General features: G+C 33.1%; 9 protein-coding genes and 2 long non-coding RNA genes across 15 annotated transcripts; 7 read left to right on the forward strand and 4 right to left on the reverse strand.

The window, feature by feature from the left end:
- Nucleotides 1–1,536: 1,536 nt before the first annotated feature.
- Nucleotides 1,537–8,248, reverse strand: Rox8 (TIA1 cytotoxic granule associated RNA binding protein Rox8). The gene has a single exon (XM_072534649.1). The coding sequence runs from the start codon at nucleotides 8,034–8,036 to the stop codon at nucleotides 6,933–6,935; it is 1,104 nt and encodes a 367-aa protein (XP_072390750.1). The 5' UTR covers nucleotides 8,037–8,248; the 3' UTR covers nucleotides 1,537–6,932.
- A 2,653-nt stretch (nucleotides 8,249–10,901) lies between these two features.
- Nucleotides 10,902–54,221, forward strand: LOC140442646 (KICSTOR complex protein kaptin-like). Its single transcript, XM_072533645.1, has 8 exons — nucleotides 10,902–11,242; nucleotides 21,550–21,632; nucleotides 32,385–32,570; nucleotides 34,653–34,819; nucleotides 38,841–39,080; nucleotides 45,090–45,225; nucleotides 47,142–47,300; nucleotides 54,009–54,221. Exons 1-8 carry the CDS (start codon nucleotides 11,038–11,040, stop codon nucleotides 54,093–54,095), a joined length of 1,263 nt encoding a protein of 420 aa, XP_072389746.1. The 5' UTR covers nucleotides 10,902–11,037; the 3' UTR covers nucleotides 54,096–54,221.
- Nucleotides 54,222–69,738: 15,517 nt separating this feature from the next.
- On the forward strand, nucleotides 69,739–73,846 carry LOC140442647 (uncharacterized). Its single transcript, XM_072533646.1, has 2 exons — nucleotides 69,739–70,200; nucleotides 72,284–73,846. Exons 1-2 carry the CDS (start codon nucleotides 69,969–69,971, stop codon nucleotides 73,702–73,704), a joined length of 1,653 nt encoding a protein of 550 aa, XP_072389747.1. The 5' UTR covers nucleotides 69,739–69,968; the 3' UTR covers nucleotides 73,705–73,846.
- A 16,615-nt stretch (nucleotides 73,847–90,461) lies between these two features.
- Pli (E3 ubiquitin-protein ligase pellino) lies at nucleotides 90,462–389,237 on the reverse strand. Of its 4 annotated transcripts, none has more exons than XM_072534650.1 (10): nucleotides 388,843–389,236; nucleotides 200,457–200,552; nucleotides 146,934–147,165; nucleotides 141,673–141,867; nucleotides 137,108–137,299; nucleotides 135,019–135,117; nucleotides 121,437–121,652; nucleotides 116,856–116,971; nucleotides 108,716–108,861; nucleotides 101,625–101,764 (listed from the first exon to the last, which is right to left on the reverse strand). In XM_072534650.1, exons 1-9 carry the CDS (start codon nucleotides 388,968–388,970, stop codon nucleotides 108,735–108,737), a joined length of 1,401 nt encoding a protein of 466 aa, XP_072390751.1. In that variant the 5' UTR covers nucleotides 388,971–389,236; the 3' UTR covers nucleotides 101,625–101,764; nucleotides 108,716–108,734. The 4 variants fall into 4 exon arrangements, with proteins under 4 accessions (XP_072390752.1, XP_072390751.1, XP_072390755.1 ...); XM_072534654.1 differs by lacking the exon at nucleotides 388,843–389,236 and adding an exon at nucleotides 372,856–373,180; XM_072534652.1 differs by lacking the exon at nucleotides 388,843–389,236 and adding an exon at nucleotides 212,662–212,798.
- A 29,705-nt stretch (nucleotides 389,238–418,942) lies between these two features.
- Nucleotides 418,943–474,030, forward strand: LOC140443410 (1,5-anhydro-D-fructose reductase-like). Its single transcript, XM_072534658.1, has 5 exons — nucleotides 418,943–419,460; nucleotides 463,206–463,309; nucleotides 468,770–468,973; nucleotides 472,207–472,457; nucleotides 473,682–474,030. The coding sequence occupies exons 1-5, from the start codon at nucleotides 419,334–419,336 to the stop codon at nucleotides 473,974–473,976; spliced, it is 981 nt and encodes a 326-aa protein (XP_072390759.1). The 5' UTR covers nucleotides 418,943–419,333; the 3' UTR covers nucleotides 473,977–474,030.
- LOC140443409 (soluble calcium-activated nucleotidase 1) lies at nucleotides 445,886–447,431 on the forward strand. Its single transcript, XM_072534657.1, has one exon. The coding sequence runs from the start codon at nucleotides 446,133–446,135 to the stop codon at nucleotides 447,270–447,272; it is 1,140 nt and encodes a 379-aa protein (XP_072390758.1). The 5' UTR covers nucleotides 445,886–446,132; the 3' UTR covers nucleotides 447,273–447,431.
- A 1,878-nt stretch (nucleotides 474,031–475,908) lies between the features above and the next one.
- On the forward strand, nucleotides 475,909–500,202 carry LOC140443408 (uncharacterized). 2 transcript variants are annotated; one of them, XM_072534656.1, is made up of 2 exons: nucleotides 475,909–476,018; nucleotides 499,202–500,202. In XM_072534656.1, the coding sequence occupies exons 1-2, from the start codon at nucleotides 475,961–475,963 to the stop codon at nucleotides 500,200–500,202; spliced, it is 1,059 nt and encodes a 352-aa protein (XP_072390757.1). In that variant the 5' UTR covers nucleotides 475,909–475,960. The 2 variants fall into 2 exon arrangements, with proteins under 2 accessions (XP_072390757.1, XP_072390756.1); XM_072534655.1 differs by lacking the exon at nucleotides 475,909–476,018 and adding an exon at nucleotides 489,863–490,208.
- Nucleotides 486,763–487,936, forward strand: LOC140442648 (uncharacterized). Its single transcript, XR_011951096.1, has 2 exons — nucleotides 486,763–487,442; nucleotides 487,503–487,936. It is a non-coding gene; the product is annotated as an uncharacterized lncRNA (long non-coding RNA).
- Nucleotides 488,043–489,251, reverse strand: LOC140442649 (uncharacterized). Its single transcript, XR_011951097.1, has 3 exons — nucleotides 488,950–489,251; nucleotides 488,776–488,887; nucleotides 488,043–488,694 (listed from the first exon to the last, which is right to left on the reverse strand). It is a non-coding gene; the product is annotated as an uncharacterized lncRNA (long non-coding RNA).
- Nucleotides 500,203–502,122: 1,920 nt separating the features above from the next.
- On the reverse strand, nucleotides 502,123–502,557 carry LOC140444331 (uncharacterized). The gene has a single exon (XM_072536082.1). The coding sequence runs from the start codon at nucleotides 502,555–502,557 to the stop codon at nucleotides 502,123–502,125; it is 435 nt and encodes a 144-aa protein (XP_072392183.1).
- Nucleotides 502,558–519,693: 17,136 nt separating this feature from the next.
- Nucleotides 519,694–539,113, forward strand: LOC140443411 (uncharacterized). Its single transcript, XM_072534659.1, has 2 exons — nucleotides 519,694–520,072; nucleotides 536,482–539,113. Exons 1-2 carry the CDS (start codon nucleotides 519,823–519,825, stop codon nucleotides 538,128–538,130), a joined length of 1,899 nt encoding a protein of 632 aa, XP_072390760.1. The 5' UTR covers nucleotides 519,694–519,822; the 3' UTR covers nucleotides 538,131–539,113.
- Nucleotides 539,114–568,710: the final 29,597 nt, after the last annotated feature.

A 568,710-nucleotide genomic window follows, 5' to 3' on the forward strand; every position in this document is an offset into this window, starting at 1 on the left:
GTAAAAGAATGTGCGGTAAAAATTGGGGACTTAACCCCAAAATGACTCTAGGGTTATACACAAGGGTTATTAGACCAATGATAACTTATGGCTCGGTGACGTGGTGGACAAAGATGCAGCAAGTGGGAGCAATAAGGCTGCTAGGTAATACATCTTACCCTGATGGGGTAACCTATCGATGCAAAAACTACGAGATATAGCTTTAACAATAAGTTCACAATTACGATACCAGGTAGGGAGGACTGGAATAAAGGTGTACCCATACAAGCCGCTGCTACCTTGTATACGGATGGCTCAAAAACATCGGAGGGTGTGGGAGCCGGCATAGTAGGATAACGGCAATCCACCACTGCGTGGAAGAAATAGAAAGGCAGGAAAGAACGTTCCATTCAGTTTCCATCTTCACAGACAGTCAGGCAGCTCTTAAGGCACTCAATTCTGTAGAGGTCAATTCTAAGCTAGTATGGGAATGTGTGTGTGCCCTAAATAAACTAGGAGTAGGGCAATGAAAAAGTAGATGGAATGGCCAAACAGGGCTTATCAATGCCATTCATTGGATCGGAACCCTTCCGAGGCGTTGCAAAGTCAGTAACAAGAACGGCTACAACGAAGGGCAACGGCTAACTCACAAATCTCTGGAATGGTGGAGGAATTCACCAGGACAAAGACAGGTCACAAGTGGTTACAAGTCATAGTAGGTCTTCTAACAGGGCACTGTAAGCTGAATAGGCACTTGAAGCTGATTATCAGATGATGACCTGTGCAGATTCTGTCACCTCGAAGAAGAAACAACAGAGCACATTCTATGTCAGTGTGACAGTCTGGCAAATGTGTGGTTCTTTGCATTAGAAGAAAATCCACCGGTAAATACCTACATGGAAGGTACAGTCTCGAATCTATTAGACTTTTTAAAAAGGGTCAGGCTAGAGAATGTTATCTAGGACTAGAGGACCCCAATAGATCTGAAAAGGTCGCAGTGGAATAGGCCAAAAGGCCACCTCTCTAAATATATCTACCTATCTATCATCAGCATATTGTAAACAAGTAATGTTGGCAGATCATAAATTGTGCAAATCATATGTGTACAAACTAAAAAGTACTGGACTTTTTCATCAAAAGGCATTCCACAGCTCCTTGTGGAATGCCTTTTGATGTAATCATTGGAGCTATGATATTATGACCTACTCGCATCGATACGTTTCTGTATATATATAAATTTGATAGTAAATATGCCATGGATTTTGGAACTCCAAGAAATACACGTTTATCACACAGTATATTTAAATAGATATTGTCATAAGCACTTTTTATGTCGATAAACAATGCACTTGTTATCATGGAATTGGAAAAGCCAATTTGAACATCTGTATTCAGACGAATGACTGTACCCGTCATACCGCAGCCTTGTTTGCAGACAAATTGTGTTGCTGGTAATATACTTTGCCGTCTTATCCAAGTTTCCATAGCACTTTATGCAAGTAAAAGTTTTAATACATATATAGTTAGTTAATCAAGATGTGAACAAAAAATAAAAGCTGTGTTGGTCATAATTTATTTCCCAAATAACATCAGAATATGTACATCATAATTCGTCAAACATTTTGTAATCTTTAGGTCATGTTCACAGGTTGATAGCTATGGATAACATTTCTTTAAGTCCATGATTATAATTCTATACTAACACTTACAATTTTGGGAAAATCAAGAATAAGTTTGATAAAAAATAATATATATACCTATTTACATCAACCAAAAGAACACGGCAAACCATAATCTAACTAATCCTAGGTCAAGTGTGTAATTAACTGAATATGAACTTAATCTCATCACTACCAGAAAACATATTTTATATCAAAAGTAATTGACTACAAATATGTACAATATATTGTCATTAGGGGTATATTCTAATAATAAAGGTTTGGTTTATCTATGGAATAAATGACACACTTATTAAATAATATTAAAATACATGCTTTCTTTACAATAATTACAGGAGTTAGAACAAAACTTAATGAACTTTGCAGGGTTGCAACCTTTCAAAATGAAACCTATTTCAGCATATTTACAAATTTAAATGCCATGTTCGGAAAAAAAAAATTCGGAATATTTGACACATCAAATTATTTTGTGAGGATGACGAATTTGATTATTAATACTCGATTTCATGAATATTTCACCATTAACAAATTTTTACAAAATATATGAAAACAATTTGAAAGATTTACATATTTTTGCTCTAACCCCTCTATAAACAATTACTCACATTATGTTCCAAATTATTATATAACTAAATTAAAAATTACCGGTACCAACACCTAAAATATAATAACATTAGAGCAGGAACATTTTACATTTTTCTAATATCTGTTTACATGGTTCTGATATCATTGCGTTTTAATATATCAAAATTTGATATCAACAAAAATACATTTTTGTTTTAACAAAACAGAATCAAACAGATACAAGTATATCTATGTTAAATTATAATTTTTGAAGACGATCTCAATTGATTCAAGAGTATGGCAATTGCTAGCTTAGAAGAAATGCTTTATCCATATATATATATATATATATATATATATATATATATATATATATATATATATATATATATATATATATATATATATATATATATATATTATAAACACTATTTTTCGATTCTTTCAAGCACCAAATACACATATAAAAATGTTTTACTTAGGGAACACTTCGTTGCATTTCTGATGATATGAGCAAAACCTGAGCCATATTGAACATTTGTTCATTGCTAGATGTGGCTGCTCCTTTTGTAAATTTCAGATAATTTTTAACATTAAATATACTTGGTCCTCAGACTTTTACAACTTCAAAATCTCTGATATAAACACAGTATGAAAAAAAAATAGAGAAAATGAAACTGTTGTCTTGTGGTACCTTTAAGTTAAATATTGTATTTATATGGGATTAAACCAAAATTAATTGTAAGGAGAATTACATTTTACATTTCTTTTTGATGTTTATAAAAATTCTTTTGAAAAGGCCTTCCAGATTGGATATCGAAATATCCAAAACAAATTTAAAATGTGATTATTATTTAAAGTAGTTCAATTAAACATAGATACAATATTTAACACTAAAAAAAGTCAAAAGTTGTTGAAAAAACTTTTGATGAGTCAGAATATTCAATTCACAAAAGAGGCAATTATATATATTAGATATTTATCTTACATGATTTTGGTATAAATTAAATAAGACTAAAAAAGCCTTTTAGTAACTTGATAATGGATATTTTAAATTATGTCTTTTGGTCAATACTGGAATAACACAAATCATTTAGATAAGATAAAAAAACAAATAGTAGTAAACAGACAAATATTACCCTCAACATAGATATTAATATCATGGTTTTCATGAGAATACATAAGCTAATCTGTTAGAATCTGAAAAAAAATGAATTGAAAATAAATAAAGAATTTTAAAATCCTATGTTAAAACTTAACAATTGTAATTTTTCCCCGTTAGTTGTTTGTACTTGTAATATATTGTATAAATAATGATTTTCTTTAGATATAAAATTTTTTTATTTAATTTATTGGACTGTTTTTGTGAATTTTCATAAAGAATATAATAATTGCCTCAAGAATCTTTATGTTTACTTCAACAACTTTTTATTGCTTCACTTTTTTCATTTCAATTAACTGCATCAACTACTAAGATTATTTACTTAGAGGGTTGCTTCATTTTGTTGGACTAATTTATTGGAAAATAGAGTGGATCCTGAGTAATCTCATAATAGTAACCTAGGATAGAAATTTTGATGATTAGCTACATATTGTAAAAAAACAAATCAATTCCAGATAATCTGGAATCTTAAATGTGCTGGAAAATTGGTCCACTGTTATGTGATTTCTTTTTTACAGGTGGCACTGTATTGTAAGTTCTACAATTTACTGAATTTTACTCTGCTGTTTGTATAAAAAGTATGGTGTAAAAAAGTATTTAGGAACCAGAAGTTCTACCATCAATATCAAAATTTCTACATCTTATCATTTAAGAAGGCACATAGTATTCATGTAAATTAAGGTTTAAAGAATCAATCATAGTGTGTAGGGAATATACTATAATAGTAGTACTTATATATTTCTTTTTTTATAAAAAATTTATTTTTTTATATGAGTAATACAAAATTATCAAATGTTTATAAAAACGTACTGTTTAACTAAAGGATCTATTGTATCAAAATATTATAATTACTTTTACATATAAAAAAATAAAGCGTCATTATTAAATCAATGCTTTCAGCCTGTCTCTGCTTTTCTTTGTGTCTAAAATTTGCACATTAAACACATTGCCTCATTTTTTTTTTTCAAAAAATGAGAAATTTTTGTTTGTTTTTTTTATATAAATTAGTCCAAAATAATTAGCAGTATCTATTGTAATTCTGGAAAATGTCAATATTTAACCAATATCATTATCAGTACATTTGCTTCTGAATAAAATAAACCATTCCTAATGGAAAGTATAACTTATAATTCCCTTTAATAATGACATAATCTATTAATGTTACCAGTATAATATGATCTTGCGTTCCAAAAGGAGCAAGATTGTCTCCAACCATAATGGCAAGCTCATGGAACTTACCAATTCCTTTGGGAAAGGCGAAGAAATTCCATTTCCCAGATTTCTCGGAAATGAATTGCAGCACTATTCCTCTATACATATTTTTTAAAACATGTTGAAAAGGATGTCATAACTGAGAATTAATAGCTTAGAAGGAAATATATATGATGGAACAAAATGACCCAGCTAGAAAAACACTCCTTGATAGATCCATTGGTCAGAGAAGGAGACCCAGAAAAAGATCAATGAAAATATTAGAAATATGGGAATACATGGTTGATGGAGGAAGGCAATGGATAGGGATGATGATAAAAATCATGTCAAAACTGGCAACTGCTAGCATAAAAGGAAATTATATATACATAGATATATATATATATATATATATATATATATATATATATATATATATATATATATATATATATATATATATATATATATATATATATATATATATATATATATATATATATTTATTGCATGGTGTTGAACTCATATTTTGCCTTGTCTGTTAAAGAAACCTGTAAGAAATGAAAATATATAAATAAATGAAAAGATACAATTTTACAGTAATCAGTAGCTCGGATATTTTTATTGGTTCCAAAAATATTATCTTTTCTTGTATAATATTGTTTGCATGGTATTATTCACAAATAATTCTTTTAAAATCAAATATTGATCCTTATGAAGCTCTATCTAATTTGATTTATGATAATTGCAGAACACTATAAATCAACAATATGTTGAAATATAATAATCTATTAAACTTGTCTTTACTATAAAAATTAAGGCTATATTTACCTTTCAGTTAGTTAACAAAAAAGAATGAAGAGATGATATTTTCTTGGCCCTTGATAAGGAAAGTTGTAGAGTTCCTATTGGGATATTCCTTTAGCACAAGACATACAGATAACACAATTTCAATAAGAACCTATTAGTTCCTTAATAATATCGTATCATTCATGAAAACCTTGAACAACCTGGAAACTTTTTATTGGATATTAGGTTTGCAACTATGTCAATATATAAGATATTGTACTTTTTTTCTACCTAATACAAAATAACTTAATAGTTTTCTGAATGACCCAATTCTACTATTCTATATATTGGAATATAAAGCTACATTCAGACAAAAATTAACCCTAGACCAATTAAGTTAATGTTAAGGTCAAAACATCAATAAAACTTTTCATTTTTTTAATTATTGGTATCAAAATCAAATAGCTACAAAATTAATTAATTACTGAAATAACTTATTTCTGGTAAATTGCCTACTTCCTTAATTAGCAACAATACATCAAAATACAATTACCTAAATAAAATATAATGAAAATCAAGCATGTACAATAGTGTGACAGTCTTCTAAAGTAAGATCCCCACAAAGTTGGGAAAATAAAACAATCTATTTCAATTTAGCTTCCAAATCGTCAATTACTAAAAAGTTTCTGATCTGAAAGTCGTAATTGTTAAATAAATATTTCTGTTCCAATCATTTATATGACCTGTTAATGATGAAAACAAGCTTGGCAGCAGGTGCTAAAATCTGTATCAAAGCCACAAACTTTGTAGGATATGCACAAAAGATCTTTCAAGTTGTAAAATGAAAAATCAGAGGCCAAACTACCTAATATATCTACAATCATGTAAAGCAATTTCCAAGATAGAAAAAATTTACAAATACATGTTAGGGACTTTAAATTTAAATTTAAAGAACTTTTAAATTTAAATTTAATTTTAGTGGGAAAAAGTTAATAAACCTTAGTTTCCTGTTAAAGAAAAAAAACTTAATATACAAAAATGTATGGTACATTCCGGCCACACAGAACCACAATGGAAATTTTTGTAATAAGAATAAATAGTAGATGCATAGCAATACCTGTATCTGTTATACATGGAATCTATGTAATGTATCAGGTAAAAAATCAATCATATTAAAATTAATTTTCAAGTATCATAAATAAGAACCTCTTTACAGACATGAAATTTAAACCATTAAATTGAAAAGCAAAATATACAAAAGTAGTATAAGATAGGCAAGATATCAACAAAAGACATCAGGTTTTAGAGACAAAGTAAAATCAAACTGTTTGTTATATCTTCTTAGGAGACAAAGTAAACAATTACCAAAGGTCATTTATTCGAAAACCAAACCTAATAAATCAATTGTAAAAAGTTATAAAACAAGTGTGTTTTGCTACTGGAAGCAAAGAAATGTTTATAAAGGTTAAGTTCATATTCCTAATATTATTTATAGGTATTTTGTTTATAATTGTCCTTGCTCAAACTTACTGCAAAAACGTAACCCAAGTTAATGTCTATGGAATATTTCACTGAGATGGATACTTTTGACCATACATAACGGGTACATTTGGTTGTTGTCCTGGCTGACCTGACCACTGTCCCTGTTGTGGCATAACACAGTATTGCTGACCACCTGGATATTGTTGATATTGCTGGTAGGACTGGTATCCTTGCATGTAACCACCTCCAGTATAGCCTTGTGGATACCAATAACTGCCATATCCATAAGAATATGGAGGGGCTGAAGATTGAGGCACAGCTCCTGACTGCATTGATGGATCTGGGCCAAATCCTCCATTTTCCTTGCCCCAGAAGCACTTAACAGTTGCACCATTAATTTCTGAATTATGAATATTTTCAATAGCATGAGTTGCACTTTCTTTTGTTAGAAATTTTATAAAAGCATACCCTTTATCTTTGAACACTCTAATATCTTGTATTGTACCAAATGGTGAAAAAGTTGTGTGAACTAAATCGTCAGTGAGACCACTTGCAAAACCCCCACAATATACTGTTGTGTTAGTTGGAGAAGTTTGATTGTAGATCTCTTCAAATTGAGGTTGTTTCTGCCTCTGAGCGGGTTTTTCTGTTCTTGGTGGTGGTGGCTTTCTAGTTGACCAATTAGTACGAATGGATCTTGATCCAAGCCACTGACCATTCATAGCTTGTATGGCATTTTCTGCTTCAGCTTTTTTAACAAAAGATACAAAAGCATACCCTTTAGATTTAAGTGTTTGAGGATCTCGTACTATTCTGCAGTTTGAAATTTCTCCAAAGGGAGCAAAGGCCTCTCTGAGTGTTTCAGTCTCAATTTCAGGAGATAAGTCACCAACAAAGATGTGATGATGATTAGATGTATCTTGTTTTGGTTGATTCCCTGGACTAGTTGCCCAATTTACCTTCATTTCTTTATCTAGAAATAGTCGTTTATTCATTGCTGCTAAAGCAGTTGATGCAGACTGATGATTAGTAAATTCGATAAAAGCATATGGATCATTTCCGGGCTCCCTAATTATTTTACACCCTTTCACTAGGCCTATTTGTGAAAACAAGGTACATAACAGGTCCTCTGACACTGACACGTCCAGATTACCTACATAAAGTGTTTTTGGATGACTCTCGTCCGACATGGTGACGCCGGCACTATTATTTCGATAACAAAGTATCAGCACACTTCGCGACTTGTTTTATTGCACATATAAAACCTTCGAAGACTAATTCAACAATTCGAAGATTCAGATTCTTATCCAAAAACAAGATAAGGACTTGATAATGACACAAAATTTGCCAACTTCTATTTTTCTGGAAATCCAGCTGTCACTATCGAAACGGTCAAATGTCAAATGGGAAGTGATTGTCATCATAGGACATATAAGTGATTACTTCCTCTTTAGGATGATAGAAAATTAAATCCCTAAAACTGGAGGGAAATATTAAATTGGGGTGTTTGTTAAACCAATTAAAATTTGAAAAATAATAAAGTCAGAATAATAATTTATAGTTTACTTTATTTAATTAATTAAAAAGTAATTATTAAAAAAATCATCCCAATGTGTCCTTTTTTAATTTTCTCTTGTTTTATTCTGGATTAGAGATGGGCGTTTCCAAAATGTTTTAACACACGAATCACAATAATTATTATGTATGAGTGATAACTACTTATCATCACAGAACAGGAAAAAATAACGATTGTCTTTATAAAAATAGATCAATTGTGTTTATAATTTATAATGATTCAGCTAAAATATGTTTATATTAAAACTAAGAAGCGGTTAAAACGTAATACTCCTGAAATATTTTGAGTAAATATATTTATTTTATTAAGTTACTTTCAATATTTTCAAAATAATAAAAAATTTGGATATAAAACTACACGAATGAACTACAGGTCCTTGGGTTTATGATTTACAATTAAGTTCCTTGGCAAGGAAAGAGAAGACAGTAGCGACCATTGTACCATGAGTAGCGACGTTGTGTGACAATAAATTATGATATCGGTCGTATAATGTAAGCTCTTTCCCGATATTCTTATATTATAAAAAATGCACATATATTGCAAATACTGAGAGTACAATAATTAACGAAGATAGAAGCTTAATATTTGTTGGTAGAATGTTCTTTCACAACCAAAAGTAAACCATCGTGAAGGAATTATTTGTACCTTCTTTTTTATTTTCTTAAATATTCGGTGAGTATTACTTAATTTGTTTATTGTTTAATAAAATATTTACTTTTAAAAGTAATATTTCTGTAATTTTTAAATTATATTATTATCGGTTTATTGTTTAATATCATTACTTTTAAAGTTTGATAATCTTTTATAACACGTTAAGACATGGATGTTTCTTTCTGCTACAATAAAGAACATTGCATATAAAGAATCCGTTTCCTTGATTCTTTGAGTTGTTACAACTAAAAAATTGTATACACTCACCACAGAATAATAAACAACCAGAATGCTCACTCTCCTTGTCAAGATAAGTATGCACATCTCGTTCGCGCAGACGGAATCAGCCATGTTTTAAACGGAACCAGTGCTGTTCAGTGACATTTTATCTGGTGTGCATGGAAAAATTAACCCGGTTTAATTTATTTACGGCAACCATAGACATAATATGCACTATTTTATTCTCACTTTTAGTTGAAGAATAGATTAAATTATTTCAAATTTACTAAATTATTAATCTCTAGAAATTTTAATTACAGTTCTGTCGTAGCTTGTCACAAATTTCTCAATCCGAGTCTATGTTTCTGTTTAAAATATGGCGATCGCATGCTAACAGTTCAAAGGCAGCATCTGAGAGTGGGCATTCTGATTGTTATTTATTCTGTGGTTATGTACTCTCAGCTTTTACAATATGTGCAAAAATAAGGTTTACATACAAAAAAGCTACGTAAAATATATTAACAAAGGAAGTTCAGATACTCACAATTGAAATTTTATTGATGTAAAATGGAGCGACTGGTTTCGGTTTTTATATAAAATTAAATTAAAATATATTGTTATGTAATTATTATTTGTAGTCTAACATATATACTGATATTAAATGTGTAATAAAATGTAAAACAAACTATCAAAAAATTTAATTTTAAATTATATTTCTCTATGGCATTTAAAAAAAAGTTTTATTGGAATTACCAAAAGGTGTAATCCCGTAATAAACTGATAGATTAATTATAGCCATTAAATCAATTTTGATAAGTAATAATTATATAATGTGACGGAGGCTCCGTTTCTGTTTACAAATCTATTACTCCAATACATGTACCTACGGACAGAGAATATATAACAATCAAATTGCCCACTCCCAGATGCCGCCTTTGAAGTGTGTCAGCACGCGATCGCCATATTTTAAACGGAAACATAGACTCGGATTGAGAAATTTGTGACAAGCCACGACAGAACTGTAATTTAAATTTTTAGAGATTAATAATTTAGTATATTTGAAATAATTTAATCTATTTTTCAACTATAAGTACGAATAAAATAGTGCATATTATGTCTATGGTTACCGTAAATAAATTAAATCGGGTTAATTTTTCTATGCACACCAGATAAAATGTCACTGAATAGCACTGGTTCCGTTTAAAACATGGCTGATTCCGTCTGCACGAACGAGATGTGCATATTTATCTTCTCTGATCTTGACAAGCAGAGTGGGCATTCTGGTTGTTTATTATTCTGTGTCTTGAGCTTGAGTTCCAAACATTTTTTTTTATACATAATGTTCTGTGTTTGAGGTAAACAGCAATGGATGAATTTGCTTAAAAAAAGTAAATGAATATAAAATAATTTCTATTAATACCAAAATATACTACTTAACTAAGGAACCAGACTATATGAAAAAAATTACTTGTGTATTTCCTTTAAATAAAAAATATTGAACTTGTTATGTATTGGATACTACATATATATATTTTACGTCATTGTCTTTGTAGAAAACTGAACTGAACTGAACTGGTTGTCATGCTGTCAAAAGTCCAAAAGTGTCAATGTTTCATTTACATGACATGTTACTTCAAAATAAAAATATTTTTATAGTTTTATAATAATAAATGTCTTTTAGTTTTATTTGTATTACATATTTAAATTAATATTTTATCGTTTAAAATCAAATAAAATTTAGGGCCATGGAAAACTATAAAGACGTTCATTTCTTTCATACAACTTCCCAGGGCAATATTTATACAATGGTTGAATTACCTCTGCCAAATGGATCAACTAAACTCTTGGTAGCTTCTCTAAAAAGAGAAATATTTTGTTTTGAATTTCAAGAATCACCTTCAGGTTCACTTATTCCCTCTAGCAAAGAAGTTTCTTTCACCTATATACCTAGTAAGTCCACTTTTAGTACATTTTTGCAAATACTATTGAACAAATCTTTTTACTGCTTCAATTCAAATAGACTTTTTTTGCATTTTTTTTTCAATTTAATTTTACAGCTGACATTTTTTAAGCAAAAATAATGCAATTTACTTTTGTCAATATTTCCCAAAATATTACTTACATAATAAGGTGTTATGAATAATGAACCATTAAAAAAAGAAAAGTTTGGAAATGACAAATCAGATAAATAAAAATACTAGAGAATTCTGATGGAAAATACAGGAATAAAGAAACAAACACTCATATGGTTATGGTATTCATTGATCTTAAGAAAGTATATGAAAAATCGTGGAAAACTTAGCGCTGGAGGGAAGTGGATATATTATTGTCTCTTAAGAGCAGCAGTAAACAATATATGTACAAATAAACATTATCGCCATCCTTCTAAACAAAACTCAAATCTCACCACAAACCTCAGTGGGGTAGTTAATAATATAGAGACAATTTATTTATTTATAATGTAATATATCAAATATTTTAAGATTCCTTTGGATGTGGAAATTAAAATATTAATATTAAAAAGATTCTTTTCGAATTTGTGGTTTGTTCTCAACTTGGAAATGCCATAGGCCCATCTGCAAATAGCTTCAGTCCAAAATATAGTTGTCTGTATAGTAAGAAATAAGCTACATATGACTTCTATAAGTAATCTAAATAATAATAGTATGCAGTCACAATGATAACATCAATATATTAAAATCCACTTAACTATAATATATTGGAATTATAAAATCATTAGATGGTTAAAAACATATTAATGTTTAAATGAACTTTTAAATTGTCATCTGATTTTTGTGGATCTTGACTTGTTCACAGAGATGTTGCCATTTCCCTAGGTTCCTATCTCTTACTATCTTCTTACTTAAAGTCTTAAGGTCAATATCTTTGTGTACTCATTGTCTAACATCCAGCCTATCATAGTCTTTGCACTTTAATAAATTTCACAATATCTGAATTTTTGTATAGCTGGTATACTTCAAAGTTATATGTTCAATGTCATAGTCCATTTTCATTTATGACCCCAAAACTCTTTCAGAGTATTATTCTCTCAAATATACCAAATAGTCTCTTGTCATTTTGGTACGAGGTACTATTTGGTATCTTTAGCCAAAGATACCAGAGTGTAAGTCCATGTTTCAGTCCCATATATAAAAACCAGTCTTATTAAGTAAATGTTTAGCTTTATTGCAGTTTTTATTTCTTAGATGTTTCTGAAGAGTTCTGTTTGCTATTTATATGCATCTTTTTACTTTGTCTCTTGTGTTTGTTTTGTTTACTAGCGATCCAATATATGTGAATTCCTTGATTTGCTCAAAGGTATAGTTGTTAATTCAGATTCTCTGTTGAACATTTTGAGGGTTTTTATCACCCAAAATTTAAGTATTTGGTTTTTTCCTCATTTACAAGCCTTAATTCAGTTGCAGCATTAGTAAACTTTGTAAAACTTTGCACTGCGTCTCTCATACTTCTGCCTGCTATAAGGATATAATCAGCAAATCTGAGAATTTGTGTCGATCTATTGAAGATAGTTCCATTCAATCTAATATTTGTCTGCCTGACCGGATTTTCTGAGGCAATATTAAAGAGTAGGCACTCTAGCGTGTCTCCCTGGCATAGACCATTATTAATATCTAAGAACGTAGAGTTTTCTCATTAAATTCTTACACATGAACTTACTTTTGCATTATTTCTGCATATACTATTTTGTTAATTTAACTAACTTAGGTGAGATCCCAAAATCTATATATTATATTCTAGTAACTTTTCTAAAATTTACCTATATACCTGTATATGATGTATAGTTGACTTTCTGGCGGTGAATATGCATTGGTAAGGTCTAACAATATCCTTTGTCGAGAGTTTAAGTCTCTCAAAAAGTACATTGCCGAATATTTTACATTCAGATACTAATAGTTGAACACCCTGTATAGGTAGTTGTGGCAATCAAGTTGATCAACATTTTTATGAAGTGGGCATATTATTTACTTTAACCACTCCTCTCGTTCTGCCTTATAAGTACTACGAGTATTAGTTCATGAATTACTGCCAAAAGTTTTCACTGCCTTCCTTATACATTTCAGAGCATATTTCGTCAATTCCTGGGGCTTTATTATTTTTAATTTTTTGGATGGCATTTGATACTTCTTCCCTTGTTGCTTCAATATGTAGTTACTATTGTAGGTTTAGTTAAATTTCAGTGTTGTCACCTTCTTCAAAATAATTTAAATTGAGATGATCGCTGAAATCTTGTGCCCATCTATTAAGAACTGAGTTTGTATCATGTAGAAATTCATTGTTAATATCTCTACAACTTTAATTCGTGGCTTAAATTTTTACAGCTGCTATCTCTAGACTACAAGCCCATGTGAAATTTTAAAGGGTCATTTAACCCAACATTAATCACATATGAATCAATACAATATGTAATAACAACTTTAGAAAGTAAGGTAATCTTACCATTCAAGGGGGGACTTTTTGAGACAATGTATTTGTACGACATTTATAACTTAGATAGGTAATAAATAATGACCTGCGACCTAATGGCGTGCAAAAATATTGGTACCATGAGCATGGTAAATTTTAGATTTTTGGAAAACTTTGGCCCCATTTTCGGTAATGTGACACAGTATGGCATTCATACAAAGAGTTTCGTATCGTTATATAGATTACTTTTTTGCAATGCCATACATATCAGCTGAAACGGGGGTGAGAAATCTAATGTGCAACCCTTGTTTAAATCTTAAAAATTATGTTTTTTGCAAATGCTTATAAACAATTATGTGCATTTGGGAATAGAATTGTTGTTTTTTCGGTAAAATCATTATTTCTTTTATGGCAATCACTTTTTTGATAAAATATAACTGAAAACTATCAAAATAAATCATAGCCGGTTATAATAAACTAGAATGTGGCCCGATTCTAACGCATTGGGATTCTAGAAGGTATGATGTACTACTAAAATGCTTTTGTTTTGTCACACTAAAAAAATATTCTATGCAGATTTATTTTGATATGAATAAATATGAAAAATGTAAAATAAAACGTTTTAAGACGCACAAAACAGTACACTACAAATAAGCTCTAGTATCGTATTTGCCACTTAATAACAAACAGACTTCGGTCTAATAGTCGTCATCGTTTCTCCACAAGTGGTAACAACTAAAAACTGATTGATTTTTTATCTTAATATATTCATTATTTCCCCCCTTTTTGTTATGTAGCATGTTAGGATTCGATGAGTTGTTTATTTTGTACTTAGCCAGGGGCCTTCTTTAAATCAATAAATCAAAATTTGTCTTATAGTAAATCTATTTTTATCAATAGTGCCCTATGATATCTCGTATGTCACTATACGTTTTATATATTACAGATATTTTCTTTGCGTCAACAAATCAAAATTTGTCCTAAAGTAAATCTATTGTTATCCATACATAGTGCCCTATACGTATGTCGCTATACGTTCATTAATAACGAAGATCAGGTATAGTGCCCTTTTGGTAGTCATCTTGTTTGTTTTTTCTATTTTAATATAATCCTTAACCCTCCCCTTTCATTTAACGCATCACACACTCTAAACCAATAAAAACGGAGATATGATGTACTGCCGGTGTTGAGGTTTTCATTATGGACAGAATAAGCCAATTAAATATATTGATGCATAAAAAACTCTTTTTTTATATATGAAATCTATTGTATTTTAAATATATTTAAAATGATCCTCAATTTTTGCATTATTTCAAATATTTAATATTTATTTAATTTTGTATAGATACACTAACAATTTTATTACAAAACTTTGCCCGTTGATCAACCATTTTTTTAGTAGGTACAGTTTTTCTGTAAACAAACATGTTAGGTTAGTTTAGTAATATACCTAACTAACAATAAAGTGCATATGAACACATAATATAAAAAATACCAAAGAAAGTCTAGTTATTAAAAAAAAAAGAAATACTCAATACTCGGAAAGAAATAATCAATTATTATTATGACCCATGTAAGAAAAAGAACAACGAATCGGTGTCGTTATGCAATATGTAAAAGTGATACACGCTCTAAATAATTTAAAAACAATACATATTATTTTATAAATTTTCCTAAGCCTTTATTTCTTTATTAAATAAAAAATATTTATGTAATAAATATTTCTGTATAATAAACCACTGAAATATGACATATAATGTATATTATACGTCATTTATCTGAAAATTATATATTTTTCATCCAATACATTAAAAACCCTATCTCCAAACGTTCCTCAATTTTTTCATTATTTCAAATATTTAATATTTTTTTTTAATTTTATATAAAAACACTAATAATTATATTGCACAAGACGTGGCTGAACATTGAACATTATAAAAGTTTTTGTGTCGGTCAGATAGCGGGTCAGGCGGCCGACTCTCATTCGCTTCACTGTCGAATGGTTAAGTGGATGTGCGTTCAAGCCCTGGCTCGGTGTACAGAAAAATAAAAAAGGGCTAACGCAGCAGTTTAAAATTCTAAAACGAATCTGCGGCTTAGACTAGAATATGCTGGTGTCTGATTGGCCTATGGTGGAGCAGTACGCCAAGAGATAAGGGCTTGCGGCTCGGCGATACTCCTCCATAGATCCCTACCGGATCCCTTCCGAAAATGTGGAAGTTGGACAATATACTAGAGAACCATATCGAACCCATAATAATAAATCCCAGACCAAGACAGCAGCTCGTGTAGCTCCTCAGACTCTGAGTAATTTAAATGGTATGCTTTGATAAACTTAGGACAATGCTACTTTATTCAAAATGTTCACTTTGTTATGTATCTCTCAGTTAATGAATATTTTATTTTAGCACATTGCTGTTCTTCTGTTTGGCTTTCACGTGCGTTTTTTTACAGTTGGGAATTTGTAAAATTAAACTTTTGTTGATAATACTAATAGGTTAGAAGTAAAATAGTACACTACCAATAATCTATGTATAGACCCGTGGTTGACACTTGTCTAATAGTCATCATCGCTTGAAAAAAAAAATAAACAAAAATTTGAACAAATTTTTAAAATACCCTGTGATATATAAAAGTTGTTATATTTCAAATACTGTGGCTGTTATTAGTTATTCAAACGTTGAACAATTAAAAAAAAAACAATGTTAATTTTTAAGTGATGGATTTTAGACAGCTGATTTTCTGTTGTTTATTTCTCCATTGCTTTCACACAATTACCCAAAATATCAGCAGTTAAGGTTTTTACCTTATTAACAATTTTATCTCCCTGGTTTTATTCAAATAAAACAAACTTTTTTTTCCACTGTGTATGCTTCTAAAAAAATCTCTCAGAACTACAATTTTCCGAACTTTTCTCCTCTAACTCATATATTTTGAAAGCAAAAATATAAAACACGCTTCATATTACTAATAAACGACTAATGTATCGGCTACACTACGTGCTCACAGCATCTATTACTTTTGACCCTATATACAGCGTATGAAATAAAACTAGGCCGGGCCAACTATAAAATAAAAAAAAAAAATTGTCCCTACTCCTGGTATTAATATTTTTGTACGGCATTAAGTCGTAGGTAAATGCCGTACAAATATGTTTGGCCAAAAAGTCCCTCCTCTATTAGGGATTTGTCGTATTTTCTTGTTTTATTTTTATCGAATACACTTGAATCTCATTTTACCATTTCTGTTCATATTATCTCGTCTTAAGTCGATGAATACGTTATTCTTCTCTTCTGATGCGTTTATACTCTTCTGTTTTTCCCGTGTTTAACCTGCTTTCAGAGTTTTTTTTATGTGCTGCGTTTTTGGTGTTCGTTCTCGCCATCTCGCACTCATTATCAAACCCCGAATTCCTTTTTTCTGCCCTGCTTTTACCCAAAAGCTAAGAAAAGTTGAATCGAAACTATAAAAAAAATCTAAAAAATAAACGTGTTCAGACCTCAGATGGTAAAGCAAAGGATAAGAAAAATCTGGACAAATAAGAGCAAAAAAGCTTATAGCAAAATCCAGAAAAACAATAAGTGTGCATCCCTCATTTGTTCAGAACAGCATATTAGTGTTTTTACTAAACACTACAATTAGGAAAAATAGTTATATTAAATTGAATTGTAGTCCAGTCGTCAGAGAGTTGACCCCTAAAAATCATACGAACAAGCTGAAAGTTAACCACTTTAACCCCTGGGCCTCTAAAACCCCCTCGTAGGGGATAAAAACGCAAAAAAATCGATTTACCAAGAATCTGTACACCTTAGAAAAAAATGTTTCAAATAAAAAATGTAGCTGAGATAATTTTAAACAAAAATGGTTATTAGCACTTTTTGTGTAGAATGAACCATTCTCTCACAAACATCGCTTGAAGCGGCCGTCGATTTTGAATTTCAGTTACAAGCGCGAAATCAATTATCAATAAAATTTTTATCAGCTTGACGGTAAAAATTCGATATCTTTTGATCTAAGTTTGTCTATCGACAAAAATCAAGATGCGTTTTAAAGGCAAGAGTACAGCTTTCGTATTCAGTTTTTGTATTTTGCCGCAAATAAACTTAGTTTTTAGAAAAATGTTAAATAAATAAACGTGGCGCGATTTTTGCCATTTTTTACGATTTTCGTGAGATTAATAAAATTACTTTCATTGGCCAGTCGTAGTAAAACTTCCATTTTTAGAGATCAATCTTTTAAACTTATGACATGAAATTTCAATTTAAGTAGTAACAACAAATATGAGGCATTTGAAATATGAATAAAAAACGCAGAATTTAATGTTTTACATTACAAACGATCGCACGTCACGGGAAATGCCTCCAAGACGACTGTTTTTGGGTATAATTATAGCAGAAGTTTGGTTCTTTTGAAAAACATACTAGTGTAGTTAAAAAAGAAGTTTAAACATTTTATATCGTTTGTTATGTGAAAGTTTTTTCCAGCGTTTTTTAAACATATTTCGAATGCATTATATTTTTTGCCAAAACTTAAATCTAAAATTTCATACTGTAGATTTTGAACTTTAAGCTCGAGTAATCGAAACTTCATATTTCCAGTCAATGAAAGGAGTATAGATTGTATTGATCTCATGTGAATTATGAAAATTGCATACGAAAGCTGAACTCTTTACCTTTAAAACGCATCTTGATTTTTGTCGTTAGGACACTTGAATTAAAAGATAGAATTTTTACCGTCGAGCTGATACAAATTTTATTGAAAATTGATTTCGCGTGGGTAACTGACATTCAAAATCAACGGTCGCTTCAAGCGTTGTTTGTGAGAGAACGGTTCATTCTACACAAAAAGTGCTAATAAACTTTTTTGTTTAAAATTATCTCAGCTACATTTTTTATTCAAATGATTTTTTTCTACGGCGTACAGATTCTTGCTAAATCGTTTTTTTTTTAAGTTATACTTCTATACGCGCGGTCGACGTTGGAAATTTGTACGGGAGTGAATCGGTGATGTTCATAATTATTTTAGGCTTTTGTATTTTAAAATAATAATTTTAAAATAATAATACGTTAGTGTCATGTCTAATTGGCCAATTTCTGACGTATTTAGTTTATACGCTGGTATATGTGAGTTCGAATCCCAATATGAATTTCCTTTTTTATTTTTGAAATATTTAAAAACCCCACGTTAGCCTTATTAAATATATGTAATATACGCAAAAATGCAAAATTTTAAAATAAAATGAAAATTTACAACATAATCCGAGTTGTTGGTTTTTTATTTTTATCTTCCACAAACATTTTTTACACGCGTATAGAAGTTATACTTCTATACGCGTGTGTATTCGTATATATTGAGTAAATCGGCAAAATCATTACATATGTAAGATATAGGTAAGAGAGAGAGACAGAAGATATATTTTCTCTCTCTTTCTCTATTGAGAATAAAAATGTTCCTTTTGTAAACATATTTAATATTATTATTTTTTTATTAATGTTATTATCATGGTAAATTAAACATATGCGTAAGTTATGTATATTGTCATTTTTAAATACTTATGAATATTGCATTTTAATTTGTATTGTATTATAATATTGAATTATGTGGCAGTGTATTGTATTGTATTTTTATATTAATAACAAAATTAACAATGAATTTTACTGCAGAGTATGTGTAAAAAAATTTTTTTGCATTCAACTCCTTTTATACATATATGAAAATAAAAATATATATTTTCATTAAAATATTGATTCAATCCTTCATTTACTTACTATACTCCTATTACAGGTCAAATGTTTATATACAGTAAACGATGCACCATATACCTGTATACCTAATACTTTTTCTCTTTCTGCTCTCTCTTACCTATAGCATTACATATGTAATGATTGTGCAGATTGACTCCCATATAAATTTGTAACGACGAACGTGTGTATAGAAATGTAACTTCTACCGGCAGTCCCACTAGACTGCCATACCCGTTTTTTTTTCCCAAAATTAATATTCTTGGCAAAATTCAGCTTGTTCGTATGATTTTTAGAGATTCAGTGACATTTTCGTATCTGACGACTGGAGTATATTAGAATATTTTCTGGTTGGAAAATATTCTAATATACCAGTCTTAGAATATTTTCTGGTTGTGTGGGTCGTCTCTCATATCGCCAACATATTAATGCCTAACTGGATTGGCGATACTTAAGCAACTACATCTTGCTATGGGGGATAGAAATAATTACATATTGTTAAGCTTGTGATGTATCGATTTATTAGTTGTTATATACACACGGATAACTTGATGAAATACGAGTAACGAAGGACTGAATAATGCGTAATAATAATGGCCGGCTACTGGTCTGTTTACCTATTATACAGTGGCGGCTGGTGTGATAAAATTTTGGGTAGGCCAAGCCAGCAAATTACATATAGCTATGTGTAATCAGTGGCGGATCCAGAGGGAGGGGTCATGGGGTCATGACCATCCCCCTTCCGTTAAACATATTTAAAAACCCACTTATCCTATTGGTGGTAAGATTAAAAGTGACCTTGCATCAGAGAAAAGTAATCACCCTCAAGATCCATGACCTCCCCAAAAAATTTTCTGTAGCCGCCAGTGTGTGTAATACATATTTTTTTTGTGTGAGAGTTGCAATTGTCTTGTTTGTTTCTAAGGTTTGTTTAAAAATATGTTACAATTATATCTTATGTTACATATTTTTTTATCATAATTTAAAAGGAAATTTATACATTACAATTCGATAATTACATTACAAGTGACAACGATGGTGGGCGTAGGCCCGATCGTCTGGTGCCTAAACAGCAAGCATAAACACGACAATATAAATCGTTGTCCGGCAAGCTGCTTAACTTCAAATGCTTTTTGTACGGGGATCTTATGTGAGCTGGGTCGGCCACTTCCGATTGGGCCTATTAATGATATTTAAAACGCCTCAATGTGATTCGATGCTTTCTGTGGTAATATAATAACATAGTTGTTTTAACGGACGTTAATGTATTGAGTGATTTAGTACATTGAAAAGTTATTTACATGCATTAACATAATTTTTGAATATATGTTTTTCAATTTTAAAGCTCTTAAAATTATTGGGTAGGCCCGGCCTATCCTGCCTACCCCCAAAAGCCGCCACTGCTATTATATAACATCGAGCTGTGACGTTTTGGGTTCTCGTTATTTAGTTCAAAATAACAATTAATATTGCTGAACGTGCAAGGTTGCAATTAAAATATTTTGTAATTAACACACCCGGATATTAATTACGTACGCATCAGTTTTCCAATTCAAAAAAATTTTAATTAGAACAATATTTATGATCAGATTATTAACGAATTCTAAAATCTTAATATCTCATCACAAGGTTCTTACATCCATACCATAGACAAATTTTTTAATGTGTTTTTTGTGGAGCCTTTGTTTGTAACTGATACAATCACGTTGTGCTATTAAGGACGTTAGAAAGTTGGTTATTTGTATTGCATTGAAGTGTGGATTCTCAAAAAATATGAATAAAATATCAATTATGGAAATGATTATTAGAGATACAGCAAGTGACTGGTGTATTTTTGGTGGATTAACCACAGTTGGAAATACGAAGAGGTTAATAGGTGATACTGATTATACTATATACCGAACATATTTACTGATTTGGTCTATTTCGTTTGGTTTTATCCATCGAGATATTTTTGTCTGTTCTTCCTGATGCTTATTTATAATTTTTGGTGCTATGTATTGGGGAAAAGTTAATAATACTATTATTTTCTTTAAATATAAGTTAAAATATTCGTACAAATTGGATTGAATAATTGATTTTCTTTTTTAGATGGCGCTGAGATTATTTCTATGGATGCCTTTAATAGGTCAACGACTGGCATTGAGTTCGTTATTGGAATCACGATAATTAAGGTAATTTAAAAGTGAATCTCATGGTAATAAAAAATCGGTAATAGATAAAAATCGGTAGATCATAGTTTGAAATAACGCTACATACATTTTTCTATTACCAATTTTTAATGCAAATTTACGCCAATCCAAAAGAGGATGTGAATGTGAAACAGTGAACAAACAACATAAGTTGCATATGTTATTAGAAAAAAAAAAGTGTCAAAAAATATAAGTGAAAATGAGTTGGAAGAAAAGTTAGCATTATTATAATTTGGAGAACTATGGCTAATATTATGGGAGATAGTACAGTTGAAATACGGAGAAGAAATACAGAAAAGAATAGAATAGAATAAAATTTATTTATTCGATATACAAGAATAGTTTTCTTTTTGACAAGTCAAAAGAATAGTGACAATTTTTGCATACATACATATAAAATTTTTGTGACTTTAAACATTACAAACAGATATTTAATATTAACAATTATTTAAGAAACGAAAAACACTATAAATAAAAAATATAAAAGCATGGAATATCGTCATAATAGGCAAATACCCTGACCAAATTAGTACTATTGTATAAAAGCTGTACTTAGATACTCCGCTTTTGAATATAAACAATGTTTTAAAAAGTGTGATTTGATTTTAAGCTTAAACGATAATAAGTGAAGACTTTTTACTTCACCTGGCAAAAAGTTATACAAACCAACATCAGTCGAATTTTTTACGCTCTTTATTTATCTATCTAAAACGTTATGCTCGAATAGCATCTCTAGATCTTGTATCGTGATCATGGAAGTTGGATTTTATGTTAAATTTATGTTATGCCTTTGTTGGCATGAATTTCAATAAGTGTTTCGTATATATAGAGTGAAGGTAGTGGCATAATACCTAAATCCAGAAATAAAGGTTTACAGTGTCCTATATACTCTGCTCTTGCAACTATCCTCACTACTCTTTTTTGTAGTTTAAAAATTGGATTTTCGTGACAAGAATTATCCCAAACAGTTATGCCGTACTATAGATGGCTATGGAATAGTGCAAAGTAGCACATTCTAAGGGTACTTTTAGGAATCATATAAACTAGGTGGCGTGTTAAAATTATACTTGTATCAAGTCTAGAACTTAAGTAATCTGTATGAGCACTCCAATCCAAATTATCGTCTAGAAAGATTCCTAATAGTTTAACACTATTTCTTGAGATATACTTCCAATCGGAACTAAAAATCAAATTCTGATTTTTCTCTTCATTTAGCTTCAGTCCATTATGTAAAAACCAGTTTTTGCTTTCTGGGTATCACTATCTACACTGTGCGTCATTAAAAAAAGGTTACCTAGAATTTTATAAGAATTTTTCAATAATTTTAAGTTTATGCAATTTATTTTATCGTAACTATACTCCCACAATGCAGACACTTTTAGGCACCTCCACTGGCTGCCGACAGGTCAATTAAGGATACTCCTTAATTGACCTGTCTGGGTCAATCTTAAAATATGAACATTCATAGTAAATATCTTAATACTTTGATATTCTTACCTCACAAATTCACGAAGAACAAATAATACCAATCGTACAGAATGAATGTTCATAACCAAAAGTCCTTATTTATTCTTCAGACAATTAAAAAAACCAATATTTTCAACTTCTTATGGGTCAAATACACACAAATTAGAAATGTCTGAAAAGGTTTTTAAAACCTCCGCCCATTGTGACGTCAGAGTTAGGTAGTTCATTGTAAATGGACAGTGGAAGTGTGACGGCACAACTGTCAATTACTTTCCAAACAAAAGTTGAAATGACCAATCTCAAGACTTTTTAAATTCTATAAAGTTACCATTTTGCTTCCTCTGCTGCTTTTTTTTAAGTATAGTGTTTTTTACGATAATACCATCATAATTCAGTGTTCTATTTCTATGAAATATAGTTTAAAAATTTAAATTAAAGACATTCTAACCTTACTTTATTGATACATGCATTTTATTGCTTTTTTTATAAAACAACATGCTTTATTATTTACACAACCTTGTAAAATTGTTGTAGTAACTATTAGAATACTTATATATTGCAAAAAGCGGAAAGATTCTGTAAGAAAAATACAAATTATCCACACTAAACAAGGTTTGTTTGGAAAGTGAAACTGACAGATGTCAATAAAATCTACGTCATCACTTCCACGGTCCATTGTGAGGTGAGAGTCCAGGTGTCCACGTGACTAAGCTCGTCACACATTCGCTTGACTTCTACGACGTAAGTCAGGTAACTACTAAACTATTTCACTAAATCACTACAGAAAATGGTAAATTGTAGTACTTTCATGAAGTCACAAAGGAGATAAATGACATATTTGTTTACTGTCAAACTTAAGAAATTTTCCTATAACTATAATTCCACTATTTGGAAGAGTGATTTCATCGTTTGATGGCAGAGAAGTGGGGAAAGACGTATGAAAATCCAGTGGCGTACACTCACTTTTTTTTTCAACGTTAATTATATTATATTTTTTAAATATTATTTGTTCGAAATAGGCCACAATATAAATTTATTTACAGGTTTTTACTGACGTTTCGATCTCTATATCCAAAGACCGTTTTCAAAGATATACACGATAGTTACATTTATTTTATTTGTTTATTATTATATATTTATATAATAATATTTATATAATCTTATATTATTTATTTTCTTTTTTTTTTTCTAATTTTAAAATTCTTGAATAGAGATCGAAACGTCAGTAAATTAACCATGTAAATAGATATATTGTGGCTTATTTTCAAAATTCTCCCTAAAAATACCGAATTCCACAAGCAAAAAGCTATAAAAAATAAATATATCTATCATTTATATTTTTGAAAGCGGTCTCTTTATAGAGATCGAAACGTCAGTAAATTAAACATTTGAATATATTTTGTGGCTTATTCCCTACATTCCCCTAAAAATAGAGAATGCCATAAGCAAAAAGCTATAATTGATGGATTCGACCGTTACTTGATGGAAATTCATTTTATGTAACAATAAAACACTGAAAACTTTGTTTTTGAAACTTCCACAAAATTTATTATAAAATCTTATCACTACAGCTGTTTCGGCAGAGTGCTTTTCTCAAGTGATTTATTTTTGGTATGCATTTACACTTTATAGTTTTTAACGAAACCACTTTATAATCTTTAACCAACTTGAGACAAACAGTTCTCCCCTCCTCAACTTATTTCGTTAAAGACTATAATGTGTAAATGCATACCAAAAATAGATCACTTGAGAAAGGTACTCTGCCGAAACAGCTGCAGTGATAAGATTTTATAATAAATTTTGCTGAAGTTTCGAAAACAAAGTTTTCAGTGTTTGATTGTTACAAAAAGCTATAAAAAAACAAATAAATTTGCAGAAAGCTTATTGATGCTACCCGGCTATCGCGGAAGTTACGCTAAAACGTCTATTGACGTGACCTGACCAGGTTCTAATTTTGTTAAGATTCTCTTAAACCAGCGCTCAAATACTTCGGAAGTCATTTCTTCATGATAATCTCCTGTTTTTTTGACTCATATTGAAGCAAACCATCATCAAGGAACCCTATATCACTTCCTATATGGATAATGATTAAACATCGTCCCTTTCCTGATGGAGCTTTTAATCCTGTAAAGCAGCCTTCTATAAATGCTTCGCGTTTACCTTTGACATTTAAATCTTACCAATCTTCTCCAACTGTATGACCTTCGTTAATCCAGGTTTCATCCAAATAATATGTTTTCCGTTCAATGCTGCGAAGTGTGCGTATTTCTTTAAAATATTTTCTTCTCCACACAATAATTTCTTTTTTTTTTCTAATAACACACTTTTTCTGTTTTTACATATCGAAAGTTCATTTCGCGCATAGTTCTGATTAATACTCTACGAGATATCTTGGGTAAAAAGTAATTGTTTTCGAGCTCTTGAGAAATTTTTTCAGTGTTGGAATTTTACTCCGAAAATAAAATGTTTTGTCTCGTCATCCAAAACAATATTTTTTCTACCTCTAGTTTTACGTTTTATTTGCTTTTTATTTTCCGATGTATTTTTAGGCACATGATAAATACAGCTAATGGATACTTTTGTTAAACTGCTACAAATATCGACCGCTTGGCTAATATTTGATGCCATTTTTCTGCATCATGCAATTCAATTCCTTCATATCGTATCACTACCTTCACTTCTGACGTTAATATTTTGCTGTCTTCTCTTGGAACAACTCGGTTGTTCGTCCATTATATTTTAATAATCACAGAATATAATTAAAAATTTACTATTAAACGACAAACTCCAATAACACTAGGATTATCACCACAAACTTCAACCGCAAAAAATATAATCACAAAAGCCAACAGAAGCACTCCCGCCAGCACCGCCTATGTAAATGAACGTTTCTTGCTTCTGCAGGTGCGGTGGTATTACCGCTATGATGCTTTACAAGTTGCCACGTTTTTGAAACGGAATGGGAATGAAATGTAACATATCAATTTTTATTTTATTAACTTAAATATGTAACAAAACTGAACATGTAAAAAAATTTATTTCAATACAATTTTGTGCTTTTGTGCACTGTACGGCATCTTGTGGTTACGTCTGCTATAGAGAAGCACAAATAAATGTACTAATTATACATTCTATGATTTCTGATGAGAAAACGCAAATTAAACGGGTAGTTTTCGGGGGCCGCTGATTACATTTAAATTTAAGGACATTCGGCGTTTAAACGATGAAATCACTCTTCCAAATAGTGGAATTTTACTATAGAAAGTTATATATTATAAATAGGTATCTTCTTCTTCGCGTGCCATATCAGAGTTATCCGACGTTGGCGATCACCATTGCGAAGGCTTCTCGATATTCTGCAATATGGAATAATTATCCTGCATTTGATATCTGAGTCCATTCTCGAATGTTTTTTAACCAAGAAACTTGTTTTTTTCCTACACCTCTACGGCCCTCTATTTTGCCTTTAAGGATCAGTTTTAATATTTTATATCGACTTCCCCTTACTATATGTCCCAAATAAGACATTTTTCGATGTTTAACAGTCTTTAGCAGTTCTCTATCTTTGTTGACGCTCCTTAGTACTTCTTTATTAGTCTTCCTTGCTGTCCAAGGTATTTTCAGCATTCGTCTATGAACCCACATTTCCAATGCTTTAATTTTGTTCATGATCGATACTTTTAGCGTCCACACTTCGGCACTATACAAAAGGACGGACCAAATATAGCACTTAACCATTTTTTGTCTTAGTTCTAAACTGAGATGATTATTGCAAAGAAATGACCTCATATTCATAAAAGTAGTTTTAGTCATTGCTATTCTATGTTTTATTTCTATGTCTGGATCCAGTTGGTCCGTTATCACAGTTCCCAAATATGTCATTTTGTGAACTTTCTCAACTTGGACTCAGTTTAATTGAAGCTTTGCATCGGGATGTGAGTCACGACTAAACACTAAAAATTTGGTTTTTTAAATATTTTACATGAAATTCCTCACTTCTGATATGTATTACCTCCGCTACATAAAAATGCGCTGTTTTCTTCCCAGCTATTTTTACTAACACAGAACCTCCCTGTTTTAAAGCGCTGATAACAAACCTGTGTTCATCTGGCTGAAAAATATCATCAGATATCTGTGAACTATCTGAACTAGACGAATAGATGTCATCTTCATCAGACGTTTCTACTTCAGCTTCAGCTTTCTTTTTAACGCTCAACGCGTTCCGAATAGTTTGTTTGCTTTTCTGTAGCTCTTCTTTTCGTCGTCTTTCATTAAAAATTCGTTCAATTTCGTCCTTCTCCGGAGTGTCGGTCAAAATTCGGCTATTAGTTTTCTTACGATTGTTGACTTTTAAGGCACGTTTTTGTGATTTTGGGTATGATCTTATTGGTTCTGGGGATGTAAATATTGAAGCGTCTTTACTTGCGGCAGGAATTGATTGTTCCGCTGATACGTTGAAGTCTCTTACAGGAGACAACTCTGCAACCGCAACACTAGGATCCTCTCGATTGGTTACTGATTAGTAAAGGTATTCATCATCTCCAAAAATGTGTCATTTAGGGACCAAATTCCCGACACCCTAAAACTAGATAGGATATTTTTTGGCGTTAATGCCAGTGGATATGCTTGTCCTGCCAATTCTGCGACATTACATATAGTTATTGTTTGCCCTGGGTGGTTTAAAAGCCATTCATCACAAGCAGTATTATAGTATTGTTTGTAAGGCCCAAAAATGGTGCGGTCCAAAAGTTGGAGTTTGTGACTGGTATGGGGTGGTAATGTTAGCAAAATAACCCATTTTTTGTCTAATATTACGGCTTCAGTAGAACAATGGTTTTCGTGGTTATCCAATATTAATAGATTTTTGTTCTCAGCGCTTGGTAGTTCCTTATCAATAAAATATTGCAACGACAAAACAAATTTTTCAGAATTTTACCATCCAGTTATATGAGCTGATCTGATTAAATCTGCTGGCGTACCACTCATCATGTACGATTTGAAGTTGACGCTAGGAAATATAAACATGGGCGGTACACTATTTCCAAAAGCGTTAATGCAGGCTATCATTGTTACGTTTGAGCCCCTTTCGCCAGATGTAGCAGCGCCTACTTGTTTTTGGCCCTTAGGTGCAATTATCTTTGTAGGGTTTTGAACGGTACAGTTTCGTCCATGTTGAAAACGCCTGCTGCAGTAAATTTGTATTTCATAATAACCTTCTTCAAATTTGTAAAAAAAAATCCATTATGTCTGTTAAAGCTCGTAGCCCTAGAAAGGCTAGTTGCCTCGGATTTTCTAAGACTAAGTTCCTGATGTCTTTTCATAAACTCACGGAATCACTGCTTTCCAGCTTTTTCATTTGTCCTCCAATATTAGGAATATTTTTGTTATTTGATTTAGCAAAAGCATACGCTACAGATCTAAGCGGATTTTTGTAAAGACCATAACGCATTTTTGATGAAACAATGAGATATTTTACGAGACTTGTTTCCTCTGTCGGAGTAAAGACTGCTTTTACCGCACAATTTTTATAGGGCTTATAATATTGAAGTTCGTTTTCATCGACTTTAAATATTCGTTGAATGGTTGCCCTCGAAACATCAAAATCGACGCTGGCTTTCCGCTGACTCATTCCATTTTTAACGGCAGCTACAGCTAGTTTAATTTGCTCTTTACTGGGTCCTATTTTTTCACTTTATTTTTACTTCTGGCATCTGTAAATTAAAAAAATAATTGTTGTACCTATTTGCTTAAGATTGTATTCGGGCATTTTTTATATTTTCAACTGATACACACAAATATGAACAAAAATACAGTATTTCAATTAACTTACTTTACTTTTTCGTGTCTGGATCCGACTACAGTTTTTCTGTCCAATATCGGGCTACGTCTACACCCTTTGTATTTGCGAGCCATACATCATCGAGGGTGCACTGTGATGGGCAAAGTCTGCATACTCTCAGGTGCTCCATGTTCTGTATTTCCCCACATTCACAAAGTGCGTCGCTGTCTGTCTTGATGCCCCATTTAATGAGGTTCTGTTTTACAGGGGCAACACCTGTGCGTATGCGATTCAGTGTCTGCCAGGTTCTCCAGTCCAGGTTCATTCCATTAGGTCGTTCTGGATGCGGGGGGAACAGTTCGGGTGGTTCGACGCTGACATTTCTCATAAACCTTTTCCTTGATTTAAGTCGGCTGATTCCTGGTGGTTCGTCAAACCCGTATAATTGGTGCCTTTCATCGAAAGTTTGCCTGAACTTCTCCACATATTGTGAGGCGCATCTACGGTCATCTGGTGATGAGAATCCAGCTACCCGGTACAGTAGGGGTAGGGGGTAGGCTTCATACAACCGGTAATTATTCTGCATGTTTCATTCAACGCCGTGGTGACTTGTTGGGCGTGTCTAGATCTACCCCAGACGGGACAAGCATATTCCCCTGTTGAGAAACATAAGGCCTCAGCTGTTGTCTTCAAGACCTGGGGGTTTGCACCCCACTTGCTCCCTACAAGTTTCCGGAGAAGGTTGTTTCTCGTAGAAACCTTTTGTCTTGTGTTCTGGCAGTGGAATTTATACGTTAGTGACCGGTCTAGTACTACTCCAAGATATTTGGGCTTATCAATATGTTTCAAGCGTTGTCCCTCCCAAGAAACATTCAGCTTTACATGCGCTAGTTGGTTGTTGAGATGGAATGCACATACTTGGGTTTTAGTAGGGTTTGGCTTTAATGAGTTTTGTTTGTAGTAAGTTGACATCATGTTTAAAGCCTCTTCCATTGTCGACTCTACTTGTGTGAGTGTTTTCCCCTTTACGGCTATACCAAGGTCATCAGCGTAGACAAAACTCTCAGTCTGAGGGTGCATTGGTTGGTCGTTGGTGTAGATGTTAAATAAGGACGGCGCCAGAACGCTTCCTTGAGGTAGGCCATTTTTTTGGGTTCTCCATCTGCTCTTCTTTCCATTTAGCAAAACGTAGAAACGTCTATTACACAACAGTGATCTAATGATATTTACCAGGTCGTAGTCAAGCACAGTGTTATAGATCTTAGTTAGCAGGGTTCTGTGGTTTATCGTATCATAGGCCGCTGTGAGGTCTATCAAGGCTACTCCCACTATGTCTTTCTGCTCAAATCCCTCCTCTATGTATTCTGTTAGGTTCAGCACTTGGCCTGTGCATGATTTACCTGGTCTGAAGCCTGCTTGTTGTGGGATTAATTTTGCATCTAATTTTTCCTGGATGCGGTTTAAAATGAGACGTTCATACAATTTATACAAATGGCATAGCAGGGATATCGGACGGTAGCTACTCGGTAGTTCAGGGTCTTTCCCAGGTTTCAGAAGGGCTACTACTTTTGATTTACGCCACAGTTTTGGAATCTGGTAGGTAGAGCGACAGATGTTAAATAGATCGAGCACCCATTGTCTCGCTTTTTGCCCGAGGTGTTTTATCTGCTCTGTTAGGATTTCGTCCACTCCAGGTGATTTTCCATTTTTCATACAGTCAATACCATTTTTGAGCTCTTCGATGGTAAATGAGTTTCGCAAGAGAGTTGTTTCCTGGTCTTGAGTTCTTATAATCTTTGGCGTTTTGCAACGATTGTTTGTTTTGCCATTCAGAAGCAGTTGGTGGGCTATCTGATTTGGTGTTATTGTACATAGCTCTTTCATCTCTGTGGGATCACCATTAAGTTTTTTGATCATATTCCAAGCCTGCTTACTACTGTGCGTCATATCCATTTTACTTAAAGTCTCGCTCCACCGTTGTTGTCTGGAGGCACTTAGTGTTTGCTGTAGTCTCTCCCCTATCTCTGCCGTAACTTCGCTAAATGGGTCTTTACTATATTCTTCGGTGTACTTTGTCATAATGTCTTTTGCTTCATCGTTCAGACCAGATATGTAATGTTGTTGACATCCTCTGGGTATGTGTTTACATGAGATTCGTTTTACAAGTTTGATAAACGCGTCATAGTTTTTGGGGATCGGGACTATATTTTTCACTTGTGTTTCCAATTCATCAGCAAATTTTGCCCAGTTCGCTTTTTTAAAATTAAACCTTCGTTTGAAAGGAATTTTGGGAGCTTTTATAGCGCTGTAAACAGTTATTCCCACGGGCCTATGTTGCGTCTTCGGTATAGGCTTATATACCTTCCTAACGCAACGGTCCTCTAAAGACATGCTGATGAAGGTGAGATCAGGGTTGTAACCTTTCTTCCATATTTTGCTCTGGAACGAATAGGGCAGTTTTGGGTCATGTAGAAGTGCCAGGTTGTTTTTTTCAGCCCACGATTCCACAAGATCTCCATTCTTATCAGTTGAAGCGTAGCCCCAATGGACATTATGACTATTAAAATCACCCAGAATGAATCTGGTTTTTTGAGAAGCGAAATTTTTTGGAGGGGAGAAAACAAAGTCTCTCTGGGGTGGTTTATACACAGATATCACTGTGCAGGCTCCTATTTCGACGGTTAGTATTTCAATGTCGTTGTAGCATGTTTTTTCAGCTGATGTTACATCAATATCTCTTCTCACGAAGATGGCGCTTCCATGTTTTGCACTTGAATGTTCAATGATAAGCTGCATTCCCTCAACGCTAGGTCTATGTGCTGATATGTCACGGTGAGTCTCTTGTATACATAATATATCACACTTGTGGATTTTACACAGTTCAGACAAAATTTCCTGTTTGTTACAAGTAATACCCTCAATGTTTATGGTCATCATTGTCAGTGTAGGCTCTGAGAAGAGCCGTTGATTCTCGTTACTTTGTTCGGATCCAGTGGTGGAAGGATTGGCCGCCCGAGGGGCGTTTCCAGGGAGCGCCAGTGACATATTGTTCTTATAATATCACTTGCGTGGAGGCTCCTTCCGTGCTCCCCATTTCAATTAAAAAACACAACTAGCAAATTTAGTTCCTAACTAAAAAAAAAAACAAAAAATTTACGGTTTTGGAGATAGAGGGTGGGTGAGTGAGGTGGCGGGCTAAAATTACATTGAGTCTTATTTTTTAATCACATAGAACCTAAGAGAATGAAAAAATTGAATTCTGGGAGTGAGGTCATTTTGCGTATCTTAACGGGGGTATCATTTTAAACGATATTTTTACATAATTAATTATATATTAGATTTTTGTTGGACAAATGCGTTATCGTTTTCCAATGCATCAAATTAGTGTCAGTACCAGATGTATATAGGGATGTACAGTATCTTGTGTATGCTATTTCGATGCTATTTTGTGCAATACATTTTTTTATTTTATATTATTTTTTTTTTAGAATAGTAGTGATGCAGAAGGACGTCTAGATACTTACCTAAATATTTACTCAGGAGAAGAAACAGAAGAACTGAACATTGAAAATATAGCCCAAAGTTGTCTCAATGTCGAACTTAGTTTTATTCCTTACAAATTGTTACACATGTACTTGGTAACTTTCGATGAAGACAAAATAGTAAATAAAGAGGTATGTGTACGGTTGATTAAATGTTTTCAAATATGTAGTAGACTTTTACTTACTTGAAATCAAAAATAGATATGTATCTCTATTTTTGAAGTCTATTGTGTGGAATATTGTAATGACTTATTGCTAGATTTTTACTTTTGCTCATTCATTTTCTTAGATTGTTTACACTTCACTTTATACATGTATTTGTTTATTTTAATAATGGGCTAAGAACCCAATATTATATGAACCGTTGAAAATGAAATACCGATTTTTTTTTAAAGCCGTTTTGATAATTTTAACTGATTTATATGGTTTATGATGCGCTGACTTTACCCAAATTCGTTTCTTTATTGTGAGGCTCCTCTTGGTACATTTTCGCTTATAAATACTATCTGGAATGTCCCTGTGCAGCATCCAGCAGTAGGCTATTATTGTTGTGCTACATTTTCCTTGATATCTTCTCTTTCCACCTGATTTATATCTTAATGGAAACGTTTCTCTACTGCTCCGAAATTCGTTGAAAGTCTAGGTGGGAGTGCAAAAAATGAACCCTTAGGTTTATGAGACAACCCAAGTCTTGAAGAGTCTTGAGCATTTTTTTGACTATTTTTTTGCAATCCTGATCTTTATTACTTCCCAAAAATGTCTCCACAGCATCCTTAAATGCGAACCATCCTTCTCTTCGGAGATCTATCATGGTGTTGGCAAACTCTTGATCGACTAGAAGTCTTCTGATATCTGGCCCAACAAATATACCTTCCTTCATATTGTTCTGAAGCTATTTTCTTGTGGCGTTTTAAAGTAATTACTATTTAAATGGGAATAAGCCACAATTGTGGAAATTGAATCGTCAATAAACGTACTTTAACCTTTAATTATGGCTTATTCCCATTTAAATAGTAAATACCTTCCTTCAATTTCGCCTCCGAGAGACCTGGAAAATTTTTAATGAAGTATTGGAAACATTCTCCGTCTTTTGGTAGAAATTGGATAAACTGTTTCTTAAGGTCTTCCGTCTTTTGTGGGAGATATACAAACTGCTTCATAAGGCCTATTATATGAAGAGTTAAGGAAATTTTTTTCTGTTGGTGGCAAGTTTTCTTACAGTACTTTATTTTGTCCAACTCCAAACGCCTTTGGCTTCCAACTGCCCATTTAACATAGATTTTGTCGAAAGCTTTCTCATAGTCTATAAACGCAACGAAAAGATCTTTTTGTTGGTCTTCGACATTTTTGGGCAAGAGTTGTGAAACTATACAGAGCTTCCACTGTTCCGAAGCCGTTACGAAAGCCAAACTGTCTATTACTCATATCCGCTTCGCACTTTCTAAATATCCTTGCATGTATAATCTTTAAAAATATTTTTAATAAGTGTGACATTAAGCTGATTAATCTATAGTCATTAACAGTGTTTGGGGTTCTTGCGTAGCTGAAAGAATTTTGTTAGGGCAAAAATTTGGAAGAATTTGCGGGATGATTGAACATGCTTCATGAGTAGAACAAAAACTGTTATAAATTGCAATAAAACTTTAGATTTAATGCAGAGTTTCGTTGATGATGCAGATTTCGTTGTACGTTGTTTCCACGTACATCCTGATACAGAGCTGCACAAGTACATATTGTAGGTCCTTCTTCAGTCTTGCGTGTATTACATAAGAATTCATTTAAACCCTACAAAATCCAGTTATTACAAAGATTAAGTAGACATTAATTTAACAGTTTAGTAAACTTTTAAATGTTAAAATTTAGTTGTACTTAGTTTGAATAATAAATATTATTGAGACGATTAGCGTCTCAATTAGATGTTCCTGACTACATACAATCGAAAGTATTGTATACGGTTGTTGCAAGTGGTATCAAAGTGAAGATTTCAATAAAGGTACAATATACAGGGTGTTGTATTTAAACAACCAAAGTTACTAATGATATCAAAAAAATCTGTTCAATCTGGCAACGTTACAAATTTCAAATTTTCATATATATCCCTGTTTTTGTATAATTCTGACGATCCATATCATATAAGAGGTAATTAAGCGTTTCCAAACTTTTGGTCCACTTTGTATATAAATTAATTTAACAAATTAATAAACACTATTTTAGGTGGTTTTTGTTTTATCCGGTAGCGACAATCAAATACATATATTTAGGGAAAACAATGAGGAACACAATTACAAAGAAATAGACAATCAGGAATATTTTCCGGAATTTACTAAAACCCCAAGTCCCGTAATTTGGATAGATGTATATTATACTCAAGATTTTTCAGAGTAAGTTGTATTTTTCATAAGTATACTAGATAACTTACTATTCATTCAATTTTATTTATTTTTTTCAATTTTATTCAATGTTATTTCATTTTTTATAATTTTATGTAATTTCATTTAATTTCATTTAATTTCATTTAATTTTATTTTATTTTGTTTAATTTTATTTTATTTTATTTTATTTAATTTTATTTAATTTTATTTAATTTTATTTAATTTTTATAATTTTATTTAATTTTTTATGATTTTATTTAATTTTATTTCATACAATTATTTTAAAATCAAAATTAGTCAAATCCATCTAGTCGTGTATGTATATTATGTATGTACATTACGGTATACCGCAAGATGACTACACGCGTCTCGATTTGTCGAGTCACGCTACAGACTAGAAAAAGAGAAAAATCAATATTGGCTGGTTGCCAATACTAAAAGAAGAAGTTAGCAACAAGAACTTACCAATATTAAGTGATAAATAGAAAGTAGCGTCACATCATCTACAAGCATACACAATACATTATGCAACACACAATACATAAACATATAATTCATGAAGACATAATACATAGACACATAAAACAATCAGAGTTAGATAAAAGCATGACTATATGCCTACAAGATCGAGGCCAAGTAAGTTAACCGTCAATTTGGAAAACAATAACCGCCAAACAACTTTTGGTTATAATAAAATCTTACTACTTTAAAATAATCTTTTTTGAAAACAATTTCCGAAGTGGAAATCGAAACCTTAAATAAAAATTATAAAATGTAATTTTTATTACAGTCAATTATGGCTTAATCCCATGTAAACATCATTTTTAACTTAGACATGCCATAAGAAAACAATTTCATTGCCTTTTTAATGTTAATAATCTTGTTTCGTTTGCCTGGACGTTGCCAAAAGATCCGTCCGATTTATTTTTCTGAAATTTTCGGTAAACAGTAATGTTTTATGGGAGCGAGGAGTTAACCCACTGCCCAATCTTTAACCAGGAGACTTATTACCATAACTTATTCTATTTTGGTTCGCGGGAGGTATTTTATTTCCCTCCTTCCCGCCTGCCCTAGGACCGGTTAGGGCATTTCCTATGCAAAACGTGGGGACGCGTCCGATGGGAGATAGACAACTCCACACGGATGGAAATCAATAGATATAGACAATTCTATATCAAATCCATCTACTAAGGAGCACAAACAAATCAGGCACATACTCATATCAAAATAATCACGAGACCCAAGTTATAAACCGGTCGTACTGCAGCCAATTGGTTTATTGTGCATCTTCCATTCATTCATGATACCCATTTCCGTATTCTCTGCTACAGAGTCTGCAGCTTGCAATGGAACCAATATATGTACATTTTGCCAGTTATGTTGTCTTCGGATCTAATCTTTTCCGATCGCGGACGATGCATTTTGGCTCTCCTCCTCCTCCTCCTCCTGCTGGCTATGGACCGAAGTACCTATTTTGTAACGATCCTCTTCCGAAAAGTGCATCAGCTCTTTCATTGTCACGTATTAGCCGGTAACCTGGAACCTATACCAGTGTGACACTTAAGTATGTTCATTACGCTGCATTTCGAAAGATCTCATATTAATTTCTCTTGTACAATGCAAGAAATCTCTGCATGGAATATAGAGATATATTCTACTAATGAAATAAAAATGTTTACATTTCCACCGCTACTGTAAGCTTTTTCATTTGGCCCTTTTATATTTTTAGATTGTTCTGTCGGTTTCCTCTGCCCCCGAGTAGATGTCGACCTGAAAAGATACTTTAGGTCTTTATCTGGGTACCATATGGTCAGAAGTCACTGTCCAAATGGTATCTTGAAATTCCATTTATTATGATGCTATATCCTAATCTCACCATTAAATTGCTCAGGTTTCCTCGCAGTCTATAGCCCATTCTCCCATCCCCTTATGAAGATGTGCAGAAGAGGGACTCTAGAGCTTCTGTTGATGACCTCTCAGAGTTCCTGTAGGTCCCAGGCAAGAAAGGATTTGCACCTTGTGAATTTGAGGATGAATATAAATCCAATATAATTTACATTTTTATACCCTACATTTTTCATTGAGTGAGCTAGTCATTAAGGTAGTCACCAACCCTCTCTAGGTTATTCGTTTTACCTGCTGATTCCAAGTAAGCGTCGAGTTTAATATTATCCCAAGATACTTTACTTCACTCACCAAATTTAGATTTGTATCATTCAAATTTAGAGTAGCTAATCCCTCTAACTTATATCTTCAACATAAAGCAACAATGCCATTCGAAAATGAACTGTCCCATATTTTCACAGGTTTGAATGCAGTAGTGCAGAACTATTTAAAGCGGCGGTCAAATGATGATTTCCAACATTCGATAGAAGATGGAACTTGAAGAAGAAGATCCTCACACTCGGAAAGGGAGTTAGACAAGGTTGCGTACTGTCACCAGCATTATTTAACATATATTCTAAAAACATCTTTAGAGAAGCCTTGGACAAGTCAGATTTATTGCAGTAAACAGCCAACTTGGGATGCAGACCATACCGTATTGCTGGCAGATAGTGCACTGGGGCTCCAAAGGATGATGGATAATGTTGTAGAAACATGTTACAAATACGGCCTAAAACTAAATTGTAGGAAGACAAAAATAATGATCTAATAAGAATACGAACATAAACGCCCAAATTACAATAAACGATACACCGTTAGAAAGAGTGGATAAAATTTGGGCTGTAATATTAAGGATACCTGGGATCGTAGCTACGATATAAAAACGTATTAAAAAAGGTCTTTTAACGGTCTTAGGAAGATTCTCTGCAGCTTATCTTTAGGTATTAATATACGCATGAGAATTCTTAAATGTTACGTCTTTAGTGTCCTCTACGGTGTAGAAAGCTGTCTTACAGAAAATGCCTTAAAACGATTAGAGGCATTTGAAATGTGGTGCTACCGACGTATGTTAAGAGTCTCATATATACAACACACAACTATTCTCGAGAGGCTAAGAAAAGACAAAGAAATTAATTTAATTTGTTCTTTACGGTATTATTAACACCGTAAAGTGTTATTAACACCGTAAAGAACAGAAAATTGGCTTACTTCGGCCAAATTATGCGTAATAAGAAATACCGACTTCTATAGTTAATTCTACAGGGAAAGATTGAGGGCAAGAGAGGCCTTAGACGTAGAGGTATAACCTTGCTGGTCAATCTTAGGAAATGGTCTCGTCTAACGTCAACTGATTTATTTCGAGCTGCTGTGAAAAGAATAAGATGGGTCAATGTGGTCGCTAACATCACTATAGAAGATAGGCACCTTTTGAAGAAGAATCCCTCTAAATTTATCCTTCTAAACTTCATAATTTTTGACTTCTGGGAATAATATCAAGTGTGGGACTGTGTCATTAAATTGCCTTGGTCTAAGATGACCAGATCATCCGCATATCCCAGTTTATTTTGTTCACTTTAGTGTTGTAGTGATTTTATATATACACGATGCATTTTAAAAAACGGTTTGAGTAGGTCTATTAGTTTTCATTAAAGGTAGACAGTTAGTTTCCATTGGTTGGAAGACAGCGGATACATTTTTAGTTGTTTAAATAAATCTGGCAGTCTTATAATAGAATTTAATAACATATTTTGAATTTGTTTTGATGGATACTCAAGTAACCGGATAGATAATACACTGAAATAATACGCAATATTATGTTGTTTAATGCCTTTTAGACGCATATTGCGATCTATTTTAACTAAGATTATATAACAATCCCGTAATTTCAAATCAAAAATACCTGCTATATGTTTTAACCCTTAATGTTAATTACTTTCATGAGTGGAAAAATAATCTCAACACGTTATTCCATAAAAAGTGTAAATGAAGCGATAGATTTGAATGAAAATGTAATAGAACCGTTTGTTTTAACAAATAAACTGAACACAATGAACTTATGATTAATCGTACGTATCTTGTTGTTTTATTCTTTAGTGGTATATATGATGACTACTATTTTTATAGACTATCTTCTTTTATTTTTCAGACGAATAACTGCATTCGCTTGTGAGTGTGGCTACATCAAATTACTGAAGATAGACGTGAAAACTAACAAAGTGGTTTATAATTTCTCAACTAGATTTGGAAATTATGTTTCTCAAGTGCATATTAGTCCGGAGAAAGATCCTCCGCCTGAAGGCCTTAAACTACTTACGAAGACTGGTTTTAGAGACAGAAGACTTAATTTAGTGGTCGTAAATACTATATTACCCTGTCTTATATTTCAGTAAGTATTACTAACAATACAGTAAGTAATAAAAAAAAATGATCAAAATTAATTAAATTATGTCCTCCTCCTCCTCATTCCTTGGAACTTTGTCAGGGCGTGGTGACACTCTAAATATGGCTAGCTTGATGTCTCCATTGGGTGCGATCCTGTGCCATAGGTAAGTTTTCTTTTTCTGACCAGTGTTCATTTGGTGTACCCATCGTGTTGGAGATCTTTATCTTGGTCTTTGGCCTTCTACCTTTCTTTCTACTACCAATGGTTCCATGGTCCCCGTTCTTCTAGTTATGTGGCCTAAGTAAATTAGGTATGCTCGATGTACTCTTTTTAATAGCCTGTCTTTTATATGAACCTCTTTCAGAATTGACAGGTTGGTTCTATGTTCTGTATCTTACTCCTATCCATTTTTTTTTAGAGTCCACGTTTCAGCTGCATGTGTAGCAATGGGAAAATAAAGGTATTGACTAACCTGAGCTTCGTATTCCTGGTTTTTGTTCGGTCTTTTTATATTTTAATCAATTTAGCTGTTGCGATTTTGCCATTACCATTGTTGGTTATCAGTGTGCCCAAGTATACAAATCTGTCTACTTGTAAACTTGTAAAAATGTAACCTTCGAATGGTTTGACAATATTTTATGTGATATGGATTGATTTAATAGATAATTTTAACGAAAAGCATGCTCTGGATATATTTTAGAATGTAAAAGAACGGTATGAGACAGAATATTTTTAGAAACTGAACAATGATAGATAATTATATGCCTTTAAGGCTGGGAAGTTAAATATAAAATTGACATATGATTTTATATTATTAATTAGAATATTTCTTAATGAAATGCTATGAAAAATGAAAGATATACATATATCAACTATCAAAGGAGAAATGACAATATTTTAGAAATCAAAATGGCTGATGGTTTTTATACTTTTTCCTTTTTTTTATTGATAATTATGGCTCAGATTGGCTATAAACCAAACGGTACACGCACAAAAAAAACCAAAACTTTCCTCCAACTTCTCTTCTTCCAAACAAAAAACAAAATTTAATATTCTTAAAACAAGAATAGCCAGCACGTCCCTGGGCCGCCTACTGATTTAAAACCACTTTACTTCTCCCCGATCAGAACAAGAGTGACACGAGTCGGAGAAGCATATATATAGTTTTCCAAAACTGTCGCTTGGGGTCGCTGCTTAATGCCAACTTAGAAATTAAAAGTTACTAAAGGATATTTAATGAATGTTGATTTAAATATTTTATTTAAAAGTGATGAAAGGATTATTGAAGTGGCGGACTCGTTACATAGTGATCCTTTTTTATGGATAGAGATAAAGGTTGATTTGCACCACTTATCAGGCCATTCAGCTGTGATCCATATCATGTTGCACATATCCAGTATTAAATCCACGCAAATCTCACATATTGCTTTTAGAGTATCTAGAGTCTCCGCTAGTCTGCCATCGATGCCTGGGGATTTTTTGTTTCTTAGTTGGTTGAGAGTCTTCTCTACTTCAGCTCGTAAAAGTATTGGTCCTACTTCTCTGAGTGTATGTTTCTTGTGGTCTGAGACTGATGCATCTTGTGAAGTGTCTTTGTATAATTCTAAGCAGTAATTTTTCCATGTCTCTGCAATATTCTCTATATCGGTTTTTACTTCTCTACTATGGTCTTGAATGGCTTAAACTCTCGGGCCAAATATTTAACTTTTTTAAATAGTTCATGGCGGTTTGCATGTTGCTCCAGTTCTTGACACACTTTATTTATGTGGTTGTTTTTATCTGTGGTGCACATATATTTTATTCTTCTGTTTAGTTCCGCCATTTCTTGAGCGTGGATTCCTATTTTGTGGTATGTTGTAGCATATCTATTCGTTTTTCCACTAATTCTAAAGTTTTCCCTGACGTCCGTTCTTTTGGATTTTACACGGTGTGCACTCTTTTTCCGCTGAATATATCCAGCTTTTCAATTCCATGTTTTATTTATGTCTCCTAATATTTTTGTGGTTTTTCTTTGTTTATCAGTTTTATCTGGAATTCTTCTGCATTATTAACCCTTAGCTGTTTTGTCTGATGTATTTTTCTACTTGTATGTAGTTTGAGCCTGTAGTTCGTTTTAGCAGTTAATGATCTGATCCATATTATGATCCAGGCATAGCTTTTACATTTAAGGAGGTTCATCTCTCTAAATGTACTACTAAATCTACTTTGGACTATTACTATTATATAAGCAACTTATTCCTTACTACTAAGATCGGATAATAAACTAAGTAGAATAAATCTGAATTACGTATCCTATCTGTTTGGTTGTGATAGATTTAAACATGACAAGTTTTACACAAGAGAAATTTATTGTATTTTGGACTTTTTATTCACTTTCTATACTTATATCAGTCAGTTTTTTGTAGAATTAAATTATATTATTTAAATTCAACTTGGCTGGACAACCGCCAAACCATGGTCTTGCCATGTCTGGTAGGCTAGTGCTGGATACTAGCAGAGGGCACGAGACGAAGTTTCTCTTTCTGTTGACATAGGCCACGCCTTTTTTTATCTACCAGTCCAAATAGTTGTAGATGTTACCTAAATCTACTGTTGCCAGTAAGCCTACTGATCGCCAAATAGCATGTCCTACGGTTAATTAAGACGAGGTGAGTTGTGAGACGCATGAAAGTCTTCACGACATGGGGCCTAGCATGCAATCTCTAGCGCGCGAGTCCTGCAAGCTACGCGAGAAAAGTTACTTAGAACAAACTATTCCGACTAGTAGTGTAGGCCACTCCAATCACAGGTTCAGGTTCTAGAGGCAGAATGGACGAGCCCCGTCTTCTAGTACATCGGTCCGTTCGATATGCTCTACACCTGAGTGTCCCGGTACCCATTTCAAGTTGACCTTGTTGAGTAGATAGAGTTATTCCTATCAAGGCCTGCCCTATCAACTAGCACCTGAGCACAAACCGCGAAGATCTGAGCCACAAAGACTGATATAGAGGAATCGCGAGCCTGGTTTGACTTACGTCTCTTTCACGCCCGTATACTCCCAACTCTGTCCGCTCAGAGAACTCAAAATCGAGAGTCATGATGTTCTGTTATCTGGAAAATACAGGACAGTATTCGCGTCCAAATATGGTAATGACCAAAAATCTGAAAAAATTCATGAATATATATTTTAAGGCTTAAAAACACTGAATATTTTTCAGATTTTTTGGATCAAAATTGAGCTCATGAAAAATATTTGAATTTTTCAAAAAAAAAATCTAGGATATTAAGGTAATTTTTGGAAAACTTTTAAATAATTTTTTCTCGAGTATTTTTTCCGTTCTTTTGAATGACACTGTTTGACTTGCTATGTTCTCTCCAGAAAATCCTCAAAATTCGAAAAGCTCATTTTTTTGGTGTTTTCCCTGTGTTTTTAGCACATAAACTCAACTGAATGTCAATAAATATCGATTTTCGATATATTTTATTGCTTATAGCGTGATCAGGTTTGTCATTTTCATGCCAGAACATACTCAAAATACTACAACCCCCTTTTTTGATATTTTCCCATGTTTTTCACACATAACCTCAACTGCGTGTGAATGAAGAACGATTTGTCATCTATCTTTTTTTCGTCGACGTTTTTTCTAATAGCAGTATCATGTTGGCCCTTTTCAGACTGAAGCATACTCTAAATTTGAAAAAACTGCATTTCTGCATTTTTCGGTGATTTTTTTTTTTTCGTATTTTAAACACATAACATTTAAATGTGACAAATACCGATTTTTGTCCACCTCTCCCCTTTATCCGAGCAATTATCATTTAAATATTATATTTTATTAATATAAAATAATTATATATTTATTAAGAAATGTTAATTGATGAGGTTTTGGTAGCAGAGGGTTTTTTGTGACAACATTCACATTTGATTGGTAGAAAACGGCTGGATGAGAGGGATATTTGTGCGTTCTGATTGGTTTAGAAAATATAGATAAAGGTTTCACGGGTCGGTGTGAGTCCTACCTGAAATGGTATTGAATTGACTGGTCCTGAATTGGTATTTTCTTTTGAAGACGCGGAGACGACACTACAGTTTTTCTGATACGACGGTGCTAATTAGCAGAGTTTTCAAAAAGTAAATTTTGTGAAAAGTTGTATTTTGTGTTTGTGGAAAAAGTTCCAACTGTGGTAGCAGGCAAAAGAAGTTGAAGAAATATATGACATACTGTAAGTAAAAAACCAGGTGTATAGTTTATATTTGACCAAGTAGATCAGTTGAGATATCCTTGTGTCGGAAGAGAAGGAGTTTTTCGTGGACTTAGTAGGTTGAGTGAGGAGTTAGGCAAAGATTAATGCTGTTGTAGAATTGTTTTATCGAAAACGATAGTACGATCGAGGTGGACAGGTCACAATCGAAGGAGAATAAGGTGGAGTCAGCCGCTTTGAAAACAAAAGGTTAGTTTTGTCATTTAATTAAAAGAGACTATTAACCACGACCATCTATTTAGATTAAAGTTATTTGTTTTTAATTGTGTGTTTTTCTTAATTCAAATTTAAAGTAAATATAAAATTTTTTAGTCACTAGTGAAGAAGTAAATGAACGAATAAAATAAGAGGTTTTTGATTTGGATATTAAGTTTATTTAATTTTTTATTGATAATTTTGGATGTATGATTTGATGGATGCTTGATTTTTCATTATTCTGATAATTGTGTATAGTATATTTTTTATTTGGTATTCTAAAATTATAATACTTAATTTATTTTGAAATTTATTTTGAAAATATTGTGAGTCAATACTCACAATCTTAAGTAGTTTTTATTTTAAAGTTGGTGGATTTTGGGCTACCGGTTTCAAGGCTTACAATATTTGCCCCATCATCAGGCCCCAGTACGTTATTTTTATATGAACAAATTGAGTGAGCAACTATTCCTTAAGGGGAAGGTGATTCTCAGAAGTACCTTAGTTTATAAGCTTTCCTGTATTTGATCCTGTATTTCCAGGGGATTTCAATTTAATACATATACAAGGGGATTTCAAAATATATATCAAGGAAAATGCAAATGCTACAATTTCATAGTTTTTTTTTTGTACATTTATTGTCCTATTGTCTTCTCTTTCTTCAAGGGAACCTATAAAAATACTTTGAAGCCACGTTTTTTGTTAAATGGTAAGTAAAAGAAGCCCTGAGATATCTAAAAATGGCCAATATGACCCTGATTTTAGAAAAAAAACGGAAATAATAGATCAAAACTTCCCATGCAGTTGAGGTTATGTACTAAAAACATGGGGGAAATATAAAAAAAACAGGATTTGTCGTATTTTGAGCATGTTCTGGCCTGAAAGTAGCAAACCCGATCGCGCTATTAGAAAAAAATAATAATCAAAAATCTTTATTTATTGACATACAGTTGAGTTTATGTGCTAAAAACATGGAGAAAATCCAAAAAAAAAAACGGTTTTTTTTAGAACTTCGAGGATGTTTCGGAGAGAAAAATGGCAAATCTAACCCCGCCATTCAAACGAACGGAAAAACTACAAGAAATAAAATGATTTATAAGTTTATTTACTAAAACCTAAAAAAAATTTTCCTAAGCTCAATTTTGATCCAAAAAATCTGAAAAAAATCACAATGTTTTTGGGTATTAAAATGTATTCCGATTTTTAAAGCAACCAAAGGCTCGCTCAGATTTTTTTTTTTTTTTTCGAAAAACATATTTTGCGATAGGGGACAACTGAGGTCTCTTAGGGAGCTAAAATTTCGGCTAAAGGGGTTTCTAAATATGTACTTTCGAGAGTTAAATCCCTTTTTTTTTCATAGGATTTAATTTTCTTTCCATAGGAACATTCTACAAAATATTAGAAAATATAAAAAAAAGATAGTGCATCATTCCATGAATTTTTTTGACATATACCTTTTCTTGTGTCCACTACTGGTCTTTATTAAGTGTGGCTTTCATCAATTTTATAAAAAAATTTGAAACGATGTTACTAAATATAAAATATTTTTTATTAATTCATGCCTTTTTATTTTAGCGATGTGTTAGAATATGGACTTACTAATTATTCAACTTTACCAAGATTGAGTAGTTTTAGTATGCTAACATGTTGTGAGGTTAACGATATCGATTTTGATGGTAAAAAAGAAATTCTAGTGGGAACCAATTCAGAGGTATTTATTTAAATAATATATTTATTTACCATATATAGTATAGTATTTACCATATACATATATACCAGGTATGCGGTCTGTTGTATATTTGTAAATAAAACTCCTTTTTTTTCTTTACGTCTCTATAGTAAACTTATAGAATTACTCTATAGTAACTCTATAGAATTACGAGTGTTTTAAACATTTCCATGTTCAAAACTGTACTGACAGACAATATCACTTATGTGTAGAATTAGTGATTAAAAACACAAACAAACATAAAAAATACAAGTCTATATTTAACAAACAATAGAAGTAGTCAGTTTTATACATGTTAAAAATATACTGGATTGTTAAAATGTTTTATTGTTTATACAGTAAAATTAATTTAAATTATTTAGAATATTACAGTAGATATTGCTGAACTGTCCCGTGTTAACCTTGTAATTTATTGACTCTTTTTCTTTATTGATGTGTTACATTTCAAAAAATAATCTTTTATTGTTACTATTTTCTTACCTTAAAACCCTGACATTTGGGTAGTGAAAATGGTGCCCTGTTTCCCAGTTTTTAAATGTGGTCAACTGCCGCAAATCTTTCTTTTTTGTACAGTCACTTTTGTGTTGTTGGTTGAACAATAACTCATTTAAAGAATTGAAGGACGAAGGACCACCAGCCAAGGGCTGGAATGAAAAACAGATTAAACACTAACTTATATTAATGCTAAGATTAAATAGCGATTTCTGATAGCTGTCCGGAAGCACATGTGATATGGGATATTTCACTACACTTTTCATTGGGGCTATTTTCACTATAGCATATAATTACAAGTAGAATTGCTTAGCGAAATGTCGTTTCTATGTTCAAAGCGAACTACTGTCAACACTGCTGGTTTGAATAAATGAAGTGTTTATATGAAAATTATAACTGCGGTTTTAGGAAACACTGATTACTATAAATGATTGGCTTGATAATATTTATGAATAATAATGTTATGCGACCTACTTAGTTACAAATATAATACATTAATAAGCGAAGCGAGTATTTTGCGAGCTAGCGATTTCAGCTTACTAGATTTTGTGACTGACTTTGGTAATAGCTTTTTCTCAACTAACTCTGATAACATCCAAATTATATAGGCAGGTAGCAGCGGGCTCTTTTCCCAAGAAGTACCGTTAAATATATTTATAAGAATTGCTATATCAGCATGGCTGAAAATTTATATCGAGTGGAATGGAATTTCACCAGTTTTATTATTCTCTGTTTGGGCCATTATGAAGTTTGACCGACATAACAACTTTGACAATCCGAACAAGGCAACTTAGTAACTTAACAAAATAATGATAGATTGGTATCAATAGCCACCACAATCTGGAAGATATTTAAAAATTGTTTTTCAAATCATACGACTCATTAAAAGTTTAATACAGTAATTACAATGAAAAATAGGGTAAGGCATATAAGAGACGAAAAGTTTATGAACGGAAACTTAAACTTACTATTAAACATCTTTGAAAATAATGGATATCCAAAACATCCTCAAAAAACTGATATTTAACCACTAATTGCAATCAATTCAATATAAAAAACTGCCATTTAACCCCTTATGTGACTAGATTATTTAAACAACAAGGGTGTTACATTTAAAAAAAGAGCCGATGACGTCATCACTGTAATGTGTATCACCTTGTATAATGAAATTTTATTGTAAAATGTAGAACATTAAATGTAAAAATCGACGTGTTTTAGATTTTTTTAAAAAGGCTTTTCATTTAGGAAATATTGAATTTATTCCATACTTTACGGACACACTGTATATCTATATATATATATATATATATATATATATATATATATATATATATATATATATATATATATATATATATACAGCCCAATTCGATCTACAGCCTAATTTGAATTTTTCTGTGTTTTAGGAAATATTGCTATATAAACGAGATTTGGAAAATGTTTGGTGGTTAGAAGAAATAAAGAAAGTGACTGGTCCCGTATTGGGGATTAAATGTATAGATATGACAGGAGATGGTGTCAAAGATTTAGTTATTCAATCAATGAGGGGAGTACAAGTTTTACAGGTTAGTATTGTATACATTATTTTTAATAGCAAAACCTACACACTTTGTTTTCTTATATATTTAAATCGAAAGACCGCGCTGAAAACTTTATTAATAAAAAAAAATAAAGCGTCAATTCTTACGCAATTTACTTGGAAGACATCTACTATTGTTTTATGTCCAGGATGTGAAATTTAACAGTGTTCTTATGCTTCAAAAATAAGGCATTCCAACTTCTGTAATTGACATTCTCATTTACAAAATACTATAATGATATTTTGTACAATAGATTAAAATATGAATCGAGTCAATTACAAAGTCTTCAAGTTCTTTAAAACTCTATTTCCTGCACAGCTGTTGTATCCATGCCATTCCTGCCAAGTTGTTCTATTGTTTTTGTTGCTGCTGCAGGCCTCAGCCAGCTTAACACATTCAAGGTTCTAATATCCAGGTCTTTTTTCTTTGGTTTCAATATTCAGGTCTTTTCTGTTCTTCGTCGTATTCCATCGTATTCCAAGGTACCTCTAACTCTCTTTTCGGAGAACTATCCCAAAGAAATATGAAAAAAAAATCAACAGTCAAAATGAATTTAGAAGATTTTTTGTTATACGAAATAGAATGTTGTGTTCTGTCATGGAATTTAAGCTAATAAATGAAAGAATTTGTTATGTGAGGCTAAGACAAAAACTGGGTGTTTGGAAAAGTATGTAGTATTTACTTAAATATTTTGCTTTATTGTTCTTAATATTTTAACATATGACCTTATTTAATTTCATATTTTTAATTTATATTTTATTTCATATTTTTAAATTCCTACGGTAAAATTGGCATATTCATAATGTTTGTCAAGTTTAGAGAACCACTTGTCGTTAATTATCCCGAAAGCACAAAACGATTTTAAAGGATCAACTTTCTTGAAACCTTATCTAAATTATTGCACTTCTTAAAATGGGGATGTATAGGTTATTTTGTAACAAAAGCCAGAGATGACAGCTTTATTTTGTTAATCCATCTAAGTGAGAGGGTTCGTCTCTACTCCAAGAACTAGGCAGAAGTTAACAATAACTCGAGATGAGCGCATCTATACTATAGCATCAAAGAATTCTTTCTTTCCCGTCGCGATTCCCGCGACTCGTTTCGATGTTGTCCTCGCTACCTGCCAATTACTCATTTCAACAAATGGAAAGTGCGATTCTCCTCCGAATTGATGATTTATGAGTTATGCCAATCAATTTTTTATTATTTACAATCATATATTTTATTTCAGTTTTTGCTATTTTAATTAATTAACCAGCAATTTCAACACTTCCTACTTAATGTCTGGGCAACATCTCGAAGCTATCGGTTCATGCACCAAGCGAAGAAAAGGCCGATTCAACTAAAGATCTCTGATCTTTGACCATGTGGAAACCATTTTGGAAATCTATGACCATTTGGAGACGTTTCTTTTAGGTTTGAATAATATGTGACACTTCTTATGGGCCGTTTAGTTTAAGTATTACTCAAGCAGATTTATTACAATTATTTACCTCCCCCTATCACCCTTGTCAGCAAAAGTAAGCAAAGCCTTCCTCTCCCCATGTTAAAGAATCATTGTTATATACATTTTTCTTTTAATGTATTCTGTTTTTTTACTTATTCATGAGTAGCGTTTGTAATTCTAAATTCTAGTCTGGCACAGGTAGCCCTTACTCTACTCTGGCCAAAAAAAGTTAAGAAACCAGAGGGTACCACGAGACAGAATAGGACAGAACAATAGCTCGTAGCTCTCTAATAATTATTATTGGGGAGCTACGATTACCTCTGATCACAAAAATATAAAGATATTAACAACAGAATACAAAGAGGCAATCGCTGTTGTTATGTGCTAAATAATGAAATCTAAAAATGTATTTTTCTCGTCGTAAAAAATGTATCATTCAGTCATTTGACATATAACGAAAAATTTTAATGCATTTAAAACATGAACGATGATAAAACAAAAAGAGAATCGATTAAAAATCACAGAAGAAAGAATTCTTAGAAAAATATATGGATCGGATCAGGATAATACCACACAGCAATACAGTGAGAATTAATCGGGATTTAAAGGAATTATATAACCAGAAAGATATAATAAAAATAATACAGTCAGAAATATTGAGATGGACTGGCCGTTGGTTGGGAAAAACACAGATGTAGTGGATAGCTAATATTTTTAGACATATTGTAAAGTCAGCGAACACCCACTCCGTGTTGTAGTGCTAGAAAAAGAGTATTGGGCTACTACCAATTAAATTAAATCTGCGATATGGGTTTGTTAGTTATAGTTCTGAGATTTATTAACGCTAATATCAATACTAATTACTTGATTTTTTCAGTTGTCAAACAACCATAATCAATATTTTCTAGTAACAATCGAATACCACCATGGTTTTTAAACAATAGAATCGAATATTTCATTTAATTCATCACTCAGCCAATCTCGTCCACTGCTGTACATAGGTCTCCCTCAGTATCTTCTATTGTTCTCTACACTGGGCCGCTTGTAGCCAGTTTCCAGTTACTCTTTTCACGTCGTCGGTCCATCTAGTCGGTGGTCGTTCTCGGCTTCTTTTACAGGTTCTGGACCTCCATTCCATATTTGTCCTGTCCACCGTCCATCTTGTGTTCTCGCTAAGCGACTCGTCACGTTTCACTTTTGCGTGTTGATTCTTTCGATGACGTCTTGAATGCCTGATTTGTAGGTTTGTTATGCGGTCTCGAAGGCTCACGCATTGCACGTTTCATGGCTCTTTGTGTAACTCTGAGTTTATTTGCGGATCTTTACGTCAGCGTTAAAGTCTCTTTTTCATAAGTTTGTACGGGCAAAGCATATTGGTTATAAATCTTTCGCTTGGGTATATCATCACCGAGCGACCGACGTTTCTTTATTTCCATTTAAAATTGCTCTTACTTCTGAAACTGTAAACGATAAAAGTACTTCAGATCCCTGATTTATGAGAGTGCTTACTCGTGTCGAGTCATGGTCTTTGGCATCACACAGGTCTTTATATAACTCTCTAATTATTTTCACAATGTCCTGTTTATCTTTTGTGACCTTTCCGTCTTTGTCTCTCAGCTTTTATATTTCTTTTTTACTTTGTGTGAATCTTCTTTGTTCTCTTTTACTGTTTAAGTAATTACATTAGGATTATATATTCTTAAATCTTTTCTAATTTCTGCTGAAATTCTTTTATTTAGTTTTCTATATTCAACTTTGTTTCTCTTGTATCTTTGCTATTCTTTTCGCTTTTGTTATCATTTTTCTTGCAAAATTTGAGTTGTGCCTTTTTAACCGAGTCTGCTTACAAACTAAACGGAATATTTTGTAAGACTTTAATGGTATCTTTAAATGGTGTTTTTTTTATCTTCCTGTTTTATTTCCATATGTTTAGTTGTTTACTTAAGTCACAATAAATAATATATAATGCCGTCACCTTGATGCAAGAACTAGGTGTCTCAAACATTTCCAGGTATTAGTTCTAACTGAAACCGATGTAATAAATTTTTTGCGACTATTTTTGTCTATTAGTACCGTATGCTACTATCGACTTAATGGCTCAGCGAACTGGTGGACTCACATCGTTGTGAGTAGGTATATGGTTTGAGCCACATTTTGAAACGCTGGAGTATAAAATCAAAAATGGATCTGCGGCTTTCAATTGGAATTCGCGAGAAAATCGAATTGGCTGATGGATGAAAGATCACGGCTCTGGCGCGTGATTACGCTCACTAAAGGTAAGCGTCTACAGACCCGCATCGGACGGATCGCATCAAAGCTGCAGCGATCAAATTCGCCGACGCGAGTATCAGCAATCGGATTGCTGATGCCACTTCATTCGGATTTTTGTAGTGATTGTACCTGCGGAAAGTGTTTGTGAGAATGGAGGAACGCGATGAAGAACAAGTTGTTATTGCTTGTTTGTTAGCAGAAGAGGAATAACAAGAAAAAAAAATAGAAAAATAAAGTATAATTTCTGGATACACTAAATATTCAAGAAGAGATCGAAACATGGAGAATATCATATACTATTTACTGATTTGTTAAAGGTTGACATCAAGTTCTTCCATTATTTTCGTATGTCTCTAGCTAAATTCAGTATTCTTGTTGACATCCTGAAACTATATTTACTGAGACAGAATACTTCATACAGGGAGGCTGTACTACCTGAAGAAAGGCTTGCTGTGTGAAACATTACACTGCATGTAAACGTTCCGTATTTTTAACATTTTCGTGAAAGGACAGCATACGCAGAGTTTCGCTATTGACACGTGAAGACATCGTTTCATCCATGGGTGAAGGTGGCATTTCGTTAGGTGTAGATGAACGAGAAAACATTTAAAGTTACCGGAGATAGATTGTTTAGAGTATCATGCATGGCTAGTGGGAATTGTTGAGAAATTATTGGAGACAATGGACGAATTCGTGTACCTTCTGATGATAAAGCATCAGCTGGACCCTAGTCTACCTGGCCTTTCGGTATACGACCGTTAGCTAACCACTAGCCCCTACGAGTCGAACACCATTTGACGGTGACGTGTTACATGAAGCAACACAGGGTTCCACCCTCCGCGTAGTACCTGTGTTGCGATACGCACACCCGTCCGTTATCTCCCCGGGGCGGAAAGGTGAACGCAGATCGAGGCTCGACCTCGCACGTTTGACAGGTTGCCGCTAATGAGTTCTCCTCTACCACTCTTAAGTCTCCCAGGTGGGTACGTGCCGTAACCCCACGCCCTTAATGGGGAAAGGGTGTATCAGGGACGCAGCACGTTCAACCCCACCTTGGTTCTGTGGAATGAGAGTAGAATGGTCCCACGAGAGCCTCGTCTCGGATACTGGGAGTATAGACCGGTGACCGTAATGCCGAAGCGGCCTGCATGCGTTTCTTCAAACTCGACACCTCGAACGACGGCTCTCCACCTCTTCATTCCTTCCCGCGAGCCGGACGGAAAATTATTGGAGACAATGGAGGTAACATATATAGAGTGAGTATTACTCCTAGAAGGTGTCGAAGACATCATTTCATGAATGGTTGTGATTATGTTCATAGCAGACGAAGTAAACATTATTGCATTTAAACGAGTAGGTGCCAGAAACATTTCATTTGGAACTCTCTCTCTCTCTTTGACTTGAACCATATGCCATAGGATTAGAATCCGGATTGATTGGAGTTGTCGAAAGTCTCATCTTCACGCTGTTAACCATTTGAAACAATTGAGATTTAATATAAATTTGGTCTTGTAAAGCAAAAGTCTTTATTGTTTTGGCCTACTTCTTCTTGTATTCTTGCCTATTTGTTTCGGGTGTTAGCGACCATCATGGCAATCTGTATTTTGCAAACTGCGGCTCTGAAAATATTTGTGGTTGTTGTGTTGAATTACGTACGTAGATTTTTCAGCCAGGAAATTCTTCACCTTCCTGGTCCCCGTTTTCCTTCTACTTTTTCTTGAAGAATTCATTGCAGCAACCCATATCTTTCGGTGTTCCTCATGATGTAACCAGGTATTCAATTTGGATATTTTTATTGTGGTCAACAATTTTTTTCCTCTTTGCATTTTTAATAAAACGTTCTGGTTAGTTACGTTATTTTGGCCATATTGATGAAAAATTCAAGTAGAAGATAAAAATTTCAATCTGATAAAAAGCATATGGGAAACTGGAGACTGAAACCCAAGAGACTGGGTTATACCAAGGATATGCCCAATACACAAAAAGGTGAGAAAATAAGATGTGAAAAGTATAGAGGCATCGCATTGCTAGAAGTAGTTTACAAAATCTTGACACAAAGTAATAAAGAGAAAAAAGTGTTCAACTATCGGAAATGCTGTAGAAAATACATTTGGAATATTGGCCAGAAAATTTAGAATTTTCGAAAGAAGATTGTCTATGCACCAAAAACACATTGTAAGTGTTGTAATGGCTACATGCTGTTTGCACGAATTTCTAAGAAATGACATATGTCACTGGACAGGAAATGATTTGAACACTTCTATTGCTGAAATGACAGGACTTTAAAACCTAAGGAATATAGGTGGTAATTCACGCACAGATGCTTTAGCAGTCAGAGATAGCTTCAAACGTTACTTTAACTCAGCAGCAGGGTCGGTAGATTGGCAATTGAGGAGAGGTCGGGCTAGAAGGGGCGAAAAATATATAAATAATAAAATAAAATGAAAAAGAAGACTATCTTACCGAATAAAATAAAAATTTACCAACTTACCATTTTGATTTAATGTTTTTCCAATTTCATCCCAGATAGTATCCCTTCTTTATTAGTTCGAATAATTAGGGTGTTTTAAATTATATGTTTTAATATTCTTGAACAACTGTAATTAGCTGTGATGCGTCCATGATGCAAAAACAACGCACATTGATAGGACGATCGTCAAATGCAAATGGCCGACGATGCCATAGATTAGCTCCCACTGGATTCCGTATTCCGTCGTATTCCGTATGACGTCATCGACACGCATCGCAAAAGTTACCTCTCGATACATCAGTGTCGGGGGGTCGGCATTACCGATGAGCGGTTCGTACGGTGCGGATCAGTGGACGCTTACCTTAGTTCATTTCTACCGGGAAGCATTCAAGCGTTATAAATCCCTAAAATATACATTACCAAGAAACAAGTTACCTAATTCTTGCATGAAGGTGCACATAGTTAACACTGTAATTAATGCTAATCTGATGTATTTTATTTTTAGCATGATCAAAATTTTCTTCAAAAAATTTTGCAGAACAAAATCGATAATCTAACAGTTCCTTCAATTTCCGAATTAAACGTGGAATGAACAAAGTTATATTTTTAAATATATATTATGTGTTCCAAATCGAAAGACCAAACAAACAATTTTTTATAGATGTTTATATACTTTATACAATATACTATATTTATAAAAAAATAAATTTATAAAATAAATAATACTATATTAAAAGTTTTTTTTTTTACAGAAGACAATTATTTGGCAGAGGTTAAGAGAAAGTTAAGAGGTTAATAAAAATCTGGATTCAAACCAGGAAACACAATGTAAATGTAAAAGATTAGTAGAAAGATACATTGATGTGGTGTAAAAAGAAACAACTTTTTTAGTTTTCTACGTTTCTAGTAGTTTTCTACTTTGACGCTCATAGTACACCAACGTATAGGAAGCAAAACCATATGTAGTAGAAAAAACTAAAATGGAATAGTAATACAGCTTATTTCAAATCGAGTGGCAAGCCCTTCCACGAAATAGTTAATCGCGCAGACAATAGAATATCTATGATCAGACCCATGCAGTGGCGTTGCAATATTAAACAAATTAAATTATTTGAAATCGCACTAATTACAAAATTATTACTCACTTAAATAATTATTTATTATTATTACTTTATAAAGTTTGGTAAAAGTTGATTTCTAATTTAGTATCAGTTACCTGAAAAACCAGTAATTATAAAGTCATTATTAAGAGTCAACGACTCGTTAAGGACATACAAAGAACTGATAAGAATTATTTCCGAGATGGTTAAGTGTAGTACGAGTAAACAGATCAGATTGACACCAGAATCCAAAGGAATAGTTTACAATGTATTTAAATATATGCAAATACTATTTCCTAAACATAATTGAACCAGTATTAAACAACGTGTGAGTGAAGCTACTGCAGTATCTTTACGTACAGTAGAAAGGATTATTCAACAAGCGAGTATGTTAAAAAACGCAGGGTCAAATAATACACTGACTAAAATTTCCAGCTACAACACTTGCTAAACCGTGACAGACTTGAGAGAGTATAACAAACAGTTCATTAGAAATACCATTCATTGTTTTCATGACACTGAGCGTTGTTGTGTATCATTGAAGCTTTTGCAGAAAAGGCTTGAAGAGGTGTACGAGTGGACTGGAAGTGTGAGTTCTCTCTACAGAACTGTGAAAGATTTGGGATTTAAATGGAAGAAAACGAAAAATAATCGTTTATTAATTGAACGGAATGATATTCGTGCTACACGCATTAAATATTTGGATAAAATTTAATATTACAGAATCGACGGTAAGTCAATTGTATATGTTGATGAAACCTATGTACATGCAGGACAGACTACGTCAAATAGCTGGACAGATGACAGTGACAAAAGATCAAAAACATTTCAAAAGGAAGTAGGTTGGTTATCGTACATGGTGGAGGGGAGATGGGTTTCATACAGAATGCCCTTTTGATTTTTAAGTCAGGAGCTAAGACAGGAGATTATCATGCTGATATGAATTCAGAAAATTATGAAAAATGATTGAAAGAAAAGTTAATCCTCAATTTGCCTGTTGGATCTGTTGTTGTTACTGATAATGCGTCATATCATAATGTACATATTAATAAAGCACCCACCAGGAATTCTAAAAAAATGAATATGATATCTTAGTTGACAGAAAAAAATTTACCATTTGTAACGTCAATGTTAAAACCGCAATTGTATGAAATCATCAAACAACACAAACAAGTTCATATTCAATATAAATTTGACAAAGTGCTGTAAGAATGTGGACATGTTTCTTTAAAACTTCCGCCATATCATCCAGACTTGAACCGTATAGAAATGGTTTGGGCGCAAATAAAAAATGAAGTTGCAAAACAAAACGTTTATTTTAAGTTAGAAGACGTAAAAGTGTTGGTGGAACAGGAAATTGCTAGAGTAACTGTCGATAACTGGAAGAAAGTGTATCAACACGTTGCCAGGGTTAAAGATAAGTATTTGGAAAGTGAAAGTCGCATAGATGTAATTACTGAAGAATTAGGGATTGATTTAAATGATTCTAGTGACGACGACAGTGCATCTAATTATGAAAGTGAATATATAATTTAACATTACGATGTACCTATGTATGTAACCTATCTGAATATAAGTTTTTCTGTATGTATGTATTTGCTGTATGTATGTATTATTTTTTTTACTTTATTACAATCATTTCATATATTCTTCTATATAACTTTGTGACGTTTAAGTGAATATTAATATAAATAATAAAGGTTTTAAAGCTAAAACAATCTTTGTAATTAATATTTATTAATACTGTAATCTGTAATACATATTTATGGTTTCACATACAGACAATATATGTATGTGATATATTATAATATGTATTAAAATGTAGTACAATATTGCCAAAAATATAATCTAATAAATTGTGTGTACCTATCTTTAACAATTTGATTTAAATCATAAGTATTTTTTGGAAGGCCACTGCTTTGTTTTTTGAGGCTTTACTGTTCCTACAAATTTCCGCGACTACAGTTCAAACATACTGTTACGTAAAAATATGAGTCATATTAAAAACCTTTAAACATGTTGTTTATTCACTAATATGTTGTAGATTCTACGAGACCCTTCGATCAGCTGGCAGAAATCTACCTGAAACGGTCGCTTCGAAGTTTCCAGAAACCGGTCGAATGATGACCCGGCCGATTTACTTTCTAGTATAATCAGAGGGATTCGCCTGAACTCTCGAATAGCTGTATTTTCATATATTATTACAGTAGACTCCCTCTATAACGAGAACTGAAATGGCAGACTAATTACCTCGTTATAAACGGATCTCGTTATATCCAACAACAATAATATTGTGCATACATATGAATATGTAGTTTTCTAAAACATTCACTTTCTATAGTGACGCCATTCGGAGCAATATAAGATGCTAATAAATATTGTTTGAATGGCGTTTTTAAAAAAAAGTTGTTTACTTTTATTGTCAATAAAATGCATTAAAACAAAAAAGAGTTGTTTACTTTTACTGTCAATGATATATGTTAAAACAAAAAATCTGTATTCTGTAAATATGTATAAAGCGTATAAAGTTATTATGTCATTTTTGACTGCTTTAAATTGTCCAGTATTATATCTATATTTTCTAAAGATGTGAAACAGTTTTATGCTTCTTCATTTGCGTTTTGTCCTTGGATAAAGTTTCTGACAACCTTTAAAACACTTATCACATCTTGTCTATTAGCACCCATATTATTAGGTGTGAATGGTCAACCCAATACAATGACACTTGTGAATCATAAATTTTACATTTCCGACTAAGAATTATAAATTGTAAGAAGTTTATTGCGGGCGGCCCGCAGTTAAAAAGGGTATTTATTTATAGCTACGGCCGGGCCAAAACGTAAAAAACACGTTTTGCAATCTTATTTTCTCTCGTTATAAGCAAATTTACCTCGCTATAAAGGGTTATAGTTCAATAGAAATTTCACGGGACATCTAATGTACCTCGTTATAAGCGAAACCTCGTAATAACCGTGTTCGTTATAAAGGGAGTATACTGTATAATAACGGAGCTTTCATTGAAAGAGGTCAGTCAAAAGAAGATATCGCGATCGGGTATTTTAAATGTGACGCTCGGATATATAAATTATTGTAAGATAAATTAATACAAATAAAATTTAAATAAATTAAATCCGTAAGTGTTATAAATATTGAACCTTTACTAAATTAAGATAAGAACAATAAATAATAATAATAGTCTCCCGTTTTATACCGCTGTCGCGGCTTTGGGAGTATAGCAGGGTAGCATATTTTTAAAATGTCTAGATGTTCTTGCCGGCGGTGGGATTCGAACTCGGACCACCGGCTTGCGAGGCAAGCATCCTACCGCTTGCGCTACGCAGGCCCAAGAACAATAAATTAGAATTAATAAAGACTTAACAGTGGTGTCAGAAGAAAAGTGGAAATTGTGGAAATGGCTACGATTTATGAGCTCACAGTTGCGGATTTAAGAAGGCATCTTGAAGATAGGGAATTAGCTTCTACCGGGAAAAAGGCTGATTTAGTCCAACGACTAAAGAACGCTTTAAAAGAAGAAGGTTTGGATCCGGAAACTTATATATTTGAAGACAAGCATGTTGCTGTTATCTCGTCGATTTCGAAAGTTTCTTCTGATGTAGCCAAAGTTTCTGGTGATGTGGCCAAAGTTTCTGGTGACGTCGCATCATTAGAAAACAAAGTTTCCGGCGATATCGCTTCTTTAGAAAACAAAGTTTCTAACGAGATTTCTTCTCTGGCAAGCAAAGTTTCTGCTAACATCTCTAAAGTCACTTCTGAAATGTCGGCCCTCGACGATAGAATGTCTTCGTTAAAAAACCAAGTTCTGCCGATATGTTGGCCTTCGAAGAAAAGATATGGAAAGAGATGGAAAAGAAGCTGAAGGAAACAGGGATAGCAGAGAGAGGAAACAATCCAATTAGAGTAGAGACAAAAGAAGACGAAACGAAATGTAAGTTGGAAATACGGCCGAAATTTGAAGAAAGTGGAGGTTTTGTCCATGTGAAAGTCCCAACTTTCGACGGAAAATCGTCATGGAACAACTACATGAAACAGTTCGAATCAGCTGCAAGAGCGAATGGATGGTCTGAAAAAGAAAAGGCTGTAAACCTGACTATCGCTCTTCGAGGAGTTGCCTTAGATGTGCTCCAGACCATAGCCGTAGAGGAGACGGATGATTTCGAACAACTTAAGAAGAGGTTCAATATGCGATATGGCCACGAACAATTGGAGCATGTATATCAGTCGCAGCTTAAAAATAGAAGACAAAAGAAAGATGAGGCTCTTCAACAATATGAGGTAGATATTGCCAGATTAGTACGATATGCTTATCCAACAGCTCCCGAAGACATGATGGAAAAATTGGCCGTTCAAACGTTTATTGATGGTCTTCGTGATCATGAAATGCAGAGAACACTGCGATTAGCTCGTCACAAAACGCTGGTTGATGTCTTATCCGCCGCCCTCGAATACGAGTCAGCTACGCAGGCCTCTGGAGGATACAGTGAAGTTAGGACTGTAAAAGAGGAAGGAGATGAAGATAAACTTGACCAGCTCGTTAATATGATGAAAAGTATTACATGCAAGAAAACGAAGACCATAAAATCAAGAAACCCACCATCAGGAAAACCAGAACGAGTCGGCTTTAGGGGGGCAGCTTCGACCCGGAACTTTTCCAAAGACCCTCTTATACTAATAGCTTCTTTGAAATGTCGTGAAGATAGTGTATATGTAGATGGAGAAATAAATGGTAAAAGACATACGTTGTTAGTGGATACCGGAGAGACCAGAACCATTATACGCCCGACAGTTATAAACAGCCGAAAGAAACTGTTACCAACGAGGTTGCGACTTCGGACCGCTACGGGTGAAAATGCCAACATTCATGGAGAAATCCAGATACAATTAGGAATTGGAGCAGAAAAGTTCGTCCATAATGTTATAGTTGCTGACATCGAAGAGGATGTTATATTAGGAATGGACGTAATGAATACGCATGGATTCCAATTGGATTTTAAGAATAAGGTAATCAAAGTTGGTAACGAGGAGGTATTTCTTCATCCACATGATGACAACACTATGCAAGCAGCCGTTAAAGAAGATACAGTCGTGCCTGCGAGAAGTGAAACGATCATAGTAGCGTGGCTACAGGGAATTGTGGACGAAGGAACACCTGTTATGATGGAGCCTTGGAATCATAACGACGAGGTTGGCCGAGGAATCATAATTGGAAAGGAATTGGTGACTTCGGCTAAAGAAATACCTGTGAGACTTATCAATGTCAATGAGTATCGAGTAACCATCAAGAAAGAGACAAAAGTAGGAAGTTGTGTACCTGTGACATCTATAATTCGTCAGACGACAACATCTGATAATTCCAACGACAAATTGGACCAAATGGTTGCAGTTGCTGAACAGTCTCTGAATCAGATCGAGAAAAGAAAATTAAGGGAATTTCTTCGGCAGTATCGTGATATTTTCGTACCGAAAGGTGGAAAGACGGGATGGACTACCGTTGTTAAACATAAAATTGATACTGGTAATGCTAAGCCAATTCGTCAAGCAGCTCGACGATTACCACAGAAGAAGAGAGAGGAAGCTGAAACGATTGTTCAGGAAATGAAGAAAGACGGGTTAATAGAACCTTCTACGAGCCCATGGGTCTCTCCGGTGGTCCTGGAGAAGAAAGATGGAACAACGAGGTTCTGTGTGGATTACCGTTTGCTGAACAACGTTACCAAGAAACATAGTTATCCTCTGCCTCGGATCGATGACACATTGGACACATTGGCTGGAAGCAAATTATTTTCTACTTTGGATTTGAAGTCTGGATACTGGCAGGTAGAAATGGACCCGGTAGATAAAGAAAAGACAGCCTTCACCACAGGATCTGGATTATGGCAATTCAACGTTATGCCATTTGGACTCTGTAATGCTCCTGCGACATTTGTGAGGCTTATGGAAAATTTGTTGAGAGGGTTATCTTGGAAAATATGCCTAGTTTATCTAGATGACATAATCGTTTTGGAGAAGACATCTGAAGATCATTTGAGGAATTTAGAAAACGTTTTTAATCGACTTAAAGCTGCCCAATTGATGCTAAACCCCAAGAAGTGCCAGCTATTTCAAGGTAAAGTCAATTATCTGGGTCATATAGTCAGTAAAGAAGGAGTGGCCGTGGATAAGGGAAAAATCGATTCCATTAAGGAATGGCTAAAACCAACTGACAAACACCAAGTGAGAAGTTTTCTGGGACTATGTACTTACTACCGGAGGTTTATTAAGAAGTTTGCAGATATCGCTAAACCATTAACGCGACTTACAGAGGAAACAAGAGAATACCGCTGGGATATAGACTGCCAAAATGCCGTTGAGACCTTAAAAAAGCATTTAATCACAGCACCAATTTTAGGGTATCCACTGCCAGAAGGAGAGTTCATCTTTGATACAGATGCAAGTAATGTGGGAATTGGAGGAGTGCTGTCTCAGATTCAAGGAGGACAGGAAAGAGTCCTTGGATATTTTAGTAATGTTCTCTCAAAACCTGAGCGGAATTATTGCGTCACGAGAAGAGAACTTCTGGCAGTAGTGAAATCAGTAGAGCACTTCTATCAATAACTCTATGGAAGGAAGTTTTTAATCCGAACCGACCATGCCGCCCTTAAGTGGTTGATGTAGTTAAGAATCTAGAGGGTCAGATAGCCAGGTGGATCGAACGACTCCAAGAATACGATTTCAAGATTGAGCACCGGGCCGGAGTTAGCCACCGAAACACTTTCCAGAAGGCCATGCCCAGCAGAGTGTTCCCACTGCAACAAAACGGAATCCAAGGAAGCAGCAGTGCTAAGAACGACGATGGTCAACGACGACTGGGCGCCTACCAAGATAAGGGACAAGAGAGAGATCCAGTTGTACAGAAAATTCTAAAATGGAAAGAGGAAAACCGTCGACCACATTGGCAAGAAATATCAAACCTATGCTCACTAGTTAAGACGTATTGGGCCCAGTGGGACTCATTTATCATGGAAGATGGCTTACTCAAACGAGTCCTGGAAAATTATGACGGTTCAGAGAAGAGAAGACAGTTGGTGATCCCAAAGAGCAGAATAGCCGAAGTACTTCGTCAGTTACACGACAGTCCATCAGGAGGGCATTTTGGTGTAAAGAAGACCCTTCAGCGAATTCGGGAACGGTTTTATTGGATGAACAGTTCCGACGATGTAAAAGACTGGTGTAAGAAATGTACTATTTGTGCTACGAGTAACGGGCCTTATCGAAAAAGGAGAGCTCCTATGAGACAATATAATGTTGGAAGCCCGTTTGAAAGAATAGCTTTGGACATTGCAGGGCCATTTCCAGAAAGTGAAAATGGAAGCAAGTACATACAGACCAGAAGGCCGCCACCGTTGCAGATAAGTTGATCCAAGAATATATCAGCCGATTTGGAGTGCCTTTGGAGATCCATAGTGACCAAGGCAGGAACTTTGAAAGCGATCTATTCCAAGGAATATGTAATAGACTAGGTATGAAAAAACAAGAACTACGGTTTATCATCCGCAATCGGATGGTATGGTAGAACGGATGAATAGGACAGTTGGCAAGTATTTGACAAAGATGGTGTCCAACTGTTAACGAATCAACAGGCCAGACACCAGCCAGGGTCCTATTCGGACGCGAGATGCGACTACCTTGTGATCTAGAGTTTGGGTGTCGACCTGGAGAAGATGTAGCCGGTGAAGATTATGTGATCGAATTACGAAGAAGAATGGACGATGTACACCAATGGGCCGTTCCCATCTCCAGATCGCTAGTGACCGAATGAAGAATCGGTACGATACGCAAGCCGAAGGGGTGTTTTAAGAAGAACGACAAAGTCTGGCTTTATAATCCCAAAAAGCGAAAAGGTTGTTCTCCCAAGTTGGAGCAGTTTTGGGAAGGTCCCTACCTCATTATGGAGAAGATCAATAATGTCATTTACCGAATAAGCAAGATTCCGAGGGGAAAGCCGATGATAGTACACCATAACCGGCTGGCGTCTTTCGAAGGTGACCACGACGTGGATGAAGAAGTGGAAGTAAACCAAGTCCAAGATGTGTCTGACCTCACATTTGAGGAATTCATGGGTGCCTATGGAGGTACCGGTAAAGCAAGATATGGTGTTACCACTGAAGAAAGGCAAGATCTACTCGCGCTTCCCGATGACTACTCACTGGCCCTTACCATCCCGGCCAGTATCAAAGACGCACCAGGGTTGGCATCCGTCTTTCGAAGGAAGTTCGGTCGAGTTGCAGAACTTCAACGCCAAGTGCGAGCTCTCGGTAAAACCTTGAAACTCGAAGATGCATCACGTTACCTTTTCTACCTGGTAACAAAAGACACTGCCCGTGACCAACCTACCTACCGAGATGTATGGGAAGCCTTACTTCAATTGAGAGAGCACGTACTAGAGTCCGACGTGCAAAAGTTAGCCATGCCAAAGTTGGAGTGCCGCCAATTAGATTGGAGGGTTATCCGAAATATGGTGGAGGAGATCTTTAAAGACACCGAAGTCCAGGTGTTAGTCTGTTACAATCCGCATAGTTACTGGTGCGGAGAGAAAATCGTCCCTTGTCATTTTTATACAACTGGAAGTTGTAAAAGAGGGTCTAGTTGCCGATACCAGCATACCGTTCCAGTTCCAGTCCCGACAAGGTTCCAGGAGGAACCATCTTTTAAGAGGGGGGCAATGTTACGTAAAAATATGAGTCACATTAAAAACCTGTAAACATGTTGTTTATTCACTAATATGTTGTAGATTCTACGAGACCCTTCGATCAGCTGGCAGAAATCTACCTAAAACGGTCGCTTCGAAGTTTCCAGAGACCGGTCGAATGATGACCCGGCCGATTTACTTTCTAGTATAATCAGAGGGATTGGCCTGAACTCTCGAATAGCTGTATTTTCATATATAATAATGGCGCTTTCATTGAAAGAGGTCAGTCAAAAGAAGATATCGCGATCGGGTATTTTAAATGTGACGCTCGGATATATAAATTATTGTAAGATAAATTAATATAAATAAAATTTAAATAAATTAAATTCGTAAGTGTTATAAATATTGAACCTTTAGTAAATTAAGATAAGAACAATAAATTAGAATTAATAAAGACTTAACAATACTCTAACTTATATTATTGTAGTCCAACATACACTGCTGAACATAGGCCTCTCGCCTTCCATTTAATTCGATTTTGTACTATCTGAATTTAATTTGTAGTCAGTCTTTTTATGCCATCGGTCCATCTCGTCGGGTATCGACTTCTGTTTTGGTGTGCTTGTATTCGGGGTCTTCATTTCAAAATTCTTCTCCTGATTGCTACTCCTGATATTTTGCGTATAGTAGCATTAGGTATTCGATCACGTAGAGTAACTCCTAACATCATTGTCTCATCTATTTGCGCAACTTGTAGTTTACTCATTGTTGTTCTTGTTCGTATTAGGGTTTCTGCGCCATAGCTTATCACTGGTAGAATGAACTGAATAAAACTTATCAGACATATTGCAACCTTTGACCTAAAAATATCCTTCAGTTTTCTATTCCTATTCTCATCTCATGGCTCAAATACATGTAGGAATCAACCGGTGTTAAAACTTTGGAGCACCATCGTATACACTTCCAGTTAGTTATACGCGACCTTCGTTCAGCACACCTCAAGAGGGACTGCAGCTATTTGCGGGCAGGAAATTGTCGACATTCACTCATTCTCACAACAACGACGTTAAGAAAAGGACGCTATTTTTAAGTTTTCGTTATATAATTATCATACATGTGTGTTTTCTTTAACAATACAGTTTAGTTTAAGTGATTTTGTTTTTGTATTATTACACAACGTGAAATTCAAATAATATTCAATTACCACCCCTATAATGTTGGTCTTTCGTTCGCCGTATTAACCAGTTATCGAAGATATATTTTGCTCTGCATTACCCTTAAGATTGTATTAATTTCGCGGAATTGTTATCTTCCCATTCACGCAGTATCGTAAGAAGCAGTATAACCATAAAAATTTGTAGGTACTTTAATTTTTAAAATTACTAAAAACTTTTTAATGTTTTAAATTTAAATTAAACTAAAAAGAAAAAGATATTTGTAAAAAAAGATGTTACTGTAGGAGGTAGAGCAGACTAGCGCGAAGCTTTATATTATGTTTTCTGTATTTTTAAAATTTAAATAATATTTTTAAAATTCAATAAAGTAATTTTATTATTTATTTATTTAAACAAGTTATATTAAAATAATTTATTAAATTATTATATTTGCTCCTAACGCACCTGGTAACGTATTAACAAAGCATACGTTGTTTACTTCTAAACGTGTTCTAAACAGACCTGTCAAATTCAGACGATTTATTAAATCACTAATAAAATAGATTTAAATATCATTTGATTGTAAATTTAATAATTATTGTATAAACTAAATAAGATGCTTGATATGGACTTTATTCGCATATTACCTCTTGCACAGCGTTTAAGTGTAACAAAGGGCCATTAAGTTCTTTGCATCGACTATTCACCTGTTTGGGCATTTTGACAAATAAATAAATGTTGTTCACAAGATAACCTCAAAAATCGATGATATAGCATTATTTTTCATATAAAAATGCTTGCACGTCATTCAAGATTTACCACGTCAGAACCCCACAGCGTTGCCAAAACATCAGGATAGTTAGTAAGTGAGGAATTTTTAAAATGTCAATTATTTGTCAAACTATTATATTAAGGTCCATTTATTACAGACTTCTTTGATTAAAAAAAGAAGAATTAGTATAAATAGTGCAAGTGTATACTAAACCCATAACATTTTGGGTAGTATATATTTAAAAAATATATTTCAGTTGTTATAATTTAACATTATAAATAAGTAGGCTGGGCGGCCGGTTCTCATTCGCTTCACTGCGAGTGGTTCAGTGGATGTGGGTTCGATCCCCAGCTCGGTGTAGAGAAAACAAAAAAGGTAACGCAACAGTTTAAAATTCTAAATTAATCTGCAGCTTAGACTAGAATATGCTGTAGCAGTACGGCAAGAGATAAGGGCTTGCGGCTCGGTGATACTCTCCCAGCCTCATCAGACACTTGTGCTGATACAAATTCAAACTCGGAAAGTCCAACGAATGTCTCCCAAAACTTCACTACAACAGTAGTTAGCTATGATCCGAAATGATCATAACACTTTATTGATACCGATTCGAGCACGGGAAGTTTAACGAATTTGTCCTCCTAGGCCATATATTTGGCCATTGAATTTAATAAAGCGAATAATTTAACATAACTATTTATTATATGGTGCAGATTGTTGGTAATTCGTGAAGTTCTATTTTATTTACTATTAATATTGGCTATGAGTACGTCTGCTTGGTTGGATAGTAATTTCCAGCCACTTTTAGTCTGTCAAAAAGTAACTAACTTCACAAAAAAATAATTACTAAATTCACTAGACAGTACGGACTGGGAATAGCGAACCGACTATAACAGTAAATACACTTAGTTTTAAGACTACTGCAATACACTAAAATACATAAGAAATCATTTTAATACAAAATTATATATTCTAAATTTTAAACTTACCTCTTTTAGGGCTTTAATAGTACAAACGTCCCGCTATCATTTCTTCTTCAAAATAATCTATCTTATATGAAAGCTTATCAGCTTTCTACAGACTATTTATTTGTTTTGACATAGCACAATCCCAATGCACAACAATAATTAGTTTTTAACGCTATTAATCTAAATTTAATATGTATTTATAAATACAATTTATTAATATATATTATATTATGATCAAATTGTGTAAGAAATCAAAACAAACAAAATTCTTACTCTAAAAAAGCGGCAACACTTTATACACTTTTGTCACAGGCTGAACTGTCAATAAAATTTGAAGTATTCCCGTATCAGTTGCGTACAATTGTCTAATCTATTTAAATAAAATTATTATTTTGTGGAATATTAGACTTACAGAGGTATTTCATAAAATTTGTATTATTAATAATAACAAATGTTTTTGATTATTTAATCAATATAATTCTAAAATTTCCAATATAATAATGATTACATTTTTCTGATTATTACATTATGTTGATGCCTATGAAAGATCAAGCAGTTCCGTATGGGTTTAGTTGAACTCTAAGGTTCAACCTACCAAATTCGACCATGTTGTTGCTAGTTTAAACAGTGAAGTACTTATAGAAGTAGCAGACATAGTAAAAAATCCCACTGCTGGCAATGCCTATATACAACTAAAAGCTCGTCTTCTCGACAGGTATGGCACCAGCTCAGATGAAAAGATCCACAAGTTGATGAAACTCACTCTGGGTGACCTAAAACCCACTCAACTACTCCATCGAATGCAAACTTTGGCCATGGATAGCATTAGTACGCAAGTTCTCAAAAATTTTTGGTTGGACCGCCTACCACCTTCAGTTCGAAGCGTTATATCTATTCTTTATAGAGACCTAGAAGAACTTGCTAAGAAAGCCGATACGTACCTCCGGTGTTCCAGTTTTCCAGTCATGGTTGTTACCGAAAGCTCTACCTTAGACAAAACAGTGGCTGCATTGAGTGACCAAGTGAATGCTTTATCCAACAGATTAACTGTAGCTGAAGAAGGGCAACAGATTCAAATGGTCAAGAGTACCAAGTCATCATTTGACGAACAGTGTTACCATCGAAGATTTGGTGCACAAGCAAAGAAATGTAGACCACCTTGCAATTTTACAAGAAACGATCAAAGGGCGCAGTAATGGCGGTAACCGCAGTCACTTACATACCACGCCGCCTCTTCATTACCGATAGTGCTCTTTAACTTCAGTTTCTTATTGATACAGGCGCAGACCTAAGTGTGCTTCCACGTAAAATTGAGACTCGAGGTACACCAGTTTTCTCTAAACCTCGAAGACTTCCACCAGACCGTCTTAAAGCTGCACGAGCAGAATTCAACGAGCTGATTCAGGCAGGCATTATCCGACCATCAAAGTCATCTTGGGCCAGTCCGCTTCACTTAGTTCAGAAGTCCAATGGACAATGGCGTGCCTGTGGAGACTTCCGCCGTTTAAATGCCATGACGAAACCAGATCGCTACCCTATACCGCACATCCAGGATTTTGCTAACCAGCTACATGGTAAGAAAATTTTCTCTTGCATCGACTTGGTACTTGCTTTTTACCAAATTCCAGTCCACCCGAAGGATGTCCAAAAGACGGCTGTAATAACCCCCTTTGGGCTGTACGAGTTCCTCCGAATGCCGTTCGGTTTGCGAAATGCTGCCCAGACGTTCCAGAGATACCTCGATCACCTTTTTCAAGAATGCTCATATGTGTATGTATACATTGACGATATTTTGGTTACCTCGGATACTGAGACTGAGCATGAGCAACACTTGGCAGCAGTACTTCGGATTCTGGAAGCAAATGGACTCCAAATCAACAAGGATAAATCAAAATTTCGTAAACGTGAAGTAAACTTCCTGGGTGCCACAGTATCCCCAACTGGCGTTTGTCCATTGCCGGCTAAAGTTTGCGCGATTCGCAAGTTTTTACAACCTACGACCTATCGACAGCTACGACGATTTATGGGTATGCTCAATTTCTACAGACGTTGGTTACCTAATGCTGCCAATGAGCTAATGCCACTAACGGAGTTATTGTCTCAGCAAAAGAAAAAGCAGCAAGAACTAACATTAACACCAACAGCCGCAGCAGCTTTCACCAAGGTAAAAGAACTCTTGGCCGCGTCGACTGAATTGGTCTTTCCAGTACCAAATGCCCAATTGAACATGTCAGTTGATGCCTCAGATGCTGCCATCGGCGGTGTTTTACAACAGCTTATAGGTGAACACCTACAGCCCATCGCTTTCTTCTCTCGAAAGCTCTCTAGGACGGAGCGAAACTACAGCACTTATGACCGAGAGTTGCTTGCCATATTCAGTGGCATGCAACACTTATGAGCGGCAGTCTCCACGACAGATACGTCAACTAGAATTTATTGGCCAATTTTCGACCGATATTCGACATATACAGGGCGCAGCCAATATCGTTGTCGATTGTCTCTCACGACCTGAAGTAGACGTTATCACAACACCCATTACCATTGACTAGGACCGGCTATCCGAAGCTCAAACTACAGATGAGGGTCTTCAACAGACCTTGAACGATCCTGCCAGTTCCTTACAACTTCAACGCATAGTTCTACCAGATAGCCAGCGGCCTATTTATTGTTCAGTCCAAGATGGTCGTATACGAGTTTATGTGCCAGCTGTATTCCAAAGAGATATTTTCCTGAAGTTCCACACGCAGTCCCACCCAGGGCATGCTGCTACATTACGGATGATTGCTGAACGTTTTGTGTGGCATAACATGAATCTCCAAGTCAAGCAGTGGTCACGGGAGTGCCTCCAATGTCAACGTGCCAAAATTGGACGTCACACTGTTACACCTGTGACACCTCTAGGAATGCCAGACGATCGATTCGCACACATACATATCGACATCGTGGGCCCACTTCAAACAAATCAGAACTTTCGATACCTGCTCACAATCATCGACCGTTTCACAAGATGGCCAGAAGCCATACCTATCTCGGAGATTACAACCGAAGTTGTCGTGCAGAAGCTCCTTGAGGGACGGATATCCCGGTTTGGCGTACCAGCAACCATAACAACGGACCGAGGTAGGTAATTTGAGAGCCAGTTGTTTCGCCAGCTCAATGGATTGCTAGGTGTACAACATATTAAAACCACTGCCTACCACCCACAGTCAAACGGATGTATTGAACGTTTCCACCGAACGCTCAAGGCTGCTCTAATCGCCGTGGACACAGTATCGTGGGTTGAAGCCCTCCCTCTGGTCATGCTAAGCCTTCGAAACACTTTCAAACAAGACATTGCATGTACAGCCTCCGAGCTAGTGTATGGCGTCTGATGAGCAACACAAGTCAACATAGCCGTTCGAAACCAGCAGGTTCCTCACTGTAGGGGAGCCCTGTGGCAGATTGACAGTTAACCTCCAGCCACACATGGGTTGAGTGTGCTACCGAAGTGAGGGAACGTCGACGGAGAAAAGAAGAGGAGATCAGAGCAGCTGATGGCTGTCAGAACACGATCACACGACGAGGTCAGAGGTGACAACAAAAAGAAGTCTTACAGTTTTCTTACTTGTTTTTAGTATGTAGTTTATTATATATTATATCATAGTACATAAAAATGAGAGATATGGAGATATGTAAGAGAGTTCATTATCTTTATCAATCATTCCATAGTTATTGGTTATATACTCTGAATCATTCTCGGGCTGATAGTTAACAAAACTGAAATTGGTACATAAAATAAGTTGACTAATATGGAAATAAAACTAGAAGCTATTGAGAAGACTCCTAAAATAGAAGTAGATAATGAGACCTGTGATGTCACTTTGAATGCTTTCAAAATTGATATTAAGGAAGAACCCAAAACAGAAAGTATCTACCAACCATTTGATTATTTAGACTTGAATGAATTCCTGGTAAACACTAACATAGAACAAGATGATTATAAATTTACATTATTTGATGAAAAGCAAACAAATGAAGAAAGTAAGTAAATAACACTGATTAGTACAATAACATGAAAATAAATGTTTGAATGAAATTCAAAATACTATAAATAAAAATACTGTTGATTTGATTTCATAGATACCTACATAATATGTACAAGTACAGATATCCCTTGCCAACTAAAGCAGAGGGTTGTATTTGATAGCTTTTTTTAATAATGTTTCTGAATTATCAAAATAGAGAATTAAGGAATAATGAAAATGTAATGCAATTATTAGTATTATGTATATGGGTAATAAATACTTATTTTCTGATAAACCCTCTTCTCTTATAGAATTTCCAAGATTCTATTTATGTGTTCAATGTCTAGTGCGACCATTTACTACATCTTTTTTTTTTGACAACTTCATCTACATTATCCTTCCATCTAAATTTTAGCATACATTTACATCTTTTTCTCCCAGAGTCTAGCATAAGTTGTCAATGTGTCTATAGACCCTCCTGTTTTTCACATTATCATTAGCTGTAGGGAAGATCATTGACCTCTTGAATAATAAGTGTATTTATGTATATATTTCTTCTAGAAAAATGTATTTGTCAGTTTTAGGTTGTTAAAAGTTGCAAATTATCAAATTCTTCCCCATCTCATTTGCCTAAGGGTTCTGGCTAAGGTTTCAACTACTCCTGGTATTCAATCCAATCCTCCTGGTACCACTAGATTTCTCCATTTTACAAGGATGATATCCATCGAGTTAGATCTGAGTACATAAGTGATAACACCTTGACATCAATTTTCTGAAATTTAATATTATTTTTGTGCAGCAGGCAGTAATAACCTTTTTACTTTCTATTGGCCTGGAGATCATTCTCATTATTTTCTTAAAAATTAAAAGTAAATTGTTTACAGACATTTAAGTTGAATAATAAAAGAAAATACAGTATACTCCCTCTCTAATGAACACGGTTATTACGAGTTTTCGCTTATAACCAGGTACATTAGATGTAACGTGAAATTTCTATTGAACTATAACCCTCTATAGCGAGGTAAATTTGCTTATAACGAGAGAAAATAAGATTGAAAAACGTGTTTTTTTACGTTTTGGGCCAACCGTAGCTATAAATGAATACCCTTTTTAAGTGCCGTCCGCAATAAACTTCTTACGATTTATGATTCTTAGTTGGAAATATACAATTTATGATTCACAAGTGTCATTGTAGGGGGTTGACCATGATACAAATACAAACCATTCACACCTAATAATATAGGTCCTCATAGACAAGATGTGGAAAGTGTTTTAAAGGTGGTCAGAAACTTTATCCAAAGAAAAAACGCAAATGAAGAAGCATAAAACTGTTTCACATCTTTAGAAAATATGATAGATAGAATACTGGACAATTTAAAGCAGTTAAAAATGACAGACTTTTTCCAATTGCAGACACAGTAGTTTATGTTATTCTTGAAAATACGCTTTATACAGATTTACAGAATACAGATTTTTTGTTTTAACATATATCATTGACTTGGCTTCACTATAGAAAGTTAATGTTTTAGAAAACTACATATTCATATGTATGCACAGTATTATTGTTGTTGGATATAACGAGATCTGCTTATAACGAGGTAATTAGTCTGCCATTTCAGTTCTCGGTATAGAGGGAGCCTACTGTAGAATATTTTAAATTATGCTGCCTTGCACAATAAGTACATGTTTGTGAAAAAGTTTTGGCAACATTTTGCTATCTTTGAAATGAATAAAGGTAAATATATTTGTGGACTATAATATGACATTATTTTCTGCATTTCTTAAACATATCCTTCAAGTTTTTATGACAGTACTGTTTCCTATATTGCTGGCATCTTGTATTTTTTTAATATGTAGTGTTAAAAAGTCTGACAACAAGATTATCTCTACTTAATAGCCTGGTAGTTTTTTCACAAATGCAAAACAGTAGTAGACATGTAGGTTCCCAAATAACATTAAGCTCTAAGGAATAAGGTCTAATGGATGAATAAATTTAGAAAGCGTAGTTTGGGCTGATTTTACTTTACTTAATATATTCCTTTGTTTCTGCAATCACTTTTCTATTCCAATAAAATGTTTATAGTTGGTTTGTATTTTAGGTTGTCCCCAGGAGAAGAACAGAATGAAAATTAGGAAAACTTTACTTTCATCTCAAACAGGAAAATATACAGGTCAAAACTCAGAAGGAAAAATATTAAATGAAAATCTCAAACACATGAAAATCCATACTGGAGAAAAACCTTACAAGTGTGAAACTACTACAAGTAATTTGAAAAGACATTTGGGAACACACATGGCAGAACAACTTCATAAGTGTGAAACTTGTTTAAAGCAGTTTACTACTGCAAGTGGTTTGAAAACACATTTGAGAGTACACCCTGGAGAAAAACCTTACATGTGTAAAATTTGTTTAAAGCAGTTTGGTACATCAAGAAATTTCAAAACACATTTGAAAATACATACTGGAGAAACATGTTACACATGTGAAACTTGTTTTAAGTCATTTATTACTACAGGTCATTTAAAAAGACATTTGAAAACTCACACTGGAGAAAAACTTAACAAGTGTGAAATTTGTTTTAAACAGTTTACTACTACAAGTCATTTAAAAAGTCATTTGAGAACTCACACTGGAGAAAAACTTAACAAGTGTGAGATTTGTTTTAAACAGTTTAGTGAGGCAGGTTATTTGAAAACACATTTGAGAACTCACACTGGAGAAAAACCTTACAAGTGTGAAATTTGTTTTAAGCAGTTTACTACTACAAGTGATTTGAAAAGACATTTGAGAACACACACTGGAGAAAAACTTCACAAGTGTGCAATCTGTTTTAAACAGTTTAGTGAAACAGGTAATTTGAAAAAACATTTGAAAGTGCACACTGGAGAAAAACCTTACAAGTGTGAACTTTGTTTTAAGCAGTTTTCTACTACAAATCATTTGAAAAGTCATTTGAGAACACATACTGGAGAAAAACTTCACAAGTGTGAAATTTGTTTTAAACAGTTTAGTGAAGCAGGTAATTTGAAAACACATTTTAGAGTGCACACTGGAGAAAAACCATACAAGTGTGAAATTTGTTTTAACCATTTTACTACTAGAGGTGATTTGAAAAGACATTTGAGAACACACACTGGTGAAAAACTTCACAACTGTGAAATTTGTTTTAAAAAGTTTAGTGTAGCTGGCCATTTGAAAACACATTTGAGAGTCCACACTGGAGAAAAACCATACAAGTGTGAAATTTGTTTCAACCAGTTTACAACTACAAGTTGTTTGAAAAGACACTTGAGAACACACACTGGAGAAAAACTTCACAAATGTGAAATTTGTTTTACGCACTTTAGTGAAGCAGGTAGTTTGAAAAAACATTTGAGACTACACACTGGAGAAAAACCTTACAAGTGTGATATTTGTTTCAACCAGTTTATAACTACATTTCATTTGAAAAGACACTTGAGAATGCACACTGAAGAAAAACTTCACAAGTGTGACAAGAGAAAAACCATACAAGTGTGAAATTTTAATTTTAACCATTTTACTACTAGAGCTAATTTGAAGAGACCTTTGAGAACACACACTGGAGAAAGTGTGAAAGGAGATCACACACATCTTATAGAACATGTAATATCACTCAAATGCAATAAAATTTACGTGAATAGATTTGTCTCGAAATTACAATAATTTCATAACAGTATACCAACTCTGAATTTTGATCAATAACAGCATAAAACCATATACCATTTTTCAAAGTAAAAATGTTGCATGTCACAATTTATATAAAGTGACATTACTTATATTTAAAATTTCCAGAATGTCAACCTTAGAGTTCAAATTGCTCAATCTTTCATAGGCGTCAGCATGGTATAATAATTAGAAAAATGTAATCATCATTATATTGGGAATTTTAGAATTATATTGATTAAACAACCAAAAACATTTGTTATTATTAATAAGATAAATTTTATTAAATAACTCTTTAAGTCTAATATTCCACAAAATAATAATTTTAATTAAATAGCTTAGACAATTGTACGCTATTGATGCAGGAATACTTCAAATTTTAATGACAGTTCAGCATGTGGCAAAATTGTTTAAAGTGTTGCCACTGTTTTAGAGTAAGAATTTTGTTTGTTTTGATTTCTTACACAATATAATCATAATATATATTAATACATTGTATTTATAAATACATATTAAATTTAGATTGATAGCTTTAAAAACTTATTATTGTTGTGTATTGTGATTGTGCTATGCCAACAACTAAATAGTCTGTAGAAAGCTGATAAGCTTTCATAGATTATTTGATAGTTCATATAAGATAGATTATTTTGAACAAGAAATAATGGCGGGACGTTGTTACTATTAATGCTCTAAAAGAGGTAAGTTTAAAATTTAGAATGTATAATTTTGTATTAAAATGTTTTCTTATGTATTTTAGTGTATTGCAGTAGTCTTAAAGCTAAGTATATTTACTGCTATAATAACAGATTGATAAATAGTTGACATTTTAAAAGTTCCCCACTAACTATTCTGATGTTTTGGCAAAGCCGTAGGGTTCTGACGTCGTAAATCTTGAATGACGTGCAATCATTTTTTTATGAAAAATTCTATACAAGTATGAAATTTGTTTTAGAGTTTCACACAGCTTGTGATTTGATTGAAACAACATACATATATGCACGCTGGACTAAAATCTTAAATTATTTTTGTTCCCATCTTAATTCTTTATAGTTCCATTTTTACTTTCATCATATCACCTTTTGAATCTTTGGTCATTGGTAGTAACCTATTTCACTTTTCCTCACTTCTTAATTTTATTGATGATCTAAGAGTCTTCTCACTTCTCGGAAAAGATTTATCTGATACTGCAGGAAAAGGTCAACTTGTCTAAAATTTGTTTTTTATAACTGCCCAGTATTAATTGAAAATATTTCAATTTTGTTAAGTTTTACTTGTTTCCTTGGAGATATGGTAACATGGGAATAGAACTAGACAGAATCCTATACAGTAGACTCGTGACTATCCAAGTCCTGCTATCTATGGCTATCTATTGCCATTTCTGTTATGGCTAGTTTATTCATATTTGCCTTGGTTAGGTTCCACGTTTGACATCCATATGTCATAATAGGAAGGATGCACTGGTAGAACACATTTGCTACTCAAGTATTGAGGTATTTTGCGGTTCTTCAGTATACAACTGAGTTTTCCAAATCCTGCCCATGCCAGTCTTGCTCTTCTAATAATTTCCGCTCTTCAGTTCTCTTTGCTCAGTTTCAGAATTTGGCCTAGCTAGATATATGCCTGAACTTGTTCTATCTCACTGCTATTTATAGTTATACGTCTGGGATTGTCTTTGTTTGTAATTGTTTTTGTGATATTCATTTTAAGGCCGACGTATTGTGAGCTGCCTACGAGTTCCTTCATCACAATTTGTAATTCCTTGAATGTGCTCGTTATAATCACTATGTCTTCACTGAATCTGAGGTGGATTTAACTTGTTGCCATTAACGTTGATGCCATATGTTGACCAATTTGTAGTTTTGAAGACGTCTTTAGGGCTAGATTAAAAAGCTTTGGAGATATTACATCGCTTTGTTTAAATCCCATAGTTGCGTTTTCGTATATAGTATCTATCCATTATTATGTATTAGTTGCATAGTAGTTTTTATAGTTGGCATTATTTTGTAAAAAAAGCTATTTCAATAAAGTTATCTTCTTCTAAATGTGCCTATCTTCTAGAGATGTTGGCGACCACATTGACCCATCTTATTCTATTCACAGCAGCTCGAAATAGGTCAGTTGACGTTAGACCAGCTCGCTTCCTACGATTGGCCAGATAGGATATACATCTACGTCCAGGGCCTCTCTTACCCTCAATCTTGACTTATAGAATCAACTGTAGAACTCGGTATTTATTATTACGTATTATGTGGCCGCTAGAGCTAGCTGTGTGAGCTAGAGCAGCATTTAACAATATGAAAAAGCTCCTCATAAGCAAGGATTTGTCTCTTCCCCTAAAACTACGTCTAGTTAACTGCTACATTTTTCCGATCTTGCTATATGGTATGGAGGCCTGGACGCTGACAGAGACGCTCACGAGAAAACTAAAAGCATTCGAAATGTGGGTGTACCGACGCATTCTTCGTATATCCTGGACCGAACATGTCACCAACATAGAGGTACTCCAAAGAATCTGAAAGGAGAAAGAAATCGTGAGCACAATCAAACAAAAAAAGCTTGAATATCTAGGCCAGATATTGAGACACGATAAGTACCGTCTACTGCAATTGATTGTCCAGGGGAAAGTAGACAGTAAGCGAGGGTCAGGCAGGAGAAGACACTCGTGGCTCCAAAATCTGCGGGCTCACATCAGTCGAACTATTCAGAAGCGCCGCAAACAAGATCAGAATTGCCATGTTGATAGCCAACGTTCGCAATAGACACGACACTTGAAGAAGAAGATTATGTGGCCGAAGTAAGCCAATAAAGTTATACTTACCTCAAACAAATGACACTTTTTTTATAAACTTTCTTCTATTTTACTCAGGATGTAATAAAATGTTCTTCATCCTCATGTATCTAAAAAATCTCTGACTGACCATTTTTAGCTGCAGAAAGAGATAGTGGTAGAGGCAAGTGGGGTACCGGGGTTTTTCTGGTTTGCAAAATGCCTATACACTCGACAACAGCGTATATCTCAGTCGAATGGTTGTCAGGTGATGCGTGACCTTCACAAGCATCAGTTAATTATTAGTCGATTTACGTTTATGGCGCGTCTTGATAGAAAAATACGTGCTTTGATATTATTTACACTTGTTTTCTAATTGCATTTATTTAGAAACCAAACAAACTACGACGTTGGACTTTTTGTTTGTCGAAAGTGCTGGCTGTGTTGATTAATATCTTATAAAGAAGATAAATATATTTTAAGGTAAGTTAGCATAACGTAACGGAATCCAGGCCGTAGAAGAATGTCATGGCTGCGTAATTTGAGAGAGTGGTTTGGCTGTACCACTAATGAACTCTTTAGGTCAGCTGTAAACAAGGCCAGGATAGCCTTGATGATTTCCAATCTCCGATAGGAGTAGCATAAGAAGAAGAAGCATAACGTACTATTATATTTTTTATGACAATGTGGGGAAGGATGCAAGGGGTAAAGTGGGGTTCAGTTTACTTGATAGCCCACTTTGTCTCTTTTTACCTTGTACTTAGACTACGTTAGTTACCTACCCACATTTTCTTGTATTTTTTTATAGGCACCATGGTTAGAACGTACAAAAGAAAAACCAAACAACATTCCTGGAGTGAGGAATCGATTACGAAAGCAGTCTCCAGCATGATATCCAATCAAATGGGATACAAAAAAGTATGACAATCCTTTGAAGTTCCACAAACCAGGTTTAAAAGGTATGTGGCCAAATACAAAGCAAACATGTCGTTCTGCTTCTGTAGAAGTTGAAGAATTGAAGGTTAAACTATGGAGGGTGCCAAAAATGCTGTGGTTGAGCACACTGCTCCTGTGCTGGAGAAGAGGACGAGGATGATGAAGCAACACACCTTTGTACTACATGCGAAACTTAAGTTTTGTTCAAAATATTGTAACAATTTATTTTCTTAAGAATAAAAATACATTCTTAAGTCAGATAGTTTAAAAGTATTATGATAATCTGCACTAAATTGCACTTAGTTTTATTGTATTAAGTGCCCCCACATTGTCCCATTTAGTACCGCGGTTTGTCCCATTATAAGGGGCAAACCGGGGCATAATAGTTTTATAAATATTTCGTCTACAAGATTTAGTTGTCAAAGATAATCTAATTTTTCTGTGAATTTGGTATTGTCTGGCGACTTTATTCGAGTTATTAAACTCATGGAACAAAATACTTGCCAAAGAAAAAACAAAAATTTTTAGGGGCCCCACTATGCCCCACTATTCTATACTCGTCGACTTTACGCCGTTCACGGTTAATTTCATGCACTCCGTATCTTATTTTAATTTAAATCATATTATTCAACTCTTCGTTAATGATATCTTATGGACTTTACGGTTAATAAATTTTTATATTTGAGGTATTAGTCATGTAGTAACTGGCTGATTGACACCTAGTCTATGCCATTAAAAAAAACTTTCCTTTATCTAAAATGACAGACTGTTTATCACATTGTTCAAGAATGCCCTCGAAGTCGGTTACATAGGGTTTTTGATGAGTTCCTAAATGCGACCAAAAATGTTTTACATTACATTGATACATTAGACGTTCGTTTGTAATACTCCATTTAACGTTTTCTACACACAAGTGTCTTAATGCGTATTTTCTTATTTGTTTTCTTCAATTGTGTTCGTATTGCATGCCATACGCTAAAAATATATCTTATTTGAGATTATTTCAATATAATATATTCCAACCTCTCGCAGTCCTTGTACGAGCAAGTCATATTGATAAAAATAAATAAACGATATACAGTTTATAAATCGGTTCACAATTTGTCGATAGCTCACTACAAGTTTAACCCTAATTAGAGAACTGAAATACAGAGAGGATAGGTAATACGATATAATAGTAAAAACCAACCTGAAACTAACGGTTTAAGATGTTTTCGACTAACCCACCTTCTATCTGAAGAAATACAATACCTTATAATCCTATTACGAAGATATTTTGAATGTTTACAGATGACCGACCAGTGTCGTAGAGTATATGATTGAAACATTTATTTGAACTAAATAAATATATTTTTTAAATTGTTTTTATGTAAATTGTATTTTTTAATAAAACTTCTTTATTTTATTCAAAAATAAAAAGTTTCTTACCAATTGTAAAAGATATATTTATTTAATTAAGGGGAAAGCGCCAAATGTCGCCTGGCAAAATTTCCAATGTGTTTTAAATGTATCCATTATTTTCGAATCCGGAGAAAACTAATAAATATTTTTGAAAAATTTAAACGCAGAATGAAAGATTACTTTATTACTGAGGGCAGAAAGTCCCTGAAAACTTCTACAATGTTTATTTTAATATGTTATGTAACAGGGGTGAAAATAAAAGAGAAAATATAGTATATTTTTTAATTGAAAATATTGCATGCAAAAGAAACTTTTTTTTTATTCTAATAAATATTTCATTCTGCCTTTAAATTTTTCAAAAATGCTTTTTAGTTTTCTCAGGATTTGAAAAAAAATGGATACATTTAAAACACATTGAACATTTTGACAGGCGACATTTTGCGCCTTTCCCTTTTAATACCTTACGATTACAACTACTATTACTTACCTTATATAATTACGATTAGAAAACTATTCAAATTCAAAATAAATAGGATCAACTTCGGAATCGAGTCGTCTTGAGGGTTAATAATTAGCGGTTGTGTCTCTACGGTCGCATCAATTATGTTATCAAGATCCCACATTTTTTGTTCTTCTTCTATTGCATGTCTTACTGCATCTTTTTAGTTTTGTTCTGTAATATGTTGTAAAGACTCGTATAACAATTCACGTACAGCTTGTATTTTATATGACGTATTTTTTCTAGCCACATAATTTTTCATTTGTGCCCAAATGAGTTCAATTGGATTTATTTCGCAGTGGTAGGGTGGAAGTCTAAGGACTGTGATGTTTCGCCTTTCCGCCATTTTGTCAACTACGTATTTCTTGAACTTAGATTTGTGTTGCCGGGCAATTTTTAAAAATTCTGCTTTTACCATTCCATCTTCGTAAGGCAGATACTTATTCCGCAGCCAGTCAAAAATATCATGTTTCTTCCACGCAGTCGTTGGAAGTCTTTCTACTAGTCGTAAATGATAAGGTGCATAATCTAATACTATAATTGAATTTGGTGGTATGTGTTCAATCATCTGCCCAAAATACTCTTCGAAAACATCAGCTGACATCTCCTCGTGATAGTCTTTTGTGCTTTTGGACTGAAATTCCAACAAACCATGCTTAACAAATCCTTTTTCACTGCCAATGTGAGAAATTATTAATCTACTGCCTTTAACAAAAGGTGGGGAGATACCAGTAGACCAACCTTCCATAAAGGCTTGCCTGGAGCTTAATATATTTTTATCTGACCAAATTTTTTTTAGAGTATGACCTGAGTTTACCCACGTTTCATCCTGGTAGAAGATTGGCCTTCCTTCAGCCCGGAATTTTCGTATGGATCTTAGATATTTTCTTCTCCAACATATTATCTCCTCCCGGTCAATCAAAAGTGATTTTCGGTCTGATTTCTCCCACCGGAAATTTAATTCTTTTAAAACTCAACAATTTAGTTCGTCCGATATGAGGCAAATCCAGGTCGTCTCTAACATCTTGTAAAATTTTGTTTAGGTTTGGTATTTCTTTTTTTGAAAAAAAAAAATCCATGAATTTTCCTTCGAATACCATTTTTGGCAAATTAATCAATTTCAATAGGCTTTTTCCCTCTCTTTAAGTGTTCGTTTGTGTTTGCCTTAGCTATACCGTTTTTTTTTCTTTCTGATAGGAACTTATATATAGTTTACTCCTCTACGCCAGTCATGTTGGCACAACTTTCGACTATGTTGCGAACAGTGTTTGTGGGATTCTGAGAAACCAGAGCATCGTGAACATTCAGGACAATAGTCTTCTCTCTTGGTGAATAGACAGACTTACTGACTATACGCAACACTACCGGTGTAAAAACTTGATGATGTTAATGATGAAGCCATCACAAACAATCCAACAAAACGAGCACGAGAGCGAAAGGTACGTTTATGTTCGTAGGTATATGGAATAAAAAATCACTCACGCACTGCATATAATTCGCAAAAGAAATATTCGAGACGCTAATTACTGCCGTAGACGCGGAAACACCGACGATCCGTAAATTACATGCGATCAAAAACGTACTAAACAAAAAAATTGTTTTCGTTCATAATAACTTCACCCTTTAAAGTTAAGTTTCGAATATAAACTGAACAGTCGAGGCACGTGGCCAAAACGGCATCTTTATACCCATTATATTATTAAAAATCTGGGGAATTCCATCCTAATTATCTTGCAACGAATAGTACCTTCGGATATGAATTCCAGGTTTTCTAGTAAAGTGATTAAACGCGAAGATTAGTATTGAAATATCCAAAGAGAGAAGGTATTCTTATTTACAAAATTGTTAATAGTTAAATTCTTATTTTTATTTAATATAATATAATAACCAACATTAGCCGTGAAAGTTTTAATTGTTTTTTTGCTAAATATATTAGTATTAAAATATTATTAATATTATATATAACAGTATTAAAACATTATATTATTATTAGTGAATAAACACATAAGGAACGCCTATGATTTACGACCGTTTATGAGTTTAAGGCACATTTCGTGCTCTCAACAATTTGTGAACGGAGAATAGTAAGAGAAACAAAGATTTAACATATATTTTTTATTAGTGAATCCAGGCACAGATAAATTCATTTTGTGGGACTATAATGCATTACACTCTACTAACTACACATTAGAACTTATTTCTACATATGTACAGATTTCAAGCTGGACATCCTCAATTTAAAATGTATAAAAAATTAATCATTTAACAATAGGATTCAATCGCACGCTATAAAATGGAATAGCCTCAGTAATTCATATTACTCAAAACATTACTTTTACTTTGTCCTTAAATAAAATGCGAAGTTTTGAAACCATTCACTTTTGGTTAGTAAAAAGACTCTTTAGGTAATGGTGTCAAAAATTCACATTATAGGATTTCTTTCCAAAAAGGGTAATATGAGAGCTGACAGTAAAAGCAGATGCACCCATTCAGTAAAATATTACTCAGGTCAATAATATATTGGATCATTGCCTGGCTATAAGTTATTCAGTCACTTTTTTTTCTAATGGTTGCCTCACATTTATCAGATAGTACAGGTATTGAATTAACACAAAAAACGAATTCTTCTCCAAGGTACTTGGAGTACAGTTTTATGAAACATTTTATTGAAATGAGCAAAAAGGTTATTAAATATACTGCTGCTCTCCTTATTAGTTAGTTTCCGCAGGACAACACATAGGATCTTGGGCAAGTGCAAATCTGACAAAATTAATTTTTTTTTTAAATATAAATCTCTGGCCGTGTTTCAATATAAAATTAGTACTATCGAGTTTTTACGCTTAGAAAGTTGACGATCTTACGACTGTGTCATCAATGAGGTTCATTTGTAGTCTAAGAGTTTAAGTTATGCGGCTCTGAGAAGAATCTTTAGTTTGTTTTAATAAAATAAAGGTTCTATTTAACTTAAAGTACGTTTGTAATATACATGAGGAATAAATAACGTTACAGTTAAAACGACCTCGTCAATTATTCTAACAAAATGGATTAATTGTTTGTTTGTGTTTATTCAGTTGTACATTCTCCCACGACAAGTGACAGTAAAATTATTTAGAAGTAAATGTGTAGAAAAATGTTTAAACTGCTAATGAAAGTAAGTGAATAAATATTTTCAACATTACATCGCGAGCTTTAAGACTAGACTTGACTTATACCGTCAGCTCTTGAACCCTAATACGAAATTTTGATACTTCTCATAATCTAATATGTATCCGTCGTCTTATTCAGTCTATTCAAACGCTACACTATCATAGTTAAACATTGGGCGTATAATTATGATAAAGATAATCATTGGAAGATGGTTTTTTGCTAAAGACCTATATAACATTTGTATTTAAACCTAATTTCAAATTTTAATTTTTATAAAAAGTGTGTACAACTAAATTAAAATGGCAGTGTTATTATCTAAAACATGCAACAACCTACTTAATTTAAATAGTTTTTTTATTGATAACTTTTTTTAAAAAGTCCTGAAACTGTTTTCTTGTGGCATGTCAAAATTAAATATTATGTTTATATGGCATTAAGCCACAATTTTTCCTATTCAAAAGTTTGCAAAAAAATATTATTGTATTATAACAAATAATTCTTGGGCAGTTATTGATTTCTAAATTAATGGGTGACTTACTTTGCCTCAATCTAAGGCAAGTAGCCATGCTTTTAGTTGACAATTCTGAGGGTGGTGTTTGTTTGTTTGTATATATACTCAGTGACATTAGAAGTGTTGCACCCAGAACTTAATTTTTTGGCAACAGAATGACTATATTTAAAACATGCTATGATAACAATACCAATGTTTTATCTTTTCTACTTTTTGTAAAAATAAAGTTTTATCTTTAAATTTTTTTGTGAAGAGACCGATTTGTGAAAACCGGTGCGTATAGAAATTTTTAGTTATTATTCCTCAGTCTAATTGTATTCAGTGTAAGAAAATGCCTCGAGTTCGAAGACACCAAAATTACCACCATGTTAGCAATTTTGGCAGGAGTAGAATTATTGCGTATAGAGACATGGGTTTGTCGTATCGCGAAATTGGCCGTTGTGTTAATTTTACGGCAATGACGGTTATGCGTGTCTGTCGTGTGTGGACAAACGAAGGTAGAGGAATACGAAGAAGACCAACTTGTCAACCGAGGCGTACCACATAGCATGAAGATAGGTGCTTTAGATTACTGGCTCTGCGAGACCGTTTTGTTACTACGCGTCAAACTGCTGACCAATGGTTTGTAGATCTGTTAGTATGCGTACACTACACCATAGCATTCGAGCCATTGGAATGGGTTCATTCCGCCCACGATTAGTGCTTCCTTTGACTGCGGACCACTGTCATTAACGTTTGAATTGGTGCAGAGAATGGCAGCATTGGGTGTCAGAATGGCGTAATGTAGCATTCAGTGATGAATCACGATTCTGTTTAAAAATGCATGATGGTCGTATTATGGTAAGACGCCGCTGTGGAGAACGACGAGATATCGAGTTTGCGGTCGAGAGACATGTACACAGGACAGTTGGAGTAATGGTTTGGGGGCTATTGCCTATGGTAGCTGATCACCACTTGTGTTTATTCGAGGTAATATGACAGCTGCGCGTTATGTTGATGACATCTTACAAACCACTTTACTCCGTTATCTCGACGGCCATTGAGACGTCCTTTTTCAGCAAGACAACGCGCGTCCCCATATTGCTCGTCAAACTATGTACTTTCTCCAAGAAGCTGGCGTTAATGTTTTGCCGTGGTCGCCCAGTGCTCTGGATTTAAATGCTATCGAACATGTATGGGATATAGTGGGAAGAAGACTGTCCACTTTACACCATCCTCCACAGACTCTGGCACAGTTAATACATGAAGTTCAAGTTGCTTGGAACGGGGTGCCACAAGAAGACTCCGATGATCTCATTTTGTCAATACCTAGACGTATACAGGAGTGTATTCAGCTACGGGGTCGCCAAATACATTATTAATTTTTTTTTATTACTTGTTAATAAAAATTCTTGACGTTATCGTTTCATTTTTGTTGTAAATCTACCATGTTGCCAAAAGATTAAGTTCAAGAAATTATCTCTTCTGGGCGTAACACTTCTAATGTCACTGAGTATATATAATTATAGATGATGTGTCTCTGACTTTCTATCAATCCGCTAATGGAGGCTATGATAAATCGTTTACGTAAATAATTACATACAATGTAGAATTCAGAAAACAGATTACAGTTCTCAAAACATAATGTGTAAAAACGGTATGATGTATCATGTCCTACGTTGTGCGTAAAATGACAAAACCGCAGCAGAAAATTAAATAAAATGTTATATACGGTTCTATCATATCGTGAGATCTGTCAGTTAATTCAAATTAACTTAACTTTTATCTTTGTGTTTGTTTGCATTTATATTTAGAAAAAAATGGATTTTGTAAATCTGTTATTACTCAATGAACTGAATGATGTGGCAGAAAGAAATTATTTAAATGTAGAGCGACTCGAGTTACTAAACACCAATAACCCATTTGAAATAGACGATCAGCTTTTCATAACGTATTTTAGGGTTCCAAAAAATATTGCTAGGAAAGTTGTAGACACTATGCGACCTATAATAGATGAAAATCATTACTATTATTACCTTTGTAGTCCCACAAAGGACTACAAAAATTGCAATTGTTGGCTTTGTTTTGCCAATCAACACTATTTTGTTGTTTTTTAGGAAGTCTCACACCAACTACAATTGTTTCCTCGTCGTTTTTTAAATTGAAGCCATTATTTTATTATAATTATAAAAATATACACTAAACACAAAAAAGTAGTTTAACAAATAGCATAACATAACCTACACCGACTAAGAGAGAAAACTGCATGTAATTTTAAACAGGCTAAAAATTTACATAAGGTAAATTACATATCAAGGTAGGCAACCAGTTACACTTAGATAATACATCATACCGATTTGAATTTTTTTACATAAATGTGTTAAAATTGGAGTTTACACCATGTAATTATTTCACATAAACGATACATCATAGCCCCCATTATTGGTATATTCTACTTGCTGACGTCTTTTAGTATTGGCTACATTCTGGTGATGGTTTTCCTACACATTTTTCGTAATTGAGATGAGAGCTGCTTCTTTAATTTTTCTCTTTTTCATGTATGTTTCTTTCATGACTGTTGATGCATCTTTCCATTGTACTCTGTGCTCATTGTCCCAGGCATGTTTGCATATCTGTGATTTGTCGAAGTCTCTGTTTTTGGTGTATGTTTCATACTCGTTTATCCTGACACTAAGCGGTCTTGTGGTTTCTCCAACGTAGAAATTGTTGCATTCATGGGGTATTTTATAGATGCAGTTCTTTGATCTGTCTCGTGTGTTGTTGTATTTGGTTTTAGAAGAACAGATCTCAGTGTAGTGATTGTTTTGAATGTTGTTGTAATCGAGACCACTTAAGTCGCCCGTCAATTTGGAAAAAAGAATATCCGCCAAACAACTGTGGTTATAATAAAAGATCACTATTTTAAAATAATCTTTTTTTGAAACCAATTTTCGGAGTAAAAATCGAAACGTCAAATAAAAATTATAAAATGTAATTTTCATTACAATTAATTGTGACTTAATCCCATCTAAACGGAATATTTAACTATTAAAAAAATATATTTCCTCATATTCTTGCCGTAGTTATAGCCAAGAAGTGAATTAAATATTTATGACCCTTCTTATGTTTTATGGCTTTGCCTAAATAGACAATAATTAAATTTTGAAAAATCGAACGGTGTCAGAATAATCCAAGATAAACAATTTAAAATAAAGATAGTACATTTGAAAGCGCAACGGCTATGTTAAACAAATGAGGCTCTGGCTATTTGGTAGGAATAAAGGTACCATTCTGCAACAAGCGACCGAGATAGGAGACACATAGGCGAAACCAATTGTGGTCTCTTCATGTCGTGCTCTCAATGCTATTATATTAAGGTCGTTTTGCAGCCCGACTCAGAGATAGGCGACAAACGAGTGTCCGAGCGACGATCTGTGTGCGTCAGCATCCTTCAAGAGCGGTACATGGTTTCTTATTAAAAATAATAACCTTATAACGAGGTAATTAGTCCTGCCATTTCAGTTCTCTGGACAGAGGGAGTCTACTGTATTAAAAAATACTAAAATATCTGAAACATTTGTCGACTTAACAATCACGATTGTGAGGTAGGGAAAACGGCAAAATAAAGGATTTGTACACAAAGCTTTTCAATGCCAAATCAGTGTTGAATAAAAAAAACATATATAGGATATTTGAATAATGCACATGTTAAAACATATATCGAAAAAAAAAAAGATATATGAGAGCAATATATTTTTGACTGAAATTTAAAAAATATATTATGTAGCAAATAGAAATTATTAAACAGTCTCCACAGAAACTTAATTGACTGCTATGTAATTATGATGCCGTTTCAGAGTGCATATTTTAAGTGAACTTATTTTTAGCGGTATTGGTGGAAGAAAACGTGGCAGTGGAAATATTGACAGAAGCAAGTATGCCTGAATAGCAGATAACACTAATACAGCAGTAACTAATATGTATTTTACTTATATGCAACTCTAAACACTTGATCGTTTCTTCGATCAGAAGTCTGGCAACTAGAAACAAAAATATGTAATTTCGCATACCTCACCAAACATGACGTTTGATGTACGCTCTCTTCTTCATAATTGAACACTGAAAACAGAAACAATGAATTTGTCCGTTCATCAAGTGGGTAGATATATGTTCCAATTCGATATTTCTAAGACACGTTGTTCAACTTCTTCTTCTTCTTATAGTCCGATTGTCGTTATCAATAGTTGGATATCATGTTGGCTACCATATTCGCTACCGTGACTTTATTCATAGCAGCTCTAAATAATGATTTAGTCGATTTTCCGTACCATTGTGTTAGATTTTCCAGCCATAGTGTTCTTCTTCTACTAGGACCACGTTTACCTTGGATATTTCCCTGAGTGACTTGCAAAACTTCATATTTTTCAGGGTGTCTCATAATATGACCGAAGTATTTCAGTTGTGTCTCTTTATTGTATTGACCAGTTGTGTTGTTTGGTTAAGATGTCTAAGGAGCTCCTAATTTCTAACTCTGCCGACCTAGCTTATTCTTAGTAGTCGTCTGTATACCCACATCACAAAGGCTTCCAAGCGTTTAAGCATTCCCCTCACTTAGGTTCCACGCTTTCTCTCCATACTGTACTAAGATAATAGCTGCAAGGTATCCTCATTTTTACAAAAGTGATTCGGGGTTATCCTATGCGGCTTGTAATTTCTACTGTTAATCCCAGCTGTCATTGATATTACTGTCGAGATACATGAGTCTGTCTACTATATCCAGTACGACATCTCCGACTTTTATACCATCATCCTGTACATAATTTTGTTTGCTAAGTATCATATATTTAGTTTTCTTAACGTTAAGTTTTAATCCATACTGATCACAGGTTTTTTTTTATTTTGTTCACTAGATTTTGAAGGTCTCCTCGGTTACACCATTCACAATAATACCTTCTGTTGTCTCCAGTAAAGGCGATATTATACAGCCTTGTCTCACCCCCCTTTTTATATTTATTTTATCCGACAGTTCTTGTTAAACTTTTATTCTTGCCAATTGATGCCAGTATAGATTTGTAATTGTTCGTAAATCTTTATAGACCAACCCAGCTGTTTTCAATATTTCCACCATTTTGTTATGTCTGATACTGACATAAGACTAAGAAGGCATTTCTCGTACACAAGCCACCCCTAGATCCGAATTGATTATTGCTAATTCTCTTCTCTAATATCGTGTATATTCTGCTATGTATTACTCGTAGGAAGATCTTCAAAACGTGACTCATCAGTCTTATTGTCCGATAATCAGTGTATATCTTTGCACGATGTTTCTTTTGTATTGTGACAAATATCGACTTAGCCAATCAGTTGGTAATATCCTAGTGTTATACATTCTGTTAAAAGAGACCACACAGTACTTTAATACCATTTTCTCCAAAAAGTTTAGTATTTCAGCACTTACTTCATCGGCGCTAAGTGCTTTTAATTTTTTTTTTACCGTTTGTATTTCCCTTGTAACCTCACCTTCTATTATAGATGGACCTGTTATAGCAATCAGTGTATAGTGTTCTACTCGCTCATCTTCAAATACACGTTCAACATAGGCAAATTTCCTCAAATAAAGCAAAGATAAAAATAACCTCTTTGAAGTCGTGATATTAAAAAAATAATAAAGTGATGCTTGTATTGTATATCACTATTTATAAGTCAGGTTTGCTACTATGAAAACAGCTTGTATAGGTCTCAGGTTATATAAATTGGAAAGAAGTAATAGTAATTTACAACAAATACCTTCCAATCATCATCATAAAAGGTGTTTCTCAAATGTATTTTTAAACGGACTAGTCATTAAATGATATTGCTTTAAAGAGAGCTTGTGAAGTTTAATTTTTTTAGTTTCTCGGTGTATTTATAAAACGAAAAAATTCCAAGTCAAACCAAAAATCTTTCATAATTCTTTGTAAGTATGTATAATTATAATTTAATATTCTTTGATTACTATTAAATATTGAAAGTCAACAATCAGTACATTTCTGCAAACCCTCGAGTACTTTATTAGATTTGTATGATAAAATATATTTTATAGAAGCTTAACTCGCAAACTCAACTATTTTAGAAAAATTAAATCCGATTCCAAGCCAAAAAACACGGCAATAAGAAACTAAATAATTTATGAGAATGATTGAACTGAACAACACAAGTAACTATTTGACACAATCGCGTTGGCAATAATAAGTTAAAACTAATCATGTAATTATCGGTTATGTTTGCAAATTGACGGGTGACTTACTTGGCCTCGGTCTTGTAGGCAAATAGCCATGCTTTTAGTTGAAAATTCTGAGGGTGATGTTTGTACCCTCAAGATGATATCAAATTCTGATTGTTTTGGTATGGAAATCTGGACATTAAAGCACAAATAAGTTAGAAGCGCAAAATACCGTGGATTCAAAGAAGTCAGATCAAACGTAAAAGAAACTCAGGAAATTCTCCCGGTAGACCTTTGCAGAGCAGCTGCAAATAAACATCTAATAGCTATAATGATAACCAACGTCCGATAGGAGAAGTAACCACGAGAAGAAGATTATCTAATATTTACTTTGTAAGGATTTAACCAAACATTGTTTCTTAGCTTCAATATTTCCCAATATTGAGTTTAGTACAAATATAAAATTACTTAAAAATTAATAATTCACTTGAATTTAACTATAGCGTTAATTAATAGCATTGATGATATTAAATTTTTTATTAATATATCTGGACATTGTTGATGTACTGATTTAAAACTAATACAAAACCATTTGATGATTAGTCCGATCTAAATAGTTTCAAATACTTTTTAAACGAATTTATTCTCAACGGTAAGAGACTAGTAAAAATGTTAATTCACAATAACTAAAAATTTACCTTAATGGATTACAAAATCTTTATTAGATAACTTCAAAAGCTTTAAGGTTTTGACTATCACCAGTTTGCCACACAAAACCTTACTTCCTGTTACATTTTAAACGTTTTATTATAAATGTCAATCAGGCAAATGTGTGACCGCCTCCTCGAACTACACGCGAACCCTGCAGATATACGTAGAATCACTAATATATTTGCGAACTGATGGTAAAAAGGATCATGAACAAAAATCATCAACAAGATGTTCTTACAGGTATGTATGTCGAATATTAAGTAACAATTACAATATTGTCAAAATTAAGAGCCTCGTACAAAACTTATTTGGCTTCGTGGATGAACAGTAAGATTGTAAATCACTTAAATACTATCGATATATTTAGACACAAAGCCAAGTGGTACAAGTTTTGTGCATGGTTCTTTATACATTTTATTGATCAACACATACAAAAAGCTACAAAAGTAAAAATCTTTATTGACAAATTTATATATTATTACAGTTGCTTTACATTTTTTTCACCCTTTTATACTTCATATAAACCTTGGTACAAATTATTTGTGATATCACAATCGGTTGATAATAATAAAGTGAAGACAAATATATTGTTCTAAACTGTTTTTTAGCAACATATATAATAGCGGAAAAATTCCGAATGGAAATTTACAGTGGACATTTGTTACAATCCAGAAGAAACCAAATGCCCAGCAATGTGATAACCACCGACTTATAAGCTTGATCAATCACATAACTAAAGAGTGCAATAAGATCATTCATAGGAGAATATATGATAAATATGAGTCAAATATTGACAGATCGCAGTTTTGAGTTCGGAAAGCACTTGGAACTAGAAAAACAGTTTTTGCTCTCTGGATACGGTATTTTTGCGGTACAATGACATGTTAATAAGGATGTTTATTTGTGTATTCTAGAAAACCATGTAATAATATCAATCATGAACAACTGATACGATATTCTACGAAAGACAGCTATTGACGACAATGATGTTAGGATTGTGGCAAACATATACTGCGGTCAAACAGCAAGAGTAAAAATATGCCATGAACTTACTGCAAGTGTTGAGATCAAAAGATGTGTTCCACAGGATTGTATCTTATCCCCACAAAAAATGTCTAAAAATGCAACAAATGCAAAAAGCAACAACCTGCTCAACAGTTCAACAACAAACTAAATACAGAATAAAAAGGAAAACTATTTTTGTGTGTAAAAATTGTTTAATTCCCAGCTGAGCGTTTCGGCTTACAAAGCCATCTTCAGAGCAATGGTCAAGTTTATAAAGTACCACTACTAAAGTGGTATACCATTTTGTGAAAAAATACAAAAATTTTAGTTAAGAACTCAGAAAGTTCTTTGAAAAAACATATAAAAGACAGCATATTAGACTCCACAAAAACACACATTAAAAAATTGTTTCAGACAACGGCAGAAACTCAGCCGCTTCAACTCCAACCAAATGATCAGGTCCGTACAACCGTACCATATACAAATTCTTTAATGTGTTTTTCGTGGAGTCTAATACGCTGGCTTTTAGATGTTTTTCAAAGATATTTCTGAGTCTTTAACTTTTAAAGGAAAATTTTTTGTATTTTTTCACAAAATGGTATCGCTCTTTAGTAATAATACTTTTTAAACTTGACTATAGCTCTGTGGATGGCTTTCAAGCCGAAAGCGGTCAGGTAGGAATTAAAAAAAATTTACACACTTCAAAAATACTTTTCTTTTCTATTCATTCATTTACCATGAGTGTGCACAAAAACATATCAGTCTTTTCAACATACTAATTGATCACGTAACCAATATGAAAAAAAAGCTCCCGATAAGCAAGGGTTTGTCTCTTCCTCTAAAATTGCGACCAGTTAAATGCTACATTTCTTCGATTTTATTATATGCTGCTGAGGCCCGGACACTGACAAGGAAGCTTATAAAAAAACTAGATGCATTTGAAATGTGGATGTACTGACTCATTCTTTTTATATCCTGGACTGAAAAGGTCACCAACATAGAGGTAATCCACAAAATTGACAAAGAAATAGAAATGATGAGCACAATTTAACATGACTCATGTCATGGTAAGGGCCAGGCAGGACAAAACACTCGTGGCCCCAAAATCTGCGGAAATGATTCAGATTAGTACCGTAAGCAAGACAATAATTATATGTTAATAGCCAACATTCGCATACGGACATAACACCCGAAGAAGAAGATTCTCCCAAAAGAACCACTTGCATACCTCACTTGACATAGAATCGTTTACAATACACAATATCTAGCTATCATAGTTGAGGAATAAATGTATTTTTTCGGAAGCGAAAATAAAATATTTGCTGTTTCATAATTTTCACACACCTAACTTATTGTTGAATTCGTAGTCAGTTTTTGTCGGTATATGTTTTAGCATGCACTAATCCCAAATAGATTCTATAAGCCGCACAAAAACAAGGATCAAAATTTGTTATTGATATTTTTTTATTTGGATCAAATCAAATATTGACGAAATCAACAGTCTACTAAATGTTTTAGAAAAGCTAAATTATTAGTAAGAGAGACAGTTTAAAATAGAGAGCAATAATTAAAATGTCTACTGGGTTAACTAAAAACAACTACATAAAAGGTTAATAAAAAAATTATATAAAAGGATATGATTTAGATTTCAAATAGACGTAGACCAGTATAATCATACAACTTTAAAGATTTCTACTTTGTAGACGCTAATACACTCTTAATAAAAAATCTACATCCTAACCAGTCTTACAAATCACACATTTATGCTAGAAATACATTGTTTATTATTAATCAATCACTTTCCACAGAACCGTTCTCGTCAGAGATACTATCTTGTTATAAAATCTACATGCTTCTTATACATTTCCGTTATATTTTTTAAAATATTACGATGTATATACAATAATTACAAGTTGATACAGTGAGGTTTAGATACAGACATGTTTATTGGCTTTTAAATGAAGTTTTCTGTGCAAAATATTTTAATAACATGTGTAGTCTTTTATTATTTCAAAAAATTTTCAAATAGTTGCTGTATACATAGACAAAACTCGTAGATTGTAGATCACCTGACAAATTTTTGTGTGCTGACACAAAATAGAGAAAAGAAGATTCACACGTATTACGTATTTATTTAACTCATTTTTAGTAGATCACAAATATGACGGCAGTATGATAAGTACTTAACCTTACCGCCCGATGGTGCCACTATCGCAAGAGAACTTGACTATCATTTAGTGTATATTGTAAAGGGCTAATGTCAAAATTTCAGGCCAATTGGACTTGTATTTGTTTTTGACTTCGTATGGAGGAGGGCGTGTCCGTCCTCCCCCTCCTCCATTTTAGAAAAATGGAAAAAGAGCAATGTCGGTGTTTCGATTCTTGTTTTTGAAAGAGAAATCGCGCAGCGAAATCAAAGAGCACTCTTTCGACGACAACCGTCTAAAAATGGTTTAACGAGTTTCAACGTGGTCGCACGTCGGCTTTTGATTAACCACGTCCAGTTGCCCCGAAATCAACGACAACGGAGGATAACGTGACAAAAATGCACAATATCGTATTGACAGACCACCGATTGAAAGTGCACGATATAGCTGTGACAGTAGGTATCTCCAAGTACCACGTGGGCATATCTGAAGACGATTTTGCATCGTTCTACGTGTGTACTATTGGTATACAACAGAGACCAAATGGACACAGTGGACTTCACCCGGCGAACTTGTTCCGAAGAAGGCGAAGTCTGTCCTATTGACCGGAAAGGTAATTGCCATTGTTTTCTGGGACTCAATGTGTTATAAACATTGACTACCTGGAGAAGGGCAAAGTGGCCACGGGCCTCTACTATGCCGAATTATTGGCCGATTCGATGCCGAATTGCAGAAAACACGAAGACGAAAAAACAGTGCTCTTCCAGCATGACAACGCACCGCCTCCGTTGTTATTACGACCAAAATGGGTTAGGAACTAATGTCCCATCCACCGTACTCTTAAAATTTGGCTCCGTGCGACTTAATTTTATTTTTAAACTTGAAAAAGGCACTCGACAGATATAAATTTGAGTCGAATGAGGAGGTCATCGCCGCCATGGAGGCCTACTTTGCAGACGTCGAAAAAATGTATTTTTCGGACAGGTTAAAGAAGTTGGAGCATCGCTGGAACAAGTGTATCGAAATAAAACGAGAGTATGTTGAGAAATAAATCGCCAGTTTTTCAAACTTGTCATTTTTTTTTTGGTAGGCCTAATCCTTATTGGACCGTCTTCGTATGTAATCTAAAATCGAATTATATAAAAAAATTAACTACGAGTTTTGTCCTTACACAAGGTTGGAGAAAACAAGATATTTTAAACGTTATTTAACAAGTAAATAGTCAATCCGTATATTCACTCTAACTGTATCAATGACCAAAATAATAAATATTACTGCAAAAATATCGAGATAAAATACTTTTTTATGAAGCTTCAGAATGTAAAAAATATTTCCATTTATTTTTTTCTTTCAATACTATCTGCATATATTTCAAGATTATATACAAAATACAAACCACTGGTAAAATCGTTAACTAAGCTAAATCACCACAAACAGTACTTTTATTACCTTGCATATCGACTTAATTCACGTACTAGTTTTAATAAAATAATAAATATACACTGTAATAAAATACATCAAATAAATCAAGCACTGGATTTGTAGAAAGGAAATCAATTTCCTTATAAAGTTATCAAACAGAACATTAACGCAATTTAGTATAACATCAGGACTCAGACAAAGAGACCCCCTTGTTACCGTTGCTGTTGAATTTTGCATTGGAACGTCCAATAAGTAAAATATCGTTGGAGCGCACAAGGGTTTTGCCAATCAAGGTTCAAAACTGGTGTTGGCCTTTGGTGATGACATAGATACAGTGGCTCTTTCTGCAAGAGACGTGCGAGAGAAGTTTTTACAACTCAAGGAGGAAGCAGGTTATCTGGATCTCGGAATAAATGAAGAAAAGACGAAATATATAATAGTAGAGTTAGGCAGAACAAAACTCTTAATGATCACAACATCGAAGAGGTACAAGAGTTTGAAGTATCCGGGGGCGGTAATCACAGATGACAACTAAGTAGAAAACGACATCTATGCAAGAATAACTACCAAGAATACAGCATTATACTCTTTTTCGCCATAATTGAGATCTAAGCTATTAAAAAGACAATATCGAAGAAAAGCTTGAAGCTTTAAACACAGACAAACTTAAAAATGGAATAGTGTTGGACAGGTCTCTATCATACAAACCACTGTCATAATATAAGACAAAAAATATACACCAGAAAAACTATGGTACGAAAGCTGGCTGAATGTAGTCCTGACGTTCTGAAAATAACTACAGTTAATGAGTTTTTCTATATAGTTATGGCTATGGTATGGCTATCCAGTTTGAAACCAAACAGAGCAATTTGATATGATCCGGAATAAAACATGCAGGATATTGACCGAACTATTTTATTCTAATTTTTGTAGTTACGTGAATATATTACAACCTTTTTGGAGCATTTTTCTCTTTCGCAAAATAGCAATAAAAAAATAGATAGCAGAAAACTTTTGGATATGTGACCGGTTTCTTATATCTGAAACATTATTAAAACAAATACAAAATAATGATTAGGATTAAAATTCAGAGCAAAAGGTAAACCATATCGATTGTTAATACTTAATATTCTCTTGAATGCTGTTTATGTTGGGTTGTTTTAGTTATCAATTTTCAAAAATTTTGTTACAAATATGATATCAACACTTATTCCTAGCGATATAAATAAAGCTTTGGTTGACTATTCTACAAATTATTTTCATTCATTTACATTCACAATAAACAAAAGTTTAACACTAAACTGTGTTCTAAATCCAACATAATAAATAGGCAAAACTGCAAATCCAAGTTGATATCAAATAATAAAATGAATTTAAAACACGATTTTCGTCCAAGTACGTGCTTATTTTTGCGTGTTTTATGTTTAGTTCCTATTCAGAAAATAAAAATATAACCCTTTATATGTTTACAGCAGATGTCAATTATGGTGAAGTTTCATTGTGTATATTTTAAAGGACTCCTCTTTAGCGAAGAAAAAAAAAACATTTAAACTCAACACTCAATGCAGGCCGAGTATCTGATTCGTTCACTAGTTGAAGTCATGTATATCGAGTCAAAATACATAATTTCGCGAAGCACACGTTTATTTATTTTAAAGTAAAAATGGCTTATTCCCAGTAAAAATAGAAAATATACAACCTCACTATAATTGTCGTTTGCATACCCAAAAAATTAGATACATAGAGCTTACCATGTAATTAATATTGACAAATATGATTTTATTGACACACTGATAGTAATTGGTTACAAAAATATCGTTGTTAGTTCTTTCGGAATTAGTTTTATTCAATTGTCAACGCTATTAGCTATAAACAGTTTGGCCCATGTGAACAAAGATATATGTAGACAGCTATTCGTATCAACATCTCATGAACCAGAACGACGATTATTCACAGTACACCCAAAATAAAAAGCACTAAAAAAGTGTATTTTCGTTTTCAAATTTTATAAAAACATATATAGTGCAAATCAAGATATATTATTTCTATGGGTTGCATTTTAAATATTTTTAAAACTATAAATATTCTTTAATTCTAGACGTTAAGTATCTCGGTACATATTGTGAATTATAAGAATATTTATTGAGGCGCTAATTAGTTAAAGACTAGAATTGAGGTGGGTTTATAGTTGTAAAAAAATTTAAAACTCACAGCCATAAAAACATTATTTCTTAACATGTAATGCAATATTAACATTCGCGTAGTAACGTTATTGTGTGAGAGCCGGTTATTGTAAGTAGTCAAACGTTTCCGTACATTAGTACTAATACTAGAGGACTAGATAATACTGATAGTGAATCAATGGCATACGAAGTTAAATCAGATAGGTTCAGATATTCTCAGAAGAGGAATAGGACATTGAGGAAGTTATAAATCATGATATAAAACAGGAGATATCAGATGCAGATGAAACTGTTGTGGCTCGTCAATTAGCCCGTCTTTTCTAATTCGGTCTTCTTCTTCTTGATGTGCCTATCCGTTACGAATGTTGGCGATCATCATGGCAATCTTTATCTTATCTGCAGCAGCGCGGAAAAGCTGCACAGATGTTGTATTGAACCAGATTCTGAGGTTCTTTAACCAATGTACAAATTTACCATAAATTTGTACATTGTAAAAACTTTTATTTTCATTTAAATACTTCCCTTATTTATAAACTTGGACTAGTCCCTAAAAGCCAGTCCATTCTCGGCCCTGAACTATTAACAACCAACAAGTTCCTCAAAATTATAGTCGTCAAGCAACCTTCGTAAAAAAAGGTCCGACAAGCAAGAGCTTGCGACCACTCAGTTTCATTTTCTTAATACACTATTTCTCCATTATAAGTTTTCTAGTTTTGTGGCCAGTATTGTTGGCAGTAAGTGAATGTGCTATAAAGAATTAGATGCTGTTCCTATTGTAAGTAATAATCAAACTTATATCTACTTATTCAATCTCTCAATTGTTCCAAGTGGCGGTGTTGCCATAACGTGTCGCGAGTGCATATAAAACGATTTGCCGATCCAACAACGGTTTGAATATGACATAAACATTTACTGTTCTTATCTATAAACAATAAACTTGTCTTGATATTTTCTACATTGATATATGATATTTTCTACAGTGCTATAGGCTATTATTCCTTTTAATAAAGATACATTTTGACTAATCTTAATTAAGACTTTTACCAATTTAATGTTTACCCCCTATCCCTTGTCAAGGGAACAACCTTTCAGGAGCTGGATTCCCCAGCTGGTACTTCGAAGCTAAGGAGTACCTCAGAAGCTTTGTGCGGTAAGAACAATCTTCCATCAAACCAGCAAAGTTCGTTACGGCGAACTCCTTATTCGTACAACCAAGACGTTCTTCTTCTTCCTGGAGCTCGTTTTCCAAATATTTTTCCTTGCAGGATGGCTTGAAGGAGGATGGCTCTAATTCGGTATGTTAAAAAAATTAGAATATGTACTAGCAATGATGCTAAATTGTTATTGTTTTAGGCAAGAAACGTTCAACTCACTGAAAGAAGCATTCTCCAAAACCAAGAAACACTAGAACAAGACAGAATAACATAATTCGCTAATCAGGGCCTCAAAAAATAATAAAGCTTTAAAAGACGCTGTTAAGATTTGGAATTATTTATTGGATTGCACGTAGCAATTATTAGTATACTAGTACCATACTTAAATAACAATAAATATTAAGTTATTTTATGTATGATTTTGATTTCACAGCTAAAATGATGCAAACTTAAAACAAGAAAATTAATAAAGAAAACAAACTAGACGTATTGAAAAATGATTGCTAATATTTTGTAAATCCTCCTTCATTATCCATTACAGCCTGTAGTCGTCTAGGCGTTGATTCGACCAACTTTCTAGTGTACTCTGGGGAAATTGTATCCCGAGCTTCTGTAATTTTTACTTTCAACTCATTTCTATTTGATATTGGGGTACCATTTATTTTATTTTTTCTAATTCTATTCAAATCTGGTGACTGTGCAGGTGTTTTAACGACATTTCGGCAATTATAAAGCAACCAAGTACGAACCACATATGACGTGTGTTTTGGATCTTTGTCCTGATAAAACCGGTAATTGTTATCGATACCTAATTACTGGTTCATATTTCCTTCAATAAAATGCATATTACCTACTCCCATGAACAACATACACCCCACATCATTACCCCACCTTCACCGTGACTTACCGTATTTTAAATTCTTAAATTATAAAAAAATTCTAAAAGCTCAAATCTTTGTTAATATGCTCCCTGGCGAACAATAATCTAATAAGCCTGTTTCTTTGGTTAATAAAAGGTTTATTTCAAGCAGTTCGACCATATCGATTATTCTTTCGTAATATCCGTCTATTTCGGGGTTACATCTTTTTCCAAACTGTTTTTCCACTTCATCTCACCATTTTTGGTGTACTTTTTTAAGGATTATTTGCTACCTTCTCTGACAATCCATCTTTCTTACGTTCGGTAAAAACCTTATTTAGAGTTAACCTTGATTTATTGTCATTTCGGCAACGTTCAAGAATGTGCTCAACTGTTGGCGAACATTTATTTACCATTTTGGATATGTCTCTTTAGCTATATCCATTTCTATGGTGAGTAATAATTAAATTTCTTTCACTAATCATAGTTCGGCGTCTTATTCTTAAATAATTTTATTTCCATCACATGCTAGGATTCGGCTAGTTGTTTATTTTGTACTCAGTCAGAGGCTTTCTTGAATTCAATAAAGCAAATTTACCTTATAGTGTAGTGATATTTCGTATTTCGCTATACGTTCATTAATAACAAAGACGCTGTGTAGTGCCCTTTTGGTAGTCGCCTTGTTTGTTTTTTCTACCTTATTAATTTCGTTATATCCTCTTCAATTTGCTATATCGCATGTTAGGAATCGATCAGCTGTTTATTTTGTACTCAGCTAGGGGCGTTCTTTAAGTCATTAAATCAAAATTTGTCTTACAAGAAATCTATTTTTATCCATAGTGCCCTATGATATCTTGTATGTCGCTAGACGTTCATTAATATCGAGCATGCTGTTTAGTGCCTTTGGTGGCGCTAGGAGTTATTGTACCGGACAAACAGTAAGAGTTGTCGTCCTACCCTTTTATATAGATATATGACTTTACAAAGGTTCCGATTACTTCTTCGTTGCATTAAGGTTGATGATAAGGAACCACGTATAGAGCTATTAAACATTGACAAACTAGTTCCCAGTACCCGAAGTATAATATATATAGTACAAACGTTTTAATACTTTTTCGATGTTTAGTACTCAATAAAAAAATAAGATAATTTTCGTTCTTGTTTTTTTTTTTCTTCGTAAAATTATAAAAAATCAAAAAGGATTTTTATAAAGCAAATGCACAAACAGCAACAAAATACTTTTGCGACATAAAATCAATAAATATGGGAATATTATGATAACAAATTTTTAACAAAAAGACCCTAAAAATTTTACACATTAATGTAAAAATGATCACAGTATTTTCTACTATAATTTTTAGTTAATATTCATGGACAAATACTTTTTCTAATAAGAAAAATAAAATTTTTAGTGTAAATATTGTTTGGCAGTGATGCGCAGTTAATTAACAACATATTCCAAGACATGATTTTTTTAAATACAAACCGAGGTCACAAGATACATCACTTGGATATTTATTTCTACAAAGATAACCAAAACTGTTGGTTTATTGATGAAATTGTAATAAATGTTTAGTAATATACAATAAAATTATAAGAAATATTAAATTTGACGACCTTCAGCAAATATGCTAGGAGAAAGACGAGCAGTAAATTCTTTCCCAACGTAATTTAGTTTAGTGAATGAGTATTTATTGTTATTCCATTTTATTTAACTAAGTACCCTGTAGAAATATTCGAATAATACATCGTTCTAAAAGCGATTAGGAGACCTTTCAAATGAGATATCCCGTGACATCGGTGTGTATTAAAAAAAGAATCGTCGATTACGTAACTCTGCCAACACTGATGACGTAATATCCAACAAATATATAACAATTGATAGCCATCTCAAAATTAAAATTGACGTGTTTTAAGTTTTTTTTTAAAAGCCGTCTGTTTCTGAAATAATGAATTTATTCCACACTTTTGCATCATACTGTATATTTCATATATGTTTTCTTCAGTTCCCTCTCCACATCGTTTGGAATATTCCTTTTCTCTTGTTCTCATAGTCGCAAATATATTACGCTTATTCCAGCCCCCATTTGGGTTTTGTCGAATGGTCAAGGGATGTGGTGTACCAGATGTTTTCGGTTATTCTCTATATCCTTTTGTTTCAGTTGGCGCATATATATATATATATATATATATATATATATATATATATATATATATATATATATAATATAAATTAAACACGATCTGAAATACTGCTATATAGTGGGTGATGATACAGCAGCTGCAATTTTTCAACTATTCAAGTTACACTTAAAACACATTCTACAAAGTGGCACATACATAGAATAATCATTGGAACGAATGAATTCATTTATTTTATGTTTTGGATGTACAAGAAACAGAATATTCTAGTAAACACATTAAAAAATTATGCAATAGCGGCACTGGTAAGAAAGTTATCAAATGTTTGTGTCAATAGGGACAAATATAATTTATTGGTTCAAAACAAAATGAGCATCATTGATAACATTTCTGACCTGTCAAAAAAGTGAAATTGTGATGTTTTATATTGTTGTAAACACAAATAATACAAATATAATTATCTATATGTTATACTTTTGAACTCATTTACATATGTTCGAGAATTTGCGATGGTACTAATAAAGTATTTCATGAAATAATTGATAAATTATTCTATTTGGTTAACATAAAACTGAAATTTAAAAAATTTTATGTATCTTTTATAAAAATTAAAAAGTATCAACATTTGATTTGATCAACAAGATTTGCAAATTTTGCTTTATTATTATTAATAAAATAGATTACCCCTCTATAAAAACCATATTTAGTCAACGTTATCTTGAAATATTAATTTAACATAACCCGGTGAACCTAATAAAGGAGACGCACAAAATGGACAAACTGCTTGGAAACCATTAGTACCATGTGGAATCGGAACGTTGGCCCAATATCTAAAATAAAACAGAAAGATTAAAAATAATAATGTGTTTAAAGTTTTAATAAGTACATAATAAAAAGAAAAGCTTAGTAATTAAACACTTCTTCTTTTCTTGTGCTTAGCCACATGTTGGCGGTTGTTTACTCTTCAAACCTTTTACAGAGTAGCTTTTAGGTTTTTCGAAATATGGTTACACCATTTACACTAGTTCCTTGTTTCTTAGCCAGAAATATTGTTTTCTTCCTGTGGCTCGGCGCCCCTGTACCTTTCATTGCAAAATTAGTTTGAGAATGTAGTATTTGCTTCCCCTAAGGATATGACCAAGGTAGAAAAATTGTTCTTTCCTTGATCATGTTGATTAGTTCTGGTTCGTAGCTTACAGTTCTTAAACGTATCAAATAATCTTGGTTAGTCATAACTCGTTTATAGTTTGGATTAAAAACAAAGCCTCTCTTACATCTCACCCTTTCATGAAGCCAAATTGTGATTCCCCGCTATTTTCTTCACATTTCAAGTATATTCAAGCATGTGTTACTCTAAACGCTGCCTCAACTCAGCAGATGTAGGTAGCGAACATAGCCTAGTATTATGTAAAATAGGAATAATCATGAAATACTTCACACCTAAGAGAGCGGCGCCAACAAAAACAACAATCAGAGTCGAAGGACTAAATACGTAAACCACGGAATACTTATACAGAAAAAGAATATCAGAGAAGATTGCTGGGAATGAATTAGAAAACGATAACATCGAGAAAAGCTGGGAAAAAGTAAAACATAATACAATTAACGCATCAAAAGAATCACTTGGAGCAGCAAAAGAAAGTAGCGAATACTAACATATCAAAAAAGAAAAGCCATGGTTTATATACTAGAAACAGTTTAATATTTTTTCGATGTCTATTACTCAATATAAAAATGTATTATATTAGCTTTTCATTGCAAAGGTAATTTTCGTTTTTGTTTTTTTTTTTCCTTAAATTTATAAAAATAAAAAGGATTTTTATAAACCAAATTTATAAAAACACAAACAGTAAAAAAATACTTTTGCGACATAAAATCAATAAATATGGGATCATTATTACAAATTTTTCAATAAGACCATACAAATTTTACACATCAATGTACAAATGTTCACAGTATTTGCTACCATAATTAAATAATAATAATAATAATAATATTCGTGGGCAAATACTTTTTCTAACCTGAAAAATAAAATTTTAAGTGTAAATATTATTTGGCAGTGATGCGCAGATAATTAACAACATATACCAAGATATTTCTTAGGTATCCAGTATTTACATCTAATCTCCAGTATCTATATACAGTAAGATGCGAACATATGGAATAAATTCATTATTTCAGAAACAGACGACATTTAAAATTTTTTTAAAACACATCAATTTTAAATGGCCATCAATTGCTATTGCATCATTGAACATTACGTCATCAGTGTTGACGTAATGACGTAATAGACGATTTTTTTTAATACAAAACGAGATCACGGGATACATCACTTCAAAGGTCTCCTAATCGCTTTGCGACGATGCAATTATTTGAATATTTATTTCTACAAAGTTAACCAAAACTGTAGGTTTATATTGATGAAATTAGCAATAATATACAATAAAATTATAAGAAATATTAAAATTGACGACCTTCACCAATGATGCAATGAGAAAGACGAGCAGTAAATACTTTCCTAACGTAATTTAGTTTAGTGATTGAGTATTTATTGTAATTCCATTTTAATTAACTAAGTACATAATTTTGGTAAACACTGTAGAAATAAATATTCGAATAATACATCGTTCCACAGGCGATTAGGAGACCTTTCAAATGAGGTGTCCTGTGAACTCGGTTTGTATTTAAAAAAATCGTCGATTACGTCACTATGCCAACACCGATGACGTAATGTTCAACAGATATATAGCAATTGATAGCCATTTAAACATTAAAATTGACGTGCTTTAAGATTTTTTTAATCTCGTTTGTTTCTGAAATATGAATTTATTCCATACTTTTGCATCATACTCTATATTTCATATGTATATCTAATGTTCCAGTGTATTTCTTCAGTTCCTTCTCCTCCACGTTTGGGATATTCCTTTTCTCTTGTTTCCATGGTCGCAAATATATTACGTAAAACCCCCATTTGGGTTTTGACGAATGGTCACGAGATGTTGTGTACCAGATGTTTTTCGGTTTCCTTCTTCTTCTTCCTACTTTATAAATAGGCAAAATACCTGTTTTACTTCGGTTTTTAGCCTCAATTGACGTTGTCTGACCATCTTTTCCTCGGTCGTCCCAATGATCTTCTTCCATTTGGCGATTTGTCTCTTGCTATTCGTACTATTCTATTTTCTGTCATTCTTTCGATGTGTTGATCCCATTCCACCTTTCTTCTTTTGGTTCACGCGTTTATTTCCTCTATACCACATCTCGCTCGTATTTCCTCACTTCTTACTCTGTCTCTTAGAGTTTGGTTTGTTATTTTACGTAAGACTTTCATTTCTGTTGTTTCCAGTAGTATTTGTGTTTTCGCCGTATCTGCTCTTGTTTCCGCTGTGTCCATCATTATCGGTCTTATTGTTGATTTATATATCCTGGTTTTCGTTTCCGTTGTGACGTATTTGTTTCTCCAGATGGTGTTGTTGAGACATCCTGCTGCTCTGTGTTCACTTGTTTTTGTACTTCTTCCATTTTTCCGTAGCTTGACAGTTTTATTCTCAAGTATTCAGTTTCCATCACTTGTTCTATTATTTTGTTATTTACGACTATTTTACATCGTCTCGGTTCCGCTGATATCACTATCGCTTTAGTTTTCTCTGTTGAGATTTCCATGTTGTATATGAGCGCCGTATCTTCGAATTCTTTAATTAATCTTTGTAGGTCATCTTCATTTTCGGCTGTTTAGGGCGTCGTCGGCGTAGCATATTTTATTTCAGTTGGCGCATATATATATATATATATATATATATATATATATATAAAACGCAAAAGTCTAGGGATATTTTTATAAATAGAAGTGTATTTTATTTATCTGTAATCAACTTAAAAAAAGTAATACAAAATTTGTAGTTTAAATTGTTGTGTAATATGTCAAAAACCATAAATTGTAAAAAAACAGAAAATTGGAGCAAAAAAATATATATTGCAAATCACCCACGTTTCACATACCACCATAAAATGTCAAAAATACGAAATATAAACTTAAAATAAAGTATGGCTATCACGTTGGTTTATCACAGCTCTACATCTACTGTTCACGGTCCCAATCACATTGTTAATGTCTGCTTGAGGTAGTTGTGTCCATTGTTCTCTCAGAAGCGCTCTTTTAATTGAAACTCATTGTAGATATTGCCCATATGTGGAGTAATTCTTCGTTGGAGCATGTCCCATACATGATCAATGGGATTCAAGTCCGGTGATTGTGTGGCCACGGCAATACATCAATACCCTCGTTATCAAACCACTTTGTTACAATATGCGCAACATGTGGTCGAGCGTTATCATGCATAAAGTAAAAAATTTTCTCCAACAGCAGCAGCAAACGGGCGCACAACAGATTCAAGAATAGTGTCCAAATATTGCTGACTTGTGAGAAAGCCACGTGGGAAAATGAGGTCAGTTCTTCCGTCAATCATGATTCCGCTCCATACCATTAATGTACCACCACTGTATGCATACACTACTTGAAGATGTTGTAATCGTTCTCCATTTCCGCGTCGTCTCCACACTCTTGTTCGACGAGAATCTTGATGAAATACATATCTAGATTCGTCACTAAACAAAACTGTGGCCCAATCATTGTCAGTCCAATTCTGAAACTCTTGACACCAGGTTAATCTTGCAGCGCGATTGTCTCTAGATGGAGGTGGACATCTCAGTGGTCACCGACTACGAAGATTGGCTTCATGGAGACGATTCCTCACAGTACTGCTGCTAATTGTTACATTATGTGCAAGCTGTAATTCATTAACCAGCTCGGGTGCTGTGATTGTTGGCTGCCTTCTGGCATTTAAAATTAAATATCGGTCTTGAGCGACGGTTGTAGAGCGACCACGTCCTGGATGTTGCTCGGCTGGACTCCCAGTGTCTCTAAACCGACGACACAAACGACTTACGACGCTTTGGGAGACACCCAGCTGGTCAGCAACTTGAGTTTGTCGCATACCAGATTGAAGGAGGCCCACGACTCTATTCATCTCGTCCAACGTTAAATGTTGTCCTTGCATGGTAAAAAGACAATATCTTTAACTCACCTATTAAGCAAGAATGGTATAAAGTGACTAAAATTAAAAATAAACAAAACATAAAAATGTCGATTTTTTTGTGCCTTATAAAAAACATTCTAAAACACGTATTGCTACCAGTTTTACAAATTTTTTTGATAAGAAGTGAGTGTCTGTATCAACAATTATAGTACAAGCAAATTTATATGGTCATGAAATTTCTGTCATTGGTATTGTCAAATTATTAAAATATCCTTAGACTTTTGCGTTGTATATATATATATATATACACTCGCGATCATAAAATCCGGGTCATCTTGAAAATTTCAAGTTTGTTCAATATTTTTGCCTCTGGTGCAGTAATAACCTTTTTTTTGGCTAATGTATTTTTTATTTGTCATCAATGTTTGTTTTGAAAGAAAAAAAAATGGTTTTTTATTGTTTTTATTGAAAAAAACAGAAAACAAATCAAATTGTTGATAAAACAGACATACGAAAAAATATGGAAAATACAGAACGTGGTAAAAAATCAGTGAAATTTCAATGACCAATATCGTGTATTGCCTCCCCTTGTTCTAATAACCTCTTGCAGATGACGGGGCATACTCTCAATTTTTCTTCGGATTACATGTTGTGGTATGTTATTCCACTCACTCACTAACAGATCCTTAAGCTCCTGTGCGTTGTTAGGAGGAGGTGTATGGGTTTGAATACGTTTCATTCAAATCGTCCCAGAGATGTTCGATGGGATTCAGGTCCGGAGACCTAGCTGGCCAGGCTACCCTCGTAATTCCAACTTCGTCCAAGCATTACATACTGATCCTGGCAACGTGCGATCGCACGTTGTCCTGCATAAAAACGGCGGTTTCTCCAAGCCCTGCCATGTTGGGCATAACATGTTCTTCCGGAATCTCCGTAATGTACCTTCGTGTAGTTAGGGACCCATTTTCGATGAAGGGTAATTCTGTGTGAAAGTCGGAAGATATACCCCCCCAAGCCATGACCGAGCCTCCACCAAATGGCATTCTTGGAGCAATGCAAGCTTGTAAAAATCGTTCACCGGTTCTCCTCCAAACTCTTACGCGTCCATCGGATCCAGTTAGGTAGAAATGGGATTCACCTGAGAATAACACTTTGCTACAATCGTTAATTCCCCAACGCGCGTATTGTCGAGCAAAAGCTAGTCGTGCAACTCGAGGCACCCGGCGACGTGGCGGTCCTCTAGCCATTACCCGAGAAGATAGTCAAGAAGAACGAAGTCTTCTTCTGACTGTTGCAACACTAAAATTGCGATTTCGTACTTCCTCTAGACGATTTTGATGCATAACCGCTGTTGAGGTCCGGTTTCGTAAAGACTGAAACACAAGGAAACGGTCATCTAGTGCCGTGGTCGTTGTTCTTCGTCCAGAGCCAGGTCGCCTGGTTAGCAAACTTGCCTACTGAAAGCGTTGAAGCACTCGTTGAACCGTAGAAAGGCTTACGTCAACAGTTCTTGCGACTTGCCGTTGAGTGTGACCGTCTTCCACAAGTGCAACAATTTGTGCCGTTTCAACAGTCAAAGGGATTTTGGTAAAAAAATAAACACTAATAATGGCACTAATAAACACTAATGGTGGCAATAATAAACGTTTGTCCGTTGCATTTGAACAGAAAGTCGAAGCACAAACGAGACATTTAAAACAAGCGGAGTTACAGGTAGCGTTCATTTTGGGAAGTGTGCACTTTACCGCGAAATTGGCACTATTGGAATTCTTTGTTACAAAGGAAACCGCAACAATTCTCAGAAACATGCATTAGTTTGTATTTGTGTTCTTATTATTTACGATAGAGCTCGTTAGAAATGAAATATCGGTGATTTTCAAGGTGACCCGGATTTTATGATCGCGAGTGTATATATATATATATATATATATATATATATATATATATACATATACATACATATATATATATATATATATATATATATATATATATATATATATATATATATATATATATATATATATATATATATATTAGAAAAAGAACTATACCGATCTGTGTGATTTCTAAAAAGCATTCGATTGTAGAAAGAATACTGGACCGAAGTGTAGTGTTTGATATATGTATATGGTTTGATGTTATTGACTGTTGGAGAAATACCAGAAGCCGACACACGATCTGAAATACTGCAATATAGTGGGTGATGTTACAGCAGCTGCAATTTTTCAACTCTTCAAGTTACATTTAAAACACATTTTACAAAGTGGCACATACATAGAATAATCATTGGAACGAATGAATTCATTTATTTTATCTTTTGGATGTACAAGAAAAAGAATATTCTAGTGAACACATTAAAAACATATGCAATAGCGACACTGGTAAAAAAGTTATCAAATGTTTGTGTCAATAGGGACAAATATAATTCATTGATTCAAAACAAAATGAGCATCATTGATAATATTTCTGACCTGTCAAAAAAGTGAAATTGTGATATTTTATATTGTTGTAAACACAAATAATACAAATATAATTATCTATATGTTATACTTTTGAACTCATTTACATATGTTCAAGAATTTTCGACGGTACTAATAAAGTATTTCATGAAATAATTGATAATTATTCTATTTAGTTAACATAAAACTTTTAAAAAAATTTAATGTATCTTTTATAAAAATTAAAAAGTATCAACATGATCAGATTTGCAAATTTTGCTTGATTATTATTGATAAAATAGATTACCCCTCTATAAAAACCATATTTAGTCAACGTTATCTTGAAATATTAATTTAACATAACCCGGTGAACCTAACAAAGGAGAAGCACAAAATGGACAAACTGCTTGGAAACTATTAGTACCATGTGGAATCGAGATGTTGGCCCAATATCTAAAATAAAACATAAAGATTAAAAATAATAATGTGTTTAAAGTTTTAATAAGTACATATTAACCCTCTAGCAGGCAAGACCGCCTCCAGACGGCTTAACTTCTATTGTCATTATAATCTCTTCCAGCTATTTTTATGCCTGCAGCATGTAATCCACAAATCACCTACCTCTAGATGCTTCACGACAATACTTAGTTAGATATGAAATTCAGCGCTCCAAGAGATTTGTATCGGAACTAATTCAAGCGAGAAATTACGCGGGAATTTCAAAATTTAGTTTTGGTGGGAAAATTTAAATAAAGCTTAAAATATTTAAATATAATTTGGTACATTTGAAAAAAAATTGCATTTGAAATTTTAAAATGTGCAAATTATGTTTTAAATTCAAATATACACAATACCATTTACGAAAAAATAAGACAAAATATAATTGATTGATTTATTTATGAAAATTGTACAATCTTACGGACAAAGCTTACAAAAAGAAAAATAACAATTTAAAATTTACTGAAATTACATAAATCGTCAATATCACAAAATAAAAGATAATAAAATACACAGTATATTGCAAAATATATTGTGTATTTTAAATACACAATATATTTTATTTTTATTAAATAAATAAATTGCAAATTGCATAGTTTAAGTTGCTGCCTGTGATACTAAAATATATATTTGTACAAATACTTTAGTTACGTGTACATAAAGCTATTCGTTCAGAAACTCTTCTACTGAATAACATGATCTTTCAGATAGATAGGTTTTTGTTCTTTTACGGAACTTAAGGAAAAAAGTTGAAGATTTAAGTTGCAAAGGGAGATGGTTGTACAATTTTTTTGGTGAATATAATATAGATTTCTTTACTAACTCAGTGGACGGGCTCAGTAAATACAAATAAAAGGTTGAATTTCTGGTGGAGTAGTCATGATTAGGTCTTGCTGGAAAAATATGTAGGTGTTTACGAATTACTTCTTTCTTTCTAAAATATATTAAGATGGAAGAGTTAAAATCCCGTGATTTTTTAAGTAGCTTTTTCAATATGTTATTCTACTGAGGCCAAAAAGATACTGTATTGCTTTTTTTGAAATATAAAAACAACATCAGATTGGGGCAGCTCTTCTAGAACCCCAAAATAGAAGACCATATCGAAGATGAGACTCGACCAAAGAAAAATATGTTATTTTGGAAGATGCTAAATTGATTTCCTTCGAAACAGATCTTATTGCATAGCAGGCTGAGGCTTCTAAGAAATTAGAAATGACTTCCACTAACACGTTTTTAATTTAAGGGGTTTTTGCATCACCTCTGCTACAAAATTGGTATGAAATAGATGATTTCCACTGTTTTCTTAGACCTCCTACCATAAAAACTAGAACATGATCTGTTATATATGAATCTCTGTCATCTCCCATGTCTTCAAAACCATCTATACACCTACTATGCTCATTGTAACGAAGACTTGGCATAATCGCCATTTCATCAAATATTATAGCTATATGCTTATAAATTCCTTCCATATTCCTGGGCCCCCAATAGTTGGAACCAGAAGTTTGTTTAATGATGACTTACTGGTTAGATTAGAAAGAATACTATATGAACGAGCACTTTGTTTGTATAAAGACAAAGTTAAACATTTCTCATTAAGAGTAAATCGTCTTAGCTTTTTTGCTTTACAGCTCTCTCTGTACTGAATTTGAAATAACATACCTGCCATTCTATTAATGTTCTGAAGATCAGCCAATTTATTTTGTTTATAAAATTCTTTAGCTTCAAACCGTTTGCGTTTAAAAGACTTTTTACTATTTCTTTCCAAAGAATATTTATGGTGTAGTTGTTTTAATGCTTCATATAATTTTTTCTTTTTAGGGGTGTTGTACTTCTTGATATCTTACACTGATGCAATATTTTCAGCGGTATGATATTCTTAAGGGAAACACCTAAAAGTAAATGTGATGTTAATTTCTTTATATTCAATACTTACAAGGCAAAATATATTCATTATATTAACCTTCTTGTAATGGCATTACTGCGTGAGAGACTTAGTAGACTGTTTTTTGATGTGAGTATTAAACAGTTTATTGTAAGTACTAGAATGTTTCAGTACCTTCATATCTTTGTTAGATTTTAGCAATAGGAGATTATGAACACAGGCAATCTCCTATTTCTAGTTTTTAGCCCCAGCTGGTCTATGACACGGAGGCAACTAAACTTATAAAAAATATCTAGTGTATCTAGTATCACTATCAGAAGGTTATCTAGTGTATCTAGTATCACTATCAGAAGGTTAAGCAAACTGTTTATTTTATAATTAATCATATTAGAGAATGTTTACAAATCTGCTGATGACAATACAAAATATAAAATTTTAACTACAATTACCTTTTAAATCCTTACTCTCATCAGTTTGTACAATTAAAATCTCTTCGTTTGGTAACTATGCATAATTGTGTTCTGCAACTAAAAAGTTTCATCAAATAGTAACCAATTGGAAAATTATTAATTGTTATCTTCCCAATACTTACTACAATGGAGTATCTCAAATGATTGAAACGTGTGTAAATTGTGCATCTCTACTTGTTGAAGAACTTTCAACTAAAACAAAAAGTTAATAATTCTTATTAATTACATATCAGGGTTACTTACTTTCTGTTACATTTGCTTCCGCACACAACATTGAAATACTTCTGGGATGTAGATTAGAAGAGGAATCTAAGATCAATCAGCTATTTGTTATCGGGAATTGCATTTTGGTACAAGCTATGACTCCATGTAGAAGCAAACTTATCTTCGAAGTGCCTGTGGCATTCGTTTTGCTTCAAAAACTGTAGTGGAATTGTGGAATTCATCATATCTAAATTAGGATTTTTTATAACACTAAGCCACTTCCTAAATTGTATGTCTTTATCAGGATTTGGAAATGCATGTCTAATTGTTGACGAATTGGTACATTGTAGGATACAACATTTATTGTGAAAAACCATATTTAACTAATTATTATTAATCTGCAAAAAACTATTTGAACGCCAGGAACATTTAAAACACAGACCACTGAGGTAGATGATTTGTAATTTACAAACTAATTTGAGGTTAATGCTAACAATAACCCAGAGATATTAAACCATGTTTAGTTTTAATTTCTTTGCAAAAATAACATCAAATCAAATAATTTAGACGAATAATAATCATCTGAAATCTGATTATATAGACGCTAATAAATTACTGACAATTGGCGATTGGCAATTATAATTTTTAGTTTGGTTCTAAACCTAAACTGCAGAGTATAGACTATAGACAGAGTATAGCGACATCAAAAGATTTGTATCGGTACTATACAAATGACATTTAGTTTAGTATCACCTTGAGATACTTTTTTACTTGCGTGAAACGTCTAGTTATTAGTGGTCAGTGATGTAATCCCGCCTTTTATCGTATACCACTGAGTAAACTTGTACGCATTTGGTAAGCGAAAATGCCGCTCGATGTGTTTATTTCTCAGTTGACTTTGAAATTGTGTAGGGGTCGGTCAAATTTATTGTTTTGTGCAGAACCTCACTTTAGTCAAATATTATAAATGTTTGTTTTCATGAAATTCAATACTAAACAATTATTGGTAAGTTTATGAATACATATATTTTAGTGTAGGTTACATAATTTGCGGTATAAATTTATATCAAACATTGACTGCCTCAAGGCGGTGTTGCCTGTCTACATGAATTTCTCGGTTCTCTTACAAATCAGACACGTTTATTATGGTACATCGATTTTTTGGGATTTTGAGTATTATTTTTTGTTTCAGTTATCTAAAATATCTTCTAAAAGAAGCAATAATATGTGACGTAAGTCCAAAGTTAACTACTCTCGAATGAATGAAGAGGAAATTAGAGAAATAATGGATTCTATTACGAGGTCGAAGAATCCGAATACGATGACGAAGACTACGGCGAGTTTGTGGACGACTCCGATTACTTGGTTGAAACTGATGACGATGTTCCATCAAGTGAAGATGAACTTACAAAAGATAAGGAAAATGTAATTAACGAATGTGTATCAGATATGCAGGGAATATCATCGACCGAATTTCTTACGAAATCTACAGAGTTAGATCTGAATGTAACTGGATGTTTCTTTCCAATGACATCGACTCCAGCATCTTCACCTAAACCAGCAATATCAAAAAATATATTGTTAGCCTCAACACTAGGTGTTTTATCAGCAACAGTGACGGAATCTGAAATTGTTCAACCATCAATAGCAGCAGCGACGGAATCCGAAGATGTTCAACCATCCACTTCAGCATGAAGTACAGAGTGCAGTTTTATTTACCTGGAACGAAAGTCTATGAAAAGAGCAAAGTCACCATTACCAGAGAATGAGCATGAATGGCGGGTTTATTGGACAAGCAGTAAATATTGATACCAAGTCTGATGAATTTAAAAAGATAGTTTGGAGACAGAAAAACTTACATAAAAATCAGATGGTGTTTCAAGGTAACAAAGAGTTACCACATAGTTTCAGAGATTACCCCAGAGACGGTTCCCCAATAGAATGACGATCAGTAGAAAGACCACGAAAACGATGGAACAACTTATTGCAAGCAGATTGAAAAACAGACAGTCATATCTACATAAAAAAAGAAGAAGATCAGACCAAATAGATATTCCAAAAGACTTGTACAACACCATAAATGATACAGGCGTAATTCCAAAAGAATGATGACGTTCACTACTTTACCGAAAAAAGCTAACGCTAGAGAATGCTGTGACCACCGAACCATCAGCTTAAAGCGGAAAACACACCTAAGCCATCACGGCGCGTCTAAAACAAATAAGTGAATCAGCACATACTGGTCGCGACCTGCTGATGATCAAAGGAATTTACGTTTATCGCTGGTCGTGTCGATACAAATAAAAATGAATTTCATCAAAACTTTCAAAATTCGTTCTCCTCGTTAATTCTCCAATTAATGTCTCCTAACCTTGCGCCTCAGGTTAATGTCATGTGCCCAAACATATCTTCTTTTTCTGCAAAATAAACCGCATAAATATCTGCATTTGGAAATGGAAAAAATAAAACGCATTTTTCTCCTTGTAAATCGAACATTTTATGAACTATATTGTCAATTGTCTTTGAAATTGTAGGTCGCTATCGGCCCGATGTGTTCGCTTTCTACAGAAACCGAAATAGCCATCGTGGACGCGAACGCGATCGTGGTCGCTTAGATGTATTCTGCGCTTAATGAGCGACACTCTTAAAGATATTCTTGAAAATTATACATCAAAGAATTTTCTGAAAACTGGAGCTATAAGTCTATATCTGAAGATATAAGTAACACTTAGTTTGGCTTCAGAAAAGCAAGCAAGAGAGGCCTTGTTTGCTCTTAATGTATTGCCAATATGTATTGATGTTAACCAACCTCTTTATATCTGTTTCCTTGATTACAAAAAGGCATTTGACAGTTCTACATAATCCCCTCCTACAGCTACTTCAAAATTGCAGTATCTTGCATGTAATGAGATATGCGTTGCTGCAGATCATTATAGAGGGAAAGATACTGAGCAGAAGAAGCATAGGCCGACGATGTATATTCTAAAAAATTTGGGACAATGGTACAATTGTAACTCTGTTAAGCTGTTGATCAAACAATAGAGCAGCAGTATCAAAGGTGAAGATAGCCGTAATGATAGCCACCTTCTTATAGAAGACGGCACTTGAAGATGAAAGAAGAAGAATTTAAAAAACAACAAGACAACAACATACAAGTATGTCAATTAAAAGATTGCAAAAGATCAGGCTAGACGAAAAATTAAGGAAGGACTCACTAGTTATCAAAATAGAAATTAATGCTACTGAAGATGTAAACAGAAAATGGACCTTTAAAAAACACACTTACACACATTTGAAATAATTGTTAAAACTGAGCAAGTATAATTAAAAAAAATTGATGACTACTGAAATCCCATAAATATTGGAAAAAAGAAGAACTCACAAAAATAAAAGATACGAAACGCAAAGGAGAATTGGTACGAAGAAATATGTGAAGATATAGAACAATTAGTTCCAAAAATAGATAATTTTAATCTTCATAAAAAATTAGCTCATACCGAAAACCAACAAAACAAAAAAGAGTAAAAGGGAAAGACCAAATAAAGTGCTGAAAAAAGATAATATCCCGACAGTAGTACAATGGGCACAAGGGAAGTCGTGTCCTTCATACATGTGCTTATACTAAGACGCATGATGTGAATAAACGAATATAGGCTTGTTTCTTGCAGTACAAGAAAGTCTTAAATACATTAAAATACCTCCTTATATAATTGCTCGAAACAAAAAACTATCATCATCAACAACAACCGCACGAAATAGAGATTGAAAGCTGTCACGCAGTGTTGTGTAGCGTTCCCCATCTTGTTTTAACATGTATTCTGAAGAAATAATTCAGGGAAAATTAGAAAAATCAATTACTAGTATAAATAAAGATTTGCAAATGACTGCCTAATAACCGAGTGGCTGGAAGATCTAAAACAAATGGTTGACAGTGCAAATCACAATCACGCCGTATACAATAATTGTAAAAACACAGCCAAGAACGCTTTAAAATACATTGAGAACAAGAAAACCACAATTAATAGTGGAAAAAATGATACACGGAAAAAATTAAGACAAGGATAGGACTAGCAAAAAATACTTTTAGCTCAATGAAAAAGCTACTCTGTATCTACTATGTACTTAAGATCCCAATCGGTTTAAAGATAGGATATCTTCTGTCGATATGTTTCGTATTGTCCGAGCTAACCTTCCGAATAGAAACTTAAGACATCAAAGAAATATACTACTAATATATTGAAACCTTTTGAACTGTGGACTTGCAGAGGAATGTGAAAAATGAGCTGGGTAGATCGAGTCACAAATGTCGAGATATCGAGAAGAATAGAAAAAGACGAGGAAATTTTGACCAATAAACTTTTTTTGATACAATAAATCTAAGACACATCATCAAAGACGAACTTTATAACTTGGTGCAAAATAAGGCAAAAGAGACTACCTCGAGAAGAAGGGGTATTTCTTGGTTGAAAAATTTAAGGATTTGATTTGGATGTAGTTCCGTTAATCTGCTAGAGCAGTGGCATCTAAAGTACAAATTGTCATGATACTGCCAAAGTGGTTAGAGAAACATGACACATACAGATGAAGAAGTATGCTTTATGAACTTTTGTGGAATAATTTTTTTCTTTCTAAATCTGATTTTCGTAGATGAAGCTCTTTTTCATGTTTTCATCACCAGCTTGTAGTATTGCCAAATTTAATTTATGATTTACTTTATTTTTATAGGGAATATTTAGTACTAGTTAATTGAGTAAATAAGTAACGCCTTCTAAGCCTATAGCGGAGTTGTACCACTTTCATAATAAAAGTTATGAATAAATGGATACTATTTAGTAAGTAGGGAAAAATATAGTTTTGTAAAATATAAAGGTATATTTTACCGCTTTTATTAATCAATGACACATTAAAGTATTTGCACGAAACATTTTTTTTTTATTCACCAACCCAAATATATGGGAAATGCAATGAATCTTTAAGAAAGAGGATTTTCAGATGACCATGACCCTAGATTATATGAACAAATAAATCCGTAAAGATAAAATCAAGACCATCTGAAAAAAAACTGCGTTAAGGATTTTCACATTGTTTAGATTCTTTTAGAATCATTGACAAGTGACATTTATTCATATAATTTGAGGTACATATTTGCTTATGGTGCAGCAAATGTTTTTGCTTCGATTGTGAAGCAAGTGGTACATACTGATGTATCATTATACTTTGAAGATTTTTGTACATTAATTTGAAGTAAAAGCATTTGCTCGTTTTGACTAATTGAGTTATTATATTGTCTTTGAAATAGAAGTTACTACATCATTCTGTTATCGATATGAAAAAAAAATGTTTAATATTTTTTTTTTGTTATAAGCAATTAGAACGAATTAATAACTTACTTGACAGTTTTTTCCGTTGCCATATGACCACAAGGATTAAAAGCAAATGACGGTGGTCCTGAATCGACGTAAAAAGCTGGTTCTAATCCCATGAATACTTTAACAACAGGTCCCACCTAAAAATAATTAAAAATTTAAGTTTTACAAATATTTGAATATAATTTTTTTTATAGACAAAAGTACCTATTTTGTTTATCTGATTTATGTTTCAATGAACAAACGGATACTGGGAGGTTACCTACTATACCCTTAATATTTATACATTAGAACAGATACGTACAATGTAGAACAGATACGTATGTAGTAGGTATTAAACGCAATACAATATTAAATCAGTAATAAACTTAAAAAAGTAAGAAACATAAAATTTTTAGGTGTACAAACTGTTCGCAGGTATCCGACAGACGCGGTCCTCGGATCACATTCGATCCTGGTTTTAAAAGATATCATAATAACATTTAGAGCCAGATCTAACTGTTCAGTCAGTATACAGGTCTGGATCGGTAGTGATCAACTTATAACTAGGCTACCACTTAAGCAGCCATATCAAACCAAAAGTATATTTTAAATATTCATTAAATCGTCGGAAAATATAATCGTGCCATCGTATTTTTTATAATAATGGTATTAGGTTTTATTGACGGCTATTAAAAGATGCAACAAATCATGTTTGCCAAAATTGTAACGCATTTTAATATTTTGTTATAAATGACAGTTTTATTTAGCAAAAATAAAACTAGTACCTACCTAACTTGAAAGTAGAGTAAATACTTAACTGCTTATTGTTTGAATAATTATTTTTTAAGTATTGATTCCATATTTTATAAATAAAATTGTCACAAAATAGAACACATTGTATTTTATTACCTTTTTCGTTTCCATTTATAATTTTTTATCCGATATAAATAACATTACTGACCTCTATTTTTTTATTATTGTTCTGAAGCTATTTTCTTGTGGCTTCTTAATGCAATTTACTATTTTTATAGAAAATAACCCACAATTTTACTTTAAAATAAGTTTATTTTGACATTTCTATTTTGATTTCTGTAAATTGCATTTTTTTGTTTGATCTAAAATGACATATTGTTACATCTTGTAAGAAATATTATTCTGAAGCTATTTTCTTGTGGCATCTTAAATGAATTACTATTTTAATGGGAATAGGCCACAATTAAAGTTTAAAATAAGTTTATTGGCGTTTCAATTTCTAGACGATTTTTGTAGCAAGTCCTCTTCTGCAACGTCTGCAGAAGAAGGCTGTATCAGTGATGAAAATGGCGAGCCTGTCCCACAGTCCAGATATGTCTGATAATGAAAGTTTAGTCGAAGAAGATGCCTCTGTTTATCAATTAGAAGTCTATGGTCGACTACATGGTCACTTCGTCCATAGACATTGCTGAAAACAATCAGTCTGAGATGTATACCAAAAGGGAAAGAACAAAAATATGAGAAAGTACCTGCAGAAAGAAAAAAGCAGAAAATATCATCTGCCTCTAGTGACCACAAAATAAAAAAATCCTGTAATAAAAACACCTGAAGTGTTCAGAAGTGATAAACGAAGCGAGATGAGAAGATGTTATTACTTAAAAGCAGTATTGGAGACTTAACAAGCAAACACAACGTTTGTTTGTGCACGGTAATGTTAAACAACTAAACAAAAGAAAAAAATAGTGTTGGAACTGATTCGCATCGCAAATATTCGTACAAATATTACCTACGGGATGCTAACGGATTAGATACGTAAGTATTTAAAACTTTTTCCTCGCCACGTTAGGCTGTGACAAAAGTAATGATCGATTTTTGAAAAATATTAGAGAAACTTTTAATAATAATGCTATTGTTCTCAAACAAGACCAACGAGAGCACCGACCGGCTCTGAATTTTATTGACAAACAACCGATCGTTGAACATTATTTCGACCTACCGTAACTCATTATCGTCGGGAGCATACTTCCAATCGTCTATATTTACCATCGGATATTTCAATAACAATGATGTACAATGACTACAAAATAAAGAATCCTTATTGTCAGGGTAGTTACGAGCTCTATCGTCAGGAAATTGCAAAACTCAACATATCGTTTGCACAACTTGTCTGTGAAGAGTGATTCCAGTGTGTATCACATGAACTCCATAAGATCGAAGCCAATCATATTAATCCAACAGACAATTGTGTAGTGTGTGAAAACTATGTATTTCGCAGAAATAATAAATATATTACTAACAGGAAAGAGTATGAAAGAGATGCGGAATCGCAACTAAAATCATCAGATCTCATAGTTTTAGCAGATCTTCAGAAAGTGATAATGTTTCCAAGAGCAGATATGTTTAAAGAAGTCATTTTTACTAAGCGCACAATTGATTTTAACGAAAGTAGTGTTGCTGTTATTAAAGGGGCAAGAAAACATTAAAATATAAAAACTCGTTTGACACAGAAGATTTGACAGAACTAAACTTTTTAACTGCAGGTGCGTTTAAAACTGCTGTAGCACTTCCACCTCGACGAACATCTCAGAGGAATTAGTCAAGGGAGAAAGTAAATTTGCTGAATAACATGCAAGCTATAATTCCAACCAACAGGAGAAACTTTTAGGAAGAATTACCGGTAGGCGATGCAGCTAAAGAGGAAGAAAATGGAGAATTTTAAATTTTTTTACAACATTAGAGGGATTAAGTTTTTTTATATGTAAAACAATGTCTCGTTATAAGTGCAATAAAAGTTCAAAAATCTTGTCCTATCTGAGATTTTTAATAAAATCCTAAGGTAAACCGTCCTATTTATCAAAACTCATGTAAGCTTTAAGCTAATTACTTTCGTGGATTATCCCATAAATTGTATATACACAAATCAAGTTCTTTCAAAATTACAGTTGGATATCATTAACCCTTTCGCTGCGAAGCGGCTGAGACGATTTGCATCCCGTCACTGCGGCGCAAATATACGTCTATAGTGAAGAAAATATTTTTGGCTTTTAGGTTACAGTTGACTTAATTTTCGGAATTCTATCATTTGTTTTACTTTATTATTTTATTTTAACTATTTATTGCCAGTCATTTTACCATAAATATGAAAAAAAAAAAGGATTATAGGTTAGAAAAAAAAAAACTAAATATCCTAAAAATCTATTTTTAATAACAAAAAAAATGGCTCAAGAAAAATTTAAACTAATGATTTTTCTCTAAAAAACAAAAAAATACAAATATAAAATATTTTTAAACTTATCACACCCACACACAACCCGACATCACATGGTTCGCACATGTAAACTGTTTCTTTCAGCAATTTATTTTTGCTACAAACTAATCATTTTTTTTTTTCTGCCTGTCGAGTGGTTTTGGTTTTTTGAGGCAATTTTTGTTGGGAAATGTCTACCAGTTAAACGAAATGGAGCGGTATTTTCTGCTCTTCTTGGCCTGTATAAGAAGTAATCTAAATTTAATTCAATCAGCGAAATCAAATTTAACTGAAATTTGGAAAAAATTTTATTTCAAATCCTTTATAAAAGGTATATAATAATTATTTATAGGTATATATAAATTTATTATATACCATTTATAAAGGATTTGAAATAAAAAAAAAATTGTGAAACATGGTATACAGCCAGCTACAGGGACTTAGTTTCCTAGTAGATTTTGAAATTTGGCTAACGGCATCTTCTTTTTTGTGACATCTTATCGGAATAAGATATGACTATTTAGCAGTGACATATCCATAACATGGAAAAAGATCTTTTTGTACCACTTAGTGGACCTTCTAACACATTTAATTGAGCTGAGGAGCATGTCGGTTTTATCTACAGCTCCCATATTTTTATTATAATATAACACATTGCGGTTTTACTATTGGTCTATTTGTTTTCCTATCAGTTTTTCCGGTATATACTACATGTTTATCCTGTGCTGTACTAAGCATGAATACGTCTCTTTTATCACACCACTTAATGGTAATTAGTCGGTTTTTAGCGGTACGAAATACAGACTCACCCCTTTCTAACTGTTCCTCCATTTTTGGCATTTGTTTTCTATTTTTACACACAGTTCCGCAAGCGTTAGTGCAATGATCATGTAACCATAAAAACAGATCAGGACTGCTGTATCAATTATTTTTTTAGGTGCTGTTTTAGGTGGCGGCGGCGGCATGATGTAATACTTAGTTCAAGAATTTATAAGTTCAAACAAAACGTAATCTCCTAACCGACAATATTCACTTTACGATACCAACGTATTCGCAATACTAAACAACTAAATACCTTCTCAGTTACTCCCTCTTACCTTCCCATCCCGCTCGAGGCACTTTAACTAGGCGGTTCAGCCGGTTCACGCCCTTCCAATAAATTAGAAAACATCTGATGACGTTATATGTTATATTTTGTTTATACGCAAGTAATCGCTAACCGCAGCGAAGCGGTTACATACCTATATGCGTTTCCTGCACATCTCGCGCACTAACGAAATTACGCAAATATGCGGTTCCCGCAGTCAAAGGGTTATTATTACGGACCTTTCAGCTTAGCAGGACAGAATAATCCTAATAAATAAACAAATTCAAGTAATTAAATAAAAACAAAAAAAAATTACCTCTAAACAAATTGGACATTTTCTTGATCCTGTATCTCTATCTTGGCCCCAATCGTGTAAGCCTTGAACGTGTCCACAATTTAAATAAACATAAGGCTGTTGTTGATTTTCATTAGGCGATACTCTTCTAGGAATCACCAACGTGTTGAGACCAACCGGACATTGCGGTCGGCCTGCATTAATTTCGTCTACTTCTCGTTCTAAATCTCGTTTATTCTAAAAAATATTAATAATGTGAACTAGTTAAATACACTCACCGGCACGAAAAACAGAGCACTTGCATTTTAAAACAAAAACTTTTTGGCCGAATTTTAATTCTCTTTAAACTTTTATTTTTATAATATCGTAAAGACGTAAAGAACGAAACAAACTTAAGTAATTTCTAATAAAAGTTTAACTTTTGAACAAAAAACTGTTCAGTAGATAAGAATTTAAAAATTAAGAAAAAAAACGTAAGTAAATGTTGTAACAAAATGACGCTCAAGTAATGAAAACTTAAATCATGTGTCCGGACAAACTGATTTTAATAATGAATGTTTCCTTCATGTGCTCGAATTATTGCCTGAATTCTCTTTGGCATGCCTAAAGTCAAATTAGAAATGTCCTGTTGAGTAATAAATTCCCATTCCTCTAAAAGGGCTTCTTGTAACTTATTTAAGATTAAAGGGGCAGGAACACGACTTCGTATTCTTCGCCCAAGCTTGTTCCTAACCTGTTCGATTAGGTTTGCGTCTGGAATCAGTGCAGGCCAATCAATTACAGGAATGTCTACTTCATTTAAAAACTATTGAGTGATTCTCGCACTGTGAGGCTTGGCATTATCATGCATCAGAATGTAGTTATTTCCAACAAAATCAGCCTAAGGCACAATAAATACTTGGAAAATTTTATCAATGTACCTGGCAGCTGTTATAGGGCCTCTCAAAACAATGTACAATCCTGTACGTGCCTCTAGAGAAATTCCAGCCCACACCATAATTGAGGCCCCTTGACAGCCTACCCTACCCTCTCACCGCCATCTGGACACCACAAGGTAAACCTGGACTCATCGGTAAATAAAACGTGCCTCCATTTACAGTAAAATGAGCATGGTTTCTAGCAAACTGAAGCGGCGCAACTCGATGGCGCCTGAGAAGTTGTAGACCTATTGCAGGTCTGCGATTGCTTAAATTTGCTTCTCCTAGCCTTCGTCGAATTGTTCGTTCACTTACTTTTGTATTCCGGACGTACTGAAGTTGATTTCGGATTTGTACAGCCGTGGCAGGACGATCTCATGGACTTTGTAAGAGGATGAAGCGATCGTCACCGATACTAGTTCTTCGTTGGGGATCGGTTCCAGTTCGTTTAGTCTAAGCTCCGGTTGCCAAGAAGCGTGTAAAAATACGGTGCACAGTACTACTGGATATTTGATACTTTTGAGCAGCATATCGCTCACTCCCTCCGTCTTGAAGAAACGAAACAGTAGCAGCCGCTGTTTCGGGATTTACGACCATAATTCTTGAGATTAAATCAACGCAATTCAACTTCAAATTGTGTTTGACACTTGATTCCACTTGGCAGTTTACTCACATCAACAAGAACAAAAGAATAACAATAGAATACCAACAGCTACCTTTGCACTTTTAAAAGTGATAAGAATAGCGTATTCTTTATTTCTGATTTTTTATGCATTTTTTTTTCAGATAAGCACTTAAGTTTGGTTAGAAATTACGTAAAACCATTGTTTAAATAGAACTAGTTAGCCAACGCAATGTATAAATTTGTTTGATTCTAATTGAGACAGTCACTAGATGTCACCACTCTTTCTGTCTCAATAGATTTTAATATACCATTGTTTGTTTGATATACGTTATACTAGATGGTGCTATGTGAAAAAGTTAAAGATTAAACTAAACGTCCATTTTTGATCCCCTGAATTAAATTCACCAGCGTTGCAATATTTCACTGACATAGTAGCAACAGGTTTGCTTACAAATAAAAATTTTACAAAAAACAGACCATGAATCAGTTAAGATTTTGTTTTAAATAGAGTTATTACTATCAACTAGTAAATATCGTGTCAACTAAAATTGTACATAAACGTACTGTGGCTTCTAAATCTTCCTATATCTAAATAAGTTTAAAGAATTTAAATATTTTATTTTATTTGGAAGTGTATTACAAAAATTTGGTCGGAGGTAAGTAAAACATTTTAATTCTATGTGTTTAAAACAAAAAACATTTGTATGAGAAATGAACAAATTAGGTATTTAGAAATAAATTTTAGCGGATAATACATACATTCGATAATATTTGAAAAAAGTGATTTTAAATTAAAATAATGTTACTTCCATAATAAACAAATGGTTTTTTACAGATGGCTGGAAATATTTGTTGTTATTACAATGTGGTTTATCACCATACAAAATTCATGGTTTAAGAATGTTCAGATTTCCGACAAAAAATCTTTCGGCTTGTCAAACATGGATATTACACTCTGGTAAGTAAATAGAAACTTTTTTATATTCTTTTATTTTACACCGTTTCCGTTACGTAATTAACTTAAAAAAATGTTTATTTTTTTTTCATTCATCATTTGAATTTTACGTTTTCGTTGGTATTATAATTATGATATAATAAACTTCGGAAAAACAAATTAGTGAATAAACATAAACAAAGTATTAGATATTTAAATATGTATTTCTTTAACTACCTATTTTTAGTTATTGTATTGAAAAGTAGAAATAAGTTCATCTTTATCGGAGAACTAATTTATACACCAGTCTATCTGTAAAAAAATCATTGATTACACGTAAAAATCTTATAAAGATATTTGAAGGTTCTAAAAGATATACGAGGGTTAGTTAATAATAAATCTGTGAAGACATACAGGTATTTTGGTTTGTTTTTGTTTAAACAATTTTAAAAAGTGAGAGGTCATTATTTTGCTTATAAAACGTTTTTTATCCAGTTTAGAGAAAAATAGTTAAAATAAAAATTGTAGATCTCAAAAAGTTCTTCCTTTTGTGAGTTTCTAAATTAAAATATATAAAGAATTCACCAAAATAGTTGCAAAAAACCCTTGATTTTGCAGAAATTCATAAATTTTAATAACTTTGTTTTTGCATAATGGTACGTAATGTAACTAATAAAAATAGTGACGATTTGTCTATCATGGAAAGCGATTATTTAAACAACTTTTTGTTGAGCTACCCCAGTTAAAAAAAAAATTATGTTTTACATGCCACAGAAGCCAAGATATTGCAAATTTTACAAGCGTGATTTATTTTAAAAAAGTTCAAATCTAAAAAAAAACGGAGCTCAGATGGTTCTCCATTCTACTTTTCCGAAGAGGTATTTTACGAATACCATCATTTTAACGGGTTATAAATTTTTACTTCTTTACCGCATATGCCATCTGTAAGCTGGATCGCACAATTCAGATCTTCATTTAGAGTCCCTTCAATTTTCAGCTCTTACTGTTAATAGACAATGGAAGTATGATTTTAAGAATAAAATGCTTTGGTTTTAAATATAAAATGCTCTCTTGGCTCGTAATGGTCATAGAAGATTCTTTTTTTTTTAGAAAGTGTGTTTTTCATCAGTTTTTCGTTAGCCTCTATATAAGTTTGTGCCATAAACGATATCAAAGATATAAATGTTTATAAACAGATTAAATAACCTATAAACTATTTGCTCTGATTGATATTTAGCGCACTGTAATAACTTATTAATTTCCATAATTTCAAGGAGCTATGTTATATGTTTTTGCACAAAAAAGAGTTATTTTAATTTATAAATAACTACAAAAATAAGGTTTTTTGCAACTATTTCGATTAATAGTTTCTTGTATTTTAATTTGGATACTCTCAAAAGTTACATTACTTTTTATGATCTACAACTCTAAAAAAAGCTGAAAAAATCTTAAACAGATATTTAAAGTCTCTAAAAGGTATATGAGGGGTAGCTGATGACAATTATGTGAAAAATTTAGCTAATTTTGCTTTGCTTTTTTTTAAACAATCGTAAAAAGTGAAAAAAGTTTATGCGCATAAAACGTTAAAATAAAAGTTATAGATCATAAAATGTTCTCTAATATTGATATTTTTATAATTAAAATACATAAAGAATTGACCGAGATAATTTAAAAACCCTTATTTTTAAAGTATCATTTATAAATGTTAATAACTTTCTTTTTGCATAACGATATGTAATACAACTATTTAAAATTATGGCAGTTAATGAGTTTTTAAAGTGTGCTAAATGTCATACAGAACGACCATACAGTTTATGAGTTATTCAATTTGTTTATCCAGGAGACCGATTATTTAAACAACTGTACCTGTCCAAACAGTCACTCTAGGGATATTTTGTAAATAGCAATCGATTTTTTATGGCTTCGTTTTAAATTATTAAAAAAAAACATCAAGAATATAATAAATTTGTTTTTAAAAATCAGTTTGAAGAGTAACAAATTTTTAGCATATAAAAATTTTTAATAACTTTGACTTTTTTATGTCACACTTGTATGTAGGCTCAATATAAAGCTAATAAAAAAAACATTAAAAAAAAACCAAAACCTTCTATGGCCCAGAGGAAATCAAATAGCATTTTTTTTCTTGTTTAAGAAATTGCAAATATTTTCATTGTTTATTAACATCAAGAGCTGAAAATTGAACATTGTAAAAGAATATCTAATTTTTATAATTCGATTTATCAATAGCATACACAGTGAAGAAGTAAATTATTTTGAAACATTAAAATAATGGTACTCGTAAAATATCGCCACAGAAAAATGCAAGGGAGATCTGTCCGCTGCAATATCTCAGCTTGTTTCTTGTTAGTGGTTATAGAAAGTTCTGTTTTTTTTTTAATTGTGCTTTTACGCCAGCTTTTCATTGAGCCTACGTACAGCCGTATGACATGAAAAATATCAAAAGTAGTATAAATGTTTAGAAGCTAAAAAGCACTTTTGCAAACCGTTTTTTTTTTATAATAAGTTTAATAAAATGTTGAAGTTTATAAATAAAGCTTCAAATAATCGATTCAAAAAACATCAAATAACTGTCAAAGGTTAAACACCCTTTTTAAAGTTCCTAATGGATTTTAAAAATTTAAACAGTGTTAAACAGATAAATTAATTCATCGACGAGTTAACAATACGAAGCGAAGTTCTTTAATCACAATGTCATAAGAAAACGAGTATCAAATTTGGTTTTATATTTCAATAGTCGAATTTAATTGTGGCTATATTGGTTTAATTAAAGAAAACCAGTGAAAATCCCAAGAAATAGGTGAGATCCTTTGTTTCTTTCTTTCCAGTTTGGGAGAGGGTCCTTTAGGTACTCACGTTTAGGTATTGTGTTACGGTCTGGGTAACCAGAACTACACATCATGAACAGCAATTAAATATTTACATTTACACAAAACAACTCCAGTTTCAACCCAAAATCATATGTCGTTGCCGCAGTCTCTAGCCCTCCTTTCCGTTCGTTTTCTAAAAGGGGACAAGTTATTGTCATGCACTCCATTTTGAATACTGTTTTATTTGAATATATTAAAGAAATTGATAAAATAGTTTATCCAAAAAATATTACTTTTAAATCTCGCATTTCGAATAATCGAATCTACATTTTCCTCACTTCTACCGACATCGTTGATCAACTAATACACCGAACGTCATAATTAATTTCACCGTCATCTTGATCTGCAGGCTTCTTTCTGCGACCAAAAGAATCCTTATTTCAAATGTATCTCCTTCCATCCCGCATTCACTAATCGAACAGTCCCTAAGAAATACGGAACATCAGATGATCAATAGGCATATATCATGAGTTTCCTGCTATATGTATATTTTTACTTCATCTTTTGCCAAATTTAGACACAATATTTAATTAAGTAAGAAAACTTTATGTACTTCAGATACTAGCCCAAGTCTAGTTTGAAAAAAAAAAGTTAAAAATAAAAAATAAAAAATAAAAAATAAAAAATAAAAAATAAAAAATAAAAAATAAAAAATAAAAAATAAAAAATAAAAAATAAAAAATAAAAAATAAAAAATAAAAAATAAAAAATAAAAAATAAAAAATAAAAAATAAAAAATAACCTTAAAATATCCAATCCCTTTTTTAATCAAAAGGTTATACTTGATAAAATAAAAGTTTTGGAACAAATCTGGACCTAACCATATATACTCTTTTCTTCCTTCACCCTTTCCTTATTCATCCTTAGTTTCACAAGATACCAATTATCCGAACTCTTCTATAAACTATTTCGGACTAAAAGCTGCACTCAAATCCTATAAAAACACAAAAATTAGGATTTTCTATAATTATCTTGAAAAATTTCTCGAAAATTCCTTAGGCACCAACGACCCTCTAAATGAAGCCAGTAAATTTATCACTGACATACCGCTGACAATCGTTAATGAAAGATCTTGCCCTAATCTATACTAATATAAAAAAAAATCATTACAAAAAAAAAATTTTTGTTAAAATCCATTATAAAAGGTATATAAATTAAAAAACCCAAATGGGCTATGTCATGAAGAATAAAGGTTTTCGGAATCTATATTCCATCATCAGTGTCTAGGTGAACATGTTTTAAGCCGCTAAATATCTGGGTAAAAACCCGTTAAAAGTTATACGTTACAATTTAGTTTACATTATTTAGTCTCATATATTAGGATGTTAAAGCTACCAGTGGATATAATAACATGGCAAATGTTATCATATCCACTGGTAACTCAACCCTGGTGAGGTCCCAACCTTATATAAACTTATACAAAGTGTAGTAAATCTACTTCAAGATAGATCTAACGAACTAGGATTATCACTTACTGAGAACAAAACCAAATTAGTAAAATTTTCCAGAAGAATTTTCACTCCCTTAACCAAAATTTTATTTAACAATTCTCTACTTTCTGTTGTTTCTTCTTCTTTTTAGAGTGCCATATCCCTACGGAACGTCGGCGACTACCATGCTTACAATATTTTTATACTGATCTCGGTCTTGCGCTACGTGTAGCAATTGGTCCGCTGTCAAACCTGTCCACTGCCGCCAATTCCTCAACCAAGAGAGTTTCTTCCGTCCTATCCATTTCTTTCCTTCGATTTTACCGTTGAGAATTAGCCGAAGGAACTCATATCTTGGTCCTCTGATTATATGTCCAAGATATTCTAGTTTACGCCTCTTAATAATATTTAATAGAGTTCGTTGATGTCCCATTCTTCGAAGAACTTCTTCGTTTCTGGTTCTGCTAGTCCATGAAATTTTTAGTATCCTTCGATACAACCACATCTCAAACGCCTCGATTTTATTCATGATATCGGCGTTTAAAGTCCAAGTTTCACATCCATACAAAAGTACAGACCACACGTAGCATCTTGTAAACTTTTCACGGATTTCCAAATTTAATGAGTTATTGGATAATAGAGGCTTGAATTTTTGAAATGAGTTTCTTGCCTGTTCAATTCTACATCGAATTTCGAAGGATAGATCTAGATTTTGGGTAATCCAACATCCAAGGTATTTGAATCTCTGAACTCTCTGCAGCGGTTGTTGGTTTAATATCAGTTGGGTTGCGCCGATATTTACTTTATTGGTCACCATGTATTTAGTTTTATCAATATTTATCGACAGTCCCCAATTTGTGCATTCCATGTCAACTCTATTGATTAGCTCCTGCAGTTCTGTTGTTAATTAATGTAAAATTCTCGGTTTTATGTTTGACTCCAGATTAAATTGAAAGAATCCAGTCTCTGAACTTAAAATCAATTGTTTTAAAAGGTTGAACATTTTTAAAACCCTCAGTCATCTTTATTGGGGTGCCAATAAAACTACTTCTAGGTCTGAGCGCTTTTCGCTTTAGTCCTATTGAGAGTGTATACCGTGAATCTAATGAACTTTCTCCTACCCTAAGACGATAATCACTTCTACTTTCGTATGCTGCATCAACATCCGCAAATCCATTTAATCCCGTTCATTCCCTAATTGCCACAATGGCGTTTTCTTCCATTAACAATAACCAACACCTTATCATAAAACCTATACCTCAATTAATTTGTCCACTACTTAAAAATATTGACCTTTTTCAGACTAGTTCATTTCCTCTAACTTTACTTCCCCTCTGGGCTAAAGATCTCCCCTCAATATATACCTTACTCACCATTTTTAACAAACTTGAATCTTCTAACCTTCTTATAAAGAAAGCATTTTTAGAATTTAATTCTCTATACAGATGCTTCTAAAACTACCACTGGTATTGGTTGCGCAGTAACCACTAAACATGAACTTGTAAGATCATCTCTGTTACCCGTAATATGCAACGTTTGCACAGGTGAACTATATAGTATTCTGTTGGCTTTTAAATGCATCTCCCATCAAAACAGACATATTGCCCATTTGTTCAGATTAACTTTCATATATCCGTTTAGTCAATACAATTTTCACTGACCACCTATTAGTTCAAAACATTCATAACATATACCAAAATCTCTTTGCTTACGATATAAGTCTCTCTCATATGGCTGCCTTCTCACACCGGAACTACTGGTAATAAAACAGCAGATAATTTTGCCAAAGAAGCTACCAACCATGGGGTGACTGAAGTCACCCCAATTCAACTAGCTAACGAATCTCGAAATTCTTTTTTAAAAAGTCAGTAGAGGATACTTGACAAAACTTATAGCAAAAGAGCAAAACAACTTTTCATAAACTTCAATCTTTTATTGGTCATCTCTCCCTAGACTTCATAACTACAAGAGAAGCATCGACTATTAGAAGACTACGAATCAACCATACCAAACTTACCGACTGCAAACAATTCACCAACCTGTATAAAGCACTGGACTTGAAACCTTCTCTAAGGAACTAGAGAATCATCTACCTCTTCCTCAACTGTAAATTGTATATGTTGATTATGATTGTTGAAAATGTTGACTATTTCATTAATTTTGTGTTTAGGAAGTGCCAAAACTAAATCATCTACATATCTTTTAATAAAAGGAATGAAAAAAGTGTAATTGTTGATACAATCACTGATAACATCATCCATGACTAGATTCTATAGGACTATCAAAAATTTGTTTTTGGTAGTGATATGGGATCTTTTTTTTTCCTAATATTGTTCTGAAGCTATTTTCTTGTTTCATTTTAAATTAATTACTATTTAAATGGGAATAAGCCACAATTAAAGGTTAAAATACGTTTATTGACGTTTCAATTTCCACTTCGGAAATCGTTCTAAAAAACAAACATGTTTGAGAACGATTTCCGAAGTGGAAATTAAAACGTCAATAAACGTATTTTAACCTTTAATTGTGGCTTATTCCCATTTAAATAGTAATTAATTTCTTTTTTTTCCTATCTAAAAATTTTTTTTCTTACTCTTATATAATATATCTATATATATATAATTTAATTATAATTAATATATTTATATATATATATAATTTAATTTAATGTATTGTGCAGAAAGTTGCTTTTTTCAGTTGTGTTAATAATAATATTGTTGTAGGTAATGCTGCATTGGAAAGTCTGGAGCTACCCGATTTAAAAAAAAAATCTATGCAGTAAGCATTTTGACGCAATGCAAAATATTTACCCAGTACTGCTATACCAAAAAAATATAGTGAGGTAGAAGAGGAAGGTTCGTTAACGACACCACGCGTTTTTCATACGTATTCATTAGAAAAACAACCATCAACCAGTGCCAATACTGTTTCGCACAGTGATAATTCTGAACTTGACGATTTTGTTGATGAGCTTTTTAGATATGCCGTTATCACCATTGGTCAAGACAAAAAGATTTCATAATTATCACACACTTTAAACAATGTAAATGTTTTAATGTAAACAATTTTGTTTTGTTTTTTTACCTTGAATTATTATTTTGTTAATATTGTCTATGGTGTAGATATCAGAATTTTGATAAGTGTTATCTAACTATTAAAATAACGCGAATTTAATTTTTGCATAAACAGTCAGATCGTGCAAGTTGATTGAAAAAATCATTTTCATTTATGTAAACAGAAATACAAACATGGTGTGTATATTATAAAATACATAAATAAATAAAATAAAGGGTACTATTTATTAAAGTTTTGTTAATTATTATTCCTTTTATCCCAACACATAGATTAATTTGTCCCTAAATATGTGGTGCCTCTTGTTGTGGCATATCGATCTGTTTATTTGTTTCAAAACCATTATCAAAAAACCATACCCATAAATTTACTATATTTTCAAACGTCATTTTAAATATTAAAAGATTGAAAATTTAATTTTCTCAAAACATACATAAAACCATTGTTTAAAAAGAATTTTTTTTAAACAATGATAAAACTCAAGTCTTGACTAAAAAATAAACCTCCGCATGAGTGTTCTAAGACGATAGCAGTCGAGTCTATTTCAATTAAATATTTAATCCTTTTCTAACAAATCATATAACCAAATTAAATATCTGGTAAACTAATAAAACTTAAAAAAAAAGGCAGCATTTAACTGCTTCATTTAAATAGATTACTAACCGGTTTAGATTTATCAAGTCTCAAAGTAGAAAAACAATTTGAAATATTCGCTCGAAATAGTCAAGTTATCTTTCACAAGACGCATACAACGATAATAACAATAAGCATTTTATTAAAGTCTTATATTTTCTTCACAATCTGGCACCCGTGTACGGGTTTGCATTAGTTACCAGACTGGTAGAAATATACTCGTATAGAATCCTGCTGAGAATTAAGTTTCTGTTAATAGTTTTTTAAATTTATTACTAGAGGCCGCCATATGACGGCAGAAGAAAAGTCAAACGTTTGTTCCATAAGGATTGTCTAACTAGTCGTATTTAAACAATGGTAAAACAGTTTGTTTCGTTTATGTTTACATTATTTTAATAAAAGTTTAAAGGGAATTAAAATTTTAAGTTTTTATTTTAAAAATGCAAGTGCTCCGTTTTTCGTGCCGGTGAGTGTATAATAAACACTGTATAAAACATAAAACAGGTAAAAAAAAAAAAAAATAAAATACATTAGCTTAATTAAAAGACAGGTAGGGTACAACGCCAGTTATTGGACACAAGATAGTTATTCGGCATTACAGTGTTATCCAACAATATATGATTTCTATGTACTCTATATTTCAAGTGTTAATAACAGTATATTTCACTAGATGCTAGTATTTGTTTCTGTACAACGTACATTCTTATTTAAGTCCATTCGCTCAGCTTGGGAATATTTTGACAGATTCATTCTACATACAACACAAAAATTCCTACCTGTCACTATTAATTACTTAAATGAACTTCTTTCATCGAAAAAAAAAAAGAATAATCATCAATAATGGGAGTTTATATGATACATTTTCATTAAAAACTTTCCATTTGTAAATACTGATCTATAAACGACTAAAATTTCAAGAATAAACTGTTACTTTAATTGATAAATACTTTTTTATTTCAATTTTGGCTATTACCACGTATGCTTGGTTGTATAGAAATTTCCAGACATTGCCAACCGGTCAAAATTTATCCAACATAGCAAAAACTATTTAATAAATTAACTATACAGTTGGGACTCGGATCAGCGAACCGATTTATCTGTGTTCCGCCTTTAAAGGTATTTGCGATTTTAGCGGTATATATTTTTAGGTTATGTGAGTGAAGTGACAGCTAAACATTTTTTTAAATATACGTCTAAATATGACACTTAAGTATAACTTATAACAAGTGCAATTTATAAGGGCAGATAAAAACTTTTCCGAATTTGGGATACTGCTTTAATATAATTGGATCAAGTTTACAAGTTTTTCGAAACCAGCAGGTTTTATTACGTTATCCGTTATCCACTCTATAACGTTTCAAAAGTCCAATACGTTACATCTCAAAATTTCGGTATTTTGTTAAAATTTAAAAATACCCCGTATATGGTTTAAACTTCTTTTTCACGAAAACATCTTTGTTGACCGTTCCAATAAAAATACCGTAATATTTTTACGTAAGTTACAGCTTTTTAAATCAAGTATCGATCGGTTCGTTTAAAACCCTATTGCCCTTTGTGCGGTTGTTTGCAAATGCCAATTTTGGCATTTGCAAACAACCTGGCTTTGAAATGTCAACAGAAGTATAACCCACGGTTCGTAGACTTACTACGGTTGCCTCTTCCGACTGGGGTGGGGATGCTTGAGTTACGTCACCAGAGTACACAAGAATACAAAACCCATTTATTCGCGATTGAAACTGAATGTAGAGGGGAGGTCGATTGCAGTGTTGATTGGTTGAAGGGGAAGAATTACGTCACGAGAGTACAGTTTCGGGCTTAATGTTCATTGGTTAGGCGGAAGAGGCAACCGTAGTAAGTCTACGAACCGTGAGTATAACCTAAGTTTTTCATTGTCAAATTGTTGTCAGTTCGTGAAGTTTCTCTTTTAGTTTTTACTTTATTTATGGCATTCAAACAAAACAATTTCAATTCAACAAAAATGGTTTTTACTAATGAGAAATACGCTGATATGCATGTAGCAGTGCATTGCAAAATGAGGTGTAACGCTCGAGCAGTAACATAGATACCCTAAAAATTTCCCGATTAACAGAAACAAGTTCAGTGTTTCCAAAAAATTATGAAACAGGGCACCATAATGATGTAAAAGCAGCACATGAAGATGTTTTATTTTACTGAAAGTTGAGGAAAATTTAGAAATTAGCGTTTGAAGACTATCTGCCATATATCCCACAATTTCAAAATCTTCCGCAGGAAATATCTTACACAATGGAAATTTATATCCTTTTCATTTAACAAAGAAACAAGCACTGCTATACTCCATTCGCTTAGCTCGGGCATATTTTGACAGATTCATTGTCGGAAACCTACAACACAACAATTCCTACTTCTCAGTATTAATAGCTCAAGTATCCTACTATTGCAGACTTCTTTCTTTAAACAAAAGAAGAATTATTCTAAATAGTGGAAGTGTATACTAAACCCATCAAATTTTGGGTAGTATATATTTAAAAAATATATTTTAGTTGTTATAATTTAACATAACTATTTATTATATGGTAATAAATATTGATTGTCGGTAATTCGCAAAGTTCTATTTTATTTACTATTTAGTTTATTTACTATTAATATTGGCTATGAGTATGTGTGCTTGGTTGTATAGTAATTTCCAGCCACTTTTAGTCTGTCAAAAAGTAACTAACTTCGCAAAAAAATAATTACTAAATTCACTAGACAGTTCGGACTGGGAATAGCGAACCGAGTATACAAGGAGATTTTCCTTGTTTCCTTTTTTTTTACAAAAAATGGAATTTTTAATGTGCATCATGCCCATTATTATTTGTACGTTGGTAAAAACCCCGATGTTGTTTAAGAATTTAAGATTTTGGTATTAGATTGCTTCATTTTTTACTTTTGCCACTTTCATAGAAAACGGTAATTTGTTACTAAATTTGTTTATGTTTGGATACTTTGGTGATTAATTATGATTCACCAATATAGAAGTTTCGATTTTCTAGTTTTTGGTCGGATTTGCGTGAATTAAAACAATAACGCACGTATATTGTCTCAGCCGTTTGACTCTAATTTATTAAACCGTAAATACTCACCGGCGTTTTGCTTAAACCTTCGGCTGATCGCCATAATAAAGTGGCACCACATAAATCTATTAAAGTTCCATCTTGTAGCACATTCGTGACTTCTTCCACCTAAAAAATAAGTTTTAATATAAAATGTGTAGTGCTAATTATTAATGGCTACATACAAAGTTATCATGAACTATCAAAACGTTTAAATGATAACGCTGATAGTAATAGTAACTTAGAGGAGAGTGACATAGAAATCCAAACACACATTATAAATTATTTTTTTTTAATATAATTTGGTAGGTATACATGCTTATCTTGTCAAAAACAATAAATGATTAGAATTTCAGCCATATTACTTTAAGTTTTCGTTTTTCATTAATTTTTTTTTAATTCTAAGATGAACAACAAAGCGTCAAAATCGTCGCTTAAGGTTGATGGCTCTAAAACACCGCTTCTTCACTACCAGGTCTATTGCAAATCAATGGTTTGTAAAAAATCGAAGACCAATTGGGATGCGTACAATTTATCTTCGAATTCGCAGTTTTGGCCTTCGTTCATTTCTGTTCCACAGGGTGCTACCTCTTACCCTTGAACATCGACGTAATCGTGTTGAATGGTGCAGAGAACGATTGGCTTGGGGCCAAGAATGGAATGGGGTTGTGGGGTTGTATTTAGTGTTGAATCTCGATTCTGTTTAGGGATATATGATGGCCGAGCTATTGTCAGAAGACGATGTGGTGATAGACGAAATCCATAGTTTTTTATCGATAGGCTCGTGTGCTGCACTGTTGGGGTTATGGTGTGGGGTGCAAAGGTTTATGGTTCAAGGTCACCTCTAATCTGAGTCAGAAGGAACATGACAGTTAAAATACAGGTTACCATGCCTGAGCCACCAAAATATTTGGGTAAAAACCCTTTAAAATGTAATGTGTTACCAAAGAGTGTACATGATAATAATAGTCTCCCGTTTTATACCGCTGTCGCGGCTTTGGGAGTATAGCAGGGTAGTCTGCTATATCTAGGGCCTACGGTATACAAGGAAGGTAACATGGCCAGTGCTACGCTTCAACCGTCTATTATTACCCCTGGTTTTACCCAAGGTACTCATTTTTATTCAGGCTGAGTCGACCTGGGGCCTATAGACATTTTTAAAATGTCTAGATGTTCTTGCCGGCGGTGGGATTCGAACTCCGGACCACCGGCTTGCGAGGCTAGCATCCTACCGCTTGCGCTACGCAGGCCCTGCGTACATGATGTTGATAATATTATATGATGTTTAATATTTTAATTAGATTTTACTTCAGGTAACATACACCCATGCTTAAGTGAGTTCCAGTGTCCGGAGAGTGAACCTCTTCAAACGGACTTCAGCTGGCAAAATTCTATTAAGTAAGGGATGCAACTTTATGGAATTAATATCACTCTTCTATCAAGGAAGGTTTGAAATCTTGTAAGTATGCTGATGCAGAATTTTCTTTTTTTTTTTCTTTTGTTTCCGATTTAATATCGCTACATTTCGCACAAGAGTTACGAGATCCGCTTTCTACGATATGTAATCCCTACTTGGTCCAATGCATACGCCAACACTGATCATTGTTGACCCTCTACCATAAGATCCTCTTTCAATGTTCTTGTTACACTGAGTATATTTCTCCATATCATACTTAAACCATCTCATACTTAACTCTATCATCTGGCTCAAAGCAAAAGAAGGATTGGTCCGTAAATACTATCCGGCTCAGTGTGTATTCTTAGTATCACATACAGATATTATACTCCTAAAGAGTAGGAGCGAATATAATGACTTACAATTACATATACTTAAAATAAGCGGGAGGAGGTAAAACTGAAGAGGAACTTTCATCATATAATAAAAGAGAAAAAATAAGGACGCACAGAATAAAACAATGATGTAAGGAAAGGTAATAAGATGTAACAGGTTACGATAAATGATATCTCTCTTCAGTCTTGACCACTTAGAGGAAGTGTCGTGGCCGTCATGATACCGTGTATGGTCCGTCTCCCTAGACTTATGATAATTGTCATAAATCCTCTAGTTATTAATTAAAACTAATACTTCTCTTAAATAATTCAGATAAAAGATACTTACTACTTGCCCTCTTTGCTGTGCAGACCTAGATTCTCTCAAGGAAAAAATACCGCCCCCAACAGATGTTTCGAACCAACATCCATATTTGGCTTCTCCACCATAAAAACTTCCTCCGGGATGCATTATTAAAACACCATTTGTTGTACATCCATCTATTTCTCTACCGTTTTCTTGCCATTTTAAAGATTTTTCCTAAAACAAGAAAAGAAAATATTAAAGTAAAACAAACAATAATAATATTTAAAACCTAAATGATATAAATAAATGCTTTTATGAGAATTCTGGAAAATAATGGCAAGCAATACTGACAAAAATGTATCATTTCTTATTTAATGTAGCTGCGAAATAAGTAAACCTCGTGACGCGTTCAATTACGGAGACGTATTGTGGTGTTGTCTACTAATCATCCTTAATTCTGTCTTAGCAATATTAATACGAAGTGCGAACAAAAACATCAAGCCTTTGGTCATAGCACTATTGTATAAACAACTTCGTGATTTTGTAGTGCTAAGCCCTTTGATAAATCGGAACTGTGTGGCCACAGTCATGTCATTGCACTTCTTGCATATCGTCGAATGAATTACCCTTAAAAATGCCTTGAGAGAATGACTCATCGAACTGATTAGTCTGTAGTCTTAAAAAACTGTGGGAGTTGTTTTCTTTGATATGGCGACAAAGGTTGATTTTAAGGTTCTCCTTCTTATAGTGCCGTGCACCTATAGTGCTTTGGCGAATTATTTTAAGGCAAGACGTCTGTCTTTTGCGGCATGTCGCCAGTCTTATTTATGCCTGTCCAGTTCTTTATGTTCAATAGCCACGACATTTGTTTGCCTTCTCCTCTACTCTCCTCTCTTGCCTTCAATCTTTCCCTGGATGATTAGTTGAGGGATTGCGTCTTTTCCTCTCAGAATATGACCGAGGTATCCAATTTTTCGTACCTTGATCAAATTGAGTAGTTCTCTCTCAGTATTTGCCTTTCTTAAGACTTCCTCGTTTCTCACCCTATCTGTCCATGGTATGTGGAACATTTTTCGTAACGTCCACATTTCGAAGGCCTCCAACTTAATAATGGAAGGTACTCTTAACGTCCATGATTCCATGCCGTATAACAATATGGACCATACATAGCATTTAACCATCCTGTAGCGGAGATTGAAAGAAAGATTTCGGTTACATAGTAGTGGTTTAAATTTGATGAAAACTTGTCTTGCTTGTTCGGTACGGCATTTTATTTCTTGTTGAAGATCCCATTGGTCATTCATCATCATTCGCACTTATCTTCAAGCCATATATTTTTCCTACGGTGTTTATTTTATTTAACATCAACTGCATATCATGTTCGTTGTCTGTTATAGCGCGGTGTCGTCGGCGTAACGAATGTTATTTATCGGGAACCCGTTTACCTTTATTCCACACTCAGAGCCTTCCAGTGACTCTGCAAAAATGTTCTCCACATAGAGATTGAAGAGCATAGGAGACAAAATACACCCTTGTCGCACCCCTCTTAAAATTTCAAATTCTTCTGTGTTGGTTGACTTGTTTAGTCTCACTCGTGCTTTTTGATTCCAATAGAGATTCTGGATAACTCTTATATCTTTCTCGTCAATGTTAGCGTTGTGTAGCATTTTTATCATTGCGTCATGTTTTACGGTGTTAAACGCTTTTTCATAATCGAGGAATGTTATGACTATATCCTTTCGTTGATCCATGCAGTTTTGTACAAGCGTATTCAAGCAGAAAGCTGCTTCACGTGTACCCAGTCCGCTCTTGAAACCAAATTGTATCTTCCAGCTTTCTGAACATTCTTGTGTGAAGGATGCGAAGAAACACCTTAAGCAAATGGCTCATTAAATTTATCAGTCTGTGCTCTTTGCATTTTGTCGCTCTTTGTGATTTAGGGATCATTATAGAGGTTGAATAAAGCCAATCAGTTGGAATGTGGCCGGTGTTATATATGGCATTGAAAATTGTTACCAGCATCTCGATATTATCATCTTCCAACATTTGTATGGCTTCCGTAGTAATTCCATCCGGTCCAGGGGCCTTGCCTAGTTTATCTACTTTTATAGCGTACTCCACCTCGGAGCGAATAATGGGAGGGCCGGATAAATTTTCCGTGGGTAAGTTAGTAGTTGGCAGATTCGGTCTATTATCCGCAAAGAGGGACGAAACATAGTTTGCCCAGATTTTAGCTAGTTCTTCCTGGGTATGAACGTAGTTTCCTTGATCGTTCTTCAGGCGAGTCTCATGGTGTTTCTTGTATATACTCGAAATTTCTTTGACATTTTTATGTAGTCCAAAGCTGTCTCCCTTTTTTTGTAGTGACTCCAATTCTTCACAACGTTCTTTCATCCAGCTTTCCTTTGCGTTTTTAATTCTTGCCCTTATTGTACGTTGGATTCCCTTGTATTCCTGTTGATTCTGATGTACTTTGTACTGTCTGCGTTGCTCCATTAGATCAAGTATCTCTTCCGTCATCCACTCGTTTTTTGTGATTTCTTTTTATTTTACTTGCGACTACTTCGTCAGCCTCGACTATAGCTATTTTTATTTTCTCATAGGTTTCCTCTATGTTATTTCCTTGTATGTTTCTCAAGTTCTCGTTGATGTGCTTACTGTATGTAGATCTAAGCTAAGCTAGTGTTTATGTATTTTTTATTAGATGGCTTTTTAACCTTTGCCAATCGAAGTCTTACATTCGCAATTAGGGGATTGTGGTCAGACGAGATGTCCGCACCAAGGTAAACGGCCACTCTTTTTATATAGTTGCGGAATCTTTTGTTTATCAAGATGTAATCAATTTGATTTCGTATCATATGACCTAGACGATCTCCTGGTGCTCGCCATGTATACAAGATTTTAAGCAATGCAATGGAATTGTTCAGAGTCGTATATTACATTACAAATATACAAATATACATGAGTTGTTTAATATCGACCTGTTGTAAAATTTGTGAGAACTTCATCATGGCCTGGACTTTTACTGCTTTTCAATTGATTTACCGCATGTCTAACTTACATTCAAGGATTTTTGGACCACTTCTTTGTTCGGTGTTGTTCATATCGTACAAGATCCCATTGCAAAATCACTACGTTTATAACGTAGTTAATCAAACTCACATTTTTTCATATATTTAAAATTAGGAGAGTACATTGATATTCGGTTGAGTCAAAAAGTGGCAGCAAATATTTTTAATTCAATTTATAGTAATTAATTGTTAAAAAAAATTTCGTTTTATTCAGTTATTGTTTAAAAAAAAATTGTTGTTGGTGACGTATATGCATGTTATCAAAGTAAAGCTAATTTTTTTCTTAATATGATGATATAATGTTGCCTGAGAAAAAAATGGTCGCAAATTAGGGTTGCCAGCTATTAAAAACGCGAGGTATCAAAGATAAAGTAAAATAGAGTTAGGGCACGACACTTAAGTAATAACTAAAATATTTTTTTTATAATAAAGTATAAAATATTTGCATGTTTTTTTAAGGGGAGGAATGATGTGACATATTAGATTTGAATTATTTGTATTTCTTGTGGTGTTGGTGGCCACCCCACTCTACGTAAATAGTATTTAAGGAAATTAGATCCTATATTTGTCTCTTGTTTGTTACTTTAATTTATACAATAAAATTATTCCGTTTAATGTCCGTCCTTTATTTAAAGCAGCAACGTCTAGAGCACATGTGTGTATTAGCAAAATAGTTCAGGTTAATACATCACAGATTTAATAAAAGCTACTTTTACGTATAAAGTGGCTAAGACTAAAAAATTATAAATATAGGCCTAATTCTAATGGTGGAATGATAAAAACAATTTTTGTTCGGTGTAAAACAAAGCCGCATGTTAAATTTTTCACACTGCACAGTTGTATAGCCAGTTTTACAAAATCTACATCTTCTTTTAGCGGTAAGTCGCCAGTTATCTAACGCATCTGTTCTGGTAGCATCATCAGACGTTGTAAAATACCATCTTTTACTACGCCTTGGACTTCTGTAAAGACCCAATAAAGAGTTTACTTTATCCACTCCACACATTGTTTATTGTAGTAACATAAGTGATTTAAATAAATTAGAACAAATATATTATTTTCTTCTTTTTATTACGATTTTACTTATTGATGTTAAAACGCAAAATTCTAATACAACTGTAATTCAACAAGTCCAAGTAAATTAACAAAAAAATTATAGCACAATAATGTACGATAATACCTCTTGGCATTATTTTACAATCTATCCGTAAAAACGACTTTAAGAAATTGTAACATAAATAAAGCAATTTAGCCGTGGTTGCAAAGGATTATTATTTATTTTTTTTTATTTAAAAAATACTTTAAAAGTACTGTTTAAGTAAAGTAATGACTTACGAGCATCGGTATATAACTGTAATTATGGCACTCGAGTCTGAACGCTCAAGTTATACATAATATAAGGATATATAATTTTGCATGATTTTTGAAATAAAGGAAGATTATAGTGAAACAATACAAATTGTTATGTTTCACCTAGTTGATGTTTTTGATATGACTAGAATTCATGACGCATACCTCGTACATCTAACTACTTACCCCTAAAAATATATTTCTAGAAGTATCGAAGCCGGCGGCGTATATCCTAGCTATTTTTGGATTATTTCTATCACATAATATCCTACAGGCAAACCTCGATATCGTACTTTGGTTAACTCTCGTATCTCCCGTCTTATCGCCGGCTATGGTATCCATTACGACGAAATCTATGGGGGCTTCTGATGATCTACCAATCTAAAAATAATTTATACATCAGTATATACATGTAAAATGTAAGAAAAGTGAGGGCTTTACAGTAAAAAAATTATTAATTCAAACAAGGATTAAATGGTTCTTCGTGTTCGTCTTTCACGAGAAAATAAGCTTTTAGTAATTAAAAATTGCACATAAAAACACGATATGTAATTACGTATGGAATATACGTTTTGGGAGAAAAATATACGTGGTTTAATCAACAAAATAACAATATTTTATTAAAAACTTGATAAAATTGTTAAAAGGTAATCTAAAAAACTGATAAAAGAGCATTACGGCATGCAATTTGGTTAAGATTTTTCCCGTAGAATTTGTTACTTGTTGTAAGAACCACTTTCGCAGTAAATTTCACAGTTAAATTTACATCGGTTGTGAGTTAATATGTATCACAATTGAATACAATGAAAATTACATCTTAAATAGTTTGACGTTTGTTTGAATAAAAAATTAAGGGAAAATGTATAATCAACAAGTTGTTTTTTTCAAAATTGATAGTTGATTTTTCTCTTTTTCATGTCTGTTTTTTTCATGATTAATCATCTTGTCATTGTACTCGTGTGCTCATTAGGCGAGCGGTTTACCCCTACAAGCAGACCATAAACCGACTAATTTTTTTTTGCATTACTACCTCATCAAACTTTTTTACTCGATTTTATAATTTGTTTAAAGTTCAAATGAATTTTTGTTATTTTTCCAAATGGGCCGGAAATGGTTATTATCAAATAACATAACAAAAAAACAATTTCCCGAATCGCTGCGAGTAAAATTTCTTTTACGTGGCTTTTTTTAGGCGTGTCTTATCGAAATAAATAATTTTTCTATCTTGGCAATTTTTCGAAAAATGCTTCCTTTTTGAGCTATTTGCAATTTTTTGTTGGAAAACGCCTTAATTAGTGTTTTTTTCTAAAAAACTACTAAATTAATTGCTATTCTATAAAAAGCTTTATAATCTTTAAACATTCAAGTACAAAAGAATATTTTGACAACGATAAATGGACTCTTGCTCACAACATGGAACCAAATATTTCGAATATGCATTTCGAGTAATCTATAGCTGAATATGATAATAATCGCATCTCGCATCCAAATAGGACTCATTTAAGCCTAATGATAAGCCAAAAAGATCGATTGGGCGTGCTTTCGCTGCCCTTATGCAAACTGAACATCAGGATCAAGCCAGCTTTTGCCCTTTTGCTGTACGTTTCTGTCTTCGCTGAGCTGGTCTTAGGACACCTGCGTTATTCTTTGACAGATGTACCGCTCTAGTCAAACTCCCCGCCTGGCAGTGTCCTAGAATCGTATTATGCTGGAGGTAAGTTAACAATCGAAACGAAGCACACGAACGCTAGCCAGATATCCGAAAGGCAAGTCTTATCGGAACCACGAATTCAACAAACGGTATAACGCAACGAAACGTCACTTCGTGCCGAATACCGTGACAGTTGCCACCTTTTGAGCTAACGACACACGCGTTTCGCCTTATCGAGTAAGTACAGAAGCAAGGAAACTTTTCGTTTAATTTTTTTTCTTTTTAGAAAATTGCTATTAAATTTTATTAAAAAAAAGTGGTACAGTAGTCTGTACTAGAGACTAGCGCGAAGCTTTATACTATGTTTTCTGTAGTTTTAAATTTTAAATAATATTTTTAAAATTGAATAAAGTCATTTTATTATTTATTTATTAATTTTAGAGATTTTAATAAAATTGATATGGTTTACATGTTGTACAATGGACTCCCTCGTGACGTAAATGGACTCTTCCAATTATTTTCTGTGACGGCTATTTCGCAAAAAGCCATATTTATTATGTGCTGCTTTAGAAATCTCTTCCAAAGTATACATTATTTTAAAACGAGAAATGTGTAGAAAAAAAATTTAAACAAACATTTTTATTAATTCGATGACATTTATGGACTTTTACATTTTAATCGTTCGAGAATCGTTACGAATCGGATTCTAGTATCGATCTTGTATTTTTCTGTCTGTTTTACTACATCTTTTATTGACAGATATTCTTTTAATTTTTTACTTTTTATTGAAAGTCCGTATTTTGTTAGTTGTTTATCATGCAGCTTTTAATTTGAATCTGTAAGAATAAACGAATAAGACCGCTATGTCGCGATGCTACTTGTGACGTCGTCTTGTGTCGCTTCTTCCGTGACTCGTCTCACGCCTATAGCATTTTACTATAGAGAAAAAGTTATACACCGCCAGTATAGAAGCTTCATTTCCAAATACCTAAAATATTGTTTTATTGCTATATTAAGAAAGAAAAATATTGGTAAACGTTGTTTTAAAAATACATGCCACAAGTCGGTCACTCAGACCGCTCTTATCTTCTATGTATAATTAGAACATGCTATCTTTGAAAAGTTAACAAAAAGTTAAAATCCATAAGTGTACAAAACTCTTGTGAATAACAATTATCATTGAAAATAAAAAAAAATGAATCAAACACCAACTTTAACATGTACACAAAGACTTCTCATGGAACAAGAGAGTGGAGCTGGATAAAACTCCAATGTTTATCAAAGGAGGTTATAACGATGGATAACGGTAAATTTGTAAAAAAAAAAAACGACATCAAAGCTTACTAAGAACTAACTTTTCGGTAGTTGGAAATCAGTAATGATATCACTAAAATGAAAAGAATCTACAATGTTTAATTCATTATTAGATTTCGATAAAATATCTGTAAAGAACTGTACTAGTTTGCTTGGCAGTCTTTTACCAATTGAACACTAACTGTAACGTTAACAACCAACCGCGTGACTGAATGCATTTCGGTTTTAGGGTCTAAATTTTTAGGTCTTTAGGGTCGGTCACTCAGACCGCTCTTTTCTTCTATGTATAATTAGAACATACTATCTTTGAAAAGTTAACAAAAAGTTAAAATCGATAAGTGTACAAAACCCTTGAGAATAACAATTATCATTGAAAATAAAAAAAAACGAATCAAACACCAACTTTAACATGTTCACAAAGACTTCTAATGGAACAAGAGAGTGGGGCTGGATAAAACTCCAATGTTTATCAAGGGAGGTTATAACGATGGATAACGGTAAATTTGTAAAAGAAACGACATCAAAGCTTACTAAGAACTAACTTTTCGGTAGTTGGAAATCGGTAATGATATCACTAAAATGAAAAGAATCTACAATGTTTAATTCATTATTAGATTTCGATAAAATATCTGTAAAGAACTGTACTAGTTTGCTTGGCAGTCTTTTACCAATTGAACACTAACTGTAACGTTAACAACCAACCGCGTGACTGAATGCATTTCGGTTTTAGGGTCTAAACTTTTAGGTGTTTAGGGTCGGTCACTCAGACCGCTCTTTTCTTCTATGTATAATTAGAACATACTATCTTTGAAAAGTTAACAAAAAGTTAAAATCGATAAGTGTACAAAACTCTTGAGAATAACAATTATCATTGAAAATAAAAAAAAAACGAATCAAACACCAACTTTAACATGTTCACAAAGACTTCTAATGGAACAAGAGAGTGGGGCTGGATAAAACTCCAATGTTTATCAAGGGAGGTTATAACGATGGATAACGGTAAATTTGTAAAAAAAACGACATCAAAGCTTACTAAGAACTAACTTTTCGGTAGTTTTAATTCATTACTAGATTTCGATAAAATATCTGTAAAGCACTGTACTAGTTTGCTTGGCAGTCTTTTACCAATTGAACACTAACTGCAACGTTAACCATATCAACTTTCCAATGTAAATTTTGATAAAATCTAACCGAAACTAAATGAATAAAATGTTAATTGAATCAGAAACTGATGTCAAATGTACAAAGGCAAAACAAATAAATTACGTTTCCGCAGACACAACCAACCGCGTGACTGAATGCATTTCGGTTGTAGGTTCTAAAACAGAAATGCATTCAGATTTTTTATTACTAACGCTCGGATTGACATTTTAATTGAAAAACATTCAAATTGCTATAGTTAATTTTTGCAAGTTACATATAGTCGTAAACAACGAGAATAGTTTGACTGTTTTAGAAACAAATAGCCATTACTTTGATTGGATTGCAGTAAAATTTATTTTAGAAAACTAGTTTTCGGTTACCTATAAACGATATGATGGAATTTTCTGGTCAACGTTTTAGGATTGTAATATTTTAAAAAAACTATTAAATAGAAGAAAGCAATAAAATAAAAAATTATAAGTTTATGGTTCTATGTTTCTACCAAACATAGAACCAGAAGATCCCGGAGAACTGGAACGAAATTAAAAATAATACATGAATGACCTAGAATAGTTAAATCAAATGAGGTTAAAATATAGATACCTAATATATTGTAACAGAAAAATTAAAAGAGAAATGAAAAAAACCAAATCAAAATGGGTGAACGAAAAATGCGAGAAAGCACAAGATATAATAGCTAAATATAACTTAAATATTATAGGGTGGTTAGGACACAATTGGTGTTGGCAGTTGACCAAATCGACAGGCACCTCACTCGGCCTCGATATTTCAGGCAGACAGCCATGATCTGAGTTACTTTACCTTAGGAGCGATATCAAATTCTGATTTGTTGTGAGTTTATGTGTTATGTATATGTGTATTGTATGTTTATGTATTGTGTATGTACAGATGAGGTGTTTGACCTTCTATTAATAAATTAATGTTGGAATATTCTTGTTGCTGACTTCGTCTTTTAGTGTTGGCCAATTTGGTTAAAAATTTGGGCCATTTATTAAAAATAGATAAGTATATAAATACTGCAGCTGATTCTTAATGGAAAAATAGAAGTCGAAGGTATGTAGGCAGAAAGCAAGCTTCTTGGCTGAGAAACATTCCAGATTGGACCGAAATACTAAACGCTGGACAACTTTTTCTTATGCCAGATATATGTGAAGCCTTTGTCATGGTAATCACCAATGTCGTATAATTCTGGGTGAATCAACTCAAAAAACAAGTATTTTGTGAAATATGTATACTTTCTATAAATGATAGATCTGGAAATTATCATTATGATTCCCGAAACTATTCTATTATATTAAAATTATTCAAAAGTACACACCTGAAACATATCGGTATCTTCATCATTGGTATATTCTACTATAACGGCATGATTTCTCGATAATGTGTAGGAAATTGAATGTTGGGTGGCATCTAAAATGGCTTGTGTTGAATGTGGTGTCCTAACTACGTAGTGTCGTAACCGTTTAACGCCGTTGGCAACTTGTCTTTTACAGAAAACGAATTTACTTCGCCTTCGCCCCCTGTCACCTTGAGGTAAAAATCCATTATATCTAAAAACAAAAAAGAATGTCAATTTATAATTATGATTAGAATATGAATTTTTTAAAAACATACAAATATTTATTAAACTATTCCGTTTTCACCTTTGGCTGAAATTCTGAATTTTCGATTGAATAATATGTTTAATAATAATAAACATTTCGGTATGTAGAACAAAATTTGCAATATCAGGATTTTATATAATCATTAAAATTAAGGCAAATTTCTTAGTAATAAAAAATAAAATTAATGTTCAGAATCTGAGTAGTATTGAAAAATAAATAATAAATGAACATACAATTTTATCGGAAAGCACCAAGCTAAACCTAAATGCGACAGACAGTTTAGATTTAATTTCATAGAGAGCACCACCATCCGCTTATACGTATTTCGCCCTTTTGGACTCCTCAGAGCGAACTTGTGGTAAGCTTTTAAGGAAACAAAATCTTTCTGCCATATTAGCCATTAATTATGTTAAAAATAATGTACACCAGATTCTACAGCGACATATATTAAAAACCAACCAAATTTTTAGATTCCTCAACTGATTGATTCTTTAGTTTATCAATCGTCTCCTTTGTAAATTGTAGAAAGTACAGATTTGATTTCGAACATGGTACTAAACTTTCCCGGAAACATTCGATTCAAAATTCATATATATATATATATATATATATATATATATATATATATATATATATATAACACCAAGTCAGAAATAACTTTAACCTATCAATCGAGAGTGATAGCTTATACAGACGATTTGGTTCTTATAGTGTCGCCTAACGATAATGGAGCCATTAAAAGGAAGGTAAATGCCTGACTGAATAGAATTAGCGAGTGAATGACGTCCCATAAGCTTCAGATAATTCATAAAGGGTCCTAGAAATAAAGATTTTTATGGGGCCCCTTTTCACAGAGGGAGCTTTAAGATTCCTGTGTAAAATGAGCTGACATATCTGGGGATAATTCTTGACACTCGCAGGACACTTGGAAGGCACTTAGAAATTGCAACAGTGGCAGAAGAGAAGATAACAAAGCTGGTCAGATTAATGCCAAACACAAGTATGGTCCGACTAGTAAAAAAAGAGCATTACTTTGTGGTGCAATTAAGTCTATACCTTATCGATTGAGGATAGCCTTGGTTTACTGTGCGGTCTCAACGGCTGTGCTGCAAGTTGTTACCGGAACAGTGTCCACAGAATTATCGGCTAAAGAGAGAGCATTAATATTCAACAGGGCAGGGTAGGGCAGGGCACGACAATCTAGAACTCACAAAGAATACAAGCTAGATAAATCTCGTGAAATTTCAGGAACGATGTATACCAGAAAATACACAATGGACAAATTGGCTTATACCTAATCTGGCTCCTTGAATTAAATACAAGTATAAACTGCAGACTGACTAACACAACTCCTCACTAGGCACGGAACATTCCGGGCGTACGCTTAGCGTTTCGGAAAGGACACTACTCATATAGGTATTCCTGCATGTATTGCAATGGACGTGATACTACAGATCATACATTCTTCATCTGCGAGAGATGGCACAGAGAGCGGCAGGAAGTCAACCAGCTCTTGAAAGAGGAACTAACTCAGGACAATATAATCAAGCAAATGCTACAGAATGAATTCCAGTAGAAGATGATACAGGGAGCCATAAGGCGCATCATGCTCAATAAAGAAAATGAGGAAAGACGAAGACATTGCTAACTGAGAGAGAAACATAGAGGCAACCCAAAGTATCTGAAGTTACGCCGAAATGGTGGTTCCGGATGCCTATACGTGTCGAAAAAGGGTAGTTTTAGTGGGTATGACAAACCGATGAGTCCCATACTATCTGTGGTACGGGCTATCAGGTGTGCATAACTGCATTTCTTCTCTACAAAAAAATAACTTCAACCTAAGTGATATACTTTTATAGTTTATGCTTCAATGACGTCACATTCTGTTTGCGAATGAGAGAAAACCTACCGTCGAGTATAAATATAAAATATTTGAAATTATACTGAAATGTTATTTTATTCATTTGTGTAGAACGTATAAGAACTAATAGCGATAAAGTTAGTTGTTTAGTATTCCCGTTTTAAAAGCTTTGTCCGACCTTTAAAAGGAGGAACTTGATACTTATACCCACTGAACAAGGACCCAATATGTTCAAAACATTTTATTACTAGCAAATGAAGTAAATTGATTTGCTTTTTAAGGTGAGCAGCAGTGGCGCACCCAGGGGGGGTTTTGGGGGTTAACCCATTATATATTTATACCCATGTATATTTTATAAAAACCCTTAAAAGGGCTACATCAAAAACACGAACGTTTTCGGAACAACAGTTCCATCATCAGGCTAAAATTACCTAAAATAAGTATAAACCATTTAATTAAAGCAAACGTGGTTTAAAATTTTGACTAAGGTTAAAAAAGCAAAATGGTTATACTTACAGGTTACCATGCCTGAGCCACCAAAATATTTGGGTAAAAACCCTTTAAAATATATAAAGTTACCAAAGATTGTACATGATGTTATAAATATTATTTGATGTTTAATATTTTCATTAAATTTTACTTCAGGTAACATACACCCATGCTTTAAGTGAGTTCCAGTGTCCGGAGAGTAAACATAAAAGGACAATTCCATATATCTTAGCTAATTTGTCACAAATTACACTTTTTAGACCACCCTCCATACGACAAAGAGTAATATAAGCTGCCTAATGCATACGTCATTATCTTAAACATGACATGATCTTTAACAACATCAGTAATTTTACATCTTTTATATCCAATATTAAATAATTAAAAATTTTAAATCACAACACCTAGATTGCTGTTATCATTTTTAACATCATCAAAGTTTTGAATCTTTTGGCTGTAGTAATGCTATGTTTAACTAATATTGTTTCATGGTACATTGACATTTTGTTTTCGACACCGTTCATGGGTATCTTGTCAATCAGTTACCAGCTGAAGTCCGTTTGAAGAGGTTTACTCTCCGGACACTGGAACTCACTTAAAGCATGGGTGTATGTTACCTGAAGTAAAATTTAATTAAAATATTAAACATCAAATAATATTTATAACATCATGTACAATCTTTGGTAACTTTATATAAGGTAATTTTAACCTGATGATGGAACTGTTGTTCCGAAAACGTTCGTGTTTTTGATGTAGCCCTTTTAAGGGTTTTTATAAAATATACCCATTTACAAAGATTAACCTCTTTTTTGTGATACGTGGTATACGCCAGCTGCAGGAATTATTTTCCTTGTGGATTTTAATTTTATTTGTTTTTTACATAGCTAATGTTAAAGTGTTGCTATAACAACTGTTTTGAGTAGATAAAGTATCACTTTAACCGCAAGGGTAGATAAAGTGACACTTTAACAGCAAGAGTAGATAAAATGTTTTAACTTTTTTTTTTCAATAAAATTTACAAATTCAAACACATTAAGGATTAAAAACAACTGAAATTTTACAATTAACATTATTAGAAATATCTATTTTTGGAGCATCACAACTTGTACTCGTTTGCTTAAACACTTGATTCGAGGTACTGGATTGATTTTATGGTCCGCCAAGTATACACTTGGATACAGCAATCTTATTGCTTATTGACTATTCAATGTAAGATTCTGCAACAGATGATATTCCGTCCATTTCGTGTTTATTTTTTGTACACAAAACGCAACAATATTCTCCGCAAAAACCAAAACGTAACATTTGTTTGACATTTGTTGACAGAGTAATTCATATCCCTAGCAACGAAGCAACACAATTGCGATTTTTGTGCTAAAAATTACAATTTTCTTTGAAATTCTATTTTTCACCTGAACTTGAAGTTTTGCTATAGAAAAAAATGTTGTATTGCACACGACGATAAAATCGCATTATCTTCTCGAGCATAATTAGCGCCTCGACGCTAAAAAACGCTCTCGAAGATAAAGTACAATTTTATCGTCTTGTGCAATAAATACCTATGATCTAATTTTTGTTGTAATGGTAATTTTATGCTTGCTTAGACAAAAGGAAATAAATATAATAACTTTATTTATTTATAATAATATGCAGTTATATTATAATCAATTAATATAATATCTAGACATTTATAATTTATACAAAAAATGCATAAACTTAAAACTTAAACTAGTAATATCTTGTCTTTATGATAAAAACTGAATAGAAATATTACAGAAATAAAAAAATGAGTAATTAATTTACTGCGTTTCAAATTATAATGAATAATCTTTAATTGAACTTTATCCATTTGCACACCACTTTATCTTATGAGAAAGGAAGTACTGGTGCATCTGTTATTTATTATAGTGAGAACATTCTCCGGTGGACCTACCACACTCACTTTTTAAATAAAACTAAAAACTCAATAAGGGCATAAAAATATCCAGCAAGAAATATTTTAATAACGTTAAAAGAGTTTGATACAAAACCAGTGAAGCAGCAGAAAGAATAACAGCAGCAACGGTTCTCAAATATCAACAAATGAGGAAGTTACTTAAGCACTAAAATAAAGGCAAATCAGTTGTGATAAAGCATATTTATGGTAACGGTATGGATAGACAAAAAACCTATTAAGGAAAAGAAAAGACCTTATTAATCATATTGGAAATGAATATTGATGTTAATGATGATGATGTTAATATTGGGTCACATGTTTTGTTTAAATATTTGCAGGTCAGCAAAATTTGCAATCATCTTATATATAACGCACCTTATAAAGATTAAGTAAACTAAATGGGAAAGTGGCAAAACAATTTAATGTTCGTAACTGATTGAACTAAAAAAAATATTAATCTTATAGATTCCATATCAAAAATGAAATTTGGGCAAATGGTCAAACAGAAATATAATTAACACAAATACAACATCAATAAATGGCCAAATAAAAAACAATGAGTTTTAAACACATCATTAAAATTATTTTAATAGCTTCATTTGATATGCTATAAATGACTAGAAGCAAAAATATCACTTTTAGATTTGCACATTTAAAAATTAGTTTAATGAAGCAACAGAAAATATTACCACAAAAAAACTAAGAAGAAAATGCATTTAACATGTTAGACAAACGAATACAAGAAAGAGTTAACATGTTAGACAAACTAATACAAGAAAGAGTAGAGAGTGGCACGCTAGCTACAGCATGGGGCTCCACCCTCCCCGTATTACATGTGGTAGAGCGAGCAGGTGAACGCAGGTAAGGTACAAATAAGGTCCCGATCTCACACGTTGGACAAGTCGCCAGCGCCACCGAGGAGCCTACTCCTCTACCACTCATCTCCAAAGTGGGCACGTACTACAAGCTCACGTCTGTAGAGTGGTCCCACGTGAGCTCGTCTCGGATACTAAGAACTCAGACCGGTGCGAGATGATTACAACGTCTAGAATCCTGCATCCTGCGTGCGTTTCTGTGATCTTGACACTTCACCACCTCTCATTCCTTCCCCATAAATCGCCTCTTACAGTCGACAGACTGAATTTAGCTTCTTGCTGTAATGTCTCTTAATTTTTGATCTATTATATATTATGTGTAAGGTGACACTTAATAATAAGACTTACTCCTATAAGGTGTAATATTCAATATCTTTATAATATAGTTATTTTACGACATTGTCATTTTCATTGCAAAATAACAAAATGCCATAATTGTTTTGTTCAAGGGCAAAGATAATAAATTTGTAAATTATCATAAATGAATAGCATTCGGATTCCATGAAAGGTCTGGTTCATTATTTAACGAATATTATTTTCTATTGTATTTCTTTAATAGAAATTATTCTTTTACAAATAAATTTGATACGCAACTCAATAATCTGAAACTCCAGTTAAAATATTGTTGGAGTCTATTAAACTTCCTTATTACAGTAGACGAATCATTATTGCATTACAGTGGGACAATTAACACAAAAAGTGAAGAAATATATGCTGCTGATGCCCAAAGTATCATGCTGTCTAGAAGGGGTCGGTTTTGTCTTAATTTAGTCTTCGATATTATAGCATTACTTGAGAATAAATTGTTCTTGGTTTTGACATCTTTCACCTAACTTCTGCCAAAATCTCAAGTAAAAATATCAATAAGTTTGGAGAATGGAGAAATGGAGAAATAAAAATATCAGGAAAGAAACGAAAGGCAGAATTTACAAAACAGTCATCAGACCAATAATGACATACGCGGCAGAAACAAGACCTGACATAGAGAGAACAAAAAGGATGTTAGAAACAGCAGAGATGAAAACACTTAAAAAAATTGATGGTAAGACACTATGGGACAGAGCTAGAAGTACAGATATACGACATAGATGCAAGGTGGAGAACATCAAAAACTGGATAAGAAATAGAAGAGTAGAATGGAACGATCATATAAGCCGAATGACAACAAATAGAGTAGTAAAGACGGCAAGAGACGGTTCCCCAATAGGAAGACCATCAGTAAGAACACCACGCAAATGATGGAATGACAACTTACTGGAGGCACATTGAAAAACAGACAGTCATGTCTATATAAAAAGAAAAAGAAGACGTTTGGTTTAAATAATCGTCAAAAGCAAGCCAGTTTTTGTTTATTAAAAAACGAAAAAAGTCGAATATCGCTCAGTTAGCAAGCACCTACCAGTGATGTAGATTCTCGTTACTTTTGGATATATCCGGTACTTTATACTCGTTACTTTCGGTACTTTTAGTCTTCAGTTATAATCCGTTCACAAATTGTTGAGAGCACGAAATGTGCCTCAAAGTCATAAAACGGTCGTAAAATTTGTATCATCATAGGCGTTCCTGAGGTGTTTATTCATTAAAATTAATGCGTTTTACATTTATTTTCCTTTCCAAAATGTTTATCAATATTAATAATGTTTTAATACTAATCTATGTATTTATCAAAAAACAATTAAAACTTTCACGGCTAATGTTGGTTATTATATTATATTAATAAAAATAAAAATTTAACCATTAACAATTTTGTAAATAAGAATACCTTATCTCTTTGGATATTTCAATACTAATCTTCGCGTTTAATCACTTTACTAGAAAACCTGGAATTCATATCCGAAGGTAGTATTCGTTGCAAGATAATTAGGATGGAATTCCCCAGATTTTTAATAATATAATGGGTATAAAGATGCCGGCTTTGGCCAGGTGCCTCGTCTGTTCAGTTTATATTCGAAACTTATCTTGAAAGGGTGAAGTTATTACGAACGAAAACAATTTTTTTGTTTAGTACGTTTTTGATCGCATGTAATTTACGGCTCGTCGGTGTTTCCGCGTCTACGGCAGTAATTAGCGTCTCGAATATTTCTTTTGCGAATTATATGCAGTGCCTGAGTGATTTTTATTCCATATACCTACGAACATATACGTACCTTTCGCTCGTGCTAGTTTTATTGGATTGTTTGTGATGGTCTCATCATCAACATCATCAAGTTTTACACCGGCACTGTTGCGTAGAGTCAGTAAGTTTGTCTATTCACCAAGAGAGAAGACTATTGTTCTGAATGTTCACGATGCTCTGGTTTCTCAGAATCCCACAAACACTGTTCGCAACATAGTCGAAAGTTGCGCCAACATGACTGGCGTAGGGGAGTAAACTATATATAGGTTCCTATCAGAAAGAAAAAAACACGGTATAGCTAAGGCAAACACAAACGAACACTTAAAGAGAGGGAAAAAGCATATTGAAATAGATTAATTTGCCAAAAATGGTATTCGAAGGAAAATTCATGGATTTTTTTTTTCAAAAAAAAAATACCAAACCTAAACAAAATTTTACAAGAAGTTAGAGACGACCCGGATTTGCCTCATATCGGACGAACTAAATTGTGGAAAGTTTTAAAAGAATTAAATTTCCAGTGGGAGAAATCAGACCGAAAATCACTTTTGATTGACCGGGAGGAGATAATATGCTGGAGAAGAAATTATCTAAGATCCATACGAAAATTCCGGGCTGAAGGAAGGATGAAACGTGGGTAAACTCAGGTCATACTCTAAAAAAAATTTGGTCAGATAAAAATATATTAAGCTCCAGGCAAGCCTTTATGGAAGGTTGGTCTACTGGTATCTCCCCACCTTCTGGTAAAGGCAGTAGATTAATAATTTCTCACATTGGCAGTGAAAAAGGATTTGTTAAGCATGGTTTGTTGGAATTTCAGTCCAAAAGCACAAAAGACTATCACGAGGAGATGACAGCTGATGTTTTCGAAGAGTATTTTGAGCAGATGATTGAACACATACCACCAAATTCAATTATAGTATTAGATATTGCACCTTATCATTTACGACTAGTAGAAAGACTTCCAACGACTGCGTGGATGAAACAGGATATTCTTGACTGGCTGCGGAATAAGTATCTGCCTTACGAAGATGGAATGGTAAAAGCAGATCTTTTAAAAATTGCCCGGCAACACAAATCTAAGTTCAAGAAATACGTAGTTGACAAAATGGCGGAAAGGCGAAACATCACAGTCCTTAGACTTCCACCCTACCACTGCGAAATAAATCCAATTGAACTCATTTGGGCACAAATTAAAAGTGCTAGAAAATGGGCTAGAAAAAATACGTCTTATAAAATACAAGCTGTACGTGAATTGTTATACGAGTCTTTACAACATATTACAGAACAAAACTGGCAAGATGCAGTAAGACATGTAATAGAAGAACAAAAAATGTGGGATCTTGATAACATAATTGATGCGACCGTAGAGACACAACCGCTAATTATTAACCCTCAAGACGACTCGGATTCCGAAGTTGATCCTATTTATTTTGAATTTGAATAGTTTTCTAATCGTAATTATATAAGGTAAGTAATAGTAGTTGTAATCGTAATGTATTAAAGGGGAAAGGCGCAAAGTGTTGCCTGTCAAAATGTTCAATGTGTTTTAAATGTATCCATATTTTTTTCAAATCCTGAGAAAACTAAAAAGCATTTTTGAAAAATTTAAAGGCAGAATGAAATATTTATTAGAATAAATAAAAAGTTTCTTTTGCATGCACTATTTTCAATTAAAAATTATACTATATTTTCTCTTTTATTTTCACCCCTGTTACATAACATATTAAAATAAACACTGTAGAAGTTTTCAGGGACTTTCTGCCCTCGGTAGTAATGTAATCTTTCATTCTGCGTTTAAATTTTTCAAAAGTATTTATTAGTTTTCTCCGGATTCGAAAATAATGGATACATTTAAAACACATTGAAAATTTTGCCAGGCGACATTTGGCGCCTTTCCCCTTAATTAAATAAATGTATCTTTTACAAATGGCAAGAAACTTTTTATTTTTGAATAAAATAAAGAAGTTTTATTAAAACAAAAATACAATTTATATAAGTACAATTTAAAAAATATATTTATTTAGTTCAAATAAATGTATAATGTTTCAATCATATACTCTACGACACTGGTCGGTCATCTGTAACCAAAATACCTTCGTAATCGGTATAAGGGTTATAAGGTTGACTGCTGTATTGTATTCCTTCAGATACAAGGTGGGTTAGTCGAAAACATCTTAAACCGTCAGTTCACGTTGGTTTTTACTATTATATCGTATTACCTACCCTCTCTGTATTTCAGTTCTCTAATTGGGGTTAAACTTGTAGTGAGCTATCGACAAATTGTGAACCGATTATAGTACAATATTTGTGACTTTAGCGAATAGTATTTAAAAGGTAGTAAGTCTTCGGTACTTATTATTATTAATAAAAATATTTCAAACTTAGTTAACTGGGATTTTATTAAGCATAATAAAAACTTGTTTCTTTCTCACGAAACAAAAAAAAAATAGAAAATAAAATATAATTGACAAATCAAACAAATAAAAATTGCTTATTTTTATAAATCGTTACAATGCAAATAGTAGCTTTTCTACATTTTTTGATATTAATCTGTTTCTTCATTTGCTTACTATTTGACCGGCTTTTAGAAAATATGCGTTGGCATGGAACAGAAGTGGCACAGGCGCATAAATACTTTTTGGGTAATTTAGATAACCAGGGATACACTCTTTGCCTTTCACCACTAACCGAGATCTTTTTCTTTGAAGGTTTGGCTCTTCAGAAAACATTTTGATTTCGGCGATGACGACTGCTGTTGAAATTATTAAGTACATGCAAATAGTTTTTTACACATATATCAAAATTGTCAAATCATATTGTAATTTTCTGTATTATCCAATAGGTTCTTGTTGATGTTTTCATTTTGTTTCATAACATTTCAGTACACTGATATTCTATAAGATGAACTAGTTCATTCTGAACTCCTGAACTTGATTTTGAACTCTTTTTAAATTGTCTTCGACATGCATTTATCTTTCGAAGTGCTGATTACTGACATGCCAATCGACAAAGGATTTGTGTTGTTTTGTGTAGCCGAAATTCGGGTATTATATTTCGCTTAGTTTACTAGTTTGGTTGTAGTTTTATTGAATGCCTTTAGGATTTCCAAAACGGGCAATAATCGAGGCAAGCAGAGAATTTATTACAGTTCTTCCTGCTTGACTAAATACTTTAACTTTAATTCGTTCTCTTTTATAATTGGAGAGGGTTACTTGCTTTTCTGCGCGCATTTCAACAGTAACTGCTTCAAAATGCTTTAAAATATGACAAAGTTCTTTTAATATCGTCTATTCTTCTTCAGTTGAAAGATTAATAGGATTAAATAAAACCAACTGTTGCAGCCAAAGGTCAAACATAAACTATGTCTAGTTCCACCTTGTTACCACATCACTTATCTTTCATTTGATTTTGAGTAGGTATGAGTTTAGCAGTCGCGTTCGAACTTCGGTGAAAGAAATCTACAATTTTTTGGATTTTTTTGCAAGTCTTCCATATTTTTTAATGCATCTCTAACAATTAAATTTATCATATGGGCGAAACAAAGAATGTGATCCCATGAGATCAGGCTAGTTATTTCCTTAACTATATTTTCTGCAGTATGTCGTTTGCTAAACTCCATTCGCTTAGCTCGGACAAATTTTGACAGATTCATTGTCGGAAACCTACAACACAACAATTCCTACTTCTCAGTATTAATAGCTCAAGTATCCTGCTATTACAGACTTCTTTCTTTAAAAAAAGAAGAATTATTCTAAATAGTCGAAGTGTATACTAAACCCATCAAATTTTGGGTAGTATATATTTAAAAAAAATATATTTAGTTGTTATAATTTAACATAACTATTTATTATATGGTGCAGATAAATAAATATTGATTGTCGGTAATTCGCAAAGTTCTATTTTATTTACTATTTAGTTTGTTTACTATTAATATTGGCTATGAGTACGGGTGCTAGTACGGGTGCTTGGTTGTATAGTAATTTCCAGCCACTTTTAGTCTGTCAAAAAGTAACTAACTTCGCAAAAAAATAATTACTAAATTCACTAGACAGTTCGGACTGGGATTAGCGAACCGAGTTTATGTAGCCTTCCATGTTCATAGAGGTCTAACCATCAGTACTTATCATGACATGTTCAGCAGTTTCCAGGAGTTGCTTCAGTTTTTGACGTTTTTCGTCGTATTTCGCAGGCATAAGGGGTGTTCCAGAAATGAACATATCATTTTAAAATATAAAATAAAAATATAGTTCTTTACACTTTTCTTAGTGTAGAATAAGTAAAATAGTCACTTTATGAAGTTTGCTCGACTTAATGGCGCCACAGCCTCTTAAATAGTTTTCACACCTAAATACAAGAGGGGTAATCTACACTTTTACGCACCAAGTATTATTTTTTAGTTAGTTCTCACAGATCGCCCTTGAGGCATCGGATTTTAAATTCACTCTCAATTCACGTATAAAATATTTCTCTACGCCGAAATCGGGCATTTTTTCTCATAAATACGGTTTTCTCTTTTACGTGTGATAAAGAAAGAATTTTTTGATACTGTATAGTCAGCTAGAGCCGTGTTGAGGCTTGTATACTCTAAAAATAGTTAATTATAAGTCGATAAACTAAAGGTGATTTTATTTCTCTGGAGCAATATTTGCTCACATTAACAATCCTTATCCTTCAACGGTCACTGAAGAACCAAACCTATGGAGATACATCCAGTCACAAGTCCTTTGAAGTAAGGCTTGGAATCAAAGGATTTCCAACCCTCGAATATAGGGAACCAGTTACAAGGCTCCCACTCAAGGGGCATAAGGCTGAAAGGAGCTCTGCTAGGTAATACTTAATGATGGTTCCAATTTATTTACAAGCTTTCGAAATCCACGATCTAATACAATTGAAAATGGCTATAAATTGGTTAACATCATATCCAATACGAGATCATTGATCTTTTTCAATCGTGATAACGGGCTTTGAAATAAATCGCCGTAAACTTTTTGAAAATCTATTTTGATATTACATAATTTTAAAAAATAAATCGAAACAAATTATATAAGACCAATAATTAAATGCAAAACGAAGCCTCTCAGTCCTAGTTCTCAACGCCCATCCACCCAAAGCAAACAAATATTTCAAACTAACAAACTGAAATATTAAGATTCTTTTTCTGGACCATCGTTCTGTCTATTTTTTTTTCATTTATATTAAAAAACAGTAGGTTTCTTTTTATTACAGTTGCAAGCATGTAAATATCAAAGAAACCGCCACCCATTTCGGCGGGCGTCTTTATCATTTACATTACACCGCGTCGTGGCCTCGATTTATCTTTCGAAGTGCTGATTACTGACATGATAATTGACAAAGAATTTGTTTTGTTTTGTGTTGTCGACATCCAGGCATTCCGCTTAGTTTACTAGTTTGGTTATAGTTTTATTCTGTACCAAAAGTAACAAGTAATTCTAACAACGAAGAATCGGTACTTTGGGTATTGGATAAATACTTTGTAACAGGTAGGTATTTTTTTGCATCACTAACCTCCTCATAAAAAGGAAAAACAAAGCCTAACTTTATGTTGTTTACGCAAGTGTTGCGTGTCATGAGCAAAATTGAAATTTTGTCGTGGTCGCAGGATTATGTTAGTGTCATGTGTCCATTTCTATGCGATTTAAACTAAGGAACAGTCAAAGCAGTGTAGAACAAGTGATAACAGCTCGCTGAAGAAAGCCAAGGGTACTCGATCGGTCGAAAACGTGAGAGCAACAATTTTTGGGATGCAAAAGAAATTATTCTCATTAATTACTTAAACAAGAATATAACAATAATTAGAGTTTACCAAACGGTTCTATTGGATCATTACGATACCGATTTGAGAAAAAACGCAATGGTTTGTCTAGCAAAAAATTTATTTTCATTCAGACAACGGATTCGCTTACAAGGCGACCAAAATTATACAGACAAAATTATACCAATTGGGAATTGACCGATCGTAACTATATTCTCTTTTTCTAACAAAGTTTAAAAAAATGGCTTGTAGAATGCTGCTGTGCAACGAAGATGGGGATGTAGCCGAAACTACACTATTTTTAAAAGCTAGATGAAAACTACTTTCCCCTTTTTTATTGTGTTTCCATTTGAGATACATGTAGAAGCTGGTTTTCTTATTGGGATGCCCTATCTGCATGACTTAGTTTCAGAAGTAAACTCTACAAAAGGTGCGGCTAAACTCAAAAATATGTATTGCAATCGATGTACAACACTGTACATTACTCAATCCTTGCACCACATATTTATTCTCCGTAAGACAAAAGATATTAGAATTTTTTGATAGGCACATTCACGAAGAAATTTTGTTTTAAAACAAAGTTAAAATGTTGTCAAAAAAATGAAAAATGGTCTTTAATCGAAATGTTATTAACCTTTCCCGCTAAATGAAAGAAACTAGAACTAACCATAATGTTGAATGGAAGAAACTAAAAAAAGAATCATTTTTAAGTGATTTTTTAATATTGTTCTGAAGCTATTTTCTTGTGGCATTTTAAAGCAATTACAATTCAAATGGGAATAAGCCACAATTAAAGGTCAAAGCACGTCCATTGACGTCTCAACTTCCACTTCGGAAATCGTTCTCAAAATACAAACATTCCATGGCTTATTCCCATTTGAATAGTAATTACTTTAAATCACTAATGTTTGTATTTTGAGAACGATTTCCGAAGTGGAAGTTGAGACGTCAATGGACGTGCTTTGACCTTTAATTGTGGCTTATTCCCATTTGAAAAGTGATTTTTTAGTAACTTTCCATGCGTTCTATTTTGTTCTCAAAGTAATTTGTCGATACCTGTTCACTGGGGTTACCTATAATCATCTCGAATACGGCTCGAAGCCTGATTAGCGGTTTTGCTATTTCCAGGTAATTTCAGATCAATATCGAATTATGAGATTTGATTTTGTAGTAGTATATACCTGTTATAGATGATTGTTAGGTACATTAATTATCCATTACGTAATGACGGCTTTGCCATATGCGCAATTAATTCACTAGAATAGTTTTATTGGCGCGTAAGTGCAAGATGCAACCAACTTAAACTGACATCGAAGTAATATAATATGTTGATGCTTTTAGTATTACAGAATTTAATATAAATTACATTAAATTAAGGTATCGAAAAAAAATCGTGATTAGAGTAAACTCTGGAATTAACATTTAAGTGTCGGTGGTGCCGAAGAATAAATGATGGTCAGTTTGGATTTAGAAACGGACTAGAAACCAGAGATGCGTTATTTTCTTTTAATATGATAGCTCAAAGATGCATGGATATAAATGTGGATGTGCATGTTTGTTACGTTGATTTTGAAAGAACATTTAACAAAGTAAAACATAAAAAGCACATAAAAAACATTAAGAAATTGAAATCAGAAGAGGAGTTAGGCAGGGATATACTATGTCTTCATTACTATTCAATGTTTATAGTGAGTCCATTTTTGAAGAACTATAATACTTAGAACTAGAATATAAAAAACTCGGACACCGAATTAGATCACGTCTGTTGTAAGTGGTATATTTAATTAAAATTAAATTTAAAAATCCAAATGGATTAAAACTTCAGAACTTTTCAGACTAGTCAGTCCATCTTCAGAGAACCTAAAAGTACTAGCGTAAATAACCGCAAAACCAAACAGTGGTTGGGTTTACATTGATGAAACCATACTTGAAAATATTAAATTATACAGCAGTATTCCGACGAAATTGCATTAAGTACTAACCGCGAACATAAGTCCCTACTCAAAAAAAAATATTTCTACATCAAAACTGTCGGAATGGAAAAGGCGAATTAAGCTGAGATGCGGAAAGTAATAATTGACTGTTTTCAATGACAATGACATTCGTAACAAGACTGATAGTTCGTTTTTAAAAAGTAAACTAAGTCAAGGACCCATATTTATGTTGAACTGTATATAAAAATTTTATTAGATTAGTACTTTCATTCAATTAAGACAGTAATTATTTTTATTTTTATTTATTTGTTTATAATTTATGAATTGACTTATAAAACTAAATTCGAAAAATAAAGTCGAATTGAAAGCTGATGTTAGAAAATGACAGAAAATTAAAATGTCCTAATAAGAGAAAGTAAGTGAATTAAGAATGAAATAAACAGTTGAATAATTAAATGTGAAAGAAAAGAAATTTACCTTATAAACCACTGGAAGGGATTATACGAGGATTGTTTTTTCAGTTTTGCATAAATATAGAGACAGACAAAAAATATATAGATATAAAGTACTTTATTGCCTATCAAAATATGTCCCACCAAGATTGATATACTTTTGCATACGTTCGAACCAATTAGTAAATTTATTCCAGTATTCAGTTGACACCTGCAAAATCGCTGTTTTAAAGGCATCGATGGCTTCTTCTGGCGACTGGAATCGCTGCCCACGCATTGAATTCTTGATCTTTGGGAACGTGAAAAATACGTTGGGACTTGGGTTGGGGCTATACGGTGGATGGTTTAATAATTTGATGTTTTGAAGCACTTGCATTGTCATGATGTAGGATGGTTAGCCGTTGTGTATTGCTTTGCTAGAGTTTCGCGATAACTTCTGATAAACAAACGGTTATATACCAATTAGAAGTAACCGTTCTTCGATCTTCTAAAGCAATGGTTGCCACGTGATCAGATTTTGACACAAAAGTTGCGGCCATTTTCTTTTATACACATCGAGTACAGATGTTGATTATTAATGCATCTTAATGCATTTATTAATTTGCATTTTAATGAAAATGAGTGATCCAACAGGAAACCAACTTCTAAACACCCAGTTCTTCATGTAGAATCTTTTGGATCGCGGTCTTTGAAATGCCCAAAGATGCCTCTATCTTCCGGTATGTTACACGGCGGTTATCCTTCATTAGCTGACGAACCGCATTAATGTTTTGCTGTGCGACTGCGTTTCTTGGGTGGACCTAGCCTGGATTCGTGGCTGAGACTGGAGTGACCACGTTAAAATTCGCAATACCAGCGGGAAATAGTTAAATAGTGTACATCTATATTCCCAAAGACAGAAACCATTTTAGCCAGATATTGCTGTTGGGATAATCCTCTCCGAAAATGCTAAAAAATTATTGCTGGAAAATGTTCTTGGTTAAGATCCATTTTTCGACCGATTTGCTAATTTCAAAAATTCACTGTATCTACACGACTTATTCTATTACAACGAAACTCTCGATTTATGTCAACAAAAGATTAAGGTTACATTTGTGTTGGAAGGTTTTATTGGTGACGCCCTCTAAGTGGCTATATGCAAAACTAAAAAGACAAACCTCGTAATGTCATATAGTGTAATTATAATTAATTATGTGTGAATAAAATAATATTGATGATGAGTAAAGTAAAAAAAAAAATTTGTTAAAATCCTTTATAAAAGGTATATAAATAAATTAAAAAACCCAATCAGGCTATGTCGTGAAGACAAAACGTTTTCGGAAACCATGTTCCATCATCAGTGTCTAGGTGTACATGTTTTTAGCCACTAAATACACCTAGACACTGATGATGGAACATGGTTTCCGAAAACGTTTTGTCTTCATGACATAGCCCGATTGGGTTTTTTAATTTATATACCTTTTATAAAGGATTTTAACAAAATTTTTTGTGATACATGGTATACAGCCAGCTACAGGAACTTAGTTTCCTTGTGGATTTTAAAGTAAAAGGAAAATACTTTGGATTTTGAAGGTCAACTGTAGGGTTGGTTGTGAATGAAAAATTATTAAAGAAAAAGGGAGGAACTTAATGATTCCTGAATTGACGGTGTGTCAGTTCAATGTATGAATGTGAAAACATATATAACTGGATAAAAAAATCATGAATTGTCTTGTAAAATGTTATAATTATGTAATGAGAAGATTTCATGAGAAATGTAATGAAAATTGAATGTTGAAATTGTAAGTCAAACTGTTCAACACATTGAGAAGAAGAACATCATTAATGAAGGACGGGAAAGACTGTATGAGTTAAGAAATGTAATTCTATTTGGTATTCAAGAAATTAAGAAGAAGAGTATCAGTGTAGTAACAGAAGAAATATGATTAAATGTATTAGTACGGTTGGGATTAATATGAGTTGGGTAAATTAATTGTAGTTAATTTGATAAAGGAGTAATGATGGAAATAGAAGGAGTAGGAGGAAGAGTCATTGATAAGTAGAAAAGCAAAAGAAAATAAGAAATGTTGTTGAGTAAAATTAGGAACAGTATTGAGATTATGAAATTAACTGTCTACGGATGGGAACAAAGTTACGGTTGAGCAAAGTCTGTCTGTTGAGACAATTAGGACTGTTCCTCATGTCTTTAATGATCTCTAAATCTTCGTACAGATCTAAACGTAATATGTTTCTTTGTTATATATTGTGTATTAATTGGACACCTCCAGAAATCTTAACTTGATGTTCGTTGACTTTTAAGTGGTGTAAAAATGCAGATGTGGACTCTCTCTTGAAGCGTTCTGAGGATCTGGTGGATCAAGATCTGTAAGTTCTACCAATATAGGTAGCATTACTATCACTATCATATGTTATCTCACTTTTTCATCACATTCAAATAATCCTTATTTTATAACATTTATAATTCAAATTTGCCTTAGATATATACAACCAACCCTGCAGCTGACCTTCAAAATCCAACGCATTTTCCTTCTTACTTTATTTATCCATAACATTACTTTATTCACACACAATTAATTATAATTACACTGTTCCAGAAATGAACATATCGTTTTAAAATATAAAATAAAAATATAATTCCTTATACTTTTCTTAGTGTAGAATAAGTAAAATAGTCATTTCATCAAGTTTGCTCGGGATAGCCGACTCATTGGCGCCACAGCCTCTTAAATAGTTTTCACACCTAAATACAAGAGGCGTAATCTTCACTTTTACGCATCAAGTAGTATTTTTTTTTAGTTCATTCTCACACGCCCTTGAGGCATGTGCATTTTAAAACACTCTCAATTCATATATAAAATATTTTTCTCTACGCCGAAATCGGGCATTTTTCTCATAAATACGGTTTTCTCTTTTACGTGTGATAAAGAAAGAATTATTTGATATTGTACTGTCAGCTACGGCCGTATTGAGGCTTCTTTACTCTAAAAATAGTTAATTATAAGTCGATAAACTAAAAGTGATTTTACTTCTCTGGAGCTATATTTGCTCACATTAACAATCCTTATCCTTCAACGGTCACTGAAGAACCAAACCTATGGAGATACATCCACTCACAAGTCCTTTGAAGTAAGGCTTGGAAGCAAAAGATTTCCAACCCTCTCATATAGGGAGCCAGTAACAAGGCTCCCCCATATTCGTGGTCCTATCGAGCACAGATTATTTGATGAAACAGGACTGAAGAAAGAAAAGGATTACACACGCCGGAGAACAACAAGAAGAAAGAATAATGGTTTCTCGTCCCTAGATGAAAGATTGCACAAGTTGACCTTCGTTCAAGATTAGACACGTGTGTTTTGTGAAAAGTGCGTTATGTGTTGGTAAGCGACAGCGGTAATTAAATTGGATACTTGAAAAACATTTGGTGAGGTTAAAACTCTTTCTATATTTTCTATAGTTAGTGCATGCACATAATTTATATTGGTAGATATTTGTCTCGACTTTTATTTGTTTATTAATATTTATATGAACTAATGGCTTTGATTTGACAACAGATCTTTCTTCTCAATATCGCTAAAGATAGCTGACAATTATTTATTATACAGATTGTCTCACAGCCCGCTCTCAAGAAAAATATTTGTTTTATCACTGTAGTAAAAATACTCTATTAAAATTAAAATCGCGTCTTAGTTGAAAAAGACATTTACACTAAACAAAATCATTCACTCTTATTTCTCGTTCAGTATATATTTGCAAATAAATTCACTTTAAATAAAAAATGGAAGCTTTAAAGAAAAAGCGCAAATCACTTAAAGCATCAATTACACGTATCTCAGAATGGTTTATAGCAAATAAAGACACAGAAAACGAAATACTTGATTTTGAAAATAGGAAAGAAAAACTTTTTAATTTTTTCACACAATATGAACAAATTCAATTAGAAATCGAACAGACTGATGACAGCGACCAACAATCAGCTGATCGAGCAAATGTTGAAGAAAAATACTTTAACACACTCAAAGGTTTTCAAAGAAAAATAATAGAATTAAATTTAACAGAAAATAATGCTGTTTCCAGTGCGAGGCTGCCTGAAATTAGCATGAAAACCTTTACCGGAAATTTCTCAGAATTCAATGAATTTTTTCAACTATTTGAAACTCTGATCGCAAACAATTCAAGTTTAAATAATGTACAAAGGTTTATATATTTAAAATCCTTCATCAAAGAAGAACATTTAAACTTAATTAGCAGTATCGAAGTAGTAGATGCAAATTTTGCTATCGCTATAAAAACCCTAAAAGAAAGATATGATGACAAATCACGAGTGATTAGTACTCTTATAAAAAAGCTGTTAAAGTCTCAATCTCTGGTTAAATGCACTCCTCAGGTACTAAGAGATTTTCTTGTACACACGAAGCAAACGCTTCAAGCTCTTAGTAATCTCGAAGTTCCAATTCAACATTGGGACCTCCTTTTAATAGAAATATTTTTAGAAAAAATAGATTTTGCTTCTCACAAGGCTTTTGAATATGAAGTAGGTTCTAAGAATGACACTCAAACAATTTTTGAATTTCTAGAAAAAAGATGTGATGTTTTAGAGAAACTTAATTACACTGAAACTCAGTCAAAGTTTAATAATAAAGTCACTCAAAAAACTGCTCATATTTCCACTATAAATAATAATAAATCTAGCTATGAAAATTGCATATTTTGTAAACAAACTGGTCATAAAATATATCAGTGTAACTTATTTAAAGACACAAATTCTCGAGAAAGGTGTAATTTTGTAAAGCAAGCACAGCTTTGCAGAAACTCGAATGTAGGTAGCCAGTTACAAGGCTCCCACATACACTAAGGATTATAATCCCTCTATAAGATAAATTTCTTTTCTTTCATATTTAATTATTCAACCGTTTATCTCATTCTTAATTCACTTACTTTTTCTTATTATCACATTTTTAATTTCTGTTTTTCTCTAACGTCAGCTTCCAATTCGACTGATCAGTTTAATTTTATAGTCAGTTCATAAAATATTAACAAATAAATAAAAATAATAACTACTATCTTAATTTTAATAAATAAATCTAATAAAAATTTTATATAGAGCTCGACATAAACATGGCTCTTACTTTTTAAAAACGAACTATCAATCTTGTTCCGAATGTCAATTATAACTTCCGGCATCTCAGGTTAGTTGGAATTTTCCATTCCGACAGTGTTGATATAGAAATAATTTTTTCGAGTAGGGACTTACGTTCCCGGTTAGTAATCCAATTTCATCGGTATACGGCCGTATAATTTAATATTTTCAAGTATGGTTTCATCAATGTAAGTAAACCCAACCACTATCTGGTTTTGCGAATATTATACGCAAGTACTACAAAGGTAAGTAATCAAACCACATCTTTACATATAACAGTGGAAATTTTAACTTACGTTTTTATTAATTTAGTGTGATTACTTGCTTTAGGTTCACTGAAGATCGACTAGTCCGAAAACGTTCTGAACTTTTAATCCATTTGGATTTTTAAATTTAATTTTAATTAAATATACCACTTACAACACTAGTGTTTTACTTCGACGTTTGTGTTTTTTGACTATATGGTATACAGCTAACTCCCAGGAATTATCCCTTTTTAAGAATTACTATCTGAAGGTGAAGGAATAATAATTAACGGAAGAACTATTAACAACATACGATATGCAGATGACACCGTGATTATGGCAAGCTCCGCTAAACAACTCATATAGGGATTTGATAAAGCCGGAAGCTCCTGCTCTAATGAAAATGCATTTCAGGCAGAGAAAAACCTGCTAACAAAGGTTGTCTGACTAAAAATGACTATCCACTGTCATTTATAAACAAGGAATTCCACAAGATCGAAGAAAGAAAACCACACAACACCACAAATAATCTAGAAACACTCACAAGAAGGCACTTAAAGATGACAACAATACTATAGGTAAAGGGCTTATCAGAAAAACTGAAAAAAATAGGAAAAAGTACAACATCACAATAACATTAAAAACAACCAACAAAATGAGGTCCATCCTATCCAAAACCAAACCCTACAACACACAAGAAAGTAAAAAAAAAATGGTATTTATAAAATACCCTGTGAATGCAATAATTTCTACACGGAAGAAACATATGCTTAGTTTACAAAGAAAAAAATTTGTAGCAAACCTATCAGCAGAATGTAGCCGGCTTTGGTTGCCAATACTAAAAGAAGAAGTCAACAACAAGAATATACCAACAATAGCTGAGTAATAGGTCAAACACATCATCTACAATCTAACACACAACACATATGCAACACATAATACACACATACATAAATCAATTTTTTGCTCAATTTACATTAGACAACAAATGACATAATTTTTATAAAAATCACAAACATATAACATGGAACACACAAAAGCAGTCAGAATTTGATATTCTAGGGTAAAAATATAATAAAACTTATCAATGAAGAAAATTTTCAGTCCTTAACACTACTATTTAACAAAATATATGCCACTGGAATCTCCCCAGAAGACATTTGGCTTAGATCAACATTTATACCTATATCTAAGAAAAATAAAGCAAATAGATGCTCACAGTTCATTAATTAGCCTGATGAGCCATTTTCTGAAAATTTTACTCAAAATTGTACATCAACGTATATAGAGAGGATGCGAAAGAAATCTGAGCGACAATCAATTTGGATTTTGTATGGGGCTTGGTACGAGGGAGGCATTATTTGGCCTCCAGATATTACTACAAAAATGCCGAGATCAACGAAAAGACGCGTTTCTCTGTTTTATCAACTACGAAAAAGCGTTTGATCGAGTAAAACACACAGAACTCATAGAAACCCTAACACAACATGGTATAGACCATAAAACGGTGGCACTTATTAAAAATCTATATTGGGATCAAATGGCGTCGATTAAAATAAACAATCGTATGACAGCAGAAATATCAATAAAAAGAGGAGTTCGCCAGGGCTGTGTGCTTTCTCCACTATTGTTTAATATATATTCCGAAAAGATCTTCCAAAATGCCCTCGAAAATATTGAAGAAGGAATAAAAATCAACTGAGAATATGTAAACAACTTAAGATACGCAGACGACACCGTCATTATTGCGGACAGTGCTGAGGGTTAACAACGACTTTTGAATGCCATAACCAGAGAGGGAGACAGCTTGGGGCTGAATATAAACACAAATAAAACAAAAGTAATGACCGTTACAGTATCTTGGTTGCTGGATAACAAACGATCTTGACTACGAAGTATGCTAGGTCCGCCTTTCAAAGAATGAACAAATTCCTAATAAACTCTACCTTATCGTTGGATATCCGATACCAATTTGTAAAAACATTCATTTATTCCATTTTGCTATACGGAGTGGAAACATGGACTCTTGAAATCGCAAGTATGAGTCGTGCAGAAGCCTTTAAGATGTGAGTTTTTCGAAGGATGCTGAAGATCTCTTGGACAGAGCACGTGACCAACAACGAGCTGCAGAGAAGAATTGGCACTGAGAGAGAACTTCTAAATATTGTAAAAACCAGAAAAACGAGTTATCTAGGACATATTTACAGAGGAGAAAAATACAACTTCCTACAACTGATAATGGAAGGGAAAGTGGAAGGAAGAAGAGGTCCAGGAAGAAGAAAATGCTCCTGGCTTAAAAATGTAAGACTGGACAGGCATGGACACACATTCGATACTAAGAACAGCTCAAGATAGAGATCAATTTGCTGTAGTTATAGCCAACCTTTAGTTACACATAGGTATAGGCACCTTAAGAAGAAGGGTAAAAACACCACCCTCAAAATGTGTTGTAGCCTCTATGGGCTGTTGGCCTACAAGATCTAGGTCAAGCATGTCAACTTTGAAATGGCATAACCCATAACAAAATCTTTGGTTATACACATTTTCACATAATTTGTACAAAAAACCTTTTTTGAGAACGATTTCCAGGGTGGAAATCGAAACGTCAAATATTATTTAATTAAAAATGTTATTTTCATCACAATCATAACCAATAACTATGACTTAATCCCATAAAAAACGTAATATTTAATTTAACTATGCCACAAGAAAGTCGTTTCAGGACCTTGATGTTATTTTTTTTTAAGTGTTAATATTTCTATTGCCACACTACGCAGTTTTATTTCCCTGATTTTTTAGTAGGAATTTCTCTTAATTTGCACTTTTGCTATTTCTAGTTGTTTGAGGTATGTTCACTTCTTCATAATAAAACGAGAGTCTGTTATTTAAGATGCGGCTACCTAAGATTAGCCTAGCAGTAATAGTTTCGTTAAAAAGCAAAGAATACATTAAAATATAATCTAATATAGTAATAATAATAAACTATATAATCGGTTTAATACATACATGTGTAAGTTTTAAGTCTATGTTTTATCGATTTTTACTGCTTAGAACAATTATTTCGCTCCAGTCTCTCTCCTATATTACTTTCATTTAAGCAGTTTAAATATTTTTACAATTGAACAATTTTAATAATAAGAGTTGTTTGGATTTTTTTAAGTGGTTCAACTATAAAATTATTGAGGCATTGACCGATGTTATTAACCATGTTAACAGCAAACAGTTTAAGTGCCGCCTGTTTCATTTCATTAAAAAATCTGTTCAATTACCTTTTGTTCAAAACATGTTTTAGTTTAAAATTAAATCAACCTTGAACTTGTACGAAGTCGTCCAAAATAACATCGTTTGGAGCGTTTCCTTGAAATTTAAACAAATCCTCTTAAAATTTATTTTGGGAAAATTGAATTAATATTTTATCAGACGAGGGAATCATAAATATTTGCCTTAACGACCAAAGAGAAGCTGTTAAATTAGAAAAATTGTGTTCCGAATGATATTGACAACGTGATTATAAACTGCTGCAAAAAATTGTAAGTTAATGCAAAAATAGAAGAATAGTACATTATAAAATCCATTCGAATTTTACGACTGGTTTTGAGCTCATTGATTGATTTTATTGCATTATTAGTAGTTCTAAAACTGTTTCAGTAGACGTTTCTGTTCATTGTCAACCTTCCACCTCAGTCTTGGCCTACTCGTACTCCTAGTTCTCACACGACAGCCATAATAGGGTTCGGCTGGGATAATATGTTTCATTCGCTCTTGACAAGTAGTGTCTTGCACATCTGTACCTACATATTTTTTATGAAGAATATATCCCTGACACCTGCTATTTCTTTATATTTTTTATAAATCTCAATGTTTTATGGCCGTCTCCAGATGCCCTTTTCATAGGTTGCAGTAAGTAGCTTTTTCTTAAGGTCTTTCGTAATATGAGTAGATGATTTGTATGTTTTAGAAATAGCCCGGGTTACAGATCCATAGTTTAGAACATACTGTGTGCTCTTAGCCCTGAACATCGACGTAATCATGTAATCATCAACACTACTTAAAACTTTAGCGAGGAAAATTACAATTTCGAAGTTATAAATAAATTAATATACTTAGGCCTCCGTATAACCACAACTCCACAACGGATGAAATACAAACAAGGATACTAATAATGCCATTTCATAACCGATAATCAAACCTGGTTACACGATTTTAATTTCGAAATCAAAAAACACAAAAAAAAGTATGTAAATAAGTTTATTTATATAATATACAAGATACACACGAAATAAAACACGTATCACTACCACCACACACGCTGATAACAAAGAATTTAAAACGATTTTGTCAGCAGAAACATTGATGGGATAATAATAACAAAACAACGATGTTTTGGGATTAGTGTAAAATTATCTTGGTCGAGTACTTAAAAACGTGAAAACGGCTTTATGCCAATTTATTTAACAACTTAACGACTAAATCAAGAGATATTGGCCTTTTATGCTAAAGAAGAAAATTATTTTCCATTAGTATAATGCAGCATTGCATAAATTGGCGAATACGATAGTTGAAATTCTTGAATTGGATTTTGAACTATTCCACAGATAAGACTCCCCTAGCTCTGATCATCAATTTCCAAATCTGCAAACTGGCTCGGTATTAAGACATTTTGGTCTAATTCCGAAGCAGCTGAGTTACATTTTACAACCGAATTACAGTTTACTTTTATCTAGTAGTTACAAATATAAAATCATCAATGAAAATATAAAAAGTGTCAAAAACATTTTCGAACTCCCAGTAGCAAATTCTTCAAACACGTGTGGTCGACGACTAACTGGTCTTTTGATGAAAGTCTTTTCCATCCTGTGGAAAATATTCAAGAAGTAAAATCTTTAAAGAAACTATTTACAATAAACGTATCGATAATTTTAAAACATATGGTGGAAATAAGTGTATTAAGCAAACAATACAATGTTTTCGAGTAAAAAAAATTGTATTTTTTGCGATAAAAAACGCGCCAAGTGCACTATCTTACACGTGGTGTGGAAACGTTGTACATATTATAAAGAAACGGTCACTCTTAGGATATACAATTTTTATAGATAATTGCATGATTTACAATTTGTGTCAGATGTATTTTATGACACAACTTAGTGGTTGTCTGAAAAAACCTATATTTGCGACCTTTGACCTTAAATAACTTTTTATGCAGATGTGATATTGATTGGAACTTATCATATTTCATTAATGGTGTCCCAAAACTTCGTCCAAATTTTTAGATCTACGCGAATTTTTGTAACTTGAATGACTATCTTGGCTGGACTACGTAGTTATCAAAAAATTCTCGTAGCTACAATCTTTGTCGCCGATTTTACTGTCAATGACTGACGTATAAAATCTACAACAAATAAATGTAAACGGTATCTCAGTAAACGTATGAGAACATCGGAATGCACATATATTGTAAACATACTTCGTAGTTCCCACCGAAAATAAACCAAAATATTTGCAAAAGCATTGAGAAAATAAACTAATCCGACCTTGTTTCTCCTAATTTAAAAATGTTCAACTTTGCTCTGATAATAATAAAATTCTTCAGACTTAATAATAGGTAATTGTAAATACATCAAGATAAGATGTCACAACTTTTCCGAACAATGTTTGATAAGGTGAATAGCATGAACAAATAAGAATACATTTTTTTTATTTGCATAACGTTTTCGTGAAATATTTGCGTACACGTTTTGTTAGCGTGACACATTTACATTTCATATCCAATTTAACAATAGTTTATCATTTAGTTGGCGAAATCAACTAAATGTTGACACATACTCGTATTTATATTTGCATCTAATGGAATTTAATCGATTAGGTCTCGGGTAGGATTAGGTGGAGTAAGATAGCATGGTGTTAAAAGTGCTAAGCATTTATGCTCTCATTACTTTCCAATGGTTCTGAGGTTATCGGACGGACGGACGAAATAAAAATTTTGCAACGCATGATGTTACCGGCTTGCGACGTTAATTTTAGATAATAATGCATAATGTGTATAAATATGCCTTGATTTTTGTCTATATTAATGTAAGCTGAGCTGCTTCTATTTATTGAGATAACTTAAATATCGGTCTCAGATAACCACGTTACCCGTCATGTTACATTGTTAAAATCGGGTAGTTTTTATTTCTTTTTTAATAAAAGTTCTTTAATTAAGCGCTTCCTATCTTTAAATTTAAATAAAACAAAGTATGTGAGATATCATTGAAATTTTATATTCGTTTCAAAGGCCTCTCGATGCCATTATGTAAGGAATATAATATGGTTCAAATGTCAGCCGAGGCTTCGCTGGGTGGCGCGCATCCGAAATATATAATATTTCATGACTCTGGCGCATAAATCCAGCTGAATTTGACCAATGCTGTACGTTATGTTAAGCTTTAACTGCGGTTTGTGACTTATTCGCGTAGACCTGTAGAAAGAGTCTACTGAGGTTAAATCGTACGATCTTGGTGGCCAGTTCACATCACCTCCACGTGAGATGAGTATGGTCTCAAATCGCTTATGCATAATGTTCAATATGGCATGGCACCTAGCGCCGTCCTGTTGAAACCACATGTCGATGGTGTCCATAGCACATAACAAAATGTCGTTGGTGTTACTGGCTAAGAAAGAAGTTGGTAACCATTAACCTATAGTGCTTGCCGTTGAAGGTGAAAACCTGGCCAAAGTGGTTCCGCAAACAAATATGGACCGATGACGGCGCCAGCCAAAAATCCACAGAAAACAGTCACTTTTTCGGGATGAATTGGACGCTCTTGGGTATCATTTGGATTGGTATCATCCCAAATAGGACAATTATGTTTGTTAACATACCCATTTATCCAAAAATGGGCCTCATCGTTGAAGATCTTTCGATGAAAATTAGGGTCAGTTTTCAACTGCTCCAAGCCCATTCAGCGAATAATTTTCGTTGTCTATGGACATTTACCCAGTTGAAGTTTGTACGGATGCGAACCCAAGTCATGATGCAAAACTCGCTAAGTTGTGTTTTGTGAGAGGCTGAGTTCTTGTAAGCGACGTGAAATCGACACACGAACAGCGGTGATGTTTTCGGTAGATCTTGCATTTCGACTTACAGATGTGGGTTGATTGTTTACCGAACCAATGGACTCAAACTTATCCACCACACTGCGAATAGTCCATTCGGTGATAAAACAATTTTATAATTGCACGTATTGTACGCTAAATCGATTTATAGTGATTTGGCTATATCTTTTACGTTTCTTATTTTATTCTCTTTTTTAATATCTCCGGTATTTTTTAAACAGTCACAACAGTGTGTTTTAGGTAGTTCAATGTTTCTTCGCCCAGCGTTTATCTCAAAACATTCTTACTATTTTGTTTTGCACCATTTTTAGTCCATTATATTTTTCTTTTTGTACACATGTGTTAACTAAATATATTTTGTAAGTTAGTATTTTCATCTCTGTTGTTTCCATTATATTCTGTTGTTCTACTTATATCAGGCATTGTTTCCGTAGCTAACTGACGATGGAGCGTATTGCTGTCTTGCACACTTTGGTTTTCATGTCTATATGAAGATGTGTATATCTCTATATCACGTCATTTACACAGCTTACTACTTCATTGGCTTTTGTAGCTGGCCTCTTACTTCAATTTCCGTATTGCTTGAAAACTTCTTTCCAATTTCAGTGTTTTAGTTTTAGATTTTTTAAAAATGTTTCTTTTGACACAGGGCAGAAAGGACTGATACATATGAACAATCAACTCTACAATGTTCGAAGCAGAAGATCCCGATGAAAGTTTAGAAGGTGATCCTTTAGAAGTATTAGAATGTGACAGGAATACCCAAGGACAGTTTCCCGAATATATAATACAAGACAATCCGGTAGTCAAAACACAGACCACAATAGTTCCATATCTAATTGAAAAATATTGAAGGCGGAGAAAATTTCTTGCAAGAAGACCAAACATTCGGTCAAACGGACCAGTCGGCTGCAACAATTTTTTATTATCTTTCCATTTACTAAGCAAAATACTGTTTCTGGAAAAAAAGTTTTAAAGGATTTGGGATTCCAGCTTATTGAAAAACAATATACAGAGAAGAAAATAACAACAAAATAATTCAGGAACAATTTGTTTCGTAATATTTGAAATCTGGCATGGGTACAGATGCTTACCCTGTACAAAATCAAATTAATGAGCATTGTAGATTTTGCACTAGTAAGAAAACTAGACTTTTATGCTGCAAGTGTAAAAATTGACTGGAAAAGGTATCGACTCTAATTCAAAAAATGATTGTCAAGATAGCGACTAGTAGTATTAGTGTACTACCAACAATATTATTTAGTTGTTAAATCAATGTTTATTTCTTTAATAATTAGTTTTTTGATATGAAATTACTTTTTGTTTCAAAAAATTAATCAAAACTCTGTATTATTTTATGGATGCTATTTTTATTATATACTCGTAGATGTTATATTTATACAATACAGTTTCTTACTTTTATTTGCTGTGTTAAAAATATCATAAAATCCATTACCCATATAAAATTAATGTACGGATAATATGTAAATATGTATCTTTCAAGTTTTCAACTCTGTGTTATAGACCATCGTTCATATTTGTGTCAAATTCGATAATGTTACCACTGGAAGGTTAGTGATGTATTAGATAAAAATGAAAAACCAAGGAGGTATTCCTACTTTAAGGATGAGTTTAATATGCGTTTGGCATAGTGTTACTAACAAATATTGAAAGGCAATTGGCGCTAAGACTGGAATAGTGCATATTATCGAAAATAAAGGTTGCAAGTAAAAAGGTAAAAATTAATGGGAAAATCCCAGTAGTTGGCTGTATACCATCGTTTAAAAAAACATACAGAAGTTAAAACACTTCACCATTGTATTTAGGTATATAAAATAAACATGTAGTTAAAACTTTTACAAGTATGGTCAAAATTTATACAGTAGCAGCATAACGTTTTCGATCTAATCAGATCATCTTCAGTGCCTTATGTACTTGAAGCTAACAATGAATTTGTGGCTATGACATCCATATATGGGTTTACATCTTTCCAAAATTAAATTATATGTTGACTCTAGATCGATGACAATGGATAAATTTAATACTTGAGGAGCTACATGTCTCTCTGCTCGGTTTTTAACACGTGGTTCTTGTCAGTTAAGACGACAGGAGTTGGTCTGTGTCCCTTCTTTCATAATAGTGCTGTTTATTTGTTATGTTATTTTTCTCCAAGGGCTTCGAATGCTGCGTGTTATATATATATATATATATATATATATATATATATATATATATATATATATATATATGAATATGTACATATTCATACCTACTTTCTGGCCTCATATGTTATATAGAGGTCATCGTATGTGCAGAAAGCAACACAATCATTTAAAATTAGAGTCGGTTCAGGATCTGTTTAGGGTTGTTGGTAGTGAGGTAGACTTTATCTTTTTGGAGAAATGTATCCGAAAAGTTGTCTTTAACTAGAGTTTGAGTATGCTGCAGCTGAAAAAGTTTTGCCGTATTTTTTCACTTGCTTTTATAAATATCTCGTGAAGTATCATATATCAGTACGACAAGAATGAATAAAAGTGTTTGCAATTAAATTCCCTATCAAAATTTGTATGAAATTAGTAAATACAATTTGCTGAAAATGACAAAATTTTCAGCTGCTCCTTCTGATTTGGATTGCTGGATCTGAATCTGCCATTATATCTTTGTTTTATACAGCTATCGCTTTTCTCTTATAGTAGTAAAATTCCCCATAACATACGTTGTTAGTTTTTATTAAGGTATCTTTTCAATGCTGTTTACATAGATATTTTTCATTATTGCAATCTTCTGGTGCATATGCACCAATTATGACGGCTTATCTTAATATTAATTAAATTATTTTCATTGACCGCACTACGAATGCGATTCTAATAAAAACAACTGATCTTCGTAATTGATAACTACTTTTTTATTAAGAAAAACCTCCAAAGCTGTTATTATACTAATATTTTTACGGTTTCCTGTCAGATTAAACTTAACTGATAATTATTATTACCAGTGTTCCACTTTTGCTTCTCTCCTTCAGTTGTGGGTATTCTCCGGAGCGAAAATAAAAAAGGTCAATAGTTCACATTGAATACGATTAAAAATAATTCATTTTGTTGCACACGACCGTACATTTACTGCGACTTTTAAGTGGGACAAACAAATTTCGCTTAAATTAAGCAAGTGTAATGGCCAGTGTAATAAAATAAATATTTAAAGATTTCGTCTTTAATATTGTAAGATTTAACACTTGCAAAATCTACTAATCTTGTTCTTAAAAACAAATTGCTTAATTGTAGAAAAATTAAAAAGATGAAATTAGTAGGTAGGTACACGAAAAATGGTAATACGATAAATTCTCAGAAACAGGAGAACTACAGAAAAATCATGACAGCTTTAAATTGCAGAAAAATATTAATAGGTTGCAGATATTCTTCTTCTTTAAGTTCCATCTTCTATCGAAGGTTGGAAATCATCATGGCTATGCGGACTCTGTTGACTGTCGCTCTAAAAAGTTCTGCACTACTGCATTCAAACCATTCCCCTAAGTTCTTAAGCCAGGATATTCTTCGTCTTCCCACATTTCGCTTTCCTCGGATTTTGCCTTGCATAATAAGTTGTAATAATGCGTATTTTTGCCCTCTCATCACATGTCCTAAGTACTCAAGTTTTCGTCTTTTGATAGTTAATATTATTTCCGCCTCATATAGGTATAAAATAATCAAACAATAGTAATTACGAGGCTTGTTCCATTGAAACCTATCTTGGTTTCAGAAAAAATGTATTGGAAAATATCTCTATAAATAATTACTACTACAGTTAAGGCACATATCCCATTGATTGACCAACCCATGTATCTCCTACTGAAAGAATTTTCAATAGCCCAAAGGTGTGAAAATCACAAGGCAATAAATCGGGACTATAGGGTAGATGTTCTAATATCCACTATTTCTTTCGTCGTAAATTTTCTGTCAATACTTTGACAACATGAGGCCGAGCATCGTCGTGCAGAAATATGACATCACGTGAGGGATTCCCTAGACGTTTTCGTCTTATTTCTTGATGACGTTTGTTCAAAGTTTCAATTTAAAGGTTTGAGTTGACATGCAATCTACGTTTTGTAAACTCTATGATTTACCTCAAACCTACAAATTTACCTCCTTTATGGCCAAAAAAAAAATGTTAACGTGACCTTGGCTGCAGGAGATTGAATGGTGGCGGAGAATTTGCGTGTTTCCATTGCATCGACTATAGCTTACTCATCATCATAGTCATTAACAGCTTGGCAGATGTGTTGTGGTTCATCATTGACTTTCAGCAGCTCAGATAGTCTGATCAATGATACATCTCCATTGGTCGCAGTCATCTGTTACATGTATTGCCTCAGTATAGAAGAAAGGTATATAGATATAAAGAACTTTAAAATTTTAAAGTAAACAGTACTAGAGAGACGCTGATTGGGTTTAATTTCATCTAGAACCGAGATGTTTCACAACACCGTCGACATTTCAAAAGCGTCTATGTGTCGACTATCTGAATCCTTGATTGTCCATGTCTCGCATGCACAGTAAAATGTGGAAAAGAGCAGAGTTGAAAGGAGTCTCTTCTTGTTTGTCATAATAATGTGACGATCATGGCAGACCCCGTTTAGTTCAGTCATTGCTGCTCTTACTATAACTATAAATATCTTATAGTTGAATGCGTCTTCGAATTTTGGGTTCACAACTGCCTGTGTTGTTAACTAGAGCTCCAAGATATATCATAAAGGAGCCTACCTCGCATCCCGCAATAGTTCGGATTTCAGAAAACTGTTGTTGGCGATCAATAACCATGGTTTTGGTTTTGTTGCAGTTAACTTTGAGTCCAAAGTTAGTAATTTCTTTCAGAGTAGAGGCTAAAAGTGTAGTGTCGTCTGCGAAGCGGCAGTTAGTGTGCGCTCATAACGAGGCACCGACCCTCGCTCCGACCATAGGATCGTAACATTTTACCGATCGCTAGGTAAAATAAATGCATTATTTTAAATGCGAGCGTTTACTGTCAGTGCTATGCTCTAGGCGAGGATACGATGCGATGGTCTCCGTTATGAACGTACCCTTAGATAACTTGACACCGTCTAGTTTTACTCCTCCCAACCATCCAAGACTCTGCGCAATATTAAATAATAAGGGAGATAAAACGCATCCTTGGCGTACTCCCTTAAACAAAGTGCATTCATCAGAAAGGTATCCGTCCATTCGAATATGTGCCAAGTTATCTTAATACAGTTTGCTAATAAGGTAAGCCAAGTGTTTAGGTACACCCATTGTCGTCAATATGTTCCATAGTTTGTTCCATCTAGCATTATCAAATGCCTTTGTATAGTCAACAAAACATACATTTCGGGATCTGATATTCTCTGGCTTTTTCTATGATGTTTCCTACATTAAAAATTTGTTCTCTAATACCTCTGCCCTTGAAAAATCCAGCCTGCTCAGGTGCTACTTTCCAACTTATGAAATTTTATAGACGACGTTGCAGGATGTAGAGCATCACCTTACTGGCGTGTGATATTAGATCTAGTAGTCTATAGACATCAGTAGTAATGAGATCATAGCCTGCTGCTTTGTTTAATTTAAGTCTTACTGGATGGTTCAAAATAATGACACTAAGATTCGTCGACAGCAATTACATATTAACGAAAGAAAGTCATTACCGTTTTGCCTGTATTCTCTGAGATGATGCAAAGATAAACCCATTCGCACGATTTTTTATTCCAATAAACCCAAAATCACTAGGAAAAAATTAATTTTTCTAAATTAATTTGTGTACCTGAGATCCATAATAACTGATACTGTCGGATTTAACGAAATAAAGTCGAACCCAGACACTAAAAAACATGTGACTTCTAAATCGTCCAAAATCTGTAAAAGTACGAAGAAGCCGTTGATATAAAAACAAGACTGTTCAGTTCTTTGGTCATCTCCGCTCTCCTCTATGCATCAGTGACTTGTGACGCTTAATATAATTGACAAAAACACCATAGATCTTTTCAATATGTTTTGTTGGAAACATACTATTCAAAAATACTTGAGGAATTCTAGAACTAATGAGCAATATCTAGGAAAATCGAGATGTGACTGAAAATCAAGAAAAGAATAGAGACACTCGTAAACAACAAATAATAGGACAATTTTGGACACGGCATACGAAGAAGATGACTTGAAAAGTTACCAAGCACAGATGTGAGGTAAAACAAGTTGAGGCAAAGGCTTAGGATGTACAAGTATAAGAAAATATTGATAAAATGGGACCACATCGGAAAGATCAATTCATGATCTGGTGATACCTCTATCCGGCGAACAATATTGGTTATTGAAATGGATTAGTCTTTCTTTCTTCATGCGAGTCTAAACACAGACATATAAATATAATACGCTAAATAACCAAGCATAGACATAAATGTAATATGCAAACAATTTACAAACCAATAAAAATTTATACTCAAAATATGTGGATCCAACATTTTTCATAATTATTTACAATAATTATCAGTGTTTTCATAATTTATATACTTCAACTAAACGTTCGTTTATCAGTTTACCACCTCGCCACTATCATTTTTCTAACACTGAAAATTGTTATGACACTGATGTATAAACAACGCATATTGCAATTTCGATATTCAAATTGACGTGAATAAATAATATATAAGCGTAAGTTAAATAAAACCTTAAAAAAGCCATGATGCCACAAATAAAAACGGAATCCGAGTAATCAACTTCGAGCCTCGAGAGGCATGGTGGTTGGTAGCACTTACTTCCTCCACATACGGATACATAAGGTGACATTGACATTACCGGATAGACTCCCACAAAACCAAATTGACCATGTTCTTATAGACAGTAGATACTTCTCTAGCCTTCAGGATGTCCGTAGCTACAGAGTTGCTAACGCCGACTCAGACTACTATCTAGTAGAATCAAAACTACTCGCAAGAATATCACGTGCAAAGAAAATGAGAGGTGGGAAATCTGAGAGGTACAGGACTCATCTCTTGAAGGATGAACAAGTGGCGGAAAGATATCAGCAGAAGATTAATGAGCTAATAAATACCTTAGATACGGAACAAAAACCCATAATAGGTCGTGAATGGGATGTATATAAAGTCATAAAATCTGCAACAAATCTTAGAATAGGTAAGAGTTTCAAGGAGAGAGGTTTCAATGCTGAGTGCGACCCTACAAAATACTTAGGAAGGTAAGAGTTTCAAGGAGAGAGGTTCCAATTCTGAGTGCGAAGAAATTACTAGAAGAAAAAATCATGCATATAGGGTCACACAAAAAAAAACGGGAGAAACGGTTGAATCTTGTCAGGAGCTCAGAAGAGAGAAAAAACATTTACACAAGAGAACACAACATAAACGGCAGAAGAAAATAATTCAAACCCGGACTCCAACTATGTAGAGACAAGGATGGAAACATAGTAGCTAGTAAGGGGAACATCCTAAGAGATGGGCGGAGCATTTCAAGGGTATCTCCGTTATGCACTAATATTGATAACGTTACCGCATGATTAAACCCTGACGAAAATTAGAAAGAAGTTAATGCACTAACGTGACAGTAAACAATTTTATTGATGCTATCCAAAAACTGAAAAACCAACAATCTAAGTCTGAGTCCATATTCTGAGTGCGTATTCTGCACCCAGGCATGTTTGCATATCTGGACCAGTGAGAGTCTCTGTTTTTTATATATGATTTATGCTCATTTATTCTAATACTTAGTGGTCTTGAAGTTTCTCTCATGTATCTATATGGTGCCCACCTATCTAACCATTCTTTATGTCTTGTATATGAAGTCACTGTAATGAATCCCTGAGAGTAAAAAGTGTCCTCCCTGTACAATCCTGTATGAATGAGTACTTTACGCGGCTAAAGGTATTTTAAGGTTGCGTTCAATGTATTTTATAAATGCAGTTCTTTGATCCCTCCTGTGTGTTAATAGGTTCGGTTTTGGAAAGAATACATCTCGTTGAGTGTGTCGATTGTGTTGGTTGTTTTAAATGTTGATGTGATGTACTTTTTAAGTGTTACTTTAAAAAGGAGAGATCTTTAATTTTTATGACAAGGTATTGTTGTTATTGCCAAATCGCGTATTGGTGTTTTGTTGTTTTTTTTTCTATAATATTGTGGAATTCCTTGTTTATAAATGACAATGGATAATCATGTTTTGTTAAAATCTTCGTTAACCGGTTTTTTTTCCTAAAATGCATTTTCGTAATTCGTTATAGGATATGTAACTAAAGTCTACAGAAAACCAACCCACAGCAATAGATATTTAAATTATCACTCAAACCATAACACAAATATATGATAGAGCCGAAGACACCTGCTCCAATTCCAAATCCAGTAATAACCAGTTAGACACTCTAAATTATATTTATAAGGAGTCATGTATATTTTAAAATTGTTTCTTAAATTTTAAAATATACGTGCGTTGTGCGTTCCTTTAAAGTTGCCGGTTTGTCATTGTTAGTACACGATAACATGTTTTTTGAAAACGATTATTTCCTAAAACTTTGAGTGACTCAGTATTTAATTCAGGATGATGGAGTGATTCATTATTAAAGCACAACCACCTACAAGTAGAAATAAATTCCAGAATATACAAAATGTAATCATTGTTAGAATGTACTACACGTCTGAAGTATGGAGGAATATGATGGAAATAATTATCCTAAATATTTCATAAAATAATAATAACAAATAATAAATAGTAGCAGAATAATAAATAGCAAAATAAATATGTGAAGTAGAGAAGATTGATTAATAGATGAAATATAGAAAAAATTTAAAAAATATTGAAACGCATAAAGAAATTATAATAGAGGAGAATGATTATATGCCAAAAGACGAAGCATCAATAACATTTATTATGTTAAAGACTGATTATACTTCATCAGTTATAAATAGAACAATTCACGTAACAGAAAAAGAACTAGGCAAAAATAAATAAATCACACAAAATTCTCAAAAATGGAAGAAACAGTCACCGCTTGTTTAAAACTTGTCACCGCTTGTTTAAAACTTGTCACCGCTTGTTTAAAACTTGTCACTTCTTGTTTAAAACTTGTCACCGCTATTATTTAATCTGTATTCGGAATCTATATTCAGAGAAGCATTAACGAGGTCCAAGGTGGAATTAGGATTTAAACGGAACCAGCATAGACAATATCAGATACGCTGATGATACCCAGATACCTAGACTTGACGGTGATTTGACTCTGATCTGATCTTCCCGTGACTGTTGGTCTGAATTAACCTTTTGATTAAATAATAGCGGTGGCTGTTTCTTTACTATCTAGATACTGCATCGGTTCTTTTAATTGTTAAATATTCTTTAAAGTTTATGGTAAATAATATGGTGTATGGTAAGTTAATGTTTCTAAATTCATTTTTTGTACGTTTTTGGGAATTTTGTGGGACTTATTTATTTTTGACTAGTTCTTTCTCCGTTACGTAAATTATTGTTCTGTTTATAACTGATGAAGTATAATCACTCTTTAACAAAATAAATATTACTGACGCTTCGTCTTTTAGCATAATCATTTAAAGCATAAACATTCTAAAACCTGTAATTTCTTTACGCACTTCAATATTTTCTTGATTTTTTCTATATTTCGTCTATTAATCAATCTTCTCCACTGCACATATTGATACACCATGGTTTCGTGTTCCAGCTCCGCGTGTTTTATTTATTATTCTGCTATTTATTATAATTATTTTATGAAATATTTACAATAATTCTTTCCATTATATCCCTACATACATTTTGTATATTCTGGAATTAGAGGTGGTTGTGCTTTAATAATGAATCACTCCATCATCTTGAATTAAATACTGAGTCACACAAAGTTTTAGGAAATAATCGTTTTCAAAAAAAATTTCATCTTGTACTAACAATGACAAACCGGCAAATTTAAAGGAACGCACTTATATTTTAATATTTAAGACAACAATACATGCCTTCCTATAAATTTAATTTAGAAGCAGTATCTAACTGGATATTACTGGATTTGGAATTGGAGCAGGTGTTTTCGGCTCCATCATATAGTGATTTGATATTTATGTTGTAGTTTGAGTGATAATTTAATTGGTGTGGGTTGGTCTTCTGTAGACATTAGTTACATATCCTATATCCTTCTTTGTTATTAAAACATCCAGTATCACAAGGAGGACATAACATATGTAATCACAAAGCTTGAACGAAAATGCATTTCAGGAAGAAAAAACCGGTTAACAAAGATTTTAACAAAAAATGATTATCCATTGTCATTTATAAACAAGGAATTCCACAACATTAAAGAAAAGAACTAACAAAACACCAAAAATCGCCCAGAAATGCTCACAAGACAGGATTTGACGATAACAACAATACCAAGTCAGAAAAAGTAAAAAGGATAGGAAATAAATACCTCACAACATTTAAAACAACCAATGCAGTGCATGTATTCGAGATGTATTCTTTCCAAAACCAAACCCAACAACACACAGGGGAGATCAAAGAACTGCATTTATAAAATACCTTGTGAATGAAACAATTTTTTGCTTTGGTTTGAAACTTAAGTCGCATAATTATATATAAACATTAGAACTCATTCATACAGGATTGTATAGGGAGGACGCTTTTTACTCTCGGGAGTTCATTACAGTGACTTCATTATAATACACAAGACATAAACGACGATTAGATAGGCGGACAGCATATAAATACATGATGGGAGAAACTTCAAGACCACTAAGTGTTAGGATAAATGAGCCTAAATCATACATAAAAAACAGAGACTCTGACAGATCCCAGATATGCAAACATGCCTGCGTGCAGAATGAGCACACAGTGCACTGGAAAGATATCAATAAGTATAAAAGAAATGGACAACAAAAAGAGGAAAATCAAAGAAGCGACCCTTATCTTACTAAATGAAGAAAAAAAAATGTGTAGAAAAAAAATCAACTGAATGTAGCAGGCTCTAGTTAGCAATACTGAAAGAAGCCAGCAATAAGAATATACCAACATTAACTAATTAATAGAAAGTCTGAGAGACATGGTCTATATTTAATAACATTAGCACAGAAAGATCAGAATTTGATATCAATCCGAGGGCACAACAAGACCTTTCAGAATTTCACTAAAAATATGGCTAATGCCTACAAGATGGGGGCCAAGCAAGTCAAATGTCAAATTGGAATTACCAGCCAGCGCCAATTTATAAACATTTACTGGTTAAAATAACTCCTTGTTGTATAATAATCTATTTTGAAAACGACTTCCTGATTAAAGATCGAAAAGTCAAAACAAATGTAAAATGTAATTCTCATGGCAATCAATTGTGGATTAATCCTACATAAAATAATTAATAAAAATACGAAATTAAATATATTTCAATATAATGTGAAATAAAATAGTAGTTTTTATATTTGTTTTAATAAATTGACAAAGCATCTTCTTATTTCGGTGCTATAATTAGATCCCTCTAACGTTAGCATTTACATTGGCGAATTGTTCCCTAACTTCAATTATAATAATCTAAATACGTTGTTCAGCACTGCGTATCCTTATCCAATCGCGAATGTTTTTGAGTCATAATATCTTCCTTCCAATTTCTCTGTGTTCCTCAATTGTACCTTTTATGATAAGCTGAAGGATTCTAAGAAATGTCCTAGGTATGAAATCTTTCTTATTCCACAGTATTCAGAGCATTATTCTATTCAATCATATCTCAAACAATTCCAGGCAATTAATCGTATCAGCCTTCGAAGTATAGGTATTGGTGCCATGTAACAACACTGACCAAATATAGCATTTGATCATTCTTGTAATTTTAGGTTTACGCTGTGGTTACAGAAGAATAATTTCATTTTAAGAAACGTTTTGCGAGCTGCTTCATTTTGCATTTGATCTCTGTACTTCAGTCTAGTTGGTCTGTAATGTAGCATCCCAGATATTTAAAGTGAAAAACTCTACGGCGATTGAAATTTACTATCATACGTTTTGTCTTAGAAACATTCATTTTTAGACCCATTTCAACAACTCTTGAGTGCCCTGGAGACTACTGGATAAGATCGTCAGCGTGTCTAGATTATTAATCAATTCACCATTGGTTTTCACTCTAATCGCAAGTATTTATCTTGCAAAGCCTGTTTGAAAATTATATCCGAGTAGATGTTAAATAATAGCGCGCATTTTAGCCTGACGCTTGCATCGGCGACTAGAGAGTTGTTGTCAGATCGCAGTTATCTGGTCCAGTATATGTCGTAACTCTACTGATGGAGTTCATAAATCTTTTGTTGATAAGAATGTAATAAAGAGGTAGATATGTAAAAACAATTCAATTGGAGTTACTGCTCCTCTGTCCATGGGTTTGTGAGATCCTCAGATTCTTAAAATTACCGTCATCTCGGGAATAGACGAAGAGAGTTCCGGAATTATTAAACTACTTGCATCAACGATGTTTCATTGCAGTGCACAATACAGAGAAACTCATTTGCCCTTTTGGCAGCAAGTCGCTGTGACCGTACTGTATTTTCACGACGGTCTTGTGCAGTCTTGCCATGCACGTAACGACTGTTATTGTGGAATGTGAAATAGATCCTACTGGTTGCACATATTCTGTTGTTGAGGTTGCATTGTATTGATGGACAAAAGAAATCATAAGGCACCTGATTAAAAGATTCCAGTGAAGGCGACAGATCAACAGGCAACCTCACAAGAAGTGGTGAAAATTCGAACGACAGTCTATCTAACTGACTAGGTACTACGAGCTTGCTTGGAATTTGAGGGATTGAGCAGGGTGGCGGCAAGAAATCCGGAAAGACAGATTTCAATTTACTTATCGAGCGGCGACAGCAGAATTCGTCCGCACATTTAATCACTTGCAAGAAATATTGCAATTCACGGACGTGAGTGCTATACCTTGTCAGATTAGATTATGCAGGATCCTTCCAGCTACCTTCAGGCTCCGAAACATCGTAGTTGTCAATTTTCGCGTTTTTTCAACTTTTGAAGGCATTACAGTATGAATTTACTACAACTACAACATTGACTACAGCAATGTGTTTCTGTATATACTGGCAATAAAACACTGTAACGTTTTAAAAGATTCCCCCCCCCCCCCCTCAACACTTGAACGACCCTTCTTCAATAGTTAAACTTCAATCAATTTAATTATGACACTTGTCAAAAGAAGCTGTGTTAGAAATCAAATGAGTACTAATTTGGAACAAATTATGACGAACTATTATCAAAACGTTCACACTCGTTTACTTTTGACATAAAAATGTATTTATACGTTCACTATAGTTTTTAAATACAAAAGTTAATATGGGCTTCAAAATGTTTCCCTTTAGTTTTTGGTTCGCCACTAAAAAAGTCTGTTCATCGCTGGATTGAAGTTTTAGTTGGAGAAAAATAAGATAAAGGAATACATATTTAATTTGTAAAATATTTCGATAGTTCGTTACATATAAGCATTCATTCGTGACGAAATTATATTTAAACAATAATTATTAAAAAATGAGAAATTTAACAGCGACTATTAATTTTATGTGGTTTCATTAAATATTTGAATAAATATAAAAGATATCATTGTTGCAAATTTTCGAATTTCACTAAATTACTTTTACCCATTTAATTGATTTGAATTAGGAAATTTCGTTGATTAAAGTAAGCGAAACCGCCACAATTTAAAAGATTTCTCTTGTAAAATTATAATTTGAAGGAGTGTGCATCCCGTTCTTAAACCATTAAATGCTTTATATCCGCTGTAATCCATAGGAATCAAGATATATCTTGTTTTCAGTATGATTTCTCATAGAAAGTCTAGTACTTTTTAACCGTATTACTACAACATTCTTTTTCAGGTTTTTTAGGACCGTTTTCGTGACAAGTATAATGGCGGCTGTGAATTCTCAGGTTTCCAAGGAAAAAATGTTCTTAGCCCAAACTGTAGAGAAAAAAACGTGCATTAATAAGTGAATTTTTGAAACCAGCAGCGTTATGGAGGGCAATTCCTGAAGTAACCTCCAAGTGCGTGGAACTCCAAACCGTTGCTTATAAATTTTTATGGCACTTTAAGGTGCAAAAACGGTGTTTTTCATCGTTATTATTTTTATTGTATCAAATCAATATTTTAAAATAAAATTAGTACAATATTATAAAAGTAAATATAAAAAGCTTTAATTTGAACTATGTTACAATAAATTTGACCCAATAAAAATTTAAAAATGAACGATTGAAAGTCCAAAAATGTCAATTTTTCGCTTTTTTTTTTTATTTTTTAAATAACTTTTGTAACATTCTTTTTTTATGCAAAAAGCATTATATTGTAGCTCTTTTAATTACAAATCGATGAGACTTCATAAGATCCGATCGGTCAATTCCTTTTCGAGATACGTTTAATTGTTTATACAATTTCTTAAATGTTTATAAATTTTGCAGGGCCAGAACCTTTATTTTGAAGAAAAATTCAATTCTAAACGGATTCTCTTCTTAATCGATTATATTTTTATGTAGGAATAAAAATATTTGCTCAAAAAATTTTGCTTCCCCTTTAATTAAGCCACAGCGCCCCCTATACGGGTAGAAGTGGAGTTAGCTTAATTTGTTTAAATTATAGTAGAAGTCAGGGTCGTTTGGCCTACTCTCCTTCACTTCCACTCTGACGTCGTTCAGCTCGAGAACGGCTGGTTGGATCGTGACTCATGAGGGGTTGTTGGAAAGAGGATAGCTCGAGAAGTAAATAATGAAGAGTTGGGTCAGAGGGTGAGTTGTCAAAAAGACACTAAACTTACAGTGCCCATACAACTTAACATAAAGGATTGTACGATATGTCATATGACAGGATTTAGCAAATAGAATACGATGACAAAGAAAAATCAAACATGGCAGCATGCCAAAAAGGCTTTAGACACATTTCTTTGCTACTATCTGGCCAATCTTGACGTGAGAGGTATTATATGACAAGCTTTATATAATGACAAAAAAATCAAACATAGCGGCATGCCATAAATACTGTAAGCTTATTTTAATTTAAATTAGGCTTAATATTTTTTGAATACACAATAACTGTTGTAAATTGATAGATTAACTTCAAATTTAGTAAGAAAGAATGTATACTTAATTAGAGGACCGAAAGACGTTTGAAGGGTTTATATTTCCTTAAAAATTAAAAAAATATATGTACTTTCATAATATTGTACTCATTTTACCCTAAAGTATTGATTTGATACAATAAAAATAATCAAAAAAAAAAGAGTGTGGCACTTGAGGAGTGCCGACAGAAGTGAATACTTATATCTGCTTATTACTGAATTGTTAATATTTTTTAAACCACTACACATTTAAGTTCTTTAAAATTTAAAAAATCTTAATTTTTTTCTTTAACAATTTTGTTTAATGACTAGTAATTTTCAAAATTTGTTAAATAAAATACATATAGAATTTATTCATATACATTTCCATTATTATCTTGTATTTATGCTTAATTATTTCATTTTGATTTAATTTTCATTAAAAACTTTCCATTTGTAAATACTTGCTTATTTATAAACGACTATACAATTTCAAAAATAATTTTTTTTTTAATTTTTTATATTTTTTATATTTTTTAAAAATTTTTATATTTTTTTATAATTTTAAATAATGTTACTAAATTTGGTTGAATTTTATTTATTTTATTTCATACAGATATTTTGAAATAAAAATTGGCCAAACCAATCCAGTCATTCTCGAGTTATATAATATATTATATAAAATTATAAGTGCATACGTATGTATATTATGTATATTACGGTATGTATACCGCAAGGTTACTACACCCGTCTCGATTTTTCGAGACACGCTAATTAGGATTTCGGTCCCGTCAAAACATCATACCGAGCGATAAGAAGTATTCACTTCAAAACACCGTTTTTTGTACCTTTTAAAAGTGCCATAAAAAATTATAAACAACAGATTGGAGTTTTAAATACTTGGAGGTTACTCTAGACACTGTCCTCCATCTGGTTTCAAAAATTCACTAATTAATACTCAAAATCATTCATTTTTGCCTCTACAGCTTGGACCCTCTAGGTTTGCCGATCATTAAATAAATTTTACCTGCTCCTTTTACCTGCTATTTTTAAGGTAAGATAGAAGAAGAAGAATAAGTTCTGTAGTGCAGATTAATATCTCTAGTAGTTTTAAAGATCTTTGATAAGAGCATTCAACCAATGTCTCTTCCGTAATCTGTTTCTGCTCGTACCCCCTCTCCACATATACACAATAACTGCAAGCTTAAGCAACTTAAACAAGTGGCATAGCTGCGAGATCGGTATGTAACTGCTTGGTTGTGTTAGATCGTTACCAGGTTTCAGCAAGGCAATCACTCGGTACTTCCGCCAGGACTTCGGTATCAGGATTTTAATGTATTGGTCATTTATTTCAATTACCATAGCTAGAAAGTATTTGTAATTTTTTTACTTTTTCGAGGAGCATCGCTTATGAAAAAGCGTTTTCATGAAGACCTGATAATTTCTTTACAATTCCAAAAGTCAAAAATCGACTTTGTAGTCAACGATTTTCAACAATAGACGAAGCCGTTGAAGCATTTAAAATTGCTTAAGATATCTTCTGACTGGCTCTGATAACTGGTTTACAAGTATGAAAACAAAAATTATTTTGTTTTTTTTTTTTTTTCAAAAACTTGTTATTTATACGAGGGCAGTCCAAAGTACTTAGCCTCACCGTTCGAAGGCGCCACTATGGAAAGAGAAATTTACTATCGTGTAGTACATTCTTGTAAACGGCTACTGTCAATATTTCAACCAAAAGCGTAACCGCGAGACCACTTCAGAACAATGTTTGACGATGCTTAAGCGAAATCCGAAAGATTTTCTGTGCCGTTTTGTGACCGTCAACGAAATATGGATCCACTAGTACACATCAGAGACCAATAATGCTTAATTGATGAGCCGATTCGACATCGAATTGTAGAAAAAACGGCCCCATTTGGCAAAAAACAAAGTGCTTTTCCACCATGACAACGCACCAGCTCACAACTTGGGCTACGAACTGCTGCCCCATCTACCTTATTCTCCAGATTTGGCCCCGTGCTCTTCTTTTTCTTTTGTAGGTTAAGTACTTATTGCAACGCCCTCGTATAAATATTGCATTCCAATATGTCTGTTTAGCTTACATTATAACAATATCTTTGAATACGGGTAACCAAATCTATTGTATATTAGTATGGGATTGAAATTGTCATTTTTCAATTGTAAGTTGGTCACTACAGAGAGAAGCTTGAGAGGCTCAGGTTTACACCCACAGATGTTTGCCGAATCAAATATGATTAATTTTATTAACACACATCAGAAAGTGAAAATAATATTTTAGGCTGATCTAGCTTAATTTCACTATGCTAGGGGGTCTAAAACAATAGAAGATAACTCAACTGTCCTGCAAATTCTTCCAATCCAAAAAATGTTGGTCATTATATTAACGTAAAGTTTACAAAACATTTGAGAAAATCAAAAGAATATTACTATTAATAAAGGTAGTATTATTTGGCTAGGGCTAGACTATCGATCAATTTCTTAATTTCTACAATTTGACAATTTTGCCTATATTTATAATTTACTTAAATACCTATTTAATCTAATAATAAACGGTTCAGGATGCATTGTCTTGTAATCCAGGATGTTTCTTTTGTTGTTATAAAACACTGCTAATTTCGTCTAACGGAAATTATTTGAGAAAGTACAACTACTTAACTTAGTAAAAAAATTAGCATGCAAAACAATCCTTGTCATTGAGGTTAGAACCTATTTTCAGTGACCTACTTCCTAAATATATACCTTACACGAATATTGGTACATATATAAAAAATTGTTACTGTAAACATTTAATAGGAAAACTTAAATTTTAACCGAATCTATTTAATTATGATAGAAACATATATGTTTCTATCATAATTAAGGATATGGTTATTTTGAAATATCGCACACAACACAATGCAACCATTATTTATTCAACAGAACTGGTGAGCAATAAGTATTATTATGAAATTCAAATAAAAAGAACAAATTTCAAAAGATCCAAAGCCTCTTGTCCGTTGAATTATTTATTAATGCATAAAATTCATAAATATTTGGAAAATTTAACCAAGGCACCTGTTCATATTTTTTATGTCTTAGTGAAGGAATCATTAAAATGGCAGCCGGGCACCGTTTCGGGACCATATGGCAAGTAATACATCATTTGGAAACTCTTGAAAATGTTACTAAGTATGTTCCTAGATTTGTGCGATTCTATCGCGTCGTTTCATAATTGTTACCTTTCAATGTTCAACGAGGACAATGTAAAAAGTAGGAACTACCCCAAATAATTTGATAGTTTTCAGCTTTTATGGAAAATGCACGACGAGGACACTTTATTTTTCCAGTTTCTACATTATAATAAAATTTACTTAGTTAGTTATTGACATCTGTCAAAAATAAGTCTCCATCGACATTTTTTTTAAACGACAATGTATTATTCAAGATACCTTTAAGAACCACGAGATGCGATTTCAAAATGGTGATCTTTGTGTTGTGAGAATTATATGTATTAAATTAAATACCAATGACAGAATTTTTCTATAAGCTTATTGTTTTGATTATAATTTCGAATTTTTAATGTATTGTTTATAATTATAATTGTTTAATGTTTTCAGAAACTTTTCTTATTTATCATAAAATTAAAATTCTAATTGTATAAGAAACTTTTGATAGGAAATACATATACTGATAACAAGTTTTTTTAGCCATTTTTATTCGAGATACTCGTATGATCCGACATATTGAAGATACGTGTTGAACATTTCTAACGTGGAGCAACCTATTATAGTCTTAAAAATAAGTATATACAGTAGGAGTATTTAATTCTAAAACCATCGACTAGCAGTTAGAAAGTACTATATGTATTTAAAGTATTATAGAACTGCTCTTTGCCTAGAAGATTTGCCTAAAATATAGGAAAAGAGAGTAGAACTTAAAAAATAGGGGGAAGGAAGCTGAAAAAATAATCAAATGGAATTAACCATGTGGAAAAATTATATGATTTAGCATCTAAAAAAAACACGAGATTAATATTTTCATGGAAGATTTGAACTGCTACATATTCACAGTTCTGCTCTACGGAATGGAAGCGTGGACACTGACTGTTGCATCTATGAATTGGCTCGAAGCTTTCGAAATGTGGTGTTATAGGCGCATCTTACGTATATCCTGGGTTGACAGAGTTACTAATGTGGAGGTCCTGCGTAGAATGGGGAAAGAATGTGAAATTCTCATGAACGTCAAAACTAAAAAGTTGGAATATCTAGGACATGTAATGAGAAATCAAGAACGTTAAGGCCTTCTCCAGCTGATTCTCCAAGGGAAGGTAAATGGTAAGAGAGGACCGGGAAGAAGACGCATTTCCTGGCTTCAAAATTTACGAAAGTGGTATAACACGACTACCACTGAACTGTTCCGCGCTGCAATAAACAAAGTAAAGATAGCCGTGATGATCGCCAACATCCGGAACGGATAGGCACTTTAAGAACAAGATGGAAGATTTAAATGACAAGATTGGGAAAGGAGAACAGGAAGGTATCATAGGAAAATATGATGAGGAATACGGAACAAAGCAGATATGTACACCTGGAGATCACAAGCAGGTACATCTCAACGAGTGGTCCACAACCAAATAAAGTATATTATGTATAAACAAAAGCTACAGAAATTCAGTAAAAACCTATACAAGTGCAGATATACCGACTAAAATTTAGACTAAGATTTAAAACATTCCAAGGATGAAAAAGCAAGCAGTTACTATTTGTATTAAGAAATAAATGTTACATTCGAGTAACAAAACTTTTTATTTCGGGGCTATGGGACAATTGTAAACATACTTGAAACACATACAAATAAACCGAATATCTCTTTGTTTACTATTATCCCATTTAAAATTGCCATGGGCTTTATTTATGTGGCAAACAATGTGTTCACATTAACCCTAAAATATGATAAACATTGAATTACGCATGACGTAAATGTAAGAATGTATTTTTTACACTATGCGAATTTTCAGCTAGCTATATATAAAAACACCCAGAAAACAAGCGCTTTAAAATATATATTATAGTTTTTTACATTATTTACTATTGTTACAACTAAAAGCATTAGATACACCGATGATACCTTAGCACTAGGGCACTTGGACTGAGGTTCATCAAAATCATATTATTATGCCAGACCTGTGATCAGTATGTATTAACAAGAAAACTAAATATACACGTGAGTGCAAAACAATCGATTAAAAAGCGAGATTTGAGATTACACCTCCTGTTTCAATAAAGTAATGTAATAACTTTATTATTGAGCTTACAAAAACTCCTATTGCATGATTTGGAGGACACATTATAAAAACAATGTGCAATACGAACAGAGTTTCCTAAATATTCATCATTGGAGTAAACAGAAGAAAGACGTTATGAACAGAGAAATCATTAATTACAAAAAGGAATTCCTTTATTTTTCAGTATTTGATATTACCATCCCTTCTCCTAATTACACTTTCCAATTGATTTCCCATAAATCAGATGACTTTTCTAATAAATTCTTGAGAAATTGCTTCTTATTCATCATTAAGCGCAGCTCTCGATTCCATTATGTTCCCTGGTGCATGATTTCTGTACCGGATCCTTTGTTTAAGCTCATCCCAAACATGCTGTATTGGATTTAAGTCCGGGCTTAACGCATGTCAATTTATTGTAGGTATATTGATCTCAGTGAGATATGTGACGGTGACTCGTGTTGTATGGAATCGTGCATTATCGTGCATTAAAATAAAGTCATCACCAATAAATACCGCGTATGGAACCACACGTTCCTCCAAAATGTCTCAAATGTAACGATCCGCCGTTAACTTCCTCCACATTAAGTACGAAAACCAACTCGGTTTTTCCAGCCATGGAAATGCCTGCCCAAAACATGCAAGAATCGGCTACATATGACACAGTTTCTCTTATACAATATTGAGTAAATCGTTCTTCTGGCCTTCTATAGACTCGACGCCTCTTGTAGTTGCCGTGTAGGTAGATCCTACTTTCGTCGGCGAATAATACCTGATTCCATTGATAGTCGTCCTAATCCAGATGTTCGTGAGCAAATTCTAATCGCCTTTGTTTCTGGGCTGCAGATATCTTGGGACCCGTAGCTGCCTTTTGATGTCAGGTTGGCAGCCTTCAGTCTCCTTCTCGCTCTCCAAATGTTCGTAACCTCACCTCAGACCTCTCTAAGCTCTTCTTTGAAATTAACAACAGTCAAACGTCGACCGCTCAGGGATTTCGATACAAGAAATCGATCATCTCTCTACGTTGTTATTCGTTTACGGTCTGTTAAAGTTAACAGATACCCTGCATGGCAACGTAAGACCCCCAATGTGGGGGTTGCTGCTCCTGAGACGATATCTCTGTATGGGCTCTAGACTTTTTCTCCAAACTTCGTTCTGAGAGAGTACTATCATAAACTTTTTTGCTGGCAGGCACACAATACACGATTGGATTTGGAGATGTAGTATGGGACTGAGTGGAGCAACTCGTGTATCTCGGCAGTAATATCAATGAGGGCTGAGATCCAACCGTAGAAATTAAAAGCCAAATATAACGAGCCCGAGCAACAATTCTAGAAATGAGAAATGTCCTTTGCAGTCACTATCTTACTATTGACCTTCGAGACTGACACACTAGTACTATAATACGTATAGTAGAAGCGTGGGCCATGAAGTGAGGTTTTATTTGGTGAGCTTTTCAAATGTGGCTATATATACGATTATTAAAGATAAACTGGGTTATCAGAGTTAAGGATGACAAGGTTTTTAGATGGCTAAACCAAAAAACAGATCTAGTCAATATAATAAAAAGAAAATTATGGGCTTTAACATCTCATTATACAAGGAAAAATCGAAAGTAAAGCTTGTTCTTCTGGTATAGAAGACAAACATGACATAAAAACTTAATACAGTTGTACATAAAATCGAGTTCAACATTGCTATATATGTCATGATAGCGAATATGGTAGCACACATGATATCTATAACTAAAATTGTATCTCCTAGTTTTAGAAGTACCACTACAGATGCTCAATTAATGTTGATTTAGGTGTCCATGTTAACGTGATTTCGACACTAAATTACGGTTTCGAAAAATTCCACGTTTTTATTTATACACTAAAAGTTTTATACAGTCTAGCGGAAGTTACTCGAATGATATATCATATACCGTAAATATGATTTTCGTAAATTTTGATATTTCTTATGGTTGACAACGTTGACAGATTGAAAGTCCACCGCGTAGTTTAGCAGCAACAATTTTTAAAACAATCAACTTAGTGAAGAAATGGAAACCTCCTTGAAAATTTTCACGCGCCACACTCAAACGATTCAACGGAGGTGTCAGGAGAATCCCAGCTCCCGCACTGCTCATATAACATCCGAATATTTGAAGGTTTACACAATCAATTCGTGCTGCTATAAAAGACAGAAACATACAGGGTAGAAAAGCAATATCCATGATGAACGGCATTCTGTGGGACCAAACAATATCTAAAGCGAACAAACAACTCATATACAACACCATACTTAAAAGTGTAATCACATATGGCAGTGAAGTTTGGTCAATAAAACAAAGAACAGAGAAACTGTTACTAAACCCTGTTCATTTTACAAATGCCCAATTGTCAATAGAAGCACGAGAAAGCCAAACAGGGTCGTACTGATGTGTATCATATGATTTTTAAAAATATTTACTTTTGAAACTGTTAGTGTAAGAAATTCTTGAAATTTAATCATTATATCACAATTAAACTAAACTCTAAAAAATAACACGACCAGTAAATAACTTAATAATAACTAATAACATAAATATAACACAATATACTAACTTAAAAATTAACACGATACATTTTGAATTTAAAATGCTGGCAAGTTTGGATCTGTAACATGAGAATCCGTCTGGCTTAAGGTAATAAATTATATTTAATAGCCTCTTGACGAATGAGACAGCGAATATCAACACGTGCTCATATTTAGTGATGGGAATTTGCTAAATGAATGTACTTTAGCAACAGAAATGGACTTCTGGAGAAGAGCAGCAGGCAAATCAAGAAGAGATCGGATACCAAATGAGAGAATACGAGAAATGATGGGAGTCAAGCATACAATAGTTGATGACATAAAAACAAAACAGTTAATATGGTACGGCCATGTACAGAGAATGCCAGATGACAGGATTCCGAAACAGATTTTGACGTGGACACCACAAGGAAGAAGAAAAAGAGGAAGGCCGAGAAGAAGCTGGAGAGAGGGAATTGAAAAAGAACTAGAGGAAAGAGAAATCCCTCTAGGCCTATGGTTAAATAGAGAAGAATGGCGGTTAGGAGTCGGAAGTCGTCGGAGAACGCTGTGAACCGATAGTAGTAGTAGTAGAATCAATTTGGTGAGCCATCTTGCATACAGTCCTAAATTGGAACCATGTGATTTCTATGCGTTTTCGAGAATCAAAAACAAACTACTCGTTAAACGTTTTACGATGTCAGAAAAGGCGGTCGAAGCATACAAAAGTCCCATTGCTAAAGCTACGGTTTGTTAGAACAGTGCGCAGCCAGCATACACGTACAGCAGAATCTGTTCTACTCCACTCACGGCAGTTTTGGTTGAGTCGGTTTGTTAGATTAATTCGCATAAATATTCTGTCCTAAACTATATTTGTACTAAATCCACTAGTCTTTTATCTTCCTCAGGAGAAAATTTAGTAACTTCCCTTAATTATTACAATAATAATAACTATATAAAAATACAATCAAAGAAAACCATTTCTTTGATTTTGACGAACGTACGCGGCGTTCGACTGACTGTGAGTTGTAACCGTTTCAAAAGATTTAAAAGAAACTCATTATATATTTCGATTATATTTTTTTTTAATAAAACTAATAGCCCCATCTATCTGTCAAGTACCTACCTGTAGCCGACTCAAGGATTCTTCTGTAATTCCCAAATATATCCGGTAGATGAGCATATTTTTCAACTTGTCACTCACGCCCAATTTCCAGATTCAGGCGCCATGACAGCGCTTCGCTCTTTTCTGTTAAGACCGTCCAACCGTTAAGACGTGTTTCCAAAGTGGGTCTCAATTCAGAGGTGAGCAAATAAATCCTTTTCTTGTCCATATTTCAGATAGATATTTATTTTTTTAGACCCTTATTGGAGAGGCTATAATGCTGATATTATATTTCTAATACTCGTCGCAAGATAGTATTGCTATGGAGTTATTCCAGATCATGGCCCAGTAGCAGTATCTTTTTATGGAATCCCTAACCCCTCTTATCTAGGATGGTGGTGATTTGATATAGTACGTAGCTGAATCAATTTGGTGACTGATTAAATAAGAAGAGAAACAGAGCAGATTAAGGTTGTACCAATTTTTATTATACCTACTTTCAAGACAACAGAAATGATTATGAACTCAAAAAAAAGTGAAAATATAGTGAAGTGTTCTAATTTAATTTAAAGGTTTATTTTCTTCATTGTTCCTAGTTGATAAATAACTATATTATTTTCAATGTAAACAAATTTCGAAATTTGGGGTTAATATATATATATATATATATATATATATATATATATATATATATATATATATATATACATTCATTTTCTTTATAACCAATTCTTAATTTAATACGATACAAAGATTTTTTGTTTATGATAATGTTAACATAAAATAATATTTTGGAATCCCTTTGGGATAACGTAACTTTTAATGTTTTCTTTTTGTTCAATACTAAGAAATAATAAAGAATAGTTTTCTTGTAAACTTTCAATAAATCTTATTTTTTTTTTGCTCTTCCCCTTCGAGGATAAACCAGGGGTGGCGTCCAATAATAAATTATAATTTCATATTATCTAATTGTGCTTGAATTTAAAATACGATATAGTAGTTTCTATAACCCCGCCCTATTCTCTTCGACAACGAGCGATTCTGGCCTTGTAATATTATTGTAGCACGGCAGTGTTACAGAGTTATGCGTCGCTCACTGTTCTAACAAACCATAGCTTTAGACAACTATTTCGGACTGGCATAAATGATTCGACGATTGGTTTGTTCGAATGAACAAGTGTATTTATCTTAAAGCCGGATACTTTGACAAATAATACAGCTGATTTTTCCCAAAAATATGTTTTTCTTTTATTACTTAAACAAAACTATTAGGGCACCACTCGTACTAAGTAATAATAAATGAACTTACCCTAAAATGACTAGTTCTCCATATTTAACTTGTTTTGGTTTTTCTGAATTGGCACTCTCCTGTTCCTCTAAAATGGGAGATTCGGTGCCATCCGATCTGAAATTGAATAAAATCTATTAGATAATTTATAAATCTATTTATATTACTACATTGATTAATTAAGCAGGTAAATACAATTTAAAATTTAATTGTCATTTTTAAATAAATAAAACAAAAGTACTGGACTGAATTTAAAAATTTAAAGACTAGTGTATTCGTTCTGTGCAGCTGACGGGAGGGGATATACGTCACATTTAGAGCGCACATATCGGCCAAATTTGTTATCACCGTAAGGTCCGCTTGCCATTATGCGAATTTTAGTACTGATTTCACTACTAAAAATATTAGTTATAAGTCTATTTAATATGAAAAATGTGGGTTTGTTTTTGCAACTATCTTAATTTTAATTAGCATGTAGACATACGCTCTACCAATTTTGCATTGATAACCTAACAATGAAGTTTGTTTTATGATTAGAGTAAACAAAACACAGGTAAATAATGATGGTGAAAAAGAAGTTAAAATTATGTGCAGTAGCTTTAATTGTAATAATGATGCTTAAAAAATCATACACTTCTTAAAAAAAGTTTATGCAAAGGAACATTAAATATGTTGAATGAAGAATTATTAGTAGAAGACCCTTTGGCATATAAAAACTTTTTGCAAATGCATAATTTGTTTAAAAAATTGTTATCACCAGTTGAGAATAATCTCACTTTTAGTTAATATTTCATTATTTTTAGTACAAGAAATTAGAATATGCTTTAATTTTTAGTACTGAATCGGCGCGCTCATCTAATTTGTAGGTACAATATTTTTAGTATTAAATTCAGTAATGAATTCAGCATAACGGCAAGCAGACCTAAGGTTTTTATAACTAATAATTATACATTATAATTGTTCAAAACGATAGTAGGTAATATTTGTTGTTGCAGTTTCGCAATAATATAATATGAACATTTATAAAATATTAACAGACTTTTTGTTAGTTTTATTCTCCCCGTAGTATATTTAAACGTGATTGCGTGTACAAGGGCACAACGGTTTTAAGGGCTAAACATTGCAAGAAGAGCCATCTGCAAGATAACAAAGACGTAAGTTTGAGATAAGGGACGAGTTCCATATGCCATATGAGAGAGATGCGTTTGGGTTAAGAGTACCTGAGACACTTCGCTTCGGTCTTGTGCATAGTCGAGTTTGGTCTCCCAAACGACAGATACGTGGGTTTGGGTTGAGGGTTGTGCATCCTACCACACAAACTTCGCTTGAGTCTTGTGAAAAAGGCGAGTTTTTTTGATTCCTGAATTTTCACCGAACCAAAAGCAAACTCGACACATTCGAAAGGAAAGTACTGAGTACTAGGACCTGTGGGGGAAAACGGATTCTTCAGAGGTCGATACAACAACGAGCTTTATCAACTTTATAAGGAAGCACCACTGACAGACTTCATTAGAATACACAGATTGCAATGTGATAGGACATGTGATAAGAATCGGAGAGGATAGGCTACCAAAAAGAGCACTGAATGCTAGAATGCAGGGAAAGAGACCGGTTGGAAAGCCAAGAAAGCGCTGGGAAGACACAGTAAACAGCGACGCACACGCCCTTTTAGGAGTCCGTGTATGGAGAAGATCAACCAAAGACAAGCAAGGGTGGGGGCAAAAAATAAAGGAGGCCAAGGCCCAATTTGGGCTGTAGTGCCCTAGAAGAAGAAGAATTTTATGTTTGAAGAACTCCAGCACCGAGTTAAACAGTTTATAAAACTTTAAAAGGGAAATTCCCAGTGGTTGTCTGTATAAAATAGTTTAAAAAAACTTAAAATGAAGTAAAAACTTCTTTGTGTAAAATGGTATAAATTTTTTATTTAATTTTTTTAAAAATTATCCAATATAAATTTATATATTTATATCAGATCAGTGAAAAACGTGTATAGATTAGTTGGAACTAATAGCCACATAATGAGGTCAGATGACCCATAAATTACATAATTTGAGTAACGAACATTATAATTTTTAAGACCGAGTGTCTTATGCGCTCTCATGTCAACGCGCCTTCCTCGTAATCGTAATGCTCACGGGTTTTTAAACGGTAATTCTGTGGCATCACATGAACAGTAGTAGTGCGCGATTGCTTATACCTCAATGTAAGGAAGGGAGTATGCAGGCACCGAACCAACATCCATTACGTTGTTTAAAGAAAAATTTAGCGTTATTAGCTGAATACATAAATCAATTTTTCCAAATTCTTTTTTTTTTCTTTTGTTTTTACCGCCCCTTCATAGTTATTTATCGCCTTCAAATGCACCTGGCAATGGCGCCTATTTTGGGAATCTCTGGTTTAGGCCATAGAAACAAATCATTATGTGCAGTTACAAGTTTCGATATTATTTAGTATAATTAACAATTTTTTTGTCAAAACCCCCCTTTTTGGACGCCATTGCATTCGCGCCATAGGCAATATTTCAATTTTTGAATATGCCTATTTATCTTGTAGGAAATTACCTATAATTACTAATTCAACAATAGAACAGCTAGTATGAATTATTTTTTTACATCGGCCTTTTTTAAGCATCAGTTCTGTGTCTATTTGACACAGAGGTCTAAAATCGATAATAGATTATTTCATAACAAGACAACAAACTAAGTTAAGAGTACAGGACGTAAAGGTGAATAGAGGAGCAGAGTGCGGCTCGGACCACTGCCTGATAATAGGAAAAATATATACACCATTCGTAGACAGGAACCACACAGACATCAACAAAGAACACAGAGAAAAAATAGAGAGAACTACGTACACCTTAGATAATCTAGATAACGAGAGCACACAGTTACTTTACTCCTGGAGACTAACACAAAAACTACAGGAATCACACAGATCAACGACGGATGAATACGAACATATAAAAAACTGCATGAAAGACGCAGCGCTAGAAGCCTTAGGGCCACAGGTACGAAGAGTAGATAAACCATATTGGTGGGATAAAGAAGTGGAAGAAAAGATAAAAAGAAAGAAGGAAGTATATCTACAGTTATTACAACAGGGAGACGAACGTACAAAACAACAATATAAAAACTTGAATAAAGAAGTCAAACGAGAAGTGGTTAAAAAGAAAAATAGTACATGGGAACAAAAATGCCATTACCTAGACAACCATATAGGAGGGACAAAGAGCTCTGAAGCCTGGAGAACTATAAAAACGATGAGAACAACGACAAAAAACCAAGTCATAATAAATAGAATACCAGAGAACACATGGGTAGAGCATTTTGAGAACTTATTAACAGAGAGAAGAGAAAGGTTTAAACAGACAAATGAACAAGTGGAAGTAGAAGGAAGAATCGAAATATCAATAGAACAAGTGAATGAAGCAGTTAAGGGAATGAAATTAAAAAAATCTCCAGGCCCAGGCGGAATACATCCAGAGTTGATTAGATATGGATCATCAAAACTGTTTGAGATGATCCGAAAATTATTCGAAAGATGCTTAAACGGAGAAGAAGTTCCAGAAGAATGGAGACAATCGTATATCTCTCCAATACACAAGAAAGGCACAAAGATGGATCCTAAAAACTATAGAGGGATCGCAGTGATTGCTACTATAGGCCGACTATACTCAAAAGTACTACGAAACCTGATAGAAAATGATATCAAAGACAAACAACCCGAAGAACAAGCGGGATTTAGGGCCGGACGCTCCACTATGGATAATATCTTCACATTAAAAATTGCAATGGAAAAACGAGTGCAGAGAAATAGAGAAACTCATATAGCTTTAATAGATTTGGAAAAAGCATATGACAGTGTACCGATCTCCCAACTATGGATAGAAATGGGTAACTTGAAAATAAACCCAATTCTTATTAACGCCACTCAAAAATATTACGAACAAAACTTTGCGAGAATTAAAATGGGACAAGAAATCACCTCTCCTTTTCAAACAACAAAAGGACTACGACAAGGCTGCTGTCTGTCACCCACCTTATTTAAAATCTATTTGGACAGATCCTTAGTGAAATGGGTAAAAAAATGTAGAAACATGGGAATAACGGTGGAAGAAAACAAGCTATATACACTTTTCTTTGCGGATGACCAGGTAGTAATTGCCGAAGACAGCTACGATCTTAGCTATATGGTAAGAAAACTGCAAGAAGAATATGAGGTGGCAGGTCTAAACATGAATATGACAAAATGTGAATATCTCTCAGTGGGAACAGATGAAATATGTGACCTAGTCTTGGAAGACGACAAAATCAAAGGCGTGCAATCCTGCAAATATTTGGGGGTCATTTTCAACAAGAAGGGAAATAGCGCAGATGAAATCAGGGAAAGAATAAACAAGGGCAGAGCAGCGACCCGTGCCTTAAACTCTCTTCTCTGGCAAAAAACAATTCGACGAGAAACCAAAAAACACATTTACGGTAGTATAGTTCAAAGTATTACACTTTACGGTTCGGAAGTATGGGACGTCACCAAAGCTAATAGAAACAAACTTATGACGACAGAAATGGATTATCTGAGACGAAGCTGCGGTAGATCGAAACTGGAGAGAGTTAGAAACGAACAAATAAGAAACGAAATGAAAATGGAGAGAAATATCAATGATGACATAGAAAGAAAACAATTAATCTGGTTCGGACATGTTAAAAGAATGCCAGAGTACAGATGGCCTAGGAGAGTACTGGAATGGATCCCTCCTGAAAGAAGAAAGAGAGGACGACCACGGAGAAGTTGGCGCAACGATATTGATGAAGCAATGGCGGCAAGAGACTTAGAAGAGGCAACTGCATATGACAGAAAAAGATGGAAATTGGGGGCGGAGAAGCGGCGACAGCCGTAATAAATCCGTTATTATATATATATATATATATATATATATATATATATATATATATATATATATATATATATATATCTGTGTCTATTTGTCAGTTCTTGCATTGCCAGACGGGATATCAATAGAAAATGAGCCTCCCTTGCAAGTAAAAACCAACAAGTAATTACAACATATTTATATTGTAATTACTCACGAACTATACGTTCTTCATGTGATATAAAAAAACTGTCAAAAGTTGATTCCAGTCTTTATTGTTATTTTTTTTTGTAATTGTACCGACTGATAAACCCTAATATTGTTTGGTACACAAGGATTGTTAAGTTTATGATGTTATGATATAGATAAAATGTCAAATTATATGGATGCTCCAATTGTTCATCAAGAAAATGAAAAAGATAACAGTGTTATTATGTACATAAAAACATACTCGGTAATAAAACTAGTTAGATCTAAATATCTATTTTATTTATTTATTTATTTTGTGTACCAACTAATTTGCTCACAAATCTTCCAGTTTAAGTTAAAACAAATTAAAATAAAAATTAAAACACAGCTATAATAAACAAAATACATTCAAATAGATGTGAGTCCCTACAAAAATGAATTAAAACAATAAAACTTTCATAATTTCGTTTAACCAGTGGTTGACACACTCAAGACATAATCAAGTCTGCATCAAAACCATCGTGCAAGAAAACATGAAAACAGATGTCATTTTGCTCGATGATCAAAACACTATTACGAAACGACACTGCAGTAGATGTCTGATTGATTGGATCACACCGCATGCACAGCTGTCATCTCCTTCAATGTATCCTCAGGTAACAAATTTTGTTTGGATCTTCCGACGCCTGTTTGTAGGCAATCTATTCGGTCTTTTCGATCTTTGCCAGTCAAGTTGTCTACCTGTTGGGAGTACTTCTGAGGTATTTGTGATATTTCCTGTTTGCTGCTCTTCCCGCATTATGGATCTCGTAACTTTTGCATTATGAGATAATGGCTCGATTGTGTCACTGAATGATCTTCTAGATTTAAGTCGTTTATGTACAGGAATATGGCCGAATAGGGGATGGCGATGGTCGTTTATCTCTTTAGTTCGTTCTGCCATGCTGTGCGTTTTCCTTCTTATAAGTGGGGGAGATTTCTGACAGTGCGTAGAGGTGTTTAATCAGAGAATAACCGGTTCGGTTATTCTCTGGTTTATCTCTTGTTGGCTTCAGGCAGCTGATAATCAGTCGGCATGTGTTGTTTACTACACTGTCTATTTTATAAGTATATCTTAATAATTCACAAACGGGGCAGTAATACTCTGCTGTTGATAGACAGATTGAGCGCTGTTATTCATAATACTTGGTTAGCTCCCCTCTGGATGATACCCTTTGTAGCACATTATATCTAGCATGGATCTTAGCTTTATTATTTCAATGTGCTACTTGTAGCTCAATGTTCTATCTAGCGTAAATCCAAGGTACTTGAGGAATACACAATGTGACAATATGTATTTAAAATATCGGAATAAATTACAACTTTAAAAAAGATTATTTACTAATAGTTTATACACAACATTGGTGGTGGTATAACGCATTTCCCATCTAAGTGTAATTGTGTGAATAGAGTGACATTTCATGGATATTCTTTGAAATATTTTCATTTTTGCGAATTCCAACATTTTCTTTATTATTTTGTCGGGTCATACTTCTACGCAGTGGCGTAGGGAAAATAATACGTAAACAAATTACGATCATTATAAAAAATTATCAAAATTGCCACGGCAAATTATATTCCTGGTAACATAATATTGTTTAAACTTTATAACTCTGTAGTAGTATTACAGTACATCGATCACGTAGACAAAAAGTGAAAAATAACAACACGATTATGTTAATGAAAGTAAAAGGATTTGTAATTTTTAATAACAATGAATTATTATCAGTTTCAAAACTACTAAATAATGTTTATTTCTATTATAAATGAGATACTATAAACATAATTGCGTTGAGACGAGTTGGGAAAACAAAAATAAATGTGTATATAGTCGTATAATAATTACTATTTAAATGGGAATAAGCCACAATTAAAGGTTAAAGTACGTTTATTGACGTTTCAATTTCCACTTCGGAAATCGTTCTCAAAATACAATGTTTGTATTTTGAGAACAATTTCCGAAGTGGAAATTGAAACGTCAATAAACGTACTTTAACCTTTAATTGTGGCTTATTCCCATTTAAATAGTAATTACTTTAAAATGCCACAAGGAAATAGCTTCAGAACAATATAGTCCTATAATATATTATGTCTACTTTTTGAACTTTACATCGACAGAGTATAAAATAAGCAATGAAATTGATTTCTCCAATGTAGAAATTACTTACACCCTTCGAAGGCGGTTCTGTCCATATCTTCTGGTCTTTTGACAAGCCTTTCATCTTCTGACATTTTTCTTTTAGTTTTTTTTTATCTATAAGCTGATATATTTACTTTTTCCTCGGTCTACAGACTCTTCTTTTTCCATACACTTTGGATCCCATCACCTGTTTTGTTAATATCCGTTGGTACATTGTGTTGATACATATATTCCGGTTTAGTTTGTTTTTTAAATTCTTTATTATTTCTTTGTTGTTTGCGTACTTTTTTTCGATACATTTTTTATTTTTTCGAGACATTTTTTCGAATTGGTGATAGATGGGGCTATAATCAGAAAAATACGATTTGTCCTGATTCCCAAAAAAATATAGAAACGCCCTAATATATAGAAAAGCCAATAAATATTTATTTAAAATCTATCAAAAGATACCAAAGGCGACCCCCACCACCACTCCCTAGGTGGTCTAGCGAGAGACAATTTTAAAATTAGAGTATAAGTACATCAATTAGTTATGCGTTAATGCACCTGAGCGGGCAACACACTCTTGAATGCGATTGGGCTCGCCTCTGATTAGGTGATAAATATCCTCCTAGTTCCATGCTGCAATTAACTACTTCCGAAGTGCTCCCAAACTTTGAGGAGAATGCTTAAATTAGGAAGTCTCTGTCCAATCATGTCCCACACGTGTTTAATTGATGATAAATCTAAGAATTTCGGGGGCCAGGGCAAAGTATTGACTCCAGCCTGTTCAACAAAGAAGTCCATGGTGACTCTCGCAATGTGTGGCTTTGTGTTATTTCTGAAAAATTGGATGTTGGACCTTTTGAAGGTACGGTATGAGATGAGATTCTAGAATTTCTTCTACGTATCGTTGAGCAGTCATGTTCCCCCTGAAGAAGATTGGAAGTGACCTTAAACCATAAGTGATGGCGCCCCACACCATAACTCCAAAGGTACGGTGCACCACGTTGTCTTCTGACTATAGCTCGGCCATCATGCATCCCTAAACAGAATCTAGAATAGCGGTGCTCAAAGAGTCGATCGCGATCGACCGGTCGATCGCCAAAGTTTTTGAAGTCGATCGCGATTCACGGAGAAAATAGAGACTTTTCTGACTCACGACACGTGCATGATCGAAATACATGTGATGCTATCTCTTCACCCGACAGTTGCGATAATGCCGATTCGGCATATCAACATTTACAGATAAATTATGTCACATTCGTTCAGAAAATTCCTAACTTTCCAGGATTTAAACAACTTTTCATCGTTGAAAAAAAGTTAGCCGGTCATTTGAATTATGTTTATTACGAGACGGAGCTGCAAGTACTTCATAGCGAGTTTGAAAGACGCTTCGATGATTTTAAAAAAACTGACACATAATGTAACACTCATGTCTAATCCATTTTTATGTCAAGACGTGGAAAAAATAGACACTGAAATATCCATTACGTTCATTATGCAGATCATTTCCGTCCAAAATGAGGTACTGAAAATAATTTCGAATATACACCTTAAATCCAGACCGACCGATACGAAATTTTGGTCTTTCATATCGTCTGAGAAATGTCCGTCTTTGAGACAAGTAGCTCTGCAGCTCACAGCATTCTTTGAATCAACAAACTTGTGTGAATCTGCAATTTTCCAAATGAAGATAGTGAAATCAAAATATCGTAATCGGCTAACTAACGAACATCTCTCTTCATGCTTGCGTTTGGCCCTCAGTAATTACGTACCATCATATGAAATACTTGAGGATGATATGCAGTGCCATGCACTAAAATCCAAATAAAATTAATAAGAAAAACGTGACTTTAATTACAACTTTCTGTAATTACAATTTTTTATCAACTAGAAATGTACAATAAAGTTTTTTTTTCAAAATTGTTTTGGTTTACTATGCTTTGTTTTTAAACCAGGAGGAGTAAACTAAAGAGACAGATTCACACCCAAGAAAGTTACTAGAAAAGTTACCAAATACATCTTCTTTTTTGGTTGATCATATCGGCCTTCGACGGTAATCCAAAAAAATTATATTATACTAATACGTCGCTAAAGAGTTCTAAAAACAACTGTTTTTTATATAAAAGCAGACTAAAAATCTAAAAATTACAATTATAACGCAGAAAACACAAAAAATCGCCGATATCACTTAATTAACCTATGAAATGCCATTAGTGTCAAAATTTCATAACAGGAGTAAACTTGCCTGAGGTTGGACCAATTACAAAACATTGCGGCGCGAAAAATTTGAATAATTACTCCTCCTGGTTTAAAAACAGGGTATAGCAGTCGATCTCCGGACGCTTGCAGTTTATGTGGTAGATCCCATGCAGTATAAGTCTGAGCACCACTGATCTAGATTCATCACTAAAGATAACCTTTTTCCCCGATCCCAAGACAATCGTTCTCTGCACTATTCTGTAGAAAAAAATTTGCGTGCTGTATGTTCTACAAACCATTAATTTGCAATAGAACTGTAGTGGACAACCGATCTCTTAGAGCCATTAACCTTAGGCGACGATCTTCACGTTCAGCTGTTCTTCGGTGATGGCTAATGAACATCGACCTTCGTGATCGGCCTTCTTGTCGCCATGCTCGATAACACAGTATCTAAACTTCAGTGACCATATTCGTAATTTCCTGAAAAGAAAGTCGGGTTTCTTTTAGGCCACATATCCGCCCCCTCTCTAACTCGATCAGTTAATGAAAATTTGCGCGATTTCGCACTCTAGACATCGTAAACGACCCAAAAAAACCAAGAACCGCACACCGCTAACTTTGATCGGTACTAAACTTAATATTTAAAATTATTATTGGCTAGCAAATTTGAAAAAAAAAATGAATAAAAAACAAAAACCTAAACTAATATTGGCTGAAATTCCAATCATTTATTGTTTTGACACGATAAGCCTAGCCTGTATACCAAATTTTATTAAATTAAAAAATTTATAATAGGTATTCGAATTTCTATATGCGGTATATACGATATAACTTAATTAACCTATGAAATGCCTTTAGTGTCAAAATTTCATAACAGTGGAGTAAACTTGCCTGAGGTTGGACCAATTACAAACATTGAGGTGCGGTAAATTTGAATTACTCCTCCTGGTTTAAAAACAGGGTATGGCAGTCGATCTCCGGAAGCTTGCAGTTTATGTGGTAGATCCCATGCAGTATAAGTCTGAGCACCACTGCGTTAGGTTATATACAAACATACCATAAAATTTCCTTACGCCAAATTGAGAAGGAAATAGTTATTCCAAAGACAAGTGCTGGGACAATTTTAAGGAAACATAAATTTAGGCCTTATAGTACATCTGTCCGACAAAAATTATATCTAAAGGATTATCTGAGAAGGATTGTGTCAAAAATGTAAGAAATGATTTAGCTTTTGTGGACAATCGCGGTAACCCACGAATTGAAGTATTTTTTCCACCAACACGATGGCAAGACGACTTACGAAAGACAAGAAAAAACTGGATACAGCAAGCACAAGATAGAACACTTTGGAGACAAACAGGGGAGGCCTATGTCCAGCAGTGGATTGAGAGAGGCTGATGATGATGATTCTCCGAGTGGCGAACCCCCAATAGGATGACCATGACCTATACCTCCGATGCACCAGTAGTGCATATACTCAATTGTGTAAGTAAAACTAACTTTAACACTAAGGAAGACTTATTATAAAGAATTGATTAAGCATTTAGAAAAATAAAGCCATTTTTCTAGTTGTTACGTTGTTTATTATTGTTTTTAGATTTATAATAATATGTACTAATATTTTTGTAAAATGAGTCCTGGTTGTTAGGTAGTTTTTTGTTGTTGGTAAATTTGTTATTCATATTTTTTGAGTTGATTAATTTTATTTCTAGCAAATAAAACTAGGGAGGATTAACAACTGCATAATAACTGTTAAAATGCGTTTTATTTTTAAGTGTCTTTAACATGATGTCTAACATGATGTATAAAAAATTTATTTGCTAAGTAGCTCGAAACAACTGAAAAAAGATATATAGTATGTATGTCGTATTAGGTGAAAGAGAATTAAAAATTTAAACGAAAAATGTCAAAATATATAGGGTGTCCCATATAAAAAACATAAGTTGGTATCATATTTCTGTAGTGAGACCGCCTAAAAAAATTTCTTGTATGCCACTGAACCCTTCTATAATATATGTATCAAAAGTTCTAATTAATAAGTTTTTTAAAATGTTTCCTAATAAAGAAGATATATAATCCTGTCATTTTCGACATTTTTCAATAATCGCCCTGTATCTCGCTAATGTTGGTAGGTATTGATGATTTGATTGGACAATCGTTACTTTAACGTAAAAAGAAGTCATGACATCTTAACTACTTTTTTGCTATCACTTTTAGTGTTCAATGTACCCTGCAAAACATACTTGGGACACCCTGTACAGTCGATAGAGAGTAAAAACTTAAAATAACTAAAATAACTTACAGTTTCTGTTAGGTTATTATCTGATAACACACAACTAGATCACTAATTATTTATTTATTTCTATTTAAAAACTGTATCGATGTTGAATGCACTAGATTTTACTTTTAAACTCCAGCTTTTGTATGTTTTAATTTTTTTTTATTATCAAAGACTAATTATCAGAAGACAGAATATAAACAAATTTCATGATCTCAGTTTAATTTTGTTGTCCTTACTTAAACGTAACGTAATAGAAAAAGAATTTCATGGGCGAAAATTATTTAACATTTCATGATTACCAGATTTCATAATGGACCAAAATTCCTGTGATAGAAAACTGAACCTATACTAGCCATACAAGACTTTTGGTACTATGGAATAGCTGCTAACCTAAGCTAATGCTGACAAAAATACGTAAAACTTGTTGATAACTTGAAAATGTTATCAAAATTAATTAGTTAAATAAAATAAACCTAAATGAAATGAGCAAAATAATTTATTATTTTCTAAGTGCGAGCCTTACCCACGATTTATATCCGTTCGTATATTCAACAGACACAAACACCGCATTTCTGTACAGCATCACTCACTGCACTTCTAAATCGATTTTAAAATTGCGTTCACACAAAAATGTAAGTTGGTTTTTTTGTTCAGAAAACGTTTATTATTAAATGACATCAACCTTTTCTCGGCAACTGTCTTGTTTTGAGCGAACTTACACATTTTATCGCGATCCGCAATATTAAATGCATACAAGCAACAAAGAATAGATAAACACCTAAGCGGTTAGCGCCGTAAAAAAACGATTTTTTAAGCAAATAAACGTACACAAAGCATAAATGCGCGTACGAGGGTTACGTCAAAAATTATTTGTTAGATGCACCGCGCAGTCGGAATATATATATACTACTCTCGCAAATTTAATGCACCACCTCAAATGTACCATGATTTTGAATTTTCTGAACCCCTAATTGAATTTCGTTTTTTTTTTCACATTGTAAGTATATTTCTAATTAATTACTATATTAATGTTTTCTAAGTAATTTAATCTACATCTTATTAATTATTAGAGATAATTTATATTTAAATGGGAATAAGCCACAATTAAAGGTTAAAATACGTTTATTGACGTTTCAATTTCCACTTCGGAAATCGTTCTCCTAATTTCGAAGATGAAATTTTTGAAATGAGAACGATTTCCGAAGTGGAAATTGAGACGTCAATAAACGTATTTTAACCTTTAATTGTGGCTTATTCCCATTTAAATATAAATTAATTTAAAATGCCACAAGAAAATAGCTTCAGAACAATATTAGAGATAGCTTCATCCTTTCTCAACATTTTCGTAAAAAAATGATGATATCTCTATTATCAAAAAAGAAATGTACGTTCAAAGCATTACGAGATTTTCTACTCTCCAAAATTAACGCACCACCTAAATTGTACCATAATTTTAAGCATTGTAATGATTTTTTTCGCATTGTAGGTCTATTTCTAAGTAATTATCGTATTAATGTTTTCTGGTAAATGTCAAAGTTTTACCCATATACGGGGTGAAAATAAAGTTGAGTTTTTGCATTTTATTTTGTAACATCCTTTGGAATTTATTAGAAACAAACGCTACATCTAACATTTTCGTATAAAAATCATTTGTAACATCCTTTGGAATTTATTAGAAACAAACGCTACATCTAACATTTTCGTATAAAAATCATGTCGGTATCTTTACTATCAAAAAATAAAAGTACGTTCAAAACATAACGTGATTTGTAATACTTATGGAAGCAATTATACACTACAAGCCCATGGGAGATACTTAATGGGTCATTTATCCCAGCATGAATCAAATATAAAACAATACTACAATATACATATAATAACAACTTTAGAAACTATGCCGTCAATTCTTATCGGTACAGGTGAGTCACAGGAAAGATAAACTTACCACTCAAGAGGGGGGAGGGACTTTTGGCCAAACATATGTTTACGGCATTTATAACTTAGGTCATATAGAAATTATGACCTCCGACCTAATGCTGTACACAAATATTGGTACCAGAAGCAGGGAAAATTTTTCATTTTCGGAAAACTGTTTCCCCATTTTCGGCAATTTGACACAGTACGGCATTCATACACAAAGTTTCGCATCGGTACATACATTCATTTTTTTGCAACGTCGTACATTTCTGCTGGAACAAGGGTGAGAAATCTAAGCCGCAACCCTTAATTTGAATCCCCATGCTTTAAGTACCGATAAGAATTGGCGGCATAGTTTCTAAAGTTGCTATTACATATTGTAGTATACATTTATATATGAAATTAAACCATTTGCCAGAATTTTATACCATTTTAGACTGACAATATTGCTTACAATTCAATAAAGTGTTTTGCTGCTTTGCGTATGTTAGTTGACATTTTGACATGGACCGTATTTCAAAAAATCTGAGCCGAAATGAATGTGTGCAGGCAATTACTTAAGCTGATGTAGGGGTAAGTTATCGTGAAATAGACTTGTGGTTAAGAGTATCTCATATTACAATACCATGAGTTATTTAACGTTTTCGAGAAACAAACGACCATACGAAACGGCGTTGACAAGGAAGAGGAAGACTCACAACACCAAGATCAGTTAATAAGACTTCGTGCTATAAGAGAATGTTTTGTCACAATGAGACATTTACAAATTCAAGTGGCAAATGTTCATAATATTCAGATTAGTGGAAACACTACACAAAGGCGTCTCGCTGAACAAGATTTGCATGTAAGGATACCAGTCAGAGCACCAGCATTAAACGTAAATCATCGTAGACGTAGATTAAAATTTGCCAGAGAGCACCTTAAATGGAATGTTGATGACTTGGAGAACGTTTTGTTCACAGATAAATTGAGGTATTGCTTATATAGCTCAGACAGACGTGTGAGAGTTATTCGACGGCCAAGAGAACGCAATGCACAGTGCAACATACGACTTATTGCTTTATTCAATAAATAAAGGTTTGGGGAGGAATATCTCTTACAGCGCGAACGGACCTTGTCGCTTTACGAAGAGGTTCCTTAATAAGTGAAAGGTATATTTTTAGACATTTTGTCTAACCATGTAGTTCCATTTGCTCCTTACATAGGAAATAATTTTCTTTTAATTCTTGATAAAGCTCGACCACATGTTGCAAGTATGGCCCGAGATTATTTGGATAAAGTTGGAATACAAACCATGAACTGGCCACACCGTAGTCGTGATCTAAATCCCATAGAGAATTTGTGGGATATTATTGATCGCTAACTCAGGAACCGATAACCAGCACCTGTCTCACTTGACGACATAGAAATTATGGTGAGAGAAGTTTGGAATGCAATTGATCAAGACCAAATAAGACAATTCATTTTAAGTATACATTGTTTCTGTGAAGATGCAATTAGAAGTAGAGGCGGAAATACTCGTTATTAAGTATTTTGGGAGAGGGAATCGTTAAAGATTATTTAAGTTATGTTTTCTTAGGCTTTAGTTGTATTAAATGTCAATAAAGCGTGTAAGTAGTGTTTTCTTTGCTTAAAATGTTAACAAAAACTTGTTACATTTAACGGTCTGTATAATCTTTGATAATAGAGATAATTTGTCAACGAAAATGTTGAGAAAGGAAGAAGTATATCGAAATATTAATAAGATGTAGCGGTTGTTTCTAATAAATCCAGAGTGTTGTAAAATACGATGATATTATAAATTATAAATTCCTGACTTAGTTCCTGAAAGGTTTAAGAAAGCGAACCAAACAAGAATGGTAAGAGACGATTAGAGAAGACATATATATTGTAACCTGTGCAAATTATTTACTTAAGTATACAAGCAATCTAGGCTCTTCTGCTCGTGTCTGAGAATTTGGGTGCGATTCTTTCAAAAATCATATAGAAGCTGTTTGTATTATCTTAATTAAAAATTAAAATGAAATGGGCGCCATCCTTAAATTTATCCTTTGTAAGGAAGCGAACTGAAAGAAATAAAATAATAAATTTAAAACAAAACTATCCTTTTATTATTTTGTAACGAACAAAAAGTTATTAAAAGATCCTACGTTAAAAGAAAAGAAATTAACAATTTGTGTTTACAGTATTCAATTACACATGAGAAGTGTTTATACGAAACTAAAATTAAAATCGTATCGTAAGAAACCAAACATTTTATATCATAATAAAAATATATAAAATATATAAATATAAAATAAATATATAAAAATAAAATTATGCTTTATGCCAAATTTAGAAATTCGTTCACATAAAAATACATTTGTTTATTAGGTAGAATACCTATTATAACTAAAAGATCAATAATAAATTACTTCACCGTTATTTAGTTCATAGACATTCTTCACTGTTCAATAAAAAAAAATATAAAATGGGTACAACCTCAATTATCCAACTGCTGATGTGGCGTGCAAAAAGGATATAATTTTTTTTTACCCCCTAGGTACTTGGCTGACAAAAACCTTGGATCTACTAAGCAGGAACATACTATTCACCATAAAAATATATAGGTTTGTGTTTCAGAACACATACCATAAATCCATAGCTATTTATATAATCTCGGGCCAATAAACATAGTTCTAGCAACTATCAGGGCGCCCGGAAAGGGTCTATAATAAATATTTATTTGAAAATATATACGAGAAAAGGAATTTTTTGGCTTACCTCGTCAAGAGCCCACTCAAACAAAATTCTCGTCCTGTTTGTTGGACGTACAAAGAGAGAAAGAAGGAGGGAGATGAATTTCGCCGAGTTAACGAACGCTGTATTTGACGTGACGGTCGGAGATAGGAACTACAGTAGGGTCCTTGAGGCGGCCTTAAATGCACTCGGCGGATAGATGGCGTGAGCAATATTATATTGAATATTTACTCGGAATTATAATAATAAATTTTTTGAACTTTTGAAACGGTTACAATATGAATACTATTAATATTGTTATCATCTAAAATGTAGATACGAGTAATAATTAGGGAAGACAACCTTGCATAGCGATAAAGGCAAAGGCAATATTTTTTATAAAGTTGAGCAAATGAATGATAATTTAGTAGCTTTTCCATAGATACATACATTTATCTCCGTACAAAATTTTCAGGGAGAAATGTGAACAAAATGCTGCAATGAGAATGGACTCCAATGTTTTTCAACTCAAATCTATACAAAACACACTTAAGTAAAGTTCGAATTAAAATTAAGCCGCAGTTCTTCTTTAATATCGGGACTATTACTAATATACATGATACATTAGTCACGCGATTTTTACTAGTTAGCCTGATAAGTAGCACCATAGTGTTGTGTATGATTACATGTGTATACACTTTATAATGTGTATAATCATATCTACAGCTACATTAACTTTCTGTGCAAGGTATAAATACTTGAGTAAATACTTCATGAATTGTATCATTATCATTGATATTTGCGCTATAGTAATGACATTAGTCAAAAAATTATTTTACTAGGAATGTATCTTTTACTTAGTTTTTTCAGAAAGTGCCTTTAAGCCATGCAATTCTCTTATGTAGGACTCTTGTAAGTTGAATTACAAAGAAAATTTTATGGGATTAAATTAAGTCGATAATTGTTAAATTTTTATTAGTCAATATATTAAACTTCCTCTGTAAATACACAAGACTATCAACTTCCACTTGAAAATATTAAGTACCACTCGTAGATAAAAATGAACGGTGTTCCCTCATCTCAATGTCGAAATACACACGGTGAATGACTTTCCTGAACTTGGAGCAGACGTAGACGGCCAGACTCACGGACCCGCTTTTTCCTTCGCATTTTCTAGTTTATTCATTTTAAAGGACACCGCGTTAACGAACTTTAACCTTAAATTGCTTTAACTCATTGCGACAAAAGCAAAATAAAATACATTAGAGTCAACTATGCATAAAGGAATAAAGTAATACGAAAATTGCCCGACAATTTGTGAGAGTGAGAATATATTAATTTCCTTGTAGTGTTTTATTAACATATAAAACTAGTAAGTATTGACAATACTAGTAAGTATTGACATTATTACATAACAATGTTACTTTTGATTTTGGTTCTTAATCATAAAACAAGACGATTAATCTTGGTGAGTTAGTGAGTCTTGATTAAGATGGGTAAATCTAAAGATCTTTGTGTTGAGAGAAAATCTCGTTCATTACTGCTCTATTAGAGAATACAGCACTTAGTCAGAGAGAGATAGTGGTGTATCCCAGTCGTCAGTGGGAAGTTTGAGTCAAAAGCTCAAAGAGAAGCGACCTGTGACGTCAGTTCGGAAGGGCCGGTGTGGCAAAAAACCTTCAGTCACCCCCATGGCGCAACGAATTTTAAAAAATTTAGCTGTAACACACAGAAGGGCCACCCATAGAGATTTAAGAAATAAGTTGGAAGAAGTAGGATGCTCAGTATGGGTGGCCACCGTACGCCGAAATTTGTATGGCATGGGTTTCAAATGTCGCAGGCCTGTTAAGATGCCAAAACTAACACCACAAATGCTCAAAAAAGACTGGTCTATTGATGATTGACATTGGTAAATTATTACAAATCATTTTATTTTCGCACTTTATAATTGTTGCACTATACTGGCGTTGTATTACTTTTTTTTCTCAACAGTAAAATGATGAGGCGAGCGTCACGGAACTAGCGCCTCGAAATGCATCGTCACGGGTAGCGTCATAGAATATCGGTTCTTGTCATAGATTCACTACTCTCGATCAATTCGTTTTTAAAATTCTTATAGTCATTATATATTTATTCTAAGCAGGTTTAAATTAAAAACTAGATGAAAAATAACTAACAAAATATAGACATTAAATGAGAAGTAAAAAATTAAAAGATCATCTGTAACTAAAAGATTCGATTCGTAACGATTGTCAAAATTTAATACAAGTCATTAATATTGCTCATTTTTACAAAAGTGCCTTGGGCTTGATCTATACGGCTTTTAATTTCTACGGCTGACGTTGATATTACTGCCGAGATACACGAGTTTTCCTACTCTGTCTAGTACGGCATCTCTGACTTTTATACCGTCATCCTGTATAGAGTTTTGTTTGCTAACTATCATATATTTAGTTGTATTAACGTTGAGTTTTAATTCATACTGATCATATGTTTGTTTTATTTTGTTCATTAGATTTTAAAGGTCTTCTCCGGAATTAGCCAGCACTAAGGTATCGTCTGCATATCTAATATTATTTACGGTTACACCATTAACAATAATAATACCTTCGGTTGCCTCTCCATTAGCGCTTCCTTAAATATTTCTTCTGAATACAAGTTAAAGAGTAAAGGCGATAGTATACAGCCTTGTCTCACTCCTCTTTTTATATTAATTTCATCAGACAGTTCTTGTTTAACATTTATTCTTGTCACTTGATGCCAGTACATATTGGTAATCTTTATCCTCCAATCCATCTCTTTTCAATATTTCTAGCATTTTGGTTTGTCGGACCTTGTCAAAAGCCTTTTCAAAATCGATTGCACAGATGTATGCATTTTGATTTATATCTCTGCATCTCTGGATCAGAACTTTGATACTGAACAAGGCTTCTTTCGTACCCAAACCGTACCCAATCAAGTGTATATTCTGATTTGTATTACTCGCAGGAAGATCTTCAAAACGTGACCCATCGGACTTATTGTCCGATAATCACTGCATGTTTTTGCACGTTGTTTCTTTGGTATTGTGACAATAGTCGACTTAAGCCAATCAGTTGGTAATATCCCAGTGTCATAAATTCTGTTGAAGAGACCACACAGTGCTTTAATTACACAGTGCTTTAAATACATAATATACTCAAAGTTATTCCTAATAATAGAGAGATAGCAATACCTAAGGGCGATTTATTGCAAAGATAGGTGAGGAATCACACGAGTAAATTGTAGGACCATCTAGGACCAGGAGTGGCAAAGGGGATCGATTGCTGGAATACTGCCAAGAAAACAACTTCGTTACAGTCCGTAAAGATATATCCCAAAGCAGATGCATCTTCCGATTACAATCTCTCTATTGCTAGACCAATAGGTCTAAATTTAACCCTTCGCGGCACGGGTGAATTTGTTTTACACCAAAGGTCGGGTGGTGTCTAAGAGGCACACATTATGTATTTAAATATTTTACAAAAAATGAAAAAAAAAACAATTTTTTATAATACAATTTTTATTGTCTACCTTCGTTTATAGCATAAAACATATTTTATCAATTTAAATAAACAACAATTCTTTATTTGGAACTGATACAAGCAAACCTCAAAAAAAGACAACAATGGTAAATTTTTGCCAATATTTCTCAAACTTCAAAATTTTGTGTAACACAATCTTGACACATGTTCCAGGCAAAGCCATTTTCTACATTTTTTGCAACAATATCTTGTTTTCCGATTTCGACAGTAGTAGCATCTTCCATGTTGTACACCATCAGTTGATTGTCGCATGGCCACTTCTGAACTCGTTAAACGCTGTGCAATAGCACGCGTTTCTGTTACGTTCGTCAATTTCACGTCATAATAGTATTTGTAACGAGTTACACGTGTAGAGATATAAATATTGGTATTTTCGACAATTATGTTGATCATCTGATCGTCAAAAAAAGATTTAAAAGTTTCTGTAGGCATTCTAGCGTTTTTCGCACTTTCTATGGGACCAGGCAAATGTGACATTATATTGTGACTTCGAGTTCGCACTTGCTGGTTTGGCACATGTTTATTCCATTTTGTAATACCATCTTTTGCTGTATAATAAAGATGCCTATTACTACCTCTACAGATGCTAGTGCTAGCTGAAATTTCTGGAGTATCTTCAAAATCTAACTCTACTTCTGTGTCACTTTCATATAGTCTTCTTCGTCAGAAAAGCCTTTCTCTTCTAAATCATCCTCGGCTTCTACTTCATCAATAATAAAAATTTGTCTCAACAGAAGTTACAGTAATGGTTTGAGTTAAAGTACCGCTTCTCGATTTTGTAACTGCAAAGCTCGGGTAGTGTCTCGTGGACAAAAATGCACTGCACAAACTCTCAGAGACTTAGAATCAAACTGCGGTCTTGCGCATACGCATATGCTACTACGCTGTAATTCATGCAGCTACTCAAGCGCCCGCGCGTTAGAACTAACGGGTCTATTTGCAAATTGTAAAAATATGATTGGCTTGTCTCACAGACACCCACCCGTGCCGCGAAGGGTTAAACTAAAAAATATATACAAAGTCGACTGAAATAAAAGAAAGAATAAAAAAATACTAACCTGAGTTCAAGACAAAGTAAAGATTCCAGTGAAGAAGATAAAATAGAACAACTATGAAATTTTTTGAAAACTAGACTTCTAAAAAGAAATAATGTCAACAGCTAAAGTGAAAAAAGAGGAGTGAATAACCAATACAATTCTGGATCTAGTGGAACAGAAAAGAAGATGCATACATAAAGATGAAATCCAGTACAAGCGGTTACAAAAGATCATAAAATGCAGTGGCAAAAGAATCATATTACGCAAATAAATGTACAGAAATAGAAAACCTGTAAAAAAATTGATAGTTGTTCCATGATTCTAGAATGAATGTAACATGAGTTAGAAGTGATAAGTGCAATAAAATCTTTAAAAAGTGGTAAAGCTGAGGGTCCTAATACGATCCCATGTGAATTACTAAAGTTGTTCAATATCAAAGGAATTAATATACTAGTAGAAGTATTAAATTTGCAGTACTCAACAGGAACGATACCACGAGAAATGTTAACATCGACATTCATTGTTATACCTAAAAGAGCAAAATTAAAAGAATGTTAGCGACCACCTAACAATAAATTATTTCATGTCACTGACTCTTAAAATCCTCCTGACTTAAAATAACGCACTCCAGACTGTACCCGCAATTGAGTTAGATATAAGTTGACACGCAATTGGACTTGTACTAGACAAAGCTTATTTACCCTAAACGTCCTTACTCAGAGACGTTGATCAGAACCTTTATGTTTGCTTTATATATTATAACAAATCTTTTGATAAGGTTCGCCATGATCAACTCGTGGAAATTCTTACAAAGAAAAATCTTGAAATTTTTTTAACGTATATTAGGAAGAAATTATAAAAAAAGCTTTGAAAAACGAAATGGCCGGCCTTAAAGTCAACGGGGTACTGATCAAAATATTCCATATACAGACGATATAGTAATAAATACGAATAACTTAAATGATCTGGAGAGATTGATGGACAAAATATTAGAATTAAGTGAGAGTAAGGATTGTCGCTCAACATTAAAAAGACAAAGTTCCTACCGACTAAAACAAACAACTTGTAAAACAAAAATAAAAATGATGCTTTAAGCATTGAGAGCAAATCGATAGAAAAAGTAAAAAATGATGTTTGTCTGGGTACACTAATAACTGAAAATGTCGGCTACCCTGCAAAGATCAGAGCAAGAATACAGAAAGCCCGAGGCAAGTTTTATAAGATTTTAGGCAGCTTCATGTAGTAAGGGCTTATCAGTAAACCTGAAGACTCGTCTAATTTAATGTTACGTGTTCAGTGTATTTTATTACGGGGTCAAAGTTTGGACTTAAAACGTAGAATCAGCAAGAAGAATTAACTCTCGTAAAATGTGTTTGTACAGACAAACTCTGAGAATACCATGGTTTGACAGTTACTAATGGGGAGGTGCTGTGGTAAAGAAAATGAAGTTGAAACAACTGTCAAAGAAAGGAAGCTGCAATACCTGGGGGCACATAGTGCCTAGGTGAAAGAGGGCATCCTACAACATAGCATACAAGGAAAAATAGTGGGCAAACATAGTAATGGAATAAGATGTATATCCTGGCTCATAAATTTGTGAGAGTGGTTTGGATGAAGTTCGGGTCAACTCTTCAGAGCGGCTGTTCCTGAAGTTAAAATAGCCATGATGATAGCCAACCTAGGCAGCCAAGATCGCACCTGAAGAAGAAGACGCCAAATATAGATTTAAAAACCTTTGTGTTACATATCAAAACTTAAATTAAATTAATTGGTAGTGAAATGATGACAATGATTGAAGAATGAACTAAAAGCATTTAGTTAATTTTACGTGAATTACATTTAGCAATTTTTCAAAGTGATAAAATTGTGTTCAAATCATACAATCATGAGGGATCATTTTTTTTCATTTTTTTATTTTTACTTATCCACATCATCAGTAGCTGGTATTAGTTAAAAACTTCATTTATTGGAAGACGCACTATATGTCCCACACTGTAAAATCATGCGATATTACTTATTTAATCAATTTTCCAATGTTAAGTTGCAGACCATATTTCTTGACTTACTATTCGTTATCACTGATAATGAATAATAAAAGCTAAATAGAAAATAGGCTAATCTGAACGGTATTAGATATTTAGTGCAAATACTTTATTGACAAAATAAAATTGGATGTGTTTGCCCATTAAAAACATCCTTGCTATTTGGCCAATCTCTCCATTTTATTGTATAGAAAGTAGATCGTAAAGATAAAACAATACAACTTTATCTATATTGCTTACACAATTAATTGAAATACGCAGGCGGTATCTTTTGTTCCGTAATGACAAACAAAAAATTAGGAAATCATAAACGGGATGAGTAGGTATCTACGTTCGCAAAAATCAGAGAGGTTGGCGAGCTCCATAAACGTCGGTTACAGAAAATACACGCTTTGTATAATGGAGTAAATGCTTCAATAGTACTCTACTTTTCTTAGAGTGCTGTATATTATTACCGATACAATAACTATATTGACGATAATTATTTTAGTAACTTCAAAGCGCTCATGCAGAATGTCCAATGTGAGTGCGTGACACGTAGCGCCATCCTGTGGAGATCACATGTCGTTGGGTGTCCCTATCCAATTCAGGCCAAAAGAAGTTGGTAATCATCGACTTATGGCGCTCGCCGTTCATGGTGATAGCCTCACCAACGTTGTTCTCAAAGAAATGTGGACCTATGACACCTATGAGTATGAAACAGTGACTTTTTCGGTTCTGTAATTTTCATTACTTCACTAGATGTAATAACACATACTTTTCTGGGTATCACTAAATTAAGTAATATGTAATATACATTATAACAGCTCGAAACTTTCGAATTTTAAGCGCGACATCACTGTGCTGCAATCTTCTGTTCAGTAGAGTAGCATGGAACACACATAACACTTTAGTTTTCTGATCTTTAATCTTTAATTTGTATGCCGTAAGCCATAACTTGATATTCCTTCTTCTTTTGGCGTTGTCTCCTCGTCGGTAGAGATTGACGATGACTACTGCAAATTCTTCAATACTTTGGATTTTTCTTATTAGCGTTTGGAGGTCTAATCCGGTCCATTCCTTCATGTTATATAAGCAAGTCATTTGTCGTCAGCCAGGACCACCTCTGCTTTCGTCACGTCAAAGTATTTTACCATGGTGAAGATGATCAATATTTCAGATGGTAACAGGTAATCTTTAATTTTTACTTTTAAGAAGGTACTTCCGGCCTGTTCTCTTCTACAACAGACTTTTTGTTCTGGGTCTAAGTCTTAAGGCGCGTACAGACCTACAAACGCATGCGGTGAGCAGCGACGAATACACATACGTGTGCAAATGTGGACGGCGCTTTCGTAACCTCTCGTCGCATGCGTTGCTTCTCGCGAATGACTTGAGCACACATGCTGCGAGCCAGAGTGGTGTCGGTTTTTTCGCACACATCAAAGAAACATACGTGTGCATTCGCGCTCAGTTTAGACGGATAGCGGGGGGATTTGTTGCATTTGCAAGACAAGTTCTGATTTATTGAGTTTTATTTATTTTATTGATTTATGTGTAAAATGGAGTGGTCAAATGAACAATGTTTGCAATTAATAGATTTGTATGAAGAAAACCCTATATTATGGGATCCAAAAAATAAGTTTTATTATTCAAAAACAAAAAAATAAAATGCATGGGAGTCGATTTCAAGAAATCTTGATATAGATTCAGCAGTTGTGAAGAAGAAAATGAGTAGCTTACCTGGGTCTTTTAGGGCTCAAAGGAGCAACTGCAAGAGGTCTGTGGGTACAGGCAAAGGTATTGTGTTTTTACAGTAAGTACAGGGTGTCCCAATTCAGACACTTTTTTAGGTTATTTCGGTTGTTATGGAAGATAAAGCATTGCGGTTTTAACGAACTTGTGCTACTTTTTCGTCAAACTTTTAATGCTGCAAACAAAAACGGGCTACCAAGGTTTTTGAGATGCCAGTTAAAAATAAAAATTAGTGCATAAATATACAAATATGGTACATCATTAAATCCCCTGTGTCCAGAAATCTTAATGTTATCAGTAAACGTTCCTTAACAGGTATGGCTTTTCTTAAGACTGTTGTTTTCCTTTATTACCGGGCCTATATCATTTAAAAGGCGTTTAAAGTCTTCTACTGACATAGTGTAAAATTTTGAAATTGTCCAGTATTAGGTTCTAACGCCAAATCTACTAGTAAATCGGGCTTCATTTGTAGGGTTCTTCTTTTAAATAAATGCGTCGTCCACCATCGCCTATATTTTTCCTTTATTTTTTCTTTTTTAATGAACTAATAACCACAAACGCGGCACTAACCATAAGCAGCTCCTCAGACATTTTTTCACGAATGAATGGAGCGCGTTGAGCACGCAAATATATGCGATGATTTCCAATTTCAACGAATGCTCTGAGCGCGAATGGTTTGAGTACGCACGCATATGCGTGGCTTCTCACCGCATGCCTGTGCTAGTCTGTACGCGCCTTTACGTTTTTAACTGCCTAAGTATTCTAAAGTTTGAAACTTGTTTAATTAGTTTGTTGTTAACTAATACGTTATAATTGGTGTATCCTCTTTCGAAATTACCATGGTTTTTGTGTTTTTTGCATTCACATTAAGACTGTACTTTTCGTCTTCATGTACTACTTTATTTAACAGAGTTTGCAGCTATTGTTCACTTTTAGCAATAGTACTGAGTGGTTCACATAATGTTTTGCCTATCTTTACAAAACCAGATATTTGTTTTCCTTGAAAGTTTATCCCATAATCGTTAGACGCCCTCTTACTATTCTACGTAATGTCCAAATTATAGTGTTGGTTTCTATCGAAGGTTGGAAATTATCATGGCTATGCGGATCTTGCTGACCGCGCGCCGTTCTAAATAGTACTGCGCTACAGCATTCAAGCAGCTTATCAAGTTCTTAAGCCAGGAAATTATTCGTCTTTCTACATTTCACTTTTTTCGAATTCTGTCTTGCAAAAAGAGTTAAAACAATGGGTATTTTTGCCCTCTCATCACGTCATGTCCTAAGTATTCAAGTTTTCGTCTTAAAATAGTCATATTAATTCTGCTTCATTTCATATCCTTCTACTTCCACGTTTGAAAGGCTTTGAATTCATGATATTCGCAGGATTCATCTGTAACACTCAAATTCAAAGGTGGCCAATTCATTTATACGTATGTACTTGTTTTAGTATCTACGCCTTCATGCCATAAAGAAAAGTAGAGAACATAATACCGAAGCATCTAACCTTATATCCTGACAACATAGAAACTTTTTAATTTTAATGAATGCCGTACGTATTACTAACCTAATCTAATGTAGGTATAATTGTACCTATCCACAAGAAAGGAGATCAAACAATATGTGACAACTACAGAGGAATAACCCTCCTAAACGTAACATACAAAATATTGGCGTATATTCTTTACGACCGACTATCGGGATATTGTGAAGACATAATAGGTAAATATCAGTGTGGGTGTGATAGAAGACAGAAGCTCTGGAAAAAACATATGAGTATGGCATTGATACTCATCACCTGTTTGTTGATTTTAGATGTGCCTGATGTGTTTGATAGTGTTGAAAGAAACGCACTGTACAAGGCCATGATAGAATTCAGCATACCAGTAAACTTAGTAAAATTGGTGAAAGCGACCCTCTCAAGAGTCGAGTGTAAATAGAGTGCAGAACGGAGGTTCCAGAACGTTCCAGCCTCAGATAGGACTTAGACAAGGAGACAGCCTATCATGCCTTCTATTCAATATTGCACTAGAGAAAGCGATAAGAGAATCTGAAATAGCAACCAGAGGAAATCCTCACCTACGCGTCGGAAACATGGACGATGATAAAGAGCGATGAAGAACGTTTAAGAAGATGCTTTGAACGTAAAATCCTCCGGCATATCTATGGAGGAGTACAGGAGGACGGATTATGGCGTAGACGCTATAATTTCGAATTTTACCGCCTGCATGACATATCTGATATTATTAGGTACTTCAAAATAAACCAACTGCGGTGGTTAGGTCACATAGAAAGAATGAATGAGATGGAGCCGCCAAAACATATTTATAACCAAAGAATAGATGGAGTGAGAAGGAGAGGCAGACCCAGAGCACGATTTAAGGATCAGGTCGAGGAAGACTTAAGAATATTTTTAGTACGAAACTGGAAAGCCAAGGAGAAGAATAGGAGTGGAGATTTACCCTTGAGCAGGCCAAGACCCACCATGGGTTGTGGAGCCAATGATGATGATGATGTACGTACTACTTCAAGACCTATCTAGATTTCTTTGCTTTGGCCTATATTTGATGTTACCCATATTATCAATTATTTGTTTTATTTCATGCTCTCAATTACAATATTTTCAATATCCAGTTGGATGTTTGCAATTGCTGATTTAGTTATGACCATACACTTAGTTTTCTTCAAATTGATCTTAATTGACAACATACATTAAGGCGTTGTTGTTATCTTAATTGCATCTGAGAGCACTTCTTTAAATACCGCTTAATTGTAGACATTGAAGATTAGCGGGGACAGCACGTAACCCGGGTGGACTCCGCTCTGTACCTTGATATCTTGAGTGTTCTGGTTGTTCACTCTTACCTTGGCAATTTGATTGTAATATAGATGAGATATAATTTTTGTATCAGAACTGTCAATTATTTTTTATTTTTTTCAAAAATCATTATTTTTATTCAAACTATATCATTGTTCAAACAATGGGTAATGTACATCAGATAATTCAGCAGAGGTTCAAATTAACAGTAAACCAACATATCCCCGTAACAAATCTTAACAAATTTAACGAATGAGACAAAAAAACTTTAGGATAAAGCTAGATATCAGATTAGCTGAAATTGTTGACAATTTGAAAATATGGAGATACAGAAATTTTAAGAATGAAGAGGCAGCAAGATACAGGATACAGTAGTGATTGATAGAGAAACTTTAATTTTTTTAAATGTTATACCTTTGAATTTTGTTTTACCTACGGCGCCTATGAAAAACAATTTTATTAATCTGAAAGTGGGCTGACGTTGCGATATTTCGTGGGCTTAATTGTTGCGAGGTCTGAATTTACCAATTTAAGAGATTCAGCAAGGAAAACTGTCGTTACACTGTAAAGTGTAACGGTTAAGTGACAAGTTTTCAATTTTACGTTATACTCGGTTTTATCAAAATAAAGAGACAGAAATACTTCACAAGAAAATGCGAAATCAATATATTTTTAACATTAATACTACAATGTTTTTAAACACAATAAGAACCTTAGTTTTGTTCTTCATTATATGTACTACGTTTCTGCTTTGATTAACGTATGATTTTATGTCTGGAATTTTTAATTGTTTAAATTTCTTCTTCCTCTTTATAAGCAATTCTGGTTGTTCATTGGCGGATTAATACCTCTATGTAAGATCGTAGTTCCATCTTTAGCGCGGCCCTCCGATACTTCTTTTGCCGATTGGCAAATTCTTAAACATCTAATAAGAAACTGACGTACAACTTTATAACGACAATTCAATAATTGTATTAAATGGACTGAGAACTAAAATGACATAGTATGGGCATGGACTGTTTGATTAAGGCAATGATTCTTCCATATCCAAAGATCTAGGTTTAAATAATGAATTGATTTGAACTTGACTACACGCTCCATATCATTTAAACTTGCCTAGCGTTTTTGAAAGTAGGGTATGACTTTTAAAAATTCTTTAATATAACGCTGTACCGTCTCTGGTGGAGCACGGTAAGAGTGGAATGCTGTACTTGACAGCATTTTATCCCAACTCCTGGAAACAAAAATGGACTCCTTGACACAAAAGAAAAAAAAGTTGCTGAGATATGAGTGATCGTTCGGAGTTTAGAAATAAAAACATAAAGGTAATGAGTAGAGGGGCGTTAAACATTGATACATAAGGTGTCCCGAGAGAATCACTCTGACCAAGAGTCAATTATTACTAAATTTTTCAGAGAATATTAATTTTGAGACCCCAAAAAAGATGCAAAAATGTTTACCACTTTTACCCTCGGGCTTCCCCCTAAACGCAAAAAAATCGATTTACTGGGAATCTGTACACCGTAGAAAAAATGTTTCAAATTCGATAACTTTTGATTTAAGTGATTTATGGACAAAAATCAAGATGCGTTTTAAAGGTAAAGAGTTCAGCTTTAGTATTCAGATTTTGTATTTTGCCGCAAATAAACTCAGATTTTATACAGGGGTTAAATAAATAAACGTGACGCAATTTTTGCAATTTTTTGATTCTCGTGTGATCAATAAAATTGATAACTTTAATTGACCAGTTGTAGTAAAATTTCCATTTTTAGAGATCCATCTTTAAAACTTATGAGATGAAATTTTAATTTTTAGTTGTGGTAACAAATATGAGGCATTTAAAATATGAATAAAAAACGCAGAATTTAATGTTTTACATTACAAACGATCACACGTTACGGGAAATGCATTTACGAAAATGGTTTTGGGTGTAGTTTATTGCAGAAGTTATGTTCTTTTAAAAAACGTACTAGTGTAATTGAAAAAAAAAAGTTTAAAATGTTTTAGAATTTGTTGTGTGCAAGTTTAAATCCAGCGTTTTGTAAGCATATTTCAAATGTCTCACATTTGTTGCCAAAAGTCTAAAATTTCATGCTATAGACTTTTAAGATTAGGCTCTAGTAATCAAAACTTCATAGTGGCTAGTCAATGAAAGGGATAGATTGTATTCATCTCGTAAGAATCATAAAAAATGGCAAAAATCGCGCCACGTTTTTTATTTAACACCTGTATAAAATCAAAGCTGAACTCTTTACCTTTAAAACGAATCTTGATTTTTGTCGATAGGTCACTTGATTCAAAAGATATCGAATTTTTACCGTCGAGCTGATACAAATTTTATTGAACATTGATTTCGCGCGCGTAACTGGCATGCAAAATCGACCGTCGCTTCAACCGTTGTTTCTAAAGGCCCGTTTTCACACTACGTCTTATTGTACGTTTTGTGGGTCATATAAAACGTACGACAACATGTACGTTTTGTCCAGTGTATACACACTACGTTTTTCCTTCCGTTTTCTACCTCATTTCTAATTCAGAGTCTTGAGTTGTGTGAAGTTTGTTTAGTGTTTTTTTTTTATTATGGAGGAAACGCGGCTACTTTCTTTTATTTTTTTAACTATAAAGATACTACGACTGAGTAAAAAGGGGATGAAGAGGGAAAAGACAAGATGGTCAAGAGAGTGGGCTTCTAAAAAGAAGCCAGTATTCCCACGTCTCGTTAATAAAAGAGGCGAACCAGATGACTGGCGCAAGTATTTGCGAATGGACACCTCAGCCTATTGTCAATTGCTGGAGTTGGTAATACCATACATATTGAAATAAGACACCTCATGAGAAAAGCCATTACACCCCATGAAAGACTCACAGCAACTCTCAGATATCTTACAACAGGACGCAGCGTCAAGGACTTGGAGTTCACAATCATAATATCCAAACCAGCGTTAAGCCAAATAATTCCTGAAACCTGTAATGCAATCTACTTGGTTTTAAAACATAACTACTTAAAAACTTTTATACAATTCAATAAATTCCCCGAGAAAATCGTGGGTGCATTGCCGCAAATCTGACATTATTGGGCTTTTTTTGGGAAAAATGAAACGAACTGCAGTGGAACTAGTCGTCAAATAAGTCAAGATCGGACGACTTGTCTGAACATGTATTTTCACGTAACGTTTTATCCTATCAGTTCTCGCAAAACTATGCTTCTCCCATCATTTCTACGATCTGACCTTAGATTTCATTTCCATTCGACAAGAAACCGGCCTTTAAGGCACGTTTTCACGCTACGTCTTATTTTACGTTTTGTTGGATAGGACAAATCCTATACAATAAAACGTGGCATGTAAACAGCAAAACGTACGTCTTATCGAATCGAAATGAAATCCAAGGTCAGATCGTAGAAATGATGGGAGAAGCATAGTTTTGCGAGAACTGATAGGATAAAACGTTACGTGAAAGTACATGTTCAGACAAGTCGTCCGATCTTGACTTATTTGACGACTAGTTCCACTGCCGTTCGTTTCATTTTTCCCAAAAAACGCCTAATAATGTCAGATTTGCGGCAATGCACCCACGATTTTTTCGGGGAATTTATTGAATTGTATAAAAGTTGTGTCCAATTGAGAATAGGCTGATGTGTCCATTCGCAAATAATTGCGCCAGTCATCTGGTTCGCCTCTTTTAGTAACGAGACGTGGGAATACTGGCTTCTTTTTAGAAGCCCACTCTCTTGACCATCTTGTCTTTTCCCTCTTCATCCCCTTTTTCCTCAATCGTAGTATCTTTCACACAACTTCGCACAACTCAAGACTCCTAATTAGAAATGAGGTAGAAAACGGAAGGAAAAACGTAGTGTGTATACACTGGACAAAACTTACATTTTGTCGTACGTTTTATATGACCCACAAAACGTACAATAAGACGTAGTGTGAAAACGGGCCTTAAGAGAACGGTTTATTCTACACAAAAAATGCTTATAAACATTTTTTTTTAAAATTATCCCTCTAGCTACATTTTTTATTTAAAACCTTTTTTTTCTACGGTGTATAGATTCTTGGTAAATCGATTTTTTTTCGTTTTTACCCCCTACGAGGGGGATTTTAGGGGGAAGCCCGAGGGTAAAAGTGGTAAACTTTTTTGAATATTTTTTGGGGTCCCAAAATTATTACGCTCGGCAAAATTCAGCTTGTTCGTACGATTTTTAGAGGTTCAGTGGCATTTTCTGCTCTGGCGACTGAAGTATATAAGCCTCCATGCCAAATTTTATTAAACTAATGTAGCTAATATTGAGTGTTTGGATTTCTATATCACTTCAATAAAAATACGAAGAAGATAAATTTTCCCAATTGGAAAATTCCAATTTACGTTAAATCATCATAGAAGTATAGATTTTCCTGTTTTTCTTTTAGAAAGAGTGTATAAACAATATTTGCACGCCAGTTGATCTTTCGTGTTATTTAATACTGTAGAAATACGATTCAGTGTAGGGGTTGTTTGTCTCTATTGATTTGTTTTTCCCAAATTTTCCCGTATATTCATCCGATAATGTAGTTATTTAGTTTCAATCAATTATATAGTACAAATATTGTTGCTTATTGACTCTAATTTATATTAATCGTTTATGTTTAAAAAAACTACCAAAGAACTATATAATCATAATTAATGGATATTAATTTAAGAGCGTAGGCGCAAAATTTCGGGCCAATGCTTTTTAAATGCATTCATTTTTTTCGAATTCTGAGAAAACTAACAAATATTTTTGAAAAATTTAAACGTAGAATGAAAGATTACATTATTACCGAGGGTCCTTTAGAAGTCCCTTAGAATAAACATAAAAGTTTTTTTGAATGAGATATTTAAAATTAAAAATCACACTAAATTTTCTCTTCTTTTTCACCCCTGTAACTTATTAAAATAAACATTATAGAAGTTTTCAGGGACTTTCGGCCCGCAGTCATAATGTATTCTTTTATTCTGCGTTTAAATTTTTCAAAAATACTTATTAGTTTTCTCAGGATTCGAAAAAAATGAATGCATATAAAAAGCATTGGCCCGAAATTTTGCGCCTACGCTCTTAACCAGTTTTCAAAGATTTAGAATATTCTCAAACTATCAATGACCTTGATATGGTCCTGACTATGGTCCTATGATGGCCTTAAAACAGATTTGACTTTAGCATTTCCTTATTGGTTTATAGTTAAGTAATTGTACTCTACAAGTTTTCGTGAATTAAAGAAGGGTCCACATACTTGCACCTTTTGGTGTTTATAGAACAACTTGCAGATATCTTTTAAGGTTTCCATTTTTTTAGCCATAACTGCCCCAAATTATTACGAAATTATTCCATGTTAATGTTATTTCACACCTCCAACAAAAGCACCGTCGAGCTGAATACTAATGAGCCTCTTAGAAAGATGTTACGACTGATATCAGACGATTTTGAGGGACAACAGATGAATTTCCAGCATTTCCAATACTTTTCTTTGGTACGGCTATATACATTACAATACAATACAATAATACAGCCGTTATAATATGAAATGTGATTGAGTCAACTTAAAGATTACTTCCAAAGCAAAAAACACACCGGTATAAATACCCCCTAACTGGGATATTCTGTAAAATGTAATTAAACTGCTACAAAAAGGCTTTCTAAATTTTAATGTTAGGTAACATAAATTTATATCTGAGAATAAAATAAAAACAAAAACGAAATACCAATAATGAATTAACAGGGAACGAAATGAAGAAGGAAACAAAACGGATGATGATGAAAGAATTTAATTTAATGATTGCGTCCGGTTTCAATACAGGACACAATAAAATAAAATATTATTTTGAACAGATATCAATAAAAATGGATCCAAGACTTTATTTAGAAAAAACGGAATAAACAACAGCAATGGTTTAATTCAATCATCATAATTATATGCAATTCTCGGTTTTGTATCTCAGAATAGATAATTTTTGAAATTATGCGAAAAGTGACTAATTTCACGAACATAGGAAAATTTTTTTAAGGTACTTCCAACAAAAATGTTATGAGTTGTTTGCAAGCCACCGTCAGAAAAAAGCGGTGAAGCGGATTGATTGCGTTTTATTTACTCTGTTCAATTGTTAATTTGTTTTAATGTTTAAGTCTTTTTTACTATAATAATTATATTTTTGTCTATTCTAATCGAAAAAAAAAAAAAAAAAAAAAAATCCATTTTTCTAGATATCTAGAGGGGTCTCCAAACCTTTTCTGCACAACTTTTTTGGAGTATAATATTGGATAAGAAACGGGACATCAATAGAATAAAATACCTATTTTGTAACTTTTTTTACCTTTTAGCATTTGTTTTTTAAATCATTCATTTAGAAGACACAGTCACTTTTTTAAATGCACTATTATATTTTTACAAATATTAAGTTTATTATTAATTTTCACTTAAGACCAGAAAAGATATTAATCTAATTTAAAAAATGTTCAAAATGACCTCTCTCTTCCTATATACGAAATGCATTAGCAGCTTCTAAAATTCGGTTCCTTAATGATTCTGCATTAGTTACTTTCACGGAATAAACATAATCTTTTATAAATCCCCAAAAATAAATGGATTAAGATCTGGACCACACGGTGTCCATTCAATTGCCCTAAACTTGTCGCTATAACGGGGTGGAACACCATCCTGCAAACAGACTTATAAGACACAAGACCCGACACACCTACAATTCATAGGTTATAACCAAAAGGTGGAGATGGAAATTTCAGAAGCTGGTGTGAGGTGAAGGGGAGGAGAAAAATGGGCGTGAGGTGAAGGGGAGGAGAAAAATGGGTGTGAGTATAAGATCTGTTAATAGTATCGTAAACAAACTAGGTTACAGTAAAGTTTTTACGCAATGGGTTTCTCGTCTTTTGTCAGAGCACTAAAAAAATCTTACGAATGGCTTTATCTGTACAACATCTCAAGGAATACAGGAAAAAGGGTGATGACTTTCTTTTCTCAATAATTGCTAGGGACGAATAATGGTGTCATTATTTTGAACCATCCAGTAAGCTGTCGTCGATGCGATGAAAACACGCAAATTCTCCGCTACCAAAGAAATAAAGTTCAACCTTCTGCAGGCAATTCGTGTTAACATTTTTTTTCGACCATGACGGTCCATCACTGATAGAGTTTACAGAACCTAGAGTGCGTATCAACGCCAACCTGTATAATGGAACTTTGAACAAGCTGCAACAAGCAATCCTGGGGCTCACGTTGATTAAGTGATCTATATTACGAAGAATTAATCTTAGAATACCAGTACATAATAGGCTCGAAGGCACCGTTGCTCAATCCGAGTAGATTACGGGCGGGGTTGTTCTTAGAGGTGAGAAACGTAAGGGAGAAAAGAACTCAACGACAAAAAAAGGAAATTAAGGAAGAGAACAACTCGTCAAAAAAATAAAGGGCGCCAATGCTTTTAAATGTTTGATTCCAAAAACAGAAATGGGATATACACAAATCAAAAAGAAAAAATGCAAATACTATTAAAATAAAAAAGATAAAATTTACTATAATATATTACCTATATTCTAAAATATTAAAATAGTAAAAATCACGAAATACACATAAAATTATCCAGATAAAATATTCCAATAAAATAAATAAATATCGTATGAAACATCAGATATTGATAAAGTTATTATGAAAACATATGGGAGATGCCTTATTGATCTCTTTAGATAATTACCTACTAAATCCTTTCTTTAAATGGATTAACTGTAATTAACTTAATACGGAATAACTGTAAGTTAAAAAAAAAAAAATAGAAAAAACAAAAAAAAAACGCTATTAAATTTAAAATATTCAAAAGAAGAAATAAAATTTACTGTCTAGTTAATCCATCTTTGGTTAAACATATTTAAGCTTGCGACTGGACATGAATATAAAGTAAAATTAAATAATAATAAATAATAATAATAAAATATTGAAATATGCACTGTTTCAATATAAGATTTTTAGCATTGATCTCAATTAGATAACCATATTATTACCTCTTTTTGTGTTGGCAATTTTCTTAAGAAAAGACTTCACTTAATCTTCGAGCAAAAGAAAATATCTTGTACTCACGCAAACCTGATTAAACTATAACATGAATCGGCTGTATGTTGACGTGGCTGTATAGTCAACTTTTTTATTATGAATAGAGTGAGGAATACAGGTCTTAATTAAAGATGTATTTGGCTTGAGCACCAGTCAAATCTTGAACTCTATAATATAGTAAAAATGAGATTCGGGTCGATGGAAAGACAAGGAGAAGGAAAGACAACAAAGGCGGTGACACAAATCAAAAATTACAGCTACTTCTGCAATGGACAGGAACCGATCTTTCCGACTCAAAATCTAAAGGCGGGTACACATATGCGAGCAGAACTGTTCGCGAACCGTTTGTGAACGCTATATTCGTTAATTTGTACGACGGGACGAACCGCTAGCGAGCTGTTCGTTCGTTGCTCGTCAGGAACCACAGCATGTCGGTTTTTGGGACGAACACAAAGAATGTTCGCAGAACTATAAATTATGTCTATAAATTGTTTCTGCCAAGTGTGCGATGATATCATTCTGTTAAACAAAATTGCTGAACGAGCGCGGCTTATCTAAGTAGCGAGAGAAATTAATAACAGATAATGTAAACAAAATACCGAAATGTTTAGAATAACGAAGTAAATTAATTCTTGGTTTGTTATTAGATAGTTAGGGTATTGGATAGCCTGAACATAAACATATTTTCGACGAACTCTTCGCGAACAGCTCACGAGCAGTTCGCAAACAGTTCGGCTCGCATATGTGTACCCACCATAACGGAAACAGGAAAAGCATTGCCACTTGTATCCTATTTATAACAAGAATATGCGAATAACAAAGTAACGTAAATTTTTTTTTGTGTGGTCTTATTTTCGACGAAAAGGATATTTTTTAGAACGCTTCTTTGTTATATCATTGTTTGTCAGCAAATATCTTTCGATATTTGCAGACAAACAGACCGACGACAAGTAAAAAGAGCGGCAGACTTGTAAGCTCAAGTAAGATTCAATGAATTTGTTATAGCTGGTGGTTGTTTTCGTACATTTACAAAAGGATCATAACACAGATTATTTTAAGCACATCTTCGGTCAAATTTCTAAAAAATTACAAAAGGATATTATTTCGGTAAGCAATATGCTTTTATTATCGGCGTAGATTTACTTAATAAAATAACGAAATTTGGACAAATACATTAATAGTCATTTTGACACGTTACAAAAGTAGTGAAAGAAAATCTACAACGAAAAAAATGGTGGATATTAGAGCATCCGACCTATAGTCCCGATTTATCGCCTTGCGATTTTCACATCTTTGGACCACTGAAAATGGCGTTAGAAGATAATCGTTTTCAGGCGGACGAAGAAGTACAAAATGCCGTAAAAGAATTCTTCGAGCAGCAACCACAAGAATTCTTTAAGCAGGGTATACATCGGTTGGTAAACAATGATATATGTATGAGCCTTAATTGTAGTGGTAATTATTTGTAGACATATTTCCTAATAATTTTTTTCTGGGCTGAACATGGGTTTCAATTGGACAAGCCTCGTATTAGTAGTATTAATAGATATTATGTACAAAAGTAAAGTATAGATTTTCACATAAATAAATGTTATTTGAAAAATTTGCACTTAATTTTTTTAAATGTTACTTATAAAAAAAATGCCTCGTCTATCAATAAACATTTAAAAAAAATTTATTTGCCCAATTTTTAGTTATCTCGAACTGTAAACGGAGATATATTTTTGATTAACTTTTATTTTGTTAAATACATACTGCAGGCGAAAAAGTGGGGAACGATTTTTTTCAATTTCCTGAAGTGCTTTGGGAGAATGGGAATAAAGTAATAAAGAGCTCTCCTTTGTATCGTGCGTTAGACGAAAGTAAATATCCTTGTTTAGCAATGAAATTTTTGTAAAGTGGATTTATTTTGTAGAATACTTAAATATTTAAAACACTCAATTAATTAAAAACACACACAGTGATCAAAAGCGCATTGCATGATTTAATAATTTTGATTATATACATTTAGTCTACAGATCATTTAACACGTATTTTTGCATTTCTACATCAGACTTATTTCGTCTAATAATCGTTGTAGAATAATCAAGTTGGTAAGGAAAAAGTAATTTTTTGTCATAATTGTATAGACGAGTGTGACAGTTGAAATGTGTAGTATGAGATAATACAAAATGACTAGGGATTCGTCAATTTTTTAGTAGAAATATGTTTAAATAAACAATCAAAACGATAAACTCATTATTTTGCTCATAACTTACAAACTTGTCTATTTAGAGATTTGTTTTTTGAGATTTTGTTGCTATATTGTGAGAAAATTATGCATCGTGTCGAAAATGTTCTACAGACGAAATTTATTAGGCGCTAGCAAGATCTTGCTCGTATTTGAACGACAGATTCTGAGAGAAATGATTCACAATATGTATTCACACTACCGGGAAAGTAGACGTAGAGGTACGCCAAAACTTACATGGAGTTGATGCCTATTCAAGCGAAATTGGCGGGACAAACTGACAATGGTAAGGTTGTCCATGGGTACGACTCTAAAATCGCTTTATTTTAGTTAACAAAAAATATTTTTTTGGATGAAAATGATCTTTTTTATAATAACTTTTTTAAAAATGAATACAATCATACGAAATGTTCTTAAACTCTTTTTATTTCTTTAAAAGATTTATGCATGATGGACGACATTTGGTCTAGTAGTTTTTGCAAAATTCACATCGTTTATCCAAATTTTATAATAATTTCATTATTAAATGCTCCTTGTTTATTAACTTTCCAAAAAACAAACCAGTCCTTGTAATTTTTATGTTTCAAAATAGTTTTTTGCTTATAGTATTTACCCACGAAAAATAAACGAGTCGAGTAAATCAAGTAATCCTTGTTCTTGACAAAAATGATGATTTTATATAGTCAACTCCCGTTTAGAAGCTTTTTTAATATTAATGAAAACCTATTATTTTATAAACTAGATCTATGTATTATCATATCATATAAAAAAATGATTTTAACGAACATTTTAGTTTGTTCTCAATAAACTTAGTAATTTATTATTATAAGCAGAAATATAATATTCTATTGTTGCAGTGTAAAGTAACCAACAAAGAAGATTGACTAATTTCATTATTTCTTTTTTATAAAAAGATAACAAATGGTTTCTTTGTTATAATAGACGATAGAGTTGTTTGTCTGCTGTGAGGTGAAACAAAGATCTAAACCCAATACTGCCGGACACTGGTAGAATGGGGCTGTTAACTTGCTTATGTTAGTTCACAATTCGTTCATTTGATCGTTGTTGTGAGGTAGTGTTTTATGTTGAGCTACAGTGCATTTTTTTATTGTTTTGTTACCACGTCCGAGACAAGAAAAACAGTTGTTGACGTTTAATCAAAAGTTAGAACTCATAAGTAAAATTGAAAGCGGTACTTCCCGTAAACTTATTTACCTTCAGTACGGTATCGGTGATTCAACAGTGCGAGGTATTTTAAAACAAAAGGATAAACTTCTTTCACCTTCATCAATATCAGAAAACTCTTCTGCCATGAAGAAAAGAACACCCATATCAGGTTCAATAATTTCTGTAAAAGCAAAACAGATTTTTGACGTGTTAGGCTTAGAAGGGTATTTTGATCCATGATCTGGTTGGTTGACTCGCTTTAAGGACTTTATAGGACTTCATGAAGAGAAGCTTAGCTGTAACCAACAGGGCGCTGAGGAATTTAAAAGTGAGTTCGAAGAGTTCCTTTCTTCAAATGATCTGAGCTACGAACAAATTTATAACACATACGAATCGGGCGTCTTGTGGAAATGCTTTCCAACTCAGACGCTAGCTTTTGCAAGTGAAGATAAAGCAGGCGGCCCTAAATCCAGCAAAGAACAGATCACGATTATGTCTTGCAGCAACGCTACAGGAAGTCACAAATTGAAGTTGACGGTGATTGGCAAGGCAAAAAAACCTAGATCTTTTAAGATCACTGGAGCAGAAAAACTACCTATTGATTTGTTAAACCAAAGGAAAGGGTGGATGGATAAAAAAATATTTCAAGAGTGGTTCGAAGTCAAATTTATACCAGAAGTCAAAAAACATTGAAAAGCAAACAATTTGCCACAAAAAACTGTACTGTTGATTGGCAATGCCCCCTCACATCCTGAAACGCATATGCTTAAGTCTGCTGACGGAAAAACATCAAGGTAAGCCAGAGACGAACCCTTGCAGCCCAAATTTTCCCCAGACACTTCACCACCTTTCCTCACACGTATACATACAGTAGGGGAATACTGTAGTATATATTTTATACATGATACAGTATCATGTAAAGTCCTAGAAAATTATTCCTTCACATGACGTGCTCTCCGGCTCTTCGCGTAAACATACAGGACAGCATGAGATGTTATAGTTCCGTTGTCGTAGATTTATCATTGTCTCCTTTGTTTTTGTTAGTAGTATTGTTTTTGTGGCAGATGTCGTTTTGTTAGTGGGGTAGATGGATAGGTCGATAGATGGATATTAGCTAGGTGTAATTAGGTAAGGAGTTAGATCTCCTGTGATTTCATAGAGTTGCAATAGTATCTACCATCTATAAATTTCCGAGCAGTTGTTATTTTGGTGTTATGTGCTTCCATCGGTGGAAGACATCATATAGTTAACAAATAGTTAAAGTAAAAAATAACTTCAAGATTTTAATGTCTGATCCGATTGTTAATAAGAATGGAACACCACTGGGCTTCATATTGGGCCCGTTTATGCGGATGACCCAACAACGCCATATCGCGATAAAGACATAAATTTTTTATAAGATAAAATAACAAACTCACTGAAGACCTTCTCTGATTGGTCCAGTAATCAGTCGCTTCTGTTCAATGTTCACAAAACTAAATTTTATCATTTAAATCCCGGTCAAATTTTACTAAACCTGATTTAAGTCTTTTTTATTTTCCTGAGGTACAATCGACAATGAGTTACGGTATAACTGTCTGGGGTGGCTCTTTTAGTATAAAGGACGTTTTTAAGGCCCAAAAGCGTATTATCAGATGTATTGCAGGTGTTCCGTATGGTTGGTCTTGTAAAAACTATTTAGACATTTAAATATATTAACAGTGTATGGAATTTACATTTTGGAATTATTGATACTAATTCATAAAAATAAAAGAACTTTTTTATATAACAGTGATATTCACTTACACAACACAATAAATAAGAGACAGTTTGTAATACCATATCGACATTTCGAAATAAGTAGGAAGTCATCGACTGTCTATGGTTTACTACTGTATAATCAACTTCCTCAACAATTAAAAAAAAAACATTAATTCAACTACAGCTTTTAAAAACCAAGTCAAAGAGTACCTAGTGACCATGTGTCCTTACACATGAGGTGAATATTACGAGAGTGTATATGTGAATGCCCAAGCTGCATCATAACCAAATTTAATATTATTTTAATTATATGTCTATATTGTACGTTTTTATGTATTTTAATGTTTAAAATATTTTTAATGTATTGTTTCCATTTTTTTTTGTAATGTTTAATATTTATAATTTTAGTTTTGACTTGCTGTAAACCTTGTTTCTATCTTTCTATCTATCTATTCTAGTATCTCCCTATCCTACATCTCCCAAGATGTGTTTTCGGTGGTTCTGCAGTGCGGCGAATTTTTCGCGTACTTTTCCATTGTATCTAGTACTCTGATTTGTTGCGTGTCTTTGAACAGGAAGAGTTCTGCCACGCAAATGGGTATTGTTTAGCTTCTCTCGGACATCTGTTGTGGGCTGATGGGTAGTATCATGTTAATAATCAATCTGGTTTTGGTTTTGAAGACTTTGATTCTTCTTCCTTTGAGGCTTTTGATGCTCGCTTGGGCGGCTACTGCTTTGCGATTTGTGGTGGCTTCGCCCATTACGAATCCTAAGTATTTTGTTTTAACTTTCCCCTCGATGGGTCTGTTGAGCACATTTAATTGGTCTTCTGGTGTTTATCTACTCTTCTTAAATATAACTGCTTCTAACTAGGTCTTCTCTGGGTACAGCTATTTTCCATTGTATGCAAGCTTCAATTACATTCATAGGACAATTTGTATATTTGTTACTGTTATATTCTGGTCCCTGTGTTTGGCCGCTATTGATGTCTCATTGTTATCAAGATAAAGGCTAATTGACGTTCTTGAAACGTCTGCAGTGTCTATTTTACAGTAGAGGTTACAACGCTGCTTCTTGCGGTACTCCCGTCTCTGGAGGTCCATGATCTGATAGAACTTGTTCCATCAGAACCCTAAACTTCCGGCCAGCTATGAACGAAGAAATTAGTCTCGTCATGGTTCCGCTCTATCCATATTCTTTCATTTTGAATATCAGTCCTTCATGCCATATTCTGTCGAAAGTTTTACCTAATCTAGGAATGCTACTCGTGTATATTGTTTGTCGTTAAATACTGAAGCTTACTAAGTTAATCTGAGTATTTCTACTAAGTAGCTCGGAGTGTTAAACTCTAAATACAAATTAAGCTTCGGGGATTGTTCCAAAGAGTCCTGTTGGTGAGTCCGCCTGGCTCTAGTGCTTTCTGTATGGAGCTCTTTCTGATTAGTTCGATGACCTCTCTTGATAAGGTGGGAGGTAATATAATTTCTTCTTCTTCTTCTACGGCACTACAGCCCAAAATGAGCCTTGGCCTCCTTTATTTTTTGCCTCCACCCTTGTCTGTCTGTGGCTGCTCTTCTCCATACACGGACTCCTAAAAGTGCTTGTGCGTCGCTGCTTACTGTGTCTTCCCAGCGCTTTCTTGGCTTTCCAACTGGTCTCTTTCCCTGCATTCTGGCGTTCAGTGCTCGTTTTGGTAGCCTATCCTCTCCCATTCGTATCACATGTCCGGCCCATTGCAATCTTTGTATTCTAATGAAGTCTGACAGGGGTGTTTCCTTATACAGTTGATAGAGCTCGTTGTTATATCGAATTCTGAAGATTCCGTTTTCCCTCACAGGTCCTAGTCCTATAATTTCTTCTTGCTCACCTGGTATTTCTTCGTAAGATTTTTCGTCTTCTTCGATAATGAATATTTTCTAGTTGGTGGTAATTTAGTGTACTCTCTTTCGATAGTTCTTCTCACCCCTTCAGCTTTGTGTTCTATAGTGTAGGTGTAGACTATACCATTCTCTCCGTGCAGTGGAGAATTGGTGTCCTTTCGTTCCGTAGTATTCTTTGGAGCTTTCATATGCCCTACATATTTGGTTCTTCTACTTCAATTTCTTTTACATCCCACGTTTGGGAGTAGTGGTTTTGGAATTCTTGTTTGACTTCTCTCAATATATCCCTTGTGATGCTGTGTTCTCATATTGTGCTGTTTGTTAATGCTTCTTTTATAGTTTGATACTGATATTGGGGAGGTTGCTTCTTCTTCACCGACTAGCATTTCTAATGTATGTCCTACAACGTTTATATTTTTTCATCTTAATAATCATCTTAATAATAGTAATCAATATAATCAGCACAAAGCTGTGCTACTCTCGACGTCTAGATGCGTAAATTTGTTGGAAGATGCACCGACTTATTAAGTCACCTAGGACTCGATAACACGGAAAGAAATAGAGCTCAATACCGGAGGTCTTTCTTGCATTCACTCGTTCAAACACAGAGTTTATATATCCCATGTCAAAATAAATAACAATCATGATGAAAAGATAGCTCCGAAGGAGAAAAATTAACTAAACGCATTAATTTTTCTTACATATTAAAATTTGATTTAATATTATGAAAACAATAAAAAATAAACGAGAACTAAATATTTCCCTTTTTTACCACGCTAATTTTAAACTTACGTGCGTATTTCCTCACACCTGACATTTAGCTTCGAAAATCGACCTTGCCATATATAACAGCCCATCTCAGCCGTAAAACTCTATATTTAGCTGGCTAAATGTCCTGTAAAAAGAGCTTATAAAAGCCTAACTGCCTATCTATTCTTCACGGAATCCCGTATATCGTGTCACGTGTTTACGGCGACCTTTGCGTGATTTAGATTAACCCGATGCTAAACAGTATCAACTCACGTTGTCAAACACTCCAATAACTATGACAAAGTGTAAATAAGGCTTAATATAAAATTCGTAGAGAAGCCATAACTTAAATTGTATTAAAAAAATATATGAAAACAAGGTGATCTTCGTGACCGATTTTGCTTCGTAATTCTGTAAAAAAAATCGTTCGTGCTACACGGAATGTTTCAATATTTTATAATTTTTAAATCTAATAGATCACACGAAATAGTGCATATTTTATTGTCTTGTTTTATTGTTCTCTTTTGGCATCAGCTAAGGGAAATATTAATGGGATTCTTAAACATGGAAACATTCACAAAGTGAGTTGCAAACAGAAGAACCGTAAATTAAAAAAAAAAAATAGAACAGTACTCGGTACTGAAGACTAGTGCGAAGGTTCATACTATGTTTTCTGTATTTTTAAAATTTAAATAATATTTTTAAAATTGAATTAAAGTAATTTTATTACTTATTTATTATTTATATTTTAAACAAATTCAATAGATTATTATGTCTGCTCCTAACGCCACCTCTTAACGTATTAGCAAAGCATACTTTGTTTACTTCTGAAATACGTTGTCAAATTCAGACCAAATAATAAATTATTATAAAATATAAATGACTATAATTAGATAGTAAATTTAATTTTTATATAAACTACATAACATGTTTAAAAATAATAATTATATTTATATGAAATTATTTTAAAACAAGAAATATCATAAAAATGTAAACAAATCATTCAATTTTGTTAAGTCATTTTTCATGCAGTTTTTAATTTAAACATTAATCCATCCAATGGCACTACAGCCCAAATCGGGCCTTGGCCTCCTTCAACAGGCTTCTCCAATCTTTTCGATTTACCGCTGTTCTTTTCCATGAACGCGTTCCCAGGCAATTCCTGGCATCCTCATCGACTTCGTCTTCCCATCTCTTTTTAGGTCTTCCAACAGGTCTTTTTCCCTGCATTCTTGCATTTAGTAATTTTCTGGGGATTCTATTCTCATGCGTGCGGACCACGTGCCCTGCCCACCGTAATATCTGCAGTTTAGTGTATTGTGCTAGAGTTGGTTCGCTATATTGCTCGTATATTTCTCTATTATACGTAATTCGCCAGTTGTTGTTTTCACTTATTGGGCCCAGTAGCCTACGTAATATTTTTCTTTCAAAAACATCTAATGCATTGGCAGATTTCTGTGTCACCACCCACGTTTCACAACCATAACTTACTATGGGACTGCTTATTGTTTTATAGACCCGGAGTTTTGTTTTTCGGTGTACGTCTCGCGATTTGAATATGTGGTCCATCGCGAAATAGGCTTTATTTGTCAGCACAAGCCTTCTATTTATTTCCGGTTCTTCTTCATTGCTTGCGACCAGATCCATTCCTAGGTATGTGAATCTATTCACATGTTCTATATAAACCTGCTTATAGTAAATATATGATGACTAAAAACGAATTTATCGAGAGTAGTGAATCGATGTAAAGAACCGCTATTTTGTGACTACTCATGACGACGCAATCTTGTGGCACTAGTTCTGTGACGCTCGCCTCGGATTTTACTGTAGAGAAAAAAGTAATACAACGCCAGTATAGAAGCTTCTTATCACTATAAAAATTTTCATTAAAATAAAATAACATACGACAGTGTTTTGTGTTAAAATATAGAAGGGAACAAACTGCGGAAGCGACTGTCTTATCGAAATTGAAATACATTTTCATTGTTGTAAATAGGTACAAAAGTAAAATGAAAACGACGCTAAGTTAATATATGAGTTTACAATAAAAACTGGAATAATGAAACAATGAACAAAAATTTTGAATTCTCTTGCAATTTTTTTATGTCTTCTTTGACTTCTTTTGAATTCTCTTCCAATTTTTTTATGTCTTCTTTGATTTCTTTTGAATTCTCTTCCATTTTTTTTGTATTCTCTTCCATTGTCTTGTTCATCTGCATCATTAATGACATCAAAGCTGCCATATTGACATTTTCCTCTCTTTTTGGATTCATTTCTGCAGTATCTTGTGGAACTTGAACTAAACTCTACTCTTGTATAGGTTGTGTTTCTACTTCCACATCTTCTTCATTCTTTTTGCTTCTTGTACCTTTCTTTCCTTGAGACATTTTGAGACTTTACTTGTTCAAATATAATTAAAAATAAAATCTATAATTTTTTCTTTCTACTGATAATTAATTTAATTATATGAGAGCACTTATCTTCCCAAACTAATTCTTTTAAATAGAGAGCCACCGCGTTGGGTGCCAAATTGTTATGATGTGTTTTTTGTTTGAATGATGAGCAATGAGTATTTTTAATAATATAATATATAGGGTTTTTATCGCGGTTCTCAAAGAATTAGCTTGTAAGTACTTTTTTAAATTATCTTTATTATAACTATTATGAAACACACATATATATCTAACCTAGCCAATGTAAATTTAAAATAAACTATCTTTAAATTGATGTTCTTATAAAACTAATTAAATTCTATAGACAATGTTAAATTTAAACAAACTATCTTCAAAATTGAAATTGTTATAACACTAACTAAATTATATTAACAAAATTTTGTACCTTTCTTTCACTGAATGCCTAAATGAACTGTTTTCTACTATATAGATTCTAATCACCACTGAATGTCTTCGTACTTCAGTTATCCTTGTTTTTTGTGAAATTACTTTTTCCAATTATCAGCTTCTACCAATTTAAGATATAGTTTTCTTCACCAGCATTTATACACCACCAACCAAACCAGCAAACAGCATTTATATTTATTCTTCTTTTCAATATACCAATATCCACTTATTATAAGTTGATTTATACTAATCTCCAACCATAATATAATTTAATTTCTTCCAATATACTTTTTTTAATCTTCAATAATTATTTGTGTATAATTATAAATGTGCATTAAATTATATGCATAATTTTTAATCTTCATTTAACTCACTATATTAAACAATTGGACTATCTCCAACTAACTTTCATATTTCTTATAAAACTGCTTGACTGATTTACTAAAACTGTGAACAATTGACTTCACTAATTAATTGTGTCTATCTACTAACTTTCATAATAAACTGCTTGACTTCTAACTAAAAACTTCCAAAACTAAAAACTGCCATCTTGAATCCAAATCACGGGTATTTATATCTTTTCAATCTTCCAGAACCATCTGGTAAGAAATCATGTTCCAATTTGTTCTATCACTTCTATATAGATGTTCTCGAAAAAAATATCTGTTCGATCCACCGCCATAATCATTATTTCGAGAATGTTCGACTGTAAACAATGGTCACACTCTGCACTCTGAAGAATTCGTTAATGTTCCATTGATAATTTTGTTGACATTTAGGCTTTTCAGATCAGAATAAACATTTAAATCATCAAATATATATAAATTAAACACCTCAAACCAACATTATTATTATAACCCCACTTATATTCGTATTATGATTAATTTCTATCTGTCAATCCACTGTATAGTTGGTTGCCTAAGCACATGGCTCACTTAAATCTATTTACAACATTAAAATTACTAAAATACAACTTTTTACAATTATTATATGCTAATTTATTAAAAATGCCCTCACATAAATATATTTTTATTAAATTCTCTAGTATATAACTTATTTAAAATAATCAAATACTTTTTTATATCTAATATTATGTAGTATATAACTTATAAATTATTTTCTATAAACCCCAATCGTCACAATACCCCAAAAATAATATTTAAAATAAATAATTTACTTATTATTTTTTTAAATATTAATTTTCTCATACCTTATTAAATTTAATAAATCAATTTTTTTTTTTTTTTTTTTTTTTTTTTTTTTTTTTTTATTTAAAATGTGTTAAATACATCCCTGTTCGCTGTCTATGTCAAAACAGAGAACCACGCTGCACAGTTCGGCTATTCTATGGTCAAACTGTCATGTCAAATGGAGAGAATAAAATATAACCTTAATTAAAAATATAATCTATATTGTTATATGTTTATTTATAGACAAAATCTAGGAATTATTTCCATTCAAAATGGTTTCATCCATATGAATTGGTAAGTTTTACACTTTTTATAAAGACATTTACACAATCAATTCTGTATCTAACCCCAAATTATGATTTTTAGGGTACAAAATAATTTCCATATGTATCAGACAATAAATATGATGTCAAATTGATTCAAAATAATGAAATCTACCATCTATTTAACAAATCAAGTCTATTGAATAAAATGGATATATCATTAAGCTGGTATTGTTGTTATTATTTGTGTTATACTTAGATCTGGTATCATCCTTTTATAATAATTAATTATTCCAATGAAACCTCTTAAAGTTCTTAAATTGTGTGGTGTTTTATATTCCTGAATGACCTGTGTCCGTTCTGGATCCATTTCTATTCCCTTAGTATTAAGTTTATAACCTAGATATATCACTACTTTTTGAAAAAATGTACATTTTTCTTGATTTATTTTTAGTCCAACTTTGTCTAATCTGTTTATTATAATTTTTAGGTGTTTCTCATGATCTTCAGCCGTTTTAGAAACAATTAATATATCACCAATGTAGTGAATTACAAAATGTTCATATTGATCCAAAATATCATGAAGACATCTACATAGAACACTGCAAGATGATTGAAGTCCAAATGGTACTAGTTTGAATTGATATACTACTCCATCTATCTGAAATCCTGTATACTGTCTACTTTTTCTTTCTAGAGGTATTAACCAAAAACTATGCTGTAAATCGATTTTAGTGAAAAATGACATTCCTGTAATTCTTCCTAGTATTCCATCTTTTAACATATTATTAATCGTTCTGTTTACTTCTTCTCTGTATTTATATGGTATTGGGTATGATTTTGTTTTAAAATCTTTTTTTTTTCTTTAACTTTTATACTATGGATATAATTTTGTGCAATTCTATTTTCTTTATTGACAAGTCCCTTGTGTTGCTGCAATATGGAAATGACTATTGATTTATATTCTTCAGGGCAATTTAAAACTTTTATCATATCTTCTTTTTTACAAATAAAATTATTCTTCATTATGTACTCATTATTCCTTGCTTCCAATTTTACGCACTCCGCCTCGTAGGCATCCATCTGCTTAAAATTTCCATTCCTTAAATATTCACTACAATAATTATTCTTTACATTCTTTTGGGACATTTCCCTATCATCAAAATACATTTCTTCTTCATAAACATCATTATTTTCTTTTAATAATATCCTATCAACTCTTATTCCTTCTTCTACCTCATCTTTTTGCATAAATTTAATTATTTGCCCTTCCAAAGTTACCATTTTTTCTTCAAAATCTATCTTTACTTTCTTCTTTTCCAATTCATCATTTCCCATTAATATATCAACACATAAATCCTTGACAATAAATCCTTGCATATTAATTTCTTTATTAAGAATATTAATTTTAAAATTGGCTAGTTTATCAATTTCACCCAACTTCTTATTATTTGCACCAACAATTTTAATTTTTGGAATCTTTATTATATCTGATAATTTTAATGTATTAAAAATAAAATTCTCCGAGACTAAAGTACTTTCTGAACCAGTATCTATCATAATCTTAATCATTTTATTTTTGGCCAAAGCATTTATATAAATTAAATTAATAGATTCAATAATTTTCTCTTCATCTAAAGAAATAAATTCAGAAGGTTTTTCATAATAGCAATGGCCTAACTTGTAATTCAGAAAGTTTACTGCACAAAATTTTGATTATTAGAATTGTCAGATTGTATCTGACCACTTGGATCTGATGTCCTATGTCTTTCCCTACTATGACTTCTATTCACATTTTCCTGCCTTGTACTATTTTGTTCCCTGTCTTCGCAGCTTCTATTCCTTCGAACACAATTTACCTGTCTGTTATAGTTAGGTCGCTCTGTATTTCTTCTATTATTAAAATCTTGTCTATTATTATTAGTACTGTCATTAAAATGTTGTCTATTATAATTAGTATTATTATTAAAATTTTGTCTATTATAACTAGTATTATTATTAAAGTTCTGTCTATTTGGATTACTGTTATTATTATTAAAATTTTGTAAATTATTACCATACCTAGTATTAATGTTATATGATTGTCTATATTGTTGAATATCATTTTTATTATATTGAAAGTTATTATTGTTTTTTCTGTTGTTATTATTACTTGTCATATTGCCTCTTTGTATTCTTTGAATAAAATTAATAAAACTATCTATTGTTTGAATATTTTGTACAGTTACTGTTTGGACAACATCAGCATCAAAATGTCTAGATACATTTAAGACTGTTTCATCCTCTCTAAGTGGTGGTTCTAAATATTTTGCAACTGTTATCAGTTTTAATGCATAATCTACCATATTTGATTTTAAATTGAGATTATACTTTCCAAAATATAGAATTTCTCTAAACTTGGCTTGCTCTAATTCACCCCAATAATAATTTAAAAATTTATTTTCAAATGTTTGAAAATTATCTAAATCATTCTCAATACTAGCAAACCAAGTTGCTGCATTGTCCTTTAATGTCATTCTAATATAATCTTTAATATCATTAATATTATTCACAAATCTTAATTTATGTTTTAAACTATTTATGTATACTCTAGGATGCAAATTTTTTATATTACCAGAGAATTAAATCCCAGTCTCATTTGTTAAATTTAAGTACGGTCTCCCTATGTCTCTCATTTGTGAAATATCATCTATTCTCTGTTCCACATTTCTTATTTGATTACAATTTATTTGGATATTTTGTTGTATATCGTCTAATTTTTCTTCTGTGTTTCTCCTGTCTTCGTTAATTTTTACTTCTAAGTTACATTTCTGTAACTCTATTTTCTGTTCTATATCTATCTTATTATCTTGAATAATCCTCTTTACTTCTGTCCTCTCATTTTCTATCCTTTTCTTGTAGTCATTCCGTATAATTTTTATTTCATTTGCTACTTTTTTCTCTGCAGCTTCAAGTTTTTTATCCATTTGTTTTTCTATTTGTTTTACAATTTTATTATTATTATCTTCTATTTTCTTTTCTAATTTTCTATAATTCTCTTCTAATTTCTGTTCCATTTTTTTCATGTCTTCTTTGACTTCTTTTGAATTCTCTTCCAATTTTTTTATGTCTTCTTTGACTTGTTTTGAATTCTCTTGCAATTTTTTTATGTCTTCTTTGACTTCTTTTGAATTCTCTTCCAATTTTTTTATGTCTTCTTTGATTTCTTTTGAATTCTCTTCCATTTTTTTTGTATTCTCTTCCATTGTCTTGTTCATCTGCATCATTAATGACATCAAAGCTGCCATATTGACATTTTCCTCTCTTTTTGGATTCATTTCTGCAGTATCTTGTGGAACTTGAACTAAACTCTACTCTTGTATAGGTTGTGTTTCTACTTCCACATCTTCTTCATTCTTTTTGCTTCTTGTACCTTTCTTTCCTTGAGACATTTTGAGACTTTACTTGTTCAAATATAATTAAAAATAAAATCTATAATTTTTTCTTTCTACTGATAATTAATTTAATTATATGAGAGCACTTATCTTCCCAAACTAATTCTTTTAAATAGAGAGCCACCGCGTTGGGTGCCAAATTGTTATGATGTGTTTTTTGTTTGAATGATGAGCAATGAGTATTTTTAATAATATAATATATAGGGTTTTTATCGCGGTTCTCAAAGAATTAGCTTGTAAGTACTTTTTTAAATTATCTTTATTATAACTATTATGAAACACACATATATATCTAACCTAGCCAATGTAAATTTAAAATAAACTATCTTTAAATTGATGTTCTTATAAAACTAATTAAATTCTATAGACAATGTTAAATTTAAACAAACTATCTTCAAAATTGAAATTGTTATAACACTAACTAAATTATATTAACAAAATTTTGTACCTTTCTTTCACTGAATGCCTAAATGAACTGTTTTCTACTATATAGATTCTAATCACCACTGAATGTCTTCGTACTTCAGTTATCCTTGTTTTTTGTGAAATTACTTTTTCCAATTATCAGCTTCTACCAATTTAAGATATAGTTTTCTTCACCAGCATTTATACACCACCAACCAAACCAGCAAACAGCATTTATATTTATTCTTCTTTTCAATATACCAATATCCACTTATTATAAGTTGATTTATACTAATCTCCAACCATAATATAATTTAATTTCTTCCAATATACTTTTTTTAATCTTCAATAATTATTTGTGTATAATTATAAATGTGCATTAAATTATATGCATAATTTTTAATCTTCATTTAACTCACTATATTAAACAATTGGACTATCTCCAACTAACTTTCATATTTCTTATAAAACTGCTTGACTGATTTACTAAAACTGTGAACAATTGACTTCACTAATTAATTGTGTCTATCTACTAACTTTCATAATAAACTGCTTGACTTCTAACTAAAAACTTCCAAAACTAAAAACTGCCATCTTGAATCCAAATCACGGGTATTTATATCTTTTCAATCTTCCAGAACCATCTGGTAAGAAATCATGTTCCAATTTGTTCTATCACTTCTATATAGATGTTCTCGAAAAAAATATCTGTTCGATCCACCGCCATAATCATTATTTCGAGAATGTTCGACTGTAAACAATGGTCACACTCTGCACTCTGAAGAATTCGTTAATGTTCCATTGATAATTTTGTTGACATTTAGGCTTTTCAGATCAGAATAAACATTTAAATCATCAAATATATATAAATTAAACACCTCAAACCAACATTATTATTATAACCCCACTTATATTCGTATTATGATTAATTTCTATCTGTCAATCCACTGTATAGTTGGTTGCCTAAGCACATGGCTCACTTAAATCTATTTACAACATTAAAATTACTAAAATACAACTTTTTACAATTATTATATGCTAATTTATTAAAAATGCCCTCACATAAATATATTTTTATTAAATTCTCTAGTATATAACTTATTTAAAATAATCAAATACTTTTTTATATCTAATATTATGTAGTATATAACTTATAAATTATTTTCTATAAACCCCAATCGTCACAATATATATATATATATATATATATATATATATATATATATATATATATATATATATATATATATTCACGAAGTAACAAGAAGTAAGCGAATTAGATGAAATGCAAATTCAAAGCCTCTTACTGGAGGCTGTTGAACGACGCTAGGAATAACCTTTTACTCCGACATGCATTTACAGTTCACCCTTGAAAAACACTATCTTTTTCACTCTTTACGTAGAGAAAAGGCGTTAAAATGAAAGTAAAAGATTGCATTTCATTTCAATTCGAATTCCAGCATTGTTCTACACGTGTTTTGAGTTACTCCTCATCAAGAACACTTATGGAAGTTCAAACTGAAATGAAATGCAGTCTAGTATTATAATTAGTCTAGTCCGTTATAATTCAAATAACAGCCTGGTGCGGTAGCAGCGACATCTATACGAAGTAACAAGAAGTCGGAAGACCTCTCTTCGATAGCAAATTAGAATGATCTTCTTGCCTATTACAACCTTAGCAAAAAGATCAGTTTATTTCGTGTTTTTCAAAATAGCCAGTGTTTGAATATATATATTTTTAAGACTTACGCACAAGGCGTGCTACTTTTATGGTAGCTCTTTTCTCCCGCCACTGTATGAGCTTATCTAGATCTTGCGATTCTGGAACTAACTCGAAATGATGCTTCGAGAGCCATTTTACTATCTTCGTTGGAAATCTTGTCTCGAGGTGACGACGAAGAAACCATGTTTTTAAACCACTGTTGGTCAGGACTTCATTACAAATTACACAAAGCGGTTTATGTTCTGACTCTTCCCCGGTGAAATAAAAACAAATTTGCAAGTAGTCAGTGTCATATTTCTGTTTTTTTTGCCTTTTTTTCACTTTGCTTGTCTATTTTCTCATTACTTTTATTCTTGCGAGAAGGTACCTCACTATAACTTTCAATATCGCCACCCTGTGTCGGAACCAAAGCAAGAACCGAAGAAGCATTCATTAATTGCATATCTAGCTTTTCGTCAGACTTCACAAAACTGCCCGTTTTTAACCAACTATCCAGTCTAAATTTGCAGATTATTATATTTATTTAACCCTTAACTAGTCGCTACGAGGTCAAAAAGACCGCACGTATTACAAAGTACTAATATTTCGCCAAAAATTTACATTTGGCAACCAAGGCCTTTACTAGCTTACTTATTCGATAGGTGAAGGCCGTGGTCGTGGAGACTCAGTATTAAATCAGAGAAGCGGGAGGTGTGTTGATTTGGAGTTGACAGCGCAAAGGTCATAAATTCCGCACACGTCTGGTCAGATAAAAAGTTTTTATAGTTTTATAAATCGTTTTATTGTGTTTTTTTCACCGTAAGGTATGTACCAATGCTAGTTTTTTAAATATAATATTATACTTTTGTCCTATTCTTTAGTAACCTTTTGAGTATGCCTCTTTTTCTTTTACTGCGATCAGAAATTCCGCATGTGACAGTCATCAAATTTTAAATTACTTTGGTTACTTTGCAGCAAATTCTTCTTCTTCAGCCTTCATTCATCCATTGTTGGACATAGGCCTCCTCCAATTGTTTCCACGCTTCCATATCTTTTGCAATTCTCATCCACTGCTTTCCAGCTACAGCTGTTATATCGTCTATCCATCTCTTTTTGGGTCTTCCCACGCTTCTTTTTGTTTCTCGGGGTCTCCAGAATGTCACTTTATGAGACCATCTGTTGGTGTCTTGTCTTGCTACATGTGCTACATTGCCATCTCAATGTCGCTATTTTTTCCATGATGTCGGTTACTTTAGTTCTTCGACGTATTTCGGTGTTAGGAATTTTGTCTCTGAGGCTTATATTTAACATGGCCCTCTCCATGGCCCGTTGAGTTACTCTTAATTGTTCTGCCATTTTTCTTGTTATTGCCATAGTTTCCAATCCATAAGTTGCAACTGGTAGTATACAAGTGTCATAGGTTTTTCGTTTTAAGTGTATTGGGATTTTTCTGTCTTTTAAAATGAAGCTCAACTTCCCAAAAGCAGCCCATGATAATTGTGTCCTTCTTTTAATTTCTAGGGTTTGATTTTCCTTTTCGTTTTTAATTGCATGTCCTAGATATATATATTGTTCTACCTTTTCTACATTGATGTTATCTATCGTGATGTTTTCTAGGCTGTTGCTTAATATCTTTGTTTTGTCGAGATTCATTTTTAATCCTATTTGATTCGATTTGTGATTTAAATCTTGTAGCATTGATTTTAGTTCATGGATATCTGTGCTTATTAGTAATATGTCGTCTGCGAAACGCAAATGGTTAAGATATACTCCATCTATTTTTAATCCCTTTTCGACCCAATTTAGTTTTTTGAAGACATTTTCTAATGCCAAAGTAAATAACTTGGGTGAGATGGTGTCACCCTGTCTCATGCCTTTGCCAAGGTCTATTTTCATAGTTTCCAGATCATCATCTATTTTTACGTGAAAAGTAGCATCATCGTATATATTCTTAAGGAGGGCAGCATATCTTGAATCTACTCTGGCGTCGTCCAGTGCTGTTAAGAAAGCCCATTTCTCGATACTGTCGAATGCTTTGTGATAGTCGACAAATGCCAGATGTAGTGGTATGTTGTACTCTATTGTTTTTTCAATAACTGTCCGGATTGTTTGCAAGTGATCGATAGTGCTAAAACCCTTACGAAAGCCTGCTTGCTCCACCGGTTGGTATGCATCTAGCTTAGCTGTCAATCTATTTGTTATTATTCGGGTTAGTAGTTTGTAAAGGTGTGACAACAAGCTTATTGGTCGGTAGTTTTCTATATTTGCGGCGTCTCCTTTTTTATGGAGTAGAATGACTTCCGCATTTTTCCATGCTTTTGGTATTTGTCCTTCCAATAGGCATTTATTCAGTAATGCTCTCATTGCCTCTTCTAATGCAGTACCTCCCATTTTTAGCATCTCTGAAGTAATTTTATCTTCTCCTGGGGTTTTCCCATTTTTCATTTGTTTTAGGGCGGCTCTAATTTCTGATGTTATTATTTCAGGGAGATAGTCTGAGCCCACATTTAAGATATGTTTTGTTGGTATCCCGGGGTTCGGAATAGTAGAAGTATACAGCTTCTCATAAAATTTTCGGATTTCTCTAACGATCTCTTCCTTATGCGAGCACAATGTTCCACGGTCGTCTTTTATCTTTATGATTTTATTCCTGCCAGCGGATTTACATGTTTTTAGTACTTTCATGTTCTTATTGTTCTCTATGGTTTCAAGAATCTGGTTTGTTCTCTAGGCTCTGAGGTCTTTTCGAATATTTTCTTAACACTTCTGTTGAGTGCTTTATAGTCCGGGTTATCTCTGTTCGTTCTTCTTCTTTTCTCTATCTGTTCTAGAGTCTCGGGTTTTAGTTTAGCTTCTTTTTGTTTTCTTATTCTGCAACAAAGTTTCTTAGTGACTGTTTGTATGTCTTTAGTTAAGCAGCAAATTACTGTTACAATATTTGGTAATTCCCTTTTTTCTTTTATTCAAAGATTTATTTTTTAAAATTTTAAGGTACAGCAAACTTTTACATTTAATTTGTTCTGCTTTATTTTCAGAATGGACTATGAGAAGGAACAAAGGAGACTTCAAGCACTCATGGAATACGATTAATATAGAATATGACGACGATGATGACGAGAATGAAGTAGTTCCGGAAGATATTGATGAGAGGACTAAAGAACAGGATTTAGAGGAAATAGTAGAAATTTTACTGAATAACATACATGAAGAATGTATTTTTAGGGGAAAAGACGGTACAGTATGGAGAAAATATCCAAAAAGAAACAAAAGAGTACGTATAAGCAAGACTAAGATAATAAAACATTTACCTAGGCCTAATACTGGTAGAATTACAAAACACTTAAAAAATATGTATGAAATATGGAGTTATTTTATTGATGAGGACATGATAGTAGAAGTATGGCAAAAAATTTCTCGAGGGAGATGGATGCAAAGCTTACAAACCCATCTAAAGTTCGCGCTTTTATAGGCATTTTATAATTGGCAGGGCCATATAAAGCCCATCACCTGAATACAGAAGATATATGGCAACCTAATTGCGAAGGTATCGAAATTAGACTAGTTATGTCGCCAAAAACAATACGTTTGCCCATGGTAATTTCTAGCACGATACTAAATATCGCAGGCATTAATTCGCTAGTGATTCATACAAGTAGCAACTTGCTGAAAACAAAATGGATAGAAATAAATTTTTGAATCCTTTAGCATTTTCTCTTACGGATGAACATCTTCGAGTCCGAACGACAGTAGAAAATTTAAACAGATCTGAAATTACTTATTAACGCTATATATGTAATATTCCAAACACAGACGACAATCCAAACAATAGAGAAGTACATGGTAGATGCTACATTTGCGACCGTAAAAAGAACCGAAAAACGACTGTTTCCTGCTGTAGATGTAAAAAGTTTTTGTGAAGAAAAAATACACGTGCAGTATACGAAGGATGCCAAACTGAACTTATATCGGATTAACTAAAAGTTTCCTTTTGTTATCGGAAGTAGAGAATAGTTTTTTAGTGTTCTGTCCAGTGTTCATAACATTAGTTTACTTTTTATATTATTTTTTAACACTCAATTTGGTTCCAAATACTTTTAATAACACAAGGTAAGAAGTAAAAGACGAAGTGGTCGGTTTGACCGCGCGCGACTACTAGTTTTCAAAAATTCGTAGTGGGTACTAAGGGGTTAATTTCACGCTCAACGTGCGTACGGCTCACGATTCTTAAGCGCGTTCGTCGGTTCGACTGTACTCTTACTTCCACACACATTAACACACGAGGTGATCAACCCTACCCCTAGGAGCATGTGTATACCAATATAAGAGAGGGATCCACATGCTCGAAGATCAAACCGGTCTCACCTCGCTAGTCGAGATGGTACCTATCTGACCCCCAGGCTTTTCCTCCACCCCTCCCAGCGTATAACTAACGTGAGGAGGCTTATGATCTTAGAATTTACTAAGGTACTTTGGGTAATGAAGTATCTTCCGTTTTTAGTTGTTGTGGTTATGCCACCTGACTGTAGGGGTAGCCTAAATGTCGGCTTTTCTCCCTATTTACTTTACTGTTTCTATTTATTTGTCTTAACGTCGGGACTGAAGTCCCTATGTACTCTTACTTGCGTGACTACGATCTTTTTATATACGCAGATATTATTCTGGTTCTTTCGAGTGCATTTCAGAAAAGTCTCGGTTGGCTCGAATTACCGGCCTACAAGTAGAATTTGCCGGATTGTTGTAGCTGCAGCGTTGCAATATTGAGGACAAATTCCGTCATTATGCGATACGATCCTTAAAACTATGCATAATGTAATCTATACTTACTAACTATTTTCAATTCAATTGTAAGAATAAATTTGAAAACGACTCACCTGAAACAAAGAAAAACATATAAATAAGATATTATTTTATCGATGAACTAAATTTTATAATAATTAAAATACATACAAATGTTAGCAACAATAACTTAAATATAAATAGCTGTACACTACATCATAATCCTACAATACGGGTAATATAGGTTAAAATAAAAAAGCCTAACGACTAATAGACTATTGAATGCTACGAATTTGGTAGAATATTGTTTTTTTTAAATATCAGAGTTTTTAGTACAAGCAATAGAAAGGAAAAGTAAAGAAAACTCAAAATAAGAGAGAATGAAACCAGCCAGTTGATCGTACCAGTCAATGATATTGAGCTTAGATCTGCCACCCGCCTTCATGGAAAATAGACCTCCTGGTATTGACAACTTGCGTACAGAGCACATCAAAAAGTATAAACCAAATACCACCTATCCATCAGAGAATAGACGAAAAAGACATCAGGCATCTGAAGCAGTATTGGTAGATCTTTCTGCCGCTTACAACAACATAAATCACAGGAAACTCTTTCAAACACTCTATTACATCACAAGAGACAGTAAACTAACTTGTGTTATCCTCGTTTTCCTGCAGAGCAGAAGTTTTATCGGATCTTTGAATTAAAAGAATAGCAGATGAAGAACACGGAAAAATGGTATCGCTTAAAGCAGTGTAACCTAACCTAATCTTCAATGAACATCTACACGAATGACTAACCTGTACCAGTAGAGACCAGGACTTTTATCTATGCAGACGACACAGCTATTGTTGCGCAAGCAGAAACCCATTAACACCGTGCTCTCCTAAATATAATTAATTTACACATGGTGGATGTCTGAAACGCCACACCTACATATCACTAAGCTCTACTTTATTGTTTTTACCGCTCCAACTAATATCAGAAAAACAAATTGTAAATTTTTGGCATACACTCCATGTTCACTAGCCCACAGCACTAAGACTCAAACCAAGGAAAAGCTTTTTAACTAGAACACTCCATCTAAAATATTTATCAGAAAGAACTGGTCTTAGAAATGGCCAAATGGAAATAAGTTATTTCTGAACATCTAGAGCTTCGAAAAGAATTCTCACCTGGTATAAACATTCTGTAAGGTTTAAGTAAAATGAACCTGGAGAGATGGAGATTATTACTTTCTGACTCAGATACCACCTAAGTAGATGTGAATGAGGTAACCTAGAAGATACTGCACATCTACTTAACTGTCCTCTGTTGGAGAAACCCTGCACGCAGCTAAATATTTTCCACGCAAATGTCACGATAATTTAGACCGCTCTTTTTGAATGGAGAAGATTTGGTCTGACAGAACTGGACACGCAAAGTATATGATTAAAAAAGAAACAGTCAGAATTGTCTTTACTAGATGAATGTCAATTTCTTTTTAAACTATATTCTGATCCAGAAATTAATAAAGACCTAGAAATATAAAAACGGGCCGATTAAGAGCATAAAATATTAATGAGTACTGGGACTTTTAACTATACTATACTATATATTCCGTATCCGTTTATGCGAGGCCGGAACGCTCGTCATTGTAACAGAACAACGGATTGACACGTTCAAAATATAAGCCTTTATAAAAATGTTCCCTGTATCCTGAAAGTAGAGATTTTTAGACGATTGGGAAAAATAGAGAACTTTTGACAATTAAAAAGAAGTGGCTCAGGGGAAAGGTCTGTCTAATGATATAAATCAATAAACGGTGGAATGGCAGAATACCGTGTCATGAACGTAGATAAAATGAATTGTATGCATATAAAATATCGAAGAAGAGATATAGAAAGGTCTGTCTAATGATATAAATCAATAAACGGTGGAATGGCAGAATACCGTGTCATGAACGTAGATAAAATGAATTGTATGCATATAAAATATCGAAGAAGAGATATAGAATATGACTGTTTGTTATTTGAAATGTAGTGGTTTTGTTGAAACGCTGCATTTTTCATTAGATTACTAATATTTAATTTACACCAGAGTCATATCCCAAATTAGATATATAAAACTCATTCTGCCGTGATCTGTAAACAGTGCAATTAAAGTGAATCTAAATATAAGAATATTATGTACTAAACTAACCTAGAAAGATAATGATAACAATATCAGATATTTGTTCCGCTTGCTCTAATTGCCTATTTCAAAAGTATACACATTAGAGATAATCATAGCCAATTTTTCATGAATTTATATGAATAAATTTTTCATGAAGTTATATCAAGTTCTCAATGGTTAGTTATATCTTTTGGATAATAATTCTGTAGTAGATTCATAATAAAGAAAAGAAAACAAATAAAATTTAAGAGTAAGTAGTGTTATTTATACCAAAGTTTAAAATGTACTGCTTTATGCATTTGAAATTTTATATATCTAAAATGACTCGGATAAATCAAGAAGTTATCCACCTCCTTTGCCTTTTATCCAGTCAATTTCGACAATACGCAAAGTATCTGGATAAAACTAATTTTACCCAATTTCGGGGTTTACCGGTAACATATAGATAATTTCTTGTAATAAATCAGTTGAACTTGAAATTTCTAAGCGAGTTTCAATCAACTTATTAAAAAAAAGCAAAATATTGTGGGAAATAATTTTATCAGAGTTAACCACAAAATAGATTGTACAAGGTTACCAGCAGAAAGTTTTACCAGATTAACGGTATTCACAATATAAAAAGTTAATATTGTGCGACCAAGTAAATTTATTGTTTTAATCGCTTTAACAGTTAAATAACTTAGAGATTAAAGAAGGATGCAGAAAAGTGTCTGCAAAATAAATGAGAAACAGTGAGATACAGCTATACGATAAAACGTAAAAGTAGCAATATAGTTTAGGTACCGAATATACCACCAATTTCAAAATAAAACAAGGACTGCAAATAAAAATCAGAATATTACAGAAAGAGGAGCTACACTTAAAAAAAATTGAAGCAGAACGTGATAAAAGTTGAATATAAGAGGGTCTTAAAGTACTAGTACAGATTAGAAGGCCAAAAAAATGCATATTAAAAAAAATTCTCAGTTCCTTTATTAATACGAACATGATTTTTTTTTAATATATTATCTTTGAGTTAAACAAAAAATTTTGGTTTTTAGTTCCTATGAATAGCCCGTTTTCTAAAGGGTGTCTATGTTAACCTATCAAAAAAATTCTAATTCTCACGATTGGTACATCTTAAACAAAAAATTCCAACGGGATTACTTAAAGAAAGCGCCCTTGCAAGATAAATAAACCGAAGTATCTGAAAATCAGTTTGAAATTTCCCGGTTTCCTAAAAAGTTCCCGGTGAGTATGTGAAGATTATATGTTATTATAAGTGTGTTATGACAGGTGTATGGTAAACATCAAGTTAGAACAAGATTATACCAGAGCTGTACTTAATCATCATTGGTTTGCGCTACAGCCTTTCGTGAGGGCTTCTCCATCCCCATATCTGAATATAGGCCTATTTCGGATGGTTATTTTAGGTAAGTTTAGTTATGTTAGCAGGATAACTTTCATCCATCCGCATAATGTGGCCAACTAATCCTAGGCGGTTAATTTGATGGTTCGAAAATACCCTGTATGTAATAATGTAACTCCGCCATATATGGCCCTCAATACTTTTCTTTAAAAAATTCGTAGTAATTCTTCATTTCTAGTCGTCATTGATCATGTTTTTGATCCGTAAGTGTGCACTGGGCGTATTATTGTTTTATAAAGTTTGCACTTTGTTACTGTTAACATATTTCTTGCTCTTAGTTGAGGGCCTAGTGACACATACGATGTTAGAGTGCAACAGATGGATAGTAGAAATGAACAGAATGGAAAGAGAGACAGGTGTGAATTTTGTTACAATGAGAGAAATGATTGAGAGAATGAATGAAAGCAGGTTGGACTAGAGTACACAACTATATCCGTGCAGTGATCAAGAAAAAAGAACAGGAAGAAAGACAGCTGGACCAACGGCAAAGGTAAAAGAGGCTGGAAGTTAAAGGTAGAAAAGTGTGTCAGACTTTATGAGTTAGACTGTAGGGAAGGAGGAAATGCTCGTCTGGGAGTGATGCCGTACTAGGAGCGATGTGGGTCTTCCACGCACTACCTAGAACGAGACAGGGAGCGTCCTTGTACCAATTTCCTTGCTCACAGTCTGTGGATAAATGAAGGTAGAGTTCACTCCAAAATGGCGGCTAGTAGTTTAACAGTCATCATAACGACGGAATTAAATAAATTGAAAAACCAGTTACCAGTGACAGTGACAAACAGTTAATAAATTATGTAAATAGCGATAAAGTAAACTTAGTGATAAAGCTACGAACCTAATAGACAGTGATAAAGAAGACAAATTTCATGACACGAGTGAAAATTTATCTTGTGATTGTGGAAGACTTGGGAAATATTATGACGCTATTAAAAAAGAACTTGAAATCGTTAAGTAGACTATCAACTTGAAAAAGAACTCAAGAACAAGAAGATTTAATATTATTGTTAAAACTACAAAATACTAATTCAATTTTGCAACATGTACCGCCATCTACCAATAAAATATCAAATTCTATTAAAACATCAACAACTAATAGAAATTCTAGAAAAAGTAAATATAAAATAAACGAGCAAATAATAGTGTCGGCTAGTGAATCTGAATAAAATATTGGTTTAAATACAAAACCGGTAGGAGATTCCGAAAGGAATTCCCCGACACAAAATAAAATAAATAAATACAACAAACCGATTTTCTGTAGCAAAATTTCTTCTAATTTTAATATACTCCCTCGACGGGGGCATCTGCACGTTTCACGTGTCGGTGCCGATATTAATTCAAATGATTTGAAGGATTTTTTAAAAGAAACGGCGCCTGAAATATGTTTTGATTGTGAGTAATGGAATAGAACTGATAAGCAATCATCTTGTAAAGTGTCCTTCCCTTTAGAAAGTCTAGACAATGTATACAACCCATCTATATGGCCCAGTGGATCTGTCGTAAGAAGATTCAAATTCATTAAAAATTTTCGGGAAAGAACGCAGTCAGCAGACAATTGATAACTTTGACTACAGCTACAGAAAACTTCTTTGTAATCAAACATATCGGGACTTTACAAAACTGTAGTGGAAATGCAGCAGTCCGCACAAATGGAAACAATCCCGACCGAGACGTAGGTAGTTTAGAAGTTACTGAAAAACGAATTCTTATTTTTAATAGCGATAGCCTGGTGAGTATGTTCCATGTTAATGTTCAATGTTTAGCAAATAAAGAACAAATGATAGATTTATTTTTGTTGGAATTTACCTTCGATGTTGTTTGCTTCTTAGAGCACTGGCAGAGTGAAGCAGATCTCTGATACATAAACATCGATGGGTTTTACTTGCTAGCAGTTTCTGTAGGAAAAATAAAAAGAACTGTGGAACTGTAATATATGTTAAAAATACTTTAAAATTCGAAGCTATTTGTGATAAATTTAATATAGAACAAACATCTGAATTTTGTGAGATTGTTCTACAAGATATTAACACGGTTGTATTGGCAGTGTATAGATCGAGTAAATGTAACGATTTTAAGTATTGTTTTACAAATTTCGAAAATTTATTAGGTTCCATTATGAGGCCAAATTTAAAAGTAATAGTTTTGGGAGATTTTAATATTAATTTTATTGCGAAAACGGCAAATACTAGTGAGCTGACTTCTATAATATCATCACTTGTAATAAAACAAACAATCCATGACTATACTAGAATTACTGATACATCTGCCACTTGTATAGACAATATTATGACAAATGTTGAAGAAGATCAGTTTCGGGCAAATGTTCTTGAACCTTGTTTCTCTGACCATCGCGGCCAGTATATCAGTATAAGCTTAACATCAATTCAGCAAAAGTCAAGTTTTTGCACTAGAGCCTTTACGCAAAAGGGTATCTCAAAAATGCGGAACTTTTTATCCGTGTCAGTCTGGAAATATTTTTAATGATAATCTTGATGTAAATTACCTAGCAACGTTTCTAATAGATAATTATAATCTTGCAGTATCGCAATATTTTCCACTAAAAAACTGGTTATCAAAGACAGAAGATGTACGATAAATGGTTCAATGACAACTTAAAAAATATGAGAAATCATTTGCAAACATAAAAAATACATGCTGATTCTACTAAAAACCCAGTACATTACAGCGAATATAAAAGATATAAAAATCATTACAATGCTGAGTTGAAAGGAACGAAAAAGCTGGCATATGATCAAATGATATGATATTAACTTCAAAGAGTAAATCCAAGACGTGTTTGGAACGTAATTAACTATGCGCGAAATAAAACAAATGGTTTACATAATTCAACAACCAACATATCTTGTGACTCTTTCAATAACTTTTTTGTTGAAATTGCTGAGAATATTATAAAATCCCTTCCAAATACACCAGACGACACAATTTTGAATTATCAAATATTTCAAGCTCCATCGAATTCATTTTTTCTGTCTCCAACCAATCACCAAGAAGTATCCGAAGTTATAAAAACATTAAACAATTCAAATTGTTTGGATACTAATGAGCTAAACGCATCTTTTATTAAAAGCACTAGTGAAATAATTACTAAACCTTTAACACATCTCATTAATAGTATTTTTTCAATCGGGATATTCCCAACTTCATTTAAATACTCCAAGATTGTTCCAATTTTTAAAAAGGCGATCGTGACCTTGTACCAATTTCCATTGTTTCGATATTCAGTAACATAATCGAAAAAATTCTGAAGAAGCGTCTTAAATCATACTTCGAAACAAATAACTTTTTACTAGTGCACAATATGGGTTTAGAAAGGATCGTTCCCTAACACATGCACTTTTAGATGTGATGGGTGCCATAGTTGATGGCCTTGAGAAGCACAATCACTCTGCCATAACGCTGTGTGATCTTTCAAAGGCTTTCGACTGTGTTTCTCATGATATTTTGCTAAAAAAACTGCATTTTTACGGTATAAGAGGTACTCCTTTGGAACTAATTTCATCGTATCTAAAGGATAGATACCAAGCAGTCAAGTACGGAAATGGTCTCTCTGAATTTAAGCAGATAAAGCATGGAGTTCCACAAGGATCAGTTCTGGGTCCTCTATTATTTATAATATATGTTAATGACTTGGCCCAATTTCATGGCTCCATTTAAAACAGTTTTATTTGCAGATGACACTACTTTTGCTTTTTCTGATAAAAATCGTTCAGTTTTAGAAACCACGTCTGAGTATGTAAATTCCAATGCTCAATCATGATTCTTAGCAAATAAACTTAAACTAAATGATAACGAAACTCAAAATTTAATTTTTTCGTCTACCTTCGATGTGAGTGCTGAAAAAAATAATATCAAATTGTTGGACATAACAGTTGACAACACATTGACTTGGTATAACCATATTGACCATCTCAAAGATAAACTTTCTATTACCTTATTTTTCCTTAGACAATTAAAACTTGTTACAAGTGTTGATGCCTTGAAAATAGCGTACTTTTCTCTTTTCCATTCATTTTTAAGCTATGATGTTATTCTGTGGGGAAACTCTTGCAATGCCCTAACAATATTTAAATTGCAATAAAAAGCAATAAGAATAATTGCAAAAGTTAGCTACTTGGAATCTTGCAAACCGTTGTTTATTAAATATAAGATAATGCCCTTGTCAACATTATGGGTATACAGCGTTAATGTAGAAATACATAAAAACGCTGATACTTTAATTAAACACTCTGACTTACATAACTATTATAGCACAAGAGGTGCAAATAACATCAGAACAGTTAAGTATCGTTTGAGTAAATCACAAAAAAACTCAATTGACTATAATATATATAATGTCCTACCTAAGGATTTAAAAGAACTTTCGATGAATAAATTTAAAGTAAGTCTGAAAAGATACCTTTTGAGATTTGCTTTTTACTCTGTTGTGAATATTTTGATCACTTCAAGGCAGTAACATGAACATGGATGTACTCACTATGTTGGTATATGTCTTATTTTGTATATTTTTTGTTTTGCGCATTAATGTATTTTCATCTCCTATTGTATTTTGTGTATGTTATATATGTATTATCTTTTTTACTTATACATATAATTGACTTGCTACAAACAAATGTAAAATTTGTAAACGTAGTTAAATAAATCTTGAATCTTGTGCTTCGGAAGTGATGCCGCCGGATGGCTGGATAACAGAGGAGGGTCTGGTTTAGCAGCATGCCCTGCGAACTCAATAGAAAAAAGTGGTTACATATATATAGTAGGCTTCCAAAAAAAGAGATGGCGCCTGGCGCTTATTTCAACTGGATCGCTAGTATATGTGGTGAAGGCTAAGTAAAAAAGAAAGAAGAATATTGAGTTTCAAGTTGGACAGTTGTGTTTATAGGTTGTATTTTGCATGTGTTTGGGTGTTTGTGCCATTTTGTTGTATACAATATAAATTTATTACGTTTTTATTTTGTACCCAAGTGAAGTAAATGTTTCCTATTTTAGTTTTTAATAGATATTTTTAGTGAATAGATTATTTTAGTTTTTAATAGATAGTTTTAGAGTAAAATTTATTTTTGTTCCCTCAACTCTAGTTGATTCAAGGTAATGTGAATAATTCCAAAGGTATAAATTTATTAGTTCTTAAGATTGATTATTTGCAATTTATTTAAAATTTGCAATAGATTGTTTTTGTTTTACTAATTTTTTTAATTTATATTGACAATTTATGTAATTTTAGTAAATTATATTTGTTATTGTTTTGTTTTTTCCAATTTCCAAGGACAATAAAGCATATTTCTATTCTAGTGTAGTACTCCAATGTGATGAAGAATTTGTGTTGTCAAAACAATTTAATATACTCGAGATTTATTGCAATAAATAATAATTATTACTGTCATTTGTTGGCTTTATTATTGTTCTTACTTTGTCCATATATACTTCCCATTATTTTAATACCGTCGCTGCTCATGCTAAATTTGATATGTGCATGTTATTAATTTTTTGTTTTTGCAATAAAAATATTTTTTTTGCAAAAACTAAAAATTGAAAGATTGCACATATGGAATTTGGTATGCCTAGCGAAGATCTTCCAATTATTAGTTAGCTTTTAAGATCCCAGAGGGCGCTAAACAGATTTGAATTTCGCGGCAATCGTCATAACGTTACAGAGATCTTTCAATTTATGGAGATTAGTTGGCTTCCAAAAATGTAGATGGCGCTAGAATTCGTGACCAGTTTAGTCTATAGAGAGTGCATTCTACCTAACCCTCTTATCTATGTTTAGTAGATAGGCGTTCGGTGTAGACTCGGCGACGAAAGGGCATTTTAAAGTACTTCGGGAACTATCGCTGGGAGTATGATAAACGAATTCTGCACTGCACTGTCAGTCAGGCGGCGTCCTGGACTGAGATATCTTTTGAAGATTCCAGACCCCCCTCTATAAAGACGAAAAAAAAGTTGAGTCTAGTCCAAAATAACAGCGGTTAGCCACGCATATTATTTTTCTTATTTCTTTGGATGTGTTGTTTTTACAGTCAACCAGTGACCCTAAGTAGCAGAATTCTTCCACCGTTTCTATAGTATGGAAGCTTCAACTGCTCCATTTCAGGTTCTTCCAATGATCACTGCTATTATTTGTATACTACGGATATACATGTATTATATCGTACCCGTTAAGTTTATTCCCGAATCTCTCATAACTTTTTCTAATGCTAGCTTGAACAGCGTGCATGATAGCACACCATCCTAGCGTAGTCCTCGTTTAGTTGAAACTGGTTCTGAAAGATTCCGTTGTACCCACACTGTACATTCAACTTTCCTCATTGTCATTTTCTTAGACAAGGAAAGAGAGAGGACAGGTAATGTTCATTTAATAAACCTTTTTTCATATTTACATATTTCAAAATATGTAATGATAAAATTATGTTCAAAAAGTGATCATTGTCAGTGTTCAATTATAAATTAAAAAAAAATCTATTTATTGATATATATCCATTATTCTCAATCTACTGAAGAAATTAAATATGACCTGGCAATTTTTCTGGTGCCGGTTGAAGCTTCAGTCAATTCCATACGATTACGCGTGCCCTTTGATGCTTAAAATGCTAATGATTGAATATAACAGAGGATGCAGTCATGCACATTAGAAAAAAATAATGTAGTCTTTTCTGTCTGAAAGTTGGTTTTTCTGTCCCATTATGACATTTCGCCTTTTGGGTTTCATCAGTTAGTTACGTAGAAGCCATCAAACTTGAAGTTTGCATCAATAAATTAATCAAATATTGGTTTATGTATTTAATAAGTTATTGCATCTTGAATTATAAGATTTAAAGAAACGATACAAAAAAATAGACAGTTATTTTATGTGTCCGGCGCCGTCGATATCAACCCATAGAAAGATAATTTTGAAGTAAAGTTTTGTAAATAACTTAAACACTACTCTCAAGGTGGAATGAACTTTCTTCATTTCATTTCGAAGTGATTAATAGTGGTTTTTTAATAGCAAACTAAAGATAGAACTAGTTTTTTTATTTATAGATCTAAACGAAAGCATTTTAAAACGTTTCTTTCTACTTTACGTCTAGATACGGTTTAATCGACGTTGAAGAATTAGTTACACTTTCGCGAAAGAAAAATCTTAACAATCGTTGATTTAAATCGATCTCTCACATTTTCAGAACCATTAGTTTTTAGCGCGAGAATGAGCATTGGTTAATTAAAAATTAATTGCCTGTAAGAACAATTGTCTGATTTCCATGTTTTTTCTAATATTTTGTAGGCTTATCATCCTCTGGTTTTCACAATAAAAAGTGACAAAATATATAACATATATATAATAACTGACATTATTATATATGGTCTTTCAATAGGAACTTCTGAATTTTGACAGTTCATATCGGCCATATTGTTCAAACTACATCTGTCAAATTAGCTGTCATTTATATAGCCAGTTTTGGCAAATCACCATGTATGGATAAAGTCTTTTATCAAAAGGTATTCTGTTCGGGCAACGTTCCGCGTGCTTCGCCCATTTTATGGTCGCCATAACGTAGTACCGAGAGGACTATTCGCAGTGCGGTGGATCAAGTCGACGAAACGCAAGATCTGCCGGTGTCATCACCGCTGTTCGTGAGAGTGTGCAAGAGAATCCGAGACAGTCGATTTCACATCGCTCACAAGATTTCGGTCTCCCACAGACCTCAAATTGGTGAATTTTGCGTCGTTACTTAGGCCAGTATTCGTACAAAATTTAACTAACGCAGGAGATGAAAGTAAACGACCACAGACAACGACGTGTGTTCACAGATAGGGCTATGGAGCTGTTGGAAACTGACCCTAAGTTTCATTGAAATATCATCAACTTCGGTTGGATGAATGGCGTGTGATTGGATGTATGTGTACGTCAACAAACATGTTTTGTCGAATTTGGGATAATACCAATCGAGATAAGATTCAAGAGCGTCTAATACATCCCGAAAAATTACTGTTTCGTGTGGATTTTGGACTGGTGGTACCGTCGGTCCATATTTCTGTGAGAACTACGTTGGCCAGGCCATCACTGTCAATGGCAATCGGTATAATAGGTCGATGATTACCAACATCTTTTGACCTGAATTGGATGATGTGGACATAGATTACATACGATTTCAACATCACAGTGCTACTTGCCACACAGTTTATGCCATATTGGACATTCTGCACCAGCGATTTGACGTCATGGTAATTCTACGTAGAGGTAATGTGAACTGACCACCGAGATAGTGCCATTTGACTCCGTTAGACTTTTTCTTCTGGGGTTTTTTAAGTAGCAGATCTATGTGAATGAGCCACAAAAACGCGGTCCTCGAAAGTATATCATGTAAAACACTTTAGATACTAATGAGGAAATAATCTTCAAGCTATACAGGTGTACAGGTCAAAGAATATTTGCAGTACGACGTAATTAGGTTTTGAGGAACCGGATCAGGTTTCGAGATTGTGAATAAGTTCAAGTGAATAAATTCGATTCAGGTATTTTTTTTTTCGCGAAGAAAAAAAAATAGAAGATGTCAGCTTTAAATTAAATGTAAATAAATAATACAGTTTATACAAACTCATGAAATTTTGACGTCATGTTACATTATCTGAAAATGTGAAAACATGACGAGACTATTATGACTTATGAATCTTGAACATTCTTCTTCTTCTTCAAGTGCCCTCTCCGCTACGGAGTTTGGCAATCATCATTGCTATTCGTATCTTCGAAGCTGTTGCTCTAAATAATTGGTTAGATGTGCACTGGAACCAGTCTCTTAAATTGCGGAGCCAAGATATACGTCGTCTCCCCACGCTTCGTTTGCCCTGAATCTTTCCTTGGATAATTAACTGGAGCAATCGGTACTTTTTCCCTCTCATCACATGACCAAAATATTCCAACTTTCTTCTCTTGATGGTGATCAACAGCTCCCGTTCTTTGTTCATTCTTCGAAGAACTTCACTTGAACATTAAGTTATTCTAATTCTTCTCATATTATTGTCTAAGTGCCAGATTAAGCTCAGTCAAGTTATTAGGGAAAATCCGCTTTCCCAGTGTGCCCCTTAGATGTTCCATTAGATTGAGATTGGAAGATGGCCAATTCATACGGGCAATGCTGACTTCTGCACTCCTAAAAGCAAGTCTGCGATGTTCTACGGATTTCTTGGACCTAGATGCCTATTTATCTAAAATAACTGCCATTGCAGAGTCCGTCAGTATTAAAGCAATTTTATTGCCATTAACTTAATATTTTTACACGGTTTAATACTTTTTTAACATTTAATTGATGTGGTCGTAAAATCAACAATAAAATAACAAAATTTCTTGTTATTTATGAGGCGTAAATTTCTAAAAAAATCATATTATTTATAAAAAATATCCTAAGAACTGTCAAAATAAAATATACAAATTAATAATTGTATTATTTACTATTTTTATTGGAAATTTTCAAATAAAATGAAAAAAAAGCAAATGCAAAATTTTAATAATGGATAAGAATTTCAAACAGAAAAGTAACTGTTCAACCACGAAATAGAAAAGCCCATCGTAAGTTATTTTAGGCTACACAACAAAATATGCTAGAAATCCAGCCAAAAAAGTATAATGATATGGTCTAGCATTCGAGTGAAATTTAAAAAAATGTACAATCTTTTAATAACTTGATTTTTAAATTCAAATTGAATGTAAAAAATGCTTCTAGATAAATATATTGTAGGGACAAAATGTCACCTATATATAAATCTGATCTTATATAGTAAAACGCTAAGCCCTTTTCTTGTCCACCACTTTACTCAAAAACCATATTAGATAATTAAAATATTTTTTCGGAATATTATTAGTATTACGTATGAGATTGCCAAGATATACTTTTGGTACAAAAATTCAATTCCGGTTTTGAGATGACCGGAAGTTAAAATTTACTTTAAGTTTTAGACCCCACAATGTATATATGGATCGAAAGGTCTCGTCGAGACGAATCTAAATATGTACTTCCGGTTGCGATCCGACACCGGAAGTGACCTGAAACGCGCATAAAACGTCAAGATAGAGCAAATCTGACACCGGATTCGTGATCAGCATGCAAAATTAACTGCTAAATGATATCCATGTCGACATTTGATGAACTAAAAATTGCATTCCGGTTTTGAGGTCGACTTCCGGTTTCGTTTTTATTAGTCAAATCAATAGAGAATTCAACGTAGAGTTCAAAAATGTAAGTTCACGAAATTATCATTTATAGTTTTTGAGTTATTGATAAAAATATTTTTACTTCCGGTCATTGTATATATTGTATATTTTTCTCGCAAAATAAAAATTTCATTTAAAAAACTCGATGTCGAGTTGGTCCGCTAGTTATAAATAAATAGTGAAAAAATCATAAGTAACACTACTTTGTAATTGCGAAAAACGGTATATAAAATAAAAAAAGCTATTCATGCTGAAATATTTAAGAATTCTCTGAATATACCTGCCAGAACTAATAGAGACCTGTAGATACGAATAAAATATGAGGATAGATAAATAGTAAAAAATAAAAATTAGACTGATTCTGGTAGACTTTAAACAACAGATACCTATATATCATCCACAGATTGCAACCAGACTACATCATTAAATGAAAAAGGATACCTTTAAAATGTAATTACCGTGCCAGTCCCATGCTATTAAAGCATTCGAAGTAGCATCGCTTGACACTTCATTTTTGCATATGTGGATTAGTAACGATTGATAATAATGATTTAAAATTCCTTTGACACTGGTGATTAGGACAAGTTCTTGTAATGCATGGGAGAGTAGTAAATATGAATAATAAATAATTTTAAATAAAAATGGCAAATGTTTAAATTTAAATGTTATGCCTGCTAGAGGTTTATCGATTTTTTTTTAAATACAAACAGGCCCAGTACTATGGCGGGGTAGGAAGACAGATGCCTCAGACGGCAGGGGGTCAGGTGCCCCGTATGGCAGATTTTAGGGAGCAGCAAAATTTGAAAAGAAAATAAGTCATACAATTTTTAAAAACAATAATACCACATTCGATATTATTTAATTTTATTTGATTTAGTTGCAAAATTTATCAGCTTTATTAAACTGACACCTTGGGCGCCGGCAGAGGGGTGCAAGAGGATGTAATTGCACCCCTCTGTCCGGAAAGAAAGTATATATCGATACATTTATTGTTGTATATTTTATATCGGTTAATAATATGTGTATATTCAAATGCACCCCTCTGAAAATAATCCGGGGGGCTCCATGACTGACACGATATAACAAATTATTATGTAAATCATTATGTTATTCAGAGACAAAAGAATTAACATATCTCATGAATCTGAAGTAAAGTGGCATACTGTTATGGCTACTACTGATATAAATTAGTAACCTGAGCGCTCGGCAACGGTGTCGGAGGCTCGAAAATAGTGTGATTTTGACGCGATGCGCGAGCATCTCAACTAACTCTACCTCTTTTTCATGGAAAACTTTAGAATATTGTTTAGGAAAGGAATTGATGCCGAACTACAAAACCAGATCTATTAGGAAGTCTAACTGGAAGGCGGTTTTGCGTTGCATTATCAATGCTATTTTATTCCTAGCTAAGCAAGGGGAGTCCATTCTGAGGAACTAAAGAAGATTGTGATTTCAGCGACCCATCCAGTTCTTGAACACAATACAACTTATATCGCATTACAATGTCCTTTTTCAACAACATATTGAGCGGCATAACAGAGATCAAATCTCGTATCTCTCACATAAAATACAAGATGAATTGAATGCGAAATAATTTTCCTTGATATTTGACTGGACTTCGAATATTAGCCACAGTAAGCAAATGCCTCAAGTAGTTCGTTACGTCAAAAGAAATACATCGAAGATAGAGGAACGTTTATTGATTTTTCCCAGTGAGTGGTAAAACAAGTGAAGGATTCAGATAAAAAATCATAAAAAAATTAGACAAAAATGTACTTAACTTGGAGAACTCTAGGGGTCAATCATAAGACAATGAAGCAAAAAGGGCGGGGAGTATAAATAAGTTCAGTCCAGATTACTTCAGGTGAACGAACTAGGATATTATGCCCCATGTGCTATTCACTCCCTCAATTTAGTTGCTGCTAATGCAGCCAGCTAATGCAATTATATTGAGGTTAAGAATTTTTTCGGAACTTTGAACAGAACTTTCTCAACATAGAAACAGAAGTCATCAGCATATTGTAAAATGTTACCCTGCATTCCCATAGTATGTAAGTTTAATGAATACAAGTTAAATAATAAGGGACTAAGAACTGAGCCCTGAGGTAACCCTTTGTTAACTATTCTTGGACCAATCAGTGAATTATTTAAACGAATATGGACTTGTCTATTTGTAAATAGATTGACTAGGCACTCCTAATTTAAAAAGTTGATCAAGCAGAAGGTCGAGAATAACGTTATCATATGCACCAGAAATGTCCACAAATAAAGCAGCTGTGTATTGGTTTTTAGAATAAGTTAACTGGATATCGGTTACTAAGTGTGAAATGCAATCCATAGTTCCTTTCCCTCTACGAAACCTAAGCTGACCGTCTGGGTAAAGGTTGTTACTTTCCATCCACCAATCTAATCGATTTTTCATGATCCGTTCAAATGTTTTCAATATACATGACATAAAAGATATCGGTCTTAGGACATTAGGATCATTAGCTTTTGGGATAGGTATTACAAGACACTGCTTCAAAGAATCACAGTTATTCTTTCTTTGTGACTTTAACTTCACGCTAGAAGTTCTCCGAAAATATATACCAGTGACATTGAAACCTGAAAGCAAAACAAGATTAGACGATAAATATTACGGTAAAGTTGTGCCGAATCTAGAGGGTGTTAAAACCCATCTCTTAACACATAAATTATGAGTGAGGCCAGCTTCCTTTTGAAAAATATTGGGAAACTCTCATTGATCGTTTTGTCTTTTTTTTTGGCATGCTTCGGTGAATAGGATCAGTCATTTCAATGAGTTTTTGCAAAGAAAAGATCTGACAGTTGCCTGCCCGGAACTTTCAAGGTTTGTAGAGAGTTTGTTCTATCTGATTCCATTACTGATGGTAAATTCTTAGCAAGCATACTCAGAAAAAAAAGACAGAGAAATATATTATTGACCGGGTAATTACGGAAGTCACTGACCAGGTTGAACGCTTTGGACAAAATAAACAACAAGTTTCGACTTTAAATTGAGTTCAAATTGAAAAAATAACGATCTAAAAATGAACGCAGAAGGATTGACAAATATCTACACTGCTAATTGCAACATTGAGGAATTTAAATTTAAAATAGAAAGTTTCAAGCACCACGCTTTAACAGTTGATAAAAATTTAAAGCAAGCCACATTAAGAGAAATGCTAAGTCTTATTTATAAAAATAAACTAGACGAAGGCTACCCTAATATTACCTACTACTGTACTGATAATGTTTCTTATACGTGATATGATATATTATTATTTCTTATATGTAATATTTCTTATATTTTTCTTATGGTCAGTGTCATACGGAGAATGAAGTTTTAGCGACAATCATGAAAAACAACATGAGAAGTACACTGGGACAAGAGAGACTCTCTACTCTAAATATAACATCAATTGAACACAAACAAGCATCCTTTATCAACTTATTTGCAGCTAAGAAGGAACGAAGAGTTCAATTTTGAGGTACAATACATATCAACTGTTTGCATAGTTTTGTGTTTTTCATAAATAAAACATCTTAATAGCATACGTGTGGTGTATGATTTCAACTACCGTATTTAAAAATTAGCTTACGGAGGTATGATATCTTAATCGTGTGGAGGTGGGAACCATCTCGCCGTGTTTATAACTCTATTTGTTGTCATTCTGATTATAGGATCGTTTCATTTCTCTTTTCTATTTCTTACCCAGTCCTTGTTCTTCACCTTGCATCTACGTCGTATGTCTGTACTTCTAGTTCTGTCCCATAGTGCCTTACCAACAATTTCTCTAAGAGTTTTTATCTCTGCTGTTTCTAACATCCTTTTTGTCCTCTCTGTGTCAGGTCGTGTTTCTCCCGCGCATGCCATTATTAGTTTGATGACTGTTTTGTAAATTCTGCCTTTCTTTCTTTCTTTTCCTTCTCGATATTTTTATTATTTGAACATCGAGAAGGTTTGAATGATGATTATTTGAAGATGATGAAGACTCCGGACACCCTAGCACATCAAGAACCGATGAAAACGTAAAAAAATGACAGAAATGGTTAAGAAAGACCGTCTAATCACAATCAGAGAAGTCGCTGATGAAGTTGGCATATCAATGACATTTTTTCAAAGGTTTTGGGTGTGACACGCGTGTCGGCAAAATTTGTTCCAAAATTGTTGAATTTTGAACAAAAAAAGCGGAGAATTCACTAAATGACGTAAACGAAGACCTAGATTTACTCAAAAGGATTATAGCAGGTGACGAATCATGGGTTTATGGATATGACGTCGAAAATAAGCTTCAATCGTCCTAGTGGAGATATTCTGGTTGGCCAAGACCAAAAAAGACTCGAAGGTTATACTCACTGTGTAGTTTGATTTTAATGGCATAGTGCACCATGAATTGTTGCCACGAGGTCAAACGGTAAATAAACAGTACAAGTTCAACGCCGTCGCCTTTTGCGTGAAGCAATTCCAAAAAAAACCGGATTTGTGGAAAAACAACTCATGGCTTTTGCGTCACGATAATCCACCAGCGCACACTTCACTACTTGTTCGTGAATTTTTGGCCAAAAACAATACTGTAAAGATCCCCAGCCTCCATATTCTCCAGACATGGCTCCGTGTGACTTTTTCCTATTTCCAAAAATAAAGAAAACCTTAAAGCCGTCGTTTCACAAGCAGAGATGACATTAAAAGCACATAAGTGATAAAACTTAAGGCTATCCCAAAGATCGAGTTTGAGAAGTGTTGAAAGGATTGGCGGAAGCGTTGGCACAAGAGTATAATATCTGATTATGACTACTTTGAAGGAGACAACGTTAATGTAGACCAATAAATAAAAATATTTTTTCACAAAACGAATAATTGCGCAAATCATCAGATTCGCGTCTCAGTTCTTTCACGAGGGAAATACTGGCATCTTTTTAGAAGCCACTCCCTTGACCATCTTGTCTTTTCCCTCATAATTTTCCCCTTAGTCGTTGTATCGTTAATAGTTAAAAGAACAAAAGAAAGCAGCCGTGTTTGCTTCATAATCAAAAAAATATAACCCCAAAAAGATTCAGTAAACAAACTTCACACAACGCAAGACTCTAGATTGGAATTGAAGTAGAAAGCGTAAGGGAAAACACGTAGTTTGTATGCACTAAACAAAACGTGCATTTTGTCGTACGTTTTGCATGCGTAACAAAACGCAGTGTGAAAACCTGCCTTAACACTTTTTCAGCGTTCGATCACTTATATTATATACTAAAACGCTAAGCCCTTTTCTTGTCCCCACTTTACTCAAAAATTTAGATAATTAAAATATTTTTTCGGAATATTATTAGTATTACGTATGAGATTGTCAAGATATACTTTTGGTACAAAAATTCACTTAAAATTTACTTTAAGTTTTAGACTCCACAATGTATATACGGATCGAAAGGTCTCGTCGAGATGAATCTAAATATGTACTTCCGGTTGCGATCCGACACCGGAAGTGACCCGAAACGCGCATAAAACGTCAAGATAGAGCAAATCTGACACCGGATTCGTGATCAGCATGCAAAATTAACTGCTAAATGATATCCATGTCGACATTTGATGAACTAAAAATTGCATTCCGGTTTTGAGGTCGACTTCCGGTTTCGTTTTTATTAGTCAAATCAATAGAGAATTCAACGTAGAGTTCAAAAATGTAAGTTCACGAAATTATCATTTATAGTTTTTGAGTTATTGAAAAAAATATTTTTACTTCCGGTCATTGTATATATTGTATATTTTTCTCGCAAAATAAAAATTTCATTTAAAAAACTCGATGTCGAGTTGGTCCGCTAGTATTTAGTATTTTAGCTTTTAAGACCCTTAAAATGCATTCTGTGTACATAATGCTCAACTAAAACAAAGCTAATGTTAACACTTGCCAAACATGTACCTACCAGGATGTATAAATATCAAATATCCAATCTCACGAACTACATATTGTAAGGATATACTTATTATTTGAACTACGGGTACCCAGCTTTTACCACTTTAAGTAGTTACCTACTTCAATTTCAACTGGTTGGTATCATATTACTTATTACTGGTTATTTTACACCTCTGTATAACAATTTTTAAGGAGAATTGTGGAATACGACACACAATGAAGAAAATCAATATACAAGTTGATTAGTAAGTAGAGATACAATACTACTTGTCGGATAAGTTACATATCTAAAAATTAGTGAAGGCACCAATCTGAGCAGAATTTAAAATAGAATGTTCAATATTGAGTTAATTGAGTATGAAGGCATCAAATCATCACACAGCACTTGACAACTTCTGGAAATCATAATGAAGATTAATAGTGAAACTGAAGCTTTATAAGTGGAGTGATATTTCAAAATTCTTTAATTTTCATAAAGGCTCATCTAGAACATTCACATTATTATATCATAATCATCTTGATGAGTAGTCATTTGATAACTGTAAAGCTGTGAACAAGAGATTACTTGAATGCGACAAGAACTGCGATTTCAGTAGCAGCGTTATGTCGAAAGCTTTCTGAGATGAATGTTAGGTCAAGATATGTTTCAAAAAGGGTTCTTACATATCTTAGAAAAGAAGAAAGGCTTGCTTGGTATCTGGAATAATTAATATCGTAGAAAACGGGAAAGACTTGCTTGATATCTGGAATAATTAAATTAGCAAGAAGAATATTGTTACGAACATGCATTCTACGTAGCCCATATAACGGTTGCAGGCCGGGACGAGAATGATCTGTCCTTCTAGAAGGGACGGGAACTGTCGACAGCTGGAGAGTTCGACCCGACAAGCGATGAGACGAATTAGAGGTGGGCTACTCCAGAATGTTCTAGTACATAATTACTTTTATATATAAGCATACCTTGTATGAGTTAAGTTTAGTTGATAAGATATTACCGAACTGTAAACTTATAAATAAATATATTTATATAAATTCGAACCGCTCGTTTTATTTAATCTCGCTACAATATAACCTAGATAGAGAAGTCGTTAGTAGAAATTAAGTTTTCCCAATTTTAACTGTTTTAATGATCTTTCGGATCAACTTCAGAGAGCACTGGGTGCACAAAAATAACTCCGATTTACCACTTTTCTGATATCATTAGCCACTTTGCTTTTTTAAACACCCTGTATATTGTAAATTTATTTATTATAATGTCAAATTACCAACGGAGGACATTTTGAACTCTTGATTAGGTAGACATTTAGAAATGTAGTAAACTTTTAATTATTATGTTCAAATTTAGTTTTTAAGATATTCCTGACTACATAAAATCGGTTTGTGTTTTTGTATACGTATTGTATACGGTTGAACTAGTATGGGACCGTTCAAGTATTGCGTAAGCAGATTTATTACAGGTATGGATCCCCCATCCCCCTAATCTACAAAAATAAGCAAAGCTCTTAACCAATTCCCCCTCCATGCCAAGAAATTATTTTTGTATGCGTATTTTAATATATGTCGTTTTTTTATTGATTCATGAGCAGCAGTTAAAATTCTAGAAATAAGTAAATATATATTGATTTTGAGACCAGAAATATATCGATTTCTGGTCTCCTCATGTTTGAGAAATCGGCATCTAACTTCAGTTGAACTGGCAAATCGTCTGAGCGAAGTGAGAACTGTGGATGTAAGCAGATGGACAGTTCGTCGACGACTTGTAGAAGGTAATTTATTATGCAGAAGGCCAGCCCTATCTCCAATACTATCCATAGAACATCGCAGAGCTCGCCTTGCTTTTGCAAGAGAACATGAAAACTGGAGTGATGCAGATTGGAGCAATGTATTGTTCTCAGATGAGTCCAGATTTTGTCTAAGGTCACCAGACCGCCGAGAAAGGGTTTGGAGAAGACACTGAAAGCGAAATTTTCAATGTAATATTGCGGAAAGAATAAGTTATCGGGGGGGGGGACTCCATTATGGTTTGGGCTGGTATCAGTTCAGAAGCCCATACTGATTTATTTATTGTAGATAGAGGTTCTATGTCTGCTGCAAGATACATAACAAGTATTTTAGATCAGCATATGGTACCTTTTGCTCCTTTCATTGGACCTAATTTTATTTTTATGGACGACAATGCGCGTCCTCACCGTGCTAGAATCGTCAACCAATATATTATAGAGGAGGTGGGAATTGTCCGTATGAACTGGCCAGCTTGCAGTCTCGATCTCAATCCCATAGAACATCTATAGGATATGATGGGAAGACGTCTTCGAGCACGAGTACCCCGTCCAAACAACTTGGCTGAACTTACAGCGGCTCTTCAAGAAATATGGGACCAATTGGATTAATTTGATATCCAGAGGTTAATTACCTCAATGCCTAGACGTGTACAGGCTGTTATAAGTGCCCGAGGGGAAAACACTAGATATTGATTTATTATCAATGTTTTTCTTAATTTCAGAAAGTTTTGAACATTCTAGTATTTTTGAGTTTTGGCGTATGCCTTGTAACCGTTTCAAAAGATTTAAAAGAAAATCATTATAAATTTCGATTATTTCTTTTTAAATAAAACTACTAACCCCATCTATCTGTCAAGTACCTGTAGCCGACTCAAGGATTCTTCTGTAATTCCCAAATATATCCGGTAGATGAGCACATTCATCAACTTGTCACTCACGCCCAGATTCAGAGAGCGCAAGAATAGCGTCTTCCTCTTTTCTCTTAAGAACGTCCAACCGTGTGTTTCCGCCGTGGGTCTCATTTAGAGACCCTTATTGGAGAGGCTATAATGCTGATATATTTCTAATACATGTCTCAAGATAATACTGGTATGGAGTTATTCCAGATCCTGGCCCAGTAGCGGTATCTTTTTATGGAATAGCTAACCCCTCTTATCTAGGATGGTGGTGGATTGATATAGGATGGAGCCGAATCAATGGTTTCATTTGGTTGACTGATTAAATAAGAAAAGAAACAGAGCAGATTCAGGTTGTACCAATTTTTATTATATCTTCTATCAAGAAAATGAGAAATAATTATGAACTCAAAGAATGAAAATATAGTGAAGTGTTTTAATTTTATTTAAAGGTTTATTTTCTCTATTATTCCTAGTTGATAAATAATTATATTTCGAAATTTCGGGTTAATATATATATATATATATATATATATATATATATATATATATATATATATATATATATATATATATATATATATATATATATTCATTTACTTTATAACTAATTCTTAATTTAATACGATACAAAGCTTTTTTGTTTATGGTAATGTAAACATGAAATGGTATTTTGGTATCCTTTTGGGATGACATAACTTTTAATGTTTTCCTTTTTGTTCATTACTAAGAAATAATAAAGTATAGTTTTCTTGTAAACCTTCGATAAATCTTAATTTTTTTGCTCGTCCCCTTCGAGGATAAACCAGGGGTGGCGTCCAATAATAAATTATAATTTCATATTATCTAATTGTGTTTGGATTTAAGATACGATATAGTTTCTATGTTTAAAAAAAAACCCCGCCCAACACTCTATAGCAATGCTACAGCCTCTATAAATAAATGATTTTTTTGGATAATCTGTAAAAATTATTTTAATCTAACATATACTTTTACATATATACCTGATTTAAAACTAATATCTTCAAACGTTTTCTTTTTTCAGGAAATAATACCCATGGATCGATTTTTTTGCACCTGAGTGTATATTACAAACAGAAAAAAAGTGAAAGTTGAAAATGAACTGACTGAAGATATCCAGATTCGCAGTGGGGTGCGCCAAGGGTGTATTTGATCACCACTGTTGTTTAATTTATACAGTGAAGCCATCTCAAAATTGTTGGTTGAAGTCAATGAGGGCCCAATAATTAACGGTGAGCTACGTCCTTCTGGCGGGAACACTAGAAGAACTGCAACACCTTGCTCGACAACTAAATATATGAACTTTGAGTTCATATATAGTTCATATATAGTTCATATATAGTTCATATAAGTTCATATATATTCAAAGTTCATTTATTCGAGCATTCAACCTTATATTTATTTATTAACTAAATATATATTGCAACGATTGTGGATGAAAAATAAATTTTAAGAAAATCAAGTTCATGGTATTTATAAAAGCACAAAACATTAAAGTTAAGCTAGTACTAGACAACACAGAAATTGAACAAATATCTTCATACAAATACATTGGAGTATGGATCACAGCAGATATTAATCAAATAAAAGAAACAAGATGTCGCATTGAAGTTACACGGTCAACTGTTAACAGAATGAGAAAACTTTTCTGGAATCGAAATATCAATATAACGCTCTAGATAAGAATGCTTTGGTGTTAAATTTGCTTCACCCTTTTGAATGGGGTTGAGGCATGGAGACTGAAACAATCCAATATTAAAAACTAGAAGCATTTGAAATGTGCTGTTACCGGCGTATTCTAAAAATATCATGGATGGATCGCAAAACAATTTTTTGAACAACAATGCCGAAGTTTTAAATTCCATAAAAATCAGGAAGTTGTAATACTTGGGACACATCTTGAGAGGTAAAAAATACGAATATAATGCAGGGCAAAAGCAAAGGCAGAAGAAGCAAATTTGAGGAAGGAGAAATGTTCATTAATTGTAATGCCACCTTCAAATATAAATATTTGTCTAATTGAAATATAAATCTAATACGTGGGTAATCACTGCTGACGTAATCACCATCTAGGGCCCCCGCCCGTATGTCATTAAAAATAAGCAAAGCAAAGACCCGAACCCCTTAAGTGCTTATGTAATACTAGAACAGTCCCTATTAAAGTGAAGATTTCAATAAAGGTACAATAACAGGATGCTATATTTAAAAAAGCAAAATGACTAATGTATCAGAAAAACGGTTAATCTGTCGATTAGAAGAGGTCTGTCGAAGAGATATCGAAATACCAGCACCAACACTTGAGGAAGTAAAGAATGCGATCGCGTCTCTAAAAGACCATAAAACACCAGAAAATGATGGCATAAATGGAGAGTTGTTAAAAAAAGGAGGAAACCTTTCACACCAAAAATTGTATGACATCATTCTGAGAGTACGGCAATTCCCATATATAAGAAAGGAAACAAAGAACAATTCCGAAACTATAGAGGCATATCGCTTATTAGCACATCATATAAAGTGCTATCAATTATCTTGATAAAGAGACTCACACCATATTCGGAAGATATTTTAGGCGACTACCAATGCTGCTTTCGTGCTGGAAGGTCAACTATAGATCGGATATTTACCATCCGACAAATATTAGAGAAAAACTGGGAATTCAACCGCGATGTGCACCAAATTTTGCATGGACTCTCAACCAGCAGAAATCAATAAGCTTCTAGTATTTGAAAGAAAGGTTCTCAGAATAATATTTGGCCCTCAAAGAGATGAAGCCACAGGGGATTGGAGAAGACGCCGCAATGCTAAATTGGTGACTCTGTATGGAACTGAAAACATAGTTAGACATATCAAGGCAAACCGAATAAGATGGGCAGGTCACGTGGTACCATCAGTGGATGACAGAGTGTTAAAGACAGTGTTTTTGAAAGATCAGATGGTAGAAGATCAGTAGGCCGACCGAGAAAAAGATGGAAGGATAATGTTGAAGCCGATTTATCTAGAATTGGGGTACAACAATGGGAAATAGAAGCGCAAGATCGTAGAGGATGGAGGGCGATAGTAGATGCGGCGAAGACTCACCCCGAGTTGTAAAGCCAGTGAAGAAGAAGAATAAAGAGATAATTAGGCGTTTCCATGCTTTTGGTTTACTTTAATTACTATTTAAATGGGAATAAGCCACAATTAAAGGTTAAAATACGTTTATTGACGTTTCAATTTCCACTTCGGAAATCGTTCTCAAAATACAAACATTAGTAAATTAAACAAACAAATTAAACAAAATTTGTTTAATTTACTAATGTTTGTATTTTGAGAACGATTTCCGAAGTGGAAATTGAAACGTCAATAAACGTATTTTAACCTTTAATTGTGGCTTATTCCCATTTAAATAGTAATTAATTTAAAATGCCACAAGAAAATTGGTTTACTTTGTTATCAAAAACATTAAAAACAACCGACACACTAATTTTCTAAAACCAAATCCAATAATGGACAAAAATGAAGAAAGAACTGTATTTACAAAATACTTTGTAAGAGTGACAATTTTTATTTGGGTCAAACTTCAGGACTCGTTACTAAATTGTCAGAATAAACGAGCATAAACCTTAAGTAAAAAACATCTGAATTTGATAGATATCAGATAATATAAACATGTTTTAATTATTTTTCTTTCCAACATAAAACATAAAATAATTACTTAGTTAAAAAAATGACTGGGTATTTATAACAGCTGTATTGTTTCAATGTAGATCTCTTTCAATTTGTGATCTGAGATCAGCATTCGTCGCCTTTATAATAATTTTAGTAATTTTTTGAGGTAAATTGACTATCTATATTCGTGCAATTGATCCAATTCCAATTTGTCTAACTATTTTCGTACAAAATTAATCGAGCACTCAAAATGTACCAAAAGAATACAGCGTCGAGTTGCGTTTACTTCCTAGCCCATACACCTAATTAGAAAACATTTTGTTATTCAGATCACGGAAGAGTAAGTCTATAGCCGTCTAAAAATAAAATAGAATTTGTGTGCCAGAATGACTACGAAAACTATACGATGTGCTTACTAATGAAGCCTAATTACATCTATTAAATCTGAGTAAAAATGCTTAAAAACTTTGTTGATGATCGTTACGTTTTCGGGGGAAGACATGTAATGACAATTTTATTATATAATGATAAAAATTAAAAAGTATTAATCATGAATAATTGTTGATTAAACTAGTAAATAAAAACGACCTGTGTCATGTCTACATACGTCTCCATTTCCTGACCTCAGTTTCCTAATTCTTATCATAAAGAACTAAAATGTTTATAATGTATGTGGCACTTTACTGATTAATTTTTGTTATTTTATTTGTTTAAAGTATTTAAATATTAAAGAACTAAAATGTTTATAATGTATATACCTTTTTCCTAATAAGTTTTTGTTCTTTTATTTGTTTAACGATTCCTCTCCCGTTTCTTTTTCCATATACTTTTCTCTGAGGAGTGATCTGCAACAAGCTATATCGCTACCCATGTCTCACAATGTGACCCAGATATTGTAATTTGAGCTCTTTGATTCTACGAATAATCTCGCATTCTTATTCCATTCTACGTACAACCTGAGCATTAGTCACTACTCTCCTCTACTCCGTATTATAAGGTAGAAGAAATGTACCATTTGAGGATCAGACAATCTTATAGAGCATAATAAATATGGGACCTCCCGAATAGTACCAAAATATGTACTGACTTATAGGACAGTCCTACTAGTAGGGATCTTGGCCTGTACAGAAAAATGTAAGCCGGTGTGAGATAATACTGTACTTTGGTTGCATTGGTGTTGTGTTGGCTAAATCATGTAGAATAATATGCTGGTACAACATAGATTCAGGCATTAAATGTCCGAAAAACAGAATTCATTGCAAAAGAGACCTAGATGAAACCCTCGAAAGGAAAATTCTTTAAGACCAACTTTTATGTACGGAACTGAAGCTAAAAAGAAAGAGGAATATCGATTGCATATGGAGGATATGAGCATGTTTAATTGGATGAGTGGAGTGACAAAAAAGAATAAAATTAAGCATAACTAAATTCATGTATTAAGCATTCAACACACGCCTTTACCTTGTACGATGACTTAGATTAAGATAAATTACACCTATGGTAGCAATTACATCACGTACTTCTAAGTTTTCCCTCGTATGTGGAATGGGTTGAACAGACTGGTTGATTCTACATTATTTAGTACAAAATTGACTGTGACAGCTAATAATTTTTGCGCTTGATTTCCCAGGAGAATTTCTAGCCGTCACCTATAATTTCTATTGTGTGCGTATATCATTTTCTTGTTTCGCGAAAAAAATAGTCGCCTTAACGGACCACCTATCGGTTATGAAGAGAAAACGAACTATTTTATATTTTCAAACTTGTTTGGTTCAGGTTAATGCTTTTATCAACTCCTAATACCGATATCAGTAGATACTATTGGCAAACAGGTGGTTGATATATGGACGATTTACAAGAACTATTTATTATACAGGAACGTGAATCACTTAAGAATAGAGTAAAAACGTTTGGAACTTAAGATAGCATTCACGTTAGATACGTTATTTAACAGAATAGTTAATACAAAGATAAAATTGGGGAGAGGATTATAACAAAATAAAGATACAAAAAATACTACAATCAAACGGATTGAACAGATACACTGACCGACAAAATAACCGGACAACCAGAAATACAGTATTGCCCAAAATAAACAGTACTAAAACTGAAACATAGATGTCTCTTTATGCGTGCTGTCATATTTAAAATTAACTAGTATAGAGATGTCAAGTAATCCTTAAACAATTAATTATTAAGGCCTAATTGTTAAGAATGGTGTTAAGCACAGAGGAAAAAGTGTTTCTTGTGGAGCATTGTTTTCGCTCATACGCAATCGGCCGACGTAATAGTGTAACACTGCCGTATTACAATGATATATACAAGCCAGAATCGCTCACTGTCGAAGAGAATTGGGCGGGGTTTTCTTAAACATATAGAAACTATATCGTATCTTAAATTCAAGCACAATTAGATAATATGAAATTATAATTTATTATTGGACGCCACCCCTGGTTTATCCTCGAAGGGGAAGAGCAAAAAAAAATTAAGATTTAATGAAAGTTCACAAGAAAACTATTCTTTATTATTTCTTAGTATTGAACAAAAAGAAAACATTAAAAGTTACGTCATCCCAAAGGGATACCAAAATATTATTTTATGTTAACATTATCATAAACAAAAAATCTTTGTATCGTATTAAATTAAGAATTGGTTATAAAGAAAATGAATGTATATATATATTAACCCCAAATTTCGAAATTTGTTTACATTGAAAATAATATAGTTATTTATCAACTAGGAACAATGAAGAAAATAAACCTTTAAATTAAATTAGAACACTTCACTATATTTTCATTTTTTTTTTTGAGTTCATAATCATTTCTGTTGTCTTGAAAGTAGGTATAATAAAAATTGGTACAACCTTAATCTGCTCTGTTTCTCTTCTTATTTAATCAGTCACCAAAATTGATTCAGCTACGTACTATATCAAATCACCACCATCCTAGATAAGAGGGGTTAGGTATTCCATAAAAAGATACTGCTACTGGGCCATGATCTGGAATAACTGCATACCAATACTATTTTGCGACAATGTATTAGAAATATAATATCAGCATTATAGCCTCTCCAATAAGGGTCTAAAAAAAATAAATATCTATCTGAAATATGGACAAGAAAAGGATTTATTAGCTCACCTCTGAATTGAGACCCACTTTGGAAACACGTCTTAACGGTTGGACGGTCTTAACAGAAAAGAGCGAAGCGCTATCATGGCGCCTGATTCTGGAAATTGGGCGTGAGTGACAAGTTGAAAAATATGCTCATCTACCGGATATATTTGGGAATTACAGAAGAATCCTTGAGTCGGCTACAGGTAGGTACTTGACAGATAGATGGGGTTAGAAGTTTTATTTAAAAAAAAATTATTGAAATTTATAATGATTTTCTTTTAAATCTTTTGAAACGGTTACAATAGTGAAGTCTGCAATACGTGTGTGATCCACAACGGTTTAATAAACGTTCTCCAAGTAATGCCGTAGTTTTGAAGGTTGTTGAAAAGTTTAGAAAAACGGGTAATGTATTGTGCCAACGAAAAGGAAGCTTAGGGCGTCACAGGACAGATAACGATAACCATGAACGTGTTTTTGAGCGAATCTTGGAAAATCCGAAAGGCAGCCAGACAAGAACAGCGCTGCATCTTGGCTTAAAACGAACTTCTCTGCAAAGAACCCTGAAGGAGCTGGGTGCATTTTCGTATGTGATTCAGGTACATCAACAATTACATTCCAGGGATTATCACAGTAGAGTGGAATATATGGATATGGACATTCCCAAATAAAATAGTTATGCATTTTTTTTTATTTAGAGAAGAATGTCGCATCAACCTTAGGTTATTAGCTATGGTTAATGCGGCATAAGATATGTTATACATTGTGATACATATGCATATATTTAAGATAGTCTCCTAGATTCTCTATCGGGCACATAATCCTAGCATCTCCGATAAATTGTTGGGTAGCCGATAATGAGACCATTGTTGTTGTTCATAATGTTGGCAGTTTATTATGCTTGATGTTTAATTACACAGTTCGCACCGGGGAGGGTCACTGTTTGTGAAAAGGTATGAACGTGTTAGTCTTGAGTGTCCTATAGGCGTGGTCTGGTTAGCACTGTTTGTAGACGGCGGCGGCAGTTGTCAGTTCTTGGGAACCAAGGTATTATGTCGTTTTTAATAGATCGAAGTTTAGAATGAGATTGGAAACATTCGCATTTCCATAAGCCTAACACTTTTGACTTGCCAAGATTTTAAATCACATGGTGATAATTCACTTACTATTTCACTATCCTTACTCGTTGCTGTACTCCGTGCACTTTTATCTGCTGCTTAATTACCCTGATTCCGATGTGTGATGGGATCTACACAAATGTTATTAGCTTATTTGTTTCCTAGGCAATTAGAAGTTCGGATTTAATTTTCTTTTCTATTGGGTGTTTGGGATATAGATGTTGTATGTTGTATTAAGATAATTCTTAATAATAAGAGCTCGTGGAATGTTAGAGGTATTTAAATATTTTAGAGCATCTGCCGTGGAGATGGTTGCTTCTAAGGGAAGTTTGAACATAAGATTAGATGTTGGGGAAACTATAGCTGAGTCTACACCGTCATTAGATTTAGACGGGTCTGTGAAGATAGTAATAAAAATTTTATGTGCTTCTAAGAAGTTATTTATTGAGTTTTTAATTAAAGTGATCTGAGTATTCCGTTTATCGAATTGAGTTAGTAAAGCTACACACTCGGGTGCTTAGTTATGCATTTGGTTTACGTCTTTCTTAAAAAAATATTTTGTGACAAAATGATTCGTCAATTTTGTGGAGCATTTTATTACAAAATATATTTAGTAATATATTGAAAAACATATATTTAACAACATTTTCACCATAATACTATCCTGGAAAGTGCGTTTAAAACCGATACAAATAAATATATTTGCCAGATTATACCAAAAAAAGAAATGGGTAAATACGCTCATTAAATAATAATAATCCATTCGCCCTCTGACCATCATATAAACTACATTTTTTTGATCTGGTTCAAGGATTAGTCTCTCTATCATTATAAAAAGTTTATAATTTCGTGAGGTCGTGAATTGCATTGTCATTCAGTGGTAATTTAGTAATTTTGCTATTCTTTTAAAATAACCTTGTGAACTATTTCTCATTGTTGTAGGCATAATCGAAAAAAAAAAACAACTTCTCTACATTCATTTTCAAACACGAATAGTTTTTACATCTAGTTACCGTAAAGGTTAAAACAAAATTATTCATAACTTTGTTAGGAGAGTTTATTCCAACTTTATATATATATATATATATATATATATATATATATATATATATATATATATATATATATATATATATATATATACATATACAAATAACGACACTGTTTTGTTGGCCATAGGAATTAAGATTTATTAAAATCCAATTAGAGTATATTTATTATAATGCTCTAAAACTAATTTTGACGTGACAACGTCTTAAATTAGGTTGTGGCTCGGAGTCACTCATGAAAAAGTGTAACGCCCGCTCACGTCTGTTACGATGAGTCACCGAACGAGAGAGAGGCCCGCCGGACCAGCGAATGCCTTGCGTCTCAGTCAACTACGTTAAAAGGAACAACCATCGACTTGACTTTCGCAAGACACATTACAGCAGAAACACTTCCTTTCATTTCATATTTCTCCTATCATCGTCCTATCCTCAACAAAATCACTCAAACAGAAATTAGTTAAGTTTAAGTTTACATGTACAATGTTTTAGTAAACAAAATATATTTCTATAGTTAAAATTTGTGCAATTCTTATTTTCATTCAATTCCTTGTTCCTATTGTGCAATTTAATAATATTCATATCAATAAATATTCTACCGAGAAAAAGACGTTGTCACGTAAAATCTTCGCCCGTAAAACCGACTTTACAGGCAACCGATTTTTTTGGTTATTTTTTAGCCTTAATAGCAATACAAATAAATAAGTAAATAAGTAATATGCTTTATTGTCACTGAAAATTGTACAAATTTTATGGACCAAGCTTATAACAATAAGACAAGAAAGAAGAAAAAAATCAGAATAAGAATCGTTTGTACTTTTAAATAAAAAAAACAATAAATTTTTTCCAAACTTAAACATAAAAAATACTACCTAATTAAGAACCTACAAACGTCGAAAAATGTACCTAACAAAAAATAAAAATTAGGAAAGCAGATTAATAAATTAAGGGCTCAAATATTCCACCTCCTTGTGCTAAACAGTAACGAAATCTGTCATATAGATTTCTCCTCATATTTTGGAGTAGGGCTCGTGTAATGCTTGCAGAGAAATGAATTCTTTAAGTCTAATTTAAACCTAGTCGAATTAAGGGCAAAAATATTTTTGCCCTTAATTCGACTAGGTTTGTGGCCCTTTCAAACTGATGCCTATAAATGTTTTCTTTGAGAAAACCCCAAAAAAAGAAATCGTTAGGGGCTAAGTCACAGGATCTAGCGGGCCATTTAATTGTACCACGTGTACTTATCGGTCGATCAGGAAACGATTGATTGAGGAAGGAGAGGACAAACAGAGGAGTTGCTCTGGAGTTGTGAACCGAACACCCATCCTGTTGGAAATAAACCTCCTGAAAATTAACGGGAAGGCGTCGAACAGCCGGAATGATCTAATTCTGTAAAAGTTGTAAATATTTGGATCCGTTTAGGTTTCCATCGATAAAAAAATGGACCGACAATATGGTCGCCTAACATCCCAGTCCAAACATTTAACTTTTGCGGATGCTGCGTTCGCACTGCAACACTGAGGTGCTTATTTTTCCGAGAATAATACCTTGCAACGGAGGGATTGTGTTTTTATGTAATGAAAATGAAGATTCGTCAGAAAATAAAATATTTTTTAAGAAGTGTACATTTTCATTCTGTTTATCTAACATAATTTCACAAAACTCCATCCGTCTTAAGTTATCTTCCGGAAACAGTTCTTGTGTTGATTGTATCTTAAAACAGTGATACCCATTCCTTTTGAGAACTCGCTGGGCAGTTCGAGCATTCACGTTAACTTCCCTAGCAATTTGTACACTATTGCAGGGTTCACTAGCTTCCACAAAAGCAAAAATATCAATATCCCTGTTTTGACGCTCCTCATCGACAGGTCTCACGTGGTTCATTATCTTCATGACACTTTTTATAACTGTTTACATATCCCGAATTTTGAAAATGTTTAATGGTGTATTTAACTATTGGGGGTCTATTTTCGAAGGCTACAATAAATAAATCAATTACTTCGCGTATCGAATGACCCTGAAAGTACCATGTCACAAGTTGCACTTTTTCTTGGACGATACACAACGTAATAGGCATTTTATTTGTTTATTCTTTCAGAACTTCGTTTGAAATTTTTAAGTCAATGTGACATTACGACAATTCGTACCAACTGTGAAATGAATATAGAAGTGGAAACGTGTAACATGTCACAGTGATTGCCATTGTGTTGTATGGTCAATAAAACAATGTCGTGATCTGTATATATATATACATATATATATATATATATATATATATATATATATATATATATATATATATATATATATAAATATATATATATATATATATATATATATATACATATATTTATTTCTACAAGAGTAAGAAAAAAGAAGGACTTGTGACTCGTTTGGAAAAAATATATAAATGGATGGGTTGGAGTCATCCAACCCATCCAACCCAATTAACTTTAAAAAAGTAAAAACGTCGCGTGGCACTTGGAGAGTGCCGACAGAAGTGAATACTTCTTATAGCGAGTTATTACTGAATTGTTAATATTTTTTTTATTAATAACATCACACATTTAAGCTTTTTGGCATTTAAAAAATCTTATTTTTTTTTCTTTAAAAATTTTATTTAATATTGTTCTGAAGCTAATGTAAGGACTGTAAGTGGGATCCAATTTAATTTCTGAATATTTACCTCACTTAAATAGTCAGTAACGACACACTGTTAAGATGAAATTATTTCCTATATAAGGTGCGAAAGGAACAACGTGTTCAAAGAAACAAAATTGCTGTAATGTACCTTTCGGCTATTAAAGAGCGTCCACGTAAAGACACTATATCCGTTCTTGCTGTCAAGGAAATTCCATCCCAAAACATCACAGGGCCTCCATTAAACAATCTAGTTTCTCTTATGTTGCCTGTGCATACCGCTCACCTTGTTGACAAATAACTCTCAAACGTCGATCAGAACTTGTATAAGAATAAGAGAGGGAAACACGAGATATTGGTTTACAATATGCTTCTTTTTGTAAGTTTTGTTAACTGTTAATTGTTATTTTTTATTGTTAATTCATTGTTAATTAAGTATTAAGTTAAAACACATGTTTAAGAATAAAATCGTCTATTTCCTTTTTTTAAAGATATCAGGGAAACTAAAAAAAATGTAAACCCACCCTTATACCTTGTCCTAAATTTGCCCCTTAAATAACAAAGAAAAAGTCTAAAATAATAAAAACATAGCTATACCTGTTACTCCGTTGACGAAAAATATCAATTATCAAAACGAGCATAATTTTTGGTGGTGAAAAATGTTTGCGGTTACATTTATATTTATACTAAGACATATACACACTACGAACTATATAATATATATACACATTTTAAAAAGTTTTTGATAATATGAAAAGAACCAAAATGCTAGAAGATAATCGAATCCTGTGTAAAGGGTGAAAAGCCGCAGTAAGAATGTATGGAGAATTGACTCCTCTATTTGATATCAACGTAGGAGTGAGACATGAAGACGCACTATCAGTCATGATATTCAACCTAGTTCTTGAGGCTCTCATCAGAAATCCCAATGTATCCGGTCAATACATAACAAATCGGTACAAATTACTTGATATGCAGATGACGTAGCTATCATTAGTAGGAGCAAGCAACGACTAATTTAAGCAAATTATCAGAGTAGAAATGCGAAGATTTCTATTGACGAAACCAAAATTCAGATTTTTGCTTTAATCTATGCCTTCTATATATACCAAGGCAAAACAGACGATGCTAAAGGTGTAAGAGAGGTATGGGGAATCTAAAAGTTGCATTCCACAACATATCTCCTCATCTAAGCAAAAATCATTGGCGAATTAGTGTCTTGTACTCATAACGAGTAAACCGAAATAAAAGAAAAGACAGTTAAGATTTGATTTCACGTATAGTGCCTCTGTAGATTCACTTATACGTATTTCATCCTACCAGGATTCATCAAAGCGACTGGTAAAGAAGCTCTGAAACTAAAATAAAATCTTTTCCGTCAAAAAAAGACGCTCTTTTGACGGATTTTACTTATAGAGCTTCTATATCAGTCGCTCGGATGAATCTTGTTTTACTAATGGAAGTGCTCCAGACCATTTTCTACCCCATGGCACGGTGATGGGCTATCAAGGTTTCAATTGTCGAAAGGCTTATCACGTGGAAGTTCCGGGTACAAGGACTTCCGCACTATATCCTGTTGCAGTTTCGCAACGATATATAAACATTGATATAATATTAACAGATTTTGTGGTAGTTTTGATTCACTCCGTATTCCAAGATTACGTGTACAAAAATACAGCTGTGTTAAAAACTACATATTAAAAAACGAGCCATCTGCAAAATGACACAGACGTGTGTTTGAGATAAGAGACGAGTTCCATATGCCATATGAGACATGGACGAATTCGTGACCCTCTGATGATTTTAAGCAACAGCTGGACCCTGGTCTACCTAGCCTTTCGGCATAAGACCGTTAGCTAACCACTTGCCCCTACGAGTCCGACACCATTTGAGGGTAGCGTGTTACATAAAGTAACACGGGGCTCCACCCTCACCGTAGTACCTGTGTTGCGGTACGCACACCTGTCCACAGGTCGCCGCTGAGGAGCACTCCTCTACCACTCTTAAGACTCCCAGTTGGGTACGTGCCGTAACCCCACGCCCTTAATGGCGAAAGGGTGTATCAGGGACGCGGCACGTTCAACCTCACCTTGGCTTTGTGGAATGAGAGTAGAGTAGTCCCGCGAGAGGCTCGTCTCTGATACTAGGAGTGTAGACCGGTGACCGTAACGCCGAAGCGCCCTGCGTGCGTTTCTACAAACCCGACACCTCATACGACGGCTCTTACCTCTTCATTCCTTCCCAATAGTCGCCTCTTACGACAGGCAGAGAAAATCGTCCCGGCTGTATTCTTATATCCGCGAGCCGGACGGAATGCCATATGAGACATACGTGCGTTTGGGTTAAGAGTACCTGACACACTTCGCTTGACGCTTCGGTCTTGTGAGAGAGACAGTCGTTTTATGCAGTAAAGGTGAAGGCTGGTCCATTATCAACACCTTGTGGTTCCTGTATGTCCTTAAAGACGTCTTTTTCGATAGCGGTTGGTGTTATCATTTCATTGGGGTAAAGTACAATACACCATATTTTGTCGCTGCATAGATCAAGTACGTTTACTTGGTGCCAAATTATTATATATTGTGTCGCGATTTTAAACCTTTTGAACTTTATTTTGAACATTTTTAGTAGATTTGTATATTTATTAGATTGTAATAATTTCACTATTCTTTTTTTTTGTTTGTATATCACAGCGTTTACGTGATAAGTTTATTAATTGTATTAATTTCATTATTAATTTAATGTGTATTTTATTACCGATTATACTTTTGAATTGAGTTTATTAATATTTGTATTACGTTCAATATAATTCATATATTTTATGTCTGATCGCATTTTGTGTACCTTTTATCAACAAGGTTTATTCATTTTACCACGGATTAATTATATTATTATACGTGCACATATTTTTTACTCTTTAACATCTAATATCAATTTATGCGGTATTTCTAATCATACTCAACCATAGCAATAGAAATCTCAAACTCCTTTGTTGTTAATGTATTTTTAAAACCTATTCATCGACATCCTGCATCCAGATATTCTTGTTTAGTTATAACTGTATGTTTGTTTATGTATATTTATGTTTGATTTTACTTCTTTTTTCAAATACGAGTTTATATAGTCTACTCGTTTATTATTTTTCTATAGGAATATACATACTCAATGCGAAAGGGTGAAACCAGCGAGTTCTAGATTAAACATAATATATTCTCTCCTCTTTCTGATGACCCCAGTTGTTATATTGAGGTCATCGTATGTGCAGAACGCAACAATCCTACCCCGAATAATGTGAGGGGTAGGGGCTATAGAACTCCGCCTGTGGTGACTAATGGGTGGATTGAGTAGCTCAGGAGTCACCATTGCCGGTCCTAAGCCCGGGTAAAGGAGGAAGGTTGGGCAGTGGGCTAACAACCCACTCCCGGAAAAACACACTGTTATGAAACCTAAACATTTGCCTCGGAACAAGGGGAACTTTCTGAAACGACTAAAGCTACGAAACATGGACTATGCATTTGGAAGTTGGAATGTGAGGACGCTAAATAGACCAGGAGCTCAAACTGCACTTCTACAAGAACTAAAAAGATATAACCTTATGATCACTGCTCTTCAGGAGACAAGATGGCTGGGGAAAGGTGTCAGGGACACCAAAACGCACACAATTCTATATAGTGGCAAAGAACAAGGAATCAAAGAATGTGGAGTTGCATTTGTGGTAGATAATGTTTTTAAGTCAAAAATCATAGACTTCCAGGCAGTGAATGAAAGGATATGCAAACTAAGAATTCGCACCCACTTCTTCAACCTTACTATGATAAACATCTACTGCCCAACAGATGAACAAGAGCAACATACAAAGGAAAGCTTCTATCAACAGCTGGAGATAGTATATGACAACGCGCCAAAAAATGACATTAAGGTTATAATGGGTGATATGAATGCCAAAATAGGCAAGGAACCGCAGTTCTATGGCACAACAGGAAAACACTCACTGCACAATGAAACAAGCGAGAATGGGGAGTTTTTGATAAATTTTGCCACCAGTAAAAACATGGTTATAAGCTCCACATGCTTCCCACATAAAGACATACACAAAATGACGTGGATCTCACCAGATGGAACCACAACCAATCAAATTGACCATGTGATGATAGACAAAAGGGCAGCCAGTAGTATCTCTGATGTGAGAACACGACGAGGAGCATGCTGTGGATCAGACCATCTTTTACTGCAAACCAAATTTAGGTGCAGAGTTAACAGAGAAAGAAACGAAAGACAACAAAGAACAAACAAACTAGACCTGGAAAAACTGAAGACTCAGGAATGTAGAGAGAAGTTCGAGCAAGAAGTCACAAATGAGCTAAGGACACAAGAACTGCACTCCATAGAGAGCAAATGGAATAATATCAAAACAGCAGTGCTGACAGCAGCAGCGTCCACCGTGGGAAACAAGAAAAAGAAGAGAAGAGGAACATGGTTTGATGACGAGTGCAGGCAAGCGATAGAAGAAAGAAACGAAGCGCACAAAATGTACATAACAAGAAGAACACGGGAAAGACGAACATCATTTGAAGTCGCAAGACGGAAAGCAGACAAGATATGCAGAAACAAAAAGAGAGCTTATGAAAATGGACAAATAGAAGAAATGGAACAAAATTTCAAAAAAAACGAAACTAGAGGAGCTTACGAATACCTAAAAAAGATAAAAAGTGGATATAAACCTCAAACAAGCCTATGCAAAGATGAAAGTGGGCAAATAATCAGTGACCAACAGAAAGTCACAGAAACCTGGAAGCATTATTTTCAGACCCTACTTGGAACACAAGTAGATATGGAAGATGAAATGGGTACGAACCATGTAGAAGAGAACGAAGTTGAAGTAGAAGCTCCAACCATAGAGGAAGTTCTCGAAGCTATTAAGGCCCAGAAAAACAATAAAGCCCCGGGAGTTGACGAGATTCCAGCAGAACTGTAGAGGGTAGGTGGCAACCACCTATCAAGTCATATCCACGCGCTTATCAAAGAAATATGGCAAGAAGAGAAAATACCCGACGAATGGAAGAAAAGTATAGTATGCCCAATCTATAAAAAAGGAGACAAACTCCAGTGCAAAAACTACCGTGGAATTTCTCTACTATGTACAGCGTATAAAGTCCTCACGTATATTATAAACCAGCGACTCCAACCACTAGCAGAAAATATTATTGGAGAATATCAGATGGGCTTCAGACGGGGAAGATCGACAATGGATCAAATATTTACAGTCAAGCAGGTCTTGAGCAAATCGTGGGAACACGACATTGATGTTCACAACGTGTTTGTAGACTTCAAACAGGCATACGATTCAGTCAAAAGGGACAGACTATACTATATATTGGCAGAATTAGCAATACCACATAAGCTGATTAGACTCATTAAAGCCACAATGGATGAAACTCAGGCATGTGTACGAATACAAAACAACCGGACAGACTTTTTCAAAATCTCGCAGGGACTAAAGCAGGGAGATGGGCTGGCACCAACATTGTTTAACCTGGCACTGGAGTATGCGGTTAGGCAAATGCAAACTGGACGAGAAAACCTACTGACCAATAAAACGGTTCAACTGGCTACCTACGCCGATGATATTAATATTATGAGTAGAACATCAACAGGAGCACAGGAAGCATACGCAGAGTTAAAAACACAAACGAAAAGGCTAGGTCTGGAAATTAACACAGAAAAAACAAAAATAATGGTACAGACGAGAAGAAATATAATCCCACAAAACATTATGCATGAAGATGACATTGAAACGGTTGGAAAGTTTACATACCTGGGAGTAGAAATATATGCCGATGGAGCAGAGGATGGAGAAATACGAAAAAGGATAACGCAGGCAAACAAAGCTTATTTTGCCCTCTCCCATATATTTCGGTCTAAAAGTGTCCACCGAAATACAAAGATGAGAATCTATAAAACTTTAATTCGGCCAATAGCATGTTATGGCAGCGAAGCATGGGCCCTGAAAGAAACATCCAAAAACAAACTCGACACATTCGAAAGAAAAGTACTGAGGAGAATACTAGGACCTGTGAGGGAAAACGGAATCTTCAGAATTCGATATAACAACGAGCTCTATCAACTGTATAAGGAAACACCCCTGTCAGACTTCATTAGAATACAAAGATTGCAATGGGCCGGACATGTGATACGAATGGGAGAGGATAGGCTACCAAAACGAGCACTGAACGCCAGAATGCAGGGAAAGAGACCAGTTGGAAAGCCAAGAAAGCGCTGGGAAGACACAGTAAGCAGCGACGCACAAGCACTTTTAGGAGTCCGTGTATGGAGAAGAGCAGCCACAGACAGACAAGGGTGGAGGCAAAAAATAAAGGAGGCCAAGGCTCATTTTGGGCTGTAGTGCCGTAGAAGAAGAAGTAGGGGCTATAGTCCAGCTATATCATCGAACTGTATTGCATGCTTGGGCGCCGAGTCCCCACCTTGGGCTACGCCTCTTCCCCGTTTTAAAGTTTTTTGTAAGTAGTTGTAACGTTATAAACGTCACATGTTTGTTATTTTTCTTTAAATAATTATTTTATTTCATTTTCTTTCCATTTAATTCATTTATTCACTTCTGACAGAATATTATAAATTATAATTCCTATATTCAGACCCTATTTTGTTCTATGAGATGATGGAACATATATAAATTTCTATGCAACACTTCAGTCGAAAAAGTATATCTGTCAGTTGATTACTCTTTGATTTCTCTCATGTCAGCTATACTTCAAAATAGAAAGGGAATAATATTCTTCATCTATAAAAAGACATGCTTCAGTTCAAAATTCATTTTATATCGTCAAATCTTTTCTGGGTTTTTTTTTAGCCCAATTTAATTATTAATGTACACATTTTTGGGTGAAGACTTATAAACCGCATGGTCGACGATTGGAAGTAGAATACTGCAGTAGGTGGCCGCTGCTAAGGGAAGTCCATATATTCCTTAATACCGATATAAATAATTGAAACTAGCAACCAAAAACTACGTTCTGCTATCCTATCCTACTTGAAGCCAATATCAGAAGCTTTGCTTTGTTTGATTTTAATTTAATAATACAATTTCAGTTTTATATTTATTTATGTGCAATAAATAATGATTAGATACTATTTTGGTTTATTTGTCCACCCAAACTTATTTTTCAGATTTACTTATAAGATAAGACGTTCTCACACCTAGATTAAGCGAGAGACTAAGCTAAACAAAGTCTAACGATTGGCTCCCAAAGAAAGTTGTGAGTTTTATTGTTCTACATTGGCTTCCAACTTTCGGAGGTATTTATATTGCTATATTTTTGTCGCTTATATCCCAGAAGACTCAGCAATATCCCAACAAAGTAAACTAAAAATTACACATCAATCTTTAGTATTGCCACGTATGCTTCTGCAACATAGATGTTCAAGTTCGCCAACCGAAGATAAATAGATATCTTAGGAGGACGGAAAAGTTTTCGTAAAGGGTCGTTAAATGCGAAGTCTTACGTCAGAGGATTATTACAGATTATGTTTGCCCATTTGATTGTTTCTAATTGATTGTTCATGCAATATATTGCAGAGCCGCATGCTTTTAGGTGTGTACTAGGGCGGTCCAATAAGTACCTAGCCTACAAAAGAAAAACGAAAATTTTGGAAAAGTGGCGTTGCATTTCTCAACATAGTCTACTTTTAGCTCTATACACTTGACCCAGCGATGCTCCAACTCCTTTAACCCGTATGAAAAATACGTTTCCTTGAGGTCTGCAAGGTAGGCTTTCGTGGCGGAGATGACCTCCTGTTTCGACTTAAATTTCTGCCCGGCGAGTGCATTTCTCAAGTTTAAAAACAAAAAGAAGTCACACTGGGCCCAACCTAGAGAATATGGTTGTTGGGGCAACAGTTCGTTGCCCAATTCGACCAATTTCGCCATGGCAACAACGGCGGTATAGCGGGTCCGTTGTCATGGTGAAAGAGCACTTTTTTCTTCGCTAAATGGAGTCTTTTTTCTACAATTCGGCGTCGAATCGGCCCAATAATTCGGCGTAGAGCCCTGTGACCGTTTTACCATTCTCAGGTAGTCGACGTAGATCACCCCTTGTTAATCCCATAAAATTGTGGCCATCACCTTTCCGGCTGATAGGACAGTCTTCGCCTCCTTCGGAGCACGTTCGTCCGTTGCCGCCCTTGTTTCGACTGTTTCTTGGTCCCTGGTGTCTAGCAATGGATTCACGTTTCGTCAATGGTTACGAAACGACGTAGAAACTCCTTGGGATTACGCTTAAATAGTGTCAAACACTGCTCTGAAGTGGTCTCACGGTTAAGCTTGTTGTCCGGAGTGAGCAAACGCGGCAATCATCACGCCAACAGCTTTCTTGTGTCCAAAATTTCACGCAGGATATAACATACTCAATCTTTTGAGATGGCTACTGTCTCAGCTATCTCGTGTACCTTCAGTCGGCGGTTTGCCAATATGAGATCATGGATTTCTGTCACGGTATCCTTCGTGGTGACCGATCTCGAGGCAACTGGACGCGGCTTATCAAAAACCGATGTACGACCACGTTGAAACTAATTAAACCAATTTTTGAGGGTTGTCATCGAAGGTGAAGAGTCACTACAGAGAGCATCCAAGCGTTCTTTGATTTCGCTGTGCGATTTTCCTTGCAAAAACAAGAATTGAATCACCGACCGATATTGTACTTTTTCCATTTTTCTCAAATCCGCGGACACGCCTGCTTTCTCAAGCGGTCAAAACAAAACTACTAGTCCGATTCGGCTGAAATTTTAACATTAGCCGTCTACGAGAATGTACACGCCAGTAGATTTCTCTTAAGACAGTGGCGCCATCGGGCGGTGAGGCTAAGTACTTATCGGACCGCCTACGTATTTTAATATTTCGGGGGAGATGGAATTATTCTTGAGAATGATTATTGAGATCAATTGTAGAGACGTCTTAAAATTCAACCTATTCATCCAGAAACATTAGAAGAACCATGTACTGCATTGTTCTTCCAAGAAAAAGACTTGCCAGAAGAATAGGGAAGCCTTCATAAAAAATGTCGTTAATACTAATATTCAAAATCGATCTAGATGAATTGTTGCAGTTGTTTAAATACGACGTGGAAATACACGTCATTTCATCAATACACAAAATTTAGCCTTTTTAGTTTTTCTTGAATCATTTTGCACAACTTTTAATTTTTGTGTTTATTTTTTTTGTTAGTTTATATCTTATTTTTAGACACAAGATACAAGATATACTAGACTGAATGGAACAAAGAAGAAAGATGAAGAATTATATATATATTTAGGGATTCTACAGTATTCACTGCCTTCCCTCGCTCAACCGTTTCCATCTCTCTCTGTTTGTCCATTCTCCATCGTTTAGGCCTCTCTTACTCATGGCGTCGTCTACTTCGTTCCTCCAGTTCCTATGGGAAGAATTATATATATATATATATATATATATATATATATATATATATATATATATATATATATATATATATATATATATATATATATATTTAGGGATTCTACAGTATTCACTGCCTTCCCTCGCTCAACCGTTTCCATCTCTCTCTGTTGTTCCATTCTCCATCGTTTAGTCCTCTCTTACTCATGGCGTCGTCTACTTCGTTCCTCCAGGATTTTCGGGGTCGTCCTCTTTTCCTCCTTCCTATGGGGCTCCATTCGGTTATTCTTTTTATCCATCTGCTGTCGCTAGCTCTTCTTACATGTCCATACCACTTTAGTCTTTTTTGTTCTATATATGTTAGTATGTCTGTTTCTATTGATGTTCTTTGCTTTATTTCGTCATTACTTCTCCTATCCATTCTTGTTACTCTGCAGCATCTTCGCAGGCATTCCATCTCTGTTGCTATTATCTTACTGCTGTTTTTCTTGTTTATGATCCAATTTTCGGCCCCATATGTCATAATACTTCGCACTAATGTTTTATAAATCTGCGTTTTTGTCTTCATATTTAGGTGTCTATCCCACCATACTGAGTTAAGTTGTCGGATTGCTGTTCTTGTTTGTCCTAATCTTTGTGTAATTTCTTCCTCTGTTGTTGCCTTTTTCGTGATTATGAACCCCAGGTATTTGAATTTATCCTTTCCTTTGATTGTTACGTTGTCATCAATCTGTAGATCTTCTATGTCTTCTTCACTTGTAGATAGGTACTCCCTTTTCGCGAGGTTAATATCTAGGCCAGCCTTGGTATATTCTTCTTGTAGTTTCTTCATCATGTAGCTGAGGTCGTCTTGGTCTTGTGCAATCACTACTTGATCGTCTGCAAAACTTAACGTATATAGGTATTCGTTCCGTACCGGTACTCCCATGCCTTAGCATTTTCTTTTCCATGTAGTCAAGGCTTTCTCTAAGTATATTTTGAATAGGGTTGGAGATGTGGAACAACCCTGCAGGAGCCCTTTTGTTGTGGTGAAGTATATATACATATATATGTATACATATATTATGTATATATATATATATATATATATATATATATATATATATATATATATATATATATATATACCGGTATTTTAGGCGGTACGCCCTTCCGGTAGGGATCTATGGAGGAGTATCACCGAGCCACAAGCCCTTATCTCTTGCCGTACTACTCCACCATAGGTGGAGACACCAGCATATTCTAGTCTAAGCCGCAGATTCATTTAGAATTTTAAACTGCTGCGTTAGCCTTTTTGTTTTCTGTACACCGAGCTGGAGATCGAACTCGCCGAACGATCCACCGAACCACTCGCAGTGAAGCGAATGAGAACCGGCCGCCCAGCCCGCTTGGCTATCTGATCGACCATCTAGATGAAGACAAATACAAAGACAAATACAAAGAAAGTAACAAACACATAAAAAAGAGAATAAAAGAAGCCACATAGGCGTGGATTAAAGAACAGTGTGAAGAAATGGAAACCTATGAGAAAAGTACGATGCGTTCAATATGCACAAAAAAGTAAAAGAGATAATAGGAAGCATAAAGAAATGCCAAATAGGTAAACTTAAAGACAAAGATAGAAATCTTATTGGAGATCTAGAGAATACAATAAAAAGATGGATAGAATACCTGAATGAATTATTGGAAGACGATAGAAACAACTTAACTCAGATAATCAATGCAACTGGGCCAGACATATTGAAAGAAGAAGTAGAATACGCAATAAAAAACGCTAAAAATGGAAAAGCAAATGGACCTGATGAAATTTCTACAGAACTGTTAAAGATTTGAAAGATAAATCCGTAACCATAATATTAAATCTATTCAATACAATATACAGTACTGGTATAATACCTCAAGAATTGTTGCTGTCTACTTTTGTCACCATACCGAAGAAAACTAAGGCAATGCAATGTTCAGATCATCGAACAATCTCCTTGATGAGTCATCTGGTTAAAATATTTCTTAGAGTCATCCACAACCGAATCTATCAAAAGTTAGATTTCGATATTAATGATACACAGATGGGATTCAGAAAAGGATTAGGTACAAGAGAAGCTCTCTTTGACTTAAACGTCCTAACACAGAGATGTCTAGATGTTAACCAAGAGGTACACGCCTGCTTTATAGACTTTGAAAAGGTCTTTGACAAAGTACGCCACAATAAACTCAAAGAAATCCTGGAGGGTAAGAACATCGACACCAGAGACATACAAATAATATTAAATCTGTACTGAAATCAGCGAGCTAATATAAAAATAGAAGACCAAACATCGGACGAAATAGAAATACGTAGAGGAGTACGACAGGGTTGTATATTGTCACCGTTCTTATTTAATATCTACAGCGAACAAATATGCCAAGAAGCTCTCTCACATGCAAACGAAGGGATAATAGTCAATGGAGAAGTTATCAATAACATTCGATATGCTCGATATGCTGACGATACTGTGATAATGGTAAGAACAGCGGAAGATCTTTAACATCTAGTTGAAAATATGAATGAGATATGTAATAACTACGGCATAAGGATGAACGTCAAAAAAACGAAATATATGACCTTCAGTAAAAATCCAATATATGACACTAGTATCGTAATAAACGGTACCCAACTCGAAAAAGTAAGCGAATACAAATACTTGGGAACCCTCATCAATGAAACAGGTGACCAAAATCACGAGATAAAAAGACGTATTGAAAATGCCAGGTCTACCTTTATAAAAATGAAAAAATTATTTTGTAATCGTGATATTAGTATTCAGTACTTTGCTTTACGGTGTTGAGGCATGGACTCTTAAACAGAGGAATATTAAAAATCTTGAAAGCTTTGAGATGTGGTGCTACCGCCGTATACTAAAAATATGTTGGATGGATAAAATTACAAATGAAGAGGTAATACGCAGAATAAATAACGATCCAGAAGTTATACTGAATATAAAAAAGAGAAAACTTGAATACTGCAAGGAAAAATCCAAGGACGCAGAAATCCAGACCGTAGAAGAATGTCCTGGATGGGAAATTTAAGAGAGTGGTTTGGCTGTACCACTAACGAATTATTCAAAACAGCAGTAAATAAAATTAGAATCACCCTAATGATATCCAATCTCCGATAGGAGAGGCGCTCAAAGAAGAACATTTTAATAAAATCTTTTTGGAATAAATCCTAGAGTCGATTTCTGTTCTCTAAGTAATTTTCTGAGCAATGATTCCACTACATTTGTAAATATGTTTGTATTTTCTGTCCCCAATTTTTGTATTTTATAAGCACTATCAACTAAATAATGGATAGATTTTATCAGACTTGGAACCATTAGGAGTATTTTGTACTAAACGTTTACCGCTTACATTTTATCGGTTAATTAGAAATGTACCTCCGTGACAAAGCTTTGATAACTTTTCTAATTTGGAGCTCATCCAAATAACTATTGATTCGAAGTAATCGTTGCAACACACGGTTTCGGTTAAGCCTTTTTTTGGTAGGCATCCAATTTCATTTTGTCACGCCCCAGTTTCGCTCTATTTGAATACACAGAAATAGCTGCCTTTCGATTTCTCTCCCTAAAGGTCCAGGCGAGTTTTTCAATGTAGTTTACGTTATCTTGCCACAAATTGTCGATAGATAGTAAAAGATCAATAATGTGGGTAGCCTATTTTTTGTTAAAAATTAGCTTTTATTGATTAAGAGCAATAATTTTACACCAGAATTAAAAACTACATTTTAAATCTCGCAATCTAAACGTCAAATACGTACAAAATGATTTATTATGCCACATGATCTGCCTAATTATTTAATTACAGTAATAAAATAAAGTACAACATAATAACAATTGAAATATAAAGATATACTCTCAGTGATTTCTTCTTTACATTAACAAGAAAATCAAAGCGCAGAAGTCGTATACATTCTTACTTACTATTATTCTCACTGAACTTTTGACCTTAATGGAAAAGTAACATGCAACAGAAGATGACTCACCTGTAACAAAAAATTGTGTCAATAACATTATTCTCAAGAAATGTTCAATTTTACTAAATAACTTAAAATACAAGAAAATTTATTCAAATTATTAAAAATATGGAAGACGCAATCATACGTCTCAAAAACAAAAAGTCTCCTATAGGAGTCGACTGTATCCCATGGAGGTAACACCATTATACACTCACGAAAGTGAAACGAAAAACGGAGCTTTTATTATTATAATAACGTAAATACAAACGAAACAAACTGTTTTAAGTAATTTCTTATAAAACTTAAGTGCTTATCCGAAAAAAGATGCATAAAAAATCAGAAATAAAGAAAACACTACTCTTATCACTTTTAAAAGTGCAAAGGTAGCGTTGGTATTCTAGTGTTATTCTTCTGTTCGTGTTGATGTGAGTAAACTGTCAAGTTGAGTAAGTGTCAAACACAATTTGAAGTTGAATTGCGTTGATTTAATCTCAAGAATTATAGTTGTAAATCCCGACGCAGAGGCTGCTATTGTTGCGTTGCTTCAAGACGGAAGAAGTGAGCGATATGTTGCTCAAAAGTATCAAATATCCAATACTACTGTGTACCGTATCTTTAAACGTTTCTTGGCAACCGGAGCTTACACTAGACGGCCTGGAACCGGTCCCCAACGAAAAACTAATGCCCGTGATGATCGCTTCATCCTCTTATAAAGTCTACGAGATCGTCGTGCCACGGCTGTGTCATCCAAATCCGAAATCAACTTTAGTACGTCCGGAATACTAACGTAAGTGAACGAAAAAGCAAATTTGAGCAATTGCAGACCTGCAACAGAGCTACAACTTCTCAGGCGCCCTTTAATTGCCCAGCTTTGGTTTGCCAGAAACCATGCTCATTTTACTGTAAATAACTTTAGGCACGTTTTATTTACCGATGAGTCCAGGTTTACCTTGCGGTCTCCAGATGGCCGTGAGAGAGCATGGCGAAGACCATATGAGCGTTTTGCAGAATAACTTCAGTTCTAGGGTAGGCTATCAAGGGGGCTTAATTATGGTGTGGGCTGGAATTTCTCTAGAGGCACGTACATAATTTGTACATCGTTCCTAGAGGCTCCCTAACAGCTGCTAGGGTACATTGATGAAATTCTCCAAGATTTTGCAGTGCCTTATGCTACTTTTGTTGGAAATGACTTCGTTCTGATGCATGATAATGCCAAGCCTCACAGTGCGAGAATCACACAACAGTTTTTAAATGAAGTAAACCCGTAATGGATCTCCAGCATTGAGTCCAGACGCAAACCCAATCGAACATGTTTGGGACATGCTTAAGCGAAGGATACGACGTCGTGTTCCTGCCCCCTTAACCTTAAATCAGTTACAAGAAGCCCTTTTACAGGAATAGGAAATTATTCCTCAACAGGACATTTGGACATTTCTTATTTGATTTTAGGCATGCCAAGGAGAATTCAGGCAATAATTCGAACACGTGGAGAAAACATTCATTATTAAAATCAGTTTGTCCGGACATATGATTTAAGTTTTCATTAATTGAACGTCATTTTGTTACAACTTTTACTTACGTTTTTTACTTAATTTTTAAATTACTACCTACTGAAACAGTTCTTTGTTCAAAATTAAAATTTTTATTAGAAATTACTTAAAACAGTTTGTTTCGTTTGTGTTTACGTTATCATAATAATAAAAGAAGAGAATTAAAATTTTAAGTTTTTATTTTAAAAATGCAAGTGCTCCGTTTTTCGTGCCGGTGAGTATACAATCAAATTACAACATAATTGTCAATGTCTGAGAAAAATAACAAATTCTAGTTTATTAATTCTGTAACAACAAATACTTTAAAAGTATCATTGAAAATGTTTCGCAGAATATTTTCTGGAGAATTTCACACTGGTTTTCGTTCACCAGCTAATAATCACAAGAATCCTACACCAGGCAGAGAAACAAGCCTTCATAAGTGTATTCATAAAATGAGCCAAATGTTTTGCGAAAATAAGGACTTGTGAGTAAAATATATTATATTAACCAGTTGATATTTTGTATGGAAGATTTAATATTTTGTATAATAAACTATTCGAATTAAAAATATAAGGTCACGTGTACTAAATGTCCAGACATAACCTAACATGTGAATTGCTGATCCAGATGTCTAATAAGGCAGCTGGATTAGACGAAATACATGTAGAACTTTTAAAACTAGTGGAAGAGGATAACTTGGAAGTATTGACAGATTTGTTCAACACAACAGAGTGGCTGAAGTTAGAGTTTATAACCATCCCTAAAATACAAGCAGCAAAAGAGTGCTATTACTATAGACTATATCACATTGAGCCTTAGAAGTCATACTTTAAAAGTACAGCTTAAAGTTATACATAAGAGAATCTATGAAAAGTTAGAGGAGAAAATTAGTGAATGGGTACTTGAGAAGGACTATTTACCGCCAACACCGATTGTCGATGATGTGAACGTTGACCTACACTTATGCTTCCTTGACTACGAAAAAGCTGTCGATAGACTAAGACATGAAAAACGAATATCAATACTTATGAATAAGCACATTGATAGTAAAATTATAAAGATAATCCAAACATTATATTGGAAACCAAAGTGTCTTTTAGTTCAAATTGATGGGCAACAGTCAGAGGAAATGAAGAACTGTAGAGGAGTAAGACAGGAATGCGTTTTATCGCCACTTTTGTTAACTTATATTCTGAAGAAATTTTCAAAAACAAGTTCAAAATATTAAATTGGGAGTTACGGTTTACGGAAAATTAATTAACAACTTATGATATGCAGATGACACTGTGATCATTGAAACGAGCATAAAAGACATAAAACATCTAATCGAAAGCTTAAGTACAAATAGTGCTGAGATGGGAACTACTACTTGCGCTAAAAAACGAGATATATGCTGATTACAAAAGACCACGATGTATACACCACATATTGACAATAAATAATAATAATAATAAATATTGACAATGGTAACGTGATAGAACAAGTAGAAAAATATCAGTACTTGGGAACTTTCATCAATTAAACCAGCAGCAACATTAAATCAGATCAGCATTTATACGAATGAAGCCACTCCTAAAATGCAGAAATTTTAATTTGGAAATCAGACTTCGCACCATTCGATGTTAAATATTTTTATTACTATTATATGGAGCTGAGACTTGAACACTAAAAAAATGCAATTTAAAAAGAATCAAACCTTTTGAACTCCGCTTATAGCGCAGAGTATTAAATGTATCATGGACTGATAAAATGACAAATAAAGAAGTAATATAGAGGATTGGTAAAGAAACAGAACTAATCACCATTATACGAACAATAAAACTGTAATATCTAGGCCACGTGAAGAGGGGACCAAAATATGAAATTTTGAGATCCATAATACAGGGAAACAGTAAGAAAGATTTGTTTGCCGGATGCAGAATGTTTGATTAAGAAATCTACGTGATTGGTATCAATGCAGATCGATTGATTTGTATAGAACAGTAAGTTCAAAAATAAAAATAGCCATTATGATTGCCAATCTCCGTAGAGACGGCACTCTAAGAAGAAGAACCTAACATGTCCAATTTTAATTCCTAGATGAGCGATTTCAGGTGTCAGAACACCCGTACCATAACCAAATTTTTTAATGTGTTTTTGAAGAGTCCAGTGTACAGTATTTTTTGTGTTTTTTTATTGATTTGAAAAAACAAAACAGAATCAGCATTTTTCTGTAATTTTCTTATAATATAATCTCTCCTAGTAGAAAACTTAAATATTTAACCATAGCTCTGAAGATGGCTTTGAAAACCGAAAGCGCTCAGCTACGAATTAAAATTGTTTACACATTTCAAAAATACTTCCCTCTTTCCATCTTTTTATTTGTTAATTTAAAATTAAATTTAAATTAATTTAGTTAATTTAATAACATCTAAAGGGTTTTTACCCATGTATTTAGTGGCTTTTAACAAGTACGTCTAGATAGCACTGATGATAAAATATTAATTCCGAAAACGTTCTGTGATGTAGCCCGACAGGGTTTATAATATAACTTTTATAAAGGAATTTTTAAATAAATTTTTTGTGATTCATAGTATACAGCCAGCTACAGGAATTTAGTTTCCTTCTGGATGTGTATAAAAACATATCAGTCTTTTCATTTATTTAGTATTTATTTAATACACCAATCAGTTGAGATTTGTAGGTGTTCAAGTGAATTGGTTTCTACGACCAACAAGTTAATTATTATAACTTGTTCATAACCAACAGCTGTAAAATTACTTGTTATTTGTATTTTTCACATATACTGTATTTCCTTTTAGGGGACCTGTGAGCTTTTGCACGCCACCTTCTCAATTATGGAACAACTTTATTTTTATCTTTTATACTGTGTTCCGAGTATGTCTTACCAGTGGCGGTTGGTACATAAGAACACACAGTAACAAAAACAAAAAATTAAAAATAATTCCAATAACTAGATATTACTGTAGATAAGCAACTGAAATCATATGGCTTACAAATTCTAAGTTTTAAAATACCACTAAGATTTGAGTTACGAACTCCTTTTGAACACCCTGCAAAACGCCAGTGTGGTATGACGTATCTTGTGTTATGACGTACAGTGTCTCGCCTATAACGAAGCATAGAAATGCATGCGATGAGCTGAATTTCTGCAAATTATTTATTTGATGGAAAAAGGATTTGTACAGGTATTATTGGAATCGATATAAGATTATTTAATATTTGCACAGTTTTAATATGGATGACATTTATAATTTATTACACGTTGAGAAGTCTTCAAATACATTCCCGAATATTATAATGGACAAAGGCGGTTTTCTATCCAGTATAAGTATTATAAAAAACAATTATTTAATTGCAATTTATGAGAGAAATAGTTTTTTATGTGACGGTAATAGAAACAATGCTGTCTTTTGCTATCTCTCTGTATCTTGGTGGTAATAAATCATGGACAGAATTTATGTAGACTGTTTATTTTAATGGTAAGATTAAAGAGCATAAAGTATTAAGTAATGTTTCAAATGTCGTTTTCATCATCAAATGGATTTGGCTATATTAGGCTATGCAATTTTTAGATAACAGTTAAATTCAGTTTCCTGTTTCTAAAAGACTAATAACAAACAAACAATAAAACTGAATACTACTCCGGTCAAAATTAATGTTTTACGATGCATTCCACAACCAGCGATAAACCAGAAGAAGAGGTAGAGCAATTCTATGAGTTGTTGATAAATTCACTTAAACAAATTAAAAAAGAAGATAAATAACTATTATTATGGGTAACTTAAATGCGAAAATTGGTAAAGTGAAAAGCGCTCAATTAATTGGTGATTTTGGTCTAGGGAAGAAAAATGAAAGGGGAGAAAGATTAAAACTATTTGTAGAGGAAGAATAATTTACAATACTAACTACGTTCTTCAAATTACTACCAAGACGTTTGTATACTTGGTTCTCTCCGCAATATCAACCAGGAACCTTAATAAAAAATCAAATTGATTACATAATGGTGAACAAGAGATTCCGTAAGGGATGCCTATCAGTTAAAAGTTACCCCGGTGCTGACGTATCGTCAGATCATATTTCTGTTATTGGTAAAATTAGGTTTAGATTTAAAAAGGTTACAAAAAAAATAGTAACAAAAAATGTGATATGGGAAGACTAAAAGATAAGGAAACAAAGAAGACAGTCGCACGGATTCTTTCAGAAAAGCTATGTAACATGGAGCAACATATGATCCAGAAGAATCGCTCCAGAATATACGTAAAACCTTTAACAAGATCAGAGAAGAACATCTAATAGAAAATAAAAAAAAAAGAGGAAAAGTTGGATCAATGACAATATACTGCAACTCATGGAAGAAAGAAGAAAATCGAATAACAAAAGAATGTACAAAAATATTCAGAGACAAATAAGAACCGAAGATCAAGATATGAGAAATATGGAAATATGTGCTTGGCGAAGGAAGGCGATGGATAGGGACGACTGGAAAAAAATTCTTGGGGAGGCTAGGACCCACACAGGGTTGTAAAGCCAAAATGATGATGAGTAAGAACCGAAATACGAAAGGCCAAAGAAAATTGGTTAAAAACGCAGTGTGAAGAGATATAATTGCTGGAACAAAAACACAATACATTTAATATGCATAAAAAGGAAAAACAAGCAGCTGGTCTTCAAAAATCTAACACAGCTAGGAAACTGCAAAATCAACAGGGAAACATCATCGCAGATAAAAATCAAGAAATATGCATATGGGCCAAATACATACAAGAACTCTTTGATGATAATAGGTCCGAACAACCTTCGTCTTACATATTATGTAATAACCACTTACCAATCACATCAGTTGAAGTAAAAAAAGCAATATCACAACTAAAAGATGGCAAAGCTCCTGGATCTACAATACATATGCTGAACTCATAAAGCTATTTAACAGCGACGGTACTCGACGACTAACAAAAATATTCAATAACATATACTTAAACGGAGTGATACCAAGATCATGGCTGAAGACAACGTTTATTGCTCTACCAAAGAAAACAAAATCTATATTCTGCAATGATTTTCGGACCATCAGTTTAATGAGCCACATTTTAAAGTTATTTCTAAAAATCATACACCAAAGGATATATAGTATGCGAAGAAAACATCAGCCGTATACAGTTTGGTTTTTGGAACGCAGTGGATACGAGAGAGGCTCTCTTTAGCATACAAGTGCTATTTCAATGATGTAGAGATGTGAATTGCGATATTTATGCATGCTTCATTGATTACCATAAAGAATTTGATACGTTGATCCAAATATTGGAATAAACACCTGTGATCTAAGTACAAGAATCAAATATCGTCTATCCGTACAGAGGCAGGAGAATCCGATGATATCAAAATCAAACGTGGGGTCCGACAGGGATGTATACTATCACCCTTGCTGTTTAACATATACTCAAAGGAAATCTTTCAAGAAGCAGTAGAAGATGCTGAAGCCGGAATTTGAGTTAACGGAGAATGTATCAATAACATCAGATACGCGGATGACACAGTTAATGAATAGAATCACAGAAGTGAGTCAGAGATATGGACTTTCACTGAACATTAGGAAAACAAAATATATGATGATTTCTAAGAAGGAACAGCAAATTGAAAGAATCAGTGTGAATGGTCAAACAATAGAAAGAGTAAAAACATACACCTACCTTGGTACGAACGTCAATGAAAATTGAGACCATTCCATATAAATAAAATCTAGGATACAGAAAGCAAGATCTGCATTTCACAAAATGGCTAAGCTATTCAAATGCCATGATTTATCAGTACCCATAAAAATCAGGTTACTACGATGTTACATCTCACAAACGCTACCTGTAAGACAATTGAGGCTTTCGAAATGTGGCTTTATCGTAGAATCCTGAAGATATCCTATACCGACCACGTTCATAACCAGGACGTTTTATTAAGAATGCAAAAAGGAAAAGAGTTGTTAACCACAATAAAAACAGCCAAAATTGAATACCTCGGTCATATCATCAGGAACAGCGAAAGATATGGGTTGCTGAAATTAATTCTTCGGGGAAAAGTAGAAGGAAAACGGGGACCAGGAAGGCGAAGAATTTCCGGGTTGAAAAATCTACGTTGGTGGTTCAACACAACAACCACAAATCTTTTTAGAGCCCAGGTTTGCAAAATACAGATTGCCATGATAATCGCCAACATCCGAAACGGATATTGGCGATTTCACTGTAAATGTTATATATTATAGGTACGTAATTTTGTTAATTTTTAACTTTTTTGCTATTATGTTTGAAGTAACAACAGATGTGTTTACAGTCGGAATTAGTTTTAATACTCAGATACTTAGGTACTGTCGAAATCTGTTTAGCGCCTTCAAAATTGAATGCAAAAACTCTAAATCCAAACATTTTAATTGTTTTGGGTTCTTTAGAATCCAAGAAACAAGAAAAAATGTAAATTTGTCCACGTTGTGCAGTGCTACGCTCGTCATCTAAATTTATAATTCCTACAGATTCCTCTCAAAATTATCATTATACTTTTTCGGAAATTTACATGAAATTTCCGCTTTTTAAGAATTCCTTTCAACGAGTAACAGTGCTCGAAGCCTTCTGAAACGGCGAACAATAGACATTTTTTGCCATTACTTATCAAATATTATATAAATCCATTACATTTTGTGCTCTGGAGCTGCCACCGTGTCTTAAACTATCAAAAAGTTCTTTTATATACTAGCACTGCACATATTCCCACGTCTCTACTTCAAGTAAGCAAATCATTCTGGTGTTAACTATAAAACCACCTTGTATAATTCTCATAGTTGTGTATCCAAAAGATAACAAAAACGTGTAAGCCGTTAGTAGACGAACGAAATTGTTGATTAGTAATCTTAGGGAATGAATGTTCACTACATATTAAAATACGTATTTATAATGTGAAACATATCCTCTACAGACAACCCACATGTCCGACAAACAGCATGTTAATTATGTTAATACAAAGACGTGTTATACCTTTGTTTTATGGTTATGTACATCTGGATCCTAAATAGAAGCGTTTCTTTGCAACATTATTAATGATACTGGTATTACAGTGACCAATTCAAACGGAAGTGGCTCACAGATGTTACAAGAAAACCTATGAGCTCTTCCGTCATTTATTATTAGTCATTTTATCTTCTCGGAAATTTAGATATTACGTTCCTGTGCGACATATTTAATTATTAGGTTGGTCACAATTTGCTCTATCACATGCATTACTGCATATTTATATCAATCAATATTAATCTAATTGGTGAAAAATTCTAATCAAGTCTCCTATAAAACGTGCACATTCTGCACATACATAAATATAGTTTCAACAATTTACATACTCTTAAGAATCGCTTTTTTTTTTAAAGAATATCTGTTTAATATTGTAGTATTTCATTTATTAATTATTACTCCGTGACCGAATCTCAAACGAAGAAATACGTCGTAGAACAAAAACAACACGCCATCGAAAAAATCTCGTAGCTAAAATGGGATTGGGTAGGACATGTCGCCAGATTATCAGACAACCGATGGACAAAATGTATTGTAGAGTGGTGAACTAATATGGTGGTTTGAATGCGAACAAAAGCTGAAAAAGCTTCACCGACAAGCATGCTTAATCATAACCGAAGCGATGTCGACTACCGCAAACGAATCCATACAGGCCATGCTTAACTTCCCTCCATTACATACATATATGGATGGAGAAGAAAGTCAGGGCAAAAGGATCCCGGGATCAAATCTGGAGAGATAATTCAAAATTATCCAGATCAATGCTGGTATTTTGACGGCTCTAAAGCCGATGAAGAGGTTGGGGCTGCAATAAATGGAGGGAAACCAAGGCTAAGCTTTAGTGAAAGCCTAGGTAAACGATAAAATAAATAAAATAGTTTCAGAACCATATTGAAATACCTTCATGCCACGAGCAACCTTGTTCGTGGTGTCGGAATTTGGATAAATTTTGAACTCGTAACTAATGCCACCTCTTCGAGTTGTTTCATGGAGATTTAAGATGCAGGTTCGTGAGTTTTAACTCACGAACGAGAAGAGAACCTGAAACAGTTAACCATATTTTCCAAGAATACTAGGCATTAGTCAAGTGACTCCAAAAACGTATGGTAATCACTTTATCTTCAAAGCGGAAATTTATGCTATATAGATGTGCCTGCAGGAACTAATAAAGAGTAACTGCAGGGACAGATCTATAAAAGTTATATATGATAGCCAGGCGGCATTAAAGGCCTGGAATCAAATCGGATTGCTCCAAGTTAGTTTGAAACTGTCTTGAGAATCTGATTCGGATCGAAAAAAGTAGCAAAGTACGTTTACTTTGAAAAAGCGGACCTACTTGCAAGGAAGGGGAACAATATCGGACTGGATGGAACGGATGAAACGTAACCACCGGTAGAAAAAAGTGGGTCTCAAATATTCGAAGGCTTTTATACATGAACCTTCGAAGAAGAAAACCAAAGTTCTACTAGATATGAATAGGAATGATCTGCGAATTATCGTAGGTCTCCTAACAGGACAATGTTAAGGGACACATGAACAAAATAGGACTGACAGAAAGTGCGAATTGCAGATTCTGTCATCACACCAACTTTTTAACAAAGATGTAATAAATAACAAATGTTGTACCATTTTAAGGGTTTTTAACTCACATATTTAGTGGTTTGTCTCATGTACACCTGGTAAATGCATTGACGATGGACTAGTAAGTCCGAAAATCCTGTTGTGACGTATCCCGAAAGAGTTTTTTCAATTATATACCTTTTATAAAGGATTTTTAAATAAAAATTTTAACATAGAATTTGTTTTATAATATTTGTTTCTCATTTTTTTGTATCGTTTTGGTAAAATATAAACTTTCCCTATTACCCGGTATTTTTTAGGTCTTTGCAGTCGTTCTTAGTAAACTATTACATACACATATCATGGACTTAATTAGATCCAGAAGACGTTTGGACTACTCCACATCAGCAGTAGACTGCAGTACAATGATAGAACTGTTTGTTCATACAAACGGAGAAATATTTCTGACAAAATAAAAAGAGGGCAAGTAAACTGCGATTAGAACAAGTCTTCCAAATTCATATAGTTTTTAAATGTAAGATGCCCAGCGTTTTTTAAATATTTATTATAATTAAATTATGTACCTTCAAAAACGACGAGTTACCGCCACTGCTTAAAAACTTTAGATGACCTTAAGATCCGAGTTTTATTATTTGATTGCACCTCCTTTTTAGTTGTAAAACTTTTTTGGCGAATCGGTCGATACTCGGAAGGTTAGATGGAGGCAATAAATTGGGGTCATCTCTATTACTTATTCATTCAGAAGGCGAGCATTTACAGTGGATGTAGCAAGAGCATCCTTTGATGCAACTCTACCAATAAAAATCGGCAACTTGAGCCGTACAACGGCGGAGGTCTTTTATATCAGCAACGACTATAGTTCTATAGATTTTATAATGTGAACTAGGAACGTGACGTTAGATAAAAAGAATATTCTTAATAAATTTATTGAGCTCACTGATACTTAGGAGGCTCCTAGATATTCAATAATATTGTACAATATACAGTTAATTATAATATAACATACAATTTATTGTACAATAAGATTAAATGGGGCTTTCTATCCAAACGTTCAATTATATTGCACAATAATACGAACTGCGCAATGTTTTCGTGTTCAGTCGGAGAATAGTTTGATCCCGCTGCATTGTGCGTTAGGCGGCCCCTAGATCTACAATAATATTGTTGCAATAGATTTTTGAAGCGAATCTTATATACTGGCGTTGTATTTTACTTTTTTCCCTATAGTGAAATGCTGAGGAGAGCGTTACGGAACTAGAGCCACAAAACGGCGTCGTCACGGGTAGCGTCATAGAATAGAAGTTCTTGACATCGATTCACTACTCTCGAACAATTCATTTCTAGTCATCATATATTTACGCTAAGCAGATTTAATTGGATAAAAAATAACTAACAAAATATAGACAATAAATGAGAAGTAAAAATTAAAAGAATATCTGTCACTAAAAGATTCGATTCGTAACGATCGTCAAAATTTAAATTTCAATGTTATCCAATTGATAACAACATTGAATATCTGTTCAAATGTTTATAATAATTCACGTTTTAAAATAATTTCATATAAATACAATTATTATTTTTTACTATATTATTTTACTACAGACGTCAGAGACGAAAATGCCACTTAACCTATAAAAATCATACGAACAAGCTGAATTTTGCCAAAAATTTCAATTTTAGGACGCTAAAAAAGTTTCAAAAAAGTTCCCCGGGTTTTTCCCTAAAACCCCCACGTAGAGGGGAGAAAACGAAAAAAATCGATTTTCAAGAATCAGTACGCCTTAGAAAAAAATGTTTTAAATAAAAAATGCTGCTAAGATAATTTTGTACAAAAACGTTTATTAGCATTTTTTGTGTAGAATGAACCAATCTCTCAGAAACAACGATTGAAGCTTTCGGCGATTTTGAATGTCAGTTACGCGCGCAAAATCAATGCTGAATAAAATTTGTATCAGCTCGACGGTAAAAATTTAATATCTTTTGATCCAAGTGTCCTATCGACAAAAATCAAGATGCGTTTTTAAGTTAAAGGGTGCAGCTTTAGTATGCAATTTTTGTATTTCGCTGCAAATGATCTCCGTTTTTATAATTCTCATAGCATCAATATAATGTATCCCTTTTATCGACCGGCCACTATGGAGTTCCCATAACTAGAATCTAATCTTTATAGCAAGATATTTTAGTTTTGAGTTTTAAGGCAACAAGGTTTTAAGTGAGGCAATAAATGTGAGGCATTTGAAATGAACTTAAAAATGCTGAATTTAAACTTTCACATTAGAAACGATCTAAAACCTTTAAAACTGCTCTTTTTTAATTACACTAGAACGTTTTTCAAAAGTGCTTAACTTCTGCTATGAATTACACTCAAAATCGTCTTCTTGAAGGTATTTCCCGTGACGGGCGATCGTTTGTAACGTAAAAGTTTAAATTCTGCGTTTATAGTCATATTTCAAATGCCTCATATTTGTTGCCAAAAATTAAAATCGAATTTTCATGCTGTAGGTTTTGAAGATTGGTCTCCAACAATGGAAATTTCACTACAACCGGTCAATGAAAGTAATAAATTTTATTGATCTCACAAAAATCGTAAAAAATGAAAAAATCGCGCAAAGTTGATGTACTGAACAGCTTTATAAAAACTGACTTCATTTGCGACAAAATACAAAAATTGAATACCAAAGCTGCACTCGTCACCTTTAAAACGCATTTTGACTTTTTTCGATAGGGCACTCTGATCAAAAGATATCGATTTTTGTACCGTCGAATTGATACAAATTTTATTTAACATTAGTTTCGCGCGCGGAACTGACATTTAAAATCGCCGGTTGCTTCAAGCGTTGTTTCTGAGAGAACGGTTCAGTCTACGCAAAAAGTGCTAATAAACATTTTTGTTTAAAATTATCTCAGCGACATTTTTTATTTGAAACATTTTTTTTACTGCGTACATATTCTTGGTAAACAAATTTTTTGCGTCCCCCCGCCACCTACGAGGGAGGTTTTAGGGAGAAGCCCGGGTGTTAAATTGGTGTAAACATTTTGGCATCTTTTTTAGGGTTCAAAAATTTATATTCTCGGCAAAATTCAGCTTGTTCCTATGATTTTTATGGACCAAATCTCTGATGATTGGACTATTTAGTTTATTAATTAAAATCCTTTGTAAAAGGTAAATATATACCTTTTACAAAGGATTTTAATTAATTTTTAATATATGGTATACAGCCAAATACAGGAACGTAGATTCCATGTGGAATTTAGTTTATATAATAATTAAATTTACTATGAAATAATATTTCATCATCAGTGGCATTACAGCTCGTTATGAGCCAAAGCCTTCTTCAGAACAATCTTCCATTAACCCCTGTCTCTGGCAACTCTTCTCCATGCTTTAACTCCGATGTATTTTAGATCATCCTCTATGTTATCTTGATACCTAAGTTTTGGTCTTCCTCTGGCTCGTCTTCCCACTGGTCCTCTTCGGTCGAAAATTTTTCTGATCGTTGCATCTTCATCTCGCCTAATTACATGTCCTACCCATCGAAGGCGTGTTAATTTAATATATTTTACAACGTCAGGTTCCCCAAAACTTCTATATAACTCAAAGTTGTAGCGCCTACGCCACAAACCCTGTTCTTGGATTCCTCCATATAGTTTTCTTAGAATTTTTCTCTCGAAACGTTTAAGCAATTCTTGGTCGTTCTGTGTAAGTGACCACGTTTCAGACCCGTATGTTAACAATTGTCTTATTAGTGTTTTATATATGGTAACTTTAATTTTTCTGGGTAGTTTTGGGGCCATATGTTTCCTCAAGCCATAATAGCACTTATTGGCAAGCACTATTCTTCTTTTAATTTCTTCGATGACATTGTTGTCTTTGGTCAGCAGCGAGCCCAGGTAGACGAAGGTGTCCACACCTTCCAGTTCCAGATCATCAATTCATAGTCTAGGTATCTGGTTGCCTGATCTAGTACAATACATATACTTGGTTTTCGGTGCGTTTATTTTTAATCCTATTGTAAGTGCAGACGCCCTTAGTGATCGAAATGCTTCGATTAGAGATTCTGTGGACCTAGCAATAATGTCTATGTCATCTGCATATCCGACCACTTGTACAGATTTATTAAAGATGGTGCCATTCGTATTAATATTGCACTCTCGAATTACTTTTTCTAGTGCAAGGTTAAATAAGAGACACGACAGTCCATCTCCATGTCTCAGTAAATTTTTACAATGGAAGGGTCTGGAAAAGTCGTTTTGGATTCTGACTACACTCTCTACGCCTGTGAGTGTAAGTTTTGTTAGTTGAACAAGATGAAGCGGGTTTTGAAATTCCACCATAGCCTGTAGAAGTTTTTGTCTGTTGACTGAGTCGTATGCGGCTTTGAAATCCACGAATATGTGGTGGGTATCGACTCCAAACTCAAGCGTTTTCTCAAGAATCTGCCTGACTGTGAACATTTGATTCGTTGTTAATTTATTGGGTCGGAAACCGCACTGGTAGTTCCCAACTATTTGTTCAGCATAGGGGATCAATCTTCTGTACAATACGTTGGACAATACTTTATATGCCACGTTAAGTAGGATGATGCCCCTATAATTATCACACACCATCATATCTCCCTTTTTGTGAAGAGGGTGCATTACACCTAATTTCTAGTCCGCGGGCCGTTCCCTTCCGTTGCCAGATTTTGGTTACTAATTTATGCATGTGTTTAAAAAGGGTGTCACCACCATTCTTAAAGAAATAATATTTACTTATTTATATTTTGTTTTTAATATATATTCTGAATTTGACAGGTTTGTCATAAGTAAACGACGTAGGTATGCTTTGTTAGTACGTTAATATGTGGCGTTAGGAGCAAACAATATTTTGATTGAATTTGTGTAAAATATAAAAAATTAATAAATAATAAAATTTTTTTATTTAATTTAAAATATAGTATTTAAATTTTTAAAATATTTTTTAAAATACCTCCCTATTTTTAAACGACCCATTTAGTTTATATAATAATTGTATAGTTAAATAATTTATATTTTCAGAATTTCATATAAATATAAATACAATGCTGGATTTATGCAATTAGGCTGGATCAGCTCGACTATTGCATTCATCATCAGTTACAGTTAGAGCCCTTCGAGGGCCCTGGCCTGCCTCGAAAACATTCTTCAATCCTTACTTTCTTAACTAAATCACCTGATTTATCGCAAAACAAACACGAAAATAGTTTAATGTTCTCGTCACTTCTAGCGTCATTGCTTACATTTTATTAATGAAACATAATCATTAATTACTGCGATACACGTCAACTTAAATTACATTTATCAAAAATTAACGAATGCATTGTTACAAATAATTTTGATCTGCGCTGTAAAATTTAAATCATTCTATAACTTTCAGGCAAGGCTTCCAAGGCAAGGCCTGGAAGTGTTGATGAGAGGGAAAGAAAGGGATCAACACAGATAGATCGAAACTTCGTTATGTTTGTAAGAGAACTGAGATATAAGTATCGAAGCATAGTTACTGATCCTCATATTTGGCTTATCGAAATACTATGTATTTTCATAACGCTGTTTTTTCACGTGTAATCCATAATGGGAACAACGTAATAAAATTGTGTAACGTTTAAATACTTATTGTGTAATTTTTAATTTTTAAGTATAATTTCATCAGCCAAAAGTTATAGTACAGCTTTTATAGTCAATAAAAAATATTTGACAATGGTAATATTACACAAAGAAATATAATATACGAGTAGTTAAATTACTGTAAACTTTCTATCCCGTGATGTTTTTCTGCAGTGGTTAAAGACAGGAGAAAAAGTATGTCTTTTTCTCCTCGGAGACAACGAATTTATGACATTTGAGACCTATATATGGCTCACAATTCTTAATATTACGAAAAATAGTGAAGCCATTCACAGATATTAAATTTAATATTAAAATCGAAAATTTAGCGATATAAAAAAATTAACTTTCAAAAATCTTCTTATGATTCAATTAATGAATGTTGGCGATTTCTTCGGCAATTTTCTCTTTATTCACTGCTGTTCTTATTAGTTCTTCATAATTTAAACTCGTTCAATGTCATATATTTCGGATCCAAGAGAGTTTTTTCTCCCGAGTACGCGTTTTCCTTCAATTTTGTCTGCTATTACGGGTTGGAGGAGAAAATATTTTTGGTTCCTTAACAATTTCTAAGATATGATGTTTTGCGGATTTTGATGAAGTCCACATCTCAAATGCCTCTATCTTGTTCATGCTTGGAATTTTGAGCGTCCATGATTCTGATCCGTATAGATAAGCAGCTAAACAGCATTTAATTAAGTCCTAACTTGATAGTAGTAGCATAGTAGTTCTTTCATTTATATGAATGCGCTTCTTGTTTGTTCAATTTTGCATTTTATCTCGAGATTTGGGTCCAGTTGGTTGTTTATCCAGCAACCCAGATATATTTTTTTCGTAGACATACCGTCTCAGGACTCGCAACTAATGTAGAGTCATATGTCGCCCTGTTACCAATCCAACGGTAACTTTAACATCTTAAATGTAAATTAGACATAATGTAGATCAAATCTTATTTAATAATTTTTAAAGGGTTTTTACCCACATATTTAGTGGCTACATCCATGTATTAACTTGTAAGTATTAACCACACTTTTACATTAACCTTAGTCAAAACTTAAATCTTTTCATGTTCTTTTTAATTAAGTGGTTAAATACTATTTTAGGACACTGATGATGGAATATTTATTCCGAAAACGTTTTGTCAATGCAACATAGCCCAACTGGGTTTTTTATATACCAGATATATTTTTTTATTTGTTGCAAGACTTTTCTATTCGATGTGATACGCATTGGAACATTTTGAGATCGAGAAAAGGTTACCACCACTTTGGTCTTATCACTTTTTATTTTTATGTTAAATTCTGATATAGTAAGACGATGAGCGTTTAAAGCCCCATGCCTGAGTCTGCCATCATTTTTTCTATACTTTCTTGTATGTTTTAAAACACTTTGATGAAGATTGGTTCAGAGTGCAAATTGAATAATATATGCGATAACACACAACCCTGTCATAATCCTCTATTTTAGTCTTTATTGTCTCTTATCATAACCTGTAGTAGTTGTAAAAGGTTGCCGTGGTCGACTTTATCAAAGGACTCCTAGAAATCAACAAAACATGTATAAACATCTTCTTTGATCGTGGTATTTTCCGAACAATATTTGCAATCTAAAAAGAACTTCCCTCATCACAATCCATTCCGGAAACGAAACTGATCTGCACTTATATTTGATTCACACTTCGGAAATATCCGGTTTATGAATTATTATTTTTAAAAGTATTGTGAGTGTGACTCATTAGACTTTAATTAGTGGAATAAATAATAATCGATTCCAGCCATTTTCGTGGGATCTCTTCCGTTTCATAAGTCAGATTAAATACAGCTCTTAATAGATTTCGATTGTCATCTTCAATGAATTTCGGTATTTCTGGATATATGTCATCAGAACCTGGGCTTCTGTTCGATTTAAGTCCTTCTTAGGATCTACCTCACTTCTTAGGATTTTGGGGTAGCCTTCACAGGATTCTGGTAGATTCGTATCAACCCTGATATCTTCAAAAAGTTGTGTAATGTAGTCTTACCAAATTGACACTTTTCTGATATCTCCGAAATAAGTCTACCCTCTAAGTTCACGATGGATTGTGCAATATATATCGTTTCTTACTAAAAGTAAATTTTTTAATCTTACGATGTAAGTTGAACGTGTCAGGTTTTTTACCTAGTTCTTCCTTTTCTTTGCACTTATCAGTGATATACACTTCATTAGCTTTTTATATCTGTTTTTATATCCCTGTGAATTTTTTGGTATTCTGTGGATTTTGGACTCTCATTTTCCCTGTGTTTTGTAATATACATATTATTATTCATCCATTCCTTTTTTGCTATCTTTGTGGCTAGTTGAATAGTTTCATTTGTAGCTTTAGTTAATTCTCCAAAGTTTTTCCAGTAATTATGAATTTCTGAGGCAGCTGGGTTTTGTAAATTCTTCATGTCTGGTTTTGTTTTAAAAACTCTTTGAGCTTTTAGTTTGATTCCTATCTTAGTTAATACAGGAATGTGATCTACATTTATATTAGTTCCAAGGTATATTTTGACATTTTTGACTGCCCGGTGGCATCTTTTGTGGATAAGAATATAATCAATCTGGCTCCGAACTATATTATATTTTGTGTGCTGTGGCGATGTCACAAGCAAATAGTCTTCTTGGTGGTATCACCCTTCCTCTACCAATCTTGGCTTAAAGTCACCCATTATAAAGTTTACTTTATGTTTTTCGCTGTCTTCGTCAGCGTATCCAAGTCTAGATAACACTTTTCTAATTCTTGCTACAATTTATCTGCTGTGAGTGCACAATATCTATATATTATTGGCATTGAAGGGCGAACCAGTATGCTGTATTAAAAGGCATCGATCAGAGAGTGGTACAAAATTGATGACTGATTTATTGATTTCATCGTTCAACAAGATACCCACTCCGTTACGGTGGTCGTAGTTATTATCACAAGCGTAGTAGAGCGTTTTATGATTTGTGTGTAATTTACCTGAATTCATCCACCTGATTTCAGTTATCCCTAGGATATCCAACTTTAGCCTATCCATTTCTTTACAGACGTTGACAAGATGTTCGAACATACTTCGAGAGTGCCACGTTCAAAATACACTCATGGACAAAAATATGGAATATTTTAATAGGATATTTTAATCTTCTTCTTCTTCTTCTAATGGCGCTACAACCCTTTGTGAGTCTTGGCCTGCTTAACAATGTTCTTCCATTCTGCCCTGTCGGATACTTTCCTTCGCCACTGCCTGATGTTCATGGTTTTAAGATCCCTCTCTACGTCGTCTATCCATCTTTTACGGGGCCTTCCTCTTGTTCTGTTTCCTTGGGGCTTCCATCTCTGGACTACTTTTACAGCTCGATTATCTGGCATTCTTTCTAGGTGACCAAGCCAGTTTAGTCTTTGTGATTTTACAAATCTGACAGGATATTTTAATAGGATGTGTTTTAATTTTAATATTGAACTATCGAGCAGTGACGACTGCTGTGAAAAATGTTTTGTTCACAGATCAGAAGAGAATTCAGTTATAGAAGCCATATGGGCGAAATTTCGTTTATAGAAGAGTTGGCGAACGGTATGTCAGTGATAACCTGATACAGAGCGTTATTTTTGGTGGCGGCGGCATAGTGCTATGCTGCGCGATATTGCTTGGGAAGGACATACCGAACTTGGGAGGTGATTAGGCGAATGACAGCCGATATGTACATTGAAAATATTTTAGATTTTGCCATTTGCCGGCCATATCGGTGATAATGCACGTCCTCATGTCGCTAGAATAGTAAATGATTATCTTCAATTTAAAAGATTTTATTGGCCACCATACAGCCCGGATTTAAATCCGATCGAGCATCTGTGGGACACTTTAAAACGTCGCATTCGAAAAGGAAATCCTGTTACTATGACACTGGTAGAGCTAAGGATTGCAGCACAAGAAAAATGGAATGCAATTGGTCAAGCATATATTCAAGATTTAATTTAGAGCATTCGACGACGGTTACAACCAGTAGGCAACGCTCGAGGACGGAATACTTGCTATTAATTATTGTTCTTAAACAAAACATTAAAATATACGACGTCGTAAGTAATACGTAATTTTAAGTTTTTTTTTTGTTTACAATCCAAAAATTTGAATGTTTAATTTTTTGTTAATTATTTACTTAAAATGCGTTTCATTTTATTAATTATTCACTTACAACGTGTTAAATAAAGTTTCTTTACAGAAAAAAGTATTTGGGTAATATGAACCCATCATATTGAACATACACGACAAGCGACGAAATAAAAAGACTCATAGCAAAGGCAAACAAAGGTAAAGCTCAATATATACAAGACCTTAATAAGACCGGTTTTGATATATGGGGCTGAAACGTGTACCTTATCTCAAAATGACGAAAGACTTCTTGGTATTTTTGAGAGAAAAATTCTTTAAATTTTTTGGGGACCGTAACTGAAATGTCGAAGATACAACTTTGAACTACATCAGTTATACACCGATCCAGATATTGTGACATTCGTTAAAGTGCAGAGACTTAGATGGGCTGGACACATTGCTAGGATGTCAGACCACGAATACACGAAGAGATTAACATTTTCAAAACCAGAGGGCACAAGAGGCAGAGGACGACCACGAAGGAGATGCATTGATGATGTGAAAGAAGACCTACAGATCCTAAGGGTTAGAAGATGGTGGGAAGTTGGCAGGAATCGACAGGAGTGGCGACTTCTTTGTGAGCAGGCTAAGATCCACAACGGATTGTCTAGCCACTTACGATGATGATATTAAACATATTTATAATTTCGAAATATTCCATATTTTTGTCCATTCATGATTATGTAATACTTTGTAAACATTTAAGTTTTCAACTTCATTGACTTTAAAGTCGCATTGTATTTGTACCCCAAAAAAATTTAATATTGTTCTGAAGCTATTTTCTTGTGGCATTTTAAATTAATTTATATTTAAATGGGAATAAGCCACATTAAAGGTTAAAATACGTTTATTGACGTTTCAATTTCCACTTCGGAAATCGTTCTCAAAATACAAACATTAGTAAATAAATGTTTGTATTTTGAGAACGATTTCCGAAGTGGAAATTGAAACGTCAATAAACGTATTTTAACCTTTAATGTGGCTTATTCCCATTTAAATATAAATCAAAAAAATTTAGTATTAAACTGTATCTAATAAATTGCTGAAAAAAATTTAAAAATTGTAATGTAAATAGTCAATAGAACTAAAGGAGAAACATTTGATAACAATCGTTATTTGCCAACACCTACTAGTACAATATGTATTTCCATCTCTAAAAATGCAGTTAATACTTGATAATATAAACAACTTCATGATCTAGTTTTCTAAAGCAAAGCGTATTGTTCCTTTATTTCATTTTAAATATTGGAACGGATGTCTTATTGTCAAACAAACTGACCTATTAGACTAGTTTGTATTCGCTTGTATTTATTTACACATCAAATATAACCAGTGAAAGATTGCTCTTCATTGTCTTTACTGTATCGTTATTTCGTGATCTAGTAACATTAAGCAATGTAGGTTATTGAATAAATTGCCATTTTTCACTAAATATGGGAGTTTCGAGTGTAATGCACATAAATGTTAATGTTTATGTAATGTTCTCTTGAATAATTTTGATAATTACTTAATATAGTTGGATAGTTAAATACTCTTTTAAACAGTATTGTTCTATTTAAATACAATCACTTATTCACGTTTGTGTTTTTCTTATCATGAAGCCTTTATAGGACGATTTCAACGATGAAAACCAAAATTGGATGAACACACACATATTACGATTTTTATAGATCAGTTACTGAGGGTTTTTACCTCCGAATTCTTTATAACTGAATCGATTCATTTGAAATTTTGTGTGTTGGTAAATAATTACTCAAGGAACAAAAGTTATATAGTGCCGATGTGCGCTTCCACTCTGGGGGTGTTTGCCACCCCTTTTCGAGGGTGGAAATTTTTTCACTCAAAATAACCACGCTATTCGATAGAAGGACAAATTTCAAACAAAAAATGTAGTAAAAATTTTTCGCTAGATCAATACTTTTTGAGTTATTCGCTGTTGAAAAGTGTCATTTTTCGATATAAAAAAAAACATGTTTTTCAAAGGTTTTTTAAGAATAGCTCTGAAACTAAGAGTTTTATCAAAAAAAATTTAACGACTAAAATTAAAGCTCATGAAAAAACAAAAAGATTGACTTTTTAATGAATACTTTCAGTTCAATATTAACTGAGTTATGGCTGTTCAAATAAGGTTTGTTTTTGTTTTTGTCTTTTTTCGACATTTTTCGACAAAAACTCATATATTTTTAAAAGAACTTGAAAAGACCTTTAAAATGAGTGGTGGTAAAAGTCCTTTCCACCAACTGTACGTGAGATACGATTAAAAAAACGATGGGTTTCTCAAATTTTTGTAAAAAAAAACGCAATAAAACTAACGTCATGTTCACTAGGATTGAAATAAATTGTTTTCCTTACAGAATTCACTTTATTTTAGTGTTTTTTGTATGATCCAAAAGTTTAGCCACTTTAGAATACCCAGTTTTTGAAAAAAGTATGATTACATTTATTTTTGTAAATATTAAAAAAAATCCTTTTTTTTATAATAACTTCAAAACTATAAAAGATACGTAAAAGATGACAACATACAAAACAATAGGTTTTTTTCAACAAAAATTTTCATTTTTTAATTTTTTTTTGTAGCTTAAAAAATAACGGAGATATAGTTGGTTGAAGTTTGCTTTATAGCGCATGAACCATTGAAAAAAGTATGATTACATTTATTTTTGTAAATATTAAAAAAAATCCTTTTTTTTATAATAACTTCAAAACTATAAAAGATACGTAAAAGATGACAACATACAAAACAATAGGTTTTTTTCAACAAAAATTTTCATTTTTTAATTTTTTTTTGTAGCTTAAAAAATAACGGAGATATAGTTGGTTGAAGTTTGCTTTATAGCGCATGAACCACTGGTCTCCGACCCTTTGACTCTTCACCCTTTAAACATGAAGGACTTTAGAATGTTTTAACATTCCTATACTTATAGCCCGTTAAATTACCTGTAAAATCGTTTTTTTTTATGCATGTTGTAGCATCAAAATTAACAGAGTTATTGTAAAAAAAAAACCAATTGTACTTTTTAGAATAAATTTTGGAGCATGGATAAATTTTATAATTTGGAGCATTTATTTTATACCTCGTTTTATATAAATATTATTTATTTTTAGTTTTTTGGAAAATAAAAAAATTTTAATATATTATAAACTAAATTTTTTCTATTTATGTCCATGTCTAAGTTAAGGATTTAAGGATTTTATTTTGATCAAAAGGGGTGCTTGTAAGGGTTGAAAACAGTAGGCTCATTTTATAAGTAAAAAATTAATTTTTGTCTACAAACAATGCATTCTAAAAATGTTTCAAATCGTTAAAAATATTTTTTTAATTCATTTTTGACAAAGGGGGTGGTTGTGAGGGTTGAAATGTTGAAATTCTAATGAAATGTTATTTTATAAGCAAAGAAATTAATTTTTGTTTAATAAAATGCACTCAAGAAATGTTTCAGACCAATAAAAATATATTAAATTAATTTTTTAAAAAAGGGGTTGGTTGTGAGGGTTGAAATGTTGAAATTATAATAAAAAGTTATTTTATATGCAAAAAATTAATTTTCGTTAAATAAAATGCACTCAAGAAATGTTTCAAACCGATAAAAATATTTTTTAATTCATTTTTAATTCATTTTTGTCATAAGGGTGGTTGTAAGGGTTGAAAATTTCCAATAAATAAAATATTATTGTATAGCTAGGGTATTAATTTTTATTTGTATTTAAGTACATAATTGAAATGTCTCAAGTTGCTACGACTTTTTTTTCATATTATTTTTATAAAAAGTATTAGCTTTTAAGGGTTTTTAAAGGGTTTTAAGGGTTGAAAATTGTGAATAATTAATTTTCATATTAGACACATTACAATATTTACCTTATGCGAATAAACAAGATTTAAGTGCATAAAATAATTAAATCCGTGTTTTTCCCAGTTTCTTCAATAAGGGGTAGTTTTCACCCCTTAAAAACAAAAAGCGCACCTAGAGCGTATATAACTTTTGAAGTGGAGGGTAAGATAAGCTTAATTTGAAATTTTCAAAGAAATCGATGCAGTTATAAAAAATTCGGAGGTATTACCATATTATAAGCCTCAGTAATTGGACTATTATCACAAAAGTTGTAACATGTCGAAAACCCGATTCGTTATATTCTGTCATATTTCGTTTATTAAATTAAATCTTGTAAAACACCCCGTATTGCAGTGTAGTTTTGCGTATAAAATACCGTTAAACATTTAATTCTGATCATTCCGATAAACTCTTTTACATAAGCCACGTAAAAGGAACTGATTCCAACTACAGACTAAAAAACCAATCAGTAACCTAGTAGCAGGGGAGTGGACAACAACCTTCATAAACCAACTCACGCCACCATGGCTTAAAGAAAAAGAAGCAGTTTATCATCTTCAAGTAGAAAATATCAATAAAATTGCAGTGGACAGTCTGTTAAAAAAATTTGGTCTTAAAGAATTTCAATACGGCTCCTGGCATCGATAACATTCATTATAATAATGTTATACATCCTTCCATTATCCTGCAAAATTACTTTGTTAGAAAAAATAAATAATATATGGGAAACCACGCAGTGTCCAGAAGATTGGAAAAAATACATTATGATTCCAATATTAAAACCCCAAAAAAGAATCCTACAGAGGCATATCACTGGCATCCTGTGTACTAAAAACAGTTTGGGTTTAGAAAAGCTCATTCCACAATAGAAAATATTACTTATCTAGTCACTGACATTAATATTTCATTCTCATTAAATCGTTCTACCATAGCGTTGTTTATGGATATTGAGGGAGCCTACGATAAAGTAAATTTAGGAATTCTACATCAACCAATGGTGCGAATTGGATTTAGTTGTGAATTTTCTAGAAAAATAATAAAATTATATCGTAATCGCATAATTAACCTTAAAATAAATGAGTAAATTTTAGCTACAAGAACAACAAGTCTAGGGTTACCTCAGGGTAGCGTTTTAAGTCCTATATTGTATACAATCTATACCTTTGACCTAGAAAAGCTAACAGACGAATTCAGGGATACTGGAATATGCTGACATTTACATTGATAATTGTGATCTTGAATCTGGTTAACGCTCTTTAAACCAATTCTTTCTTCGATTTCACCAATGGTGTCACAAGAAAAGTTTAAAGATTTCACTAAAGAAATTGAAATCATCTATATTCACCGGGAAACGAACCGTTCCCAATCAGATTGTTTTACAAGAGAATAGTTTTCCCGTTATATCTCACGTAACATACCTAGGAGTAACAATTGATACAAAATTAGTCTGGAAAGAGCACATATAAAGAATATTGAAAAAAGTCGAGAAAGAATTAAATATATTAAGAGCTGTAAGTTCTTAGAGCTGGGGAGGCGATCCAGAAATGTCACTGTTATTATACAGGTCATTTATTAGAAAGATCAATTCTGGATTACGGATACTTTCTATACTCTCAAGCCCAGTAACCTAAAAAAGTTAGATAATTTAGTAAAGTAATGTCTAAGATTGTCTCTTGGAGCCTTTAAAAGTACACCAATTTCATATCTTCATGTAAAATGTTGCGAAATGCCTCTACAGCTAAGAAGAAAATATCTGTAATAAATTTTTGTGCAAAATATTATCTAAAAATAGTAGTCTATGTTAGTAAAGTTCACAACCTATTTATAATGGATTTAACTAATAAGTACTGCAAGAAAAAAATAATCAATGGTTTTATGTAAATGATATCAAGACTGCTTACATTATAAAGACAATATGTATAAAAACGAACTGTTAAACTTAACTGATATGCCTGAGATAGAAATACGCTTTCTAAGAGATTATTCTAATTATCCTAAGTCGTTGAGAAATATGATGTTTAATTCAGACATAGAAAATTATTTTAAAAATTATCATATCATATTTACACATGCATCTAAAAACAACAAAGAACAACTCGCTATATTAGAAGCATTAAAATATATTAAAACTAATTTATTTAATAATAAAAAAAAATTAATAAGATCAGATTGTAAAAGTGTTTTACATACACTTTCAAATATATCTACTAATATTCATATTAAATATATCTTACAAAATTTATTAACCAACGTTAAATATTTGTACGAGAAAGGAAAAATAGTTAAGTTTGTTTGGGTTAAAGCTCATTGTGGGATCATCCATAATGAAAAAGTTGACATACTGGCCAAAGAAACATTGGATTTCGATAATTTTGTAAATTATTCATTAATTCCGGAAGACCTTTATGTTATTTCAAAAAATAATTAGGAAGCAATGGATGAATAAATATGATAATTCCGTCATAGGACTTTTTTATAAGACATTCAGCAGAAAATTCCTACCAAACCGTGGTTCGGTAATTTTATAAGAAAAAAAGATGCAATCAGAATTATTATCTGTAGAATTCGATTCAATCATTCCATTCCATTAGCACCATCTCACTTATTTAAATTAAAAATTGTAAATTCCCAAACTGCGAGTGTGGACAATATGGCACTAGAACATATATTAAATTGTAGTAAAAATAGAATAAAGACCAATATTTTTATGGAGCCATTATGAAAATAAAAATTTTAGTAGAACCCATCAACCTTTATGGCCCAATAGTTTCTAACAATTTAGAAGTTTATAAGTATATTATCAACACCATAAGCAGTTTAAAAATAAGAATATGAAACAATATTTTATAAAAACCAATGTATACCAAACTTTTACATAAATGGAAAAAAATAAATTAATTAAATAAAAATAAAAAAATATATATTAAAAAAACCAAAATAAGATGAATTAAACAAAATATAAAAAAAGCATTTTAATAATAAAAAAATGTATACATTAAAAAAAATCAAAATAAGATGTATAAAACAAAATATGAAAAAGCATTTTAATAATAAAAAAAATATTAACATAAATTATTTAAAAAATATTGAAAATATTATAAGAAAAAGAAAACAACAAAAAAATAAATGCATGGATACGAAACTGGATACTATTAGAAAATTGTATACGAAAAGGTACATATGATTTTTGTAAGTTTACCAATTGCATAATGTAGAATTTTTTACCGTAGTTATATTGTTTTTAAAATATTAATAATATAATTTTCAGATATTATTAGTTTTTATTTTAAATTTTGTCTTAAGAATCAAAGTCAAACATGATTAGGCCAACTAAACCATGGGTTTCGCAGTCTATCCCAACCAAACACACGCACGCACACGATTCCAAACTTTTATAAAATCCCGTTAAATTTTGTTTGCAAATGTTCTAAATAGTCCCTGTAAAGGACACACACACACACATGAGTTCATCCCAACCCCTATGGAACATGAGTGTACCACTGCTAGACAGTGGGACCCCCATGTCCGAAGATCAGACCGGTCTCGTTCCAAAAGAGCAAGTCATTTTGGCTCGGTACCTATCTGACCCCCAGGTTTTTCCACCACCCCTCCTCTACGTCTGACATACGCAGAGGAGGCTTGAACTGTTACGTCGAGCGATTTGGGAAAAGAAACACCCTCCGTTTTCCATGACTTGTGGTTAGGCCACCTATCTGTAGGGGTAGCTTAGTGTAGCTTTTCTCCCTATTTACTTTACTGAGTTTACTATGGCTTTACTTTGGGCTCTGTGACCCTAAAAAAATGTGTGTCCGATCAGGGGGTCGACAGCAAACTGTCGGCCCCCTGTTCGGTTGTTGTGTGCTCGGTCACACAGTCGTCAATTTGGCAAAACAAGTTTTGGTCTCCTTGCCGACTGGGCGATCGATAGGCCTGGCCATCGAGCCCGTGCTTGTCGCACACGACCTCGATGCTCAGTTTTCGCGAGTTGCCTGTGGCAACTTAGTCCTGAAGGTTTCACCGCAATGCCGCCAAGGAGCAAGCCTACTGATCCCGTTAGAGGATTTATATAGCCTACTGACTATTTCGACCACCTAGAAACGATAACTAACGGTACTTTATCTATCTAAATATTTTTCTATAAAAACGCCCCCTCTTCCAGATTCAGTGAGTACATTCTTCTATTCTAAGCCAAGTCGAGTGATGTTGCTTTCACGTTAAGAAAGTTTATTTAATAATGTAAGAGACTGAATTTAGGTACTTTATAGAATTTAATATTTAAGATATTTTTTATTAACAGTACATATTTCGTTATTATGATTATTTGATGTTAATTAATATTTTTTTGCAGTCTCTATTTTAAACATGAAAAATCCAAGTGGATTAACTAAACAATAAATTTTGTGTTCCTTGTACGTATTTAATTTTTTATATCCGTATCACTATTTTTAGTGTTTCTCTTTGTTTTATGAATATCCCATTACTGTATTTTTTGGAATTCAAATATTTAAAAAAATATTTTTTTTAAGAGTTTTTCTCTCCCCTGTTTCTTTTTTTGTTTTGTATATATTCTTTAATATATACCAATATATACGCCAATAATCCTCCAGGACTGAGTAACGGTGTTCTCGGGTCACATAGTGTATCAGTGTTCTAAGTTTAGAAGTCTTAATAGTTAGTTCACTATGTATGGTACAAGGTGCTATCTCTTTTGGCTTAGTACATCCTCCAATGAAGATTTTTGATAACTATGAAATAAATCTCATTTTTGGATGTTCTTTGTTTTGGACTGATAATTAATAATATAGGTATTCTAATTCCTAATCATGGTTAAATGAATCTCTACATATTACTATGTTTTAATTCTACGCAATTAGCCTTGTGTGAAAGACTTTTGGCACGATAAAACAGAGGGGGATGATTTCTTGTGGCACATTGTCACCTGTGATGAGACGTATCTGGATCACTACATCCCGGAGTCTACACAGGAAAACATGGAGTAGCGAAAACTTGAAGAAGCAGCGCCGCGGAAAGCCCAGATCCGTATTTCTGGTTAGATGTGTTGATGAAGTGAAATTGGCCTATTAGACGAAAAAGGCGAGACATGCGTATTCCACGTGACAACGCTCGGACACATCCAGCTACATTAACTTAAGAAAAATTGAATGGCTTTTTGAAATGATAATTTACTGTGTTTACACTAGTAGTTTTCGAAGAATAGTTTTAGCACATGATAAAACTAATTCCAACAAATTTAGTAATTGATTTGGACAATGCTCCGTGCAATTTAAGAAGTTCTGAAAATTTGTCAACAACTGCTTGAACAAAATTACAAATAAGTCAGTGGCTTTAGGAGAAATGAATATGTTTGACCAATATATGATGAAAACAGAGCCATTATTGCTACATAAACATTGGCTTGTAAAATAATAAGAACAAACTCTAATGAACTAGTATGTATTGGCTGAAGTGAAAGGTTTTGTACAAGGAAAAAACACCATTTATAATTTAGAAAGTGGGAGCTGTGGGAAATATTTTACACAAACATTTAAACAAATCAATGCAGAAAGGAGGCAGAAATTAAGGGGCATGAAGGTGGCATTAAGGAAGAAAAAAAAATGAGGTTTATAATTCTCTCTCAATACCATATAAAGTGTAAGAGTTCATTGAAGTGGTTCTTACAACTAAAAAAAAAAATTGTAAAAATGCAAGATCGAATATAGAAAATCATGGCAATTTAAACATACACAAAATTGTAAAATATCTCTATAGAAAGATTGACTAATAAAACTTTTGTTAAACCGAGTAAGTATCATATTAACTATCACTTAAGTGTTTCCTTGTGGCATGTTTAAATAAAATATTATATGTTTATAAGATTAAACCACAATTGATTGTAATGAATTATTGTCATTAAAAATCAGTGTTCTTTATTATTAGTGTTCTTTAAAACCCATTACATTGAAAACAGTTGTAAACACAACACAAATAAAGAATATTATGCCGGTTATAAACACCTGGTATCATAATTAAGTTTTAACATTACATAATTCACACAATGTATATGAAGAAACTGATTTTGAAATCGAAAGTTTTAAAAAATTATATGATTCACTCTTTATTATATAACTAAATAATATTTTAATCTTGTTTTAAGTGGACTGAAAACACATTTTGTTAGCTATTATTTTTATTATAAGGTTAAGCAAAAACAGAAACTTTAAATTTTGTCAAATTTAATTTAGCTTTGATTTTTACAACGACATCATGATCACATCACATATTTTGATTTTTATTTAGGCACTTGAAAGTACATATTTAGAAACCCCTTTAGCCAAATTTTTAGCTCCTTAGGTGGCCTCTGGTGTCCCCTATCGAAAACAATGTGTCTACTTCTATTAAAAAATCTGAAAAAATGCGAGGATATACATTTTAATGCCCAAAAACCCACTTGATTTCTTTCATATTTTTTGGATCAAAATTGAGCTTAGGAAAAATATTTGAATTTTTTATAAAAAATGTTAGGTTATGTAGGTAATTTTTGGTAAATTTCTTAATTATTATTTTTAGTGTATTGTTTTCTGGTCTTTTTAACAGCGGGGTTGATTTTTAATTTTCGTTCCGGAAAATTCTCAAACTTCAAAAAACAAAACATTTTTTTATATTTTTCCCATTTTTTGGATGGCGCTAGAAAGGTCACCAATGGAGACACTGCGGACGGCAGCCAGATGGTGGGTGGAGAGCGAGTCGTGGGTTCGAAACTAGCTTTTGGAACCGGGAATGGGTCCAACATACGAAATAAATAAAGATAGATCAGGATAAGATATACCTACTAGAAAAGATACAGAAATAAACAAAAAGATAGATGGGTGAAATTACGAAAGATAAGATAAGATAGAAAAAGGGCGCCACTTAACTTTTTGGGGTTCAAGGGGAAAATTAAAAAACCCTAGAAACGAAAAAGAGATAAGGAAAGATATTTAGGTTCTGAGACCAAATCCAAGGAAAGATATCAACAGTCAATTATTAAATAAATTTGGTCAACACACTATATAAACAAATAATAAATATATTAGGTGGACTCCGTTCACCTACTTACCTACGAAACTTAATCAGCCTGATCTTTCTTCTGGTCGAAGGTATAATAATAATTTAATGTAGTAAGCAAATATTCAGAGGTATTATTTTACCAGGAAACTTATTAGGAGTCGAGAAATAAAATTCATTGATAAAACAAAACAATATATTCACCAACCCAATTATATAGGCGGCTGTATGTAAACAAGTAAAAAAAATGCACTATCAATTAATGAATGGTTGCATAAATATAGAAATAAACAGTATTATGGTTAAGAAATACCTTTACAAATACAACATAATATAGTCATGAAGAAATTAAATTATCAGCGAAGAGAGCCTAACGTATGGTCCTAAAGTTTTGGGAAAAATTTCACCTGATCTGATTGAGAAGCAAAATGCATTTAACAAAGAAGGGCATGGAATTGAAATGTCATCAGTTATTGAATTTAATAAACAAAGCAGAATATTTTGGTTTGTGCTCTGCAAAATGTCTTATAAAATTGATATTCGTCGAGGTGTTTATAATATGGTTGGGCGAATGTCGAAACGAGATATTGTTAATATTTATCGAGATCAAAACATAAGCAAATCGACAATTTATCGCACAATCAGAGAATGTGAAGAAGGGGTACCATGTGTTAACTTGCGTAAAAGTGGCCGACCGCGGATTTTGAACCATATAAGAGAGGCAAGACTGATTGCAGCAGCTAAGAACAAAATTGGGGTCTCGCAGCGAAAACTGGCCAGAAGATTTCATGTTGGAAAGACTACAGTATACAGGACCCTATCGAGTAACAATATTATCTACCGGAAAAGAAGGAAAGCTCCAAAATACACAGAGGATCAATTAGAGAGAATTCCGAGATGTGCGCGTTAAGGCGAGTGCATTTCGTCAACAAGTCGAAACTTTACTTTACCTTTGTACCGAAAGCAGACAATCCCCCCAACCTACCTCAGGCTCGTCCAATTGAAGAGTTCTGGGCAATATTAAGTCGGAAAGTCTATAATAACGGATGGGAAGCACAAAATCAGGGATAGTTAAGACGCCGCATATATACAAAAATTAGAGAAATTGACGCCGAGGTCGTCCAAAGGATGATGCAACGTGTCAGGGGAGTTATTAGGCAAATCGAAAATAATGGTCCCTTGTCTGTCATTTGAATTTTGATTTATAATAAGGATAGTTAAGTTAAATTGTTGAATAATTTAATAAATATATAAGATTATTGTGTTCAGAATTATATGCTTTTGAAATTTTTCCCAAAACTTTAGGACCATACGTTAGTAATTTTTAAGAAAATTCAACTAAAGCTGGTAAAAGAATCCTCTCTTCGCTGTTTATGGGCTTATCTCGAGATAATGGGTACAATAAATAAGAAAAAAAATGAATAGCAAATAAAACAGATTAAACCAACCAGCACTTGGTTTCATGTTAATTACCTGTCTCGCACTGTTGTTTAATGATTAACTGTTCTTACTGAGAATTAAATGTTCGTAATAATTATTAGTGAGGAGTTCTTAATAGCTGATTGAAAGTTCGTATTAAAATATTAAATGTTCTTTTAATTAAATTGCTAAATGGGTAGTTAACCTTAACTACAGGTGATGAAATGGTTGACGCAGATTCGTCCAAAATTGGGTAATATGATTACATACCATATTCTTCGCCCAGATATTCGAAGGTAATATGATTATGATAACTTACAATAAATCTCGATGACTGCTGCACAACACTGACTCTATTATACGTTTACTAGTATCAAGCACTGAAGTTAATTAAAATAATGGTACTTTATAACCATATTTAATCTAATATGGTATTAGATTAAAAAACTCAAATATTTAAGTGTATACACACTTGAAGAAAAATTCACTACGGACGGTAAGAGAAGCAAGCGTCTTTACTCAAAGACCGCCCTCTCAGAAGTGCCATTCTTCCCCTCAAAATTTCACAAGCTTCCCCCAAAAAAAAGGTACAATAACCCCCACTTAAAAATGACAGACCAGGCTGTTTCCATTCCTAGTAAGATAAAAAGGTTCTAACGAACATCGGAAGTAACGAGAAGAAACGTGAGGAGATATAAAATCTTTTTGATTAGGTTCTTACAGAAAAATACCATAAAATACTTTACGACGTTTACTAAATTTATCAAAAAGAAACCGCCTGAAACCGGAAAAGAATTAACCTGGCCCTACCGTAAAATATACTATTTCGGCGGCGTCTTTTGATAAGTAGGACCTTCTGTACGTGAGAATTCCGTGGTTCGGAAAGTCGGTAGGTTCCAATAAAATTTTCTAATGGTAAACAAGACCACCCGCGTATATATTTGCAAATACGGCCATGGGCGTCTCAGCAACAGGGGTAAAGGTATGAAAAATTATTTAATATTTTAATTATAAAAAAAATGTTTCTCCTCCTCCCTTTATTTTAGTGGTGATTATCATTTTTTTAGGATATTTAGGTTTTATTTGGGTTATCAAGAATTTTTAGGTTATGTAGGCAATTTTTGACAAACTTCTAAATAATTATTTTTTGTCTATTTTTTTTTTTCGTTCTTCTAAATGTCGGGGTTAGATTTGCCATGTTCTTTCCGTAACATCCTTAAAATTCAAACAAAAAAAAAATAATTTTTTGGTATTTTCCCACATTTTTTACCACATGAACTGAACTGCATGTTAATAAATATTGATTTTGGTTATAGCGGGATTCGGTTTGTCATTTTCAGACCAAAACATGCTCAAAATACAACAAACTTCTTTTTGATATTTTCCCATGTTTTAAGCACATAACCTCATTTAAATGTCACAAATAACGATTTTTTTCCCCTTTATTCAAGTTGAAAATTTTAATAAATTTTACTGATATGAGAATCGTAAAAAATGGCAAAAATCGGCAACGTTTATTTATTTAACCTTTACCTTTATAAAAATCTGACTTCATTTGCGACAAAACACAAAAACTGAATATGAAAGCTGCACTTTTCACCTTTAAAATGCATTGTGATTTTTGTCGATAGGACACTCGGATCAAAAGATATTGAATCTTTACCGTCGAGTTGATACGCGTCGCGTTGGTACACAAAAAGTGATAATAAACATTTTTGTTCAAAATTATCTCAGCTACATTTTTTATTTGAGACATTTGTTTCCACAGATTCTTGGTAAAGCGATTTTTTCCGTTCCTTCTCACCCTACGAGGGAGGCTTTTAGTGGGAAGCCGGGGGTAAAAGTGGTTAACTTTTTTGCAAATTGTTTGCGATACCAAAATTGACATTCTCTGAAAAATTCAGCTTGTTCGTATGATTTTTAGAGGTCAAATCTCTGATGACTGGACTATTAATTGATATGACATTGGGAAGGATGGAGGAGTGATAAGATTAATGTAAATTGTTAAATATTTTGTTTGTTATAAAGTTTGTTCAAACTGAACACTTTATTCTCCAACAAATTTTTGATTGTTATGGAACTTGTTCGTTTTGGCAGAAAATTTCAAATAGGACCTATACCACACAAGAAGAAAAGTCATTGCTAGAGTACAAGCCAATGAAGGACATACTACATAGTGTATAAATATCTGCGATGTAGAAATCAAATAGCAATGCTTGGTTAACGAAGCTTAATTTCAGTGCATGGTTTAACGTAGTGTTTGCATCATGGATATATTACATTCCATATCGCTCAAAGTTCGTCAAGAAGTTCCCCACAAAATACCTAATACAAGGGCTCTGTAATGAAAGATTTTGTTTATGTGGCCAGATACGTGGTACTAGATATATATGATAATAATATGGAACAATTATTGAAAAAACATAATCACGAACTGACCACTGAGTACAACAACCGGAGTATAATAAGCATCAACTTTATAGACTCTATTATTATAGACTATTCCATACATTAAAAGAAACTTGGCAATTTGGCAAATAGCTGGTGCATAAAAAAGTACAATAGGTTTAATATTGGTACTATATGCAATAGCATTCAAAACATCCTTAATTGGAACGAAATCAGCTCTACCTCCATCTGTAAAACGACTCATCTGTAAATAAAATTGCGGACTCTTATTCATTAGTCCAATTTAAATGTTTCTGAGCTTACATATTTCTTAGTCCAGTTATCTCTCCCGCAAATTGTTTATCATCAGTGATACTACAGCCCTTATAGTGCTACGGCTTTATCAAGTTTATTGCCCCATATTTTTGTCATATGCGCTTCTGTTTTCCATTTTGATAGCATCGACATTCTCAGTATCTTACGTCACTCACGTATTTTCCCCTAAGCTTAGCTACAATAGACCTCTTAGGTCGATTGGAAGGGTGGTTAAGCGCCCATTCATACCTTGAATAGTATCTTTCTTTCAAATATAGATTCATCGGATATTATAATGTCCACGTGTTTGATTCATATATGAAGACTGGGACTATTAGCATCCTATACAATCTTGTTTTTTAAAACAGTTAGTTTCAAGATATCTTCGCCAACGCCGTATAACACTTTGTTAAGTATCTAATCGAACATCTAGTACTTGTTGGTAATATCCCCTTGAAAATACATAATTATGTTTCTTTCATTTTCGAACTAAAGAGAAAAATAGATTAAACATTTGTAAGCATGAATGAATGGCGGTTAAAATGATTTCGAGCTATTCCAAATCAGTCAGTTCATTTAAAATTAAGTAGATTCAAATAGGTTGTATATACCAATTGGAAAAAATAATTATTCCAGCTACCAAAAATGTAATATTTTTTCATTTTAGAATAATAAAACAATTTTTACCGACATTCACTCTCGTAATTGCAATATATTTTTCAAACCAACATCAATCTTGAATACAATTGGAAGTTCTCGACTATGTCTTTGAAAAAAATTATCTTGCTTCGCCTGAGGTTACTTCTACAGAAAGTTGTTTCTGTTCAGGACCGGATTAAATCTCGTAGACAAGATAATGATGTATACAATTGAAGAAAAAGGAATTTTACAAACGACTTGTATTTATCAAAGCGAATGAACTTTGTGTACTGGTTATATTCTTGATACATACAAGGTAGATCCCATAAATACTCTACAGAATGCCGACTTTTCAATAAGATATGGATGTAACATGCGTTTTTTACAAAATATTATAGATATGGCATTGCTATTGCAAATATCCATTTAACGTATGAGTATTTTGTTGAACAAAAAGCTGTTTCATTAATGAAATTAAAAATTAATATAAATGATTATGAAAATGGCAAATGTTACAGAAAACTCAAAATTATTCGAAATTTGGCAGTAGGTATCTGAAATTTCTCTAACTGAATATTAAATTGCTGCTCAACGATTTAATACGGAATCGAGTGAGTACTATAGAGTACCAATGTGTGTAATTTTTTTCTTTGTTAAAGAAAATATCTTTCAATGTACTTAATTTGTTTGTATTTGATAAAAAAACATACAGAAAACGAGCGGCTAAATTAAACACTCGCCAAGAAATCTGGGAGGGGAAACAAATATTCGACTTAACTAAACGTAGGAATGTATAAAATTCCTAGCTGACCCGGCAAATTTTGTACCAAATAGAATAAAATAATACTCTAAATTAACAGAAAATATAACAAAAAAAACATATTATGCATAAAAAAATCTTGTTGCATAAATACTTATACTTAACGATGACGGTTTTCTCACAAGCGAATAATTATCCATGCGCGAAACATGGAAACTCAAGTTAATTCCGCAAACTTCCGCAAACGGTTGTTTTTCTGATTTGTTTATCCTCCTTCAAAAACCACGGGAAACTGTAAACGTTTAAAATCGAACGGTACGTTCATTGGAATCATCGGTATACGCGGGATGAAGATCCTACTTTTAATTGTAAATTGTTAGTTGGGAGTCCAGGCAATTCCAATGAATTCAAAAACTCTGTAGGATAGTTGACTACGCCATCCTGATTTATAACTGTGTGAACTGATTTGAACGAAAATAACTTTTCTGGAAGAAAATTCAGTGTTTTATTCAACCGAATATATGCATAAAATTTCATAAAAATCGGTCAAGCCGTTTCGAGAGTATGACAACTAACTCTATCTATTATATGGCTATTAAAAAATGGGGAACGGTGATATAAGGGTGAAAATTGAGGGTTGTATGTGTTACGATAATTATCCTGGCCTAAAATAACCGTAAATATTATGACTAATGTGTTCTGTTTTTAGATTTTACGAGAGTATTCTATTAGCCGGCAGAAATTTACCTGAATGAACCTTCCAGAAACGGTCGAGCCGATGTAAAAATACCCGTTTGCCTTACCGTTATAATTTCACCGCTAATCGAGAAGGCTGTTCGATGATTCTAGCGTAAAGGCAATGGCATATATAAAGGACATTTTATTTGGAAGGAACAGTTAATTCGGACGACGCGCTCGCGATAAAATGTTACGTTCGCTTTTTAATAAATTATGTATGTTTAGTGAAAATAAATAAATATCAGTCATTGTGCTTTTTAATGAATTAAGATAAGAACAAGACATTATAAATTAAAGACTTAACAATTAATAAATTCACAACAAATGGTGTCAGAGTGAGATCGAACATAAATTAGACTTATAATAATAATACAAGTGAATATAAAATAAATTGTGAAAATGGCTACGATTTATGAGCTGACAGTGACTAATTTAAGAAGACATCTTGAAGACAGAGAATTATCTTCCACCGGAAAAAAGGCTGAGTTAGTCCAACGACTAAAGAACGCTTTGCTAGAAGAAGGACTAGATCCAGAGACTTATATATTTGAAGACAAACATGATGCTGTCATCTCGTCGATTTCGAAATTGGAGAACAAAGTTTCTGACGATATTTCGAAAGTTTCTTCTGATGTAGCCAAAGTATCCGGCGACATCGCTTCTTTAGAAAGCAAAGTTTCTACCGAGATTTCTTCTCTGGAAAGCAAAGTCTCTGCTAACATCTCTTCGGAAATCTCTAAAGTCACTTCTGAGATGTCTGCCCTGGACGATAGAATATCTTCATTAAAAAACCCAGTTGCTGCCGATATGTTAGCCTTCGAAGAAAAGATATGGAAAGAGATGGAAAAGAAGATGGAGGAAACAGGGACAGCAGAGAGAGGTAACAATCCGATTACAGTGGAGATAAAAGAAGACGAGACGAAATTTAAGTTGGAGACACGGCCGAAATTTGAAGGAAGTGGAGGTTCTATTCATGTTAAAGTCCCAACTTTCGACGGAAAATCATCATGGAACAACTACATGAAACAGTTCGAATCAGCCGCAAGAGCAAATGGATGGTCTGAAAAAGAAAAGGCTGTAAACCTGACTATCGCCCTTCGAGGAGATGCCTTAGATGTGCTTCAGACCATAGCCGTAGAGGAGACCGATGATTTCGAACAACTGAAGAAGAGGTTAAATATGCGATATGGCCACGAACATTTGGAGCATGTATATCAGTCACAGCTTAAAAATCGTAGACAGAAGAAAGATGAGGCTCTTCAAGAATATGAGGTAGATATTGCCAGATTAGTACGATATGCTTATCCAACAGCTCCCGAAGACATGATGGAAAAGTTGGCCGTTCAAACGTTTATTGATGGTCTTCGTGATCATGAAATGCAGAGAACACTACGATTAGCTCGTCACAAGACGCTGGTTGATGTTTTATCCGCCGCCCTCGAATACGAGTCAGCTACGCAGGCCTCTGGCGGTTACAGTAAAGTTAGGACTGTAAAAGAGGAAGGAGATGAAGATAAACTTGACCAGCTCTTTAATTTGATGAAAAGCATGACATGCAAGAAAAAGAAGACCATAAAATCAAGAAACTCACCATCAGGAAAACCAGAACGAGTCAACCTTAGGGGGGCAGCTTCGACCCGGAACTCTTCCAAAGACCCTCTTATACTAATAGCTTCTTTGAAATGTCGTGAAGATAGTGTATATGTAGATGGAGACATAAATGGTAAAAAGCATACGTTGTTGGTGGATACCGGAGCGACCAGAACCATTATACGCCCGACAGTTATAAACAGCCGAAAGAAACTGTTACCAACGAGGTTACGACTTCGGACCGCTACAGGTGAAAATGCCAACATTCATGGAGAAATCCAGGTACAATTGGGAATTGGGGCAGAAAAGTTTGTCCATACTGTTATAGTTGCTGACATCGAAGAGGATGTTATATTAGGAATGGACGTAATGAATATGCATGGATTCCAATTGGATTTTAAGAATAAGGTAATCAAAGTTGGCAACGAGGAGGTATTTCTTCATCCACATAATGACAACACTGTGCAAGCAGCCATTACAGAAGATACAGTCGTGCCTGCGAGAAGCGAAACGATCATAGTAGCGCGACTACAGGGAATTGTAGACGAAGGGAGACCTGTTATGATGGAGCCTTGGAACCACGACGATGAGGTTGGCCGTGGAATCATAATTGGAAAGGAATTGGTGACTTCGGCTAAAGAAATTCCTGTGAGACTTATCAATGTCAACGACTACCCAGTGACCATAAAGAAAGAGACAAAAGTAGGAACTTGTGTACCTGTGACATCCATAATCCGTCAGGCGACAACATCTGATAATTCCAACGACAAATTCGACCAAATGGTTGCAGTTGCAGGACAGTCTCTAAATCAGATGGAGAAAAGAAAATTAAGGGAATTTCTGCGGCAGTATCGTGATATTTTCGTACCGAAAGGAGGAAAGACGGGAAGAACTACCGTTGTTAAGCATAAAATTGATACTGGTAATGCTAAGCCAATTCGTCAAACAGCTCGACGATTACCACAGGCGAAGAGAGAGGAAGCTGAAACGATTGTTCAGGAAATGAAGAAAGACGGGGTGATAGAACCTTCTACGAGTCCATGGGTCTCTCCGGTGGTCCTGGTTAAGAAGAAAGACGGAACGACGAGGTTCTGTGTGGATTACCGTTTGCTGAACAACGTTACCAAGAAAGATAGTTATCCTCTGCCTCGGATCGATGACACATTGGACACATTGGCTGGAAGTAAATTGTTTTCTACTTTAGATTTGAAGTCTGGATACTGGCAGGTAGAAATGGACCCAGTCGATAAAGAAAAGACAGCCTTCACCACAGGATCTGGATTGTGGCAATTCAACGTTATGCCATTTGGACTTTGTAATGCTCCTGCGACATTTGAGAGGCTTATGGAAAATGTGTTGAGAGGGTTATCTTGGAAAACATGCCTGGTTTATTTAGATGACATAATCGTCTTGGGGGAGACATTCGAAGATCATTTGAGGAATTTAGAAAACGTTTTTAATCGACTTAAAGCTGCCCAATTGATGTTAAACCCCAAGAAGTGCCAGCTATTTCAAGGTAAAGTCAATTATCTGGGTCATATAGTTAGTAAAGAAGGAGTGGCCGTGGATAAGGGAAAAATCGATTCCATTAAGGAATGGCCAAAACCAACTGACAAACATCAAGTAAGAAGTTTTCTTGGACTATGTACTTACTACCGGAGGTTTATTAAGAAGTTTGCAGATATCGCTAAGCCATTAACGCGACTTACGGAGGAAGCAAGAGATTACCGCTGGGATACAGACTGCCAAAATGCCTTTGAGACCTTGAAAAAGCATTTAATAACAGCACCAATTTTAGGGTATCCACTGCCAGAAGGAGAGTTCATCTTAGATACAGATGCAAGTAATGTGGGAATTGGAGGAGTGCTGTCCCAGATTCAAGGAGGACAGGAACGAGTCCTCGGATATTTTAGTAAAGTTCTTTCAAAACCTGAGCGGAATTATTGCGTCACGAGAAGAGAACTTCTGGCAGTAGTGAAATCAGTAGAGCACTTCTATCAATACCTCTATGGAAGAAAGTTTCTAATCCGAACCGACCATGCCGCCCTTAAGTGGTTGATGCAGTTTAAGAATCCAGAGGGTCAGATAGCCAGGTGGATCGAACGACTCCAAGAATACGATTTTAAGATTGAGCACCGGGCCGGAGTTAGCCACAGAAACGCTGATTCTCTTTCCAGAAGGCCATGCTCAGCAGAGTGTTCCCACTGCAACAAAACGGAATCCAAGGAAGCAGCAGTGCTAAGAACGACGATTGTCAACGACGACTGGACGCCTACTAAGATAAGGGAAGAACAAGAGAGAGATCCAGTTATACAGAAAATCCGAAAATGGAAAGAGGAAAACCGTCGACCACCTTGGCAGGAAATATCAAACCTATGCTCAGTAGTTAAGACGTATTGGGCCCAGTGGGACTCATTTATCATCGAAGATGGCTTGCTCAAACGAGTCCTGGAAAATGATGACGGTTCAGAGAAAAGAAGACAGTTGGTGATCCCAAAGAGCAGAATAGCCGAAGTACTTCGTCAGTTACACGACAGTCCATCGGGAGGGCATTTTGGTGTAAGGAAAACCCTTCAGCGAATTCGGGAACGGTTTTATTGGATGAACAGTTCCGACGACGTAAAAGACTGGTGTAAGAAATGTACTATTTGTGCTACGAGTAACGGGCCTCACCGGAAAAGGAGAGCTCCTATGAGACAATATAATGTTGGAAGCCCGTTTGAAAGAATAGCTTTGGACATTGCAGGGCCATTTCCAGAAAGTGAAAATGGGGGCAAGTACATGTTGGTAGTAATGGATTACTTCACTAAGTGGGTCGAGATTTATGCACTTCCAGACCAGAAGGCCGCCACCGTTGCAGATAAGTTGATCCAAGAATATATCAGCCGATTTGGAGTGCCTTTGGAGATCCATAGTGACCAAGGCAGGAACTTTGAAAGTGATCTATTCCAAGGAATATGTGATAGACTAGGCATGAAGAAAACAAGAACTACCGCGTATCATCCGCAATCGGATGGTATGGTAGAACGAATGAATAGGACAGTTGGCAAGTATTTGACAAAGATGGTGTCCGATCATCAGCGAGACTGGGACCAATACCTTCCGTTCTTCACAATGGCCTACAGATCTGCTGTTAACGAATCAACGGGCCAGACACCAGCCAGAGTCCTATTCGGACGCGAAATGCGACTACCTTGTGATCTAGAATTTGGGTGTCGACCTGGAGAAGATGTAGCAGGTGAAGATTATGTGATCGAATTACGAAGAAGAATGGACGATGTACATGAGTTGGTCCGTTCCCACCTTCAGATCGCTAGCGACCGAATGAAGAAACGGTACGATACACAAGCCGAAAAGGGTTGCTTTAAGAAGAACGACAAAGTATGGCTGTATAATCCCAAGAAGCGAAAAGGTTGTTCTCCCAAATTGCAGCAGTTTTGGGAAGGTCCATACCTCATCATGGAGAAGATCAACGATGTCATCTACCGAATAAGCAAGATTCCGAGGGGAAAGCCGATGATAGTACACCATAACCGGCTGGCGTCTTTCGAAGGTGACCACGACGTAGATGAAGAAGTGGAAGTAAACCAAGTCCAAGACGTGTCTGACCTCACGTTTGAGGAATTCATGGGTGCCTATGAAGGTACCGGTAAAGCAAGACATGGTGTTACCACTGAAGAAAAGCAAGATCTACTCGCGCTCCCCGATGACTACTCGCTGGCCCTTACCATCCCGGCCAGTATCAAAGACGCACCAGGGTTGGCATCCGTCTTTCGAAGGAAGTTTGGTCGAGTTGCAGAACTTCAATGCCAGGTGCCAGCTCCCGGTAAAACCTTAAAACTCCAAGATGCATCACGTTACCTTTTCTACCTGGTAACAAAAGACACTGCCCGTGACCAACCTACCTACCGAGATGTGTGGGAAGCCTTACTTCAATTGAGAGAGCACGTACTAGAGTCCGACGTGCAAAAGTTAGCCATGCCAAAGTTGGAGTGCCGCCAATTAGATTGGAGGGTTATCCGAAATATGGTGGAGGAGATCTTTAAAGACACCGAAGTCCAGGTGTTAGTCTGTTGCAATCCGCATAGTTACTGGTGCGGAGAGAAAACCGTCCCTTGTCATTTTTATACAACTGGAAGTTGTAAAAGAGGGTCCAGTTGCCGATACCAGCATACAGTTCCGGTTTCAGTCCCGACAAGGTTCCAGGAGGAACCATCTTTTAAGAGGGGGGCAATGTTACGATAATTATCCTGGCCTAAAATAACCGTAAATATTATGACTAATGTGTTCTGTTTTTAGATTTTACGAGAGTATTCTATTAGCCGGCAGAAATTTACCTGAATGAACCTTCCAGAAACGGTCGAGCCGATGTAAAAATACCCGTTTGCCTTACCGTTATAATTTCACCGCTAATCGAGAAGGCTGTTCGATGATTCTAGCGTAAAGGCAATGGCATATATAAAGGACATTTTATTTGGAAGGAACAGTTAATTCGGACGACGCGCTCGCGATAAAATGTTACGTTCGCTTTTTAATAAATTATGTATGTTTAGTGAAAATAAATAAATATCAGTCATTGTGCTTTTTAATGAATTAAGATAAGAACAAGACATTATAAATTAAAGACTTAACAATTAATAAATTCACAACATATGTATTAAAATTTAAATAATGTTATCCAAAAAATTTTAAAAAATGTTTGAGGTGGACCATCCTTATCCATCCATCCATATCCCAAAACTTTATTTAAAATAATTTTAATAATCATGAGTTTTGATATTGACAAAAAAAACATTGACTTTATTAAGGCTATATACTGGAACCAGAAAGCAGTAGTAGTAAAGGTGAACGATATAGAAACAAATAATATAGCGATTGCGAGAGGCATCAGGCAAGGATGCGTCTTGTCTCCGACGCTTTTCAACGTGTACTCACAGGTCATATTCAGAAAAGCCTTATGGGAAAGAAAAGAGGGAATAAGAATTGGTGGAGAAATCGTAAACACCATGAGATTTGCAGATGACACGGTAATTATGGCTGAGAGTATAAAAGAACTACAAACTTTACTAGATGCAATAAATAGTGAATGCATTCAAATGGTACTTGACATCAACACAGATAAGATCAAATTTATGATAGTATAAAGGGGTCCAATAAATAATGAACAACTAACCCTTGGTGGACAGCAAATAGAGAAAGTGACAAAATATAAATATCTGGGAGTTTACATCAACATAGAATTAGATCCAGACCAAGAGATCAGGGTACGAATAGAAATGGCAAGGGCAGTGTTCTTAAAATTCAAGAAATTGTTCTGTGACAAAAATCTGAATATTGCGCTGAGACTGAGGTTTGTTAAATGTTACGTCTGGTCCCAACTATTGTACGGGGTAGAAACATGGACGTTAAAAGCGCAAATAGTTAAGAAGCTTGAAGCCTTTGAACTTTGGATATACCGGAGAATGTTGAGAACTCATGGACTGCCAGGGTCACCAATGAGGAAGTGCTCAGAAGGATGGGTAGAGACAAAAAATTGTTGAACAATTGAGAACAATAAAAGTACGCAAGACTGCATACCTTGGACACATACTAAGGAATGATAAATATAGTCTTATGCAGGTCATCATGCAGGGTAGAGTCGATGGCAAAAAGGGAATAGGTAGAAAGAGGAAGTCATGGCTGCGAAATATTCGAGACTGGACAAACATGACTGTAAACGAATTATTCCACGTTACAAAAGACAGAGAAACTTTTAGAAATGTGGTCGCCAACTTCCGTTAATGGGGACGACATAGGAAGAAGTTTTGATATAGGCCAAGAGGGGGCACAGTGTTACACGGGGTACAATGTTAAACTTGGACTTAAAACCGTACCGTCGTAGTTACTCTCCGTTATTTATTGACAGTAGGTGTGTTTGTAAACCGTCACTGTACATTTGAATGAAAATATAAGTGTTTTTATGGTTTTGTACCACCAAAGTACGAAAATGATACGTATTAAAAACTGTTTTAACTCTTAGTAAATAAATATTACACATTATATTGATATATGTATTATTATAAATGGGTCTTGTAGCTACACACTTGTGGGACTAACATAACCCTAAAAATTTGTGATTCGGCAAAAATATTATTTGAATGTAAATACGTCGTTCGGGGCACAGAGTTACAACTTATGAAAGGGTACAGTGTTACACTACTTAGGCGTGGAGAACAGTGTGATATTTCATTTTTTTTTTTTGTTAGGAAAACAATGAAAATATGCATGATGTACAATAATAATTTTGTTATGAAGCTATTTATTTCTGGCATTTTATGCAATTTATTATTTTAATAGGAAATAAGCCCAATTTATTTTAATAATAAAATAATTTTATTTTTAACTTAAATTTTGGCTTATTTCCGATTAAAATAAAAAAATAATAATTTCGTACTAAATTGCATATGGTAGTAGTAAAATATGTTTTATTTACTTTTGTATTTTTATTTCAGAATCAAAATGGTTCGTAATAGAAAATCCATCAGAAAAATAGCCTCATTTGCCCATGATACGATGAAATCGGCCGTTCTTAATGTAGTTAATAACGGATGGTCAGTAAGTGAAGCAGCCATTCAAGCTAATGTAATTCATATGACTCTAAAAAGATATGTTGATAAATACAAAGAAAGCTTTGTCTGAAGAAGAACGAGTAAATTTCAGATTTACCCCAAACTATGAAATAAATCAAGTTTTCTCGAAAGAGCTAGAAGATCTAAGAGATTATTTGATTATAGCCTGTAAAATGCACCATGGCTTAACCAGAAAAAATGTAATGCAATTTGCATATAAACTGGCTGTGCAAAACAATCTTAAGTTTCCAAATTCATGGCAGGAAAATAAACACGCTGGAGTAGACTGGTTGTACGGTTATATGAAACGATACTCCCACCTATCCACAAGAAAACCTGAGGCGACTAGTCTGAGTCGTGCAACCAGTTTCAACAAAACAAATATTAACGAATTTTTTGACAATTTGGTTAGCGCTTTTAATAAATTTGCTAATGGTCCAAGTCCACAAAATATCTAAAATTTGGATGAGACAGCACTTAATACTGTTCACAACCCTCCAAATGTAGTAGGTCTGAAAGGCTTAAAACAAGTTGGACAAGTAACTTCAGGTTTAAGAGAGGTATTGGTTATGGCATGCTGTTTTATTAATGCAATAGGTAATTCTGTACCACCTTTCTTTGTATTTCCCAGAGTCCATTTTAAGGACAGAATGTTGAAGGAAGCACCTCCTGGATCTGCAGGAGCAGCAGTAAAAACAGGTTGGGTCAACGGAGAAGTCTTCATCGACATATTGAGACATCTCCATCATTTTACAAAATCGTCTTCAGAATCTCCCATACTGCTAATTATGGATAACCATGAGTCACACATTACAATTGCTTCATTGGAATTTTGTAAGGCTAACGGAATTATATTTTTAACTTTACCGCCATATACAAGCGGAAAACTTCAACCTTTAGACAAAGCCTTATATAAGTCATTAAACTCATTTTAATAAAGCCTGCAATGATTGGATGATAACTAATCCTGGAAATACAATCACTATCTATGAAATAGCTGAACTCTTGAGCAAAGCATATCCACTTGCGTTTATTCCAAACAACATTCTTCTTCTTCTTATGCCGTCCCCATTAACGGAGGTTGGCGACCACATTTTTAAAAGCTTCTCTGCCTTTTGCAACGTGGAATAATTCAAACAACATTATCAGTGGGTTTAAGTCAACTGGAATTTGGCTATTGAATCTTCAGATCACAGCTAGTCAATAAAGAAACTGCTGAGATAAAAACACAGCAATTAACTGAGATAACGCCTGTGGCAAATGCATCATTTCAGCTGCCTTCATGTTCGGCATTGTCCTCAGAAGTTCCGTCAACTTCATCATGATTGTCATCGCTAGTCTCTCCAGAACAAGTTCGCCCTTTTCGTCGAGCAGAAGCTAGAAAAGAAGGAAGAGGAAAGAACAGAAAACGTAAAGTCAAATATTAAGAAATACACCTATTAAAAACGCACTAATTGCTGATCTAAACGTATGGCATGAGAAGAACGCAACTAGAAAAGGCGGTGAAATAAACACGTCAAAAAAATGTGGTAGAACAAAAATGTCTGTCTTACATAAAAGGATTCAGAAACAGACATCAGCGTCAGAAGATGAAGGGTCGTCTAATAAAGATGAAAATGACAGAAAGCGAAAAGAAGTTGTAAAAATAAACGTTTTTCAATCAAATACACGTAAACTTCAAGATATGGAAGATTCTTCTAACTCAGAGAAATCTGAAGAATATTTCTCTTGTGCTGATACTGAATCAAGTATGGGATCGTTTATAAGTAATGACGAAGAGATATCCCAAATGGATTACGACGATAATATGGAAATAAACGTTGGGGATTATGTTCTCATTAAAGAAGATGTCTCAAAATGCATAGAAATAATGTCTATAGGACATATTATTGGGAAAACTGAAACTACAGTGAAAGTTACTTATATCCGTCGTTTATTTCCCAAGTTCACGTTTATTTCCTCCGATGAAAACTACATATTTAACGCCTCCCAAGTTGTTTTAAAATTACCAACTCCCAAACCTTCAGGCCAGACAGCACGCAAAAGTGAAATGCTGGTTTTTCCCGTAGATTTTCAAAATTATTATAATGTATTAAAATAAATATTATATTATTTGTATGTAAAGTTACGACAAATACATGGTATTTAATATAAATTTTCATTAGTCACCTGAGTATTCCTTGTGTCACCGTGTACCCCATACCTAGTATATAACACTGTTCCCCACTAGTGGGACACAATGTTACAATTGTATTTTCTCTACAAAATCGGTTTTACCGACAAGTCATGTAAGTTTTTCCTGTAGTTGATTATATCATAGTATGCCTCAAATCCAAACGAGTTGTAAGATATTAAAAATTTTATTTTGAATGAAATTCTGTCAAAATGACATCGAATAAATACATTTATGTAACAATGTGCCCCTTCCCCTGTCCGCCAAATATTTTCAGTATTATTTTTATACGACACAATTCCCAAGATATATGAGTAATGTGTACGGCCAGACCTGTAATTTTAGTAGAGACTAACCACATCCTATTTCGTTTTCGTATGCGACATGACGTGACGATCACCTATTTCTTGAAATAGATATGAAGGGTCAAGAACTTACTTTCTGAACATCAGAATAAAAAATATAGAACGGAAGTAAAAAAGTAGACAGTGGTTATATAACGTGATATCATACGGAAAAATAAAACAATTCTTAAAAATTCGAGACAAAAAATACAAAAAAAAAAGATTCCAATAATTTCTTTCCAAATCGACACTTGAATAGAATAACGTTGTAACTAACATTTTTTGGAGATTTTTGAGTTACAGTGTTCTTTTTGTACAACTTTTTATGTTCCATCCGCCAATATCGTCGGTGTGACAGTAACTGCATTTATAAAAAAGATTCCGAATGGAATAATACCGTACATATATAAAATATTTGAATTATTTATAGAATAACTGAGTAACCAAATCCAATTTCCGTCAAAAATACCATACTATAATGTATCAAAATAAATCTCAGATTTCAAAAAGTACACCGTAACTGTTGTTGGCTTCTAAGTTCAGATAATTGTTCGGGTAGATACTACATCATGTGTGCCAACATTTCGCGGCATTATTGTGAGGATAGTAAGGGTAAATAGACCTAAACTCTCATTACCTAACAACAAAGTTATATGCAACAGACACTAAATATTTCTAAACTTTTTCATATATATACGGCGTGGATGTAAAAAGATTATCCTGTCTCGCAACTGCAACATTAAAGGTGTGATTCCAACAATGACTGCAGGCGGCAGACAGAAACTGTAGTGAAGCCTCAAACTTTTAAATTTCAACCCCACATTCACGAGTTACAGATTGTAGGCAAATTCTCCTAGATAACTAACGAGACTCTGACGACCGAGGAAAAAGTTTATCGGAAAAAGTAGACACCCTCACTATTACCAACCGCCACCTCCAGCGGGTAGATGAGCAAAATGAGGTTAGGGAAATTTTTTGTCCTTAGAGTGACAGACCAATTATTGTAAGATATATTTGTTTTGTAAAATCTTAGACAACCAGTCCTATTGAGATAAATAAATAAGTTTTAATAATATTTCGTCAGCTTTCATGTGAGTTTGCAATAATTTTAACCTTAAATTTGCTCTAATATTAAGCGCATAGAAGTTCGGGAGGAACAGTTTAATATTGTGATTTTCGACACGAAAATTCCACAACGTAACTACTGCATGCGGTAAAATTTGTTGTTATGTCGACTGAATCACGCAATCCAGTCTTCAAATACTTTTAACCATTAGGGAAAACATAAAATCTAAGTTTCTAATAATTATAAACACCTTTTGATCTTAATCGAAGAATTTCGTTAATCGAAAATTGTGGTATTAAGTAGATTGGTTAGTATAAGCCGGTGTAAACGGTCATGCAATGTTACCGACGCACATTTTCAAGGACACTTCGGTTTTGAAAGGTCGGTAAATCAACAGAATTCTTTAACCGTCTCAGCTGCGTCAGATAATCTATTGTCAAGTAAATATTTTTTAAGTTAGATAGAAAATAATAGAATTCAGATTCATATAAAATTTCACATATTTCTTCTTTTTCGGGTATTCCTTTTTCATGCTATTCAAAGCATGATTAATTTCCGCTTCTGTTGTATCCAGATCTGTTTCTTCATTTTGGTCTTCAACTAAATCTTCAATATATTATTTCCTCCACATTTCGATTTTACCTTGAATATCAATTACGATAGTGTTGTACTAGTCCAGTAAACCAGAGTTTTTTGTTTCTTTTTTAAGTCAGTTTTTTCTATTTCCAGTAAAAATTAAATACGTTGTATTTTTCTTGCAACTGTTATATTTTAGTATTTTCTGTAAAGTATTTCTCTTTACATTTAAAATTTTCTTCATTATTTCTATATATAGATTTCTACTATATATCTTTGTAATATATTTACTTCATCAACAAAAAATTAGAGTTTTCCTAAATGTCTTTTTAACGACTTTATTAACTCATAAATCAGACCCTTTCATATATATTCTAAAAAAGATTATTTACATAATATCTTAGGTGCCAACTCTAGGCTTCATTAAAATTAGGTTAGTGGTATAAAACATAATTTGAACCGAAACCTTCATATACATACCTGCATGTTTTATAATTATATTTTCACTAAAAGGTTTTTTAATAGCCGTTCGTAAAATATTTTATTGCTTTTAAATTCACAAACCTATAATAGGGTAAAAAGATCATAAAAAATCTCCCCTCAAATAAAATAAAATACTTCTGGCAGTCTACAATATTTCTTCAACATTGAACTGTACCTTTTTTCGACGAGGATTAATTAATCGTAGTCTTATATTCAACCAATATAGAAGTTTACATCTATTTTCTCAGGATTTTATTTATTTTTTAAACATTTTTCTTTTGTCTTTAATTTAGCTATATTAAAGTAATAATATATAGGCTCAATAATAAATGACATCAACGTCAGTTACGAAATACAAGCACGGATTCTTAGCGGTAATAAGTGCTTTTATGCATATAAAGACTTAATGAAAAGTAAGTTACTGAATAGTGGATCTAAGCTTGGAATCTACAAAACAGTAATTAGACCAGTGGTCACATATGGATGTGAAACGTGGACCCCTTTAACCACTGATGAAAATCAATTGAGAATATTTGAGCGCAGAATATTAAGAAAAATATTTGGACCAACCCATTACAGCGATGGCTCGTGGAGAATAAAAATGAATTATGAGCTGGATGAATTAATGCAGAGCGCAGATATCGTTATATTTTTAAAGTTACAAAGACTAAACTGGCTTGGCCACTTAGAAATAATGCCAGATAATCGAGCTGTAAAAGCACTCCAGAGATGAAAACCTTAAGGAAATAGGACAAGGTGAACGCCCCGTAAAAGGTGGATAGACCAGCGTTTACACCAGGTGAAGAGCAGCGTGTCCTTAATAGTCGGTCACGACCCGGTAACGGGCCACGAAAGCAAAAAGCCGGGTCGCCTCGCCTCTCCGTTTCACATCTTGCTTTTTAAGACCGCGCTCTGACTGACGTCATCGCTTTTATTTTAACCTCCCACTACCACGTTCACAAAATTACAAATTTCCGTCAGCTGTAAGCTTAGTGTCAAGCCAGAGAGAGCGTACTTTTCGTGCTTATTGATTACGTTGAATTTGACGATGGATAAATTTGCTATAAAACAAAGTCTCGAGTGGTCTGCAGCCAGGTACAAGTTCTAAGAGCGACAATAGTAATAGAAAGTCGAGTAATGTCTATCCAGCGGTAGGTACGAGTGGTAATTACAAATGATCGCTCGATGCGCAATCTACAACAACACAAAAAAGAAGAAAGAGTCCTGGACCCGACAATATTTTGAAGATTACTTACAGTTCGGTTTAAGAAAGGGTACTGATGACAAACCATTATGTGTTATTTGTTATGGTATACTTTCAATGAAACCTTCAAAATTTAAACGGCACTTGGAATTGAAGCACCGGGAAAACAGTGGTAAGCCAATAGATTTTTTTATAAATAAAAAGAGAGAATTAATAGCTACCAAAAAGACTATGTCTTGGAATTTTTCTCAGAACGCTCAATCTGAACCTTGTACTGGCCTCTTATGAAATATCAAAATTAATTGCTGAAACCGGTTATCCTCAGACAATTGCCGAGAAATTAATAGTTCCAGCAATAAAAATAGTAGCATCTCGGATATGTGAATTCGCAGGCTCAATCAAATAACACAGTGAAACGTAGGATTGTGGAGATGGCAGATAATATTGAAGAAACTATTACAGGTCACTTATAAAGGAGTGTAACTATTTTGCCTTGCAGGTTGATAAAAAGTACAGTCATATCACATAATGCTAATCTAAAGTGTTTTGTAAGATACGATTTTGAAAATGCTGTTCACGAAGAATTTCTATTTTGTAAATATCTGTCAACAAAAACAACGGCTGAAGAAATATTTAATCTGATTGATAGCTACATTAATGACAATGGAATTGAATGAAATAAATGTGTGGGACTAAGTAGCGATGGAGCACGGGCAATGGCAGGCGCTCGTACTAGACTTCTTCCGAAGATCAAAGCCGTAGCACCAGAATGTTTTTGGGTGCATTGTAGCAGCCACAGAGAGGCATTAGCTGTCAAAAAAAGCCTCATGCATGTTTCTTAGAACAACATCTACCAATGGTTAGAGATGCAATATTTCAATTTAAAGACAGTTTTCAGGATGTCAATTGGTTAATCAAGGTAGCTTATCGTTGTGATAATTTTGACTTATTGAACAATTTAAATATCACATTACAAGGTAGCAATTTAATTGTATTTAAAGTACCAGAGAAGGTGAAAGCAGCAACGAAAAAACTTAATTTGTTGCGACATGTCGCGCGGAAGCAGGAAATTAATGGAATTGCCGAATGAGATTTCAGCGGCTTTCAAGGAACACCTGCTAGAACTGGAGGCAAATCTGAAGGAATAGTTTCCCCCCATCCACAGCAACAAAGGAGAGACAGGACTGATATTGAGTCAGTAATTGAACTATCGTATGATAGGGCACTCAAAAACATATTTGTCAAAATACCGTTGATAGATTTTTGGCTGTCTTGGCTGTCTTTTGACTGACCTATAAGTGTGACGTAGGGTTTTGAACACTGGTTTTCCTCAAATATAAATATGGGAAACGTTTGAAAGTCGAACCGGACCTAAGGATAAAATTAACATATTTTTCTCCTAACGTGAATTTTTTAGTTAAACAGAGACAACTGCATAGTTCTCATTAATAAAGTATTTGATTTTTATTTTGTTTTATTACATTTTTGTTTGAGCTAAGGATTCTTTATTAAAATATATAAAACTATAATACATATTTAAATATGTTTTTGTGTACACGCACACACCAGGGTATGCAAAAAAATTAGTAAGTCACGAAGGATAAGGACAAAAATAATTGGGCCACGGAAAAATGAGTATGGGAAACGCTGATGTAGAGAAATATCTTAAAACCATAAGGCAGTGGCGAAGGAAAGTATCCGACAGGGCAGAACGGAATAACGTTGTTAAGCAGGCCAAGACTCACAAAGGGTTGTAGCGCCATTAGAAGAAGAAAAAGAAAGTAATGATTAGAATTAGATAATTTGTTTTTAAGAGTTATTTGACTACATGAATAAATTTTATGATAATTTACTAACCCATACTATAAGGTTTTCCAGCTTCATATATGCTAGTTACGCTCCGTATTCTTATTTGTATAAAATTTTATGTAATTGTTACGGTAGCACTTGAACTTGAGATGGTGTTTATTTTTTCATACTGGTTATGCTTGACGACGACCTGGAAAGTAAATGATAAGAAGTAGTGGTGATAATCAGTAAATGATTCATATGATAATGTTATAGCCCAAAAATGGAGTAGGGAAATATTTAGGTGGTTTCCGGTTGCCTTCCTTAGCGATGTACATACGCCTTTTTGTACTTCGCCATTTGCTTTCTGTTACATAACAAAAATGTAGTTATCTGAACTCTTGCTAATGTTCGCTTTTACGACTGCCAGTTGTCATAGTTCAATGTTCTTGCCGAATCTTCCTATCCTGCTCTGCTGTAATGTATGTATATGTTTATAGAATCCCAAATTTTGGTTGATCTAACAGCTATCTGCAGCTATAGTTTTTAACCGTTGATTGTTTAGTTTCAAAATTACATTTACAATTTGAAGATTCATAATTCGGATCCTTTTATCTACTTATGTAATAAAAATTGTTAATAATCTTTAATCATAAGCGAGCAAGTTTTAATAGTAACATTTGTCTAAGGACTTATCAAGTATCGTAATGAATAGGGATATACCGGATCGGGTACCTGGCCAATCTGGCCGGAACCGGAATTTCTACCGCTAGCCGGACCGAAACTCGGAATTCCCGCCGTATCAGGATCTACCGATAAGGAAGTATTCCAATCAAAGACAATTCTGCAGTACGTCTACTTATTTTGTTCAGACTAGACCCCCAACTTTAACTGAATTCAAATCTTTACACAAAGTATGTAACATCAATGATAAACATATAGAGAGAATTCATTATAAAATTGCGGAAATGATTTGTAATGATAATAAACCTTTTTTACTTGGTTTTCATTGGTAAAACATGCTGGGTTTAAGAAACTGCTAAATACTATTGTTCCTCAATATAAAACACCTTCCAGAAAATATATAAGTGAAAAAATAATCCTTGATATGTACGATAGGGTTAGAAAAATTTTTTCCAAAGCTTTGAAAGAAACAGCATCGATTTCTCTAACACCAAAGTTTTATTAGTGTGACAGGCTTACTGTATTTCAGAAATGTGGGAAAAATATAATGTTACATATTTTCCCAAACAGAACAGAACTGTTCACGGCCTCCGGAGACATTTAAAAAATAAAAATATAAAACGTGCACTAAAGCTTAATATATACAGGACCTTAATAAGACCAGTTTTGATATATGGGGCTGAAACGTGGATCTTATCTCAAAATGATAAAAGACTTCTTGGTATTTTTGAGAGAAAAATTCTTAGAAAGATTTTTGGGGCCGTAAATGAAAATGGGCTATGGCGTCGAAGATACAACTTTGAACTGTATCAGTTATACACCGATCCAGATATTGTGAAATTCGTTAAAGTGCAGAGACTTAGATGGGCTGGACACATTGCTAGGATGTCAGATCACGAATACACGAAGAGATTAACATTTTCACAACCAGAGGGCACAAGAAGCAGAGGACGACCACGAATGAGATGGATTGATGATGTGGAAGAAGACCTACAGATTCTAGGGGTTAGAAGATGGAGGGAAGTTGCCAGGAATCGACAGGAGTGGCGACTTCTTTGTGAGCAGGCCAAGATCCACAACGGATTGTCGAGCCACTTATGATGATGACATATTTTCCCAATTTTAAATTGACAAACAGCTGGGCCAATGAGAAACAAATAATTCATTTATTGTTAAGGGACAGCGGATCTAATATGGTGTACACTGTAAAGATGCAGAAATAAAGTATAAATTCTCAAAGAACCGTATCCGATATGATTAGTACTGTCCGCCGAATTGCAACTCTATTCAATCACTCACCATTAACAGAATTGAATATGGATAAGAAAAAAGTATTCAAGATGTACAAACACGATAGATCCATTTTCTACAAGTTAGAAAAGTTTCTTTATTTGAGTCGTTGCGTAACTATTTATCTTACTGAAAATAGCAGTATAAATTTATAATTTAAACAGTACTAAATGGGACCTGTTACCAGTGGCGGATCTAGAAATTTTTGTCAGGGGGGGGGTCATGGGTCTTGAGGGTGATTTTGATACATGATTTAGATTTTTGCACCTTTCAGTGGCTGTTACAATATGTCCTTGAATGACTATAACTTTCTAAAGAGATAACGAAACTGATGAGCAACACGGACTCAGTTATTTCAGAAGTGATTCCAACAATTGCTATATTAAGACGCTATATTTTGCCAAATAAAATAGAAGGGTTGATTTTTCGGGGGCAATGATAAGAAGTTTTTTATAGTCCATGAAAAGACCTTTAAAATGAGCACTACAAAATGTCATTTGCATGTAAACTCAGTAGGTAACAGCTCGTTAAAGATGGACTCTTTGAATATTTTAAGGAAACAAGGGCTACTTCTACTGCAATAAATTTTATTTTGGTGTTCTTCATTAGATCCAGGAGTTTAACTGGTTTAAAATGCATTATTTAAAAAAAAAAAGTTATATTAAATTTTTAAATTTTTTTTAATAACTTAAAAACTATAATGTATACGTAAAATATATAAAAGTATAAAAATGTAATTATTTTTTCAATAAATAATCTCGTGTTTTATAAACTTCTGTACCGTAAAAAACAATGGAGCTATCACCGATTAAGATGTATGTCTTGGTGTGAACACACCTCTGTTTCGAGTACTTCAAACCTTAATTTTTCAAAATTTGAAACTTTCTAGTGAACCTAGCCTTGCGGAAATGTGTAAAAGATGATCTTTTACACATTTCGCATAGCGCAGAGGATACAGAAAACGATATTATCATATCGTTTTCGTTCACGGCCGCCAAAGCAGGTGGCGCCTTTGTAAGCTAACTACTGTTGTAGTGAAGTTTCCCAAGTGTCTGATGAGGCTGGGATAGGCCGAAATGATCATGATCAACACTTTATTGATACCGATTCGAGCACGGGAAGTTTAACGAATTTGTCCTCCTAGGCCATATATTTGGCCATTTAATATATATATATATATATATATATATATATATATATATATATATATATATATATATATATATATATATACATATACTTGACTTGAAAATTAACTGACTTATTGAAGAAAAACCAATGATATTTTTGGGACATAATTTTTGTCGCGTGAAAAATATACGTATTTTGGAGCTCGCAGCTCTCACATATCTAAAGTACGCATAATAACTTTGTAGATGAATATCTCGGCACCAACAAATAATATTGAGTGCTTCGTACTGTTATCAAAATAGGGGATAGTTTCTAAGAGTTAAAAAAGTTGCAACCAAAGAAATAATGTTTCATAAAGAAGGAACCAATTTTGATTGATTTAAATACATTAGTTTAGAATTTTAATGTGTACAAAAGTATTTTTAACGTTGTAGTCGTCTTTAGGAGTGATTTTTTGGGGAGTGACGAGTTCAAACTAAAGAAATATCGTTTCATAAGCAAGGAATAGATTTTTAGTTATGTAAATGGAAAATGAAAACATTTTAAACTATAAATATTAAGTATTTTTTTGCATAAGGGATTTTTTAAATTAGGGGTAGTTGTAACCCCTTAAAAACAAAAAGCACACTTCGCACATATATAACTTTTGAAAAGAAGGGTAAGACAAGCTTAAATCAAAATTTTCATCTAAATCCATGCAGTCCGACTGAATTGGGAGGTAAGGTCCTTAATTTTCTTCCCGAGTTACTAGACTATGAATGACAATAATGAAATCATAGTAGAAGCGAAAAACAAAAACAAGTGTGAAGAAAATACATAAAACTATTACTTGCAGTTAACTCATTACTAAAGCTCGAATATAACTAAAAATCAAAATTTTTAAAACTCGAAAAATATTAACCGTTGATAAAATATAATTTAAAATTTATATTTTGATAAAGGTTTCATGATTTTAATCTCAACTTTTAATATAGGGTTTATTTTCAAGTTTATAGATTTCTTTTATCATCTCTGTCAAAAACTGCTGTGTTTAATAGATTTTTATCTTTTTTGGCATGCTAATTTCCATATAATTTTTTTCATCCATTTAAGACAAATTGTTATTTTCTCCAGACGAATTGAAAACCGCCTTTAATACTTATTGTTCCAGTTTGTTATAAAAAATAATAACTCCCAATAAAAAATGTGGTGTCGATAATAACCGAACTGACAGCTGTAATCCAATTGGCAATTTATATTTGGGTCACTAACCGAGTGAAGATGTGTCTTTTATTTTACTTCATGCCATAAGCATTTCGTTAGAGCACTGAACGTTATATTAAAGATATTCGTAAATTTAACTAAAAAAGGAATCATTTAAAAAAGGACTTCATTTAAAAAAGGAATAAACTTTTAATAAGTAGTTATAGTGACAGTTTATATCGTATTTAAAAGTTCTCTCTATTTAAAGATAAAATATCCACAAAAAGAAAGATTGATTCCATTTACAGCGGTCTTTTATTAGAAATACCGTTTTAGTCATAATTAAAGCTTATAATTTAGATAAAACTTTCATAAAAGGTAACGAACTAATTAATACTAAGTTTAACAAAACATAAATCTGCGAAGAGGTTAGTTTACTGCAGTAGTACCGCGTTTTTAATTTAGTTCTTGTAAAGGCTCTTAGTCTAGTAAATCTTAAGCAGGAAAAAACATATTACGAGTCTCGAAGGCATGAAAAATTCTCTGTCCATTTTGTTTAAACTTTTTGGACAAGCCACGTGTGACATGTTCCGCTTTACTGGGGCTCATAGTGGTACTAGGCTATATATTACTTAAAATCCCGTATATTTCCTGCCTGGATAATAATTATGACATTGTTTTCTTTACTAGACGTGCCATTTAACTCAATTATTTATATCCATCATGCGTATATCCCGGGGTATCAATACTACCAGGTGCACTTAGGGGCGATGAATAACTGCAAGAGGGCGGTAAAGGCAAAAACAGATTAGAAAAAATTATTGATCTTCGAAGAACGTACTGAACGTTGCCACTGAATTGCAGTTGCAAAACCCGTGAGAATTACCGAGCATTGCTGCGGACAACTGGCACTTGTATGGTTGGTCGATAGCAAGGCTAAAAGCGTTGAACGACCGAGGTAGTACTGGATCATACTGGCAGTACTAGCAGAAGTACTGTTCATGCGGTATCACTGAATTACAGTTCCAAAACACGTCGGTTCTACGAGCTATTATATACGAGCTAGGTGAGTATTATTTATTTATTTTTCGATACTTGTAGGTGCAATACATTCTTTACAATTAATGATCTCAATTTAGTTATTTCATTAATTAATTTATTTTAGTTTGTTTTTTACAAAAATATTTCAAAAAGTTACCAGAAAAATATTTAAAAATATCTCCATAAAAATTTTATTTTTTTTTGCAATAATAATGGCTAAACCAAAGAAAAACTATAGTATCAGTATATTTGAAATGTGACTTTATTGGGCTGTCTTAAACAATAAGTTACTACTTAATGTGCCTAATTTTCCAGAAGGAGTTATAAAACAAAGCTATGAAGAAGGTTTCCAAACTACAAAACATTTCACTAAAATGGTGATAAAAAAGAAAAGGATTTATCATATTTACGCCAGCAGTTCCTTTTTTCAATTATTCTGCTAGAGCATCATCCTCAAGCAATACCAACTCTTTTGGTGGGTAATTTTGTCAGCAGTTCATTTTTCAATTGATAAAGTTATTGTCTGAGAAAAACACTCAAGCAGAACAATTGGAAAAAGGAAGTCATGACGAAATTACATTGTCAGAATAGTGGATAAGAGTATTACCTGAGGATAATACCCATGCAGAACAATTGGAAAAAGAAACAAAAAAGAATTTCCGAAGTGGAACATGAAACGTCAAATAAACATATATTTTAAAGTAAAATTGTGGCTTATTCCCAATAAAAATAGTAAATTGGAAAAAGGCAATGATAAGGAAACTATGTCGCCAGAAGAGTTGATAAATATATTGCCTGAGGATATTGCCATGGCAGAACAAGTGTAAAAAGAAACTGCTGGCGAAATAATCTAGTCAGAAAAGTTACAAAACTTATTGCCAGAGGATAATATCTCGGCAAAACAATTGGAAATAGAAACCGCTAAAATCTATTTTTATAATTCTGATGGAGGGGTAAGATCGACAGCAGTGCCTATTTCCAATTAAGTATTGGTCTGTATATCATTAAACTATGAGAACTGACACCTTTTAATGGATATTTGACATTTCTTATAGGGTTTCCATACAAGGTAGAAGTATGTACAGTTCCTCATGAAATTTACAGGTTAAAATGGTTAGGACTTCGGGTAAGGCATTCATAAAACCAAGCACGGGTCATTGTATACCAGGATCTAACAGCTAGACAAATATAAATATAATTTACTGCATTTGAATTTAGTTTAAAAATCTCAAAAGAGCATCTTTTTGATTTTTCATTAATATGTCACATTCTTCATTCTACCAATGTTTATTAAATTTCGAATTGACCACTTTTTTCTTTTTAGGTATTGAATTTTCTGCTGCTTTGTTTAATTCTGCTAGAAATTTGTCATAACTTTTTAAATTAATTTGATTAATAACTTGCTCAATATTTTCAGAATAAAGTGATCAACTTCCTGTGTTTAAGCTCCATGTGCTTTTACAATATAATTGTTTCTTTTGATTTCAATTATGATAGGAAAATAATTAGAACCTAGAGTAGTTATTTTGGTTTGCCAATTGCATAATGTAGCCAAATCAGGAGATATCTATTGTCCACTTATTTTTTTGAGAGAACTATTTCAGCCACTATCTTTTTATTTATTGAAGTAATGAGAGTTTCCCGACGTTGTTAACAAAAACTAAGTTGGTATTTAAATTGCTTAAGGTAAATTAATTCCTGCTCAATCAGTAATAATACAGTAATGTTACTTTCCTCACACTTGATGGTGACAATTAAACTCTCCTGCCAAAAAAAGGTTTTTCCAAGCTTTCAGAAGACAATTATCAATTTGTTTTAGATATATTCAATTTTGGTTTAGCATATCAAGTAGTTAGTGTAAATACATTACTTAACAGCTAGAGGGACACACATTAATCCTTCAATGCTCTGAAAAACCTTTGCATTGTTAAAAGCAATAAAAATACCTACACCATCATATCCGCCTTCCCTATCTGAAAGGAACAAATAAAACCGATTAAAATTTGTATTTGGTTTTAAATGTCTGTTCAAGCAAGATTCATAAAATATAAGGATATTGAATTTAACCATCTAGAGTTTTATTTACTTAAATCTTTTATTATATATCCAAATTATGAAAATACAAGAACAAAAGCATTACAATTATTGATTTAAAATCAATATACAAATCAAATGTTAGTTATGCCATTTCTCTTTACACTGATGATGACACAAAAGGTGTGACTATTTATGGACAGAACAAATTTTTATTACTTGAAATTCATATCTATCTCTCCAAACAGTACTAAAATTTTATGACACAAATCTTTGCTAATATTTGAAAAATACCCAGACATGTGTACAACTTACACATATTTGTCTTAACATCAATCTCTTATTTATAGCCAGATTATTACTGATGTGTGTAAAAAGTTTTTAAGGCCATACACTGACACAAGAATTATTAGACTACACATTAATTATTATTAGTAAATTATAGAGACTTATTACAGTAATATTGAGTTAAGAGATACAGATATATTGATACAGATAATTTTTCTCAATTTATAAAATAATGTTGATACATTTCTTCCTAATTTACTTATGCCATATTATGGTATAATGAATGTTTATTTAAAATTGATAGATGAAAAACTAAATTGTTAAAATTCTAGGAAATACTAAAAAAAAAACAAAAATGTATTTGCATATGTGGTGGCTGTAGTTCCGTGACTAGGTACTGGCTAGCCCAGCTGGACTGTCAGGGTTTGATCCCAACACATACACTAGAAAATTTTCAAATTCTAATTTCTCCCAGAAGTCGGAATCTACTCTGACGTCACAATATGAATGATCTATCAACAAGTGAACCAATATACTGTCTTTAGATCCTTGGAAAACACCTGATCTTCTCGATTTTGCCATAAACATTACTTAAGACTTAATTTGGTGAAGAAAATTGGGTATATCCTCGGTTCAGTGAAACATGTTTTTATTCTCCCTTTACTAGTTTACATTGAAGTGAACCTGTCTCTTGGCAGCCTTACACAAATCTGTTTCTTCAAATATTCGAAGGCCTCAGCTTGATGTAAGATAATTTATAATACACAATAGCTAGCTATCATAGTTTGCTAAGCAAACATGTTTTCTAGCTCTACATAACTTTTGAGAAAGATAGAAATATTTGTCACAAAATTCACAGGTTAGTTAGTTAAACAATTCACAAAACATTGAACAAGACAAGAAGCGCCACAATATTAAAACTTTAGGTCTAACCCACTCTGTTATATGGAAGTGAAAACTTTGTAATATCACAAGGAGCTAACTCTAGAATCCAAGTTAGAGAAATAGTGAAAGTGGCACTAATTAAACAGTTCAAAAATACAGAGCTAAAGAAAATAAAACAGTAGTGATGTTGGCAGAATCTAGACAATGTAAATGTTTCTTAATAACAAAATAATATTTTGGGCCAACAAAATGAGCAATTAATGGAAGCGGAATATTAGGAAATCAAAGCTGTCTTGTCAATAAAAAGTGGAATAAGTACCATAAAAACTCAATAAGTTGAACAGAGTAACCCAACAAAACCAGAATACATAAAACATTAATAACGAAGATAAAAAATGCCCTGCAACAACAAGGACAGATACAACCAAAACATAAATATTATTTGAGAATGCACGACTATGACAGATAAAAACAAACACTGAGAAACAGAATAAGAAGTAAGCAAGTTAGAAGAGATATGAGATAGAAAATACAGAACAGTGAAGCAAAAATGGAAAAATAGAGTGGAATGAATATATAAAGAATGTTAGAAAAATAGATTGGTCCAGAATAACATGAAACCAAGCGTCAAATAGGACAGTGCTGTATAGATTTTGCTTGTGTCAATGTATTAAAAAAATACTGAGAATTATAAATTTTAATTTATTTATTATGTTGTATACCTATTATTTAACGGGTTAACAAGCTTTCTTAGGTGAGATTTATATTCCTGACTTTAAACATTTCATTGTAAACCTATTAAATTCTGATTTTTATTACTCAAGTTATGATTATTTTTAATTTAATTTACAATCTAGTTTGATACCAGAAATATGAAGTTTTATTTTTAGAATTGTTACAAAAATTTCAAAATATCTTATAAAGATTGTGAGTATGCATGAAATGTTATAATAACATAAAGTAAGTCAAATTTATGAAACATATTCAACACTTTAAAAACTTGCTTATTAAAATACTATTGCACATTAAAAACGAATAATATAAAGTTGATAGTCTTTTGCATAACATCTACTTTTAAGTTCAACTAAGTTGTTAAAAAAATAATATATTTAAGTATCAGTAAAGATGAAAGATATCTTTTATCTTTACTGATACTTAAATATGTATATTATTTTTTTAACAATTTAGTTGAACTTAAAAGTAAATGTTTTGCAAAAGACTATCAACTTTATATTATTATATTAGCTTTATTTATATTATTAACAATATGTATCCTAGTGTAAATGAAGACTTAAAGTGAGTGGGAACTTATAAAATAAATTACAGAAATTTTTTCCTGGGAGATACTTAGAAGTATTTTCAAATACACATTGTTGTGATGAAATAACTGCAATAAGTATATCACATTAAAAAATCAGATTTTTAGTTAAATATATGAGCAATTAGGCCAAATATGTATACTTCATAAGTCTGATGTAGATAGACCAATAAGAAGTGGATAGTCTGGGCATTTGCAATGAGCTGAATCATATCATGTTGAGATTTGGCTGGAGTGAGTGGTCTTATGTTAAAACAAATGGCAATTGTTGAATATTCTGCACAAACAGTTAGAATAGATATTTTTTATTAGTTCACTGCATTTTTTATTTGTTTATAAGTTATTTGTCAAGGAATAAGAGACAAGTATTTCTATAATCTTGTTTCTTTGAAAAATATGTCATAATAAATAATATTGCTGTAATTTTAGGATAAAAAATTTTTGGAACAGAAAATGTGTTCCAAGTGCATAAAAATATGGAAGTATAAAGTAAAAGTAGATATGACTTTCAATTTAATGGAAATGGTGGAACAATTGATAATACTGTAAAAAACAAGTTTGTAAATACTTCTAAATACATTAAGTATTGGCAAAAAACATAATTGGGAACATGGATTTTGCAAATTTTTGCAGATTTTATCAGAAAGTGAGATTGAGGGTTAATATTTATTTCATGTGATAAGGATGAAATATACTTGTACAAGAGAAATGACTTGAAAGAATATGAAACATAGAGAAACATTCATTCTAGCATGTCTTATCTAGGATCAGATTGGAATAGCTTCAAAGATATGCATAGAATCTAGCAAAAAAAACATACTTCTAAAAATAAAGAAAAAGATAATAGCATGCACTGCATTCCAAAGTACCTATAAAAAATTAAATTTATATGTTTATTTTACCATAAAAAACAATGTGTAGTGTATAATGAATAGAAATGTATGAATTGCTGAAGTTTTGTTTCAAAAGTCCATTAAAAGAAGAATGATGCCAATGCAGGAAAGGTGTAGGAAAGGTGATATAAAGCTCTAGTTAAAGATATATACTTATGTCACCCTTAAAACATGAATATGCGATAATACTAGAATTACCTGGATAGAGTTAGAACTATTAAAGCATAATGGATAAAACTATATATTTGTGAACGAATATTTAAATGTATTCTGGATTTATCCGGTTAATACTATATTATCCTGTTCAAATAAATTAATGTTTCTGATTTGGAGTAAAAATAAATATGTTCTTTGTCACTGTTTTAGTTATATGTAGATCAAGTTCCCAATGCTTAATTATATCTTTTGGACAATAATTCTGTAGTAGATTCTTAATAAAGAAAAGAAAGCAAATTAAGTTTAAATATAAGAAGGGTTATTTGTACCCAAGTTTAAACTGTACTGCAGTATCCATTTAATATTGGATATGACTGAATCTCCTTTACCTTTCATCCAGACAATTTTGATAGTATCCCAATAATATAAAATATGGGTAAAAATAGTTGCATTTGGATGTATGCAAGTTATATCAACAATAGATGCAATTTTCTGAATAAAGTTTCTTCGTGAAAGAATTGCACATAACTCATGCAACTTTTTGAAAGTTACTCAGACCAAAAGAAAAATTGGATCACCATAAGCAAGCTAATATTCTGTCTTTTTAAAAATGCTTTAACACACATTGGGAATATTCACCTTGTAGTCCAGGTAACAGGCCTCTATTTTTTATTGATTGTGACATTTGAGTGTTTTGGAGAAACACTCAAATGTGAGGTTTGCTGTGGGTAGAGAGTGACCATTATTTTGATGATAACAAAATAAGCAGTTTCCTAAAAAATTGAAAATTCTTATCCTATTTTACAGAAATGGCCTTAATAAAGAAAAATTAAAGCTTACTGAATCTACTAATAGACTTAAATACAAAATTAAGGATATGAAATATTAAGATGTAGACAATTAATTTAATAAAATGTATTCCAAGTATGATGAAAAGGGGGAAAATGGGTAGAGAGGATGCAAACTTTGATTGGTATACAAATATAATTGATGATCAACAAAACAGCCTACAAGATGTAAAATTGAAGAACATAATAATAATATAGAAGCTGATAAGAAATCAGATGTTAATTTGAGGCCTTGAGGACAGTTTATTATTTCATAAAAACGGTTTTCTTTTATATACAGTAGACTCCCTCTATAACGAGAACTGAAATGACAGACTAATTACCTCGTTATAAGCCAATCTCGTTATATCAGACAATCATAATACTGTGCATACATATGAATCTGTAGTTTTCTAAACCATTAACTTCCTATAGTGAAGATATTCGGAGCAATATAAGATGCTAATAAATATTGTTTGAATGCCGTTTTTAAAAAAAAGTTATTTACTTTTATTGTCAATGAAATATATTAAAACATAAAAGAGTTGTTTACTTTTATTATCAATGATATACGTTAAAACAAAAAAGCTGTACTTATATTTTTTTCCAACAACATAATGTATAAATCGTATTTTCAAGGATAACATAAACTATTGCTTCTTCAATTTTAAGAACTCTGTTATTTTTAACTGCTTTAAATGGTCCAGTATAATTCTATCATATATTTTCTAAAGATGTGAAACAGTTGTATTTATTCATTGTAAAGAAGTTTATTGCGGGCTGCAGTTAAGTTTATTGAGGGACTGTTTGAAAAGATATTTATTTATAGCCACGACCGGACTAAAAACGTAAAAAACACGTTTTTGGATCTTATTTTCTCTCGTTATAACCAAATTTGCCTCGCTATAGACGGTTATAGTTCAATAGAAATTTCACGGGACATCTAATGTATCTCGTTATAAGCGAAACCTCGTAATAACCGTGTTCGTTATAGAGGGAGTATACTGTATTTGTGATATTTTGTATTTGTTTGTTAAAGTATTGTATATATGTAACAATCATATTGTAGCAAAATGCATTTTTTTTGGTAATAAAACTAACAAAATGAAATATTATTAATTTAGTGAAATTTTTTGGGGAAAAATATTTGAATGAATACTAAATAATTATCCTTACACTTACTTAACACAATATTAACAATTTTAACAGAACATTAAGTTTATCTTAAACCATGATCATTTTTTTATAGGGAGTAAACTAACATGTATTATGAAATATTTTTAATCTATTGTTTAAAGTATGAGTATGACAAAGTTTTATATAACATCAAACCAGCAATGAAGATATCAATATTGAAAGTCATTAATTAGATCCAAAGCTATAAAATATGTCAGTCAAGTATGGAAATTATTTCAAGCAATTCATTTGCTAGCTACCTTATTAGCATAGAGGAACAAAAAGCTATATAGTAAATTTATCATCATCCATCACAAGAGACTTTTATTGTTAACAACTTTTTATTTGAATGCACATATCAATAATATCAATTTTATATCTATAAATAATGCTACATAGAACAAAATACTAACATATAGATGTTAAGTTTTTGAATGAACAGCAATAATCTACAAAATGAAATATTCCCTGATCTCCTACTTGAATATAGAAGATAACATAGCTCCAGGTAGCAATGCTTTGTAAGGATAAAGGATGTAAACAAACCCCAAAGGCTCGCAAATGAGTCAAAAATTAACATACTCCAAAAGTTCCAATCCAAAATAGTACACAATAATATTAGGGGTCTCAATCTCAACATGAGTCTTAAATAAAAAAAAGCACAAATATATATCTACATATATAATAGAATACAAATTCTGTGGCTAAAGTTAAACAATTAGCAGAATAAATCAGTAAGAGTCAGTAAGCTTACAACAAAATTGGACAGGGGATCTAAATGAAAAATAAAATTCTTAAACATCACTGGGGATTGGTATGAATGAAGGTATGGTAATTAAATTATGCCAAATTGGTGTATAACATCAATTCGCTGTAGATTTGATATACACCTCAGTAAAAATAATAATAGTTAATAAATAAGATGTTAAAAACATATAGTATCAATTTTTATCAGTGTTACACACATTATCATTGTAACATATAAATGATATGTAATTGTTACTTGAATTTACCTATTCAAGTTCTAACAAGAAAAATTATAGATAAACAACTTTATTAATGCATATCATCTGGAGTGTATACATTTTGTGCATGATTTTAGATTATGATAAACTTGGTAGCAATTTATGTTAGTTAATGAAACAACACTATTCGAGATGTTTATCAGATTCCTATACATATTATTAATTATTTAACACTAACAATACTCGATCAAGAACAAGTAATTGTATATAAAAACTAGACCCAATATAAAAAAAAACAAAAACAAAGCATACAAACATTTTGGGTATGTCTTACCTTTTAACCATTTCTTCAGCCGTCTTAGACAGTTTGAATAAGTAACTTCCAAAACAAAATCAACCTTAAAATTTCATTATTTTCCAGTTATCACTTAAACTAGCTCCTTGTTTACCAAAAGACATAATCAAAACTATCTATACTAAACACAAATAATCAGACACTATTATGTTTAAACACACGAACGATCGTAACTAGAAATTACTGTTTTCTTTTGAAAGTTCTGTCAGTTTAATTAACGATTTGTTTTATTACCAACACGACCATTCACTTTCTTATAAAATCCACTGCACACTGCAGATTTTCCATATAATAATGGCGCTGGCGCCTTTCGATTTGTGGGGGACAAGTGTAATGTGGATCTGTCGACATATTGCGACATCTAACGGCAGAGAGCTTAGTCATTTGCTTATTCTTTGTAAGATATCGTCAAATCCCATAAGAAGTAAACTTCAAAATGGAATCGTTATGGTATTTGGACGGTAATTATTATTTCATTTGATATACAGAGGTAGCTATAAACTCTAATAAAATAATAGAGGACAAAATATTGCCCAATAATATGTAAATAAAGACACTGAGTTTCGAAATCCTTTGAAATTGTTAAAAAAACCTAATGTTGCGATTTCATATTGTTTTCCTTATAAACACGCCCATGAACGTCTTTTTTCGTCATAAATACTAGTAGTTATATAATATACCAAAGTAACATAGATAGTATAAATAGTGGTCAGTAGTATATCAACAGTGGTCGCACATTTTGTGTCCTTTTTTTTTATGATTAACACATCCAGAAAAGGAAGTGAATAATTGTTGTTTCTTTTTCCATGGTGAATTTGATTGATTCAATCTTCTTTAGAGGAATCAATCTTGTTTAGAAGAATCAATCAAATACACCATGAAAAAAAAACAACAATTCACTTACTTTTCTGGATGTGTTAGATATTTAAATTACCACTTAATCTACAACATAAACATTAAAAAAGGAATTATCAAATCATTAGTTATATGATAGAGCACGAAATATCTGCTCTAATGAAAATGCATTTCAGATTTCAGGAAGAAAAAAGCTGCTAACAAAAGTTTTTGACAAAAAGCGACTAGGTACCAATTATCATTTCACATAAAATTTTCACATAAAAAGGAATTTCACAAGATTAAAGAAAGGAAACAACAAAACACCGCAAGCCTTCCAGAAACAATAATAAGAAGGGATTCAAAGATGACAACATACCATATGCAAAGGGCTTATCAGAAAAATTTAAAGGAAATAAACTAATTACAACATCATAACAACCAATATACTGAGATTTATTCTGTCCAAAACCAAACCCGACAACACGCAAGAGAGATCAAAGAATTGCATCTATAAAATAGGTACCATGTGAATGCAACAATTTCTATGCTTCCAGAATTCATATGTCGACCCTGTGGCGCACCCAGGGGGGGTTTTGGGGGTTAACCCCCCCCCTCCCAGGGCATATAAAGTAAACAATATACATATAAAGAATAGTAGAGAAAATGTAACTTGTCTTTCACACACAATACAAAACATCCAAAACGCTGATTGAATAATTAAATTACCACTTTAAATATGTAGAACACAATAATTATTGTATAAATACGCAATAATTAATAATATTTTTCATTATATTTAGATATAGATACCTAATATTAGGCTTATAAAAAAGTAGGCAGAACGAGTCTGTTGCGAGTAGCATGCGCCTACAGGACTGTATCACGGGTTGTGTTCCTCTGCATGTGTTAGCAGTAGAAAAGAAAAGAGACATCTCTATGGGAGAAGAAAGCATTTGACAACAGCTATAAAAAAAGAAAGGGAAAGATCAATGGAAAAATGGCAAGAAGAGTGGAACAACAAGAAAGATGTTGCTCAGTGGACAAAGATGCTGATCCCGAGCCTAAGGGACTGGGTAGATTGTCTGTTTTAGGGCGTATCTTCATATGTTCAGAAAGACAGATACAGATAAATGCCTATACTGCGAATATTCCGACATTGTTACTCACACAATGCTGGAGTGTAATAGATGTACAGTGGAAGGAAACAGAATGTATAAAGAAATAGGTATGAACCCTGTGACTGTAAGAGATGATCGTGAAGATGACGGGAAATACGGAGGGATGGAATAGTGTTCACAATTACATCCAAGCAGTTATTAAAAAGAAAGAAGAAGAAGAGAAACACCAACCGAGCTAATGACAGAGATAAGATCTAATTACTATTTTATTGGGAATAAGTCGCAATTGAAAGTTAAAATAAGTTTACCTATTGACGTTTGAATTTTTGATCTTTGATCTTGCACTGATAACTTGTTTATACTCCAACAATTAATATAAAAAAGAATAGCGGTTGGTACAGAAGTACATCTAGCCTTCATCGACCTAGAAAAGGCGTATAATACAGTTCTAAGACTTAAATTGTGGCAAGCTTAAGAACAACTCGACATTAGACCATACCTTTTAGGAATAATCACATAAGTATACAGGGATAACACTACTTACCTAAAAATCGGAAATAGACAATCAGAGCCAATAAAAGTAACTAAAGGACTAAAACAAGGATGCAGTATGTCACCCTTACTGTTTAATTTATATATTGAGGCAGCCCTCCAAAATTGGAAAAAGCACTGCCAGGGAATGGGAATCCCCATAGGAAATGACGTACTGTTCTCCCTGAACTTAGCGGATGACCAAGTCATTCTAGCTCAAGATTCTTATGATCTAGAATTTATGATAAAGCGTCTATAGAGAGAATATTTAAAATGGGGGTTACAAGTCAGCATGAAGAAAACAGAATATTTACTTAATTATCAGTTCAGATGCAAGGTTTGAAATGTTAATAGACGAGGACGTGGAAATCAAACAAGTGAAAAAATTAAAATATTTAGATCCACTCATTGCTAAGAACGGCTTGGGAGAAACCGAAATTAAACACGAATTAATCAGGGACGTAAAATTGTAGGATGTCTAAACTCCTTATGGTTTGATCACCACATTTCCAAAAGGAACAAAAAAAAGAATAGGTCAAACCATGGTTGAATCAGTTCTTTGTTATAGCTCTGAAGTATGGACAATTAATACAGACCTGAAGAGAAGATTGTTGACAGTTGAAATGGATTATTTGAGAAGAAGTGCTAGAACATCAAGGCAGGAAAGGAAGACTAACGAATCTATAAGAAATAACATGAATGCTACAGAAACGGTCATTGACAGAATAGAAAGAAGAGGTTCAAAATGGTTTGGACATCAATTGAGAATGCCTGAAAAACGTTGGCCCCAAAAACTTAGAGCGCTGGAATCGACAGGTTTGGAGGAAAAGCATGCTTTGGACAGGGAGGATTCCCGGAGGAGAACGGGAATACGGCGATAACCGTCTTCAAAATGTATTGTATTTACAAGTTGGATTAATGTCAAACGTCAATAACCTTATTTTAACCTTCAATTGTGGCTTATTCCCATTAAAATAGTAATTACTTTAAAATGCCACAAGAAAATAGCTTCAGAACAATAGATAAGATCTAGATAAGAGAAGGGAGTGTTCCAAAAATGTCGTCAGCCTTACAGTGGCCACCCCACTTTCGGAGTACGGTACGTGCGACAGTCAACTGCGCATAAGTAAGAGAGGGTGGTTTTAATTGGTAGGCAGGATAATAGATACCTGAATCTTTGGAACTGCTATCTTTAGTACTTTAAATTAAACTAAAACCCAAATTGTAGGGACTCAACATGGAGGTAGCATAAAAAAATTTCAAACCCCCCCCCCTAAGACAAATTCTGGGTGCGCCACTGTGTCGACCCAATAGGTTACGCATAATAATGTTGTAGTATTATTATCAAACAAATTTTTTTCTGAAATTAAAATTAAAAAGACAGTCAAGATTTCATTTCACGTACAAATCGTCTATGAATCTGTTGATACGTATTTCGCTTTAATAAAGCTCATCAGAACAGTTATTCATAGGCGTTCTCAACGTGAAAATTAATCTTTTCTGTCTTTGGGAAGCAACGATAAAATGGCTTCGAAACGGACGCAATAGCGACATCTGATATTAAATCCGTAAAATAGTTTCGAAACACAATTCAGATAAAAAAATTTTCTATTAGTAATTCTTTATTGTGTATTAATGAACTTCTATTACACTGATGGACATTGAATTTAACCATCTAAAGTTTTATTTAAATCTTCTATTAATGTATACATATATATTTACATTGAATCCTCTGGAGATTGTAAATTCTTGTTTGTTAAAAGTTCCTAAGAAATGTAAGAAGTCACTGCTTGTCGTGACTTCTTACATCGCAGTTGAAAATTTGTTTTGATGAATGTGAGCAGACACACAACATTGAGCAGCAAACATCTAATATCATCGAAAACATAGAATCATGGACTAAATACTGTTAATTGGAATTAATATGTACACTAAAAATTTAAAAGAAGTTCACAATATTACTTAAGATTATAATACTTGTACCTTACTCTATGTTAAATACCCTATCAATGAAGTTTATTTAATTGAATATTATGTGCGTTAAAGTCCTTTATCCTAAATCTATTTTCTTACTTATTTCTAGAATTATAACTGCTGCTCATGAATCAATAAAAAAACAGAATAAATTAAAAGAAAAATAAACATAACTATGTTTACGTAACATGGGGGAGAGGGGTAAAAGCTTTGCTTACTTTTGTTGACAAGGGGGAAAGGGGATGGAGAGTAAATCTTTGTAATATATCTGCTTACGTAATACTTGAATGGCCCCTTAGATATTTAAAAAAAAATACCTTTATCTTAAGTATAATAAATTATTAATTTCAAAATTTTATGTTTAATATCTTGACGAAAACTATACAGTTTCAAAGTTTGACTCGAATTATTGAAGTTATACTTCTATACGCACGGTCGGCGTTGGAAATTTGCATGAGAGTGAATCTGTGAAACCATTACAGTCTGTCCCAAACCCTTCTTTCAGTGCATCACTTATTTTGACATAATATAGGATTTTAAGAATGTCGAGAATTATTGCATGTCATTTTAGTTAAATTTGACAGTTGCAGGATCGTATTCCCTCTTTTTCTAAATGAAAATAATTTAATAATTTTAATATTAGTCTTTGTTCTTTCTCGATATCTCTCGGCATATTTAAAATATTTTTATGACAATAAATACAAAATTAAATTTTCACTGTAAAATGTCTGATAATACTAACCTGGAATGACAATTATTTTATCAATTGACGTTGTGAAAGTACTGTCAAGATCGAGACCTTCTGCGTCAAATTATATTTATGCGCATCATTGATTGGATATCTATTTAGCGTATTCTAAACTCCAACCAATTATACATCCGTAACTAGAATTAGGTTTACGATAAATAATTTTCCAAGTTCTATGTATAATTATCACAGACTCACGTTTTTTTCTGTCACTTTTAGCTTAATGTGTTAGAGAGAATTCGATCAACTATGACGCACTGAAAGAAGGGTTTGGGATGAACTGTATGTATATTGGCAGTTTCAAATACTTATAAATATTACATTTTAATTTATTGTATTATTATATTGAATTATGTTGCAGTGTATTTATTGTATTGTAATTTTTATATTAATAACAAAATAAACAATGAATTTTACTGCAGAGTATGTGTAAAATTTTTTTTGCATTCAACTCCTTTTATACATATATAAAAATAAAAATATATATTTTCATTAAAATATTGATACAATCCTTCATTTACTATACTCCTATTACAGGTCAAATGTTTATTTACAGCAAACGATGCACCATATACCTATATAACTAATTATTTTTCTCTTTCTGCTCTCTCTTACCTATAGCATTACATATGTAATGATTGTGCAGATTGACTTCATTATAAATTTTTAAGGCGAACGCGTCTATAGAAGTATAACTTCTACCGGCAGTCTCACTGGACTGCCACACCCGTTTTTTTTAATAGAGTAGATCCTACGTAATATACTTTTTTGAGATTAGGTTGTTAAATAACTTCTAAAAACAAAAATATACAGGGTGTTTCCTTAAAAATAAAGATTATAGACTATGCTAGACTTGCATGAATCACCCTTTAAATTTAAAGTAATTTTTAAAAAGCGCACATTTGAATTTAAAAGTTGAAGTGTCCTAGCGTTAACTGCGTTCCACTTTATAATTCCAAAATTTCATCCTGTATTATTTATAAAAGACCCTACATGATAAAAAGCTTTTACAAATATAAAAGTATACAGGATGTTCCACAAAAAAAATCTTATGGACAACATAAGCTTGCGCGAGTCACCCTGTACATTTAAATTTATGTTTAAAACGCGTACATTTATATAAAAAAGTCGACGGGTCTCAGCGTTTTTTATAATTGTTTAAAACAAGGATAGACATAATTTTGTGTATTCCACCCTTTATATCTGGACTACATTGTAACTAGAACATTTGTTTAAAATGTGACACTTTAAAAGTAAGCATTTTATCAATATCTAAAAAGAATAATTATGTCACATTCTTTCAGACAACTATGTAGCAATTTTAATTTAGGATATGTGTGGGAAGTGAGGATCAATGTCGTTCCTTGATATTCTTCTTCAAGTACCATCTTCGTTCCGAAGGTTGGCGATCATCAGGGCTATACGTATTTTCGAAACTGCTGACCGAAACAATTCGTTGCTGCTACAGCTATACCATTCCCGAAGATTCTTTAGCCAGGAGTTTGGTCTTCTTCCTATGGACCTTTTTCCTGCTATTTTCCCTTGCATAATTATTCGAAGCAGTTCATATCTTTCGCCTCTTGTAATGTGTCCCAAGTATTGCAGTTTTCGTTTTTTGATCGTAAATATGATTTCCTTTTCTTTATTCATTCTTCTCAAGACCTCGACATTTGTGACTCTCTCGGTCCATGATATTCTCAGGATTCTGCGATACATCCACAGTTCAAATGCCTCTAATTTTTTGGTATCAATCTTTTTCAACGTCCATGACTCCATTCCGTAGAACAGCACAGAAAGTACGTAACATCTCATCAGGCGAAGTTTCATTTCAAGGTTCAAATCTCTTCCGCAGAACACTCTCTTCATTTTAGTGAATATGGATCTGGCTTTTTCTATTCTTATTTTGATTTCTGCTGAGCTATCGTTGTCTTCATTTATAAAAGTGCCTAAATATTTGTATTTGCTAACTCGATCGATAATTTCATTGTGTAAATATAAATTTTGGACATTTTGTGTTGATTTCGATATTACCATAAATTTAGTTTTCTTTATGTTCAAAGATAGTCCATATTCTTCGCTGCAGTCTGCTATCTTATTCACCAATGTCTGTAGCTCTTCAAGTGTTTCTGCGATCAGAATGGTGTCATCGGCAAATCTCAGATTGTTTAATCTAACACCATTTATTTTAATACCTACGGATTGCTCAGAGAGTGTTCTATTCATTACGTCTTCGGAATAGAGATTAAACAGGGTTGGTGACAGTATACACCCTTGTCTCACACCTCGCTTTATTTCAATTTCTTCAGTGGTATTATTCTCTACTCTCACTACTGCTTTCTGATTGTAGTACATATTTGCTATTAGTCGGATGTCTCTTTTATCTAAATTCTTTTCTGTCAGTAGTCTGATTAGGTGATCATGCCGTACTTTATCAAAGGCCTTGTTGTAATCTATTATTGATATTAGCCACATAATATCCAAAAAAGGATTTATGTAGATAAAGACGCATTCACTATCGTTTTCGATCGAGGTTCTTCACAGAATTGGTAAACAAAATATACATATACAGAATGTCTCAGTAAGTGGGAACCATGTCAAAATATGAGGAAGGTGGATAATGCTGGTAGAATGGGTAAAGCTAAAAAAACCCCAAATGATTAAAGTATATAAGCAATAATAAAGGAACTTAGCAGTATAAAGTACTAAGCAGTATAATGTACTGCTTAGTTCAATATACTGCTTCGTTCTTTTGTTTCTTACCTAACTTACCTAAACAATTAATTATTAAAAGGACGATTTATAAGTTATATTAGAGTAACGTTTATTATATCAATAAAGTATGTCCCAAAAGAAGCAAACAAAAAAGACAATTAGAACCAACAAAGATGAAAACTCGTTGAAGAATCCAAAATTGAATAGAATACAAAACCAACGAATACAAGATAGTACATATAGATCAAACTCTAATAGAAAAAAGCCAAAAAGGCTAAGATGGCATAGTACCTTGGAATCAATCATTCTGATATTATATCCATAGTAACAACAATTCGATAACCAGATGGGGAGATACTGGCAATGGATGGTTACATACATAATTTTTATTGGTAAAACAGATAACAACAACATAGGAAATAGGTTTTCAAATCATTGGTTCGTTTTGAAATGGCGGAGAGAAATGTATTTTCTAAATTAAAATAAATCGATCCCAAATGAATTAGAAATAAGTACATATAATGGATATTGTAATGCAAGACAGGAAAAAATACTGTAGTTTGACATATTATACAAAAATACTAAAAATTATAATTTTTATTACAATTTATTGTGGTTTATTTTCAGAACCGTAATATATATACCAACCATTAATGAAAAATATTGTGTCCGTCATGGAAACGCCGTCAAACATGAAATATCGTCGTAATGTTCTTTTGAAAAATAAAATTGTGCAATGGTTCTGAAGCTATTTTCTTGTGACATGTGTAACACAGATATTTTTTAATTGGGATTAAACCACAATTAATTGTAATGAAAATTATATGTTTTATTTTGTTTAGAAGTTTCGATTTCAAATCCGGAAATGGGTTTCATCTATATACAGTGTGTCCGTAAATTATGGAATAAATTCGATATTTCCTAAATGAAAAGTCTTTTTAAAAAATCTAAAACACTTCGATTTTTATTATACAAGGTGATACACATTACAATGATGGCGTCATCGGCTCTTTTTTTAAATGTAACACCCTGTATTTTAGGACATTTTTAGATCGATAAAAATGAGCTGATTTTAAAAAAGTATAATACTCGGGTCTAATGGATATCATTTGAAAGATATGCGCTTAGAAAATAAATTATTATTATCAATTGCAAAAAAGTAGCCTACTTTTAGTTTTTGGTAAAACTGTAATTATTTTTAGTAACGTTCAATAACAATTAAGTAGTACAATAATTGTATTAATTCGTGAATGTTCTGTATTATTGCTTAGAATTAATTTTAAGTAGAAAGAAATTTGAGTGTAAAGCAAAGAATTGAAATACTCATGATGATTGGATATGGAGACAAATCGCGAACTCAGATGGAAGTGTGTAATTTATTTAATGATAAATATCCAGAAATACCCATCACGCAGTCAACAGTAAGTAAGATTGAAAAGAAATTTCGAGAAACTGGTACGGTTGAAAATGCATGCAAATCAGGTCGTCCCTCTGTAAATTATGTTACAACATTAGATGTTCTACTTGCTTTTGAAGAAGATGCGCACACTTCTGTTCGTAAGGTTAGTAGTGATCTCGATGTTTTCAAAACAACGGTACACAAAGTACGTAAAAGTAAGTAAAGTAAGTAAAATGCACAGTTGTACAGGAATTAAACGCGGATGATCCAGATAAAAGAATACAATTTTGCGAAATAATGATGTTAAACGTTTGACGTTTGACGTTCAAAATATTATTTTTTCTGATGAGGCTATATTCAAATTAAATGGCGAGGTCAACGGTCAGAATTGTAGATACTGGGCAAAAGAAAACTCCAACTGGATGCAGGAACATCATACACAATACCAGCAAAAGGTAAATGCATGGGCTGGCATTGTAAGAAATAAAATCATTGGATCCTACTATTTCGAAGGTAATTTAAAAGGGCCAGCATACCTTCAGTTTTTAAGTGGGTATCTCGTACCTACTTTAGTTAATTTATTCCCCAGTACAATTATTAATCTTGGAGGTTTTGATAAAAGTTTATGGTTTCAACAGGATGGTGCGCCTCCGCATTATGCTTTAGATGTTCGAAGGTACCTAAACGAAATTTTTCCGAACAGGTGAATTGGAAGACGTGGACATATTGAATGGCCAGCGAAGTCGCCAGGATTCAATCCTTTGGATTATTTTATGTGGGGTCATTTAAAGAATGTTGTTTATAAAACGAAACCTGCAAATATTGGAGACTTTATAATTTTCTAATATTATAAATCAATAAAAGTTAATTTTCTAAGCGCATATCTTTCAAATTATATCCGGTAGACCCCCAGTATTATACTTTTTTAGAATCAGCTCATTTTTATAGATCTAAAAATGTCCTAAAATACAGGGTGTTACATTTAAAAAAAGATCATCACTGTAACATGTATCACCTTGTATAATGAAATTTTATTGTAAAATTTAGAACATTAAATTTAAAAATCGACGTGTTTTAGATTTTTTTAAGGCTTTTCATTTAGAAAATATCGAATTTATTCCATACTTTACGGACACACTGTGTATATATTTTTAAATGGCGCTAGGACTGTCACATTTGTACGATCTCTTACCAATAATCGTAAACGTTTAGAAGTTAAGGGTCTTCACAATTTTCTCGGCGTCAGTTTTTTAATTATTTATTATTATTTTTTTTTTTTGATAAGGACAAACAAATTTTATTCCATAAGTGGTTTCTACAGTGTTTAATTTCAAAATTTCTCCCTGTATTATTTTTTATAATAGACCCTACATCATAGTTCGTTGAAATTAGGTTGTTAAGGAGCTTTCAAAAATATATAAATATACATGGTGTTAAAAATAAATATTGTGGACTATGCTAGACTTGCGTAAATTACCCTGTACATTCAAATTTATGTTTAAAAAGCACAAATTTATTGAAAGTTATAATAAAATAAAATAAAATGCAATCGAATCGTATCGGACTCGAATATAATCGATTATCGAACCGAACCAAATATCGAATCTATTTCAATCGATTATCGAATCGAATCGATTATCGAATTGATTATCGAATCGAATCGATTATTGAATCGTGGATTGAAATATGTGGAATTCTACAGGGTGATTAATAACTACGTGATACGGCAAACATACATTTTTTTAAATAGGACACCCTATATATTTTTTCAAATTTGTATTCTTCTCATTATTCTTGTTCTTATAGTAAATATTGGATTTTGCATTACTATACAAAGTATTTAACAAGTTATGACCAATTTTATTTCGAAATCCATATGAATGATTCTCTCTCCTGCTGTTACCCAATGTGTAGCTTCTTCAATTTTATAATAATTTTTAAACTGTTGGTCCTTTGTCTAGTGTTGTGTAAATGTATTAGTTAATGTTTATGACATTCACCAAATTGTTGGATAGCCTAATTTTGACGAAATGCCCCTGATGCTCTAAGAGCGAAAGTACTTGGACAAGATTTAATAAAAACTGTACTCGAGATCTGGCTTTTATTTAATTAACAAAATAAACAATTGTTTATATATTACTTCTCTATATACATGGTGTTGATTTCATAGGGATTTCGAAATAAAAATGGTCATAACTTGTTAAATGTTCTGTATTTAACAAGTGTGTATTTAACAACACGTGTGTATATAAGTAATCAATAAACGAGACACATCACAGTTTAATACATTTTTATCAACCTCTGCGACAACCTCTGCAAGATGTAGTTTCATAATATACAATAAGATTTGGATATGTATCCAAAAGAATATATTCATCCATTATACAGATTGAACGAATTTAAAACGGAACATACGAAATCAATGTATTTCGGCTCAACTCCGCTCTAGGTGGTTGGCCAACAAAAGGTTGTCAAATAATTATATTATAAAAATCCAATACTTCAGCGGGCTGCTGGATTCTAAATTCATTCAAGAACAAGTCAAAACTCCACCCAAATGGGTTGCCTAGAATCACTGTGAAAACTAGACTACACAAGCAGTTATTATGCTGTCAAACCACTTATCGCTTCCTTATAGTCCAAGAGATAGAGCCGAAATTTTGAACTGATCCGTAATATGACATTTCTCTATTGGAATATATTCATTGTAACTGGGTTAAGACTTTGCCTTACAGGCGGACGCCCCTCGTGGTACAGGGGGTGGCTATACAGGGATGAAGTTGTAATTTTTTTCAGAAAAATTAACGATCGATAATATGGCTGAAAATTTGCCCAGAGTAAGATCTTGGTATAAGCAGACGAAATCCCAAAGGGCGGACGCGAGAGTGGATACATAAGGGGTGGCGCACAGGGGTGAAATTGCAATTTTTTGGGCAAAAATTAACGATAAGTAATATGTCCGCCATTTTCATGGCTCATTATTTAGCCCCTAAAAACTCTAAATCCAAAAGGGCGGACAGCTGGGTTGGTACAGAGAGCCATAAAACGGGGTCAAATGTACCACTTGCCTGCGCATTTTAGGTCTCGGTAACAATTTTCAAACTGATTTTATTATGATATTTTTATACCGATTGATTTGAAAATTTGTATGCACACTTCTGTTACTATTCTGAGAAGCGTCAAGTAGAGTTTTCCTCAAAATTTTCCAAAAAAATTTCCGTAAATGAAAATTTTCGTAATTTTTTGAGGTAAAATCTAATTTATAGAATCCTTTCGATTTTCTGTAAGTTATACCATGATTTTTTTCCAAAAATTTTCAAACGATTTTTACGATAAGAAAAAAATATTTCTAAAACTTTTCTAAAACATTTGATAAAACTCTACGTCATCGTCTGAATCTTTTATAGAATATTTTGTAGTTTTAAAATGATATTATGATAATGTTTTTTTTTTCAAACTAAAGTCATATTTACTTTACAAATCACATTTTTTTCTTAAATATAAATATTTTACGAATTAATTTTTAATTGAATAAATGTTTGATATTTGATATTTTATTAAATTAAAGTAATTTTATAATGTTAACTATTAAATATTTTTGGTATAACAAATAATAATTTTACTTATTTTTTATTACAATAAAAAGGTTTTTAAATTTATATTGCATAAATAATGGTTGTTCAGATATAAGAAAAATTTGATTTATTATTACATTAATAATCAAATACAAAATATATTATTTCTATTTATCAATAGGTAAAATTGAATTTGTAGAATTCCTTTAACATTTTACAAATAATTATTAATAAAAATCAATTTAATAGTGGAATTATCAATTTTTTAAGTTTTGAATTTTACTTTGTACTTAGATATTTTCAATATTTTTTTTAACTTTCAAATTGATTGAATTTTTTTTTTCATTAGTTAATTATAATTTTACAAATTCTGTTTGGACATTAATTTTGCATCATTATTATTTTAAAATATTAAAATAATAATGATGCGCGTTCCATTTAGATCAGTAATTCTAGACGCATGCGCTAAATGTAATAAGTATCAAGATGCTTTTATCCAACTTGGTGAAACTGACTTCGATTGTAATGAAGTTTTTGAAACCTTAGAAACTTTCATATGTCACTTATATGGAACAGGACTGACGAGAACAATTCCAAAAAGAAAAGTAAACGATGTCAGATTTTCATTATTTAACCGGCAGTATAAGTTGCATGATATGAACGAGCCTTTAAAAAAAAAAACTAAAAAATTTCGATGTTTCAAGCTTACCACCATGTCAAGATGAATTACACCAACATCTACTGCGAGCCCATTATATTTCAAATATTTGGACAAATGCTCATAAAAAAGTACCAACAGAATTGATTGTTGAAGAACATGGTTGGGAGTTTGAAGATGAAACATATAAATTCAAATGGTTTAGTGGACCTCAGATGCCAGAATCAATTCGAGAAGTAGTGATTGAAAATGAAGCAGATAATGAATGTGATATTATTGAAAGTGAAAGTGACGAAGATGATGAATGTGATCACATCAGTGAGAGTGAGAAAAATGACGAAATTTTTAAAGTTTTTCTAAATTTTTTTTTCTTTTGGATTTAGAGTTTTTAGGGGCTAAATAATGAGCCATGAAAATGCGGACATATTACTTATCGTTAATTTTTCCCCAAAAAATTGCAATTTCATCCCTGTCCGCCACCCCTTATGTATCCACTCTCGCGTCCGCCCTTTGGGATTTCGTCTAGTTATACCATGATCTTACTCTGGGCAAATTTTCAGCCATATTATCGATCGTTAATTTTTTGGAAAAAAATTACAACTTCATCCCTGTATAGCCACCCCCTGTACCACGAGGGGCGTCCGCCTGTAAGACAAAGTCTTAACCCAGTTACAATGAATATATTCCAATAGAGAAATGTCATATTAATGATCAGTTCAAAATTTCGGCTCTATCTCTCCGACTATTAGGCAAGCTCCTCTTTCCTTTAAAGGAGACAGATAGTTGAACGATATTTTATACAATGCCTATCACCGGGTATGGATTTATTTTTGTCCAAGTTTTATATTGGTCCACTATTTCAAATGCAGTTCAAACAGACATATATTAAATTGTATGTTCCGTTTTAAATTCGTTCAATCTGTATATTATAGCCACCACGTAGCCCAGAATTCCGCTTGATTTTGGTGTATGAGGCGCATTAAAACAACGTGTCTATAAGAATCCCATAAACATTCGCAACCAACTATGAGAAGAAATAAATACTGCAGCAGTTTCTTTAGAATCAATGATGCTATTTAATATGAGACGATCTTTTATGGAATATATTGACAAATGAATTAAAGAAAATGGTGGACATATCGAACACTTACTTTGAAAAAAGTTTTAATGTTATTTATTTTAACTATTTCTTAATTTGGTTTGTAAATAAAATGTTTTGATTATGACTTAACTTTATATAAAACGTAAAATGTTTGATGTTAAATTCTATTATTCTGTCAAATTATTGATGTCAAATCCTACTATTAATTATCCTGCTGATATATTTATTTAATTTAATATTTCGTTAAATATTAACTTTAGTTAAAGGTATTTTATACCCAAATTCAAAAGTATTGATGTTTTTGTCTATTTTTCCTTCGTTGCCTAGAGTAATTGCGTTAAATCATAATTATGCAGCTGATTTGTAAAATGCAATTATCTCGAAAACTGTTGAGTTTCGAAGTTAATAACAAGTTTACCTTTTTTGTTGTTAAAATAATGTATCTTTAATATTCTTTATCACAAATACCGGTTACTTGAAGAACAAAAAAGTTAAGTGCAAATTTATGATACATATGTGGCATATGTATGATGTAGCTCTATCAGCTACATCAAAGTGTGCATCAAATTATAATTCCTCATATTTAGAAGTACCCAGTTGTAAATTTTTATGCATAAATGTTCACAAATATGAAAGTTATAGCAAAAAGTTAAATTTCAAATTTGCATTTTAACACTCTGTATCTTTCTTAATATTAACAATTTATTAAAGCAATTTGGCTTAAATCTTACTGTTTCTTTTTGTACAATTACTTACGGACCACCCTGTATATATATATATATATATATATATATATATATATATATATATATATATATATATATATATATATATACATTTTAATGTCATAAAAATTACAATTGAAACGACTTAAATTTAAGTTTAAGTCCCCCTTTCGAGTAGAGTTCAGTATGTTTCCTTGAGTTAAATCTTTTAATATCGACGTTATGTCACTTCAATTTTAATTTTTAAGACATTTAAAATGTAAATTAAATTTTAAATATTTATGTACATATTATACCATTTTACAATGAAGTTTGTTACTTCACTGTAAGTTTATTTAAACTATAAAACTGGGATCTGGGATCCTTCCCTTTTGTTAGTTAAAATATAATAATGTGTTATTCTACTTTAATGTAATGCCAATTAATTGGCATTAGATGTTGAAGCTCACTTTCCAAATAAACATGAACATAAACAAATATCTTTATCTTTGGTAAAATTTTTCTTTGAATACCCTCTCCTTTTCAAAATTACATCATCCATAAATAGCAACTTTGTATTATCTAAAAGTAAATAAATGTATACTTACAATTTTCTCATTTTAATTTTAACCACATCCATTGTAACACACAAATGGGACAATTCAATTTCACTATTATTTACAAGGGCACTACTACACACTTTAAAAGGGCGCAAGTTTTTCCTAAAATTAGACATTGTTTATAAATTGACAATTGCAAGCAAGAAATAAGATGTTTTAGTGGTGAAGTTCCAATATAATATTTAGGTGGGAGATTCATTTTGAACATTTTCTTGTTAAATCTTGTCATTTCGACAATATTTTTCCTGAATCTTTACCCAGACATGTTCAAGAAAATTTTGCAAAGTTTCAACTGGTGAACCGAGAGCGCGATGTGGTCGCGCATGCACCAGAAACATCCGAAAGCCGGTGAGGTACGAAGTACCTTGAAAAGATAGCGAGTGTACTCCTCGTCGTGAAGACAGAGACGAAATGATTTTATAAATTTTAACGGTTGTTTCACAGAACTAAATTCATCCGGAAATGCCGATCACGCTGTGCATATGCAGACGTCCAACTATGTACCTGTGAAAAGTTATACCAGTTAATAGTCTCCATACTATATTTGTTCGATTGTACGTGACAATTCAGAATTATGTTCGAAAAGTTGGTGAGATGATGACTCAACTTTTATAATCTTGTTGCAGCAGACGGCATCAGTTGTTTTCATGTTTTAACTTGTTTAGGAAAATGAGAGCGAATTCGGTGAATTAATATTCTTTAGCGGACATGGAATTATAATAAATTTAAGATAATACTATTGACATAAAAGACTTAATTAATGTTTGCTAAATACTATATAATTTAAAATAATTTTCAAAGAAGTAATTAAACCTTATATTACTATTTTTTGCAACTGCTAACAATTAATTAAATTAGCCCAGTCTGGTTATACAAAAATCATCGATTTCACGGCAAAATGTTTCTCAGATATCTGAAGCTTTTAAGACATAGGTACGGGTTACTAGGTGACGAATAGATAAAAAGATACTATTTTTACCTTGCGTGTTTTTTAAAAAATAATTTATGGTCAGAATTTGATTTTTTACCTATAAGTTTTTTCCCTTATAATTTAAATAAACAATATTTATACCATTTTTTTATATCAAGAATATCTTTATTTTCCCGTTTTTTTCAATAAAAATTGGTAAATAATTACGGAGAAAAAATCAGTTTTTTTGCACTAATTTATAAATTTAATTATTAATTTTTTTATTAACAAAATAAAATGGTATTAATATATTTCAACATTGAGGAATTACCGTCCTTTAAATTTGTGCGAAATTTCCCCCCGATCGGTCAAATAGTTTAAAAGTTATTCAATTTGTTTATCCCTGGGACTAATTATTTAAACCATTGAGCTTGCCCTATGAATGATGCTAGACACATTTTACAAATTTCGTAGGATTCTTTAAGACTTATACTATCTCAGAAGTTAAATGAATATTAAGTTTTCATCGAAATTTTTTACAAAATAAACGTTTGAAAAAGGGGTATGTTTTTTACTTATAAACAATTGTAATAACTTCTATATTTTTCAAGCTACAGACTTGTACGTACAACCATTAGATAGCTGGTAAAAAAACTCACATTTAACAAAAAAAAAAACAAACCTTCTATAAACAATAGGAACGAAGTTAGCGACAATTTTTTTGTTAATTATATCTCCGTTGTTTATAAACATTAAGAAGTAAAATTTGCACAAATTTTGAATGAAAATCTAAACTTTATATTGAATTTTATAGCTATACAATTCATCCAATTTCTCGAAACTTAAAACCTTTCGAAACGAAGTTACTTTCGAAAGATCGACATAGGAAAGTGGAGGGGAAACTGTTTTAGCTCCTCGCTGCAAAATTTAATATTATGGTTACGGATTTATCATTCAAAAGCTTCAACAGTTCTGTAGGTATTTCATCAGGTCCATTTGCTTTTCCATTTTTAGCGTTTCTTATTGCGTATTCTACTTCTTCTTTCAATATGTCTGGCCCAGTTGCATTGATTATCTGAGTTGTTTCTATCCTCTTCAAATAATTCATTCAGGTATTCTGTCCATCTTTTTATTTTATTCTCTAGATCTACAATAAGATTTCCATCAAGTCTAGTATATCTTGTGTCATCCACCCGTTATTCTTTGTTGTTGTTTTTGTAAGATGTTTCTTTCCTGCTATTTGTATAGCTGTATTTATGTACTTTAATTTTTGGTTAACGTTGTTTGTATCGTTAATTTGTTGCTGCACTGAACGGAGGTTTTCATTTATTTCTTCTCCTGTTTCTTGTCGTATATTTTTGTTTCCAAGTTTATTTAACTCTAGTGCCTTTCTGTGTGGTCTTCCAATCTTTTTTGGTCTCGCCTCTATCACAGTAACTACCGGGTTATGATCTGAGCCTATATCAGCTCCTGGGTACGTCTTAGTACATTTAACAGCATTATGATACCTCCTTGCTATCATAATGTAGTCTATTTGATTTCTCACTATTTTTTCTTTGGTATGTTGTGGAGATGTAAATGTATATAACCGTCGAGGAGGTAATTTGAAAAAGATATTTGTTATTACGAAGTCTTCACTTTGGCAAAATTGAATCAATCGATCTCCTCTGTCATTTCTGTTTCCAAGCCCATATTTTCCTACTTGTTCTCCTACCTTACCTTGACCAACCTTGGCATTAACATCGCCCATTAATATGTTAATGTATGGAAAGACTGACTTAATAAGTGAAGACAAACAACCTGCAACAAAAAGGTTCAGACCTGACAGTGAAGTCGAATAAATGAACCAAATTTTAACTTTTAAACCAATGTATGTAAAGAAAATAAAAAAAGTAAAGTTCAATAAACATTGCAAAATTTAATAAGGCAAGTGATGAAAAAATCGACTTATTTTATCAAAGCAGTAAGGCAATAATGTTAATTATAAAAATACAAACAATTATAATTAGTATAAGGAATATAATAATATAATGTGTAAAAAATTACCTGAAATTTAATTTATAAAATATATAAGTATTATTACATCATTGATATAAAATGAAAAAACATATGTTGATTTTCCGGGATTTTCCGAGGTTTATGGGGGGTGAAAATTATGTCACCATTATTAATACTGCGACAGACTATTCGAGCAAATTAAAAAAAGTAAGTATTTAGGGTGAATTTCAAATAGACTCAATTTTTCCGAGTTTTCCCATATTTTCCAGCCGGTGAAATGTAGTTATTCATATTTCGACGAGCTACCCCAGAATAAAAAAAGAGGCTTGCAGCTGCAAAGGAAGCGTGTTGGAATTTGAAGTTCCGATGCTGAAAAAAAAACGGAGCTGAAACAGATATCATCTCCACTTTCCTATGTCGAACTTTCGAAAGTACCGTCGTTTCGAAAAATTAGATAAATTTTATAGCTATAAGTTTCAATATAAAGTTTTCATTCAAAATTTGGGCAAATTTTACTTCTTAATGTTTATAAACAATGGAGATATGATTTTTTTAGAAATAGTCACTAACCTCGTTCCTATTGGTCACTGAAGGTTTTTTATTTTTTAATGTGATCTTTTTTACCAGCTATCCAATGGTTGTACGCACAAGTCTGTAGCTTGAAAAATGTAGAAGTTATTACAATTGTTTATAAGTAAAAACATACCCCTTTTTCAAACGTTTATTTTGTAAATAATTTCGATGAAAACTCAATATGCATTTAACTTCTGAGATAGTTTAAGTCTTGAAGAATCCTATGAAATTTACTGAATGTGTCTAGCATCATGCATAGGGCAAGCTCAATAGTTTAAATAATTAGCCTCAGGGATAAACAAATTAAATAACTTATAAAATATTTGACTGATCGGGGGGAAATTTCGCACAAATCTAAAAGATGGTAATTCATTGATGTTTAAATGTATTAATACCATTTTATTTTGTTAATAAAAAAATTATTAAAATTTATAAATTAGTGCAAAAAAACTGCTTTTTTGCAAATATCTCTGTAAATTATTTATCAATTTTAATTAAAAAAACGGGAAAATATCTTGACATAAAAAAATGACATAAATATTGTTTATTTAAAATATAAGGGAAAAAATTTATAGACAAAAAATCAAATTGTGACCATAAATTATTGCTTAAAAAAACGCAAGGTAAAACTAGGAGTATCTTTTCATCTATTCATCATCTAGTATCCCCCACCTATGGCTTAAAAGCTTCAGATATCTGCGAAACATTTTTCCACCTTTTTTTTTTAACCAGACTGGGCTAAATTTATAAAAAGGTTCTGAAACTGTTTTCTTGTGGCTTGTCAAAGTTAAATATTATGTTTAGGTATATAAGATTACCCCACAATTGTTCGTAGGTAATGAAAATTACATTTTAAAATTATTTGACGTAAATATTTCCGGAGTGGGAATTGAAACGTCAAAACAATTATAAAATGTAATTTTCACTACAATCAATTGTGGTTTGATCCCATATAAATAAAATATTTAAATTAAATCTATATTTTGCTTTAGTTCATTCTTAATTTTACGTTTAACCCTGCAGTAGACGCGCCCGGACTTAGAGTCCGATAACAAAAAACTACTCCTGCTAGTAGTTGTAAAACCGTTATATATTACTAAAGTTATAAAAAAAACTTAAACTTATACATGTGATTTACAAAAATAATACAAAAATTAATGAAAACACGTACAGGTAAAAACATTTCGTATAACCTACTTTTCTTGGGAAAAATTATAACAAATAATACTGGCATCTTCTAAGCACAGATACATTTTGCACAAAAAACAAAAATATTTTGTTGGTCGATTTTTCTTAGAATCGCAAATACTACAACGGTGCAACGTCCCCTTTTGTTAGCTGTCGGTTGTACCGGAACAGCTTCTTCTTCTGTACCGCAAAGTTCTTGTAGTCTCACTTTTAGAGTTTTCGGAAGATTTGGCAAAGTCGCACGTACTTTCTATTTGTCATATACTAATGACTGGAAAAGTTGTAAAAGGAAATTTCTACGTTTAATTTTTAAATTTTGATTATTTGCAGAATATATTATAAGGCTATTTATCATTGCAACATTCAGCATACTATAAAATATCATGAGTGGCCATCCTCTTGTATTTCTGATAACATTATATTGAGCACAATACTGGTCCACAACGTCCACTCCGCACTTTGTTGAATTATACCACTCTATAATTTCTGGCTTATTGCTAACTGAATTAATATCATCATCATCTTGTAAAGAAGATATGAGCAAAACATTCTTATTTTTTTTTCAGTATAAAAGATACCAATGTACAATCTGGTCTAAACGCAAACATACTAGATCCAACTGGTCTCTTACCTTGTATGAACTCTGGGGGTAATTCCGATTTATTTTTGCGTATCGTCCCTAAAAAAAGTAAGCTTATGTTACTTGAGACTCATAGCAAGAGGTAAACTGGTAAACCAGTTATCAGTTGTTACATTCTGCTGGATCCATATATCCGTTCACACAAACGTTCTACAATAGATTTGGCAGTATTATCTGTTTTGTATGGATTATCCGGTTGAGTGCCTACGTAAACTTCCATATTACTCGTGTAGAACATTTTGGCATCACATAATGCAAACATTTTGATACCATACTTATTTGGTTTAGACGGTATGTACTGTCGAAATGTACATCGACCTCTAAATCCTTCTAATTTCTCGTCCACCGTGACATACTCAGAATGAACATAATTTGTTTTGCAGCTATGAATGAACTAGTCAAAAATGTCTCTGATAGGCGCTAATTTGTCTAGTTGTTTGCGCTGATCACGAGTATTTAGATCATCAAATCGAAGGTAACGCATTAGAAATCTAAATCTGCTTATACTCATAGTTAGACGAAATGCTTCGATTCCTGTGCCGTCGGTCCTCCAGAGATCTTCAGTATTGAGACGATTTGCTTTACGAACACCTGCAAGGTAAAGCAGGCCAAATAATGCTTTAATTTCTGCAGTATTAGTTGGTTTGCGGTCCCTCTCACGAACAAAGTTGTAGACACTGCTTCTATCTTCTGATTTGTATGCAGAACTATAATATTGAGAATTTCATTTGTAAAAAATGTATTTCATATATCAACAGGAGATTTTAAATGTTGAAGATTACGAGGTACTCCCGGTAAAACTTTTATTAAATTTTCGCTTGTGGTTTTTACTTTCTTGTTTTTAGGCGCACAATGTTTTTTCCACTTTGTAACTTTATCTTTAGCGACAAAAAAAAATTTCATTGTCGTCAATAATGTCACATGTCTCTTCGTACTCCGTTTCACCCAATTCTTGTTCGCTATCTGAATATTCAGATCGTTCCTCAATGAAATCATCCTCACTTTCAGATTCCTCGACCTCACTTTCTGACTCTGCGTCACTTTTAATTTCTTCCATGAGCTTTCGAAGCCGGTTCTGTTCTCTATCATAATCACACATCATCTGTACAAAAAAATAATATTAGTTTTAGGGCAAGTATTATCAAATATTTAATAAAAGCTAGACTGTCTAATAAATAAAAGTTATGGGTGCATAACATATGGGTCGGACTTACAGTCCGGGCGCGTCTACTGCAGGGTTAAAAGTCTAAATAAAATACTGAACATTCCTAATTTTCTAAATTGCATTCATTTTACCCATAAACGGCAGAGTTTTTTGGAAGTACATGTAGGTATTACATTATTTTGCTGTAAAAGTAGTGAGAATACTCTAACAACAGATAAATAATACAGAAAAGTATTTTTTTAAATTTATTGAACCATATTTCCCTATAAGAACGTCAGCATGTAAAGAAATCAAAGTCACATTTTTTACGTCCACTGCTGAACATAGGCCTCCCTCATTTTTGTCCATTGTGCTCTATCTTGAAAACCTTCCACTTTTCATCCAATTTCTTGACATTTTCTTGAGACCGTCAGTCCAACCAGTAAATAGAGGGGGTCTTCCTCTATTTCTCTTGTCTAACCTCGGCCTCCACTCAAGCAATCTCTTCATCCACCTTTCATCGCTGATTCGGGCGACGTGTCCGGTTCAGTTTGATTTTAGTGTGGCAATTCGGGAAATTACATCGGTGACTCCTGTTCTTTGTCTTAAGTCTTCATTTTTAACTCGGTCACGAAGCGATATACTCAGCATTGATCTTTCCATTTTCCTCTGAGCTATTTGCAGCGTTTTAGAAGTTGTAGCTGTAAATGTCAAAGTTTCGGCACCATAGGTTATTACAGGCAACACACATTGGTCAAGTGTTTTACGTTTTAAAGAAATTGGTATATCGCTTTTAAAAATGTCTTTGAGTTTTTCATAGGCTGCCCTTCTTCTTCTTTGAGCGTCTCTCCTATCGGAGATTGGATATCATTAGGGCGATTCTAATTTTATTTACTGCTGTTTTGAATAATTTGTTAGTGGTACAGCCAAACCACTCTCTTAAATTTCTCATCCAGGACATTCTTCTATGGCCTGGATTTCTGCGTCCTTCTGATTCCTCTGTTTAAGTGTCCATGCCTCAACACCGTAAAGCAAAGGCTGCCTAGCATAGGCTGCCCATGCTAGGTTTATTCTTCTTCGTAGTTCGCATGTTTGGCTGTCTCTTGTGATCTTAATTTCGTGTCCAAGGTATAAGTATGTATTTTTCCACCAGCTCTACTTCGTTGTCTCCAATATTGATATTTCCGCTAGTTACTAGGTTTGTGATGAATTTTGTTTTGGAGATGTTTATTTTAAGACCTACACTGGCACACACTAACTGAAGTTCATGTAGTATTGTACATACCTCCTTGTGGTTGTCCGAGAACAAAACTATGTCGTCTGGGAATTTCAAATTTGTTAATCTTCTACCGTCAATGCTCAGGCCTTTCTCTTCTCAGTTAAGTTTATTACAAGCATATTCTAGTACTGCGGTAAACAGTTTAGGCTATAACATATCACCCTGTCGGACTCCTCTGCCGATTGGGATATGATCCCAATGATCGGTTTTCTCAATACTTTCATACTTCTATTATTCTCAATGGTATGTTCGATTTGTTCTTGGTTGTATTTTCGAGTGTCTTGTTTAACAGCTTTGGATATTTCTTTATTTAATTTTTGTAGTTCGTCGGCGTCAGTTTCCGTCTCGCTTCGCATTTCTCTTCTTTTCTGCATTAGTTGCCTGGTATTTTGGCTAATCTTCTCTTCTTTTTGAGTTTTAGGACAGAATTTGTTTTGACTTTCCAGTAAGGTATTTGTTCGTTTATTAATTAAGTCGTTTATATTATTTTCTGTTTCAGGACTACTAAGTATGTCGGAAATACATTGCTGAAAACTATCTACATCTGATGGTTTCATCCATGGTTTTGATTTGTTCTTTTTAATGATCATCTTATACCTCTCATTCTTTAAGCTTATTTCTATTTTACCTCGTACTATTCTACGATCGCTACTGGTAACAAATCTGTTTAGAACCGTGATGTCTTTAACGGTGTGTTTTTTGTCAATGATAATAAAATTTATTTCGTTTTGAGTTTTTCCATTTGGATTTTTCCATGTCCATCTTCTCTGTGGTTTCTTTTTAAAAAAACTGTTCATTTGGAATAGTTCATGTTGCAGCATGAACTTAACAATATTTGGCTACGTTCATTTCTACCATCCAAGCCAAAGTTTCCCAGTGGTGTATCTATAGGGTTGGATTTAATTCCTCTTTTGGCGTTAAAATCACCACATATAAAAGAAAAATGTCCTTGATGGTCTTTAAGCGCTGCTTCGATATCATCATAAAATAGATCCACTTCTTCTTCATCATGGTCTGTTGTTGGTGCATAAACCTGTATTATTTTCATATTATAGCTTGTATTCAATTTGAGAGTAAGACAAATCACTCTTGTGGAAAATTTCTTTAGTGATACTATACTTGTTTGGAGACGCCTGTGTATAATGAAGCCGGTTCCTCCCAAGGAATTGTTGTCGTCACCTACGTGGTAAAAACTATGTCCTGATTTTAGTTTAATTAAGTGTTTGCCGCGTCTTCTGACTTCGCTGAGACCGACTATGTCCCACTTTATGTTTTCTAGTTTGCACTTAAGTTCAGTAAGTCTTTCATCGGATAGTAAGGAACCTGCATTTTATGTTCCTATATAAAGTGTCGTGTTATTCGAGTAACTTTTTCTTTTATTTGTCAATTTTTTGTCCCCTCCCCCAGAATCCACTCTGGATCAGACCAAGCGGGTTATGGTCTTATACTATCCCTAATGCTAACTCCACCATGTTAACCGTACTGAAAGTATTTCTTCGTCGCCTTGGATGCCGTTCTGGACTTTATCCGTGACCCTGGATAAGGAACCCTTAGCTGGTGCTAACTTCCCGGGTAAAGAAGCTCCTGGACTCTGCGAACTTTTCCTGGAACTTCTCTTTGTTCTTCCATCTTGCCTTTATTGTTAGTTGTTAGATACGATACTGAAAGAATGTAACTAGATAGGAAATTTATGGTGTTCCAGAATTACCGAATATTATAGACCTTTTTCTCGGAAGCTGTCTGTTATAAATCTTAGCTTGAAATAAATAAGCGTGAACACGTTTCAAGTTCTCAACATAGACTAACTTTATTTATGAAACAGTATACATGGTTAGCAACCTTTACAGATGAGTAATACCAACCATTCAATATCATATTTTGGGATGTTCCAACAATAAACTTATCGAACTCTAGCCAATTGACTTATTGTACATCTTCCATTTTTAGCGGGGTACCATATATCTTTGGAGTCATTTGGTAGCCTCCAAAAAGTGTTTGCCGTCTGTGATCTAATGTCTCGCAGTCATGCAAGCTAAAGTTGACTGTTTCAGGTTCCCAGCTACATAGTCTGCAACTTAAGTCTCCATGAAATAGCACCATTGTATGCAGGTGTCCCTTGACTGACACATTCATGTTCAGTAAGGGAGTCTATTATAACTCTGAGCTAATTCTTGTTTTTTTTCCGCAGTATTGCAGTACGAAATTGGAGAACTTTTTGGCAAAGCATACCTTAAAAGTCAAACTGAATTAAACATTGAATAAATACTGAACTTGCTACCAAACCAAAAACACCAGGAGCCAGCAACATCAGTAAACCAGATACTTTTGGTTTGCAGAAGTTTGTAAGTCCATTTGAAATATCGCCAGTGCCGTCGATCAGGAAATAATCTACAAATTGTGTTAGAAAATCATCGGTAATAACTTCTTCACCTTCAAGGAAGCATTATGCCAGGAAAACAGTAAAAATAAATTAAATGTACAAGCAGTAAAACAAAACATTACGGTTGAGTCCACAATGTATGGGACTTAGAACAAAATTAAAAATAAGTTTGAGAGGCGGCATAAAATGGAAACCAAAAGTTCTTCTGACAACGATAGTGAGGAATTTCAACCAGCTGATGAAGATATGGATTTGAAAAAGATTCCTGATATAATCGAGCCGGAAAATACGGACGTATATTGTATTTTCTGTAACGGAAAATTTTGTGATGATTATCGAGGTGAAAAAAGGGTTCAGTGCCTTATATGCAACTTGTAAGCACACACATATATATATATATATATATATATATATATATATATATATATATATATATATATATATATTACCTTTTCATTTCTTGCTTAATTGACACTGAGTGTTTTTACGACATTACAGATAAAATATATTATTAGGAAGGAAAACAGGTTACCACAAAAGAGCAAAACAATTTAACTTGTCAATGATGTAATTTGAAGTTTTTGAATCAATAAATAGTCAAGATATCAGCAATAAACAAAATAGTAGTCCATATTTGTACCTTTTCTAACATCCTATTTTTGTCTTCCCCTCATAATTATGTATAAAAAGAAGTGATCCAGTAGGACCTCCTTAGCTGCCGTTCGAGTATCCCTAAAAGCCCTTGTGATTTCAAGACAAGCAAGTCTTTGCACCTTGCTTAGTTTGGGGATTGCCCTTTTTTACTGCACGTTTGGTCCTCATTCCACTTATACGGGGGTTGGCATAAGTGAGGCAACGCTCTCGAAAAATCGGCATGCCTGAGGTGTGTGTGTGGACAGGTATCCATGCGGGAGGTCTCGTGGTTCCGTACTTTTTTGAGGGTAACATGACGGGCTAAAGTTATTTGGAAATGCTCGAAGATTTATGTGAATAAATGGACAATGATCCAACACTCGCGAACATTCGTCATTTAATGCAGGAGCTTTGCCGCACTACGCGGCATGTGTGCGGGAGTACCTTAATGTTCATTTTGGAGAGTGGATAGGCAGACGAGGAATCGTTGAGTGGCTTGCACAGTCATGTGACCTGACGCTCTGTGATTTCTTCCTGTAGGGTCTCCTCAAGGACCGCGTTTTTGCAAAAGGACCACGCACCCTTCCCGACCTCCGAACTGCAATTGAAGAAGAATTTGAAATTCTTCGCGAACAGTAAATGCATTGATTAAGATGGTCATCAATTTAAACACTTACAGTAATCCTTTTTGAACCCCTTTTGTAATTTCTTTGAATAAATTCATTTTGATGCTGCATTTTTTCTCTTAATGAAAATTTGTTGCCTGACTAATGCCGACGCCTGTACATATGTATAAGTAAGTGGTATGATAACCACAGTGAAAGGACACTTCACGAAGAAACGTGAAAAGCACGGACGATGTTAAAGAAAAAATTGTAAAGCCAAACCACTAATATATTGTGGAAAATGCACTGTAACATAAAAAACACTTACAATAAAGTAAACAAGTTTTAATGTATAATGATATATATTAAATTAAAAAAAACATTTTTCTTAATTTTTTTTTCATTTTTTAATTTTTTTATATTTATATAATTTTTATATAATACCATAAAAAATAAACTTATTCTTTTAGATGTAAATAAAAATTTTAATTCCCATAACTGTTTTTAACTTCTTCATACTTTAATAATCAAATTATTTTCTAATTGTCAGTTCACATAAGTATGAAGTGGGAAATTGCACTAATAAATGCCAGCACTGGTTATTCATGTTTTCTTTTCATCCAAAATACGTCGACACTTTGCGAATAAAATTCCATTTTAAAAATTCTATTTGACGTAGGACAGATCTATTGATTTGTCCAAAAAAGGGTTTAAAATCCATCTATGCACATTGTCAGCTTTAGAGTGCAAGACTGAAAAGTATGTCAACAGTTGCTCTTGTAAATCAGGCAAGCTCTGCATCATGCAAGGAATGTGAGCCGATAGTGCAAAACTTTGGTCTGTTGAATAATCTTCAACAATCTTCTGAACACATGGAAAATACTCAAAAATTTTTTTTCAGAGATGTTGACCACAAACGAAGTTTTCCGTAAATTGCTTTTACTTTATATAATATATATATATATATATATATATATATATATATATATATATATAAACATTTTATAAATTATATGAATAAAATTTAATAAAAATATTTATATCAGACATGATATTCTTTTATATTATATTATTTTTTAATAAAATAAAACATTTTAAAATAATAACAAACAATATGTATATTGAAAATTTTTCTGCAAATGATTTTGTAACTTCAATTTTTCATTCATGGAATACCCTATTTAGCAAGAAATAAAACCTACTTTATTTGAGATTTTTTATGTTCAAACCAATACATAAACCAATACTATTTTTAGAAATAATGGAATAGCATAATTTATTTTTTCCATAAAATTTATTAGAAATAAAAAATTATTTACGAAGTATATATTAATCACAAATATTTATGTTTTAAAATAAAAATTACCTCAAATATTACCAAAAAAATAAAAAACTGAAAAATTTTTTTAAAATAAATTAGATGGTTTATTTAACAATGTATTTATTTACGTAATGTATATTCGTAACGTACCCAAAAAATACATAGAAATTAAAAAAAAGAAACGTCAAAATCCATAAACAAGAACCAGAGATACAGTTAACAGCTCTTTACCCCTCCATCGCTCCCGAGTTTCAAAGCCAGACGATTTCGTTGAAAGGCCATCTTTTTCGAATTTTGTTCATGAAAACTAAGTATGTTCTTTCAAATGACGCTAATTAGATCTCTTGATTATTATAAACTAAGTTGCTGTAAATGATTAAAAAAAGGGACTAACTTCGTCCCAAATTGTCTTGCTTGTGCAAAATAATTTTGCAATATTTATAATTCTTTTTTTTATTTTTTTTTTAATAATAGTTATAGAATAAATCTTTTTCTTTCATAATTTTTTTATAATCTAATCCCGTAGAATTACTGTAACTTCATTATTTTCTGACTTATATTTTTGCAAAAAAATTTAATTTGCGACAAACAAAAATAGCTTTTAAACTAACTCCGCAAACTGTAACTTATATATACCTAAATCATATATTATAAATTTCTATAATATTAATCTATAATTTAAAAAAAAATGATCAAACTATGTCTCTACTATAAGTTCATCAACACCTATGAGTACAGTCTGGGATAAAGTACGTACACTCAAAGCGGAACAAAGCTCAATTCACCTTAACACACTTTCTTATAAAAACAAATAAATATCTTCCAAACAAGAAATTAGTAATACATATTATGTCAGATGTATAGAAGACAAATTCGAGTAATGCAAACTTTAATCCCGCATTTTTAGATTTAAAAAATCAATGTGAAATGACAGAAATATCTATAGAAGATACCGATAATCCACTAACTTTTCCCATCAAATATCACGAATTTGAAGAAACTCTAGATAAATCAAAAAACACTTCATCAGGTCCTGATAATATACCAATTATATTTATTATATATCAAAAAAAAAAAAAAATAAACACACAAAGATCGAACGATGGAATGTGGCGAAGCTGAAAGAAGAAAATAATCAAAGACAGTACCAAGTAGAATTAAGAAATAGGTTTCAGGTTTTGGAAATAAATGAAAATGAAAGTGAATATATAGATCAGCGATGGAACTCTAGAAAAACAACTATTACAGAAGCAGCAGAGAAATCTATCGGAAGAACGAAAAAAAAAACAAAAAAGAAAAAATGGTTCGACGACGAATGTGAAAGAACTCTAAAAGAAGCAAACAAAAGAAGAATTTATTATCTGTCGAATCCATCAGAAGAAAAACGTATATGATTTCACAGATAGAGAGCCGCAGCTAGAAAAAGACTTAGACAAAAAAAAAAGAGACAATATCTGCAGCAACAAATTGAAAAAGTAGAAGGAGAACACAGACGAAATCAAAATAAAAATTTCTACAGAGAAGTAAGACAACATAAGAGAGGCTCGTACATAAGCACACCCAACTTCGTAAGAGATAAAAATGGAGAAATACTGGCTGCCGAAAACAAAATAATAGAAAGATGGGCTGAATATTTTGAAGAGCTCCTGAATATCCAAAATTTCACTGATGAAAACACTGAAAATGGTGGAAACAACGGAGAACATGAGTATAAAACGGTCGAATTAGAAATACCCCCACCAAGCATGAAAGAAATTACGCATGCCATAAAAACGCTTAAAAACGATAAATCCCCTGGTCTGGACAATATTGATGCCGAGCTAATTAAAACAGGCGGTCATGAACTCATAAGTAAAATCCATCAATTAATAGAAATGGCCTGGCAACAAGAAATAATACCGAAAGCATGGTGTGGTAGTATTATTGTACCAATACACAAGAAAGGAAAAAAGGAATCATGCATGAATTACAGAGGAATCTCACTAATCAACACTACATATAAAATATTAGCTTCTATATTATTAAAAAGATTAGTACCATACGCCGAAGAAATAGTTGGTGACTACCAGTGTGGTTTCAGGCCTGGCAGATCGACTATTGATCAAATATTTACAATAAGACAAATGCTTGAAAAGTATTGGGAATATAATCACGACGTGCATCAGATTTTTATAGACTTCAAACACCAGCACCAGAATCATCTCCTTCATTTGTAGAACAAGTTTCAATATCAGACCAGTCGTCAGTTAGCCAAAGCGACGTAGATTTCGATTTTGCAAAATCACCCACATTTCACCAATAATATTTATTTTGTATATAGATTGTATATTCTTAAATAATAAAAAATCTATTAAGTTTGTAATATTGTTACGATAACTATCCTGGCCTAAAAATAACTGTAAAATATATGATGACTAGTGCTAATATGTTTTAGATTTTACGAGAGACTTCGATTTACCTGAATGACCTTCCGGAATAAGGGCGAACCGATGCGAGGGAAATCCAGTTTGCCTTTACCGTTTCGCCATCGAAGGTTTTAGACTTTTCGAGATAACGGCACTGGTATATAATAACGGAACTCTAATTGAAGGGACAGTTAATAAAGAAGATTCGCGCTCGCGATATTGTTGTTACGCTCGCCTACTAATAAATTATTGTATATGTAGTGATAAATAAATAAATATCAGTTATTGTGCTTTTTAATGAATTAAGATAAGAACAAGACATTATAAATTAAATAGACATTGAAATAAAATCACAACAAATGATGCCAGAAGTGAGATCGAACATAAATTAGACTTATAATAATAATACAAGTGAATATACAATAAATTGTGGAAATGGCTACGATTTATGAGCTGACAGTGACTAATTTAAGAAGACATCTCGAAGACAGAGAATTAGCTTCTACCGGAAAAAAGGCTGAGTTAGTCCAACGACTAAAGAACGCTTTGCTAGAAGAAGGACTAGATCCAGAGACTTATATATTTGAAGATGCTGTTATCTCGTCGATTTCGAAATTAGAGAACAAAGTTTCTGACGATATTTCGAAGGTATCTTCTGATGTAGCCAAAGTTTCTGGTGATGTAGCCAAAGTTTCCGGCGACATCGCATCATTGGAGAACAAAGTATCCGGCGACATCGCTTCTTTAGAAAGCAAAGTTTCTAACGAGATTTCTTCTCTGGAAAGCAAAGTTTCTGCTAACATCTCTAAAGTCACTTCAGAGATATCTGCTCTTGACGATAGAGTGTCTTCGTTAAAAAACCAAGTTGCTGCCGATATGTTGGCCTTCGAAGAAAAGATTAAAGAGATGGAAAGGAAGATGGAGGAAACAGGGACAGCAGAGAGAGGAAACAATCCAATTACAGTGGAGACAAAAGAAGAAGAGACGAAATGTAAGTTGGAAACACGGCCGAAATTTGAAGGAAGTGGAGGTTCTGTCCATGTGAAAGTCCCAACTTTCGATGGAAAATCGTCATGGAACAACTACATGAAACAGTTCGAATCAGCCGCAAGAGCAAATGGATGGTCTGAAAAAGAAAAGGCGGTAAACCTGACTATCGCTCTTCGAGGAGATGCCTTAGATGTGCTTCAGACCATAGCCGTAGAGGAGACCGATGATTTCGAACAACTGAAGAAGAGGTTAAATATGCGATATGGCCACGAACATTTGGAGCATGTATATCAGTCGCAGCTTAAAAATCGTAGACAGAAGAAAGAGGAGGCTCTTCAAGAATATGAGGTAGATATTGCCAGATTAGTACGATATGCTTATCCAACAGCTCCCGAAGACATGATGGAAAAATTGGCCGTTCAAACGTTTATTGATGGTCTTCGTGATCATGAAATGCAGAGAACACTGCGATTAGCTCGTCACAAGACGCTGGTTGATGTCTTATCCGCCGCCCTCGAATACGAGTCAGCTACGCAGGCCTCTGGAGGATACAGTAAAGTTAGGACTGTAAAAGAGGAAGGAGATGAAGATAAACTTGACCAGCTCGTTAATATGATGAAAATTATTACATGCAAGAAAACGAAGACCATAAAATCAAGAAACTCACCATCGGAAAAACCAGAACGAGTCGGCTTTAGGGGAGCAGCTTCGACCCAGAACTTTTCCAAAGACCCTCTTATACTAATAGCCTCTTTGAAATGTCGTGAAGATAGTGTATATGTAGATGGAGAAATAAATGGTAAAAGACATACGTTGTTGGTGGATACCGGAGCGACCAGAACCATTATACGCCCGACAGTTATAAACAGCCGAAAGAAACTGTTACCAACGAGGTTACGACTTCGGACCGCTACAGGTGAAAATGCCAACATTCATGGAGAAATCCAGGTACAATTGGGAATTGGGGCAGAAAAGTTTGTCCATACTGTTATAGTTGCTGACATCGAAGAGGATGTTATATTAGGAATGGACGTAATGAATATGCATGGATTCCAATTGGATTTTAAGAATAAGGTAATCAAAGTTGGCAACGAGGAGGTATTTCTCCATCCACATAATGACAACACTGTGCAAGCAGCCATTACAGAAGATACAGTCGTGCCTGCGAGAAGCGAAACGATCATATTAGCGCGACTACAGGGAATTGTAGACGAAGGGAGACCTGTTATGATGGAGCCTTGGAACCACGACGATGAGGTTGGCCGTGGAATCATAATTGGAAAGGAATTGGTGACTTCGGCTAAAGAAATTCCTGTGAGACTTATCAATGTCAACGACTACCCAGTGACCATAAAGAAAGAGACAAAAGTAGGAACTTGTGTACCTGTGACATCCATAATCCGTCAGGCGACAACATCTGATAATTCCAACGACAAATTCGACCAAATGGTTGCAGTTGCAGGACAGTCTCTAAATCAGATGGAGAAAAGGAAATTAAGGGAATTTCTTCGGCAGTATCGTGATATTTTCGTACCGAAAGGAGGAAAGACGGGAAGAACTACGGTTGTTAAGCATAAAATTGATACTGGTAATGCTAAGCCAATTCGTCAAACAGCTCGACGATTACCACAGGCGAAAAGAGAGGAAGCTGAAACGATTGTCCAGGAAATAAAGAAAGACGGGGTGATAGAACCTTCTACGAGCCCATGGGTCTCTCCGGTGGTCCTGGTTAAGAAGAAAGACAAAACGACGAGGTTCTGTGTGGATTACCGTTTGCTGAACAACGTTACCAAGAAAGATAGTTATCCTCTGCCTCGGATCGATGACACATTGGACACATTGGCTGGAAGTAAATTGTTTTCTACTTTGGATTTGAAGTCTGGATACTGGCAGGTAGAAATGGACCCAGTAGATAAAGAAAAGACAGCCTTCACCACAGGATCTGGATTGTGGCAATTCAACGTCATGCCATTTGGACTCTGTAATGCTCCTGCGACATTTGAGAGGCTTATGGAAAATGTGTTGAGAGGGTTATCTTGGAAAACATGCCTGGTTTATTTAGATGACATAATCGTCTTGGGGGAGACATTCGAAGATCATTTGAGGAATTTAGAAAACGTTTTTAATCGACTTAAAGCTGCCCAATTGATGCTAAACCCCAAGAAGTGCCAGCTATTTCAAGGTAAAGTCAATTATCTGGGTCATATAGTCAGTAAAAAAGGAGTGGCCGTGGATAAGGGAAAATCGATTCCATTAAGGAATGGCCAAAACCAACTGACAAACATCAAGTGAGAAGTTTTCTTGGACTATGTACTTACTACCGGAGGTTTATTAAGAAGTTTGCAGATATCGCTAAGCCATTAACGCGACTTACGGAGGAAGCAAGAGATTACCGCTGGGATACAGACTGCCAAAATGCCTTTGAGACCTTGAAAAAGCATTTAATAACAGCACCAATTTTAGGGTATCCACTGCCAGAAGGAGAGTTCATCTTAGATACAGATGCAAGTAATGTGGGAATTGGAGGAGTGCTGTCTCAGATTCAAGGACAGGAACGAGTCCTCGGATATTTTAGTAAAGTTCTTTCAAAACCTGAGCGGAATTATTGCGTCACGAGAAGAGAACTTCTGGCAGTAGTGAAATCAGTAGAGCACTTCTATCAATACCTCTATGGAAGGAAGTTTTTAATCCGAACCGACCATGCCGCCCTTAAGTGGTTGATGCAGTTTAAGAATCCAGAGGGTCAGATAGCCAGGTGGATCGAACGACTCCAAGAATACGATTTTAAGATTGAGCACCGAGCCGGAGTTAGCCACAGAAATGCTAATTCTCTTTCCAGAAGGCCATGCCCAGAAGAGTGTTCCCACTGCAACAAAACGGAATCCAAGGAAGCAGCAGTGCTAAGAACGACGATTGTCAACGACGACTGGACGCCTACTAAGATAAGGGAAGAACAAGAGAGAGATCCAGTTATACAGAAAATCCGAAAATGGAAAGAGGATAACCGTCGACCACCTTGGCAGGAAATATCAAACCTATGCTCAGTAGTTAAGACGTATTGGGCCCAGTGGGACTCATTTATCATCGAAGATGGCTTGCTCAAACGAGTCCTGGAAAATGATGACGGTTCAGAGAAAAGAAGACAGTTGGTGATCCCAAAGAGCAGAATAGCCGAAGTACTTCGTCAGTTACACGACAGTCCATCGGGAGGGCATTTTGGTGTAAGGAAAACCCTTCAGCGAATTCGGGAACGGTTTTATTGGATGAACAGTTCCGACGACGTAAAAGACTGGTGTAAGAAATGTACTATTTGTGCTACGAGTAACGGGCCTCACCGGAAAAGGAGAGCTCCTATGAGACAATATAATGTTGGAAGCCCGTTTGAAAGAATAGCTTTGGACATTGCAGGGCCATTTCCAGAAAGTGAAAATGGGGGCAAGTACATGTTGGTAGTAATGGATTACTTCACTAAGTGGGTCGAGATTTATGCACTTCCAGACCAGAAGGCCGCCACCGTTGCAGATAAGTTGATCCAAGAATATATCAGCCGATTTGGAGTGCCTTTGGAGATCCATAGTGACCAAGGCAGGAACTTCGAAAGCGATCTATTCCAAGGAATATGTGATAGACTAGGCATGAAGAAAACAAGAACTACCGCGTATCATCCGCAATCGGATGGTATGGTAGAACGAATGAATAGGACAGTTGGCAAGTATTTGACAAAGATGGTGTCCGATCATCAGCGAGACTGGGACCAATACCTTCCGTTCTTCACAATGGCCTACAGATCTGCTGTTAACGAATCAACAGGCCAGACACCAGCCAAAGTCCTATTCGGACGCGAAATGCGACTACCTTGTGATCTAGAGTTTGGGTGTCGACCTGGAGAAGATGTAGCGGGTGAAGATTATGTGATCGAATTACGAAAAAGAATGGACGATGTACATGAGTTGGTCCGTTCCCACCTTCAGATCGCTAGCGACCGAATGAAGAAACGGTACGATACACAAGCCGAAAAGGGTTGCTTTAAGAAGAACGACAAAGTCTGGCTGTATAATCCCAAGAAGCGAAAAGGTTGTTCTCCCAAATTGCAGCAGTTTTGGGAAGGTCCATACCTCGTCATGGAGAAAATCAACGATGTCATCTATCGAATAAGCAAGATTCCGAGGGGAAAGCCGATGATAGTACACCATAACCGGCTGGCGTCTTTCGAAGGTGACCACGACGTAGATGAAGAAGTGGAAGTAAACCAAGTCCAAGATGTGTCTGACCTCACGTTTGAGGAATTCATGGGTGCCTATGGAGGTACCGGTAAAGCGAGACATGGTGTTACCACTGAAGAAAAGCAAGATTTACTCGCGCTCCCCGATGACTACTCGCTGGCCCTTACCATCCCGGCCAGTATCAAAGACGCACCAGGGTTGGCATCCGTCTTTCGAAGGAAGTTTGGTCGAGTTGCAGAACTTCAATGCCAAGTGCCAGCTCCCGGTAAAACCTTGAAGCTCCAAGATGCATCACGTTACCTTTTCTACCTGGTGACAAAAGACACTGCCCGTGACCAACCTACCTACCGAGATGTATGGGAAGCCTTACTTCAATTGAGAGAGCACGTACTAGAGTCCGACGTGCAAAAGTTAGCCATACCAAAGTTGGAGTGCCGCCAATTAGATTGGAGGGTTATCCGAAATATGGTGGAGGAGATCTTCAAAGACACCGAAGTCCAGGTGTTAGTCTGTTGCAATCCGCATAGTTACTGGTGCGGAGAGAAAACCGTCCCTTGTCATTTTTATACAACTGGAAGTTGTAAAAGAGGGTCCAGTTGCCAATACCAGCATACAGTTCCGGTTCCAGTCCCGACAAGGTTCCAGGAGGAACCATCTTTTAAGAGGGGGGCAATGTTACGATAACTATCCTGGCCTAAAAATAACTGTAAAATATATGATGACTAATGCTAATATGTTTTAGATTTTACGAGAGACTTCGATTTACCTGAATGACCTTCCGGAATAAGGGCGAACCGATGCGAGGGAAATCCAGTTTGCCTTTACCGTTTCGCCATCGAAGGTTTTAGACTTTTCGAGATAACGGCACTGGTATATAATAACGGAACTCTAATTGAAGGGACAGTTAATAAAGAAGATTCGCGCTCGCGATATTGTTGTTACGCTCGCCTACTAATAAATTATTGTATATGTAGTGATAAATAAATAAATATCAGTTATTGTGCTTTTTAATGAATTAAGATAAGAACAAGACATTATAAATTAAATAGACATTGAAATAAAATCACAACAATATGCTTTTAGTTTTTTTTATAACCGAAAGTTTTTATTCTGTTAATAATAATAGCATAATTTATACATACCTTAAGGTAACAGCTAGTCGCTCAGCAGGTACAATGGATAGCCTCATATTAGTGTCAGCACGTTTTAATTTATCATATACTATACCTAACAATTTGCGGAAAGTTTCTTGACCCATTCGAAAGTAATTGAAGAATTTTGTTTCGTCTTTTTTCAATTCTTCGTAAAGTGTATGGAAAACACCATACTTTTCTCTTTCTAACAAAATAGGATGTATCCATATTTTTCTTTTACGCTTTTCCCGTTCCTTCTGCATTTTTTATACAAATAATACGCTAGTATAATTTTTTGTTTTGACGACAACATGATATAACATGTATTGCGTGCACTTGTTACTTTAAAACTGACGATATTTCGGAGATTCCATACTGTCAACGGACGTTATTCCTTGAAATTTATGAACCGTCAACACAAGTACCCGTTTAGCATCGGCCTGTTACCCGTTAAAAAAACGTTCAAGAGCCCTTACGATTCAATTAATCGTGCAACATTATAGAAGGCAATGATCGAGCTCGGCGTACCCAAGAAACTAGCTGCGGTAACACAAATGTGTGTAAGTAACTCTTTTGCACAAGTTAGAATAGGAGGAAAAATATCAAATGCTTTCTGCGTAAATTCTAGACTGAGACAGGGAGATCCGTTGTCCCCATTGTTGTTTAACCTGGCCTTAGAATATGTCATGCGAAAAATATATCCAAAACTCAAACCAGACATAACTGCTCGGGGAGCAAAAATCATACTCGCCTTTGCCGATGACGTAGACGCAGTAGCACAATCAACATTAGACATTAAGGATATTTTCTCGAGCTTTGAAGAAGCTGCATTAAACATCGGTTTAAAAATAAATGAAAACAAAACAAAATACATGGTCGTCTCAAAACAAGAACGACGGCGAATAAGGCAAAACATTACTATAAATCCGTAAAATAGTTTCGAAACACAATTCAGATAACTGCCTTAATCTGAACCTTCTATAAATGCAAGGTATAACAGACGCTGATAAAGATGTTAATAGAGACATGGGGAATCTAAAATTTGCATTCCACGACATGTCTCCTCAGCTAAGCAGAAATCGTTAGCGAATTGGTTTCTTGTACTCATACAGAGTAGATCCGAATAAAAATAAAATTAAAGACAGTCAAGATTTCCTTTCACGCAAAAATAGTCTATGTATCTGTTGATACGTATTTCGCTTTAATAAAGCTCATCAGAACAGTTATTCATAGGCTTTCTCAACGTGAAAATTAATCTTTTCCTGTCTTTGTGAAGCAACGATAAAATGGCTTCGAAACGGACGCAATAGCGACATCTGATATTAAATCCGTAAAATAGTTTCGAAACACAATTCAGATAACTGCCTTAATCTGAACCTTCTATAAATGCAAGGTATAACAGACGCTGATAAAGATGTTAATAGTTAGATGTTATACCTTGCATTTATAGAAGGTTCAGATTAAGGCAGTTATCTGAATTGTGTTTCGAAACTATTTTACGGATTTAATATCAGATGTCGCTATTGCGTCCGTTTCGAAGCCATTTTATCGTTGCTTCACAAAGACAGGAAAAGATTAATTTTCACGTTGAAATTATAGACAACGACGGAATACACTTTGAAACCCAAGAAAAAGTGGATGCAATAGCAAGAAAAATGGCAGCTACACATAGGCAGAATCAGGACATGTCAGACGCAAGAACAAGAGAAGAAGTCAACAATGTATACAACAGGATCAAAAGAAGAAATGAATTCCTAATAGAAGAAGAAGACTACACCAGCCCTAACGAAGTTTCCAAAATCATCAGGAAACTTAAAGGAAGCAGAGCACCAGGTCCTGAAGGAATTCACAACATCACCCTCAAGGAACTACCAAAGAAGATTATAGTACAACTGTACTATATCTTCAAATTCTGCCTAGAAAAAGGACATTTCCCTAACAACTGGAAACACGCCAAGATTATCCCACTACTAAAACCTAGGAAGGATGGAAGAAGACCAGAAAGTTACAGGCCAATATCTCTCCTCGAAACAATAGGAAAAATACTGGAAAAAATCATTTACAAAAGACTGACGAAACATGCAGAAAGAAGAAGAATTATACAAGAAGAACAATTCGGATTCAGAAAAGGAAGGAATTGCGAACTTCAGCTAGCAAGAATTATCAGCGATACGAAGATAAGATTCAACAGAAAACAAAGGACAGGATTAGCTATACTGGATATAGAAAAAGCATACGATACGGTTTGGAAAAAGGCACTAATCTTCAAGATGGACAAAGCTGGTCTTCCTCATTACTTAATCAATATTTGTGATATGTATTTATCTAATAGAACTTTTCAAGTTTCAGCTGACCAAAAGATGTCAACGATACAAGAAATCCAGGAAGGGATGCCTCAGGGCAGTATTCTCTCACCCATCTTATACAATATTTTTGTTTCAGATCTTCCAAATGATCCAAAAACCTCAACAGCACTTTACGCAGACGATACAGCAGTGTATGCAACCGGAAAAGATGACAGAAGAATAATCAGAAATATGGAAAACCACCTTGGAAAAATCACGGAGTTCACAGACAAATGGAAGATAAAAATCAACGCAGAGAAGACTCAATTCATCATTTTCACTCAGGAACATAACCCACCAGTACACGAAATCACAGTAGGAGGAAACAGGATCCAAGCAGGAGACGCAGTCAAATACCTAGAAGTTCACCTCGACAGAAAACTCAACTTCCGGTTGCATACACAAAAAACAAAGGTAAAAGCTAATGCTGCTAAAAAACTAATACTCCCCTATATTTTCAGGACCAGTCCACTAACGAAGGCCAAGAAGATCCAGTTGTACCAGGCCTACGTTAGATCGGTGATACTATATGCAGTCCCAGTTTGGAGTTCAATAGCGGAGACCAACTGGAGGAGACTTGAAGCCACAGAGACATCATGCTACCGAATCATAGACGGATCAACATGGGAAGAAAGAATATCCAATGCAACTATCAAAGAAAGGCTCCAGTACACACCACTGAGGGAGGTGGCTGAGAAAAGGACAAGATACTTCTTCCACCAGGCCACAAGAAGACTCCGAAAGACCAGGGACATCCTCGAGAAAAACAGGAACCAGAGGATATACAGAAGCACCCATAAGCTGATCGACCACCTGATCAGGGTCTAGCCGGATGGTTGCCGAAGAACAGCCAACCAGGGAAGTAGGTACGATGCCACAAAAAGTACCTACAGAAGAAGACGCCAGGATGCAACCAGCAGAAGTCCAGGAATCCGAGAGAAAAAATGACCAATATCAGGCGGTGCAAGAGCGGGACGTCGTGAAGAAGAAAATGAAATATAAACAATTTGAAATGTAGACTAATAATGGCAATAAACGTTTTTATTTTTATTTTTATTTTTATTTTTATTTTTATTTTTATTTTTATTTTATTTCACGTTGAGAAAGCCTATGAATAACTGTTCTGATGAGCTTTATTAAAGCGAAATACGTATCAACAGATACATAGACTATTTTTGCGTGAAAGGAAATCTTGACTGTCTTTAATTTTATTTTTATTCAAATCTACTCTGTATGAGTACAAGAAACCAATTCGCTAACGATTTCTGCTTAGCTGAGGAGACATGTCGTGGAATGCAAATTTTAGATTCCCCATGTCTCTATTAACATCTTTATCAGCGTCTGTTATACCTTGCATTTATAGAAGGTTCAGATTAAGGCAGTTATCTGAATTGTGTTTCGAAACTATTTTACGGATTTAATATCAGATGTCGCTATTGCGTCCGTTTCGAAGCCATTTTATCGTTGCTTCACAAAGACAGGAAAAGATTAATTTTCACGTTGAGAAAGCCTATGAATAACTGTTCTGATGAGCTTTATTAAAGCGAAATACGTATCAACAGATACATAGACTATTTTTGCGTGAAAGGAAATCTTGACTGTCTTTAATTTTATTTTTATTCGGATCTACTCTGTATGAGTACAAGAAACCAATTCGCTAACGATTTCTGCTTAGCTGAGGAGACATGTCGTGGAATGCAAATTTTAGATTCCCCATGTCTCTATTAACATCTTTATCAGCGTCTGTTATACCTTGCATTTATAGAAGGTTCAGATTAAGGCAGTTATCTGAATTGTGTTTCGAAACTATTTTACGGATTTAATATCAGATGTCGCTATTGCGTCCGTTTCGAAGCCATTTTATCGTTGCTTCACAAAGACAGGAAAAGATTAATTTTCACATTGAGAAAGCCTATGAATAACTGTTCTGATGAGCTTTATTAAAGCGAAATACGTATCAACAGATACATAGACTATTTTTGCGTGAAAGGAAATCTTGACTGTCTTTAATTTTATTATTACTATAAATGATCACAACTTCGAAGTGGTTAAAGAATCTAAATATCTAGGAGCAACAATCACAAATGACAACAAATTAGAGCGAGAAGTTGAAACGAGAGTAATGGCAGGAAACAGATCTTTCTTTGCAATGCAACATCTAATGAAGTCAAAACTTCTTTCACGAGACACAAAAATCCGGATATATAAGACCATAATACGACCAGCAGTCGCGTATGGAAGCGAAACATGGACGCTAACAAAAAGAGAAATAAATAAATTGCTGGTGTGAAATTCTTCGAATGATATATGGCCCTTGCAGAGATAGCGTGACAAGCGAATGGAGGGACAGATACAATAACGAGCTAGAGTCTCTATTCGGAAAAGAAAATCTAGTCAGATATATAAAGGCCAATAGACAGATGGGCAGGGCATGTGATACGCAGTAACGACAATCGTCTTATAAACAATGTGTTCTGGTAAAGGCCAGAGGAAAGAAGGTCTGTAGGGCGGCCTAGAAAAAGGTGGAAAGATGCAGTCAAAGAAGATCTAGAGAAAATGGGAGTGCGACAATGGGAATTACTGGCACAGGACCGACAAACATGGAAGGCAATAGTAAACGCGGCAAAGACTCAGAAGAGTTGTAGCGCCATTGATGATGATGATTTATCAAAAACTTGCCATACACAAGAAAATTAACTCCCTTAGATATTTTCAATCACATAGTTCTTAATAAAAACTTTTCTTTAATCTGGTCTGAATCAATAAATATTCCAATTTTAAAACCTTACACATAAAAAAGTGACTCTCTTTTCTATAGACCAATTTCTATTACAAATAATACATGCAAACTACTAGAAAAAATTTTAAATAACAGATTAATATGGTTCCTTGAAAAAAAAACCAATTATTAAGCTCTATCTAAAGCGGTTTCAGAAAAGGCAGATCAACTCATGATGCCATAGTAGCTATTGACAATAATATATGTGAGTCCTTTACAAATAACCAGAAAGTAATTGCCATATTTTTTGATATAAATTAAGGATTTGATACTGCTTGGAGATACAGAATTTTAAAAACCATGTGTAACTGGGGTATCCAGGGAAATTTTCTTGCCTTTGTAAAACATTTCAGCAATAATAGAGTATTCCAAGTATGCGTGAATGGAATCACTTCAAAAACCGAATGTCTTCAAAACGGAATTCCACAGGGTTTAACTTTAAGCCCCACTCTATTCTTAATAACTTTAAAAGCAAGTCTGTACGCAGATGACTTAGTTGTATATACTAATACTTATAGTAGCTGTAATATTACACTAGCCTCAAAAATTCTGCAATCATTTCTGCATAAACTTGAAGACTGGTCCGGAAAAATTGGTTTTACGTTCTCAAGTGATAAATCTCGTTTCATAATATTCAGTAAAAGACAAACTGATTGCAAAACAACACTTACTCTAAATGGTATCGACCTAAAACATGTAGAGAGCATTGACTTTGTAGACCTGAGACTGGATAGTCAGTTAACATGGGCAGAACATATTAAAAAGCTAGTCGTTTCCTGTCAAACTAAAATAAATATCTTTAAAATGCTATCAAACCGATCTTGGGAAGCGGACACTATAAAACTGCTGCATATATACCAATCATTAATCCGAAGTAAACTGGATTATGCTGCAATATGCTATTCAACTGCGAGTAATCATATTCTTAAAAAACTAGACATTATTCAAAGTATATGTTTAAGACATGGTCTGGGTGCTTACCGAACTAGTCCTGTTTCAAGTTTTCAGGTTATCCTTGCTGTATCCCCTATCAATACAAAGACAACACATTTCTTTAAATTATGCTGCGAGATTGTCTTCCCACTTCTTTACAAAACACATCCACCTAGACATTGCCATCGAAAATTAAAATATTCACCCCTTAAAGAACGTTTAACGAGATATGGTTTTGACCTGGAGCAGCTGACACATTCTTATCCTACACAACGAACTATACCTCCCTGGACTAGTAATTCTCCTACTATTGACATATCCCTCACGGCCTATCCAAAGAGTACCACAACTCCTATAATGATTACAAGCTATATTAAGAACGGATATCAGAATACACTGGCTATAACAAGATTTTTACTGATGTATCAAGAACTGAAAATGGACATCCAGCGGCCTTTATATTATGAAATACTAAATATGCAATTCGTATCCCTCAATTCTGCAGCATTTTTACAGAAGAAGCAATTCCATTTTAAAGGCATTAGACGTATGTAAGAGTCATGCAAGCTCAAACTTTCTCCTCCTATTACTGACTCTTTATCTGTTCTTCAGAGCTTAATGCAAATATATCCAGCACATGCTATCCTACAACAAATACAATTGGCACTTTATCACCTACAAAACAGATATGCAAAGTTAAATTTCTTTGGGTACCCTCGCACACAAGTATCAAAGGAAATGAAAAAGTTGATACATTGGCAAAGAGAGCTGTTACTGACGAGCAAACTGAAATAATGACAACAATTCCATTCAGTGATATCTAGCGCAATATTAAACAGCATTGTGTAAAAAATTGACAACAAATGTGGAATTCTACTACGGCTAAACTTAAAAATGTTAAAACTAGGATTGGCACTAAACTGCAATTTCCAGAAAATACAGGGCAACAAGTGATTATAAACCGATTAAGAATTGGATATACAGCGTTAACTCACCAGCATCTCATAATAAAAGAGCTACCACCTGAATGTTCCTACTATGAATGTCCAATAATTGTCTTCATTTCTACGGAAGAGCCATCAACAACATACCAGAAGAAGCAAATAAACTTAAAGATATTTTAAACTGTAATGTATCAAATACAAGCAAATTCCTTAAGGACACACGTTTATTATATAAAATTTAATAGTTATATATATATATATATATATATATATATATATATATATATATATATATATATATATATATATATATATATAGTAGACTCCCTCTTTAACGAGAACTGAAATGACAGACTAATTACCTCGTTATAAGCCGATCTCGTTATATCAGACAATAATAATACTGTGCATACATATGAATCTGTAGTTTTCTAAACCATCCTAACTTCCTATAGTGAAGCCATTCGGAGCAATATAAGATGCTAATAAATATTGTTTGAATAGCGTTTTTGAAAAAAAGTTATTTACTTTTATTGTCAATGAAACATATTAAAACATAAAAGAGTTGTTTACTTTTATTATCAATGATATACGTTAAAACAAAAAATCTGTACTTATATTTGTTTCCAACTACATAATGTATAAAGCGTATTTTCAAGGATAACATAAACTATTGCTTCTACAATTTTAAGAACTCTGTCATTTTTAACTGCTTTAAATGGTCCAGTATCATTCTATCATATTTTCTAAAGATGTGAAACAGTTGTATTTATTCATTGTAAAGAAGTTTATTGCGGGCTGTAGTTAAGTTTATTGAGGGGCTATTTGAAAAGGTATTTATTTATAGCCACAACCCGACCAAAAACGTAAAAAACACGTTTTTGAATCTTATTTTCTCTCGTTATAACCAAATTTGCCTCGCTACAGACGGTTATAGTTCAATAGAAATTTCACGGGACATCTAATGTATCTCGTTATAAGCGAAACCTCGTAATAACCGTGTTCGTTATAGAGGGAGTAGACTGTATATATATATATATATATATATATATATATATATATATATATATATATATATATATATATATATATATATATATATATATATATATATATATTATTTGTAATTTAATTTGTAATTAGTATATTTTGTTACTGTAAAACCCGCTAATAACCTTTAATGGTTGATGCGGCAATTCTAAATAAAAAAAATATTTAAAACTATTTCACCCATCGCTTTGAAATTTTACCATTAATCTTAGCACCATCACAAGTCCCAGAATTTCACTTAATATAAAGGTTCTAAATTTATTTTTAAAAAAATTATTAACATTTATAAAAAACCAAAGTTTCTGATTTGTTTTTAACTTTCTAAGCAACATTTAAGAAACTCTATTTTGAAGGTTTTTGTATGACTTTTAAGTTTCTTACTCTCAAATTTGTTTCAAATGATAGATAAAAAAAGCGAAAATTTACCATTTTGTGACCTAAATTTGTTAAGAACTAATCAAGTCCAAAAAAGTCGACTACAGGAAACTATAGGTTCTTGTTAAATAGGTCCATACTACTCAAAACAGCTGTCGTCTGTCTGGAGAGGTCAGTGTCAAGAGAAAATCTTATTTCCCTGTACTATTTATATTCTAACAAGTTACAAATTAAAATAAAAGAAACGCCACTGCTTTAATTAAAGTGTGACTTTTCTTCCATTCTCGAAAAATATACAAAACTTTGTTGAAAGAAAGGTTTATGTCTTAAGATCTTTACAGGTAACATTTATTTGAATGAAATTCGTCAAATTGGTATACATTTTCCGCGACCTACCCTTGACCTTCTGTCGGAAAAATCAATATTATCCCTAACCTAGTAACATAACCCTTCACGATTCAAATCAAGAAAGAAGATTATATCAAAATAAAATATTTTCTAATCGTCGAAACAAAAATCTTGTCAACTATAAATAACTACAAGTTCATCTACAAACGTTACTTATAATTAGCACAGGTTTCGGGCGCGTGGAAAAATTTTTAGATCGATTTTTCCAAACATTTCATACAGAATGAAGTATTTGTTGCTTTCAAATGGCAGTGAATTGCCCATTGTAGGACTAGGTACTTGGAAAACAGAGCCACAGGAGACCGAGGAAGCTGTAGAAGCTGCTTTACAAAATGGATATAGACATATCGGTATGTAATTTTAAATATTTCTTTACTGGTTTTCTATAATATCTTGTATCCCATTTTAATTAATCTCAAATTGTGGATACATATAGTGTAAGTTTCTGCATCCGATTCATATTAGATGTATTATATTGGGGATATTTATTTTCGTATAATCTGACACAAGTTGCCGCTGTCAATTGCCATCCATCATTTAAGTAAAATGTTGTTCATAGATACAAATTATAAGGAAACGGTTTTTTAGCAAATAACTATTTAGATATTTTATATTATTATGTGTTATCTATATATATATATATATATATATATATATATATATATATATATATATATTAGTATCTACGTACATAAACTTGTGATAACTTCTTTCTATTCATTCTTTATGCAAAGATTTACACTAAGTAACTCATTTTAAAAAGTATATTTAGGTATTATAGCTTATCTCGTCCATAACCACGTTTTCTAATCCAGGAATTTGAATCATAAAAAGTATAGTTACGTCAGTGTTATTCTAATATATTTCTTGTTGAAATTTTTGATGTCCATATATTAGTAGCTTAAGGGAAAAGAGGGCAAGTGTTCGGAGAAATAGACCATTTTTACAGTTACAGATTCCTGGTAGTATTATAATGTCTTAATTTGATGACACAGCATGCAGTATTACAGTCGTTATTTTACTCTCTAAATCCAATTTTTCTTTATTAAACCCTCAAGATATTTATAGTGGTCCACCTAGCCAAGTTTTCCATTCGAAAATTTTTTCTGGATCTTGTCCTGCTCGCAGACAAGTCTCTGGTCCCGTCGTTTCCTAGAAACTTCCTTCCATCTTATGACCTTTAGAATCTTAAGTTCTTCTTCTACATCATTAATCCATCTTCTAGACGGTCATATCCATCTTCTAGACGGTCATATCCATCTTCTAGACGGTCATATTCTTCTTCGTCTGCCCTCTGTGTTTTAGAATATTAATCTCCTCCTGTACTTACTATCTGACATCCTAGCAATATGTTCAGCCCATGTTAGCACTTTAATAAATTTCACAATACCTGGATCTGTATATAACTGGTATAATTCAAAATTGTATCTTCGACACCATAGCCGACGCATTTTCATTTACGTTCCCAAAAATTTTTCGAAGGATTTTTCCTCTCAAAGATACCAAGTAGTCTCTTGTCGTTTTGGTATCAACTCCATATTTCAGCCCCATATATCAAAACCGGTCATATTTAGGTCCTTTAAATGTTGAGCTTTACTGAATGTTTCAGCTGTACTGAATCTTTTTATTTCTATATGCATCTTTTAACTTCCTGGCTTGTCGTGTTTGTTGTGATTACTACCGATCCAATATATGTATATGAATTATTTTACTTGATCAAAGGTATAGTTATTAATTGAATTCTCTGTTAAACATTTTTAGGTTTTTTAGCAACCAACATAATATATTTAGTTTTTTCCTCACTTACAAGTCTTAGTTCACTTGTGCCGTGTTCATAAACTTTGTAAAACAATACACTACGTGTATCATACATCTACTTACTATAACTATATTATCAGTCCATTCAGTTTAATATTTATCTGCCTGACTGCCTTTTCCAAGGCAATGTTCAACGAGTAGGCACGCCAGCGCGTCTTTCTGTCGTAGACCATTATTAATATTGAAGAACGTAGAGTTTTCTTTTCGAATTATAATGCACATACTTACATTTTATATTGTTAGTTTTGTAATTTAACTGACTTAGATGGGACCCCAAAGTCTATCGTTGTATTACATAGTGCAGTTCTTTTAACACTGCCATAGGCTGCTTTGAAATCGACGAAGAGATACATTATATTCTAGGGACTTCACTTAAAATTTGCTTGTGTATTTATTTAATATATAGTTGACTTTTCGATACTGAATTCACATCAGTAATGCCCAACAATATCTTTTGTAAAGAGCTTAGTCTCTCAAAAAGTACATGTCGAAATATTGTATATGCAAATATTAACAGCGTAATGCCTCTATATTATTGCATTTAAGTTTATCACCCTTTTTATGTCGTCGGTATTTTATTCCCTTTAACTACTCCTATGGTATCAATTCTTTCTGCTATATAAGTACTATTAATTTATGGATTGCTGCCAAAAGTTGGTCGTTACATTCCTTATACATTTCACACAGTCGCGCGAAAGCTCGTAACGTGAACGTACACACCAGCGAAGTTCCAGAAAAACCGCTAACAAAGGTCCAACCGTGAATACGCGTCGCAAAAACCGCCAATTGCGTGTGCCAACGGTCGCGAAATCCTAGTGAACCCGCGAACGGATCCACCCTTTCGACCTGGAAACGGAAGCATCCGAAAACCAGGCCATCTTATACACAACGGGCCTTCTTCCCAACATAAAAGAGTGGGAGAAGGGTTTACGAGCCACCACAGACCACAGTCACATAACCATATCCAAGCAAAAACCCTCAGAATACCCAAAGAAAACACAAAAAAACATACACACAGAGCAATATCACCCTACCCCGTCCACATCCAAAGCAGACACTCCATATCACGATCCTCCATCCCTCAACCCCTGCAATCAAACCCCCTCTCGCACACTTGATACTATCTCACCAATACACACACCACCAACACCATCACCCACACACACACACACACCAACACCCACCACACCACAACAAATAACACTCTCCCAACTCCAAACCTCCAACACACAACAATCACAATCCCTCTATAGTTACAGAATCGAGCGCATCCTCTCAGATATCTGCCTTCTACCGTCTCATCAAAGAACACAACCTCATCCCTGAATTGGACTCAATTAAAGTCCTTCCATCCCAAAAGGCAGCCTCCTTGCGAACTACTAAACTCCTAGAAATCGTCGACATCACGGCAAAACTCCGAAATATTACCCATGAAGATTCTATCTTCCTCACCTCACATATAATACCTAGCAATCGCCAAAATCCGCATCCCATCCCTAAAAATTCTGAGATCTTTCACCTGGTCATAGCCGGAAAAAACCTCTGCCTAAAAACAGTGAAGGATAATCTATCCGAAATCAAATTTCCGTACATAAAAGTAGTTCGTATAAGCCCGTTCCACCAACCAACCTACCTCCTATATCAGAGTCTTCACTAACTCTGAATCCAAATTCGCCGAAGCACTTTCGTGCGGTATTGTGATCGAGGGGGAGCGGTTAGTTTGCGAGATCCCTAGATCTAGCAACTCCATTCCGATACGATCGAAATATTGCTCGAGATGCTGCAAAAGCAAACATTTCATCAGCGAATGCCCCGAGAAATCATTTACTTGTCCATTCTGTGGACTCAAACATAGGCCTACTGCGTGTCCCACAGTATGTGATTCCAAGTGCCCGAACTGTAACGGTCCTCATCCCGCCTTCTCACACAAATGCCCACATCGTAACACACATCCCAATAATTACAATCAAACCCAACCAGTATACACAGAAAAACAAATCCCTTTATACGATCTCACCTCCGACATAAAATCCTTAATAAATTACATATCCATGATCCTATTCAACGTCTTCCCCGAAAAGAGAAGCGCAACTATCCGATAACTAAACCAAATATCCAACACACTATATGGATGTGCCATAACCACCTCCTGCACTAACAACCTTATAAACCAAACCTTCACCCAACTCCACACATAAATACACAGCACTATACTTACATACACATCATACACACACATCAAACCTCCACACATAAATACACAGCACTATACTTACATGCACACCATACCCACACACACATATCTATCATTCACCCACACATATACTTTACCGCAACCACGCTCACATTCATAAACATAGAGAAATCTAACAGCACACATCAATAAACACACCAACACAACACATTCATAAACATCCAAACACAACACCAACAATAAACAGTGAGCAGGGGAGATTGGTTTTCTGTGGTTTCTAAATCTCATTGCACAATGATACTTGATCCTAGGTGAGGACACAGCCACAGCTATCCTCCACGCGTTTTAACCCAACAAAGGCCGACAATCTGAAAGGAACCGTTTCCCACGGAACTTGTACTTAGTAGCGGGCTTGGACCACGCGGCTCCCACAAGGCGGATATAGTTCTTCTGACACTCCTGCCTCAGCGGCGGCACCCGGTCTTAAGGTACGATTCCGAATTCCGACAACGACTGCAGACGGCAATTGCAGTTGCCGCTACGGCAGACGTCACTACTTTGCATTGCAGTATTAATTTGTATGAGAGCGATTCCGACATCTGACTGCAACTGCTGCGCGGTAGAACGTCAGATGTCAGTACTGCTGTTAGTGCCGTCGTGAAGTTGGAAAAGATGGAGGTGTTGACAAACGAAGAAAGTGACTATTTTATTGATTTAGTGTCTAAATATCCATGTTTATTCGACTGCAAAAATGCGAATTATAAAAATTCACGTATGAAAGAAATTGTTTGGATGGAGATCGCCGAAAAAGTGAATAAAACCAGTAAGTATACGTATTACTTTTATTTTTTATAAACTAATTACTAATGTGTACAATTTACGATACCTCTTTGCCAAGATACTTCACCTATTTCACAACAAAAATACTCTTTTAATGTGTCTCGAATAGCTAGGCCTCCGGCATTAGCAAAACCACTAGTACTCGCTAATCTAATCATGTTATCAGATGGTATTTCTTCTTCATTCCGGTGATAACTAGGAATCTGTTGTTGTTCAAGATAACCTTCTCGTAGCATGTTATGCAAGCAACAGGCAGACGTTATTAAGTCGTCACAAGTTTCAGGCAAAATCGGTATTGGTACATAAAATATTCTAAACACTTGAGACAACAAGCCGAAAACGTTTTCCACTACACGCCGAGCACGAGATAGTCTGTAGTTAAAAATATCTTTCTGGGTGTCATGTCTTGCAAGTCTTTGAGAATATGGCTTCATCATAAACGTATCAAGAGCAAAAACTTCATCACCCACTAGAAAGTGTGGTAAAATATCATTTGTTCCCGGTAAATTTTTCGGTTCAGGAAAATTGAATGTAGAGTTTTGTATTTTCTTTATCATTTCAGACTTTTTAAATATATTGCTATCACCTTCTTTACCATAAGATCCCACATCAATTGCTATAAATTTATAACTCGAGTCAACTATTGCTAATAATACTATCGAAAAGTATTCTTTATAGTTAAAGTAAAGAGACCCACTGTTCTGTGGTGATTTTATACGAACATGTTTACCATCGATGCTACCAACGCAATTTGGTATATTCCATTTTTCCCAAAATTCTCTTTCAATCTTCTTAAAATCGTTTTTAGTAGGAGGGGCATACAAATTGAAACCATTTTTTTTTCGAAGAACACGAAGTACTTGTTTAACTATTTTTGATATATATATATATACATATATATATATATATATATATATATATATATATATATATATATATATATATATATATATATTATGACCTTAATATACGATATTGAAATGATAGAGAAGCAAAACTTTCTCCTGTTGACATCAATCTGAAACATAATAACCAAATATTAAATAATGAAAAAAAAAACACTTATTATTTATATTACAGGTGAAAGCTGTAAAAAGCAGTGGAAGACCATCCGTGATGGATACATACGATTTAATCGCAAAAATAAACTACCTACTGGATCGGCAGCACCTCCAAGTAATCGCAGTAAATGGCGAATGTACAGAATCTTATCGTTCCTAGATAATGTTCCGCAAGAGAGATCGACTATTAGCAGCATATATGATGACACGGAGTCATCACAAAACAGTGTTGAAGAACTCGCAGACTCAGCACAGAATAATACACAGGAAGAGTCTCCTACTCAACAAGCAAATGCTACCATAATTACTGAGAGTTATGTACAAACTCTCTCTGTCACAGCTGACCAGCAACTCAACCAACCGAATAAGAAATGTCGTCATAATACTAAAGAAGACATTCTATCATATATGAGAGAACGGGAGAAGTCACGCCTTTCGGCAATGGCAAATATGACAAATGCATCGCAAAATTGTGATGAATTTAAATCGTTTGCTAACTATATCGAACAAGTTTTACGAAAACTGCCCACAAAAGTGCTTCAAATAAAAGCAAAACAGGAGCTCTTTCAAGTTCTTACAAAATATGAAATACTAGCAGCAGACAGCAGAAAACAATGTTTCACATAGCGCCCCGATAAATGTGTCTGATAATACTCAGTGCACTATTTTCAATGTTATATCACCGACTGGTAGTTATTCGGATTTAACCAATATGACATATAAACAAAATGAAGATTTGCCCTCAATGAATTGTCAACAAGAGTCAGGTAGAGAAGAAAAGGGAGAATTTCCTGGATTTCCAGAAGATTAGTTTAACAATATTGTTTATTATTATAGATCAGATTTAGATAGATTAGATCTTGTTGTTATTATTAGTATTATAATTATTATCATTAAGAACTAAATTAAATTAGCTTACCTTAAAGTGAGGAATAATTTTTCTGCTGGTGATATTTTCCCTCTCCTTGTTTTTGGTGTAAGATCCTCATAAACTACAGACATCACAAAATTAAACTGGTCTTTATTTAAATGGCAATAACTTCTGAAATTCGCTTCACTATCATTTAAATGTCTTTTGATTATTGTTTCATAAGAGAATTCTTCTAGTCTAGTTAAATACAATGGTTGTGTAGGATTTCTCCTCAAGTAATAAAATAATAACAAATCGTCATCATCTTCTTCTTCTTGCAGTAAAACTTGCAACATTTCGAAATCCATTTTTTTATGTAATATACAACCTCAAGTGTTTTATGCCGTCACATAACTGAAGTGGCTGCTGCTGACTTAGAAATCAATATGACGGCAAATGCTGCAGCGGCAGCAACTGCAACTGCCGTCCGCAGTTGCCGTCTGCCGTCTGCAGTCGTTGTCGGAATCGTACCTTTAGTCATCGGATCTAACACGCAAACTGCACCAAAAAGTTAAAATCTCCATCCTTAAAGAGGCGTAAAGCCTAAACAAGGTAAAAACCCTGGCTCGAATATATTTCAAAACATATTTTATAGATTTAGAACTTTATTGTGTTTTAAGTTTTTGGATGGTATTTGACAGTTGTTTGGTGCTTCAATATGTAGTTGCTGATCTAAATTTGATTGCTTTTCTGTGTTGTCACCTTTTTCAACATTATTTAAATTGAGATGATGGCTGAAATGTTGTGTCCATCTCAGAGCCGCCAAGATTGATGAGGGGACACCGGTAAGAAGTGAAGAGAGGGCCCCCGACAAAAAGTGAAGAACAAAAAAGTTTGTCTAATGTTTATAGAAATAAAATTATCAATAATAAATAATAATTAACATTTCAAATGTAAATTTTATTAAGTTTTGACTATATTTATAATAGTGAAAATATTTATAATAGAAGTGCTTTTCGAGGTTTATGATTGGCAAAAATGTCTATAATTTTCGAAAAATAAACATTTTACCAAACCATGCTCAATGGGCAAAAGTTACTAGACCAGTTAACTAATTCTGCTTCATTGTAGATCTCATAGTATTTTTTAGGCGGGAAAGACAACTAAAGATCTTTCCGCTTCTGCGACTGTCACCGGTAATGTGCAAAATATTCTTAACGTAATAACGACGTTAGGAAATAATGATAAAATTCGCGCAATATATCAATTTTTCCTTAATATTGTCGTTATCGTCATCTCAATAGTATGACGTCAAGGAAAACTGTTAACAATTCCATTTTTTTCAAAAGTAAATTATCTGCTCCTGTAATGTTTCATACTCTTTTCCAGTGGTCTCCATTTTAAATTCTACTATATAACTTTCTATAATCAATTTTCTGTTCCCAACCAACAGCAAAAACGAGATTTTTTGCTATGACTCCATATTAGCCAGTCACGATCTACATACTCATTATTTTACATTTTACACCTCAAAACATATGTTTTGGGAATACACTGGGATTATTTTCATTTCCTTCTTCAACTTCATTTTTAATTTGATGGTCAGTAATATTAATAGGTAAAAATCCTGTATCTATTGGTAAAAACGTTTCAATATTTACATATGATTTGGCTTCTTCTACTTGAGGTGGCAATGTGTCGTCTTGTGTATTTATGTCAGTTTCTGCATCAACCTCAGGTTGGTTCAATTTTTTCTTCATTTTAAAAGAAGATGAAGTTATAAATCCATTATTTTCTAAGGTTTGTGTTCCAACGGCTGCAGTTTTTTCTTTTTCTTCTCACGTCTTTCGTTTTAGAGCAGCCGATTTATGATGATTTATGACAACATTTTTACAGATAAATGGAATTTCTAAAAAATGAATCCAAATTCTAAATTTTGACCTAACATTTGAAGTAGAAAATTTACAGTTGTAAACATTTACATTTATAAAAGCAAAATGAACATAAGAATATCTCCTTTCGACTGACAATATCCTCTTTCATACAGATGAATATTACGTGTATAGTATCGATTTTTGTAAATTTAAACTAGGCAACCCAGCAGAATGTCTCTGACGAATGCTACCAACGCAATATAAAATGCAGTAATTTGTCTATCGGCGTATGTTGTCTATCAGCACAGACTCCACGCGCGATTTTTATTGCGGGCAGGAACATTGGTTATATGAAAGCAGTACGCCGGCAACGTAACCAAAACAACAACGCAGGATGTCGCAACGGCATTAAAATAATAAAATATATTTCAAAATATAGGTTAAAGTCAGAATAAATATAGTCGAGTATTAATTAAATGCATTAAGCACATAAAGTGAAGAGCGAAAAAAAAAACGGGGAAAATTACGTCTTTGGTCTAGTCAACGCCGGGCCCCTTACATCGCCGGGCCCGGCTAAAATGTACCGGCTGTACAGCCCTCTTGGCGGGCCTGGTTCATCTATTAAAAACTGAGGTTGTATCATGTAAAATTTTACCGTTAATATCTCTATAACTTTTTAGTCTTGACTTGCTACTTTCTTGACGGCTACAAATTATCTCATTTAACGATTTCTCGAAGTCGATTAATACGTTCTCCCTCTCTTCTGAGGCGTTTATACTCTTCTTTTCTCTTCGTATGAAAGCTGCTTCAAGAGGTTGTCGATATAGTGCGTTTTTCTGATTGTTGCCATCTCGCACTCATTATCAAACCACTGACGTCTTTTTTATGTCCTGTTTTTACCCAATATTTCAACCGATTTCATGGCTGATTAATATCTTCTTCTTCTTCGTTTTCTGTCCTTATTTTATCTTCTATTAATTGCTTTCTGTATATATTGTGCTATATCTGGATCTTTTAGTTTGTGAATATTTATTTTTTTCTCCGTTTTTCATTGGATATTCTTTCTGGCCGACTCATCTCAAAACATCCTGAGAAATCAGATTATATAGCTGTACTAACGAGATAAAAAAAAATGATAAAAGCACTAAGAATGTACACTGGCTCCAATGTTTTTATGGGCCACAATATGTTGATATGCAGAATGGCTATGAGAGTAAAACTGCTCGAGAAAAAATCTGATTTAAACACAATTGTTATAAAGAAACTCACTAACCCAAAAACCTAAATAAAAGTACGAGAAGAACTATATAGGAAAAAAGGAAATAAGGGACATTAAGTAGAACACATCGGACATAATGGAGAGATACGACAAATCGAGGGAAGCAATACTAACAACATGCGCGACTCTATTAAAGCGTAACAGACAGAAGAAGAAAGAATGGATCCTTGATGAAACAGTGGATACGATGGATGACAGACGTAAATTCAAGAATAAAAATATAGATAAACATCAACAGATCCACAATATCATAAGAACAAAAATTCGAGTAGCCAAAGAAAAATGGTTTGTAAACCATTAAAAATATGCAAAAAAAATAAAATCAATGACAAACAAAAACAAATTGAAGAAGTCACCCAACATCATAAAAATAGCAATGGAAATCTTATCTCGGAGTCATCAAGGAGTTTAGAAACATGGAAATCCTATATAGAAAAATTATTTGCATTGGACAGGACTGATGATCAGCTGTATGGAGAAGGAGAAACAGGACCTTCTATCCTTAACTCAGAAATAGAAGATGATATTGCAGCACTAAAAAACAACAAGGTAGCAGGTACGAAAAATGTACATTGCGAAATACTAAAGTCCTATGTAAATCATACAAACAATTGCTTGATAATCTAGTTGCACTTTTTAACAGTATATATAATAGCGGAAAAATTTTGGAGGACTTCCTGCAGTCGACATTTATTACAATCCCGAAAAAACCAAATGCTCAGTTCTGTGATAACTACCTACTTATAAACCTGATCAATCACATCAATAAAGTGTTCACCAAGATCATTCACAGAACGATATATTGTAGCGAGATTAAATAAAACGAGCGGTTCAAATTTATATAAATATATTTATTTATAAGTTTACAGTTCGGCAATATCTTATCAACTCAACTAACTCATAACATCGTTACATATATGTATATACCAGAAGTATTATTCTAGAGTAATCTAAAGTAGTCCTGCCTCTAATTCTCCTACGTGACGGGTTAGTCTCTCTCGTACTCGATATCGCCGGAAACTTCTAGTCGCTTTCGAGGTTAGTCGCAACCGTTACACTTGGAACTAGAGAAGCAGTTTTCGCTCTACATACGCTTATACAGCGGTGAAGAGACGTTAATAAGGATGTGTATTTGTGCTTTGTGGATTTTAGAAAAGCATTTGATAATGTTAATCATAAACAACTAATAGATATTCTATAAAAGACAGCATATTGCAAGAGCAAAAATAGGAAATAAACTTGTGTGTAAAAGAGGTGCCTAACAGGGGTGTATCTTATCCCCATTCCTGTTAAATATTTACTCCAAGGAAATATTTTAAAATTGTATGGAAAATGCAACAGAGGGCATAAAAAAAGGTAAGTTAACGAACAACATAAAATATGCCGATGACACGATGATCATTTTCAGTAGCATAGATGAATTGTAATAGGCAATGGAAAGGGTTAATGCAGTCAGTGAGGACTACGACCTGAATCTTAACTTCAAGAAGATTAAATGGATGATGATGCGCAAAAAGTAACAACTTGATCGACAATTACGGATAAGCAACATACTAATTGACGATATAGAATCGTATATGGTCAATTAGTGACAACCTTGTCACCAATTTAAATGCAAAATGAGAGCAAGCCACAGAAATTAAGGTGAGATTAGAACGAGCTACAGCAACATTAAACAGTATACAAAAGCTCCTCATAGACAAGGATTTGTCTCTTCCTCTAAAACTATGTCTAGTTAAATGCTACATTTTTCCGATCTTACTATATGGTTTGGAGGCCTGACAGCTGACAGAGACGCTCATTAACAAACTGGAAGCATTTGAATTGTGGATGGACCAACGCATTCTTCATATATCTTTGACCGAACGTTCCACCAACATAGAGGCCATCCACATAATTGGAAAAGAAAAATAAATCGCAAGCACACAATTAAATAAAGAAAACTTGAATATTTAGGTCACATATTGAGACACGATTAATACCGTCTACTTCAATTGATTATCTAGGGAAAATAAACAGCAGACAGCAGGAGAAGACACTCGTGTCTTCGGGTCCAAAATCTTCGGGCTCACATCGGTCGAACTATTCAGAAGTGCCGTAAGCAACATCAGAATTGCCGTGTTAATAGCCATGTTTGCTCCTCTGAAGGACCTAACATCTAAAAGGTTAAAACATTGTCTTGTATTGATGACTTTTATGATCTATTTGGTTAATCGTTTAATTATCAGTAAATTTTTAAGTTCACTTATATATGTATGTCTTTGTGAGGGAATCGGGTCCCACCTATTACCAAATTCTTAATCATAGCAAAGTTTATGAGTCTCATTACGTTGTCATTTGAGTCTGAGGGTAGGCGCTATTTACCTATCGTAGCAGAAAAGATATTTTCTCTTCCGACTTCAGCATTAAAGTCTCTAGTACAGCAGGGTAGTCTTCTATTTATTGGTTCTACGATATACAAGAAAGGTAACAGTGCCAGATCTACTCTTCAACCGCCTATATTACCAATGATTTTACTTAAGTTATTCATTTTATTTAGGCTTTTAGTCAACCTTGTAGCATGCTAGGCTGTCGTTTAATAGCCCCATATGAACATACTATACGTTCAACTGGTAGGGTCTTTTTTAAGTCAAAACTTAAAAAAATCTGAAATACTATGGCATAATTCACAAAAATTAATAAAAAAACAGAAATATATAAATCTGTTTGTAAAGTTTTTCCTTAATTACATTGGTAGAACATACATGCATTTTAAAACAGAAACTAAGCAAACAGAAAAACATTTAACGTACGCTAACATACTAAAAACTTCGAAGTAATTTATTCTATAAATTCTTATAAATACAGAGTGAAATTCTTTAAAATAATATTAGTGTTTTAAAAATAAGCGTATCCCCTATTTAAGAGATCAGGTCCTATTCAGTCATAATAATCGCTATAGGTGCTTGTAAAATGTTTGAATTACATTCTTTGAATTTCCGATAAAATTTAGGCAGTAGTGTTTAGATAAAACCAAACACCTAAATTTACTATGTGGCGAAAACATTTCAAAATTTGTAAAGTAAATATACTGTAGAAATCTTTAAATATTTACATATTAGCTGTTATTCATTATGGCTTAAAATAACTTACTATAATATTATTATAGTTAAAGTACTATTCACTGTGATTTAATAAATTAATACTAAAATCCAATTTACTAGAACAAAAAATGTGTTGATTACATACCAATCACTTTTCTTAACATTAAAAAAATAGTATCAAACTTAAAAGAATAAACATTTACGCAATCTAAACACTAATGAATAAGAATCAGGGCATGCGACTTACTTAAGGTTGAGAAAGGATCATTAAGTTACGGTCCAACCTGAAATGGGCTGGATTGGGCAATTGGCAGATCGACAATTCTCTGGTCTTTTGGTCTCAAAAAGATATTGACATGATTATGGGTATGGATTTATAAAAATAGAAAATATCAAGTCGGCCGTAAAAGAATGTGGTTTAATCAAACATCTTTTTCAGTTTATAATCAAACTGAGGAAGCAGATGCAGAAGACCACAATTAGCGACATTTGCTGTAGCCAATAATATGGTCATATGCTAGTAAAAACCAAACAGTTCCAAACTACACTCAGATGCAAAAAAAGGCAACGGAGAAAATTTTGGTAAAATTCAAAGTATTTCAGTTTTTTTTATTTTTAGCCCTATTTTGTAATTTTTAAATTTTGTATTTGATTTATTATACGGTGTTAATCGAAAGGTGGTTTTTTATCCCAACTTTGAAACATCCTGTGGAGTAATTCCGTTGGCGGATTTTCGTGAAACCTTGTTTTTCGCTTGCAACCATGTCTTCTAAGTATTGTTTTTTGTTTCATGTGAAAATATGAATTGGTTCATTTTTTGGAGCGAAATTTACGACTTTCTTATTATTACCATGATCTTTTGTATTAGTTTGTCATACAACGATGGAGGCTTTGGTGGCTAATATAGAAGAAATATCATATCGACATCCCAGAAGCACTGTATTTAAATAATGATTAAAAGCGACGACATGATCTTGGTTTTAGTGAACAATAATAAAACATAAAAAACAACTTAAATGTAACTTAACCTAAGTACACAATTAACAAAGAAAAACTACTAAAAAATAACTTAATACTTTGTATTGCCTCCCCTAGCCTCTAACCTGTACACATCGTTGGCTCATGTTGTCTATGAGGTTTCGAATATCTTCTTGCTGGATGTTTTGCCATTCCTCTTCTAGAGCCAAGCGAAGTTCGTTATTTGAGCCTGGTGCGACTTCGCGACCTCTAATATTTCTACCAAGCATGTCCCAAAGGTGCTCTATTGGGTTCAGATATGGCGAACACGCTGGCCAGTTCATTTTATTAATACCAACTTCCTCTAAATATTGCGTAACACACATTGCAGAGTAGGGTCGCGCATTATCTTGCATTAATAGAAAATCATCGCCGATATATTGAGAAAAGGGTACTACGTGATTCGCTATTTCCTCAATATACCGGTGTGCAGTCAACAAACTCTCAATAAATACCAATTCAGTGTGCGCCTCTCGGGATATTCTTGTCCATACCTGCACATACTATCACCGAACCCCCTCCATGGCTAACGCGGGGACTAAAAGCGCACTCCGCAAATCTCTAATCTAGAACATTACTCCATTGTCCTAAATTCCAATCTAAATGTTCCCTGGAAAATTGTAGTCTAGCCACTCTGTGCCGTGGAAGTAATTTGGGCCCAGTTGCTGGTCTGCAACTTTGCAAACCAAATTCATGTAATCTTTGACAAACTGTAAATACACTTACATTATTACCTCGAACCTCTTGAAGCTGATTTCTTGTTTGCACCGCTGTTAAATGAAGATCCCGCAAAGCGTTGCCTCGTATAAAACGATCATGTAAAGCGGTAGTTTTGCGCTTCCTCCCAATTTTGTTCCAGTTCGTATAAAACGTTCCACTACATCCCTTTAGATGGTAGAGCGATGAGTGTGTAGTACTCTAGCCACATATTCTTAATTTCGCCTATCTTCAACCAGAGCAACGGCTTTCGCACAATCTTCGACACTAAGAACCATGATCAATCATAGGTAAACAAAATGTAAGTGTCAATATGATAACAGTCACCAAAGCCACCTCGTCGAAATACTCCACATACTCCAAAATAATAATAATTAATAATTAAAAAAGTCCTAAATTGTGGGTGGCAAATTCATTTGGATCTAAAAAATGAACCAAGGCATATCTTGACATGAAACGAAAAACACAATGCTGAGCAGACGTGGTTACAACCGAAAAATAAGGTTTTACGAAAATTCGCAAACGGAATTATTCCACAGGATGTTTCAAATTTAGGAGAATAAAACCACGTTTTAATTAACCCCGTACAATAAGTCAAATATAAAATTTCATCAAAAAACTGACTATACCAATTTAAAATTTATAAATTAATACATTATTATGCTAAAAGAATCATCACAATAGGGCTAAAAATACAAAAATTCAATACTTTAAATTTAACCAAAATTTTCTCTGTTGCGTTTTTTTGCATCTGAGTGTATATAAACATATATATATATATATATATATATATATATATATATATATATATATATATATATATATATATATTAAATAAACAATAATACAACAATTGGGGGAAGTCAATAGAAAAGGCATATTATCTCGTGGTTATTGAAACTTTTACTGCGTCAAGACATTTAAGCAAAAAAAAACGACTTTTTTCATTCATTTCAATATTGTAAAAAAACTAAGCATTCTAGATAAAAACCTTCAACAGACGACTTTCTTGAAAATACTGGCTGTTTAAAATAAGATTTTTTTAATTAAAAAATGTTTTTAAAGAAACAATTTATTGCAAATTATACCCGAAAGTAAGCATGTTTTTCAATTATTTATAATTATTAAAATAAACAATAAAAACATTTAAAACACATTTCATAATATGAGTTTTTCTGTAGTTACTACATTTGCGAAATATGTGGATAATCGGTCAAGTATTTTTTAAACAATTATATTTGCTTATCCCATTTGAGAGAACAAAATTCATTTTTTGGTCTGATTCTCTTTAAAGGGTCACAAATTGTCATTTTTTTAAAAACTATAATAATTTTTACTATTTACTTCCAAATAATTGATGTAGAATTAGGTACCATTACCATTTGAAGTCATATTAATTTGTAACATAGTTTTTTTAGTTTTATTCAAAATTATAATTATATTGTAGTTTTTTTGTGAGGGTGCTAATAAATAATTAGCGAAATATTGAGCAATAAAGAAAAAGAGTTTTATTTCGAACAGACCGACCGAAAAGACTCTGTTACGAATTGATATAACTTTAAACATTTGCATGTTCGTCCAAAACACTAGTAAAGCTGAGCATTCACGTTCCGACTTGCGGTCTCACTTAGTAGGACTACAAGTTGGATATTCGTCTCCACTCATACTCCGAATTGCTATCCAACTAGCAGTCCAAGTCCAACTTCAGTTCTAGTTTGTTTTCGCGATGGTGTACATCATCATCATCATTGGTGCTACAGCCCTATAAAAGAGCCTCGACCTTCCCAAGTCTATTACGCCAGTCAGTTCTATCCATTGCCAACTGTTGCCAGTTTGCTGCGCCTATTTGTCTACCATCCTCATCTACACCATCCCTCCATCTGAGTTTTGGTCTACCCCTTTTTCTACTTCCCACAGATTGTGACATAAGGATTCTTCTAGGAGGGTTGTTCTGCTGTGATCTTGCCAGATGTCCTGCCCATCTTAGTCTTCCTATTTTTATAAAGGATACTACGTCTTTACCACCAAATATATGATTATATCTGTGATATATCTCGTAGTTGAACCTCCTTCTCCAAACACCATTTTCACAGATGCCACCAAATATTCTTCTCAGGATCCTTCGTTCAAATATAAGCAGGAGATTTTCATCTGCCTTGGAAATGGTCCATGTCTCTGACCCATATGTCAACACTGGTTGTATAAGGGTTTTGTATATGGTTATTTTTGTTTTTTGGCTTAAGTTTCTGCTTCTCATATGTCTACTCAGTCCAAAATAGCATTTGTTTGCTAGGATTATTCTTCGCTTGATTTCTTCCGTCATGACGTTCTCCTTGGTGATCAGGGAGCCTAAGTATGTGAATTTGTCCACCACTTCAAAGGTAGAATTATCAACCGTGAGTTGGTGGCCGATGTTTCTGGCTCTATTGTTGGATGTTGATGCCATTATCTTAGTTTTATTTTCATTTACTTGCAGGCCCATATTTTTTGAGGCGTGTGACAAGGTGGTATACATTTCTTCTAGCTTGCGTGTTGTGCGGGCAACTAGATCAACATCATCTGCATATGCCAAAATTTGGGATGATTTATTAAAAATGTTTCCTCTGCTGTCTATTTGGGCATCCCTGACCGCCTTTTCCAAAGCTATGTTGAAAAGGAGACACGCCAGCGCATCTCCCTGTCGCAGCCCAACATGCGTTTCAAATGCCTGTGATTGTTCGCCCTGTATTTGGACTTTGCAAACAACTTTACGCATTGTAGCCTTAACCAATCTTATCAGTTTATCGGGGATGTGGAATTCATCCATGGCTTCATACAATTTATTTCTTAGGACACTATCATAGGCCGATTTAAAATCTACGAAAAGATGGTATGTGTCGATATTAAATTCATTGGTTTTTTCCAGTATTTGCCTTAGCACAAAGATCTGGTCTGTTGTTGATCGACCAGGCCTAAAACCACTTTGATATTCGCCAAGAAGCTCCTCTGAATATTCACTCAGACGGCCATATAAAATACTCGAAAATATTTTGTATGCTGTATTAAGGAGGGTTATTCCCCTATAGTTTCTACATTCTAATTCATCGCCCTTTTTGTGTAGCGGGCAAACGATCCCAATACACCACTCTTCTGGGATTTGTTCCTCATTCCAGGCTCTCAGTATGATTTTATATATATATGATTAGTCAGAGTAGCACCTCCACATTTAATAAGTTCCGCGGGTATACCATCACTTCCTGGAGATTTATTATTTTTTAGGTGTTTTATTGCATCCCGTACTTCCTGAATTGATGGAGGCTCCAATGGTGTATTGTTGTTTGCTCCTGGGGGTGGTTGATTTGGATCTTCTACTTCGATAGTAAGCAGTTCTTTATAGTGTTCCACCCACCTTTTCAATACTTCTTCTTTTGTATTGAGTATATGCCCCTCCTTATCCTGACATAGTCCGATCCTTGGTTTAAATTCTTTTCTTGCTTTATTTAGATTTTTATAGAATTTTCTTGTTTGATTTTCCTTTTTTAATGCCTCAAGTTCTTCCAATATTCTATTTTCATAAGTTCGCTTTTTTCTCCGATGGATATACTTCTCTTCTCTTCTGAGATCTTTATATTTTTGTTCTTTTTCTCGGGTTCTTCTTTGCTGCATCAGTTTATATGCATTGTTCTTTCTTCTTGTAATGTCCTCGCACTCAGCATCGAACCACTTATTGCGTGGTGGTGGTCTTTGCGGCCCTAGAATGTTATTTGCTGCATCTTTAATGTAATTTTTACACATTTCCCATTGTTCACTAATTGTTAGATTCTCTTTAGTTATGTATTTAGTTTCGATATAGTTTTGAAACCTTTCTAACATTTGCGGGTTTTTGAGGAGTTCAATATTAAGGCGCCTTGTTTTGGTACTTCTCTCCTTCTTCGCATTCGAGATTCTAGCCCGAATTCTTGTGCCAACTAGAAAATGATCTGAATCAATATTGGCGCCTCGATAGGTGCGGACATCCATAAGGTTGGAGAAGTGTCTAGCATCTATGATCACATGATCAATTTGGTTGTTCGTTAATCCATCAGGCGAGGTCCAAGTCCCCATATGTATTTTTTTGTGTAGAAAACATGTGCTTTCTACGATCATGTTCTTTGAGGCTGCGAAGGTGACTGCTCGGTGTCCATTCGAATTAGTATTATTATGGAGACTATATTTACCGATGTGCGGTAGATATATTTCTTCCCTTCCTATGGTGTACATCGCTTAACCAAAAAATGTATCGAGTATACACTAACCAAAATATAATTAGGAGGAGGAAAATGACAGCATTGTGCTTTTTATCCTTATCATTTGAAAAAAAGAAGAAAAAATGTTAGATGAAGAAATTATTAATTTGTTGATCGTGTGAACTATTGGGACACAAAATTGCTCAATGTCATTGATGAGGATGATTACAAAAACTACCTCAGAATGGACAACTTCACTTTTTCGCTGTTGCTGGAAAAAGTTGGTCCACTCATTTCCAAAAAAGATACCGTCATGCGTGAATGTGTCAGTACTGAACAACGCCTTGTAGCAACTTTACGCTTTCTGGCCACTGGAAGGTCATTTGAGAATCTCAGAATTGAGAATCTCAGAAGTCAATTGAAAATTGAGGCCTATAATAATTTTTCGTGAAATTGAATTTTCTATTATTTATTTGTAAACTAAGGATCTTTGCTCAGCGATGTCAGACAGCACCAATTGAGATTTTGTATGGAGCTGATGTTATAAGCAAATTGTATACAGGAAAGAAATATCAGTTACAAATAGATCTTGTAGTAAAATCGGTAAGATAGTTTCGAAACAAATTCAGATTTCTGCTTTAATCTGAACCTTCTATAAATGCAAGGTACAACAGACGTTGATAAAGATGTTAATAGCGGCATAACGAAGCCATTTTATTGTTGCTTGCTAATAAGACAGAGAAGATTATTTTTCACGTTAAGAACGGCTATGAATAACTGTTCTGATGAGACTTATTAAGTCGAAATACGTATCAACAGATACATAGACGCTTTCTACGTGAAATCAAATCTTTGCTGTCTTTTTCATTTCATTTCATCTTGTAGTAAATTTACTATTTTAATTGGAAATAAGCCACAATATGAGTTAGAAATTAAATGTATTTGACGTTTGGACTTCCATTTCAAAAATCGTTATCAAAATATTCCGAAGTTGAAGTCGAAACGTCAAATAAATTTAATTTCTAAATAATATTCAGGCTTATGTCCAATTAAAATAGTAGATTTGTATAAGATGCCACAAGACAATAACTTCAGAACCATATAAAGAAACAGTTACTTCTAATTTCAGTACAACTATGATTTAATGTTCATTGTCTGTTGATAATTCTTCTATAGCCAATCCGGAGTGTTGGAAATTGTACCTGTGTGGGAGTGTCCGAAATAGATCTACAGAAAGGAAAATGATTTGCCGTAACAAAAAATAGATGATGACAAAGAATCGTGTATTTTAATAGGGGTAATTTTCGTGCAATTGAAAGTTTATTTTCTATTAAATATTTGCGAACTAGGGATCTTTGCGTAGAGTAATTCATAGAAATCTCATACGAAGTAGGTGCCGAAGGTGAACTGACTAAGGAAATTTTCGATCCGACCTGTGATCCGACTTCCAACTTCACCGATCACGCCCCCACTTCTTCGCCAGTCGGAAGTCGGACCACAAGTCGTCCCTCTAGATATTCCGACTCGTACCACTAGTTGTCCAACTAATCCAACCATCCCACTCACGCACGGTCCGATTTCAAATCCAACTGCGGAAGTAGGACCGTAGGACCGCTAGTCGAACTAAAATTCGGAACGTGAGTGGCCTGTTTAACGTTATCACTTAGGTACGTAATTAGTGATTAAAATCACATAAAATCTTTGGTAACACATTTAACACACAATAAAATTAGTTAGTTTTATATACTTTAAAAATATACAGGATGGTTACAATTTTATTGTTTAAACACATAAAATAAATTTAAAATATTCAGAATATTACAGTAGATATTGCTTAACTGTTCCGTGTCTGCTTTGTAATTTATTGCATCTTTTTTTTTATTAATGCAACACATTTCCAAAAACAATCTTTTTTTATAATTACTTACTTGTTGTAAAACCCTAATTCATCGACATCTAACGGTAGAAGAGGAACGATTATGGACGCACACGTATTTTTCTTTTTTTTTACAGTCACTTTTGTGCTGTGTTATTCTTTGTTTGAGCCATTGTGAAGTTTGACCGACGTAACAACTCTAAAAATCCGAACAAGGCAACCTGTAGATAACATTGGTTTTATAAAGAATTGGAGTCTTGTCTTTTACTTTTGAAAACAGTTGTCCGTTTTCTAAAACAATATATTTAACATTTTTGATATCATTAAAGTGTTTAAATAATCTAATCGCAGAAGGGATTTAGGGATTAAATGCTTTATTAATGGCAGTTTTTTATATTGAATTGGTTGTAATGCTCCGATATTAGTGGGGCCGTCAAAAAGGTCCGAGTTAAATATCAATTCCGACTAAATGTTTTGAGGTATCCACTCAGTTATACTTAGCCCCTTAATAGCAACCATCATTTGCCTTAATAGCAAATTATGGTTGCTATTAAGGGGCTGAGTAATTCCACAATTACCTTTCTCTTTGTCTTTCATTAAACAAATTGTTGACCATCTTATTCGTTCTGTTCCTTCTTCACAAAATATATCTACTTAACTCGTTTAAATGAAAATTATAATCCACCGATGAGTTTCAATTTGTGTAATAATAATTTTAGTAACACATACATTAAAATTTAATGTATTTAATGTGAGTGTGAACGATAGTAAATTTTACTAGGATCTGGTGAATTTTTCAAGATACAAAATGTTAATTAGATGAAACAGATTGATAACGTGGCTGTAAATGAATATGTTAATGATAACTTGGTATCAACGTAACCTACTCCATATGCATATACCTATACGAAAAAGGTTTGTTTCATTTGTCTACACCGTAGACAGCTGTTGACGTAAAACAAATTATTAACAATGTTTTATACAATCGCCGAAAGAGGAAAGATAATTAAAAACAATTCCAAAAAATAAACTGTCATTTTGACTCAACTGTTGACAGTATTGCCAATAATATCTTCAAGTAAGCCTACCCAGACGTGTTCAAATGTTACGGTTAGAATATTTAACTAAAGTTAAAGAATTCTGTATTTTTTAACTCAGTCAAAGATTAAAATAAATATAGTGTTTATTTAAACGAAACCTGGTTTACCTTTAACGACCAGGAAATCAGGAATCTACCCAATCCGCACTGCATCAAGGAGTTGGGTGGATTCTAGTAATAAATGCGTAACAAAAGCCCTGTAAGTAAATATGTCGCTGCTTTAGAACAGAACTAGTCTATGTCCGAAATTACAACTTTTGAGGAGAGCAATTTGAAGTTTTTTAGAAGTTTGGTTTTAAATTATTTTGTTTTTCAAACATTAACTTTTACTTTGTGCATACTTTTCAATTAATTTAGAAACTTTTACATGACTATAAAACTAGTTTTTTTGTTTCATTATTTTAATAAAAAATTAGGTGGACATCTACTACTGCTGCATCAGAATTATTACTATAGAAGTAGTTTATCTGGACTTATGCTAGTTCTACACTAACGATATTCTTCATTTTTACAAAAACACGCAGTTGCTATTTAAGTAAAGCCGAATAAAGGAATGAATTAATAAATTACTCCTGTTTATAAAAATATAAATATTTTATTAATATGTTACTGATTACAAAATAAATTATTAAAACAGTGATTTCTTAAAATAAGTTCCCTTATGACTTTAAATTCAAGTAGAAGTCATGGTATACGGTCGGAGTGACCAATCATTTACATAGATATTTCAAGTGCTCTAATTTCTTTGTACTAATAGGTAAACTTTCAGCATTCAACACTTGCAGGTCATTATGTACTGACAAAGTTTTTCTTCTTGTCCTACGCTCAGTATAATTCTGATAAAATTCACATTATCATAATTATATTTTATAAAAACAGCATTGGGGTGATCGGGCTTAACCATTATGACACGTACCTTCTGCCACTTGACCTTCTCTCTATTTTAATTTTTGTCCATTTCGTTACAAGTATGTTTTCAGAATTCAACAAAATCGTAAAATTAATTCATTTCAGTAACAATGTATGGAATCTTTCTACATGCTGTTCGTGCAATAAGGTACCACTGACTTGGCATGTATATAACAACATTTTTTGAAGCCCTCTCAATATTAGTATGTATATTATCACTATCACCGTCGTTTTGGGTATGTCCCTTTTCCAAGAAAAAGTGGGATATTTTAATTTTATGTTTAACACCCAGATCTTTATACATTACGACAGCATTTCTGTTGAGATTTTAGAAAACACAGTTGTTAGAAAAAAAAAACACATTTCTTGTTTCTTTTTAACACAGGAAGCTGCTTCATTGGATCCTCTCGGTCCTTTTGTCCCATCCCACATGTAGCAATAACCTTCTTTTTATGAAGATTATAAATTCTCAGATTGTAAACAGAAAGCTTTCTACGATAATACAACTGAGATACATCTAAATGTGGCGTTTGAAGAACTTGTTGCGTATCAAAAACTGCTGCCAAATTGGTATGATCATTTTCACATCTCTTCTTTGATTTTTCTTTTGTTTAATCTTGCAAGCATCTCGTTCTTTAAATGGTCTTGAATTAAATCTTTCATTTCATTTCTCTCTTCTTCATTGCCGTTTTTATGTTTTTCGCATAGGTCACACAAATCCTTTATTGGTTTGAAGAATCCAAGGTTAAAATTTGTGTTAAATAAAGATTTATTCACGGACAACTTCGTGAATTGTTAAATATTTTTATTAATGCATTCTTCTTTATATAAATCATACATTTTTGTAATATTTAGATTTGAATCTAAATATTGCCTCTGTGTATCTTTTCGGCAATAACGGCTTTCTATCCTCGGAAACATATTGATATGATCCATCACTGACTGTTTTATTTTGTCAGATAATTTTGTAGCACATTTTTTCTTCTTTCATCGTCGCCAACTCTATTCAGTATTTTATTTTTTTTGGAAAATGCAGTTTTTACCATTTGATGTGAAAGACACAATGTATTCAGGAAAAACATTTCACAAACTATTTCATTTTTTTCAGAAGTACAAAGATAATAGAAATAAGACATAGACCTGCGTGATTATTTTCTACAACTACCTGTCGACGTTTCTTCATCATCTTTATGGTCAACATCATTAGTGCTGTCATCAGTTTTATAATTCCTTACTCTGGAGCGCATAATAAGGCTTCTCCTCTACATTATAATATAATAAAATCCTAAGGTATAGACCAATAACAAAAATTACTATTTGCTAAAACGTAATTATAAAAGTAACCTACATAAACTAAAACGTAAGTTAATGAAATTAAAATATTTAATTGTACAAACAGGAGCTATTAAAATTATATTAATATTACTAATACTTACATTGTTGTGACAGTGCCACCATTATACTTCTCACGACTCAGGGAATCTCCCTGTCTTATCCCATTGCCAGCTTCAATAGGGTCGGTTAGTTCTTCTTCCACTTTTACTTTTATTGTGTTGTTTTGATAAATATTTTCGATCGTTTTGATTATTCCTAGAGGTATATCTCTTGAGTACAATAAGTGGATAACGTCCTTTAATTTGACCCGGTCAAATGCCTTCTTAAGGTCCACGTAACATAGATATGCCGGTTTGTTGTATTCTAATTATTTCTCTTGCACTTGCCTTTTGCCTCATTACAAATATAGCGTCGGTGCATGATCTTCCGGATCTGAAACCTTGTTGTTCTTCTGCTAGTGTTATAATTTCATTCAGTTTATTTGTTATCACTCTAGTTGTTGATTTTAGTGTTGTGTTTAATAAATTAATTCCTCTGTAACTTTCCGGGTCCGATTGGTTTCCCTTTTTGAAGAGAGGTATTAAGATGTTTGGTCAGTTCCGGTCCTCCGTACTTTAGGAGTTCGTTCGGTATTCTGTCCTCTCCTGATGATTTTCTATTTTTTAATTTCCTTAATGCTTTCTTTACCTCTTCCTCCTCAATAGTTATTTCTTCGTTTGGCATCACCTCTGGTGTTGGTGGTTCATTATCGTCACCTTAAAGAATTAATGAGATTAAGCATATTTGTAGTGAAAATTATTCGTTGAACACCCTTTACAATATTGCCTTATACATTTTTATCGTAAAATGACCAGAAAAAAAAAGACCCAAAAGAACATTTTTTAACTTTTTATTTTCCATTTTTCGATCAAAAGTAATAGCAATAAAGTTGTAGACAATTTAATTTGCTACAAATAATTTTAATAAAACTTTCTGTGGTGTTGCTAGTTTGCGAGATACGGCACGAAAACCCTTTGCCCCCTTTTACCAATATGGCGGCCAGGGGACAAGGGTCACCACCCCACAAACTCGAACTTAAGCTTAAACTAACCACCCGCACATATCAAAAAAATTAAATTGCGTAATATCAAACATGTAATTTCAATGTAACTTTTTAATGGACTATTATTATAGGACGGCCAGTGGCGCACCGAGGGGGGTTTTGGGGGTTAAACCCCCCCCCAGGACCCTATTTCAAAACTGTTACTTACACATTTTAAGGACTCAAAATGGAGGTAACCTCATAAAAAAAAAAAAAAATTTTGGTGCCCAACCAAAACCCCCCCCCCCAGAGGCAAATTCTAGGTGCGCTACTGAGGACGGCTAGGTAGTACTATTTAACTACTGCTGAACTTCAACCATAACAAAGACATTAATAATTATATAACTTGTTTTTCTGCAGTAGATAAGAGCTATTTGTTTTGTTGGTCCATATATTGCAAATTCTATCTATTAGACCCTAAGTGGGTATCGTACTTTAAAGAATGGTCTAAAAATTCCATAAAATAGAAGGTATTACATTTAAAAAATTTGACGATGACTTTATTACATTAGTGTATCACCCTGTATTGTAGTTTTTTGTAAATTGTAGAAAATTAATATTAGAAATCAACGTATTTCAACTTTTCTTAAAATTAATTATATTTTAGAAACTAATGAAATTATTCCGTTTATTACGGACATATTACCTAAACATAAAACACACGTTACAGAAATCGAATTCCAATGTAGATTCCTAAAAAGCGTTACTTATATACTTTCTGTGTGTGAAAATATTTAAGAGATCGTGGTTGACGTGGTTGTAAATATATGAGTTATCAAGGTTCAAATTTCTATCGCTCAAAACTTATGAAGAATATGAATATCTCAAAAATATAAATTCTAGATTTAAAGCAGATTTTAAAAATATAATAATATAGAGTTTTATACTAAAAATAACAAAGTTGGCGATGACTTCCGGCATAGCCTGTGGTGATAGCGAGCTGTAAATATTTTAGATGATAATTATCATTATGTAGTTCAGCTACAGTTAAGTATGCCAATGTACAACTTTTCATATTTCAATGCAGTTATTTTCAGAGATAAATCTAACGAGTAATCTACCTAAAATACCCTATATATTGAAAAATATTGTAAAGATAATATTGCAGTTAAAGATTTTGTATTGTAAAATAATATAAAATTACTACATATTAATATATTATCTCTTAACTGTACTATTTTTGTATAGCTGGTGGTGAATTGAAACTAAGTGGTCCGAACTAAAAAGTCTTAATAAATTCCAAGTTTTATGATTGTACACAGTAAAATTATTTTCGATAGTCTATAAAGCTGAAAAGTAATTATATTAATCAATAGCTTTCTCGTTTTATCCCAATCGTAACATCAAAATTTGTATTGTTTTAGAACTAATAAGTAGTATGAGAATAAAAATACTTTAATTGTAAAAAAGCAATTCACAATAATTATTTCTGCCTGGAAAAAGGTGGAGCTGAGTTGGCTGACTGACCAGAAATAACTGGCCACTAATCAAAGAAGAATATTAGACAGTATAAAAAACAGCTGCCAATGACATTGACACATAAGTCTGATTTGTGTGTTGTGTGTTTCATTGAGATTCGTAGGTTAAGATCGATTAAAAGAGGGCATAACTTTTAAAATTCAAGTGTAAATATGATGTGAAACTACATAAATTCTTGTGTGAGAGACTCTGTCTGAAAACAACTAAAGATGTGTCATTAAAAGTATACATTAAAAAAGATGACGTTGGCGTTAGTGTACACCAGAAAAATTACTTACGTGTATATGCATAGATGATTACAAGTGATGATTCCCCCAAAGGATTGGAGAAAAGCTTTAAAATCACAACCAGCTTATAGAATTGTTAATAGGACAATATGTTGCCAGACGTTCTTTGTGTATTCAGTGGGCCTAACAGGAATAATTTTATTATTTTTCTTATACACACATTCTTCAACTGGTACCAGTAGTTCATATTATAGAAGAAGTAATTATAATTATACCTATCCAATAACTAGGCCGATAAAGACAAAAACTATGCACACTTTCAGAATAGGTATAATTGCAGATTTAGATCAAAGTTCACATAGTAAAAAAGAATCGGATACTTGGTATTCATACTTCAAAACTGGATATTTAACATACAATCCTCAAACACATCATGTAGTAGTTAATTGGGATCAAAAGGAAGCAGACATGCTTAAAACAAGTTATGCTCTTAAAGGACGAGGGTTAGAGTTGTCAGAATTGGTTACATTTGATGGTAAATTATTAACATTTGATGATAGAACTGGCCTAGTGTTTGAATTAGTGAATAACAAAATAATTCCTTGGTTAATTCTTATGGATGGTAATGGAAAAACTCAAAAAGGTTTTAAGTCAGAATGGGCTACTGTTAGGGATGAAGTTCTTTATGTAGGGTCAATAGGAAAAGAATGGACAAGTGCAGATGGGGAATTTGTAAATAACGATCCACAATATATAAAAACCATCACCAAAGAGGGCCACATCAACCACATAAATTGGGTCGAAGAATATAATAGATTAAGAGGTATAATTGGAATAAAGTGGCCTGGTTATATGATCCATGAAAGTGGACTTTGGTCAGCTGTACATAAGAGATGGTTTTTCCTACCAAGACGGTGCAGTAAGGAAAAATATAATGAGAGTTTAGATGAACATAGAGGATGTTCAGTGCTTATTACAGCTGATGCAAATGTTAATGATGTGAATGTGATAGAAATTGGTAATGCCAAACCAACTAGAGGTTTCTCAAGCTTTAAATTTGTTCCCACATCGAATGACCAAGTGATTGTAGCTTTAAGAACAGAAGAGTTAAATGGAAACACTGCGACATACATAACAGCATTCACCATTGATGGTCATATGCTGCTGGAAGATGAACACATTGCTGATGATAAATATGAAGGTTTTGAGTTCATTTAGTATTTCTCTAGTCAATTGTTTTATATTTAATATGTTGTAAATTTCATTGTAAAATAAATTATTTAAAATGATAGTTATATATTTTTTATATATTAAAAATGCATTTTTGTTAAACTAGAGAAAATTATTGTGAAAAATAAATTTTGAAAATTAAATGTACTTATATATTTTATAATATAATATTTAAAAACTTTCTGATTTCATTGGTGGATAATATATTACTATTTATCTGGAAACAATACTAACATTAGATTTTATGTTCCATATTTCCTTGCTAAATATTATATATATTCTTGATGTAAGAAGTTTTAAATAGTTTTAACAAATTGCTGCATTGTCTGTATAAACCAGTTTTATTGAGAATAAATACTATATTTTAGCCACACTTATATCAGTAAAGTAAAAATAGGATTTCACTAATATGTTAGGCTAATATTTTTTATGATTATATTATAAGTTTGAAAAAACAAGCATGTAATATTTTTCAATAATATCTATTGAAAAATTACTGCAGATACTAAATATTCTTTTTATGTAAAACTCATCTCTTGATTTTTAATGATTTTAATTTTAAAATAATAAGTTTACTTACTTACAATAGTAGTAAAATATTTAATATTATTACATTAATTTAATTGCTCTAAATGAACATAAACATGTAATTGGTTCAAAGTAGATAAACAATCATTATCATCATTCAGGCTTTACAACCCTGCATGGTTTCTAGCCTCCTCAAGAATTTCTCTCCAGTTGTCCCTTTCCATCGCCTTTCTCTGCCATGTATTCCCATATTTCTCATGTCTTCATTGATGTTATCAAGGAACCTTGTTCTGGGTCTTCCTCTTCTTCTTTGACCAATGGGTCTTTCCAGGAGCGTTTTTCTAACTGTATAATGTTTACGATATCAGGTTCTTGGTATATTCTATAAAGTTCGAAGTTGTATCGTTTTCTCTACACTCCATTGTTATTCACTGCACTATAGATTCGCCTTAGTACTTTTTTTTCGAAACATCCTACCATGTTTTCATTATTTTTTGTTAGATTCCAGGTCTGTAAACCATATGTTAGGAGTGGGCATATTAATGTTTTGTAGAGTTTTATTTTTCGATATAATTGTGGATTTAGGACGAGAATGAGCCCAAAAAGCATCTGTTGGCCATGAAAATTCTGCGGTAGTATTATTTTCAGTGTTAAGGAGCGCTCCCAGGAATACATATTGGTTCACTGCTTCGATGACGTCGTTTTCTATAACGAGTAGTCGTAGGATTTGTGGTTGCGTGCTTATTTTCATATACTTCGTTTTGTTGGTGTTTATTATTCAACCCATTTTTGTAGCTGATTCTTTTAATGCTACATACACCTCTCGTACAGCGTTTTCCGTTCTCCCAACAATATTGATATCATCGGCATAAGTCAGGATTTGCACTGATTTATTGTATATTGACCCAGTAGTTGTGATTTGTGACATATGTATTACTTTTTCCAGAGCCAGATTGAACAGTATACAGGAGAGAGGGTCTCCCTGGCGCAGCCCATTATTTGTTTTAAAAGGTTCAGACAGTTCCCCTGAATTCATACTCTACATTCAACTTTTTCAAGAGTTAGTTTTGTTAAATTTACCAACTGATTTGGTATCCCTAGCTCTTTCATTGCTTTGAACATTTCTCTTCTATTCACAGAGTCGTAGGCTGCTTTGTAGTCTATAAATATGTGATGAGTATCAATGCCATATTCCAGTGTTTCAATGCCATATTCCAGTGTTTTTTCCAAACTTTGTTTCAGGTTTGCAATCTAGTGAATTGTAGATTTACCACCTCTGAAATCAGCCTGGTATTTTCCTACTATCCGTTCTGCATATGGTGCCATACAGTGACATAGTACTGTGGAAAATATTTTATACGCTGCATTTAAAAGCGTAATTTCTCTGTGGTTAGAGCATTCAAAGATATCTCCTTTTTGTGTATGGTGTAAAGTATTCCAATCATTGGGGAAGGATTTCTGTGTCCATATTTCTTTTTATAAGCTGCTGTAATGCCATAATGGTATCATGGCCACCTTCTTTATATAGTTCAGCTGGGAGATTATCTATTCCGGGTGATTTTTAACGGCTAGTTTTTTAACTGCAGTAGATAAACAATAGTTCCCATTAAAACAATGAAATTAAGCATGGGACAGTTCTTTTATATATTGTTTATTTATATTGAGTTTATAGCAAAGCGCGTTTGAATAATTTTATAGTAGGTAATTATATTAAGATAAAAATTAAGTGAGGGACAATTCGTGCATAGAATCAATGTAGATAATAATGGATGCATATATAAATTTTTACGATTTCGTAATCTATTTTTAAATCTAATCCTATAAACTTTATTAATTTGTTTCAAAAAGTTGACTGAATATTTGCCTGTGATTTTGTTTCAAATACCTAAAAAACAAGTTCTTAATCATTTTTATGGAATTTATAGTAATTAGGTATATTTTGTAAATTTCAATAAACAAATTGTAGATTCTTCCTTGTAAATACTCACAATTTCGTTTCCCAACTGTTTTCTTTGTAATATTTAATCTAACAATGTGCTCTAGGTGTATTCTAATGGTGTGAGTAAATGTTTATTTTTGTATAGATTGGTGATTATGGTAAGAATATGTAATTGATTTGTATCTAACATTTGAGTTTCAGTGTAAAGGTCATTAGTACAGTATCTCAAAGTTCTATTATAAATAATTTTTAGTATTTTTTCTCCGGATTCCGTAGACGTGATTCTACCAAAGAATAGTAAACCACTTTCAGATGATGTATATCTAGCTACTTAAATATTGAAATTTGTACAGTAGACATCTCAATGTTTTATATGTATGGTTTATTATGTGTATCCCATCTTAGATATGAGTCGATTTGAACTCCAAGGTATTGTGTATTACTTACTACATTAATATTTAGATTTTTTATTTTTATAGATTTATAATCGGATAATTTATAATAAGAAATTTGTAGTTAAATATATCAATAATTCTTCCTAAGTCATGTTCCATTTTTTGCTTTATATTCATCCACGTGTCTACAGAGTACAAAATTGCTGTATCATTTGCACAACTTAATATGTCACCTGCAGTTTGACAATTAAGGATATTAATCATATACAGTATAAATAATATGGGTGTCCTAATACAGTCTCTTGTGGTATATCAAAATTTTTCTAAGTAACTTCCCATTAAGTTAAATGTCTTTCCTCCTATTTTTACGTCTGCTAAAATGTCTAATAGTTGTGTGTGACTAATCATATCAAATGCCTTTGCTAGGTCTAGGAATACACAAGCTATTGTTGTACTGGTGTCGACTAAGTTATAAATTTTATTTGATAGGTACGATATTGCATTCTCCGCGGATGCTCACTCCCTAAAACCATGCTGTTTGTTTGATATCAACTTATATTTTTCTAAGTATACTACTATAATAGTTGATATTTTATGGCTTTTTTCAATATCTTGTAAAGTGTGGTGATTAGTGAGATTGATTGGTCTAAAATATTGTTTGTTAACTTTGGATCGCCTTTCTTGTGAATGGGAATCACCACGGTTTACTTGAACTGTTCAGGCCATTTGCCGATAGAAAATACATTGTTTATTAAATAGCTAATGGAACCAGTTAGTATTTGTGATAGTTCTTTAAGTACCATCTTCAGATTTAATACCATCTATTCCTGGGGCTTTGTTCGATTTTCAGAAGGCTATAATCTGAATAACGTCATTTTCATTCACAGGTGATAAAAAAAGAAGTTTATTGCAACGTATCTCTTTGGTGGTTGAGAGGAAGGTTTTATTATTTTCTGAGTATATGTTTGTCCAACTTTCGAAAAATATTCGTTTAATTCCTCAGCGATCTCATTTGTGTCGGTATTACTATGGTTATTTGCAGTGAGTATTTTTTGATATTTTGAGTATTAGTATTTTCACTATTATAGTTATTCACTATTCCCCACAGGTTTTCTGAAAACATTATTTTTCATAATTTCTTCTTTAAAGTAAATTTTCTTTGCAGCCTTGATAAGCATGTTTAATTACTTACGGTGTTCTATATAAGCCTTCATTTTTTCTTTGTTTGCTGGCGCATTTATGTGATTCTTATGCAGTTTTTTTTAATAATTGATTTGACTAATCCTGCTTTAATCCATTTTGTTCGCTTTTCATTTGCGTGTTTTATTTGAATGGTTTTGGTATGTCTACTTATATAGTTATTTATTGTGTTTATTAGGTATTCCGTTATGTCATTAGTTTTTTTATATTATAATAGTCCAATCAATTTTCAATCAATAATTTTTTATATCAATTTTTAAGCTATTATAAATAATTATTACTCTTGTCATCATCATCATTTTGGCTTTACAACCCTGTGTGGGTCCTAGCCTCCCCAAGAATTTTTCTCCAGTCGTCCCTATCCATCGCCTTCCTCCGCCAAGCACGTATTTCCATATTTCTCATGTCTTCATCGATGTTATCTAGGAATCTTGTTCTGGGTCTTCCTCTTCTTCTTTGACCAATAGGTCTATCAAGGAGCGTTTTTCTAGCTGGGTCGGTTTGCTCCATCCGCATTACATGGCCTACCCACCTCAGACGTCCTATCTTTATGTGTTTTACGATATCTGGTTCCTGGTATATCCTATAGAGTTCGAAGTTGTATCGTCTTCTCCAGACACCATTTTCATTTACCGCTCCATAGATGCGCCTTAGTATTTTTCTTTCGAAACATCCTAACATGTTTTCATTGCTTTTTGTTAAAGTCCAGGTTTCTGAACCATATGTTAGGACTGGGCGTATTATTGTTTTGTAGAGTTTTACTTTTGTATTTCTTGATATAACTGTAGATTTAAAAAGGAGATTAAGCCCAAAATAGCATCTATTAGCCGTGCAAATTCTGCGGTAGTGTCATTTTCAGTATTGACGAGCGTTCCCAGGTATACAAATTCGTTAACTGCATCGATGACGTCATTTTCTATAACAAGTGGCCGTAGTGTTTGTGGTTGCGTACCTATTTTCATGTATTTTGTTTTGTTGGTGTTTATTATTAAACCCATTTTTTTAGCCGCTTCCTTTAATGCTACGTACGCCTCTCGTGCTGCGTTTTCCGTTCTCCCAACAATATTGATATCATCAGCATGTCATCAGATGCCACCAATCACGCATCTCGATGTGCATCGCCCTTCCTTCTGGAACAAATAATTAAATTTAATTGGTCGAGAAATGAAAAGGTTTCATATAAAGGTTAATTTATCTTTAAATATGGGACATTTTCGGATCTCAAGTTAGTAGTGAGTCAAGCATAGTCAAGTATAGTGTGTGTTTTACCCGTGTAGGGTAGCTCCCTAGAGCACTTTGCTCGAAGGGCTCTGAATCTTTCTAAGACTCTGAAGCTGAGTTTTTTTCTTCTTAGAAAGAATGTGTTTTATTTCAACCACCTAATAAAACCACAATGGCATTGTCTCTTCAAGATAATGCCACAATAAGAGCGTACCGGCCAACTACGCAATATAACACCATATTGCGCAATAGTTGGATAAATTAATAAACATGGAAACTTGCACCAAGTTGCTAACACATTTTTATTACGTTTATTAATTACACCGGAGACGACATGGCGCCCAACCTTCAACGAACTCTACCACGACTCCGAGATGTTAGAGTTCTCATGCTCCGCGATCGAAAATCGCAAACAGTTGATGCCTGCATCAAAACCACTCAAGAAAACAGCGGGGAGAAGCATCGGATGTTATTACACCAAACTAACATGCCGATATCCACCTTCTGCAGCCCTGAAACCGTCGATGTGCCACATCTCCAACGAGCCAGCCTACTTGATGCTAAGTACCTGATGCAATGGATGTCTCCGCAGTAGCCAGTCACTGCCTGCCCTACCATTATGTGGTCCAGAGCACCACGGAGGCCCAGGCAAACTCGCCTACGACACACCGGCGACATGCAGATGGGAAACGTACAGCTAGAGAGGACGAAGCCGCCGTAGAGGAGCACGTCGTCGAGGATGGATCTGCAGATGCTGTCCACAACACCGATCACCGCCTGTGAGTGTTTTTGTGCAGTGTAAGTGCGCGCTACGCGAGTGTACGCGAGTGTAGTGTGTGTTAGAGGACTTGTAAGTAATTTAACAATATAGACATATTCATTTTGATATATTTCATGTTATATTTGATATATTTTATGCATTTTTTTTTCTTTCCTACATGTGATTGTAAAAAAATTGTTTTTTTTAAGTTTTAATAAAATCATCTTTTTTTATCAGCCTCAGAGTCTCCAAAGCAGGGGGGATGTCATCAGATGCCACCAATCACGCATCTCGATGTGCATCGCCCTTCCTTCTGGAACAAATAATTAAATTTAATTGGTCGAGAAATGAAAAGGTTTCATATAAAGGTTAATTTATCTTTAAATATGGGACATTTTCGGATCTCAAGTTAGTAGTGAGTCAAGCATAGTCAAGTATAGTGTGTGTTTTACCCGTGTAGGGTAGCTCCCTAGAGCACTTTGCTCGAAGGGCTCTGAATCTTTCTAAGACTCTGAAGCTGAGTTTTTTTCTTCTTAGAAAGAATGTGTTTTATTTCAACCACCTAATAAAACCACAATGGCATTGTCTCTTCAAGATAATGCCACAATAAGAGCGTACCGGCCAACTACGCAATATAACACCATATTGCGCAATAGTTGGATAAATTAATAAACATGGAAACTTGCACCAAGTTGCTAACACATTTTTATTACGTTTATTAATTACACCGGAGACGACAAGCATATGCTAAGATTTGCACAGATTTGTTATATATTGAACCGATAGTTGTGATTTGTGACGTACGTATTACTTTTTCCAGAGCTAGATTGAATAGTATACAGGAGAGTGGGTCTCCCTGACGTAGCCCGTTATTTGTTTTAAAAGGTTCAGAGAGTTCCCCCTGGATTCGTACTTTGCATTCAACTTTTTCAAGGGTTAGTTTGGTTAAACTTACCAACTGATTTGGTACTCCTAGGTCTATCATTGCTCTAAACAATTCTCTTCTATTTACAGAGTCGTAGGCTGCCTTGTAGTCTATAAATATGTGGTGCGTGTCTACACCGTATTCCAGTGTTTTCTCTAGAATTTGTCTTAGGGTTGAAATCTGATGAATTGTTGATTTACCACCTCTGAAACCAGCCTGGTATTGTCCTATTATTCGCTCTGCATATGGTGCCATACGATGGCATAGTATATTGGAGAATATTTTATACGCTGCATTTAGGAGCGTAATTCCTCGATAGTTAGAGCATTCAAAGATATCACCCTTTTTGTGTATGGTGCAAAGTATTCCAATATTCCAATCATTGGGAAGGGACTTCTGTATCCATATTTCTTTTATAAGTTGCTGTAGGGCTATTATGATATCGTGGCCACCTTCTTTATATAATTCCGCTGGGAGATTATCTATTCCGGGTGATAGATAGGTGATTGTTTCTGGCTTACAGCGTCTTTAACTTCCAGGATCGTTGGTGGATCCTCCTCCCTCTCGTCTGCTCCGCTTACCTCGCAGCTTTCGTCTTCCGGGTTTTCTTCTTCCTCTATATTAGTACCTGGTTAAAATATTCCGTCCATCGGTTTAGTACGTCTTTTCTTGTTGTTAAGAGATCGCCATTTAAACTTCTACATTGATTTGTGTTTGCCTTAAATTCTTTTCTGTTGATGTTAACTTTCTTATAGAATGTTCTGAATTCTTTCTCTCTGTTGAGGTTTTCTATATATTGAAGTTCCTTTTTTAAGTGGTTTCGTTTCTTCATTCTGTGTATTTTCTTTTCTTCTCTTCTCTTTGTCTGGTAATTCTCTATACTTGTTCTAGTTCGGCGGGTAAGCATTTTTGCATAGGCTTCATTTTTTTTCTGTGTTGCGTCTTTGCATTCATCGTCAAACCAGTGATTTTTTCGGGTACAAGTTTCTGTTCCTATTTCATCTTGTGCTGCTGACTCAATATCTTCCCTTATCCTGTTCCAGAATGAGTCTATATCTCTCTGGTCTTCTTCGCCTAGACTTTGATTCCTTAACCTATTGGTAACATTTTCCCAGTACTGTTTTGCAACAGTTGCATCTCTCAGCTTCTGTACATTCCATTTCTTTCTATTTATTTCTTTTTATTACTCTTGTTCTTTCTTTTAAATTTTTTATTCTGCTCACAGGTATTTTGATTTAAGTTACCTTATGATCTGTAACGCAAGTAGGTATCTAAGATTTAGGTTGCTTTGCAACCATTTATTACCCGTTCTGATTTAAATTTAACAAAAAAAGGAGCTATTTTACCTCGTTGGTTTACAAAGTTGTGTTGTGAAAAATTATTCAAGTAGGCATTAGTTATTTCGTTATTTTCGAATATATTTATTTTAATATCTTCCACCAAAATATGACAATATGTTAAAGATGTTTTTGTCTCCTCTAGGTATTCGTTTTTAGTTTTGATACGAAATCATCTGCATTTGTTAAAGGCGGACGGTAAAACGAAGTTATTCCTTATTCCGTTATTATTTCCCTGCAATAATCAAGATCATTGTTTAAATATACATATTACTGTTCCATCATTTCTATTGATATTTCCTTGATTATTAACTGTATAGTGCCCATAAAGTTGATGACACTCGATGCCGTCAGTTTTAAAAGCTTCTTTGAGTACAATACAGTCAAAATCACAGTCTACGAGTACGAGCCCCTTTCCATATCAATTGGCCCAACGTTAGATTGATAAGAAAATTAAATTTTTGAGAACAACAATAAAAGCGAAGCTTCAATTTTAAAAGCTTTAATGCATCGAACAACATTTTTGAATTTCCTAATTATAGAAAATATTTTATAAGGTAATGAAAACTATTGATTAAATAGAATAATAATAAATAAAAAAAAACGCATAGAGGATGTAATATTAACAAAAAAAAAATGTTAAAGTTTGCCACTGAGTTACATCCCCTTTATTTTTAATGACATCCACAATTCTTCGAAGCATAGTTTTTAACAAAGTCCGGACAAAATTCTAATGTAAACGAATCCCTCATTTCTTGCAATTTTTCCTTCAATTCGTTGACCGACCTGGCAGGATGTTTTCTCAAAGCTTTTTTCATTTCGCGCCACAAAGTCTCTATCGGGTACAAGTTGGAACTGTTAGAAACCCATTACAGAAGTGCCATGGTCTTCAATCCATTTTAAACTCTTTTTGAGGTATGACAAACTGCGCCGTCCTGTTGGAAGACAAAATCTTCCGCTGATGTTAAACGGTGTTCCATAATCGGTAAAAGAGATTCTTCTAAAATATTCAAAATATTTGTCCGTGTTTACAATCCCATCCCCACCTTTAGACGACATGTTGCCCCAAATCATGACAGATGCAGGAAATTTGACTTTTCTCTTCAGACAGTCGGGATGATAAGCTTCATTTTTCCTGCGAATGACGCGACTCCTACTGTCTCCAACACACACTTCAACCCTGGACTCATTACTCCATTATATTGAATCCCATTGCGACTGAGTCCAATCTTTATGCTCTTTTGACCATCTTAGTCTATTTTTCTTTTGTTGTAATGTTAAAAGTGGCTTTTCCTTGGCCTAAAATAAAATGAAATTTATTAAAAACAATTCGTACTAATTTTTTCAATTATAAAATTTACTTTGTAAGTACCAAATCCTAATTTGTGGGCCTCTCGGTTACATGTTGATCTAGAAACGTGTCTTCCAATAACGTGACTCCATAAAACGCTTAAATCCATATAATTTGCTCGTTGATTTTTCACTATAATGCATCTTATGCGCTTCGATCTGCTTCGGTTAATTTACTTTTTCGTACATTTCTAGGTCAGAGTATAATATTTGCTTATGGTAATCGACTTAAACTTCTAATTCCATAGGTGGTGGGCCAACTGATATGAGAATGGAAAGGGGCTCGTAGTTCCCTTATTATTACTTCAAATTTAGCAATATTCCTCGATAGGCTCCTGATGTTTTGATGCAATATTTTAAAATGTAGACCATCATCCTGTAAATATTGTTTTAGTTTTTTTTTAAATCATTGATCTTTTTAGTTTCAAATGGTATGTAATTAATGTCCCTTATATAAGCATCCATAACACAATTAACAGCACCGGTTCTCTCTCAATATTTCTAATAAAAAATATTTTAAATAATAATAAAAAAAGTTATCTAAGATTTAGATTTTGTAAGTGGATATATTAATCTTATGGTTTTAATTATTGTTATTGATTCTGTGCTAATATCTTATTTTTTATTGATGCTCTACATATTTCAGGTTATTAAGTATTCTAGATGAATATTTATTACAACTCTTTGAAAAAAAAAGAAATCATAATTTCTCTCTCTGCCTTTATCTTTATGCCCTATGCGGGGTTAGTTTTCCTAATTACATTTCTTCATAAGTTTGTATCTTAACTCATATCAATGTCATTTACCATCCAGCCTTAACGTCTTCTTCTAGGATTTGGTTTTCTTCTCTTACTTCTTTGAGGAAATTGCAAATCAGCATTTCTTATTGGATTATTAGACCTTGACAGTGAATATGCCCAAACCATAACCTTTGCTCCTATTTTGGCATCAATCGGTGCCACCGTTAGACTTTGCTTTATATACTCATTCTTAATATTATTCTTTTTTGTCATATAGCAATAAACATTCTCATATCCTCCACATGCAGTAGTTATTGCTCTCTTTGTTTAACTACCCAACATTCACTTTTATAGAATTTTCCTTTCACTTTTTTTCTCTCACAAAACTATACTTGGTTTCTACCACTTCATTGATCTCGTCTTAACTTGATTTCACTTTAACTGCATTTCCATTGATTTCCCCATTACTCTGTAATATCGATCCTAGATACTTACAACTATTACTTTTCACAATAATTTACCTTCCAAAAGTATTATTTTATTTGTAATAGTAATTCTATTTGTTAAGTTAATGTTAAGGCAAGGAGTTTTACACGAAATTATTACATCTAAAAATGTATCTAGACATATACATATATACAAAACACTTTTAACACCGACAATCCTCTACGCAAGCGAAACAAGGGTGCCAAACCAAACACAAGAAGAAAAAATAAATATATGGGAAAGGAAAATATTGAGAAGAATTTTTGGAGGTATTAAACAGGGGGAGGTATATAGAAGAAGAACTTATGCCGAGTTCATGAGTTTTTTTAAAGAGCCTGAGATATCAGAAGTTGTAAAAGCTTCAAGAAGGAGATGGTTGGGACATAAATATGGAGATGGGTGACAAAAGAAGAGTAGGTCGACTAAGAAAGAGATGGTTAGATGAAGCAGAAAAGGACCTTAAAGAGAAATGTGTTAAAACTTGGAGAGGAAAAACTAAGGCCCGTAAACAATGGAGAGCAATTGTCAAGTTATTGGCCTAAAGAGCCTGCATTACTATACTATATATATATATATATATATATATATATATATATATATATATATATATATATATATATATATTTCTATCTTTAAAGGAATATTACAAATACTCTAGGTTTAATAAGGAAAAAATAAATAGTTATTTTCTACTAATTTTGAAACCTATATCTTCAAGAGCTTGTCTCCAGTATTTAAGTTTTTGTTGTAAATCTCTTTCAGTATTTCCTACTAACACTACATCATAAGAGCAGGTACATTAGACATACCTCGTATAATATTGATAAAATTTGATATCTGATAGTTGCATCTTGGGTTTTAGACCATTCACAACTGTTTATAAGGATGTTTATAATAATGTTTTTTTCGTAAAATAAGCAATAAAAGAGTTATATTTTTTGTAATAAATAAAAATTATGTTGGGTATCGGTGATTTGAGAACAATTTGCAAAAATTTTTTTGAGATTTGACATATTTTTCATATTTTTGGTGTATAACTATTGATATTTCTGTATTGCCAGCTGATCTTTCTTTACTCCCAAGAAAAAGTATATAGTTGTTCACTTTTTCGCTTCCTTTTCTTTTTTTTCTTAATCTCTGACTGGATGGCTATGTCTAAATTGCGATTTCTGAGTTATTGCATGATTTTCTGCTGTTTTATTCTGATTCAGTGTATGTATTGTTTGGATTTATTATTCCTATTGAATTTATCTATTCGAATTTCTCTGGAAATGTTTAGTCAACTTTTGACGAGGTGTTTCTTCTAAAGAGAGTACTTATTGTAATAAGACTAAAGAGAGTATAACTACTAACTCTTATAAATTGTAAGAACTATGCAATTGTTCCAAAATTGCATTACTAAATTTCGTTTTTATTGCTGTGCTATGCCAGAATGCTATTAAATTCTTAGTTCTTAGAATTTATCGTTTTTGTGCCTGTTTTAATCTAAATTATTTGCTTGTATTTAGATTTAATTAAAGTTGATACTTGAAATTGAATGAATTTTTTGTTGTATATATGCCACAACTACAGAGGCGGCGTAGGGTGTAGGCCTCGGCCTTGCGGTCCGAAGGGCCTTGCGCCATAGAGATTTATGTATTACTAAAACCTAAGCCATGAACGCGCCGAAAAAAGTGCTTGCGTCGCTATCGCTAGCGAGAAATCCACGCTGCAATGCACGTCACCACTGCCCTAAAAAGGGTATTACCCTGAAATTACGTTCCTATCGCTAGTGAAGACTTTCCGCTGCAGGTCGCCGCCCAAAAAAAAATAAGGTATTCTCCGTTCGTCAAACAAAAGCCTCCCCCCGCAAACCTAAACTTTTTGATGATTTTAAAAATGTCAAGATTTACACAGTGCTACGAGTGGGTGAGAGCAGTGACTTTCAACCTTACGAGTTATATGAAAAATTACAAATAATGATCCCTAATTTACTATAAACTTTATAACAGACATGAAACAGTTGCTTCAATACATTACAGATAATAACTTAAAAGAAATATACCTACCAAAACATTTAGGTACATCGTCATTAGAATATATTATTAACAATACCGATTAGTATAACATCCATTATACATCCTCCGCTGAAAGGAGCTTTTTAACAATTCAGCAGTGTAAAAAATAGAAAATTTCTGTTCCTGTAATATTTAAATCCTGTAAATTGTTTTTTAACGTTGGTAGGTCTTAATATCTTAAATATTTTTAGGTTAGTTGTACGTTTAACTAGATTTTGCATGAATAAAAGTTTAATAATGAAATGACACCTGTTTTTATTTTAAAAATCTGTCTTTATGCGCGAGCAGAGGGCCTCGCAAAATGTATCTTGCCCGTATAAAATTATGATTTTACGCCGCTACTGCAGAACTAAATATTTTGTGAATATTTTTATAAAACCCAAGTGCGTGGTGAAAATTATAAATCATACTCATCTGTATTTTCTATAGCTGATGACAACATTTTATCATTATACTTTAATACTCAGATATATTTAACGAGATTAACCAAATAAACCCATAAGAACATGAATTGTTTATGAATATAAGTCAGATAAGGCCGCAGTAGTAAATTCAGTTAATAAAAGCATACTCAAAACAATTAAGTATGGTTTAAATTTAAGAATTCGATCGGCTTCTTTTCTTTGTTCTGAAGTTATTTTCTTGTAGCATTTTAATATGATTTACTGTCTTTAATGGAAATTAGTTTTAGTTGAAAATACGTTTATTTTGACGTTTCGATTTCCACTTTGGAAATGGTTCTCAAAATACAAATTAAACAAATGCTTCTGCTTTAAAATGTTGCTGTTTTTCTCTCGTTATTTACTTTTAATTAAATTTGTCACTGATCTGAATTTAACACTGCCCACTCAAAAAAAACGAAAGCTCAAGAGAGACCCTATCAGAAGAGAGGAGGAAAGAGTGGGTAAAAACACTTAGGACCAAGAATCAGACAGCGTACGGGTAAGTAAGTTAAAGAGATAAGAACCATTCCTGTGGGAAGGTCGAGGGCTGCTCACGACGTTGCAGAAGCACTCACACGAAGGGAAGGTTATGACATGATCCTATTTCAGGAGCCCAAAGTTGGTCTCTCGACAGGGGATAATTAAAGATAGAAAATCTGACGTGGCCGTATACGTGGTGAATCGAGGAACTGGCATTACCAGACACTCCGTTAAGAATGGTTATGTTAAGGTATATGTCGGAAACCTGGTAGTGTTTAATTGCTATGTTTCACCAAACATCCCGCTTCGAGTATATGAAGAGTACATTGGCTCGATTATGCAAGAGGCTAGGATGGAGGCTGTACCTTTCGTTTTAGCTGGTGACCTGAATGCGAAGGATCGTCCATGGAATCCACCAGTGCAAGATGGGAGAGGGAAATACCTATCAGAATGGATCCACGCCATGGGCTTACCGTGTTAAATGACAGTAAGGCACCTACATTCGTGAAAGGTAATAGTGAATACTTTCTGGACATCACACTGGTTTCAACGACATTGCTAAACAGGGTTGTAAGCTGGACTGTTTTGAAAGAAGAATCATCCGAAGTCCCATCCTGTGGAATGTCCTGTAAAACGGGGTGTTGAGGCTACAGATGCCAAAGGGATGCACTCTTGTAGCTTATGCCGATGATCTTGCACTGGTTGCGAAGGCGAGTCAGAAAACGGACATGGCTAATGCGGCTAACACAGCCCTGCGTCGCATTAGTAGGTGGATAGAGAAAACGATCTACAGCTAGCGCATAAGAAAACTGAGATGTTAGTTCTCAAAGGGAGCCGGGAAAAATCCTCTCTTCGCTTTATGGTGGAAGGTGTGGAGGTTGCACCGGTTAAATCCATTAAGTATCTGGGAGTCTGGTTGTCGGAAGGACTAAGGTTCGGAGTACACATCCAAAAGACGGTAGAGAAGGCGAACCGAAATCTGGAGACGTTGATACGGCTGATGCCAAACGTTGGAGGCCCAGGTAGCACCAAAAGAAAGGTGCTAAATGGAGTTTTCCAGTCGGTGGTAACCTACGCTGCCCCCGTGTGGTGTAGCGTACTGAACACTGCGAAATACGCTAAGCTGATGGAGAGCGAGCGAGAGTGTATGCGAGGAGGATGGATGTAAATAAAGATAAGAATGAGAGAGAAAGAACGATAGTAGAGTGGCGGCAGAGAGAATGGGCGAATGACAGTGGAAAGGCAAGGTGGACGAAGGAGCTTATTCCCGATCTGAGGCCGTGGTGGGAATGTAAGTTCAGGAAACTAGACTACTTCCTGACGTAGTTTCTGACCGGACATGGTAGTTTTGGCACCTTCACAAATAGAATAGGCAAATCTACCTCGGCAGACTACTGTTTGTGGGGTACCGGACGCTCCCGCCTACATTTTTAATTGCCATAGATGGGCAAATGAGAGGGGAGATTTCGAGAGGCGAATGGGTTTTGGGCTGGATAAAAGAAACATTGTAAACATAATGTTGAAAGGAGAGAAAGAATGGAGAGAAGTACACTGTTTGATTTCTGGGGTGATGAAGAAAAAGGAGCAGGAGGACAGAGGAGGAAATTGAGCCAGGGCTCTTAAATTTATGGTTAATATTATTTATTAGTTCATTGCCTAATGTCTGAAATATTTTTTAATTTACGGTAATAGGTATGATTATTTATAAGTTTTTAGTTTTTTATTTTAGTTGTTCATTCAGTGGCAAGACCACCTCTCTGGAACGGTGGTTAAGGTTTTAGCCGGAACACGGTTAATCTGGCACTACCCTGGAGTCTTCTAGCCTAGTATCCTACTCAGCCGAAAGATGCCAGGGTGTCTTGCTGCGTGACGTAGATGCCGTGACGTTGATGATTATAGATTTTTTGTAAATGTCACAATATTGCGAGTGTTTCTTATTTGGCTTGTTCCAGAAAACACGTTTGTCATCTTTTTGCTTCCTAGCCTTGTATTTCTTAGTATTATACAACTTAAAAACCTTTAACTACCAAAATCAATTGTTTTATTGAACATTGTTTCAGATACTGCCTATAATTATAATACTGAGGAACCCGTTGGCAAAGTGATCAATAGGTGGATCGAATCAGGAAAGGTCAAGAGGGAAGAATTATTTATTACAACCAAGGTAATTATATCATTTGAGTTACGTAAATTCAATTTACATAAATATGGCAATGAAAAAGTAAATAGATCGTTTTTGATATTTTTAGTAGGGATTTAAATAGGAGCAATATTATGACAAACTTATTGTCATGGCATTAATCTTTTTAGTGTTCCATATCCTTTAGGGCGTTAGCAATGACAGTACCCTAATTTATATCCCGTAAATTTATATATCTTGTATTTATATATCCGTAAACCAAGAAATAGTGAACAGGAGATATGCACATTTAAGACCGATATACTTGAAATAAGTGACTGTGATGTGGGTATTAGTTAAAATAGTTAGGTAATGACTGTGAATATTGATTTACACGATTTTATTAAAAGGAAAACCATGTATTACAATTTAACCTACATCTTACAACAACAAAAACATATATATCTATCTGTGTCTCTTGTCACCGTTCACTCTCGGTGGACACTGTCATGGTAACTTCGGTGGTATTCAGCCATGGAGCGGTGTGGCTGTTACATGACTGTAAATAATGACAATCCACGTAAAACTAGATTTAACATATATTTACAACTGCTGATAAGGAAGAAGAAAATATAGAAAACAAAAAATAAACTGAACTTGAAAAGAAACTGCAATCACAAAATCTAAAGATATAACCGTAATGACGGAAGATTTTAACTCAAAAATCGGTGAACGTAAATGTGGATCCATAGTGCGACCACAAGAACTTGGTGCTTGCAACAACAGTGGTTATCGTCTCATAGACTTTTGCCAAAAAACATGACATAGTAGCAAGTAAACTATATTCCGTCTTATAAGCGTAAGCGCTCTTCCGGTAGGGATCTATGGAGGAGTATTCAGTTGCGGTGATGTAGACGAGGTAAAAAAATAAATTTAAAAAGCCAATACAGCAGCTGGATGTTTAACAATACAATGTGGAGGAAAATACACTTAGGATGCAAACTAAGACAAGAATTTACAAAGTGATTATGAGATCGATAATGACATACATGGCAGAAACGAAATCTGATACATCTAAAACACAAAGGATGTTAAAGACAATAGAAATACGAATACGAATCACCGGAAAAGACTGAGGAATCAAGAAGTGACGAAATCAGGACAGCATGCAAGGTGAAAAAATAGGCGAGTAGATATTGAAAAGGAAGAGAGAATAGAATAATCATATAAGCATAACGAAAGACGATAGGGTAGTCAAGATAACAAAGGACAAATCTTCATTGGGTAGAAGGAGATGTATTGGCGATATAACATAAAGGCACAATTCAAGAAATCATAAACAGTCAAAATTGCCTAATAAGAAGATAGAAAAACATCAATACCACATTTTTATTAGTATTTTCACAATTGCACTTAGAACAATGATACGGTGGAGATGAAAAAAATGAGAAGCAGCACATGCAATACACTGAGAAATTGAGAGGAGTGAAGAAATGAGAAAAAAAGTAACGTATAGGCTGTAAACATGTAGATACTAGACAGAAGGTCCGACACAACCGTCTTATACAGTTACTTAAAGATAAACACATTGACAAAAAAGACTTAAGAAAATTAAGACAAAAGTCAGAGTAGGCAAAGAACTTTCGGAGGAAGTAGAGATAAAAAGAGGCGTAAGGCAAGGTTGCATACTCTCCCCCTTATTGTTCAATCTATATTCGGAAGAAATAATTAAAAAATCACTAGAAAATGTAACAATTGGAATAAAAGTCTACGGCAGACCTATCAACAATATCAGATATGCCGATGATACTATACTAATTGCGGAGAATATACAAGATCTACAGACACTTTTAGATAAGTGATGTAGTAGATGATTTAGATGTAGTAAATGCTAGTGAGGAAAGCGGACTAACGCTTAATGCTAATAAAACAAAATATATGACAATTTCCAAAATACAACAACAAGACATTTTAAACATAAGAGGGGTTCCAATAGAAAAAGTAAAAAAATACAGATATCTTGGTACAATTATTAATGAAAATAACGAGTATACAGAAGAAATAAAAATTAGAATTGGACAAGCTAGAGCAACATTTAATAAGATGAGAAAACTATATGCAGTAGAGACCTTAGTTTGCAACTCAAAATAAGAATATTACGTTCATATGTGTTTTCGGTGCTGCTGTATGGGATGGAGGCCTGGACCTTAAAGAAAGAGGTGAGCGATCGACTTGAAGCATTCGAGATGTGGACCTACCGAAGAATATTAAAAATAAGTTGGGTAGACCGAATAACAAATGTTGAGGTCCCCAGAAAGATGAAAAAGGAAATGGAAATCATGAATACGATTAAGATAAGATAGTTACAGTATCTCGGCCACGTTATGAGAGGGGATAAATATGTGTTGCTACAAACCATAATGCAGGGAAAAATACAGGGAAAACGAAGTATTGGAAGAAGACGCATCTCCTGGCTCAACAATCTGAGAAAGTGGTATAATTGCAGTTCCGTCGACTTGTTCAGAGCTGCAATCTCAAAAGTGAAAATAGCTGTGATGATTACCAACCTCCTTAGAGGAGACGGTACCTAAAGAAGAAGAAGACTAGACAGAAAAAAGGGTGATTAGGACACTAAATACATAGCTATGATCGAGGGACTGGATAGTCAAAATATAAGAGATAAATCACCAAACAGTAGCATGACAACTTCCCATAGACGTATCATTCGTACCACTAAAGAAGAAGAATCATTTGAAACATTGTCTTAGTCTACTAGCTGAAAATTTTTTGGGCTGAAGCTGTAAACACTTTACTTAAAAAATAGATCTTTGGCTTCTGGTTTAAACAAAACACCGTTTGAAATATGGACAGATAGTAAACCTGTCTTTGGCTTCTGGTTTAAACAAAACACCGTTTGAAATGTAGATAGATAGTAAACCTGATGTTAGTAGGTTCAGATATTTGGCAGCAATGTGATAGTATTGATAGTAGTGATTTTGCACATTTTAGTGGGATATGCTGAAAACACAAAAGGATACAGGGTGTATAATCCAACCACCAAAGATATTATAGTGAGCAGAGATGTACAAATTATGGAAGACACAAAAAAGTGATTCATTTTGATTTAAAAGTTGAACATGAGGCAAAAGAAACTCTAGATTCAGTGGGGGAATAAATCAAAAATAATGTCGAAACTGTGACTAAAGATAATGGTAATATTTTTAGTGACGAAGAATCTAGCTACTATGAGGAAGATGACTTAAGTGATAAAGACTTTGAAGTGCCCAATTTACCTGAAACATTACAAGAAGTACACAAAAAGTTAGAACAAGTAAGAAAAAGAAAAGACTTTAGTGAATATGTAACATATATGTGTACGGAGACAAGTGACATAGATGATGTTCCGTTAACGGTCTCGGAGGCATTACAACATCCTGATGGAGCAAAGTGGAGAGAAGCCATGATGGATGAAATCTAATCTTGCCGTGACAACAATGCATGGGATGTGGTAGATGTGCCAGAAAATGGCGGTGTAATTAATAATAAGTAGGTGTTTAAGTTAAAGTGCAATAGTGAAAATAAAACTACATATCGTGCAAGACTTGTAGCTAGGGGTTATAATCAAAGAGAATATATAGACTATACAGAAACATATGCGCCAGTAATAAAACATTTCTATAAAATTAGGTCAAAGAAGAAGAGGAAGACCCAGAACAAGATTCCTAGATAACATCGATGAAGACATGAGAAATATGGAAATACGTGCTTGGCGGAGGAAGGCGATGGATAGGGACGACTGGAGAAAAATTCTTGGGGAGGCTAGGACCCACACAGGGTTGTAAAGCCAAAATGATGATGATGATAAAATTAGGTTGAGATTAACATTTTCAAAACCAGAGGGCACAAGAAGCAGAGGACGACCACGAATGAGATGGATTGATGATGTGGAAGAAGACCTACAGATTCTAGGGGTTAGAAGATGGAGGGAAGTTGCCAGGAATCGACAGGAGTGGCGACTTCTTTGTAAGCAGGCCAAGATCCACAACGGATTGTCGAGCCACTTATGATGATGATGATAAAATTAGGTTTGGATATGACTCATTTAAATGTTAAAACAGCATTTCTAAATGGTCATTTGAAAGAGTAAATATACATGCAATGTTTATACAACGAATGTTTAAAATTAAATAAGGCTATTTATGGGCTTAAACAGTCTTCTTAAGCCTGGAATTATAAATTAAATAATGTTTTGGAAAATAATAATTATAAGAAATCAAATCATGAACCTTGTATCTATATAAAAAGAGAGAAAAAAAGGGAGAGATTTTTTTGTTTTCAAATGATGAAAGGGAAACAAGTAGACCAAAAAATGAGCTGAAAAGTAAATTTGGTATTAAAGATTTGAGTAGAATTAAGGAATGTTTAGGTGTGCAAATAGACTTTCATAGAAATAAAGGATATTGTTTGAATCAGAAAAACTATATTATTCAGTTGTTAAAGAGATTTAACATGAGTGATGCCAAAGGAGTTAAAACTCCAACTGAACCAAAGTTATCTTTAACAATTGATGATAGTAACAATTGTATTAGAGAGGCTTAGGTAGATAGAGAGGTCTTATCAGAGGCTAATTGGTAGTTTGATGTATTTATCTGTTTTAATCAGACCAGATATATCATTTACAGTCAGTTTCTTGAGCCAATTTAACAATGTATATAATGAGTCTCATTGGAAATATGCAATAAGAGTATTGACATATTTAAAAGACACTAATAATTATTCTCTGATTTACTCAAAAGATGATTCAGAATTGCAAGGTTTTGTAGATGCCGCAATTTTGGGCAAGCAATACATTAGATCATAGATCCTTTACTGGATATGTATTTAAGCTTTGTGGCTCTGCAATATCTTGGCAAAGTGCAAAACAAAAAACGGTAGTTTTATTTAGCTGCGAGGCAGAATATATGGCATTGTCAGATACGGCTGAATGTATTACTTCATTTAATGATAATCAAAGTGCATTAAACTTATCAGCACATCCAATTTATTATAAAAGAAGTAAGCATATTGATGTAAGGTATCATTTTTTAAGAGACCTAATATCTGACACTATAATTAATGTAAAAAATATGCTTACTGATGTTATGACAGCTGATGTGTTTACTAAAGGTCTAGTTGCTGAAAAGCTGCACAGAGTATTGAAACTGTTAGGTATAGGTATTATTGACAAGTGGAAGTGTTAAAATATTTATATCAACTAATCAAAATTTAAATATTAGCACCATAATGTCATGTACAGAAAATAAGATTAGTATAATGTAAACTGTCAACTGTATTCACTTTTGGAACAAAATAAAGTTAGTTTTAACTGTATACTCAACTGGTGCGTTTCGTTTATAATTATTTTATACACTTGCATTTTTCTAATTCATATTAATGATGCTTTCGTTTTCTATATTATCTAAACATCTGCAAGATTTTATTTTTATTTGAAATATTCTGTTTTAGCTACCAGTATTCGGAAACAGACCTAAAGATGTGGAAAAATACCTTAAAATGTCACTAAGTAGACTAAATCTTAATTACGTGGATTTGTACCTTATACACATGCCCTTTAGCTTTCATAGTAACAAAGAAATGTCGGCACCGTTAATCAATGAAGATGGTACATTTAGCGTGAATAACAATAGTGATCTTATAGCCACATGGAAGGTAAATCATTAGGGTTTTCAAGAAAGTCTACCTTATATGAAAATATATGAACCTATTTGGGAAAAAAATTAAATTTTCAAATGAGACAAAAATCTACACTATTGCGTTTGCTTGATAATCGCTTAATAAGTTGCATACATTTTTAAGTTGTAATTATAAAAGATCCGACAAGTTCTTATTTAAATTGTTTTTTTTTGTCGATTCGTCCGTCCGATTACTCTTGTAAATGTCTTCTTCTTCTTCTTCCTCTTTATAAGCAACTCTGCTTAGTCTTTGACGGATTAATACATATATCTTTTGCGCGGTCTTTCAATACTTCTTTTGCTGGTTGCTGTTACTTATCTTTTGCTATTTTGACGACACGGGTCTCCTCCATTCTGCTTATGTGGTTATTCCATTCTTTTTTCTATTTTGTGTCCATTCATTTATACACTGTAAGTTACATTTTCTTCTAATGTCTTCACTTCTTTTTCGACCTCTCAGCGTATTTCCTGTACCTAATTCTTCTCAGTACTCTCATCTCTGCCGTTTCCAGTAGCCTTTGCGTTGTGGCTGTGTCGGGTTTTGTTTCTGAGGCATATGTCATTATTGGCCTTACACTGGCTTTATAAATTCTTGACTGCATGTTACATAATGTGTTAATGTGTGTTTCACCATATAGTGTAATTCTCAGATATTTTATTTCCATTACTTGTTCAATATCTACTGATGCCATCAATTTCTATTTTACATCTGGTTGGTTCTTTGCTGACTACTATTGTTTTAGTTTTCTGAGATGAGATTGTCATATTAAATTCTTTTGCTCTTATGTTAAATCTGTGGACCAGTCTTTGCAGACTATCTTCAGCTTGGGCTATCAATATTACGTCGCCTGCGTAACAGAGTATTTTTATTTCTTTGTTTTCCATTCTGTATCCTCTTCCTTTGTTAACGCTTTTGATGATTTCATCCATGATTAAATTGAAGAGCATGGGGCTCAATGAATCCCTTTGTCTTATTAATTCCCTTCCGCTGCCTATTTCTATAGGTTTTGTAAGTTGTCCATCTATTCTGGCTTCCATTTTGTTGTTTTGGGAGATGTTTTCGATAGTTTTTATAATATTTAGGGGAACTTCTCTATTATATAGAAGATGGATTACATCTTTGAGTCTTACTCTGTCAAGCGCTTTCTTTAGGTCAATCAGACACATAACTGCTGGTCTATTATATTCTAGTGATTTCTCAGTAATTTGCTTTATAACGAATATTGCATCTGTACACGATCTACCACTACGATTGTAGATGTCTATATGTTATAAATCTCCTTAAGTCTTGAAAATTGGCGCAGATAACTCTTATTCCAATGAAGACCTCTGTTAAATTTGGGTGAATGAGTTTTCACTTCTGTTAGCACTCCACCTAGTGTAACCTTAATTTTTTTGTCTTTTTAAAGGAGCTAAAAATAAATACCTCTCTGCAAAGGCGCTACAGCATAAATCGGGTGCTGGCCTCCTCCAACATTCGCCTTCAAACATTATTTTCTTCAGCTGCTCTCCTCCAGTTATCAACCCTCAATATCTCGCTAGCTTTGATGCACACTTCGACTAACCACCTCTTCCTTTATCTTATTACTGACCGACGCTTCACTATAGTTCTGCTAGGTGTTTTGTTATTATTTACTCTTATAAGGTGACCTGCCCAGCACAGTTTTTGTATTTTTGCATAACTTGTAATTTGTAATTGTTTTGATTTTCAGAATGTACAGATTTTGGAAAAAGAACAGAACTACAACAAAAGATATACATATATTGGAGATGATTCAAATAAAAAAGGTTCTATTAACAAAAAAACCAATATAAAATATCTCTCTAATGTATATCATAACTTAATAAATTAAGTTTGTTTCGTAAATGCACCATTTGCAGATATTTTAAATTCGACTCTGAACCGGTTGTAGTTTGAAGTACCTGCCATGTAGCTTTAGGGTCAAATAATATATATTTTGCATTCCATATAGCAAAAAGTGCAGATATAAATATAAAGTGCATTACGTAATGTTTATATAATTAAGTTGCTTATTGAAAATGGCAAAAGGCCATGATATGGGCCTATAAATTTCTTGTCTTCTTCCGACCTTCCTTGGCTTTAGTAGAGGGATGATTTTTGCATATTTTGAGTTATTCGAAAAGTGTGCATTTTTCAGTCACAATCTGTAGAAGTGGAATAATTACACTATTATTTTCTTCGAGAGTTCCTTTAGTGCAATATTATGGATATTTTCCATTCCTGGGTTCTGTTTTTTTTAGTTTCTTATTATTTTTGCAACTTTTGCTGGACTTACATACTAAAAATACATTTCTTGCTATTATCCTCTCGTATTCGTTATTTGCCATTTCTATGGTTTGTTCATCAAACCTTTTTTTTAAGTTGCCTCTGTGTTTCTGCCATTTTTCTCGCAATTTCATTCACTTTTTCTGGAGTTTTGAAGTGCGTTCCTTCTTTTATTCTCTTTGGCTTTTAGCATTTTTCTTACGTTCTATCCGTCGTTTTCTTCCGCTTTTCTGATGCAGTTGTGCCATTTATTTTCTGTGAGGCTTCTAAGTCTTGTTATTATTTATTCTGATAATTTATCCCCTTACAACTTGAATAATCTACTCTTCCTGTTATTTGGTATGCTCTGCTGGTCTTTCTTTTATAATTTCTTTCAGATCGTTTGGAATTATTAGTCCTCTACTCTTTGGTCAGTGTATATTCCTTTGGGATGTTATTTTCCTTTGCTTGTTGGATTTTTCTCGCGATTTTGTCCATTTTTTTCCATTCCTTTTATGGATTTAAATTATCTGTTTATATCGGATTATAGTCAAAGCTGGTTTTATAGTGTGCCCTCATATATTCCATAATTACATCCTTGGTGATGAATAGGTCGAGTATTTAACCGTTGTTTCTCGGATTTGGACTGATTATTGTTGGTTTGTCTTCGTCCGATGCGAAAATCATTCCGTTTTTGTTATCGCAGTGTCTTAGTAGGTGTAGAGAAAACGTAAGCAATTACCTACATGTTATATTTATAGACCTCTCAATATCTGATACGTGATCATGACACATGTAGCGGTTTATTTCTCCACTTCACATTTTCTGCACCACCTTACTTGTAAATATGCTCCTATGTAAATATGCTTTTTTTGTTGACACTGTCCAATCATTTTTAGCACATCAGCCTATTCTAAATATTTAGTCATAAGAATAATTTATAGGAAATGGAAAACCAAGTCAAAAATGGTTTGACCAAAGGTATAGGTCTCTCAAACTCAAACTTAGAACAAGTAAAAAGAATATGCAGTGTAGCAGAGATAAAACCAGTGGTATTACAAGTTGAACTTCACGCATATTTACAACAAAAGGAATTGAGAGATGCTTGTAAGGCGATGAACATAGCGGTAACATCTTTTGCGACTCTAGGAAGTCCTGGAACAGATCAACACTTTTCTAAAAAATATAATCATGAGTAAGTATTTATATAAATATCGATAATTCAAAGAGTGACATTTCAACGTTTTTTATTTTTTGTTTCTCTATCAAGTGCGTTGGCAGCGGGGTGTAGTTGCACACTCCTGTCTGAAAGGAAAGTATGTAGCTATACATGTATAGTTCTATATTTTATATTGATTAATAGTAGAACATCCCACTTTCTGTTAATATTCTTTTTCTACTATCACTCAATGAAAAGAACATGTTTGACTGCTTGATAACCTTTTTGTCCCTTTTAACCCTTTTGATAGTAAAGTATGCCTGTAATTAGTTAGATTTGTAACCTATGTTGAGAAAAAATTAATAAAAAAAATTAATAAAAAAAAATAATAAAAAAAGGAATATAAAAAATTCTTAAAAAAATAGATTTAAGAGGAAAAAAAATAAAAAAGAGAATTATAAAAAACATATTAAAAAAAAAATAAAAAAAAAGGAAAAAAAATAGGAAAAAAAATAAAAATATAATAAAATCACTAAGAGGATCTAAACCTCCGATGTGTTGAATCGGGTTTATGTCCGAACGTAGTGAAAATAAAATATTACCATAGTTGTATTTATTAACATAGTAGGTAGATAGGTAATATTTCGGGGGGTGTCTGGAAGGCCTGGCCTACCCACTGGTTACGTCACTGGTTAGAAAAATTAACGTTTTTTTTTACATTTAACATTAGATCATGTTCACTTTTTCACTTACTATTAATTTTTTTTAGGTACCTATATTTCTTATTACACTTTTCTAAAGTATCTTAAATTTTTATCGTTCTAATTACTTATAAAAACTCACTGAATAATTGCTCCCCGCTTTTCTGTTCTTTTTGTTCTTAAAACAACTGTCAACTCAAATAAAGTTCTTTCAACAATTTTTCATGTCGTGATTACTCATGTCGTGTGTGTATTGATCTGTTGACTAATCTAAACCTTTGAACTAGGTAATAACAAAACTTTTTCAATGCAATTAAAAGGAATACCAATATTATCTGTCACAAAATTTTATGAATCGAAATAATTAACTCGTCCAAAATAGCCCTGTTTAGCAGTAAAGGCGTTTTTATAGTCTTCTCGGAATCGAAAATAAAATATCGCAGTTGCATATTTTGCGGTTTTACATGAATATCTATGGTTTGGACATTTATACAATAATTAATTCCTAACACCTATTTGATTTTTACATAGATTATTTGAAATATATTTTTTTTTGTAGAATTGATAATTTTCCGGATATTTTGGGGCTGTCACTAGTCAAAAACCTGGCTCAAAAGTACAACAAAGCACCTGGTCAGATTTTACTGAAACATTTTATTCAACAAGATATCTCTGTAATCCCAAAAAGTAAAAATCCTACAAGAATCAAATCAAACATTGACCTTTTTGATTTTGATTTATTACCAGAGGACCTTCAACAATTAAATGAGCTAGATAGAGGAGAAGAGAGTAGAATATTTACTTTCAGTTTTTTCAAAGGAGTGGAAAACCATCCAGAATATCCATTCAAGTAATATTTATTTTTTATACTCATTGCTTGCAATAAAATAAAATTACATTTCCATTAATTTACTTTTTATTTATTTTTCCATTCATGCAAAAGTATTTGTTGTCACTCCCTGACGTAGGTGAAATAACTTTAAAAGTTGAAATAAAGTCAGAAAAGTAGCCGGGGAATCCCACGAACCACCAGCTAGGGTGTTTACTGTTACAGTGTCAGTATGCCATATTTTTTTGTAAAATATGTACCGTTCGCGTCATAAAAAACTGGTACAACTCTTATAACCGAAAATCGTGTTTTTCAAGTTGTGTAAGTTGATCTTGTCCCTTATGTCATTCTAATTTCAAGGCAACGTTGCCAGTTCAACGAAAATATTATATCAAATCAGCTAAAAGGAGGGCTGTGCCCATCGAGCAAAAAGACAAAAGAGGGAATGTAAAGGTAGTGGGGGCAAAAATATCGTTAGACAGGAAGTGCCATCTTGAGAGGCCACATTAAACAAGGAAAGAGAGTCTTTCCTTGTTTAAGAAATCAAATTTAGTTGGGTTATGTTATTATTTGTCCCAACTGTCACATGAAATCTTATTTATATTGAAGTTTTTTAACAATTGTTTCACATTTTAGACTGTTATTGTTAATATTTAATTAAAATTTTCTCGTCTAAGACACATTCTGAAAACTATTTTATAGCTACTGTTAATAAGTGTCGGAAAATTTAAATTTGGCGCATTCGCATTTCCGGATATGTCCGCCATCAGAGGCCACTTTTTTGGTCGCCTTTTCATAACGATTAGATTCCCTCTTTTGTCTTTTTGCTCGATGGCTACATATCCGGAAATGCGAATGCGCCAAATTTAAATTTTCCGACACTTATTAACAGTAGCTATAAAATAGTTTTCAGAATGTGTCTTAGACGAGAAAATTTTAATTAAATATTAACAATAACAGTCTAAAATGTGAAACAATTGTTAAAAAACTTCAATATAAATAAGATTTCATGTGACAGTTGGGACACATAATAACATAACCCAACTAAATTTGATTTCTTAAACAAGGAAAGACTCTCTTAATCTCTCTCTTTAATCTCTGAGACTCTCTTAATTTGGCCTCTCAAGATGGCACTTCCTGTCTAACAATATTTTTGCCCCCACTACCTTTACATTCCCTCTTTTGTCTTTTTGCTCGATGGCTGTGCCACAGAATAATAAACAATCAGAATGCCCACTCTGCTTGAAAAAATAAGTACGCGCATCTCGTTCACGCAGATGGAATCAGCCATGTTTTAAACGGAACAGGTGCTGTTCATTGTCATTTTATCTGGTGTGCATAGAAAAATTAACCCGGTTTAATTTATTTACGGCAACTATAGACATAATATGCACTATTTTATTCGTACTTTTAGTTGAAGAATAGATTAAATTATTTCAAATCTACTAAATTATTAATCTCTAAAAATTTAAATTACAGTTCTGTCGTAGCTTGTCAAAAATTTCTCAATTCGAGTCTAAGTTTCCGTCTAAAATATGGCGATCGCGTGCTTACGAAGTTCAGAGGCGGCATCTGAGAGTGGACATTCTGATTATTATTTATTCTGTGGCTGTGCGACAGACACATTATAATTATAAAATTACAGTATGTAGATGCTTTCCAATGTTCCCTGTGTCAATACCCTATGTTTAAAGATCCTTTAAACATTTTGGGCATTAACTCAACCCTCTACCTGGTTATTAAATTTATTAGATACGGTTTTTTGTTGTTAATGATAATAATAATAAGTAATAATAAATAAATAATAAATAATAATAAATAACTTTTATAAAAAAAAAAAAAAAATTTGAACGTTCTTTTTTATTTAGATTTAGTGCAATTTCGTTATCTGTGATGGCAACAACGAATTGATTCACGAACCATTATGTCAAGTCTGAACACAGGTTTACATCGGGGAAAAAAAGTGTACCAGTTTTATATGACGGGAACTGTACCTATATGAATGTTATATGAAATACTTTTATGAAATTATAATTTGTGTTATGAGAAGCTACAAGTTTAGAATAGGTAAGTATAAAACAGCATTCGGTGCCAGCACATTTATTAGCCACCCTAATTTGAGACATATTTTTATAAAACAAACTTATATATTACTACTAACCTTTTAATTATATCATATTAGTGTGTAATATTTAGTAATTTTTATTAGAACATTGGATTATAATGAAATATTTGTTGATATCAACAAAATAATAAATTTTGCTCATATAACCTGTTTGATTTATTATGGCTTTTTGCATTGAAGTTTGACAGCGACTGTGCGAGGTTGCCAATTTTTGTGATAGGTTTGTTTCAGTTTTTAAATATTTTAAATGATATTTATTTAAACAAATCAAAATATCTCTGGATGAAATTTATAAATTGTCAAAACAAGTTTAATTTATGTTTTGGTTTTATTCCTGAAAAATGGAAGTGAATTCTATTGTTGACATAAATAATATAACACAAGAAAGCGATACTGAATTAATTCAATATTTACAAAATATTGGATTACTTAAAGAACAATTTAAATGTAAAGTTAGACAATGTCGACGTCCATGTGTAGTGAGACAGAAAAATGGGTATAAATTAAACCATGGTTTTTGGTGCGGCAAATGCAAAAAAATGTATTCCGTATGTACAGGTACATTTTTTGAAGGATTGAGAGTACCAGTCAGGACTCTATTTTATGTAATGTGGCTTTGGGCAAGTCAGACGCCAGTTAAAAGTGCCGCAGAAATAATTAATTTGGAAAAACGATCTGTTATACAGATATATCGGTATTTGAGAGATGTGGTTTCTTGGAAACTTTTACAAGAGGAAGAACCATTTTTATTGGGTAAAATAACAATACAAAATATTAACATTTAGTTACTTTTCACATTCTTATTATTGCAGGTGGAGAAGGACACACAGTTCAAATTGATGAAAGTGTTGTAACAAAACGAAAATATAACCGTGGTAGAATAATTAAAGAACAATGGGTTTTGGGAATGTACGATATAGTTTTAAAAAGGGGGTACATAACATATGTAGAAAGTAGGAAAGGAGAGGTATTGGTGGAGATTATTAAAAAACACGTCCGGGAAGGTAGTGAAATTTGGACAGACCAGTGGAAGGGATATTCCAACTTAAAAAATTTAGGGTATATTCACAAAACTGTGAATCACTCTAAATTTTTAGGGGTCTGTACAAATCAGGTAGAAGGGTATTGGTCTCGTCTTAAACAATACCTAAGACGACTTGGAGTGATGTGGGATGCATTATATGGACGCAATGCTCATGATAGGTTTAAGAACATAGTAAATTGCATTAGACAGAGATATAACTAATTTATATATATATATATATATATATATATATATATATATATATATATATATATATATATATATATATATATATATATATATTAAAGTATAGTATGGTATGTTTTTTTAGATTAGGTTGAATTAGATTAGCTTAGGTTAGATTGATTTAGTTAGTTCTTTAGTTTTGTAAATGTTCCTTCATGAGCCGCTATATATCCTAGTGACTCCCATAGATCCTCGATTAGCCATGCTCCGTAGGAGCAGTATACCCACTAATATATTTTATGTTAATTAGTTTTTTTTATTTAGGTTGGGTTGGGTTAGTTTAGGTTGATATGAGTTAGGTTAGGTTTAGGTTGCGTTAAGTTAGCTTTGGTTTGGTTCCCTTCCTGGACCATGAGATGACCTATCTACGCCCGTAGGGCGTCGGTTTCTCTTTCTCCGTAGGAGAAAGACACCCACTAATATATTTTCTTTTTAAATAGTATTATTTAGGTTAAGTTAAATGTGGTGTGGTTGGGTTAGGTTAGGATGGGCACAAAAAATTAGATTTCTATCTAAGTAACGGTGGTAGGTTTTAGCCGGAATGCGGTTAATCCGGCACTACACAGACGCCCGTAGGGCGTCTGGGTGTCTTGTTCCGTGGCTGCTCTTCAAGCAACCAGAAAAAGATTTCCCCCATCGTCTGTCAGCTATACGTCCAATACGCATACCTTTTTAGGCTATTACTGGAATTTAGCAATGACAAAAAAAAAAAAAACTATATATAATTTATATATATATATATATATATATATATATATATATATATATATAATTTATATATATATATATATATATATATATATAATTTATATATATATATATATATATATATATATATATATATAATATATATATATATATATATAATATATATATATATATATATATATATATATATATATATATATATATATATATATTTATCTTAAATTAGTTTTGGTTTCTATATTTTTATCTCGTATATTTTTATCTTAATAATATACACCGATTAATATATTTTACCCTAATTATTTTTATTTAGGTGAGGATAGGTTGAGTTCCCTTCCTGGGGTGTGAGATGACCTACCGACGTCCGTAGGACGTCGGTAGGTCATCTCACACCCCAGGAAGGGAACTCGTATATTTTTATCTTAATAATAAACACCGATTAATATATTTTATCTTAATTATATTTATTTAGGTGAGGATAGGTTGAGTTCCCTTCCTGGGGTGTGAGATGACCTACCGACGTCCGTAGGACGTCGGTAGGTCATCTCACACCCCAGGAAGGGAACTCGTATATTTTTATCTTAATAATACACACCGATTAATATATTTTATCTTAATTAGTTTCGTTTAGTTTAGGATAGATTGAGTTCCTTTTTGGGGCTATGAGATGACCTACCGACGTTTGTAGATCACCATCGGTCTGCTAAACATAACAAGACGTTCAATATATATTTTTTAACATTTTCCACGATTTTCCATATCGACCTTGCACAGGTAAACTATTAGTCTATTGCATATAGTTCCAATTGTTGTATATTTACCACTGAAGCTAGTATAAAAACGTAAAGTGTTCCTCATTTAAAAATGAATCGTTAATATATTACTTAATTGTTAATTTTTTTATAATAACACCGCACATTTAAGTTCTTTAGTAATGAGAAAAATTACAGGAACTCGGAGATCAAAAGATAAGTGTTGAAATTAAAAGAAAACGTAACGTACAGTGTATAAATAAATGAACACAAAATTGAAAAAAAACATGGAATAACAACATAAGCAGAATGGAGGAGACCAGTGTCATCAAAATAGCAAGAGATAAGTGGAATGACAGCCTTCCATAGAGGTATTAATCCGCCAATGAACATGCAGAATTGCTTATAAAGAGGAATAAGAAGAATTTCAGTTCTTTAAAATATAAGAAACTAATTTTTTTCTTTAAAAATTTTGTTTAATAATTTTAGTAATTTCTAAAATTTGTTAAATATAATACAGAATTTATTGATCATTTTTATTTTTCATTATTATCTAGTATTTATGTTCAATTGCTGCATTTAGATTATCATTATATTCTAAAATAGTATTTATATAAGTCGATGAGCAGAGTAATAAGTGTTTATGCACGTATATTACGTAAAAAGAAGTATTCCCTTCAAAAAATATATCATAAAATTTAAATTATAGAGAATATTTGTGATACTATACATTTTTATAGATTTGGAAACGTCGCAGTCAACTCTCAATATGGCCGCCCAAAAAGTGTGAAATTTTCAATTTTCAAAGTCATTTTTTATTTAAACAAATGGAAATTCCGCAAATTTTTTTTTTGTAAATAGCTTAAAATAATGTATATTTTCAAGATTTACAAAAATTTTTCACGGAATTGGGTGGCTGATAAATGTGCCGGAACCCAGCATTCATAAATATTTCTCTTTTACTTTAAATGCAGTTAAACATTGTAAATTATTTGTGGCAATTCAGATTTGATAAATTAAGTTTAAGTTTTAACCCTTAACTACAGACATTCCATTATTACTACGTAACAACAGAGTCCCGGTATTTTTTACCGGTCATTATAAAATGGAGTCAAATATAAAGTTAATAACAAAAATGCATTATGTACCTATTTTTCTGTATTGTCTAGATATGGGAGAACTAGTGAAATGAGTGATTTTAATAATAAAAAACAAGGTTTTTAAAGAATAATCTATTAAACGATGATTTTGGTAACATTTTTGGTGTAAAGCTATTTTCTTGTGGCATTTTAAATTAATTACTATTTAAATGGGAATAAGCCACAATTAAAGGTTAAAATACGTTTATTGGCGTTTCAATTTCCACTTCGGAAATCGTTCTCAAAATACAAACATTAGTTATAATGTTTTTATATATTTTATTATAAAAAATACTAATGTTTGTATTTTGAGATCGATTTCCGAAGTGGAAATTGAAACGTCAATAAACGTATTTTAACCTTTAATTGTGGCTTATTCCCATTTAAATAGTAATTAATTTTTGGTCTATTGAAACAAACAGCCATAAATGCTATGAATAAAAATTTAGATTTTTTTTAAACAAATAAACCTAATATAGAATCATAAAAGAAACATTAAATAGTATTTATGGAAATCTATATATCCATGAGAAAAAATTTGCAAGAGGTAAAATTGCAAAAACATTAAGTGGCACATTTCTTGCAAACTCTTGCCGTACATTGGAAACATATCGGAGTCTTGCAGATTATGCAAATATGAGTGGTTTTTCTTTCTTCAGTGATTCAGTATCACGGTCTGTTGATAAATACCATGCATCGGCGTCCACATCACTTGCGCCAGAATCAATTTCCTCATTCCATTTTTGGAAAATTTCCCCAAAATGTTTATCACCAAATTTAACCCTCTTTGAAGGTACAGGATGACTCCCAGAGTCTATTTTTTTTACTCTTTTCCTAAAAACACAAAAAATATTAAAAACAGTTCACATTTTACCCACATAAGACCAATTAAAAATACTTAAAAACAGATTTCCGGTAAATTGTACCGGTTACGATTTTTACAAGTGTTACAAACTGCCCAAGAGGTACTGAGATGCATGTAAAATAAATTTAATTTTAGTTTAATGTAGTGTACTGTTTAGTTTATCGTCATTTTTTATCTTTAATTTAATTTAATTAAAAACTATGAATTTTTATATCATTTCAATGCATTTCTTTTATACTTATATGTATTTTTTTAAATTCATTTTTATGTAATGTGAGAAGTGAGAGTATGAAATAACTGAGGATATGGCAACTCTGAGATCATTTAAGGTTACATTCAATTCAATGTCACGTCAATGTCAAATATATATTTCTTTGGTTACATTGGGCGCATTCAACATTAAACCAAATATATATTCTTTGATTAAACTGTAACGAAATATTTTGCCTACCACATAGGGTATTGCAATAAGGGGTTGAAAATTGGGACAGAAGTTAGAAGGAGATAGGGCAAGCAAAATAAACGATACTTATGCGAACGGCACTCAGGGTTTATTTGGAGAGCTGAAGTCGTGGATACGTTGAATGGCAAGGGGTCGGATTGGGGCAACTACAAAAATGAAACACAAGGGTACTTACATGAATCTCCTGGAACAAACAGACAAACAAAACACAAGAGTTCCCTCTAGCTATTTGAAATGGGACGCCGCTTCGAGGAAACTTCCTGCTGGAGGAAAGAAAAGGTTCTTCCGTCCTAAAAAACACAAAAAGAGGTTAGGAGACTTTTTTTTAAATAAATAGACAAAATGGTTTAGAGAAATAAATTAAACATTTATTACTGTCTCACCACAAACAGTTACAAATACAGATAATGCAAAAATAATTACTATATAAATGGTTACAAAGATTTATACCAAAATAATAAGGAAACGTTTACGTGTCCTATCTATTTACAAGTGGGAGATGTTACAAAACTTACAGAAAATTGTTGCAAATAAAAAATTAACTTTTTAAGTGAAACCATGTATAGAGGTTAACCTTATAAAAAGAAAGCAAACTCATGTCACAAAAATAATAGTTGCCATCTGTCATATGTCAACATTAAATTTTATAACAGAACAATTAAAATGGTAGCAGTGGCCACACCCTAAAATTTACAATGTTTAATTATTACAATATTTTTAAATTGTATGAAAGCAATTATTATTACTAGAAAAATGTCTATTTTTACTTTGAAAGTTCAAACAAAAAAAGTTACCTGGATTGCACTAAATTGCACTTTAAAAGATTTTTGGGTTTAGAACTGGAATTAGATTTACCGCCACACGAACAAATTCATCTCCAAACTGCGATAGGACTGACTATTTGAAATTGAAAGTTGGGGCACTGGAACACAAACTTTGGACAGGACTTCTTAAAAAAAACTGGAACATGTGGATATTTCTCACAGCTGTTGCACACGCCGTTCTACAAATATCTCACGATCAGAGACGGCATACAATAAAAAAAAACAGTGATTACTCCGGTCTGAAGTGACACATTACTTTGAGTATAATAAATCACTTTTTCTTCGACAAATTTGCCGTCTTCTAGACTGACTAACTAAAACGTCTGCTCATTTTGGCCACCCTTTCAAATATTACTTAAAACTGGAACTGCACTATTAACTGCCACATTACTACCAAACTTCACCATCTCCGATAACAAAAAAAAAAACAATAAGGAAAAACCATTACGAATTAGAAGGAAAATTCGGACTAAACGCTGAAGCCTACCGCTCTTGACCACGCCTCAGCGAGAGTGAGTAAATTCTTATTAAAAATCATTCGCTTAACTTGGTATAAACAAAACACTTAGACGGGAACGGGAACGCAAAATATCCTAAAAACGGCTTTATCCTAAAAAGCTAAAAACTTTAAAATGGTTTATTTGAACTCGGCAACGGTAAAAGGAATTGAAAATACTTTGGTGTTTTAATACGTACGAATGGGAAATGAAATACACTAAAAATATTCTTTGTTGTTGTAATACATATACAATGGGATTTCAATATATATATCAGGGAATTTAAAAATGCTACAAAACTAATCAGTAATCATTGTCCGAATCTTCTTATAAGTATTAAACTTAAACTGTATTACAGTTTTTCACATTTGATCCCAGTGAAGATAGCCTCAAAAGTTACGAAGTTCAAAGCCGAAAACGGTTTTTTAAAAAATTAATTTTCGTAACAAAATTTATTTATTGAGAACGTACAGGTATGGTAACAACTACAAAACAAAAAGCTCTTAATCTAATTAAACACTGGTATATATAGTCTTTCTATATGTCGTCACACATTGGATAATCCAGGGACGTAACTCCTCCGCCCTTAGAAAGAAGCATATCCTTGGGGTGTGCTTCTTTACACAATAAATCCTTGGGTTTTTTCTTTTCTTCTTTCTTCTTGTTTTCTTTGACGCACAGTTTTACAATATTTAATTAAATAATATAAAATTAAAATAAAAATTATTATATATATACAGATTGTCCAAAAACTTGTTTGCTTAAAATAAATTGAATTATTATCGTTTAAATTATACTTTTGTGTTTCTAACTTTTCTAAAATATCTTTAGTCTTTCTAAGGTTAATTGTATCTAAGATTTATTGGTGAAAAATTTGAACTTTCATTTTGAAAAATATTAATAGAAGGAATAACTTTTGGAAGATTTATATGAGCAAAGTGACTTTTACTAATTTTTTCTGTTTGGAAGACTTCATTCTTGATTTTCACGGTACATTCAGGAACTGATTCTAAAACGTAGCTTCGATGTATGGGTAAATTTTCTTTTGAGTTTGGGCACTCGATAATTGCTAATTCTTCTTCTGGAACTGTAACTATCCATTTTCCGTCGCTGATTCGTGTAGATTCTATCTTCTTTATCTTTACTTCGAAATATTCACATGACAATGTCTTTTTCTTGAACTTTATTAATTGGACTGCACAAGGGGCTTCCTCGGTTATCGTTAGTTTATTACTTTCTTTACATATGTACTCTTCTGAGTCTATTTCTGTGCATATATCTTCCATGTAGATATAGCTAAATTCATTAAGTGCAAGGAATGGTTTGTAAGGTAAATGAATAAGATAATTTGAGTTATTCATAGGAATAGGAAATAGTTGGTAATAATCATATATTTCCGATTCAACTAATGGAATCTCTAATACAAATGTAATTATAGAATTTACTGAATAGCTCTTAATATTTATTATTTTCTCATACTGAATTATTTTTCCTAGTGTAGAATCAAAAGGCATTAATTTTGACTTTGTCTGAGATTTTGCTTTCTTTATTTCATTTAAAAGTTCAATTGGATTTACTATAGAATTGTGCAAGGTATTTATTTTGGCAAATGAGATTGCAGTTTCCACTTTTTCAAAAATATAAATTGTTTGATAAAGTAAAGTAATTTGATTTATTACTATAAATGACTGAATATATGTATACATACTTTTTTCAAATAAAGCTAATTTATTCTCTATAGCTTCAATTTTTGATTTTAAAATCAATTGATTATGTGAAATATTATTTATAGCATTATTAAAAGTATTTATAGAATCTTGCAATAAAGATATTTGTCTTAGGGAATTTACTTTTAGGTTCTTTTGATTATCTTTTAATTGTTTTATTTCGTTTTCTATTCTTTGTGCGTCTTCTTGTTCCATATTTCCTGTAATACATTTAATTATTGTTCCTAGAGGATTTAGAAGTTCTCTTTTTATTCTATTTTCTTCCTTATAAAAAGGTGGATTAATTTGATATATCTGTTCTTCTATTTTATTTTGTAACGTAATTAAAGGGATAAATGAGTTTTCTAATTCTGGATAATAACTTGTTTGATTTCTGAAACTTGTATGTAGTCTTTGAGCTTCATTTTTCAATAAATAAAAAAGTTAAATTGTAAATTTGTATAAAAGTCCAGTGTGTAGAAATTATTTTGGAGGTACATAATCTAAAAGGTAGAAGTCCTGGATATGTACATCTTCAAACTTGACCAAGTTGTCTCTTGCGTTGATAAAATTGACTGCTCCGAAGATTTCGACGATGAATCTGAAATATTAGGCATTATTTTAGTTTCGTTTATGTGGACTATTATCTTAGGTAATTTATCATATTGTTTAATAGCATTAAAATTTATGTGGCTGTACTTGTTGAGGCTTGGAGTGGAAAATTTTCATCATTATATATTCTTCTTTCGTTTTCATTGCACCTTCTTAAATTATTATTATTATATGTTCTTTCATTATCATTATATCTCTCTTCTCTTACTTTATTACTCGTTATTTTATGATTAAATAAATTATTTGGAGAACGTCTATCATTTCTAAAATTACTTCGTAAACTAAAGTTATTGGAACTTGTATCCATTGGCTCAGGTCGCATTGAATTTCTGCTTTGATTTTGGGTAGGAATAGATGGCTGATATCTAGGTATATTTGGAAATTGTCTTTGAAATTGGTTACCATTATTATTATTAAAACCATTGTTCGAAAAACTTGGACGCCTTGGACGAAAAATTTTGAAAATTATTATTTGGATTTCTGAAAAAATTATTATTTCTGAATTGACTAGAACTTTGGGAAGAATGTCGATTTTGAAAATTATTATAATTCGAAAAATTCTGATTTCGAGAAAAATTATTTCTATTTGGAAATGAAGAGTGTTGTGAATTATTATTTAAATTTCTATTAGAATTATTATAGGATCGAGAATTATTAAAATTTGTGGGTCTCGTAGTATTACTTCGATTTTTGAAAGTAATAAAATTTTCTTCTTCTTTAGCGAAAGTCATTGCTTGTTCTATTGAATCAGGATTCTTTAATCTGACTACTAACTGCATGTGATAATTAAGGCCATTTATAAAAGTTTTAAGACAAAGATCTTCATATTGTTGAATTTTTAATATTTTTACATTTAATTGGTCATTAGACATATTTATTTTTGAACAAAGAATGCTTCTAGCATCCTGGATTCTTAAACCAAAATTTTGTGCATTTTCGTTTCTTTCTGGTTTCATTGAAATTATATCTTGTATTAAACAATCAATTGATCTCTGATCAGAAAATGTTACTATAAGAGAATCTTTAATTTTTGCCCAAGAATCAAGTTCTGTTCTTGATGCAATAAGGTCTGCTGCTCTGTCAGTTAACTTACTTAAAACAGTATCGAAAAGACAAACATTTATAGGATTATTTGCATCTCTATTGCTATGATTATTCAAAAAAAATTTTCACATGATTTAATAAATATATTTAATTGCTTCGGATTGCCATCAAAAGTAGGAATGTTATCTGCTTGATATTTGATTAATTGAAAATTAGGTTGAGTCATTTCGTTAAAAGTTAAATTTACTAAATTATCTAAAATATCCTCCACAGTGAATCAAAAAATATATAATATATAGGTAAAAATATGGATTTTGGTAAAATAGGAAACACTTACATGAATATTTTCATTTTCTATAGACTTCAGACTATTTTTGTTCTTCAGTCTGCACCAATAGGATTCTGTACGATGCTGGTTCCTTCTCCCTGGTCTTGGCTTCTCCAATGGGTTGTGGACAATGTTTGTTCCTAGCCCTGGACGTTTGGCTGTTACCGTACCCGAAATGTGGATTTTTTCCGTTAATCTTTAAAAAGAAAAATTGCACACGAAATTCGGCAAGGTTAACACGAACACTCTACAATTTCGAAAAATCCTACTGACTGCGCCAGTTACGAATGGCGTTTAGTTGAAAACACTATAAAACTTTGAAAAATCCTACTGACTGCGCCAGTTACGAAGTTCAAAGCCGAAAACGGTTTTATAAAAAATTAATTTTCGTAACAAAATTTATTTATTGAGAACGTACAGGTATGGTAACAACTACAAAACAAAAAGCTCTTAATCTAATTAAACAATGGTAGTCTTTCTATATGTCGTCACACATTGGATAATCCAGGGATGTAACTCAAATGGGTTTGACAATGAAATATTGGTGTTTATGTTTAACAGTGTTGAAATTTACATTATAAATGAAACGTACGCAATAAAAAGCAGTAAGGTACCTAAATCTAATACTTAACAATTACCAAAAAAAGAAAAAGTAAATAGTTTTAAACAGTTTTTAAAGTAAATAGTAAAATGTCAGTATAAATAATAAAGTTAAAAAGACATCTGTTTCAGGCCCATATTTATAGTCGGTACTCAAGTATCGGTCGATGCTTGAGGTCGACCTTGAGTCGTTTTTGTGTTTTATAAACGAATCTCAAGTACGAAATCGGGCTTGAGTACACAAAAATGACAGCTCGTACTCAAGCATCGGATCGACCTGCCTTGAGCACGGGATCCTAACCTAACTTGTTTGTTTATTTTTATATTTTTTTCAATTCGCTTCCAATACAATATTTTTTTTTTGTTTTTTGCGATGATTTATGGATATTGTTGTTCAACATCCAGGATAAAGTCATGGCAGCTTAATATTTGATCAAAGTTGATAAGAGTTAAAATGGAAACAGGACAAATTCCAGTATTATTAATAGGTGAATTATTATGAATAGTGAATATGCATGCAGCACAGGCACTATCTACTTACTCCAGTATTAAAGCAAGGTATTTATTGATAATAGGCTAAACAAAAAAATAGATTATTTGATAGAGATATATTTTTAGCTAATGATCAACAAAATAGATATAATAGTGCACACATGTAAGAAATGTTACCAAAAGGCTATTTAGAACCTGGAAAATATGGTTTCCCTGTCTGCAATGAGGCCTACAAATGAAATTAAATACATATCTTGCAATAATAAGTGCTACAGTAGTACTCTGCAATATATCTTTACAGGAAAATATTGATAGTGATGATGATTTTCTAGAAAATACTGATGTGCCAGTAAATAAAAATGTTAATGATGTGGAACAAGGTTTAAATTTTAGGAGACTTTTATTCAACAATGTTATGCATGAGAATGTGAATATATTATTGAATACTTATATTATGTTAAATGTAATTCTTTTTTATTTTATTTGTCAAAATGTATTTTTTATATGTAATTTAAAATAAATGAGAGTTATACTATACTCAAGTATATCTTTTAAGCAAGTATATCTTTATTGATTTCAAGTTGTCTCCCTCCTTTTAAATAAGTGTTTATTCCTTTCATAAAACCTTTCCTTATCAAATTTAAAATTAATTACACATTTAAAATATTAATATTCTTTATTTAAAAATATATTTATAAACCTTCACGATAAGTAAATTTGAAAGTAACAATTTATAAAACTAAAAAATGGAATATCATGCTTGTTAAATATAAAATAATATAATAATCGCTTTACAACCACCATAGTATACATTAAATAAAATGACCAAAAAATATACACACAACTAGTATTTACATTTAGAATTTTTAACAGTTTTCAATATAATACATACATTAAGTACAAAATAAGAATAGTTAGGTACCTATATATAAATGATTGTTTTAAAAATCCATAACTATGGATTACTATTAACCTTTGGAATAATTCAAACCTTTTTTTGGCAAATGTTTTTTATTTGCTATTATAATAGCCATTACTTCATTGGTACCTAGTAGTGTTTATTATTATTACATATTGCCATAAGTACATTTAAGATTACTTACCATTTGAAGAACATTGACATTCTCTAGGAACAACAGGTGTCATTTTACAAGTATTACTTGAAATTATTATTAAATGTACAGGTAAGATTTATCAAAATTATCATACATAACAACTCTTTATTTTGAACTGGAAAAGCAATGGAGGAAGTCAGATACTTCTGATGTTACTGTAATTACACTAACATGTCCTCCTAGCTGGTGGGCATCCTTTTGTCCTGCAATTATACTAAGTGTGAGTATATAGTAAATTTACCTCTTCCAAATACTGTGCTGTCCCAGGGACAGTCGATGCTTACATATCTATATGTCGGGAACAGCAACTTTCACAAACTCCAGCACTACATCAGGCTTTGGTTTTTTCAAAGGGTCATCACCTGTAGCCAGCATGCTGTTGTTTCTCTGCATTTTCTACGACAAAAACTTTGCTTAAATAATTAAAAGTATTTTACCTCTGTTTCAATTTGTTTTACATTTTTCGTAGCTGTTCTGAAGTCCTTAATATATCTGCCTCAGGCTGGCAGTTATATAATAGGCTGTATTTGTACTCACAACCCTTATTTTTTCATTAAGGAAGCACCGTCGATCCTTTTATTCTCTACAGTATTATTTTCTTTACCAGCTGGATTATAAACACCTTTCCTTTTGTTGAATAAACTGCATATTTAGTACAATTTCCGCTCATCTAAAAATGCACATAACTGAAATTTATTCCCTCGAATGCATATTTTTTATAATATATTACATATCTTAAAATAATTTATTAAAAATTAATTTTTTTAATACACAACATGCCTCTTCTTCAATAAAGTTAAATTTGGCGCTAAAAATCGTTTAGTGACAATGATAATAATTGACAGAATCTTCTTTTTGTTGGATGTTACCAATCAAATTTACTTAAAATCCCTAATTTTCGTGCTTGAGATCAATCTTGTACGAGAATACCCGAAGTATCGTTTATAGAACACAACAAATACTTGAGCATGACTTTGACGTAAGTTCGACTTGGCGGAGCACGTGCTCAAGCACGAGCTTGAGTACCGACTATAAATACGGGGCTCAATCTGGCAATGGTGGTTTGAGGGTTCTGACTCTATTGCCAAATTTATCCGCTAACCTATCAAAGGGCAATTGTCAACTAAATTTTCTAAGAATTAATTGCAATTAATATCAAATGAAACAAATATTAATTCATTAATGTTTTATAGAAGGTATAAAATTGGAGAATCCATAAAATAATATTATAAAAATGTACATTTTAAAAGCTTTATCTCATTGTATTTGAAGCAAATTATAACATATTCATTATAAGGACATGGCAACACTGCCAACGCAATATTCCGTTCTGTGAAACTTAATTGACAGCTAATTTGAGGCTATCTTCACTGGAACCAAATGTGAAAAACATCCCTGTATTACATTTGATTTTGCTTTTTGGATGTGAAGTGAACATAAAGCTAAAATTGATACATAAATTCAAATATGGAAATAAAACAAGAAGCTAGTGAGGAAACTTGTAAAATAAAAGTAGATGACGCTATCAGATACAATGACGAGTGTGTTGGTCTTTTGGATGCCTGCAAAATTGAAATTAAGGAAGAACCCAAGACAGAAACCCCATACAACACATTTGATTATTTAGACTTAAACGAATTTCCGGTAAAAACTGAGGTAGAACAAGATGAATATACATTTACACTATTTGAAGAAAAGCAAACAACAAATGAAGAAAGTAAGTAAATAAAACTGATTAATTCAATAACATGAAAACAAATTAATTGTATGTTGAGAAAGTTTATTATTAACTTAGGTTTTAGAGTACACTTTATAAATTACTTATATATTATACATTTTTATGTATTTTCCTTTTAAAATATGGCTTTAAAAGCCACAGCTATGAAAGAACAAGAATTTATAGAGATAAGAACCAGAATTTAGATACTTATGTGTGGAATACTTACTGAGATTCGAAAGTAATTGAGTTATACCCAACAAGTACCCCATACTAAAAGCAACGAATATAGATGCATATGTGTATATATTCATTGCTAAAAGTATGTAATCACAAGACCCACTGCCCACAAGATAGAGATTCACTCACTTCCATAATACTGCTAGGTGATACTAAAAGTAATCAATAAGTCATTCATTCTCTCTCAAGCTCAAGTGTAAAAATTATAATAGATGATGATGGTTGGGTTATTAATTTCATCCAGATCACTTACACTTTTATGTAAATATTAAAATCTAAATACATATTCCCCAAAATTTAATAAAAATTAAGTCTTTTATAATGTGCTGATGGGAGCACTTTGGTCTCAATAATTTGGTTCCTTATTTATCAAGTAGAATGTAAATTGTGTTTCTTAGAATAAACACTTGAACATCATTATTTAAAGGCCTTTGAGTATACCTTTAGTTACCAGTTTAAGAGAATATCTACAAGAAATATGTATAAAAAATTCCAGCATCTCCAATTTCAAGACAACACTAATACATGGTATATGGTATGAACTTCAGATTTCATAGAATTTATTTTAATAACATAGCAGCAAAAACTACATATTCAGATCCACATTAAAAAAAGGTTTTGATAATGTCAATGCAATGATTTGTGTTAAAATATCTTCCAGCTGTCTCTACTAATACCTCATAGTGATGAATATTCCACATGGAAGAGTCTTAATGCTAAAATATCAAGGAGTCATTCAACTTTAGCAACATCAATCGTTAAAGTAAAACAATAAGCAGAGGAACAAAACATTATAAGAAAAGAAGATCCTCTGAAATGGTGGAAAATGGGGAAGGGAGTGTACCCTACTTTGGCGAAACTGGCCAAAAAATATTGGTGTCAATTGAGTAAATATTTCCAAAGGTCAGGTAGTTTCTGCACAGGAACAGACTTAAGCCAAAAAAATGCGGAGACATTATAATTTCTCAATGGGAATTCAAATTTACTTCAAATATTTGTTTTATTTTGTTAAATTTTTATCAGATTTTCCGATTTTATGTTTTTTTTATGATATTTTAATTGTTATAATTATTTAGTAGATACCTTTTTATGTTTATTAACAAGGAATAACATTTTATTATGTTTTATTTATTTAATAAATTATTTATAATACTCATTATTCCATTTTTTATGTACCTATTGCAATAGTAAATACTGTATAGCTAACCTATATATTCCAAATCATCAATCAATTGTTAAGGTCTATTCGCTTACCTCGGGCATATTTGATAGATTGAACTTTTATTACAGAATTCTTTTATTGAAAAAAGAAGAATTATTATAAATAGTGGTAGTGTATATTAAACCCATACAATTTTGGGTAGTATATATTTAAAAAATATATTTCAGTTGTTATAATTTAACATATTCCAGTAAGTACTTGTATTAATGACGCTTATAATTTTATTATTCTTTATGCTACATCAGATGGTGTAAATAAATAAATATCAATTGTTGGTAATTTCTTAAGTTCTATTTTATTTACGTTTATTTACATTAATATTGGATATGAGCATGTGTGATTGATTGTATGGTAATTTCCAGCCACTTCTAGTCTGTCAAAAAGCAACTAACTTCGCAAAAAAATAATTACTAAATTCATGAGACAGTTCGGACTGGGATTAGCGAATCGACTATAACTACTATACAGATAAAAAATTAAAGACATTTTAATTTTGGCTTTGCTCAATAACTAGAACAAATATTGGTATTCAAGTGTTCAGTAGTCATTTGAGTAGTAGCATGATTCTGAATAGTAATCATTTAGTCTCTCATAAAGTAAAAGTAGTCAAGTACTCATAGTATCAGATACAAAGTGTCCAATACTTATACAAAAAGTACTTGTAATTACTCCATACTTGAAAAAGAATTCATTGCACAACATTATTGAAACCTTTTCACCTGCTCAAGGAGGGTAATTCAAGACAGTGTTGCCATAGTAATACAAAATATGTTTTCTTGTGAACAAAACAGATTTTTAGTATCAAAATTTTATTCTTGTATACTTTTAACAAAAAATGACTTCTTTGTTAGCTGGTTATGTTAGGTTGGATTAAGTTTAATAACATTATTTTACATTTTTAATAATAAATTATATAGAAAAATATAAAATTTTGCAAATAGTAAATATTGTGAGCTTCACAGGCTGATTTTAGATTGCTCTCTGCTATTTATTTTCATTAAGTAAATTACTAAGTAAGTGATTTTCATAAAATTGTAAGATATATTAAAAATTTGAAGTTTTGCACCAACAAAAAACATTAAAATTTGGCATTTTTGAGTAGTACCCTCTTACTAAATAATTAAAATACCTATCTTTGGATGGTGAAATGATTGTGAAAATAGTTTTAGGTGTCTAGGATGAGTATTGCTGCGCAATGGAGAAATATATGGAGATGCATGCAGTAGAATTAGGGTTGGATGGATAAAGTGGAATGAAGCCAGTTGTATGTTGTGTTATAAAAAATTGAAAGCTGAAAATTGAAACTAAATGAAGCTGAAGGGAAAAAAGATAAAATTAAGAATGGGTATAGAAGGGAAATGGTCATGTTCAATGTTGGGACATTACTCACCCAATATAAAGGAGATGCTCAGGCAGGTCATGCCAGTAAATGGTCCTCATTTGACTACCACTGACATCACATTTATCTCTACAGATAAGGCTACAAATTTTTTTGGGGGAATTTTTAGTCCATTTTGACAACCAAATAAACCTATTTCAAAATAATATTTTGTAAATATTTTGAAAAAATTCTTTATCATTTAATGGATTAAACATATTCAGTGATAAAAAATGGGCAAAATAAAAGGGGTTGATTGATTTCATAGACCTTTTCAGACTGTTATATCGAAGATCTCTTGCATATACACTACATCTATGTTTGCATATGGTCATCTGAAACCATTTCTAATGAAGAGTTATGGAAACAGGTTAGACTATTGAAATGCAAATAAGACAATGTAAGTGGGTGTGGCCACAATTTTGGAAACCAGATACTGCTATTGAAGAGAAAGCTTTGTTCAAGCTGGAATCCTCAAGAAGTAAAAAAGCGAGGTAGACCCTGAGGTTCTTGGAGGAGAACCATTGATAAGTGAACAAGGAAAATTGTGTGAGCTGAGAACACAGACAGAAGGCACAATCTCCTGAATGGCTTGTAGTTCCAAGAATATTTTTGTACAGCAGGCAATAGACTGCATTACTTTGCTTGCTATTGGCTATTTGCATTATTTTCTTAAAATTCTTGAAAAGTAAATTGTTTACCGACATTTAAGTTGAGTAATAAACGAAAATAGACTATCTTAATATGCTGCCTTGCACAATACGTGGTAGCGAAAAGTCTGGCAGAAAGGTGCAATATTTAAAATGAATAAACATGAAATTGTGAAATACAAAATGGCATTATGTACTGCATTTGTTAAAGTATCTTTTACATTGTTATGACATTACCATTTCCTGCATCACTGCCATTTGGATTATTTAAATAGCAAAATAGGTTCAGTAATATAAAAAAAAATGCTTATTGCTTCTACTGCCAAATGAAAGTTAGATGACATAATAATGAATAATTAAAGGAAATTTATTTGTAGTGTAATTTTAAACAAATATTTTACAACATACAAAACTGAATAATTGAATTAAATTAAAATTTCTTCATTAAAATAATTTCTAAAAGAGTTATTAAGACAACTGGTATTTAGCTGTAAGGAATGGGATCAGATGGAGGAATAAGCTTTCAAAGAAGGGTCAACTTTGGCTGTCATCGTTATCATCATCTAGCCTCCAATGTCCAATGCTGAACATAAGCCTCTGGCATGTTTTTCCACTTAGTCTGATGTTGCATCTGGACTAAATCTGGCGCATCTGGATTGGGATCAGATGTGCTATCTGAATCCAATTTGTAGTCACTCTTTTTAGTCATTTGTCCATCTCGTCAGGGGTTCATCTCTGTTTCTGTTAGCTTGTATTTGGGGACTCCATTAAAAAATTCTTTTCGCCCACTGATCATCAACTGCTTTTGCCACCGGACCTTACCATTTTAGTCTTGTTCTTCTTACAATAATTTCTTCTACTCCTGATTTTTTGGGTATAATAGCATTAGGTGTTTGATCACATAGAGAAACCTATTAGCCTATAAAAATAATTCTCTCCATGATCTTTCCACGACTTGTAGTATAATAACTGTTGTTCTTGTGGGTGTTAGGGTTTCTTCAACATAGGCCACCACTGACAGAATGCAGTGATTTAATACTTTTCTGACACATTGTAATCTTGGTCTAAAAATAACCTTCATATTTCCAAATACATCTCAAGTTAGGTTATTTTGCTCTTCAGCTCAAATCTTTGGTTGTCTCGACTTATTTTGATATCATGATTCAAGTACTAGAAGTGGGATACTTTTGCTGTGAACTAAGTTGGTAATTGTGTATTTAAAAAAATAATTTAAGATCTACTTTTATTCCGGCCCATTCATTGGACCGGAACCCTTCTGCGGAGTTGCAAAATCAGTAACAAGAACGGCTACAAGGAAGTGGGTAGCTCACAAATCTCTGGAATGGTGGAGGAATTCACCAGGACAAAGACAGGCGAAACAGTTCATTAGAGAACATTTGCCAAAATTTACGGCAGACCTAATAAGCAAAGACAGGAAAACAGTCAAGGTCATAGTAGGTCTTTTAACAGGGCACTGTAAGCTGAATAGGCACTTGAAGCTGATGGGATTATCAGATGATGACCTGTGCAGATTCTGTCACCTCGAAGAAGAAACAGGAGAGTACATTTTATGTCAGTGTAACAGTCTGGCAAAGGTGCGGTTCTTTGCATTAGGAGAAGAAAATCCACCGGCAAATAGCTACATGGAAAGTAGAGTCTCGAAGCTACTAGACTTTATAAAAAGGGTCAGGCTAGAGAATGTTATCTAGGACTAGAGGACCACAATAGATCTGAAAAGGTCGCAGTGGAATAGGCCGAAAGGCCACCTCTCTTAATCTAATCTAATCTGTGGCAGTATGTAGCTCTTAAAGCATTTTCTGTGTATGTTCAAAGCACCCCTCAATTAGAACGATGCCATCTGCAAAGTTATGATTATTTAAAATTTCTCAATCTGTTCTGATGCCCTTCTCGTTCCAGTGTATTGTTTATAGAGATATTCTAGCAAAGTTATTTTCTGTGACAAGACAAATTAGAAGGCGTGTCTCCGTTCTGAATGCCTCTTTCAATACGAAAAGTGCCAGTATTCTCATTCAAGTCTTACACAAGCTGTAGCATGCTCATAAATGTATTTGATAAGAAATATGTATCAATGGTCTTCTACATTGCCTTAGAGCATGGAACATTTCACTTTGATTTCACTATGGTCAACAACGATACTAACAAGATGGCTCAATTGCAATGGCTCCAATCTATATTTGAACCAGTCAGCTCACATAAAAGTCGAAAATATGACAACATTAGATATTCAAATTCTCAAACGAGTCAGGCAGGAGTGCAAACTGTAGCCACTTCTGTTTATTTTATATTGTGATTCCATTTTCCAGGGGACCTTAGAAGATATAGAAATAGGAATAAAGGTGAATGAAAAACTTGTTAATAATAGCATGCAATATACAGACGATTGACTGACCTCGTATATAGGCCACATAATGAGAAATGACAGGCATGAGGAGTAGGCAGAAGAGCCATGGCATATCGCAATATCAGAACTCTGACGGGCATGAATTACTAAGAGTGACGCAGAATAGAAAATATTTTGATGTAGTGATCGCAAACCTCCAGTAATGTAGTGCACCAGAAGAAGACGAAGATACTGACGACACGATCCTCCTTGTGAAGATGAGAAAGAGTTACAGTTTGTAATATATAAACTCAATATAAGACTATGGTCTTAAATAAATATAAAGAAAACAAACAAACAATATGAAGAAAAAAATTTATGGTCATCGACAAACGGAATATAGATAATGTCTAAGTAGGGATAGTAAATCAGGACAAAAAAAGTAAAGATATTTAGGATAGGAGAGGGTACTTGGGATATTAGCTAATAATAAATAGGATCCTGTTGATGAAACCCTAATTAGAATCGAAATAGCCAAGAATATGTTCTTCAAAATGAAAGCACCATTTTTGAATAGAGACCTGAGTCTGATTACTTGATAGCTTGCCATTAAGTGCTACGAACTCTACACTATTGTACAAATTTGAGGGATGAACTTTAAAGGAAAGAACCATGCCACGTGTTAATTCTCTTGAGATATGTTTGTACTGTAGAAGGTCAGTAGCAAATAATCAAGTGTTGGAAAGAATGGATAAATATAAGGAAATATTGACAACAGTTAAGCGTAGAGCAAATTTTAGCCATATCTTCAGATACGATAAGTATGGTTTTCTGTCGTTAATCGTTGAAGGTAAGATCTAAGGAAAACGAGGTAACGGATGAAGGAGGTTCTCTTGGTTGCGAAGCTTACACCAATGGTTCGACATAGGGAGGCTAGCATAATTATAATATTAGCACAATATGCAGAAGAATTCCAGTTTATGGTCGCCAACCTCCGATGACGAGAAGGCACATGTGCCAAATGTTTTTTCAAAGTAGACTAAGATAAGTATCATGGGTCTCCCATAGTCAATGGTTTTTCAATTAGCGTCTTGATGGTTTGCAAATAATCAATTGTTCCGGATCCAGCTCTAAATCTGCTTGCTCTATCCACTAGGTCGATAAAAGTCTAGTTGTGGTGTTAATCTCTTAGATATTATCTTCATAAACAACTTATAAATGTGAGGTAACAAACTAATATGTCTATAGTTCTTCGATTCCGTTATATCTCTTTTTTTGTGCATTACTACTATAACAGCTTTATTCCACTGAGATGGTGTAAATTCTTTTGAAAGGTATGAGCTATACAATTGTGCTAATGCTTTTACTACTGTCTTTTTTCCTGCTTTAACTGACTTAATATCACTTTACTTATTACTAGCTGCTCTATTGTTTTTCATTTGATTTATTGATTTGAAGACTTCTTCAATTGTTACTTCTGAAGTATCCTCTGAACCCACATTTTTGACTTTTCTTAACTTGATGCCGTCTTTCTTATCCTCTTCTCTATATAGTTACGTGTACCATTTTTCAATTATCTTAATTATCTTGAAATGATGAAAAGGTTGCCAAATGAGAGTCCATAATAGTAGTATATGGAAAATGAGTCAATATTAATTATCTTGCTGTTATTTGTCCATTTTGATCTTAAGCTAGCTTAACAATATTCTTCTTACCTGGAGCTGACTTCCTTTCAGCTTCCTACAACTTTGTTATCTATTTGGTGTTATATTGCCTTCAGTTCTTTCTCACTGCTTTATTAACATCTTTGTTCAGCTGTCATAGTGCGCATGCGCCATAGAGTTAGAATCTATGGAGAACCTATGAGCATATTAACGTGTGTATTAAAAACGGCGTTGGTAGGCGTGGCTAACGATGATACCAATATGGCGGTGGGATTATGGCCCGACTCAATAATATTAAAACTACTATAAAAATATGACTAGTTATTCAGAAGATTTAATCATAATCTAAAAAAGTGCAATACATTTTTAATAAACTATGATTTATTTATATATTATACATAAAGATAAATTAATACAGTCAAATACTATTAATTTATTCTCTGAAGTACGGGCCATTATTTTGTTTACATATTTGTATACTAACCTGTAGAACGTTATTCCTGAAGATTTTTTATTAACATTGCTTCTGCTACTGCAACTACGTTGAGAACAAGAAACCATTATTATGCACTATCGCAATATATTATTACAGTTTCTATAAAAGTATTATAAAACTAAAAATATTAGAAAAACAACTAACGTAAACAAACATATACGATCTGTCAAAAGTGTCAAAACAATCTTAACAATATGGCCGAAATGAGGTCGTTTTAAGTCACGTGATGCCCTCTCTATAGATTCTAATTCGATGGCATGCGTTCATATCGTTTTGAAATCAATACTTCTTATCGCTTGGTATGATAATTTTACACGGGCTCGAATTAATATTTCGCGTGACTCTAAAAATAGACATGTGCAGTAACCTTGTGGTATACAGTAATATACATACATATACACTTATTATTAACATAAAATGACGTTTAGAAAACATCATTTTATTTTTTTTTTGTACCAACTTGTGAACGCCTCGATTGATTTGGCTAATTTTAATTTTAAAATATTTGTATAAAATAAAATCGAATCGAATAAAATATATAAAATAATATAAAATAATTTAAAATAAAACAAATTAAATTAAAAACCATCGCTCTGTGCGTAGAAGATATGAAAAATATGCTTCCCCTCCTCGGTTACTCCCGTTTTTAATTTTTTAAAATCAATTATAATGAAATATGATAATCAAAATGAAAGTAATAACGCGAAGAAGTATTCACTTCTGTCGGCACTCTCCAAGTAACGCGCGCCATTTTTTGTTCTTAAGTTATATTCGTGTCTCCATAAGTATTTTTGTCTCTTGACTGATTTTTTGAACCTTCTCCTTCCTGCGATTTTGTATTACACGTTTTTTCTGTGCTCCTGATAGCTTTTATTAAGTTATCGTTTATATTTTAGGCATCCATAATGCCTATGTTTGCTATAATAATTGTATTTATTTACTATAATAATATCTTTTGTTTTTGTGTTTCAGTAAAATGTTTATAGTTGGTTTGTATTTTAGGCTATTCCCAGGAGGAGAACAAACTGAAAATTATGGAAACGTTACATTCATCCAATAAACGAAAATATACAGGTCACCGCGTTAAGAGAAAAATATTAAATAAAAATATGAAAGTTGGAACTGGACAGAGGTCATATAAATGTGAAATTTGTTTTAAGCAGTTTTCCCGAACAAGTTGTTTGAAAATACATTTGATGATGCACACTGGAGAAAAACCGTACAAGTGTGAAATTTGTTTAAAACAATTTGCTACATCAAGTTCATTGCAGAAACATTTGAGAGTGCACACTGGGGAAAAACCGCACAAGTGTGAAACTTGTTTAAAGCAGTTTCTTACTACAAGTGATTTGAAAAGACACTTGAGATTGCACACTGGAGAAAAACCGTACAAGTGTGAAATTTGTTTAAAACAATTTGCTTCATCAGGTTCATTGCAGAAACATTTGAGAGTGCACACTGGAGAAAAACCGCACAAGTGTGAAATTTGTTTAAAGCAGTTTCTTACTACAAGTGATTTGAAAAGACACTTGAGATTGCACACTGGGGAAAAACCGTACAAGTGTGAAATTTGTTTTAAGCAGTTTTCTCGAGCAAATAATTTGAAAATACATTTGAGAGTGCACACTGGAGAAAAACCGTACACGTGTGAAATATGCTTAAAGCAGTTTATTACTTTAAGCCAATCAAAAATACACTTGAGAGTGCACACTGGAGAAAAAGTGTACTACAAGTGTGAAACTTGTTTAAAGCATTTTAATTTTTTATGTAATTTGAAAAAACATTTGAGAGTGCACACTGGAGACAAACTTTACAAGTGTGAAACTTGTTTAAAGCAGTTAAGTACTACAACTGATTTGAAAAACCATTTGCTAGTGCACACTGGAGAGAAACCATATAAGTGTGAAACTTGTTTAAAACAGTTTCGCACTACAAGTAGTTTGAAAAAACACTTGCGAGTGCACGCTGGAGAAAAACCGCACAAATGTGAAATCTGTTTATAGCAGTTTATTACTACAAGTGAATTGAAAAGACATTTGAGAACACACACTGGAGAAAAACCGTATAAGTGTGAAACTTGTTTAAAGCAATTTATTACTTCAAGTAACTTGAAATCACACTTAAGAGTGCACAGTAGAGAAAAACCAGTGAAACGTATTTAAAGTAGCTTATTACTACATGTCATTTGAAAAACATTTGGGAATGCACAGTGGAGAAAAACCTTACAATTTACTAGAACAAGTGATTTGAAACAACTCTTGAGAGTGTACACTGGACAAAAACCTTACAAGTGTGAAATTTATTTAAAGCAATTTATTAAAATAGGTCGTTTAAAAGCACATTGTGTGAAATTTGTTTTAAACAACAGTTTCAAGTTATTTGAAAAGACATTTGATAACACACTTTAGAGAAGAACCCTGATGTTTGACATTTTGTTTTTAGCAGTTTTCTCACAAACATATTTTAAAATAAATTTGAAGGTGCTCAGTGAAGAAAAACAAATGTAATATTTGTTTTAAGTGCAGCTTTCTCAAGTATTTAATACCAAACTTCATGTGAGTTTACACACTGGGGAAATTTATTTTAAATAGTTTGACGCAGCTTGTGATTTGAAACAGTATAGGGCGGGTAGTACACAATGAGACAAAAAACACATTTTTATTTCTGTCATTGACATTTTTGAATTCGTCTACAAACTGAGTTAACCAGGCATCAATATGATTATTTCCTCAATATAATCTGAAATAAATATTCCCTCATAAGTGAAGAAACAAAATCTATATTTTTCTAACCCTCTACATCTTTCTACAAGTGGTAGTACACAATGAGTCAAGTGGTGGTACACAATGAGTCAGGTGGTATTATTTCAATAATTTGTTAAAGTAAATACATAGAGTGTAGTTTTTATTATTGAAAATAGCAATTTTACAGGTACAATAGAAAAACTGAAATTAAGGAGAATTTTAACGGATCTTAATACCAGTGGCGCACACAGGAGGGGTTTTTTGGGGGTTTAACCCCCCAGGGCCCTATTCCGACACTGTTACTCACACATTTTAAGGACTCAAAATGGAGGTAGCATCATAAGAAACATTTCGGTGACCAACCAAAACCCCCCTCCCAGAGGCAAATTCTAGGTGCGCTACTGCTTAATACTGTCAATCTTTATAAGGCGCTTATTTTTTTATCTACATTGGTTTTGGTGGAATTGAAACAACGTCTGACCTTGGTATTGTAGCAATGTCTTCAACTAAAGGAAAAATAAAACAGCCTTAAAGCTTACCACTTTTTCTTAAAAATGACACTTTAAATACATTATCGTCTAATTTCTTGAGAACTTTAGCAACATAAAATATATTGTTTTCAAATTTCACTAATACAAAACTATCAATGGAAATTTCTGTACTACCATCAATGTCATAATCGTCTTCCAACTGTAAATTTTCACATTTATCGCCAGAAGTATCATTGTAATTGATTAGTTCTTCACTCTCCATGGATGAAGTGCTATCACTTCATTTTTTTTTTTCTGCTTTGGTGCTGAGCTGCATACCTTTAATTCGTTTATTATTCTGAGGAGTCATTTTTTTGGTTGTTGCTTGCAGTTTTAACTGATCAAGTCAGGTGTCTTAGTTAAAATTACACTCTTTAGTTTTCCTTACATTCACATCTTTTCTGCTTTTGGAAATCCTTTAAACTCATGAGGGGAGATGGAAGAACTTGAATTCGCAGATTATCGGTTTTTCAGGTGTCCTTGGAGATACTTATTGATTTTCAGGTGTCTTCGATGAGGATGATATAACTTGATTGGAAAGCACACAAGTCATTTCTGTCGACTTTGGTTGTGGATTTGGCTGTTCAGTTTCATTTGGTCTATCAGTCACAGAACTGCCAATGAAGTAAGCTTCAGAAAAAATTTCCGTTTACGGAAAAAATTCCGTTTTATTAAAACCTGACAGAATATTAGTAGGTGTTAATGCTTTCATGTGTGCCTCACCTACACATTGTGCTATCTGGTATATTGAAATAGGTTTACCAGGATGGTTCAGCAACCATGAGTCTATACCGGCATTGTAATATGCTTTGAAGGGAGAGAAAATTGAAACATCAAGGGGTTGCAGTTTGTTACTACAATGTGGAGGCAGAGTCAGTATGATTACACCATTATCCTTTGCCAGTTGAACAACTTGATATGTTACGTGACTCTCATGATTGTCGTAGATCAGTATGGAAAGGTTTTCAATTGAACTGTTGCTAAACTTGATGAAATGTTTCATAACGTCGACAAACAGCTTGCTATTCATCCATCCACTTGGATTTGCCAAACCCAGTATACCAGGTGGAGCTCCTTGTGTCATATGCTCCTTGTAATATTTACTTGGAAAATTTAATTTACTTGGAAAAAACATAACAGGAGGCAGAAACGTACCATTCGCACATAAAATTACACATGTAGTAATAAGAATACCACTTTCACCGCTAGTACAACTATTCAGATATTTTACACCTTTCTCCGCCACGACTTTCTTAGATTCCTGCACTGTTATACTAGTCTAATCAAGGTTATATATCCTAATATTAGCTGATGGATATCTAGAATAAACGGCATGTAAATTGTCGAAGAACTTGTTGACATTGTGTGGATTAAATGATGTTAATTTTGATAAATTACAACCCTCTGGTTGACGTATACTGAGGTTCCCACGCCTATTTAAAAATGAACGGAAACATTGGAGTCCAGCTATTTTATCTTTGATCCAATTCGCTGGAACTGGAATATTGTTTTTAATTGCCATATCATATGCTACCTTAAATGCTTAAATGGTTGTTAATCCGTAGCTTATTTTGCTACGGATTACAACCACAAGTTTTGATTTAGTCTCACAGAGAAATTTCTCGTTCCTCTGAAAACACACGTCGTACAGTATAATTGGGTTCCATTCGATCATCATCTGGATTATTACGTTTTTTTGCGACATATCTTAGTAATGTCTGAAATTTTACTCAGTGTTTAACGGCAGTAATTCTTAATGATTTTTCGTCCAAAACATCTTGTACGGCACTTGCCATATCATCGGAGCTGAATGTCACTCTATTCCTTGGTTTTTCTTTGAGCACCATGTCTGTAACAAACATAATAAACTTTCATTTTACTTATACAACATATCATTATAGCATAAACACATGGTACAAATTTTAGTAGTACACAATGGCCCAGTCTCATTGTGTATCTACTATCACCCGGTGTCTTATTGTGTACCAAGTAGCATTGTTCTAAACAAATACAAATAGGTAATCATATTTAATTTTTAGTTTTAAGACACGACTATTTCAGGTTAGACTAACTTAACTGTAGTATTTCACACATTTACTTGCAAATTGACACAAATCAACAATTAGTTCTAATAATAAGTCAACAAAACTATATAAAAAGTAACTTCTTAGCTTAATTAAACAGTTTACCACTGTAACTTTTACGAGGTCACGAATGAAATGGTGGTATTTTGACTGGCGCTGTAAAATGACATTTCTGAGATAATGTTGGTTGCAGAATTAAAACTTGGCGGTAAATAAAAAAAATTAGAATGTCTTATTGTGTATCATGGCTCATTGTGTACTACTCCCCCCTACAAGAACGCCAAACTTTACTAATACCTTCAATTCTTTTTGCTCACTTCTTAATAGTTGTAGTTTCCTATTTAGTTCATTCATATCACCTTTTGTACTTTCGGTCATTGCTAGTAACCTATCTAACTCATTCTCACGTCTTAATTTTATTGGCATTCTAGGCGTCTTCTTACTTCTTGGAAAAGATTTCACTTCTGACTTCATCTCCATTTCTTATTCTCTTACTACCATCATTGGTGGTTGCCTCACTCTAGATTTTACTTGCTCGCTCTACTTTTAAGTCAGTCAATATGTATTATTCTATACCGTGACATCACAGAAAAAAGCCAATCAACTTATCGAAAAGTTGCGTTTAATCACTGCCCCAGTATTAACTGAAATTTTGTTACTTCGTTCTTGTTTCGTTAACCTTCTTTTTGAGATACGGCAAAGTTTCAATAGGACTTTTTTTTCTGAAAAAGGGCTTTGGCATTCATTAGGACTGAAAAAAATATTTCTCTTAATAGCGTTTGAAGGTGATAACGATTAGCTATTAACCTTACAATTTCAAGTTGACTAAAAATGTACATACACTCAGGTTATAGTTCTATTTTCACAACAACACTGAGGTTCCAGAATAACATAACTTTCTAGATACCCAGTGCCATGTTGCTAATAGTTCCTACTAGAGTCAGTGCACCCCTGAATGAACAAATAAGGGTATCCTGGACTTTGGGTCATGAAATAAGCTTGATGATTTTGATATATATCGCTAAAAATGCATACAGAGGTAAATTAAACTATTTTAAATCTTAAAAAGTCAACAAGTTAATTAAGTGAATCTTAATATGTAATTTTCCAAGTATTTTATTAAAATTGCATAAAACTCCAATAAGTGAACAGGGGTCTCTAATGACTGAACGATAGTAAGCCAGTGAATGAACATATGAGTTTTTATTGTCAAATGAGTAATTATTATATAATATCTATATTATGAGGTAGATATTAGTTTAGGTCAGACAGAAATTAAAAATTGGCAATACTTATAATAATATAGTAAAGTCGACAACATATCTAACAGTTTCTATTCTAAAAGAATAAGATATTAACATCAAAATAGAACGATGATACAAATAACATAATACATACTCTTTGATAGTCAGTCATCCAGAAAATGAAAATTACAAATTGTAAACATAAAAATAGCCATCAGAACCACCAACGCTAGGCTCTGGAATTTTCTTCACAATATTCTGATACTTATACCATATCTTATCTGGAACATTCGGCCATCTCCATTTGTGTTTCTTGCCTAGCTCTTGCTCCATAGTACCTACTTCATATTCTTCGTTCTCAATGTCTGTTACCAACCCAGGGTATTTTTTGTTTTGGTATTTGTCTAACACGTAGTCTCCTTTGCCTATTTGAACAACTTCCTTTTTAAGGGTTTTTTTCTCGGCGTTTTCATCTGTTGTCCCAACGCGCTTTCTTTTCGGTTTTGTTATTTCTGTCTCTTCATCACTAATGATATTTTTTGCTGATAGGCTTCTTCAGTTTTTTTTTAGAATCAATTTTCACTTTTGCGTCCTTCATTTTCATTTCTCTTTTCATTTTCTTCTCTTTAATTTCATTTTCTTTCTCTATCTTCTGCCTTTTTCGTTATGTTACTCCACCCACTTGTTTGAAGTAATTGCAAAAGGAAATTTAGGCTGCACAGTCCTACGTTTCTTCAGTTGACCCTCTTGTTTTGGCAAATGCAAATGTTTTTTCCACAAATCATTTATATTGCTTCCTTTTTTATCGCCAATTACAATGTTTGATATTATATTAATTTTTTTCTCGCTGTGAAATTGGATTTCTTTCTCAAATGCTTCTCCGGTTTGAGAAATATCAAAATCCTTACTTAAAATCAGGGTATTCTCAATGATCATTTCAAGTATCTCTTCACAAATTAGTTTGCTGTCAATTCTGCCAATATAGGCGTCATTTACTGTATCTACGATGAAATCATCACGTATTATCAGGTTATGGTTAATTTCAGTCTCTTTTTTGTTTAAAACGTTATTCATTTTATCATTGGTATTACAGTTCACGTCAGTTTAGTTAGCAGTTTCAACCAAGGGATCTGTTAAGTATAATCTATCATCAATTTGTACAGGTTAACTATTTATAAAGGTTTCGGAGAATACATCTATTGATTCATGGTCACTGTCATTTAAATCAGTAAATGTTTCCATTACAGGGGTATGTTCATGTATATCTTCATCTTCAGCAGCTTGAATTTTACAAAATTTCCAAAAGCGATACATTTTGTCATCATTCTCGTTATCTTCATCTTTCGAAATTTCTTATTTAACTCAATTATTCTGACTTGGTCCAAAAACTGTTCTACAACTTTCAAACCCGATTGATACTCCTCGGGTGTCAATATTTCACTTCCACCGAAGATTTCCTTACGCGTTAAAGAAATGCGTTTTGAGTAAACAGCATCAGGATTAACCGGATATAATCCGCATGCTCTAAAGCTATTTAAAACGGTCTCAGGCTTACAGGCCTGATCAAATGCTTCTCTAAATATGCTACAGAAATTATGGCGTGTAATTAAGGTACTTGTTAGCTGCTTGTGCCTTCGTGACACTTCCTTCCACTCCACTTTCAAAGGCCGAAAAATGCCAACATCATAGGGCTGTGAGATATGTGTTGCATTGGGATATAGACAATACAGAACTATTTTGTGCTCCACACAAAATTCGTATAGCTCCATGTTATAATGGGACTTATAGAAATAAAATGACAGGAAACTGAATATCCTTTTCTACCAACCCAGGAAAATATACGTTCGCAACGTATTCGAAGAACGTTGCAGAGGTCATCCATCCCGTATCAGATCGTCCAACTTCCCATCCTGAAGGAACAGAAAGGCCATTTCTTTGGGTATCCTCTTATACGGGAAAATTACCATCGGCGGAACTACATCACCGGCTGCAGAATAGTTACATAGGACTGTTATAGACTTCTTTTCGGCTCCAGAAGCAATCTCGTAGAGGTTTCTGAATTTCCTGGTCGGACCTAGGACTAACCCTGATTTCATGCAGGTTTTCATGCCAGTTTTATCGGTATTGAAAACTTGAGTTGGATCGCCTATCATGTCTAATAAATTATCGTTTTCCAAAAATTCGTAGAGTTCTGCAAACCATTCGCTAATGCCTTCTTCTGTAACTGAAGCCCGCGAATTTGATGTTATTTCTTTTGGCAATGTTTGGGTGTCTTTGCAAGAACAGTTGTAGCCATTTTTTACCAGGTCTGTCATTGATAAACTTGTTTGGTCTTGCAGCACCTCTGAGAATGTTGCAGCATCCATAAGATTGCTTGGATGCATTGGGAACCCCAATTTTGCCTTTGCAAAAATCCAACTTTCCAACCTCTCTTTTTCAAAAGGAGTTAAAACTGATGATGGACCCATTTTTCTTTCAAACGGTACTTTCTTTGTAATTTTATTGTGGAGAGTAGATTTAGGAATACCATATTTAGAGGATGCTTTGTTCAAACTTAGACTGCCGCTTGTAATTTCGTCGATAGCTTTAATCAAATCTTCATGGGTATACTTGAAACGCAAGTAATTTTTCTCCATCTAGAAAAAAGAAAATATAATGGATATAGTTTACAATGATTGAAAATTCCATAATTGGAAGTACTGGTGCCAATTTGTTTAAGAAAAAGAAGGTTTAGACAAAGGCTCCAGTGAATGTACAAAAAAAGACTAGCGGATGAACACCGTTAATTTACTGGAAAATCACCTCATCTGTCATAGGTATTTTACTTAGGAAGTTTATTCATAAAGATACCTACTTTAAGAGTTAATTTTGCTTGCTTTTTGCAAATACGAAAAACCCTAGTGAATGAACCCCATGTTCATTTACTGGAATTCCGGAATATCTGTGTACCAGTAATTGAACCTTAGACATAATCTACATTAGGTTGAGTTTAATGCGAAAATATTGGTTCTTCATTAAATATAATTATGGCTAAACACCCAAAACATGTCAAACACCTTTTGCAGATTTCATAGTTTTATAAATCATCAATTTTTGGCTTACTTTAACAAAATATGGCGACTAGCCGTTGCACTAAAACATCGACAACACACATCAAATGGCAAGATTAGACTAACAGATTTTTCAGCGCTTCTAGTGAATCACGATACACTTAACTAAATATGTTGCGTATCTGTGGGCGGGTCCTATTTCGCGCGACTACGTCACGTTAAGAGTCGTTTTAAACGTTAGTGAAACGTTAGCTGTTAGGTGACAAAACAGTTAAATTTTACCGGTTTGCGAAAGACTCTAGTTTGTGCAAGCAGTGGTTAAATGCTACAAAAAGAAAGGAAAAACTGAACGTTAAAACGTCTGTTATTTATTCAAAACCTTTTCTGGAGACTGATTACAAAACCAATTTAAAACATAAACTTTTAAATTACTGTCCTAAAAATTATCGTGGGTTGAAAGATGACGCAATTCCTACTCAGAATCTACCCCAATTCCAAGTTTGTTTTGTGCCAACAGATACATCTAAACTGAATCGAAAACGTCTGGCTGAAAAGAGGCAAAAATCTCAACTTGTTAATGAAGTACTAGCCTCAAGGAAAACGTAAGTTACAAAAAAATGTTACAGGGTGTCCCATAATTTAAGTTGCCTATACAGAAATCTTGTAAACTGTAAGATATACAAAGTCGGTTAAATGAGAAAAAAATGCTAGTTTAAAACTTCGATATTCCAAATGGTCAGGGAGATATTCGACAAAATCAGAAAATTCTCATTTTGATTTTTCATGTCTAGCGTCGATAGTATAAACGATACAAGAAAATGCATGGAAATCTCAGTATAGGCAATTTAAATATTAGGCGAGCGGTTTACCCCTCAAAAGACGCTTAGAAACAGAATATACCGACTAAAATTCTTTTTGCATTTCTAATGCACCAAACGTTTTTTATTCGATTCTATATATTTTTCCAAGATGAAATGTATTTTTTTAAAATTTTTACAAGTGGGCCGGCAATTGTTATTAACAAATAACTAATACAAATAAGCAACTTCATCGAATTGCTTCGGAATCAATTTTTTTAGGTGTATCTCATCAAAATAAACACTTTTTATCTCTTGATAATTTTTCGAAAAATGCTTCCTTTTCGAGTTATTTGCATTTTTTGTTGAAAAAATGCTTTAATTAGTGATTTTTGGGATTTTTTTTCTAAAAAACTACTAAATGAATTGCAATTCTACAAATAGCTTTATAATCTTTAAACCGTCGAGTATAAGTTAGAATATTTTGACAAGGATATTTTTTTTCTCTCTTGCTAAAAACGTGGACCCAAATATTTCGAATATGCCTTTCGAGCAGTCTACCGCTAAGTGTGTACAGCTGTTGCGGCGATACAGCGGCAAGTAGAAATATTTGTTTAAATTTAAAAAATTAATTCGATACAAATATTACGTACAAATTATTAAAAAAAAAGATATTTCTAATTATTTTTATATAGACATATTATAATTAAAACAATTAAAATTAATTTTTTACAATGCTATAATAATGTAATTTTTCTTTTAATATACGTGGTGACTATATTATTGAATGTTTTATTACAGTGAAATACATTAAGCAATATATAATTAATTTTCATTGAAAAATATAATAAAATTAAAATTTAATATTAATTATACATCGTTTTCATTGTCAATAATTTGAAAATTTTCGTCAACAGCAACAGGATTTCCATCTAATAAGCTGATTTCATTGTCTTCAATAAAGTCGTCTTTAACATTTTTACAATTCTCTGGTGTACATGCACATACTGCGCAGCATTCTAAATTATAGAAAATACAATTACAATTTTTCGTAGAACATTTTCCGGTACATGAGCAGAAATACTTTTGTAACATATCTAAACTAGTTTCGCCTTCAAAATAATTAAAATCGAAACAATTATTTTCCATTGTCCAACCATGGGTTAATGGATCAACAGATGAAATAATATTGTTTTTGACGTGACAACGTCTTAAATTAGGTTATGGCTCGGAGTCACTCATGAAAAAGTGTAACGCCCACTCACGTCTGTTACGATGAGTCACCGAACGAGAGAGAGGCCCGCCGGACCGGCGAATGCCTTGCGTCTCTCTCCCACTCAAACATGATCGGTCCGCTGCGCGCGCAGCACTAGAGAATTAGGCGCGTTGAATCACATTACAGCAGAAACACTTCCTTTCATTTCATATTTCTCCTATCATCGTCCTATCCTCAACAAAATCACTCAAATAGAAATTAGTTAAGTTTAAGTTCACATGTACAATGTTTTAGTAAACAAAATATATTTCTATAGTTAAAATTTGTGCAATTCTTATTTTCATTCAATTCCTTGTTCCTATTGTGCAATTTAATAATATTCATATCAATAAATATTCTACCGAGAAAAAGACGTTGTCACGTAAAATCTTCGCCCGTAAAACCGACTTTACAGGCAACTGATTTTTTTTTTGCTTAAATCCATTCATTTATTTGCCACTTTGCTCTTAAGTAATGTTGTAATAATGCTGGTTTCGAAGGTGGTAATTTTTCATTAGATGCATTTTTTTTAGCGCCTACAGCACCTCAACCGCTGTACACGCTTAGCGGGATACTCTCGAAAGGCATATTCGAAATATTTGGGTCCACGTTTTTAGCGAGATAGAAACCATTTATCCTTGTCAAAATATTTTAACTTGTACTCGACGGTTTAAAGATTATAAAGCTATCTGTAAAATTGCAATTCATTTAGTAGTTTTTTAGAAAAAAAAATCCCAAAAATCACTAATTACGGCATTTTTTCAACAAAAAAATGCAAATAACTCGAAAAGGAAGCATTTTTTAAAAAATTATCAAGAGAGAAAAAGTGTTTATCTTGATGAGATACATTTAAAAAAATTGATTCCGAAATAATTCGGTGAAATTGCTTTTTTGTATAAGTTATTTGTTAATAACAATTGCCGGCCCACTTGTAAAAATTTAAAAAAAATACATTTCATCTTGGAAAAATATATAGAATCGAATAAAAAAGGTTTGGTGCATTAGAAATGCAAAAAGAATTTTAGTCGGTTGATGCTCTGCTTATAGGGGTAAACCGCTCGCCTATATGGGCACCGTGTGTACCTATTTAACTATAAAATAAATTCATTAGGGTGGAAGAAGAAAATGAAACTGTTGGTGATGGTAATAGTAGCACAAGCATTGATATGTTAGTAGATGGTTGTAATTCTGATAAAATGTAAATGTTATTCATATTTTTATAAATATTTTTCTAATTTGGTATTGTTTTTTTCTGTTTTTTGGGTGATCTTCAAATTTAGAATTCAAACTGATGAAACGAGTGAAAATTTAGATGAATTACGAAACAAACTGGGAATAAAAAACAGGAAAAAAGGAAAAATTGAAATTTGAACTAGCTGCAGTCAAACAAGTATTCAGTAAGAATCAAATAAAAAAACTGAGTTGTCAAAAGAGAATAAATTGGTCTGTAAATGAAATTTCAAATGCTATTGCAATGTATGCCGCTGGCCGTAGAACATACCGGTTAAGTTTGAAGAGGGGTTTTCCTTACCCAGCTGTATCCACCCTAAAGCAATGGCTGAGGAAAATACAGTTAGATCGGGGCATTTTAAAAAATGTCTTGAAAATAACTGAATTTGCCGATATGTCTGAACGTGACCGAATATGCACAATAATGTTTGACGAAATGAAAATAAAGGCGGAATATGTTTACGACCAAGTAAAAGATTCTGTTTTACCACCATACAGTTACGTTCAGGTAGCAATGATTTCCGGATTATTCAAATCATGGAAACAGCCTATCTTTTATGATTTCGACTGTAAAATGTCATCGTCTATATTAATGGAACTAATTAAGCTTATAGAGGATTCTGGTAAGTATTTATCTGATTCTTATTAAGTAGCCAAATAAAATAATAATAATAAATAATTAAAATATTTTAGGTTTTCATGTTGTTGCAATAGTATCGGATTTGGGTGGTGCAAATAGAAGTTTGCATAATGAACTACAAGTATCAGAATCAAAGCCATATTTTGAAAATCCTGCGACCAATGAAAAAATTTTTGTATTCGCAGATGTTCCACATCTTCTAAAGCTAATAAGGAATAATTTTATGGACCATGGCTTCTCAATCGACAATAGAGTGAATAAAAAAGAGATTGTGGAACAAACTATAAATTCTACTAACGTCTCTGATTTAAAAATCACACATAAAATGACAGCTGAAAATTTGAATTGCTCTGGACCAAAAAGACAAAAAGTTAAATTTGCGGCTAAGCTGTTTTCATATACGATGTCATGTGCCATATCAAGATGTGGAAGACTTGGCTTTTATCAGAGGAGAATAGGGTAGAGCGCGCGGAGTTTTTTAAATTGGTAAGTGTGAGTACTCGATAGAACCATTTAGTAAATGTAGGTATTTTTTATATGCACATATAGTTTACAAACATGATCTTCATTTCAGATAAATGATTGGTTTGATGTGTTTAATGTTAGCACTCCAGTGAGCGATTCACGAACAAGAAATAAAGCCTACGGATTAGCCCTTAAAGAACAAAATGCTATATTGGATAAAGTTCCCGACGTGATTTCAGAAATGAAAGTAGTCGGCGGTCGAGGAAAATTACCATTTCAAAAAGGTACCTAGTAAATAAAATGCAGGTATGTAGGTAGAATTATTAATATTAACTATATGAATTATTGCAGGCATCCTGATTTCTAATAGTGCACTGAAAATGTTGCTTGGGGACCTGAAGCGTCGTTTTAACAACGAATATATTTTAACCAGGCGATTGAATCAAGATGTTCTAGAAAAATGTTTCAGTGTAATCAGAGCGAAAGCAGGCCTTCACGACCATCCTACTGCCACTGAATTCAAATACAGACTAAGATCCTATCTGTTGGGAAAAAATGAAGGAACATATTCTGAGTTTTCAAACGTACAAATCGATGACACTCCTGATATGCCTCTTAGCGGGTCGTTTGTCAGCAAATTCAAGTCTACACCAACCATTTTTAGTTCCTCGGTCGATCCTATTGTGGAGGATAATGTGTTAATTGAAGAGTTAAATGAATTAGCATATGATGGACTAGAAAATCTGGCAGGATTCATTTGTCATAAATTTAAGAATGATTTATCATTGCAATGTTCATCGAGTGAATCATATACGTGGATTAATTATTTGAGCGAAGGCGGTTTGTCAAAACCATCTTCTACCTTCATGAATGATATTGAGCCTTAACAGAGTATTTTTTGCTGAACATAAGGATGGCTTAGTATGTGGCGAAAATTTTATAAAAAGTCTTTTGTTCAAAAGTGTACATATTGAATGCCCCGAAAAGGCAAAACGCTTGTTTTTTATAACAAGAATGTTTATTCGTATAAAGGAACTTAATAGATCAATTACCCTCCAGAGAGCTAGCAAAAGAAAATGGACAAAAATTTTGACCTAACTAGATGGACAATAAAAGATCTTTTAGTAATGTTTTCCGCTACGTAGAAACGCATATTTTACATATTATGAATAAAATTTTTTATATATTTTTATAAAAGTGTACATAAAGTGCATATAACCCAAAATTATAGTGCAGATATTCATGAAATAAATCAACAAATAGCTGGGAAATCCCAATATTGAATTTTGTAATATCTGTAGATATTTATAGTTTTGTTCTTGAATAAGAGTTACAAACTCTGCCAGTTTATAGCTCTAGGTAAAAATTTTTATTGAGATGTTAAAATTTTAGAAATCACTTTTATTGTAAAATTGAAACCAGTAGGTGTCTCTTGAATTTTGAATTGTGATTTGAAACTGCCGAAAATAAACAGTTCTTCAACTTAGATACTTGGATCAAAACCCGTATTTCAAACAGAACTAAAGTTTACAACTCAATTTTTTTATATGAGAATATTTTTTATTAGGTACGTGACGACACAAGGTTAGTTCGTAATAAATCGATGTATTTTTTTTCAGGCAGTTTTTTTAATTCTTGTGATGAAAAAATAGAATCTTAAAAATTCAAATCATTTAATAGTTTAATGAAAAGTTGCTTAACATTTTTCTTTCGTACAATAGAATTAGCTTGCCTTTTTTTGACTAAAACAAAAACATCTATATTGGACTTAATTAAGTGCTTTTAATTTAGGCTCATAATATTTTTTCTTAGATAAACAGAAAAAACCTAGAGTCTATTGTAAACATTAGGGGATCTTCCTTCTTTCACAGTCATATCTTGATATTTTCAAGATTCCTACAACTTAAAACAGAATATTATCGTTCATTTGGAAAATGCCCTTGTTATAATATCAGTGTTGAGGTATAAAGAAGTTCTTCCATTTACAAATATATGTACTCAGAAGCCATACGTTTTTATTAAAAAAATTTGGACAGCATTTAATAGTTTATTGTTCGCACAATTCAAAGTAATATTATATATTTGTTAAAATACTTAAATTTGTGATTCCCTACCTAAACTTAGTTTGTAAAAAAATACATGTTAATTACTATAAAATATAAAGATATTTTGTAAATATTTTTGTAAACAAAACGGACACTACTTTCTGAGTTATTTATATATATATATATATATATATATATATATATATATATATATATATATATATATATATATATATATATATATATATATATATATATATATATATATATATATATATATATATTTTTATTATTAGCTTCATGCATATTCTCTAAATAAACATGCATATTTATGTGCATATTTTTATTAGTATATTTGTCTTAGTAATAAGTATAGGAGTAGAACTTTTAGTTATACAAACTTTTAATCGAAAACCACACATATTTAGTTCTGGTAGGTCTATCTATTCAAAGCTAACTTAATATTTAAAATAATGGTCGAACATATTCTGTGATTAATTGTTTAGATTTTGAGTTATTTATACAAATTTATTTGGTCTATTGCTTCTGAATTTTTTTAATTTTAATTTGTAGGCAAATATTTTGATATTCCTTGGACAAAAAAGTTGTATTTAGGTACATATAAAGTACTTCTGTGTAGAGTTCAGATTTTTTTCTTTTGTAATTTGAATAAAATAAGAAAAACTGGTCGTTATTTATATTGGTTTCTTTATTTCTCGCCTGCCCGTACTCTGAACGTGACGTAATGCGCGCGGCAGACAACTCGTTCACAGGAGCATCCGGGCCTGCTAGTGAATGAACGCTTACGGAACAAGTTGATTAGCCACACGACAGAGACAGAAGCGGATCGTCTTAATTTAACGGAAAATAGAACTAAATGTTCATTTACTGGGTGCAGTTTATCTACTGGTGCACTGACCCTATTAGAGTCAATAAATCTTTGAAAAAAACAATTAGGTGAGTTTTATTTTGTGTAATATCGATGGAAAAATCACTCGTCCAACTATACTCTGCGATTCCCTAATCCCGAGGTGTAACATCGTGACCATGGGATGAATGATACAAGTGAAAAAGTGTTACCTTAAGCAATGTCTCCGAGAACTGCCGAGAGATGCCTTAGAACGGTAAGGGCGCACTGCCATGCCTGACAGTATTTCGTAATAAGTCCTGTAACAAGCATTGACATCGAGATGGAAAACATACTCAAACAACTCGAACAGTCGGAGAAGCAACTATAGTCGTGGATTCTGTATTGGTCCCAAATACTTAGCCAGAAGGTGTTCCGAGAGGAATAGACTCTGCTCAAAGTATCAAAAAACGCGTCTCTAGAGCTCAAAACAAGATAACAAAAGAGGCAAAAATGACTGCGGGACATGGACCACAGCAAATCTCCATAAAACCAAAACTGGCGTACCCTGGACATAATCCAAGGGTATAAATCTCAAAAGAATACCATCACCACTCGGCAACAAACAATTGCTAAAAGACCAAGGAACTATAATGGGCAGATTAGATCATATAGGAATCTCACAAGGTATTCAGGACGGCGGTGGCACATAGACACTGTCCTGATACTCAACTAGATGAGGCTCGAGCAGACCTGATTATCAACAAACTGAAACGAGCAGTGGATGAGGCTCCTCATGGTCCTGAATCAGAAGATTAGAAAGGGCACGTCAATCCTCCTATACACGATTGACGAGGTCTCCTATAAAGCATTGAGGGCTACTAATTTCAAAATGTATTACAGAGTTGGAAACGTATCCTTCAAAACCATCAGAGGCTACATCAGATTGCTACAACCAAAGTCCTGCAAGCATAGTAAGGCAGCTTCGCCAGAACTTAGTTGTTACGAGAAGGTTCGATGTAGCTGTGATACAAGAGCAGAATAAGAGGTCTAGGTATTCGTGGAGAGCTTATACATATATAGCCGATCTGCCAAAGCCCCGAGGACCTGCATAAATAGCCAAACGACATATCAAAACACTGCCGTTGATGAATCTTTGTTCCAGAGACTTAACAGTAAAGATGAGGATCATAGAGGTCGGAGATAATTTTCGGGTCAGCATACCTCCCATATGACGATCCCGAACAACTACTATCAAGGCAGTTGGAACAGCTAGTGAAAAATTGCAGGAAAAATCTACTGTAATTAATCGTTGACTGTGATGCGAATACAAACGCCAATGCTACGGTTTATTATGAAACATTAATTAGACATTCTAAGCGTAGAAAAGAAATTAACCAACTTTCGTAATTTCGCAGCGGAAGGAGGTAATTGATATAAAAGTGGCTAGAATTGTAAAAATTTCGGATGAGATAAGAAATGACAAGTAATGAGCTTATCAAGGAAACTTATTGCAATTCTCGTAAAACAAACTGCAGAGCATATCAAGCTCACCTAGAATGTCTTTTAGACAGGGTTAAAAGAACGATAAGGCATACATTGGACTTGGACATGGCCGCCGAACAATTTCAAGAGGTTGCCATGTCAGCGTTCGAAGACAACTATCCGGAGATAGTGAGAGGTTCCCAAAGGAACATACCTACCTACCTTTGTTTAAGCACAACGCAAAACTTTCAATAAATCTTCTGAGTATTCTTCTTCTGGTTCCTATCCGTTTCGGATGTTGGAAATCATATTGGCAATCATGACCTTGCTCGCTGCGGCTCGAAACTTCTGAGTATACACTCACCAAACTCCATTATAGCTTTCTTTGGTGACGAACAAACAAGAAATGGGTTAAAAATGCTATTTCCCCACCAATATCTTAAACACAATTGCCAAATTTGGATGTTTGCAAAAATATTGCAAATCTATAGTAGACTTTGGTGCAAAATATATCCTTATTTCCACATGAAATTGTATGCACTGGGGGAACGCGATTGTCTGCAGCAGTCAGTCTATCTTGTATTATATGTCTATGACACACACTATGATCAAACCTAACTTTGGTAAAAAAGCAGTAATTTTCTGTTAAAAGTAGGTAAGAATAAAATGTTTATAATTAAAAATCAAAATTTTTATTTTTCATAAAAAATACGTATTTTGTATAACTATGACAACACTGGTTAGAATTACTCCTCTTGAGTCTTGACAATTACTAGGGAGTTTTTGTAACTACCTGACGTAACGTATCTCCCTATACGAAAGGAGCTGAGCTAACGTATCGAAGAAGATGAACGTTAAATTTGAGAGTTAAGTTCTGCACGCAACGTAACGATGGTGTTGCCCTCATCGAATTAGTGATTAACTAATAAATTGTCAGTGCCAGTCTTGACCTTGTCATTTAACCCTATTTTTGATATTCAAAATAAATAACAAATTTTTTTAACAATTTTTGAGATGGACGCGATATTAAATGTAGGTGCCTTTATTGATGATGAAGAAGACGAAGATATAGAAGATGCCCTTCTTCTCCACATCTTGCACGACTATACGGCCGCTTTAATTTTAATACCAATAAAAATATTTTTCGCTGTTGAATTAAATTCCACCTTTCTGGATGGTCATAAGGGTTCTTGCCTACGACTTCCTTCAACATGAACAAATTATCTTCATTGCTGAAGTGAAGTCGTTTTCTACTGCTTTCCATTATTTATAAGAATCAAAACAAATATACTTAAACACAAATGTAAAAATACACGTACCACGTGTGCTTATGAAATGTGGATGTTGAAATTTTGGTAATCGGATAAGATTCCCTTGCGCATTCGGTTACCTTCGGCTCGATAGGGATGCGTATGAACGTAACGTACTAGCCCGTTACGTTAGGTAATACGCTCTCTTACATATCTCTGGTAATACGTATCTAGATACGTTAGTTCAACCATTAATGCGCATGCTTATATGTCAAAAAGATACGTTATGTATACGCACGTTACAATGAATACACAAAGTATGATGCATAATGTTCCAAAATCGATTCGCTTTCGCGCATGACGTAGTCAAGAACGCTTTTTCCCGCAACATTTGAATGTAGTTGTATAGGAAAGACGTTTAATTTTAAGTTTTTTTTATATAATTTGGCGAATTTAATTATAGTAATTATAAAGAGATGATAAAATTATGTTATTATAATATTTAATCATAAATAAAATTTTCAAGTTAATTTAAATTTATTGATTTTTGGTACAGTTATTTTGTTAACATAGATATCCTTTATAAAACAAGTTTTAATTATCTTTTATTACACTTAGGTACAGGTTAATTAACTTATACTCCAGAGTTCGATATTTCAGATGTTTAAAAAGATACAAAAAAGTGGTAATGAAGGTACACAAAATTTGTACGTACATACCTACTGAACTAAACACAAAATCGAAATAAATAATGATAAAGTCAACTTTATTTATATCGAATGAGCTAGCTGGCCATCGAATATGAGTGTAATGAGGTCACACAATATTGCACAACATTTTAAATGACGTCTTTTGTAATTTTCACACATAAAATTATCTTGGTATTGTTTAATAATGATTATATATTTTAATAATTATAACATGATTTAACAAAGAAAAATATGTTATTTTGGAAGATGCTAAATTGATTTCCTCCGAAACAAATCTTATTGCAAATTGCATAGCAGGCTGAGGCTAGTTTCTTACTTAACAAATCGATATGAAAGAACCATTTAAGGTTGCTGTCTAAAAAAGTAACTATGCACATCACTCAGTTTATCCAAATGTTTTTAAAAGCACCTATTTTTAACACGTAACAAACATTAAAAATTAGCGATGGTTCATGAAGAATAAAAATGAATTAATGCAGAGCTAGATGAATTACTGCAGAGCTCAGATATCGTTAGATTTGTAAAGTCACAACGACTAAACTGGCTTGGCCACTTAAAAATAATGCCAGATAATCGAGCTGTACAAGTAACCCAGAAATTAAAACAAAGCAAATTGGACAAAAGGTAGGCCCAATAAAAGGTGGATAGAGGATATAGAGGAAGATTTTTAAACCATGAACATCAGGCAGTGGTGATTATTGTAATCTATTTTGTTTTTATTTTAGTAAAACTGCTTGGAAATGAGTGACAGTGAATCGAAATACGCAAATCTACTCCTATTTACCTATACAAAAAGAGTAATTAGTATATGTATGAAAACAAAAATAAATATTTCGTCTGAACCCCCAGGAAAAGTAAAGGTTTTACGCTACTGAAAATATATTTTTTATTCAATTATAACCAAAACAAAACATTTAAAAAATATTCAATCATTTTTTGACCATAATTTCAAAATTAATGTGTATATTAAGCTGTAATAATGAGTTCGAGCGGTCTTGACTACGTCATACTCCTGGGCCAACTGTCAAATGTGATGCGCAATATCATAGGACATGCCAAAGCAAAATTCCGTTCTGTGAAACTTAATTGACAGCTAATTTGAGGCTATCTTCATTGGAACCAAATGTGAAAAACATCCCTCCCTGTATAGTATTACATTTAATTTTGCTTTTTGGATGTGAGTGAACATAAAACCAAAGAATATAGACGCTTAACGATAAAACTAAAATTAATACATAAAATCAAATATGGAAATAAAACAAGAAGCTAGTGAGGAAACTTGTAAAATAAAAGTAGATGACACTACCAGATACAATGACGAGCGTGTTGGTCTTTTGGATGCCTGCAAAATTGAAATTAAGGAAGAACCCAAGACAGAAACCGCATACGACACATTTGATTATTTAGACTTAAACGAATTTCCGATAAAAACTGAAGTAGAACAAGATGGATATAAATTTACACTATTTGAAGAAAAGCAAACAACAAATGAAGAAAGTAAGTAAATAAAACTGTTTAATTCAATAACATAAAAACAAATTAATTATATGTTGAGAAAGTTTATTATTAATTTAGGTTTTAGAGTACACTTTATAAATTACTTATATATTATACATTTTTATGTATTTTCCTTTTAAAATATGTCTTTAAAAGCCACAGCTATGAAAGAACAAGAATTTAAAGAGATGAGAACCAGAATTGGGATACTTATGTGTGGAATACTTACTGAGATTCGAAAGTAATTGAGTCATACCCAACAAGTATCCCATACTAAAAGCAACGAATATAGATGCATATGTGTCTATATTCATTGCTAAAAGTATGTAATCACAAGGCCCACTGCCCACAAGATAGAGATTCACTCACTTCCATAATACTGCTAGGTGATACTAAAAGTAATCAATAAGTCATTAATTCCCTCTCAAGCTCAAGTGTAAAAAATTATAATAGATGATGGTTGGGTTATTAATTTCATCCAGATCACATACACTTTTATGTAAATATTAAAATCTAGATACATATTCCCCAAAATTTAATAAAAATTAAGTGTTTCATAATGTGCTGATGTGAGCACTTTGGTCTCAATAATTTGGTTCTTTATTTATCAAGTAGAATGTAAATTGTGTTTCTTAGAATAAACACTTGAACATCATTATTTAAAGGCGTTTGTGTATACCTTTAGTTACCAGTTTAAGAGAGTATCTACAAGAAATATGTATAAAAAATTCCAGCATCTTCAATTTCAAGAAAACACTAATACATGGTATGAACTTCAGATTTCATAGAATTTATTTTAATAACATAGCAGCAAAAACTACATATTCAGATCCACATTAAAAAACAATGATTTGTGTTAAAATATCTTCCATCTGCCTCTACTAATGCCTCATTGTGATGAATATTCCATATGGAAGAGTATTAATGCTAAAATCTCAAGGAGTCATTCAACTTTAGCAACATCAATTGTTAAAATAAAAATAAGCAGAGGAACAAAACATTATAAGAAAAGAAAATCCTCTGAAATGGTGGAAAATGGGGAAGGGAGTGTACCCTACTTTGGCGAAACTGGCCAAAAAATATTGGTGTCAATTGAGTAAATGTTTCCAAAGGTCAGGTAGTTTCTGCACAGGAACAGACTTAAGCCAAAAAAATGCAGAGACATTAGTATTTCTCAATGGGAATTCAAATTTACTTCAAATACAGTCAAAATCGTTTATAACGAACTTCAGGGGACTGGTGGTTTTTGTACGTTGTAGCCAGTGTTCTCTGTAAGCGGTTCTATCGGTTATAATGAACAGGTTGCTATAAACGATATTACACTGGTAGGAACAGTTAGTTCGTTGTACCTAGGTTTATGACGCAAAAATGTGTTACTTTATCTATACTTATAATATGTTATAATAACATATTATACATAACATTTAACATATGTATTTATTGTACTTACGTAAATCTAAATTCTAAATTTATGTATAATATGTATTGAAATAAGTATAAGTAGTCAATAAAGTATACGCATAATATAACGGCTTCTCAAAATCTTTGTATTATAAAAATGTAGGCATACACATACTATTTATTTTTAAAAAGACAAAGCAAAATACATACATTTATGTATTACAAAATATGTAAATACAACATTTTACCTGAATATTTAATGAAAAAAGTCTGTAATTTTTGTTGGTCGCCTTCCTTGAACTTCTGAAAAAAACATTTTTTCAATTGATGTGGAAACAATCGATAATGATTCTTTCACACTCTGGGAAGTTTCAGCAGTCTGAATAAATGCTCTTATGGTGGAACAATCAGCATACGCTTCAGCAACAGTAGGGATTTTTCTGAAGTCTTCCAATTTTTCATCGTTGCGTTGTTGTTTGAACCAATCGAGTAAAGCACTTTCAATGTCATTGTGATTTGATGACCGAACGCGTTTTACTTTTTTACACTTATTAAATTGCATAATAATTTTTTCTCGCCGTTTCATCATTCCAGCAATTGTTGAGCATGACGTTTTAAATTCCCGGGCAATCGAACTCGCGGAATCACTGGAATCGACTCGGCAAATTATTCCAAACTGTTCCTCAATAGTAAATTGTTTCCGTGACATGTTTTCTATGAAGGCTAGACACAACTGAATTCAAATTCAGAAACTCTTGGCTTGGGCCAAATGGTGTAATATAAACAAAATTTTGTAATACAATGGACCCGTCGTGGGAGGTCTAAATGTCTAAATGACAAGTAATAAAGTGTAGTTGCCTGCCCTGATGTACTATAACCATAAATTAATAAATCCTTACTTCTCATTTCGTGGTACTAAATATCGGTAAAACCTGTGAGAAATACAACACTACAATGTCCATTTTCATAACTTTACAGGATAGCACTTTTAAACTTATTTATTAAGATGTGGAAACAATATTATATTGAACATTGTATCTACTTTCATATACATCATGGGTTGGTTATTATTATTTATTATTTATTTATTATACAGTGTGTAAAAATGTCATTGAAAAAAATGGAAGTTGTATCATCTGAGGTACAGATATGTACTTGAAATTGTACGCTGTAACCAATATTTTAACTGCTAGTGTTCCAAGAAATACGTTTGCTCTAACCGATTTGTTCATTATAAGCAATATAAATGCGTTTTTTGTATGTCATTCTAAGGGACCTACTATTTTGTTTGTTATATCCGATTGTACGTTATAGCCGGTGTCGTTGTAAACGATTTTGACTGTATTTGTTTTATTTTTTAAAAGTTTTATCAGATTTTCCGATTTTATGTTTTTTTATGATATTTTAATTGTTAATTATTTATTAGATACCTTTTTATTTTTATTAACAAGGAATAACATTTTATTATGTTTTATTTATTTAATAATTTATTTATAATACTCATTATTCCATTTTTTATGTACCTATTGCAATAGTAAATACTGTATAGCTAACCTATATATTCCAAATCATCAATCAATTGTTAAGGTCCATTCGGTTAGCTTGGGCATATTTGACAGATTAAACTTTTATTACAGAATTCTTTTATTGAAAAATGAAGAATTATTATAAATAGTGGTAGTGTATATTAAACCCATCAAATTTTGGGTAGTATATATTTAAAAAATATATTTCAGTTGTTATAATTTAACTCATTCCAGTAGGTACTTGTATTAATGATGCTTATAATTTGATTATTCGTTATGCTACATCAGATGGTACATATAAATAAATATCAATTGTTGGTAATTTCTTAAGTTCTATTTTATTTACGTTTATTTACATTAATATTGGATATGAGCATGTGTGATTGATTGTATAGTAATTTCCAGCCACTTCCAGTCTGTCAAAAAAGTAACTAACTTTGCAAAAAAATAATTACTAAATTCATGAGACAGTTCAGACTGGGATTAGTGAATTGACTATAACTACTATACAGATAAAAAATTAAAGACATTTTAATTTTGGCTGTGCTCAATAACTAGAACAAATATTGGTATTCAAGTGTTCAGTAGTCATTTGAGTAGTAGTATGATTCTGAATAGTAATCGTTTAGTCTCTCATAAAGTAAAAGTAGGAAGTACTCATAGTATCAGATACAAAGTATCCAATACTTATACAAAAAGTACTTGTAATTACTCCATACTTGAAAAAGAATTCATTGCACAACATTATTGAAACCTTTTCACCTGCTCAAGGAGGGTAATTCAAGACAGTATTGCCATAGTAATACAAAATATGTTTTCTTGTGAACAAAACAGATTTTTAGTATCAAAATTTTATTCTTGTATACTTTTAACAAAAAATGACTTCTTTGTTAGCTGGTTATGATGGGTTGGATTAAGTTTAATAACATTATTTTACATTTTTAATAATAAATTATATAGAAAAATATAAAATTTTGCAAATAGTAAATATTGTGAGCGTCACAGGCTGATTTTAGATTGCACTCTGCTATTTATTTTCATTACGTAAATAACTAAGTAAGTGATTTTCATAAAATTTTAAGATATATTAAAAATTTGAAGTTTTGCACCAAAAAAAAAACATTAAAATTTGGCATTTTTGAGTAGTAAACTCTTACTAAATAATTAAAATACCTATCTTTGGATGGTGAAATGATTGTGAAAATAGTTTTAGGTGTCTAGGATGAGTATTACAGCGCAATGGAGAAATATATGGAGATGCATGCAGTAGAATTAGGGTTGGATGGATGAAGTGGAAGGAAGCCAGTGGTATGTTGTGTTATAAAAAATTTAAATGAAGCTGAAGGGAAAAAAGATAAAATTAAGAATGAGTATAGAAGGAAAATGGTCATGTTCAATGTTGGGACATTACTCACCCAATATATAGGAGGTGCTCAGGCAGGTCATGCCAGTAAATGGTCCTCATTTGACTACCACTGACATCACATTTATCGCTACAGATAAGGCTACAAATTTTTTGGCGGAATTTTCAGTCCATTTTGACAACCAAATAAACCTATTTCGAAATAATATTTTGTAAATATTTTGAAAAAATTCTTTATTGTTTAATGGATTAAACATATTCAGTGATAAAAAATGGGCAAAATAAAAGGGGTTGATTGACTTCATAGACCTTTTCAGACTGTTCTATCGAAAATTTCTTGCATATACACTACATCTATGTTTGCATATGGTCATCTGAAACCATTTCTAATGAAGAGTTATGGAAACAGGTTAGAGTATTGAAATGCAAATAAGACAATGTAAGTGGGTGTGGCCACAATTTTGGAAACCAGATACTGCTATTGAAGAGAAAGCTTTGTTCAAGCTGGAATCCTCAAGAAGTAAAAAAGCGAGGTAGATCCTGAGGTTCTTGGAGGAGAACCATTGACAAGTGAACGAGGAAAATTGTGTGAGCTGAGAACACAGACAGAAGGCACAATCTCCTGAATGGCTTGTAGTTCTAAGAATATTTTTGTACAGCAGGCAATAGACTGGGTTACTTTGCTTGCTATTGGCTATTTGCATTCTTTTCTTAAAATTCTTGAAAAGTAAATTGTTTACCGACATTTAAGTTGAGTAATAAAAGAAAATAGAATATCTGAATGAATGAGTTAAATGAAGGTTATGACATTGTAAGATTTGTGAAAAGTCAACGACTGTCATGGCTGGGACATGTGCAGAGACAAACCGATGCAAAAACAACAAAGAAAATGTTACAATGGAAGCCCATAGGAAGGCGAAAAAAAGGAAGGCCCAGAACGAGATGGTTGGATGACGTGGAAGACCACCTGAAAACAATGAACATAAGACAATGGAGAAGAAGGGCACAAGAGAGATCTGAATGGAAGGACATAGCCAGACAGGCAAAGACCCATCCAGGGTTATGATGCCAAAAGAAGAAGAAAAATATCTTAATATGCTGCCTTGCACAATATGTGGTAGCGAAAGGTCTTGCAGAAAGGTGCAATATTTAAAATGAATAAACATGAAATTGTGAAATACTTTCTTTCTCCCCTTCCTTTTACCCTAATAGGGTGTCGGATCAAATTGTGAAATACAAAATGACATTATGTACTGCATTTGTTAAAGTATCTTTTACATTTTTATGACATTACCATTTCCTGCATCACTGCCATTTGGATTATTTAAATACCAACATAGGTCCAGTAATATAAAAGAGAAAATGCTTATTGCTTATACTGCCAAATGAAAGTTACATGACATAATAATGAATAATTAAAGGAAATTTATTTGTAGTGTAATTTTAAATAAATATTTTACAACATACAAAACTCAATAAATGAATTAAATTACAATTTCTTCATTAAAATAATTTCTAAAAGGGTTATTAAGCCAACTGGTATTTAGCTGTAAGGAATGGGATCAGATGGAGGAATAAGCTTTCAAAGAAGGGTCAACTTTGGTTGTCATCGTTATCATTATCTAGCCTCCAATGTCCAATGCTGAACATAGGCCTCTGGCATGTTTTTCCACTTAGTCTGATGTTGCATCTGGACTAAATCTGGCGCATCTGGATTGGGATCAGATGTGCTATCTGAATCCAATTTGTAGTCACTCTTCTTAGTCATTTGTCCATCTCGTCAGGTGTTCATCTCTGTTTCTGTTAGCTTGTATTTGGGGACTCCATTAAAAAATGCTTTTCGCCCACTGATCATCAACTGCTTTTACTACCTGACCTTCCCATTTTAGTGTTGTTCTTCTCACAATAATTTCTTCTACTCCTGATTTTTTGGGTATAGTAGCATTAGGTGTTTGATCACATAGAGAAACCTAATTCGCCTATAAAAATAATTCTCTCCATGATCTTTCCACGACTTGTAGTATAATAACTATTATTCTTGTGGGTGTTAGGGTTTCTTCAACATAGGCCACCACTGACAGAATGCAGTGATTTAATACTTTTCTGACACATTGTAATCTTGGTCTAAAAATATCCTTCATATTTCCAAATACATCCCAAGTTAGGTTATTCTGCTCTTCAGCTCAAATCTTTGGTTGTCTCGACTTATTTTGATATCATGATTCAAGTACTAGAAGTGGGATACCTTTGCTGTGAACTAAGTTGGTAATTGTGTATTTAAAAAAAAATAATTTAAGACCTACTTTTATTGTGGCAGTATGGTTCCGGTCCATTCATTGGACCGGAACCCTTCTGTGGAGTTGCAAAATCAGTAACAGGAATGACTACAAGGAAGTGGGTAGCTCACAAATCTCTGGAATGGTGGAGGAATTCACCAGGACAAAGACAGGCGAAACAGTTCATTAGAGAACATTTGCCAAAATTTACGGCAGACCTAATAAGCAAAGACAGAAAAACAGTCAAGGTCTTAGTAGGTCTTCTAACAGGGCACTGTAAGCTGAATAGACACTTGAAGCTGATGGGATTATCAGATGATGACCTGTGCAGATTCTGTCACCTCGAAGAAGAAACAGCAGGGCACATTTTATGTCAGTGTGACAGTCTGGCAAATGTGCGGTTTTTTGCATTAGGAGAAGAAAATCCACCGGCAAATAGCTACATGGAAGGTACAGTCTCGAAGCTACTAGACTTTATAAAAAGGGTCAGACTAGAGAATGTTATCTAGGACTAGAGGACCACAATAGACCTGAAAAGGTCGCAGTGGAATAGGCCGAAAGGCCACCTCTCTTAATCTAATCTAATCTAATCTGTGACAGTATGGAGCTCTTAAAGTATTTTCTGTGTATGTTCAAAGCCCTCCTCAATGAGAACGATGCCATCTGCAAAGTTATGATTATTTAAAATTTCTCAATCTGTTCTGATGCCCTTCTCGTTCCCGTGTATTGTTTATGGGGGTATTCTAGCAAAGTTATTTTCTGTGACAAGACAAATTAGAAGGCGTGTCTCCGTTCTGAATGCCTCTTTCAATACGAAAAGTGCCAGTATTCTCATTCAAGTCTTACACAAGCTGTAGCATGCTCATAAATGTATTTGATAAGAAATATGTATCAATGGTCTTCTACATTGCCTTAGAGCATGGAACATTTCACTTTGATTTCACTATGGTCAACAACGATACTAACAAGATGGCTCAATTGCAATGGCTCCAATCTATATTTGAACCAGTCAGCTCACATAAAAGTCGAAAATATGACAACATTAGATATTCAAATTCTCAAAGGAGTCAGGCAGGAGTGCAAACTGTAGCCACTTCTGTTTATTTTATATTGTGATTCCATTTTCCAGGGGACCTTAGAAGATATAGAAATAGCAATAAAGGTGAATGAAAACTTGTTAATAATAGCATGCAATATACAGACGATTGACTGACCTCGTATCTAGGCCATATAATGAGAAATGACAGGCATGAGGAGTAGGCAGAAGAGCCATGGCATATCGCAATATCAGAACTCTGACTGGCATCAATTACTAAGAGTGACGCAGAATAGAAAATATTTTGATGTAGTGATCGCAAACCTCCAGTAATGTAGTGCACCAAAAGAAGACGAAAATACTGACGACACGATCCTCCTTGTGAAGATGAGAAAGAGTTACAGTTTGTAATATATAAACTCAATATAAGACTATGGTCTTAAATAAATATAAAGAAAACAAACAGACAATATAAAGAAAAAAATTTATGGTCATCGACAAACGGAATATAGATAATGTCTAAGTAGGGATAGTAAATCAGGACAAAAAAAGTAAAGATATTTAGGGTAGGAGAGGGTACTTGGGATATTAGCTAATAATAAATAGGATCCTGTTGATGAAACCCTAATTAGAATCGAAATAGCCAAGAATATGTCCTTCAAAATGAAAACACTATTTTTGAATAGAGACCTGAGTCTGATTACTTGATAGCTTGCCATTAAGTGCTACGAACTCTACACTATTGTACAAATTTGAGGGATGAACTTTAAAGGCGGGTACACATATGCGAACAGAACTGTTCGCGAACCGTTTGTGAACGCTCTATTCGTTAATTTGTACGACGGGACGAACCGCTTGCGAGCTGTTCGTTCGTTGCTCGTCAGGAACCACAGCCTGTCGGTTTTTGGAACGAACACAAAGCATGTTCGCAGTTAAATTTGGACGGTGTTCGAGACTATAAATTGTTTCTGCTAAGTGTGCGATGAGATCATTCGGTTAAACAAAATTGCTGAACGAGCGCGGCTTATTCAAAAGTAACGAGAGAAATTAATAACAGATAATCTAAACAAAATACCGAAATGTTTAGAATAACGAAGTAAATTAATTCTCGGTTTGTTATTAGATACTTAGTGTATTGGATAGCCTGAACATAAACATATTTTCAACGAACTCTTCGCGAACAGCTCACGAGCAGTTCGCAAACAGTTCGGCTCGCATATGTGTACCCACCTTAAGGAAAGAACCATGCCACGTGTTAATTCTCTTGAGATATGTTTGTACCGTAGAAGGTCAGTAGCAAATAATCAAGTGTTGGAAAAAATGGATAAATATAAGGAAATACTGACAACAGTTAAGCGTAGAGCAAAGCAGCATATTTTAGCCATATCTTCAGATACGATAAGTATGGTTTTCTGGCGTTAATCGTTGAAGGTAAGATTTAAGGAAAACGAGTTAACGGGTGAAGGAGGTTCTCTTGGTTGCGAAACTTATACCAATGGTTCGACATAGGGAGGCTAGCATAATTATAATATTAGCACAATATACAGAAGAATTCCAGTTTTTGGTCGCCAACCTCCGATGATGAGAGGGCACATGCCAAATGTTTTTTCAAAGTAGACTAAGATAAGTATCATGGGTCTCCCATAGTCAATGGTTTTTCAATTAGCGTCTTGATGGTTTGCAAATAATCAATTGTTCCGTATCGAGCTCTAAATCTGCTTGCTCTATCGACAAGATTGATAAAAGTCTAGTTGTGGTGTTAATCTCTTAGATATTATCTTCATAAACAACTTATAAATGTGAGGTAACAAGCTAATAGGTCTCTAGTTCTTGATTCCGTTATATCTCTTTTTTGTGCATTACTACTATAATAGCTTTATTCCACTGAGATGGTGTAATTTCTTTTGAAAGGCATGAGTTATACAATTGTGCTAATGCTTTTACTACTGTCTTTTTTCCTGCTTTAACTGCCTTAATATCACTTTACTTATTACTAGCTGCTCTATTGTTTTTCATTTGATTTATTGATTTTAAGACTTCCTCAATTGTTACTTCTGAAGTATCCTCTGAACCCACATTTTTGACTTTTCTTAACTTAATGCCGTCTTTCTTATCCTCTTCTCTATATAGTTACGTGTACCATTTTTCAATTATCTTAATTCTCTTGAAATGAAGAAAAGGTTGCCAATGAGAGTCAATAATAGTAGTATATGGAAAATGAGTCAATATTTTGATCTTAAGCTAGCTTAACAATATTCTTCTTACCTGGAGCTGACTTCTTTTCAGCTTCCTACAACCGTTGATTGAATAACCCAAATAGATCAGCAACGCATATGGAGAGAAACGTGCAACCCAAAAAATTAAAATTTCATCAAGAATCAGCGACTCTAGTGGATATTTCGGGAAACAACTAATCATTCAAATTCGACGTGCAGTAAAAGTAAACAAAACCAGGCTATGCTACGTAAGACTCCATAGGCGTGCGGTTTTGCTTTCATATTTCCTATCAAATTAATAAAACAGTATGTACAATTAAAGATTTGTTTACTATGAACAACGAAGATAAAATATACAATGTTAGTATTATTTTCAAGGAAATTCAAAATTAGCTTCACTACTGTAAAATAAAAAGAAACTTATGGTTTGACAAAAATAATAAAGCAGTAATTGCAACGTTGTTTTGACACTTAAACGATCGAAATCGAAACATCAAATACACTTATTTTTTAAAGTAAATTGTGTAAAATCAATGGAAAATGACTAATTAACATAGGCGTCGCAATTCTCACAATTTAAACCAGCGTTAACTTTTGTTTTTTTAGTATAATTTTTTTAATATAAAATTTTCGTTTATGACAAATATTTTAAGTTGCTGCATTGGATTTCCTTGAAAACCATACTAACATTGCATATTTTATATTTGTTATTCATAGTAAACAAAACTGTAATTTTACATATTTTTTTAATAATTTAATACGAAAGCAAAACCGTATGCCAAATTTTGATTTATTGACTAAGAAGGCTTCTGGCTGAGTACAAAATAAACAACTGATCAAATCCTATCACGCGATATAGAAAATGAAAGGGAAGGATATAACGAATATATTAAGATAGAAAATCAATTACACATCTTAATAGATTCGTTATATCGTCCCTTTTCATTTGCTATGTCGCATGTTAGGTTTCGATCAGTTGTTTATTTTGAACTCAGCCAGAGGCCTTCCTTAAGTCAATAAATCAAAATTTGTCTATAGTAAATTTATTTTCATTCATAGTGCCTTATGATATCTCGTACGTAACTATACGTTCTATATAATCAAGATCCTGTGTAGTGCCATTTTGGTAGTCGCCATGTTTTTTTCTATCTTAATATATTCGTTATATACTCCCCGTTTAATAAATATCGACAACCGAGTTGAAGAAAGCGGATATTCAAAAGTGGCTGCGATCAAAAGTTTTGACAATTCAGTTCTAAAGTCGAGCTTTTGACTATTGTGAATAAACATAAAAAAAATACACTATTGTAAGCATATTGTAGATGAAATGGGTAAAGAAAAAAGAAGGTATTCACAGGCACTTGAGGTAGATTCTGAGTAAAATATTACCTAAGTTACACTTTGAGTTTTTTGTTTTATTTATTACTCAGATATGTTGAATGTTTTTATTTTTGACAAGATTTTTCTGATCTTTGCATAGGTTTTTGCTTTGAAATTACGGTTTCCTTAAACCAACGAATGGAGTGCCATTAAGAGCTCAGTTCACGAGTGGCAACTCCGTTTCAACCTTAAATATTACGTTTAATTTTAAAACATTTTTACACATTTAATGTAATTGTATTTTAATTCCGTGCATTACAATAACGGATTCACGTTATTATGTTGTTGAAAAACCTCATTCTAACATGTTTATTCAGTTATTTTCAGTTCTGTTATTCCTGTGAACGACTTATGCTACGATGTCTACTTCATATTTTCATATGTATTTCATAATACAGGAAAATATAGGTTTATACATCGTTAAAATCATGATGTGGGAGTGCCCCTCGTAACAATCATACTGTTGACGGTTTATTTATACTTACTGCAGTAGAATGTTTAGAAAGGTTTTCGAAGCCCCGCCCATTGTAACGTCAGAGGTGAGGTAGTCCATTAATAAACACAACTGACCGTTTCCACTAAACAGACTCGAGTTTCAAAAACTCGGGACTCGGAAAACAAAACGAACTGTTTCAAAACACGCCAGTCTTTAGTAAAATTTGTGAAAAGTTGCTATTTTGTTTTATTGGATACGAGTTTGTGTTTTGTTTTGTTTTTATTTTGTCCGTTTGGTGGGAAACCGCCATTAGATATTACATTTAATTTTAAAACAATTTTTACATATTTAATTTAATTTTATTAATTCAATGCATTACAATAACGAATTCGCATATTATGTTGTTGGAAAACCTCATTCTAACATTTATTAATTTAATTTTATCTTTGTTATTCTTCTGATCATAAAATATAAATGATAACATTTATTATAAATATAAATGAATAAATTCAAGCACTTTAATACCCTGACGCACGCCCTGGCTAAAATGTTATCACTATAACAACAGTGGTCCAATTAAGTTATAGCAAATCTTCCGCGTACAAGGACTACTAAATGATATGGTATGCTGAGTTTCGTATACGATGTCTATTTATATAGTTTATGAGGTGGATATTATGTACGTTTATACATTGTAAATCGTGATTTGGGAGTGCTCCTCGTAATATTCATAATGTTGATAACGTGTGTTTGTTTGTTTACTGCTACTGCATCTTTAAGATAAATTTGGTGTAGTTACGAATTTGCGCTCATACGAGAATGATCGTAGAAAGAGGTGACGTTACCTCCCCTATCGTTCCCTACCACAACCAATTTACGGCAGTACTTACGAAGTGTAATGAGTCAGAGAACTAAACACCATACCAGCGTTATCTGAATTATGATTTCTAAGAAATATGTCTGTGAAGCATTTAGCAATTCGCGAACAGTTTGAATTTATTTTGTCAATATTATATTTTGTATACAGATACGATAAAGATCGAACTGCAATGAAAATTATTTGATATGTAATTTAGAATGTTAACAATTATAAAAACAAGGGGTGCCCGATCTAATTTTGTTGTGACTATAATTAATTAATAATTAAATAATAACTTTTTTTATAAAGAAAATTTTGCGGACACATAATATTTTAGATTCATTCAAAACAAAAAAAGGCTTTTTTAATTTTTCTCTTAAGCTGATCGTTTTTAAGTTATAAACAATTTAAAACTGAAAAAATAACGAGGGATGATGATCTTCAAGGCTTAGAATCATAAGTTTCACTTCATTTTTTGAAATTTTAAAGTACCTAAATTCAAGCTCAACATTATTTTATCAGGTCTTGATAAGTATTTTGGACTTTCATTTGAAATCATTGTTTTTTACTTGTTAATGTTGCCCAGCCCGATCGCCTGTCTTTCCACAAGGAACCTTCCTCATTACCAATTAAAAAATATTTGCAAAAATGCAAAACATGGCAAACATTCTTATCTTGACTTAATAGAAAAAATTTCGAATGTTTCTGCTTGATGATTACAAAATTAATATTTTTGCTTGTGTTTTTGAGCCTTGAAAATCGAAATCTTTCGTTTTTTTCTTTTTAGTTTTAAATTATTTAAAACTCGAAAACAATCAACTACAGAGAATAATTACAAAAGACCTTTTTTGTTTCGAATGATAAAAAAACCTAACATAATACCTGCCCAAGCCTGATTTTTATTATACTTATAAAAAAAGTTATTTTTAATAATTTTTAATTAATTATATTCAAAACAAAATTATCTCAGGCACACCTCGTTTCTCATAATTTTGTTAACATACTGAATTACATATCAAATAATTTTTAGTCATTAAAAATAACGGTGCAGTTCTATATTATATCGGATCCTATACTAATCCAGTAAAATAAGGCATAAAAGGGGGCAAACCTCGGAATGAAAGATAATAAGCTGAAAATTTGCATACGTCTTTATTTTGATGGTATAAAACTTACCTCAAAAGTCTCATATAATCACGTGTCCGCGACTTAAGATATTAAAGGTCAAAGGTCACGAAAATGAGTTTTCTGCAAATATCTCGTTTCCCTTACACTTTATGACATTTAAGGTGGTAAGAAAAATTGTAGAATGGAAAATTCTCTTCAATTTTTATCTCAAGTACTTTTATGTACCTTCAACCCTTCTTAAGATAGAGCGAAAAGAGTGGGGGACCGCTTACCTGTTTATACGGTAACGGTATAGACATGCTTATCGACAAATTAAAAGCTGTTAATATCACTACAAAACAAGCCAGAGATGATGCTGATGTTCTCATTGTAGAAACAGCTATTGCAGAGTCTGAACATGTAGGAAAAACTTCCGTCATTGTAGGAGAAGATATTGATTTGCTAGTTATCTTGATAGGACGAGCTCAATCACATCAACAAGAAATTTTTTTTAAAAAAATTGGTAAGGGTAATGCGGAGACAAAATTATATTCATCGAAAAGTTTTGATAAATACCTTCATTCTAAGAAACACATCTTATTTTTACACGCGTTTAGTGGATGTGATACGACTTCTGCGATTTATAGGAAAGGTAAAATATCGATAAAAAATGTTCGAAAAAAATCACCATTTACATCAGTCACCTCAACTATTTCAACAAAAAAACTGCTCTGTACAAGAATTATTTTAAAATGGAGTACGTATTTTCTTAGCAGCGTATAATGCTCCAACATCAGAAGACGATATAGACTCTTTTCGATACACCCAGTTCATCAAATCAACAAGACTCAACAAACCAGTGCAGTTATCAAGTCTTCCACCTTCAAGTGCAGCAGCTGGTCAGCATATCATTCGTGTCTATTATCAGACCCAAATTTGATTGGGAAATGATTTAGAACCCCAAGAATTCGGCTGGGTAATGCAAAATGAATTTCTGGAACCAATAACAACATTATTACCGCCAGCACCAGAAGAACTGCTGAATACAATATTTTGCAATTGCAAGAAAAGTTGTGGTTCTAATTGCGGATGCAGGAAATCAGGATTGCAATGTACTTTAATTTGTGGGCAGTGTAATGGACAATCATGTCTAAACGCTTCATCAACTTCAGATGATTTCAATGAAGAAAGTGAATATGCACCTGATATTCTTGAATATTTTTATTCTGATACTTTAATAAACGAGAATGATGATGATGAATCCGATATTGAGCAGTCAGAGGAAGAAGAAGAAGAAGACGATGAAGAAGAAAATTAATACAAAAATATTAACCATACATAATAAAAGAATATATATTATATTTGTAACTTTAATAAATCGATTATTGGATTAATAAATAAATATATAATTTAAAAAAATAATAAATATGATTTTTTCAGTATTTAATTAAATATAAAAATGATTATTGTTGAATTCTGCACTTGATGATGATGATGATGAATCCTATATTGAGCAGTCAGAGGAAGAAGAAGAAGAAGAAGAAGAAGACGATGAAGAAGAAAATTAATACAAAAATATTAACCATACATAATAAATCTTGATTTTTAACGGGAAATTTAAATAACACTACACCGTCTTTTCTCGATAGATTACAATTTTTATACACACAACGTGTCGTTGTAATTTTAGAGGAATTCATTTTTCACCAAACAAATAAATCGACTAGAACACAAACAAATTACGAAACAAATTCAAAATGCACAGTTTGCAAGTATGATTATGTTAAGGAATTAAAGTGGGAGACCAATATTTACGTTGAGCATTAAGGGGAAATATTATGAAGAGAAGAAATCTTTTATGTTTAACCGTAGTGTAATTTTCTCTCCCGAAAATAGATGGCGAAAGTGTTTTTGAGAACAGAAAAGTTGCTACGTTTAATTTGTGTACGGCTGCGGATCTATTTGGATTATTCAATCAACGCTACAACTTTGTTATCTATTTGGTGTTATATTGCCTTCAGTTCTTTCTCACTGCTTTATTAACATCTTTATTCAGCTGTCATAGTGCGCATGCGTTTATATCGTTTTGAAGTTTATATCGTCAATACTTATCGCTTGATATGATGTTTTTACACGGACTCGAATTCATATCTCGCGTGACTCGAAAAATAGACATGTGCAGTAACCTTGCGGTATACAGTAATATACATACATATACACTTATTATAAACATAAAATGACATTTAGAAAACATCATTTTATTTTTTTTGTACCAACTCGTGAACGACTGGATTGATTTGGCTAATTTTGATTTTAAAATATTTGTATAAAATAAAATCGAATCGAATAAAATACATAAAATAATATAAAATAAATTAAAATAAAATTATATAAATTAAAAACCATCGAAAAAATATGCTTCCCCTCTTCGGTCACTCCTATTTTTAATTTTTTTAAATCAATCATAATGAAATATGATAATCAAAATGAAAGTAATAACGCGAAGAAGTATTCACTTCTGTCGGCACTCTCCAAGTAACGCGCGCCATTTTTTGTTCTTAAGTTATATTCGTGTCTCCATAAGTATTTTTGTCTCTTGACTGATTTTTTCAACCTGATCCTTCCTGCGGTTTTGTATTACACGTTTTTTCTGCGCTTCTGATAGCTTTTATTAAGTTATCGTTTATATTTTAATAACCATAATTAACCATAACGCCTATGTTTGCTATAATAATTGTATTTATTTACTATAATAATATCTTTTGTTTTTGTGTTTCAGTAAAATGTTTATAGTTGGTTTGTATTTTAGGTTGTTCCCAGGAGGAGAACAAACTGAAAATTATGGAAACGTTACGTTCATCTCATAAACGAAAATATACAGGTCACGGCATTAAGAGGAAAATATTAAATAAAAATATGAAAGTTGGAACTGGACAGAGATCATATAAATGTGAAATTTGTTTTAAGCAGTTTTCCCGAACAAGTGATTTGAAAAGACACTTGAGATTGCACACTGGAGAAAAACCGTACAAGTGTGAAATTTGTTTAAAACAATTTGCTACATCAGGTTCATTGCAGAAACATTTGAGAGTGCACACTGGGGAAAAACCGCACAAGTGTGAAATTTGTTTAAAGCAGTTTCTTAGTACAAGTGATTTGAAAAGACACTTGAGATTGCACACTGAAGAAAAACCGTACAAGTGTGAAATTTGTTTTAAGCAGTTTCTTGCTACAAGTGATTTGAAAAGACACTTGAGATTGCACACTGGAGAAAAACCGTACAAGTGTGAAATTTGTTTAAAACAATTTGCTACATCAGGTTCATTGCAGAAACATTTGAGAGTGCACACTGGGGAAAAACCGCACAAGTGTGAAATTTGTTTAAAGCAGTTTTTTACTACAAGTGATTTGAAAAGGCACTTGAGATTGCACACTGGAGAAAAACCGTACAAGTGTGAAATTTGTTTTAAGCAGTTTTCTCGAGCAAATAATTTGAAAATACATTTGAGAGTGCACACTGGAGAAAAACCGTACACGTGTGAAATATGCTTAAAGCAGTTTATTACTTTAAGCCAATCAAAAATACACTTGAGAGTGCATACTGGAGAAAAACTGTACAAGTGTGAAACTTGTTTAAAGCGTTTTAATTTTTTATGTCATTTGAAGAAACATTTGAGAGTGCACACTGGAGAGAAACCTTACAAGTGTGAAACTTGTTTAAAGCAGTTAAGTACTACAACTGATTTGAAAAACCACTTGCGAGTACACACTGGAGAGAAACCGTATAAGTGTGAAACTTGTTTAAAACAGTTTCGTAATACAAGTAGTTTGAAAAAACACTTGCGAGTGCACGCTGGAGAAAAACCGCACAAATGTGAAATCTGTTTAAAGCAGTTTATTACTACAAGTGAATTGAAAAGACATTTGAGAACACACACTGGAGAAAAACCTTACAAGTGTGAAACTTGTTTAAAGCAGTTAAGTACTACAACTGATTTGAAAAACCATTTGCGAGTGCACACTGGAGAGAAACCGTATAAGTGTGAAACTTGTTTAAAACAGTTTCGCACTACAAGTAGTTTGAAAAAACACTTGCGAGTACACGCTGGAGAAAAACCACACACATGTGAAATCTGTTTAAAGCAATTTATTACTACAAGTGAATTGAAAAGACATTTGAGAACACACACTGGAGAAAAACCTTACAAGTGTGAAACTTGTTTAAAGCAGTTAAGTACTACAACTGATTTGAAAAACCATTTGCTAGTGCACACTGGAGAGAAACCATATAAGTGTGAAACTTGTTTAAAACAGTTTCGCACTACAAGTAGTTTGAAAAAACACTTGCGAGTGCACGCTGGAGAAAAACCGCACAAATGTGAAATCTGTTTAAAGCAGTTTATTACTAGAAGTGAATTGAAAAGACATTTGAGAACACACGCTGGAGAAAAACCGTAAAAGTGTGAAACTTGTTTAAAGCAATTTATTACTACAAGTAACTTGAAATCACACTTAAGAGTGCACAGTAGAGAAAAACCAGTGAAACTTATTTAAAGTAGCTTATTACTACATGTCATTTGAAAAACATTTGGGATTGCACAGTGGAGAAAAACCTTACAATTTACTGGAACCAGTGATTTGAAACAACTCTTGAGAGTGTACACTGGAGAAAAACCTTACAAGTGTGAAATGTATTTAAAGCAATTTATTAAAATAGGTCGTTTAAAAGCACCTTTTGGAACACACAGTGGAGAAAAATCTTATAAGTGTGAAATTTGTTTTAAACAGCAGTTTCAAGTTATTTGAAAAGACATTTGATAACACACTTTAGAGAAGAACCCTGATGTTTGACATTTTGTTTTTAGCAGTTTTCTCACAAACATATTAATAAATTTGAAGGTGCTCAGTGAAGAAAAACAAATGTAATATTTGTTTTAAGTGCAGTTTTCTTAAGTATTTAATACCAAACTGCATATGAGTTTACACACTGGGGAAATTTCTTTTAAATAGTTTGACGCAGCCTGTGATTTGAAACAATATACAAGAACGTAAAACTTTACTAATACCTTCAATTCTTTTGCTCATTTCTTAATACTTGTAGTTTCCTATTTAGTTCATTCATATCACCTTTTGTACTTTCGGTCATTGCTAGTAACCTATCTATAGTTGAGCCGCCGAACAAATATAATTATCACGTGAACGCCATGCGCTGGTTACGATTTGCAGTTCCCAACGTCACAAGTTCGATTTACACTAGGTCAAGAAGAGAGATACAATTATCGCAATAAATGCGGTAAAACTCATTCATAATATACATATTGAAAACTTAATTCTATTTGTCACTGTAATAATGGAGTTATAATATTTATAATTTATTATTGATTATGTAGTTTGAATATTGTGACCAACTAGTCCGAAAAATCATCAAATTTAAATTTGAATTTGTGTTTTAATTATCGTCTTCTGAAAAGACGATTTAAAAACAATTCGTGTATACACATGAATCATCTGTATTACGAGGCATGCTGCATACAACGATGTAGTGATTGCTGATCAATGTTTTTTTTTGGTTTTGTCAACCATTTTAAGTAAACAAACTTCTTAATTTCGTTCGCGCTATTTAAAATCAATAACATCGAATGATTCATTTCCAATTCATTAGTACATGCTTTGAACCAAAATCAAATCTGCTGTGTTGCAATACTGCAATATGATTTTATGTAAAAATTTATTTTATGTCAGTAATCAGTTTGAAGCCGCAAATAATGCAAGTTAAATAATCAGTAAAATGATGATATTAAAGGAACCGTTGGAAGCTCATTTAGTAAAAAGAAACTGTGAACAATTCGTCGAATCATGCTCTTATGTTCATCGGTAATTTCACTTACCACTTAGCACTTTTTTAGATCTTTGGTAAGGTTTTGGAAGTTTACATTCACCATTATTTTGGCGATGATCTTTTAAAATATTATAAACAGATGATTTGTTAATACTTAAAATTATTTTTAATATTATTAATAATAATATAACAATATTAACGATTTACCTGTAGCTTCAGCAGTGAATTTAATAACACATTCGCAGACCTTCTCTGCGTTTAACTCCTCAGATGCTTTTTTATATTTATCTATTTAAAATTAAACATTTTTCTTCAACAATAAATTTTGTTTTTTTTTTGTTCTTTTTTGGGAGGCGAAATATTATTTCCATCCATATTTAAAACAAACGATAATCTAACGCAAACTGATTTCATTAAATATGGTGCGTTGTGTACACGGCTTCTCCCGTTCGGTTTCAAACGCATGTACATATGTCTGCAGGCAGCCTATCACAACTATGCAACTCTCGTGCACTCGGTGATCGCGCGATCTTGGGATTCTATCTGTTCGGCGGCCCAACTATAGTAAACACATTCTCACGTTTTAATTTTATTGGCGTTCTAGGCGTTTTCTTACTTCTTGGAAAAGATTTCACTTCTGACTTCATCTCCATTTCTTATTCTCTACTACCATCATCGATTGTTGCCTCACTCTACATTTTACTTGCTCGCTCTACTTTTAAGTCTGTCAATAGGTATTATTCTATACCGCGACATCACAGAAAAAAATCACCTAATCAACTTATCGAAAAGTTGCGTTTAATCACTGCCCTAGTATTAACTGGAATTTTGTTACTTCGTACTTGTTTCGTTAACCTTCTTTTTGAGATACGGCAAAGTTTCAATAGGACTGAACAAAATCCTTCTCTTAATAACTTTTGGATGTTTACTGATAACCGTTAGCTTAGCCTTACACTTTCAGGTTTTCTAAACATCTACATACACTCAGGTTTTAATTCTGTTTTTACAACAACGCTGAGGTTCAATAATAATATAACTTTCTAGATACTCTGTGCCATGTTGCTAATAGTTTCTACAATTAGAGTCAATAAATCTTTGAAAAAAAAAACAATTGGGTGACTTTTATTTTGTGTAATATCGACGGAAAAATCACTCTTCCAACTATACTCTGCGATTCCCTAATCTCGAGGTATAACATCGTGTCCAGCGGGTGCATGACACATGGGAGAAATGATTATAGCCTTAGCACGGTAAGGGCGCACTACCGTGCGTGCCTGACAGTATTTCGTAATAAGTCGTGGGAACAAATATGGACAGCGAGATGGAAAACACAGCGCGAACAGTTTGAAAGACGACTATAGTCGTGGATTCTGTTCTTGTCAAAATAGCAAAAAACATTTGCAGTTTTTAAAAATACCCTTGATTCCGATTACCACTCATTTTATGACAATCTCACACACTATTAGGTTCTATCACATAGGCTGATTTATAAACTTTACGTTGGCGCTGGCTATCATATACTGCATTTATAAACTTTCGGTTGGCGTTGGCGTTAATGATCATTTTTGATTTGGTATTATTAATTTTTGCTTGAAAATTAATACAGTGGAAAATGAAAATGCTCGGCCTTTGTGAGGTGCAGTGGCATTTATATAGTATTTTTCATATAAAAATGCGTGCACGTCACAATTTATATAAAGTGACGTCATTTATATTTAAAATTTCCAGAACGTCAACGTTAGAGTTCAAATTTTCCACTTTAGACTTTACACTACCTACATGATTTTATCATATGAGATTTGTTATGATTCCTCGTTTCTATGATGTTTTAAAAAATCGTGTTTACACTGCATGATAAGTTATGACTTATGATATGAGTGACAATGAGTGAGGTTTTATTGATTTTTCTTTTTGTTTATGGTCATACAGATATTAGACACAGTATAGGTATCAACTATTAGATTTTAAAACCATTTTAATGGAAAATAAATCTTTGATTGCATCGGCTTCCCGATTTTTAACAATAATACGCCGGCAACAACAGCGTACAGCAGTAACAAGAAAAAGATCAGACGCCTTTGGGCTCGCAGGTGGCTCTTACGAAGAAATTGTGGACAGGGTATATCAAATTTAGTGTTGATATTATACCAAATTAAAAATAATTAATAAAGAAACTAAACTAAGAGTAAAATAAATAATAAAAGAAAAATACGACACAATTTCAATATCAATGCAACAAACAAAAAATAAATAAATAAAGAATGTTGTCGGTAAGGGAATGTGGCTGAATTGACATAAGAATAAGAGGCGCGATATTTAAATATGTTGGTGTTACCCCTATTATTACTGAAAATCATATGATTTTATCATGCAGAATAGGTACCGTCCAATTCTTATGTGACAAGCTATGACGAGCCGCATGACAGTGCTTATGACAAATCACGCAGTGTAAACATGTAAATTTCACTTCATGACCAAATCACATGATAAATCATGTAGTGTAAAGTGTGTATTAACACTGCTAATAAAACGAAAACCATACGGAACTGCTCGATCTTTCATAGGCGTCAACATGGTATAACAATCAGACAAATGTAATCATTATATTGGGAATTTTAGAATAATATTTATTAAATAACCAAAAACATTTGTTATTATTAATAATATAAATTTTATGGAATAACTCTTTAAGTCTAATATTCCACAAAATAATAATTTTAATTAAATATATTAGACAATTGTACGCAACTGATATGGGAATACTTCAAATTTTTTGACAGTTCAGCGTGTGGTAAAATTGTTTAAAGTGTTGCCGCTTTTTTAGAGTATGGATTTTGTTTGTTTTGATTCCTTACACAGTTTGATCATAATATATTATATATTAAATAAATTGTATTTATAAATACATATTAAATTTAGATTAATAGCTTTAAAAACTAATTATTGTTGTGTATTGTGATTGTGCTATGCAAAAACAACTAAATAGTCTGCAGAAAGCTGATAAGCTTTCATATAAGATCATGGACGTTTATACGTCCATGTATAAGATAGATTATGTTGAACAAGAAATAATGGTGTGGCGTTTTTATTTATAATGCTCTAAAAGTGGTAAGTTTAAAATTTAGAATATATAATTTTGTATTAAAATGTTTTCTTGTGTATTTTAGTGTGTTGCAGTAATCTTAAAACTAAGTGTATTTACTGTTAATATAATAGTTTGACAAATAGTTGACATTTTAAAAATTTCTCCGAATGGCTTCACTATAGAAAGTTAATGTTTTAGAAAACTACATATTCATATGTATGCACAGTATTATTGTTGTTGGATATAACGAGATCCGCTTACAACGAGGTAATTAGTCTGCCATTTCAGTTCTCGCTATAGAGGGAGTCTACTGTATTTTTTTTGAAAACGGTTGACTTTATAAAAAAATGTTATAAGACTTTTTTGTTTTAAATGCTACACTCAGCCCATACCTTTAAGGAACGCACTATTTTCCGGGACACCCTGTATAGGGAATATAAATTAAATTATCTAAACTATTTCACTTTATAAATGGGTGGAAATACAAGCATAAACAAATAATTTAGTTTGATTTTGACAAACCTTGTCACTTTTTCGGTATCGCCATTGGCTGCGATGACAAAAATACAGGTTTTTTTATGTTCTGTGATCGTGACTACAACCACAGAAGGGTTGGTGTATTCTGTGCTACAACGGCCAACGGCAAAAGATAAAGTTGGTTCATCTTGAACGGAACCGAACGCCAGCGGCGAACGATGTTTATAAATAGACATACGAGTTTCCCATTTGACCATGTTGTAACGCAAACGCCAGCGCCAACGTATTGTTATTTGCATTACGTTTTGGAGTGATAATTAAAGTCTGTAGTATTTCCTATACTGTTGTTGTTATTTACAACCCGGTCCGATACTTATTTGCAATTAATATTAAACGAAACAAATATTAATTAATTAATGTTTTATATAGGGTATAAAATTGCAGAATCCATAAAATAATATAATAAACATGTACATTTTAAAAGCTTTATCTCTTTGTATTTGAAGCATATAAAGTAGAAACCCTCAATTTAGAAGAGTGATATCATAGTTTAAACGCGGAATATCCTCAAATTTAAATGTACACAGCGGCCCTCGAAAACTGCCTGTTTTCTCGATTGCAATTTGCGTTTCCTCATAAGAAATTACAGAATATATAAAGTAGTATATTTATTTGTGCTTCTCTATAGTAGACTTGTCCAGAAGTTGTCGAACAGTGTAGCCAATTCTTGTTCACAAGTAGTAATTATGGTCATACAAAACCTGTATTCTTCCATGCAGCGATTATTACCGTCATAAAAATACAAAAAAACCTGATCTTTTCAATAGTAAAAATTAAGCACAAAATTGTAATGAAATAAATTTTATTTATATGTTCCGTTTCGTTACATATTTAAATTTATAAAATAAAAATCGATATTTTAAAACAATATTTTTCAACCGTTTGGTAACTTTGGAATTAGCGACGGAACTCCGTTTCAATTCAGATCCACAGAAAGCCGTCAAACCAGTTTTTGTCGAGCGATTGCCCATCAACAATAGGTTATTTACATTGGCGTATCTGAGAGTAGGGTATTTTATGCGATAAGTTTGTGTTATTGATAAAACGTGTTATTGATAATACGAGTGTTATAGTTTGTCGTTTTATAGTAAATGTTTAGTTATATTCTGTGATTGTTTGAGTTTTATTGGAGTTGGACGAAAAACCGAGTTGTTCCAAGAGAAGACTGCAAAATTCTGATGTTGATTCCAAAAATGAAATGCCGCAAAAGAGACGGAAAATGTTAACGTCCGAAGAGAAGGTAATAATACGAAACGTTTATGAAGCAATTGTCGGCAGAAAAATGGAATTAAATGTTAGCCAAGCGGTCGACATTTGTAGCAGTTTAACAAAAGTATCCGTTAGCTGTATTTATCGTGTACTTAAAAATACATCGGAAAATAAAAAGCAAGAAAAAGGTAAAACTAGAGGTAGGAAAAGCATTGTTTTGGATGACGAGACAAGGAATATTATACGTCGAAAAATTCATTCATTTTATTTTCGGAATGAAATTCCAACACTGAAAAATATTTCTCAAGAGCTCGAAAACGATGACTCCTTACCCAAGATGTAGAGTCTTAACCAGGACCATGCGTGAAATGAACTTTCGATATATAAAACTCAACAGAAAAAATATGCTATTAGAAAAAAATAAAATTATTGTGCGGAGAAGAAAATATTTAGAAGAAATACGCAAAATTCGCAGCACTGGACGCAAAATATGTTATTTGGATGAAACCTGGATTAACCAAGGTTGGAAAAGGTCATACAGTTGGAAAAGTTTGGCAAGATTTAAATGTCAAAAGTAAACGCGAAGCATTTATAGAAGACTGATATACAGGATTAAAAGCTCCATCAGGAAAGGGACGGCGTTTAATCGTCACCCATGTAGGAAGTGATACAGGGTTTCTTGATGATGGTTTTCTTCAATTTGAGTTAAAAAAACAGGGTATATTTATATAGGGTATAAAATTGCAGAATCCATAAAATAATATAATAAACATGTACATTTTAAAAGCTTTATCTCTTTGTATTTGAAGCATATAAAGTAGAAACCCTCAATTTAGAAGAGTGATATCATAGTTTAAACGCGGAATATCCTCAAATTTAAATGTACACAGCGGCCCTCGAAAACTGCCTGTTTTCTCGATTGCCAGTGTAAACATGTAAATTTCACTTCATGACCAAATCACATGATAAATCATGTAGTGTAAAGTGTGTATTAACACTGCTAATAAAACGAAAACCATACGGAACTGCTCGATCTTTCATAGGCGTCAACATGGTATAACAATCAGACAAATGTAATCATTATATTGGGAATTTTAGAATAATATTTATTAAATAACCAAAAACATTTGTTATTATTAATAATATAAATTTTATGGAATAACTCTTTAAGTCTAATATTCCACAAAATAATAATTTTAATTAAATATATTAGACAATTGTACGCAACTGATATGGGAATACTTCAAATTTTTTGACAGTTCAGCGTGTGGTAAAATTGTTTAAAGTGTTGCCGCTTTTTTAGAGTATGGATTTTGTTTGTTTTGATTCCTTACACAGTTTGATCATAATATATTATATATTAAATAAATTGTATTTATAAATACATATTAAATTTAGATTAATAGCTTTAAAAACTAATTATTGTTGTGTATTGTGATTGTGCTATGCAAAAACAACTAAATAGTCTGCAGAAAGCTGATAAGCTTTCATATAAGATCATGGACGTTTATACGTCCATGTATAAGATAGATTATGTTGAACAAGAAATAATGGTGTGGCGTTTTTATTTATAATGCTCTAAAAGTGGTAAGTTTAAAATTTAGAATATATAATTTTGTATTAAAATGTTTTCTTGTGTATTTTAGTGTGTTGCAGTAATCTTAAAACTAAGTGTATTTACTGTTAATATAATAGTTTGACAAATAGTTGACATTTTAAAAATTTCTCACTTATTAACTATTCTGATGTTTTGGCAACACTGTGAGATTCTGACGTCTTAAATCTTGAATGACGTGCATCCTTTTTTATATGAAAAATGGTATACACGATACTTTGTATTCAAGCAGCACTGAGCCTTCAAAATAAAAGACAATACAAACAGAGGCCCATTAACCAGAACAGAAAGACAAGAGGTAATTTTAATTATTATACAAGTATAAAAAATTGGGATACATAGCAGTTTTTTAAATATACCAGGATACAGGTTCCAGTATTTGAAAAATTACTGCAAATGGTAAAACCAAAAATAAATGTAAACTATCGCTCTGATGGAATTTCTAATATACAGGGTGTCCCGGAAAATAGTGTGTTCCTTAACGATATGTGCAGATTTCAGCATTTAAAACAAAAAAGTCTTGTAACATTTTTTTATGAAGTTAACCGTTTTCAAAAAAAAAATATTAATTTTAATCCATTTGATTATTGTTCGCAGAAAAGGAAATTCAGCTAGCAACGTTGCGTTCCTTGTTATTCTTCGTTAATTACTGTAAATCAGCTATCATGAATCATCGATCGTTAGGAATAATATGTATTGATACTGATAACAGTGATAGAGAAAAAGCATGTATTTGTTTTTATTAAATATTTAATAATTAAAGTTTGAATACTGTTTTTACTTACATGGAAAATTATTATTACAATTAATGTTCGAAATGGCCACCATTTGCACAGATACACGCGTTTATCGACGAATCCAATTATTCTTAATATTATAAGTATGTAAATGATGTCTGATTATTTCAGCAGCATCAAAAATTCGTTGTCGAAATTGAGCTTCTGTTTTAATTTCATCCTGGTTGTCGTATACTAATGATTTTAGATGTCCCCAAAAATAAAAGTCCATAACATTGCATTCTGGTGTTGTGGGTGGCCACAGAACGTGTCCATTTCTACCGATCCAACGACGAGGAAAAGTGATGTCGAGGAAATCTTTAATATGTCTCGTAAAATGTGCTGGAGCCCCGTCATGAAGAAACCACATTTCAGAGCGTATTTGTAACGGAACGTCTTCAAGAAGTATCGGTAGAACATGCTGCAAAAAATTTAAATAAAATTCTCCATTCAATCTTCTGGGAAGTTCGTACGGTCCAATCAGACGATTACCAATAATCCCAGCCCATAAATTTATATTAAATTGTTTTTGAAAATTTGTCCTACGTATAGCATACGGGTTTTCATCACTCCACACGTGACAATTGTGAAAATTAAACACACCATTTCTCGTAAAACAAGCTTCATCTGCACACAACACTTTGCACGGAAATTCGGGTTCTTTGGCGATTTTGTTTTGAAACCATCTACAAAATCTTAATCTTCGAGGTAAATCGCCTTGGTGTAAATCTTGCACTCGTTTAAGGATGTAACAGTTGTTCCGTAAATGTCTTGTGAACAATGTTTTTTGAAATGCCAACCATTCTAGCCACAGATCGAGTACTTACTCTTGGATTATTACTGACTATATCCAAAATCACATCTTCTGCATTTAGTCTACGGTTACTTCGTGTTCTACCGCTAGTTTTTTTAGGTATCACACAACCCGTCTCTAATAACCTTTGGGACACGTTCACAAAACTTCGGGCATTAGGATGTCGTCGTTCGGGATAGCGTTCAACATAAAGTCTAACAGCCCTAGTACTGTCACAGTGGGCTTCACCGTACGTAATTAACATATCGTGATACTCGCGAATCGAAAACATGAACATGAAACATAAACTATCGCATTCTACCCATACCTTTTGGAGCGCAACGTTGCCGGATGTATTTGCTTTTCTGTGGACACTAATCAAATGGATTAAATTTAATATATATACTCCCTCTATAATTACCCCCTCTATTATTACGAGGTTTCGCTTATAACGAGGTACATTAGATGCCCCGTGAAATTTCTATTGAACTATAACCCTGTATAGCGAGGTAGCTGTATAGAAGATTGAAAAACGTGTTTTTTACATTTTGGCCCGGCCGTAGCTATAAATAAATACCCTTTTTAACTGCGGGCGGCCCGCAATAAACTTTTTACAATTTATGATCCTTAGTCGGAAATGTAAAATTTATGATTCACAACTGTCATTGTAGAGGGTTGACCATTCAAACCTAATAATATGGGTCCTAATAAATAAGATGTGGAAAGTGTTTTAAAGGTTGTCAGAAACTTTATCCAAGGACAAAACGCAAATGAAGAAGCATAAAACTGTTTCACATGAATACTGGACAATTTAAAGCAGTCAAAAATGACAAAATAACTTCTTGCAATTGCAGAAGCAGTAGTTTATGTTATCTTGAAAATACGCTTTATACATATTTACAGAATACAGATTTTTTGTTTTAACGGTTTTCATTGACAATAAAAGTAAACAACTCTTTTTTGTTTTAATGCATTTCATTGACAATAAAAGTAAACAACTTTGTTTTAAAAACGCCATTCAAACAATATTCATTAGCATCTTATTTTGCTCCGAATGGCTTCACTATAGAAAGTTAATGTTTTAGAAAACTACATATTCATATGTATGCACAGTATTATTGTTGTTGGATATAACGAGATCCGCTTACAACGAGGTAATTAGTCTGCCATTTCAGTTCTCGCTATAGAGGGAGTCTACTGTATTTTTTTTTGAAAACGGTTGACTTTATAAAAAAATGTTATAAGACTTTTTTGTTTTAAATGCTACACTCAGCCCATACCTTTAAGGAACGCACTCTTTTCCGGGACACCCTGTATAGGGAATATAAATTAAATTATCTAAACTATTTCACTTTATAAATGGGTGGAAATACAAGCATAAACAAATAATTTAGTTTGATTTTGACAAACCTTGTCACTTTTTCGGTATCGCTATTGGCTGCGATGACAAAAATACAGGTTTTTTTATGTTCTGTGATCGTGACTACAACCACAGAAGGGTTGGTGTATTCTGTGCTACAACGGCCAACGGCAAAAGATAAAGTTGGTTCATCTTGAACGGAACCGAACGCCAGCGGCGAACGATGTTTATAAATAGACATACGAGTTTCCCATTTGACCATGTTGTAACGCAAACGCCAGCGCCAACGTATTGTTATTTGCATTACGTTTTGGAGTGATAATTAAAGTCTGTAGTATTTCCTATACTGTTGTTGTTATTTACAACCCGGTCCGATACTTATTTGCAATTAATATTAAACGAAACAAATATTAATTAATTAATGTTTTATATAGGGTATAAAATTGCAGAATCCATAAAATAATATAATAAACATGTACATTTTAAAAGCTTTATCTCTTTGTATTTGAAGCATATAAAGTAGAAACCCTCAATTTAGAAGAGTGATATCATAGTTTAAACGCGGAATATCCTCAAATTTAAATGTACACAGCGGCCCTCGAAAACTGCCTGTTTTCTCGATTGCAATTTGCGTTTCCTCATAAGAAATTACAGAATATATAAAGTAGTATATTTATTTGTGCTTCTCTATAGTAGACTTGTCCAGAAGTTGTCGAACAGTGTAGCCAATTCTTGTTCACAAGTAGTAATTATGGTCATACAAAACCTGTATTCTTCCATGCAGCGATTATTACCGTCATAAAAATACAAAAAAACCTGATCTTTTCAATAGTAAAAATTAAGCACAAAATTGTAATGAAATAAATTTTATTTATATGTTCCGTTTCGTTACATATTTAAATTTATAAAATAAAAATCGATATTTTAAAACAATATTTTTCAACCGTTTGGTAACTTTGGAATTAGCGACGGAACTCCGTTTCAATTCAGATCCACAGAAAGCCGTCAAACCAGTTTTTGTCGAGCGATTGCCCATCAACAATAGGTTATTTACATTGGCGTATCTGAGAGTAGGGTATTTTATGCGATAAGTTTGTGTTATTGATAAAACGTGTTATTGATAATACGAGTGTTATAGTTTGTCGTTTTATAGTAAATGTTTAGTTATATTCTGTGATTGTTTGAGTTTTATTGGAGTTGGACGAAAAACCGAGTTGTTCCAAGAGAAGACTGCAAAATTCTGATGTTGATTCCAAAAATGAAATGCCGCAAAAGAGACGGAAAATGTTAACGTCCGAAGAGAAGGTAATAATACGAAACGTTTATGAAGCAATTGTCGGCAGAAAAATGGAATTAAATGTTAGCCAAGCGGTCGACATTTGTAGCAGTTTAACAAAAGTATCCGTTAGCTGTATTTATCGTGTACTTAAAAATACATCGGAAAATAAAAAGCAAGAAAAAGGTAAAACTAGAGGTAGGAAAAGCATTGTTTTGGATGACGAGACAAGGAATATTATACGTCGAAAAATTCATTCATTTTATTTTCGGAATGAAATTCCAACACTGAAAAATATTTCTCAAGAGCTCGAAAACGATGACTCCTTACCCAAGATATCTCGTAGAGTCTTAACCAGGACCATGCGTGAAATGAACTTTCGATATGTAAAACTCAACAGAAAAAATATGCTATTAGAAAAAAATAAAATTATTGTGCGGAGAAGAAAATATTTAGAAGAAATACGCAAAATTCGCAGCACTGGACGCAAAATATGTTATTTGGATGAAACCTGGATTAACCAAGGTTGGAAAAGGTCATACAGTTGGAAAAGTTTGGCAAGATTTAAATGTCAAAAGTAAACGCGAAGCATTTATAGAAGACTGATATACAGGATTAAAAGCTCCATCAGGAAAGGGACGGCGTTTAATCGTCACCCATGTAGGAAGTGATACAGGGTTTCTTGATGATGGTTTTCTTCAATTTGAGTTAAAAAAAACAGGTGATTATTAAAGAAATTGAAAGGGAGGATTCAAGAATGGCTTACAGAAAAGGGGATTGCATACGAAGAATCAATGCTCAAAATTTAGCTCCTTGACATTGCACGGTTAAGGAAAATTGAATATCTTAAATATGCTGTAGATGAAACTGCAAAAGATTATGGTGTCAAAGTTCTGCGTCTACCACCTTATCATTGCGAACTTAATCCCATTGAACTTATCTGGGAGCAAGTGAAAGGAGATGTAGCACGCAATAACAAAACGTTCAAATTAAACGAAATTAAGAAACTTTTGATTCAAGCAATCCTCCATGTAACTCCAGCGAAATGGGCTAAATGTATAGGCCACATAATTAAAGAAGAACATCGTATGTGGGAACTTGACACGAATATCAAAGTTTTACTAGAGCCAATTATAATTACACCAGGTGGTGAAGATAATGACAGCGATAGCAGCACTGCATCTTCAGGTTTAGACAGCGAATAATATTTTCTAATAGTTTAATAAGAACATCAGCATAAAAAAAACCAAAAACAAAAAAAACGAGAAGAACATAGTAAGTGTGTATAGTGTTTGTGTTTAAACACATCAAACATTATTTTTATTTTGTTTTTATAGAATTTTATTTTGTTTTATAGGATTTTATTTTGTTTTGTTTTATACTGTTTAAGTGTTTTGTTCATTTTATTTAATAAGACAATATGGCTCTTGGCGAACACCCATTTAAAAAAAGTATCGCGCCACAAGACATACCTCTGGTGTGGTGTGGAAACTGTCTTAAAATTTGTTTTAAAAAAATTTCATTGTGTAACTGTTTAAGGACGGGTCACGTCAAAAGACGTTTTAGCGTAACTTCCGCGACAGCCGGTTGGCATCAGTAAACTTTCTGCAAAATTACTTCTTTTTAGAGCTTTTTGTTTGTGGCATTCTGTATTTTTAGGGGAATGTAGGGAATGAGCCACAAAATATTTATTCATATGTTTATTTATTGACGTTTCGATCTCTATATCCAGAGACCGTTTTCAATTATACAGTATTATATATATACAACAATAGTACTATTTATTTTCTATGGCTTTTCGCTTGTCGTTCTGTATTTTTAGAAATGATGTTGGGAATAAGCCACAGTATATTTATTCAAATGTTTAATTTACGGACGTTTCGATCTCTATAAAGAGACCGTTTTCAAACGTACAAATGACAGATATATTTATTTTTCTATAGCTGCTTGTTTGTGGCATTCTGTATTTTTAGGGAGAAGGTTGGACATAAGCCACAATATATCTATTTACATGTTTAATACATTGACGTTTCGATCTCTATTCCGTTTTTAAAGATAGAAAAAAAAGAAAATAAACAATATAAGATTATAAAAATATATAATAATAAACAAATAAAATAAATATAACTACCATTAATATCTTTGAAAGCGGTCTTTGGATATAGAGATCGAAACGTCAGTAAAAACTTGTAAATAAATATATTGTGGCCTATTTCGAACATTAATATTTGAAAAATAAAATATAATTAACGTTAAAATAAAAGTAAGTGTACGTCACTGGATTTCCAAACAGCTTTCCGCATTTCTGGGCCTTTAAACGATGACTCACTCTCTCAAATAGTGAAATTATACCATAACTGCAAATAACATATACATTATAAACACATGGCAACACTGCTAAAGCAATTTTTCGTTCTGTGAAACTTAATTGACATCTAAATTTGACAATATCTTCACTGGGATCAAAAGTCAAAAACGTTCTACTTGTTCTTGTTTTGTTCTTATCTATAATACTCGAGTTGTGTTAGTTTGTGTTTATATTTTGATTGCTCGTATTTGCAAAACATTTAATTTAAGCTTACTATAAGTATAGTTATAGTTAAATAGAAGTATTTAAAATTTAAACTAACGTTTTAAGCATGTCGGATTGTGATTCGGAATCTGAGAAGAGAAGTTAAACGCCTGAATATAAGAAGTTTAAACGGGGCGAGAGTTCTAAAAAACTTACTCACCAAAAACAGAAATACCGTATGGAATGGGAACAAGACTCTAAGTTTAAAGGTTAGATCACAAATACTAATGGTAAATGATTGCAGGTAATACTTGACTTTTATATCTAAAATATTTTATATTTACTTCCAGACACCACAAAGGCTCGTTGCCGCGCTTGTAATGTAGAATTCACTGCCGAAATAACCGAGATTAAAAATCATGCGAAGTCCATGAAACATGCTCTAAAAGTGAAAAGTTTGCCAAACACAACAATTACAGCTATGTTTAATAAGCCTGAGAGCTCTTTGCAAACTCAAAGTAAAGTTACCGAAATAAAACTTAGAGGATTTTTGACAGAACATAATATTTAATTTAGTTCAGCGGATCATCTAACAAATCTAATTAAAAGTTGTTTTCCTGATTCTAAGATTGCCCAGAATGTGTCACTGGGAAGATTCAAAGCTACACAGATATCAAAAGATGTAATCGATGCTTGTGCCGAGGAAGAAATTGTCTCTTATTTGAATTTCTCCAAATTTAGCTTGATAATTGATGAATTCACAGACATTTCTTCTGTCAAGACTTTGTGTATTTGTGTACGATTTTTTCATCCTAAAACCTGTAAAGTTGATACTCTTTTTTGGAAGCTTATATAAATTTTTTCCGACGACGAACCTGAGAAAGCAAACGAAGGTGCTACTAGCCAGAGGTTATATGAAGAAATAATTAAAATTTTTTTAAAAAATAATATACCTCTTCAAAATATGATAGGTTTTGCATCTGCAACACTATGTTTAATAGTAAAAACATCGTAGCAAGCAAATTGGTCAACAACATTCCAGGGTTAATGCTTCAAAAATGTATGTGTCGCTCTTTGCATTTATGCGTGGGGTAAAAAATTACCACGAAGATGTGAAGATTCGGCCAGAAATATTTACGGTTTTTTCAAAAATAGTGCTAAAAGACAAGCAATGTTTAAAGAATTTTAGGACTTTTGTAACACTGAGCCACATAAGATTCTTAGACTAGCACAAACTCGATGGCGATCATTACTAGAAGCAGTTAAACGAATCTTAAAACAGTGGAAACCTTTAAAATTATTTTTTACTTCTAATTATTTAGAGCATCGTCTTATAGCCAGTGAGGAAATATATATTGCTCGTAATATGCAAGAGATTAAATTATTTTATTTTTTTTTTTGAAATGGGTACTTCCTAAATTTGTCGACTTAAACAAATACTTTCAAAGTGAAAAGGTAGTCATTTGATACTTACATGATAGGATGATTATGTGTTATAAAGATTTATTATCAGCTTTTATGGAACCAAGTTACCGTAGAACGGTGTGACCTTGTTAATTTTTTCCGTATTTTCTAGCGTAACTTTTGAATGGGTCATCCCAAAAATATGGAAAAGTCACCATTGGGATGCATTTTATGTTTATTTAATTTAAATTGATAGAATATACGTTTTCAAATTGAGGATTTTCTCAAAAAAAAATAAAAAAGTGTATATCAAAGTCATCCAGTGATGTGGGGTCATTTTGATACCCCATTTTGAAATAGCTTAGCCGATGCATAAAAGCTGTAGTAATATCAATGTCAACCCATTTTTTAATCGATCAAGCTAATTTTTAGATATTTTAATTTGGAGGGTGACTGTTACAGACATAATAACTAGTATATAATAAATGATTCTAGAAGTAGCTAATAATTTATTGAGGTAAAAAACATTTTAGCAAATTAGTAAAACTTATATTGTTGTGTAGTAAAAAAAGTCAAAAGAATATATTATAAAAGGCAAACAAAATAAGTTATTTTTTTTTAAAATCAAATCTGCCAGGAAATATGCATTTCGTTGCTCTTTCATTCGTTTCAACCGATGGGGTCTTCAGAATTGCTAAGATAACGTATGGTCCTAAAGTTTTGGGAAAAATTTCAAAAGCATATAACTCTGACCACAATAATCTTATATTTTTATTAAATTATTCACCAATTTAACTTAACTATCCTTATTATAAATCAAAATTCAAATGACAGACAAGGCACCATTATTTTCGATTTGCCTAATAATTCCCCTGACACGTTGCATCATCCTTTGGACGACCTCGGCGTCAATTTATCTAATTTTTGTATATATGCGGCGTCTTAACTGTTCCTGATTTTGTGCTTCCCATCCGTTATTATAGACTTTCCGACTTAATATTGCCCAGAACTCTTCAATTGGACGAGCCTGAGGTAGGTTGGGGGGATTGTCTGCTTTCGGTACAAAGTTAATGTTGTTAGTTTCGTACCAGTCCCTTGTGATCCTCGCGTAATGACATGAAGCAAGATATGCACTCGCCTTAACGCGCTGCAATATCTCGGAATTCTCTCTAATTGATCTTCTGTGTATTTTGAAGCTTTCCTTCTTTTCCGGTAGATAATATTGTTACTCGATAGGGTCCTGTATACTGTAGTCTTTCCAACATGAAATCTTCTGGCCAGTTTTCGCTGTGAGACCCTAATTTTGTTCTTAGCTGCTTCAATCAGTCTTGCCTCTCTTATATGGTTCAAAATCCGCGGTCGGCCACTTTTACGCAAGTTAACACATGGTATCCCTTCTTCACATTCTCTGATTGTGCGATAAATTTTCGATTTGCTTATGTTTTGATCTCGATAAATATTAACAATATCTCGTTTCGACATTCGCCCAAGCATATTATAAACACCTCGACGAATATCAATTTTATAAGACATTTTGCAGAGCACAAACCAAAATATTCTGCTTTGTTTATTAAATGTCAATAACTGATGACATTTCAATTCCATGGCCTTCTTTGTTAAATGCATTTTGCTTCTCAATCAGACCAGGTGAAATTTTTCCCAAAACTTTAGGACCATACGTTATCAGCGAAAGGAGCATTAGGAACGTCGTTCTCAACAACTTTAAAATGTTTATGGGTTTCATCCAGTGATTTAAGTCCAATGAGTTCGTATTCGTCAAAAGGTAATTTCTCTTGTATCGTTCCAGCATATACGTAATTTATACATTTTCGTTTACCTGACATAATTTTTACAATCACATAAGTTCCAACATTCAATTCAGCAAGATATGGTTTTGTATTCATCTCATCTTCATATGATTGGTTCTCCACAGAATCTTCATTTTCATTTTCGCTTTCACTGGTATAGCTGTTTAATTCGCTGTCATCCGCCGTTACATGTCAACTTACACTTTTACCGGGTTGGATATTAAGTTTTTTTTACTTCGACGTTTAGTAACTTTTATCTCGGACTTCTTATTTATCAAATAGTCTGTGAGGCTGTCGTTAATAAGAGGTTCTACATAATCCACATCATGGTTGATTGGTGCAATTTTACTCAAGACTTTATTTGGATCGAAAGAAACCATGCCACAAGCCTCGAACCCATTCTTCTAAACTGGGTGTCGCAATTTAAATTCCGTCAAAATCTTTCGCTAAGAAACTTTCATGGGTTTAAAAAAGGATACATCCAAAGGCTGGCATATGTGTGTTGAATTACTGGGAAGGCACGCAAATTCAATATTGTGCAATTCACACAGTTGTAATACATGATCTGAAAAGTGAGACGCCAAGTTGTCACCGATCATAACTTTTTTACCTTCCAGCCGTCTTGCGTGTGGTAATAATATGGTCTCAATCCAGTCTGTAAAACAAGTTACCTCCATCCACCCATTTTTTGTTCAGTTATATCTAGCTCCTCTTGCGCAACATCCACTACTACAACAAGGAGAGCCATGTGGATCCCCTAATGTCCACGCATTCCACATGTTCGCTGCGATATATTATATAAGGAGGGAGTAATGTGCCATCAGCAGCACTGCACATCATTATTGATGTGGCAGCTTTACTATGATTAGTGATTTGCTCTGGGTATTTGGTCCCTCTTCTATATAGCAATCTTCTTTTCCCCGGATCATTACTAACGTTGGTTTCATCATAATTGAAAACGTGATATGGAGGGCAATTTAAGAGAGTTGTTCTTAAATTGTTGAAATATGTTTTTATCGTTTCTTTTGTGACACCTGCCCGACCTCTAGTAATGTTGGACGCAAGTCGTTCAGAGATTTGCTGACTTCTTCTTCTCATTGCGCCGTCTCCTTTCGAAGGTTAGCGATCCAAATGGCAATTGTAGTTTTGGAAACTGCTGCGCGAAAGATCTCTACGGATGAGTGGTCGAACCATCTCCTCAGGTCTTTCAGCCACGAGTTCTGGCGTCTTCCTACTGATCTTTTGCCCTGTACTTTTCCTTCCAGTATAACTTGAAGTAATTCATATCTTTCGCCTCTCAACACATGACCCAAGTATTGCATTTTCCTCTCTTTGATTATTCTTAGTAATTCTTTTTGTTTACACATGCGACGAAGTACCTTAACATTAGTAACTCTTTGTACCCATGGAATCCTCAACATTCGTCTGTATACATACATCTCAAAGGTATCTATTCTTTTTTCTATTTCAGAGACCATTGTCCAACTTTCATAGCCATACAGTAAGACAGAAAAAACGTAACATCTGATCATTCGGATTCTAAGCTGTAGACTAAGGTCTGATCTTGTAAAAAATGTTTTCATGCTCATGAATGTTTTCCTTGCTTGTTCGATTCTTGATAGGATTTCTTTCTTTGGATTACACTGACTATTGATATTTGTTCCCAAATATTTTATGGAATTTACCTGTTCTATTATTTGACCCTTGGTATGCACCTGTACGTTTATTGGTGTCTTTGAAAATACTAAAGTTTTAGTTTTGGAAACGTTTAGATGTAAATGGAACATTTCGCTGTGATGAACTACCGCATTTATTATATTTTGTAGTTCTTGTGCGTTGCTTGCTATTAAGACGGTATCATCAGCATATCTGATGTTGTCTATGCTGATTCCGTTAATCTTAATTCCGCCTTGGATCTCGTCTAATGCTTCTCTGAATATAGACTCCGAATACAAATAAAAGAGTAGCGGTGATAAGACGCAACCCTGTCTCACTCCTCGTCAGATCTGTATGTCTTCGGATGTTGTATGCTCTATTTCAATTATTGCCGTTTTGTGCCAGTATAGTTCTGAGATAATTCGCAAGTCTTGTTCGTCAACTCCAGTTGTTCTCAGAATTTCGATCATCTTTTGATGGTTAACGCAGTCAAAAAACGATAGTCAATAAAACATGCATATACATCCACATTCATGTCTCTGCATCGTTGCGTTAACACATTTAAAGCAAAAAGAGCCTCTCGTGTTCCCAATCTCTGTTTTTAAATTTAGAAATAATTCTTCTAGTTCTTTCTAAATACTCTTAGTGAAAAGTTAACGTCTAACATCCAACGTGGATAATGGAAATCCCCAATCGGCACATTTGACAATGCAGGATACGACTGATTTTTCCTCCAGCGCCGACAACGCAGTTTGGCCCCCCGGTTTCTTCCCATGCTTCCCTTTGTATTTATTATATAAAGTACCATACGGAATTTTGAATCTATCTAAAACGGCTTTAACAGACAAGTTTCCGTTTACTATTTGAAGCAGAGCATCAAGAGTTTTGTCAGAGAAGTTCTTGTAACTTCTTGATCCCAAATTTTATTTATAAAGTCGCGGCATTTTGGCTTTTCATATAGATAATGATGAAAACCTGAAATTAATTAACCGTTTGAAGTTTCATTAACAAAACTATAAAAAGAAATAAAATATCAAAGTCACCCCGAAAAATGTATCAAAGTGACCCCGGAGAAGAAATCATGTAATTTCATGAAGTAGTCACGGAAATAACTTAGGTTAAATATTTTAAAATATTGACAGTTAAACATAAATTAAGGCAACATACACAAAATTACCTGAAATTGTATGGTGAGAGCTGTATGTTTAAATTTAGTTACACAATCTAAAATCTTCAAATTAAAACAAAAACCTCAACAGTGCATTTATAAGAGTGTACTTTTGATATTCGCCACAAACGCCTTTCGCTACAGTTAATCAAAATATGCACTGAAATTAAGTTCAGACAACCATCATAACGGATGAAACATTTAGGCTGCATACTCTCTTGAAACAAAATATTCATGTTCTATCAAAGTCACTCCATTCTACGGTATATAAGTAGGACACCCATTGGTAAAATTAATCCAACTGATAACACACACTTTCTCCTGATTACAAACATGTATCTGGGCATTGGAGTTCTTAACAATGTTGACTCTGTAGAACAGGCGACAAAACTAGATTTTCTTGAACGCTGTCGTAACTTTTTAATTACTGCTTGTCTGCAGATTCAGAAGCGTTATAACTTAGAAGATCATGTCTTAAGTCAACTTTCCATTTTAAATATAAATAATATCAAAAAAGGAACTGGAACTACACTTTTGCCGTTAATGAAATCTCTACCTCAAATTTGTGACCTCCAAAATACTAGCCAATTTCAAAAAATTGATGATCAGTGGAGAAAATGAAGTAATTTCGAGGATCTACCAGAATCTATAGAAATATATGTTTTTTTTTTTCTAACTTACGTCAAGTAACTGACTTTAGCGGCGAATTTATATTCCCCGATTTATTTAATTTTGTTTTGAGTGTTCTTTCACTGCCACATTCCAATTGATTTCAATGCCAATTGTGAAAGACAATTTTCAAAAGTAAATTTGATTAAAACAAAATCAAGAAATCGAATGATAACAGATACGCTAAATAGACATATTTATGTTATCATCGCAGCAAATCCATTTAGAAAAAGACTGCGTAAATTTTAAACCTGACAACAAAATGTTAAGAAACATGATGTCCGACAAACTCTATCAGACCGGGACTGTTGCAATGAAGGAAAATCCAGAACGATCAGATGATATAATTTTTGAAGATTTATAATTATTTTTTGGTTTTATCTCTAATAAAATGTAAGCATTTTTAATTTGTACTTTGTTCAAATTTGAAGGGCCATCTATGAGGTAAACTAAGAGATAACCCTCAGTGAATAAATGAAATCTAAACTATATCCTATTAGTTTTAATATATTCCGCAACATCTAAAAATTCATTTTAGAAAGTTTAATTAAAAACTGTAAAACTTTACATATTGTGTAAAGCACCCTTAATACATCATTTTTTGTATAATTATGGCTTTTGTCCTTCCTTTAAAAGAAAAAAATTATATTTTATGTTTAAAAAATATTTTTGCCCAATATAAATTCCAAAATTTTTCTATTGACCTTCCAAATTCAAAATTTGTTCATAAATTAGGTACGTTAAACATTTTTTTCAAATATCGATATTTTGTACAATAAAGAAGGATGTTTGACTGTTATTTTTGAGCGTCGGCAAAGGTTGATCGCACGTTATGAAAAAGAACAGAATGACAGTGACAGGTGGATCAAGATTTTAGTACCACTAGGGAGCGACCGTGTCAGCGCTATTATTGCTTCTAAAATATGAAAGAGTGGGACAACAAATGCAACTTTAGATATTTTTATATGTAGATGCCGCGTGGTCGTAGAATAGGATTAAATTTTTGCGTTTTATAAAATTTTTTAAAGAAAATAATATTTTTACTTTTAATAAATGAATCTTTTTAGAAAAAATATGATTCAAATTTTTAATTGAAATATGTACAAATCTACAAATAATATAATTGAAACTCTCTTCTTATAAACTATAAATAAAATTAATTAAAAGTCAATCGCCGGGAGATAAAGCTCAAAAAATTGTAAGGTGTTTCGATCAAAAAACAATTCCTGATCTTGTTAGTACGCTAGAATTGCTTTTTAGCACATACACCAAAGAATTATTTTTTAAAATTTGAAAATTCGAAATTGTGAAGTATAATTTCGGATTTTTTAATTAAAAAATAAATAAGTAAGTCTTAAATAACGCCTCACTAGAGCTCAACAAAGGAAGATAAGAAAAAGGCAAAAAAAGTCTGCTTGGACATATACCATAGCAAATACTAAGAAATCCAAATCAGCAACACCCGATGATAAAAAGAGACTTCGGGAGAATACCATCCCCCCGCCGTAACAGAGTTGCCAAGAAACCAAGGTGCTCTAACGAGCAGACTAGGTCATAAAGCACCCTGACAAAAGTATTCAGAATGGTGGTAGCACACAGACACCATCCTGATACTCAACTAGATCCTACTCAAGCTAATTTGATCATTAACCTGGAGCAAGCACTTGATGAGGCTCCTATCTGAGGTCAAAATGAACTTCTGCAGTTCCATAAAACATTTTTATGGAACCACAGGGACCCGGTGGGTGAACTGTGTTAACGAGTATAAAAAAAATGGACGACTGTGTGAATGTGAAGTGACGACGTGGTGAAAACTATTGCGGGCCCTTGGGAGGGAGTAAACTTTTATATAATTGTTCCAAATAACATGCACAAGCGCCCCATGGTCCTCACCCGTATCCCCGAAAAATACTTGAATAAGAAACTATCAGGACTCGTCTAAAGAGGCAAAATCAAGACCTTAACACAGAAGACTGGTTGGTAAAAAACAAATTGGGAAGCATGTCAAACAGACCTGGAATATTGTTTAGGTAAGAGTTGGGTAAGATTAAAGGGACGATAAGGTATACATTGAACGTAGATGTGGCCGCCGTACAATTTCATTGTCATGTCAGCGCTTAAAGATAACTGTCTTCAAGCGCTGTGAGGAATTTCAACGGGAAAGTACCCTGATGGAATGAAAATCTTGCAAATTAAAGGACAGAAGTCAAAATTATTTAAAAAGTTTGATGAAAAGTTCTGAGAAAATTAAATTTTTGGTTGAAAAATTTTGAAATTTTTTAAAAATGCTTCGTAAATTTTTGGACACGAAAACAGTATAATAAAAAGTTATGTTACTTTTTTACGTAGTTTTGGAACAAACCTATTTTTAATTCTTTGAATATTGTAAATATCGTACCTTTTTAAGTTTTAAAATTAAAAATTTAATATATTAAAAATAAAGATTTTGTTGTAAAAAAAACAAAAAAAAGACAGCTTGCAAATCAATGGCATCGATATTGATTACACGTAGATGCATAAGTTAAATAAATTGCTCCGTTCGTACCATCCATGATACTATGATTAAGAAGATAAGATATTGCGCATAAGTCGTGACGTAATTGGAGAGTTGCGCGTTCGTAATGTCAGTTTTTTGTATGTGTCAATAAATAATCTTTAATAAATAGTTTGGAGATATCCTTTTGTGTACGATTATTGTAATTATGAAACCTTTATTTAATATTATTATTTTGCTAATTGAATAATTTCATCACAGAATGCATAAAAATCCCATTTAACTTTAACAAGAATTCAAATTCTACTCTCCAATGACGGCATGCGCAAACACGACCGATTTTGGGCTACGGGAAGATCCTATCTTGTTAGTCATACATCGAGTTAGAATCTATGGAGATGGCATCACGTGACTAAAAACGACCTCACTTCGGCCATATTGTTTTGACACTTTTGACAGATCGTATATGTTTGTTTACTTTTGTCGTTTTTCGAATATTTTTAGTTTTATAATACTTTTATAGAAACTGTAATAATATATTGTGATAGTGCATAATAATGGTTTCTTGTTCTCAACGTAGTTGCAGTGGCAGAAGCAATGTTAATAAAAAATCTTCAGGAATAACGTTCTACAGGTTAGTATACAAAAATGTAAACAAAGTAATGGCCCGTACTTCAGAGAATAAATTAATAGTATTTGACTGTATTAATTTATCTTTATGTCTAATATATCGTGTTTTTAGTGTTTACCTCGGGATAAATAAATCATAGTTTATTAAAAATGTATTGCACTTTGTAGATTATGACTAAATCTTCTGAATAACTAGTCATATTTTTATAGTAGTTTTAATATTATTGAGTCCGGCCATGATCCCACCGCCATATTGATATCACAGTTAGCCACGCCTACCTACGCCGTTTTTAATACACACCACGATACACAGACTAAACGGTATGCCGATTTTCGTCGTTAAATTTCGGTTCAGCCGCGCAGCTACGTCACGCGGGAACCTAAAATTTATTTGCTCCTTGTTTGGAGTTTCGATACATTAATTCGTACTTGGTGGCGTTGAAAGTGATTAAATCTGGATTATTTTAGTTACAAATTGTTGTTTATTAGTACTTATCTAATACTTTGTATTTTTACCTTAAGTTAGTTAGTAGTTTATTAAAACCGAGACTATAATGCCGGGCTGTGCTGTGGCTACTTGTAAAAATTCAAACAAAAATACAAAAGGTACGGATGTGAAATACTACAGATTTCGTGCAAATGAAGATTTATTAAAAGAGTGGATAAATGCTTGTCGGAGAGAAGATAAAAATTAATTTGAAAAATTGTTAGTACAGTTAAAATAATAATATAATAAAATAAACGAAAAAATCTAAAAATTGTATCTACAAAATAAGGTCATTCTAACAAAACTTCTGTTGAATTTATAAACTTTAATATAAAGGTGTTATTTATTTATAAACAAATTTTTAAAGAGAATATATGTGTAGTTATGCTTTCATATTATTTCTTTTGATAATAAAAATATTTGTATTTGTTTATTTATGTTATTTCTATTTATTTCCTTTTCCTATTTTATTCTGATAAGAAACAACTAAGAGATACTGGAAGCCACGAGAAAAGATAAGTATAACCTAAGCTGATTTTTTTTTTGTATAATAAAATGCCACCCTGAGATTATTTTTTTTATGTATGATTTGCGACACTTAGATAATTAATTAAATAATTAATTAAAGTAATTAAATAAATAAAAAGTTAATATAAAAGTAAGAGAAAGCAGATCTTAGTAATGTATATTGGACAAAAGATAAAATCTTTAATTTTCAATGGAAATTCATGTTTAAATAAAATGCATATTGGAAAATGGCAGTAAAAAGAATATAAAATACAATTTCTTATTTAAAAAGCAATGATAGGTACATAATTTTAAAATTCGAACAATATTACCGCTTGATTTAGCATTGCCGAATGAAAATTAGGTTCCCATATGACGTCACGCGTTCGCCTTTCATGCGCAAGAACATACCGGTAGTCTGTGTATCGTGATACACACGTTAATATGCTCATAGCTTCCAAGGTTAGTAGACTAACTTAACATCTACTAACCTTGCATAGATTCTAACTCGATGTAGTCATAGTCATAGTATCATGGTACAATAAATACACAAGGTATGATACATAATGTTCCAAAATCGGTTCGCTTTCGCGCATGACGTAGTCAAGAACGCTTATTCCCGCAACATTTGAATGTAGTTGTATAGGAAAGACTTTTAATTTTAAGTTTTTTTATATAATTTGGCTAATTTAATTATAGTAGTTATAAAGAGATGATAAAATTATGTTATTATAATATTTATCCTTTATAAAACATAGATATCCTTTATAAGACAAGTTTTAATTATCTTTTATTACACGTAGATACAGGTTAATTAACTTATACTCCAGAGTTCGATATTTCAGATGTTTAAAAAGATACAGAAAAGTGGTAATGGAGGTACATTAAATTTGTACGTATATATACCTACTGAACTAAACACAAAATCAAAATAAATAATGAGAAAGTCAACTTTATTTATATCGAATGAGCTAGCTGGCCATCGAATATGAGTGTAGTGAGGGCACACAATATTGCACAACATTTAAAATGACATTTTTGTAATATTCACACCTAAAATTATCTTAGTATTGTTTATAATAATGATAACATTGTATATTTTAATAATGATAACATGATTTAACAAAGAAAAATATGTTATTTTGGAAGATGCTAAATTGATTTCCTCCGAAACAGTTCTTATTGCAAATTGCATAGCAGGCTGAGGCTAGTTTCTTACTTAACAAATCGATATGAAAAAACCATTTAAGGTTTCATGACTAATAATTAATAAAAATAAAGATTTAGACTTACGTCGTTGACCTAGAAGTAGTAAGAAGCTGCTCAACATACTTTTTGGACTCTCTGTGTCCGCCTCCTTGTACGCGTTTCTTTTGGTTGGTTAAAAGGGTAGCCGATGTTGATTTAGGCAAATAAAGACTAGGTACTGCCTCAGGTTTGAGTTTTAGACCCTTTTTAGAAACGTAATTTAAAAGTTCCTGTTGTAGATTTCTTTGTAATCTTCATTTTTAAAATGGTATAACAAATTCTTGCAGTATTACAATTAAAATTATCCTATCTACAACAAGATATAATCCACAGTTTTCTGGTCACACTATCTTTAGGAAAAGTATGAAACCTAAAGATTTTATCTTCATTGTCACTATTGCAACAAGCAATTGCACAGCGTACTTTGAAAAAGGTACAAAACCAGATATACAATGGCAAATAAAAACTTTCAGTTTTACAAAAAAATACTATACAGTATAAATAAATAGTAACTAAACACCATTTGTATAAAGACACATATATAAGCATAAATCTAAATTATTTTTCTATTATAAAATACATGACTCAGTCAGTATTGAGTTACTTTAAAATATATTTATTATCTCATAACTTGCAATTTGCAATAGTCACCATTGATAACCGATATTATTGTTGAACTTTTGTTTTTATACAAGCTTTCTGTCTTGCCGGTGTAAAGTCGTCTGAAGTCGATATTTATTGTGTTTTGCGTTTGAACTAATTTGTGTCTTATTTTCATATTATTATATTGTTTGATAAGTAAATTGTGCATATAGTAATCGGTAGGTTATAGTAATGTGTATATTTTTTATTTTACTAAATTTCATTATAACTCATCTAAAATACCATATTGAATTGTAAAACAGATTTTTCTCTATTGTACTCTATTTTGTTTTTATTTCAGTAAAACTGCTTGGAAGTAAGCGACAGTGAATCAGAATAAGCAAATCTACTACTATTTACCTATTCACAGTATTTCCTCTGCAGAAAATTTTTAAATTTCAAGGGATTTGCATACAAAAAGAGTACTTATATTATTAGTATATGTATGAAAACAAAAATAAATATTTCGCCTGAATCTCTAGGAGAAGTAAAGGTTTTACGCTACTGAAAATATATTTTTTATTCAATTATAACCAAAACAAAACATTTAAAAAAAAATTAGATCACTTTTTAACCATAATTTCAAAATTAATGTGTACGTTAAGCTGTAATAATGGGTTCGAGGTTGTTCAGGCGATCTTAACTACGTCACACTCCTGGGCCAGCTGTCAAATGTCATGCGCAATATCATACCTTGTGTATTCATTGTACCATGTCATAGTATCATGGTACCATCGAGTAAAAAGACAAAAGAGGGAATGTAAAGGTAGTGGGGGCAAAAATATTGATAGACAGGAAGCATGGTACAATGCATGGTACAATGAATACACAAGGTATGATATTGCGCATGACATTTGACAGCTGGCCCAGAAGTGTGACGTAGTTAAGATCGCCTGAACCACCTCGAACCCATTATTACAGCTTAACGTACACATTAATTTTGAAATTATGGTTAAAAAGTGATCTATTTTTTTTTAAATGTTTTGTTTTGGTTATAATTGAATAAAAAATATATTTTCAGTAGCGTAAAACCTTTACTTCTCCTAGAGATTCAGGCAAAATATTTTTGTTTTCATACATATACTAATAATATAAGTACTCTTTTTGTATGCAAATCCCTTGAAATTTAAAAATTTTCTGCAGAGGAAATACTGTGAATAGGTAAATAGTAGTAGATTTGGTTATTCTAATTCACTGTCACTCACTTCCAAGCAGTTTTACTGAAATAAAAACAAAATAGAATACAATAGAGAAAAATCTGTTTTACAATTCAATATAATATTTTAGATGAGTTATAATGAAATTTAGTAAAATAAAAAATATACACATTACTATAACCTACCGATTATTATATGCAAAATTTACTTATCAAACAATATAATAATATGAAAATAAGACACAAATTAGTTCAAACGCAAAACACAATAAATATCGACTTCAGACGACTTTACACCGGCAAGACAGAAAGCTTGAATAAAAACAAAAGTTCAACAATAATATCGGTTATCAATGGTGACTATTGCAAATTGCAAGTTATGAGATAATAAATATATTTTAAATTATCTCAATACTGACTGAGTCATCTATTTTATAATAGAAAAATAATTTAGATATATGTGTCTTTATACAAATGGTGTTTAGTTACTATTTATTTATACTGTATAGTATTTTTTTGTAAAACTGAAAGTTTTTATTTGCCATTGTATATCTGGTTTTGTACCTTTTTCAAAGTACGCTGTGCAATTGCTTGTTGCAATAGTGACAATGAAGATAAAATCTTTAGGTTTCATACATTTCCTAAAGATAGCGTGACCAGAAAACTGTGGATTATATCTTGTTGTAGATAGGATAATTTTAATTGTAATACTGCAAGAATTTGTTATACACATTTTAAAACTGAAGATTACCAAAGAAATCTACAACAGGAACTTTTAAATAACGTTTCTAAAAAGGGTCTAAAACTCAAACCTGAGGCAGTACCTAGTCTTTATTTGCCTAAATCAACATCGGCTACCCTTTTAACCAACCAAAAGAAACGCGTACAAGGAGGCGGACACAGAGAGTCCAAAAAGTATGTTGAGCAGCTTCTTACTACTTCTAGGTCAACGACGTAAGTCTAAATCTTTATTTTTATTAATTATTAGTCATGAAAACTTAATGGTTTTTTCATATCGATTTGTTAAGTAAGAAATTAGCCTCAGCCTGCTATGCAATTTGCAATAAGAACTGTTTCGGAGAAAATCAATTTAGCATCTTCCAAAATAACATATTTTCTTTGTTAAATCATGTTATCATTATTAAAATATACAATGTTATCATTATTATAAACAATACCAAGATAATTTTATGTGTGAATATTACAAAAATGTCATTTTAAATGTTGTGCAATATTGTGTGCCCTCACTACACTCATATTCGATGGCCAGCTAGCTCATTCGATATAAATAAAGTTGACTTTGTCATTATTTATTTTGATTTTGTGTTTAGTTCAGTAGGTATATATACGTACAAATTTTGTGTACCTCCATTACCACTTTTCTGTATCTTTTTAAACATCTGAAATATCGAACTCTGTAGTATAAGTTAATTAACCTGTACCTACGTGTAATAAAAGATAATTAAAACTTGTCTTATAAAGGATATCTATGTTTTATAAAGGATAAATATTATAATAACATAATTTTATCATCTCTTTATAATTACTATAATTTAATTAGCCAAATTATATAAAAAAACTTAAAATTAAAAGTCTTTCCTATACAACTACATTCAAATGTTGCAGGAATAAGCGATCTTGACTACGTCATGCGCGAAAGCGAACCGATTTTGGAACATTATGTATCATACCTTGTGTATTCATTGTACCATGGGGACTAGGTACTGCCTCAGGTTTGAGTTTTAGACCCTTTTTAGAAACGTAATTTAAAAGTTCCTGTTGTAGATTTCTTTGGTAATCTTCAGTTTTAAAATGTGTATAACAAATTCTTGCAGTATTACAATTAAAATTATCCTATCTACAACAAGATATAATCCACAGTTTTCTGGTCACGCTATCTTTAGGAAATGTATGAAACCTAAAGATTTTATCTTCATTGTCACTATTGCAACAAGCAATTGCACAGCGTACTTTGAAAAAGGTACAAAACCAGATATACAATGGCAAATAACTACTATATACTATATACTATACAGTATAAATAAATAGTAACTAAACACCATTTGTATAAAGACACATATATAAGCATATATCAAAATTATTTTTCTATTATAAAATACATGACTCAGTCAGTATTAAGATACTTTAAAATATATTTATTATCTCA

The sequence above is a fragment of the Diabrotica undecimpunctata genome, chromosome 6 (genome assembly GCF_040954645.1).
Source record: "Diabrotica undecimpunctata isolate CICGRU chromosome 6, icDiaUnde3, whole genome shotgun sequence".
NCBI classification, from domain to species: domain Eukaryota; kingdom Metazoa; phylum Arthropoda; class Insecta; order Coleoptera; family Chrysomelidae; genus Diabrotica; species Diabrotica undecimpunctata.

Excerpts from the sequence above, each read along its gene's own strand:
- LOC140443409 (XM_072534657.1), top strand. The coding sequence starts at position 446,133 with ATGATTCCCCCAAAGGATTGGAGAAAAGCTTTAAAATCACAACCAGCT.
- LOC140442646 (XM_072533645.1), top strand. The coding sequence starts at position 11,038 with ATGGAAAACTATAAAGACGTTCATTTCTTTCATACAACTTCCCAGGGC. Across the intron at positions 32,571-34,652 it reads ACAAAATAGTAAATAAAGAG|GTGGTTTTTGTTTTATCCGG; the intron begins GTATGTGTACGG and ends ACACTATTTTAG. Across the intron at positions 34,820-38,840 it reads TATACTCAAGATTTTTCAGA|ACGAATAACTGCATTCGCTT; the intron begins GTAAGTTGTATT and ends TTTATTTTTCAG.
- Rox8 (XM_072534649.1), bottom strand. The coding sequence starts at position 8,036 with ATGTCGGACGAGAGTCATCCAAAAACACTTTATGTAGGTAATCTGGAC.
- LOC140444331 (XM_072536082.1), bottom strand. The coding sequence starts at position 502,557 with ATGACACAAGGAGCTCCACCTGGTATACTGGGTTTGGCAAATCCAAGT.
- LOC140442647 (XM_072533646.1), top strand. The coding sequence starts at position 69,969 with ATGGAAATAAAACTAGAAGCTATTGAGAAGACTCCTAAAATAGAAGTA. Across the intron at positions 70,201-72,283 it reads AAAGCAAACAAATGAAGAAA|GTTGTCCCCAGGAGAAGAAC; the intron begins GTAAGTAAATAA and ends TTTGTATTTTAG.
- LOC140443408 (XM_072534655.1), top strand. The coding sequence starts at position 489,959 with ATGGAAATAAAACAAGAAGCTAGTGAGGAAACTTGTAAAATAAAAGTA. Across the intron at positions 490,209-499,201 it reads GCAAACAACAAATGAAGAAA|GCTATTCCCAGGAGGAGAAC; the intron begins GTAAGTAAATAA and ends TTTGTATTTTAG.
- LOC140443411 (XM_072534659.1), top strand. The coding sequence starts at position 519,823 with ATGGAAATAAAACAAGAAGCTAGTGAGGAAACTTGTAAAATAAAAGTA. Across the intron at positions 520,073-536,481 it reads GCAAACAACAAATGAAGAAA|GTTGTTCCCAGGAGGAGAAC; the intron begins GTAAGTAAATAA and ends TTTGTATTTTAG.
- LOC140443410 (XM_072534658.1), top strand. The coding sequence starts at position 419,334 with ATGAAGTATTTGTTGCTTTCAAATGGCAGTGAATTGCCCATTGTAGGA. Across the intron at positions 463,310-468,769 it reads AATTATTTATTACAACCAAG|CTACCAGTATTCGGAAACAG; the intron begins GTAATTATATCA and ends ATTCTGTTTTAG. Across the intron at positions 468,974-472,206 it reads ATCTTATAGCCACATGGAAG|GAAATGGAAAACCAAGTCAA; the intron begins GTAAATCATTAG and ends AATAATTTATAG.
- Pli (XM_072534651.1), bottom strand. The coding sequence starts at position 388,970 with ATGTCTAATTTTAGGAAAAACTTGCGCCCTTTTAAAGTGTGTAGTAGT. Across the intron at positions 135,118-137,107 it reads CACAGCAAAGAGGGCAAGTA|GTGGAAGAAGTCACGAATGT; the intron begins GTAAGTATCTTT and ends CTTATTTTTTAG. Across the intron at positions 116,972-121,436 it reads AATGTCCAATTTGTTTAGAG|GTGGGACCTGTTGTTAAAGT; the intron begins GTAATTTTTTTT and ends AATTATTTTTAG.